We start from the raw sequence: 576,716 nt of genomic DNA, 5'->3' as shown, positions 1-576,716 counted from the left end.
AAATTTACATGCCATTGCGGCAGAATATGCGTACATTAGATTGTACCACCATGAAATTTTATGTAGCATATTCTAGCATATAAATTATTATTACTATATAAAACTATAACAAAAACGCAATAAATTTAAAATACATCTTAATATATATATAACATAGTCAGGTGTGTTAGAACACTTATAACTCGAGGGAGGCTCGACCGATTTTGATGGTTTTTGTATTTTTTCTCCATCTGATATCGGGAATAGGGAAAATTGACGAAATTAAAAAAATAAAGAAATCCAATACAAAATGTTCATAGGTTTCGCAACTGTCATGTTAGCCAATGCGAAGTTCGCCAGGTAGTGATGTGTGAATAGGTACCTACACCAACATCAAAGCACGAATTACACGAACAACACAAGAAACATCGTGATAATAATATGTGTACAGCTTGCTAGCCTAGTGGACTGTAAAATGCGTGTAATTTATATGTATTGAATGTCAGGAGTATATGTAATGTATCTATGAGCAAGCTGCACTAGATAACTAAATACATATATGAGAGGGTAAGATGTAAGAACCTAACAACCCTAACATTTAAATAGTGAATATATAAATAAGTACGGGACGCCTGCACCAAGAGACCTAAGGTAACAGGTGGAGCCCTACTGGTAGGATCAAAGGTTCGAGGTGGTGGGATTATCTCAAAGCTATCGGGCAGGCTCACCACGATAATTAAGGGCTTTGAAGTAGTCTTCGCCACTGTGAGAGGAAACGAGAAATGAATAAGATAGAGCAAAGCCACGTGATATCTGACGCGAATTAAAGTTGGCAGTAAAGTCGAATTTTAACGTTAAATTCAATTTTGCTCTTTCCTCGGTGATTTGCAAATAAGTTGGCCCTAACGGACGCGTTTTTACAAGAAAGAACGAAAACTACCAAGCCTTGCTTATTAAGTATAGCGAAACCTTAAAGCTTTTAACATAGTATGATATATTTAAAGAAAACACTTTTTTAACGGATTGAAGCTATGTATGTATTTATTTCCCCGGAGTTGATGGGTTTTTTGGTTGTGGGTTTTGGCAAAAATGGCTCACGATGTCCTCTATTTTCGCGGATTGTTTTTCTTGAGATTTTAATTTGGATATTATTGGATCCCAGGTGTTTGAGAATTTTAGGCCGTCTTCTCTATTAATTTATAATAATACATAACTTTAATCCGGTTAAAAAGAACAAAAACAGTTTTTACTACGCTGTGTGCAAGAGCATAGAAATCTATATCCAGACTGTAAAAATAGAAAACCTTAAAAGAAAAATATCCTTGCTAATGTGTAATTTTATGTACTTTTTATTAATAAATACCTATTTTCTTACCTTAGTATTTATTATTATTTTTGAATAATATAAATATTTCATTTTATTTAGTTCAATGGCGAAAAGGGTTAAAGGCAGCGATTTTCAAAATCTTCACGGCCTTGTCGGCACGTGTTAATGTGGACATAGGAAGATACAATTTTGTTTTTAAGTAGGTCTTGTAGTTAAAAAGAATTAATGGGTATGCATTTCGAAATACGAAAAAAAATTTTTTCGTCCATATAAGGGACACCCTAGTTACCTACTTATATAAATACTAATATTTTACAACAAATATGAAACTTAAGCTACGACATTCACGATAATTTTTCTTTTCTCAATTTCTGTCTGCAGGAGACAAGGCATAATCAAGAATGCATCAAATCGCTTCTGAGATAAAAATTAAAATTATGTTGCTACATATAAAAAGGTTTACCTATTTTAACTATTTATCAAATACTACGTTTAAAGAAAAAAACTTTTTACCGGATTAAAGTTATGTATTATTATAAATTTACAATTATTTAACATAATTTTAAATTTATCGGACGTTTCGTGTGCTTTACAGCGTGCGTGGTCACGGTGACTGAAGACAAAAGATGTTGGATGTCAAAAAGTATCACAGCTGTAGAGAAAGTTGCATTATCTGTATTTATTTCCCCGGAGTTGGTATCGACTAAAAGATGGAGGGTTTTGGCAAAAATGGCTCTATTTTCGCGGATTGTTTTTCTTTTTGAGATTTTAATTTGGATATTATTGGGTCCCAGGTGTTTGATAATTTTAGGCCGTCTTCTCTAGTGAAATTAGGGTGTTTTTTGATTTCAATGGCTTCGCGTACCAATGTTGGAAAATACTACGTTTATTTTTATAGCAGTAAAAATTTAAGATTTCGTCAATACCAATTCATTTCTTGGGTATTCGAAAAAAAGCTAATGTACAATCAATTGGCTATTTCGTGCCTATATTTTCTTCGCCATCTTCTGTAACTACAATAGTTATTATTTTTTAATAAAAAAATGCGTGGCATATCCACGTGTTATGAAATATGCAAATTCCTCATTAGAAAACACCGAAGTGATAGTTTCAATGTCAAAAAACAAAAAAGTGGTTAGAATATCTTTTATATTTTTTATGCTAATTCTTAGTAATAATTAGTTTTGATAAGGTTATTTAGCAGATACAATTTAATTTAACATTGTATTAGAGTTTTTGTACTATTACTAAAAAAAAGGTTACATGGTCTATATAAAAATAAATGTTTATATGAACAGGTGTATTCACTACAGAAGTATCATTGATGATGGGCGTCTCACAGATATCTTTAATTCTACTGTTAGTAGCATGGAGCGTACAGGGTAAGTTCTCTTTATATTCTTATTTAAAAATCTATTTTTATTTATTTACTAAGTAAGTACAGTGCCGTTTATTTTATTTTTATTTTTAAGGTTTCACGCCTGAGATAGGAGCTCAAGAGCCCGATACCCGAGTGGTGGCTGGCCAAGACGCACCCGAAGGCCTTGTGCCACACCAAGTCGCTCTGAAAAGAAAAAAAAACGGCTGGACTTTCTGCGGTGCCGCTGTCATCTCCGACAGATGGTTACTGACAGCTGCCCATTGTGTCTTAAGGTACAATAATAAAAGTGAGGGGCTGCCGTTTTTTGTCTGACCGTTTGAAATTATATTTGATAAAGTTTAAATTTTTTTCAGTCTTAAACCATCCGAATTTACCGCTGTAGTTGGTACATTATCGAGAACGAAAGGTGGTACAACGTATGAAATAAGCAAAGTCATTGCTCACAAAGAATATAACAAGCCAAATCAATTCGGCAACGATATTGCTGTTATAAGTACGAAAGAGACCATCGAATTCAATAAAAAGGTTCAGGCCCTGCCATTACCGAAACAGGATATCAAGTCTGGATTGTGGTGTATAGTGAGCGGCTGGGGTAAACTTGTGAGTAAACATTTTTGCGGAGATACTTATTTGGAAAAATTGATATCACGAAACAATAGTGACAGGCGAACTTGTTTTTTTAAATCAAAATTAAATTAATAATTTGTATATTTTTAGGGCCTTGGTTGGTCATCGCCTGACAAATTGCAGTATCTGTATGTAAAATCTTTAACGAGCGATCAGTGTAGTAAGAAGTTGAAAGGACGCAAAGCCATTATTACGTCCAGCCAGATGTGTACCCTTAAACAAGATGGACAAGGAACATGCCAAGTGAGTATACGTATATGTAAAGAACGCATCACGATTTTTGAGTACTGTTTAAGATGACTTTTATTGGCACGAAGCATCTAGAAATTGAAACATTTTGCCATTAATCTGTTTTGAATAATTGTATACGAGTATATTATGCATATAGCTTAGTGCCTTACATCAAAGTAACTTCTTAGTAACAACGAATTTTTATGAATTATCGAACAATAACAAAATTTGAATTATCAATCAAATTTTCAGGGAGATTCAGGCGGCAGCTTAGTGTGCAACGGCGCCTCAGCCGGTATCGTGTCCTACAACTGGCCCTGCGCTCTTGGTATCCCTGATGTGTACACAAACACGTTCATGTACATTCCCTGGATAGAAGAAAATACTAAATCACCCTAAGCATTGTCATTTATAAAATGTTTTAAATTTCGTCGCACAAATTAATATGTGTTTTTATTTAGTTGTACTCCCTAAATTGCATAATATTTTCAAACACCATAAAGCAATAACTACCTATAATATAGGGGCACTATGACGAAACTTGCGTATGTGTATGTTTGGAATATTGTTTTTCAAAACAGTGTAATCAAGTAAAAAAATATAAAAGATTTATAATATTCATAAGATCAGTAGAAGATGTTGTCAGGTTAACTAATTACGTAATAATTTAAGCCGAAGGTTCCTTAAGTAGGGACTGAATAAATTGATTGACTTTAGACGGTATTACATGGATTTGGACTTTATACACAAGTAGAACTGGATTGAACTTGGATTTTTACATGCTATGGTTTTGATGGTATCTTCTGATACATTCAATTTCTTGAATACCAACCACAGATTTTTTAGTATATAGTTGGTTATCCAATTAGTAAGCCTTCCAATTATCAAAGTAATAATAGCAAATGAAATTAATTTTTACGTCGGTAATATCTCCCTTTTTAAACATAGGTACAACACGAGACTTTTTCCATACTACTATAAGTAATAGTTAGGGGCACAGATAAATCTTCATCGCTACACAAAGATAGGAGGAATCGGTTCTGGCTCAGCTCCTTTATTAGCATCAAGTCCATTTATTTTCTTAGATATTTCATCTTCACTAAAGCTAAGGGACATTACGCCATCAACATTGCCAATATGATCTGGAGTGGAACTGCCAACAAGTGATTCATCACAAGTATATACAGATGAAAATTGATATGAAACATTGTCCATTTTCATGCAAGAGGGAGCGGGAAGTGACCAGCTTTCTTATTTTTTATAAAACTCCAAAAACATTTAGGATTATTAGAAATACTTGCCTCAATGTTTGGCTTATGCAATCATCGTGTAGGACCATCATAAGTGTAGCAATCGTCATAAAGTTTGTGACAACGTTTTCTTATAATGTGATACTCTATTTCGTCTCGAGGATTCTTGTATATTCGATACCTCTTACGTGTTTTTTCTTTTTCAGCAAGTAATTTTATTAAGGAGGAACTGAACCATACCGGATATTTAGATATCATGATGGACGTTTTAGGAACAAATTTATTTTTATTTTATTTGTTTTTTATTTATTTACACTTCGTTGCAAATAAAAGAAACACAATACATAAAAATTATAAGGGATGCAACGGGCGGCCTTATCGCTAATAAGCGATCTCTTCCAGGCAACCCTAGTTAAAGAGAAAAACTAAAAAAAAAAGAAACATGATACGTGCGAGAAGTGCAGAACCAAATGTTATATAAAAAAAAATATATATATATAGAACCTTAATCTAAAGTAATACAAAAAAAATAATAATAACAGACTAAAAACTTAAAAGCTAATCTTACAAATTCATGAACAGCGAATAGTGATGTAAAAGGAAACATAAGAATAATACAAGTCACGATTGATGAGGATAGGATAAGGTTAAGAAATGATTATACAGAAGAGTTTTTTTAGTAGTGTTAAGAATTTTGTAGAACTCAGATACCATATTATTAACATTATCATGAGCGAATAGGCTATCGTTCCCATCAATGGTTTTCAAATCCCCTTTTTTCAATTCCCCTCAGGTTTTGTCATGCGCGACTACGTCTGGTGCCACACAGCCTTGATTGTCAAGGACTACCTACGTCGAGTTGGCATCAAGGTTATGGACTGGCCACCAAGAAGCCCCGACCTCAATCCTATCGAGCACCTCTGGGACGAGCTGAAACGGCGAGTTCGGGCCCGTGATCCAGCTCCTGCCAATCTTGATGAGCTTCGAGATGCCGTCATCGAGGAGTGGGACAACACTCCCCTGGAACACGTCGTGACGCTTATCAGGTCCATGACTGACCGCTTGGAAGCTGGTCGGAGGGCTAAGGGGGCAACATTAGGTTTTAAGACAAATTTTTAAGGATTGTTATTGTGTATTTTTAATATTTGTATTGTTCCTTTCCTTTGTAATTTTGATCAGAATACACATTGTTTCACATTTTCCCAGAATTTTGATTTTTTGTGGGAGTGGTGGCCAATTTCCTACCGTTTTTAAATAAGGGATTTCATTAGCTTTCAAGTGATACCACGCGGCTGATCTCAGCCGCCCCGCAAGAGTTGCGCCGCACATAGACTTGGGATAGTATTAGTAGGCTTTACTTTTGATTTTTTGCATAATAATCGAAGAGACGAGATTGTTGCTGCTAATTGTTCTCACATAAATACTTGCGCCATACGCAATTTGAAATGCTTCACTAAAAGAGTGTAATTCTATGAACTGAGGTGAATTCCCTAATAATAACCCCGGAATATTTTAATTTTTTAGATACTTTAAATTATCTACAAATTGTATGTATGAATCTTATATCAATCCTTAGCTCATAGCTGCCATAGATGTTGCAACATCATCTGAGGAATAAAAATAACTGGACTTAATGCTTCTAACGGGTCAAATATTTTAAAAGCATTCGACATAATAAATCGTTTTGTGATTGGTTGTGCTTGGTATATACTTTCTTTTACTGGTATATGAAGAGTGTCAGTAGAAGGAGTCCAACGTAAACCTGAATGCTGTTTATTGAATTTATTTGATTTTTACAAGTTTAAGTAACACTACTTGAACAGTTGCCAACACCGATGACCTTTAGAGTGTCAAGCTGTTAATGCTTTAATGACAATCTATTCTGCAAAGATTTCGTTATAAAAGAAGCTTGACTTCCACAATCTAAAAGTGCGTGATCTTTTGCTGACCAAGTGGCTTCGACAGTCGACACCTCAATAAAAGCAATAGACAACAGTACATGTCATGTCCTTATTAGCATAATTCACAAGTATATTAGTTTGGTCGCTGTCTGATGAGGAATTGAATCTGGATGATACATCTATATTTCTTGGAATCACCATGGATTCAAAACTTCAGTGGATCCCTTATATTAACGGATTGGCAAAGAGACTTTGTTCTGCAGCTTACGCGGTTAAAAAGATTCGCTCACTAACTGATGTCGATACAGCTACACTTGTTTAATTTAGTTACTTTCACAGCTTAATGACTTATGGCTTAAAGAATGCCAAAAAGTGTAATTTTTGAGAGTGAGTGTTTTGAGTAACGAATTTTAGTTCGAAATGTAAAATATCTCACTTGAGCGGCGCTTTTGTCGCGGTTATTGTTTATCAGAATGCCAAATTGTAACATGACAACGCCACGAGTGATTTGAGAACGGAATCCGCTGTGAGAATTTGAAGAGTGAGTTACAGAATAGCAAGGCAGCCCTTTCAATTCATTTCATTCCTCCTTCTCTAATGTTAACTGAGCACATCACTCCCTGGAAGCTTTCAATTCCTTAATGTGATATGAGAACATTCAAATCACGAATTTTTATGTATTCGATAATTTTTATACTTCGATTCCGAAGTATTCACACTACTTCGGTGGAACACAATATGATTCGGTATTCCGTTTTGTTTCGCAATCGGTGTCGTGGTGGTTTGGTGAATTTCAATTTGATCAATGGGTTTAAATGCAAATACATGTATGGGTTATATTTACAAGGAACATACATGTTAAATATGTAACAAAATAATGCTTCTGTTCTACTAGCGACATCTAGTTGTATATAAAGAAACGACTGCTTCGTGGGTCTATGTATCGATGATCGAATAAAACTAGTCTGTGACGAGCACTTGTAGTTTCAATACTACAAAACATTTCATTATAATAATTACCAGTCAGTCAGCAAATTGTTCTATTTTTTTCTGTATATTATTTGCAAGTTGAGTTCTACTCAAAAAGTTTAGCTTTGGAAATTCCAATATTGGTGTAAGTATAATATACCAATAAATAGTCTAACTTTATTCTAACTTCACTCACTAGACTTCACATAATATATATACTCGTGACCGCATGTGACGTCCCGCTTCATGTTCGGTTTGTGGTTCCCTCGCAAAAGTTCCCTGTACGCCTATTAATGTGTTCATTTTCACATTTTCGCTTTAATTGTACTTCGAACGAAGCTGGGCATGCATGTATGTAAAATACATGAAATGCTAAGTCACGAGCAATATCGCAAAAATGAAACAGTGAAGGTACTGTTGCTATTAGCCGTATGCGAATGCCCTTTTAAATTAATTAATAAATTTGTTTCCCGGAATAGATTGATGTAAAAGAAACCTTGAAGTACTAAAGTACTAAAAAAAATATTTATTTATTTATTTATTACAGAAATACATACATTATCCTTACAGACTATGCCAATACGATAAGGTCGTGAAACATTAAATAAAATATAATAAAGTAGGTTCATATATAATATTAAACACATAATATACACAACATCGCTACTGTGCTCGCTACTAATTCACTCTGCCAACATATAAATATGTCGATATTGTCGGAGACAGCATTCAGTAGGCGCAACGTCTTTGATAACGGGGATCTGTGCAACAGACTGGTTCTTGCCCTTGGTATCGCAAATAACCTAGGCCTTCGCCGTCGCACATATCCCATAGGTACTAAGAGACCCAGTTCTTGGAGTACACTTGGGTTGCACACTACACCCCTCAAGACTTTCAGTACGTAGTAGGCCAACTGTAACTCCCGTCTGGTTTCCAATTTATTGTACCCCACCATCCCTAAGACAAATAATGTCGGGTACATTAAAGGATAGTAGGGATAGTCCCCATACAGTCTGCTATATAGGTATCGTGTAAATTTGTTCTGTATGCGCTCCAACATAAGGCAGTATTTAGCTTCTTGCGGAGGCCAAACAGACGAGTTACACTCTAACATGCTTCTTACTAGCGCGTTGTAGAAGCTCGAGATGGCTTTAATATTAGTGAACTTTGTTGCCCTTCGAAGCACAAATCCCATTCTTGCGTATGCTTTCTTACAATTCAGTTGGGCATCCACTCGCACTCCTAAGTCTCTTACTGACGTTTCCCGCTTGAGTATCACCCCCGACTCATGACGACGAGGCATTTTGGCACGACTAAATGTCACCATGGCACATATTTTGTCAATATTTAATTGGAGCTTATTTTTATTGCTCCACTCACATACTCTATCGATATCTCCTTGCAAGCGTTCACAGTCGTCCACCTCTTGGATTGACAGGAGTAATTTTAGATCGTCTGAAAAAAGAAGGCATCTAGCACTTCTGGTAAATCGTTCACCATTATTGCAAATTGCAATGGCCCTAGATTGCTGCCCTGACTCACGTCTGATTTAGTGTAGTATGGTTCCGACTGACATCCTTTGTAATCTACATACTGCTGGCGATCTCTCAGATAATTTGTAAAATTTGGAGTGAATCCAATACTGGCCAATTTCGCCAACAGTATGTCATTATCCACGACATCAAACGCCTTCCTGTAATCAAAGTATGCAGCATCTACCTGCAATCCGGCGTCCATAATAAGAATAAAATAATTCATTGCGTTTAGTAAATTGCTGCTTGTACTACGCAAGGGCCTAAAGACATGCTGGCAGTCTGACAAGTACGGTTTTACTTGTTTTAAAATGCTTCGGTGCAGAGCTCCTTCGAATATTTTAGCGGGAGTCGATAATATAGCCACCGGTCTATGTGCTTTCACCGAGTCTTTTCTATCGCTTTTGGGTATAGGAATCACTCTTGGGATTTTCCAGCAATCTGGAAAGTAACCGTTGTCCAGGTATAGATTGAACAAATACGCAAGGGGCTCAGCAAGTATAGAACGGCAGTCCCTCATAATATATGCTGGTATGCCATCTGGGCCTGCCGAGCGCTTCGGCTTTAGACGGACAAGGGCATCTCTTACCTGCGCTGATGTCAATTCAGGTACGTGCACGTATGAGCCGCTCCCGGTACCCACTGCCATCGCCTCCTCCACATTCAACCGCGCGGTCTCCCTACTGTAGACTGAGTAAAAATACGCCGCAAATTCAGCCGCACAATCTGCATCTGATAATACCACACCATTTTTTAAAATAGAATTTTGATGTGCAGAATTACTATTCCGCTCCCTTATATAATGCCAAAAAGACTTAGGATCGTTAACTAAATTATTATGCATCCTTTCTTCATAACATTCAAACGCAAGCTTAATATTCAATTTAATGCGTGCCCTACAAGCAGAAAAATCACGGTAGTCGTTCGGAGAATTAGTACATTTATATTTCTTGTGTTATTTTGCTTTTAGCTGCAGGTCACTTATAATTTCCTTAGTATACCATTCTTAGAATTTGATACCTCGCGGGCACTATTTCCGCATCTTTAATAGAATCATTACATCCCGTTTCTGTTATGGCCACTATATCGACGTTTAGTGCTTCAATATCCCGTATAACTTTATTTAACTTGGTTCGCAAGCCCCTAGCATTTTGATAATAAAAAGAAAACCTACACAGTTTCCTCTGTTTTATTTTTGGCTTCCGAAACCAAAACCATTGACTGCACTCGGTGTTCACGGACCATACTTCCGGTGAATATAACTTTTCATAATAGGGTGCCTCATAGCCTAGCGGTCTTATTAAGTGGCAGCTAGGTGAGGGGTACCAGGTTCGATTCCCAAGTTTTAATTTAATTTAAATTTGTTCTCGGCCTTTGGGAGGGTTGTGCGGTACCAGGCGAGTGCCTAAACCGTACATGGAGGACATGATCGAATTTCTAAAGCAAAAAGCACGAATGATAAAAATCTCATACTTGACGCTGGCTAATGCACAAACCGTGCCAGAGCCATAAAAAAAAAAAACTTTTCATACACCGACTCCGATACCGTTACAATAAAGGAGGCATATTCCTTTACTTTTTTGGACTTAATTTTAATAACCTTAACGTCCACTTCAATGCCACATATTTTTTTATATACGATGTCAATTTTTCCTCCGTAGTATGTAAACTTAATCGCCAGATATGAAGGTGCTTCTTTCTTTGAGTAGCCCGTATTTCTAATGATTCCACATTTCTTCCACGAAGTATCTCAGGATTTCTATCATTGACTACCGTTTGCGAGGCACTGGGAATCAGACTCGTCGTTGTTGTCGTATTTGGTTACTTACTCTCAAATCGCCAGCCACTTCGCTTACCAACGCAGGTTTCCTGGCCTCTTTTTTATTGAGATTTTTGTGCTACCCTTTTTTTTGATATTATTACAAATTACTTCGGCATATGCTAACTTATCTTCGTTATGTTTTGTATTTATACCAACACTTTGCGAAGCACAACACGCACAGATATATTCACGCTCATGATGTGACACTGCAATGTTCTGCACCCTATTTTCTTGAAGCTCGAGATATTGCATTTTGAGTTCCTTCAACTCCGATTGTGTGGACAAAGATACTTCCTGCATATGCTTAAGTGCCTTTGCTTGGTTATCCAATTGCTTTAGAACTTCAAATGTAAAATCCCGGAACTCTGACAATAAAATAAAATCGTATTCTGGTCTCTCAAACGACTCATCTGCTGCTTTTGATCTGGCCCCTCTTTTTTTGTTTACGTTTTTGGAGTCCGAATATATTTGAATCGGAGATGTATCCTCCCTTTCTTCACCACAACCGAAGCAACTACTACTCTAGACATTTTGAAATTATGAAATTTAAACTGAGAGAACACAAAAAACGCGTGCGTACTGAACGGATGACGGTAGATAATGTAATATAAATGTAAAAATAAAATACACAACATATTGGTTTGTGGTCACAATGAATTCATTTTACAAAATACGAGGCGCCGCGCCGCCCGCAACATCTGTTCATTGTTCGCATCTGAAAATATAGGCTCCCTAATGTATGCTCCTGAACAAAAATGCTCTGAAATTATACTTGTTCTAATACCTTGAATCGATAGTAAATTTGGAGTAACGAATAGAAGCTAATTTAGTTACTTTTTATTTTATGTCTTATTCTATTATTATTTTTTCTTATTCCAAAACTATAGTACCTACATAAGACATAATGTTAAAACACTATCCCACGAGAATGTTAGTGCGTGCTCCTATTTCACCATGCCTCCTGCTGATAGAGGACAAATCTTTGTTTTTAATTTATTTTATTATTATTTATTACTTAAGACGTCATGTCGTCGTTCAGACGTCAGAATAACTCTGCCTTATATTGAAACACGAACTGAGACTTTGGAGAAGTATTGGGAATCATTCGACACAACGCATCAGAATTCAGAAAATAATATGCGAATTGGAAAAGGATGATTTAGAAATGTCGGGATATTTTATTAAGGATATATTTTATGGTTTAGTTGAGGAATTGTATGCCAATTATAAGTCTGAATTGAAGGAGTGTTTAAAACACACTAAGTTGTATTCAAGCACAGAAGAAGACTTCTTCAGCTTCAGAAGCGCATTATGCAGAGTGGGGTCAAGTTACCTAGAATTGCTATCCCAACGTTTTCGGGAAAATATGCAGAGTGAACAACATTTCGGGATCTTTATGTATCTCTCATGCATAATAGTCAAGCTCAACAGGATGTCCAGAAACTCCATTATTTAAAAAGTTACTTATCGGGAGAAGCTGAGCCGCTTTTGCAGCATCTACCAATATCCAGTGTGTTGGGAACTGTTAGAGCACAGGTTTAATAATAAGAGATATGCAAATAATTGTATTTTAATCAAGTTTTTTAGTCAGAAAAATATTGTTCATGAAATGTCGTGCTTTAAAAGATCTTTTTGATACAACAAACGAGTGTCTTTATGCTTTAAAAATGAGGGAATAAATACCGAGAATTGGGATTCTATAGTCATTTGTATCTTAGTATTAAAGTTATATACCGAGTCTCGTAAAAAGTGGGAGGTTAGGTGTGATTCGACCAGTGAATTGCCAACATTAAGTCAATTTTTAAAGTTTTTGGAGCATAGTTTTAGGGCGTTGGAATGCTTAGATTCTAAGAATATAAAGATTACTCAATCACATGTTATAAGTAATAATAGAGATAAAAATGTTGGTTCTAAATGATCTTTTTGTTTCGAACAGTCATAAAATGGGAAATTGTAAGAAATTTGCTAAAGAAAATATATAATTTATGTTTATTTAATTGATTATATAATTTATGTTATAATTGTTTAGGTTCAAGTCATACGGTTTTATCTTGTCGTTTGCCTACTAGGTGCCGAATCTGTAAAAAGAAACACCATTCATTACTACATTCTAGGGTACATCGGGATTACCCTTGCAATCAGGAAATAGGTGCTAGTATTGTGGCAGCAACAGCTACAACAACAGGCATGACCGTAGAAGCTAAAATTACCACTAGTCCGGTCAATTTAGACCAAAAAATGAGAGTGAAGTTACATAAAGTCCCAACAAGCTGAATTTCAGTGAAATTGTTCAAAACATAATTATAAACAATGTCTAGAAGTTCCCCATCATTCCCGTGTAAGAAAAAAAAAATTATTCAAGGGCAAATGAGTTTTTCGCGATTTTCAGCAAAACGGCAAGTTTTATCATAAAAGTACCTCAGACAAAAATTGTAGATCATACAATTATCTATAAAAAAAAGATCAATACTTTTTTTCTTACGAGCCACCGTTTCTGAGATATAACGATTCAAAAAGTTATAAAAGTTGTGGCTTATCGCCTAAGATTACGCTATGGCTCTACACTGCCGTAATCAGGCCAAGGCTGGCTTATGGAGCCCTAGTTTGGTGGCCGAGGACAGAACTCCAAACGGTCATAACAAAACTTGGGCGCTTCCAAAGGCTTGCTTTGTCCGCTGCCAGTGGTTGCATGAAAACAACGCCAACTTCAGCAATGGAGCTAGCCCTCCAAGTTGTACCCCTAGACATACACATACAGCAGGAGGCAGCATTGGCGGCCATCAGGCTAATGGTATTGGATCTATGGGGTAAAAATCATTACAGCACACACACAGCGATCCTAAACAAGGCAAAAGAATACCAACCGCTAATAGCCGCGCCATGCGATAGGATCGTTAATCAACACATGCTAAACAGGAAATACCATATACAAATGAGAGAAGAGGAATGTGATCAATCCACCGCGAACGAGCTACGCATATACACAGATGGCTCAAAAACAGGGCGTGGCTCCGGTGCTGGTATATTCTCTCAAGATCTCAACATCAAAACACACCTACCTCTAGGCACACACAGCTCGATTTTTCAATGCGAGTGTGTTGCCCTAACCAAAGCAGCCAGAGCCGTAAAGCGGTTAGGAGTTAATAACTTTTGTATTAAGCTTGTATCCGATAGCGCGTCTGTGCTGATGGCGTTGGGAGGTAACACGACAAACAATAAACTGGTACTGGAGTGTCACAATGCACTGGAGGCAATAGCCCTGACAAACAGAGTTACCCTAGTGGATTAAGGGACACAGTGGATCTCTCGGCAATGATGCATCCGATGAGCTTGCGAAGAGAGGCTCGGAAATGTTGCCCGCTGGCCCGTATCCGCTCCTACCCTTGCCCTTCTCGCAAGTGTGAACATGGATTCGCCAGGGATCTGAGGAACTCCAGCACCAACGATGGTCATCAAGTGTGGACTGCAGGCAATCCAAAATGGTTCTGCCAGTGGCTAACACAAGAATGACTAAGCAACTTTTAAACCTAACCAGAAATAACCTCAAAACAATGATAGGGACAATTACGGGCCATTGTCTCCTTAATAAACACCTTTATGTCCTAGGCGAAAGACAGCCCCATGTGCAGAGGCTGTTTCAACGCAGAGGAAACAGTCACCCACGTAGTCCTGCGAGGCTGTGGCTAAACAACGTACAGAAATCCTCGGAACAGTGAGGTCGCTCCGTGAAGCCTGTGAAGTACCCAGGAAGCTTTTGTGCTTTTGGAAGGAGTTAGGGTGGCTTAGTTAGCCAGGGCTCACGTACAACGGACCTAGTGAGCGTCTAAGTGCGGAAAACGAGTCCACAAACATACATATTATATAGTGTTACGAGCTAGGGGATCGGATAGAAAACGCAGTAGATCTCTTCAAGGGTTTACACAATATTTTATCACTTGTCTTCACTATATTCGCACTTTATCTCTTCGGTGTTTATCTCTTGAAATCGCATTCGAAACTGAACCAGTTAGGTCGCGTTTCGGCTCGCTTATATCCCTGGAAATAATCTTGAACGATGTTCGAAAACCCTCTAGGCAGGGGCGCTACTGAGTAGCGATCGCACAATTCTAGAACGTGGGTACTCGCTATCTCTTTCGCACATTGCTCCGTCCCTATCGTACGGCGTTCTAGAGTGCTCGGTCTAGCTTCGAGAAGGTTCCGATCTTCTTCTCTCTCTCTCGTTTCATACCGTCCTTGTCCCACACCTAGAAAATTCGGTCTAGAATATTTATTCATCAAAGGGGTATAACTAGGCCTGAAAGCAATGGGGTTTCCTGAAAACTTTACCACTCGACTACACATGTTCTGAAACTTCCTGAAAAAATGTTACAGCCTCCTGAAAACTAGGGTAACATTACGCAAATTACACTTTTCTAATATGTGATTGACCATGTTTTTGACGGTCAGAAATCACATTTCAGCCTGCTGAAAAGTTCTATAACTAGTGGAAAAATCTAGAAACATTGCAGTCAACCCGTCTTCGTAACAATAGTTAAAGAATAAAGACACTTAAGATACATTATTTTCCATTATATACGTACATTTAAATAATCTACTCGGTACTGATATTAATCAAAAAACTAATTAAGATTTCATTAATGGCATCAAATCGCCCATATTATGTATTTTCAAAACCTGAGGATTATTTTATACATTGAAAGTAACGACAGCAATAAATATTTAAAAGATAATAATATAATCTATTATTTATTATTCATTTCGTAGGTTCTTTACTGAACTTCTTCGTTTAAAGTAAATAAGAGTATCCTATTGTTTGTGATTGAATAGTGGCTATATATGTACACAAATATTTTATCTAAAATAACCCATTATGTTCACATCTTTACTATTGGCAGGGATGATGGGCGTATTATCGGGTACAGGCGGTCGGAGCGGTAACACTGCCTTACACGGCGCTATACGTTTGTTTGCTCATGTGGATACAGCTAGGAGCTGTTTCGGTTCAATTATCTAATTAATTTTGATCCTACTATTTATGGACTAATTGGCTATTGGACCCAGAACCTACAACCACACCCAGCTGACCTTGTCGGGTTCAGGCAGCAACACACATAACTGTTCTGTTCCAAGAAGGATTGTCCCGTTACAAAATTATAAACTTCAAAGTCAAATCAGTTCAGGATGGGCAGTCCGAAAAAATAGCCTTGCCGCAGATTGCACGTTCTAGTCCATTCTGTTTAGTAAAACCCTGAGTTAGTGGAGATTAAAAATGTGTCCGCTTTTTGCAACGCATATTGTTGCAGATTATAAAGAAACATAGGATCCAGCCGATTCTACGACCGCGAAGTTGTAGTGTAGTAGACGATCGATATACGATGGACATATTTCTAGCAAAGTTAATTAATACAAGTGCCAAATAAAACGCACTTGCACGCCATCCGTCCTCTGCCCTATTTTTGTGGACCTCATAGTCATTTTTATTATTGAAACTGGAAGTCAATCCATATTGAAACAATCCTTTGACACTTGTTCCTACGAATGCTGTTCGATTTCGTAGTCGGTTCAGGTTCGTTTTCGTACGTTCATTATTATTATTTAATTTTGAACAAAATTTAACTTAACTCAATAGCGTAACTATAATAATGAGCTAATAATCTAGTCCCAAATTGTCTCCAGGAAAACAATCGCAACCCACAGCCACAATCCTGGCTGCCCTGGAACTTTAAATGGAGTAAATGGAAGCATTCACGGCGAAGCGAGGCAGGCACAGTCGAGGAAGAACATAATTCAAATGCTTGGTAATTAATTGTATAACGACAAAAAAATATAATTATTTTCTTATCGTCTAATAACAAAATGTAATTTGCATATTATTAATTAAACATTTAAATGGAAATGTACCGAAACAAATAACCGATTAATCGATTTCATGTTTCTATAATCTAAATACTGCTTATTTTTTTGTTATAAAATAGATAATATTCTTCGCAAACTGAAGGTTGCGAATTGTTTAATCAGTAAAATAAATTAAATTACTAACATAATGTTCCACTCTGATTTAAATATAACTACGAAAGCTCATCTTATGTAGGATCTCCATTTTTATCTAAATAATATAAAATAAAGCTATCCTGTTGGTGCGTTTAATATTTATGACATTTGCTTGAAGATGATCTTAGATAAAGGCCGTATTATATATCTTAAAACAAATAAAACCGTAGAGTCTACTACGTGGTATTTTTTACAACTTTTGTCCATCTTCAAGAGTTAAAAGTCAAAAATCATTTATTCATAAAATAGCACAATGTACACGTCTTATGAACGTCAAAAAAGAAGTATACATTAAATGCTTCTAATTTTACATTTATTGCCTATATTTGGGTTTGACCAGACATTCGTAACTGCGTTCCTTTGTTGATTACACAACGATTTCGTCTGTCCGATAAATCCTAATTGTAATTAGATATTTAAATGATTATAGATTATGTAATGGACAAGTCTGAGTATGGCTGTATGACAAAAGTATTTAGGAGTTACGAAGCTTATTTCCTTATTCTGAATTATATGGTTTATCGAATTTAGCGGCCGTAGTGATAGCATTTTGCGTGTGTTTGGCCCCATTCCACTTCCAGCGTTTTTTCTTTATCTCTGGCAGCAGCGCGGCGCACTACCACACTGTTAACGAGTATCTATTCTTGGCTGCTGGAGTATTCTACTACATATCTGCTACTGTCAACCCTGTTCTCTACAATATTATGAGTCATAGGTATGTACCTACTCTATTTTAAATCTTGCCTAATACAAGCAAGGTGTGGGTTGGTGTCGGAACACTTAATTATGATAATTATTAAAGTCGTGAACTCTCAAAGGCTGTTGGATAGGAAGTTACTATTTATGTGTTTTGACAGGTTTTCGAACCCGATTCCTTTTTGTACAAATAAATTAAAAAAAAACAGAAATATATTTGTCACTTCAACGGGCTGGCCACATCAGTAATTGATTGAACAATTATTTTTAATTCTTAATGTACCTTTATCAGTATCTTAATCATATTTTTTTTATTTATTATAAAGTTAACCAACAATTAATTAATATCAAGTTTGTTCGATTGACTCCAGAGAATTATTAATGTTTTAGCATGACAGCTTCAAATTAATTCCCCACAATTTCATAATAATATTTTAATTACTCGTTTCTGATGACTTAATACCATTATAAGTGTTTGAATGGGAAGAAATAGGTTCTCAATTCCTCTTTAATAACTAACTTTTCAGATATCGGATTGCGTTTAAAGAGACTCTGTTGTCGCCGTTATAGAGACACCTCCAGTGACCGTGAGACATCAAACTTCGGAAAGTGCAATAATTTTCGTTATTTGTATTGACCTCTTTCACTAACAAATCTTTTTTATTCCTTCAAACATCACATAATATGTCAAAATGAGGAAAATCAAGAACTGATAATATGTTAAAAAAGGATATACCCGTGTGACAATAACATGAGAACTTAATAAGGCGCAACGCTAACCAGATCCATTAAACTTTCTCACAATCGTTGCCCGCGACATCGCTGCACACAACTCATGAAGGGACTCTTTGTATTGAAGAAGTAGGAGGGTCCGCGAAAAACGTCGTCTTTTCAACTTTTTATACTATACGTGTTCAAATTGTAGACCACTCGAAATGCTAGATTGCTGAAATTGAAGATCGGTCTATTCAATGTAAATAAAAATCATTCTTAATTTCATATCGTACATAATGAGACCACTGCATGAAATTGATATACAAACCTTGAGGGCACTGAGATAGATGACAATAATCCCGGTTATAACAATTTTGCCGTTATGGATAAATAAATATCTTGTTAGTCAGGTACCTAATATTTTTAATGATAAACTGACCTCTAGGTACCCAACTAGTTCGCGAGCGCTCCCATAGTCACGAGAGGCGATCTCGTACGGAGCGCCCGCGTCGCAATAGTTACTACGGGGCGGAGCAACCAATTAAAAAAACCTATTAAAGTATTTATTAGCTAGGAGCATTTATCTTGTATAGTCTTTACGAACAAAACAAATATGTAGAAAAATTTAAAGGCATTCTTTAAAATTCAAAATTGAGATTGTATTGATTATTTATATGTATTAATAATTTCTATATAATAAATGTCTTTTGACTGCAGTTTTATATTCTTTCACACCTAATTTGCAATTATTATTAATTATTAACATTTCATGTCCTATTATAATAATAATTGCACAAATATATAATAAACTTATAAATTAATCGACACTCATTATTCTAGACTGAGTTTTTTTATATATAATAGGAGGCAAACGGGCAGGCTGCTCACCTGATGTTAAGTGATACCGCCGCCCATTTTAAGTTAGTTCCAAGCAAGGCCAAAACCTATATTAATCTTTAAGATTACAAATCAACTTACATTATAAAATTATACCTACTATTATCACAATCAGTCTTGTAATAACTGAAAAATAGAAAGTATTTAAAGTTCACAATAATTTAAAACATACTTTCGTATGGGAATATTTTATATGTTGATTTTTATTATTATTATTATAATAACAAACAACTTTGAATCTCTAATAATACATCTTCTCTACAATATTCTAGAGTACAATTGCGTTGGTGCAGTGCGATACAACTTCTTTCTTATTATTCACTAAATTCCGTAGTTTTCTTTAAAAAAAGGTGATTTACAAGTATTACCTTATAACCTTGCACAAACTGGATTGCGACTGTGGCCTGTCTTACATAGGGCAAACTAAACGCAATATGTCCAGCAGACTCAAAGAACACATTGCAGACATAAGACATAGACGACACACAAAATCAGCAGTCTGTGAACACATACTAGATAGGCCTAATCACTACATACGCTTTGACCAACCGAAAATACTTGCGAAAGAGAAAAGATTCTTCCCAAGATTGGTACGCGAAGCCATTGAAATCAAAAAACACCCCAATTTCAATAGAGAAGACGGCCTAAAATTGTCAAACACCTGGGATCCAATAATATCCAAATTAAAATCTCAAAAAGAAAAACAATCCGCGAAAATAGAGGACACCGTGAGCCATTTTTGCCAAAACCCTCCATCTTTTAGTCGATACCAACTCCGGGGAAATAAATACAGATAATGCAACTTTCTCTGCAGCTGTGATACTTTTTGACATTCAACATCTTTTGTCTTCAGTCACCGTGACCACGCACGCTGTAAAGCACGCGAAACGTCGGATAAATTTAAAATTATGTCAAATAGTTGTAAATTTATAATAATACATAACTTTAATCCGGTAAAAAGCGTTTTTCTTTTAATGTTATGAGTTATGTTAATCAAAGACAATACTAAGAATTTGCATATTTCATAAAACGTGGATATGCCACGTGTGAGTTTAATTAAAATAAATAACAATATAATAAAGCCTTTTATTCAGATAATACAGTAATTTAATATATGTATTTAAAAAATTATATGTCAACGCTTTAGTTTTCAAATAAAAGTTGAAAAACTATTTTTGTGTCTGTTTTTTCCACTTTTTCACTATCACTTTTTAATTTTTCACAACTATTTTTTACACCATTGCATAAATCTTTTTCTCGCACATTGAACGACACGACGTAACACTTGAATTAAATCTATTTTTAGGAATATTTGAATTCAGGGCACAATCGATTCGTGTATGTCCCGTGTATGTCCCAACCCTCAACCGCTGTATTAAAATTATATGTTAAAATCTTTAGTAATGATTTTAAGTCATTACCAAACTTTTCCTGTTCGATTAAATTTTTGGAGACATTACCTAGCTTGTACATGGCTTTTGTTCCACACACGATACCCGCGGAAATAACAATGTTACCAATTATTCTTGATGTTCTCAATATACCTACTATATAGTAACAAATTTTACTGAATGTAAAAAAAATAAGCAAATGTTGAAGGATGAAATAATAGAGGAGTCCTCGAGCAAATAAAACAGTCCTGTGTTGCTCATTCCCAAAAAGTCTGAAGGTAAAAAGTAGCGTTTAGTAGTAGACTATAGAAATCTCATTGAGTTATTGTTATCGTATGTAATAGTTGATGATAAGTTCCCACTATCTAACATCACCGACATCCATACATATTAATATAATATGAGCAGAACAAATCGAGACGTTGAAGAGTGGTAGCCATGAAACACATACCTTCAGATTCTATATTCATCGTATAACCACTCGAAACCGTAGTAGTAATCAAGGCATCTTATTTAGAACTTCTTTTATTGTTTTTCTTATTACTGTCGTTTATGCAAGTTGTGACAAACCAGGCAGTATCTTGGACGTGCCTATAATTACACAACGCAACAGGCTGAGCTATTGTGATTCACATATTATATTACTAGGCCTTAAATAAATATTATATATACACTATATTAAATAATACATTTGTTTAATTTGAGAACAGTGAAGCTAGAATTTGGAATTCCGTTTTAGTTCCGCAATCGGTTTGTACTACTACTGCTGAGGTGGTGTTCGTGGTGGTTTGGTGATTTTCAGTTTGATCAATGAGCTTAAATCTGAAACATTTGTTAGCTTTTAATATTAATTCAATTAAGTAAGAATCTTGCTATAAGTGCGCATGTGCAATAGTTGCTCATTTTACTCGTTCGGTTGTTTACGAATTCTTACGAATTGACTCGCACATCTCCCCGAAGTGGGATGGTCGAGTCGGAGTAGGGAATAGATTATAAAAGAGGTTGTGACACCCTACTACCCTAATAACTAGATCAACTAGCTCTTACACATTATACAGGTAACCTTTAATACATTGTCAATATCTATATCTAATCCATATAACAAGTAACCTACAAAAGATTTCATTATAATAATTAACAGTCAATCAGCAAATGACTTTACATACCTTAATATTACAATATTGGTTCTATTTTTTTCTTTAAATAATAATTTGCAAGTTGAGTTCTACTCAAAAAAATTAGCTTTGGAAATTCCATAGCAATATCAAGAATATTGGTCTGAGTATAATATACCAATACTTAATCTAACTTTATTCTATCAACAAAAATGTCGGTACAGTGACACTTCACATACATACAAACTCGTGACCGCATGTGACGTCCCAGTTCATGTCCGGTTGTGGTTCTCTTGTAAAAATTCCCTGTACGCCTATTAAGCCTGTACATTTTCCCATTTTGAGAGCCCTACCAACAATCGATCGACAGTATTTACTCAAAAGACTTTATTGGTCTCTGTTCTGTTTCAAGTTTCTGTCACTGGGCAAATAAGGAGTTACACAGAAAAAGGTTCAAATTATATGAAATGTATGATGAAAAGCAATATAACACTAGTGTGGAAATCAGGGAATATGTCAAATTTTTTGAACTCAAAATTTGGCGATTAAAAAGACTGGCGGAATGTTTCTTGCCAGTTCTTTTTGCCCGCTCTACGCCCTTGACTTGCGAACTGGTAGTAAATGTAAATTTACAATTAATTTAACTTCTTTCTGACAATTCATAAGTGTACTTGTTTACCTACTAGTCTAGTCGACAAGTTGAAAATGGAACAAAATAGAGATACTGCTCTTAAAATTATGTGCGATACCTCATTGGATCCGGAATGATGTCTAGAAAAATGTGCTAAAAGCGTGTATTAGCACATAAAAAATTGCAAAAGTTATACGCAATTAAAGATGAAAAAAAAATGTAATTTAGTTTTTTGCCAATATTTAATAAACTATTAATATTTAAGAAATTTCAAAAAAAGATTCTAAAAGAGGAGGAAATTTCCAATAAAAAACTTTCCAAAGAAAAACAATTTTTTAAATTTTTTGATTATCATGAATATTACTTTTATTTAAAAAATTTTTTTTTTTTTTCTAGACTTTGTTATATATGGTTGTTTTTGTTAATTTTAGAAGTTTTAGAAAAAAAATATAAAAAAGTTAAACATTTGTTTATAACAAATTGGTAAGTTAACAAACAATAGAATTGTTGATTAAAAAAATTTTTTTTCTGTTACTTTATAGAGGACTGTGAATTATGATTTTTAGAAAAAAAAAATTCTTAACTAATTATTTAAACAATAGAAAATTAAAAAAAACTATTATAAACAATTAAAAATTGTTATTAAGGAAAAATTTTTAATGTAATAAAGTTGTGTTAATTTTTTTTTTAAAAATATTGATTTAATCAATTTGTTTAAAAAAAAGTTTATCAACAAATGGCGGGAATATTTTTTTTTTGCAAATCAATAAATATCTTGTATTAATAAAAAAACGATTATATGATGATTTAGAAAAAAAAATTTTTTTAACAATATTACATGGATTTTTAAGTTTTTGTTTAAGTAAAAAAATTGTTATAAACAATGTATAAATATTTTTTTAACTTTTATGGCACGATCTTGTTAAGTATGTATGTAAGAAAGGCTCTACGAAGCGAAATATTTTTACGACCATTATTTAAACATTTTTTTTCATTTACAATTAAGACGGTCGTTCGAGAAAATTTCGTTAGTTAACAATTATTTAACTTGTTGAAAAATTAACTTTAAGTAAAATTTTCAACGGGAATAAATTAATTATAGTGTTCAGAACACACCATAATTTTTTCAAATTTAAAAAAAAATATTCAATACCTTAAATAAATTAATTAATGTGCCGTAGTCGCTTTTGACGCCACGCGCGAATCCTAAAAATTTCACCCGCAGACGCGTTTTTCAGCGTTAAATTAAGATTATAAATAATGGAGATAGAGTTCCGGGAGTTAGAGTTAGAGTTTTTTATTGGAAATTTCCTCCTCTTTCAGAATCTTTATTTGAAATTTCTTAAATATTAATAGTTTATTAAATATTGGCAAAAAACTAAATGCCATTTTTTTTTCATCTTTAATTGTCTATAACTTTTGCAATTTTTTATGTGCTAATACACACTTTTAGCATATTTTTCTAGACGTCATTCCGGATCCAATGAGGTATCGCACTGTATAATTTTAAGAGCAGTATCTCTATTTTGTTCCATTTTCAACTTGTCGACTAGACTATACATGAATAAAGATATTTTGAGTTTGAGTTTGAAAACACTATCATATTGCTAGGATGCATCGACCCAAACATCATTCATTCCGAGCAATTTTTCTAACCTTTATTTCAACAAAATCATATTTTACTAATTTTTATATGTATATAAAAATTATATACGATAGTAATTAAGTCACCCGTTTGTCAGTCAGATGATGGACGTCTCAAAGATATCCTTTATTTTACTGTTAGTAGCATGGAGCGTACAGGGTAAGTGTTTTTAATTTCTTATTAATTATATCCTTTTTTTGTTTAATTACTTATTAAGTACAGTGCCGTTTATAGTAGGCGATGCTGAAGCTCTCGCCTCTAAGACTGGAGGGCAAGAGCCCGAGACCCGAGTGGTGGGTGGCAAAGACGCACCCGAAGACCTTGTGCTACACCAAGTCGCTCTGAAAACAAAAGGCGGCTTCTGCGGTGCTGCTGTCATCTCCGACAGATGGATACTGACAGCTGCCCATTGTGTCTTAAGGTACAATAATAAAAGTGAGGGGCTGCCGTTTTTTGTCTGACCGTTTGAAATTATATTTGATAAAGTTTTCATTTTTTTCAGTCTTAAACCATCCGAATTTACCGCTGTAGTTGGTTCATTATCGAGAACGAAAGGTGGTACAATGTATGAAATAAACAAAGTCATTTCTCACAAAGAATATAACAAGCCAAATAGATTAGGCAACGATATTGCTGTTATAAGTACGAAAAAGACCATCGAATTCAATAAAAAAGTTCAGCCCCTGCCATTACCGAAATAGGATATCAAGTCTGGATTGTCGTGTATACTGAGCGGCTGGGGTAAACTTGTGAGTAAACAATTTTGCGGAGATATATAATATTTGTAGCATTGTATATTATAAAGAAATGTTTCCGGCAAACTTATGTTTTTAAATCAATTGAATTTAAAGGTTCAGCTATTGTTTTCATTTCGGTTAGAAATGTTGCGTATTATTTATTGTGATCGAAAAAGTGCAACACACTGACGCAGTATGAGACGGACGAAGATGAACATGCTAAAGAAACGGAATGCAGGTGCGACAAAAAAGCAGGAAGAAAAGGAAACTAAACACATCCTCTTACCACATGAAAGAAGTTTATATATTATAAATATTATTTATATATAAGAAGTTAATATATTGTTAGCGGACTAACGCCATCTTGTAGCAGAAACCTATATAAAGCGTGGCAACACCGGCGTTGACTCACTTTTATTTCGAGACTTCGTGCGGAACGGACTTGTTACTAACCTAACCTCAGTAGATTTTAAAAGTCTAAAGTACCTACACGTTCTAATCTTTTGTCTTAACTAATAATATTATATATGTATATTATAAATATTATTATTATATAAATTATAAAGTAACCAAAGCCCAAAAAGGTACCCCTGCCACCCCCGACTGTTGTAGAAAACGTGTTGGAATACCAATCTTTTCACGAATTAAAAAAAGTCTCTTTCGCAGTGAAAATGCTTAGAAATAGATCGGTGAAGATTTACACCAATAGTGAAGCTACCTAAAGAGGTATCACAAAACATCTTAAAGAAGACGATGCCTTATACGAAAACAAGCAGACTGCGTCAATAAGAATAATGGCAAAAAATCTGCATGCTTCTTGCAAACCTGACAAAATAGTTGAAGACCTCATTCTCCAAAGATTTAAAACTTTAGACGCACCCGTCAAATATAGCTAGGAAAACTAGAAACCGCTTAACATGTTTCATCTCTGTTTCCGCCATCAGGAAAACATAAAAAATATTTATGAAATAAAATCCCAATGGATTTTCCCGCTGCCAATGCAGCGAAATTGATGTACGGCCACTGAAATCGCCGAAATTGAGCCGAGCACACACAGAAATACTGCTCCAAGAAGCCGAGGTGTGTAAAATATAATGCAAAGCTGTAACAAGCCACGAGACGCGATACCTACAACATATATTCCTCCCTTACGAGAGTCTAATGGGAATTGGGCTGCAAGTAACATACAAAAAGTTAGGAGGTTTGCTGAACACCTAGAAGATGTATTTCAAATCTATGAAGAAGATTCACTTGACTTCGAAGAAATATCTTCAGAAGAACTAAACATCCGTCTAGTCACATCAAAAGAAGTTTTAAGTGAAATTAAATGTTTAACTAAAAAAAAGGTGCCAGGTCTTGATTTAATTACAGCATCACCCCCGTAAAGCCGTAGTTAAAATGACAACCTTTATTAATGCCTCTTTTCGACTTCAATATGTTCCCAATATGTGGACAGTTGCGAAAGTTATAATGATTCTTAAGCCAGGAAAATCACCACACGAAGTAACGTTTTACATACCAATCTCACTGTTACCTGTTATAGCAAAACTATTTGAGAAACTTTCTCAAACGTTTCAACTCTATTATTGCCAAAAAGCAGCTCATAGCGGATTATCAATTTGGTTTCAGAGAAAAACATTCTATCATAGAGCAGGTTCATAGAATTACAGAAGCAAAAAGCACTAGAAGAACAAAAAGTCAGCACCACGGTCTTTCTGGACCTCAGGCATTTGATAAAGTGTGGCACTGAGGGCTTGTTTATAGATTAATGAAACTACTGCCTCGTCAATTTTCAAATATTCTTGAGTCAGATTTAACACAAAGAATTAGGGTACGACAAGAAGATGATTATTCGGAACTGAAAGAAATATAAGCTGGGGTGCCGTTAGGGAGTGTATGTACCTCTTATACACATACGATATTCCTGAACGAGCTGAAGATAACGTTATCGCGACCTTTGCCGATGATACTGCTATCATGTTTACGGCGGCTAATGAAAAGGAAGCAATAGTAAAACTACAAAAAGAAAAAAAAATGGGGAATAAGACTAAATCAGTCTAAATCAGTTCACATAAACTTTCCAACAAAACATAAAATTACCTGCCAGTATATATTGATAACGTCAAAGTGCCGTTCCAAAATTCAGCTAAGTAGGTGTATGGCGCTGGATACCAAACTCCGATGGAAGTTCCATATTAATAAGAAGCGCGAAGAGTTGGATCTCCGTTACACTAAATTGTACTGGTCACTCGGAAGGCATTCTACGTTATCAGTGCACAACAAATTATTGATCTACAAACGAGTCTTGATACCTGTATGAACTTATGGTTGCAAGCTATGGGGCTGTTCCAGTAATAGCCCAACCAAGTAATCCAACGATTCCAATACAAAGTGCTCAGGGGAATAGTCAATCCCTTTGAAGTTAAAAATCCTTTTTAGTAAATTAGGTAAGACTTAAATTACTTATTAGTCTTAAGTTAGGCTAGATCGTAATGTTCCATGATGTCTTAGTAAAGACACATGAAAAAAATGTGAGCCGTCACGGGACGCCTGGCAGATGTGAAACATCGACATTATTTTGTAAAAGTAATATGCAGAAAAGAACAGATTGTGATAGGAACTAAATATGTCATAATGATGAAATAAAATATTACGATTTTTTTCCAGATAACGATGACTATTTATTGAATAAACATTTATTTTCATTAAATACAAAAATTTACGAATTTATTTCAAATCGTGACTACTTAATTCGTTTAATCAGTGACTTCGAAATACACACACCGTACACACTAATATTATGTAGATATACCTTAGTATAGCGTGGCAACCCGTCGCCACGGCAAGCGTCGCCACGCCAACAATTCGGTTTACAAGTGAGCCAATAGATGTTTCACATCAAAATTAAATAAAACGCAGGTTATGTGTACCGTAGTAAACAACAACGTCGAACTGAGTGAGAAGCCACACCGTACACTCTACTACACATAAAATATATATAATAGATTGGGGAAAAAGTTTCTTCGCATTTTTCAAGAAAATTTACAACATTTTTTAATATAGTTTATTTACATTAAACTGAAGTATGTAGGTACCATTTTGTTCGATAACTTTTTGCCATCTTGTAGGTAGGGATATGATCCCATTGCTATAGAAATTTTGGGGCTTCTGATCAAAATACCGCGACAATTGGTTTTGGCAGTCCTCTCGTGATGTTAACCTGACACTGCCTAAAGAATTCTAAAAATACCGATACAGGTGGAAATCTGAAGGTGCAAGGTCAGGTCTATACGTCGGATGCATTAACACCTCCCAGCCAAGCTCTCTTAATTTTTGCTGAGTGGCTAAAGATGTGTGAGGTCTAGCGTTATCTGGATGAAAAACCACACCCCTTCTGTTGATTAATTCCGGCCGCTTTCTCTCAACTCCTTGCTTTAATCTCATCAGTGTTTCGAAATGCATACCCCTTAATTCTTTTTAAACTACCTTGACCTACTTAAAAACAAAATTTTATCTTCCTATGTCCATATTAACCCGTGCCGACAAGGCTGTGAAGATTTTGAAAATCGCTGCCTTTAACACTTTTCGCCATTGAACTACATAAAATGAAATATTTATATCTTTTTTAAATAATAATAAAAACTTACGTAAGAAAATAGGTATTTATTAATTAAGTGTACATAAAATTACACATTAGCAAGGATATTTTCTTTTAACACGTTAAACGCCAATAGAAAAAAACTTTTTTGCTGTAATTTGTTTATTATGATAATATATGTATAGAAAATTAGTTTTATTAAATTCTGCCCATGGGTTACATAGTTACAGCCAAATATATAACTGAGGTCACCGGTGCACCCCATGGCGCACAAATACAGAAAATACATTTTCCGTTACCCTGCGCCGTGCCGAGCTCCATCAAGCCGGAACCCGCTTAAGAAAAAACTTGATTTTTCTAAATTTACTTTTATCTACAAACGATGCTCATAAATGTAGTATACTTTATTTTTTTGTAGTATCATTAATTGCGCCGAAAAAATAATTAATACCGCGCAAAGCAGGAAATATTACAAATAATTCGATAAAAAACTTCGAAACAGGTGCTAAATTGATTGTAGTTTATTGTAGTGACCAAAAAAAATTTTTTTTACTCCACTTTATTTAAGGACTACGGGATAAATTCTAAAATAACAGAGTTATGAAAAAAAAAAAAAAAATTAACTCAGAAACTATAAAGGATGTGGATGCTTGTAGCAGTATTTGTATGCTTGTGAAGTCTGTTAAACGCTTCTTATAAGAGTTTTATAGTTATATATTATATATAGTTATAGTTGTAAGAGTTTTATTTTCTTCAAAATGGTGTTCTTGGTTCAAGATTCGTGATCTTAAGTCAAGTTAAATTTTTTATCAGTGTATATATATATATAATCTGAAGCATCAACTTCTACAGTTGATGAGCTTGAAAATGTATCACTTTATCTAACAATTCATCTCTGTGCAGTTACAGCATACGAATACTGCTACAAGCATCCACATCCTTTATAGTTTCTGAGTTAATTTTTTTTTTTTTTTTCATAACTCTGTTATTTTAGAATTTATCCCGTAGTCCTTAAATAAAGTGGAGTAAAAAAAATTTTTTTTGGTCACTACAATAAACTACAATCAATTTAGCACCTGTTTCGAAGTTTTTTATCGAATTATTTGTAATATTTCCTGCTTTGCGCGGTATTCATTAGTTTTTCGGCGCAATTAATGATACTACAAAAAAATAAAGTATACTACATTTATGAGCATCGTTTATAGTTTTTGAGTCGGTGTCTTTTTTTTGCATAGTTCCGTTATTTTAGCATTTATTCCGTAGTTTTTAATAAAGTGGGGTAAAAAAATATTTTTTTTGTCACTACAATAAACTACAAACAATTATTTAGCACCCGTTTCAAAGTTTTTTATTGAATTATTTGTAATATTTCCTGCTTTGCGCGGTATTAATTATTTTTTCGGCGCAATTAATGATACTACAAAAAAATTAAGTTTACTACATTTACTAGCATCGTTTGTAGATAAAAGTAAATTTAGAAAAATCCAGTTTTTTCTAAAGCGGGTTCCGGCTTGATGGAGCTGCCGTGCCGCCCACCCCGCCGGCCACCCGCTATTCACTTCGACAGTGTTAGTGCGCTCGCGCTTGCGACGATTGCCTCTGCTTTGCTCTTTCTATTAGTTTCCTACTAAATTTGTTTCCGCTACATAACGAACTTAACTTAGGTTGCGTTAATAATGTACGAGATCCTTAGGTATTGACTTAGCTATGGAGGAATTAGACACAGAATGAATTGCAACAAATCAACGCGTTAGCATATTATTTTACAACAAACCCTTTGAGAAACAATGATTGCCACTCAGAATCAGATAGCGAACAGATGCTAATACCGAAAATAAAAAGACGTTAGGTTATACTTACTTGCAACTGACAACTGGTATACAAGCTTAGAACTACGAGTAGGTTATTGGAGAAACAAACCCATTTAATTGGCACTTTGCGAAAAAACAAGAGGGTTAGGCTGTTCTAGAATTCAGAACTGTAGAAAGGTAAAATAATGGCTGTGGAGAATGAAGATGGAGTAACGGTGTTAAAATGGAAGGATAAGAGGGACGTGCTTTTGCTTTCGACAAATTTGCTGTGGTAGAGTAATAAGGCAAACAGATTCGGAAGCCGAAGATCATATTGGATCATAATAAATCCGAAGGGTCTGTAGATATGAGTGACCAAATAGGTGCCTATTCTTCGGCATTGCAGAGAACCGTAAAATGGGCGGTTTAAAAAAATCGTAATCATCGTAAAATGACCACAAAACGGTTTGGGCTTAGGTTGACATAATTGTGAACCCTGTATGCATGTTTTGTTATTGTTTTTCTTTCTGACATCTTTTCTCATCAACTTTTACTGTATTATTTGACAAAATTAAGGCTAAATATTAATATTTCTAAGGGTTGGGTTGTTGTAAGGCGTGCACTTGTGCATTTTCCGAACTTTTTTACACTTTGCAATTTCCTAGTTTTACTAAAGATAAATTTTATTTTTCAGTAATATTGGTACACAACACAACACACCATACTTTCTGCTAATTTTTGTTTAAAAAATAAAGACTGAATTGAGTTAAATATCCAACATTTTTGAACGAAGTTTTATTTTTGCTTCTTTTTTAAAATCTTTCGATTTTTTCAATGTACTATCTAGGTACATTTGTCCCAATGCGAAGTATTGTTCTACGGCACCGTGCCGGTCACATAGTACTTTAAAATCAACAGTGGGTATGGCAGACGACGAGAAAAAACGGTTTGAATATGTATTTAACTTGAGGTCACCGGTGACCCCCATGGCGTTCAACGTGTTAAGGTTGTCTTTTTTACAGTCTGGATAAACGATAAAATAAATTTCATCTCTTGACAGGCACAAAATCACTTAATGGTTAAAATAGAAAAGTTTAACACGTATGATAAATGATAAATTAATATTTATTTTTGTAAAGTAGGCTTACCGTAAGCTCCTTTTCTATATATTTTTTTATAAATTAATGATTAATAGCAAACTCTAACATATCCCTGTTACCATATAAATAATCAAACATAGGTATCTTCTTTGGATGGAATGTATCTCTTCCCACAATCATACAAACTCTCTCTTTGTAAGTTCTCTACGATACTTCTCTTGGTTTCTTTATTAAAGAGTAATAAAATAGTAATTTCTTCTGACAAGTACCAAAGATATCGACTAAACTTTCTCAGGCCGGCTTTGAAGATCTCGTTGTTAATAGTTTTATATTCCCTAAGCCTTTTAGCTTTATATTCCTTAGTTTTAGTTTTATATTCCTTAAGCCTTTTAGCTTTATATTCCTTAGTTTTAGTTTTATATTCCTAAGCCTTTTAGCTTTATATTCTTTAGTTTTAGTTTTATATTCCTAAGCCTTTTAGCTTTATATTCCTTAGTTTTAGTTTTATATTCCTAAGCCTTTTAGCTTTATATTCCTTAGTTTTAGTTTCATATTCCTAAGCCTTTTAGCTTTATATTCCTTAGATTTAGTTTTATATTCCTTAAGCCTTTTTCCCTAGATTTTGTTCCAAAAGCTCCTTTTCATCACAGCACATTATTTGTACTTGTCTTCGAGGTTCCAGTCATAAAGAACGTTTAACACAGAAAACTGTGTTAAACCAGCTAAAAAGCTGGTTCTTGACCAGATTGAGCACAGCCAAGAGTTGTTCCTTTTCTCCAAATGACCAAAGGATTGGCAGGCGTTCATCTTTAGAACTTCTTACGTCTAGGTTAGACGGTAGCTTTGCTCCAGTTATTTAATAGATCACGTCATCAACTTAATAAATAAAATAAAATACTTTCTTTATTGCTCCTTTAAGATTATTAATTAATTAATAATACGTATTAATCATGAGATGAGATTAGCTGAGGGTAGTCGCAACGTTTATATCGAGTCCTCAAAAAATAATCAATTTAAAATAGTGAATCGTAAAAATATACTATAACAAGTAATAATTAGACAATATCAGTGGACTATCTATCTCTGGAAAAGATAGTTGCTTTGTGGATAGCGGAATAAATACAAAAAATCGCCTTTTCAAAAGTGTGTTGGTGACTAGAAAATGTGAACTATAAAATATATTGAATTTGGAATGCAGATTGGCAGATTTCCGACGTGGTTGTTTTGTATATCTACGACCGAGTTGCTTAAAGAAATTATCGCATAAAGTCGAGGTAAATACGTGCAAATTACTATAAAGAGCATTAATTGCAGTGACATTTGTACTGTCACACTATTGAAGGAGCATTTATTGCTGTGCAATTTCGGAATTCTTTATATTTCCTATATTAAATAAAATCATATAAAATAATAATCTTTACATTAAACTGGAAGAAAGCGTACCATAAGAAAATAAGTCAAACATTAATGGTTAGTACATTCACTCGTCACAAGAGGGCAGTTTCACCAGGAATATAAAATATCATATCAAGCATTCAAGTAAATTAAGTCCTTTGAAACGAATACTCAAAATTGAATCCCAATTAAAAATTCTCTTAGAAAAAATGGAGGAAATGAAAAAATCTTTCAAAGAACAAAATGAAGAACTGGCTGAAAAATTCACGAAAAGCCTTTTAAACACTATAGACGAGAAACTTAGTCCTCTTATAGCCGAGAACCAGAAACTAAAAGAAGAAGTAAAAATCTTTCAAACGCGCGTGCAAAACTTAGAAAGAGAATCAAGAAAGAACAATGTAATACTCTACATGGCATTGCAGAAACGGAAAATAACACAGCTGAACTCTGGAAAAACGCAAAAGATGTATTAAACGAAATAGCGAAAATAAAAAAATAACGAAAGAAGAGAAGAAAGGGGTGCGCCAGTGGGATCATTGGGAGATTAGTAATCTAAGAAGACTTGGCAAGAAAATTGGAAACAAAATAAGACCAATCCTGGTTACTCTTTCTTTAACATGGCGTAAATACGAACTCTTAAAAAATAATAAAAACTTCCCTCCAAACATATATGCAACGGAAGACTATCCTAAAGATGTCATCTTAAAAAGAAAGTGTCTAAAGCAAAAGAAAGAACAGGAAGAGAAAAATGGAAAAATCGACTTTATAAGGTATGATAAGCTGATAGTAAAGGAGAAAGGATCGACATACTCTAAAAGGAAACGCTCACAATCCAAATCACCATCTGAAAATAAATAGCAACACAAGAATGACATAACGGCTCCCAAGAAAGTAAACAAAACATATAATATATTTCGCTTCAGAGCAAATTCAACGTCAGGACTTGGAGAACATACCAACTAAAAAAGATAATAAAACACAGCATACCGAAAAACCAAGAAAATACACAAATAAAAATTACCACCCTAACAAAATACTCCCCAATCCGGCTGGTCCCCGTGGGGAAAGCGACCACCACCCTCCATTACATCAGAAAAATGAAGAAGAGGACAACAATAAAAGTAAACACTAAGCTACTTCACTAAGAAAAATCGATTGGGACGTTATAGGGTTAGCCGAAATAAAAAGGATGGGTTGTAGTATTGAAGAATATGAAGATTATATCTTCTGCTACATTGGGGAAACGTTAGGACTTCATGGAGTAGGATTTTTGATAAAAAAGTATTTCAAAAATAATATTGTAAACTTTACGGGGATTTCAGAAAGAGTGGCTTTCATAAAATTAAAATTTAAAAACTTGTCAATAACACTTATTCAAGTGTATGCTCCCACAGAAAGTGCAGCCGAAGAAGAAATCCATAAGTTTTACGAAGATCTTAGGAGAGCCCATGAGTCAGCTGACAAAAACGTAGTCGTAATCTGAGACTTCAATGCCAAAATAGGGATGCCGGGTCCTTACGAAAGAGAAATAATGGGCAAATATGGTTATGGTACAAGAAATCAAAGGGGTGAACGTCTTATACAATATGCCAATGAGTATAAGCTATCAGTGATAAACACATTCTTCAAGAAAAAACAATCACACAAATGGACATGGATATCTCCTGACCAAAGAACAAAAAACGAAATTGATTTCATACTGAGCAATAATCCAAAATCTATAACCAATATGGAAATATTTAGAAATATTAACTTCCCATCAGACCACAGAATGCTGAGATGTTGCCTGACCCTAACATCTCCAAAGATGAGTCGAAGATCATTTAAAAAAACAGTAAGCTCAGTTACATACAAAAACTTAACGATAACATAGAAGAAATAATTTCAACTAGTCTAAAATTAGGAAATAAAACAAACAACAAAAGCAAACAAAAAATACTTAAAAAAGAAACATTAGAACTAATTTCAAAGCGCCGAGAACTAACTTCTATAAAAAATAAAACTGTAGTTACAAAAGCTCAAATAAAAAACATCTGGAAACAAACCAACAAAGCTATCAGAGAAGACTACGCCACGTACAGAAAAACAATAATCGAGGAAAACCTAGCAACGTCCAGAAGCGCAAAGCGAGCATACAAAGAATTAAATACACACAAAACATGGATTCAGAGCCTAAGAAACAGTCAGAAGAAAGCCATAAATAGGGAAGACATCCTAGAGCTTGCAACCAATTTTTACCAAGAACTTTATAAAAAACAACCAGAGATCACAAAAATAGAAGAAGACAACGTATATCTGAGAACGACTCATCAGGAACATATAGATATGGATACAACGATCATGCCTATAAGTAAAGTCGAAATATTGCATCACATAAAAACCCTAAAGTCAGGAAAAAGCCCGGGGCCAGATAACATAACCAACGAGGCCCTGAAGTTTGGAGCACCTATCCTAGTTACATATCTGACAATACTTTTTAATATGGTAATTGAACAAGAAGAAGTTCCAAAACAATGGCGCCAATCAAATATAGTATTTCTGTACAAAAAAGGCAACCCATTAGACATTGCGAACTACAGGCCAATCAGCTTGGTATCCGTAAATTGTTTTCATCAATAATACTAAGCAGAATATCAACAAAAATTTACAATAACCAACCAGTAGAGCAAGCAGGCTTCCGCCCAGGATATTCTACTATCGACCACATCCACACTATCGAACAAATCATCGAAAAATATACTGAATTTAACAAACCTCTCTACATAGCATTTGTAGACTATTCGAAAGCGTTCGACAGTATAACACATACATCCATATGTAAAGCGCTTAAAAATAATAAAGTAAATGAAAAATATATAAATATATTACAGAACATATACAGCAATAGTGTTGGTAGAATAAAGCTAGAAAGCAAAGGCCGAGAAATTCGAATTGAAAGAGGTGTAAGACAGGGCGACCCACTTTCCCCAAAATTATTTATAGCAGTCCTCGAAGATGTATTCAAAGGTATAGAATGGAATAATAACGGCCTCTGCATACGAAACAAACATCTTACTCACCTTAGATTCGCAGATGACATAGCCGTCTTCAGTGACACCGCTACAAAATTTGAAAAAATGCTTCAAACATTTAGACAGGGAAAGTCAAAAAGTCGGGCTTTACATGAATACCACAAAAACAAGAATCTTATCCAATAGCGTGTGCCAGCCAATCAGAGTCGACATTAAAGCTATAGAATATGTTAACAACTATGTATATTTAGGAAAACAAGTATCTTTTGATAAGAACAGCCCTGCGATTCTGTAACTCACTTCACGAACTCACACAGCGGTTTTCGCATCGGCCGCGGCGGTCGCTCTCAAATCAGTCGTGAAGCAGTCATTTTATGATTTGGCATTCTGAAAAGGTGGGAGCTTGTACTTTATTGTTTATCAGAATGCCAAATCATAAAATGACTGCTTCACGACTGATTTGAGAGAGACCGCCGATGCGAAAACCGCTGTGTGAGTTCGTGAAGTGAGTTACAGAATCGCAGGGCTGCAGTGAAAACGAAGTAGATAGAAGAATAAACGTGACTTGGAAGAAATACTGGACCCACAAGGAAATTCTGAAAGGAAACTACAGTCTACAACACAAGAAGATAATGATGGATTCAAATATTTTACCTTGTCTTACATACGCAAGTCAAACGTGGGTTTTCAGCAAGAAAACAACTAGAAAAATCCTGTCTTGCCAGCATGCAATGGAAAGAAGCATCCTAAAGTTAAGGAGAATAAACAAAATAAAAAATGTTGACATCCGTAAAAAAACCAAACTTACAGATGCACTTGAACAAGCTCTAAGGCTAAAATGGAAATGGGCAGGTCATATTGCTAGAGCGCGGGATAAAAGATGGACACTAGAAATAACGAAATGGACTGGACCTACTGGAAAGAGATGTATAGGACGACAAAGGAAATGATGGACAGATGACATTGTAGAACTAGCCGGGGAAAACTGGATGAATGTCGCTCAAGACAAAGAGAATGGAAAAATATGGAGGAGGCTTTTACCCTAAAAGGGGCCATACAAAAACTAGACCACTAAAAAATTAATCTAACTTAAATTTTGTTTAAAACTCATACTAACTTAACTAATACTAATTTCTAAGGAATGTAAACTAACCAATTGTTGTATGGATTAATAAAGCTTAAATAAATAAATAAATTAATCATGAGACTAACTTAGAACTGAATTAAAAATACGGCGAGTACGCGCCGCTTTTTCGCGTTACGCGTAACTTCTATGAACATGATTCGATGTAACTCGGCACGGGTTACTGTTCTCCAAATAAGGTAAAAATTTATTCCCGAGTGTTTTCGATACAAACGAACAAAACTAAGACCCATGCGTTAATAAATATAAACTTTGACACCCTACTGTACACGCACGGTACTGTTCCGAAAAGCTGGAAGATCGCTTCGATACATCCGATCCCTAAAAAAGGCGATCGCTCTGATCCGTCCAACTATCGCCCAATAGCTATAACCTCCTTGTTCTTCAAAATAATAGAAACCATTGTTAATTGCCAGCTCTTGAGGTATCTAGAGGGCCACCAGCTGATTAGCGATTATCAGTACGGCTTTCGTCGTGGTCGTTCGGCTGGTGACCTTCTTGTATACCTTACACATAGATGGGCAGAGGCAATTGAGTCCAAGGGAGAGGCGCTAGCGGTTAGTTTGGACATAGCGAAAGCCTTCGATCGGGTGTGGCACAGAGCACAGCTCTCGAAGCTTCCAGCTTATGGGCTCCCCGAGAAATTATGCAACTGGATTTCCAGCTTTCTCACTGATCGGAGCATCAAGATTGTCATCGACGGAGCATGCTCCGACCTTTAACCCGTGAATGCTGGTATCCCATAAGGCTGTGTTCTATCCCGGACCCTGTTTATTCTGCGTATCAATGATATGTTGCAGCTTAGCAACATTCATCGCTACGCGGTTGACAGCACTGGGGATACTTTTTACACTGGCCGAGCAGGTATTTCTCGGGCTGTTGTCGATGAGTACCGGATCAAACTTGTATCTGAAGTCGTAACTCTTCTAAGTGGAATCTTGGCCTGGGGTAGACTAAATCTAGTCCAATTTAACCCCAAGTATGCGCAGTTTTCGTTAAAATACTCCCTTTGTCGCTACTCCCCTCTATGAAGACACTCTCCTTAAAGCCTCAGCTAGCATCGGAATACTGGGCGTTGACATATCGAATAACGTTCAGTTTCGCTGTCATCTGGAAGGAAAGGCTATATTAGCCTCCAAAAAGCTTGGTGTGCTCAGCAAGGCCGCTTCCAAGTCTATAAAGCGCAAATTCGGCCCCACATGGAATCGTCGACGACCAGTCACTTTCCGTGCGGCTTGATCCTTGGCGTTGCGTAGAGATGTGGGGTCTCTCGGCATCTTCTACCGCATTTACCATGGAGAGTGTTCAGAGGATTTGTTCGGTCTAATACCTGCAGCTGAGTTTCATAATCGGACGTCTAGGCAAAGTACAAAATACCATCAGTATCACCTCAACGTCCGTCGTTCCACAACTGAGCGTTTTCTAAGGCAGTTTTTGCCGCGTCCTTCAAGAAAAGAGCGTACCAATTCTTGAAAGGCTGGCAACGCATTTGCGAGCCTTCTGGCAGTGTGAGTGTCCATGGGCGGTGGTATCACTTACCATCAGATGAGCCTCCTGCCCGTTTGCCTCCTATTACATGAAAAAAAACTTTTTAGGTCTGCGTCAAGGACGGAATGATACGCGAAAGAGAGGGATGATCGGAACCGTCTCGAAATTCAATTTTGAGTAATTCTAAAAGATTATCATCGAAGAGATAGAATACGAATAGTGAAGACAAGTGATAAAGTAGTGTGTGAGGTGCGCGTAAGTGAGGTAAAATTATAATTAAATGATTATTTTAATTAGATAACCGTTATAGTTTTAAACTCATTGCGGTTAAATAATTTAAAATTTTGGTATTTGACTAAATAAAAAACGTAGAATATTTTCAGCAACGTAATTTATAGAATGTTATAAATCATATGCTTAAGGTGATTTTGTATTTTGGTCTATCCACGACTTGTACTTGTAAGTGTTAGTGTACACGTCAGGGAAATTTCTAGCGCAGGGCCAATTGAAGGACACAATGCCGGCCGACATGCCGTTACACACTAAGCTGCCGCCAGAATCACCCTGAAAATTTTCAAAATTACAAATTTTATACAATATACGCGGCTCTTTAAATGAACTACTCAAATCGTGATACACTTGAAATATTTACTTACTTGGCATCCTCCTTCTCCACGTTTGGTAAGAGTACATACCTGACTGGAACTTATAGTGATATTTGAGCGTATTTTTTTAAAATAGACATTACACTGCTTGCGGGCTAAAGTTTTTACATACAGATACTGTAATTTGTCAGGTTGTGGCTTTTTATAATCCTACAAATATTTTTTTTAAATTCAATTCTGGTTTAAAATAATAAGTCGATCGGAATAAATTCATTATGTAATATCAGCGGTCAATATTCAAAATGTGACTCTGTTCATTTTTTGAAGTTATACTTCTTTAGGCGCGTTATGAAAAATTTATGAGAGTGAAATTTTACGATGCGCGCGCACCGTGACACAAAATTAACAGAATCAAGTTAGTGGCGCATGTTGGCACGCACGCCGCCTCTGTTCACTGTGTATGTTTATAATATTTATCCACATCCTTTGAGTTTCTACATTTAAAACACGTGTTTTCATTTTGTTTTCATTATACAAGTGCGAATTTTATATGTGCGTCTGAATATATAATCAGAAGTGATTTAAATTGGATATTTAAATCAATACTAATTAATATTAGAAAATATTTGTGAAAAAACTGTGCTCATCAACCTTCCTAAGTGCTTCAATACAATTGAGGTTAACTATCCGTATGTATGCCAAAGAAGTATAACTTCTTATGCGCGTACATAAGTACACGCACCCTTTTTTTTACGTACCAGTTTGCCCCAGCCGCTTAGGATACACGACAATCCAGCCGTGACATCCTTTTGAGGTAATGGTAATGGCTTAACGTTTTTATTGAATTTGATGGCCTTTTTGGTACTTATGACAGCAATATCGTTACTGAATTGAACCGTCTTGTTATAGTCTTTGTGATAAATGATTTTGCTTATTTCATACGATGTACCACCTACGATATTCGATAATGCACCTACTACTGCTATAAAGTACTTTGGTTTAAGACTGAAAAAAATAATGTTAAAAAAATGTTAGGTTGTTACATAAAGGCATAACGTAAGACATTAGAAATAACTATAAGATATGTTATTACTTGTTGACACAATGGGCAGCTGTCAGTATCCATCTGTCGGAAATGATAGCACCGCCGCAAAATGTCCCTTTTATAGTTTTCAGAGCGACTTGGTGTGGCACAAGCCCTTCGGGTGCGTCTTTGCCTCCCACCACTCGGGTCTCGGGCTCTTGCCCTCCTGTCTTAGAGGCGAGACCTTCACCATCGCCTACAATAAACGGTTCCGTATTTAATTTGTATATAAACAAAAAGAGTTGTAAATAAGAACAATTTAAAAAGAAAACTTACCTTGTACGCTCCATGCTACTAGCAGTAGAATAAAGGACACCTCCGAGACGCCCATCGTCACGGATAATTTCGTAGTCAATACAAAATATAAAACTTTTCCTCTTTATATAGTAAATATTACCTATTTTTCGAAATAGATTACAAATATCTCCGAAAAGCACCAAAAAAAAATGAGTTACTAATTACTTTTATAATTTCCTGTGAAGATTATAATTAACTGTCACGAAGTTATTAGCATAAATAATTTGTAGAATTGGCTTTTAATTAAACGTATATGTGGTAATTATTATCTCACTATCGGGATTGTTTTTGCCTTTTTGTGCAAGTTATCCCTGTTGCGCATGCACTTCAAAAGACCGGGGGTAATCCAGGGCTTAATAATCATTTTTCTTTTCGAGGGACTAATCTGCCTCGAGTTCGACTTAATGGCTTCAGTAAAGGTTGCCGTTTACGAGCGGCCCATGTGGCTTTCGCGCCACGGGCTCGATACTCGACGTCGCGCCGAGCCAAATTCATGCCATTCACGAACACGCCAGCGAGCCGTTCTATTTGATCATTTTGAGTGTAGGCGTAGGCGCGATTTATCTAGTTTAAAAAAAAATAAGTGGTGTAAGGATTGGTTGCTGAAAAGATCTCACTCACATAAATTTAATGAAGGAGTTGACTTTTTTTTTCTAAACTTATAAATAAATTGAATTACAAAGTCTCGGTTTGAACTCATTGCGAAAACGATTAATATTATCAATGCGACATGTACTTCTCGTCCAAGGGCTAAACGCAAACTAAAATCAAAATGGCGTCTTTGGCTCGCGAGTAACACCATTCACGAATGAGCAAGCCGTATGGCACGACGCGGACGGCTCAGACCGACCAGACTGTTGGTTTTCCGCATTCACAAGCGCGCCGCCTGCCTATGCGCACCGCACCAATTAACTCGGTAATGACAATGTTTTCACATTCATGGACGAATTTTGGATCGACAGCGTGCTAAATGAATCGATGGATCGCTCGTGAATGGCTACCTTAATAGATGCCGTCAAAAAGCTCGCAGCAAAATTTACATCACACGAATTCAAGAGAGGACTTAGATCCATATTATAAAGGCTAAATGCGAGGCCCTCGTGGTCTATTTAAGTTAACGGCCTATTCAGTATTCGCGATACAACCATAGTTTAATTTAGACTTAAGAAATAGTAAAACGGTTTTATGATCAGTCAGTGATGTTTGGGCAACAAATGTGTGTGCTTGGACCTTATCTACTCGCGTTGCAAAAGTGTGGCTGAGCAAACCGTGATAGGCTGCTAGGTTTAAATAGTCTCTGACATCATATTTTACTATTTCTCTATTAATTATAACATATATATATATATAATTATTTTATATCTCGTGTATCTTGTCAGTAAGATATTTAGTGATGATATGAAATTCGATTTATTGCTATATGACGGTATATGCCAATGATTATTATATTTGAGTCAATTTTAGCTACCACGCAATTAGCATCCATGAACACTGGTTCCTATATATGGGTAGGGATATAGTCCTTAACGTACATTACCACGCAATCGTTTTGTAGTAAGTTTGATGTAGTATGGAAACAGTTATAGCCGTGTAGTGTCGGTAAGTTAATGTTGTCCCTTATCCGACATTCTGTCAGTATAATGACATCCCAAGTTGTGCGTGACCTAACTATCAAGTATCAAAGTTTGCAAACCTGCAAAGTTTGCTGATATACCAGGAATATTCTGATTTAAGACGATTTTGTAAAATGATTTGGGTTATGAATTAAACTATGAACGTGCTCAATAGCACATTCGGCACAGTCAGAATTAGAAAAATACTGGTTTGTAATTGTAAACTATCAAATTTTAAATAAAGTTTTTAGGGCGCGGTGCCATGTCGTTTCAACTTAATTAGTGGGGTCAGTTTAATAAGTCGACTGGTTATCATGGAAATTATATATAAGTATAGGGCGTGTATGGATTTGGGTAAATGTAAACGATATGTGGGTTGAAAAGGGGTGTGACAGGTGATATATTGTATGTAAGATGGGTATGTATGATGATGTATGTATGTATGATGGTAGAAAATATCTTCTGACAAATCTATGTATTTGTGTCACAGGTTAGATTAGATGGGGTATCGAACCCATAAAGCATGGAAAGCATGTCGAAATGATAATATCAAATGTATGTGGGTATCTGACTTGGAGATGCAGAGATAATTGCTTCAACGATTGAGGTATCCCTATGGGTTTCCTTTTCTAGAATTGAGTTCTTGACATGCAGCACGATATGTTGAGAATATTCTACTTTTAACATTCCGTAGTGAGTCAAATGACGTTGGCCCACGCACATTTATTTTTTAGTGTTTGTTAGGAAATGTCGTGTTATGTAACCTAACATATTTCCTAAATTTATCTTAAACTAGTGTTATATAGCTTTTCTTCATACGTTTCATATAATTTTTACCTTTTACTGTGTAACTCCTCATTTGCCGAGTAACAAAAACTTGTCATCTCAGAGACCAATAAAGAGTCTTTTAAGTAAATACTTTTTCTTGAATTCATCAATAAATGATGTACTGTCCCCTAATTATTGGATAAGTTGTCACGCAGAAATGGCATCCTATACACGAATGCTTCCCTAAATCTGATCTGGTCAGATTTATTTAAACAATTGTTCATCGGATTATCATAATTTTCTACTTTTACATGTTTTTTGTTGCCTTTATTGTAATTCAAATAATTGACCAGTGTGATCAGATTTAAATCTAATAAAAAAACTAACATTGAAAGGGGCGCCCACATATATATTATCTATACAAGTACTGCAGTACAACCAGTACTGCATACTGTTATTCTTGTGGGTGAATGAAATTGATTTATTAAGTTGTATGAACGAAAAAGACTGAGTATGCGTATACTTGAATCAGAATGACAAAGTAAAACGACATTGAAGTCTCCACATACAATTAGCCCTTTATTACACTTAACTAATTTACACTTATCTCCTCTAATACTTTTTCAACATAACACTAGTGTGATAAACTTTAAAAAATAAAATTTAAATAAAATAATGATTTTAAAAAAAGTCCAATACTACATTTAGATAGTGAAAAGAGTCTAATTTTCAAATTATTAATGCAGTTTTATCATAACTAAAAATTGGTGTTAAACTTAAAAAATAAAATTATTATTATTATAATTATGTTAAGTCTCATAAAATTACTTCACTTTCACTTCTACCACGTATGAATTGCACACATGTTTTTTTTTAAATAACATTAACGAGCCACCATGAATTGCATTTTCTCTGCAAACACACTACTAACCCTGTGGTTACAGAATTTTAACCAAACTCCACAATTTTTGATTATTCAAGGATAGTTTAATTAATAAAGTAATAAAGTTAGTTAAATACTTACTTTATTATTGCAAGGGTGTTGCTCTGTTGTCTTATCATCTAATATAAACAAATATTATTTGGAATTTCTCCCAAAGTCTTATAATCTAATGCTTGCTCAATAGAAGCAAGGGGTCTAGCCAAATTCTTGGCTGGCATCTCTATACAAATATATTATGATAGCGAAACAGCTATCTGTCTTTTTTAAGAAAGCAGGTAGGTAAGGGCTACATAACTCAGGTTACACATCGGATTCTGTTTGTGTATTACTAAAAAAATATGTTAAGTACACAGTATACGATAAATCAGTGAAAGAACATGGAGAGCATCCTATCTATATATATCTATATCTATACCGCAGATCAATTGAATTTGAACATAAAAAAATGCTTCGTCCGTCTGATTTTATAAGCAAGTTATACCATCAAAAGAGGGTCGGGACATAACAAAACTACTAGAAATTCAAACAAAGAGAGAGAGAGAGAGAGTGAAATTTCAGCGACAGAATATTTTAGTGGTGATCAAGTAGCTCCGTAAAATCGACTATTTAAAAAAGTTAAAATCAGTATCGAGCCAAAACAAATTGTATACTATTGCTGTGTAGGTGTTTTCGAAATAAAATTTGATACTTTGAAACAAACAATAATATTATACAAATACCCAAATGGAACAAATGATTTATTATTAATCGAAGGGTAGTAGAAATTCAATAATTTTAAAATGTCTGCTCTTTTGTGTTTTTCTCAATCCAGTAGCTTAGTTTTTATTCACAACGTTTACATAAGCAACACAAGCAAGAAATTTTGAACTTTTGGTGCTCTGAAATTATTACATAAGTATACAATTTTAGTATATTTATAAAAATACTAATATATTACAAAAAATATGAAACAAGCAACGACATTCATGATAATTTTCCTTTTCCCATTTTATGTCTGCAAGACAAGGCATGATCAAAAATGCATCAAATTGCTTCTGAGATAAAAATTATAATTTTATTGCTACATATAAAAAGGTTTACCTATTTCAATTATTTATCAGATACTAGGTTTATTTTTATAGCACCAAAAATTCAACATTTCGTCAATACCAAGTAATTTCTTGGGTATTCGAAAAAAAGCGAATGTACAATCAATTGGCTATTTCGTGCCTACATTTTCTTCGCCATCTTCTGTAACTACAATAGATATTATTTTTGATTATAAAATGCGTGGCATATCTACGTGTTATGAAATATGCAAATTCTTAATTAGAAAACGCCGAATTGATAGTTTCAATGTCAAATAACAATAAAGTGGATAGAATATCTTTAAGTATTTTTTATGTTAATTGCTTAGTAACTATTAGTTTAGATAAGGTTTTCGTTTTCTATTATCAGATAAAATTTAATTAAACATTGTATTGGAGTTATTGTTCTATGTCTAAAAAAAAAATACGTGGTCTATATAAAGAGAAAGTGCTTTATATGAACATGACGTATATTCACTAACAAACTGTCAATGATGATGGGCGTCTCAAAGATATCCTTTATTGTACTGTTAGTCGCATGGAGCGTACAAGTTTTTTTATAAATTCTTATTTATCGATCTTATTTATTTATTTAAAAATTAAGTAAATAAGTGGGTACTGCAGTGGGTAGTGCAGGTAGCGCGTGTCAACACAAGTTCCGTATTTCTATTTCATTTAAAAATATTATTTGTGGAAAATAAAGTTCAAATATGTGTTTAAAAGTCATATATTAACACAAAGTACCGAGGTGTTGGTGCATAGCGCCTGAATACTATTGAGTAGCAACTACTACAAATGTCTTAACTGCTACAAACAGAACAAGGGCGTGCTTTAGTTTGTAGTATTACTAATTCATTCCGATTACACCTTGTTTCGTTGCAAGGAAACACCTTGTTTAATTTATAATCCTTTTTTCAAAGAAAATATATTAGTTTTAACTTTCATACTATCCTGCAGTAACATTGGTCCTTTGAGCACGGATAATAATTGAAATAAATAATTAATTAATTACTTCAATCAAGGTCAGTGGAGGTTATCGAGAAGGAAAAAAGGATTTGTACAGGAGTGTGTCGTGAGTCGGTATAGTTTTTTCTTATGTTATTTAAATGATTTAAAAACCTGATTTAATTATTGTTATGTATAAAAGTGATTTGTGTTAATTATTATATACGTAGTTGGATATTATTATTTTTAATAAAATTGTAGGTGTTACGTACTATTTTACATACCACGTTTTGAATACTGCTACCTACTACTTATGTTCAAAATATATATTTCTTTTAGTGTTTTTGAAGTAGATAATTTAATTCTGTTTTATATTGGTTGATTGTGTGTGTAAGTTTTTTTTTTAATTATATACCTTAGAATATTGACGATAGTTCCAGGATTTAACTGCTGGCTCTGCAAACATGTCTGAAAAAACCGAAGTAGCTGAACTTATTAAAAAGCGCAGCAGCTATAAGGGTCAAGTTACCATTTTCAACGGGTTTTTATCTTCATTTGAATCGCCATCACCTCCCGATGAAAGGGATTATGAGGAGTTGGAGTTGCGCATTAAGAGGTTTGATGCATTGTATAATAAGTTCGATGAGGTGCAAACACGATTGGAATGTTTACAGGATGATGAGAGTCAGGTGTTTGGGGAGCGTGAGGAATTTGAAAATAGATATTATAAGGCATTAAGTAATGCTCAGAAAATTCTTTCAAATTATAAAAAATCTCACATTCCTCTTCCATCTGATGGCGAAGGTAGTGTCATACATAGTGTTAAACTGAATCCTGTCAAATTGCCCACGATCCAAATACCGAAATTTAACGGTTTATTTAACGAGTGGATCGGTTTTAGGGATACGTTTATGAGCCTAATTCACACCAACAACGACCTAGACGATATTAACAAATTCCATTATTTGAAGTCGTCTCTAGAGGGCAGCGCTGATTTGGTAGTATCTTCCGTTGAGCTCTCAGGAAAGAATTATAGCGTAGCTTGGACATTACTGTGTGACAGATTCGATAATAAAAACTTATTAATTCAACATCATGTTGCTGCACTATTTAAAATTGAAACTGTCACACGGGAGACAGCATGTAATTTAAAGGGTATCGTTGACCAATTAAATAAAAATCTAAGGGCCTTAGATACATTGGGCGAATCCACTAAACATTGGGATACTTTATTAGTTTACCTAATAAGTCAAAAGTTAGACACAAAATCATTCCGAGAATGGGAGGAATATAAAGGCCGACACACGTATTGAACTTTTACACTTATTAGATTTCTTACGTGTTCGCATTACTTTATTAGATTCAGTTGAACACAACACAAATTCAAAAATTAAACCCAGTCACAAAATTATGACGTTACAGACTAATAATATTAACATTAAAGAGATTTGTCCTAAATGTGATGGCGAGCATAAACTGAATATGTGTTCTCAGTTTTTAGCCTTAAATAACGAAGAGCGTCTTCAATTATTGCCAACATTTAAGGTTTGTTTTAATTGTTTCTCTAAATCTCATTTCTCAAATAATTGCATAAAATCAGGTTGCAAAATATGTAAGAAAAAACATTGAGTTTTAGTTCACGTTGCAGATAAGCAGAAGCTGTTAGTGCGTGGTGAGGGTATTGGTTCTAATGCTACTCCCGCCATCAGTAATCCGAATAACTTGACATTATCAACCAGCGTTTCTTCTGCCGGTCAAGACAATAATTGTCGCCGCGGAAATTTGGTTTTATTATCCACTGCGCTAGTCAAGTTATACGATTCAAACAATCGCGAACACGTTGTTCGTGTTGTATTAGATTCTGGTAGCACATCTAGCCTTTTATCGTACAGGATCTTTCAACAGTTAAATCTGTCGTATAATAAAATAAGTCAATCCGTTCAGGGTATTAATAATGCAATTACCCAAATCGATAAAATGTGTAATCTGCGTTTTAAGTCATTGGATGACTCATTTACGTGTAACATTAATTGTTTTATTTTACCATCGTTAACTGATAGTGTACCAAACAGTACAGTTAATATCTTAAATTTAAATATTCCTACGAATATTTGTTTAGCGGATCCTCATTTTTATAAACCCGCGTCCATCGACCTTATATTAGGCGCTGATGTCTTTTGGAATATAGTAGGAAACCAAAGAATTGAGTTAGGTGATAACAAACCTACTCTTTGTGAAACAAGGTTAGGTTGGATAGTTTCTGGTCCAATTTGTGATACGGTTTTATTTTCAACTTGTCCACCTAATCGTATTCAGTGCAATTTTGTTAGTAAAAATCTAATTGATGATGATATTAATTCTACGTCAAATAATTTAAGCCTTAACAGTATTCAGATGGTAGGTCCAACGGTTCAGGACGATCTTGTGTCCATTCTTTTGAGGTTTAGACAACATAAGTATGTTATCGTCGCTGACGTAGAGAAAATGTACCGAAAAATACTTGTTCATCCTGATGATAGATACCTGCAGCATATATTATGGCGTGACATCCTATTTCAATCCCTTAGAGCTTTCCAATTAAATACTGTAACATATGGTACCGCGAGTGCACCATTTCTCGCTACAAGATGTCTGAAACAATTGGGACTCGAATGTCAAGACCACCAGATAGCAGAAGTCATTCTCCATGATTTTCTCGTCGATGATTTGTTGAGTGGGGGGGATGATCTGAATGTAGTGAGGAATATTCGCGAAAAAGTAATAACCACACTAGGCTCAGCTGGTTTATTCCTACGAAAGTGGAAGTCTAATGAGCCTCAATTAATTTGAGAGTCTGCAACAGAAGCCTCGCATAATCTTAATGTTGGGGGGAATGAGCCAAGTAAGACCTTAGGTTTAGGTTGGCTACCTGTTTGTGATGATCTTTATTTCCCAATTGGGTTGTCTACTGCGGCTAACACAAAACGTACCTTGCTTTCAGTGATCTCACAAATATTTGATCCTTTAGGTCTTCTCTCTCCTGTTGTCATTAAATTTAAGATTATATTACAAAGTTTATGGTTGCAGAATCTATCATGGGATGAACCTCTTCCTTCGCACATCCAAGCACTCTGGATGGATGCTACTAAAAATTTAAATGTGTTAAATAATTTACGGGTATCACGTCATGTAATGATTAACTCGTATGAACAATTAGAAATTCATGTGTTTTCGGACGCTTCTGAAAGGGCATACGGTGCCTGTTTATACATACGTAGTAGTGATCGTAGCGGTAATGTATTAGTACGTTTATTAACAGCTAAGAGTAGAGTAGCACCGATTAAACCAACTACAATACCACGGCTCGAGCTTTGCGGAGCTCAAGTGGCTGCAAAACTATATAAAAAGGTTTGTAGTTCGTTAAGAATTAAAGTTACGAATACATTTTTCTGGACTGACTCTTCCATTGTATTAGGTTGGCTTAAGATGTTGCCAAGTAAATTAAATACGTTTGTAAGGAATCGCGTCGGAGACATTTTAGAAATAACCGGTGATTGTGAATGGCGTCATGTTCCTACCGCTCAAAACCCAGCGTCGAGTAACTCCCGGTAATTATCCTTTTGAGTCTGTTGGCGTGGACTATGCAGGTCCTATTGCTTCTGTTAGTCGTCAAGGTCGAGGCTCCCGTGTTGTCAAAGTTTATATAGTTATATTTGTATGTTTTACGACTAAAGCATTACATCTGGAATTAGTGGGTGATTTGACAAGTAACAGTTTTATTTCTACTTTTCGTCGATTCATTGCTCGTTGGGGTAAACCATTGCACTTATATTCAGATAATGGTACTACATTTGTTGGGGCTTGTAAAGATTTAGCTAATTTCTTAATGCGTAACTCTGACTCTCTTGCCACTGATCTCATCAATGATGGCATAAACTTTCATTTCATACCTGCGTATTCACCACATTTTGGTGGGATTTGGGAGGCAGCAGTTAAATCTACGAAATACCATTTATTAAGAGTATTAGGGAACTCTAAATTAACTTTTGAAGAATTGTATACAGTTTTAACGCAAATAGAAGCTATTTTAAACTCACGACCACTCACTCCCTTATCAACGCACCCTAAAGATCTGACCCCACTGACCCCTGGACATTTTTTGATCGGACGTCCACTCACAGCTATTCCAACTGAAAGTTATGTAGACCACAATTATACTCATCTTTCAAGATTTCGAAGAATTGAACAGCTTCGTCAACATTTCTGGACACGATGGAGCAAGGAGTATATCTTAGAACTCCAAAAACGGACAAAATGGCAAACCCAAGTAAACCCTTTGCAAATTGACTCAATTGTTTTGTTAAAGGAGGAAAATCTGCCACCTATGAAATGGAAGCTGGGTCGCATCGTGGCGCTCTTTCCTAGTGCAGATGATGTTGTTCGTGTCGCAGAGATTAGAACGTCTACTGGAAATGTGAGACGATCATTTTCGAAAATTTGTCCATTGCCGAGTGGATTGGTTGAAGCCAAGCCTTCAACGCCTGGGGGCATGTTGGTGCATAGCGCCTGAATACTATTGAGTAGCAACTACTACAAATGTCTTAACTGCTACAAACAGAAAAGGGCGTGCTTTAGTTTGTAGTATTACTAATTCATTCCGATTACACCTCTGTGCAAGGAAACACCTTGTTTAATTTATAATCCTTTTTTCAAAGAAAATATATTAGTTTTAACTTTCATACTATCCTGCAGTAACACGAGGACATACATAGTTTAGTGCAAAATCCGTCAAAAATAGAGTTAAAATAAACTGTGAACAGAACAATAATTTATAAATTTATACGCGACTAACTTTGTTCAATTTCATTTCATTTCGGAAGTGTATTATTGTGACTATAGTGACTTGTGACACTATTGTGTTGTGGATTTTTTGTCGGTAGTGAAAACCTATACCTACATGACTAACAGAAGATGTATTAGTCATTCGCGTCAAACGTCACTAGAAAATAGCATCTACACCAAAATTTCAAAGTGATATAGTACATATGGGGAAAAAATTATTCTCAACAGGGCGATAGAGTATCAACCTCTTATAGCTGCGCCCTGTGATAGAATCACTAACCAATTAATATTTAACAGGAAATATCACATACAACTGACAGAAGAAGAACATGGTCGGTCGACCATGAATGAGCTACGTATATATACAGATGGATCTAAAACAAGGTCTGGCTCAGGCGCTGGCATATTCTCTCTTGATCTCAACATCAACATACACCTACCCTTAGGCACAGAGAGCACGATCTTTCAATGTGAATGTGTCGCTTTAACCGAAGCAGCCAGAGCCGTGCAGCGGTTAGGGATTAATGACTTTTGCATTAAATTCGTATCCGACAGTGCATCCGTGCTGATGGCGCTCGGAAACAAAAAAACCCGAAACAATAGGGTTACCTTGCAGTGGATAAAGGGACACGGTGGATCTCTCAGCAATGATGCTGCTGACGAGCTTGCGAGAAGAGGCTCCGGAATGATGCCTGATGGCCCGTATCCGCTCCTCCCCTTGCCCTTCTCGCTGGTGCGAACATGGATTCGCAAGAGATCCGCTGAACTCCAGCATCAACGATGGTCGCGTAGGGCGGTCTGCAAACAATCCAAAATGGCTCTGCCAGCAGTGAACCCGCAACTGACAAAGCGACTACTAAGCTTAAATAGAACCAACCTTAAATCAATGATAGGGACAATAACGGGTCATTGTCTCCTAAATAAACATCTTTTTGTCCTAGGCGCAACAGACAGCCCCTTGTGCAGAGGCTGTTTCAGCGCAGATGAAACAGTCACCCACGTAGTCCTGGAATGCGAGGCTGTGGCTAATCAACGTGCAAAAATCCTCGGAACAGTGAGGTCGCTCCGGGAAGCCTGTGAAGTACCCAGGAGACTTTTGTGCTTCTGGAAGGAGCTAGGCTGGCTAAATTAGCCAGGACTTTTAACGCACAACGGACCAATCAGGAGTCTAATTGCGGAAATAGGAGTCCTTCAACCCTAACCCTAACCCTCTATCAGCAGGAGGCATGGTGAAATAGGAGCACGCACTTACATTCTCGTGGGAACAACGCGCAAATACATAGTCGAAAGTCCCCTCGAATGATAAATTTTGAAAGACGTAAAATTTATGTCAAAATGTGTCATTACTTTCTGTAACAAGTTCTAAGGTTACATCCCAAAGAGTCGATCTGCTCTCCTATGCCGTTTATAGTAGTGCTGTTATAACATATGCCTAACGAATCGGGTAATATATTTTTTAATTATAGATATTGACGCACCCGTATCAACTATGAAGGAATATTTTCTGTTATGACAATAAAATGATACATATTGACCCTTACATGCCAAAAATATAATGATAAAATCGAAAACACCGCTTTTCGGTCAAATTTTGAGAATTTACCTTAAAAGACTTGTGATTTGCCCTAAAAAACATTGTTACGCTTGTAACATTAGCGTGGTAGATGACGATGACATATTCACATAGATGATGGTAAATATATGGCAACGCATCGCGCGCAAAGAAAGAGCATGGAGAAGAGTGGGGGAGGCGTTTGCTTCTTAGCAAGAAGCTGTGGAGCTTGTGTTATACATTAAAATTACTGTATGTATCGAAATAAAAGGCTTTATTATTTTGTTATTATTATTAATTAAAGTCACACGTGACATATCCACGTTTTATGAAATATGCAAATTCTTAATTAGAAAACGCTGACGTAATAGTTTCAATGTCAAATAACAATAAAATAGTTAAAGTATGTATTTTGTATGCTAATTGCTTAGTAGGTAATAATTAATTTTGATGAGTTTTTCTTTTTCCATTATCAGGTGAAAGTAATTATTGTACTATTACTAAAAAAAAGGTTAGCTGATCTATATAAAAGGAAATGTTTAAATAAGAATATGTGTATTCACCTCAGAAGTATCATTGACGATGGCCGTCTCAAAGATTTCCTTTATTCTACTGTTAGTCGCATGGAGCGTACAGGGTAAGATTCATTATTAACATTAATTATATCCTTTTCTTGTTTATTTACTCACTAAGAATTGTTTATTTACCGTTTTTTGTAGGCGATGCTGAAAGTCTCGCCTCGCTCTCTGGAGGGCAAGAGCCCGAGACCCGAGTGGTGGGTGGCAAAGTCGCACCCGAAGGCCTTGTGCCACATCAAGTCGCTCTTAAAAAAAAAGACGGCTGGACTTTCTGCGGTGGTGCTGTCATCTCCGACAGATGGATACTGACAGCTGCCCATTGTGTCGAAGAGTAATAACATATACATATTGTGTTAACTGAGCTAATTCAAGAGTACATGATGAGCCGTTTTTTGTCTGAGTTTTTAAAACTATACGTAATAAGTTTGAATTTTTTTGAGTCTAAAACTATCAAAGTTTACCGCTGTAGTTGGTACATTATCGAGAACGAAAGGTGGCACAACGTATGAAATAAGCAAAGTCATTTCTCACAAAGAACATAACAAGCCATATAGATACAACAACGATATTGCTGTTATAAGTACGAAAAAGGCCATCGAATTCAATAAAAAGGTTCAGCCTCTGCCATTACCCACAAAGGATATCAAGGATGGATTGTCGTGTATACTAAGCGGCTGGGGTCGACTAGTGAGTAAACAATTTTACGGAGATATATTTCTAACATTGGATATAATAGAAATAATTATTACTGGTAAACATATGTTTTTAAATCAATTGAATTCATAGGTCATTTGTATACTTTTAGGGGTATAAGCGGCCATCGCCTGATAAATTACAGTATCTGTATGTAAGAACTTTAACCAGCGTCCAGTGTTATAAGCACTTTAATCACCGCTCCCCAATCACTATAAATTCCAACCAGATGTGTACCCTTAACAAACGTGGAGAAGGAACATGCGAAGTGAGTATATATTTAAAGAGCGCGTCACGATTTTTGTAAATAGGCAGGCATTGAGAGCTGAATCATTTTGCCACTAATCTGTTTCAACGGTATACAAGTAGACAGCCTAGGGTTTCAGAAATAGCTAACTGTTTTTGAGCTTCGCAGCAGACAATGTATATTTTTTATGAATTATGGAACAATAACGACAACTTAATTATTAAAATTTTCCGCGTGCAATGTACAATGTTTGTAATTGAAAATTTTCAGGGTGATTCAGGCGGCAGCTTAGTGTGCAACGGCACCTCAGCCGGTGTCGTGTCCTTCAACTGGCCCTGCGCTAATAATTTCCCTGACACGTACGCCAACACGTACAAGTACAACTCCTGGATAAAAAAAAATACTAAATCACCCTGATTTGTCATTCATAATTTTTTTATTAATTTCGTCGTAAAAACCCAGGCTCTGGACTGGACTTGTTTTGAATATATATTTAAACTACTCACCTTAAACAAACTCATTTAATTCAATACTAGGAGGACGAAGAACGGGACGAGAAGAATAAAGATGAGGACTTTCTGTAAATAAATATATAACGATGAAGAAAAGCAATAAAAAAATTCGCGAATTGAATTAAATATAAAAATTTATTTATTTATTTCGTAATCCTACAGCTAACATACATTATATATAATAACAAACAGTTACACTGAAAATATAGCCAGAGATGGAATACATAATACATTTTACTACAAAAAGGTTCAAAAATTTACAAAATCAGACAAACAAAAATTCAAATTATTCAATACATTCAACTAAATAATACCTAATTTGGCTGTGTTGTGTGATGGTGTAAAAGTGAGGGTAAGTACGTGAAGGTGTGTATGTGGGGTATGCTCATGATGCAGGTGATTTTGCGCTATGGATATTCTTAATACTCCTTTTAACCATATTCATTAGAAGGGAGCTGCAATTAATTTTATTTGAGATGATGTCATGTAGTAGCAATAAATCATATTGTTTTCGTCGAGAGTCTAAAGTATTAATTTTAAAATGTTGACACGCGTCTTTATATATATTAAACTTATTGTAGGTCTTATAGGAGATAAATTTTAAGAAGTCTTTTTGGATCTTTTCAATTTTTTCTTTGTGTACAGTGTGTGTACAGGTGACCAAACCGAGCAACCATATTCGAGAATACTTCTTACGTATGTATAGTATAGCACTTTCATACAGTCGACATCATGAAAATGTTCACTAACACGTCTTACAAAACCAAGCTGCTTATAGGCCTTGTCAACTATTGTGTCAATATGGTTATTATACGTCATTTTATAGTCTAACCATATACCTAAGTCACGAGCACAATCTACTTCTTTTACGGATTTGTTATTAATATGATAGCTAAAGTTAATTTGGTATTTTTTTCTGGTGAATGTTATTTTGACACATTTAGAAGTATTAACCGATATTCGATTTTGTCTATAATAATTGGAAAGGTTATTTAAGTCGGCCTGAATTTTGTGACAGTCTCCTTCTTTGTTTATTTTTAAGTATATCTTTTTATCATCAGCGAACATAAGGTAATTTGAATCTTTAATGCTACTATTTATGTCATAAAGATATGCATTGTATAACAGGGGACCCAATATAGATCCTTGAGGAACTCCAGAACTTATACGAACAAAGTCACTTCTAGCACTGCCAACCGCAACCGCCTGTCTACGATTTGTTATAAATGAACAAAACCAGCGATGAAGGTCACCACGTATCCCTAGAAGTTGGAGCTTATGTAATAGGATGGTGTGATCCACTCTGTCGAAAGCCTTCTCAAAGTCTGTGTAAATTACATCAACCTGTGCACCACCATCCATACTTTGCAGTACATAGTTCGTAAACACGGTTAAGTTGGTTATCGTAGAACGTTTATTGATAAAACCATGCTGTTCATCGGGAAGTGAATTACTTATTATATTGTGGATGGCTTTATAAATTATATTTTCAAAGACTTTACTGAAAGTATTAAGTATCGATATTGGGCGATAATTTTCAATACTCAACCGCGAGCCACTTATGAATCGGTATTATTTTAGCAATCTTCCATACATCAGGATAAATGCCAAATGTGTTCACGGATAAGTTCTGTATTATGTACAGTGGTTCTGTAATAGTTTGAGCACACTTTTTGATAAAAATAGGTGGTATACCGTCATACCCAGCTCCTTTTTCCGCATTTAATGAATTTAGTATCTTTAATATATCCAATTTGGTTATATTTAGTTTACATATAATGTTGTCGGTTACTTCCATATTAGTCTGCAGAATTTCATGGTATGAAGGTGCTGCTTGTTGAAATACGCTCTCAAAGAAAGTACTGAATCCCGTGCATGCTTCCGATTCGTTGTTATATATATTGCTTCCTAATTGTAATCTATTTGGATAGCCAGTGTTATTAATTCGTAAGGATTTTAAATATGACCAGATTTTCTTTGGATCTTTCTTTAACGATGTTTGTATTTTTTGCATATATAAATTAAAACATTTTTTTGGATTGCCTTTTGTCTGGCACGAAGTAAAGAAAACTCATCATAATCTCGTGGGTTTCTTCTTGCTTTCCAACGAGAGTGAGCGGTTCGTTTGTCACGTATTACATGTATGAGCGACTTAGAATACCAGACCGGATATTTGTTAGAAGCATTAAAGGTAGTCTTAGGCACATACTGTTCAATTCCACGGTGGAGGATCGAGTAAAATTTCTGCACAATTATTTCAATGGTGTCGCCTCTTAGTGAGTCATTCCAATCTATACCGTTAAGATATTCATTTAATTTATAGTAGTTAGCCTTCGTGAAGTTATATCTTATCTCCTTTTTTAATTTAATACTAGGCGTCATCAATTCCGACACTTTCAGTTCCAGGCATGGATGGCTTGGGTCTTCTTTAACGAGATAACTGCAAGATTTAGACACCTCATTCCTCAATGTAATAATAATAATAATAATCATCCATGACTGTTTTAATGTAAAGTGGGAACAAACCGTAATCCATGTGGTATCCAATTATTTCAGTATTATTATTATTTTCTTATGTAGCCTAGTCCACATTTCAAGGATCGTCATGCTCGCTTAAATGTCATTGCTTGTGGCGGCGTCCATGCGTCGGGTTGTCTCTCTCCCTAAAATATGGGGCCGATGGCTGGCCATGCGTCATACTCGTGAACGGGTGCTGCTTGTGGTGACTGGTCGTACTTGAATTCGTGTATGCGGTGATGTTAATTATTTCGACTATGTGTTTGCGTGTTGTTCCCACGAGAATGTAAGTGCGTGCTCCTATTTCACCATGCCTCCTGCTGATAGGGGACAAGTCTTTGTTTTTATTTATGTTCTTATTATTAATTACTTAAAATGTCATGTGGAACATGGTGTAATGGTGTGACAACCCATCTGTTTGCCCAACTTTGGCAAAGGCCTCCTCCATTTCTCTCCACTCTGCTCTGTTCTGAGCTTTCCTGGTCCAAATTTTCCCAGTTACGGATTTTATTTCGTTTAGTTTCATTCCTCAATGTATGTGTCACTAAATATTAGGTCTAGTATATTTCCAGAGGAGTTTTAAAAAGCCTAAGCCTAGTAGATATAGTAATTATCGTAAATATTGCTATCCTGAATGGTATACTAAGGAAATTATATGTGACCTGCAGCTAAAAGCAAAATAACACAGAAATATCTCTACTAATTCTCCGAACGACTACCGTGATTTTTCTGCTTGTAGGGCACGCATTAAATTGAATATTAAGCTTTCGTTTGAATGTTATGAAGAAAGGATACAGAATAATCTAGTTAACAATCCTAAGTCTTTTTGGCATTATATAAGGGCGCGGAATAGTAATTCTGCTCATCAAAATTCAATTTTATAAAATGGGGAGGTATTATCAGATACAGATTGTGCGGCTGAATTTGCCGAGTATTTTTACTCAGTCTACAGTAGGGAGCGGCAGATGGCAGCGGGTACCGGGAGCGGCTCATACGTGCACGTATCTGAACTGACATCAGCGCAGGTAAGAGATGCCCGTGTCCGTCTAAAGCCGAAGCGCTCGGTAGGCCCAGATGGCATACCAGCATATATTATGAGGGACTGCCGTTCTAAACTTGCTGAGCCCCTTACGTATTTGTTCAATCTATGCCTGGACAACGGTAACTTTCCACAATGCTGGAAAATCACAAGAGTGATTCCTATACCCAAAAGCGATAGAAAAGACTCGGCGGAAGCATATAGACCGGTGGCTATATTATCGACTCCCGCTAAATGTCTAGAGATTCAATTAACTCTCTGATTTAACTACTTTACTGCGACATAGTATATACAAATACATGGAGTGATCATATACTTGTACATGATCATCTTTTGGGGCTTTTACCTCAGTAATAATTAATTTACAAAGAAAGTTTGTAATGCACTTTTTTTAAATATAAGATCTATCCATCCTGTTTTTTTTAATCTGACTATTCGCTGAAAGGTTCGCTTTAGCTGAAACTGATAAACTTTTTGTTAAGCTACGATATTCCTAAAATTATAACAATATCCATAATATGTTAGGTATCCTTTGTGTCGTGCTGAAACACAATGTATATTTTAGAGTTGTCTATCTCCCATAAGCAATTCACTAACACTACGGCTTGTCAGTTGTCGGTTTATGGTGAATATTGTTACGAAGACGGGTCGACTGCAATGTTTCTTGATTTTTCCTTTGATGAAGGAATAGTCTAGAACGAATTTTCTGGGTGTGGGACAAGGACGGAATGATACGAGAGAGAGACGGATGATCGGAACCTTCTCGAAGCTAGACCGAGCACTCTAGAACACCGTACGATAAGGACGGAGCAATTTGCGAGAGAGATAGCGAGTACGCACGTTCTAGAATTGTGCGATCGCTACTCAGTAGCGCTCCCGCCTAGAGAGTTCTCGAACATCGTTCAAGACTATTCCCAGGGATAAATAAGCGAGCCGAAACGCGACCGATTAGTTCAGTTTTGAATGAATGTCACCGAAGTGACAAAGTGCGAATATAGTGAAGACAAGTGATAAAGTACTGTGTGAAGTGCGTGTAATTAAAGTAATTAGTGACAGTAATTTGTGTGTATATTTAGTGAATTTTTGTGCGTAATTTCCAGTTTTCAGTTAACAAATTCCTCGTTAATTTATTAAGAAATAAACACTTGAAAAAATCTGCGGCGTGTTCTATCCGATCCCCTAGCTCGAAACAATATAATGTTCTTACATATGAAATTGGCGTTTTGTATGGGATAAACAAAAAGTAGATATTTTTAAATAGAATAATGAAGAAAAACCGCAGACTGTGCTTTCTTTGAAAATACTATCATCCGAAGGTATGCTTATAACTTATAAATATGTTAAAGAGACGGCTGATAGCTGAAAAATCGCATGTTTTTGTAACTGAAACTTACAAAATTGAATAAAAACCTGTTAAATATAAATCTGTTTACAAATACAAATAAAGTCATTTGTTGGCGTCGTGTCGGAACGCGTTGAGCTGAAGAATGAGCCCAACATTAGGGGCTCATCCATATTCTATTCATATGTGAGTATGCTGAGTTCTAGCGTGGACTTCCATTAACGTCGAATCCCGCACGGGACACCCTTCATCGGTAGTCACTGAACAAATGATTAAAAAACTTGACTACATTGTCTTGATGAATCATCGTGTTGTTACAGTTTGTTTTATAGCAGAAGATATGAAGATTTCTTTATGAAGTGTCCATAATATTTATTACACATAACTACTATTTAAACATGAAAAATGCGTCCGGGCGCTGATTGCTTTCTGATTTTTCACATTGGATATATCATATTAAAAATTATAAAAATACTAGGTGTATTGCGCGAATCAAATAGGTAAGACAACCAGTAGAACAAATTGATGGCCCGTCCGGCTGCGTCCGAAGTGTGGTCAGAGTGTCTCTTTCAATATTCTATTGACATAAAACTTACAGAACTTTGCTTCATCGCATTGACAGACGACCACGATACGTCGGAACAGATTCGTGTCAAAAATAATTAACTAAGTAAATTTGTGGAGAGGGAACTCGCATGAATAGTCTTGACAATCACGAATTACTGTTGTCAGACTTTCGGCGAAAATGGAACCAGGATTACGCTATGTTCGTTAAATACTGTCTTATTGAATATTGTCGTACATGTGTTTCTACAACTTAATAATTTCCTAATACGCATTTTGATTGCGCTCTCTCTGCAGCATACAATTTAAATAATTTTGCAAAAGTTTAAAAAGAAACGCTCTGCGAAATGCAAGTTTTTAAACAGTCACAAAGAAAACTGCATGTCGTGTGTTTCAGCTGTCGATATATAACTAAATCGTGTGCGAGTGAGTGCCTATTTATCCATGCCATAAATGTTTTTGGTGTTGGATATGGCAAAATACATTGCAACTAAATAAAAAACGTATAATAATTTGTGCGACGAAATTTATGACAATTTATAAATGACAATACTTAGGGTTTTTTTTTTTTTTTTTTTTTTTTTTTTTTATACATGTGTCTTTACTAAGACATCATGGCACATTACAATCTAGCCTAACTTAAGACTAATAAGTAATTTAAGTCTAACCTAATTTACTAATAAGGATTTTTTCATAAGAAAGTGTCCAATAACACTACTTACAGTCTCTATTAAAGGGAAGACACTCTGTTCTTGTGTTCTATTTTTTTTTTCTTTCACTCACTGTGTATTTAGTACTGACGTGCACTAACACTAATTCACTAGTTCAAATGGTTTTGTCCTTTTAAGTCTTCTCACTAGGCCAGTGGTGTCAAGGAGTTGAATAGCCTCGACATTCACGTGATGGTGGAGCCTATGTTCGTGGGCTCCAGCAGTCTTTTTTATTATTGTGGCGACGTCCTCTATATTAAGGTCCCGATGGAGGTCGTTATTGCGAATATACCAGGGAGCATTGACTATTCCCCTGAGCACTTTGTTTTGGAATCGTTGGATTACTTGGATGTTACTATTACTGGTGCAGCCCCACAGCTGGCAACCATAAGTCCATACAGGTGTCAGGACTTGTTTGTAAATCAATAATTTATTTTGAACTGATAACGCGGAATGCCTTCCGAGCAACCAGTACAATTTAGTGTAACGGAGATCCAGCTCTTCACGCTTCTTTTTAACATGGACCTTCCATCGGAGTTTGGTGTCCAGCGTCATACCTAGGTACTTAGCTGAATTTTGGAACGGCACTTTGACGTTATCAATATATACTGGCTGGTAATTTGATGTTTTGTTGGTAAAGTTTATGTGAACTGATTTAGACTGATTTAATCGTATCCGCCATTTTTTGGTCCACAAGCCAACAGTATTTATGGCTTTTTGTAGTTTTACTACCGCTTCCTTTTCAGTATCTGCCGTAGACATGATAGCAGTATCATCGGCAAAGGTAGCGATTACGTTATCTTCTAGTTCAGGAATATCGCATGTGTATAAGAGGTACAGGACCGGACCTAATACACTCCCTTGCGGCACCCCAGCTTTTATTTCTTTCAGTTCTGAATAATCATCTTCTTGTCGTACTCTAAACATTCTTTGTGTTAAGTATGACTCTAGTATATTTGAAAATTGACGAGGCAGTAGTTTCTTTAATTTATAAACAAGTCCTCGGTGCCACACTTTGTCAAATGCTTGAGCTACATCCAGAAAGACCGTGGAGCAGACTTTTTGTTCTTCTAGTGCTTTTTCTATATTATTTGTAATTCTATGAACCTGCTCAATGGTAGAATGTTTTTCTCTGAAACCAAATTGGTAATCCGGTATGAGCTGCTTTTTGGCAATAATAGGGTTAAGACGTTTGAGAAAGAGTTTCTCAAATAGTTTTGCTATAACAGGTAACAATGAGATTGGCCTGTAGGACGTTACTTCGTGTGGTGGTTTTCCTGGCTTAGGAATCATTATCACTTCCGCAACTTTCCACATATTGGGAACATATTGAAGTCGAAATGAAGCATTAATTAAGGTTGTCATTTTAACTACAGCTTTACGGGGGAGATGCTGTAGTACCTCACCAGTAATTAAATCAAAGCCTGGCGCCTTTTTTTTAGTTAAACATTTAATTTCACTTAAAACTTCTTTAGGTGTGACTAGACGGATGTTTAGTTGTTCTGACGATATTTCTTCGAAGTCAAGTGAATCTTCTTCATCGATTTGAAATATATTTTCTAGATGATCAGCAAACCTTCTAACTTTTTGTATATTACTTACAGCCCAATTCCCATCAGACTCTCTCAAGGGAGGAATATGTGTTGTAGGTTTTTTGATATTTCTTATCGCTTTCCAGATGGAGTAGTTGGTGGAACCATCAGAAGTTAATTGGTTTAGGAATCTCTTTATTGAAGTATCTTTATGTATTTTAATCTCTCTCCTCAGTTGTTTAGTGAGGTTATTCAGATGTTTTTTGTCTTCAGGACATCTTGTGTAATGCCACCTTTTTCTTTGAGCTCGTTTTGTCTTTATCAGATTTATAATCTCTTCTGGAAAGTAGTTGTTTTGTACCTTTTTCTTAAATTTTGGAGTATTGCTCCAAGCAGCTTGTTGGATGTTCTTTGTAAATTTATTTACTTCTAAATCTAATTGTTCCTCAGTCTTTAAAGGTACTCTTAGGTCTATAATATTCTCAAGATAAATTTTGAAGCTGTCCCAGTCCGTATGCGGGTTCACGAGACATGGATTCAGTTTCCGCTTTACAGGGTCTTCGCCAATTGTGAGTAAAATTGGTGAGTGATCTGAGTTCATATCATAAGCTTCCTCTATTTGGAGAACATTTGGTGATACTTCTCTAAATATGAAGAAATCTATAAGATCTGGTATTTTATTCTTGTCTGTTGGCCAGTATGTAGGCTTCCCTGTCGAAATTGCATCACATCTCAAATCTTTCATAGCATTAAATAGTTCTTTTCCTTTTGTCGTTATTAATCTTGATCCCCAGTAGGTATGTTTTGCATTGAAGTCGCCTCCCAGAACAAATCTATTTCCAAGACTTTTTAGCAGGGTTGTGTACTGGTCGTACTTAAGTGCATGTCTTGGTGGGCAGTAGATAGAAGATATTGTTAATGGACACCGCTTCATTGATAGGCATACAGCCACAGCCTGAATATGTTCTTTTTCATATTTAAAGACCTCATGGTGTTTCAAACTGTCCTTTATTATAACTGTACTTCCCCCGCTGGATTTATTACTTGGGTGAAGGGCATGGTAGGCGTTATATCCTTTAAGTTGAATGTACGACTCCCTGGTAAAATGTGTTTCCGATACCAAGCAGATGTCAATGTTTTCATGTTTAAGAATTATATGAAGTTCTCTTTGGTGTTTTAAAAGCCCATTAGCATTCCATGCCATTATTTTTAAAGACATCATTGCTTTGGACGTTTAGAAGCTGCTATTTTGGTGCTGCTTTCTAGTTTTTTAAGTCTTTCATCAAAAGTTGTCAATAATGAAAGTATGGTGTTAATCTTTTCATCTAAGCCTGTGTTAGATTTAGTCTCATTTTGTGTTGAGGATAGAATCTTGGGACCTTTAGTAACCTCAGCGAAGGAAACAGTCTTGGAAACTAATTTTGCTGGTTTTACAGGTTTGTCCGTTTCAGTTTTTGATTTGGATTTTAAAACGTTTCTCATTTTTTGCAATTCTTTAGCTACAACACAGCCTCTGTAATTAGCTGGGTGTGACTCACCACAGTGAACGCACTTCGGTTTCGCGTCTCGTGGCTTGTTACAGTCTACTGTGAGATGCTTTGCAGTACATTTTACACACCTCGGCTCCTTGGAGCAGTATTTCTGTGTGTGCCCATAAGCCTGACACCTCTTGCATTGGGGGATCAATTTTGGTGATTTCAATGGCTGTACATCAATTTTGCAGCCAAGTATCGATTTTATTTCATAAATATTTTTTATGTTTTCCTGATGGTGGAAAGAGAGAATGAACATGTTTAGCGGTTCCTTGTTTTTCCAGCTATATTTGACGGCTGCGTCTAAGATTTTAAATCCTTGGAGAATGAGGTCTTCAACTATCCTTTCAGGCTTGCAAGAGGCATGCAGATTTTTTGCCATTACTCTTATTGGCCTACTCTGCTTGTTCTCGTATGAGAACCACGAAGCATCTACTTCTTTAAGGTGTTTTGTGATACCTCTGTAGGTAGCTTCACTATTGCTGTTAATCTTCACCGATCCATTCCTAAGCATTTTCACGGTGAAAGAGTCTTTATTTAATTCTTTTTTAAGTAAGGAATCGTAAAATGATTGGTATTCAATCACATTTTCGACAATAATCGGAGGTGGAAGGGGTTCCTTTTTGGGTTTTTCTTTGGTTACTTTATTACAAGTAACTTCTTTCATGGGGGAAGGGGAGGTGTTTAGTTTCCTTTTCTTTCTGCTTTTTTGTCGCACCCATTCCGTTTCTTTAGCCAGTTCTTCTTCGTCCGTCTCATACTGAATTGATTCAGCGGCTGCCTCATCCCTTTGTGTTAAGGGCTGATCTATTTTTTGTTCTAGCTGAGCTATTCGTTCCTTGAGTTGATGGACAATACTTTCCAGGTCTGAGCATCGGGCTCTTTCCTTTTTCAGTTCACCCACTAGTAATTGCTCGGTTTGGGTTTTAATTTCAATAACACTTGGAGATGACATCATAAATTTTATATAATAATTAAAATTATAAAGACAAAACCTCGCCTTAATTCATTACACAATAACATGTATTAGGTCAACGATTCATCGTAACGCGATCGCGGCGCTGCGTCAGCGCGTTGCACTTTTTCGATCACAATATTTAATACGCGACGTTTCTAACCGAAATGAAAACAACAACTGAATACTTAGGGTGATTTAGTATTTTCTTCTATCCAAGAATGGTAATTGTACGTGTTAGCGTACACATCAGGAAAATTAGTTGCACAGGGACTGTTGAAGGACACGATGCCGGCTGAGGTGCCGTTGCACACTAAGCTGCCGCCTGAATCACCCTGAAAATGTCCAATTAAGAACATTGTTCATTGCGCGCGCGCCTTATATGTTAAATAATACAAATGTCGTTCTTGTTGGATGAATTATATAAATCATAAAAATTATAATTTGTCTGTTACGAAGCTCAAAAACAGTAAGCTATATCTGCAACCCTAGGTGATGTAGTCGTATGTCGTTGGAGCAGATTAGTGGCAAAATGATTCAGCTCTCAGTGCTTCGTGCCTATTTACAAAAATCGTGACGTGCTCTTTAAATATGTACTCACTTGGCAAAATCCTTCTCCACGTTTGTTAAGGGTGCACATCTGGCTGGCATCAACAGTGACTGTGATTCCTTTAAAGTACTTATTACACTCGACGCCTGTTAAAGTTTTTACATACAGATACTGCAATTGGTCAGGCACTGACTGTCTAGAGCCCTAAAAGTATTCAAATGACCTATTAATTCAATTGTGTTACAAATATGTATCACCGTGAATTTGTTTACTCACAAGTTTACCCCAGCCGCTTAGTATACACGACAATCCAGACGTGATATCCTTTGTGGGTAATGGCAGGGGCTGAACCTTTTTGTTGAATTCGATGGCCTTTTTCGTACTTACAACAGCAATATCGTTTTTAAATCTATTTGGCTTGTGATGTTCTTTGTGAGCAATGACTTTGCTTATTTCATACGTTGTGCCACCTTTCGTTCTCGATAATGTACCAACTACAACGGTAAATTCTGATGGTTTAAGACTGAAAACAACAAAGAAACATATAATTTTAAAAGCTCAGACAAAAAAACGGAAGCATCTTATACTCTTAGACGGGCACAGCTTACACAATGTGTATTGTTACATAAATTTTTATACCTTTCGACACAGTGGGCAGCTGTCAGTACCCATCTGTCGGAGATGACAGCACCACCGCAGAAAGTCCAGCCGTCTTTTGTTTTAAGAGCGACTTGATGTGGCACAAGGCCTTCGGGTGCGTCTTTGCCACCCACCACTCGGGTCTCGGGCTCTTGCCCTCCAGACTTAGAGGCGAGACCTTCAGCATCGCCTACAAGAAACGGTACTGTACTTAATTTTTAAATAAATAAATGAGATCGATAATTAATGAGAATAAAAAAAACTTACCCTGTACGCTCCATGCTACTAACAGTACAATAAAGGATATCTTTGAGACGCCCATCATCTTTTACAGTTCTGAAGTAAATGTACATATTCATATAATGCCTTTCTTTTTATACACGCAATGTTATCTATTTCAGGAATAAATTATTGAAAATTCATGTCTTTTAATGACAAATACCAAAAAACTACAATTAATTTTTAATTACTTTATACAGGGCGAATCGTGGGCATGTGTACCTTTTCAGAATCCCTATTAAATGCGCCATAACTTGTTATACAGGGTCACTTTTCGGTAGAGTAATTTTTTTTCACAGTGGGGTCCGAAGTAAACAAAAAGTTATGATTTGACAATTAGTATGTCTAACGCAAGAACCAATCTTACCATAACCAAATCATAAAATGACTGCTTCACGACTGATTTGAGAGCGACCGCCGATGCGAAAACCGCTCTGTGAGTTCGAAAAGTGAGTTACAGAATCGCAGGGCAGATGACCTCATCTATCCCCTATTTGCGTTTGATCTACAACTTTTTGGCCACCCTGTATAAATAGGCATGCAAATGTCATATTAATTATATAATGTGATATGACAATATGAACACCAACACAATATCACAATAATAATCTAAGTTATTTATAATTCATGTCAAACTTATGTAGTTCTTATCGTAATCCTATATTTAGGTTAAACTATAGGTCCTGCCAAAAAATATCTTTCTCTATCTCTTTCGGAAAAACCATATAATTATCTACCCTATACAGGCGGTAATAAAGGACAATTATTATTTGTAACAACTAACACATTAGAAGCTTAATCGATATTACAGCCTTAAGTGGATAAGAAGTCTAAACCTTTCTGGGTTATTATCAGTCCCCTCGAAGGATAAATTTTGAAAGACGTAAAATTTATGGCAAAATGTGTCATTACTTTCTGTAACAAGTTCCAAGGGTTATCCCAAAGAGTCGATCTGCTCTCCTATGCCGTTTATAGTAGTGCTGTTATAACATATGCCTAACGAATCGGGTAATATATTTTTTAATTATAGATATTGACGCACCCGTATCAACTATGAAGGAATATTTTCTGTTATTACAATAAAATGATACAAATTGACCCTTACATCCCAAAATATAATGATAAAATCGAAAACATTGCTTTTCGGTCAAATTTTGAGAATTTACCTAAAGGGCTTGTGATTTGCCTTAAAAATACATTTTTACGCTTGTAACATAAGCGTGGTAGATGACGATGACATATTCACATAGATGATGGAAAATATATGGCAACGCATCGCGCGCAAAGAAAGAGCATGGAGAAGAGTGGGGGAGGCGTTTGCTTCTTAGCAAGAAGCTGTGGAGCTTGTGTTATACATTAAAATTACTGTATGTATCTAAATAAAAGGCTTTATTATTTTGTTATTATTATTAATTAAAGTCACACGTGACATATCCACGTTTTATGAAATATGCAAATTCTTAATTAGAAAACGCTGACGTAATAGTTTCAATGTCAAATAACAATAAAATAGTTAAAGTATGTATTTTGTATGCTAATTGCTTAGTAGGTAATAATTAATTTTGATGAGTTTTTCTTTTTCCATTATCAGGTGACGCGGCGACACACGCGGGGGGAAGTCAGTGTAGGCACAACGGCAAGTTAAAACGTCAAGTCAAGACTTGACGCGCAAACACTGGCTTCGCGGGGGGAAGAATAATAGCGCACTTCGGATAATCGGCGATTCGGATAGTCGGAGTTCGAATAATTGGAGTTCTACTGTATTACTAAAAAAAAGGTTAGCTGATCTATATAAAAGGAAATGTTTAAATAAGAATATGTGTATTCAGCTCAGAAGTATCATTGACGATGGCCGTCTCAAAGATTTCCTTTATTCTACTGTTAGTCGCATGGAGCGTACAGGGTAAGATTCATTATTAACATTAATTATATCCTTTTCTTGTTTATTTACTCACTAAGAATTGTTTATTTACCGTTTTTTGTAGGCGATGCTGAAAGTCTCGCCTCGCTCTCTGGAGGGCAAGAGCCCGAGACCCGAGTGGTGGGTGGCAAAGTCGCACCCGAAGGCCTTGTGCCACATCAAGTCGCTCTTAAAAAAAAAGACGGCTGGACTTTCTGCGGTGGTGCTGTCATCTCCGACAGATGGATACTGACAGCTGCCCATTGTGTCGAAGAGTAATAACATATACATATTGTGTTAACTGAGCTAATTCAAGAGTACATGATGAGCCGTTTTTTGTCTGAGTTTTTAAAACTATACGTAATAAGTTTGAATTTTTTTGAGTCTAAAACTATCAAAGTTTACCGCTGTAGTTGGTACATTATCGAGAACGAAAGGTGGCACAACGTATGAAATAAGCAAAGTCATTTCTCACAAAGAACATAACAAGCCATATAGATACAACAACGATATTGCTGTTATAAGTACGAAAAAGGCCATCGAATTCAATAAAAAGGTTCAGCCTCTGCCATTACCCACAAAGGATATCAAGGATGGATTGTCGTGTATACTAAGCGGCTGGGGTCGACTAGTGAGTAAACAATTTTACGGAGATATATTTCTAACATTGGATATAATAGAAATAATTATTACTGGTAAACATATGTTTTTAAATCAATTGAATTCATAGGTCATTTGTATACTTTTAGGGGTATAAGCGGCCATCGCCTGATAAATTACAGTATCTGTATGTAAGAACTTTAACCAGCGTCCAGTGTTATAAGCACTTTAATCACCGCTTCCCAATCACTATAAATTCCAACCAGATGTGTACCCTTAACAAACGTGGAGAAGGAACATGCGAAGTGAGTATATATTTAAAGAGCGCGTCACGATTTTTGTAAATAGGCAGGCATTGAGAGCTGAATCATTTTGCCACTAATCTGTTTCAACGGTATACAAGTAGACAGCCTAGGGTTTCAGAAATAGCTAACTGTTTTTGAGCTTCGCAGCAGACAATGTATATTTTTTATGAATTATGGAACAATAACGACAACTTAATTATTAAAATTTTCCGCGTGCAATGTACAATGTTTGTAATTGAAAATTTTCAGGGTGATTCAGGCGGCAGCTTAGTGTGCAACGGCACCTCAGCCGGTGTCGTGTCCTTCAACTGGCCCTGCGCTAATAATTTCCCTGACACGTACGCCAACACGTACAAGTACAACTCCTGGATAAAAAAAAATACTAAATCACCCTGATTTGTCATTCATAATTTTTTTATTAATTTCGTCGTAAAAACCCAGGCTCTGGACTGGACTTGTTTTGAATATATATTTAAACTACTCACCTTAAACAAACTCATTTAATTCAATACTAGGAGGACGAAGAACGGGACGAGAAGAATAAAGATGAGGACTTTCTGTAAATAAATATATAACGATGAAGAAAAGCAATAAAAAAATTCGCGAATTGAATTAAATATAAAAATTTATTTATTTATTTCGTAATCCTACAGCTAACATACATTATATATAATAACAAACAGTTACACTGAAAATATAGCCAGAGATGGAATACATAATACATTTTACTACAAAAAGGTTCAAAAATTTACAAAATCAGACAAACAAAAATTCAAATTATTCAATACATTCAACTAAATAATACCTAATTTGGCTGTGTTGTGTGATGGTGTAAAAGTGAGGGTAAGTACGTGAAGGTGTGTATGTGGGGTATGCTCATGATGCAGGTGATTTTGCGCTATGGATATTCTTAATACAAGGAGTATTAAGAATATCCATAGCTTAACCATCCGCGACAGCTTAAACAGGTCAAGGCTTAAATATTGGTCGTTGTATGTCCGGGCTGCGCGATACAACACTGAGTTTTTTGCATAGTTAGTGTTAATGTGAGGAACATGAAACAAAGCACGATTACGAGTCTGGTAGGCAGGAACAAGGAAGGGCAATTTTTCTAGAAGGGAGCTGCAATTAATTTTATTTAAGATGATGTCATGTAGTAGCAATAAATCATATTGTTTTCGTCGAGAGTCTAAATTATTAATTTTAAAAAGTTGACACGCGTCTTTATATATATCGGCGCAAGTCAAAATGCAACACTAACAAAACAAGTATGAGTCATCGTGCACGTGCGTTATCGGCGCAAAACAAGTATGAGTCATCGTCCACCTGCTCCGAACGATGTAAACAAGTGACGCACGGCTCCCGCCCTACCACATCGCCTATAAAACGGGCGGGCACTGGAGTGAAAAGGCATTCGTCTGCCAGTGTTCGTACGGTGGACATCTCTGTTTGAATTACTTAAATAAAGTTTTGAGTTATTTGAGTTTATTGTTTTATCTTCGTTATGGAATACACAAGTACCAGTGAAGTAAATGACGTCAGCACGGCTGACGTCACGGTTTCTAAAAACAATACGGAACCAGTTCTTCCGTCATATATATTAAACTTATTGTAGGTCTTATAGGAGATAAATTTTATGAAGTCTTTTTGGATCTTTTCAATTTTTTCTTTGTGTACAGTGTAACTAGGTGACCAAACCGAGCAACCATATTCGAGAATACTTCTTACGTATGTATAGTATAGCACTTTCATACAGTCGACATCATGAAAATGTTCACGTCTTACAAAACCAAGCTGCTTATAGGCCTTGTCAACTATTGTGTCAATATGGTTATTATACGTCATTTTATAGTCTAACCATATACCTAAGTCACGAGCACAATCTACTTCTTTTACGGATTTGTTATTAATATGATAGCTAAAGTTAATTTGGTATTTTTTTCTGGTGAATGTTATTTTGACACATTTAGAAGTATTAACCGATATTCGATTTTGTCTATAATAATTGGAAAGGTTATTTAAGTCGGCCTGAATTTTGTGACAGTCTCCTTCTTTGTTTATTTTTAAGTATATCTTTTTATCATCAGCGAACATAAGGTAATTTGAATCTTTAATGCTACTATTTATGTCATAAAGATATGCATTGTATAACAGGGGACCCAATATAGATCCTTGAGGAACTCCAGAACTTATACGAACAAAGTCACTTCTAGCACTGCCAACCGCAACCGCCTGTCTACGATTTGTTATAAATGAACAAAACCAGCGATGAAGGTCACCACGTATCCCTAGAAGTTGGAGCTTATGTAATAGGATGGTGTGATCCACTCTGTCGAAAGCCTTCTCAAAGTCTGTGTAAATTACATCAACCTGTGCACCACCATCCATACTTTGCAGTACATAGTTCGTAAACACGGTTAAGTTGGTTATCGTAGAACGTTTATTGATAAAACCATGCTGTTCATCGGGAAGTGAATTACTTATTATATTGTGGATGGCTTTATAAATTATATTTTCAAAGACTTTACTGAAAGTATTAAGTATCGATATTGGGCGATAATTTTCAATACTCAACCGCGAGCCACTTATGAATCGGTATTATTTTAGCAATCTTCCATACATCAGGATAAATGCCAAATGTGTTCACGGATAAGTTCTGTATTATGTACAGTGGTTCTGTAATAGTTTGAGCACACTTTTTGATAAAAATAGGTGGTATACCGTCATACCCAGCTCCTTTTTCCGCATTTAATGAATTTAGTATCTTTAATATATCCAATTTGGTTATATTTAGTTTACATATAATGTTGTCGGTTACTTCCATATTAGTCTGCAGAATTTCATGGTATGAAGGTGCTGCTTGTTGAAATACGCTCTCAAAGAAAGTACTGAATCCCGTGCATGCTTCCGATTCGTTGTTATATATATTGCTTCCTAATTGTAATCTATTTGGATGTTGCTGGAAACTATGGGAGAAGTCAACCCACCCTGCCTCAACCCACATTCCATCTTATACGGATCCGACAGGACACCCTCCCAACGCACACTATTGACCTGATTTTGGTATCAATATTTAAGAATATTTATAGTGTCCTGTGGTAAATGTTTTTTTCAAATGTTTTCCAAATCAGATCATAGGAAGCAAGGTCAAATGCCCTGGACAAATCCAAAAAACATGCGAAGACAGGCGTCTTACGTTTAACATAAAAGTTAATAGTATGCTTAAGACTCAAAATAGCACCATCTGTGGACAGCCAAGGTTTAAAACCAAATTGGTTAACGTGTGACTTAATTGAGTGGTAAGCACACCATCAGACACTGTTGGTATAATGCTTAAACGAACTAAACAAATGTACCAAACATTTGCCATTTTTTTTTAATTCAAGAAACAAAACAAAAAAAAATATTTTTATTAGCTATTCATTTTCATAAATTAAAAACTGTTCAACGACGCCCATATCCGTAATACCATTATACAGATACTTATCTCCGAACCGGTTCTGATGGTCTTTAACCCGGACCTACCCGTTCAATTGCATTGCGACGCTGGCTCAGAGGGATATGGGGCGATCTTAACACAGAAAAAGAAGGACCTGCTCCATGTTGTGGAATACTTTAGCCGACGGGCCTCTGAAGTAATAGTAGCCGATCAATGCACGTTTTGCGTTGGCCAGGATTTCAGGAGCTTTTGTTCGGAGCGTAACATTGGGCTGCAGTTTATAGCAACTGGCTCTAGCGGGGCAAACGGGCAAGTCTAGCGTGTGATGCGCGCTTTGAAAAGTTTGCTAGCGATTACCGAAAGCGATCCCAATAGGCCGTGGCGTGACGAGTTGGGTAATGTACAATTAGCGCTTAATAGTACTGGGTCTACAGTCACCAAATTTACGCCAACTGAACTCATGTTCGGTATCCGTTCTCAATCTCTAGGTATGTCGACAATTAGGTGTTCAAGTCCAGATTCAGAACAAGAACAGCGAATTGACGTAGAGTCAGCTAGGCAAGATGCATCTCTTAACATACAAAGGGCAGCAGCATCCGATACTTTACGATTTGACCAAGGTCGAGCTACTATCAAGCCATTTTCTAAGGGCGATTCGTATTTATCAAAAGTTGCGAGCACAACCAAGCTGAGTTAGATATGAAGTTTAGGGGTCATTATGTAATTATCGCAGTATTAGATAATGACCGTTATGAGTTGAAAAGCATAACCGGTTCACATAGTACTTTCAAATAACGAGAGCTTGCGTCCAGTACCTCGGGGTCGTGACGGGTTAGTTGAAATAGTCGATATTTTAGTTTGATGACTGAAGAGGAGGCCATGACGGTGCCGAAAGACGTTGAACTCGATAATAGTCACCTAGTCAACTGACCGAATGTTTGTGATATATTGACTGCAGGCTCCGATACGCTCCGCAGGATCAGACACGCTTACAGCGTAGTCTGATTCCCTAAGTAACATTTCAGATCGCGAAATCTTTGAGCATGAGGTCCGAATTCACGCAGAGCAAGACAGTCCGTAACTTATAGGTATGTGTAATCTGTAAGCACTGAAGTCTACTTAACTATGTTGGCAGGATTACTGAGAAGAGTCATCGAGTAACGTGGTGTGTGTGTGAAGGTGGTCGAAAGGATAATGTCGTTCGGGCCATGCAGCTGATAGCGGCTGGTCGTATGGACACATTCATCCGTTCCAACCTTAAGTGTTCATTGGTCGAAGGGACACATTCATCCGGTCCAATCTTAAGTGTTCATTGGTCGAAGGGACAGTGTCGTCCGGGCCATGCACGTGTGGCTGGTCGAAAGGACACACTCGTCCGGTCCAATCTTAAGTGTTCATTGGTCAAAGGGACAGTGTCGTTCGGTCCATGCACGTGTGGCTGGCCGAAAGGACACACCCGTCCGGTCCAAATTGATACTGTGTGAAAAATTTATCCTAAGGATAGGACATGCTGATAAAGAGTGTAATATTTGTTATGTGATTGAAAAAAGGTCCATGAGTGGTCGAAAGGACACACGCTTTTTTTATTCTGAGACAATCATAGTTGTATGACAGTAACATAACGTCTACTAGTCATAGCTTGTCAGGTTGGGCGAGCGGGTGGAGCGGGTAGATTTACTGACACCCGTCCGATTGATTGTGTCACTGTTACAGGACTGCAATCTGTTGCGCCCGAGCACGGTCGAAAGTCAGTCCGGCCGTGACGGCGCATTCCTAGCGCCATCTGTTAATATATACTGGAAATACGTTGGAACGAATTGTCAGTGGCGGAGCGTCGTGTCGATGGTCAGAGCGGCTATGTTGAATTTCGTTTAGTTTTTCGAACGTCAACGGCGAGCGCACCACGTTTGCGACGAATCGCTTTTGTTCCGAGTAACCTTGTGCCTTGTAGTTTCAAAACTAATTAAAAGTGATTCCCTAAATACTAGTGAATAGATTTTAGTGAATTGCTGTAAGGGTGATACTTTTTGTGATTCTTTAGTTCCTAACCACATTACAACTTATTGAAGACATGACTGATTCTTATGATAAAAGGGCATCCGCCCATAGATTTCTTTATGAAGTGTCCATAATATTTATTATACATAACTATTTAAACATGAAACATGTGTCCGGGCGCGTGTGTGTGTGTAAGACCAGAATACTTTCTGATTCTTTACATTGGATATATTATAACAATAATATTATAATAATAATAGCCTTTTATTCCTAAACGTAGGGTTACAAGAGATCCCTAAGTTCGGTGTGCCTTTTGGCATAGGCCTCCAATTCCTTCCAGTGGATCCTGTCCCTTGCTACTCTCAACCAGAATGGTCCCGCTGCCAGTTATAATCAAATATTTACGTTCATTCCTTTAGTCTAAGTAATTATTATTTCACCAATTTTAAGCATTTCTTTATCATTATATACTAAATGTAACAGGGAGTGATTTAATATTTTTCTATTATGATATGTTATATTTAAGGACCACACTATTGTATTAGGTTAGCCTGTAAAGATAGTGATGTGGAGAAATAAAATAATATAAAAAAAAAGTTTCAAGTCATCTTCCCATCTCCTGACTTGACGACCCCTACCTCTTTTGCCGTCTCTTGGTTGCCAGAGAGTGACTTGCTTGCTCCATTTGTTAATGGGGTGGCGTAGCAAATGTCCAGCCCATCTCCATTTTTGGACGTCTATCCGCGTAAAAATGTCTATGAGTTTTGTTCTTTTTCCAGTTTTGGATATATCATATTAAAAATTATAAAAATACTGGGTGTATTGCCCGAATCAAATAGGTAGGTAAGACAACCAGTAGAACAAATTGATGGCCCGTCCGGCTGCGTCCGAAACGTGGTCAGAGTGTCTCTTTCAATATTCTATTGCCAAATAACGTACAGAACTTTGCTTTATTGCATTGACAGACGACCACGATACGTCGGAACAGATTCGTGTCAAAAATAATTAACTAAGTAAATTTGTGGAGAGGGAACTCGCATGAAAAGTCATTACAATCACGAATTACTGCCCTGCGATTCTGTAACTCACTTTTCGAACTCACACAGCGGTTTTCGCATCGGCGGTCGCTTTCAAATCAGTCGTGAAGCAGTCATTTTATGATTTGGCATTCTAATAAACAATAAACTACAAGCTCCCACCTTATCAGAATGTCAGATTTTCGGCGAAAATGGAACCAGGGTTACGCTATATTCGTTAAATATTGTCGTACATGTGTTTTACAACTTAATAATGTCCTAATACGCATTATGGCAGCGCTCTCTCTGCAGCATACAATTTAAATAATTTTGTAAAAGTTTAAAAAGAAACGCTCTGCGAAATGCAAGTTTTTAAACAGTCACAAAGAAAACTGCATGTCGTGTGTTTCAGCTGTCGATATATAACTAAATCGTGTGCGAGTGAGTGCCTATTTATCCATGCCATAAATGTTTTTGGTGTTGGATATGGCAAAATACATTGCAACTAAATAAAAAACGTATAATAATTTGTGCAACGAAATTTATGAAAATTTATAAATGCCACCTAGGGTGATTTAGTATTTTCTTCTATCCAAGGTTTATACATGTACGTGTTAGTGTACACATCAGGATAATTATTGGCGCAGGGCCAGTTGAAGGACACGATACCGGCTGAGGTACCGTTGCACACTAAGCTGCCGCCTGAATCACCCTGAAAATTTCCAATTAAGAACATTGTTCATTGCGCGCGGATATGTTGAATAATACAAATGTCGTTCTTGTTGGATGATTCATACAAATTATAATTTGTCTGCTACAAGCTCAAAAACAGTAAGTTATATCTGCAACCCTAGGTGATATAGTCGTATGTCGTTGGAGCAGATTAGTGGCAAAATGATTCAGCTCTCAGTGCTTCGTGCCTATTTACAAAAATCGTGACGTGCTCTTTAAATATGTACTCACTTGGCAAAATCCTTCTCCACGTTTGTTAAGGGTACACATCTGGCTGGAACCAACAGTGACTGAGCCTCCTTTAAAGTACTTATTACACTCGACGCCTGTTAAAGTTTTTACATACAGATACTGCAATTTGTCAGGCGATGACTCTCTAGCACCCTAAAAGTATACAAATGACCTATTAATTCAATTGTGTTACAAATATGTATCACCGTGAAATTGTTTACTCACAAGTTTACCCCAGCCGCTTAGTATACACGACAATCCAGACGTGATATCCTTTGTGGGTAATGGCAGGGGCTGAACCTTTTTGTTGAATTCGATGGCCTTTTTCGTACTTATAACAGCAATATCGTTTTTAAATTGATTTGGCTTGTTATATTCTTTGTGACGAATGACTTTGCTTATTTCATACGTTGTACCGCCTTTCGTTCTCGATAATGTACCAACTACAACGGTAAATCCTGATGGTTTAAGACTGAAAACAACAAAGAAACATATAATTTTAAAAGCTCAGACAAAAAAACGGAAGCATCTTATACTCTTAGACGGGCACAGCTTACACAATGTGTATTGTTACATAAATTTTTATACCTTTCGACACAGTGGGCAGCTGTCAGTACCCATCTGTCGGAGATGACAGCACCACCGCAGAAAGTCCAGCCGTCTTTTGTTTTAAGAGCGACTTGATGTGGCACAAGGCCTTCGGGTGCGTCTTTGCCACCCACCACTCGGGTCTCGGGCTCTTGCCCTCCAGACTTAGAGGCGAGACCTTCAGCATCGCCTACAAGAAACGGTACTGTACTTAATTTTTAAATAAATAAATGAGATCGATAATTAATGAGAATAAAAAAAACTTACCCTGTACGCTCCATGCTACTAACAGTACAATAAAGGATATCTTTGAGACGCCCATCATCTTTTACAGTTCTGAAGTAAATGTACATATTCATAATGCTTTTCTATTTATATACGCTATGTTATCAATTTTTAGGAATACATTATTGAAAGTTAATGTTATTTAATGACTAACATATTTTATTAATTATCATTAACTATTGAATAACATATTTTACACAATTAATGTTGATTTAAATACCTTTTTACATACTCTATGTACAATGAAATGAATATTTACTTTGTAAAGTATTACTTATACTATTTTTAATTATTGTGAATGTGAAGACTACGTGGATCATTGTTTTTTATTTATTGTATCCTTTTCTCAGTTTTAGTCATAGTCTGACAGTTTGAGTAATTTATGCGGCCTACCCAAATGTCTTTCTTGTCTTTGGACTTGACAGGTCCACTCAATCTGTGTGGTTCTTTCCTCAAAAGATCATTTCAGACTACAATCTACATGGTCTTCACATAATCTAGTTATGTCTGGGCTTTAAAAGAGACTGTGACCTCTGAGTTTGTTTCGGCGATTCTTCTCAGAGTAGTCAAATAGGAAACGTCGATCTCATCTATTTAAAAAAAAATGTTTGACGTGTAAAAGTGTTTGTAAAAACCTACTTACAGAAATAAATCATTTATCATTTATCATTTAAATGTCTAATTACAATTAGGATTTATTTGACAGACGAAATGAATGTGTTATGAGCAAATGAACGCAGCTACGATGGTCTGGTCGTGTTTTGGTGCCTTATCAGCGACTGGGATAACACACCAATACCCCTACTTGTTGGCCAAAATCTTGGCCCTTAATTCGTGAAGAAAGACAAAAAATAGTAAAAATATTCACGTAGCACTCTACGGTTTCATTTGCTAAGGCGTTTATCTAAGATCATCTTCAAGCGAATCTCATAAATATTAAGCGTACCTATAGGATAAATTGATTTTATATTCTTCCGATAAAAATAGAATTATTTCATAAGATAAGCTTTCCTAGTTACATTTAAATTAAAGTGGTATGTTAGTTTGCGTAGAATATGATCAATTTTACAACAAAAAAAATTAGATAGTTACATTTTACATTAGAATGTTTAATTAATTATATGTAAATTTCATTTTGTTATTAAACTTTACAACGATAAGAAAATAATTATATCTTTTGGGTCGCTGTATATTTACCAAGCATTCGTATAATGTTCTTCCTCGACTGCGCCTGCCTCGCTTGGCCGTGAACGCTTCCATTTACTCCATTTAAAGTTCCCGGGCTGCCAGGATTTTGGCTGTGTGTAGACCTGCAAAATCACTGATAGTTGTTATACACCATGAATAGAGTACAGGGATATGGCACCTCTTATGTGCCCTGTGCGTAAATAACTAATTTGCGAAAGCAGTTTGCACTATCCAATTCCAGTAAACATTTTGTGGTTTCTCCGTGAGAGTCTTCTACTGAGTTACATAAATAAACGATAATTAGGTTCTTCTCTTCACTTGAGTCAGAAGCCGTATTCATCAATTTAAACAAATTATATTGACTTAATGTTAAAATAAATTCGATAAAAGCCTATTCAGGCTTAGTCGGCGATTCCATGGCTAATTTACTCGACCAACAATAAATTTATATGCATATCAAGGTAACTATGATAACATTATACAAGGCTGTTAACATTTATTTGCGATTGTATATAATTGTAAGTAGTTTAAATTAAAAGGAAATTACACTTGCTTACTTAGAACAATCTAATACAATGATTAGTTGTAGTTGGTATACATATTATATTAGTAAATATATTAGCAATATCAGGTAAGGAATGTAATATCTAGTTACAGTCGTCTAATTGCAATTATTACAATTTGGTATTATTGCTTGACTTATCTTAGAAATACTGATACGGTACGGTATGCCCTCGCAATTCTTATGGAAACTTTACGCTGTGACCGTCTCAGTAAAGCCTTGTTGTATAATGACAAATTATGCGCCCATATCGGACACCCATAAAGAGCCTTATCACGCACCACTCCAGCATAAAGGAGCCTACAGCCCCCGCCTGGCCCACCGATATTTGGCATTATATGACTCAATGCCATTGCAGTTGAATCAAGCTTGGGTTCCAGGGCAGCAAAATGAGATTTGAAAGTCCATTGGGCGACAAGAACCAACCCGAAGTATTTCAATGTCGACTTTAATGCCATATGAACACCATCCACTATTATCTCAGCGCCTCTAGGTGGTGACCTCCTAGCGAAACATATGACATCTGATTTTTGTAAAGCGACTCGAAGTCCAAGTTGTCTTATACGAGTCACTACTTCTTCCACTCCAGCAGTAGCTAACAAACTCCTGATAATTACATCCCTTGGCCGTCAGAAGTGATCGTCAGCAGAACATATTAAGCCTACTCCTGGCTACCTCGAAGGACTGCATCAAATCCAATGTTCCACAAAAGGGGCCCAAGAACAGACCCTTGTGGAACTCCACATCGAACCTGATAGCATCTCCAAACTTCCCGACTTGGATAAATGATCGATCGATGACTACATGACGTAAGTACACACCATGATAAAAGAGACCATCCATAATCGCTCTCCAGGGAATAGTATTGAACGCATTCGCAATATCTAGCGAAACCGCCAACACAACCCCACCCCCGGAGACATTTTCTTCGCATAAGTCTCTTAACTTAGCTAAAGCGTCAATTGTAGAGCGAGCACGCCGAAAACCGAATTGAGTATCAGACAGATTTGGACCAATAATCTGAGGATGCTTCTCGAGGCGCGAGACAATTATTCGCTCAAACAGTTTGCCCACCTCAGGAAGTAAAACAATAGGTCGATAGGCCGAAGGTGAATCAACCGGTTTCCCGAACTTCCTAAGAAGAAGCAATTGTCCGACTTTCCAGCTATTAGCGAATATGCCTTTCCTCAAACGATCAGAAAGGAGATCTCGAAATCTGTTAAATAAGCCATTATTAAGAGATTGCGCCCAAACCGTTCCATGCAATCCATCTGGACCAGGAGCGGTTTTTACGATTTGAATTTTAAAAACACCAGCTCCTAACTCACCCTCTGACACCTCAGGAATATCGTCTGAATGATCGAAGTCAACATTAATAAAAGGAGTAGAATCACAAGGAAACAGCAATGTAACAACCATCCCTAGAAACGTCGGCTCCATGTTAGCGGCGGCCTCCAGGGACGGAGTTTACTCATGACAATATTGTACGGTCGCCCCCAAGGATCACGATCCAAAGAGTTCAGGAGCTCCTTCCGTGCCCAATCCTTTGCTTCAGCTATTTCCAACTGAAGAGCTCTTTTTGCTTCTTGATAAGGAGTATATAAACTTGCCTCTTCCTCCGGATCACGGTAACTGAGATGCCTTCTTCTAAAACGCGTGTAACGGTGACGCGCCTTAACACACTGCACTCGTAGTCGGTCTAGTTCAGATGACCACCAATAGACGCTTTGCTTGGGTGAGATGGGACCGATCCGGGGCATAGCACCGTTATTGATACGAGTCAGTGAGTCCCTAAACCATTCTACCTAAGAATCAATTGTAAAATTTGAAGGTTTTAGGATTCCAAGCTTCTACTAAGGATACCTCGGTAAGCGCATCTTTGTCTAGATTTTTTCGGGACCACCTAGGACCTATCTCAGATGGAGCAGGACCCGGAAAGCTTACAGTGGAATCGAGGATATCAAAACGAATGTACTTGTGGTCCGATAAAGTTTCAACTTCTGACAACACCCCCATCCATAAACACGACTTGCAAGAGCAGGACTTGAAAAAGTAACGTCCACAATAGAGCCACTTTTCATACGTACACAAGTCTGAACATTATCCCGATTCAGTGACACTAAATTTTGAGTTGCTAGCCAATCCAACAAAGCGTCACCACGTTCATCAGATACTGGAGACCCCCACACTGTAGATTTAGCATTGAAATCTCCAGCGACTATAAGATCGAGGGGTCGACACCATGAAACAAGACAGCCCAGTTCAGACAAAAACGTTTCAAATTCAGCAAGCGTTTTATTTGGGGAAAAATAAGCACTAATAACTGCAATTCTTCCAATTTTTAAAGCAACGCAACCTCTACCCTTCATTGTTGAAGAAACTGACAGCAAGTTGACATCGTTTATAAAAACCGCAACAAGACCATCACGGTCACCGACCCAGTTGTTTTTATCTGGAACCATTTATGGTTCTGAAACAATCCCTATATTAACGATCCACTGTGTCAAACTCTGAATTAAAAGGTCTTTAGCACTTGCACAGTGGTTCAGGTTAGATTGAATAAAGCGTAGATCCATACTAACTTATTACAATTTCTTGGGTCTCCATTATGTCACCGCTCAAGGTTAGTTCTACTGAAACCTTCGTGTTGAATCTTCTCAGCATCGTTTGACTGGGAGCCGTACAAGCTTTCCCCCCCAGTCGATGATCAGCTGTTTTACCTGCCGCAATACATAGAGGACATTGCGGTTTGGATGAACAAACAGAAGCACGATGGCCTGGCTGGCTACACCGGTAACAAGACTTACTACGGTCTATTTCCGCCGTACAACGAGCTGCAACATGACCAGCTTGCAAATAGCGGAAGCACCTAAGTTCTCGTTGTTGCAGCACCGTCACCCTAGCTGAAGTCCAGCCTACAAGCAGACGACCTTCAGACAATTTCTTTGGAGCTTCCACCGGGCATTTCACCTACACCGCAAAGAGACATGTCTTATCCTGACGAACTTCACCAACTACATAGTTTTTAATATAGCCTTGAGAGTTTTTTTTTTTGAGCGTTGGTGTGTAATGATGTGATAATGTGTAAGTGTGGAAACTGATAATTGGCCGTCTTCATGTTAATTGTATATTATTGAACCTTTTTTAGCTGTAAGTTTCCCTAAAATTGTAAAATAAAATAAAAAAATAAAACTCTAAAATTATCGGATGAGCACTCCCCTTTTTTACACACAGCGTATTTTACTTCGTCAGCAGTAACAGAATCGTCTAAGCCTGATACTCTTACCTCAACAGATTTAACAGGCCTCGATACAAGGATGCCCTTCGTACCATACAACTCCCTTAATTTTTTAGCCAGAACATCTGCTTTATCTCCTCCATCTTCGTCAGTGACTTGTAATAATGGCAGCACTAATTGCGGCACGTCTAAACCTAACTGCTTCAATTCCCAACTCTTCTAGCCTAATCTGGCCTTTCGCTTCTTTAGAAGCCTCCGCATATGTTACGCCTTTCTTTTGAACTTCCGCCGGAACAGTTACAACAACAGCAGCTGTTCGGGGAGTACGCAGTCTTGGCTTTTTAACTGGTGCCTGAAAACCTGTTACTGTTTGGTTGAGCTAACACAGCACCTGACCTTTCCCTTTTCTTCTTTTTCCTTTTCTTTCCTTTCCCAACAATCAACCAATGCTCCTTAGAAAGGTTGGAAGCCGATTGCAGAGGCGAGGGCTGAGTAATAGCAGATACCTTTTCAATGACCAATATTTCCTCTCCTGCAATTCTTTTATTTTTCTTCTTTTTTGAAATAGAGGATGGTCCTTGGGGCAAAGCAGTAGATGCTGCTTGCACCAAGCTTCTACTATTCACCTGTCTATTATGCTGGGATTGACCTGACTCAAATCTAGGGGGCCCAACGACCTTGCGTCAATCCGCGGCTAGAGAAGGCCTTAATACAGGTGCAGGATTAAGCCTCTAGACTCTCAAACCGCGCATTTGATATATCCCCCCGATACGGCGCATCAGATTTGCCTCAAACTCCTGGAGGAGAGAAGGAGTGAGCGATGGCTCCTTTGAATTAACTTCAACATGTTTCCGAAGATCCGTGATATCCTGCTAGAGTATCTCAATTTGCTTTTTGAGGCGCTCGTTGTCTTCATCCAGAGATCGAGTTTCCTCAGAAAGCACCCCAATATCCTTCCGTATATCCGCAATGGCATTTTTAGCCATATTAAGCCATTGTCCTTTGATATTTGACGATTTTGTGGCGACCTTTTCAACAACTCCCAGGCTAGCCTCAATCCTCTTTACTAAATCCAATGACATATCCTCGCCCTGTTCCGACACCAAGACAGAAGATAGAGTGCATTGTGTTTCTCGAGCTTGAATTTCCAAGGCCAAAAGCTCTTCTTCCTCACGAGCCTTTTTCTCAGCTCTTGTTTCTTTCAACTTGGCAGATTTATTAGCAGGAACCGGATCCACATTCTCGCCCTCAGTGGATGGCCAACCTCTGGAGTTACGCCGCGTTATCTTTGAAGTCGCCTCTCTTGCGATATCTGAATCAGTGTCAGCGACTTCTCTGAAACGCTTCCGGGAGCTCCAAAACCGCGATGAAACTGTCAAAGACTCCCTTGCTTCAACACCTGAGTATGTGGAAGAATCCGACATCTCAGGGCACTCCAACATAATATCACTGGGGGGCGCTGGCAAAACAAACTGATCGCCCGTCGTTGCCAATCCAGCCTCCTGCTCAGCCGCATCACACGGCATATCCACACTAACATCTTCTTTTGATTTGATTTTTTTGTTTTTTAGATTATTTATTGTTGTCATTTCAAAAATTATTTTCCATGGGGGAAATACACAGTCAACCGAGGTGGTGCCCCCTGCACCTAGGTAACCCTTATACTACTCGAAGGAGGTACACAGGTGGTATCCGAGGGATGGCCGCTAGCGACTGACTTTACTCACCAGCCACCTATAAATACAGAAACAAAACCTACATGGCGCCCCAATGTCGGGAATTTAAGGGTTTTTTATTGAGATTTTCCTTTCTCTCAGGGCCGGCCAGTAAAGGCAAGCCCCCCTGGCCACAAGCATGCCGCTAGACATGACAACGACACATGCAGGAATTAACAGGTTGCCCGACGGAGAGTCGAAACCCACCCAGAAACTGCTTATCGCAGTCACCAGATCTGTCGCGCCATTGACCTAGAAGGTCATCCACAATATGCAGAAGCTACTGAGCATTACAAATGCGAAAAGACACGCAAGCTCTTCACCAACTCAACGCAAAAATGTGCACTCAACACCGGTCGTTACCGATTCAAAAATTGAACTGGGGGCACGCCCTGAGCCCACCAGTTTTGTTCCACGCCAGTTGGATGTCGGAAGTCCAACCGGTACCCCCGCGGGCGAGTGCGAGGACCCCTATTCGCCACCTGGGGTCGTGATCTATGGAAGTCTGGCAACTCCACAAATTTCAAATACAGTGTGCCAAGAGCAATGCTCTTGATATTCACAAACACCAGTTATACGAGCTGGCAATCCCACGTACGCAATAAAACGCACCTCTTGTCTTTAAAGTCTACTACAAAAGTTCGGTCCATACATTTCTCCAAGGTGCTGGCTTACACCCCAGATAACATGATACACGCATCATGATTTTGATTTTGATCGCTTTCGGCGACCAGCCTTAGCCGCTACGGCATGCATAATGCCTGTGCTTTGTTACAGCGGGTGGGGGCTGCTCTTCCTCCGCGCCTCCGATTTTTTATATACACTCTAGGGGTAGGGCAGACAAGACCACGTGGATAGTGGGGTGCTCTGATTCGGTTTTGGGTACTTTTTGGATATTAAAGTAAACACTTTATTCTAGTAAGAATTCAATAATACAGAAAGTTGCAAACAATAAAATACAAGTACTAATTAGGAAATACAGACGAGTAGGTATCGATAATTTCAAAATTTTCGGAACCCTATAATCTATCGACACGAAATTAGGTTATTTTCAATGTTGATTATTCTATAACTTTAAATTTAAAAAATTAGGAAATAATCGATAAATTAAATACACGATTTTTTTTATGTGAACGTCACATCTCTTATAACTAATAGAAAAGTAGAAAATGGCAGATTGTTTAGAAATTTCAATACATTACACAAAACTTTACCTTTTTTTTAAATATGTACTTAGACGCGTTTCCGGCAGCAAAAATTACTTGGAGGTGTTCCAAGAAGAAGGTCCCCCGAGACTCCTGCATAATTAGTATCATCAAATAAGTGCGACGACATTTAAAACCCAACCCCTTTCTGGTTCGAGATTTTAACTTGGGTGATGTTACCTTAGAATCGTTAGTAGTGGGTAAAGTGCTTGCAGGAGCCGTATCAACATCTTTCATTGAATTGACACGGCGTCGCAAGCCGTTAGCCCCAATAACATATATGTGGCCATTCCTGGTCCAACACTTGCTGATTCCAAAATGCCTTCTTGCAGCCATAAACAAAATATTATGTCTGCAAATTATGCCTCGGATATGGTGATGCCAGTCCCCTTTAATACAGAGTTAGCCAACCAAATCTTGTCCTTGTCACAATGCTCCCTTATCTTAATTAATACTGGGCGAGGCTTATCATCGCGTCTTATGCCCACTCTGTGACACCGACTAAAACTAGTTTCACTTATATAAGGGCATTTGAGCAGAACGGATAACATGTTAGCAATTGTCTCTGGGTTCTCATCCTTAGACACATTAATGCCATGTAACAACAAACACTTACGCCTGCTGCGCAATTCCTGCTCCTCTTGCACCTTAAAAAGAATTTCCATTTGAGCCTGGAGATTCTTGAGACAGAACAGTACTGAGCTTTTGAATGCCTCAAACTCCCTAGTTAGTGGTGTTTGCTCGAAGGATAGAGACCTTTCCTGTGCTGCCAGGAGCCGCTGCTGGAACTCATCCATTTTGGAGAACACCATTACAGACACAACCATCAATGACTTTTTTGAAGTTATACTTCTTTAGGCGCGTTAGGCGAAAAATTGATGAGAGTGAAATTTTACGATGCGCGCGTACCGTGACACAAAATTATCAGTGTGATTATAGCCGGCGCCGAGCGTGCGCGAGCGAGATGGGTATAAGACAATCTACAAGTAAAAAGAAATAGAATATGCGTGAAGTTAGCAGCTATGCCAAGAATTTTGAATGACCATAATGACATTTACCTTTTAAACAAATAAAGGAGTTTTAATTATTTTTTCAAAGAAATTTAGCAATGCTTTTTCACAAAGACCTATTGTTACTTAGTTAAAAGTTATGAAAGATACCTAGTTATTTTAATTATACAAGTGCGAATTTTATATGTGCGTCTGAATTATAATCAGAAGTGATTTAAATTGAATATTTAAATCAATACTAATTAATATTAGAAAAATTTGTGAAAAAACTGCTCATCAACCTTCCTAAGTGCTTCAATACAATGGAGTTTAACTATCCGTATGTATTATTACTATCGAGTACTATTGTTGAGTAAAACTGAAACATGAACAATTCATTGCTTTTGTTTATTGCCTTTGTACAGCAACTTTTTAAAAATATTCTACGACCCTATATATCAATAATTGAGAACAAAGATTTAAGCACGGATACTAATTAGGAGAAAATGAAGACTTGGAGCGATATAACAGAGAAGTAAACATTTTAATAAGTACATGCATCTCAAAAAAAATGACCACATTGTTTAATCAAAACTTGTAAGTTTTCAGATTGAATCTAGCAAATAGGTATAAGGGCAAAATACAAAAAAAACAATAATTGATGAATCAGTGGAATTGCACTAAATTGAATACAAAAAAAGAGTTGTCATCTTATCGCCGTGAAACATCAAAAACTGGAGGTCGAACAAAGCCACCATCACCTTCTCCAGACACAATGGACGTGGCAGAGATGATACCGCAACAGTTTGAAGTCGATTTCAATGAATTTGATTGTGATGGTGTCGAGTTAGGAATGTTAATTATAAATATGATGTATGGTGATGTTCAACGTTCAACCTCTCAAGCATAAGCATATGCTCACAACAGTACTTTATTTCGCTACAGGGTAGTCAGAGATATTCTAATACCTTAGAACATGCATGTTGCAATTGTAGTACCGAAACTCTGTCCAGCCAGAAGTGAGCGAATTCCCACTTATAATGGACAGTGGGTATAATACACCTTAACACCTGAGTACGAACCAGTCAACATGATACTTAAATTAATAGATGTTTTTTATATAATATTTCAGGATATTACAAATAAAATCATTTTGGAAACAATTGATATCCCAAAAGAAAATAAAGCCAACAATGATAAGGTGATAAATCAGTTTTGACATAACTTGCATACTAGAAAAGCCAGACAAAGGTTTGCACAACAGTGACAACATAACAATTTCATTATTTTGTAGGATTATAATCCAAAGGTTAAAGAAAATCACGTCTAACTGAACAACAAGAATCCTCAAACAATTCCAAAAAAACCTACAAGGAAGACACCGGTATTATATTTAAATTATCTCTATCTCTAAATAGAATAAAACAAAGTCGTTATCCAGGTCTGTAGCATGTGAAATTAGTTTTTCTAAACTACACAACGGATTTTGATCTGACTAATATATTATAGACTCTTCTTCCAGGAAGGATTTGTATAATAATATCAATTATAATTTTCTAAAGTTTTGCATGGACAGAGCTTAAATTAATATTCTATTATTTGTTGCAGAAAGAAAATGAGCGGATTCAAATAGAACACAAACATAGAGTTAAGAATATGGCAGAGATGCACAACCAAGTAATGATGAATTTAAATAAATTCAAAGCCCTCGTTAAACGGCAATTAATCAATAATTGCCAGTTCTTCTTACCCGCTCTACGCCCTTGACTTGTGAACTGGTAGTAAATGTAAATTTACAATTAATTTAACTTGACAATTCAAGAGTTTGAGTTTGAGTTTGAATAAAGATATTTTGAGTTTGAGTTTAAAATTACAAACTGAAATTCTGATGAAGACATTAGAGTCACTTAAAAATAATTAGTATAATGAAATAAAAATGTTTTAAAGATAAATAGTGTTTTATTTGTTAAAATAACGTAATTTTAAACAACCTAAATTAAGAACTATCAAAGTTAAAAGTTTTCATCAATAATAATGGCTCTCACTGCTGCTCCACGCAGTGTATTTTGAGATGAGGGCACTGTTGGTAGTGAGGGAAGGGTCTCTTCATCATCATCAGAGATAGGTTCCTCTTTTAAATCAATGGCTATATTGTGCAATACTGCCAAAGCTACAACATACATCTTAGGGTTTGGTAGAGATGTTCTAAATATATAATAATATACACTTTTAACTTAATAGAATTTATGTTACACTTAATGTAAGAGAATAATAATAAATATTTATTTATTTAATTTTTCAAACATAAACTGACCTTTTTTTGACTATAATGACTCCATTATTAAACGTTTTAATAGTTAGGGCCATTTATCTTGTATAGTCTTTATGAACAAAAAAAATATGTAGACATTTTAAAAGCCATTCTTTAAGAATGAACAAAATCTAGATTATATATACCTAAAATGTAGATGACTTGAGTTTTTTATTTTTACCAAACCAGAAAAAAAAAGAAATTGGACTGATATTTCTGAGGTGCATACATACTTGTATATAAACATTTATTTTTATATAGATCAGCTTACACTTTTCTTAGAAATAGTAAAATAATTACTTTCACCTGATAATGAAAAAACAAAACCTCATCAAAATTAATTATTACTAAGCAATTAGCATACAAAATACAAATATTAATCATTTTATTGTTATTTGACATTGAAACTATGACGTCAGCGTTTTCTAATTAAGAATTTGCATATTTCATAAAACGTGGATATGTCACGTGTGACTTTAATGAATAATAATATATATAATAAAATAATAAATCCTTTTATTCAGATAATACAGTAATTTTAATGTATAACACAAGCTCCACAGCTTCTTGTTAAGAAGCACACGCCTCCCCCACTCTCTTTCTTTGCGCGCGATGCGTTGCCATATATTTTCCATCATCTATGTGAATATGTCATCGTCATCTACCACGCTTATGTTACAAGCGTAAAAATGTATTTTTAAGGCAAATTACAAGCCCTTTAGGTAAATTCTCAAAATTTGACCGAAAAGCAATGTTTTCGATTTTATCATTATATTTTGGGATGTAAGGGTCAATTTGTATCATTTTATTGTAATAACAGAAAATATTCCTTCATAGTTGATACGGGTGCGTCAATATCTATAATTAAAAAATATATTACCCGATTCGTTAGGCATATGTTATAACAGCACTACTATAAACGGCATAGGAAAGCAGATCGACTCTTTGGGATAACCCTTGGAACTTGTTACAGAAAGTAATGACACATTTTGCCATAAATTATACTAGTCTTTCAAAATTTATCCTTCGAGGGGACTGGTAATAACCTAGAAAGGATTAGACTTCTTATCCACTTAAGGCTGTAATATCGATTAAGCTTCTAATGTGTTGTTACAAATAATAATTGTCCTTTATTACCGCCTGTATAGGGAAGATTAAATTATTTTTCCGAAAGAGATAGAGAAAGATATTTTTTGGCAGGACCTATAGTTAAACCTAAAAATAGTAGGATTACGATAAGAACTACATAAGTTTGACATGAATTATAAATAACTTAGATTATTATTGTGATATTGTGTTGGTGTTCATATTGTCATATCACATTATATAATTAATATGACATTTGCATGCCTATTTATACAGGGTGGTCAAAAAGTTGTAGATCAAACGCAAATAGGGGATAGATGAGGTCATCTGCCCTGCGATTCTGTAACTCACTTTTCGAACTCACAGAGCGGTTTTCGCATCGGCGGTCGCTCTCAAATCAGTCGTGAAGCAGTCATTTTATGATTTGGTTATGGTAAGATTGGTTCTTGCGTTAGACATACTAATTGTCAAATCATAACTTTTTGTTTACTTCGGACCCCACTGTGAAAAAAAATTACTCTACCGAAAAGTGACCCTGTATAACAAGTTATGGCGCATTTAATAGGGAAAAGGTACACATGCCCACGATTCGCCTTGTATAAAGTAATTAAAAATTAATTGTAGTTTTTTGGTATTTGTCATTAAAATACATGAATTTTCAATAATTTATTACTGAAATAGATAATATTTCGTGTATAAAAAGAAAGGCATTATATGAATATGTAAATTTACTTCAGAACTGTAAAAGATGATGGGCGTCTCAAAGATATCCTTTATTGTACTCAAACTCAAACTCAAACTCAAAATATCTTTATTCAAGTAGGTAACCAAGTACACTTTTGAATAGTCAAGTTAAATTAATCGTAAATTTACATTTACTACCAGTTCGCAAGTCAAGGGCGTAGAGCGGGTAAGAAGAACTGGCAAGAAACTTTCCGCCACTCTTTTTAATCGCCAAGTATTGTCATACAAATTGTTTGAACTGGAGCAATCAATCAATCCCAAGGATTAGGATCATTTAAGTAGTCCTCAAATTTATAAAAAGCTTTGTTGATTAATTTTCGTTTAACGAGGACTTTGAATTTATTTAGTGATAATTCTCTAATTGCGCTTGGGAGTTTGTTGTAAAAACGAATACAATTTCCATATAAGGAGTGGTTTATCTTTTGGAGCCTGGTTGGTCGTACACTCAAATTAGTTCTATTTCGCGTATTATACCTACTGGTGAAAGTCACCATTTGTTTTAAAATCGTTTATATTTTTTTGGACATACAACAAGGCTTCAAGAATATATTGACCAGATAGTGTCATAATATTTAATTCCTTAAACTTATTCCGTACCGACTCCCTCGGAGAAACACAACAAATACCCAGCAGCACCCCACAATAAAATGCCGTACGACATAACGCTATGAAAGTAGCTATGATACACAATTTTAGCCGTGTCCTCATCAGTAAACTGTCGGATTTTCTTTACTGCATATGCTGCAGAGCTCAGCCTACTCGAAAGAGTCTCTATGTGTGGGCCCCATTGGAGTTTACTATCTATTGTTATGCCTAGAAAAACAGTTTTGTCAACAAAGTTTAGTTCACTGTCCTTAATTTTCAGGTTACCAATATCTCGCTTTACGCTAGTAGTTGTAAATCTAATACATTTTGTTTTATTCTCATTAAGCAATAAGTTATTTACATTAAACCAGTTAACTATACGAGAGATAGAATTGTTTACATCGTCCAATAATACGTTATTCCTATTCACTTTAAATAGAAGTGAAGTGTCATCAGCAAACAATACCATCTCATGAACTTCGTTGACAAAGAATGGGAGGTCATTTATGTAAATCAGAAATAAGAAAGGCCCGAGAATCGATCCTTGGGGGACGCCCATTGATACCTGCGAACCCGGAGAGGTGACTCCATTGACATGAACTCTTTGGATCCTTCCCTTTAAATATGAATTCATCAGGCTGGAAGCTTTGCCATCAACGCCATAGTGTTGAAGCTTTCCAACGAGTATAGGATGAACACAGTCAAAGGCCTTTGACAGGTCACAAAAGACGCCGACTCCATCATATGATTCTTCCCAGGCGTTAAATATGTCCGAAATCAACTTCACACCGGCATCGATTGTGGAGCGACCCTTAGTCTTACTGTTAGTAGCATGGAGCGTACAGGGTAAGTTTTTTATATTCTCATTTATCGATCTCATTTATTTATTTAAAAATTAAGTACAGTGCCGTTTATTGTAGGTGATGCTGAAGGTCTCGCCTCTAAGTCTGGAGGGCAAGAGCCCGAGACACGAGTGGTGGGTGGCAAAGACGCACCCGAAGGCCTTGTGCCACATCAAGTCGCTCTGAAATCAAAAAAAGACGGCTGGACTTTCTGCGGCGCTGCCGTCATCTCCGACAGATGGATACTGACAGCTGCCCATTGTGTCAAAACGTATAATAATTAATATTTTGTTAACTGAGCCCATCTTTAAGTATATGATACTGCCGTTTTATGTCTGAAGTTTTAAAATTATATTGAATTTTTCTTTCAGTCGCCAACCATCAGAGTTTACCGCTGTAGTTGGTACATTATCGAGAACGAGAGGTGGTACAACGTATGAAATAAGCAAATTCATTTCTCACAAAGAACATAACAAGCCAAATCAATTCAACAACGATATCGCTGTTATAAGTACGAAAAAGGCCATCGAATTCAATAAAAACGTTCAGCCTCTGCCATTTCCCAAGAAGGATATTACCTCAGGATTGTCGTGTATACTGAGCGGCTGGGGTAAACTTGTGAGTAAACCATTTTGCGGAAATACATAATATTTGTAGCATTGTATATTACAAAGAAATGTTAACTGCTAACTTATGTTTTTAAATCAATTGAATTTATAGGTTCAGTTGTTGTTTTCATTTCAGTCAGAAACGTCGCATATTAATTGTTGTGATCGAAAAAGTGCAACGCGCTGACGCGGACGCAGCGCCGCGGTCACTGTACGATGAATCGTTCTAATATTTCTTATTGTGTAATGAATTAAGGAGACGTTTTGTCTTTATAAATTTACTTATTATATTAAATTTATGACGACATCTCCAAATTTTATTGAAATTAAAACCCAAAACGAGCAATTACTAATGGGTGAACTGAAAAACGAAAGAGCCCGATTCTCAGACCTGGAAACTATTGCCTATCAACTCAAGGAACAAATTGCTCAGATCGAATGAAAAGTAGATTAGGCCTTAACATAAATGGACGAGACGGACGAAGAAAAACATGCTTAAGAAACGGAATGAGTGCGACAAAAAAGCAGAATGAAAAGGAACTATGATTAGTTCCTTTTCATTCTGCTTTTTTCCCCTCTGCATTCTGCTTTTTTTCCCTCGCCTTCCCTCATTAAAGAAGTTACTAATAATAAAGTAACCAAAGAAAAGCCCAAAAAGGAACCCCGATTGTTGAAGAAAATGTGTTTGAATAACAATCTTTTTACGATTCTTTACTTAAAACAAAATTAATAAAGTCTCTTTCGCAGTAAAATTGCTTTGAAATAGATCGATGAAGATTATTAACACTAATAGTGAAACTACCTACAGAGGTATCACAAAACATCTTAAAGAAGAAGATGCCTCTTTGTTCTCTCTCGAAAACAAGCAGACTGCGCCAATAAGAATAATGGAAAAAAATCTGCATGCTTCTTGCAAGCCTGAAAGGATAATTGAAGACCTCATTCTTCAAGGATTTAAAATTTTAGACGCAGCCGTCAAATATAGCTGGGAAAACAAGAAACCGCAACATGTTCATCTCTGTTTCCACCAAAATATATTTATGAAATAAAATCCATACTTGGCAGCAAAATTGACTAGCTTGACTGATATTGCCGAAATTGATTCCCCAATGCCAGAGGTTCCAGGCTCATGGGCACACACAGAAATACTGCTCCAAGGAGCCGAGGTGTGTACTGCAAAGCATCTCACAGTAGACTGTTACAAGCCCCGAGATGCAAAACCGAAGAGCGTTCACAGCGGTGAGTCACATCCAGTTTATTACAGAGGCTGTGTAGTAGCACAAGAATTACAGAAAAGAGAAACGTCTTAAAATCAAAAGACTGAAACGGCAAATCTGTAAAACCAGAAAAATTTATTTCAAAGACTGTTTCCTTTACACAGATAACTAAAGACCCCAGGTCTCAAGTCTCAACACAACAAAATGAGACTACTAACACAGGCATAGATGAAAAGATTAACATCATACTTTCATTATTGACATCCTTTATTGAAAGACTTTAAACTAGAAAGCGACACCAAAATAGCAGGTTCTAAACATCTTAAACAATGATGTCTTTAAAAATAATGTCATGGAATGCTTTGGCTTCTAAAACACCAAAAAGAACTACAAAAAATTCTAAAACATGAAAACATTGACATCTGCTTGGTGCCGGAAACTCATTTTACCAGGGAGTCATACATGCAACTTTAAGGATATAGAGCCTACCATGCCATTCACTCAGAAATAAATCCAGTGGGGAAGTACAGTTATAATAAAGGACAGTTCACAACGACATGATTTCTTTAAATATGAAAAAGAGCATATTTAGGCTGTGGCTGTGAGCCTATCAATAAAGCCATGTCCATTAACAACATCTTCTGCCCAAGATATGCACTTAAGTATGACCATTACAAAACCGAACCAGTACAGAAGTACAGCTTCAAAAATTATCTTGAGAATATGGTAGACCTAAAAGTACTTTTAAAACCTGAGGAACAATTAGAATTAGAAGTAAATAAATTTACAATGAACAAGCTATCTACAAGCTGCTTGGAGCAATACTCCAAAATTTAAGAAAAAGGTACAAAACAACTACTTTCCAGAAGAGATTAAATAAAGACAAAACGAGCTCAAAGAAAAAGGTGGCATTCCACAAGATGTCCTGAAGACAAAAAACATCTGAATAACCTCACTAAACAACTGAGGAGAGAGATTAAAATACATAAAGATACTTCAATAAAGAGATACCTAAACCAATTAACTTCTGATGGTTCCACGCGGAAATAAAATGGAAAGTGATAAAAAATATCAAAAAACCTACAACATATTATATTCCTCCCTTACGAGAGTCTAATGGGAATTGGGCTGCAAGTAACATACAAAGAGGTTTGCTGACCACCTAGAAGATATATTTCAAATCTATGAAGAAGATTCACTTGACTTCGAGGAAATATCTTCAGAAGAGCTAAACATCCGTCTAGACACACCAAAAGAAGTTTTAAGTGAAATTAAATGTTTAACTAAAAAAAAGGCGCCAGGTCTTGATTTAAAAACTGGTGAGGTATTACAGCATCACCCCCGTAAAGCCGTAGTTAAAATAACAACCTTAAATAATGCCTAATTTTGACTTCAACCTTTTAAACAATATGTGGACTGTTGCGAAAGTTATAATGATTCCCAATCCATTAAAATCATCACACGAAGTAACGTCTGACAGGCCAATCTCACTGTTTTCTGTTAAAGCAAAATTATTTAAGAAACTTTCTCAAATGTCTCAATTCTATTATTGTCAAAAAGCAGCTGATAACGGATTACCAATTTGGTTTCAATGAAAAACATTCTACCATAGAGGAGGTTCATAGAATTACAGAAGCAAAAAGCACTAGAAGAACAAATAGTCTGCCCCATGGTCATTCTGGACGTAGCTCAGGCATTTGATAAAGTGGGGCACCGAGGACTTGTTTATAGATTAATGAAACTACTGCCTCGTCAATTTTCTAATATTCTTGAGTCATATTTAACACAAAGAATTAGGGTACGACAAGAGGATGATTATTCAGAACTGAAAGAAATCAACGCTGGGGTGCCGTTAGGGAGTGTATGTACCTCTTATACACATACGATATTCGTGAACGAGCTGAAGATAAAATAATCGCGACCTTTGCCGATGATACTGCTATCATGTCTACGGCGGCTACTGAAAAGGAAGCGATAGTAAAACTACAATACGCCATAGATACTGTTGGATTGTGGACCATAAAATGGCGGATAAGACTAAATCAGTCTAAATCAGCTCACATAAACTTTCCAACAAGACATATAATTACCTATCAGTATATATTGATAATGTCAAAGTGCCGTTCCAAAATTTAGCTAAGTATCCATGTATTGCGCTGGATACCAAACTCCCATGGAAGGTCTATATAAGAAGCGCGAAGAGTTGGATCTCCGTTACACTAAATTGTACTGGTCACTCGTAAGGCATTCTACGTTATCAGTGCAAAATAAATTATTGATTTACAAACGAGTCCTGATACCTGTATGAACTTATGGTTGCCAGCTGTGGGGCTGTACCAGTAATAGCCACATCCAAGTAATCCAACGATTCCAATACAAAGTGCTCAGGGGAATAGTCAATCCCTTTGAAGTTAAAAATCCTTTTTAGTAAATTAGGTTAGACTCAAATTCCTTATTAGTCTTAATTTAGACTAGATCGTAATGCTCCATGATGTCTTAGTAAAGACACATGTAAAAAAAAGTTGAATTCATTGGGCATTTGCATACTTTTAGGGCAGAAGGCGGGAGTCACCTGACAAATTGCAATATCTGTATGTAAAAACATTAACCAGTGACGACTGTACGCCCTTAAGAGAAAACAACCCAGTCAAAATAAATTCCAGCCAGATGTGTACCCTTAACAAACGTGGAGAAGGAACATGCCAAGTGAGTATATATTTATCATTTTAGAATCATTTTGCCACTAATCTTCTTCAACGGTATACGACTATGGGTACATAGACACATATATACACAGCCTATGGGTGCAGAGATAGCTTACTGTTTTTATGCTTCGTATCAGACAATTTATAATTTTTATGAACTAGCGAACAATAACGACATTTGAATTATTTAAATTATCCACGTGCAATGTTCAATGTTGGTAATTGGAAATTTTCAGGGTGATTCAGGCGGCAGTTTAGTGTGCAACGGCACCGCAGCCGGTATCGTGTCCTACAACTTTCCCTGCGCAAATAATTATCCTGACACGTACACCAACACGTACAAATACATCTCCTGGGTAGATGAAAATACTAAATCACCCTGAGTATTGTCATTTATAAATTGTTATAAATTTCGTTGCACAAATTATTATATCTGTTTTATTTAGTTGCAATCCCTAAATTACGTATTATCAAAAAAGATCAAAAACATTTAAGAATGATAAAGGGGCACACAGTCGAACCCCAAATAAAATAATATCTGTTTAAACTAAATGCCTTCTCATTTTTATCATGTTTCAGAAACTTAGAAACATCAAATATTGGAGTAACTATAATTAATTGTGTTATATACATATAATCGGCTGAAATACACGATATGCAGTTTACATTAACACTGTTTAAAAACTGTGTCGACTGCGTGAGACTGAGTTTTGAAGTTATACTTCTTTAGGCGCGTTATGAAAAATTTATAAGAGTGAAATTTTACGATGCGCGCGCATCGTGTAACAAAGTTTACAGAATGAAGTTGGCCACGAAAAATTCTACGGCAATGGACATAATTTAAAAACAACATTCGAATAATAATAGAATTTATGTTACACTTAATGTAAGAGAATGATAATAAATATTTATTTATTTAATTTTTCAAATGTAAACTGAACTTTATTGACTAAATGACTCCTTTTCCAGTCTTTGATTATTTAATTGTAATTAATTATTTGCATGCATGCAATTACTATTTTTAATAATGCGTATGCAATAAAGTATAACTTCTTACGCGCGTACATAAGTACACGCAACCTTTTTTTTATGTAATAGGAGGCAAACGGGCACGAGGCTCATCTGATGCTAAGTGATACTTCCGCCCATGGACTGACATTGCCAGGAGTCTCGCAAGTGCGTTGCCGGCCTTTTCAGTTAGTTCCAAGTAAGGCCTATATCTTCAAAGAATAACTAAAATCTGTATCTCATATATCCTCAGCTTTAGTCTGAAACGAATTTCTAAAATTGACTGGAATTTACGATTATTTCATAATAATCGTAAATACACCATCGCAGTCGTTATATTATCAGCGTACATAAGGCACACTTCACATCGCGATGCAGATGCACCTTTATCTTCTCTTTATGCGTCTTGAGGTATTTATATTATGTTATTTGTTGAGTACAATACATTAGGGAAGGGGATGACGGGTCTGGGCGTTACTGCATACGATTTTTTGCATTTTCTGAGAAGATTTACTATGGTAATATATATATATATATATATTTTTACCATAGGAAATTTAGAGATTTCAACGAACTGAAAACACACCAACTTTTTAAAAAAAGCTGATATTTTTACGGGTGAATTTTCGATTGAAAGTTAGGGTGCTTTTTCGATATTAATTCAAAATAAGGTGAAAAAATAAATATTTTTAATCAAATAAATTACAGCGTATTTGGGACATAGAAAGGTAAGTTTTCACCAAATTTCGTTTAAAAAAAAAAATTTTTGTAAAAGATAAAAAACCAAAAACTTGGTTTTTTGAATTTTTCACATAAATTTTGAGGTTATGTAAAAATGTGTGAATACAAAAGTTTTAGATCTTTTTATTACCTACAACTTTGCCATTTAACTTTCTTCGATAGGACTTTTAGTTTTGCCGGAAATCGAGATAAACCGTTTTTTACCCTTAAAACTACCCCCCTACCCCTTCCCGACCTCAGATCGCCCGTAAATTATTTTTCCAGTAATTTTTATAATATTCTCCTCCCTTTCCAATAGGTTTCATCCTACTATTATTTTTTTAGGTTTCAAAAATTATCGACACTGGTCTAGTAGGCAAACATCATGATGACTTTAATTATTACCACTTCGATAATGCGTAGGCGGCAAAAGTTATGAGCAAACAAGAATGTATAAATGTTTACTTACTTTGATAATGTGTAATTATTTAATTTCATGTATTTCATAGGTATTTATCAAGATCATTTTAAATCATTTCTTTGAATTAAAATCCTATTTTGGTAAATATTCCGTATCACGGCACCAGCGATTTTGAGGCTGATTTTTTTTTACAGTCGCGTAATGTAAACATCATAACTAGTATTGTTATGATGTCGCATGGCGCATGAAAAAAAATTTCAATTTATTTAAAAAAATATTAATATACTAACCTAACCGAACAATATTAATAATAGGTTTTTTGGACAGCTCCGGCGCTACGGGAAATGTTAGTCCCTTAGCCCTTGCGTACCATACTACTAAACTGCGTGCTTTGTTACAGCGGGTGGGGGCTGCTCTTCCTCCGCGCCTCCGATTTTTTATATACACTCTAGGGCCCTACCCCAGACAAGACCACGTGGATAGTGGGGTGCTCTAATTCGGTTTTGGGTACTTTTTGATTATTTTGTTTTTTGCAAAAAAGGTCATGCGCCATCATTACAACACTAGTTTTGGTGCTGAGAACTCATGACGAAGTCATAAAAAAAATCAGCCTCACAATCGCTGGTACCGCGATACGGAATATTTACCCCCATTTTTCCCAAAGTCTATGGAACTCCAGTATAAGATTGCATCACCGTTAGTTAAAAACGCAAGATCACGCACTTTTAGATTGTGGAAGTCAAGCTGCTTTAATAACGAAATCTTTGCAGAATAGATTGTCATTAGAGACTAAACAAGTTGACAGTCTAAGGTCATCGGTGTTGGCAACTGTTCAAGTAGTGTCAGTAAAAATCAAATAAATTCAATAAACAGCATTTAGGTTGACATTGGACTCCTTCTACTGACAGTTGACACTCTTCATATACCAGTAAAAGAAAGTATATACAATAACTCCACAACCAATCACAAAACGATTCATTATTTGGAATGCTTTTAAAATATTTGACCCGTTAGGAGCATTAAGTCCAGTTATTTTTATTCCTAAGATGATGTTGCAACATCTATGGCAGCTAAGGATTGGTAGGGATGAGCCTGTAAGTCAGAAGATAAAAGATGAATACATAAAATTTGTAGATAATTTAAAGTATCTACAAAATTTAAATATTCCGGGATTAGTATTAGGGAATTCACATCAGTTCATAGAATTACACTCTTTTAGATTTTAGCATTGCAAATTTCGTATGGCGCAAGTATTTATGTGAGAACAATTAGCAGCAACAATCTCGTCACTCTTCGATTATTATGCAGTAAATCAAAAGTACTAATACTATCTCAAGTCTAAAATTATGTGCGGCGCAACTTGCAGGAAAACTCACAAACTCGGTGTCAGAGACAATTAGGTTTACACCCACGCGGATAGTTGACATTGGTGCGGTTCCAGAATTGTAGGTATTATGCTGGATAAAAGAGGATATAGTAGATTCAAAACATTTGTAGCCAATCGTATTAATGAAATAAAATAAATAATTTCTTCGTCAGCATACCGATAGGTGTCATCGGAATTTAATCCTGCTGATCTCATATCTAGGGTAATTCAAGCTAGGGATATTTTAAATATGAACTCATGGTGGTAAGGCCCTAGCTTTTTTGCAAGACGACGAGGCTAAATTGCTTGTTTTAAAATCTTTTTAGTTAAAAATAGTTTACCTGAATTTAAGCTTAATTCGGCTGTAATTAATGAATCATTAATTGATTTTAATATGTACTCCTCACTAACTCGATTCATATTTAATATAAAAACTAAACCTTATTAACGTCTAGGTGCACTTCAACTAGCAAATTCAGTGACGCCATGAACAAGTTATATGAGTGTGTCCAAAATAAATCATTTCCAATAGAAAATGATTTATTAATCAAGGGTAAACAGTTGAATAATAAAAGCAAAATCTCATCTTTATCTCCATTTGCTAACATATTTGTAGTGCAAAAGCGATAAGATAAGAGCGATCTGCCCATGGGAGTCAGTCCGTAGGAAGTTTAAAGAATTACATATACGTATATTTAAACGATCCTAGTGCTTGGATATAAATTGGGGGGCGATCTTCAATTTTTAATGTAAAGTGGGAACATTTTCTGATAACTGTATGAATTTTGTAGCTGCAGCGTGAAAATTAGGTTCATTTATCAAACAAAATAAAGATTATCTGTTTGACTTTGTAAGTCAAAAAATCTATTAAATTTCGGCGGCGGTGATAAAAAACGGCGAAAAGTTTCTTCGAAAACGTGTTTAATTTGGGTGAAAGTCTGGACTCGGGGTTTCCGGGGTCGCTGAAAGTTCAAATATCATCGCATAAAAATTATAACCGAAACCGAAGTCGCAGCTAGTTGCAGCAATTTTTTGGATATGTTCTGAAGAAATGTCTTAGCAAACATTTCCATCCAGTTTAAGAGCCAGATTCGACAAGAGATTTGACTTGATATTGCTTTTTTAACAGGTCTTCGCAGAATGTGGACCAAGGAAAATACCATGGATTTCATTAATAAATTAATATTTCATACATTGTTAATAATAATTCCGAGCGAGACATTCGAATTGTGCTTACTTTCTGGAAAAGAATCCATTTTGCAGAATCTAAATTCGATAACTTTTCGCGAATCTACACGTGTCTGAACTTTCTGTTATTTTCGACGCGCGACGAGTTGAAAATGCGGCAGGCCCCACGCTCATGAACGGAATGGGTTCCCAAGCCAGGTACCATTAGAAGTTCCTAGAAAAAATATATTTTTTCCTACTTTTGGCCAGCTTTTTGGGATTTCAGATCGATTGTGCGATGGCAAAAAAAGGCGTACGTGGCGGAATTACAACGGTGCACTAAATGGAGAAATACTATACTGCTCCTCTCTGCTGGAAGTTAGGTCGAGTGCAGTGGCTGATAAATGGTGTAGATGGAGTGGCCAGAGTGGCAGAGATTAAAACCAGCAGCGGTTGCATAGCACGTTTGGTAGTCCGGCTGTTGCAAGAGTTGCAACGGCCCGGAGTATGTTGCAAGTTTTATACCAGGCGCAACTTTAAATTATTATTGTAAGGTGGGATGACGTGCGCCATCACTTCTAATTGTACCTGACCAGCAAAAGGTCATGTAAAGAAATAATACAAATTTTACAAGAAGTCTAACGAGTTTCATTTACCGGCCCAGTCATTCCCTTAAGAGTCAACATTAGGTAAAGTTAAGGTTTATTTAAATATACACACTACACTTCTGAACTTCTAAAAAATAAACAGTCGTATTTTATTAATAATCCAAATTTGTTATGATTTGAACACAAGTGAACTTAGCAAGTATATTTACGTGCCGATCGTAGGAAAGGAAAGTAATACCTTAAATCGTTCCGAATTAACACGCCAATTGAGTGGCGTTGATGTTTTGACCGTCTTATGGTATGAAAGAATTTACAATGGTTTAAAATTAATATTTGTATGGAAAAATGGGTTTTATTATTATTTACATTTTCCTAGTACTTTTACGTTAATATGCAAATGTGCCGACAGTTACTATTAACAACACGTCCTACTCCCCAACCTCAAAGATAATGGCGATATAGTGAGAGCAAAATATATGCTGGCTCGTAGGTTTGTACGTTGTTCTCATGACGGAAAAGTCACATCTACACGTGCAGCCTATGAGCCAGTTTCACTCGACAAACATACAACTCGCTTCGGGTGCAGTTAGGGTGTTGCTGGGGTTGCCTCGCTTCTGCATCACATCAGGAATGTTTGCAGAGGCGCGGGTGTATTGCTTCTTCGCCACTATGCGAAAGCGGTGCGCGTCTTTGGTGCGCCGGGTGCGCCGGGTGCGGGGCAGCTCCAGCAAAATCTTACAGCTGATAGTCGAGAGAATAGAGTGTCCCTATTTACGATACTGCTCCGACATCTCCGCAGGGTTTTGTACCTAATAGTTTTTGTTTAATTACTATTTTTCTTATTTTTACTAATTCTTCTAACATAGATCTTAAGAAACTATTGTTACTAACTCACTAATCAATCAATGGACTGTATTTGTCTGATGAATGAAATTATTATTATTATTGGCACCGATATTTTTTAATTACTAGAAAGAACATGCAATAACGTATAAAACACGTTGTATAACTCAATCAATTGTAGTGATTCCATTATATCGTCTATCAAAGTGAGTGATCTAGGCTTACCTTAAATCATCTCTTACATATTAGGTCGAAAAGATATGTTTTTTTGGGATATCTCAGAGTACTTTTGCTTAATGCTTTTTGGTGTTTTAAACTATGCAATTTAGGGATTACAACTAAATAAAAAAACGTATAATTTTTTTTGCGATTAATTTAATAACCACTGACAATGCTTAGGGTGATTTAGTATTTTGTTTTATCCAGGTATTGTATATGTACGTGTTACTGTACAAATCAGGCTTGCCAAGAGCGCAGGGAAAATTGTAGGACACGATACCGGCAGAGGTGCCGTTGCACACTAAGCTGCTGCCTGCATCACTCTGAAAATTTCCGATTACAAACATTGTGTGCCATGTATTTCACACAGATAATTTAAATAATTGTATTGTCGTTGTTGTTCGATACTTTATAAAAAATTTACTGTCCGTTTCGAATCTCAAAAATTAGTTAATATAGCTGCACCTGCATGTTGTCTATTCGTATATCTTTGAAACAGATTAATGACAAAAAATTTCAGCTTTAGATGTGCCAAATTTGTTTCAATAAAATGGTCTTAAAAGTACACAAAAATCGTGAGTTAAGTCATATACTTACTAGGCATGTTCCTTGTCCACGTTTGCTAAGGGTACACATGTGGAGGGGCAAAATAACGGTTGAGGAGCGTCCATTACTTAAGATTCTACTGCACTGTTCGCTAGTTAAAGTTTCTACATACAGATACTTCAATTTGTCAGAGTACAACTGGTTGTTCTAAAAGTATACAAATGGCCTATGAATTCAATTGGCTAAAAAACATAAGTTCGCCGGACATATTTCTTTCTAATATCCAATTCTACAAATATTATGTATCTCCATAAAATTGTTTACTCACAAGGTAACCCCAGCCGCTCACTATACACGACAATCCAGACTGGATATTCTTTTTGGGTAATGGCAGGGGCTGCACGTTTTCATTGAATTCGATGGTCTTTTTCGTACTTATAACAGCAATATCGTTGTCGAATTTATATGGCTTATTATATGCTTTGTGAGAAATGACTTTGTTGATTTCATATATTGTACCACCTCTTATTCTTGATATTGTACCAACTAGAGCGATAAAATCTGATGGTTTGAGCCTGAAAAAAAAATCTAGTTATATGTAATACATATAACTTTAAAAATTCATAATAAAAGAAACGTCAGATCGTCCATAGATTGGTGGAGGAAACACATGTATTATTACTTAAATTATATACCTTTCGACACAATACGCAGCTGTCAGCATCCATCTATCGGAGATGATAGCAGCACCGCAGAAAATCCAGCCGTATTTTTTTTTGAGCGAGACCCAAGAGCGACTTGGTGTGGCATAAGTCCTTTGGTTGCGTCTTTGCCACCCACCACTCGGGTCTGGGGCTCTTGCCCTCCAGTCGTAGAGGCGATACCTTCAGCATCGCCTATAGTAAAGGGTACTGTACTTAATTACTAAATAAACAACAAAAGGATATAATAATTAATAAGAATATAAAAAAAACTTACCCTGTACGCTCCATGCTACTAACAGTAGAATAAAGGATATCTTTAAGACGCCCATCATCGATGACACTTCTGTGGTGAATACACTTATTCATATAATCCTTTCTTTTTATATAAGCAATGTAATTATTTTTTTAGAAATAATGAAATATACAAAAAATTTAGAACAAATGAAAAATAGCTAAAAAAGAACTAGAATGACTAATTACTTTTTGTTATCGACTGACAAACAGGTGACTTAATTATTACCAAGCCACCAGCACAAATAATTAGTAATAGCGAAGCCTCCTATCAATATGTTAGTGTTTTAACATTATGTCTAATATACTATACCTAGTCTAGAATTAAGTAATCCAGCATATTAATGGCATTCTCAATAAGGTTACTGGTCCCGCCGCGCGGACTCAAAGCTCAAATGGAACTCCCGAAAATTGTATTGTCTTTCCTTAATAAATAATTTTGCAGACCACCGTCTCTATAATGATTTCTCAGTCAGGATTTAGGGACACCTCAAGAATTTTATGAGCGTTGCCTAAATCTTTTTAGTATAATGACTTACGTTATCCGTGGCCTTCGTGATCCACTCGGGTATCGAATTAGATGTAAGTGACCGGAGTCGATAGAAAAAGCCCTAGAATTTGTCATGAAGAACAAAATACTTTATATATTAAACAGCGTAACCAAGGCAGTCCTCATAGAATAATCAACACATGACCAATGCTTAGCGTAATTTTAATTGTATATCTAATTTTTATTCAGGCCCCTCCAGATTTTTAAATCCGAAACCTAATAGGCCTATGCCTATGCCTCTTTGGTAATCCCAGTTGCCTCAAAATCGTGGTCCGACTAGAACCCAAAAGATTTTTGGTGCTTCTCCACCTAATTACTGTCCTCAGAGTAATATATTTAGATTGCCTCAACAGAAACCAATTAGGAGTTAGTCTCTTTGTCAGTAAAAAGTGACTAACGTTGACCTCTCCGCCTAAGCCCGTTTTTACCGGGCATGATTAGTCCATGGGAATCCAACACCCTCAAATTATGTAAATTTAAAGACGTTAATTTAAATATGGTATATGTAATATGGCCAACATGACTATGACTCTTATGCCTATAATGACTAATACTGTGACCCATATTACCCGGAATATTACTATTCAGAGCCTGTTTATGACATGACATTTGAGCATTATCCAGACGTTAATGATTATTCACTTCCTAATGTTGAAGAGACACAAGATAGTTCAACTTCAGATCAGGATTTTCAAAAATAGTTCAAATAAGAAAAGGCAATATAGAAATTAATTTGCATATTAAACGACAATTACCGTATTTTCAAATTTACAATCCACCACTTAAGTTATTAATTGATACCGGTGCTAATCAGTCTTTTATTAGCCCCGAAGCAGTAATTATTTTTCAGACATTCCTTTAATATGATCCATTCGACGTGACTACTGTATAGCAAGCGCTAGGAATAATTATTCTATTACCTTACCTTGTTTTTCGGAATTAAATATAAATGAAAATATACAATTATTTCTATATAAATTTCATGATTAATTCGATGGTTTGATTGGACTTGATTTGCTTACTAATTTGACTGGGAGTCTAAAATAGACCTTAAGAATAAGATATTAGTGACTAAGTTTGGTTCGAATCCGATTCTTATGTATTACTCTAAAAAAAATAACTTATACCTGCTAATAGTCCTAAATTAATAAGAGTTTCTATCGATACGTTAGATGGTGATGTTTTAGTTCAAGAACAAGTTATCTGTAATTGTATCACGAATGAATCACATCTGTCAAAAATGATCATGGTTATTTAGAAGTAGAAAATCCAACAGATAATGATATAATACTTCAGCATGTGATCAAACGATCACGCCACACATGCTGAAATATGTTGTAAGCTATGATTGGCTTAAGTCCAATCGTGTTGATGATATTATCTCACGTCATCGTACAGACCATCTTAATCCTGAAGAAAAAGTAAAATAAATATCACGTTGCTCTCGTTATGCAGACATATTTTACATTGAAGGTGAACCAGTTACCTTTACGAATAAAATTAAACATCGAATTAAAACTACTGACGAAGTACCTGTTTATACAAAGACTTATAGCTATCCCTACATACATAAACAGAAAGTTAGAGATCAAATTGGCAAGATGTTAAATCAAGGTATAATTCGACCTTTAGACTCAGCCTTCAGCTCACTTATTTGGTTTGTACCCGAAAAGGCTGATGCTTCTGAGAAACAAAAGTAGAGACTAGTAATAGATTTTTGGAAAGTTAATGAAACATTATAGGAGGCATACGGGGGGGGGGACGGCTCATATTCTGATGTTAATTGATACCGCCGCCCATGGACACTCGCACTGCCAGAAGGCTCCCAAGCGCACTGCCGGCCTCTTAAGAATTGGTACGCGCTTTTGTTGAAGGATCCTAAGTCCAATTGGTTCGGAAATATTTCAGTGGGCGCACCAACATAGTGGTGGTGTGCGGCGCCATAAGAATCGCTCAGATGTAGATTGACGGACGACAAGGTAATACCAATGGTATTTTTTATATTGCCTTGACGTCCGATGATGAAACTCAGCTGCAGGTATCAATCCAAACAATTACTCTGAACACTCTCCATGGTAAATTCGGTAGAAGGTGAAGAGAGATCCCACATCTCTACGCAACGCCATGGGATCAAGCCACTTGGAAAGTGACTGGTCGTCTTGCTCGTATCGCTCTTCGTTAAATACGGTCAAGCAGAAGGAGCTGGTACTGGGGAGGTCCCGCCCAGCGGTAAGTACAGTACTCCATGCGATAAAAGGTTTTTTTTAGCGGAAAATGTGCAAACTTGTGTCTTCTTGGACTAGATTTGGTCTACACCAGTCCGAAACTCCACGTAGCAGAGTTTCGACTGACACAAGGTTGTTTCGGTACTCATCGACCACTACCCGAGAAATACCTACCTGGCCAGTGTTATAAGTATCACTTTTCGAACTGACACAGCTATTTGAGCGCGACCGCCGCTGTGAAAACCGCTGTGTCAGTTTGAAAAGTGAGTTAAAGAATCGCAAGACTGGTACCGGAATAGGCGCGTTAAGACCGGAGCCAACTCGAGCTCAACTAGAAGATTGGCCTTCTCCTTCGCGGCATGAGCCAGTGAGTCATCCTCTCTGTGCAGTGGTGGGAATGGAGCGCTGACAGAAATTCCCTTGCCACAAGGCTCGAGTACCCGAATGGAGGTGGGCCAATTTTTCGCCAAATATGGCAATGAGTTCTGACTTTGCTTTATCGATTTCTCGTTTAAAGGACCTGGAGGCTAAATTGAATGCTTTTGCATGCTCAAGAATGCATCAAATTGCTTGTGAGATAAAAATTATAATTTTATTGCTACACATCCCTTACCATTTATCACATACTAGGTTCATTTTTATAGAAGCCAAACTTTTTCGATTTTCAAAGATCTCGTTAATACCAATTCATTTCCTGCCTTGTGCCTTTTTGTGCCTATATTTTCTTCGCCATCTTCTGTAACCACAATATTATTATTATTGAATAAAAATGCGTGGCATGGCATATCCACGTGTTATGAAATATGCAAATTCCTAATTAGAAAACGACGAAGTTTCAATGTCAAATAACAATAAAGTTGTTAAAATATATTTAAGTACACTGATTGACTCATAGACTTTGAAATAAATATTTTAACCAAGTATGCAAACTTTCTACACACATTTAAATTGAAACGTCTAGATTGGTTCGTTAACTATAAAACAGCGTAGGGTCATATCCTTAAGTTAAAGTTTGTGTACTGGAAAGGACCTTAAAACTTTTTTGAAGAAAAACAGAAATTTAAAGAAAATTGGTTGTAACAAAAGACACAAGCTTTATGCAAGGGTTTTTTTATATATTTTAATAAGGTGTTTTACCTCCACGTGCCCTTATTATGGATTCTAATCGGTTCCGCATAGATTTATTATATTATCATTCGAACAGCCACCAAACCCGTTCACAAACATAGGTTCGGAAAACGTATTGTAATTTAATAGTAACTTTATACAACACTCAGTTGTTATAAAATGATTTTGAGAGCCGTTGTCTATAAGACAACGCAAAATATGCGGGTTACCACGCGTTTCAAAGGTACATACGCGGGTAGTACCAAGTAAAACCGCTGACGGTTGTGATATTAAAGTATTAGAACACAGAGAAATCGGCGCGTGATTGTTATTGGGTTCGTTTAAGGGGCCAGATGCGACACGCGGGGTACTATCGACAATGCATATGAGCAATGACTCACGCTGCGACTCAATGGCTCGAGCGTTTGATCGCAGTCCATCAATAGCAGGTTCGAACGGTTTCGCGTGTTTTTCAAATAAACTGGGATTTGACGAAAAATGCAGCAATGTATTGTGCATATTAGAATTGCACGTTTTACAACTCTTAACAGAATTACAAGTATAATTTAGGTTTTTTAAGATATTGAATCGTTCTCTTGCATTTAATTTCGAAAAAACAGGACAACCGTATTACTGATCGTGATTTTTACCATTACATAAAGGACATTTTGAATGAGTTTGATCAGAATTAAAAGTTACAAAAGATTTTACGATTTTGGAATATTTATTATTAGCCGGTTTTACAATAGTAGAATTTGTTCGTTCCAAAACGTTACACTGTTGTCTTATAAAAATAATTAATTGCGAATAACACGGTATTTTGTCTTTTATAAAAGAATTCTCAAATAAAATAATTGTTTCGTTGTTTAATTTTTAAGTGCTAAAAATAAAATAATTAATTTATTAGGTATTTCTAGTTTTTCAAAAGCGATTGACGTAACAAAATTATCAAGAAAACTATTTAAACCGTCTGTAGAAGTACTTGTTAATGTTTTAAAATTAAACATTTTATCTAAATAATGAAAGCCAAGAGACCGTATGTCTTGATATTAAGTCAATTAAGGTAGAATAAATTAAATCATAATTAATTCCCGTAGGGTTTATGCCGGCGATCACAGTTAGGATCTTCCTTGTTAGTTGCACACAAAGATAGAACACCTTTTCCGAATTTTAAATTGAGCTATTGTTATGCACTAAATGGTTTTAGGCTTCGTAGAATTAAGTCCAATTATTTGGGTCGCCATTAAATTGTGGCAATTTAATTGGAGGCAATTTTAATTTTGGATGATCTAATTTCTCCTCAACTGTAGTACGTTTAATTTCCTGTAGCTTATCCTGTATGGTTGCGTACAGGTCCTCAAAAGGCTCCCATGTATGAAAAGAAGGAGTGAATTGAGGATTATGCTTTATTTGCTCAATATTTAATTGAGATATTAAGTGCTTGTATATCAGACTTTTACTTATAACAGCAATATCGTTGTTGAATAGTTTTGTCTTGTTATGTTCTTTGTGAGCAATGACTTTGCTTATTTCATACGTTGTACCATCTTTCGTTCTCGATAATGTACCGACAGCCAATTACAGCGGTAAATTCTGATGCTTTGAGCCTGAAAAAAAATTAATCTCATCATTACATAATATAATTTTAAAAGCTAGTTATGTAGCAAGTTAACACAATAATATACTTTTCGACACATTGGGCAGAAGTAAGTATCCATCTGTCGGAGATGACAGCATCACCGCAGAAAGTCCAGTTGCCTTTTGTTATTAGAGCGACTTGGTTAATTCATTTGTATATAAATAAAAAAAGGTTTATTAATCACTACATAGTATAAAACAAAGTCGCTTTCTCTGTCCCTATGTCCCTTTGTATGCTTAAATCTTTGAAACTACGCAACGGATTTTGATGCAGTTTTTTTAATAGATAGAATGATTCAAGAGGAAGGTTTATATGTATAATAACATCCATTAAATAGTGGAGAAGTATTGTTATTTTTGAGGTTTCTAATGCGATGTCGTAAATAATTACATTTTATCCGCTTACATTGCAAACGCAGGCTGAACCTTACGAGTTTTATCAAAATAATGTACTAAGTATTGTACACATTGAAAAGGTCTACAGAAAAGTCCGTGATGGTATATGTCTATCTCTTATGGATAACCCACAATAACTTTTTTTGTCATTTACTTTTTACGACAAATAATGGCTAATTTTCGAAGCGATTTTAACCAATACAGCATAAATCCTTATCCAATTAAATACCTTAAATAAATTGTTGATTTAATATAGATTTATATGGCCCTTTACAGCATATGATTTAAATGAATATTTTCGATGATATTACAAATTTAATAATTGCGGGACGCAGCGCGTCGGAGGCCGCGGTTCTCCCTATACTCTATAGCACTTTGAATTTAGTATCAGCATTGCATCCGTGCGAAGCCGGGGCGGGTCGCTAGTAAGAATATAAAAAATAGTACCCGGTGCGATCCACGCTACTAACAGTAGAATAAAGGATATCTTTGAGACGCCCATCATCAATGATACTTAATACAATTTTTATATAATGCCTTTCTTTAAATATACGCAATATGATCTATTTTTTAGGAATAGTACAATAAATATATTTCACCCCATAATAGAACACGAAAACCTTATCGAAATTAATTATTACTAAGCAATTAGCATACAAAATACTTAAAGATATTCTAATCACTCTATTGTTACCTGACATTGAAAGTATGACGTCCACGTTTTCTAATTAAGAATTTGCTCATTACATAAAACGTGGATTGCCACGTGTTATTTTAATTAATATTAATAACAAAATAATAAAGCCTTTTATTTAGATAATACAGTAATTTTAATAAATAACACAAGCTACTTATCCCCTTGCCAAGGGCCAAACATCTTCCCTACTCTTCTCCATTTGCTTTCATTGCGCGCGACTCTTTGCCATATATTTTAATCATGTTTGTGAATATGTCCACCCATCGTGTATGTCGTCGTCCTCTACCACGCTTTTCGAAACGTAGACATCATTTCACTTTCACTTCAGCTTCTCAATAGACGTTCTAATAACCCTTACTAATATATAGTGCATGTTTTGAGTTGGTACCCACATTTGACATACGTTATACGTACTGTATGTGCGTACTTCATCTAAATTTTACTCGATTCCTTGATCGAGTTAAAAACTTTTGACATAACTACATAAATCTATTTACTATTTTCTAACACTTGCCGTACTGTGTGAATGTGGTTATACCGAAAAGCCCTTACAGAAGCCTGTCTGATCCAAAGGCTGATTTTCGTGAAGCTTTGTTTCCAACCGTTTCAGTAGCATTTTGTAAAATATTTTATAAAAGTTAAACATAAGACTTATGGCTATTATTGTGCCTGACACTTTTCTTGTATATAAGGAATATGATAGAAGTAATGTATTTATAATTGTTTTCAATGTGTCGACATTGCAATCGAATCTTTGACATCTGTAATGGGATAGATCTATTACTCTAATTATATCCGATTATTAAAGCAAATTGTATTGTATGTAATCATGCAAAATTTGGGATAATACAAATTTTATTCTCAAACGCTTCAGTTCAAAAGATACTTTATTTCTCAAAGAATTACATTCACTTAGCGAGAAAATTTAGAGTAAGTTAGTTATGTACATCGTGTTATGAAATTATTTGAAAATACACTATATAAAATAAAAATATTAGTTCTAACAATATGTACTATATATGTTACAAAAGTGCAGGTAGGTCGCATCGATGTTACAACATGTTACAAGACGCTCGTTCGCAGACATAAGTAAATGCTAGAATAGCTTTTTGATGTTTTGTAAATACATTAATAATTATTCCATTAATTCATATTAAACTTTTACGATTGTTACAGACACAGATATAGAATATGGTTGTTTATATTTTTGTTATTTTATAGGTATGTTGTTAATTATGTTCTTTTAAAAGTTTTTTAAATTTGTAAAAAGGTTTTATTTCTTTTAATCTGGGTGGCATTGTATTAAATATTTGTGCGCCTTGATACATAATATTAAGTTTTCCGTAATTAGTCCTTGGTTGTATTAAACATAATGTATCAATATTTCTTAATGGATATTTTGTATATTTAAGTTCATCAAACTTTCCTTGACCCACAATACTTCGAGCATTTAAGTAGAGGAATTTTAGTGAACTTTCTGTTGAATATATTTCTTTGTATGTGTTTGCAAGTTGGTAGTAAATTGTATTACTTTTTATTCTATCTGTATGTACTTGGCCATTCAGTCTTCCGACGCCGTTGCCATAATTTTGGCCAATATCCCCTGCGGTGACCGGCCATATTGGGGGATATGGAGGGACTGAAGGGTCCCTTAGTGGTTGCTATTCGCAACTGAGGGAATCTTGGCATTGAGAGGAAGCCTGGCGTTTAATTAAATTTGGTTGTTGGATAACGTAATTTTTTATGTTGTAAACCTTGCTTTTCTTCGATGGCTGGTTAACAGTCTCATTTCTTTTACCGTTGGTTCTCGACGATTCAGGAGATTCTGATGGAGTTCTCTTATTTTTATCCGTTCTTGGTTTTAAGATTTGTTGGTTTCGGTTGTTCAACCAGACTATTTTGTCATATTTAAGGATTGCCAATCTCCCTTGTTCTCCTTCCCTGTTAACTTCAATTTGTAATTGTTTTCGTGTATTAAGAACATCTGGAGGGAAGTCTTCTTTTATGTAGTATGGGGTAGAATCCAATTTTTTCTTATTTTTTTGGATATCAACTTTGAGTCCAACTGTAGAAAGCGTCAGGACTATTGGTCTGATTTTTTCTGTTCTTTTACCAAGCCTCCTAACACATTCAATGCCATTGTGATCACAATTGATTTTTAAAGTATTGTTTATTAAATCAAGAACTCTATTTTGTAAATCGCAATAGGTTTTTTCATTTTCTTCCACTCCAAAAAAGAGCAGATTTTTCCTCCTAATTGTTCTTTCTAACTGGTTAATTTTTATAAGTTGTTGTTCCAATTTTCCTTCCAAAACTTCATTTTTGGTTTCTAGCTGTTTAAATTTTTCATTTATATTACGGTTGATAGTTTCTTTTATATCCTCTTTCATTTCCTGCATATCAGTTTTTTGCTGATTGATTGCTTCTTGCATTGCCTCTAAAATACTTTTTATTTCCTCCATATTTTATTTATTGTTATTATTTATTTTTCTAAATACTTATCTTTGTATTTTATCAGTAATTAATTACAAAAAAAAGAAAAAGAGGATCAAGACACTGATTTGAACTCGAGATTACTTGCATGAGGCAACGATTTCCGCAATCGGCTAACTGGTTAAGTATGTATCGCTTCGAAATATTGGTATAGATGCTGTTTTCTAGTGTCGTTTGTCGCGAATGACTAATACATCTTCTGTTAGTCATGTAGGTATAGGTTTTCACTACTGACAAAAAATCCACAACACAATAGTGTCACAAGTCACTATAGTCACAATAATACACTTCCGAAATCACACATTTATAGAAAATATAGTCATTTTGAACGAAGTAAGTCGCGTATAAATTTATAAATTATTATTGTTCTGTTCACAGTTTATTTTAAGTCTTTTTTGACGGATTTTGCACTAAACTATGTATGTCCTCGTTACTTTGTGTTAGTATGTAACTTTTAAACACATATTTGAACTTTATTTTCCACAAATAATATTTTTAAAAGTAATAGAAATACGGAACTTGTGTTGACACGCGCAACCCGCACTACCCACCTTCAACTGAGGAAGCAGTAGTGATAGCCACGAGACACATACCTTCAGATTCTACATTCATCGTGTAACCACTCGAAACCGTAGTAATAAAAAATGTGTGCGTGTACTAGGTGTACACACGTATGAAGTGAAACTTCTTTATGACCTTATTTTTCAAAAAATGATCTACTATATGCAACTTTACAGAAATTGGTTAAATAAAGTTAAATTAGATAAAGTTTAACAAAAGGCTTTTATCATCATAGACATGAATACAAATACAATTATTTCATTTTACCTTATTACTAGTAAGATTATAATAGAATTTCATTAATTGTAATTATTACTATCATTGTTATCGTTATAATATATTTTTGTTATTAATGCCTTTTAATCTCGTCGGATCAACCGTGGTAGGGATAAGAAAAAGATGGCGCGTAACCGAAAAATGTGACGGTAATTTTTCCAACGCCGATAAAGAAGTTTGACTTCAAAAAGCAACATGGCGCGTAACCGAAAAACGTGACGATTTGCTACAAAATTTCACCCAACCCCGATAAAGAAGTTTCACTTCAATAAAAGCATCTTACTTAGAACTTCTTCTATTGTTTTTTATTACTGACGTTTATGCAAGTTGTGACGAACCAGGCAGAGTCTTGGACGTGCCTATAATTACACAATAGGCTGAGCTATTGTTCTTCACATATTATATTACCAGGCCTTACCTACTAAGAGTATGCGAGTTCCGGATTACGAGGCAAGAAATCTTAATTATGCTCTCCGTGATTTTAAAAACCAATTTGAATGGACATAAATTAATGTTATTTTGTGTTGTACATAATATATTTGAAAAAATGCTATGTTTAAATTCAGAACAATAAGTGAACCATGTTTCAAGAATTTAATTAGATTCTTTTCACAAAATATTTAATATTTCTAACATTTGCTATTATTGAATAAAATCTCAAATCTAACCCTTAATACAGCAAACGATCACGAATCGGATACAGATATCTGAGGCCCAGACTGAAAGTAGAGCACCTAGCATTTTTAAAGATACCTTGTTTTACCTTTGTTTTAGACCTACTACTACCTAACAGGTCCACAGAAATGAAAAAAAAAGCTAGAACCTTATTAAATTGACTAAATTCGATATGAGAACATTTTGAATGCATGAATGAGTTGTCAGTTACAATACTTCGGTGAAATCACTGACCACATGATTCGGTATTCAGTTTTAGTTTCGCAATCGGTTTGTCAACTACTGAGTTTGTGGTCCAGGTGGTTTGGTGAATTTCAGTTTGATCAATGAGTTTAAATCTGAAATATTTTACCGTTAACTTTAATGCAAAGTCAATGTGTGTGTTCTCATTCTAAATATGGACAAGCATTATTATTATTAAGCCTTTATTGCTGACACCCAGTATAATATATTAACACTTATTTAAGTTACATAAATATAACTTAATATCATAAGACCCGTTTTTGGTAATCAGCGTGTCCTGTGACACATAGGCCTCTTCCAGCTGCTTCCATTATTTTATGATGGTAGCTCTTCTTGTCCAGTTTGTGTCTCCTATTCTCTTTATATCGTCTGCCCATCTCTTGCTCTGTCTTCCTCTTTTCCTTTTTCCATCGCGCGATTGCCATTTTGTAATTATTTTGGTCCATTTCAACATACTTTCTCTCGGCATGTGCCCGGTCCAGCGCCATTTCAATTGTCTTTTCTTAATAATGTCCTCTACTTTGGTCGTTGATTTTACCTCTTCTGCTCTTTTTCGATGTCTCAGTGCTTGCCCATGCACCACCGACCATGCTTCTTTCCATTCCTCTTTGACATGTTCTCAACTTTAGAAGATTTCTGGGATAATGCCCAAGTCTAGCAGCCGTGACACATGGTAAGATACATAAGTTGAACATCTATTTCTCAGCTGCCATTCGGAAGTATTTACTTTTAAGTTTAAGGGACAAGTAACCTACAAAAAATGTCAGTCAGCAACTTATTAATCATACCTCAATATTACAAAAATGGTTCTATTTTTTTCTGTATATTATTTACAAGTTGAGTTCTCAAAAAGTTTAGCTTTGGAAATTCCAGCAGTCTTCAGGCTCATTTGTTTTAGTTCACAGCTTATCTTATATAGCTTATATAGCAATTTCTTGGATATTGCTATGAGTATTATATACAATAATACTTAGTCTAACTTTATTCAAAAAACAAAAATGTCGGTACAGTGAGACTTCACATAATAAAAAATACAAGAAATACATAGTACAGGCTCGTGACCGCATGTCACGTCCCACTTCATGTCCGGCTTGTGGTTCCCTCGGAAAAGTTCCCTGTACGCATATTAAGTGTGTACATTTTCGCTTTAATTGTACTTCGAACGAAGCCGGGCATTGCATGTATGAGAAAATACACGAAATGCCGAAGGGACGTGCAATAACGTAAATAATAAATTAATGAAGTTACTATTTCTATTTCTATTATTATTATTATTTTCATTGATGCCAATGTAAAAGAAGCCATCTATACAACATTGTTTGTGGTCACAATGGGATCATTTTACAAAAGTCGAGCCGCCGCGCCGCCCGAGACATCTGTTCGCATCTCAAAATATAGACTCCGCAATTTCTGCTTCCGAACTTAACGAAATCGCATTAGCGGTTTTAGAGCCCTACAAACAATGTCGTTTATACGTAATACAAAAATTCAATACGTTTTCAAAAGAAAACCTGTAATCCTCTAAATTATACTTGTTGAAGACCTTGAGTCGAAAGTGAATTTGGAGTAACGAATAGAAGTTAGAATTTTCTTTTTTTTTTAGTCTTATACTCGTACAATTTTTTATTTCTTGTTTCAAAACTATCGTTTATTAGACATTATGTATGCTTCATTAAAATCATATTTTACTAATTATTTGCGCTGATGTCTTGACGTTAATTAAGACACCTGTTTGTCAGTCGATAAGAAAATGTAATTAAAAAATAATTGTAGTTTTTTTGGTTAACTGCATTAAAAGATATATCTATTTTTAATAGGTACTTAAAAAAATATTACATTGCGTATATAGAAAGAAAGGCATTATATGAAAAATTGTAATCATTACAGAAGTATCATTGATGATGGCGTCTCAAAGATATCTTTCATTCCACTGTTAGTCGCATGGAGCGTTCAGGGTAAGTTTTTGTATATTCTCATTTATCAACCTTTTTTATTTATATATAAATTAAGTACACTGCCATTTATTGTAGGCGAAGCTGAAGGTCTCGCTTCTAAAACTGGGGAGCAAGAGTCCGAGACCCGAGTGGGGAGTGGCAAAGACGCACCCGAAGGCCTTGTTCCACACCAAGTCTCTCTAAGAACAAAAGACGCCGAGATTTTCTGCGGTACAGCTGTCATCTCCGACACATGGATACTGTACGATGCACTGCACTGATGTTATACATCTGACCCATTGTGTCAAAGGTATAATATTATAAGTAATATTACATATTGTGTTTACTGCGCTGATCTAAGAGTATATGCCGTTTGTTGTCTGACCATTTTAAATTATATTTAACAAAGTTTAATTTTTTTCAGTCTTAAACCATCAGAATTTACCGCTGTAGTTGGTACATTATCGAGTACGAAAGGTGGTACAACGTAGGAAATAAGCAAAGTCATTGCTCACAAAAACAAAACAAGCCAATTAGATTCTACAACGATATTGCTGTTATAAGTACGAAAGAGGCCATCGAATTCAACAAAAAAGTCCAGCCCCTGCCTTTACCCACAGAGGATATCAAGTCTGGATTATCGTGTATACTGAGCGGCTGGGTTCTCCCTGGGAGTTAACAGTTTCGCGGAGATAAATATTTGTAAAAAATTATATTAAAAAAATCAATGTTACTGGCGAACTTGTGTTTTTAAATCAATTGAATTCATAAGTAATTTGTATACTTTTAGGGCGGTAAGAAGTCATCGCCTAAGAATTTGCAGTATCTGTATGTAAATTTTATAACTAATTTTATAAATTCAATATATATATATATTGAAACACACGATATGCAGTTTGTTTTAACATTTTTATGTAATAGGAGGCAAACGGGCAGGAGGGTCATTTGATGTTAAGTGATACCTCCGCCCATAGACTGACATTGCCAGGAGTCTCGCAAGTGCGTTTCCGGCCTTTTAAGTTAGATCCAAATAAGGCCAAAGCCTATATCTTCAAAGAATAACTAAAATCTGTATCTCATATATCCTCAGCTTTAGTCTGAAACGAATTTCTAAAATTGAATTGAATTTACGATTATTTCATCATAATCGTAAATACACCATCGCAGTCGTTACATTATCAGCGTACATTAGGCACACTTCACATCGTGATGCAGATGCACCTTTATCTTCTCTTTGTGCATCTTGAGGTATTTCTATTATGTTATTTGTTGAGTACAATACTAGCCAACATTCCTTACCAAACTAATTTTGGATATTTCAATTATTTGTTTGAAATTTAGAGTCAACAATTTGGAAACGTGAAATGGACAGAATTAATTGTTTCTCACATATAAGCTTTTTATTTTTCTTGTGTCTAAATAAAGATCCTATGCGGAGAGTAGTATTAAGGTATTTCGTCCTTAGGAAAAGGTAAGTAATGTTTCAAGTGTGAAGGATTCATTAAATTTTGTATTCTCTATTTAGCTGTACGTATTAAAATTACAAATCGTTCAATTTAAATATCTTTACAGTTTGTGATGCGAAAATATGTTTTATCAGGTGGACACCAGTTATAGCTTATCTGTAAAGTTGTCCAAAACGTTTCTTGGATTTAGCTTTGCATTAAATAATTTGAGTTTGAATTTTCTGCAGGAGAAAAGATTTTAGATCTAAAATCAAAAATATTTTTGTCTAGTTTTTTTTAATAAATCATTTGAACAAATGTAATAATAAATAAAGCTGTCACCAAGATGCCAACGACAGTTTTATCATACAAATGGTGTCTCGTTCATGACCCACTGAGTCTAATTATTGTTGTGAAAGCATTTTTCGGTCGGTAACTCAATTTGTAGGATTTGTGAAACTGTATAAAAAATAATCAAATACCGAATAAATTGATGAAGCTGAAACAAAACGGAAAACACAGAAACATTCAACACATAATTTTAAAAAAATTTAAAAAATTAAATGTAGAAATTAAAATGTATCTCTCATCCTAAATTAATAAGAGCGTGAGATTGTTTTAGCATAAGTTAATAAAAAACCCATATTATTTAAAAACCAATCACAATAGTATGTAGAAGTGAAATATATAATGATACGGGTATTATATATTTCACTTCTACATACGTATGCGACATACGTACCTATGCACAGCCGCTCTTACAAGCAACTTCGAAACTCTTAATAAAACGGCTACTAACTATTCTGGGTACAATTATTCTTATCTAAGTCCATCTCTGAGCAGTATTTCATTACAATCATAATAATACCGTGTACACAATTCCTGAATACTGTGTGTACTAGTTCGAGGGAAAACATTATCGCTCTTGTGTACATGAATGTTGAAAAAAACAAAGAAAAAATAGAATAGTAGTTTTTTTAACTAATTGTTCCAGTGTCTTTTTTATAAATAACTAGCTGGCCTGGCGAACATCATACCGCCTAACAGTCGATTCTTTATTTTTTTTAAATACTTATTCTGCTATTCGGGACACCGGTCTAGCTAGTAAGATAAAAAAAAGAAAGTTGATAAGACAACAAATACATTATGTCAAAAAATAAAAATTTACCTTCCCGGAACCCCTCCACTAACATTTGAACTTTATGATATGGTAATTAAGTTCAAATTAACTTTTAAGTATTATTACGAATATTTTGTATGGGAATATAGAAAAGTGTTGTTTTTAGACTTTTTCATTCAATTTTTTTTAATTTTTCTCTCCGTAAGAACCATCCTCGTACTTCAAGGAATATAAAAAAAAAGGAACAGACAAATCGGTCAAGCCGTTTTCATGTTATGTCGTGACAACGAAAAACGGGTTTCATTTTTATATATATAGATATGTACTAACCGACGGTTTTACTAAGCAGATCCAGTCGAGTGTGTAAATCGAGAGTATTTACACACTCGACTGGATCTGCTTAGTAAAACCGTCCGTATAAAGCTTATAAAAAAGACTGTCCACAATGATAACGATGCTGTATCTTAGAAGGGCGTCAGCAAACGAATAGAACATCTGTAAAAGTCAGAAACGGTTGTAACGTTACGTTACGTTTATATATAATGGGCGGGTGGACCTTATTCGCCTGTTTGTCAAAACATCTATAAAATAATGTTTAAATATAAAATAATGTTTAAATATAAAATAATGTTTAAATATAAAATAATCTTTAAATATTAAATATAAAATAATCCATCAATTTTAATATCGAGGCTTGCAGTTGTTTTGCTGTATGTCGATAATTGTATCTACAATCAATCATACCATCATACTGAGTACTTTCGATAATATCAATTTCAATTATTTGATGTAAATTACGTGCAAATATTCTAACTATTTTACAACAAAGTCAATTGTCAATTACGTTAAAAAGTGCATTCCAGAATTTGTAAAGCAAAAGAGATCCATAATAAATAGCCTTTATTATTTCTATCTACCCAAGATTCTGGTGAGCGTCCTCTGTTTTTTCCCACTGGTCTATTCCAAGTATTCACCCATCTGAAATTACAAATGCGGGCTTACTAGTATGTGTTACGACGTTTTTTGTGTTTGTAGTTTGTACGGCTTCATATCACAACGTTATTAATTTTGTCTTGAAAAGTCAATTGAAGAATCTAACGCTCCATAGCCCTTTGGCAAACTCCAATCTTGACTGTTCTTTTTATACTTAAGGTGACATTTCAGAATGTCTTTGAATGCCCAAAATTTGTTCCATGCTAGGTTTACTCTTCTGTTTGTTTCATCCACATGTCGGTTACGACTAAATGATATTTGTTTTCCTATGTATTTTAATTTTAGTTTTGGAGGTATTAACTTCTAGGCCAATGCTTTTATTTGCACAAACTAATTAAGTTTAAGTTTGTCTAGTTGCTATTTGAGAATATAACTATATAGTCGGCGAATCTCAAGTCCCTTCGGTATATTTCTACTCCTTTTTTCTCCCAATGAAGTTTTTCATAATGTTCTTTAGAACCGTTGTACCGTTTACCGACTTTATTGCCAGGGGCAAGCGAAATAGATATATTCTAGATGACAAAGGATCGCCTTGTCTTACGCTTCTGGATTTATTGTTATCCTATTGTCTTACTTATTACGTATGTAATAATAATAATTTATTTTCTCCCATATAACATTTACAACAATCAATAAGATATTTTGAATGAGTAGATTATATAATAGAAAAAGAAATAATAGATTTCATGAGGAACATTACATTCACCCAGAGCTTGCCACATGCTTTTGTGAGATATGGTGCCGAACGAGCTTCGGTGTTATCAAACCTAGGTGTAGAGGGCAATTTTGGTGGTTATTATTTTTTATAATCATGTCTGTCTCTCATCAAAAGAAATCCATGCAAACATATAAAATCCGTTTATCTTTTGGGCTTTTTCGTAGGCAAACATCATCATGACTTTAATTACTACCACTTCGAAAATGCGTTATGGGAGACGTGTAAATTTATGAGCAAACAACAATTTATCAATGTTTACCAAGTTTGGTGAAAAACAATCGATAGAATTTTGTGTTTTAGATACTTATTTACGTGTTTTTCCTTAAACTTTTTTATGATATTTTATAGTTTAAAGTGTAATTATTGTCAATTAGAAAATAATTTAATTACCCTACTCCCATGAGAAGTAAAAGCTGAGCAACGCAAATTCATTCAGAGAATTTAACCCTTCTAAAGCCTCCAAAATTCTCGTAAACTATATTTCCATTTTGCACTCCCCGATTCTAGTTTTATTTTCAACAGAACCACGAGTTATCTATTGTTATTGATGAAAATAGAAGTTCTATCGTTAGGAGTCTAGCAGCTAAATATTCAAGAACAAGCAAGTTTCAAAGTATGATTAACCCTATTTAAGTATTCTGTTAGTTGTGTCATTAAATTTATCAATACTCGACTTCGAGCTTTGAGAGGCCATCGATGTAGGCCAATTACACGTGCACCGATTTAATCGGTAAGCCCCTAATCATATTCCGGCTCATTCCGTCAATGGCAACGAAGTAATTGCGAAATAACTGAGATGATAACTACTTCATTAATATTCTTTGCTTGGTAATAAAGTGCATAATCATCTTTCGTCCAACAATTTACGAATTGTAAGCAATACTATTCATTTTAAAAGGTGTCGTCCAAATTTGTCAAAGATCGTGCAAATCAAATTGAATTTAAAAAGAGGAATAGCTTTAAATTTTCTTTAATAGGGGTGTCTATACATAGTCTGATATATCTTACATGTTTAAACAAGTCAACATAAAAATGCTGTTAAATTGACTTATCCTAAAAAATAAATATGTTGTTTACTATCATTGGGACAAAGTCCCATCAACCACAAAGATTGGGTTCACGTAATCGTTAGAATAACGATCTTTCGCAAATTTTAAATTATAAATAATGACTTTTGAATGTTTCATATGAGTACTTCAAAGTAATTACTTTTTCAGATTACCTTAGCTTTTTGTGATACAAAAGTAAGTACTTAGAGTCCAAATTTTCATTAAAGTTTTTTATATTGCGCCGCTATTTACTGTCAGACTTTTATAACTCTAGCATAGACTGGCTTATATTCTATATTCTTCTATCTTCTGGACAAAAAAAACCAATTACACAACTTATACCTATAAAGTTTTATATCGCTTATAGAATTTAAAATTTTAGTCATAAAATCCACATGCAAGTATAATGCATTAAAACGGTCTTAAAGTAAATCCTCTTTATTTATTCTAATATGTAGAAGCCTACCCGTATCATTCTGTCAATTTGCGGGACGTGTTTGTGAGGGATTTAGAATAATTCTATATTAATAGATAAGATAAATTCTACTGGGATGACACAAACATGTCTATGGTTGTTCTTATTTAGCTAAATAGTAAAAAAAGTCAAGGCCAAGTAAAAATCATTTATTCATATAGGTAACACAAAATACACTTATGAACGTCAAAAAGGATATTTATATACATATATGAAATCCTTCTAATTTTACATTTACTGCCAGTTCTCAAATCTAGGGCGTAGAACGGAAGAGAAGATTTGGCAATAAATTCTCCGCCACTCTTTTTAATCGCCAAGTTTTTTGTTCTACACAACGTTTGTAAGAAGCTGCAACCATTACACCATGTTCCACATGACATCTTAAGTAATAAATAATAATAAAATACATTAAAAACAAAGATGTGTCCTCGATCAGCAGGAGGTATGGTGAAATAGGAGCACGCACTTACATTCTCGTGGTAACTTAAACTAAACTTTTACTTGATAAAATCGTTATTTAACTATATGATTGCCTAGCATGATTGAATAATACCTGTTTTTGGAAAGTGAGGTAAGTAAAGCCTTTTAAAATACGTGATAATTACGTGCATAGGTAAATGTTTTGGCAAGAAAGCGCTTGATAACATCATCTACCGTGGTTGATGACCAAGAAAATGGCAAATACCATGCACAGTGTAATAACAAAAAGATTTAAATGAATGTTTTGAAATTTATCTTCTACGTCTTGATAAGATTGAGCTAGCCAATTTGTACCAAAACAGATTGTTTTATGTTTTCATATTACAGTCTTACGTTTACTCTTCGCAAATACATCGTTGCGTAAATAAATATATTTATATAACGTACGTCTTAAACCTCTGAAGTATTTTAAAATAAGACAAACTATATTTGATTTGTGCTAGATGAGCGAAATTAATCTAGTGGCACTACGCGTACTTGAAAAAGGAAAAGAATGCTTATGCAAAGAAAATCGATTAAATTAAGTGATTTTTCTTCTTACAGTGTATTGGTACCAACTGCACATCCGGGGTAAGCGTCGTACCGTGATATTTAATTAGTAGTAGTAACCTTCTTAGATCTGCATTTTTTACAAAATAAGGTGTTTTTACAAAGTACGTATTTTTTATATTTATTTTTATACGCAATTTTTAGTCAGACCTGACTTAAGTCCCTAAGTCCTCCTGAGTTGTGATGCCACAATGGTGTTTCGAAAATTTTTCTGTTATATAAATAGCTTTACCATTATCATTTAAACGTAAAAAAAAGTATTATCTGTTACCTGTTATTTATAAAAAATAGTATCAAACGTATTTATTATCTAATTTTTCTCTCTTTCTCTTAACTCCATTGCTCGAGGAAAGAATTGAAATGGCAAGATTAAATACAAGTACGCTGTATTGGATGGAAAATTGAATTCTGAATTTAGAGAATATTTGCGACGTTTTAAGCAATAAAACGGTTATATTTTCATTTCAAATATGAAATATCCCTCTTGGTCAATACGGGTTTAATAGTGGTGAAACCAAATGCCATGCTTGTTTCATTTAGAGAGTATTTGTATTTTCACATCTGTCTTTTAGGCTAATAAACAAACACGCCTTCAACCTTCCGTGATGAAAAATTATTGTTGTCCAACCACAGGCCGACTTAAAGCATGACGGTCAATTCAGTTTTATTACGCACTTGTTTCACAAATTCAAAAATCAGCGTAATTTGGTTAATACCAAAATATATAATTTTAATTTTGTACTGGCCGTTAAAATTGGAATAGCAAAACTTTGTCGCTCGCGATTGCTGGCGTTCCACTAAGTACGAGTGTATTAAACGGCAATAATTATTTCAATGACATTGGAACTCAGTGAAACAAAAGCTGGATGTACTCTTATCTTGCGCTACAGTTGGGGAATTTAAATTGAATATTTTTCTCAAATGTTTGTGCATTTATTATAGGTATAATTTTATAAAATGCAGGATTTGTTATGTTAAACAGAGCCCGTTCAAATGTTTTGATTAAATCCTAGCTTCTATGTAGAGCAGTCTTGGCCTAGTGGCTTCAGCGTGCGACTTTCAACCCGAAGACCGTAGGTTCGATCCCCGGCTGTGCACCAATGGACTTTCTTTCTAAGTGCGCATATAACATTCGCTCAAACGGTGAAAACATTGTGAGGAAACCAGGTTGCCTTATACCCAAAAAGTCGACTGCCTGTGCCACAGGAGGCTGATCACCTACTTGCCTATTAGATTTACAAATGATGATGATACATAAATCTGAGGCCCAGACCTAAATAGGTTGTAGCGCCCCTGATTTATTTTAATTAAGATAACGAGAGCTATATAGCACATAATTAGTAATTCTTTCAGATGACGGATACTCACGATTGCTTCGCTCATGTAAGCATAATTTTTCTTTAATTATCCTTTCAAAATATTTTCGTACTATATCCTACTAATATATTTTTATACAAATAAATATACAGTGCAGTGAAGATACTTGTTCGGTAGATGTGAGTATTCCTTTATTATTGTACGACTTATAGAAATAAATCTAAAATTGAGGGTTGTCTAAAATCACTGAATCAAATTTAATTTTGCTATTTAGATGTTAATTTGCGAGAGCTTAGTAGTTAAGTGTTACTAACCCTGAAGTCATGGCTTCAAATGTTAAAAAGACAACGTGAGTGGCGAGGAACTCTGATAATCTCATCCCTTCTGGCTTATCAAGCAGGATTATCAATGAAACTGTAGCGCAAAGAATGGTTCGGTGGCCGTCGATACACAATTTATACTAAAATAATAAGTCCTGAGTACACATAAGTCCTTGTTACGATGTATCCTTACCAAGAAGAAAGGCACACGATTGTCAATCGTAAGGATTTGGAGAAATTGTATTAATTTGGGCACAAAGAGAGGTGTAGTACTGATAACTTGCCTCACAATAACTCATAAATCGCATAATATACGTACACTCAATATAAACTTATAAATTGAGGACGTAACTATTAACAAATAGTATAATAAAAAGGTATAAGTCAAAATAAAAATACTAACCAAAAAATGTGACGATAAATAAATAAAAATATTTTGGATCATCCTCATTGAATTTTACAAAATTAAAATTATGTATTTCGAACAGAAACAGTTACAGGTTACGGGAAATGCTACACGTAGGCTAAATTTTTTCTAGGGCATTTTATAAAGCTAGGTATAGATATACATTTAGAGCCCCTAATGCGTTTACGCCCTGAAGAAAGCGTATAGAAGAAAGGTAAACAGAGCCACCTCAACATGTCAAACGAAACGTGAAACGGACAGGAAGAAGGGTTCATGTTACCAAGTTCCATTATATTCATTTTACGTGTCAATGTCCGGTACTAAGGATAACTATCATTAATTTGGTAAAGCGTTTCGTTAAGCGAAACTCCTATTGTACTTTCACGTTATACAAATATCAGATTTTGAAAGGACATTCTGTCAGCCAAAGGCATCATAAAATTTCTTGTTTTGTTAGGTAGTCAAAATAAAGCAGAATTATATTGTGGTCACCTATTTCTGGATAAGCTTAGTATATCATATAAGTTCTAAAACTGTATAATAAAAATTATTAAGTATAAATTTTCCGCGTAATCGGACCCGCTGTTGGATAATTGTTTTGCACCTTCTAAGTTTATGCCTTAATGATCTGGAGTGAAACAAGCTTATTACTGAACGAAAAGGAAAGATAATAGGATTATCTTTAAATTCAAATTTAAATTGAAATTAGGGCCCCATATGAGGCTAAATACAGTCTCATGCTAGAGCGAATACAGAATAAATTCACCCGGTACCTCTACAAGAGACTGTACGGAGTGTATCCTTTGTATCCACTTATGTACCCGACCCTGTTTGTTCTGGGTATGGTGGGATATGACCAGCTACGCCTCAGAAGAGAGCTAGCCTTGTCGGTGTATATATTTAAGATACTTACGGGTCGGGTTCATAATCCGGATATAATGGAGAGACTGAGTCTACGGGTACCAAGTAGAAACCTGAGGCGGAAGTCTCAACTTTTGGATGTACCGCGCGCACATTCCAACTTGGTTAGCGAAGCACCACTCACGCGAGCAATACACATAATAAATAAGATTTCTATTAAGGTAGACTTATTTGTTTGTACACTGGCTGAGTTCACAAGAGTTGCTTCCTATACTATTAGTTATAAGATTTAGGTACATAAATATATTTCTGTTAATGTTTTGTATTTGGGTTAATTGGTGTGGGTAAAATAGTAAAATATTGTGTCGTTCTATCGAATTAGTTATTACTGTAAAGATAGAATAATTATATGGAATAAATAAATAAATAAATAAAATAAATAAATAAAAATTATCGCTACGAGGCACATTTCACCATCACTGTGAAGCCGAGAATAAAACACAGTCCAAGCTGAAAATATTTATTGTACAGAACGCACTCTGTTGTTATGAATATTTATCTGACTTATGTAACTAAGATAATGTAATACTTCATTACAAACTATGAAATCGTTTGCAAGGCAATCAACTTCTCTTTTAATGCAGCTTTCATTTTCTAGCAATTTCCTAAGTTTCATGACAGGTTTCATTTTATATATACATAGTATTCACATTTCACATACATTGTAAAACATTAAACAAAATATTATCATACAATCTTAGGTGAATTTAATTAACCAATTAAAATAAATAATGAAATGGGATTGTCCATGAAACCATAATAGAACCTACAATTATAAATCCTACAATTACTCTAATGAAGCAACCTTCATCTCTAGAGAACGTTGAATTAATCAATTCTAATTAGCAGAGTAAGTCTTGCAACTCAGAGCATTAGTCTCACTGATTGTCCTACAAAGTACACAGTATCGTAATAATGTATAATTTTGATTTATGTTGTGAAGGGCTAAATTATATCACTTATTTCGAAAAAAAATCTAGTGAACAATTTGTTTTCTAGTACTATATTCAAAAACGCTAAATATTCTGGTTAGTTTTATTTTATCCGCTGTTGAAAATACCACAAAGAGTTTGATACAAATGTTTCAAACATCGTTTTCAGTGCATCGGCGAGGATTGTGCAGCTACGGTATGAAATTTATTATTGTACCTCGAATAAAATCCAATGAGTCAAATGTTTATACCTGAAATACGTCCAATAGATAAACTAAATAATATATCTTAATCTTTACAGTGCATTGGTTTAATGTGTCATTCTAAGGTAAGATTTGAATATGGTTTACGCTGAAACTTAAATTACTTTAACCTCATAATAATTACTGTTTTTAGTGTAACGGCGACCAATGTGTAGCAAACGTAAGAACCATTTCTAGATTCTTTTATATTATAAAGAACTAAATTATTTAAAAGCCGTGAGTTAGGTTTGATGGTGGTTGTTGCAGAGATGTTCAGAGAAAATAAACGCCATGGTCGAAATCGTTTAAAACGAGAGCTACTTAAATCTTTGGGTTCTTAAATCCAAGATATTCTCGGAAACGAGAATGTTATATTACAATTTATTAGATAGTGTGTGAGAAACTAGGCCCATTTATTACAACCAAAGCTGACGTTTTACAATTTATGGGCTACAAGTGTGATTGTTAACATTTGGTTTGCGCTTCTAATTATTAACTAAAATATATATGTATATGAATTATGTAACTTAACTATTGATTGGTTACATAACTCGTGTGAAGCTGACACCGGTTAATAGGTAGATAATTGATAAACAAGCAAATATGCAAATATATTGAAACCCTTTTTAGTGCACGGGATTGGGGTGTGAAGCAAAAGTAAGTTAAATTAATATAATAATATGCGTTTTATTAATTCGCTTTAATAATTCGAGCACCTTTCTGTCAAATTCTTCGCGATTGTTACGGATTAAACAGTACGTATCCGGACCTGTATTTTCGGTACTGTTCTTATTATTTTTAAAGAAAGCATTGTGTCTATCTCGTACCTAATCTGCTGTTTTGCTGGGATTTTTTCTTGTTTAACAAAAATTGCTAGTATTTTTATTTTATTTTTTGTAACAGTTTTCTTTACCAAAATTTTCATATATTTAGATAAAACGCTTGTATACCGTAGATATAGTATTATATATGATGTGTAAACTTCAGTAAATGAATAATATTAATCATTATTCCAGTGCACGGGCACAGATTGTAAGCAATTTATGTTACTTTGGTAAAATTCGCGTATGCTTAGAAGATTAATAAAAATAATTATTTCTATCGATTTATTTCTTTGAACTTCATCCAACTTTATTGTTCTAATGCTACTGCACATTAGTAGCATATTTCTTATATTTTTTTCTCGTCAATTATTTTATTACATATGGAAGTTTGAAACTTAAGTAGGCCCTGTTAATTTTTACTTGTAAAGATTAAATTTAACTAGCTTAAAAAAAGCAAATAAATAAATTAACTGTAGATTATTATAGATTACTGGAGATACTCAACATACCGTTTAGTTCCCCAAATTCAATGGGCAGTATAATCCAATTTGAGTCCTGTTAACGAAATAATGACAATTCTTCATAAAGGCGAACTAAAAAGAGCAATTCCAAAATAATGATCCCCGAGTCAATTTAATTTACAGTGACAATTAACATTTCGGTTTATTGGGACAAAATTACACTTACTACAATTAGAACATAACACATTTACATTGTAAACAGAATACTCCTTCATAAAATAATATTGGAATTTAATTTATGACTTTTACATTAAATATGTAGTTATCAAGTTTTAAGAGCAGTAAATGAGTTTATTAAAAACATTATGCGCAATAACTAATTTCAATACTTGCTATGAGTTGTCTATTGTTAAAATTAATTAACATTCAATCAAGTCGATCTGTAAGTACTTATACAAATATTCCAAGTGGGATCATCAATTATTAGTTAGAACTCCAAAGCAAATAATGGAATATTAACTAGTATATTTGAATTTAGCTGCTGGAACAATTCAATGGCTATATAACTAAGATCACCTGATAGATATTTAAACTGTTTTAGTTACATTTCGCTTTTAGGTCAGATGCTTATTTGTTCAGTGCAAGTCTAGATATAAGCCGCCGTAGTCTAAAATTATGAATTGTTCTTTACATTATACTACTGTAGAGCAGTGTTGGCTAAGTGGCTTCAGCGACTCTCATCCCTGAGGTCGTAGGTTCGAGACCTGGCTGTGCACCAATGGACTTTCATTCTATGTGCGCATTTAACATTCGCTCGAACGGTGAAGGAAAACATAGCGAGGAAACCGACATGTCTTAGACCCAAAAAAGTCGACGGCGTGTTAGATTTAAAAATGATCATGAAACAGATTCAGAAATCTGAGGCCCAGATCTTAAGAGGTTGTAGCGCCACTGATTGATTTATTTTTTATACTACTGCATAGTTGCTTTACTTAATATGTATTTTCTGTGACCGTTACGTGACGGTAGGTACATGCAAGATATTATGTTTTATTGTTAATCATATTTGATAGTCCGTGATAGCAAATACCGCCGGTATACGCCTTTAATTATCCTTCGATGTGTAATGTTTTTCTCGTTACCGAAACTAATTTTGTCTGTGAAATAGAATTGTGTTCAACACGTAAGTTATATAAGTAAATTAGACAAAGTTTCTTTCGTCAGACGATACCAATAATTACAGAAGTTTTAGATGAGACTTTTCCAGTTTGTATGGCTTTGAAGAAGAACAATTGTTTCATTAGTTCAATTTGTACGATCAAAGAAGTTTCACTTTTTACTTTGTTTGAATCAGTTTTAACAGAATTAAATCAGGTTTGGAGTGAAATTTCCAACAACCAGCAACACAAACACGAAATTTTTTTAAGGTATATACAGATAGGTATAAACACGTGTTGAATAAGAATCGTTAAAAAAATAAACCGGCCTCAAACACTTGTCAACATTTATAATAAACAAGAAGAAAACATTTCCAGGAATTCGTAGAAATTCGTATAAAAACATAACTTGGACATCCTAAAAACTTCTGAACAGATTTTGATGTAACTTGCATAGTTTCCTAAGTTAGAATATAACTTAAACTTAAACTAAGTATTTAAATCAAATGATCATGGCGTGCAACTAATGCTTATACTCCTGTAGCTGTGCTACAAATTTAATCATTTATTTTCTTAAAACAGACGTAGAAATATGTTTTCCACAACACAAGACATGGGCGAATTGTTTATGTCAATTCTAGTTTTATAATTAACTTTTTTTAAAGGAATTTTGACGTAACACACACACTGTTTGACTGTATGTTAATTATTTCTTTTTTTATAAAAGATAATGTAAAATCTATAGTTGAAACATTTGTGAATATGTGAGCACCGTGTATCTACCTAATAATTTTGTTATCTGCTGCATTGTTATTTTATAGCATTATGCGCCTATTGTACTTTAGTATAGTAGATTTTTTTATCCTAGGTACATGGTCTTCACATATAAATATCAAATATTTTAAAAGAGTAAGTATGGAGTTACTTGCCCATTTCATCTCCATATGAAACTACCTTTTGGAAGGGGCAATTATATATTATAACTAGCTGAGCCGGCAAACGTCGTTTTGCCATGTATATTATTTCTAGCAAACATTTTTTTAGTTCAATAAAAATAGGGGTTGATCGTAGAGGGGTGAAAATTTAGGGTTGTATATATATTTTTTTTTATTTAAAAAAAAATTAAAATTTCGAGACTTTTATATATAGGACTAGCTGCCCCGCGAACTTCGTTTCTCCTTAATGTGATTTTATTTAGCCTACCTTTTTAATACATACCAACATGGAACATTTGGCTTTGCAACCCTAGACTGTTCGGTTTTCCGGAATGAAAACGATAAGGTTTTCTGTGAATTTTTCATTAAATTTTTCATAGTCATACGTTTTTAATTAACAAATAAAAAATAGGGATTGATCGTAGAGGAGTGAAAATTTAGGGTTATACGTATTTTTGTATGCTGTATCTTAAAAACAAAAAATGTATCTAAAAATATAAAATTTAGGGGTGGACTACGATTAACATTTAGGGGGATGAAAAATAGATGTTGTCCGATTCTCAGACATACCCAATATGCACACAAAATTCCAGGAGAATCGGTCAAGCCGTATCGGAGGTACGAATTACAATTAATTATGAGATTTATATTTTTTTTAATATTTTTAACTTGTAAGTTTGACTTTCAAAAGTGCCTTTTTAATAGGCCTAATTAAAATAAATGATTCGACTTTAATCAAAGGAGTACGTTTTAAAATAGGTTACAAATTTTACATTTCAAAAAGAAAGTTGTTATTTTCAAGATAAAGACGTAACGTATGTTCTCGGTTATTTCTTATGTGTGTTAAGGGTTGCCCTATTTAAAATATATGTCCGAACATCTGACCTGCATCAATGTCAATTCCACGCTTATTTACTACCTACATCTTTATTGATCTTACGAATAAACATGTTTCAAGTCTGGTTTACGTTTTCGGGAATAAAGTAATTTTTATTGTCCTAACTACATAGCTTCTTTCTGTCGTTTTAAAATAATAGCGCGCATAGAAAAAGCATTAAACTACTAATATAAAGTTTAAACTTCAGTTTTGACGAATACATCCCATTCCAATAATACCTTCGGTCTATAACGCCGTGATGTATGTATGTGTATACGATGTCAAAAACGTATTGGTAATTTGAGGGTAAGGCGAGTAGCGAGCTAAATATGTGTAATCACAATCATAAAAGCATAATACGATTACACCAGGCCTTACTCAATTCAAACTTTAAATATCCTACGCAAGGAGAACAATTCTTTCAACATTAAGCTGGAAGGTGGAAGTTTTAGCAGAAATTGGCAAAAAGCACACTATGCCGATATTGGTCGAGAAGCGCAATAATCCATTATAGAAAAAAAAACAGTAAAACTATTAAGACAGCGTATCATAGCGTCATCTCCAGGGATGGCGAGAGCTGTTCGCAGAATATGTGTCTTCGTACAGTGGAAGTGGATTGCTATAGAAACACTTGTATTTGGTCTAAAGAACGTTAATTATCTTTTTGAAACTATTACGACTTTTAAAGCAGTGTATTTGACTCTACACACAAAAGAGGAAGAGACTAAGTATAGTCCTTTTCATGAAAGAAGTCCCCCAGACGCGGCGCTGCTATCGCATGACGTAATGTTGCCATTTATGAGTAAAAAAATTACATATTTTATTTACATTTAGCAGATGTAATTTATCAAATAATATTATTTTCTGCATACTTCGATGAAACAATATTTCTGTTATGTAAAAAGTATATTTTTATTTACTTAAATAAGCGGTGTTCTACCTACTTACAGGGAAAAGATGAGAAAATAGGGTAAAGAAAAGCAATACAATTTTTTATTCAGAGTTTTATTGCATAATTGTTGGGTTACAATTTTTTTCGAAGTACACGCCGCTGTTATACCTTCGTTTGTAATTCTTGTTACAGTTTTCTCTGACACACCTGCAATTAAATTATGAACAATTAAAAATAATAGTAACTTTAAGTTTATAATGCTTATGTAATATGTAATATATATTTTAATTTCAGTAACCTAGTTTCATCACGTTATGTATTTATTCAATTTTGTCGCAAAAACGAATTTATATCATAAAAGTCCCATCAATACAGCAAAAATTTTTTAAATGGCAACTCTAAAAAGTACCTGGGGGTCTAGCCATATTGGTGTCGAAAAGTATTCTACATACACTACCGCTTTTGCGTAATTGTACTGTCGAAAACGCTTCGTTCGTAGCCAAGAGGCATGTCGATACATTACCGCAAAGTCGACAGCGTAGATGCGAGCTGCTGTTCGTAGCACCTTATTCCGTCATATTGTCTCTGGATTAAATGTATTCCTAATGTCACTTTTATAAACAAATAAAAGTTAAAACTTTACAATATTATTGTAAATTTGCAATTGGAAGCTGCAAAAGGGACATTAGAATGTCAGCAAGGTCGGAACAATTTTCGATTTAAGTGGAATTTACGGAAGGTGCAAAGTGAATATATGAATTTAATTGCATGTTTAAATTAATTATGGTTTGTTTCATGTTTTGTCGGAAATTTAAGGCTACAAATAAATACAATATTTTGAAATTGCATAATCGCGATATATAATAATTAGTAGTACTCATACTTTGATATTTTTAGGATTTGACCTCACAACTAATCTGCAAAATGAAGAAGCAACATATTTTGTTACCGGTTAGAAGAAACAATAGAAATAGTACTGTGGATTGATAAATAAAGAGTGAAAATAAGGTTGACTAGAAGTTGATAAAGTCCAAAGAATTAAAAAACAATAGAAAAAAAACGTAGACTAGTGTGAACACTGAAATTAGAGTTTAAATCAAACTTTTATATAAGTGTAGATTTTATTAGTGATTTGCTACTAGTTGGAATTATCTCTGTTTATGTCCAACAAACAATTTCAGTTTAAGTTGGAGTCATAAAGGTTGATTGTTTATAATAAATTTATACTTTTAGAAAGTGAGAATTGAAAAGCAGCAAGTACTCAATGAAATGAAAAGAGGGATTAATAAAAATTATAAAATAGAAACTTAGTCTGGTATGACATTAAAACCCTTAATGAACCTTCGATTCCATATTGATGTTCCAACATCTTAGATATAAATTTAAGTTTGATGCTGATTTTAAGTTAATATTTATGTCAATTAACTTTTGGATATATCAGTGATTTGCTACTAGTTAATATGTAAATGCAAAATCTGTTTAAGTAAGAAATGAATAAACATTGTATGTTATGTATTTGTCAGTTGTATTTTTGGCAATTTACCTATGTCTTCTTTAGTAGGAAAAGCCATTAAAGTGGTTCACAATATTAGTTTATTTTACAAGAATATACAGATAATGCATATATGAATGACCCGTACCTACTAATAGTTAGGAATATTAAACAAACAGGTAGCAAAATAAAAATGATTCAGTTATGGTTGGTTTTTATTAAAATAAGGCACCAAATATCTTCCTTAACATAATGCAGTCTGCAATGTTTCATACTCCACTTGTCTTATTTTTTACATTATTCATAAAATGCTTCATTCCCCATTATCAAATTCATTTTCAGGTACATAATATAACACTTAAATTAATTAAAAGATAAGACTTGTCCATTTGTGGTTTTTTTTATATTTTTAGTTGTCTTATTAGCTTCTCTTTTTCTGAAAATAAAATATTTTAGTCAGTACTTTGATCAAATTGAAAACTGACAAACTAAACTGTAAGATTAGTCCAAGGTTTGTTCAATAGGTAACTTTAATATTAAAACTCTTTACTTAATTCTAAACTTAAAAATATACTTAATTTGTCAATTTGCTGCTTAATGTCAATTAAAGTTTTTAATAACCAAACAATGTCAGTAACTCCCAAGGGACTTGAATTCAAACTTCTCATTCATTAACAATATTATAATAACTTCTCTAGTATATTAACATTTGTAATAAATAATTAAAGAAAATATCTGCTTACCATTACTTAGTATTGCTCACTAGATTTTATATTTCCAAAGTTCAAGAAGTATAAATCCACTTTATTTGATTAATTTAAATCAATATTATATCATTAGCTTCTATTATAATTACAATAAAATATATTTAGAACTTCTAATTATGTTCATTAGTGACTGCTTTCTCATCTGAAATATAAATAAAATGTACAATCATTTTACTTTGTGATTACATAATATAAGCAATATTAAATGGTATATGTATTTTTCAAACTAAAGAACAATTTTATAAACTTACATGCAATATAAATATCAATAAAAGATATCCAATATAAACAGGATTTACCTCTACTAATTTGCTGATTTTCTTGATATTTTCATATTTATCTGTGTCTATTATGTTATCCTCGCATTGATTCATAGAAAAACTAAAACTCTTAACTTAAAAATATTCACTCTAGTTTAAATTATTATAATTACACGAGATCGTTAAAAAAAGACAGATAACAAATTAAAACCATTTCGTTAAAACGTCCAAAATATGAGATGTTTTTAAAACGGTAGTCATTAAAGATGGCAATAGTTGTACTGAATTATTGCAAACAGCAGCTTTTGAGATCACGCTAAAACATGGCGGAGAAACGCCGTTTTTTCTACACTGCCGAAACATTAATTGGCCGTTGGCTACCGAATAGCGTAAGCGTTAATGTGTGTCTTTTCGTAGCACTGTCATGGCGTCGCTTATTGTATCCCGACTCACGCCTTTAGGGCCTAGGCTACCGACTGTCGACACGAGCTGTCATTTTCATACAAATTTAGTTTTCGACTTTCTACATACACTACTGTTAAGCCATCTTGGCTAGACCCCCTGTTATGGCGGCAACTCTCTTCCGAACATTGTTTAGTGGTATTAAAACACCTTGATTCTTATGTTCCGCTTCACAGAACTCTTTCACCTTTAATATCATTTCTCGAGCCGAACTTTTTACAACTTTTGGCATTGTAACAATTCTTAAAATGCACTAAGCTAGTTAAAAAATAACAAAAATACCACAACAAACGAACTTAATAACTTCGACGAATGACAACATTGCCGACCTGTCAAATTTAGTTCCAAAAATCACCGCGCGACTTCTTTCATGAAAAGCACACCCATTGACACAGTGCAGAGTAGACACCATAGATTAAAAAAGACTTTATAAATAATTGAATGTTGCCTTATTTTTACGGTCTTGCCGTACACCATAGCACAGGTCAAGTAACACTGTCTTGTTATTTAATTCAAAGAAAATTGGTAGTAATTTACATAACGAATCTTTAAGCAGATCATCATGGCCAGACACTATGCGGCTAGGTTGGATATTGGGTAGGAAGGTTGAATCACATCGCTGTAATATGAGTAATGAGTATCGCAATCATGAAACGCATGCAGCAAAAGAAGAAACAGAAGATGGGGTAAATTTATCTTCTAGTATTAGCTAAGCTTTTGGTGGCAGCATCGGTTCGAGCAAATAGCATTTTAACTAGAAATATTTAAAAAATATTGCATGGAACAGAAATGGCTGATTAGAAATTATGTTTTGCGTATCAATAAATTTGTAAAATTTTCCGATCTTGGAGTATTATAGCTTAAAATCTCCAGGAAAACTTGGTTTCCCCTAAATTTGGGGTCCAAACCCCCAAGTTGGCATCACGGAGTTCTTGTCGTGTCAATTTACAATTGTCAGATTTTCAACAAATGACATCTGACCGTTGACGTAAGCGAATGATAATACAATAATTTTGAATATTACCATGAATTTCATTTTCCAATAAGAGTTTCAGCTTTGTTTGTTATTGTATGTTAAATATTTCTTCTTCATGCTTAGAGTTTTAATGATAGGTTTCTATGAAATGCGTCTAAATTATAAAATTTTATTTATCATAAAACGATTTCAATCTACGTACTTGAGTATTACGGTCTCGCAGTTATTTGTGTAAATAAATTAGAAACTGAATTACATCCTGATATAAAAGCACAATCACCATGCAAAGTGGCTTGGAGCACGAAGACTTGTTAATAAAACTACGTGCAAAATTAAACGAAGGTAAAATTAAGTTATGGGAACCTCCTTATGTATCTACAGAAGGAGATACATCTCATAACTTTCAGGTAATTCTTTCAAAAATTACTATCTCGAATATGACATATTTTGTTAAATTTTTCAATAATTCATATATTTTATTACTAGACATATGTAACCTTTTTATCTTGCAGGAGCTTGCGAACAGAATAGCATCCGAGCTATCTTTAGATATGACTATAGTTCTAGATGGTTTGCTTGAACTACAACAACATTCTGTTGATCGATCAAAAGCTAACGAAGAATTTAAAGAAACAGGATGTGCTACTTTGCGAGTTAAGGCTCCAGGAAGAGGGGAAAAAGGAGTATTTAAAGTCATGAAGAAACTGAATGTAATGGGTTCCGAACTGATTGATACAATTTCTGAGGTGTTAGGAGTTGAAAACACTAGGTAAAAATCCTTCTAAATTCACATTTGCTCCAATAATAGCTAGCTAATCAAGGGCTTAGAATGGACAAGCAAATCTGCCAATAAAGTCTCATACTTAGGTCATTATGTTTTCTTTACAAAATATTTGTATAGCAACAAACTGCAACAAGTTATATTTTTAAATTTCCAGACTGAAATTGATATTCAATGGTAAGGTCATTAACCCCACCTGCAGCCTAGAGAATCAAGGTGTTAAAAACGGAATTCAACTTATGGCATTAATTATGGCAGGTATGTTACAACCGTTATATGATATTAATAATGCACATTTTAATTATTGTGTTAAAAGAAAATAAAAAAGTTAGCCCTTAGCACTCTGCAATTCAAGTAGTGAGCAAGTGAGACAGATCAGGTGTGTTACTAGTTGTCTGTGGTGGTTTGAAACTGCTATATGGAAAAGAGAGAAGAGCTGTGTTAAAGAATGGATGATGTTAAAAGGAAATCATTAGTAACTATAGATAAAACATATAAAACTAGATAAAATATATATTTAAAACCTCTTCAATTAATCATCATTATAAGATGACAGTTAATAAATTATTATATGTAAAATTACTCTTAATATATTAAGCTACTTATTAAGCTACCTGTAAATTTAAGTAAATTAAAGCTCAGAATTGAGTTTAAAATAAAATAATTTAAGCCTGCCTTTTATGGATTTCAGAAAATACAGAGGCGCTGAAGAGAGAGGATGATATGTATCTTCAGATGAAACGGACTCTGGAGGATGCTACCCTGCTTTCAGAATGCTACGATGACCTTGGTGACGAGTCATATTTGAATGTTAGCTTTGCACAAAATACCTCAAACACCTTGGCGCTTTGAAAAGTCAAAATATTTGTGGAACATGAACTGGTTTTCACATTCAATTACACCATTTTAAAACATATTTTTCTTTTTTCCTTATCATCTCCAAATCATGGTGATGTGAAATCCATATTAAGTATTGCCCGTTCAATAATTGTTGTCTGCTAAATTAGTTAATTATCAAATTAATCGCGCACTCTAGCACCAGTAATAGCCCAACTTAGCGTCTTAATTATTTGTATAGTGTTATAGTATGTATAATAAAACATATTGCAGTTGGAAGACCAGACCGGAAAAACAGTGGATCTACCCAAGTCAGAACGGAGGTCGTTATTCATAGGACTCGCATTACACGAGAGGGGACGCACTTGTATAAAGAAGCGGGAATATGCATTTGCACTCGTGTTACTTTTGGAAGCTGATAGACAACTCAGGTATTTTTAAATTTATTAATTATTTAATGTAAATAACATATTATTATGTCGACTTCAAATAAATTTAAATATAAGTATTTGGTACCAATTCAAAGTTTGTGACATGAGCTGCGATTACCAACCAAGTAATTTTAATTGTTGTTGTTGCCTCCCAAAGTACTCTTTTGTCTACCCTTTCGACATAACTTTTTTCATATAGGTAAATAAGTACACTTATGAACGTCAACAGAAAGATGTTAAATTGATTACATTTACTACCAGTTCCATAGTAATGTAGTACATAACATTAAGCGTCAGATGATTAATAATTTGTTGCAATTTAATTCCAGTGAATGTCGGGCCCAAATCTTAAACACGGTTGACAACTATGGAGTGCTGCAACTGGACATAGCGTGGTGCTACCTCGGTCTGCAAAGCCTTCAAGCCGCGAACGACGCGGCCGCGAGACTCGCGAAGGCCGAAGTGGCCTTCACCAACAGCTACGGACCGGAACAGCAGAGGCTCATCGCTCTCAAGGGCACGGACGGTGAGCTCAGTTTCTCATATATTAATGTAGTTTCGACATTCGGATATTGTTTGATTTATTGTTATTAGAGTTTATATAAAAGGCTATTTGACTGTATGAAAAATAAAGTGTAGTCACACGAATTCACCGACCGATTACTCGAATTGACTTTGGGAGCGTTCAAATACGTAACGATTTTTGGGAGGGGGGTGGGGGTTCTATTTGTAATACGTTACGATGCGGGGCGGGGATTGAATCACACGTTATTGTTAATATTATTTTCGACATTCTAGTACTTTACAGCACATAATGGTAACTTAACAATTAACTATTGGGTACAGAAAAACGTTACGGCGTGTTACTTGGGGGGGGGGGGGGGGGGGGGGCAATAATCTCCAAAAATTGCGTGACGTAATACTTGAACGTTCCCTGACATAGCATGTTAATCCTAATACTATCTTGGAGTTTAATTTCGTTGAATTCGGTTTTTGATCTAAAGATACATATTATGTGTAATTTATGAATGATACACGTAAAAAACTTGATGTTTAGTGAGGCTGTGTACGTCAGAGGGACTGGTACGACGCCTTCTTGCCTAATAAAATGCCTTTGCTTTGTTTAATATAAAATTTTACATTTAAATTGAAATTCAATGTTAATAGAAATAAAAATAACAACTATTAATAATCGGAAATGGTTTCTAAATACAAAACATATTTACATTATTTCAGCCAACGAACGAGTACTCTTCATGAGGTTGTACCTCCTTCAGGGTATCGTGGCCTATCATCAGAACAATAGGACTCTGGCCAAGGAGTTACTCGATAAGGCTGAAAGAGAACTGAATAACCTGAGGGTGAGTTAGTCATCAAATGAGTATGATAATAGTTCAATCTGTGCAAATATGACAATACTTCATGCAGTTCTTTCACCAATATACATAGCTAAATATTTGCTCTGAGGCCGATTTACTGCAATGTAAAATCCCCCCACCCCCCATCTTTTCCAAAAGTAATACACCAAGTCGCTTTTTAAAGACTCTTGTCGGATGATCTTTTAATTCTTTTGGTAATTTATTGTAAACCTTAATGGCCATACAAAAGCTGTTTTTCCGAAACAGTTCCAGATCGATTTTTGGCACAGCCAATTTCTCCCCATGTCTACTTCTTACTTCGACTTAAAAATACAGTGTAAACTCTTTATAACGAATTTCAAGGGACCCAGCATTTTAGTCGTTATATAGAGGTTTCGTTATAGGGTGGGATTAATTCATGATGGGTATTGGGTTAAACCTAATAAATTAAACTTTAACTTTTGCGTTAAAGACAGTTTGTCGTGATAACGAATAATGCTATAAGGAGTTTACACTGTATGTATGTTTCTTCCTTAATTCTTGATGAAATTTAAGATACTGCCTCGTCGTCTCATGATGAATCTTCTTTGTAAATTGAATATATATTTCAGGTAGATGAGTCGTCAGTGCAAGCCCTGATGGAGTTGGGCTGGAGCGAGTGCCAAGCGTACGCGGGCCTCAGAGCGGCTCAAGGGGATGTGAACGGGGCGCATCACTACCTCGACTCGGCCACGAAGCGAAGGGAAGTGGAGAGGCGGGCCAATAGGGATGATAGGTGGGGTGATTTAAGTCCATAGCAATTTTAAATTAAAATCTTTATTAGCAAATACAGTGTAAACTCTTTATAGCGAATTCTTTCGTTATATGGAGTGACAAGAAAAAACCCAAATTTAACCAATTACAATAATTTCTAATTTTATTAATATCAATTGGGAAATTATTCTAAACACATAACGCTTTTCTTTTCCTGGCCATCTTGACAGTTTCAAAGTTTGTTTACGACTAATTATACACGATAGGTGACGGTGGTGCGTTTAGTAACTGAGAGTTGAGACCAAAATTTCCTACAGGCAATATAATCTAAGAATAATGGCGAACGTGTTAATGCAATTAACAATAACAAAGGCGAGACAGCTGTTTATGAACTCAGGTGTCTTTCTTCGTAATGGTGGCTGTTGCGTTATAAAGAGTGAATTAATGTATGGGTATTGTGTTAAACCAAACAAATGTATATATATATTTTTACGTTATAAAGAGTGTACAATGTACTAGAAGTAAGAGACAGGTGGAGATGTGGACCAATCACAATCTAATGAATGTTGCCGTGTTATATTCCTATTTCTTCGTTATGCACTTTGGTCTTTTAGAGAACAGCGCGCGCTAGGATTATGCGAAGACGGCAGTCCCGTGGATAAACAACTCACAGAGAGCCTAGTGGGAATGGGTTACTCCAGGAAACTGGCCGTTCTAGCTCTCAGGAACGCCAATAACAACGTCACGGATGCTGTCAGGATCATACAGGAGCAACCCGAATTGGTGAGATCTCTCGCGGAATCTCTTAACCACATGCATAAACTAGGTTCTATTAACCATTTTTGATCATGAATCAGTTGGAGGACAGCGACCTCTCGGAAGAAGAGGAGTCAACGGAGCCGGTGGAACCGGATAACCAACTCCTCTCTGAGGTAAGACACTTACCTTAAAAAAGTGCATGCATACAAGTACATATTATGTCAAAAATGAAACTTCTTTGGCAAACTAATTTTTAAGTCTTTTTCATCTTAGAGGGAGGGAAAAAGGAAGATATGTTAGGAATTAAATGAATTTAATTGTCACTAAAATATTAAAAGTGTCGAAAATTAATACAAATAATAAATTTAATTTTTTAAATTTATATCTTCGATAATTAAAAACACGTGGCATTTTAATTTACAATTCGTCATTTGAGATTTCAATAAATTATTTTGCATAAAATGTAAAATACAAATATTTCATAAATTCTCTTTACGAAATTTTAATACACCCTTCTCACTCTCTCTCAATCGCTCTCTCCCTTTTCTTCGACAAAAACGCTGCACATCTTCGTGACCCTTATGCGCCTAAAGAAGTTTCACTTCAAAATATAGCATAAAATGCAAATGCAAGTTATTACTTAGTGCGAATTTGTTTGTCAGTCATTCAATTATTATTTAATTGTTTTTCTCAGATAGCATCAATTATTTTTTAAATATTTTAATTAAAAAACATATATTTTAGCTATGTTCAATGGGGTTCGAGAGTGAGACAGCGAAATACGCTTTGAAGCTAAGTCGAAACGATTTGGTTCGGGCCTTGGACATCCTTCACAGCGAAGGGCCTTGTGCTGAACAGAGTGAGTGTTTTAACCGGGAGATTACGTTAAGTTAATTTTATATGATAATGACGTCACTTGTATGTTTAGCTGACACTAACAACCCGTCCACTAGCACTGAAGCTAACACCAGTCGAAAGAGACAGAAAAAAGAAGAGAAGAGACGGAAGTGAGTACATATGTTATTATTTTGAATTGTATAACTTTCATAGTTACCTGTTTGACATTCGGGTGTCTTACTTAGCTTAGGTAAAAGGTAAAAAAATTAAACAACCACAAAATAAAAAAAATCTAAAATATAACAAAGTCGTGTTAGTTAAACTAATTATAACTCAGATCGGCTGGACCAATATTAGTTATATCTTTTTTGGTGGATTCTTCTCCACTCCGAATAGCAGAATAAGTAATAAAATAATATGTAATAAGTATATATACATAAGTAATAACAATTAATTAATTAATTAATTAGTTTTACGAATGCAAACAGCATGTGGTGCCATCCGTTGACGAAACAAGAAATTCAAATTCCATCAAATATGGCGGTTTTTGGCAGCCAAACTTCTAATACCAATGAAATAAAACATTCTGTATTTTGAAATAAAGTTGTATTAATGTCTAATAAGATGTATTATACCTTAATGAAATCCTAAATTATGTTTAAATAAGTTAACACGATATTATTAGACTGTTGGACGGAACATTCGCCGGGTCAGTTAGTAATAACTAAAACTAAAAAGATAAAAAATAACAATAATAACCAAAACTAAATATTAACTGAATTAACTTAATTCCAAAATAATAAAATTTAAATAATAAATTTATTGGAGCATAGCCCATAGTTTATTGAATGTCAACTTCATGTTATTATTTTTGTATGCATAACCAATGAAAAAATGTATAATATCTCTTTAGGAGAAAGGCCCGGCAACTTGCAGTCCATCGATTAAGGCAGACCATACGCTATGAAGACGACGACTATCTCAGCTCGCCGCTCTCTGAGGAAGAACATTTCCTGATACAATATAAGTCCTTGTTGTAAACATTTCAACTTAACATCGATATTGTAATGTATAAAGTGTTTGTTTTTTCTTCCTTTATCGTCGTAAAGGTCGTGACGAATTGACTTTTTTTTCAGGAAAAGTTGATTTTACCTAACTTTTTTTATTATTGTAAATCTTATACTGAAGCATCGTACAAAATGCTGAAGCATCACACTAGATGGCGCTGCATTACATTTAATTTTGCTAGATGCGGCCGGGGCTGGGTTCTAGTATTACGTAAGCACTATAGGGGGGAGGGGGGTCTTTGATTTTCTTATTTGGCGATTACGTCAACAGTAATTATTGACTTTTTATACATATTACCCTCACATTGTCTATTCTTGAAAAGGAAATGCATTTTCGTGGATTCCTACAAAAAATTAATACGTTTAAGTACTACTACTTTTGAGAGCTTTGCTTACTTTTGCTGACAAGAGGGGGGGGATGGGGGGATAAATTGCAGTAAATCTGCTTACGTAATACTAGAACGGCCCCGATGTCGCTGACATTTCACTTTTTATTTATGGCACAATATAGCGTTGTGTTCCTAATCTAAACGGGTTTTATAAGTTGAAATAAAATAACTTATAAAGAAAGTACTTTATTTTAAAAATATATAACAAAATGCTGTAACTGTCCCATTTCCTATTGCGAGACGTATGACGTAACTCGAATAACCTTATTTATAAAAAGTAACATATCAATATAGTACACTGTCGTCTCTTTCTATCAAATTGTATTTTCGGTTTAATGAAAAGAGCCAGGTGAGAGCGACTTCGTCTCAACTTGAAGCCATTTGGAAATATTGACTAAACATAGCGTTTAGTATGTTTACTTGTATGTACGTTGTGTAATTGTTTTCTATTTTATAAGCGTTTTCAAATAAAATTATTTTGTGTACGAATTTGTTTATGTTTTATTTATAAACTATATAAGGATTTAATATTATAAGTAATAAACATCAAAATTAAGGATTTATGGTGTAATGCAAAAGTTAGATAAATAAAATCAAACGCTTAGTTTTTTCTAAGTCATCTGTATGATTAAAGCTATTGTGTACCGTTCCTGGGTGAGTGAGGAGGTTTCAAATACAGTGTAAACTCTTTATAACGAATTTAAAGGGACCGTGCTCTTTTATTCGTTATAGGGACGGAAGAATTAATGGGTTTTGTGTTAAACCAAACAAATTTAACTAATTTTTACGTTATATAGAGTTTTTTATTATAACGAATGATGTTATAAAGACTTTACACTGTAATTAAAAAAATACTGTTTATTATCAGCCCATGTTTAACAAAGTTTATAACATAATTTAATGCTAAATGAATGCTTTGTATTGTAATGCTGAAGAGCCTGGGTTCTGGCTATACTCTCGGGGCGTAACTCCCAGAATTTAGGTAATCGCCACGCTTATAAAATAAAGAAAGAGAGCAAAATGTACAACCTCGGTTCATACATACTCCCTCATGTGTAAAATGAGAATGACTTGAAAGTGATTCCCCTACAAATTAACAGATGGATTTCGAGTTACTACTGGCGCATTATCATAATCATTTGTCATATATTCATAAATAAGTACTTACGGTGGATTAATTTCACGTTAACACAACTAGTGGGACACTAATTTTTTATCTGTCTCTTAATTGCTTAAGGTAGCACTCTGTCTCTAGAGATTTAAAATACAAAGTGAAGCCCTCTAAATGGTTTAAATAATTTCTTCCCTTCTAAAACAACTCAACACATTTTAAGGTGGTTTATTCTGAGAGAGGTTCATCAAGGCAAAGGTTTTATTTTTTGTTTTGTCAGTACCTTTAAAAAAAAGGTAGACTACGCGTAATGAATCTTTAAAACGGCGAATGTATATTATTAAAATAATAGTCTATCACCGACAACATTTTTTATAGAACGGGTTTAAGCGGGTAGGACGGCTCATCTGAAATGACACCGCCGACCATGGACACTCCATGCCAGTGGAGCTCGCGATTGCGTTGCCGGCTTTAAAGAGTTTTATTTAAATTTATAAGTTTATACAGAGTAATCAATATTTCCATCTATATGTCTAATAATAAAATATATTCCACATACTGTAAATCGATAGTCAATATTGAATATGTATTATTGATTAACTATAAACTCAAAGAACATGACGTCGTTCTTAATATACTCGAACTTGTCCAGGCTGGCGTGTGGTATGAAGATGTACTGTCTCTTCATTTGTAAGACGCCTTGATCCAAACTCTCGGTTGATTTACTTCTTTCGTTGGCATCTTCCTTTAGCTTCGATTTTCGACGGAGTTCCAGAGATTTTACAATGTCCATTGCCTAAAAATCATTTTATTATAAGAAATTGTATCTCGATCTTTTGATCGATGCGGTGATGTTAATTATTTCGACTATGTGTTTGCGTGTTGTTCCCACGAGAATGTAAGTGCGTGCTCCTATTTCACCATGCCTCCTGCTGATAGGCGACAAGTCTTTGTTTTTAATTTATGTTATTATTAATAATTACTTAAAATGTCATGTGGAACATGGTGTAATGGTTGCAGCTTTACAAACGAACGCTAACCTTACAAACGTTGTGTAAAAAAAAAAAAACATGGCGATTAAAAAGAGTGACGGAGAGTTTATTGCCAGTTCTTCTCTTCAGTTCTACGCCCTTGATTTGAGAACTGGCAGGAAATGTAAAATAAGAAGCATTAATATGTATTTCATTAATGGCGAATCACAAGTGTACATTGTGTTACCTACGTGAATAATTGATTTTTGTTTTTTTTTTTTTTTGATATGATATTAACAATTGTTAAAAGAGATATTAAAATTATTTTAGTATATTTATCTATCTATAAAAATCACTTCAAAGCAGTTAACAAGGGAAGCACATACAATCTAAATTTTGAATTGGCTTTACTACTGGCCTGGTCATCAGAACGGATCTCCAACTTAACATTTGTAAGACTCAAGACAAAATCCATAATACGGGGTGAAGTAGTGATTAGTCTTCGTTGCCTTTACCTGACTACGATTAGCTGGTTGATCTTTTAGCACGATGTTGATGTTGAGGTCACAGGGCCACTCCAGAAGTGGGTCGTATGGACCGGGCACCAACCGCACAGTACATGTGATGTGACGACCCTTCCACTTGCCTATACCGTTTAGATTTAGTTCCGCCTGTAATGTGTATTATAATATCTAGGAAATACGCCATAAATGTTTCTCTTATAACTGATATCCTCCGTAGAAGTAGACTCTTTATGTCAAATGAAATGAAAGCTTGTACTGCATATTTAATAAGATTTTCTATAAATTATGTCTTATGGAATGAATGTATGACCTTCAAAATGTAATATGTTTTTCTTGTGTATGAACAGTGTTGATAGAGATAAATTGTATTGATTTAATACAGCGTACCTTCAATGTATACCCATAGTTGCTGGTCCGGAAGAGTGGGCTGCTCAACACGGTGTCCTTTTCCTTTGCGTCCTTCATGCGAGACGAGAACTTATCTATCCTCCAGATGAACTGACCTTTAAATAAATAATAAAATGTTGTCCGTCCGTTCGCGCAAAACAAAACGCGTTTCAACATATTTTCTCTAACGTGATTCATTCCATTATTTACATGCATCAGTAATGGAAACTTTAACTAAAGTTATGTAAAAAAAATTAATAAATTTATCAGTTAATTTAACTTCTGTTTTATTTCAACAAAAAAAAATTGTGGCGCTACAACCTCTTTAGGTCTGGGCCTCAGATTTCTGAATAATTTTTCAATCTAATAGGCAAGTAGGTGATCAGCCTCCAGTGCCTGACACACGCTGTCGACTTTTTGGGCCAAAGACATGTTGGTTTCCTCACGACGTTTTGTTGATGTTAAATTTGCACATAGAAATAAAATCCATTGGTGCACAGCCGGGGATCGAACCTATGACCTCAGGGATGAGAGTCGCACGCTGAAGCCATTAGGCCAATACTGCTCTTATTATTATTTTAACATAACGTTTTAAATTATCAAAAGATAACAATGGTTTTCCTGGGCACTAAATTTACAGATATTTGTTACAGACGTTGCATAAAAATATCTTTTTCGATAAATAATTAATAAAAAAATATGTTTTACCAGTGTTACTGCCGCTCTCTGGGTATTCCAATGTCATTCTTGTCTGAAAATCTGCTAGTTCTGACCTCAGCTTGTTGTAACTTTTGGTTAGAGCACGTAGATCTCGTGAAATAATATCCATTTTGTTAGAGTGTTCTGCTGCTTCAGCTCTCACATCTGCCGTAGCCACTTCCAGCACCGCCAATCGATCAAATGCCTGGATATAAGGTAGTTATTTTAAAGCTATTGTATATGTTAACGTAAAATTGTAAACTGGGTTAGATTGTAATCTATCTCGCGAGATTATAAACTGTCGAAAGATTGTGAACCTCAGCTTACTGCTTACAATTTAACGTATTATTATTCGGTAGATTGTACTACACTAACTTAGTTATCATTCAAACTTCTTTGGTCAATTACAGATTAATTTTACTTTCCAACAATTTCATATAACTACCGAATAATAATACGTTAAATTGTAAGCAGTTCGTTGAGGTTCACAATCTTTCGACAGTTTATAATCTCGCGAGATAGATTACAATCTAACGGTGTTTACAATTTTACGGTGACATATACATCGCTCTTGTACGAAAATGAAATTCTGATTATTTTATACGTGTTTTGCGTATCAAACTCACGGGATTCTCTGAAGTAGCATTTTGCAGTTGAACTCTTAGGGTAGAGAGATGTGCCAATTGCTGAGAAGATCGTCGAGCTTCCATCAGCTCGGCTTCCAATGCTGCTTGGTTTTCAGAATTGCGCTGTCTCTCCTCTTCCACAGTTTGCTTAATGTATTCGATTACCTCTTCTGAAAATGTTATGTTGTGAAAGTACATGATAGCAATATGATCAAGTGCACTACTAAGACATCAAAACTACGTCTGTCACTGATCATTTATGACTTAGGTATAGCTTCCGAATTGAAACATTTATTCTTTAAGTTACATATATATATATATATATATGTATATATATATTTAAGTTACTAATTAGAAGCGTAAACAAAATGTAAAGAAACATCACACATAAAGCAAATATGAGCTCTTTAGAATGCTCTTTTTTATGATGTTAAAATACACATTACGAGTTGTCTACACTTCACATTCTCGTTTCCGATAATGTCCAATAACATTCAGATTTATAAACCCATAGATAAGCCAAGTTAGTTATTTTTAGCATCACAACCCCATTCCCCTAATTTTATGTAAGTTCATATTTTAAACCATTAAAGTCAGTTGTTATCCAGCTTCAAACAAAGTGTTTTATTTGATCCATACAAAAACCGCCACCAAACTTAATTCTCGGCTATATTTATTATCAATAACAAACAACAAGATTCCATATTTCTATATAATACCTAGCTTATTGATAGTCCTTATTCTATTGTCATGTTGTGTGAGTGCCTGCTCTAACAGTTCTCTCTCGTTCTGCTCATGCACAATGCTGCTGATAGCACTTTCCAGTCGCATCGTGGTTGTCAGCTGCTGGCTTTGAAGCTCCTGAGCAAATGCAAATAGATAATGTGATATTTCGACAAAATCAATGTTTAAATGTAATAAAAGCTATTAGATATATAATATATGATATACATTAATAACAGTGCATACTTGCAAAGCCAGCTGCACATTAGAAAGGTCGTGCTTAAACTGCGCCGCCCAATTAGCTGATCTCTCTGCCTCATCGTCCAGTGCTGCTCGGAGAGACACAAGGGTAGAGAGGAAATGCTGGGCCCGATCTTCCACCAGCACTAACTTGGACCGAAGGTGTTCCAGTTCAGTTGATTGGATGTCGTGGTTGCTTGATTCTTCTGTTAGGACTAATCTATAGGGAATGAAAGTTGGTTTATAATGATTATAATAAATAACAGCGGGGACATATTAACGTCACAGAAAGTTTAACTTAATCTCATGTTTTGAACTTTGTATATTTTAACTAGAAAACGTTTTCATCTGCTTATTACGTGTTGCATTACGTGTGTTGATGGCGGATAAAAGCGTCCATTCTTACATTTTAGTTGATCACGTCGCTTAATGTGTTAGTTTCTTGCTATAACAGTCTCTATCAGTCGTACTGAGCCTCACATCAGACACAGTGAGATAAAATTTATTTCTGTTATAAATGAAAAAGTTGCTTTGGTTGAATATACATTTGAGTTGTTGTGGATCTTAACACTACTTGATGATGCTTTAAAGTGCCTAAAGAACAGCCCATAATACCCACGGTTGTAATCATATTGTTCATAATTACTTGATGTTAGCTAGTTCTTTCTCCAAATACGAGACACATTCGTCCAATGGCACAGCTCTAGGTGACCAAGTGTGTTTGTTGTGAGAAGGAGGTTCAGGGTCTGACACTCGGACATGGGTAGGGGATGCACTGTTGCGACTCTGAAAACACAAATAGATAAATGAGTTTATTGCTTTATGGTTTAAAAAGCATTAAGCATTTAAATTTTAGGCTTGGGCCTCATATTTCTGTATATTATTTCATGATCATTTGTCAATCTCATAGACATAATTATAGGCGTCAGCCTCCTGTGCCTGACAGACGCCGTCGACTTTTTGAGTCTGAGGTAAACCGGTTTCCTCGCGATGTTTTTCTATAGCGTTTGAGCGAATGATAAATGCGCACAAGCCCATTGGTGCACAGCCGGGGTTCGAACCTTCGACTTCTGGGAAGAGAGGCTGAAGCCTATAGCCAACACTGATCTTAATTAAATAAAACTTCTGTAACTTATATAAACACAAAACGATTACATTATTTACGTATCTAAAAAATACAAATAAAATAGACTAAATAATTTAAAGATTTAAGAGTTTCCGTCGTGCAGGTTAAAACCCTTAGAGATATCTCAATCGAGAAATAAGTGTAGTTAAAGATGCATTAGCTGATCGTTTTATCGTTTAAGGAATGACGTCGTGTCTCGTAGGGTTGTCTTCGACTTTAAATTAATATTTCATAAGTAATTATATTATATAGAGAATTAAGATTTGATATTTTAAATTATAGTTATTGAAAATAGCAATAACAACCTGCCAACACCAACCCGCGACATCCAAGGCATTAAAAAAAATAAAAAGTAAAAGTTATCTTTTGGAATGTCGGCTGTCGGTTTTTTTTTATTCTGTTGATCAATAATTGTTTTTAGTTATTAAATTTTTGTTAGAGTTGGGTCCGTTTTTGATTAATGTTATTGTGTTTGTATTTTTTTATGTGTGTGCTTTAATATGTTTTTTCTTTCAAATTCTTATTAGACTTACAGGCATTTGCCCTAATCACCAAGCCACTAAACTAACCTACCCTAGATAGTAGATATCTTGCGTAATATTTAAAACTCTAAGATCGAACCGGACAAAGATTTTATAAACTACAGACCTGGCAAACGTCGTTTTGCCATGTAGGTAGGTATATCATTTATAATAAAAAAATAGGGGTTGATCGAAGAGGGGTGAAAATTAGGGGTTGTGTGTATTTTTTAATGCTATATCATAAAATTTATGATATAGCATTAAAAAATACATATACATAACACATTTATTTAATAAAAAAGGGTGCGTGTACTTATGTACGCGCGTAAGAAGTTATACTTCTTTGGCATTATTAAAAATAGTTTTTGATTTTATGCAAATCATTAATTACAATTAAATAATCAAAGACTGGAAAAGGAGTCATTATAGTTCTATTATTATTCGAATGTTGTATTTAAATTATGTCCAATGCCGTAGCATCTTCCGTGGGCAACTTCATTCTGTTAATTTTGTGTCACGGTGCACGCGCATCGTAAAATTTCACTCTCATCAATTTTTCATAACGCGCCTAAAGAAGTATAACTTCAAAAATAAATATTTAACTAAAAATTATAAAATAATAATTTAGGGGTGGACTACCCTTAACATTTAGGGGAATGAAAAATAGATGTCCGATTCTCAGACATACCCAATATGCACACAAAATTTCATGAGAATCGGTCAAGCCGTTTCGGAGGAGTTTAACTACAAACACCGCGACACGAGAATTTTATATATATTTTAATTTTGACAATTACCAAGCTCCATTTACCTTGTCCATCATGGGACAGTCCTTGACGTGTGTGTCCCTGTGCTTCCTCTGAATCCAGGCTCCACAACGCAGCGGACACTGTTCCAATATACTGCCACATTGCTTTAAGTGATTCTGTAATGTGTCAAAAATACTATAATACACATATCTGTTAATAACCTAATACAAATAAAAATCTGGTCATTTCGTTATAATATTCCTTATCATCTAGTATGAATTTTTGTCAATATCTTTAAGAAATAACAAAGATGTATTGACTGATAAGCATAAAGTATAATTTGTAGTACAATCGGTAAGACGTGCTCTAACTCAACATAATCCCCTGAAATCATCTTCGTGAGGTCACGTATACGATCTGTGCAGCCTTGAAATATTGAGATTCTTGTTCATGAAACAGTACTTTAAATGTGGTTTATTAAAATCCTGACTTTTAGATTATACTTGACTTATTATTACATTAAAACGATTTCATACTTTTGTAGACTCTTAGAAACGAGAAATATACTACTGATATTAGGACCATGGTGGCTGTTATGGTCTGTATATTTAGAAACGTATCTCATATCATATCTCTGGAGTACTGGCAGAATCATATCAAGTAGGAAGATTAGTTTGACCTGTATTGATATTAGATTTGAGTTTGACTAAGTTTACTGATAGAGTACTCCCATTAGCTGCATTCCTTACGTGTTCCACTAATCAGTCGCTTTCTGATTCCCCTTTTAAACTAATTACTGACTTGGTACTTACTTGTAATTTTCCCATTTCGAATGAATCATTGCAAAAATAGCAGACGCTATCCCGCCCCTCATTTTCAGCGACGTCACTCCTTTCTGTCTTAATCAAACTCATTTTGGACCCTATTTTTGCTACATTAATTTATAATCATGCAAACCCATACTACACTATTATGAAATCTCCATTATTAACTGAATATATTTTGATTCTCACTTATACCAAATAAATATTTAAAGTCAATTACAAAACAATTTGTTATTTTAATAACTTTTTCCATCCGATTTGAACAATAGTTTGGAAGTGACTAGAGTTGTGAATCAGTCCTTATCGGTGATATGAGATATCTAGCAATGTGCTTGATAAGGTGCGTCAATAATATTAAACATTTTTTATATAGTGGGTCAAGGTGTTGATTGCTAAAATTTAATAAAATTCCAATCTTAATGCTTGATAAGAATTAAGCAATAAGTAAGAAACTAAATATTTCTAAACAACTGTTCCAAAGCTTTTTTTTTAGAACAGCGGGCAAACGGGCAAGAGGCTCACCTGATGGTAAGTGATACCGCCGCCCATGGACACTCAATGCCAGCGGGCTCGCGAGCGCGTTGCCGGCCTTTTAAGAATTGGTACGATCTTTTCTTGAAAGACCCTAAGTCGAATTGCTTCGGAAATCTGAAGTATTTCCGAAATGAGCAGCTGGTTCCACATAGTGATGGTACGCTTAATTTTAAATAGTTTGATTTTGATAAGTTTATCGAGTTGGGTTTTCAGTTCAAATATGAAAAATAATATTTCGTATAGTAGTCAAAACGTATAGATAGATAGAGAAATAAACTGTGATATGCCTGCCCAAGGCATCAAAACTGAATGTCGTACAAATCAAAATCTCATTTTATATCAAAAAATATGTTTAAAACATATTATGCTATTTATGACAATTTTTGAAGTCATACTTCTTTAGGCGCGTTATGAAAAATTGATGAGAGTGAAATTTTACGAGGCGCGCGCACTGTGACACAAAATTAACAGAATGAAGTTGCCCACGGAAGATGCTACAATATGAATAATAATAAATATTTATTTATTTAATTTTTCAAATGTAAACTTAACTTTATTGACTATAATGACTCCTTTTCCAGTCTTTGATTATTTAATTGTAATTATTTATTTGCATGCAATCAAAAACTATTTTTAATAATGCCAAAGAGGTATAACTTCTTACGCGCGTACATAAGTACACGCACCCTTTTTTTTATTATTAAAGTATATATTAATACAAATTGACCTGATTCCGGAAATTCATATCGTTCTTTCTTAATATTAAGTCCTATCTCAACAACGTGTGTGTAGTCCACCCAAAGTAAAGGTCGTCAACTTATTTCATTATGCAAATGTACGGAATAGCGCTCGCGCAAGATGTTTGCTTAATTTGAAACTTCTGCAGTCATTAATGTCATTCGATAGTGAATGGACGGCGTCACAGCAATCGCTATAAGTTACTATTTCGTGTTAAGTGTTATATGTGCAGTGAAATACAATAAGGATTTTTGTGTAAGTTCTTTGAAGTATTATGTCCTAAAGGGATTTTTGTTGACAGAAATTTAATTTACCTTCGGTTAATTGGGAAATTTTACAAGATAATTGGCTTTATTAAAAAAAAAAATATTTCGAGTAGCTGTGAAGGTGAAGGAAACTCTTCTTGGTCGTAATGTTAGTTGAAAATAATTTATTAAATCAAATAGGAGGAAAATTTTAATTATTCTTTCGAGAATTAGATGTTATTATTCTTGGAACTCGTACATTATAATATAACATTGTTGTATTTTAATTAGAACGGGTTTATAAATATGATCAGAAAAAATTAAATCGAATTTGTTTATTATGTTTTCTTTATGTAAAAGGCAAACGGGCAGAAGAAGAATAGCTAGGAAGCAATTACTTTGATTTTGATAATTTTAATGAATAATAAATAATTATTACATAGATAATATAAAATACTGTATATAATTTAATTATTATGTATTGTAATAATAAAACACTATCTATCTAAACAATAATTAAACAAATTTTCAGAAGGCCTCCAGTAGACTGAATTATACGTTTTTATAATTAGTAAAATAATATTTATTTACACAAAGGAAATGTTATTCAAATCCTACTAGATTTTAATGCATTAAAAATTAAATTTAATTCATAATGATGATAACGTGACGCAAGTAGACAATAAGATGACTTATCTTTGTAAAAACTTGTTTACTTTGAAGGGTATGGTTTGTACATTTTGTTTATCGAATTGACGGAAGGCTTTATGCGATTTTAGTCATTTGATTCTTATTAATTCAACGTAAGTTAGAAGTAAGTAATAATTTTACAAGGTAAACATTAATTTATACATCTATCACATTATTTACACAAAATGTTTTTATCCGATGTTGAAATCATTCAAGAATGAGAACTAAACCTTTTGAGTAAATAAACCTAGCGCACTTAGTGTATAGAAGTGTAAGTGCGGTATCTCGGACACACGAACATAGTGTCCAAACATAATAGAACACCAAGACTGTTAATGAACATTACCTTAGATTAAGCTATTCACTCACTCTTACAAACGTTGTGTAAAAAAAAAACATGGCGATTAAAAAGAGTGGCGGAGAGTTTATTGCCAGTTCTTCTCTTCCGTTCTACGCCCTTGATTTGAGAACTGGCAGTAAATGTAAAATTTGAAGCATTTAATGAATATTTCTTTTTTGATGTTCATAAGTGTACATTGTGTTACCTACATTCAGAATAAATGATTTTGACTTTTGACACTCATCATAATATTTCTTATTAGTCATAATTATTGTATAGGCTAGATTTTAATTCATAATAAAGTCGCACTCTTTTTTGTGAACTTTATTGTAGGAAAATCAAAAATAGTTCAAAGGTTGACTACGAAGGATACACTACGACGAAGACAATTATTGTCCAAATAATTTTTAATAAAACAATAAATTCTCACTGTTTACATAAACTTAAATCCATATTTAAGGTCATATGATGAAGGTTACATTAAATGTAGAAATTTCGGAAACTTGTTCAACGAGACATTTATCTGTATACGGGTTCTGCTAGAGATTTTTACTAATTATTTGCAAGTGCCATCTTATTGTACGTATACTATACAGGTCATTCAATAGAAGAATTAAGAAAATATATGTTTATATTAAATTATTTATTGAATGTCGAGGCTATCAAGTTCTTGACACCACGGGCCTGTGGTACGGAGGTATGGTCCTTTCCAAGGACAAAACCATTCGAATTACTGTGAATACACGTTAGTCCTTCCGTCGTTCAAGTCAGGGTTTCCCAACCATTTTTGTGCCAACCTTATGCCCAATATGTAACATACATACACAGACTCACACCCACACACATACACATAATTTACACCTACACACATACCCTATGTGGTTTCCTCTATATATTGTAATGTATTGTATTGTATTGTATTGTATTGTATCTTCTGTCGATCCGAAGTGGTGGAGGCCTGATGACCTGTAACACAGGTACTATTACCTTTAGCAGGCATCAGTCTCACACAGACTTGCTTTTTTCATAAACAGAAGTATAATATAACTGTCACTTCCTTATGTCCTAAGTTTAAGTTTTTGTGAGAAAATAAATAAATAAATAAATAAAAAAAATAAATACATAATTGATATGTTAAAAAAATTAATTGTTCATTTAAGAAATTTAAAGGTTTTTGGAAGTAATCACTAGGGAAATTGTTAACGAAACAATAAGTAAATTTTCAAAACATAAAGGAAATTCAAATTCCAAATTGAATAAAGATTTTTCTATATTAATTTAGTGAGATCCTTGCGCTTGCTGAAGCTTGAGAATTTATATTAGACTCCAATTTAGTTAGCTTGAATCTCAAGTCTCCAATTTGTCTTATTGCCCCCCTGTAGGGCGTAGGGAAACACCGTCTTTGGCCTCACGTTGGGAAGTGCCTAAACATGGGTAAGTTGAAAAAAATTGTACACAAGAACAGAGTGTCTTTCTGTTAATAGAGATTGTAAGTAGTGTTATCCTTTTTAGTCTTCAGTTAAGCTAGATCGTAATGTTAAATGAAGTTTTTTTTTAAATTGCTGACAATTAAAAAAAAAAATCAATCAAAAGCGATTTTCAATATCTCTCGATATCCTAACTTAGAACTTTCTTGGGCTTCGGATATGAATGTATTTAAGTATAGGAAATCAAAATGCTTTCAAAACATTAGAGAGACTAAAAGTAGTAAGTGATTGTCAACCAGGGTAGGTATTGCGTTAAAAACTCGCATTTAATATATCAGTTCAATGTTTAATTTATGTGCGTATTGTGTTGATTGATACACCGTTCCTTCGAAATATTTTTTGCATTCTCGTTCTTAAAATAATTTTGAGAATTGGTTAAAACAAAAAAAAACAAAGTCCAGAGTTCAGCGTATTCTAAAAGAATTTGGTGACCTTGAACGGACTTCGGTGCGGTGAGCGGTCAAAGTAAAAATTGCAAAAACAAAACATAACGCACCAAGCAACAATAAATTACATCCTCAATATGACCTTAAGATTCTTTCTGCAAAGATACTAAGGAACTAAGGAAGCAGTTGTTTACATTATTCTCTGACTAGAATATGCCCTCACACACCCACACATACACGCACACATTCACAGAAATCCAAAAAAATATTAATAGTAACTTTACTTACTTGCTTTTGATATCCAAATACTTTTTTTAAAACTTGTTTGCCTACTCATGTATGTACTTTTTTGTTATAACTCAGAATGATTTTGCTGTGGAATGAAAGCCTGGTTATCCACATCACAGTTTCTTACCTAGCTTGGAAACCAGTTTCCCAATACCTTCTCAACTGTAATCGTATTGTTTGTTTCAAAGGAGAGATTTTTTTTTTATTACTATTACTTAAAAAACACTGGCGCTTGTACTCTGTAACATCCAAAAGCCTGAGCGAATCTGATATAGTTGTCGATACCCAATTACGATATTTAAGCCCTATATCCCCCAAATAGGTACGCATCAAGCGTAGAAAACTAGCCTGTTCGGTTCTGGGCTTAATTTTACACCACGTCATTCCAGTTTCCTCTGCAATGATGCTTCGTTGCCAGGTCTGTTTTGGGCGGCCACATTTCCTTTTACCTTGAGTATTCCAGTCGATGGCTTGCTTGGCATCTTGGATCTATCCGGAATGTATGGCCCACCCATGTCCATATCGGCGTTTTATCGACCTGTCAATTGGCACCTCATTGCACAGCTCCCATAGATGATTAGAGATTCTCTCGGGACAGAGTATTCCAAGGATTTGAAGAAGACCTGCAGAGAACTAGAGTTGTTGTGTGATGCTCTTGAAAACCTCAAGTGCTGAACCTTCGGATCGCGTCGTTATTAAGAGAGCCGCGCTTTTAAACCATCCACTGTAGAAAAATAACTTTCATGCATTTATGGTATTTATGTTGAACTAGTAGACTCGGCCAAGCGTTGCTGTGGCTAAGATTTTTGTTATATTACATAGTCGTAAACTATTCAAGAGAAACGGCAGGAGAACACCAATCGACCTTGCTTTTTTTGTGGTTATGCCATTAAATTGTAGCTTATGTGAAACGTTGGTATTTATTTTGATAAGGATCAATACCTAGGTACGAATAAAGAGCCTTTTCTAGCGGTGGTATTTTAATAAAAAAATAATAATAAAAGGACGCTTATTGTGACGTAACTATAAAAGATAGAGACATGCTGTTGCGACATTTTTTATAATAGTGATGTGTCCTGAAAAATTGTAATACATCATTTTGTTCTATCATTAATAGTTTTCGCAGCGCACGCGATTGAAGGAAGTTTTTTGTTTATTTTTTTACACCTTGGGTTAGATTATTCAAGTTTTAGTAAGCATCCCAATTTTTATTTTAAAAATTTTAAAACATAGCCTATGTCACTCGGGAGTAGTGTAGCTTGACAACGGTGAAAGAATTTTTTAAATCGGTCCAGTAGTTTCGGAGCCTATTCATTTCAAACAAACAAAAAATCAAATCTTTCCTCTTTATAATATTAGTATAGATAGAAATTCAGCGTTAGTAATTTATTCTTCTTTACTTATTGTTTATGTGGTTAAAGTAAACATTGATAGACATCTAAACAAACAAAGGATTCATACAATGACTACCACGATTCGGATTGCAGGTGAATGTTTTCACTTAACAAAAGTGTTTTGTGGTTTGTAACCACAATATTCGTAAACGACTATTGAGTTTATAATGTGAATTTCGATAAATATCAAGTTCAAACATGTTTTTCGTATAATTATTTCTCTCCAATTTAAGTTACAATCAAACCACCAAACTTCATATGGTGATGCCTTATGAACGTAATCAAAGTTTTAGACCACTTCAACGTTCCCACATCGTTCATCAAAACTGCTTTTAACTTACACATTGATAATGAAATTGTAACGAAAGCTCTCATATTTAATGAAAAATCTAATCATTAAATATAAGTATCGCAATACAGCGAGAAAATGCTGCCAGCGTTGAAGGTACAATACCACAGGAACCGAACTTTTTAAATTTTTTTAAATTTTCTATTTATTATTTCCATATACCATATTAAGTCTTAAGTGCTAACCAGTGGTAAGTGAAAGAAAAGAACACAAGAACAGAGTGTTATTGGACACTTTCTTATGTAAAAATCCTCATTAGTAAACTAGGTTAGACTTAAATTACTCTTAGTCTTAAGTTAGGCTAGATCGTAATTTTCCATGATGCCTTAATAAAGACACATGTACGTATACAATAAAAAAATTAAGTTAACGGACTTTTAGACACTTTTATTACCTCCTGATTTTATTAGGCAAATATTTAGTGAACATCATTTTTCTAACTAAGCCAGTTTATGTTATCTTAATTAAATGTATTTGAAAGCCTGTTCAAACGTGTTCATAAAACATCTTACTTTTTCTATAACAGCTGAATACCAACATTTTGTCAAATTAATATAAAGTAGCTTTTTACACTATCAATGTTATTTTCTCTACATATAAATGTTAGAAGAATAAGAGATAAGTCCATTAGATGACCTCCTTATTTAACTTTACATTATTGCATTATTATGCAAGTGTGAAAGGGAAACGATGCGGGCACAATCAGACACTGGATAGGCAATATGAACGTAAAGAAATACTTTAATAATAATAAGAACAGACCTCTGTATTGTATGAACAGTTAAAACAAACAATCGAATTTCGTTCACAGCGGTTGTTATTTATTTACATATGGAACTAGCAATATTTAAAGTTATTTTAAACAATTCAAAAGAAATCTCATATTTTCAACGTGATGCAATTATTCTTAACTCTAAGTGTAGTGTTAGTTTTATTTAATTAAATTTGAGATTATGAGATGTATGTAGCGGCGTAACAATATCTATTATATTATTACTTGCTGACCCGGAAAACGTTCGTTTTGCCATGTCTATTATTTATAGGAATAATTTTTTTTATTCAATAAAAATAACTATTTACAATTATAATAAAAAATAGGGGTTGATCATAGAGGGTTGAAAATTAGGGGTTGTATGTATTTTTGTACGCTGTATCATCAAAAACAAAAAAATCAAAAATTAAAAAATTAAAATTGGGGGTGGACACTCCTTATCATTTAGGGGTTTGAAAGATAGATAGTAGCCGATTCTCAGAATTACTGAATATGCATAAAAAAATTCATAAGAATGAGTCGCGCCGTGTCGGAGGAGTATGGGAACGAACATTGTGACACGAGAATTTTATACATTAGATTACAAAACGTACCGTACGTATTTAAAGATGTTAATGTGACAGAAAACAGGGTAACCATGGCAACGAACACGGTATTATGTTTACTCCATGTTTTAAATCACATCAAAAGACTTTTACTTGATAGCAAAGACCAAGAACTTAAATTTGTTTTTGCAATTTATATTTATCTTAAAACCTTCATTATATACATCCTAAGTATGTTTTTAGTAATTTATTCCACAAAATTTGAACACTGCCAACCGCGAAGGTTAGTCAGTTTTTTCTAACAATTGTTTTTATAGCGTTTCATAATATATCATCTTCTGCAAATCTTTTGCATATAAATAGTGTATAATGTGAAACATTACCGCGTTTAAATTAAATGTAGACGTAACATATCGAACTTCCTACCATAATAAATGTGTCTTTACCGACTTCAAGGCCACACCTTGGTTGTTAGGAATATTTTATTACGCACATCGATTTTTGTATGAAAATCCCAAAGTTCACGTGTACGTGTACAGAATGCACCAAATTAAACGTAATCTAACTATTTCTTTACTAGCTACTTCAAACTTTCTTTCACTTAGCCTTTTTACAAATCTCTCTGAGGAAGGCTTTTATAGAGAGAAACCTTCCACAGAGTTAGTCAGAATAAATAAAAATTACTCGAATTGGTTCAGCCGTTTTCAAGTTTTGTGCAAAACATATTTTTATTTTTATAGATAGTTAAATGGCCCACTTTTTATCTTACTTTTAAGTATCTTAATATAAAATCTGTCAGAACGAGGAACAATTACAAAATGCTTTGCATTAAGAACAAGGATGTTATAATAGATATTTTTGAGGACAAAACCGATGCCTTCAATGAGAAATCTTATTAATCCATAAATATCATGAGGTTCCAGAGAGGTTGTCGCCCGGGCTCTGCGGGAAACAATTGCGGGAGACACCTTTTAAGTAAATAAAGTCCCTTTTTAGGAAAGAGGAGGTTTTGACACTCCCCTGCTGCCTAGCTTCTCTGCCACGGATCTACTTGATCGCGAACCTGTTAGGAGTCCAATAAATAATAATAAAAATAAAAAATTATATTCTTATCTGCTTTGAAATAATAATATTGTATGGCAAAGTAATTAATAGAACACAGTCAATATCTCATAAAGAGATCAATGTATCCGTTCTCAGGACGTCGATAGGTGTCGCAACTAACTGCAACGTGTTGCATTACTACGTTACTTTGATTACTTACGTCGAAATTATTCTCAATTATTTCAGATGCATACCTAGAACTATTTAAACATAATACCAAAATAAATATGCACTGGAAACCTACACGACCTACGTTAAGATTCGGTGTTCTTCAGATGAAGCTGTAAATGTACATGGATTAATAGCGCAAGATATTATTTGAACGTCTTAGGTTAGGTTAGGTTATTAAAAAGTCTTAGGTTTATGCGAGTGGGTAGTAGGGATGCTCGATAATCAAAGATGTTGCTATACCAAAAATATCGTAACATCGATGTTAACTGAATCGAACATCGATGTTAACTCAAGGCCTCCCGCACGACCATTGCAACTTACGAAACAAATTATGTCTTCTATGTACGCATCCACAAATCAGGTTTATTTAAATTTTGAAGGCGTATTCATTCTTCTTCAAGGCATAGTCTCGCTCTTTCTCTGTCACACTGCCTCACTACTCTTTATCAACAAAGAAATAGATTAAAAGGTTTTTCGTTATCAAAATTACTTTTCATACAGTCATGTAATAATTTTTTCTGCTTCTTAATAAGTTTCGAACCATTTCACTGTATTTTATTTCTTTGTCAATTATTAATGCAAAAATCATCGATGTTATCCAACATCGATATTCGGTTTTTGATAAATATCGAACATCGATGTTGGGCTTTCGATTATGAAATCGATGTCAATATCGATGTTTTTCTAACATCGGGCTTCCCTAGTGGACAGCTACTATATTTTCATGTTAAATTTCTTTAACGGGTATTAACGCGAATTTATTAATATACACCTTCCAACATGTCATAACGTTTGGAATACATAACCGCAGTTGTGGTCAGCGAGAAGTTTTTGAAGTGAAACTTCTTTAAGCGCATGAGGGTAAAATGTTTATGATGAAATGTAGATGATGAAAAGCAATAATAATAATATTAGTGTCACGAAGATTGAGACCGATTGAGAGAGAGAGTGAGAAGGGCGAATTACCTTATAGAAATTATATTTAAAATTTCGTAAACAGAATTTATGAAATATTAGTATGTATAAATTTTATGCAAAATAAGTTATTGAAATTTCAAATGACGAATTGTAAATTAAAACGCCACGTGTTTTAAAATAAGTTTCACTTCTGACATGTGTACTTTGTACGCACGCACTTTTTTTAAATAGCACATCCTTAGAAACATAAGTACATTTTACATAATTCGATGAAATCGCATACCAAGAAACATCTAACATTCTAGTTTGTGGCGTGATGGATTTATAAAATTAATGGTAATTATTGAAGGTTGTGTAATATTGGTCAAGGCCTTAACCTGTGCCATTTGCACACAATTTTTCCTCTATTTATATTCTTTCGTTATTCAGAGACAGTGCAGTGTTGGCCTAAAGTCTTCAGCATGCGATTCTCACCCCTGAGGTCGTACGTTCGATCGCTCGAACGGTGAAGGAAAACATCGTGAGGAGACCCAAAAATTCGACGGCACTTGTCAGGCGCAGAAGGCTGATCACCTACTTGCCTATTACATTGCTATTGGTTGTAGCGCCATTGTTGTTGTTGCATTCAGAAACAAACGTTTGCGAAAAATTTCTGTTTTGTAATATGTGAATTGAATATGAAAATAATTGTTTATTAATTCACAAAACATACCTACATCCTTACAGCACTAAACAATACGACAATATCGAAAACAAAACAATTAAATATAATAAAATATATTATATATATAAGATACACGATATCGCTACTCGGCAAACAAATAAAGATGTCGATAGTGACCAGACTGCATTCACTAGCAACGTCTTTGTTAACGGAAGTCTGTGTAGATTCTGGCACTTGGTATCTCAAACAACCTTGGACTTCGCCGTCGCACATATACCTACCCCAGGTACAAAGACGCCGAGTTCTTGGAGAACACTTGGATTCATTACCACCCCCGCAAGCCTTTAAATAGATAGTAGACCAACTGTAAGAAGTATAATTTGTAAAGACTACGTGTTAAAAGGAAAATTTTATATCGTTGGGAAAACCCAGAAAACGTTAATAATAATCTAGTGATACTGCATTATCATGACTAGATAATAGGTTCAACTTATATCCCAATTATGTATGCTTATGATGCCGTGACGTGGTTACGTTTGCCTAATTTAATACGACCGAACTTAGTCATTTCGATATGTTAATATGTTGTAAACGGAATATGAATTAGTTCAATTTGCAAGCAGATATTATAAAAAAAAACTTTGTCTAAAAAATAAACCCAATCATTTATAAATTATTTGATTTATTCCCTTTGGAGTCGACTCTTGGGCCGTGGGTTTCAAGTGCACAGGTGACTAACTAACTAATTCAAGATTTAAGTATTCATGTAACTAAACATAACAAACTAATACATATTCAGTATTTACAATTTCTTAACCTACATAGTATAGTAATAATAATTAATAAAAATAAAATTAAAAAAAAAAGTTATTAATACAGTAAAAGTATTGTTAATACAGTATATTTCTGTATTGGACATAAATCTCTTTTATAATATTATAGTTCCTGAATATCTGAATACAAATTAAAGCTGTTTTGATGAATTCGCAGCACTTCCAAAAAGCTACTGTCATTGTTCGGCAATGGTATAACAATAAACTTCTGTGAGTGATGCGGGAATGTTTTGTTAAATAATTTGTTTCTATCTATGTTAACAGGTAGCTACTATGTGTTCTATAATGTCTTCTAATATTATTTACTTCTAATTATATTATATCAGCTACTATTGAATCAAAGAGAATTACCACCATTACGTAACCTTGTGTTTATTACACACTTTGAAAGTATTCAGGTCATCCAGAGTTGATTAATAAGACTTAAAGGTAAAAACCATAATTAACACCTGGCTAGAGCATTACTGCACTCGGTTTTATGTATCTCGGATTTACTTACGAACCTCACATAAAATCTAAGTGTCCGGCCCATCTCAAAGCAAGGTACAGTGATTTTATTATAACTTTGTTGTGTTAACCAAATGTACGTAAAAATGTACGCGTAAAACGTAAGATTACAGATATCGGTTATAATTTAATAAATAGTCTTAGTACTTATCCGGAGCTGAATATATTTGGTAGGGGGCTAATAAATTTAAAGAAAGCATTGTAAGTTCCTATCTCATACATTATGCGCTGTTTTGCTAGTATTTTTTTTGTTTGCTTAACAATAAGCAAAAATTACTAGTATTTTTATTTTATTTCATGTGTTTTTAATTTTTTGTGTAAAATTTATGTGTACCAAAATTGTCATATATTTTAGAAAAGATAGCTTGTGACATATACTGTAGATTATTATGTATGTAACTTTAATAAATTAGTAAATAGTCAAATTTATAGTGAAGCTGCAGAATCTTCTATCCTGCCACAATCGCGATTTACTTGAAGTAAAGATTTCCTCAGTAATTTTCATTGAAACAGCTAAACAGATTTCACAAGCGATAAGTAAACAATACTTGGCTTTTGCAATTTAAGTTCCTACTGCTTAATTTTTTTACCGAGTTTGTCTTTAAACAAAGAATATTATGTAATCCTTGTATACGGAAATGTGTATAAAGTTTGATTATTTTTACACATTATTTGTGTCGTTAACAATTGTTTTTTCTAATTCAAAATTGAACTCATTCAAATGAAAAGCTGTTCCAGCAGTCTATTTGATTAGGTGCAAAGACGGCAGGTCACGCAGACTAAGCATTATACCTATTGTATTAATTTGTATAAATTGAAATGCTTTTTAATTTCTGATTAATTATATATTAATTTATTAAATTACTTTTTAATTAAAGGTATTTTTACGCATATATGAATGCTTACGTAACTTTGATAACTTACGTATACATCCATCCACATTCAAAAGGCCCATGTAAAGGAAAATTTTAATCAATTATTGAGATGATTTAATAGATAACTCGTTAGCTAACTCGCATCTTCGTCTCGAATATTCTATTATAATATTATATATAATTAACAGCTGAACATGATAATTGCCTGTTGTGATTCTCGGTACAACTTAATTGAACAAGCGTAACGCACCTGCCACTAGGTTATTCTGTACTTAGAGTGAGTTGAAAAGTTATTACTACAAACACACACACAGAAACACACAAAAATAATCGAAAAAGAAAAATAATAAAAATTATGGAAAGAAAAAAAGGTATAAGTTACACTTTGAGTGTGTAATGTGTGTTGCGGTTGTAACTGGCCCTGGCTCAGCATTATGCTGTGGAGCAGACGTGTTCCACAGCACTGGTCATTCTGCCAGAGACCACAACAGTCAGTCACTTATTTATTAATTTCGTTTAAATGTAGGCGATCTATCCAAATTGTAATTGTATTGTAGCTAAAATAAAATAATAAATTAGTGGCGCTAAAACCTCTTTAGGTCCGTGCCTCTGAATCTAATCTGATCATGATCATTTTTAAATCTAATAAGCAAGTAGGTGATCAGCCTCCAGTGTCTAACACACGCCGTCGACTTTTTGGGTCTAAGTCATGTCGGTTTCCTCACGATGTTTTACTTCACCGTTCGAGCGAATGTTAAATGTTGCTTTGCTACTATTATTTATTATACTAGTAATAAGATTAGTTATTACTCGTATAATAAATAATAATTATATATGTAGAAATATAATAATAATTATACATTATATAGAGCTGGAGAGGTTGTTTGAAATATTTGTGTCCTTAGGTTGTTAGTAAGTGAATATCCTTAAATAGTTGTTCCAATAACAGAAAAGCGCCATTCATTGAAGCGTAACCTTTGCTTGTCATCTTGTCTCACGGACAATGAGTGACGCCGGGCCATGTCATTGTATGTGACAACAATACGATTACACGGAAACTATGTTACGCAAATAGCTCACATGATAATTATATCGCATGAATATATCTTATGCACAAGTCGTCAGAGATACTTTTAAATATCTTAATAGGTAAATATACTAAAACTTGTAACAATTTTAATATTTTTTTTTATTTTTATAATAATAATGATTGAAAATCAATATGTAGAAAATTAAAACAATTTTAAAAGGTTTGGGCCCTGTGGCATTGTTCCATTACGGCACCAGCTCTGGGGTCACCTGTACTAACTACCAGGTGCCACCTTATATCTTTAATTAGACCCAAGAGACTCTATTAGTGTCTCCCTCGTCTAACTAAATTAGTTTATATTTTTTTAGTAATAATAAAATAATGCATTATTTTATATTACTAAACAAATATGATTTGATATTTTATAACACTAAAATATTTTTACGACGCGTTTATGTTGCAAACAAAACTTCGTAAACGTCAAAAAATGTATACAACTATAATTACGACTAGTAATTTGAGGTAAGCTTTAAAGTACGAGTAATAATGTTTTGTAATTGAGTATTTATAGTTAAGTTGTCGAAAATTTACGAAACGTAATACAATCGTCAAGTGATTAGGCACTTCCTAAAGTATTTACTTTATCGAACGAGCAATTACTTGGTAACTTGCATTTGTGTACACACATGTAAGCCGTCAAAATTGAAATAAGTAAAAATATCAAAAGTTTATTCAGTTTTGGTGGAAAATTGTGTCCAATTGCCGTCGTAACTATATTTACTATATATATTTGTTGACAACTTTTTTAATATGAAACTAATTAAAAAAGTTGTCAATAAAGTAGTATGTCATAGGAATAAAAATAATAATATTCTGGTCACACTTCAACGCCATACAGCACTTTTTTTTTAAACTGCAATGCTTTTTGATGATTTTCTATAAAATATAGATCAGCCTTCTGTGCCTGACAAATCAATATATTTTGTCCTTATATTGCAGAACTAGGATAATGACAGGAATGAGCTAATTATTTTTAAATATAATTTTTATTAGTTTGTAGCTTAAGTATGTAAGTTAGTGAGTATATAAACATTATTATTGTGTTTTTTATGTAAAATACTCGTGTGAAAGAAAAATACATCAGTGCACAATCGGGACTCGAACTCACGCCCTCAGAATACTTAATATATGTCTTAAATACACGATCATTCATTGATAATAATTTATTTATTAATCCACAAAAATACATACATTATCCTAACAATACTAAGCCAATACGAAATAGATACACGCGTTAGAAGTTATACTTCTTTGGCGTATCAAGATAAAAATATTTTCAAAATTTTTATTCTACGTTTGTAGAAAAAACTACACTAACAATATAAAAAAGGTATTTAATAAATTGAAAGTTTTATTATAACACATTATCGAGTTAAATAAAGTTTATTTAAATATCGCAAAAAAAATATTTCTACATACTTAAACAAATTGACATTTTTTATTTTAGTATGCAACTTATATATAATAGTAAATATATTGATATTTACTATTTAATTCAAGTCCATTGGTTGAAGATCAGTAGACATGTGAGTTACAAGTGGCTTTTGATAGCTAAAGTATGATACAAATATTCTTGTAGAAACATTGTCTAAATATCGTACAAATACAGCATCAGTCGTTGTATAAAAAAATTAAATAAACTAAACTGTTGACTATTATAGCTAACTTCAGGGTATCGGTTTTTTGTGACGGTGTAGGATGGAAGGATAACTTCAAAAAAACATAATATACAAAATATCGCTTCTGTGAAATCACTCTTCGAATGTAATATAAAGAATAAAGATGTCGATTGTCGATAGTGTCGGAGACAGCAAGCGCAATGTCTCTGTTACAATAATAAGCAATATGAGAGACCTAGTCGGAAACTAAACCCCCTATTAGTCTCGGAATCCAAGCTATTCAATAATAATGACAAGTGACACTCGGTAATGACAGTCGCAACTTGCGTTATCACGTCCGGAATCCGAACGGATCGCGTGACCGACACCCTTATTAACCAATTAATTTTAAATTATAGCTTATTTGAGTATCAAATTTAATATCATGTTAAGCATAATGCTACCAAATTATTGCTTCTTCTGTTAGCAGAGAATAAAATAGTGGCTCAAACAACGGTCTTGGAAATGTATGTGTCTATTCCGTGATATATTTTGTCTTAAGGTGGGAACTGACCAAAGTTACGAGGTGTAATGTAGCATTCGCATCGAGCGTGTTACGCATCGAGCATGTTACGCTGTGTTCTAAAATCGGCGTAACATGCTCGTCAAAACTGTGTGTAACGAGATGTGATAGTGATAACGTTGATATCTTTAATTCTATTTAATTATTGTTTTATCCAAATTAAGAAGAAGAAAAAATGTTACTGGACATAAAACTTATTTAAAACACAGGCGTATGAAGTGGTTTGTTATTGATTGCAATATTAAAAACCAAATGATTACTGGACAGTATAAAAACTTTGTACGTAGGTCTCAATTTTGAAGAACTGTTGAATTTAATTGGACCAAAAGTACTTTAAAAAAGACACAATTTATAGAAAATCATAATCATGATCACTCGCGACGTGCGACGCGTAATTACTGAACCGCGTAACAGTCAAAGGATTCGCCAAAAAACCGACAGCCGGGTGGAGCACTCAAAGCGAGCAACAAGCGGCTCGTTGCTCGCTGATTTCCCCGTAACACGACGTACTGACTGCACGAATGCTCGCTGTGTAACATTACATTACATGTTACATTACACCTCGTAAAGGTGGGAACTGACCAACGTTACGATGTGTAATGTAACATGTAATGTAATGTTACACAGCGAGCATTCGTGCAGTCAGTACGTCGTGTTGCGGGGAAACACGACGTAACACGACGTACTGACTGCACGAATGCTCGCTGTGTAACAGTACATTACATGTTACATTACACCTCGTAACGTTGGTCAGTTCCCACCTTAACGTTGGTCAGTTCCCACCTTTATAGACTCACGCCGTCGACTTTTACGGTCTAAGTCATCGTCATTGGAGAATTGTAGAAAATTAATTGATATAATATATCGTTTCCATTTAAGATATTCAATCAGGTCGATTGCCCCAATCTTTCAATTAAATTTTAATTTAGTGTACCTCTAGAATCCTATCTCTCCCTCTCTTTAAAATTTACCTTTAGTTTTTATAATTTTATTTTTTTGTCTCTTGTCGTGTATGTTATGTTAACCTTACTTACTTGTTAACGTACTTGTCACATTTAATATTGTATTTTATTTTTCTGTATCTGTGTGCCGAACGTTGGCAAGCTTTTATTAATAAATAATTAAGGAATCCCGGTTTCCTCGCGATGTTTTCATTCAATTCATCAGTCTCATACAAACAAGCATTTTCCCTCAATAGAAGAAATACAATTATTTATATATATATGCAGAATTATTTATGCAGACTCGGTCAAGCGTTGCTGTGGCTAAGGTTTTTATTATATTACAAAGTAGTAAACTATTCAAAGGAAACGGCAGGAAAACAACAGTCATGGGCATCACCATGCTTTTTTGGTGGTTATGCCATTAAATTGTAGCTTATGTGAAACGTTGGTACTTTCAACACAGCGCCATCTGTTAGAATTGTGTCAAATTACATTGCGGGTATAAATTGACATGTAAAGGTGGGAACTGACCAACGTTACGAGGTGTAATGTAACATGTAATGTAACATGTAATGTAATGTTACACAGCGAACATTCGTGCAGTCAGTACGTCGTGTTACGGGGAAACACGACGTAACACGACGTACTGACTGCACGAATGCTCGCTGTGTAACATTACATTACATGTTACATTACACCTCGTAACGTTGGTCAGTTCCCACCTTAAGCTATCCTATCTTTTAAGTTGGATCAAACTACACACGGTGTGCAAATTTGATTGATATCGGTTCGGTAGATTAGGAGTCCATAGCGGACAAACAACGTGACACGTAATTTATATATATTAAGATAATAAATAACTGTAACTTGTTTATGTACGAAGTTTTTGTGAGAAAAATAAATAAAGATTATTATTAATATTATTCACAGCTAATGCGCATATAGCAAGTCCATTGGTACACAGCCGGAGATCGAACCTACGACCTCAGTGATGAGAGTCGCACGTTAAAGCCATTACCACGACTGCTTTGCTCTTAGCAGTGTTGACTTAATGTAGTGTTAGGCATTTACCTAAAAAAATATCTATAAATTAATATATGACTTGAAACAAACTTGCTAACATACTCTATATTTGATCTTTATTATTACATTATTAATTAAATGATCATGACTGTTACAGAACTGTCCATGTATTCAGTGTACAGAACTAATTTTAGTACTATATATATATATTAAGTAATTATATCAAGCCTTAGAGACCCTATTGTGACACATTGACGTGTTGCAGTATCTTATTTAGTTTTACACTTACTGGGCTTTATTTGTCTCTGTAAATAAATAAGATAAAAAAAATAATATGTTCATTATAGAACATAAGATACATGTATCACTTATTCCACGTCATTAAATTTGAATTTGTAGGCATCCCTACTCAACGGCAAAGAAGACAGAGGGTGTAGGCCGAGAGAAAAAGCCGGCGTAGAAGACTCTCGGTACTCTTTTAAAATAGCAAATCATCAAACAACACTGTAATAATTACCTTAAGTATTAACACTGTGTTTGGTTTATAAATTTGTATAAGGAATACGTTACTATATCTACCATAATTAATATTTAGTTACTTTATATCGATATAACTAATATATACTAATTGTATTTAATAATTAGAATATAAATAAAACTTCTATTGTCCTCAATATTTCCCGCGAAGACGCCAGCCAGTCAAAGAAACCGCTTGGTACGTGATACTTTATATTTTATACAGCAATATCCGGTGATTTTTAATACAATTTTGTTATAAATCAGGTATTTTAATAAATAGATTTGTGTTCGAAATACATATTCATTGTTGTTGAGATTCACTCGGTTAACGTTTGATGCATTTTTTAATTTCTTGTCAATAGTCACGTCCTCCATTTAGACTATTATAGTGAGTGTTTTGTGCGTGTGAACTATTATTGTAAGGCAAGGTACAGCATCAGTCAAACCTCTCTTTGTTCCCAAACTAACAATTTCTCCAAATCCTTACGGCTGACGTAATTGTGTGCCTAGTAAGGAGCAGTACCAGGAGGTATGTACTCAGGACTTATTCAAGTATAAGATTATGTATCGATGGCCACCGAACCGTTCTTTGTGGTAAAATTTGTATTATTAATATCTGAGTACTTAAAATAGATAAAATTCATTTTTATTTTCTGTAGTTTCGTAAATAACAGTTCTATTGAAAAGCCCCACGAACGGTTGATTTTTCTCGAGTAATGACGCGGGATGTCGGCCTTCCCTCGGGCGTTAATTGGATAAGGGCGGAACAACCAAACGCGGGGCTAGGTTCTGTCGGTAGGTCCGAGGCTTGGGTGGGCATTATATTTTGGTTTAGATTGTAATCTAAACTGTAGATTGTTAGAAAAATTGTTAAGTGTAACTTAGTGTGCAAATGTAGAATATTTACCAAATCTATTGTTCCCTTCTCTAATCAATATCCTGCATCACTGGCTGGAAGAGGTCTATCAAATGTATCTTTTACGTAATCGGTAACACTTTGCGTCATAACCAATTTTTTGAATATGCTTTTACTAGATGTTAGAAGATTTCTTCATCTTTTATTATTCTAGATTTATGTGCTTCAACAAAATATTAGTAATAATTATTAATTTAATTCTTATTACAGTAATGTAGCCGGGACAGATTAGTTACGGAAAAGATGGCGGGAGTGCAGCTACGACTGCTGCTGTGGAAGGACTATCTCATGAGGAAGAGGAATCCAGTAAGTAAATAGAATAAGAATCCTCATATACTATATTATATTCATAATATAGTATATTCCTCGTTATAAAGAGGAAATATTTCGCTTTACAAACAAACATGACCAGCCGTGCGAAGCCGGGTAAGGCCGCCGGTCTATTATTGTCTTTTAAGAATTATTTAAAATTAATAATTAATGTCTTTATTGTTTGTTTTTTATAAAAACATAATTTCGGTGTATTATTAAATATATTGTATGTCATAATACAAACGTGAGAATAGTCTTATCATAATAATAATAACAAAAAAGTTATTTATTTCTACGTTGATTTCTTTACTTTAATGATTGATATATTGGATCTACATAAAACTTTTGAATCTGTGGTTCGAATTTCAAAAAATATTCATTCGAAATTCGAGCAATGTATAGTTCGTATATACTCTGTGGTTTTATCTATGATTGGCGGGAAAATAATATAACAGAGCAATCATAGTGATAAAATGGATTCATAAAATATTAATTTGTTATTATTTAAATGAATATTTGGTTAAATGGTGACTCTTTCTGGTTTTAGATTACAGTGGCTGGTATACTGTGGGCTGTAGGAGTCATCTCAAGTATTTGTATCGTACGATTTAACATTGATAATCAGGATTTTCCTACATGTAAGTAATACAAATTGCTTCTTAACTTAAAACTCAAATCTGAAGAACAAATAAATAAACACAATTTTTTTCACAATTGCAAATTCACAAAAGAATGCATTTATTTCTTCTGTGAATTTAAAAGGCTATTTGACATTATGAAAAATAAAGTGTTAATTGTGTGTTAAGTTAGTGAGTCTATATATTTGTGGCTTTGGCATAGTGGAGTAAAGTATATTAAAAATCAATTTTTACACGTAAGTTATTTGTTACTGTCTGATTAGTCGGATCAACGATGACGTATCATACTTGTAAATAATATAATGCGTGTAATTTAAGATTAATAAACACGTGAATAACTTGACGTTTTACGTGTTTACTGGAATGGTACGTCATTGGAACTGATGTGATGCATCTTGCCTAGAGAGCGTTTAGGCAGGTTCTTTAAATTATGAAGTTTAAATTGAGTCGATATTTTCAGGCCAGTTTGCGGCGCGGGCGCTGCCAAGCGCTGGTCTATTAACGTTTTTACAGTCATTTATATGCAACGTGAACAATGAGTGCACCTCCATGGATGAATTTCAGGAAATACCTACATTTGAACAATCCAAGTAAGTACAATTTGTGTTTTCAAAAGTCTTAACGACCGAATGTCAATCAAACTTCAACCTAGTTTCAAGGGCTGTCAAAGCATACTTTTGTATGAAGTTTTGATATATTTGACAGCGCTGAACACGATTCACGATTGTGAATACTAGGTCTACTATACCTAAAAGAGCTATTAGCACGAAATTTATTTATTTAAAATCCTTAAAAAGACATGCATGCCTAAAAAATACTGTCCAAGGGAATTAATAAAAGCTGTCCAAGGGAATTTCTGTCAGCTCTTCGTTTCACCAGGGAAAATGACTAGCTCGCCCATACCGCGAAGGGTAAAACTGACCTTTTAGGCTGTCTTTTCGCGTCCAACTCGAGTTTATGACCGACCACATTGCGGTGGGATAATTCGGTACTGAAAATCATATTCCGGCAACGTGCTATCCGCAAACTCTATATTTCTTATAAGTCGAGCGGGCCTGCTGGCATCTTCCCGATTGTGCTGTATACTTGCTCCCGTCTTTTTTGGTACCAGTACTTGCTCAGCATTATCCCTAAGTGCTGGAAGACTGCTTCGGTACATCCGGTCTCTAACAAAGGCAATCGCTTTGATTCGTCCAACTATCGCTATAACCTTCTTGTTCTCATCCTTGGTCGTTAAGAGGGAAAGGCTCAGAAAGGCAAGACGTTGCTTCACTACGGGCTGCATTGTTGTCACTTCTGGGCGGGAGCTTCCCAGTACCAGCTCCTTCCACTTGACCGAATTCAATGAAGAGCGATTCGAGTCGACGATTAATCCTTTTCTGAGTGGCTTTATCCCTTGATGGTGCGTGGAGATGTGCGGTCAATCTGTATCTTCTACCGCATTTACCACGGAGAGAGTTATTCAGATTTATACCTGCAGCTGAGTTTCATCACCTCACTCGTATTACCTCGACATCCGTTGTTCCATTAACCCTTTTTTATGCAGTTTTTACCGCGCAACACGGCGATGTGTAGTGTGTACCCACTGAAGTATTTCCGAACCAATTCGATTTAGGGAATTATGAAAAGCCCGGTAACACACTTGCGAGCCTTCTTGCAAAGTGAGCTAAAACTAGTGAAACCATAGGAATACATACATTCCTTAATTACAAATTTCAAAACGTTTTGCGACATATTGTTAACCAACAGATTTTCCAGGTTAACGCAATTAAAACGCCAGCTTATGCCGCTGATAAGCAACGAGAGCATTGTGGAGGTGGCGGGTTCTATTCCCGACGCGATCAAACTGATCGCCACGCTGGCTGACGTGGCAGACGAACCGACGTTCTTGGATATCACGAGTATGTTATCGGCTGACTTAAAATATTTATAAACAAATTTTAAAACGTTAGAAAAAACATTGAAATACATTCTTATATACAAGTATATGTTTTTTTTTGCGTGAAATGTCGCGTGAAAATATAAAAAAAAATACCTGTTTTATGCAAACATTAGGGATCAAACTTTTTAAATTCGTTTTAGTTTTGTATTTATAAATTTTTTGCTATTAATAAGGTTAAGCATGTTGTAAATACTGCATATTTGTGTGTTGGAAATAAATATTAAAATCTCATTTATTATGATGTGTAATATTTAAATAACACGGATATTTATTTAAAGGTCAGTGAATAGAAATACACTTTTAAATTTAATATTTAAACGAACTTATGAATTAAATATTTAATAAGGTGATACTTAGTACAGATAATATACAATAGCAAACAATTTAGTGTACTTTATTTTCTTATAAAAATACTAGCTGACCCGGCAAACGTCGTTTTCCATGTATATTATTTCTAGGAAAAAATTTTTTAGTTCAATAAAAATAACGAACTACAATAATAAAAAATAGGGGTTGATCGTAGGGGGGTAAACATCATGGGTTGTATGTATTTTTGTATGTTCTATCATAAAAAATATTAAGTAAACAAAAAAAATTTGGTTAAAAAATAAAAAAAACCCCTTATCACTTAGGGGTAGGAAGTAGGTAGCTGATTCTCAGACTTATTGAATATGCATTAAAAATTTCATAAGAATCGGTTGAGCCGTTTCGGAGGAGAATGGGAACGAACACGAACTAGAGAATTTTATGTATTAAATAATAGGATCACACAAGTTTACTTTGATACATGAAATAAAAGGCTTTTATATTTATTATTTATTTATTATATAACTTTCAGAGAATGGTATCCGCGTATCAGCTTTATTCAGGAACCCTACACGCGTTAAACGTTACCTGGAGGATAAATTAAATATTGGCGAAGATGTGGCTACAAGTGTTATTTCTGCACACATCGGAATCGGTTCTGTAAGTATATGTTAACAGATATACTTAATACTTGTGACATCGTGACATTGTAATTCATTATTAAATTTTGTATTACTTTAATACTGTTGCTGAAAGAGCAGTATTGACCTAGTGGCCCCAGCGTGCGACTCTCATCCCTGAGGTCGTACGTTCGATCCCCGGCTGTGCACCAATGGACTTTCTTTCTATGTACGCATTTAAGATTCTCTCGAATGGTGAATGAAACCGGCTTGCCTTAGACCCAAGTCGACGGCGTGTGTCAGGCACAGAAGGCTGATCACCTACTTGCCTATTAGATTAACAAATTATCATGAAACAGATACACAAATATGAGGCCTAGACCCAAAAAGGTTGTAGCACCATTGATTTACTTTTATTTCTGACACTTGAATGCAGGTGGTAAAAAGAATTTGCAAAAGTTAGCATATTATTCATTATGTCAATTGTATTAAGTATAGAAACGTAATACAATTGACATAATTTATTAAAAAGGAGGGCAACTGGCGGCCTTATCGCTTTCGAGCCATCTCTTCTAGGAATCCACTCTATAATAATAAAAAAAATATGTTTATTATGGAACATAAGATACAGGTATCACTTATTCCACGTCATCAAATCCTTACTCATCGGCAAAGAAGACAGAGGGTGTAGGCCGAGAGAAAAAACCGGCGTAAAAAACTCTTGGTACTTTTAAAATAGCAAATCATCAAACACTTATTTTTACAAAAATATCGCAAATTAATTAGAAGTAGCCTGTCTAGCACTAGTATATTAAAGAATGAAGTAATCTTTTATTTTCAGATAATGAATGGAAGCTTTGATAGATGTAACGTGGATTCTATGAAGAAAGTAATAAATATTGAGAATGCAGAGCATCTCAGTACGTTTGTGAACGAGCTCTGTTCGATATCGAAAGATGATTTACAAAAGATTCTTATGGATCTGGTGTGGGAGATGGATTTAGGAAAATATATAACTATGGTATAATTTTGTGTTATTTTATTTAAAATAATTCAATAATAATGGTAAATACATGTCAGGAAATGTTCTGATCGAGTCAATTGACCGGTGATTTTTATTGTAACTTTGATTAATCATTGAGATGTGGAGAGTTTCTTGCCAGTTCTTCTTGCCTGCACTACGCCCTTCTTACGAACTAATAATAAATGTAAATTTAGAATCAATTTAACATCTTTTCTGTTGACGTATATAATTGTACGGTTAATGAATGAAGTTTATTTTTTATTTTGAGTTTGGGATTAAGATTTCTTTTATTGCTTTTGTGAATAATAATTTAATTTGATCCGATTTGTTTTGCTATTATTGTTTACTTAATTACTGTACTATTTAATTGTTTCATAGTTTGGAATCAATATTTGACGATGTCCATATCGATGGAGTGATGATATTTTAGTATTTCTTTATTAATAAATCATCATCATCATCTGCAGGTCCCGACGCCTGCCGATAAAATATTTACAAACAAGCCTCTAATGCAGTGTTTCCCAACCTTTTTTGTGCCATGCCCCAAGTTAGCCTCACTAAATACCTTATCCCCCCCCTTTTCATCATACTTTTAATTAATAAAAATCGTTAATTTAATGAAACATATCATATTGTTCCTTTTTGGAAGAAATTATTAGGAAATTGTTATCGATACATAGTATATGAAAAATTCGAAAAATATGAAATTTCGATTAGCCCCCTTAACGATTAGCCCCCTGCGGGGCGTGTGCCCAACGTTGGGAAACACTGCTCTAATGTTATTTATTTCTCCAGGCTGGCAACATGTACGCGAAGTTATCCGGCGACGAGAGATTAGCCAAAGTCGGAAATATGACAAGTGCAGTTCTGCGAATGCTCTCCATCCACAGCTTCCTGCCACCGGAAGTCGACGGCATCATTTACGGCACGGACAGTGACTTTTCTTACGTACCCGTGTCTTTGTACGTTCATACGTAAACTACTGAATTAATTTTTTTTTTATTATAGGCTATACATAATTTTTTATTGTAATAATATTTTTATTTTAGATTATATAATGTTTAACTTTTTAATGTTACTTCTAATTTTATTTTCGTTGATTTGGTTATGCACTTCTTGCACTTTAGCTTTAGAATTTTGTTTTTTTTAAGCTATTGCATAGATTTTATCTCGGCGACAGAATCACGAAATTCCCTAACGAAAATAAACCTGACGACGTATTATAGGTATTAATAATGCGCGTTAGAGTGGGACAGAACGCATACTGCGTATTCACATCTCTGACGAGATCGGTGACGTAGCGTAAGCGCGGCCGAGGCAGCCGGTACGCGTTAGAGTGAGACAGACAATATAGGCGTGTTAGTCTGAGTCTGGTAGAGTAGTGATTAAATTAATATCAAAGAAAAAAAATACTGCATAAATCTATATATATAAAAGAAAGTCGGGTTTGTTACAACACTTATAACTCGAGAACGGCTGGACCGATTGCCATGGTTTTTGATTTGTTGAATTTGTTTCCGTCCCGAATAGCAGAATAAGCAATAAAATATCGAATAAGTTATCGAATAACAATAAATTAATTAATTAATTTTACGAATGCAAAAACCATATGGTGCCATCTGTTGACAAAACTACGCATCATTTTACGTCGAATTCGTGTTAGTTCAAGAAATTCCGATCTTGAGGTGAATGAGGAGATGCATAACCATGCTTTGATCCTGATCAAAAGATGTTGAATATCAGAAAGTGCTTAACACGCAGTATCGCCATATTGACGCTAGAGAGAAGATGCCTAATGTGTAAAACTGCCATTCTTCTTTCCCAATGGCAAGCAATAAAACATTTCTGTATTTGCAAAAAAGTTGTATTAATGTAATACTTAACATTAATGAAATCCTAAAATAGGTTAAATTAAAGTAACAACGATATTATAAGGTTGTACGGCGGAACGAAGTTAGCCAGGTCAGCTAGTAAAAAATAAATAAATAATTATTACTGCGTAAGTTGATAAAAAATGCTATGCAATAGCTTTACCGCGGCAGTCCCCGAGTACTACACGTTTTTTTATTGTCATTTTCATTACTTTTTGGTTGACTGGAAGACATCGCTTGTTAGCGATAAGGCCGCCCGTTGCATTCCTAATAAATTATGATTTTGCTTTTTTTGTAATGTAACAAATAAATATTTTGTATTCCCATTTCAGAATTAAGAAATTTATCAATCTCTTTGAACCTGTTTTCGGAGATACAGATGCATATAAATCGCTCAAAGACTTCGCAGACGCGTCTATAACGGGCGTTCAATTCTTAAATAAAGCTTTAAAAAAGGGGGGCAACACATCGGACGTTCTTAATAATGAAATCACTGATGAAAATCCAATTGACGTTTTTAATATGTAAGTATTATATATATATGTAACATAATTCTGTATATATTATTACTAACGAAATAAATAATATTCGCTTGCCAGATTGTCCCGAATTACCAATTTTATACTGAAATTCGTCTCAAAAGAACAAAAGCACGACGCGTTATTTTATTCTACGCTGTTGTCGAAATTAATTGAAGTGGCGAACAAAATGGTGGACATCAACACTAATATAGAAAAGTTGATCTACGAGGTCTCTTTGCGAAACCCCAAAGGGGTAAGGGTCCTCTTGAGCATGCCTCTGGACATTGTCGAGAAGGGGCTCGAAGGCTTAGCCGACCCGGAACGAGCACAGGTATGATATTTGTATACGTGTGTAGGCTCGACTGGTTTTGATAAATTCATATACTGAGCACTACACAGTACAGTTCTTTACAGTAGTGTGTAGTGTACACTTTTTTAGAAAAAAATTTCAAAAGTCAAATTTAAATCAAATAAATACAATAAAAAAGAGATATCTTATTTCAATAACTGTTTCTGACATTGGAATGGATGGAATTTAAATAAAAATGGAGCTATAGCCGGCTTTCTTGTCCAACTTGAAACACATTAATAATAAAATAAATTAATTAGTGGCTCTACAATGTTTTTAGGTCTGGGCTTCAGATTTCTGAGTCTGTTTCAAGATCATTTGTCAATCTAATAGGCGCAAGTAGGCGATCAGTTGTCAACTTTTTGGGTATAAGACATGTCGGTTTCCTCACGATGTTTTCCTTCACCGTTCGAGCGAATGTTAAATGTGCAAATAGAAAGAAAGACCATTGGTGCACAGCCGGGGATCGAACCTACGACTTTAAGTATGAGAGTCGCATGCTGAAGCCACCTTAGCTCCCTTAATAATAATGCAATAAAACCTTTTAATAATATTTTTTTAAGATTATCACATCGAACCTTGAAAATCCAGCGCAACCGTTCTGCGACGTGCAAAGGATAACGAAATTCTTCCTCTTGTCTAAAGAGGAGACGACGGACTTACGAATACGCCTCTGTACCGAAGAGTGGAAACTGTATGTTCAGGATATGGTTGCTTCCTTCGGGACTTACGAAGCAAAGAATAACGTAAGTTCTTTCTTAGACTTAGATTAGATAGAATTTAGAAAATCATTGTTCAGCCCCTATGTGATTGTTAACATTATATATATATATATCAAATAAATATCGTCATTAGCGTATTTAGTGGGCGTCATGTGGGTAAACGGCGAGCACAAAAGACACAAATAATCATCGTACAGTATTTCATTTAGATTGATTCCTTTTAATCCTATTCCTATTTCACCATGCCTCCTGCTGATAGAGGACAAGTCTTTGTTTTTAATTTATGTTATTATTATTAATTACTTAAGATGTAATGTGGAACATGGTGAAATGGTTGCAGCTCCTTACAAACGTTGTGTAAAAAAAAATCATGGCGATTAAAGAGAGTGGCGGAGAGTTACTATGATATACATATACTATATGATATTTTTTTTTAACTACTCTGCGTTCCCCGAACGTACTGTCCAAAGTCCAGATGGCATATGCTCTGCTCTGATTGGTCGTTACAATATTCGTACTTTTCGTTAATGATTCCAAATAATAACAAATTAAGTTATGATTCTTCAAAGTAATTGAATGAATCTGAATCATTAACCAAAGTAACAATAAAAATCGCCGGTCAATTAACTCGATCAGAACATTTCCTAATAATCCGAGCATTCCCCGACATATATATTTTAACTAACGTTAGGTTACATAACTCGATTGAAGTTAATATCACCATATTTCAGATTAACGCAATCGCCTCACTGTTCGTGATGGAAGCTCTGGGAAGTGACGTATCAGACAAACTGTACTCCATAGACAGAGACTTCGCCGTCCTCAACAACTTCACGCAGCGTATCGCAAACTTGGACAAAGTGAAAAAACCCGATTTGAACTGGGATAAAATATTTAATCAAAAAGATGCGGACTTTTTGAAAGTCGTTAAAGAAAAGGAAGGTCTCGGAAAACATATTCTGTAAGTTGATGTTTTATAATTATTAACAATAGTGAAGAAAAACATCGTGAGCAAACGGATTTAACATTACTTCTTTATTTATTATTTTTGCTCTCTTCTCTGAAGACGATTAGATATAAAAATATGTTATAGATAGAATATAGACGTGTGAAAATAACATGAGAATTTAAGAAGGTGCGGCAACTTCCTCACTATTAAGTAGCCCGCGATATCGCAGCTCACAACTCCGCAAGAAGTCGCATGGGTCCACCGAGCATCCGCGAATGTGCACTAAATCAGTAGTTCCTCACTTTTTTGTGTCCTTTATAAAAGTTATGAACCCTATGTAACAAACATGTCGTGAATGTAAAATTAGAAGCGTTTAATATGTATTTTTTGACGTTCATAAGTGTGCTACCTATATGAATAAATCATTTTGACTTTTGACTTTTATCTTTTAATATTAAAAATATGAATTAATCACTTAATTGATAGGTTTTAGAAAGACATCACTAGGAAATTGTTAACGAAAGTAGACAACAACATTATTAAATTTCAAAATATATAATGAAAAACTGAAATTCAAATTCCAAATAAATAAAAAAATCGAATTGTCAAATTTCCCCCCTGTGGGGCATGGGCCCGACGTTGGGAAACACTGCAATAATTTTGTAGGAATAAAGAATATAATAAAACTAGTGGACCCCACAGACGTTGTCCTGCATGATATTTCAAGCTATTAGGATATTAAAGTATGAAAGTACCGACTGCAGCGCCACCTGCCAGGCTGATTTGTGAATCTAAACCATTACCAGATCCCCTTGAACACGTCGTTTGAGAGAAGTTCAGTGACATACACACTCACAGAAGAATTATATATATAAAGATAACAAATATTAACCGTCTTTCCAGTTTGACAGTCCACGGATGTCTGGCGAAAGAAGTGGTCAGACAGAATTCGTTATTGGAATTCAAGTTGAGCCCTCTGCTGAAGGACGCGACGTCCGTGATAGTAGTGGTTAACGAGCAACTTAAATCCTCTTCGAAGGAAACGGCCCAAAGGCTAAAAGAGGCGTACCCGGAACTGCTCAAAGTTCTCGCGATCACGGCACTCGATGAAAACAAGGTACAAGCTTAACACATTACACTCACACACTCGCTTAAAACAGAACATTTTGGAGAAGTCTTTTGCGAACGAGCGAACTGTGAATCTCTGAGAGATACGGCCTCCAACTATTCAAAATTGGAGTGTACTCCTCCCTCAAACGCTGCGATGACTCTTTTTGGGCATTCAGCAGGCTCGTTGGCCCCCCTATTATATAAAAAAAAACAGTTTTTAAAAATATTTCAAAATTGAAATTGAATAAAATAATAACTTTTTATATAGAACCGCTGGGACTCCTGACACAGGTATTTTTCACTTAAAATCTTACATTGTAATGCATTCTTATCATGAATCAATCTTAGTTAAAAAATTTCATCATAGGACGTCAAGGCCGAATACGAAATACCATCCGTATCACCTCGACGTCCGTCGTTCCACAACTGAGCGTTTTTTAAAACAGTTTTTGTCCATTGAAATATTTCCGAACCACTACGACTTAGGGTCCTTCAAGAAAAGAGCGTTCCAATTCTTAAAAGCCCGGCAACGCACTCGCGAGCCCTCTGGCAGAGTGCCCATAGGCGGCGGTAGCACTTAACATCAGATGAGCCTCCTCGTTTGTCCCTTGTTCTGTAAAAGTCTTTATTTTTTCTGTAATTAGCCATACAATTTAATAAATTAGTTCTTATATATTTTAAACCACACCAACCTTTTCTCGGTTCAGACCTTCAGGTCCTTATCGACGGCGAGCGAAGACATATTTTGCCGAGGCCTCGAGAATGCCAACAGCTTCCTCAGCTTCCCACCCAGCTTAGATGCTCGTCGTTTTATTAACACAATTTGTGATGTCTCCAAGGAGATAGAGAATGGATTGCGTCACGACTCAGTTCTATCCCTCGGAGTAAGTTAATTCATTTATTATTAGATTAATAGGAATATGACGCCTAAAGAGAACTAAACGTTTTTTTGAAGTTATACTTCTTTAGGCGCTTTACGAAAAATTAATGAGAGTGAAATTTTACGATGCGCGCGCACCGTGACACAAAATTAACAGAATGAAGTTGCCCACGGAAGTAAGACATAATTTAATAACAACATGCGAATAATAATAGAATTTTTGTTACACTCAATGTAAGAGAATAATAATAAATATTTATTTATTTAATTTTTCAAAAGTAAACTGAACTTTATTGACTATAATGACTCCTTTTCCAGTCTTTGATTATTTAATTGTAATTAATTATTTGCATGCAATCAAAAACTATTTTTTTATAATGCCAAAGAAGTATAACTTCTTACGCGCTTACGTAAGTACACGCACCCTTTTTTTAATTAATAAACCTAGTATATTGAATATTAGTGCAAGTGCGATATACACGAACATAGTGTCAAAACATTATACAACATTACCTTAATTTTAGCTATTCACTAGTATTGTAGAAAATTAAGTCAACTTAATATTACTTATTAGCCATAATATTGTATAGGCTGTAGTTCATGTAAAGTCGCATTTTGTGAACTTTATTGTTGGAAAAAAGATTAATTCAAAATTAAGATACTTAACAATCAAGTTGATTCAATCGAAATTTTTTTGAAGAAAATTTTCCCTTTCCGGAGAACGCGTTGGTTCTGGATATCCATAGTTTCTCCCCTTACTTTAAAATCGATTTTCGTTTCGATTTCATATAAATTATATTATTGTTTCGTTTAATTTCTTTTTATTATCTCTTGTAAGTTGTATGCTATTTTTGCCTTTAAGTGCTTGTCACATTAAACACTGTATTATATTTATCTTGTACCAATGTATCAGTGTGCCGAACGTTGGCAAGCTATTATAAATAAATAAATAAAATTATAAAGGTGTGTGTAGCGAGTACAATTATTCTTCTTCTCAACTTTAATATTGTAATAGATAGCCGAGGTGAAAAACGCCAACCACAGCGTGTTAGAAGAAATTAATTGGACGAAACTGATTAAAGGCATTAAGCAATTGTATATGACCATCGAGGAGGACTACCCCTACGTTCTCGAGTTCCGAAGCTACGGCATGGACAAACTCACACAGGAACAAATCGGACAACTGTTTTCACAGGCTAAAGATTACTGGTTGAGTCTACAGAACTTGAAACGAAGCGTTCTTCTTGTGTAAGTTCTTAATTAAACTAACAACTAATAATATAATACTTCTTGTTAGATTTACCAAAATCTAGAGGTTTGATTTACGGCAAAATATTAATAGTTTCGGATTGAAGAAAATATATATAATTGATAAATTGTCTAAAGATTTCGCTTAAAGTAACCTAAACATATAAAAACTTATTTTCCAGAAATCATTAAAACATGTATTACCCCTTATTCCCGTTATCTCATTAGGGGATTATGACTTTACACGGGACGAAACATACCACTTGCGCCATCTAAGCGTATAAAGTCAAAAGTGTTTTAACCAAAGATATCTTTTCAACATTGTGTAATTTCTAAATGTTAGGTTAAATATGGGTCTCCGCGCCCTTGACCTCTTGGACCACGAAGCGTTTGGTCTGAATCAGGATACTTGGCTCCACATTAAGTACTACATGGCCGTGGTGACGGGACCTTTGGACGTCATTCACGATTTCATACAATATATTTCCAGTAAGTATTTAGAAATAATCATTTAACGGGATTTCAGTGGCGGTTCTATGTTCATAAATATGTTATGGTAGGGGAGCCCAAGAGGGGATTTCGGGATTTACTAAAGCGCGGCAGATTAATATATAGGGGGATACCTTGTACCCGGTTAAGTACCTCCACAAAATATGAGGCCCATATATAAGGCCGCACGTGAAGGAGACAGGATCAGTTTAGTAAAAAAAAATTGACCATCAGAAATTTCCGAGCGCGTCAGATTAAGGTAGGGTGAGTTAATTACATCCTAAAAAGTGTATATTCCACTAATCTGACAATTTGAGAGTGACGGAAAAAAAGGGGAGGGCAACAAAGTTGTAAAAAAAAAACGTCATCTCGACATTCTCGAGCGTAGCTAATTTTTTTTTTATTTTGAAGGAAATAATTCAAGAATAATGAAAAATATATAATCTGACGATTTCCGCAAGCCGAAATAACAAAAATTCGTCGATAAAGTTAAATGCGTGCAGCTGCGTGATGCCTACATTTCCTTAAACCGATCGGAATCTACTAAACGGCGTTCTTAATATTTCCCTCAAAATTACATTTCCTGTGAATTTGAACCGATTCGGACCGATAGATTTTGAGAAATTTTGAAAAATCTTAAAAAAATAAGAGATATTTGTTTTTAAAGTGGTTTCTTTATCGATCAACTTCAAAAACTAATCCGCCTTTGAGCTTGAAAAACCACGTCGATCGCAACAGTTTTTTTTTACATATTTAACTATCTATAGCCGCTTCCCCCACCGATGAAAAGGAATTTATCATATAACATTTTTTTCTTCTTTTTATCTAAGCTTTGCATCCCAATAGGTCTCTACGACGCTCGAGTAAATCCCCATTTAGCATCGTGGGCCCCCCTACCATTAAATGAAACACTTTGTTTGAAGCTGTGTAGCACCTGACTTTAGTCGTTTAAACCATGTGCTTATAACTAAGATAACATTAATGGTAGTGAGTGGGGTTGCGACGCTGATCTTCTAATCAAAATTGCATAAGCAGTTATTCTTTGCGAGCACTGATTAACAGTGGTTCAGAAAGTTCACTAATTAAAGAAGAAATCGCAAATTGTTTACCAAATAGGAATTAAACATTATTTCCCACAAGTATCACAAGTATTGGTTTCACCATGTCTTTTTTTTTGTTTCGTGAGATGACTACTATTGCCGAGTTTCATGGTTTCCATACCAAAATTACGTTTGTCATTGTAGAGAAATATTTAAAACCCCTTGTTTGACGGCGACGGTGCTACGATTATACGCTATGCTTGTCATGCTTTAAGCATAAATCAGAGTTGGATAATATTAACACCGACTAAACCGAGTCTAATGATATTGAATTACTAAGGGCTATTGTGACAAAATATAATGAAAATTTTAATAATGGAAATTCAAATATTACTGTGAATAGAGGCACGATGCAAATTAAGCTAAAAACTCCTAACGAAATTGTACAACGATATGTAGGTACTCTTAAAGACGGTGCTGACGTTTACCGGGAACAAAGTGTTAGAGCTAATATGGTCATTCGGCAGTTTGCACGGTGTTCGCAAGAGTATCATTTTATGCGTGTAGCCTTGCTATACAAATAATACAATGCTCTTCCTGTTCAGGTAATGTTGCGTTCAGGATGTTGATGAGGCTCCCCGCTCTTGCAGTGCGTCTACAATGTTTGGTTGTGCAGGTGTGGATTGTTAATACGTTGCCACGACACGCAAACTAGCTTTAACTCTGGTAAGGCGTGAGCGGGGGAGCCTTAACAGCATGCTGGCGGTTATAGCGGGAAGGGATTTGCCTTTAGATGGGTCATTGCAATGGACAGCATGTGCCCTTAATTTTATGATTAAGTATAGTTTAAAACTAACCTACTTATATATTTAGGATAATATTGTAACTAACACAATAATCACCATAAGGACTTATAATTGTTTGCTTGAATGAGTAAATTATTATTATATTCCCAGATATCTCCCAAAAAGTACGAGCGCCAACCGATATTCCGCCAGAGTCTGCGTCCGTCATTCACAAAGTGCTGTCCAGTCTACCGCAACTGATAGTGGAATCTGTAGATGTCATCGTGAGAGACGACGTGCAGGTGAGCCTTGACTTTTTCTGCATATTTTGTTTTCTTTTACTTTGATTATTATTCGCTTAATCCAAAACCGTCGATAAATTTATTTATCATTATTGTAATAGGTCGATCAAATAGTAAACATCCTGAATGCTGACACGCCGTGGCCGTGTGGTCGCAGCCTAACAGAGGTCCTTAGTTTTCCATCCACTAAACATGCAGTAACATCTTTGGAAAACCTCATCTGCTTCAATAGAACCTTTCAAGAGGAATGGAAAAAATATTTGGATGAGAAAAATGTTACGTTGTATGTAAGTATTTACCTGAACAACTGTTTAAAAATCTTTAAATACAATGTCCTTTGTTTACAATTTTTACATCTTCGTTCTATTTAATACAAATAAAGTATACCCTTTAAAATGTTTTGATAATTATATAATTAAATAAATCTAATCTGGCGCGCCTGCAGAGGAAGCAGAAAATAATAAACTTCTCAAATATGAGAGTCTTTCCTCCAACTTTGATTTTCTTCCTTTTGGAGTAGAGACTCTTGAGCCGTGGGATTCAACTGCACAGGTGATAATAAAAGATTTAAGTTACCGCCTGGTAGATAGTAGCGGTGACCCCAGAGCTGGCTGCTTCCCTCGCTCAACGAATAATTATAGCAATACAGCGAGGAAATGTTGCCATCGGCCGAGATAAAATATTTTAGATTACCCTCATCAAAATTTATGAAGCTATAATTATTGTATAACGAACATCAAATTTTAATTATTACTATGTAGATTAAGAATATTGTACAATTGTGTGTTGGAAATAAATTATATGCATAATCCTAACATAAATTAAAAATTGTCTCACAGAAAACGAGTCACTGGAATGAAACAGTCCTAGCTCCACACGTATTTCTCAAATTCTCTAGAGTCTTCGATAGAACTATTGAAGACTTCAACTCTATTCATGAATTGGTTCACAATATTCTGGAGGAACCAGAGAGACGAGAGACAAAAGACGACAGCGGATTGAATTTGAAGTCGAGTTGGAAGTATACAATTGACACTTTTAATACTTCAGAAGGTGATACCATCCTACGGTGAGCACGGGAGATACGTTCTACGCTAATTTATTTATGGCTTCACAGTTCACTTCACTTGCCCGCTCGCTCGATACACCCTTGACTTGTGAAATGGTAGTAAAAAAGTAAAAGTAAAAAAAAACATTTAATCATATAGTACACTTACGACTCGTCAGTAAAGAAATACATATTAATGCTTCTAATTTTACATTTACTGCCAATTCTCAAATCAAGGGCGTAGAATGGAAGAGAAGAACTGGCAAAAACTCTCCGCCACTCTTTTTAATCGCCAATGTTTTTTTACACAACGTTTGTAAGGAGCTGCACCCATAGTATAGTCTTTTGCCTCAACCGTTACACCATGTTCCATATGACATATCAAGTAATTGTAAATGTAGATTTTGTATCAATTTAACATCTTTTCTTTTGACGTTCATAATTATTGTACATTTGTGTAAACAAATGTAGGTATATGAATACAGTATTTTGACTTTGAGTATGAACACGAACTTTAAAAGGACCAAAATTACTTTAACTTTCGATTTCTTATAAAATACAGGCTGCTATTTTAAAATTATACGTAAGATTTCGTTTGTCTTAGCACTATATCATTATACAATATTCCGATTAATCGAGAAACTTTCTCTTTAAGTTCAGGTAACTTGCATTAAAAAGAATAATTTTCCAGAAATTTCTTAACAAAAGTGGATTTGGTAATGAATTCCATCACAACATCGTCACCAAACGACGTCTCTCTAAACACATTATGGACCAATTATATGAACTGTTCATCGGAAGTGTATATGGACGATGCGTGTGCGCAAGCGGGCAGAGGCGCGTGGATTAACTTGTTCAAATTCATTTCTATGGCTGTTGGAAACGCTACTGATGATTTGGGGACTTATTTGAGAGAAGCTAACGGTAGGCAGTTCTTGGTTTCATTGAATAGGTTTAATATGTTTAACTAACCTCTGTCTTTTGTCTGTGTCAAAGTTATTTCTAATATTAAGTTTTGATTACTTATTATTACTTTTTGTATGGTAGTTTCACATTCCTGCACTTCTTCGCAATTCTTTTTATTACCGTTTTATTGTATTAAGGTTGCCAAGATGTGATCCCTCAATAGTGCGATAAGGTGTTCGCACTATTTTACTCTCAACTTTTGTAAATGCTTGTATGTGCAATAATCTAAACAAACTTAAGAAAAATGCGATTTAAATTAGATTGTAATAACCGCGGTTCGAGTTCCTGAATTCATGAATATAAATTTGTTAACAATATCCTCGAGATACGTATTTAATTTTACCTTTTAAACCTATTTTGATGACCAAGACGTCATTAATACAATAATTGGAGTTATATTTCTTTTGTCGTGAGAAATGATGAGAGTCAATTTTTACGATGCACACAGTCTCAAAAAACCGACACCCTGAAGTTGGTTGAATAGTTTGTTGAATAGTCAACATTTTAGTTTTTTCTATTGTTAATATCGTTTTTTCTACAAACGTAGAATAAATTTTTTTAAAAGATTTTGTTACGCCAAAGAAGTATAACTTCTAACGCGTGTCTATAAGTACACACACGTTTTTTTAATACAATAATTTAAATCGATACAGGGGCAAATTCAACTATACTGCAAGTGTTCGGTTTCACCAGTAAGACACCGTTGTACTCGATGTATGCCAAGGCGTCGGAACTGATTGGCGTGCTCATCAACTCATATTGGGATTTCGGATTCATGCAGCAGGTATTTGCTTACTTCACAATAATTCAAAAGTAGATAACAATCAAATATGAAACATCATATTTAGTAGAAACCAAAAAATATTATCCAATTTTTTTGTCACATTTTTACTTGATTTGTAGGCACTCACTTAAAATATCCTGCTTCATCTCTTACCTATCGAACCATCCGTACGAAAGTATTTTGTATTGGATGCAACTAAATAATCTGACAATATATTTCAGGTTCGTCGTGCGTCCCTAACCCAATTTTGGGATTGTGAAGCCGTGCTCTCGTCGTTGACACCAGGTCCAGGGAGCTCCATCACCGAAGAGATGCTGCTTAGCTTCCATCCTCTCGTCTGCCCGTCCATGCTCTATTGGCTCTCAATGCCTGTAGGAGCTAACACGCTTTTCGATGTTATAACTAAACCGGTAACTACCTATTATCATTTGGTCTTGGTAGATAATTTCATCGCTAATTATTCAATATCAATTTAGTAAAAAAAGTAGCAGTTCAATAAAAAGTGCTAATGAGTATCTTTCAGTCTTGTTTCTGATCCCTTAAAAAATCCTATACTGCGGTAGCTGCTTCATCATCATCAAATTTATGTCTCTTGAGATGTTACTTTAACCTCTCAGATAGGTAGTTTCCTAAAAGACCGGCTACGCACATGCGAGCTCTCTGGCATTATGTGTCCATGGGCAGTGGTCTCACTTAACATCAGATGAGCTTCCAGTCCATGCTGCAGTTTTCTATAAAAGAACAATTCTAGCTTGGTCTGGTGAATATTGAAGAAGTATTAATTAGGAGCCAGCTTTTTGCATGGCATCACAACTCTGAACGTAGAATTTGGAGGACATGAATGCCGGTAAAACAAGCGTTGAGAGCAACAATGCTTGTTTGAAAAAAAAATGAAATAGGGATATTTTATTATCCTATAATTTAAGAATACCCTCTGACATTTTCCAAAACAAATAACTTATATTTAAAAAAAAAGATTACTTCTTTAATTTTATTCGTGAAACTCCATTCGAAGCAGAAATAAATAAGAAAAACCATTTATAATAAATTAATCTTCTAAATTTTTCAGCAATATCTGTTTTTCACCCTCCATGTGGAGAGCTTCGGTAGTGTATTTAATAAGGCATATGTGACAACGACAGAACTTTCCAATACTCTTAAAGAACTTTCAAAGAACAAAACCGACATTGATTTATCACTTGTCAATCTTAAATCAAAACTAGAAATAACTGTAGACAAGTTAATTTCATACAAAATTAACGAAGACGATCCGTCGTACTTAGCGTTCAGAGAAATTGTGAAGAAACAAGTGGCGTCATCTATATATTTAACGAGAACGGTGGAAATTGTAAACAAAATGTATGATTTATTGAGTCATATTAACGTAGATGACGTAGTAACAAATGTATCAGAGGCTGACAAAAAGTCTATAGAAACCGATATTTCTTCGCTAACTAGGCTATTTAGAAGAAGAGCTTCAGAAATCATCGGTATACATTTTGACGTAATAACTGACGTGATATGGACAAATAGAAACGATTATAAAATCACAAATTCGCTCGAAGTGATGTGTGATAATTTAAAAAATAATGTCACCAAAGAAATACTCGGCGTCAACGCCAGGATTAAGGGTATAATATGTTCGAAGCATTATAAAATTATTTACAACGCAGTACAACACGTCATCGATGATGATTTTGAGGAAACCAGACACAGTCTACTGACCGTGGTTAAAGTTCTGCAAAATGTTAGCAACGACGATGTAAATAATATATTTTCTTTTCTCAATGAAAAGTAAGTATCCGACATGATAATAGCATAACTTACTTCCTTGAAACTACGGAACGAGTGACGACTATCCGTAAAGTTTTTGTATTTTCTTCTCTGAAAATATTTATTCTTTTCAGACAACAAATAATATTTGCTCTAAAAAAGTCGATAAAATACGCATCCGACCTGGATATTCCGATATATTTGAAATACCTCGAAAGTAATATAGAGCACTATACCGTGGTGCTGAAGTTTTTGTCGGGAGATGACTGGTGGAAGGCGTTGAAGAACTTGTATACTGGAAATCAGTCGAAAGCATTTCTAGACTCGGTCGAACGAAGCTTCGATATTGCCAGTGATGTTCTTAATAATTTGGATAAAATACACGTGAGACCGTTAACTATTAATTATAATAATATAATTTTGAAAATAGTAAAATTTAAATTTATCAAGGTAGTATTAATTCTCTGAAATGTGAAATGTTTAAAATGTGATCTCATTCCAGCTAGTAAAACTCTTCCGCGATACCAACGTCAACGATACGGAATCATTCTGCCGACCCAACATGACGCTATCCGACTACCTTCCGGACGGTACCGGACTCTTGTCCGCCGTTCACGGGCAGTTGTGTGGAGACAAATCCGAATTGTTTAAGGATATACCGCCTTTATTGTTTGCTTCGCAGGTAAATTGACTTCTATTGGTTTTGACTGCTTTTACTAATATTCTCGAAAAATTCTTAAAACTGTAGAGCATCAAGGTAGCATACTCTATGTATCTCGAGGTTGCTTTCCCAGTAATAGAATAACAGAATCCGAGCCGAGCCTCGAAGAAAATAAACCGTTATATTGGGCGGTCGGACCAAACAAGATGAAAAAAAGTATTTTTATTTTGACATATTTCCAGGGATATGACGATGCACTTAAACTGCAACCCACCGTCGACTACCGACAACTGAACGACCATATTTCTTCAGCCGAAGCAAATCTTTTGAGCGTGGTTGAAGAAGTTCGAACGCCAATGGTTCCAGAGTGGGTCACGGATGGAAACCTAGCGAAGTTCAGAAGCTCAGTGCTCAATCTATTGTCCAAAGAAACCATCACGAAAGTAGCGTTTGGCACTATGAGCAACTTTGTCGACGCAAGCACGTTGTATCTGAATGAGACGTGAGTGCAAATACTTCTCAGTAATTCTGACTCAAATTCTATTTACTCTATTGTAGAAGCGACGAAGGTATATTTATCTATATGTATATTATATTAATAGATGTACCTACTGCGTTGTGTGTGCCTTATAAATAAGTAAATACAGTTTTGCCTGACCACTTAGGGAACGTCAGTAGAAATTGGGTTTGCCGTTACGAATCAATTTTGAATAAAATATATTTTTTAACATCCAATTTATCTAAACAACATATTTACAACATTAGGTACTGTGGGGCGTGTTCCCACGTGACCGGTTGGGCGAAACAGATCACGCTGCAGCTCTTCAAGAAACAGGAATACGAGGAGTTCCTTTGTAACGTCCGCGGGATGTCACCGAAAGAACTCCATCATGTTATCAAGAACACTTTCCATTGGGACATGGCTATCGGAGAAGTGAGTGAACGTGATTAGAACGAACAATAGTTTATGTTCCTCCATTTTGTGCGTTCGGTGAGGTTTCGTTAAGTACGGAGCCGTAAAGAATAGAGTGAAATGGAACGTATACCTAGTTAATAAATGCCGGCTGGTGCGAACATTTCTATACTTTGCCCTCAAAAGAATTGGGATCACAACGACATCGGCATTATTTAACTTTTTCTCAATATGTTAAGCTATAGTGTATTTCACAGCACGATAAAGCGACATCACTCGGCTTTGGTTGGTTTAGCTTGTCTTCCATACAATGACACACTCAATAAATAGCACAATTAAATAATTTACCGATCTTTCTAAGAAATCTGTTCTTTTGTTTACAAATTGGGATTGCTTGAGCGTGTTTTATCACGAGATGCCTCAATATCGCAAGATATGAATAATTAAAAATATACAACATAATTTCTGGTGCAGCAAAAGACGTCAGGCGAAAATAACAGACTCAAATAAGAATTGTGTTGTATGTAATTACTAAGACTAGTCTGAAATTATTCTTTTCTTTTTCTAATACAGATTTTTCTTCTGTCCATTTAACGACAACTCTTTGTAACGTCTTAATAGACCCTAGAGTGTAGTTATTTAGAGTTTACACTTTTAATCCTAAACCATTAGTTTGGTGGGGATAACAAAATGATATACAAAAAACCCAAGATGCACACTCAACGTCAAAAAAACGTCCTCAAAAAATGAGCGCAACATTCTAAATTGTGCGCTCATTTCAAATAGTCTCGCGTCTAATAAGTGGAGTCGATGTTATTTATTTGTGTTTCTTTTTTATAAATAAATTTATGTACTTTTGAACTTTTTTGTGTGTAGTTTTTGACAAATATATTTACGCTATATAAAGTGTAAAGAAAAAACTTTTTAACCGGATTAAAGTTATGTATTATTAAAAATTTACAACTATTTAACATCCAACATCTTTTGTCTTCAGTCACCGTGACCACGCACGCTGTAAAGCACCCGAAAAGTCGGATAAATTTAAAATTATGTTAAATAGTTGTAAATAAAAAAGTCATGTTCGACTCCACTCAATACCTTGTCCTACCGACCACGGTCGGTCGTAAAATTTTATTGCTTTAAGTACGTATACACTGCGTTGTAATAACAACTTAAAGCAATTCGCGTAAGGTTGATTTTGCAATAATATATGCTTGTAACATATACTGTTATAGACATACTGTTATAGAAAGGGACAGAAATAGTGTTTCGGGACACTTTCGAGCGTTACTTTTATTCGAGACTGTGCATCTTGGGTTTTTCTATATCAATGATTACGATGTTTCCTCTCGGCTTTAATTATAGTTCTATCGTAGACCACATCTATTTTTAATTCGTTTCAGCTAATATCGATTAGGAACTACACCAAGTATGAGCTGAACAAGTCGTTGAACGAATTTTTGGAGCAAATTAAAGTGATCCTCTTGGAGGATATGAATTCCAACTCGAGTTTATCGGAGTGTCTGGCCGCCGACGTCGGCAGGAACATATTTGGCAACGTCACCTTGTGAGTAAATCCCACTATTTCATTTCTAGGAAATATGTATGTTCCTAAAAGCCATTGAATTTAAACAGGGTTGAATGGGATCTATGAATTCGACATGCCTAGTCCCACCAGTATCATTGATTAAGAAAATCGGTATAATCGTAATAATATTACGTAATAATGAAATATATATGTTAGCTTTTACAAATGACTCGGTTTATATAAAGACTGACTTAATTCTTTATCCAGGGTGTCAAGGATTATATCGAATTTCATAGAAATGATAAAAACAGAGTTACCCCACTTGCAAGAAGTGGAAGGTTTTTCTTCGCTACCATATATAGTCCAGCTTAAGGCTCAAATTGCGTCTCACATAAGTGTCCCTGTCACTTTACAAGAAATAGAAAAGGATGGAGTTCATTTGTGGGACGTCTTAAAGGAGGATTTAGGTGGCGCTTTTGATACAAACTATCTACAGTTCATATACTATCTCGACTTGCATAAGGTGAGGTTATACTTCCATATATATTGTCATAAAGATAAAATTGTTTAGTATTGGAAGAGTAATTCAAGAATACATTAAATATTATAGGTGAATGGATTTCCTCTTACGACGTCATCGTTTAAAATGCAAAACAGTATTTGTAAAATATTTAATTGTACAGAAGTTATAGCAGCCATTAACAATCATTTGAATTATACTAAGATTGAAAAAATGGTAAGTTCCTTTGTTCTTATACGTTTGATAAAACGTTATTTTAATTGAAAGTCGTGTAATGCAATATTTAGCAAATATAAACATAACGTATAAATGAATTTTTAGTTACCCCAATTACCTGAATTACAACAAAAGGAGTTTTGGAAATTCCGATTTGTCACGGACATTCTGGATTCGGTCCAAGTGGTTCTAGAACGTTCGTTTCTTATTCTGAGGTTTCTCAGCAAAATGGATTTTGAAGGCGTGGCAGCCGGAAAACTGACTCCGATGATAAACTTGGCGATGCAAATGCAGATTCCTGATACTTTGCATAATTTGATTCGTAGGTTCGTAATTTAATATTTTCCATCCATCTTCTATTAAATTTCTTACTCGATGCTGAAATTGACATTCAAATGTAAATTGCATCAGATCTCTCAAATAGGTTAATTCAAAATTAAATCATTCTTTAATTAACAGATAACCAAATTTTTCGATCAATTCGAATTTTTCAAATTTTGCGTTCTCAAAAAATATATTTTGGAAATTAATTAGTAAAAAATTATTTATAAAAATTTAAATTAAAAAAAATGCATTTAATTTCTATACTTAAACCGCGAAACCTATTCAATTTAAAGCCATTAGGTGGAAACGATAATAACGCAGACAAAAGCAGAATTATTGAATTTAAAAACAGTTTAACTTTTTTATTTTCCCTTTCCAGTGTCGAATGGATAGCAGAAGAATTATCACCGCTTCTGCACAATACGACCCTCCGACGAGATATGGCCGCTTTGATGGACGGCTTGAAAGTGTTATTCAGTTATAAGGAATACATCGTCGACCGAGACGTCAACGGTGAGATAATACGGACTAACGGCTGAGCTGACTCTGCTCCTCAGTTAAGAGCGCCCATTAGAGTAGTAAAATTCCTGATTCCTCCAGAGCGTCTCTCTCCGCCCGCTCTAGTAACTAGTGAAACAAACGTATGTCTGAAGTTCGCGAGAGATGAGACGGACGATATTGTTTCGCGGAACGAAAATGAAGTAAACGCCAAATGGTTTTTATTTAAATAACTCCCAAAATATACAATATCTAATAAAATCGCTAGTAACAGCTTTCGGCCAAACTAATGTGCTGAAATTCAAATATTTTTTGTCTACCATTAAAGTCAACCATTGAAATTATAGTGAAGCATCAATAGATATTTATTGTTTTTAATTCAAACATTACGTACTTAGATCAAATTAAATTTAATGATGAGTGATTTTAATTAGTGCCCGCTCTAAAAAAATATTCATAAAAAGAATACGCCTACATTGATTTATATGCGGTACAAAGTAAGTAATAAATATTAAGGTTAAATTAAAAACATTTCAGTTACGATATCGGAAGTTTTTCAAAATCCCGATCGTATAGAGTCATCGTTGAAGGACATCGGAGTGAATAATACAGAGTTCTTGAATGTTCTTGGGGTTTTACACGACAGCAAAATACGTTTAAGACAGGTGAGGATTTTTTCAGTCGTAATAGAGAGATCGAGTGTCGCAGATGCAAAAACAAATGTTTTATTATTGCAGCTGCTGTTGCAAGAAGACGGCTTCTACGACACTAAGAAGTTTGTGTGCAATCGAACCGAGCTCTCTCAGATATTTGTACCGGACACGAACGTCACGGACGCCTTTTTCTCGGCCGTGAGCGATCAGTTCTGCGACTTGCCGGACGAACAGGCCAAAAAAATTGTCCCCATTTTGATTGAAAATATAAACACTACCTTCTTTTTGGATCGGGTAAGTTTCGGCTTAAAAAGTTAGTCTCGTTTTATCGAATGTGAGTATTTATTTGATTTTTGTAGATAAAATCATTCCTCCTTAACAAATTATATGCGGCCCTGAACGTAACGGCCGACGAGGGCGACACATTGTTCGATAAGCTATCAGAAATGGCAATCCTGATGCCCTCGGTACGGCAGAACGTCGCCGAAGTGACCGATTCAATGGCCGACGAGCCGTTAATACGACGCCTTAAGGACGGATTTTCCATTGGAGGCTTCATGTCGTGTGAGTTTAAAATATGACATTCAGAAAAATATTAAAAGTGTCGGCTCTACCGATCTAAGTAACAGATTAAATAAAGACCAAGATTAAGATAATAAGACATTTATTTGACGAATAGCCCCAGAAACCCTGGCAGAGGTGGGCAACATGATGTGCGGGAAGCCGTTCCTGTCTGGAGTTAGCCGATTCTACAAAAGCATCGTGAACAGCGTCGACCTCTCTTCGCAGCCGGACGAGGAACAGCTGCGAGTGTTGCCAAGTTAGTAAATTGAGAGGCGAAATACATCTATACTATACAGAGGAAATATTTGATTTCTTGTTTGTTTGAAATGAATAGGCTCCGAAACTACTGGACCGATTTCAAAAATTCTTTCACCGTTGGCAAGCTACACCAATTCCGAGTGATTCATTCCCCTAATTTTTTTGAAAATGAATATTCATTTTCAAAAAAATTAGGGATGCTTACTAAAACTTGAATAATCTAACCTAAGGTTTAAAAAAATAAACAAAAAACTTCCTTCAATCGCGTGCGCTGCGAATTTTTTTTTTAATCAAATACCACCGCTAGAAAAGGCTCTTTATTCGTACCTAGGTTATCCTTATCAAAATAAATACAAACGTTTCACATAAGCTACAATTTAATGGTATAAAAAAGCATGGTGGTCCCCATGACTGGTGTCCTCCTGCCGTTTCTCTTGAATAGTAGTTTACTACAATGTAATATAACAAAAATCTTAGCCACAGCAACGCTTGGCCGAGTCTACTAGTTTAAAATAATCCTGTACTCTTAAAATACTGAAAGTAACAAATATTTACAAATTATAATTCGACTATTAAAATTCGCCCAGCGGACTTCTGTCGATCCGTGTACACGGATATCGTAAACATGGAGGGAGGCAAAATCGTCTGGAGTTTCGTCAAACCTCTGATCATGGGGAAGATCCTCTACACGCCTCACGGCCCCAACGTCCTAAAGATCATTGAAAAGGTATCACATAATTCCATTTCAATAATTTCAGCCTAACAAGAAATCTAGAATACATAATAATACAATTTCAGGCCAACTCGACATTTGCGCCGATGGTGAAAATGTTCAACTTGATCCACGCATTTTCGGATGCCTTTCCCTCTATAGACAAAATGTCAAAACACAGGGCGGGGCTGAAGGCCTTGGGAGACTTGTTATCGGCGGAGGATTATCGTCAAATAAGAGTAACTCTATTCGGAAACGTGTCCGCGCCGCAAATGGATGTCGACGAATTGCTTTCTGGAATTGGCGATTCCGAGGTAACGCTTCCGTGCTTTTATAACGAGCGATTTTATATTTTAAAACAATTATTTTTTTATTGAAAACTTAAAAAATAAACTAATAAAGCTTTTTATAAATTTCACGAATATTTAAATGATTTTAATCCTTGGGATTGATTAGCTCCAGTTCAAACAATTTGTTTGACTTAAAACTTAACGATTAAAAACAGTAGCGGAGAGTTTCTTGCCAGTTCCCGCTATACGCCCTTGACTTGCGAACTGGTACTAAATGTACATTTAGAATCAATTTAACATCTTTTCTGTTGATATTCATAAGTGTACTCGGTTACCTATATGAATAACGGGTACTTACGTATTAACTTACTGTTTGGTTAAACGTCTCTTTTTATTTATTGTTTGGTTAGGTTTAATGAATAATAATTTTTAAAAAATTCAAAAATTAGGAAATAATCGACAAATATATATAAAATCGTTACCAGAATTTTTGCCGCGGTGGCGTTAATACGTAAGTACTGAATAACGTTGTTTTGAGTTTGACCGAATGCCGGATGTGATAGATTTCGCTTTAATACATTGGAAAGAAGTGATAATCTGATCACCTACATCCTTATAATGAAAAAATATTAAAGAGGTTTTGTATATTTTGCAGGGTCTAGGCCGTCTACTGAAGAAGGCATCGGACCTGATGCGTTGCATCAATCTGGACCGCTTCAAGGCTGTCTCGGATGAACACAGATTGACGGAAGAGGCGGCCAGGTTAACTAGGATCAATGAATTTACCGCCGGTAAAATATATAAGATCATGTTAAATAGGAACATTGTTCATAAAAATATATTTTCGAATAGATCTAAAGATATTTGATGCAATACTCTTAAGAAATATTTTATTTCAGGTTTGGTATTCCTCAACATGAGTCACGATGAAGAGACTTTTCCCAGGAACATCGAATATAAGATACGTATGGACATCGAGAACGCGCCGACCACTAAACGCACCAAGAACTAGTGAGTTGTATATTATATTAGTTTAAATGAAAAATTTAGTATAACAATTGATTTAAATGAAACTGCAATAAATTGGCTCATCGGTTTAAAAGGGAGAGCGTTTTCTATAAAAAAGTATAAATTCTAATACATTTTAACAATTTCTCATCAGTCTTTGGACTCCGGGTCCGGAAGCCAGTTTTCTGGAGAACATGCGTTACTTCCGTGGCTTCGTCCAAGTCCAGGACATCGTTGAGAAGGCCATCGTCCAGCTCTCCGACAGAAGACCCAAGAGAGATGTCTCCATTGATGAAGACTGGGCGGTATACACGCAGCAGAACCCTTACCCGTGCTATAGAAAAGATATGTGAGTTGAACTTATAAGAAAAGTGTGTGTTTCTTGTAAGAATAGGGATGCCCGACAAAAGTGATAACTTAAGTCTTAAACTAATCTAAGCTGAACTATATAATATAGCTTAGCTAAAATGTTGATAAAAAAATGTTTTTTTGGTTTATACTTTCACAAACGGTTATAGTTTGAGGTTATATACAGTGAGCACTGTTAACAGTATAAGTCTAACGCACACACAGCCCTGAGTAGATGGAGGCGAAAGCGTTTATCCGAAGTATGGTTAGCGCAGCGTTAGAGTGAGAGAGGAGGAGCCTGCCTACCGCTAACATATGCGTGAGAGAAAGAGAAGCAAGACAGACTAGCGCCGTAACGCGTTAAGTAACGAAGCAATTTACCCTCCCATTGAAAGTTATCACTACAAAACCATTGAAAGTCAAATAGACGCGATTTTCTCATTTGACCAAATATTTTGTTTCAGCTTCCAAACGTCTCTTTACGAGTCCCAAGCTCTGATAGTGGCGTTCTTCTTCTCTTTCCTGTTCACCGTCTCGTCAGCCGTCAGATTTACTTTGGCTGATAAGGAATCTGGAAATACTATGGTACGTTATCATTCTTCGAAGACGACTTCAATAAAGCACACATACAGACCAACATACAGTATAAAGAATTGATATTTATTATCCAGCTGATGTCTGTGATGGGCGTGAACCTGAGCTACCACACCCTGTCGTGGTTCCTGAGCTCTTTGATCGAGATGTCGGTGACGATGCTGTTGGTATCCTGCGTCTTGTACTACGGGAAGATTCTACCCAACACTACGCCGACTCTCACGTTCACTCTTCTCTTCATATTTGGACTTTCCGTGCTGAGCTTTTGGTGAGTTTGTGTTGACTTATTACTTGTATCGTCAGTGGCCATAGTTAATAGTGTTTTTTTATACATGTGTCTTTACTAAGACATCATGGAACATTACGATCTGGCCTAACTTAAGACTAATGAGTAATTTAAGTCTAACTTAATTTACTAAAAAGGATTTTTATCAGAAGAAAGTGTCCAATAACACTACTACAGACTCTATTAAAGGAAACTGTTTAGCACTTAATACTAACGTGCACTAACACTAATTCACTAGTTCAAATGGTTTTGTCCTTTTCAGTCTTTTCACTAGACCCGTGGTGTCAAGGAGTGATAATTAAGATAATTTATAAATTGAAAATAATAATTATCCCAATTTAAATGAATTCTTCGCGATTATAACGGATCAAACAGCACTTATCCGGATAGATCAGCTGGATAGATTCGATAGTGGGCTGAACAGTTTTAGCTGCTGTTTTGCTGGTGATTTTTGCTTCTGCTTGTCAAAAAATTCTAGTATTTTTATTTTATTTTATTTTATCTTGTATTTATTTTATTATTATATTTTTTGTATATATTTTTGTATTTTTTTGTAACATTTATGTTTACCTAAATTGTCAAAAATTTTAGATAAAAGAGTTTGTAACATACCATAGATATAGTATTATGTATGTTGTGGTAAACTTTACTAAATAATAACTATATAAATTTAGTTACCTGATGGGGAAACTATTCACGTCGGCAAGCGTCGGAGCCATTTGTGCCGCGTTGGGATATCTCACGACCTTCATGCCCTTCGTGCTCATCCTCTCACTCGAAGCCGTCCTCACCAGTGGCCTCAAGATCTTTGTGGTGAGGGGTCGTTCGTTACTGATTCAATTTTGAAAAATTTAATCATTAGGCCTTTCAAATAATTTTGAATGCTTCAGAGCCTCTCGATGTCGTCGTCGCTGTGTTACGCGTTTCTCTTCATCTGCCGCTTCGAGGCCATGGGCGTGGGCGCAGACTGGTCCAAGTTGTGGGAATCTCCGGACGACGCCGGAGACATGAATATAGGCCTCGCCGCCGCCATGATGGTAGTTGACGCCTGTCTCTACTTCCTTTTGGGGCATTTTGTCGAAAGAATCTGGGGTTCGTATCTTCCTATAGTTATGCGTGTTCTTAATAACCAAATAAAAGTTGTATACTTAATAATTTCCATTTTTTTTTAAGATTTAGTATGCACCTCTATTATTACATTTGCTTATATTTTAGGTCTGAAAAAAGTGCAAAGCAACGTAACATACATATCTTCGACTGACGAGAAAGCGGGTGTCAGTATAATAAACATCACTAAAGTTTACTCCCGGGGAGCTAAACCCGCGCTCTCCGGGGTCAGTGTAGAGTTACGGCCGGGACAAGTCACCACTCTACTGGGACACAACGGTGCTGGAAAAAGTACTCTCATGTATGTATAAAATAAGATTTTAATAATAATAAAAAAAAATCAGTGGCGCTACAACCTCTTTAGGTCTGGGCCTCAGATTTCTGAATCTGTTTCATGATTGTCAATCTAATAAACAAGTAGGTGACAGCCTCTAGTGTCTGACACGCCGTCGACTTTTTGGGTCTAAGGAAAGCCGGATTCCTGACCATGTATTCTTTCAACGCTCAAGCGAATGTTAAATGCTCAGACAGACAGAAAGTCCATTGGTGCACAGCCGGGGATCGAACCTACGACCTCAGGGCTGAGAGTCGCACGCTGAAGCCTCTAGGCCAACACTGCTCTTTTAATAATAATACAATGTTTTTTTTTTTCAAAACAAATTATTAATTCGTGTATAGCAACATCTTAACCGGAATGCTGAAGCCTACATCCGGCCAAGTGGTAATCCGGTCCGGGTCGGGCGGGTCTACCCGGGTGGGCGTGTGTCCGCAACGGGACGTACTCTACGAACACATGACCGCACGAGAGCACGTACACTTGTACGCAACTCTTAATAATGCCCCTAGCTCTGAGGTGGACGGGTGAGTTTTTACTAAAATTTTATTTATTGTTTTGAAAAAATATTTTTAAAATTTGCGTTTTATTTTATCCAGTATTCTGAAGGTAGTATCTCTGGGACACGTGTGTGACGAGCCGGTCAGCAGACTGTCTGGTGGTACCAGGCGTCGTCTGTGCGTAGCGCTCGCCTTCGTGGGACAACCCAACCTGGTCACTCTCGACGAACCCACCTCGGGAGTAGACCCTCAGGCTCGAAGGTTAGTAGGAATAGAGATGCCGATAAAAAAATTAAATAAAAAAAATGGTATAATATAAATTAAGTGAGGGCCAGCGCTGAATCTCAAAAAAAAACAAAATGTAAATTTTAAATTACTTTAATTAATTAATTTTACAATAATGATACTTAACTAAATATAACTATTTAATCGGCCCGATATTAGGTGCACGACAAATAATTTATATTATAAACTTATCTAGTTGAGAATTGACCGGTCCGATATGAGGTATCCGATAAAAACTTCTGATCTCTATTGTCCATTTCCTTTTATAACGGTGTTGCGGGGCAAAGGGAGTGCAATGGATATGTAACATATAAAATAATATTTTCAGAGAGATATGGTCCATGATAATGAAGTTACGTGTGAACAGAACCATACTTCTCACCACACACCACCTCGACGAGGCGGAACTCCTCAGCGACCAGGTCGTCATTATGCATAAGGTATATACGCAATAACAAATATTGCTTAAAATTAAGTCGGCAACACATGCGCGAACCTCGTAGTGGAGATATACGATAATACATTTTCTTACCTTGATTATCGAAATGAAACTTATTACTATTTCCAGGGTCAAATCCACACCACCGGTTCTCCAATAGAAATCAAGCGAACCCTCGGCTCCGGATACAAGTTGACCGTCCTGTATCCCGGTGGAACCCAGGATATCGAGGAAAAGACTCGACAAGTTCTGGAGCTGACCAGAAATGTGGTGAACAATGCCAGTTTGGTCGACGTGACTGGCGATGAAGTGGAGATCAACGTTCCTTTCTACGACGAAGATGGCGTCAGCACCGAGTGAGTTACAATTATTATTATTAAACCTTATTGCTGATTGAGATGTGCCAGTTTTGGTGATCAGCGTGTCCTGTGACAAATAGGCCTCTTCCACCTGCTTTCATTCTATTCTAGTATTAGCTCTTCATGTTCAAGTTGTGCCTCCTATTCTCTTTATGTCGTCTGTCCATCTCTTGCTCTGTCTTCCTTGTGTGCTTTTTCTCTCTCGTGGTTGCCATTAGATATATTTCGGAAGCAAAACGCTACCCATACTAATGCGTTAAAATATGATTTAATAAATATATATATAGACTACCTACAAATTCAAACTTGAATCAATATTTTTCAAGACACAAACTTTTATTTACAGAAGATTACAAAATACTATAATATTATACTTATAATATTAGATTTAATTTATATTTGGTGACTTTTCTCTATATATATTTATTTATTCAGACCTACATTTGAGCGTATCTTTGAATAACTTTATTGTGAATAATGATAGCTATTCTATAATAGAGGTTACGTTTCCCAGTTTCGAGGTCTTGTGTTCGACCCTAGAAGGCAGCTCCGGCAGTCTCGGGTACCGCAGTTACGGCATGGAGTGCACCAGCCTCGAACAGGTCTTCTTCAACATCTGCGATCGGGATGAGGTTCCTAGTAATCCTTCGGGTAATAAAATCTCTTCGCATTAAGTAAGAGACGCCGTAGTGAACGTCCTTAAACATCATATGTATGATTGCAGCCGTAGACGCGACATCTAAAAGTGCGTCCTCTTCGAGCATAAAGACGGACCGTGCCCCTCTGGTGCCCCCCGAGGGGCCCCTCAAGGCTTCTGCCGCCCAACAGTTCCTGGCTCTGCTGCACAAGAGATACATTCATTATATTAGGAACAGGTCAGTTGTTCTGTCTCAACTATGAATATTGTTTTCGAATTGCTATAATTAACTAAAAAAATTTTCAAGAACAAAGTGTTTATTTTTCTAATGCTTTATGATATACAATATTATTTGTTTGTTTTTCTGGATATCTTATATTCAATAAAACTATTATATTCTTCTTTATAAATAAGTTTACCAAGTGGTATGTTAGTAACGTGTACAAACTTATCAAAACTCCATATTAAATTGAACTTTTAATATTAGACGTGATAGCTCTGATATCCTCTAAGAAATTCAATTTTGTTACAAATCTTAATATAAAAACTCCGATCGAAGCATTTGTTTTAAACGATATTCATTTTCTCACATCTTCTTTGACGATATTTGAACTTCATAAGAACCTTCTCCTGACAATAATAAACACAACAAAAAAAACAATTAGCGAAATCGGTCCAGCCGTTCACGCGAGATGCACTGACCAAGGGAAATAGGGATTCATTTTTATCTATATAGATTTAATACTATTTCCAGTGTTATTATTTTGGTATTTGCAGGTGGTTGCTATTCCTCCTGCTCGTGCTGCCATCTCTGTTCGTGACGGTGGCGATGGGTTTCGCCAGCATCCGGCCTCCGGCGGACAACGAGATCTCGCTCAGGCTGCATCCGGATCTGTACCGACCCACCACTGACTATTTGGTGTAAGAATATTTTCAATGTTTAATTCCTTATTTTTGTCTTAGCATAGTTAAAGTACGTCTTAGCATTTTCAAGGAAGTTAATATTTTAAATGCTTTTTGCACTTCATAGCCGGCCATCGAATCCCGTTCCCGAGAATATACTTGGAAAGAGAGTCATGGATATGTTACGATATGAACAAAACTCACGAAATTGGACTAAAGAGGTGAGTTTTTGTTTCAGTGATTCTTCTTATTTAGCAGGCCTAGTGGCTCTTAGATGGTAGGTTCGATCCCTGGCTGTGCCTCAATGGGCTTTCTTTCTGTATGCCCATTTAAAAAGTCGACGGCGTATGTCCGGCACAGGAGGCTGACCGTCCTACTTGCCTGTTTCCTTGACAAATGGTCATGAAACAGATAGAGGAATCTGAGGCCTAGACCTAAAAAGGTTGTAACGCCCTGATTTATTTTTTGATTCTTCTTAAAACCAATAATAGATACTACTCTTACTATTGTATTACTGTAGTTATTCTTATTGTTAATTACTTTAGTTAAAAAACTAACTGTTTGAAAGTAAACTGTCTATGAAAATAATAAGACAAGATATGTGATGATTATGAAATTTTGCAGGACTCCCTAACGTGTCAATGTGTGGACACGATTCAACAATGTGAAATTCCGGGAAAATTAGATCGACCGAATTTGATGGTGCTTCCCGACGTCAATACTCTCAACGATTGGCTCGTCACGTCGCAACAGGCTTATATTGAGAAACGGCAAGTTTATGTTTTTATCACTTTCATTGTGTTGTGTATTATTGCATAAGATTTTGGTTAAATCTTAAACGGTCGTATTTACTTTGTAAGTATATCTTAACTGAACTTTGAAATTTCCTACGTTCAATTTGAAAAAAGGTAAAATTTCAAAGGGTTTTTTAAATAAGCAAATATATTTTATCAGCAATTTAAATGTGAACACGCAATGCACAACTGCCCTGCGATTCTGTAACTCACTTTTCGAACTGACACAGCGGTTATCGAATCGGTGGTCGCTCTGTGAGTTCGAAAAGTGAGTTACAGAATCGCAAGGCAGGCTGCTACCAAATTAGAGGAGGTTCAATTGGAATGTCTAAGATATCCATCGTACTCCCCGAAGATTGCTCCATTAGATTAGCATTCATTTCGAAATTTGGATAACTTCTTGAAAGGCAAAAAATTCAACTCTGATGGGGCAGTCAAAACCGCCTTAAAATAAAACCGCCTAAAAATTTTATTTATTCCCGTCCGAAATGTTTTTTGGTAAAGGGATCAATGAACTACTTAATAAGGTGGCAAAAGTGCAAAGATACCAATGTTAGATACTTTGATTAATTAAATATATTATATTTAAAAAAAACATGTACTTATGCACACGCGTTATAAGTTATACTTCTTTGGCATAATAATTTTCTTCGAGCACTTTAGAGAGGCGTTTCCCTCTTCGAATTTCATTTTTCTTGTCCATTTTAATGGTCACTTCCAATCGAAACGATATAATATGTACTAAGCATATTTTACAATAAACACTGTTTTTTATCACTTTATTCTTATAGAATCATTATTTTAGTTTAAATTAACACGACTCTGAAAAACTACGCCATGACAGACAATGCAACTTGTCGATAAAACAGAGCAAGCGCCAACTAGCAGCCCAGACTGTTTTACCAACGTTTCAACAGATATTCAGGGTATCAGTTTTTTGAGATGGTGTACGCGCGCATCGTAAAAATTGACTTTCATAATTTTTTCCTAACACGCCAAAAGAAGTATAACAAAAATCTACTTTTACTATGTAAGGACCTAATATAATGAATGTGCCAGAAACGAGCGAGGTTTTAATCTTTATCATCATCGATACATAGATACGGGGGCTACTCATCGTCAGTGAGCGACGACGTGACCCATCTGACGTCGTGGTACAACAACAAAGGGCACCACGCCCTCCCCGCGTACCTCAACCACCTCAACGAGGCCCTCTTGAAGGCTTCCACGGGAGAAGACGCCACTCTGACGCTCCATACGCACCCTCTGAAGATATCCAACGAACAGCTGAACAAGGATAACGTGTACGTACACTTCGTCGAATTGGCCCGTTGCGTCGATATATTCGTTTAAAAGTTACCAATGTGGAACACACTCCCAGGTACCAGCACGTGGCCGACGCGGGCATATCGGCGATGCTGCTCATAGGATACAGCCTGGTCAGCGCGGGCGCAGCCATCTACCTCGTCACGGAGCGAACTCAGAAGCAGAAGCGTCTGCAACTGCTGTGTGGGGTCTCGCCGACGGTCTACTGGTCTTCGGCTTTGATCTGTGATATGATTGTTAGTATATTTGGACTTGTTAATATATTTTTTATCATTGACGGGGTTGGTATGAATAACACCTTCACCAATCACTTGGAAGATAATTTGGAGCAACGCTCCGTGGGTGTATTTGGAGCTAAATTAAATTCCAATTGTATTAATGCGTTCGTAATATTATTTATTTAAGTAATATTGTTTATAACCTTAAGAAAATAGATAATTTACAATTTTTAAGTTAAAGAAATAGCTACACCGATTACAGACATAAAATATAATATATATAACGAACATTATGTACTACTGCTTGTTGAAGTGTGTTTGGGGGTGTGCTACATGTGTGTTTTTAGGTGATAAATATGTGTAAGTATATTTCGGTATATTTGTAATATATTATAGCTCGGTATGACAAGCGTTATAATCGGGTACATAGTCTAGTCGACAAGTTGAAAATGGAACAAAATAGAGATACTGCTCTTAAAATTATTTATTTAATTATTAGGGAAAATTAAAAAAAAACGATTATAAACAATTAAAAATTGTTATTAAGGAAAAAATTTTTTTTTTTTAAACATAACATTTTTAATGTAATAAAGTTGTGGAAATTTTTTTTTTTTAAATATTGATTTAATCAATTTGTTTAAAAAAAATTTATCAACAAATGGCGGGAATTTTTTTTTTGCAAATCAATAAATATCTTGTATTAATAAAAAAACGATTTTATGATGATTTAGATAAAAAAAAATTTTTTTAACAACATTACATGGATTTTTAAGTTTTTGTTTAAGTAAAAAAAAATTTATAAACAAAGTATAAATATTTTTTTAACTTTTATGGCACGATCTTGTTAAGTATGTATGTAAGAAAGGCTCTACGAAGCGAAATAGTTTTACGACTATTATTTAAACATTTTTTTTTCACTTACAATTAAGACGGTAGTTCGAGAAAATTTCGTTACTTAACAATTATTTAACTTGTTGAAAAATTAACTTTAAGTAAAATTTTTAACGGGAATAAATTAATTATAGTGTTCAGAACACACCATATTTTTTTTCAAATTTAAAAAAAAATATTCAATACCTTAAATAAATTAATTAATGTGCCGTAGTCGCTTTTGACGCCACGCGCGAATCCTAAAAATGTCACCTGCAGACCTATTTTCAGCGTTAAATTAAAATTATAAATAATGGAGATAGAGTTCCGGGAGTTAGGAGTTTATTATTGGAAATTTCCTCTTCTTTCAGAATATTTATTTGAAATTTCTTAAATATTATAAGTTTATTAAATATTGGCAAAAAACTAAATGCCATTTTTTTTTCATCTTTAATGGTCTATAACTTTTGCAATTTTTTATGTGCTAATACACGCTTTTAGCACATTTTTCTAGACGTCATTCCGGATCCAATGAGCTATCGCACATAATTTTAAGAGCAGTATCTCTATTTTGTTCCATTTTCAACTTGTCGACTAGACTAACAGTTAAAGTTGACACTTTAAAAGCAAATTGGGGCAATACGTAGGTATTAATTGTAAAAAATATTAAATTTTTAAAGAAAGTTATGTACTTTATGAATATCGTATGAATGTACCCTACATTCATACGATATTATATAATAATAATAGTAAAGCCACTATAATTCTATACATTAAAAGTTACAAATCAGATGCGTGTTAGTTTTGTTATTTCTATTTCTTCTTTTTCTATGGATATCCCTTATGGGTAAAAGCTGAACTTTCCATTTGATTTTGTTCTTCGCTTTCTCCATCCACTTCTACCCGGAAACTAAATATACGAATACGATTACTCCTGTATATTGATAAGTTCGTTTCCAACAGGTGATTCTCGTAAACTTGGCAATCACTGTGGTGATCCTGAAGATATTCAACTTCCCCGTGTTTGTGGCGAGAAATAACCTGTCTGCCATTTGTGTACTCATTGTTTTGTACGGGTTAGTAGTCCAAATATTTTGGTTTATATTTAAATCAAAATCCATTTCTATTATTGAAGAATATTGAAATTGCAGCTACGCGTGCGCAGGCGTAGTGTACGTGTCGGAGAAGTGGTTCAAAGAGCCGAGTCTGGCGAACATGGTGCTGTTCTGTGGCAACACCTTCGTAGCTCTCGGCGGTATCGCCATATTACTGGTGCTGGACATCATTTCCGATTCCGACGTAAGTTTTTCTTATTTTTATTAAATAATAATAATAATTAAACTTCGTTTATTCCTTGAAACATTCACCCATCTCCATCTACCTTCAACTGGCTACATCTCTTTCTATCTTGAGCATCTACATCTCTTTCTTTATTTATGTTTGTTAACATATTATTTTTTCAGGCCACGGACCACGCCCGCTGGGTTTTACATAAAGTCTTTTTGTTGAGTCCACAATTCGTGTTGGCCGACGGCCTCTTGGAGATCGCTAAGAACACAATACAGGCTCAGGTACGTTCTATATTCTTTACTTCTAATTTATTTTCCTACAGTAATGCAGTATTTTAGCAAATCGGTCGCTAATAAAGTTATTCTTTTGACATTTGTGAACGTTAGGTGTTGGGCTCCTTCGGAATGGACACGTACCGCGATCCTCTGTCTTCTTCCCTGGTGCTGTACCACTACATCTCGCTGCTGGCGGTCGGAACCGCTCTCTTCGTGCTCAACCTGGCCTTCGAGTACGGTTGCTTCGACGATCTGCTTTCGAGGTATTATTATTTTAAGTGACATTTTATTCACTCGAAAACAACTGTAATAAAGCGGTATTTTTATGGATAAATATTGAAAATATATTTTTCTCTAATTAAATTATTGCTCATGATATCTGCACGTTGAGCGACTTGAAAACTTTAAGTACGTTAATTTTGTCGTGATTTTTTCATTGTGTACTTGATTCAGACACAGAAATCTGATGCCCAGACCTGAAAAGGTTGTAATGTCACAGCTTTATTTTAAACTTTTTACTTGACTCTGCATCTAAATTTGAAAGCTTATATTGAAATAAGCGATTGAGAAGCTAAGATTGGCACGTCGGTTTCCAGATTTGCTCCCCGATACACCAGACGAAGGGACGAATCCTCTGAAGAAGACGTGGTGCGCGAAGAGCGTCGAGTGACGGCCGCGGTTTCGCCGTTGCGTCTGCGCACCATTGGGAACATTAATGCCGGTGAAGATTACTATTATTATTAAGGCTTTGTAATGAATAAAAAATTGGTTAGTTAACGTTTCTCAATGTGAGTATACGAATAAGTTGTAAAAAATTAAGGTAGTTTTTTAGTGATATTGTAAGGGGCCTCTCCATATTTTTGTATTTTCCTTTTTTTTCTTTAATTTTTCTCAATGCATTGTTCAGTTCTAATTTTATTCTTTTAATTTTAATTATTGTGACGTAGAGCGCATGTCCATTGTTGTATTGTCCTGTTCTTAATTTTTCTTATGTAGCTTAAGAAGATAATGGGTGTCGTTTTCCCCACGGGGACCAGCCAGATTGGGGAGTATTTTGGTAACATGGTTATTGACATTGTTGTATTTCCTTTGTTTTCCGGTATGCTGTGTTTTGTTTTTTCTTTCTAGATTCTCCAATTACTCTACATTAGCTAAACAAATGAAAATTAATAATAAAAGCCAAATTTTAGGATTTGTGGACTCAAACGAAGACCTAAAGAGCAATTCGCTGAAACGCTCCACGCTAAGCGATGCCAAGGCGACTGACGTCATATCCTGCGTGCACGTCAGCAAAATGTATCCGGCCGTGAGCGGCTTCCGGTTGGCCGTGGACGATCTGACTTTGGGGATACCGGCCTTCGAGGTTATTTATTAAATTATTAGAACTATACTACTAATATAATCTTTATATATATAATTCTTCTGTGAGTGTGTATGTCACTGAACTTCTCTCAAACGACTGGACCGATTTTGATGAAATTTTTTGTGTGTGTTCAAGGGGATCTGGGAATGGTTTAGATTCACAAATCAGCCCGCCAGATGGCACTGAAGTCGGTACTTTCATACTTTGCTTTACTAAATGCTTGAAATATCATGCAGGACAACGTCTGTCGGGTCCGTTAGTATCCTATATATTTGTTTAAATTATATGTTATAATGTACGTACACTTGCAGTGCACCGCCTTGGTGGGTCAGAACGGCGCTGGCAAGTCGAGTACGTTCGCGATGTTGACGGCCGAAGTGCGTCCGACCTCCGGACACGTGTACGTCCACCAGCACGAGGCGAGCCAAAGAGATCTCTGCCGGGGACTTATCAGTATGAAACTAACACTTCCATTTTAGTTTAATCTCTTTTGTTCATTAATTAATGTTTAATTTGGGTTGAAGGCTACTGTCCCCAACGAGACGCCTTGGACTCTCTGCTCACGGTGAGAGAGACGCTGCAGTTCTTCTGCAAGTTGAGAGGCCTCACCGATGAAGAGGTAATAATTATTTTGTATTTTAATAAAAACATATTTGTCAGATATCGTCTTTAGAGGGTTTAGTGGGCGTCATGTGGGTAAAGTGAGAGCATAAAAGACACAAATAATCACCGTACAGTATTTCATTTAGATTGATTCCTTTTAACATTATAAATAACATTGAAGCTTTAATTATAACAAGCAGCTGCTTCAAGGCCCCGATCTCACTTTTCATCACAATCTCTCATCACCACAATGCTCCATTGAATACTCAATCAGAACTACCCTACGTTCCCTGAACGTGCTGTCCAAAGTCCAGATGGCATATGCTCTGCTGTTATTGGTCGTTACAATATTCGTACTTTAATTCGTAAATGATTTCAATTATAACAAATTAAGTTATGATTCCTTAAAGTAATTGAAGGAATTTGAATCATTAACCAAAGTAACAATAAAAATCACCAGTCAATTGACTCGATCAGAATATTTCCTGATAATCTGAGCATTCATAAATTTTTGATTATCCAGAATAAAGCATGCGAATTCTCCAATTGCATTTTGTGCATTAAAACAATGTGTATTTATTTTGATTTTGGTGACAGATTGTTTTCTAATAAATTACCTTCTTAAGTAAAAGTCAAAGAGATAGTGTAATTATACTGATTTGGTCTTTAATTATTGTAACTTTTTCATTGATTACTTTTTCTCTCAAATGATGGCGATAATTTTCCCTTAAACAATTATTTTTATTTAAAATATTCAATCATTAATTAATTAATATTATTATTAAAACGCATTTTAGATCTTTCTAAAAAACGAATCAAAATGTTTTTTAAAAATCATGGTTAAAGGACAACAGTATAAGAGATCTTTGAATTTGAAACAATGGACGTTTCAGGTGATAAAGCGCACGTTGGAGCAGTTCGAATTGACCAAATACAGTTCGAGCCGCAGCGGCGTGTTGAGCGGCGGCAACAAGCGGAAGTTGTGCACTGCCGTCGCCTTCATGGGGCGGAATCCCCTCGTCTTGCTGGATGAGCCCACCAGGTAAGTGCCCGACGTCCTCATAATCCATCGGTGGATACAGATTACTCTTTTGACGTGATAACGTCTTTAAAATCGTTTTAGTCGGGTGACATGTTCAGAAACTTGTGTCACACCAAAACCTCACGAGCGCGATCGCAGGTATAACGAGAGAGAGACGGACCGATCTCCCGTCTCATCTCGAGCGCTGCCAGTCATTCCGTGAATGTATGAAGAAAAATGTATATCATAGTCGAATAAGTAAACTTGTCATTTTACACCCGAAATTTATCATCAAAAGTGTGAATAAAACGATAGATGTAATTTAAAATTTGAAAAAATTGTTATCTTCATTAATTCCTTACTTCCCAAAAACATATCACCAATAAGACGTTTTCACGTAAACATCTCGATCGTAAACCTACTTTACAAACAACCAATATTTAGATTTTTTAGTTTTCTAAACAAATATTATTAATCGCTTTAGTCATCGATTGATTATTTTAGCGGAATGGATCCCGGGTCTCGGGCCTGCGTGTCCCGCGCGTGGCTGAGCGCGTGCAAAGCGGGACGCGGCGTGCTCCTCTCCACGCACGCGCTGCACGACGCGCGACGAGCGCACCGAGTGGCCCTACTCAGAGACGGACGCTTGACTGCGATCTCGCCGCTGGACCAGGGCTTGGCCAGGTGACTTTCATTGCCATTCACTTTGATTGGGCGTGTCCATGTTCAACTTAAACTAATAATGTATTTCCAGGTTTGGCGGTGGATACGTAGTGTGCGCACGAGTGTGTGAAGCGAATCCTGGCGGCGTCCGCGCGGTCTGGGAACGCGTCTCGGAGCACGCTCCTCACGCCACGCTCACCGCCGCTCACGCCGCCGCCGTTCACTTCATCGTGCCCACTCTCGTCACGGGTGAGATGAAATAGTCTCAGATATTGAAATGTCGAAAGTTCAGATTTTTTATTCAGTTATAATTCCAGAGTCGGGAAAGGAAACGGTGACGCCGGTGAGTTCAATATTCCGAGTGATGAGTGAGCTGCAGAGGGACGGCCTCGTGGAAGACTTCACGCTCAACCAGACGTCGCTCGAACAGGTCCCAATTTTATTCTTTAAAGAGAACTTATATAAGAGTTGAAGATATATTTTTTTCAAAGATTTGTGTTCTATGGTTTATGGTGGGACATGAGCAGTGTTGGCCTAGTGGCTCAGCGTGCGACTCTCATCCCTGAGGTCGAAGGTTCGATCCCCGTCTGTGCACCGATGGATTTTTTCTTATGTGTGCATTTAACATTCGCTCGAACGGTGAAGGAAAATACGTGAGGAAACCGACATGTCTTAGACCCAAAAAGTCGACGTCGTGTGTCAGGAAGTAGGCTGATCACCTACTTGTCTATTAGATTGAAAAATGATCATGAAACAGATTCAGAAATCCATTCCAAACCCAAGAAGGTTGTAGCGCCACTGATTTTTTTTTAAGGTGGGGCATCGCACAAAAAAGATTAGGAAACTATGATCAAAATTCTCAATCACAAAAGATTCGATTATAAGTATATACAGTAAACCTTGAATATAATCTTTTCAGATGTTCCTAAAAGGATCGGCCGATATCGACGCATTTACTCTAGAATCGGAAAACGCTGCTCCCCCCCACCTCCGCTACAGAAGGATCAGCGACGAGCTCAGCACGGTCACTGCTCTTTGAGCAACATTAGGAATGAACTCTTTTTCATATCATATCGTTAATATTTTAACTGGATCTTTAACGCGTAAAGCGCCCTCTTTGGCTGAACCACGGGTTTGATAAAGTAAAGACTGCATCAGATGTATGAACTACCTTATAATAAGGGCACCGATTTCAACTCCTCAAATAAAAAGATAATATTCATTTTAATTAGGATTTAATATATGCTTCCAATAAAGTATTATTGTGAGACTCGGTTCCACGAAACGGTATTAAATCGAATTAACTATTCCGTCCCTATTTTAACCTTTAATAAGTCTATTATAATAGTATGACAAACTTAATAATGACAATCATATACATGACAATGTTCCTAGGATTAATTTTATTTAGAATTAGAATTAATTATCTAAAGGGTTATTTGTAACATTGCGTAGTTCCTAAGTGACTTACATGCTGTGATAAAATATAAAATAAATAAAATGGTTTTGGTATTTTTTTTTCTTAATAATAGTGAGATCAAGTTACAGAGAGCATTATATAAGAGCATACATAAGACATCGCGGAGAAGAAATAATTCGTACATTATTTTACAAATCACTTATTAATAATTAAAAATGTAAGAAAAAAAAAAACAACATCATTAAACATCTAACATAACTGTAATCAAAATCACTTTGATTGATGACTGGAAGTGTTACACAGTTCGTTTCACAATACATTTTCTTTTGCGAACTAAAGTACTGTGGAGTCGACTCCCGATGGGAGTCTTCCCTGAGAGATACCAACCTCCAAGAGACCTCAAACTATTAAAAAATAATACTAATAAAAAAAAATATAAGTCCCCCATTATTCGTTTCATGTCTAAAAAGCAGTGGAATAGCACGACGACGATATGAAACGACGGGCTTAGAAGGGATCCGGGTGAAATTTCGTATTCAGCCCCAAAAAACTTCTCTGAATTCTCTCTCCATGGTAAAACTGGTAGAAGATAGAGAGAGATCCCACATCTCTGCGCAACGCCAAGTTGAAAAGTGTTAATTGTCTAAATTTTCATCATTGTAAACATAATATTTACTATTTTATTTGATAAAAATTAGATTGATTATTCAAGGAAAAGAACTACTTCAAACATATTTTGGGTTCCTTCCTGGTATAAATTCAAATAAAAACAATTTAATGTAGTGTATTACATAATAATATCATGTAAAGAAATAAATGAAAAAAAAATGCCTAGCCGATAATAACCTACCTACTATAAATATGGTGAAAATGTTGTTTTCCTTATTCATTCGTGACAAATTATGTACCGTACAATCCATCTATCAATGGAGCAACTTAAGTAAGTAAGTACTAAGTTATAAGTAAGTAATAAGTTTATTTATATTACAGTACATATTAATGGTTACGTGTTTTGTTTATAACTTCCAATTAATAGTTAATTTACAATGTGCACTTATATGAAACAGAAGGATGTTTAATCCAACACCTTAATGTTATATCAATATGTATACCTAAAAGTATAGAAGCTTTAATTGGGTTTTGATAAGAAATCATTTATTATCAATTGAAGGATAGTTGAAATTCAATAATTTGAACACAACTTCTACACAGGCAACACAAGCAACATTTTGAACTTTTGGTATTGAAAAATTACAGAACAAAATAGACAGTTTTGTTTTTGTGTTAAAACGACTAAGGGAAACTGTTAACCATGCTACGGTATTAGCTGCTTATCATGCATATGTTTCATCTATACTTAGATATGGAATTATAATTTGGGGAAATTCAGTCGAAGTAAATAGGGTATTTAAGGCTCAAAAGAAATGTATTAGAGCAATTTGTGGAGCAAACTGTCTTGATAGTTGCGTACCTTTATTTAAGAAGCTCAAAATTTTATCTCTTCCATGTATTTATATTTTAGAGATATCCTTATTCGTGCACAGAAACATACATATTTTTAAGTCGAATGTAGAAGTTGAAGTAAAAAGTAGACATGGGATGAAATTGGCTGTGCCAAAAATCTATCTGGAACTGTTTCGGAAAAACAGCTTTTGTATGGCAATTAAAGTCTACAATAAATTACCAAAAGAATTAAAAGATCTTCCGTCTAGATTCTTTAAAAAGCGACTTAGTGAATTACTTTTAGAAAAAATGTACTATTCAATAAATGATTATTTGCATGAAACACCGTAATTGATATAAAGCTAATGATATAATGTATATAATATAATAGACTAGATAGTATAAGAATAATTGACATTGAATAATAATGTGAAATACTTTAAGACAAATTTGCGCGCCATCGTGTGTGGCAGAATATGCGAACGATTTATGATTGTATCACCTTAACATTTTGTACCATATTCTTGCAAAAAATAAATTATTATTATTATTATTATTATTATTATTATTATTACGCTGAAATTATTAAATTAATTAAAGCGGTAACGCAACTGAATCTCTCGGCTGCATTTCCAGACTTTGGGGCGATCGTCAACATCCACGACTGTTTTAATGTAAAGTGAGAACAAACCGTGATCCATGTGGTATCAAATTATTTCAGTATAATTAGTAGATATTATTATTATTTTCTTATGTAGCCAAGATCACATTTCAAGGATCGTCAGGCTCGCTTAAATGTCATTGCTTGTGGCGGCTTCCATGCGTCGGGTTGTCTCTCTCCCTAAAGTATGGCGAGGGGGCCGATGGCTGGCCATGCGTCATTCTCATGAACAAGTTCTACTTGTGGTGACTGGTCGTACTTGAATTCGTGTATGCGGTGGTGTTAGTTATTTCGACTATGTATTTGCGTGTTGTTCCCACGTGAATGTAAGTGCGTGTTCCTATTTCACCATGCCTCCTGCTGATGGAGGATAAATCTTTGTTTTTAATTTATTTTATTATTATTTATTACTTGTCATGTGGAACATGGTGTAATGGTTGCAGCTCCTTACAAAAATTGTGTAAAACAAAAAAACTTAGCGATTAAAAAAATGGCGGAGAGTTTGTTGTCAGTTCTTCTCTTCCGTTCTACGCCCTTGATTTGAGAACTGGCAGTAAATGTAAAATTTGAAGCATTTAATATAAAAAAATTTTTTGTCGTTTATAAGTGTACATTGTGTTACCTATTTATGAATAAATGATTGTTGACTTTTGACTTTTCGATTACATATAATATTTTAGTATAGGTACCTACTTATAAAAATACTGATATTTTACAAAAAATATGAAACTTAAGCAACAACCTTCATGATAATTTTCCTTTTCTCATTTTATGTCTGCAGGAGACAAGGCATGATCAAGAATGCATCAAATCGCTTCTGAGATAAAAATTATAATTATGTTGCTTCATATAAAAAAGTTTATCTATATCAACTATTTATCAGATACTAGGTTAATTTTTATAGCAGCACCAATTAATTTCTTGGTTATTCGAAAAAAGCGATTTTACAAGCTGTTTCGACGTACCTACATTTTATTCGCCATCTTCTGTAACTACAATAGGATTTAGGAATCATAATTATTATTAAAAAATGCGTGGCATATCCACGTGTTATGAAATATGCAAATTCTTAATTAGAAAACGTTGACGTCATAGTTTCAATGTCAAATAACAATAATTTGGTTCGAATATCTGTAAGTAATTTTTATGCTAATTGCTTAGTACCTAATCATTAATTTTGACAAGGTTTTCGTTTTCTATTATCAGATAAAATGTAATTTAACATTGTATTAGAGTTTTTGTACTATTTCTAAAAAAATAGAGTACATGGTCTATATAAAAAGAAATGTTTATAAATGAATATGTGTATTCACTACAGAAGTATCATTGATGATGGGCGTCTCAAAGATATCCTGTTAGTCGCATGGAGCGCACAGGGTAAGTTTTCTTAATATTCTTATTTATCAATTTTTTTTATTTATATACAAATTAAGTACAGTGCCTTTTATTGTAGGCGAGAAAGGAGCTCAAGAGCCCGAGACCCGAGTGGTGGGTGGCCGAGACGCACCCGAAGGGCTTGTGCCACACCAAGTCGCTCTAAAAACAAAAAGTAACTGGACTTTCTGTGGCGCTGCTGTCATCTCCGACAGATGGATACTGACAGCTGCCCATTGTGTCAAAAGGTCTAATAATACATACATATGTGCAGTAAATCGCTGATCTAAGTGTATAACAGGCTGCCGTTTTTTGTCTGAGAGTCTGAAAATTATATGTAATAAGTTTGAATTTTTTTTTCAGTCGCCAACCATCAGAGTTTACCGCTGTAGTTGGTACATTATCGAGAACGAGAGGTGGTACATCGTATGAAATAAGCAAAGTCATTGCTCACAAAGAACATAACAAGCCAAACAAATTTGACAATGATATTGCTGTTATAAGTACGAAAGAGGCCATTGAATTCAATAAAAAAGTTCAGCCCCTGCCATTACCCACAAAGGATATCACGGCTGGATTGTCGTGTATAGTGAGCGGCTGGGGTCAACTTGTGAGTTAATAATTTTGTGGAGATATATATTTCTAATTGAAGATAGTTGTATCACCTAAATCGAGGAGAGATGTGGGTACCGCGGCACAGTTAACATTACCTCTGTATATTTTTAAAAATTAAAAATAGAATAGTCCAGGATCCATCGCCTATTTTTGCACTTGATTACTATCAAGCTAATTTTCCGTGAGTAGCTTTATTTTGATGAGACGCCCAATAATTTCCTGTACGAAACTCTCGATTGTGGTAGCTAAAACAAAAGTCAAAAAACTAAAAGTCCTATCGAAGAAAGTTAAATGGCAAAAATGTAGGTAATAAAAAGATCTAAAACTTTTGTATTCACACATTTTTCACATAACCTCAAAATTTATGTGAAGAATTCAAAAAACCAAGTTTTTGGTTTTTAATTTTTATCTTTTACAAATTTCTTTTTTTTTAACGAAATTTGGTGAAAACTTACCTTTCTATGTCCCAAATACGCTGTAATTTATTTGATTAAAAATATTTATTTTTTCACCTTATTTTGAATGAATATCGAAAAAACACCCTAATTTTCAATCGAAAATTCACCCGTCAAAATATCAGCTTTTTACAAAAAGTTGGTGTGCTTTCAGTTCGTTGAAATCTCTACTTTCCTATGGTAAAATAAAATATATATATGTTACCATAGTAAATCTTCTCAGAAAATGCAAAACATCGTATGCAGTAACGCCCAGACCCGTCATACCCTTCCCTTACGTCATACCATTACGACCAAAACCCGCCAAAGATACAAATCTCAAACTCAACCTTAAAAAGTTCGAAAAATCAGGCGGAACCCTTTCGAAGACCCTTAGACCGCTGGGAAGATGATCTGAAAAGATCAGCTGGCATAAACTGGCACTCCATAGCACCGACATCTTTGGAGGAGGCCTTTACCCAAACCGGGCTTCCAGTTAATTCATAAATAAATAATATATTTACATACCTATATTACTAACATAATCTAAGCTAACCTATTAACAAAAATCAATATTTTTGGTTACTGTAATATAGCAACTACCAACTATTGTAAAACAGGAAATAAATAGGCTTATTATTATTATATATTTCCAACTTATATTTTTAAATAAAAATTGAATTAATAGGTAATTTGTATACTTTTAGGGCGCTGGTTGGTCCTCGCCTGACAAATTGCAGTATCTGTATGTAAAAACTTTAACTAGCGACCAGTGCAATAAGAAGTTAAATGGAAAGAACGGAGTCATTATTAGGTCCAGCCAAATGTGTACCCTTAACGAACGTGAAGAAGGAACGTGCCAAGTGAGTATATCTTTAAAGAGCGCGTCGCGATTTTTGTAAATATGCACGAATCATTGAGAGCTGAATCATTTTGCAACTAATCTTTTTCAACGGTATATGACACAGCCTAGGGGTGCAGATATAGCTTAGATACATCAAAGTAACTTCTTAGTAATAACGATTACTTCTTTCGTAACAGACAATATAATTTTTATGAATTATCGAAAAATAATGACATTCCAGAGATAGATAGTCCACTGATATTGTCTAATTATTACTTGTTATAGTATATTTTTACGATTCACTATTTTAAATTGATTATTTTTTGAGGACTCGATGTAAACGTTGCGACTACCCTCAGTGCTTAAAAAAAAAACTCTGTGACTAACGAAAACTGTGACTGGATGAATGTAGCTGAGATGAATTGTGCTCAAGACAAAAAGAAATGGAAAAATATGGAAGAGGCTTTTACCCTAAAAGGGGCCATACAAAAACTAGACCTCTAAAAAATTCTATTCTAACTTAAATTTTGTTTAAAACTCATACTAACTTAACTAATACTAATATTAAGGAATGAAACTAACCAATTGTTGTATAATTAATAATAATAATGACATTCCAATTAACTATCCGCGTGCAATGTAGGTACAATGTTTGTAATTGGAAATTTTCAGGGTGATTCAGGCGGCAGCTTAGTGTGCAACGGCACCTCAGCCGGTATCGTGTCCTTCAACTGGCCCTGCGCTAATAATATCCCTGATGTGTACGCAAACACGTACATGTATAAACCTTGGATAGAAGAAAATACTAAATCACCCTAAGCACTATCAATTATAAATTGTTATAAATGCCGTCCCAAAAATTATTATATGTTTTTTATTTTGTTGTAATCCTTAAATTGCCTATTTTCAAACACCATAAAGTAAAAAGTACTTGTAATATAGGGGCACGGCAGTAGAATATTTTATTTCCGGTACTTTCTTTTTCTTGAATATTCACGGATTTTTCAATAATCATATAGGTTATCCAATGAGTGAGCCTTCCAATCGCCAAAGTACCTAATAATAGCAAACGAAGTAATGAACGAAAATCAACTCATAGGTAAGATTTCAAGGCACATCCGAACAGCAATAGCAAGACGAATATGCGCGTACGAGGCTATCAAGGAAACACTCAGCAAACGATATGAGAGCGGCCGCGTTGTGTCAGTTAAAGTTAATAATAATGTATTTTTTTTATATTTCATTCACTTTAAATACAATTAATGTATATAGAAAATCATCGGTCATCGGCATCTTATCGGTCAGTGAATGAGTGAGTGTCAACGCTATTATAGGTATGTATATACATATGTATTAATTGTAAAAATTATAATAATTTTTAAACAAAGGTATGTATCTACTTTATGAATATCGTATGAATGTAGGGTATAACAATAAAAATAAAGCCACTATAATTCCATACTTTAAAAGTTACAAATCAGATGCATGTTAGTTTTGTTATTTCTATTTCATCGTGTTCTATGGATCTCTTATGGGTAAAGGCTGAACTTTCCATTTGAGTTTGTTCTTCACTTTCTCCATCCACTTATCCCCGGAAAATCTCACTTCTTCCAGATGTCGTCTGCCCATTGTTTTTGTGATCTTCACACGTTTATTTTTCCTGGAGGTGTAATGTATATGTCGCAGTAAAGTAGTTAAATCAGAGAGTTAATTGAATCTCTAGACATTTAATTAAATAAGGCAATCGAGTGGCCTTACTCAATACTCATGGACGGACGCTTGACTGCGATCGGACCAGGGCTTGGCCAGGTGACTTTCATTGCGATTCGTTTTGATAGTTGAAAGTGTTTATGTTCCACATAAACTAATAATGTACTTCCAGGTTTGGCGGTGGATACGTAGTGTGCGCACGAGTGTGTGAAGCACACGCGCGGTCTGGGAACGCGTCTCGGAGCACGTTCCTCACGCCACGCTCACCGCCGCACACGCCGTCACCGTTCACTTCATCGTGCCCACGCTCGTCACGGGTGAGATGAAATAGACTCAGTCACGTTTGAAATGTCGAAAGTTCAGATTTTTATTCAGTTTTATTTCCAGAGTCGGGAAAGGAAACGGTGACGCCGGTGAGTTCAATATTCCGAGTGATGAGTGAGCTGCAGAGGGACGGATTCGTGGAAGACTTTACGCTCAACCAGACGTCGCTCGAACAGGTCTCACTTTTAAGTAAATTTTATTAAAGATTGGGTTCTATGCGTTTATTAACTTGTGCAGAAAAGCGTATGGAGCATACAACTCTATTTGATATCTGCTAGAGGAAATAATGAAACGGTAAATGCCCTTTATTATTAGGAAAAAAAAAATATTCTGTTAACATTATATCATGAAACGGCACGACGCCATTGAGTGATCAGGCATCGATATTCGCAGATGTTAAAAAGCTGTATTTTACTATCTAAATCAATGTTTCCCAACGTGGGGCCCACGCCCCACATTTGCCACAAATTGCCCAATTTGATTAAGCGGGGCTATTCGAAAATTTATAATTTTTTAAATAATTATTTGTAACTTCAGATTTTCATTATGTTTTGAATTCTACTAATCTAAAAATTCGATTATATATAATATAGTAAAACTTGAATATAATCTTTTCAGATGTTCCTAAAAGGATCGGCCGATATCGACGCATTTACTCCAGAATCGGAAACAGCTGCTGCCCCCCACCTCCGCTACAGAAGAAGCAGCGACGAGCTCAGCACAGTCACTGCTCTTTGAGAATTATTAGAAATTAACTCTTTTGCATATCATGTCGTTAATACTTTAACCCTCTTTGGCTGAACCACGGCTTTGAAAAAGTAATGAAGACTGCATCAGATGTATGAATTATCATAGGTATACTAAGGGCACCGGTTCCGACTCCTCAAATAAAAAGATAATATACATTTTAATTAGAATTTATTATATGTAATATGTATCCAATATTGCATTGTGAGACTCGGTTCCACCAAACGGTATTAAATCAAATTTACTATTCCGTCCCTAATTTATCCTTTAATAATAGTCTATTATAATAGTATGACAAACGTAATAATAACAATCATATACATGACAATGTTCCTAGGATTAATTTTATTTAGATTTAGATTTAATTAATATCTAAAGGGTTATTTGTAACATTGCGTAGTTCCTAAGTGACTTCAATGCTGTGATAAAATATAAAATAAATAAAATGGTTTTGGTATTTTTTTCTTAATAATAGTGAGATCAAGTTACAGAGAGCATTATATAAGAGCATACATAAGACGTCGCGGAGAAGAAACAATTCGTACATTAGTTTACAAATCACATATTAATAATTAAAAATGTAAGAAAAAAAACAACATCATTAAACATCTAACATAAAACTGTAATCAAAATCACTTTGATTGATGGCTGGAAGTGTTCCATAGTTCGTTTCACAAGGCATTTTCTTTTGCGAACTAAAGAACTGTGGAATCGACTCTCGGAGTCTTCCCTGAGAGATACCAACCTCCAAGAGACCTCAAACTATTCAAAGTTGGAAAGTACTTCTCTCTCGAAGGCCGGCCCTTTTTGTCCCCTATTATATAAAGAAAATAAAATAAAATAAAAAAAGAATACTAATAAATTTAATTTACTTAGTACGACAAGTCGGCGATCACTAACGCATCCCAAAGTGGAATAATAACATTACTATTTAATACACATTATAAGGGAACAATGTAAAAAACAAAAAAAAAGGGTGCGTGTACTTATGTACGTGCGTAAGAAGTTATACTTCTTTGGCATTATTAAAAATAGGTTGGCTTTGTTCCACCTCCAGTTTTTGATGTTTCACAGCGATAAGATGACAACTCTTTTTTTGTATTCAATATAGTGCACTTACACTGATTCATCAATTGTTTTTTGTCTCTTGTCCTTATATTTGCTAGATTAAATCAGAAAAATTACATGTTTTGATTAAACAATGTGGTCATTTTTTTAATCAAAACATTACTCGATAATAATAATACATACGGATAGTTAACCTCAATTGTATTAAAGCACTTAGGAAGGTTGATGAGCACAATTTTTTCACAAATATTAATTAGTATTGGTTTAAATATTCAATTTAAATCACTTCTGATTATAATTCAAAAAGCATTGCTAAATTTCTTTGAAAAAATAATTAAAACTCCTTTATTTGTTTAAAAGGTAAATGACAAATGTCATTATGGTCATTCAAAATTCTTGGCATACGAACTTCACGCATATTCTATTTCTTTTTACTTGTAGATAGTCTTATTCCTATCTCGCTCGCGCACGCTATAATCACACTCCTAATTTTGTCACAGGTGCGCGCGCATTGTAAAATTTCACTCTCATAAATTTATCATATCGCGCCTAAAGAAGTATAACTTCAAAAAAAAAAATTTAGAACACGAAAGGACGAAACAATAAAGACACATAGGTCGCCATCAGCTTTATAAGTCCCCCATTATTCGTTTCATGACTAAAAAGCAGTGGAATAGCACGACGACGATATGGAACGACGGGCTTCGAAGTGATACGGGTGAAATTTCGTATTCAGCCCCAAACAACTTCTCTGAATTCTCTCTCCATGGTAAAACTGGTAGAAGATAGAGAGAGATCCCACATCTCTGCGCAACGCCAAGTTAAAAAGTGTTAATTGTCTAAATTTTCATCATTGTAGACAGAATATAATATTTATTTGATAAAAATTAGATTGATTATTGAAGGAAAATAACTACTTCAAACATATTTTGGGTTCCTTCCTAGTATAAATTCAAATAAAAACAATTCAATGAAGTGTATTACATAATAAATATCATGTAAAGAAATAAATGAAAAAAAATGCCTAGCCAATAATAACCTACTATAAATATGGTGAAAATGTTGTTCCCTTATTCTTTCGTGACAAATTATGTACCTACTGTACAATCCATCTATCAATGGAGCAACTTAAGTAAGTAAGTACTAGGTTATAAGTAAGTAATAAGTTTATTTATATTACAGTACATATTAATGGTTACGTGTTTTGTTTATAACTTCCAATTAATAGTTAATTTACAATGTGCACTTATCTGAAACAGAAGGATGTTTAATCCAACACCTTAATGTTATATCAACATGTATGTTGTACCTAAAAGTATAGAAGCCTTAATTGGGTTTTGATAAGAAATCATTTATTATCAATTGAAGGATAGTTGAAATTCAATAATTTGAACACAACTTCTACACAGGCAACACAAGCAACATTTTGAACTTTTGGTACGCTGAAATTATTAAATTAATTAAAGCGGTAACGCAACTGAATCTCTCGGCTGCATTTCCAGACTTTGGGGCGATCGTCAACATCCACGACTGTTTTAATGTAAAGTGAGAACAAACCGTGATCCATGTGGTATCAAATTATTTCAGTATAATTAGTAGATATTATTATTATTTTCTTATGTAGCCAAGATCACATTTCAAGGATCGTCAGGCTCGCTTAAATGTCATTGCTTGTGGCGGCTTCCATGCGTCGGGTTGTCTCTCTCCCTAAAGTATGGCGAGGGGGCCGATGGCTGGCCATGCGTCATTCTCATGAACAAGTTCTACTTGTGGTGACTGGTCGTACTTGAATTCGTGTATGCGGTGGTGTTAGTTATTTCGACTATGTATTTGCGTGTTGTTCCCACGTGAATGTAAGTGCGTGTTCCTATTTCACCATGCCTCCTGCTGATGGAGGATAAATCTTTGTTTTTAATTTATTTTATTATTATTTATTACTTGTCATGTGGAACATGGTGTAATGGTTGCAGCTCCTTACAAAAATTGTGTAAAACAAAAAAACTTAGCGATTAAAAAAATGGCGGAGAGTTTGTTGTCAGTTCTTCTCTTCCGTTCTACGCCCTTGATTTGAGAACTGGCAGTAAATGTAAAATTTGAAGCATTTAATATAAAAAAAAATTTTGTCGTTTATAAGTGTACATTGTGTTACCTATTTATGAATAAATGATTGTTGACTTTTGACTTTTCGATTACATATAATATTTTAGTATAGGTACCTACTTATAAAAATACTGATATTTTACAAAAAATATGAAACTTAAGCAACAACCTTCATGATAATTTTCCTTTTCTCATTTTATGTCTGCAGGAGACAAGGCAAGATCAAGAATGCATCAAATCGCTTCTGAGATAAAAATTATAATTATGTTGCTACATATAAAAAGGTTTATCTATATCAACTATTTATCAGCTGATACTAGGTTAATTTTTATAGAGCACCAATTAATTTCTTAGTTATTCGAAAAAAGCGATTTTACAATCTTTTACAAGCTCTTTCGTCGTACCTACATTTTATTCGCCATCTTCTGTAACTACAATAGGACTTAGGAATCATTTTTGATTAAAAAATGCGTGGCATATCCACGTTTTATGAAATATGCAAATTCTTGATTAGAAAACGTTGACGTCATAGTTTCAATGTCAAATAACAATAAAGTGGTTCGAATATATTCAATTACTTTTTATGCTAATTGCTTAAAAATCATTAATTTTGACAATGTTTTCGTTTTTAATTATCAGATAAAATGTAATTTAACATTGTATTAGAGTTTTTGTACTATTTCTAAAAAAATAGAATACATGGTCTATATAAAAAGAAATGTTTATAAATGAATATTTTATATTTATATTTATTTATTTCGTAATCCTACAGCTAACATAAATTATAATAACAAACAGTTACACTGAATATATAGCCAGAGATGGAATACATAATACATTTTACTACCAAAAGGTTCAAAAATTTACAAAATCAAACAAACAAAAAAAAAATTATTCAATTCATTCAACTAAATAATACCTAATTTGGCTGTGTTGTGTGATGGTGTAAGAGTGAGTGTAAGTACGTGAAGGTGTGTATGTGGGGTATGCTTATGATGCAGGTGATTTTGCACTATGGATATTCTTAATACTCCTTTTAACCATATTCCGCGACAGCTTAAACAGGTCAAGGCTTAAATATTGGTCGTTGTATGTCCGGGCTGCGCGATATAAAATGAGTTTTTTGCATAGTTAGTGTTAATGTGAGGAACATGAAACAAAGCACGATTACGAGTCTGGTAGGCAGAAAAAAGGAAGGGCAATTTTTCTAGCAATTGCAATAGCTGCAATTAATTTTATTTGAGATGATGTCATGTAGTAGCAATAAATCATATTGTTTTCGTCGAGAGTCTAAAGTATTAATTTTAAAATGTTCACACGCGTCTTTATATGTATTAAACTTACTGTAGGTCTTATAGGAGATAAACTTTAAGAAGTCTTTTTGGATCTTTTCAATTTTTTCTTTGTGTACAGTGTAACTAGGTGACCAAACCGAGCAACCACATTCGAGAATACTTCTTACGTATGTATAGTATAGAACTTTCATACAGTCGACATCATGACAATGTTCACTAACACGCCTTACAAAACCAAGCTGCCTATAGGCCTTGTCAACTATTGTGTCAATATGGTTATTATACGTCATTTTATAGTCTAACCATATACCTAAGTCACGAACACAATCTACTTCTTTTACGGATTTGTTATTAATATGATAGCTAAAGTTAATTTTGTTTTTTTTCTGGTGAATGTTATTTTGACACATTTAGAAGTATTAACCGATATTCGATTTTGTCTATAATAATTGGAAAGGTTATTTAAGTCAGCCTGAATTTTGTGACAGTCTCCTTCTTTGTTTATTTTTAAGTATATCTTTTTATCATCAGCGAACATAAGGTAATTTGAATCTTTAATGCTACTATTTATGTCATAAAGATATGCAGGGGACCCAATATAGATCCTTGAGGAACTCCAGAACTTATACGAACAAAGTCACTTCTAGCACTGAAATATGTGTATTCACTACAGAAATATTAGTAAGCATTGATGATGGGCGTCTCAAAGATATCCTTTATTCTACTGTTAGTCGCATGGAGGGCACTTATTGTAGGCGAGAAAGGAGCTCAAGAGCCCGAGACCCGAGTGGTGGGTGGCCAAGACGCACCCGAAGGGCTTGTGCCACACCAAGTCGCGCTAAAAACAAAAAAGAACTGGGCTTTCTGTGGCGATACATACATATGTGCAGTAAATCGCTGATCTAAGTGTGTAACAGGCTGCCGTTTTTTGTCTGAGCTTTTAAAATTATATGTAATAAGTTTGAATTTTTTTTCAGTCGCCAACCATCAGAGTTTACCGCTGTAGTTGGTACATTATCTAGAACGAGAGGTGGTACATCGTATGAAATAAGCAAAGTCATTGCTCACAAAGAACATAACCAGCCAAATAGGTACAACAACGATATTGCTGTTATAAGTACGAAAAAGACCATCGAATTCAATAAAAAAGTTCAGCCCCTGCCATTACCCACAAAGAATATCCAGTCTGGATTGTCGTGTATACTGAGCGGCAGGGGTCAACTTGTGAGTTAATAATTTTGTGGATATATATATTTCTAATTGAAGATAGTTGTATCACCTAAATCGAGGAGAGATGTGGGTACCGCGGCACAGTTAACATTACCTCTGTATATTTATTAAAATTAAAAATAGAATTTGTGAGTTAAAAGGTTAAAACACGGGAACTATGATACTTTAAGCAACAGCCCTGCGATTCTGTAACTCACTTTTCGAACTCACACAGCGGTTTTCGCATCGGCGGTCGCTCTGAAATCAGTCGTGAAGCAGTCATTTTATGATTTGGCATTCTGAGAAGGTAGTTTATTGTTTATCATTTATATTTTGTTTATTATTATATATATATATATGTATTAATTGTAAAAATTATAATAATTTTTAAATGTATGTACCTACCTTATGAATATCGTATGAATGTAGGGTATAATAATAATAATAAAGCCACTATAAAATAAATAAAAAATAAATAAAAATCACTTTATTTGACGAAAGACATTTGGTACTTACATTCTAAAGGTTATAAACATACAATCAGCGTTGCCATACGTCCCGATTTTGGCGGGACGTCCCGATTTTTTAATGAAAATGAAATGCCCCGCGCAGGATAGACTTTTTCCCACTTTTTGGGGTTAACTCAAGACACCACTGCCATGCTCAGAAATGGCACCAGCTCTTTTAACAGGTACCAAAAGAAGATACCAGGTATATCATGTACTCATTCCTCAGAGTTCTGACAATTATTTGAAACGCCATAATTGTCTAATGAATACTTTTTTTGGTTTAGTTTTGTTTATTTTATTTTTTTTATTAAGAAGACAAGTATTTAACGACAGGGTAAATCTGTTTTTAAATATCACCTTTAGTAACTATGTCCCGCTATCGACGAGAGATTCCCGCTTTTTTAACTCAAAAAGTTTCAAAATCCCGCCTTGACAATAAAAAAATCTGGCAACGCTGCATACAATATGCAACGAATCGTTGTGTTTTCACTATTAATTTTGTTCAACCTCGTACATAAAATAATTCTATATGCACTAGCGATTAAACTAGGCCTAGCCTGTATCTTAAACGCTAGTTCCTTCCAGTGTCTTTAACAAATTGGTTAGGTTGTTTGTCATAAGATATTTATACGGGTTATATTTTTATTGTTTATAAAACTAAATGAGGGTAGAATCTAAAAAAAGTTGTTGCAATTGGTTAGACTATAGTAAATGTGACCCCCCCAAGGTCCAAGCCTTGACGTGGCGGGGGGGCTCTAGTACTTGGAGTGCAAGCCAGCACTTTAGGGAAGCCGATTGGACCGATGGGAAGGTTCTCAGTAGGCTTCTTTAAATAGAAGAAACTTGATGAACAACAGGCGCGTGAAGCACGTAGAAGTAGTGTTCTTTGAGGGAAGGTGTGCGTCATCTATTTTCGCACGTGGGATGGCCGGCTTGCAAAGCCAGCGTTTTTGGTGTATCATGTTATCTGGGGTGTAAGCCAGCACCTTGGGGAAATGTATCGACCGAACTTTTGTAGTAGCCTTTAAAGGCAAGAGGTGCGTTTTATTGCGTACGTGGGATGGCCAGCTCGTATAACTGGCGTTTGTGAATATCAAGAGCATTGCTCTTGGCACACTGTATTTGAAACTTGTGGAGTTGCCAGACTTCCATAGATCACGACCCCAGGTGGCGAATAGGGGTCCTCGCACTCGCCCGCGGGGGTACCGGTTGGACTTCCGACATCCAACTGGCGTGGACCAAAACTGGTGGGCTCAGGGCGTGCCCCCGGTTCATTTTGAATCGGTAACGACCGGTGTTGAGCGCATATTTTTGCGTTGAGTTGGTGAAGAGCTTGCGTGTCTTTTTACATTTGTAATGCTCAGTAGCTTCTGCATATTGTAGATGACCTTCTAGGTCAATGGCGCGACGGATCTGGTGACTGCGATAAGCAGTTTCTGGGTGGGTTTCGACTCTCCGTCGGGCAACCTGTTACCTCCGGCGTGTGTCGTTGTCATGTCTAGCGGCATGCTTGTGGCCAGGGGGGCTTGCCTTTATTGGCCGGCCCTGAGAGAAAGGAAAATCTCAATAAAAAAACCCTTAAATTCCCGACATTGGGGCGCCTTGTAGGTTTTGCGCGGTGTCGGTTACCTGTATTTACAGGTGGCTGGTGAGTAAAGTCAGTCGCTAGCGGCCAGCCCTCGGATACCACCCGTCCTCCGAGTGGTATAAGGGTTACCTAGGTGCAGGGGGCACCACCTGGGTGGACTGTGTATTTCCCCCATGGAAAATAATTTATGAAATGACAACAATAAATAATCTAATAAACAAAAAAACCAAATCAAAAGAAGATGTTAGTGTGGAGATGCCGTGTGATGCGGCTGAGCAGGAGGCTGGAGTGGCAACGGCGGGCGATCAGTTTGTTTTGCCAGCGCCCCCCAGTGATATTATGTTGGAGTGCCCTGAGATGTCGGATTCTTCCACATACTCAGGTGTTGAAGCAAGGGAGTCTTTGACAGTTTCATCGCGGTTTTGGAGCTCCCGGAAGCGTTTCAGAGAAGTCGCTGACACTGATTCAGATATCGCTAGAGAGGCGACTTCAAAGATAACGCGGCGTAAAGGCAGAGGTCGGCCATCCACTAAGGGCGAGAATGTGGATCCGGTTCCTGCTAATAAATCTGCCAAGTTAAAAGAAACTAGAGCTGAGAAAAAGGCTCGCGAGGAAGAAGAGCTTTTGGCCTTGGAAATTAAAGCTCGAGAAACACAATGTACTCTATCTTCTGTCTTGGTGTCGGAACAGGGCGAGGATATGTCATTGGATTTAGTAAAGAGGATTGAGGCTAGCCTGGGAGTTGTTGAAAAGGTCGCCACAAAATCGTCCAATATCAAAGGACAATGGGTCCATATGGCTAAAAATGCCATTGCGGACATGCGGAAGGATATTGGGGTGCTTGCTAAACGTTCAGTTTCTGAGGAAACTCGATCTCTGCGTGAAGACAACGAGCGCCTCAAAAAGCAAATTGAGATACTCCAGCAGGATATGACGGATCTTCGGAAACATGTTGGAGTTAATTCAAAGGAGCCACCGCTCACTCCTTCTCTCCTCGAGGAGTTTGAGGCAAATCTGATGCGCCGTATCGGGGATAGATTAAATGCACGGTTTGAGAGTCTAGAGCCTAGGCTTAATCCTGCACCTGTATTAAGACCTTCTCTAGCCGCGGACCGACGCAAGGTCGTTGGGCCCCCTAGATTTGAGTCAGGTCAATCCCAGGATAATAGACAGGTGAATAGTAGAAGCTTGGTGCAAGCAGCATCTACTGCTTTGCCCCAAGGACCATCCTCTATTTCAAAAAAGAAGAAAAATAAAAGAATTGCAGGAGAGGAAATATTGGCCATTGAAAAGGTATCTGCTATTACTCAGCCCTCGCCTCTGCAATCGGCTTCCAACCTTTCTAAGGAACATTGGTTGATTGTTGGGAAAAGAAAGAAAAGGAAAAGGAAGAAAAGGGAAAGTTCAGGTGCTGTGTTGGCTCAACCAACTGTAACAGGTTTTCAGGCACCAGTTAAAAAGCCAAGACTGCGTACTCCCCGAACAGCTGCTGTTGTTGTAACTGTCCCGGCGGAAATTCAGAAAAAAGGCGTAACATATGCGGAGGCTATTAAAGAAGCGAAAGGCCAGATTAGGCTAGAAGAGTTGGGAATTGAAGCAGTTAGGTTTAGACGTGCCGCAACTGGTGCTGCCATTATACAAGTCACTGGTGAAGGTGGAGGAGATAAAGCAGATGTTTTGGCTAAAAAATTAAGGGAGTTGTATGGTACGAAGGGCATCCTTGTATCGAGGCCTGTTAAATCTGTTGAGGTAAGAGTATCAGGCTTAGACGATTCTGTTACTGCTGACGAAGTAAAATTCGCTGTGTGTAAAAAAGGGGAGTGCTCATCCGATCATGTTAGAGTTGGCGAAGTTCGTCAGGATAAGTCAGGTCTCTTTGCGGTGTGGGTGAAATGCCCGGTGGAAGCTGCAAAGAAATTGTCTGAAGGTCGTCTGCTTGTAGGCTGGACTTCAGCTAGGGTGACGGTGCTGCAACAACGAGAACTTAGGTGCTTCCGCTGTTTGCAAGCTGGTCATGTTGCAGCTCGTTGTACGGCGGAAATAGACCGTAGTAAGTCTTGTTACCGGTGTGGCCAGCCAGGCCATCGTGCTTCTGTTTGTTCATCCAAACCACAATGTCCTCTGTGTATTGCGGCAGGTAAAACAGCTGATCATCGACTGGGGGGGAAAGCTTGTACGGCTCCCAGTCAAAAGATGCCGAGAAGATTCAACACGAAGGTTTCAGTAGAACCAACCTTAAGCGGTGACATAATGGAGACCCAAGAAATTGTAATAAGTTAGTATGGATCTACGCTTTATTCAATCTAACCTGAACCACTGTGCAAGTGCTCAAGATCTTTTAATTCAGAGTTTGACACAGTGGATCGTTAATATAGGGATTGTTTCAGAACCATACATGGTTCCAGATAAAAACAACTGGGTCGGTGACCGTGATGGTCTTGTTGCGGTTTTTATAAATGATGTCAACTTGCTGTCAGTTGCTTCTACAATGCAGGGTAGAGGTTGCGTTGCTTTAAAAATTGGCAGAATTGCAGTTATTGGTGTTTATTTTTCCCCAAATAAAACGCTTGCTGAATTTGAAACGTTTTTGTCCGAACTGGGCTGTCTGGTTTCATGGTGTCGACCCCTCGATTTTATAGTCGCTGGAGATTTCAATGCTAAATCTACAGTGTGGGGGTCTCCAGTATCTGACGAACGTGGTGACGCTTTGTTGGATTGGCTAGCAACTCAAAATTTAGTGTCACTGAATCGGGGTAATGTTCAGACTTGTGTACGTATGAATGGTGGCTCTATTGTGGACGTTACTTTTTCAAGTCCTGCTCTTGCAAGTCGTGTTTATGGATGGAGGGTGTTGTCAGAAGTTGAAACTTTATCAGACCACAAGTACATTCGTTTTGATATCCTCGATTCCACTGTAAGCTTACCGGGTCCTGCTCCATCTGAGATAGGTCCTAGATGGTCCCGAAAATATCTAGACAAAGATGCGCTTACCGAGGTATCCTTAGTAGAGGCTTGGAATCCCAAACCTTCAAATTTTACAATTGATTCTGAGGTAGAATGGTTTAGGGACTCACTGACTCGTATCAGTAACGTTGCTATGCCCCGGATCGGTCCCATCTCACCCAAGCAAAGCGTCTATTGGTGGTCATCTGAACTAGCCCGACTACGAATGGAGTGTGTTAAGGCGCGTCGCCGTTACACGCGTTTTAGAAGAAGGCATCTCAGTTATCGTGATCCGGACGAAGAGGCAAGTTTATATACTTCTTATCAAGAAGCAAAAAGGGCTCTTCGGTTGGAAATAGCTGAAGCAAAGGATAGGGCATGGAAGGAGCTCCTGAACTCTTTGGATCGTGATCCTTGGGGGCGACCGTACAATATTGTCATGAGTAAACTCCGTCCCTGGAGGCCGCCGCTAACATCCACAATGGAGCCGACGTTTCTGGGGATGGTTGTTACATCGTTGTTTCCTTGTGATTCTACTCCTTTTATTAATGTTGACTTCGATCATTCAGAAGATATTCCTGAGGTGTCAGAGGGTGAGTTAGGGGCTGGTGTTTTTAAAATTCAAAACAAAAAAACCGCTCCTGGTCCAGATGGATTGCATGGAACGGTTTGGGCGCAATCTCTTAATAATGGCTTATTTAACAGATTTCGAGATCTCCTTTCTGATCTTTTGAGGAAAGGCATATTCCCTAATAGCTGGAAAGTTGGACAATTGCTTCTTCTTAGGAAGTTCGGGAAACCGGTAGATTCACCTTCGGCCTATCGACCTATTGTTTTACTTCCTGAGGTGGGCAAACTGTTTGAGCGAATAATTGTCTCGCGCCTCGAGAAGCATCTTCAGACTATTGGTCCAAATCTGTCTGATACTCAATTCGGTTTTCGGCGTGGTCGCTCTACAATTGACGCTTTAGCTAAGTTAAGGGACTTGTGCGAAGAAACTGTCTCTGGGGGTGGGGTTGTGTTGGCGGTTTCGCTAGATATTGCGAATGCGTTCAATACTATTCCCTGGAGAGCGATTATGGATGGTCTCCTTTATCATGGTGTGCCTGTGTACTTACGTCACGTAGTAGGAACTTATCTCTCTGATCGATCGATCATTTATCCAAGTCGGGAAGGTTGGAGATGCTATCAGGTTCGATGTGGAGTTCCACAGGGGTCTGTTCTTGGGCCCCTTTTGTGGAACATTGGATTTGATGCAGTCCTTCGAGGTAGACTGATGCCAGGAGTAGGTTTAATATGTTATGCGGATGATACACTTGTGACGGCCAAGGGATGTAATTATCAGGAGGCGAGTTTGTTAGTTACTGCTGGAGTGGAAGAAGTAGTGACTCGTATAAGACAACTTGGTCTTCGAGTCGCTCTACAAAAATCAGATGTCATATGTTTCGCTAGGAGGTCACCACCTAGAGGCGCTGAGATAATAGTGGATGGTGTTCATATGGCATTAAAATCGACGTTGAAATACCTCGGGTTGGTTCTTGACGCCCGATGGACTTTCAAGGCTCATTTTGCTGCCCTGGAACCCAAGCTTGATTCAACTGCAATGGCATTGGGTCGTATAATGCCAAATATCGGTGGGCCAGGCGGGGGCTGTAGGCTCCTTTATGCTGGTGTGGTGCGTGCAAAGGCGCTTTATGGGTGTCCGATATGGGCAGATAAGTTGTCTTTTTACAACAAGGCTTTACTGAGACGGTCACAGCGTAAAGTTGCCATAAGAATTGCTAGGGCATACCGTACCGTATCCTGTGACGCGGCATGTGTCATAGCCGCCACTCCGCCTTGGCATTTGGAAGCTTTGGCTTTGGGTGAAATTTTTTGGAGACGAGCTGAAGCCAGGAGTGGTGGTTTTGACCCACCTCTGGAGGTAGTCAAGGTCTGGAAGGAGGAGTATCGCCGCCTAATTTTGCTAGAATGGAGGGATGAGTTAAGTGAATGTCGGTTTGGTTTACAAACCGTTGATCTTATTCGTCCCTTCTTGAAACACTGGGTGGACCGACGGTGGGGATCGCTTTCCTATCGGCTCGTTCAGGTTCTCTCTGGGCATGGATGCTTTGGGAGTTACCTGCATCGAATCGTTGGGAGAGAGGCGACACCTGCTTGTCATCATTGTGACTGTAGAGAGGATACGGTGAGGCACACTGTTGAGGAGTGTCCGGCTTGGCACGGCTTTCGCTCGGTCCTTGCTGATAGCATTGTTGGCAATCTGTCGCTTCCACTTATTATCCAAAGAATGGTGGAAGCTGACAATGACGGCCCATGGAATGCCTTCAAGGCTTTTTGTGAGGCCGTCATGACTGAGAAAGAGAATGCGGAGCGTCAGCGCGAAAACAATTCTGATGCTCCGCCGGTAAGAAAACGACGACCGGGGCAGCGACGCCGTGCTTTCGCACGTCTGCCCTAAGTTAAGATGCTGATGATTTGTTCGTGGGAGGAGTCACGTTGATATTGTGGCATTCGCGTTTGGCGGGGGTAAGGATAGGGCACAGCTGTTACCTGCCTCCGCCCTTTGGCGAGCCGAAGGCATCCGTCAGGTTTTAGTGGGTAGGTATTATGTCTGAGTCCCACATAATCCCTGCTGGAGTAAAATTCAGCAGGGATATGCGTAAAAGCATTTCCTGACGTTAAAAAAAAAAAAAAAAAAAAAAAAATAGTAAATGTGAACTTCAACAATTTTTTTTTTTTTAATCTTGTGGATGAGAAACTTGAATTTGAGATATGAATTTATTGTCGTTATAATTTATATAATTACGGAATCTAAAATTTAGTATTAAGATTTTATATTTAATTTACATTTCAGCACACTCTTAGGACTAAAGTTAGATATTTTAAAAAGGAAAATTTTATTATTTTACATTAGTAAATGTAGTGTATTGACTAAATAAAGTGTTGCTTGGTTGTCTAATGCGCCTACGTCACTTGTCAGACTGTCAGTCGTAATCCGACACCCGAACGGAGTGTGTGTTGTGGTGTTGGTGAGCTGTAAAACACTTCAAGAAGCAGGACATTACATGTGGCGACGAGGAAAAAAGTGAGTACACATACCTAAGTAAAAAAAAAGAGGGAAAGATACGGTGCACTAAACAAGTGACGTCATTCCCAGAGTACTTTGCCTATAATTTACTATGACCCGGTTGTTTTAATCATTAGCTATTGACAGCAGAAACAGTTGCATCTTGACTTCTGAACGAATGAGGATAATTTTATTGTCGACGGGAAATATGAACAGCACTTAGGTACTTATTGTTTTCATATTTCATAAATGTTTTGCTTGTATTACAATATTTAATATTGTCGTACCTACATTTAAACAGTAAGCAACAAACCTCTGCAATTACTGAGCTAAGGATATAAACAAATAATTACCTATAGGTTCAGCTAAGCTAAACTACGGGTACCTACATTGAATGTACGATTGTTTTGTAGCACCTACCTACATAGTGATAGAAATATATTGTACTAGTAGACCGGCCCAGCGCTGCTGTGGCTAAGGTTTTTGTTATATTACAAAGTAGTAAACTATTCAAGGGAAACGGTAGGAGAATACCAGTCATGGGGACCACCATGCTTTATGGTGGTTATGCCATTAAATTGTAGAAACGTTAAAAGAATTATATGAAACGTTGGTACTTTTAACACAGCGCCATCTGTTAGAATGGTGACTATTAAATAAGAAACAAATATTTTGCAATAAAATAATATTGCGGGTATAAATTGAGGTGTGTCCTATCTTTTAAGTTAGATCAAGCTGCGCACGGTGTGCAAATTTGATTGATATCGGTTCGGTAGTTTAGGAGTCCATAGCGGACAAACAATGTGACCTGGTTCTGGTTCGGTCCTGTTGGATCTGGTTCACTAAATTAATTAAAACTATGTGGTTGTGATTAATACTGTAAAACAAAAGGGAGTATCTACTCAAAGCAGTTGGAACCCAACTGATCATTAAATTGATACCAGTAAATAAAAATAAAAGCAGACTAAAAGTCTGATCATTAAATTGATACCAGTAAATAAAAATAAAAGCAGATTAAAAGTGTGATCATTAAATTGATATCAGTAAATAAAAATAAAAGCAGATTAAAATTCTGATCATTAAATTGATACCAGTAAATAAAATAAAAGCAGATTAAAATTCTGATCATTAAATTGATACCAGTAAATAAAAATAAAAGCAGATTAAAAGTCTGATCATTAAATTGATACCAGTAAATAAAAATAAAAGCAGATTAAAAGTCTGATCATTAAATTGATATCAGTAAATAAAAATAAAAGCAGATTAAAATTCTGATCATTAAATTGATACCAATAAATAAAATAAAAGCTTTACAATAAAATTATTATTGTACGTTAGTACCCAACTTAGCAGATTAAAAATCTGATAATTCAATTAATACGTTTGTTGGTATGAACAGCTTAAGTAGATTTATGCGGATAAAAATATAATCCGATCATTACATTCATACAAGATCATTTAAGATAAAATCTACAAACTTAGCAGATTCAAAATCTGATAATTAAATTTATACATTTGTTGGTATGGACGGCTTATGTAGCTTTATGCGGATAAAAATATAATCCGATCATTAAATTGATACGAGATGGAAGCATCTGAGATCAAATCTAACTGCAGATACATAGATATCTGAATCATTAAATTGATAATTCCTGGTCGCCCCAAAGATGTCACTCCTTTACTGGAAAAGTTCGACTGTAACGGTAAATCTACCTCAATGGGTGCACGATGGGAGCGATGGAAACGAGCACTATTCATTTACCTCGAAGCGTCTAACATTGACGAAGACGTAAAGAAAAGGGCCTCTATTCTACATTTCGGCGGGCTAGACTTACAGGAAGTGTTTTACAACATTCCTGGAGCTGATGTCGAACCAACTGAAGGCAAAGACGTGTTTGAAGAAGCAATATCTAAACTTGATGCCTACTTTGCACCAGAAGAAACAGAACAAAGTATACGAGAGAGATATATTCAGGCTCCTTAAACAAGAACCTGACGAAAAAAATTGAAATTTGTGGTGAGACTGGGAAAACAAGCTGATAAATGTCAGTTTGCCGACAGAGATGAAAACATTATCGACCAAATAACGAAAAAATGTTTTCTACCCGAACTGAGACAAACGATATCACAGATTGGGGATGAAATTACATTAGAGCAAGTAATCACCGAAGCAAATACTCTTGAAGTTGTTAATAAACGAGGAAAACAAGAAGTAAACAGGATGGATAGTAAATTTAAAGGGAACTTTGATAAATTAAAGAATTTTGTACATGGATTCGGTAGATGTGGTAAACCTAGACATGCTGGAAATGATGCAAAATGCCCAGCAAGGAATAAAGTGTGGTCTTATGGGGTATTTCAGACAATACTGCCGAACGAAACAGACGTTGAAGCGGAAAGTGGAAATATTATAATAATATAGACATGAACAAAAGAAAGGTCGTTTCGACAGGAAGAAGAACTTAAACATAGGGATATTATAGAGCCGATAGTGGGTTCTTCTAAATGGGTGTCCCCTGTAGTGCCGGTGCTGAAAGGAAATGGAGCCATTGTACGAGAAAATTACCGCACCTAAACAAGTTGCTACCTAAAATGAAAAATGTAAAAGTATTTACAAAATTGGATATTAAAGACGCATTTCACCAACTTGAAATAGATCCTGCTTCAAGAAACAAACACCTTTATAACCAGTAAAGGCTTATTCAGATACAAGAGACTCATGTTTGGCATATCATGTAACCGAAAACTGGGGACCAGAACAAAAGGGGTATTCTAAGTCGTTGAAGGAAATCATGACAAATATTCCTAGCTTAGGGTATTATAATGTTAGCGATCGTACGATTGTCATAGCAGATGCTAATCCTGTGGATTTAGGTGGAGTTTTAGTTCAAACTAATTCCAAAGGTGAGCCCAGGATTATTGCATATGGCCACAAAACTCTGACTGACTGTGAACGCCGCTATTGCCAGACAGAAAAAGAAGCGTTAATTCTCGTGTGGGCGGTGGAACATTTCCACATATTCCTTTATTGTAAAAGATTTGAACTTATAAGAGATCATAAGCCGTTGGAGGTAATATTTGGTCCTAAATCTAAACCATGTGCAGGGATAGAGAGATGGGTTATGCGCTTACAATCTTACGACTATAAAATAGTTTACCAACCAGCGAAAACCAATATCGCCGTATCATTGTCGAGACAACAAATAAGCAAAAATGCGGAGAAATCCCTGATAAAATTGGAAGACAATCACATTTGTCATATTGTAGAGTTTGCCCGATCTCGTGCTGTTTATATTAAAGAAATAATAGATAGCACAATGGACGATAGGGAAATACTAAACGTGAAAGAGGGTTTATATCGGAACATATGGAACGACGACGTGAAGTTGTATAAAATCTTACAAAATGAACTTTGTTTTCATGAGGGTATATTATTGAGAGGAATGAGAATTGTGGTTCCCTCGGCACTCCGTAAAAGAGTTTTGGATGCAGCTCACGAGGGACATCCCGATATCGTGTCAATGAAGGCGAGACTTCGTACGAAAGTCTGGTGGCCTAGATGCGACAGAGGCTGATAAAATTGTTAAAACCTGTAAAGGATGTACTCTTGTATCTGCACCATGTCCACCAAACCCTATAAAACGGCGTGAGTTTCCAGAAGTGCTTTGGATTGATATCGCAATTCATTACAAGTGGTCACCACATATTATAAAGAAGTGAAGATTTGTCGCAAAATTACCTCTACTGAAATTGTAGCCAAACTTAAAGGAATATTCAGTCGATTAGGAAATCAATAACTGCAGATAATAGAAGACAGTTACTCAGCCAAGAGTTTAAATCATTTCTAACAGAAATAAACATTATTCTTTTCAATACAGTACCATATTGACTGCGACAAAGCGGAGAGGTCGAAAGACAAAACTGTGTCATACTTAAACGTCTTAAAATAAGTATAGCTGAAAATAAAGACTGGAAGGAAAGTTTACTGGAATATTTAACCATGTACAACACATTCTGTTACTGGAAGAACCTCATCAGAACTTTTCATCAAAAGGAAGTTTAGAGATAAATTACCTATGGTAAACGATACAATAGAGAGGACAGCACAAGACACTGAGGTTAAGGATAGAGAAAAAAAAAAAGAAAACAAATGGGAAAAGAAATCGGATACGATAAACGGAAGGCTGGATAGTGTGATTTAATACCAGGAGACATAGTGTATATAAAAATATGAATAAAGGAAATAAATAAAAATAAAATAAATAAATCCAGAAACACACACGGTGGAAATCACGAAAGGAGGAGATATCACGGTTAGATACGATGAAACCGGTCAAACTCGAAGAAGGGACGTTGTACATTTGAAAAGAGTTCAAGGGGAATGGAATATCTGAAAAGAAATGAAGTTAACGACGAGGAAATCAATGTCGGAACTTAACCCTAGTGTAGCTGCATAAAACTTTAATTTCATTAATTTTGTTGATTCATGTAAAATCCATCACATTACATCCAAGTTACATTAATGAGTTATCAGAGAGATATAATCAATAAAAACAAATAAAACAAAAAAGGATGTAGTGTATTGACTAAATAAAGTGTTGCTTGGTTGTCTCATGCGCCTACGTCACTTGTCAGACTGTCAGTCGTAATCCGACACCCGAACGGAGTGGTTGTGTGTAGGACGTTTGTACAAGTGTTGTGGTGTTGGTGAGCCGTAAAACACTCCAAGAAGCAGGACATTATAGTAAACAAGTTTTCTATTTCATTATATTTCTGAGTTTTTAGCCATTCAACCAGTTTTACATTCATAGATATTAAGGGGATAAATATTAAGAATTTTATTCAGTCTATTGTACAACATGGGGCCTGTATAGCATTGAAATTTTTGTAAGTAGCTTGTTTTTGCTTGAGTGGTGGGACAGACTCTATGTGTTCGTCTATTTGCGATGGCATCATCATAAATTAATTTTTTATGTTGGTAGATTATTATATTTTTAATGTATAGTTGTCTGACTGTTAGGACGTCGCATTCTGAATAAAGGTCGACCGTATATATTTTCTATACTTTAAAAGTTACAAATCAGATGCATGTTAGTTTTGTTATATGTATCTATTTCTTCGTGTTCTATGGATCCCTTATAAGTAAAGGCTGAACTTTCCATTTAAGTTTGTTCTTCGCTTTCTCCATCCACTTATCCCCGGAAAATCTCACTTCTTCCAGATGTCGTCTGCCCATTGTTTTTGTGATCTTCACACGTTTATTTTTCCTGGAGGTGTAATGTATATGTCGCAGTAAAGTAGTTAAATCAGAGAGTTAATTGAATCTCTAGACATTTAATTAAATAAGGCAATCGAGTGGCCTTACTCAATACTCATGGCCGGACGCTTGACTGCGATCGGACCAGGGCTTGGCCAGGTGACTTTCATTGCGATTCGTTTTGATAGTTGGAAGTGTTTATGTTCCACATAAACTAATAATGTACTTCCAGGTTTGGCGGTGGATACGTAGTGTGCGCACGAGTGTGTGAAGCACACGCGCGGTCTGGGAACGCGTCTCGTAGCATGTTCCTCACGCCACGCTCACCGCCGCACACGCCGTCGCCGTTCACTTAATCGTGCCCATTCTCGTCACGGGTGAGATGAAATAGACTCAGTCACGTTTGAAATGTCGAAAGTTCAGATTTTTATTCAGTTTTATTTCCAGAGTCGGGAAAGGAAACGGTGACGCCGGTGAGTTCAATATTGATCAATTATCGAGTGATGAGTGAGCTGCAGAGGGACGGCCTCGTGGAAGACTTTACGCTCAACCAGACGTCGCTCGAACAGGTCCCACTTTTAAGTAAAATTTATTAAAGATTTGGTTCTATGCGTTTATTAACTTGTGCAGAAAAGCGTATGGAGCATACAACTCTATTTGATATCTGCTAGAGGAAATAATGAAACGGTAAATGTCCTTTATTATTAGGAATAAAAATAATAAAATTATTCTGTTAACATTATATCATGAAACGGCACGACGCCATTGAGTGATCAGGCATCGATATGCGCAGATGTTAAAAAGCTGTATTTTACTATCTAAATCAATGTTTCCCAACGTGGGGCCCACGCCCCACATTTGCCACAAATTGCCCAATTTGATTAAGCGGGGCTATTCGAAAATTTATAATTTTTTAAATAATTATTAGTAACTTCAGATTTTCATTATGTTTTGAATTCTACTAATCTAAAAATTCGATTATATATATAGTAAAACGTGAATATAATCTTTTCAGATGTTCCTAAAAGGATTGGCCGATATCGACGCATTTACTCCAGAATCGGAAACCGCTGCTGTGCCCCACCTCCGCTACAGAAGAAGCAGCGACGAGCTCAGCACAGTCACTGCTCTTTGAGAATTATTAGAAATTAACTCTTTTGCATATCATGTCGTTAATACTTTAACCCTCTTTGGCTGAACCACGGCTTTGAAAAAGTAATGAAGACTGCATCAGATGTATGAATTATCATAGGTATACTAAGGGCACCGGTTCCAACTCCTCAAATAAAAAGATAATATACATTTTAATTAGAATTTATTATATGTAATATGTATCCAATAAGGTAGTATTGTGAGACTCGGTTCCACCAAACGGTATTAAATCAAATTTACTATTCCGTCCCTAATTTATCCTTTAATAATAGTCTATTATAATAGTATGACAAACTTAATAATAACAATCATATACATGACAATGTTCCTAGGATTAATTTTATTTAGATTTAGATTGAATTATTATCTAAAGGGTTATTTGTAACATTGCGTAGTTCGTAAGTGACTTCAATGCTGTGATAAAATATAAAATAAATAAAATGGTTTTGGTATTTATTTTCTTAATAATAGTGAGATCAAGTTATAGAGAGCATTATATAAGAGAAAAATACATAAGAAGTCGCGGAGAAGAAATAATCCGTACATTCTTTTACAAATCACATATTAAAAATAACATATTAAGAAAAAAAACAACATCATTAAACAACTAACATAACTGTAATCAAAATCACTGATTGATGGCTGGAAGTGTTCCACAGTTCGTTTCACAAGGCATTATCTTTTGCGAACTAAAGAACTGTGGAGTCGACTCCCGATGGGAGTCTTCCCTGAGAGATACCAACCTCCAAGAGGCCTCAAACTATTCAAAGTTAGAAAGTACTTCTCCCTCAAAGGCCGGCCCTTTTTGCCCCCTATTATATAAAGAAAATAAAATAAAAAATAATACTAATAAATTTAATTTACTTAGTACGACAAGTCAGCAATCACTGACGCATCCCAAAGTGGAACAATGTCCAAAACAAAGAAAAATCATAATTTTAGAACAAGAAAGGACGAAATAATAAAGACATACACATAGGTCGCTATCAGCTTTATAAGTCCCCCATTATTCGTTTCATGTCTAAAAAGCAGTGGCAGCAAACTCTTCCGTTCTACGCCCTTGATTTGAGAACTGGCAGTAAATGTAAAATTAGAAGCATTTGATATGTAATTTCTTTTTTGTCGTTCATAAGTGTACATTGTGTTACCTATATGAATAACATTCACAACTGCTTTCTGTCGGTAAATGTTTGTTTCAGAGAGCCCAACGTCTTTGTGATGATGCCCACCTCGAGGAGGAACTACAGCATGTCAAACAGGTGCTACACCGAAACAAGCTGCGCATCCCCCGGCTGCATCACAAAAACAAAAACAAGACACAAACAGTTCCCCGCCAGCCAGCCTACTTGCCATATGTAAAGGGAGTTACAGATAGAATTAGCCGGATCCTAAAACGAGCTTCTATTCATACAATTTTCAAGCCGCACAAGAAGATTCAGCAATTCCTAAGACCAATCAAAAGTAACACCCCATTGCAAGATGCAGGTATATACAAACTGGATTGCGACTGTGGCCTGTCTTACATAGGGCAAACTAAACGCAATATGTCCAGCAGACTCAAAGAACACATTGCAGACATAAGACATAGACGACACACAAAATCAGCAGTCTGTGAACACATACTAGATAGGCCTAATCACTACATACGCTTTGACCAACCGAAAGTACTTGCGAAAGAGAAAAGATTCTTCCCAAGATTGGTACGCGAAGCCATTGAAATCAAAAAACACCCCAATTTCAATAGAGAAGACGGCCTAAAATTGTCAAACACCTGGGATCCAATAATATCCAAATTAAAATCTCAAAAAGAAAAACAATCCGCGAAAATAGAGGACACCGTGAGCCATTTTTGCCAAAACCCTCCATCTTTTAGTCGATACCAACTCCGGGGAAATAAATACAGATAATGCAATTTCTCTGCAGCTGTGATACTTTTTGACATTCAACATCTTTTGTCTTCAGTCACCATGACCACGCACGCTGTAAAGCACGCGAAAAGTCGGATAAATTTAAAATTATGTTTAAATAGTTGTAAATTTATAATAATACATAACTTCAATCCGTTCAAAAAAAAGTTTTTTGACCTTCATGATAATTTTCCTTTTCTCATTTTATGTCTGCAGGAGACAAGGCATGATCAAGAATGCATCAAATCGCTTCTGAGATAAAAATTATAATTATGTTGCTTCATAATATAAAAAAGTTTATCTATATCAACTATTTATCAGATACTAGGTTAATTTTTATAGCAGCACCAATTAATTTCTTGGTTATTCGAAAAAAGCGATTTTACAAGCTGTTTCGACGTACCTACATTTTATTCGCCATCTTCTGTAACTACAATAGGATTTAGGAATCATAATTATTATTAAAAAATGCGTGGCATATCCACGTGTTATGAAATATGCAAATTCTTAATTAGAAAACGTTGACGTCATAGTTTCAATGTCAAATAACAATAATTTGGTTCGAATATCTGTAAGTAATTATTGTGCTAATTGCTTAGTACCTAATCATTAATTTTGACAAGGTTTTCGTTTTTAATTATCAGATAAAATGTAATTTAACATTGTATTAGAGTTTTTGTATTATTACTATAAAAAAATAGAGTACATGGTCTATATAAAAAGAAATGTTTATAAATGAATATGTGTATTCACTACAGAAGTATCATTGATGATGGGCGTCTCAAAGATATCCTTTATTCTACTGTTAGTCGCATGGAGCGCACAGGGTAAGTTTTCTTTATATTCTGTTTTATCAATTTTTTTTATTTATATACAAATTAAGTACAGTGCCTTTTATTGTAGGCGAGAAAGGAGCTCAAGAGCCCGAGACCCGAGTGGTGGGTGGCCAAGACGCACCCGAAGGCCTTGTGCCACACCAAGTCGCTCTGAAAATAAAAAAAGATGGCTGGACTTTCTGCGGTGCCGCTGTCATCTCCGACAGATGGATACTGACAGCTGCCCATTGTGTCTTAAGGTATAATAATAAAATGAGGGGCTGCCGTTTTTTGTCTGACCGTTTGAAATTATATTTGATAAAGTTTAAATTTTTTTCAGTTTTAAACCATCCGAATTTACCGCTGTAGTTGGTACATTATCGAAAACGAAAGGTGGTACAACGTATGAAATAAGCAAAGTCATTGCTCACAAAGAATATGACAAGCCAGATTGGTTCTATAACGATATTGCTGTTATAAGTACGAAAGACTATCGAATTCAATAAAAACGTTCAGCCCCTGCCATTACCCACAGAGGATATCAAGTCTGGATTGTCGTGTATACTGAGCGGATGGGGTAAACTTGTGAGTTAATAATTTTGTGGAGATATATATTTCTAATTGAAGATAGTTGTATCATCACCTAAAATCTAAATCGAGGAGAGATGTGGGTACCGCGGCACAGTTAGCATTACCTCTGTATATTTATTAAAATTAAAAATAGAATTTGTGAGTTAAAAGGTTAAAACACGGGAACTATGATATTTTAAGCAACAGTTTTACATAATAAATTGTTAACAATCAATACAGTGTATTATACAGTGATTAGTTAGTCGTGATCGAACAATTTCTTACTCGCCATACCGCGTTGGACAATTCTCGTATGGTTGTTGTTAGACATCAGAATAATTATTGCAAAAAACAGACATATAAGAGTGAAGCGATCAAGTACTTTAAAATAAAACCTAAAAACTGTTTTGGATAAATCGTAATTGTGTTTTTTACGATTTATTCGCCAGACAAATAATTAGTTGTTTAGCACTTGTAACAAGTTGTTAGGAACATCGTGCACCTTGTTGCTTCATCGAATCTGGCGCTCACATACCTACGAAACGAAGTTAACTTTTTATTTATTTCTGAAGACTTTTCCAAAGAAGTGTTAGAAAAAAGGAAATTATTAAAACCAAAATTAATAGAAGAACTAAAGAAAGGTAAGATTGCATATTTAAAATATGATCAACTTATAGTCAAGGAAAACGGTTCTAACACAGGCAAAAAGAAGAAAGAATTATCGGCTTCTCCACAAACTGAGATTGAGAGAGAAAAAGGAAATACTGCCATAATAAAGTACGATAAACTTATATCCCGTGAGAATATTCATATTCAATAAAATAAAACAAAGAATAAGCAACAACAGCCTGGCTATAAAAATAAAAGCCACAAGGTCAAATAGTGTCACCGAAGGTGCCATAAAACCATGCATGAATTTCTTGACAAGTGAAAATACAACGAACAAAAATGTATAGCAACAAAACTCCTCTCTTCACATCGATATTTCAAATAAACGAACTTCAATTAAAAACATAATTTTCCAACCCGACTGGTCACCGTGGAAGATTACGACCAAAACCCGCCAAAGATACTCTCTATATAAATATAAATCTCAAACTCAACCTTAAAAATTTCAAAAATCAGGCGGAAGAGAGACCCTTAGACCGCTGGGAAGATGATCTGAAAAGATCAGCTGGCATAAACTGGCACTCCATAGCACCGACATCTTTGGAGGAGGCCTTTACCCAAACCGGGGTTCCTGTTAATTCATAAATAAATAATATATTTACATACCTATATTACTAACATAATCTAAGTTAACCTATTAACAAAAATCAATATTTTATTATATAAAAATATTTAATATAGCAACTACCTACCAACTGTTGTAAAACAGGAAATAAAAAGGTTTAAAACTTATTATTTGTATATTTCTATCAATGGATATTATAGAAACAATTATTTCTTGCGAATTGTATTTTTAAATAAAAATTGAATTAATAGGTAATTTGTATACTTTTAGAGCGCTGGTTGGTCCTCGCCTGACAAATTGCAGTATCTGTATGTAAACACTTTAACTAGCGACCAGTGCAATAAGAAGTTAAATAAAAAGGATGGAGTCATTATTGGTTCCAGCCAAATGTGTACCCTTAACGTACGTGAAGAAGGAATATGCCAAGTGAGTATATATTTAAAAAGCGCGTCACGATTTCTTGTTAATAGGCACGAAACATTGAGAGCTGAATCATTTTGCAACTAATCTTTTTAATCGGTAAACGACTACACAGCCTAGGGGTGCAGATACATCAAAGTAACTTCTTAGTAATAACGATTATTGACTTTCGTAACAGACAATATAATTTTTATGAATTATCGAACAATAATGACATTCCAGAGATAGATAGTCCACTGATATTGTCTAATTATTACTTGTTATAGTATATTTTTACGATTCACTATTTTAAATTGATTATTTTTTGAGGACTCGATGTAAACGTTGCGACTACCCTCAGTGCCTAAAAAAATAAAAAAACTCTGTGACTAACGAAAACTGTGACTGGATGAATGTTGCTCAAGACAAAGAGAAATGGAAAAATATGAAGGAGGCTTTTTACCCTAAAAAAGGGGCCATACAAAAACTAGACCACTTAAAAATTAAAAATAAATCTAACTTAAATTTTGTTTAAAACTCATACTAACTTAACTAATACTAATATTAAGGAATGAAACTAACCAATTGTTGTATAATTAATAATAATAATGACATTCCAATTAACTATCCGCATGCAATGTACAATGTTTGTAATTGGAAATTTTCAGGGTGATTCAGGCGGCAGCTTAGTGTGCAACGGCACCTCAGCCGGTATCGTGTCCTTCAACTGGCCCTGCGCTGAAAATATACCTGATGTGTACACTAACACGTACAGGTATATATCTTGGATAGAAGAAAATACTAAATCACCCTAAGCATTATCAATTATAAATTGTTATAAATGCCGTTCTAAAAAATATTATACGTTTTTTATTTTGTTGTAATCCTTAAATTGCCTCTTTGGCTGAACCACGGGTTTGAAAAAGTAAAGACTGCATCAGATGTAAGAATTATCTTATACTAAGGGCACCGGTTCCAACTCCTCAAATAAAAAGATAATATACATTTTAATTAGAATTTAATATATGTTTCCAATAAAGTATTATTGTGAGACTCGGTTCCACGAAACGGTATTAAATCGAATTAACTATTCCGTCCCTATTTTAACCTTTAATAAGTCTATTATAATAGTATGACAAACTTAATAATGACAATCATATACATGACAATGTTCCTAGGATTAATTTTATTTAGATTGAATTATCTAAAGGGTTATTTGTGACATTGCGTAGTTCGCAAGTGACTTCAATGCTGTGATAGAATAAATAAAATTGTTTTTGGTATTTTTTTTCTTAATAATAGTGAGATCAAGTTATAGAGAGCATTACGTAAGAGAACAACTTTAACAATAATAAAGAAGTCGCGGAGAAGAAATAATTCATACATTCTTTTAAAAATTACATATTAATAATTAAAAACAAAAAAAGGCGTTAAATAGCTAACATAAATAGTCATCAAAATCACTTTGATAGCTAGAAGTCTTCCACAGTCCGATTTCACAAGGCACTTTCTTTTGCGAACTAGCGAAATGTGGAATCGACTCCCGGTGGGGTCTTGCCCGCGAGATACGACCTCCAGCTATTCAAAGCTAGACTGTACTCCTCCCTCAAAGACCGGCAACGCACCCACTTATAATAGGGCTCATTTACACGAGCGGCACGATACCGACGGCAGAGCAACTGCACTCGTCGACATGTCAAAATCGAAGCTCCACGATAGCTATCGGACTTTCTTTGTACAGAAGAATAAACCCTATTATTGCTTTTATTCCGTCGATGACGACAAAAACGAAAAAGAAACACGTTCGTTCATTGTTTACAGCCGCCCACGCTCTGTTTTTTATTGTTTTGTTACTGTACACTGGTTTATAACTCCAAATACAAGCATTTTTCTTTACTGTTGCATTTCAACAACAATACTCTCATTTGAGATCATTTTATAAAATCGAAACGGGTACTCCTAAACTATTTGCAGTCAAGTGACAAAATGGCGGGTACGGCAGTGCAGTTGCTCTACCGTCGGAATCGTGCCGCTCGTGTGAATGATCCCTAAAAATAAGTGTCTATGGGCTGCGATGACTACTGCCCTTTTTGAGCGTCCCGTAGGCTCGTTTGCCCCCCTATTATAAACAAAATAAAATAAAAAATGTAGAATGTCGTGCGATATCAAATTAAATAATAACATCCACCAAGTGGGAGTACAAAAACAGCTTATTTTATCAACTAAAAACTAATTTCGTTTGTACAACTAGACAGCGCGTGGTAAATTATATGCAAAATAACAATTATTAAAACCGTTCAAAAATAGCAAACGAAGGAATATGAACGTGTTAGGGCAAGTACACATAAGGCGCTCGGCGTTGCGTTAGGCGCGCGTTGGTAGCGTACATACAGCGCGCTTAGCACGGCGTTTTACGAGCGTTAGTAGGGCGTCCATACTCGGCTCAGTTCGGAAATGGACGTCGAAGTGATTTCTTGTGTGTGGCTTCTATACCGTCGCTACAGAAGACGACGGCAGAGACAAAGAGAATTTTGGGTGCACCCAATACTACGAGATAGACTGACGCATGGAATGTTTACAACATTGTATCTCAAATAAAGACAGTATGAACCTAAGTGTTTTAATTATTTTAGAATGTCCATAAAATTCTTGAATTGCACGTTACACGAAAGCGTGCGTTCAAATGTACAACAAAATGGCGGCTCATTTATCTCGAAGCGCGCGGCTGACGCCCTCCCAACGCGCGTTTGAACAAAAATGTCAAAGCGCGCGTCCGACGCGCGCCTGATCAGAAACGCGCGCTTGCGTGTGTACACCTAGATAAGAACTACTGGTTCTCAAAACGCGCGTTACAAAAGCGCGCGCTTCAAAACGCCTAATATGTACTCGCTCTTAATGTATTAGAATTTACGTAATTTATTCATCAAATACAACAATTATATTAACTAGAATCGAAGGAAATGTTCTTGAATGCGGCTGAACTGATAAAATGCTGTGCGAATATGTCGATGGTGCGATACACGACGTCTCTGTTGATGCTCTCGTGGCTGAAGCTCATCACCAGGAGACGAACGGCCCGACTCAACTTCTCTTCGCCGAATATGTACGTTTCTAAGGGACAAGCATATTTTATTGTTCAACAAGACATTTAGAATATGTAGCTATATGAAACTGAGATATTTATTGCCCAGGAGTTCAATAATCAACGCAGGTACACTGTAAATAATAAATTTTACTTTTGTACCACGTGATTCCAAATATGCTATCAGCGTTACGATAATTTAAATAATTGCATCTAAATTGAGTAGAAAATCGACGCTACCTCTATCGGGACAAAGAACGATACTTTTGTCAAAATTTACAAAATGTACCTGGCATTTTTTCTAAAATAATTCGACAAGTTTCATCGACATCGAACATCCTCAACGTTTCGGAGGTTTGGGGTTCAGTTTCCGACTCGGACATTCTTTCAAAAACGTCGAACAATTGTTGCCTCATCCACGCCGTCAGTTCTTCTAATCGGGAACAAATCAATGTCTCCGCTACGTCTGTGAAAATGAAAAGGTTTTTGAAGTGAAACTTTTTTTAGGCGCATGAAGGTAAAATTTTTACGGAACGTCACGAAGATGTGCAGCGTTCTTGTCGAAAGGGAGAGGGCGATCGATACCGAATGAGAGATAGTGAAAAAGGCAAATTACCTTACAGAAATTCTATTTTTTTTTTAAGAGAATTTTCCAAATATTAGTATTTTATATTATATGCAAATAATTTATTGAAATCTCAAATGACGAATTGTAAATTAAAATGCCACGTATTATCGAAGAAATAATTTTAAAAATTTAAATTTATTATTTGTATTAATTTTCGACACTTTTAATATTTTAATGTCAATTAAATTCATTAAATACCCAACATATCTTCTTTTTCCCCTCCTTCTAAGTCTCGGAAATCTAAAGTTCATGTGTACTTTGTACGCATACACTTTTTTTTTATTCCCTATTATTTATTTGTTCTCTCTTCATTATATACATAGGGAATTTCGCAAAAAAATTTCATATTTTATACAATTATACTGTGATGAACGATTTGTATAACTCACCGGCCAGCAGCAGCGTGGCGAGGCGGAAGGAGACGTGGTCTTCGAGGAGCCCCAACTCGCAGAGCACTTCGCACGTCGCGCACCAAACTCCGCTTGACCACGTCCACTCCTCTGCAAATTATCACAATTTTCAACTCAGTCTCCCGCTGAAAGAGATTTAGCGCGATCTAAACTCACGTAGGGCAAACTATAATAATTACGATTGGAAAACTTGAGACACTATCCGCGTAGAACGCACACGAATAGAATTTGATAATCCCAGAGGCTCTTTTATCTCTGCCTTTTAATAAATGTATTAAAGAAAAGCTGAGTAAAAAGGATTACTATAAAGTTAACGATTATCTAGTCGATAAAAGGGCGTGGGACTAGTGCTAGACAGGCTACTTCTAATTAATTTGCGATATTTGTTTTAAAATAAGTGTTGTTTGATGATTTGCTATTTTAAAAAAGGACCGAGAGTTTTTTACGCCGGCTTTTTCTCTCGGCCTACACTCTCTGTCTTCTTTGCTGATGAGTAGGGATGGCTACAAATTCAAATTTAATGATGTGGAATAAGTGATACATGTATCTTATGTTACATAATAAACATATTTTATTTATTTTTATTTTTTAGTGTTCTAACCGTCAAACGCCGACATTACGAAGTTTTAACTTAACTTGCTAAAATACCTCTGAAACGTACCGCTGTGTCCATACCTATCGCCCGTACCAAAGATATATTGCATTCGCTTAAATTGTCTATGGACTGTTTCTTGGATGTCGAACGTCAATTATCAATGAAGACATTTACTGTATGGGTCAGATTCAGAATCGATTCTCTTCAATCGTCACGAGTGAAAATAGGTGTCAGAGAGAAAACAGAGGCAATGGCAACTGTATAAAAGTAACATAAAATAATATAACATCCTAAAGTCGACGCATATAAAACTGAGTATCAGGCAATAAATGTCACTGACTTACTGATAGTTAGCTACCTGCGCACGCGCCCTGACTCCTAATTGGTTACGTTACGTTACGTTACGAGTATAGATAGTGCAATTCACGAAGACGCGCCCCACCAATTTTTGGTTGAGGGGATGGCGGGGTGCGGGGACTTTCAGAAAATCCAGAGTCGTCACGAAAGTTGCTCTACTTTATATATTTTTTTTAATGTCGAGAAAAAACGTGTTGTACTTAAAAGCCAGGTATGTTAATTATTGTTTAGAAGTTTATATTTACTAAAACACATGGAATCAGATATTGAGAATGTATTTTATAACTGGTTTTGAAATTATGAAATGGTGACATTTATCTTACAAATTAAAAACTTTAATTTTCAGATAGCAAAAAGTTATTCCTATTAATACTTAATGTAGTTTAGCATATCGATCGTACCTATCGCGATATCGATATGCACCTTTACAATTCTTACGCACTTCACTATCCCTCGTCATAATACCTGTAAGTGCGAGCGAGACATAGATAAATATGATTTTTAACCCGAAGCCACAGTACATAATGCGACTTCTATAGTAACTTTCTGACATCAAAGAATATTAAAAATTGGCATTACTACTACAACTAAAATGTTTCATACTTTTGCAACACACGATAAAACCACAGAAGGTAATATCACTTTTTCATTATATTTAAATGTTTAGATGTTTAGCTGATACAATTGTGCTTTCATTAGAATCAAGTCAAGCGACGCTTTAAATAATAGAGGATATTAGCAGATACTATTTTATGAATAAATACTTATTAATTTTATAAAGTCACGCTAATAAATCTAAGAAAAAAACGTGTGTGTTAAACGCGTTAGAAGTTATATTTCTTTGGCGTAGCGAGATAAAAATCTTTCAAAAAATTGTACTTTATGTTTGTAGAAAAAACAACAATAGCTAAAACTAATTGACTATAGCCAACTTTAGGGTGTCGGTTTTTTGTGACGGTGTGCACGCGCATCGTAAAAATTTACTTTCTTCATTTTTCCCTAAAAAGAAGTATAACTTCAAAAAACTTGCGCTGAGATAGTCTCACCGAGGTCATCTTCTGGATGCGCCTGCGACGGCAGTTGTTGCAGCGAGTCCAGCGCCGCGTCTACGTGAGCCAAAGCCCGACGAGATCCCACCAGACGGGACACGGCGTTGGCCACCTGCCACAGTTCTACATTACCATATTGGAACGCACAGAGGAAGTACTGAAGAATACGAGGTCTTACGCTGGTGTCGACGTTGGTGGTGACGTAGTTCCATTGGTGATGCACTTCTCCTTCTCCATCAGCTCCCACTGCTGTCTTTATCGAGTTGAACACGCCCGTCACTGTTCGTTGGAATAATCTGAAAAATAATAATAATAATGCCTTATTCCTAGAAACGTTAATCCATCTATACAAAAAGACACGCTGAAAATTTTATACAGAAAATAGCTGACTCGGCAAAATTGTTTTGCCATGTAGGAAACATTTTTTTAGTTCAATAAAAATAAATAGATGTTGATCGTAGAGAGGTGAAAATTAAGGGTTGTATGTATTTCTTAATGCCACATAATAAAAAATAAAATCCTTATCACTAAGGGGTATGAATGCCGATTCTCAGATCTACTGAATATGCATATAAAATTTGATAAAAATCGGTGAGGCCGTTTCGGAGGAGTATGGTAACTAACATTGTGACACGAGAATTGTATATATATAAGAAGATATACAAATATTTTTGGGAAAAGGGATACTCTTCTTTAATAAAATCCCAGAGGCTCTTTTATCTCTGCCTTTTAATAAATTTAAGAAATGTATTAAAGAAAAATTAAAAAAAAGGCTTACTATAAAGTCAACGATTATCTAGTTGATAAAAGGGCCTGGGACTAGTGCTAGACAACTTACTTCTAATTAATTTGCGATATTTGTTTTAAAATAAGTGTTGTTTGATGGTTTGCTATTTCAAAGAGTACCGAGAGTTTTTTACGCCGGCTGTTTCTCTCGGCCTACACCCTCTGTCTTCTTTGCCGATGAGTAGGGATGCCTACAAATTCAAATTTAATGACGTGGAATAAGTGATACATGTATCTTATGTTCCATAATAAACATTTTTTTATATAATATATAGGTATTATTACATATTTCTATTTTATATTCATGGGCTAGTGGGGGCCCATCTCACCTCTGCTACGCTCTTGTTGCACACAATGACATCCGACATAACCTTATTGGAGAAATCTTCCAGTTGCGATCTGAAGTTTCTTATTATTTTGGGTAAATGCTCGGCTGTTACCTTTATATCCATTTGAGATCGCACCTGAATCCAAATATAATGAGATGTATCACTGTCTGACTTGTTTGTGAGTCGCATGTACATGACGGATCTGACTTTAAGCCAAATCTGTGCAGGTGTGGCAATGAAAAACAATTTTCAATTAACCTGCTCACAAGACTATAAAAACTGGCGCTTAATGTGATCTCCGTGAGCTACGTTTTTGTCATCCGGAAAAATACTCAACGCTATTAAAAGACAAAAATTCTCTAAAAAAGCTATCAATATAAAATTCCAAAAAACCTGTCCAGCCTCTGCATGTTGTTGGGGGTTTGACTCGGGGACGCGTTTCTTTCCAGATTCATGTCGTATTCGTCTGGAATAGAAAATATATTTTGATTACTGTATATTAAAATGGCCTTTCGTTAATAACTTATTGGTATGTTATCTAAAGCTCGCGGGTTCAACACATTTACACTTTGTGCTTGTGTAATGTCTGTGAATAAGCCCGAGGCGTTATGTCAAACTGATTATGCATCATGAAAATACTGTCCGTCTCTCTCGCGCTCGGTGAAGCTTATGAGTATAAAAGAGGCATTTATTGTTTTGCTTTTACTACTGTTTATGTTAATCTTTACTATACATGTTGATCTTTTTTCAAACATTACCAGGGCAATCTCGTGAAATGGTGCACAATGTTTTTAATTATTTTAAGCATCTTAATAAAAACAGGTTTATGAAAAAAATTAATTTTTAAATTGACATCAGATGCGACTGGTGTTTCTAAGAGGAGTATTGAAATAATTGTTAGTGAAGTAAGAGTGAAGTGTGTTGAGCTAGGTGGAGCTTATGTCGAAAAATGTAAAAATTATTTACACAAACTACTCTTTTACGTTATTGGTCGGGCTTAGAACTTTTGGATCCACCCTCGTAACCACATAATATTTATATGTATTTGACACATTTTTATTTATTTACAACCCACCCAACCTTACTATAACCAGAGTAGACTAAATATAGCTTGGCAAAAAAGTTATATTTTTAAACATACTGTATAGTGAAATTGCAATAGTGTCAGTACTGTGAACGCGCCAGCTTTCAATAACCGACCTATAATTGCTTTTAATACTAAATATATACCGGCGAGAGTGGCAGTGTCCACGTGTCTCTCGGAGTGATGCGTCTGAGTCCGTCCGCGAGTCTCTTCTGCTGTCTCCCACCAAATCTCCTCGTTTCTATTAAAATAAATAGAATATTAACCTAATTTTACATTTAGACGATAGACCTATTGACGATAAGCTAAGATCAAATGTACCTGGGTGCAGCTTCGTTGAGCAGAGATCGCAGTTTGGCGATGGAGTGCGAGAGATCAGCCACTTCTTCGTACTGCGGCTCCGGAGACTCCGAAATAGCCACGCCGGCCTCAGCAGGGGGACGGACTTGAGTCTGAGACACCGTTGATTCAATATTATACAAACCATTTATCTTCTTGATTTGCTAATTAATTCACAAAATGAGAGATCGAATTCAAAAGACAAATTTGAAATTACAATAAACAAGTTACGTTTCCGTAATCAATCGACAACGCACCCCGAACACAGAATGTACCTGGAGAATCTATACTATCGGATAGTTGCAGCTTCAAATAAGAAACAAAAATAAAACCAGTTTCATCATCGGAGGTCAAGGAAGAATACAAAATTCCATCCGTATCATCTCGACATCCGGCGTTCCACTAATGTGGAGCCAGCTGCCCACTGAAGTATTTCCAAACCAATACGACTTAGGGTTCTTCTAGAAAAGAGCGTACCAATTCTTAAAAGGCCGGCAACGCAGTTACGTACCCTCTGTCATTGAGTGTCTATAGGCGATATCACTTAACATCAGGTGAGAATCCTGCCCGTTTCCCTCCTGTTTTATTAAAAATAAAGGAAATTGTGGTTCGGCATCCCGTGGTCCCAGCAAATCAAAGTACACATAAGTCTATAATAACGTCTCTTCCGTGTTAGGGAAGATAAGTAAGTAAATTCAAAGTAATCAATTGTTAAAGAAATTATATTACCGAGCTGTCTTGAGATGTAACCCTATGCTGCTTCACAAGTTGAGGAACAGCAGAATTTTCATCTGAAATATACCATAAAAAGAAATATTTACCTATTTGTTTGAATGGTACAAAGTAAATTTAATTCAGTTTAAAAGAATAAACAATCTGGGCCATTAATTAAATTTATATATTTTGACGTTGCTTCCATGAGTTGAAAGAATTATTGCCTAAAGAATATGCAACTATGTATTTCTTTCCTGGCTCAATTCCGTTTCCTATTCTCTATAACGCTAAAAATTCATTAATAATGCACCGTTCCTCCCGATAATAAATAAAATACGAAAATTTTATTTAAATATTAAACATCTTGATACAAATGACCCTTTTGAGCATGGAAATGCTTGCGATCATAGATCATACATCTGTCTATACTCTGATTTTTAATTCCGTAGAATTCTGACAGCTATAATTTTTTGACATGTCAGAGATGGTAAACCTTTTTGGCCGGGCACATTTTTCAATTTCAAAACGAGACTGAACATCAGAGTCTATACATACATTTTATTTGTTAGTGAATGAATCCATTTTATAAGGTGCGGTCCTCCACATTAAAAGTGGTTTTACAGCAAGTGATAATTACGTCCCTTTTCATCACTAAACAGTAAAAACGCAATTAAAGTTAATTCGATATATTGTGATATTAAAATATTTGTTATTTCTGTATTAGGTCGCTTGAGTAAGTAAATATTTAGATTTACTTTTATGTAGTAGAATAGATTGTATACAATAGAACATAAAAAATACGTCGCATTTTATTTTTGATTGCCTTCAAATGGGTCAAATTTGTGCCCTTTTCGGGAGATTTTTTTTAGTAGCAACACTTATGAAATATCTGAATTCTACGGAATGAAAAATTAGAGTATAAAGGATATGTGTTATCATCTAATAATTACACAAAGAAAACTTTATCTCTGAGGCACTGAGGCCATATTGTACCTACCTTTAGGGGCATACTCCTTAATATCCCTGTGTTCTGTCACCATTTCCAGCTTGCCCCGTCTTTCTGTCGGTGACAACTTTTCTCGCTGGTGAGATGGTGACTTCTCCTAATTAAAATTTACCGAAAAGGGTGTGAATAGAAAAAAAAAAATTCCTAACAAAAATCGACCTAGTATTTTTTTCCAATTCTTACCATTAAAAGTAATCTACGTATAGAATAGTCTGATTCATAAACATTTTAATCAGTAATACTCTGATTGAAGAAATAAAAAACGTGAAAGATCGATCTTTCAAAATCGATACATAAACTACTCAAGTCCACCATATATTTTTTCCATTCACCCTACTTCAAGAAACGACGACCAAAAATGGAAAGAAACAATCCTTAGTAAAATGGTCTGAATACTGTAAGTCGTAGAACGGTAAAACTTCCGATATAGTGTTTACAGTGTGTAAATAGTGTTTACAAGAATACCTGCGAGTCATCACTGAGTCCTGTAAATCTCAGTCCTTTTTTAATCCCCGCGATGCCTTTATCCAACAGTCCTTCCATCATTCCAGCAGCTTCGTCCTGGATATACGAATTAAATACTTTTATCCCCCCATACAAAATCTCCAAGAGATAAAAGTTTGCTCATATAATTCTCGCAACATTCGTAACTATTTGACCCTAGTACGTTTATAAATACACGATATTAATGCTGTGAGAACCTTTAAAAGAACATAAGACACCATTTATACTGGTTCTTTTCAGTATTATTTCATATACAATATAGCAAAACCCTCCAACCAGTGCTAGAACAAGGCCATGCAACTTTAGCCCCGCTTTTAAAATCCCAAACCAATATACAATTTGAGTATCATTACTATTTAGTGATAACGACGCCTTCACACTTATAGATTTGTTTGTATTACATAGAAGAAACATTTGAATAGCATTAGTTTAAGGAGAAAATACTTTTATTTGGAAAGAGGTTAACACTTGTGGAAGCAAACATGCAGACACGCCATGCAGAAGATAAACCACACAAATGGCCGAACACAAACACTCTCCGACTTACCATGAGCATAGTAGAACATATACCTAAAAATATAGAATTTCCTTGAAGTATTAATCCTATCGCGAAAATTTTGGGGACCAGTATAAGGCTGTATACAAGTGAGACTTTTCATTTGCAATTTTCTTTGGATTGAGTAGTAGTATGTCGCAGTAAAGTAGTTAATTCAGAGAGTTAATTGAATCTCTAGACATTTAATTAAAGATCGATATTCAATCAAGTCGCTAAAGTTCCGTTAGACAAGTGACTGAACGAAACGTTTAACGAGTTTCCTAAACGTTCCTTGACAACAAGACGCATTTCAAATTTGGAAAAAATATATATTTATATATTTTCCTATATATATATTGTCGCATATATTTTCCTAGTATTGTCTTTTATTGACACTTTTACACATTTAAAAAAAACACTTTTTTACCGGATTGAAGTTATGTATTGTTATAAATTTACAATAATTATTTTACATAATTTTAAATTTTTCGACATTTCGCGTGCTTTACAGCGTGCGTGGTCACGGTGACTGAAGACAAAAGGTGTTGAATGTCAAAAAGTATCACAGCTGTAGAAAAAGTTGTATTATATGTATTTATTTCCCGTTGTTTTGGCAGAAAATAGAGGACACCGTGAGCCATTTCTGTTTAACTATAAACGTTTTCGACGCTGCTTCATTTAAATCAAAACGCTGGCGACTTGATTGAATATCGATATCTAATTAAATGTCTAGAGATTCAATAACCTCTCTGATTTAAACTATTTGCTTTACTGCATATACAATGAGTATACCAAATAAGAAAGAAATTTAAAAAACCTACACCGGTATAACTTATTGCTGTCCAAATTCAAACCCACAAATCAAAAACAAATGTTACGAAAATTAAAATTGTCTCACTTGTATACATCCTAAGCTAGCAGAAGCAAGATAGTACGTGCAACATACACCAGGAGGCTTGTCTACGTGCAACGGGACCTGCAGGTCTCCGATCTTGGTCTTAGCCACCAGGCTAAGACCAAGATCACAGTGAACCATCACTGTGCTCTGAATGTCCTTTAACAAGGCATCAGCCGCTTTTGGACTACTCTTCGTCTCTTTAGCTGGCTCTGGGTCTAGGTCGATGGCGTCTTCTTCACCTAAAGTATTTTTCAATTTTATTTATTTATTACAGATAATCATACATTATGCTTAGACTATGCCAATAAAAAAAACTTTAGAGGTGTCAAGGGACACCCGAATGGAACGAAATTCCTTTCGTTTAATTTATATGTTAATTGGTATCATAACAGTATGATAGATTTTCTCGACACCAATCTTACGACGAAAAAAAAACAAGAGGAGGTGTTCTCAGGCGGTCACCCATCCAAGTACTGACCTCGCCCGACGTTGCTTAACCTTGGTGATCGGACGAGAACCGGTGTATTACAATAGCAAATAGCAAAAAAGTGTCGTGACAACTTTTCGTAAGAATTTATTCCGTCTAGCCCCCTTTCACAACGCGCGATAAGGAACTTCGTTCCAATAAAATTAATAATAATAAAGTATATAATATACACAATATCACTACTGTGAATTCACTCTGCGAACATATAAATATGTCGATAGTGATTGAGACAGCATTCAGTAGGCAATCTGTGCAACAGACTAGATCTGTTTGGTATCACAAATAACCTTGGCCTTCACCGTCGCACATATCCCATACGTATAAAGGAACCAAGTTCTTGGAGCACACTTGATTTGGACACTATTTTTTATTTTTTTTATTTGATTATGAAGTTGAGACATTTTTTTACAAGTAAACTTAAACAATGTAGTTACCAAACCACAACGGTTGAGGAGAGGTGCCTCTCATAATTGGACTAGTCTCTAACTCTTCGTGGCCCCACAGTCTGCTGAGGGTCAGCTCATCCAGGCTTGCTAGAAGGTCCTGACCCATGCTGATGCACTGGAGATCCATATCTGTCTCCCATGTCTTTACACTACCTAAGAATAAACAATAGAATTTATATATGCAGAATTCATGTAGCTGGGACAACACATTTATTTTTATATATATTTTAGAAATAGATATAGTCCATGTTAGGAATACTGCAGAATCTTTGTTCTTTGGGTAATAAATATATCAATGTTAAGATAGCACATAGATATTTTTTTTTTCTTTCTACAAAAGCTTCTCCTATCCTCTCATAACAAAAAAGCTTTTCACTTATTTTATTTTATTTGAGATTGCAGATGGACTACCTGTCAAAATAAGTGCATTAATTGACTTAGGATTTTTTTTCAAATTCCAGTTACCTGAGTTTCTTTAAAGGTGTTACTTTACATATAATAAAATAATACTACAGTAAAAAAAATTATATGTACCTAATTATTTTACCTTTCGGATACTAAGAGATACTAATGTTGATGACTGATGATAATTAATTACTTTCTAGCTTACCCTCGATGACTCTATCATATATTTTTACTTCATTCTTTCCTTGCCTCCCTCTACGCTGACGCAACACCGATTTTATTTCAACTGGCTCTGTAGTTGTTAAAATTTCTTTAGCTTCAATACATTTATCATTTTCTTCAGTATCTTTTATGTCTTCCTTACTATTAGATGGACTATTTGAAATGTCTTTAATTTCAGGTTGATGAGTTGTTTGAAAAACTATTTCATCTTCTTGCACACTAGACGAATCTTTTTTTTCTATCTTTGGATTTGGAATTGTTTTCTTTTCAGGTTCATCTTTTTGCGAAGTTAATATTGACAATATTTTATCATTTAACCAGACAGGATTGGAAATTGTGCTGTCTACATAAGTATCCAGTTTCTTAGCAAGGATTCTTATAATGAGTTCTGAATGAGGTGTATCCCACAACTCCCATGAAACAAGCTCTTTCAAAACAAGTCTCATAATATTTACACAGTGATCAGCTACGGCTGTCTTTTTATTTTTAAGATCAGATATTTGATGAACTTTCTTATATAGTGATTCTACTGATTTTTCAGAGGACTTTTCATGTCTTTTTAATGCATTTTTATATTCCTTTAAATGACTTATTAGGATTGCACATACATCAACATAGACATCTTTAGTTTCTATTTTATTGCTAATCTAAAAACAATATTTTCATATTTCAATTGTTTAGAAGACTAAACTGAAGTTAACAATGAATAATTACCTGAAATGCTTTGCTGATCATCTGATCCAACATCTGTTTACAAGCAAATGGGAAACTTATTTCTTGTGATATGTAATGAATATACCATGATGATACTAGTTTCCTTTCTAAAACTGATGTTATTACACTTAACTCATTGGTATCATACTCCTTGCAATCGGGAAGAGTTTTAGAGTTCTTCGAAATTAAGGGCAATACTTTGACTAAGAAGGCTGAGTAAGGATACTTTTCAATGATAGACTCCAAATCGTATTTCAATGGTTTATTTAGATGCAATAACCATTGAATTATTTTAACACTAAATATAATAGATGTAATAAATAAAAAGATAGTATACGCAACAAACCAATAACCGGTTAGTGGTGATATATTAGTCGCATAATTGAATAACACACATAGTAATGTTGAACAACAAGATATAATTGTGACACTTTCTAATAAATTTCTTTTCATTATCATTTTAGCAAGTTATTGTAAATGTTAGTAATTTTTTGTGCAATGTTTTTAATTCAGGTAGCTACGTACCTACAATAACAACAATTTGTGGACTGTCAACTGACAATTGACATATGTCAAAATCGGAGCTTGATTCAACATTTTTTTTTTTGAGTTTATGGCCAGCCCTGCGATTCTGTAACTCACTTTTCGAACTCACACAGCGGATTTCACATCAGCGGTCGCTCTGAAATCAGTCGGGAAGCAGTCATTTTATGATTTGGGATTATAATAAACAATAAACTACAAGTTCCCACCTGGTATCTAGACCTTTAGGCCAAATTAAACATAAATGATTGTCAGCAATGTTGCCAACTTGGAGGGTTTTCCCCAAATTTAGAAGTAATCAAGATGTCCAGGAGTTTTTTTTATAGTGGGGTACATTGATTTAGGGGGATTTTTTAGGGGTACTTTATTCAAGAATTTTTCACAAACAAGATTCTATAAAATTTATATTAAGCTTCGAACGCAGTCAACAAACTAAACCAAATATAAACTATAAGCCTGTCTACAGCTTAAATATCGAAAAACAATATTTTCATACTCCATAAACTCCATGAACTCCATAAATGAGATGTCATGTTCATTCTGTTACTGTGACACGTCAACGTCAATATTTAAAAAAATATATCCATTGCCAAATCACAAATGGTACACAAACTTGAAAGTGAAACGTCCCAACTTTTTGTGATTCTCTTTCCTAACCTACTACTATTTGTTAAATCTGTTGTATTAAAAATAACAGTAACAAAACATTAAAGTACCAGTTCTTCATTTTGTGTAAATTTCAAAATGTAATAGATTTTGTCAGTGTCAATTTCTCCTTAAAATTGTTTTACAAACTTAACAAATCCTTTTCATTTGCAGGTCTAAAGTTACATTCAAGATTACGCTTACTTCAGATCCGAAGCTGCCTTTTAAAGTGTAAGTCTATTGTACTGCAAACATAAATGGTTGTATATACCTAACATACAATGTTAACATTATTTTTTTAACAAAATAGCCAGTCTTACAGATTTTAGTAAAGCAGATGTAGTAGTAGTCTTGGGTCATACTGAAGTCACATAAGTATTCCAATGGAAACGGCTGTGTGTCAACAGTTTTTGAATGTTTTCCAAGATTACTTAAATCTGTGCCAGTTAGGGAACTGGCCCAATAATGAGACATGCTGTACAGAAATAAAAAATGCTTTTTTAATAACCATTCATATAGAAAAATGTCTAGATAGATTACAACAATTGTCACTCATTCATGATTTCTTTGCTGTCTTGGGCAACTCTAATGATAAACAAGATTTTGTTCTTAAAAATTGTTTAGGCGATCCACCAAAATTTATATTAAGAAAAATCATTGCCTCTTCAGTAAAAATAGATATATTAGATTCTGCTATCAAAATATTCTTAGAGCTATTTTCAGCAGAAAAACTTGAATCATATTTATCAGATTTAATGTTAGAAGCATCCTCAATACAGATGCTTTTGTGTAATATGTCTGTACAAATTCCTAAAGATAAATTATTGGCTTTAAAAAGTAAGTTTATTTTATCAGAATTATATGAGATGGAAGATAGTCAAGCTGTTGTAATTGACATGATTAACAATTGTACTAAAGATGTATTAGAAATGCTAATTATTAGTATGCTGAATAGCAGTATTGAGTTGTCTAATACAGTAAATAGTATTGTAAATGCATTTTTAAGTGTTATGACTATTAAGAACTCCTCTAAAAAGTTATTTTGGAAAATGCTTCTTGAGACTGAAGATGTCCATCTTTTAAAACTGTGTTTGAATCATGTAGATTTATTTAGAAAAATATCTAAAGCTTTATTTGACTGTGGCAAGTTACTCAGAGAAAATATGTCTGCTGAGTTTTTTTATATAGATTTAACATATTCAGAATTGATCAGAATTACAAGAAAAATTTGTAATCATGATAATTTAAAGAGTGAGTTCATGGGTTTTGTCTTTGAACTTAACGAGGATGTAAGCTTTTGGGAAAACATTTTACTCTTACCTTAAAATATTGTTTGTTATAAATATATACTTAAAGGCAAATCATTGTTTCATTTATGCAAAAAATTTCCATATTTTATACTAAAAAGAAATACTGTAAATTAGAACATCATACAAGTAATATGGAATGGGAATATAAAATTTAAAATGAATGTATATTATAATATTAACAAAATTTTCAGACTTAGTGTACCAGAGGCAACACCATTCACGGCTGTGCTAAAATTTGCAGCAGAAGAATTCAGGGTTGAGCCTGCAACCAGTGCAATAATAACAGATGATGGAATTGGAATAAATCCTCAACAGAGTGCTGGTAAGAATAAAAAGATATTTTTAAGGATCTTCTCTTAATAATAATACTTTATTGATTATGGTGACCGATAAATAAAGCCTGAGTTCAGGAATTTCGTTTAGTGTCAATAAACAGCCAAAATCTAAGAATCTAATTTCTTTTTCAGGTAATATTTTCCTAAAACATGGTTCTGAGCTCAGATTAATACCCAGAGATAGAGTGGGTCTCTCTCTTTAATATATTCTCACATTCCACATTAATTAGACTAAGTTATATTCTTGAAATTTGAGAAATCTATTCTTCAAAATTTTTTTATGGTGTATATACCTATTGCTATCAAGTTATTTGTTCACAAATATTTTCTTTGTTATGTATTTATAATGAAAATATGTTTAAGCCTAAAATAAAATGCTTATTTTATTTTTATGTTTTAATAAATAAAATGCTTGAAAACTAACTACTATAATTTTCATTACCTTTACTTATAAGCAAGCTAGTAACTATTTAATAAAATTAGATGCTTAATCTAGCCTCATCAAAGGTTCTGTTACTCTAAGGAATGTCTTTTCAAACTCCATTTCAGAAAAGCGGTCTACAGATGCCCTGAAATATAAAATGTAAAAAAAAGTTTTATACCCTTTTGTAGCATTGTTCTAATTATATTAAACTAAGGTATAATCAATCATATTGAACAATTTCTTCTAATATATAAAATTCTCGTGTCGCGATGTTTGTAGTTAAACTCCTCCGAAACGGCTTTACCGATTCTCATGAAATTTTGTGTGCATATTGGGTATGTCTGAGAATCGGACAACATCTATTTTTCATCCCCCTAAATGTTAAGGGTAGTCCACCCCTAATTTTTATTTTTAGATAATTTTTTATGATACAGCATTAAAAATTACATACAATCTCTAATTTTCACCCCTCTACGATCAACCCCTAATTTTTATTATAAATGATATACATGGCCAATCGACGTTTGCCGGATCAGCTAGTAAGTTTATAATTTCCAGTTATAGTGCCAAATTCCAAATTAAGAATTTATTTGTATGTACAGCCAAGAGTGTCATACCTTGCCGCTTCAATTATGTTGGTTCTTTCGTGTGTTGGCAGAGCTATTATTTCCAATATTGCCCGTGCATATTCATCAGGTTCAGCAGCTAAGAATCCAGTTCGAGAGGAATGTGAAGGCTCAATGATGTCGGCTAGAGGTCCTCCAGATCGATGTGCTACTGTGATTAGACCGGCAGCCATACATTCAACGACACCTTAGAACAGAAAGTAAAATTAAAACAAGAAATTAAATGGCATGAAATTATCAAAACAAAATGTAATCAAAAACCATAAAAAAACGTGTGGCACTCGGGGATTGCGGCGGTAAAGCTATTGGCATAGCATTTTTTTATCAACTTATGCAATTATAATTATTTTTTTATTTTTATTAATGCAGTATTTTTTTCTTTGACATTAATTCAATCTACCACTCTACCAGACTCAGACTAACACGCCTATATAGTAAGTAGGTCTAACTCCAGACCGATGTGAGACGCAGTATGCGTTCTGTCCCGCTCTAACACGGCCGCACCTACATAACGTCATCGTGTGTTAGGTTTTTATTTTCGTTACAGAATTTCTTGATTCGGTCGCCGCGCTTAAAGCCCGTGATAAAATCTATGCAATAGCTTAAAAACGAATATATAAGGTGAATATTTACTAAATGATGAAGAACCGTGTTAATGCTACTATTAAATAGCTATTTATAATTAGTAATGGTGATGCAAACTTACTAATTCCAAAATGTTCATTCCACATAGCGTGTATAGCCATAGATGAGGTCTGGTACAGCTGAAGAAGCTGCGCGTACGATGCATTCACAACGAACTGAACGTTATCCTCTATAGACAGGTGTTTTGCTAAATCCCGAAGGTTCTGCACTCTCTCCTTGTCCTCGCCATTGCGACATGATCCGACTAATACTAGTTTTATCTAAAATTAATTAAACAGTTATAGGTATGCGAAAAACTTATACCTGTATTTAAAATATTTTTTTTAAATCCAGTTCTCCACACAGTAATACTGTTATGAAGGCGGGTTGACTGAAATATTTCCACAAGTTAGACACGTTTTCAGCAAGGAGAAATATGTTTCGAGAGAGGCTGTATAACATACTAGAAAATTTGAATTGATGAAACATATTTTCAGGCTGTTTCACGGCAAGTGTAGTCGACGGATGATACACAAGAGAGGGAAGATCGGAACCTTCTCGAAGCCGAAAATTCTACATCGTACATCGCCGTACGACAACGACGGAGCGATGCGCGAAAGAGATAGCGTACGTTCTAGAATTGTGGGATAAGGATAGAAAACTGGCTACTCAGTAACAATCCTGCCTAGAAAAGTCTCGAATATATAGGTCGGTTATCGAAAGCTGGCGGGTTCACAGTACTCACACTAATGCAATTTCACATACAGTATGTTTAAAAATATTACTTTTTTGCCAAGCTGTATATTTTAGTCTACTCTGGTTTTAGTAAGGTTGGGTGGGTTGTAAATAAATAAAAATGTGTCAAATACATATAAATATTATGTGCATACGAGGGTGGGTCCAAAAGTTCTAAGCCAGACCAAGAACGTATAAGAGTAGTTTGTGTAAATAATTTTTCATTTTTCGACATAAGCTCCATCTAGATCAACACACTTCACTTTTACTTCACTAACTATTCTTTCAATACTCCTCTTAGAAACCCCAATCGCATCTGATGTCAAATTAAATATAACATTTTTTTCATTAAACTGTTTTTATTAAGATGCTTAAAATAATTAAAAACATTGTGCACCATTTCACGAGATTGCCCTGGTAATGTTTGAAAAAAGATCAACATGTATAATATAATAATAATATAAAACAGTAAAGATCAACATAAACAGTAGCAAAAGAAAAACAATAACTGTCTCTTTTATACTCATCAAGCTTGACCTAGCGCGAGAGAGACGGACAGTCTTTTCGTGATGTATTTGTGATTGTATTTCAGTTTGACATGACGTCTCGCGCTTATTCACAGACACTACACAAGCACAAAGTGTATGTGTTGAAGCCGCCAGCTTGAAATAACATACCTATATCTTCTTCGCGACCAGTTAATTCAGATACGAGTGCGATTCCGAGAGATTAACATAACAATACTATAATGAGAAAATAGTAATCTTTTTCTGTTCTGAAGTGATGGATCAGTAACCATTAGCATGAGGTAAAAGCCAATTGAAATCAGATTATGTATTTCAGCAAGTTAGGAATACCTTATTCCACAGCATCTCATTATTGACCAGAAGGTTCCGCAGCTCATACATTGCTTGGAGCATCAACGGATGATCTTTCTCTGGACGAAACTGCGCCACAGAAAGAATTCTAATTGGATCCGAATCCTTTACTAGAGATCGAAGTTTTTTCAATTCTGCCACCTAAAATTATTTAAATCAATTAATAGAACAGGTATTTTCTGTATGTTATACTGTTAGAAAAGACCATTTCAGACTGCAATCTACATGGTCTTCACATAATCTTGTTAGTTATGTCTGGACTTTAAAAGAGACTGTGACCTCTGAGTTTGTTTCGGCGTTTCTTCTCAGAGTAGTCAGATCGGAAACGTCGATCTTATCTAGTTTAAAAAAAAAAATGTTTGACGTGTAAAAGTGTTTGTAAAAACCTACTTACAGAAATAAATCATTTATCATTTATCATTAGAATAAGATAATATTTGAGCATGATGATCTATTTAGGCTGTGAAGCACGTGCTAGATTTCGTTAGTGTATGCATGTTTGTCGAAAATTTTCTCGGAAACCAGAATATAATCGTATCGAGATGTTATCCATTTCCATCTCTTTTGCCCGCTCATCGTTTAAAAAATTGATAAATAATTAACAATATTGTAATTTTATTGCTTAATTGACACATGTTAAAAAAATTTCTATATTAAAATATATTATTAATAACAAAGTGCTTCCCGCGCTAGGGACTCAAACCTCCTTCAACATAGAGGCGTAGAACATTATTTTGTATTATGTAATTGGAACGAAGTTCCTTATCGCGCGTTGTGAAAGGGGGCTAGACGGAATAAATTCTTACGAAAAGTTGTCACGACACTTTTTTGCTATTTGCTATTGTAATACACCGGTTCTCGTCCGATCACCGAAGTTAAGCAACGTCGGGCGAGGTCAGTACTTGGATGGGTGACCGCCTGAGAACACCTCCTCCTGTTTTTTTTTTTCGTCGTAAGATTGGTGTCGAGAAAATCTATCATACTGTTATGATACCAATTAACATATAAATTAATCGAAAGGAATTTCGTTCCATTCGGGTGTCCCTTGACACCTCTAAAGTTTTTTATGTCTTCTACTGTTTTACGTAATTCAAATGTTTGTGCTCCCTGCTTTTGTGTGTTAAAGCGGTCAAACAAAATATTTTCGGTGAAAAAAATTGATGTGTACACTGTGACAGAATATAAGATTTCCAAGAATATTTTATCTTATTAATATTAGTGTATATTGACGAACTGGTTCTTTAAATTTTTAGACAAAACTTACTTCACAAGGTGGGTAGACTCTGTGAGTGCTCAATGGTATGTCCCAGAGTTCGTTGATGTGCTCCTCAGTCCATGTGCCGTTTACCATGACAATATCAGCACATCTTCCAACAACACTATATAACTAGACAATCAACATTATTTTATTACATAAAACTAATAATATACATATATAATACTAGCGGCCCATTCTAGCTACACATAGCTGGTACATATTTTTTTATATTTCTATAATGTTACACAAGGACAGTGTAGCATTCTAATTGTGAAAGAATTGTTCAAATTGGTATCAACTATATGGAGTTTATTGACAGAAAAATACAACTTTTTCCTATTCATAATATCAGTATATAAATCTAATTATTACCCTTACTGCCAAAGTAATATTGACAATATATTTCATAGTTTGTCAAAGCACTTAAACAATAAAAAAAATTAAAGAAAAAAAATGTAAATATTCAAAGCAATCATATTAAATACAAGAATACATTTTATAATATAATACTAAACAGCTTACCCATCCAAATATCCTGTAGTACATTAATTTACACCATGTAAGAATAGGATTCCGAGCAATAACACTAGAGTTATTATAGGATGTAATTCTATGTTTGACCCTGCGCATCATGGCTGATGTTATTGTTGGGTAGTGTGTGTAACATCCTACTGGACATTGCGCAAGATATCGGAAAATAGGGTAGGTGAATGCAAAGCCTGTTGTGTCTATATAGATATCTGGAAAATAAATAATATGTAGTAGAATTAGTAAAAGAATTTATGAAGGTATAATAGGTTATGGACAAAGTCTTGTTGTAAATAGTGAGTATGTGGAATTGATGTCATTAAATAATGGTACATTTATCACTGTTAAGATGTTCTTGTTGACAATTTTTCTATGTGTTTGCTAAAACATTTACATCATAGATGAGAAATGAAAATTGACCACAAAAGAGCAAGTAGTTCAGAAGTTGCTGGAATTTGTCAATAGACAAGGTCTTTTGTTGCAATAACACTAGACCACACATCAGTTCAGGTTTTACACCTGCTTTGGTCTCTTTAGCATTCTTAAGGCAGTGACAGGTCAAGACAGAGAGAGGACTGCCAAAGTAGTTATAGATTTTTTTTGTGATATATGTCACCTATAAGATGAATTGAGTTGATAAATATTAAAGGTACATGAATAGAATACGAAAATTTATCACAAGACTATTTTAATTTGATATTGATGAAGTAACACAAAACTAGCTACAACTTTCATAAAGTAAATTACATAAACTTTCATAAACTACAGTACCTGGATTAAATTTAAGAAATGCCTCCATTCCCAACACCATGGATCCCAAACTTTGCATGAGCAGAGTGAAGTAGGGGTATGACTTTGCTTCAATCGCCTTTTTTAAGGTCAGTCTTATGAAGTTTATACTATTTAAATCAACCTTTACATTGAACTGGTTTTGCACTTTATCTAGTATTGTTTTAGGTTCTGCTGTTTCTAGTGTATATATGTAAATATGGGTGTCTGGATACCTAAATTTAATAAGTTATCATAAAACAAAAGTATGTATACCATCAAATATGGTAAAACTAAAAACTTCATAGTAATCATAAAAGATAAAAAAAACATACCTAGTCAATATAGCTTTAATAGCCACCCATAAAACTCTTTCACCACCTCCACCCGCATTGCAATACGGATGAAAGAATGCCACATTAGCACCATCTCTCTGTCTCCTCTGAAGTTTCCTTTCCTTGATCTTCATGTACCATGATGCAAATATAAATGCGCATGGTACAATAACAAATACTCCAAACAAGAGAACTCCTAAGAATAATGCTGGTAACACGATAACCAAGCTGAAATATTTACATTAGAATAAGAGCAATATCAGTATTTTCTGTGATTAACACTTAATTTTAAAGTCGCAATCAAGCGTTTTAATGCCTGAATTCTATGTGTTTTAATATATTAATGAAGATCAATTAATAGTAAAAAATACAGATAAGTCCTTACTACACTTACGTAAATATTTCCCAAAACATGGTATCTTAAGACCAGCCGGTGTTTTCAGATTAAATATATTGATAAAATTGAAGGTTCAAGGATCTGATTGAGTCCCTTAAATCATAATACTTATAAAAGTTATATTAACAATACAATGTAGTCTTTAAACATTATTTTAAGTATTAAGACGAATTAAATTATTAAAAAAAATTAAATATTGCAGCAAGATATTGCGGTAAACTGATGACTTATAAACAGATGACAGCACAGAACACTATTACTTCTAGCGAAGTATGATGACAGATGACAGAACCAAATTACTCAAGAGGTGATCATTTTCTGCATTGCAGGCTTGCGGCAATAACTTTTCGACAGGCATGCTCCTAATGGGCTGGACCCCTCCCGTCGGCGTCTCGGAGCGCGCAGAGGATTCGTCCGCTGGTCTGCCTCGCTGGGCTTCCCTCGGGTAACCGAGGGTCTCACCCGGTGTGGTACGACCGCGCCCGCGCGCGCCCGTTACCGCCACGGGGGGGCGCCACCAGCCCCACGGACATGACACGAGAGGCGCTGCGTGAGCGAAGACGCTCCGCAGCGCAAACGAAGTTCAGGGCCGTGCCAGGCCCACCCTAACGACCGTCCCGCCGTTGAGCGGGACGCGTACCCCGCAACCCCATGGGCGTAACGGGGTTCCCAGCGCCACTCAAGGGTGATTGCGCGGAGGAAAGCAGTTTGTTGACAGGCATGCCCACTGACGCCAAACGAGTTAGTTTAAAATGACATAACATGATCAACATAACAAAGACCCAGTAAGTAAAATAGCTATACATACATAATAATCTTACGTTATCTAAGTATAGCTTAAACTTTGAATTAAATGATCTAATAATGCATAATTACTATCTTCAGAAACGACGCTTAAATTTATATCAGCTAGTTAATGTTGGGACATAGAAATGAATATTCATGAGTTTGGATATTTTCTTTATTCAATGTCACAATAAAGGGTTTTTGAGAGTTATCATCATTGCGTAACAGTCAACGTCACTCACGTGACACAAAACAGTAGTTTGTTGAATCGACGGTGTCATAGCATGCTTGTAAATATCCTCAGATTTTTCCGTAGAATTCTGACATTTCATAAGTGTTACTACAAAAAAAAGTTATCCACCGAAAAAGGGACAAATGATTTATTTGAGGGCAATAAAAAAAAATGCTACGTATTTTTTTATGTTCTACCTAAAAAAAGGTAAATCTAAATATTTACTTACTCAAGTGACCTAATACAAAAATAACAAACATTTCAATATCACGAACATTATATCGGATTAAATTAAATTTCTTTATTTTATACCTTAGCTGGCAACATTGCCTACCAATTCCAGGTTTAGTAAACCTTTTTTAAAAAATAAAACTTTATCTTTACTTGTGCATTTTTTACTGTGTGTGATGAAAAGGGACGTAATTATCACTCGCCGTTAAACCACTTGTCATGTGGAGCACTGCACTTAATAAAATGGATACACTCATATTGAAATTGAAAAATCTGCCCAGCCAAAAAGGTTTAACATCTCTGACATGTCAAAATATATTTAGTATAGTATGTCTTCTGAGTTTTTAAGGCAATAGTAGTAGTTTTACAGTCAATATTAAAAATCTGAAATGGTTTTGAAATTTTTTTCAAATAGCCTACTAAAATGACTTACAAATTTTATATGAAAACTATTCACATCACAGACTTTATAGAAAACTTTATTTAATATTTTTTTAGCTATAGTACCAAGTCTAAATAGGATTTCACGACACCGGAGTAAATGCACAATTAGCATCAAGGGCTCCCCTACTAGTAGGTAATCAAAATAAATCTGTATAATGTCAACAATAAGTTCAATAGTTGGAATAAATAACATTAATAGAAATGTAGAATATTATATCGATATTTTTTATACAATGCATACACTAAACCTAAGTAACTAAAATACCTACAAGGTTATCTTATTAATGCGAATTTTGTAAACGTTTTTGACATTCATAAGCATGCCCTAAGACGCATCTAAATTGAATAAACGTATTTTGATTTGATTGATTTGAATGATCCATCGAAGTGTGCTAAAATCACTAACATTTAAACTAATATACAATTCAGGTAAAACACAAAGTTTTTTACCTTTTCAACATAATTCTTGTCCATCTTGACCATGCAAATTTTATTTGTCTATAAAAATTAAAATGTACAGTAATCCCTCCGTAGGTATGGTTCCGCGTTGTAGGAGCATTCTCCCATAACGCGTATGTATAACGAGTTATGTACAAATGAACAACAAATTATGTATGTAAAAATCATTATAAATGTCACAGTAGATAAATATAACGTATACAATCCCCGCGTTATATTGTGGAATAAGTGTTATACGAGAGACTGAAATCGCGTAATATAACCGTGTTATAAGGGGGTTTACTGCACTTTGTAAAATATTTTTCTGTCAGTGATAATTTTTGTAATACCCGAATACTTAATTCAAAAAATCTGTTTTCCATAATTTTAACAAATAAACCATAAGTTACAAAGGCGGTATCTACACAGATACATCTATAAAATACTAAGGTAGTTCTTCTCTATGGTCTCTTTGCTCTGTGACTTCGGCAGCAAGATCTGCAAATTTGGCCACATAGTCCACGCTCGACTCCGCCATTAGAGAATGTAGCTGCGATTCCACCTTTATCATAACATCAATATTTTAAGATTTCTTACAAATGATTTAGCTGCTAAATAATTTAAGTATTCTATTCAGAAATTTATATCTAAGGCCCCTAAAAACTGAAATTTCTTCCAAGTAGAAAATTGAGAAAAGTCCATTGTTTATTTGTCTATAGTCTATCTAGTCACTTGGTAACATTTTTTACCACTAGAAAGTATAAGGAATTCCTTAAGTATTTACTAATTCGATTATTTAATCGATAATATATTTAAATAAATACCGCAGTATCCGGATGACGTCCTTCCAGCTGGTTGAGGAACGAGCTGAGAGAGAAATCTTGGACGGAGCCTTCGAGCCATCCCTCAGCATCACGCAACAGTCGGGACGGAGACAGTGACATTGACTCGGATGTTAGAAAACCTTAGAAAGTATTTATATTCCTTCATTAGTCGCTATTTTAAGTTACACTTCTTTAGGCGCGTTATGAAAAATTTATGAGGGTGAAATTTTACGATGCGCGCGCACCGTGACACAAAATTAACAGAATGAAGTTGCCCACTAACGAATTCTTTTTAAACCAGCCGGGCGCCGAGCGTGCGCGAGCGAGATGGGAATAAGACAATCTACAAGTAAAAAGAAATACAATATGCTTGAAGTTAGCAGCAATGCCAAGAATTTTGAATGACCATAATGACCTTTTTAAACAAGTAAAGGAGTTTTAATATTTTTTTTAAAGAAATTTAGCAATGCTTTTTCACAAAGACCTATTGTTACTTAGTTAAAAGGTTATGAAACATATCTAGTTATTACATTGAATAATATACTAAATATTATTAAATTATTAAAGTTAAATATTTACTATTAATTATTTAATATTTAAAAAAATAAAGAAAGCCAAAGAAGAATAACTTCTTACGCGCGTGCATAAGTACACGCACCCTTTTCTTTAATACATTGTCTCTTAACTGATATCTACTAGATAGATAGATAACCTAACTTAAAACTAATATATATACATTATAACTATATGTGTGTTATCAAGGAATCTGCAGCCTAGCGATTATTTAGCAATTTACTGGAATTACGCGTGCATCACCCCGTGTAACCTCATTTGAAGTAATACTTCTTTTGGTGAGTTAGGGAAATATGATGAGGGTAAACTTTTACGATGCGCGCGCACTCCATCAAAAAAGAAAACTGACACCCTGAATATCTATTCAAACGTCGGTAAAACAGTCTGGGCCGCTAGTTGGCGCTTGCTCTGTTTTATCGACAAGTTGCATTCTGTCTGTTATGACGTAGTGTTTTTTTAAACCAAAATTTTGATTTCTATTAGAGAAAACCCGTTCCAATGTGATAAAAAAACATAGTTTTTATTGTAAAATATCATGATTAGTATATATTATATTGTTTCGGTTGGAAGTGACCATTAAAATCGACAAGAAAAATGCAATTCGATGAGGGAAACGTCATAGTATGAGATCCGGCTACAGGATTAGGGCGTTCATCGGTAATTTGCTAAAACCATTTTTAAGTATATTTTATAATTAGGACAATATATAGGAACCAAGTTGCCTATCAAAATTTGGCCGCTAGTATTTTAATGTAATTATTTTGAATTGATTTTTGGGAAACAATTTCGTGCACTTGTTTTTTTTTAAATAAAATATCATCTACATCACGGCAATTTACAAAAATATTTTAAAAAATCGATTGTCTGTAAAGTCGGTTTACTGACGATAGTTGAACGTGACAACGTCACGAATCGCTCACTCAAGTAGGAGAGAGACAGATGTCGAACGCTGAAGAGCGCGGAGTCCGATTGTGCCTCTCTGTCGCTTCGCGCTCTCGCTTGTACTTCAAGCCTTAAATGGAACGCCTCAGAGCGAGGTAACGCCGCATAAGTCATGTTTTTTCGTGCGTGCAGCCGGCTCCATCAATTTATAAGACGTTGTCACGCCAAAATGCATTCACTGTTACTAGATTGATAAAATTAATTTAGTTCCAATTCAGTTACAGTTCAGTTATCAAACTATTATGCAAAACTCACTCGTCATGTCGGTCTGTTCTGACTTCATCGAGGATGGCACAGAGTTTGATTCTTTCGACTTGTCTGTCGCCCCATTCTGGCTGCTCGCTTTTTCTTTAACATCATTGGTATCTTCTCCATTCATTTTATCTGAACATAAATATATAGATTTCTACAGAGTTTAGACTATTTAAAAGAGAACTCAAAAATGGATATAGAATTTTTTCGTTTATATCTCCCGCACCTTAGGGTGCTCCCCATCACTTCTATCATTTAACTATGATTTATTAAAAATAATAAGTTAAATCAAATATATAATCATTTAAAATTCAATCAAAGGAAATATTAAATATGGCAAAGGTATTTATAAATCCAATACCATGGTCTTCATCTTCTTCTGGTGGGTTTATGGGAATCCGACGATCTCCGTCGTGGAAGAAGAATCGACCGTTCGACTCACTCAGAACGTAGTAGGCTGACAAACTGAAATAAGTATTTTATAAGTGAAAAGGGAATAAGGCAATAAGTTAGGTTTTTCGTTTGAAGTTAAATTTCTTATTTTTGAAGTTATACTTATTTTGGTGCGTTAGGGAAAAATAATAAGAGCAAATTTATACGATGCGCGCGCACACCGTCACAAAAAACCGAAACCCTTAATATCTGTTGAAACGTCGGTAAAACAGTCTCAGCCGCTAGTTGGCGCTTGCTCTGTTTTATCGACAAGTTGCATTGTCTGTCATGGCGTAGAGTTTTTCAGAGTCGTGTTTATTTAAGCCAAAATAATGAGTTTGTCTTTATTTAAATCAACAATTAGTGCATATTATATCGTTTCGATTAGAGGTGACCATTAAAATGGATAAGAAAAATGCCATTCAAAGAGGGAAATGTCCCTCTAAAGTGCTCGAAGAAAATTATTACGCTAAAGAAGTATAACTTCTAACGCGTGTACATAAGTACACACACATTTTTTATAGTAATTACTCACTCAGCGGTTGAAGTAGGCGGCGGAGGAGGCGGTCTGGGCAGAATCCTAGGTGGTGTGGGCGCAGACGAATGCGGGACTAGTTTTACTGGGATCAAATCTGGAACATAATTGCACATTTCATCATGTTATATATGTTTAGATATATAAAACCCTTAGTTATAAGTGGCACGATAGAATAAATCATTTTATGAAATGGTCTGGTGCTCAGGAGTGTAATTTAAAAAACCAAACGAACTTCAAATATCGTTTAACATTTTTATCTATATACTAGTGGACCCGACAGACGTTGTCCTGCATGATATTTCAAGCAATTAGTAAAGCTAAGTATGAAAGTACCGACTGCAGCGCCATCTGGCGGGCTGATTTGAATCTAAACCATTCCCAGATCCCCTTGAACACACACAAAAAATTTCATCAAAATCGGTCCAGTCGTTTGAGAGAAGTTCAGTGACATACACACTCACAGAAGAATTATATATATAAAGATCTCCACTGGCTGAATATGGGTATTATGTCTCAAAAACTACTGTAATACTGTTAAGTTAAAATCATCTCGATAACACTAAGTGTTCGACAATTTATGGATTATCATACATACACGTTTGATTGATAGCCAAAATAGATAGTGAAATACAATCCAATTCTTACAATATATTTTATTTATTTATTTGGACCATAAAATTAGGACTAACACAATATCGGACATACATACAAAAATATAAAAAGCGGTGCCGAGCAGTGCTAACATGTGGACACGGCCAGTAGATACAATAAACAGTGTAATACAAACTACCATAAAATTTAAAAAAACTATAAAAAGAATTAAACTGTTTGATCCAAGAAATGAAATAATCGGTACTGTGTCTTAATTCTACTCTTCGCTGAGGCTAAATAACCATGAAAAATGTCAAAACTCTGTGCAATGTTATCATAAACAGGTCAAACTCATATGAAAATAATTGATGATGGACAAAAATGCCGTAAGAGCAAATTAAAAATGTACTCACTGCTGGTAGGAGGCAACTTGGGCAGAAGAGGTAACAGTCTCTGAACGACGACCCTAGGGCTGTCACGTTCTGACACTCTGGGCCTTCCGCGACGACGGCGCGGTAGCCCATCTAGGCTCATGGCACTGCTCTTCTGAATATTATAAAGATAATTTATAAAAAAAAGTGCGTGCGTACAAAGTACACATGTCAGAAGGGAAACTTCTTTGGCAAACTAATTTTAACTCGTGTTTATTTAGATTTCCGAGACTTAGAGGGAGGGAAAAAGGAAGATATGTTAGGAATTTAACTGTCATTAAAATATTAAAGGTGTCGAGAATTAATACAAATTATGAATTTCATTTTTTTAATTTCAATAAAGGTGCCTAAAGAAGTTTGACTTCAAAATAGGGCGCTTAACAAAAATCTATGCTATTTTAAACCCCAAGAACGTCAGGAATGGTACGAGCAATCCTTCTAAAGCTACACGAAGGTTATACTTGCCTCAGTAGCACAAGGGCGTGGCGCTATGGGTGTCGGATGACGGAACACTGAGTTGTAATCGTTTTTCGGTATTAAATTCGGCGGTTCTTGAGTTGGGTGCGGCTGCGATTTCTAGAAACGGCAAATTGAGAAAGCATTAGTTCAATTCTAACTTTCTTTTATAGGATAGGGGGGCAAATCAGCCCCGGCGCCCCGAAAGGGCACCCATTTTAGGGGTTTCGTTGTCCGTTTGTTCCCACACACTATAATGGGTCACATGATGAAATGATTGCATACTTAGGTCTTCGAGCGGAAGAGAGATAGATGCGAAGCAAGCGTAACAGGACAATGAGCGTAACGGGACAGTGTACGTAACGGGACAGTGTACGTAACGGGACGATGAGTAATGATTTTTTTGTGCTTGTAGCCGGCGTTCATAAATTTATTAGACATTGTCACGTCAAAAACCCAAAATTACGAAGAGAAATGGGTAGGCACGCAGGCAGTGTTTAAAAAAATGAGAGGAAATGCAAAATTCTCTCCTTTTTGTCTAAGTACTAACGAGTAAATAGTGATAAGAACAAGGCATATATGGCTTTGAAATCCTCAAACATCTGAACCTACCTGCGGCTGTTTTTTTGGACACACGTGTCCACAATTGCATTTCGACATTGGAGCGTTTGCAGCGGTTGTGATATGAGTGTTGCCAGCTAACGCCAGGAGACGCTTTAATCTAAAACATATATTAAATACTATAGTACTTTATTCTAAACGTCGATATATAATATACAATAACATCTTCCCACCACGGTTGGTCGCCGCGGGAAGATCAGACCACCACCCTCTAACAAAAAAAACATAATATATATATATAGCATCGCTCAATACTAGGACTTTAAAAGTTAGAGGAGGTCTTTGCCAAGAGGCACACCAAACTCCGATATATACTGGAGTGAAAATATATTAAAGTTCAGATATATAAAACGACAGAGTTTCGGAATTTAAAGGCTATATTATTATTATTACTATATAACATATTGCTCACCTATCACTGAGTAAAGAAAACCCGTGCGAAGCCTGGCTGGCTGGTTGATCAGCTCTGTTGATGAGTTTGCTGACCAGCTTCAGAGTACCCGAAGACTTGTGGTCTGGAGATGATAGAGCTTCACCTTCAACGTTAAGAAAGAGAAACGACATTAATGAACGTCAATTTGTTACAGAAGAATTTGTTTGATAAATCTTCAGGAATTTTACGTATATACAAGTCAATCGTAACTAATTTGAAATTTATTTATTTTGTAATCCTACATAATTATATTATTTATAACAAAAAAACAATTGTACTAAAGTTTTGGATATAACTTTGAGATGGAATACATAATATTCGTATATACTAAAAGGTTCAAATATTTGCTGATCCATATAGTCCAGTCAGTCAAGACAATTAATTCATTATAATTCCAAAAGTTTTCAAATTTTGATGTAAGGTCGGGAGTGGTATTAAAACAAACTATAAAATTTTGCAACCTGCTCTGCGGTCCGGAACATTGTTAAAAATGCAATAAATGATAATTTGCTCAGTTCTTGAGACCAAAATTCCAAAAGTTCTGCAAAGTTGGAGTGGTGTTAAATATATTATTTTACATCACGTGTCAAATTTGCAACCAATTTAAGTGTACGGAATATTTTTTGTTATTAAAAATTAATGTTTTTCTTTATTAAACTGAAGGAAAACGTTCCAAAAGTTCTGCAAATTTGACAGATATATCGAAAATAAAATAAATAACAAAAAATGTTCCGTACACTTAGGTTGGTTGCAAATTTTATACGTGATATGAAATATTATATCGAAAACTTCCCCAAGTTTGCAGAACTTTTGGAATTTTTTTCACGACCATACAGCAAAAATTAATTTAATTGCAATTTTAACAATGTTCCGGACTGCGGACAAGGTTGCAAAATGAGATTTATTGTCGTCCCAATGTACCATTCACTTGACCGAAGTTTGAAAACTTTTGGAATTATTATCAAATTTTCGATTTCGAATGTCTATAATGACTGGTCTAATAGGTCAATCAAACTGAAAAGATCAAATGGTTGTTTTTCTTATAGGTTTGTTTATATTTGCTTTTTTTTAATGACCTCACACACTTTGTGACTGTATGTCAATTATTTCTTTTTTTATAAAGATTATTCTTTATAAAAAAAATTAAAATATATAGTAGCAATATTTGTAAATATGTGAGCACCATGTATCTACATAATAATTTTGTTACCGGCTGCATTGTTTTTATAGCACCATGCCCCTATTTTATTTCAGTATATACTACGTATATATATTTTAATTCACATATAATTATCAAATCAATGTAAACTAAATATTGTAAAAACTGTTTTAAAAGAGTAAGTATGGAGTTTCTTGCCAATTCTTTTCAATATAAAACTACTCTTTGCAAGGAGCAACTGTAATTTTTTTTAAATATTTTAATTTGTAATTTTGACTTTACAAAAGGAAAAAATTAATAAAAAATATTAAATACATTTAACTCAGTAATTTATAATTATGTATTGTGTGATGATGAATAAACACACAAAAATACGCAATAGCGTAGGTAAATATAATTTTGAATACTATACAAATCTAATGCTAGAAAAATAACTTACATTTCCTCTCATCACCAGACATTCCATCGTTACTATCCTGGCTGAATGTGTTCTTGGGCGAAAACAATATATCTGTATCACTTTTGTCTCTCTCGTCTTCCACAGAACTGTCGCCTTTTTCGGGTGTTTTGTTACCCTTCTCCCTCTTGTCTATAGCTCTGTCCTTGTCTGTCTTGTCGCTTTCGGATGTTTTCTGAGCTTTGATTGGCTGCGGCAAAGGGGGCGTGGCTTCGGCCCACCAATAGTCGAGCTCCAATTTCGAACGAGATCCAAGCTGTAGTATCAAATATGATGAATTAGTAAATGTTAATAGAAAAAAAAGGGTGCGTGTACTTACGTACGCGCGTAAGAAGTTATACTTCTTTGGCATTATTAAAAATAGTTTTTGTTGTTATTAATTGTTTTTTAAAAAATTAATTACAAATAATCAAAGACTGGAAAAGGAGTCATTAAAGTCAATAAAGTTCAGTTTACATTTGAAAAATTAAATAAATATTTATTATTATTCTCTTACATTAAGTGTAACATAAATTCTATTATTATTAGAATGTTGTTTTTAAATTATGTCCAATGCCGTAGCATCTTCCGTGGGCAACTTCATTCTGTTAATTATGTGTCACGGTGCGCGCGCATCGTAAAATTTCACTCTCATCAATTTTTCATAACGCGCCTAAAGAAGTATAACTTCAAAAATATTCTTTATAAGATTTGTTACAACAAGATTACTTTAAGATTTTGTTAATAATATATATTTTTTTTAAATTCTGTTCGATAGTTCAATTTGAATGTCTCACCATAAGATATAGGTCTCCGATAGTTAGATCTCCAGCGTCGTATTGACTCCAACCAGCGCGAATTTGTCGTATCGCTGTTTCTACGTCTATAACAGGCTTTATTTCCTCCTCACACTAAAAAAAACAGCATAATTTGAGGCTTTTATACGAAAATAATAAGTACAAACCTCGTTCCGATATATCCTTACCAAGAAGAAAGGCACACAATTGTCAGTCGTTAGGATATGGAGAAATTATTTTAGTTTGGGAACAGTAAGTTATCAGTGTAAGGTGGAAGTCACCTATTGATACTTTGCCTTACAAAAGTCACCAAACAAACAAAAGACTACAAAATTAAAAATAGAGGACGTAACTATTAACAAATGTATAAATAAAAACAAAAATCCGTCTAAGGGTGCGTACAGACTATGTAACATATTATATAACTTGTGTTTTATAACACGTCCACATTATGTAACCTTGTTATTCAACATTATAACATAAAACAATACTGTACACATTAGAATAACAATGCAATATAACAATTTTAAATAACAAAAGAAAAACAAAAAAACGTAAATGCTGGGTTCGTCCTAGCATACATATCAATGACATGTTATTATAACATTCAGTGTCCACATTATCTGAAACATGTTGTATAGCAATGTTGTATAACATGTTATGTTATATAGTCTGTACGCACCTTTACATAATCCGAGTGAAACTATCCACTAACTATCAAAAATTCTGACGATCGGCCGAGTTCAAATATTTTGATCGAACAGTAATATAAACTTAATAAACATCTGAAGAAAATTAAATAAACTATGCAATAGATATATGTACTACTAAAATATTCGCCAGAAAATTTGTTACTAAAGGAATAAGAAAAACTCAAATAATTTTAGATCACCACAATACCTTCGGCTCTTCCGCCTTTAACTCTTCGCTTTTGATTTCATCTGAACCTTGAACCAATGTGTAGATACTGCCGCCACGCTTTTTTGGCCGAATTCGAAATTTTACCTGAAATTTCAATTGCGGCAATAATTAGTATTTCGTTCGCTGTCACAACATTCTACCATAATGTCTTAAATATCTTTATTAATAATCAAAATCACCGGTACTATCTGCCAGGCACCAACTTAAATCTTTAATTAGCGACTGTGCGTTTAAACTCCACGGCCCAAGAGTCTCTACTCCAAAGGGAACAAAATCAAAATGTATAATTAAATTAGTATCACCTACCTTAAGATGGTTAAACTTCTCCTTATCAACCCTTCCATCACTCTCGTTATCAGTATCACTCTTATTATATTTTTCCTCATCCTCCATCTCAGAGAAACTGTCCTTTTCCCTTTCCGACATGATGTTGTCTCTCTCTAACGGCTCTCCGTCTTCCTCGGCCGTTTCTTCGGCTTTCAAATCCTTTTCATCTTCACTGGGTTTTTCTTCATCGTCATGTATATTTTTAAAGTGCGCCATCAGCTCTATACCGTCTATGGCCGTTTCGTCAATATTTATCAACTTACTATCTTCATCCAATTTGATCTTTTTCGTCTCATCTTTGTCTTTTTCTGATGTGCTATCTTTCCTTTGGCGTTTTGGTGTTCTTATTTTTACTGGAATGTAACAAATGTTTTATTGAATATCCCTCCAAGAAAATTGGGAAGATGAAATAAAAGAGATAGCGGGGAAATATTGAAAAATAGTAGAAAAAATGAGAGACAAATAGAAGAATTTGAAGGAAAATTGAAAATTAAGGACAAATATTTACTTTAAGGAAAATATAATAAAACTGGAGACTCCACGCAACGCTTGTTTATTACAAAAAAAAATCGTACCACTATCCTTGTCTCGAGGCAAAGATCCCATCCTCTCCAGGTAAGAAGAGAAGCAGATTTTCTGGCTGGACAACTGTTCGCTTGGACTGAGAACGGGTAAGTGTATCTCTGCTCCGGGACGAGGTCCGAGGTGTAACGCAAGCTTTTTAGGTAGTGTACCTTCTAGAAAATAGGTAAAAATAAATATATTTAAATGTAATTCTGCGCTCTTTGACCATAAGTCTTAAATAAATAAAGTCAACCAATTCTTAAAAGACGACTAGCGCGCTTGCGAGCCTTCTGGCAGTGCGAGTGTCCACGGGCGGCGGTATCACTTAAGGGCCTTATCAAGCTAGCGGTTTGCGAGCGGCTTTGGGGCGGAGCGGGCACGCAGCGAATACGTCGCGAAGACGCCGTGGCTGCGCAGCGAGAACGTCGCGCACGCCTGGCGGATATGAAACGTTTTCGTCGCGTGTTCGCAGCGAGTTAACGACGTACAATACTCAGTTAAAAAATGGATTTTCAACAATACAAAAATTTTTTCGTGAGACATGTCAAGCTATTATTAAAAACTTGTTCCATATTTGTATACTACCCAAGAAAACAGAAGACTGGGAAAACATTAGGAAAGGTTTTTAAGAAAACGCTGATTTTTGCATAGGACAGTGCAGTGGACGGCAAACATTAGGATAAAAGTATTTCACTATGATCCGCCTGTGACTCCAACTACAAGTAAATATTTGTTGATGTCGGTTCATATGGAAAAAGTTCAGATTCAACTATATTTGACAGAAGCCAATTGAGAATTAATATAGAATTAAATCGTTTAAATATCCCACAATCGAAACAAATAACAAACAAAAAAACAATCTCGTATTCGTGTCTCGTTACGAACTAAAGTGTACGGGTACGCAGCGAATACGTCACAAAAACGCCGCGCTTGGGCAGCGAATGCGTTGCAAACGCGCAGCGAGACAGCCGCGAAAAGCAGCGTGGACGCCATTTTGTAGTCTCGTACAAATGTCCTGTACGCCCCGCCTCGAAGCCGCTCGCAAACCGCTTGTATGATAAGGCCCTAACATCAGATGAGCCTCCTGCAACATAAAAAAGCTGTTAATAACCAAATGATGTACCTCTAGCTATAATCCTGTCTATCTCCAAGTTGAGATGTGATTCAAGCTCGTCATTGCTCTCTCGTTCATAATCTTCATGGCTCAAATGATCTTTTTCTAATCCATTTGTAATAATGGATTCTTTGTAGTGCGACTGATTTTTGTTAAGGTTATTTGCGATTTTTAATTTTATTACACAATTGTCTTACGGAGCGTTCAAGTATTACGTAACGAATTTTGGGAGGGGGGGTCCTTTTGTAAAACGTTACGATGCAGGGCGGGGATTTAATTACGCGTATTGTTAATATTATTTTTGATTTTCTAGTACTTTACACCACATAATGGTAACTTTTAGGTATAAAAAGTCACTAGGTGGTCACGAAACGTTTTACTAGTGGGTACAGAAAAACATTACGGCGCGTTGCATGGGGGGGGGGGGATTGAACACTCCCTTATTGCGAACAGTAAGTTCACAAGTAATCATGGTATCGATTAGAAATTTATATCAAAACTATAGAGAAGATTCCAGAATAGTAAAAATGTATTGATGTATCTAAAGAAGGTAATGTATCGTGAAAAGGATACGGTTTTCCACCGTTTCTGCAGCGCTTTGATAAAAGCAGCGAGCCGAGTCCGCAAAGGTAAGGCGGCCACCATGCGAGGATTGTGCGCTGCGGCTTGTACGCGTGCCCACGCACACGTATTACGTGCACGTAATACAACTTGAGCACGCGAACAAACACGCGTACCACACGCGCGATCTGAAACAATTTTATAAGTATACTAGCGGACCCGTCAGACAGACACAAACAATTTAATCAAAACATGTCCAGCGGGTAAGGGGTTTAATTACGAACACATGCACAGACGATTTATATATATAGCAGCTGTTTATTAGCTAGCTAGCTATATATAAATAACCTAGATACCGACTGCAGCGCCATCTGCCTGGCTGATTTGTGAATCTAAACCATCCAGGGCCACCCAAACACATACAAAAAAATTCAAATCGGTCCAGCCGTTTAAGAGTTCAGTGACATACTTACGTACAATAGAATTATATATGTAAGGAAAACATAATATATTTTCCTATTGTCTATATTGTATTTTATATAAACTCTTTTGTAATGTTGTCTTTGCCGTCTGATCGACAATGTTTAATTTGTCACTTGACATAATATATGTAAGATATTTTTATTTTTTCATTATATTATTTTACTTTATAAAGCCTAGAATATAGGCTTTAAATGTTGTTTCTTTTGTACAGAGAAACGCAGTTGCGCCTTACTTATTCCCAGTATAAGCGATTGATACTATTATATATATAAAGATGAATCACGAAAGATTATAGCAATATTCTTTCACTTAATTTTTTATTGATATTTATATTTTTAGGTACACGAAATGAATACGTAATTATTCTTAAAAATATATCTCTCTCATAATATATGTTATTTAGTAAAACTCCTAAATTAGTAGACGATGTAAAACACAGCTATTAAAGGTAATTATAGAGATGATACTGATTACAATCAAAATATATTTATTTGATACAGGAAATCATTATAAACGCTATATTAGTTTTGTATATTAATGTTTTTTATCGTGGTTAAAGAGATGAACTGGCCGACGCCGCGGCAACTACAACTACTAATACTATACATACTAATACTATACTAATACTATATAATAATACTAAATATAAACTACTAATACTAACAACATATGCATTATTTACACATCTTTTCTTTTCATCGTTCCCATACTCCTCAGAAAAGGCTCGACCGATTCTTATGATTTCTTTTATGCATATTCAGTAAGTCTGAGAATCGGCTACTATTTTTTAAACGTCCACTCCAATTTTTTTTGTTTTTATTTTTTTATGATACAGCATACAAAAATACATACAACCCCTAATTTTCACCCCTATACGATCAACCTCTATTTTTTATTATTATAGATAGTTATTTTTATTGAACTAAACAAATGTTTCCTAGAAATAATATACATGGCAAAACAAACGTTCGCCGGGTCAGCTAGTAATCTTATAAAAACATACTTCAAATACAATGTATATGTATTACTTGAATTTACTTGTTAAAGTTTAATGAATAAGCTGAGGTATTAATTATGTGCCACCAATTGTATTGCAATGACATGTGCAATTATGATTACATATAATACTAGCAGACCGGCCCAGCGTTGCTGTGGCTAAGGTTTTTGTTATATTACATAGTAGCAAACTATTCAAGGCAAACGGTAGGAGAACACCAGTCATGGGGACCACCATGCTTCTTTGGTGGTTATGCCATTAAATTGTAGCTTATGTGAAACGTTGGTACTTTCAACACAGCGCCATCTGTTAGAATTGTGACTATCAAATAATGAACAAATATTTTGCAATAAAATAATATTGCGGGTATAAATTAAGATGTAAGCTATCCTATCTTTTAAGTTGGATCAAACTACACACGGTGTGCAAATTTGATTGATATCGGTTCGGTAGTTTAGGAGTCCATAGCGGACAAACAACGTGACACGTAATTTATATATATTAAGATATATATGAATAATGTCATGTGTTAAAAATATTATATTGAGTGTTTTAAAGATCAAACAACTCTGACTAACGAATATCTAGATTTGTCTAAATTTACCGACAAAACAAAAATATTTAAACTGGCTTTGGTCAGTTTTGTGAGCGTTTTTAAATGACTCATCACATAGGTTATTAAATTTTACGATCTTAAATAATTAGTATCATTAAACAATTAATCGGAATTATTGGATTAAAACTAGGAAAAAATATGTAAGTAAAGAAAAGTCGAAATCGGCTTATTTCATAAAAAAATATAATCCCTCAATATGAGCTTATAAAACCTATTCACCTTAAAAACTATAAAGTATTATATTTATTTTTTTAAGTGAGTAATTCATTTAATTTAAAAATGCCAAAAAAATAAATTCGCCGTGTATTATTAGTTGTTTAGCGAACTTACCAGTAATTTGATTGAGTCGTCGTAACGCAGCACACATAGGCGTACGTACACGTAACGTACGACCACGTGCACGCACCGCCATGCTCCCGCCCCGGACCATTTCTCCGAGTCGCGCGCATGTCTTCTCACTCACCGATGCCAACTTACGCCGGAGTTCCCCGTAGTTTATTAGGGCGTATAGCTCTTGGGCAACTTTCTTTACGTCTGGAATATTATCAATGAATATTTTAGATCACATAATAATATATTGGACGAGAAAAAAATAAGTATAAAGGTAAAGAAAATAGCAGAGTAGTTATGACCTAGTGGCTTTAGCGTGCGACTTTCATCCCTGAGGTCGTAGGTTCGATGCCCGGTTGTGCACCAATGTACTTTCATTATATGTGCGCATTTAACATTCGCTCGAACAGTGAAGGAAAAGATCGTGAGGAAATCGACACGTCTTACACCCACTTGCCTATTATTGGACGTCAAATATCTGCTAAATTTATGTATCTTTTGTAAGCGCGTACAAGTTTGTATTGTATTGTAAATTAGATGAAACTTATATCGTATCAATAAAAACTTTCGTCTATGTGACGTAGTACAAAGATGCAAGAAACGAAGAAGATATGAAATAGCCACTTCTTCCTTGCATCTTTACCCTTTTGTGTGTCATTTTTGACGTGACAACGTCTTATAATTCGATGGAGCCGGCTGCACGCACGAAAAAACATGACGCATGCGGCGTTACCTCGCTTTGAGGCGTTCCATTTAAGACGAAGTGCAAGCGTAAAAAAGCGAAAAAAGCGAAAAAAACGCACTTTCTTCGCCCAACGCTTTTTTTTCTTCTTCACCACTTTCTTAAGAATATGTTCACTTACGTTTCAAAACTCACATTACATACATTGAATAAAAATTTTAAACAACATCTCGCCAACCTGTCTTATTCTGATACAGAAAATTTTAATTATAAATAGTTATGTAGAACACTTCGTTTAGCAGTAACAATTTAGTTTTTTCTTTGAAACATTAAGTATTTAAATTGTCGTTTGTTTAATGTTAAATTTTTTTTTCTTTGTCTTTTATTAATTTTGTCTATTTCATATATATTGTCTAAGTATTATGTTTTATAATATGTATGATAGCTGTAAGATTTCTAATAAATAAATATAGTTCATATGTTTTAGTTATTTAAAACACCTTTATTTAAAATAATCTGTGTTGCATCATCGAGTTTATATTCTTCTATATTAAATATTTTTACACGGGTACGAGCTATGATTATTCATTACTTCTATTCATATTTTTATGTGGCTATAAAAATAATCACAGTAATTATAAAACAGGTCAAACAATCAAGCAACACATTGTATAACATTGTACGACAAGAATTACAATATTGAATCAGGTAATTACAATATTGTCAACAACCAGTAGTTTTTTTTACTTATTACGATGATTGCTTTATAATACAAAATTGTCAGAGACCCTATTTCCTACCTGCAGCATTACCAGGTGTTCGTTGTCAGCGAGAACCACATTGAGCTGTCTCAACAACTTTTATATAATTATAATTAATTACTAAATTACAATTATACTAAATTACAATTATACTATATATAATATATTATTAATTGACAATTTTCTTCGGAACCTTGCCTAAAGGGACTCCTTTTAATGATATATTTTAGTTTATGTTAAGTTTAGTTATTTATTTCAATGTATATTATTTTATTATTAGTTTTATGTGACTAAATTATTATGTAGATACTTTGTAACATATACTGTAGATTCTATATCAAATATATTATCCAAAGTCCATTGGAACTTCAAAAACATGAGTGATAAGCATTTAGTAATTAACTATATTTGAAGTTGTCAAGGACTCAAAATGGCGCGGCTAATGGGATATATTTGCATTTATATCCGTCAAAAAGATGTTTTTGTGTACTTAAGTAAAGAAAAAATACCGTTGTGTAAATTGAATATAAAATAGTGAATACCAATTTGAAGTGCATTTCTGATTTGTTTTTATTATCATAATGCGCACAAATCGATATTTTGTTAAGTTTTTCACATTTCAGAAACCTGAGTTAGCAATCTTCTAAAATTAGTAAACAATTTGTTATTTAAATTTAAGTTTCAACTACGGATGTCATTTTACAGAAGGCAATTGGCCAGGAGGCTCATTTGATAAATGATACCGCCGCCCATGTACACGCGCACTGGCAGAAGGCTCGCAAGCGTGCTGCCGGCCTTTTAAGAATACTACTACTAATCGTTCTAAAACAGAAATAAACCTTACTTTCATCAAACTGCACGTGCTTTGAAAGCTTGTGCCACGTCCTGTAGTAGAAGTGGCTGACTTGTGTCTTCGTCTTCAAGCCGTCGGCCATGCCCTTTTTCTTCATCTTCCCACAGATGTACGCTGTGATGGCATCAAAGTCTTTTCCATACTCGTTCAAGGCTTCGAAGAATAAACTCTTTTCGTCTGCTGACCAAAGAGCTTTGGGCATCCGTTGCTTCACTGGGAACTGGGTTGGGGACTTAAGGGGCTCCTTATCGTCGATTTTGTTTGGCGTATCGCCTTCTGTTACGTCTAGAAGAAAAATAGAGATGGTAGTTATGTAGTTTATTAAGTTAGGTATCTAAAATAATATGTCACTTTGTCTTTTAATTATATGTATAATTTTTTATTGTGTAATAAAGTTGTTACACGCTTTATATTAGCTTCACCTGTATGTATGTATGTATGTATGTAACCGACTCCTTCGGACTCGATTTTGACCCACTTTTAACGGACAGATTTAATTCAAACTTTGCGCACCTGTCAAAGATCGATGACAATGCAATAATCCGAAAAAAAAAGAAAAAAAAAATATATAGTTAAAAAAAACTGAAAAACACGCTTTTAAAGCACATCAAACTAAAAAGTGAAAAATAATTCCTAATTTAGGCTGAAAATGGTAATGAACAAAAAATACTGGTATTATTGTGAAAAAGCGTGGGGCGCTCTGTGCCATAGAGCAACCCATTATTTTTCACTTTTTAGTTTGATGTGCTTTAAAAGCGTGTATTTTAGTTTTTTTAAACTATATTTATTTTTGAAGTTATACTTCTTTTGGCACGTTAGGAGAAATGATGAGAGTAAATTTTTACGATGCGCGCTTTTGTAACTTATTTAACAACAAATATTTCACCGGACTTTATTATATTTAATAAGTTGTGTATTTCGTTTAAGCATTACTAGAAAAGCAATATATACCAGATCTTCCAGTAGAGCATAAAACAAGGCGACGATTTTTTAGGGGCAAGGGTCTCACTTTACGATAGCTTTGTCAATTCCCATACATCTCTATAGTGCTAGTTTTATAATGATAAAATAGAAGTTGAAATATTTATTGATTTATACCAAAGCAAAACTTACTGACTGTACTACGATTGGTTGATAATTCGTAGTCGTTTTTACTTACAGAGATAATTTTTAAGAGACAAAAATATATGAAAATGAATTACCTCGTTTATCCGCTGGTGACTCTAAACGCAACTTCTTGATGACTCTGGCGCTAGTCCGTTGCTGCTGCTGTGTGGTCAAAGATCCCAATAGTTCTGTGCGCTGTTCTTCTCCCTGACATGCGCCGGGCGACATTGTTGGCTCTTTGGGCAATGGCGGCTGTAATTTTACTTTTAATTTACTATGAAGGACCTTAGCATATGATTTAGTAGGTTTACTGCATAACTTATCATAATAAAAAACGAATCAATACTACAAGATTTTGCTAATACTTAAAAATTCAGACAACACACACATAAACCCACAAAATAAAATGAGAGATATCAAAAACAAAAAAATCCCTTTTCCCATTCGATTCGTTTCAAGTGTGTAATGCGTGTGTGCTGTGGTTGTAATTGGCCCTGGCTCAGCATTATGCTGAGGAGCAGACTGTTCCACAGCGCTGGTCATTCTGCCAGAGACCACAGCAGCTAGTTTGCGCCTCAGTCGCAAAAAAAGAAAGAAAAGGAATGTAATAAATACTTAGTAGAATAACTTTATTCATTATAGGTAACCAAGTACACTTATGAACGTCAACAGAAAAGATGTTATAATAATTCTAAATTTACATTTACTATTATTATTCTAGTTCGCTTGTCAAGAGAGGACAAGAAGAACTGGCAAGAAATTCCGCTACTCTTTTTAATCGCCTAGTTTTGAGTCATACAAATTGTTCGTCAACAGGCAGTGGTATAAATAACCAGTAGGTTGAGTAAAAAGGAAATATTGGTGTGCTTATGTTGTTTTTAAAATTATCGCAAAAAAATAAATTTAATTATTACATATAATTGGAACAAAAAAATTCGAAGAGGTTTGAATTGAAATAAGCAATTATTTTAATCATACTAATTCAATATAATAAGCCATATACATTTCCTGAAATAATTGCTGTTTGAAACGAACATCTATTGTTAAGCTATCAAAGTAATAACACAAATAGCAATAAAAAAGTGCATTGTTCAAGAGATGTCATAAGATATGTCAAATAAGCATTTTATACAAGTTAGGTACGTACTAAACTAGCGGGCCCGACAGACGTTGTCCTACACAATATTAATCAAAGTATGAAACTACCGACTGTTGCGCCATCTGCCGGGCTGATTTGTGTATCTAAACCATCCAAGGCGCCACTACAACGCATACAAAAATATTCATTCAAATCGGTCCAGCCGTTTAAGAGGACTTCAGTGACATACACACGTACAGTAGAATATATAAAGATCAATTTTCGTGTCCTCTAGAAAATGTAAAGTCCTTTGAAACGGATAATTTTAAGAGCTTTTATTATTAAATTTGTAATTCTTACAACAAAATGTTCATTTTTAATGAGCTTAATGAAAAAACGGCTATTTAAATCAGTCATGGACAGTTGATTGCCAATTATCCCCGTCCTTGAGCTGAACTGGCAGATCTAAATTTAGAACCTGCCACCTATATGTTAGGTAGGTCAAACACACTTGTTTTGGAATGGAAACTACCAAAAACACACTGCAAAATCGAGTCGCAATGAAACCTGTTTTGCCTACCCATAATATTTTCAAGTCATAAATTATATCACGATTCACACATGATACATCCTATTAACAGTTAATTAGGAACTTCAATACAAACAAACTTCGTAATGTGTTCTTCCTTATCGAGCCTTTAACATTTTTTCAATGTCAAACAAAAAGATTACATAAGTAAGCTGTTCCTTTATTAAACAAACGACGCATTGTTATTCTGTTAATCAAAGCCGCATCAGTGTTTACTCCATGAGTCCGCAACTTAAAAAATATATGATGAATATATGATAACTAATGATTTTTAACAAAGAGAATCCGACTTTCGAAGGAAAGTCAGCCATGAAGGAACCAATTCGACTTAGGGTGGCAACGCACTTGCGAACCTTCCAGCTATGAGTGTCCATGGGCGGTGGTATCACTGACCGACAGGTGAGCCTCCTGCTTGTTTGCCTCCTGTTACATAAAAATAAATATGATCAGATTTTCGAAGGTTCCTCTCGATTTCTCTAGGATTTGGTTACTACACTCCAACAAATATGAAATGAAAATCTAAATCTTAAACTTTGGTTATAAAGAGTATTATTTATTATTTATTTTCTTATGTCCTATTTTTACAGTTACTTAATAATAATACAATAGAAAACCAATTATTATATTTATTAAAATAACATAAACAAAACAAGAAAACATAAAACAACTACCTATCAAGAAAACAAAAAATAAGTCCGTCTACCTCTGCACGCTAAATTTAGATTCGTATTATTGTAATAATACTTTGATAAAAACTAATAAGCATTAATTATATTTTAAGGCATCAAGGGTCAGATTTAGAACAGACTTTGAGCCGAGTAGGATTTCCATAGGTCAAAAACATTTTGGACTTTTAAGCATGGTCATGGTTCGCGCTAACTTCAACTCTGAAAACTCCTATGAGGCCTGACATGATACCATAATAATAAAGATTAAACCAAAGACGAAGTTGTTTGAATATACAAAAAATACGCGATTTCTGCAAGTTTATTTTTATTTTTATATTATTTTATTCCATATCATTATTCTATCTTTACAATTATTACTAATTCGATAAAACGACACAATATTTATACCCACACCGATTAACCTAGATAAAAATATATATTTATAACTAAATCTTATAACTAATAATATAGGAAGCAACTCTTGTGAACTCAGCCAGTGTACACACAAATAGGTTTACCTCGATAGAAATTCTATTTATTATGTGTATTGCTCGCGTGAGTGGTGCTTCGCTAACCAAGTTGGAATGTGCGCGCGGTACATCCAAAAGTTGAGACTTCCGCCTCAGGTTTTTACTTGGGTACCAAGACTCAGTCTCTCCATTATATCCAGATTATACTCAAACTCAAAATATCTTTATTCATGTAGGTAAACAAGTACACTTATGAATTGTCAAGTTAAAATAATTGTAAATTTACATTTACTTCCAGTTCGCAAGTCAAGGGCGTAGAGCGGGTAAGAAGAACTGGCAAGAAACTTTCCGCCACTCTTTTTAATCGCCAACTATTGTCATACAAATTGTGTGAACTGGAGCAAATCAATCCCAAGGATTAGGATCATTTAAGTATTCCTCAAATTTATAAAAAGCTTTATTGATTAATTTCCGTTTAACGAGGGCTTTGAATTTATTTATTTATGAAGCCGACCCGTAAGTATCTTAAATAAATACACTGACAAATCTAGCTCTCTTCTGAGGCGTAGCTGGTCATAACCCACCATACCCAAAACAAACAGGGTCGGGTACATAAGGGAATACAAGGGATACACTCCATACAGTCTCTTGTAGAGGTAACGGGTGAATTTATTTTGTACTCGCTCTAACATGAGACTGTATTTAGCCTCATATGGGGCCCACACCATTGCGTTGCACTCCAAGTGACTTGTAACTAACGCATGGTATAAAATTTTAATTGCACATATATTCGTGAAGCCACAAGCTGTTTGTAATATGAACCCCAAGTTTCTGTAAGCCTTTTTGCATGTCTTATCTACGTGTTGCGCAAACCCAAGATTCGCATTAAAATATACTCCCAGATCTTTGACCTCTGATACTCTAGCCAACGTTAGACCACTAATGGTATAATTGTATCAAGTGGGCAACCGTGCTCTCGAGAAAGATATGACTTTGCATTTAGCCAAATTAAACTGTAATCTATTTCTCCTGTTCGATCACTCGATCAATGTCTTCCTGCAGTCGTATACAGTCGTCTGTACTCTCTATGTGTTATGTCAGTTATGTTGACTATGTATTTGCGTGTTGTTCCCACGAGAATGTAAGTACGTGCTCCTATTTCACCATGCTTCCAGCTGATAGAGGACAAATCTTTGTTTTTAATTTATTTTATTATTATTTATTACTTAAGATGTCATGTGGAACACGGTGTAATGGTTGCAGCTATTTACAAGCGTTGTGTAAAACAACTTGGCGATTAAAGAGTGGCGGAGAGTTTATTGCTAGTTGTTCTCTTCCGTTCTACGCCCTTGATTTGAGAACTGGCAGTAAATGTAAAATTAGCTGCATTTAATGTATATTTCTTTTTTTACGTTCATAAGTGTACATTGTGTTACCTATGAATAAATGATTTTGACTTTGACTTTATGTGTATAATAAATTCGTGTTTATATCTGTTATTTCATTTATAAAATGCCTTACTATGGACAAGTTAACATAACTTTATTGATTGATAGTAATCAACTTTTAGATAGTTAAGTTTATAATTATTGTATTAACACTGTGTTTTTATATCTATTTTTTTTTCTTTTCATATTTTTGCTTGTATCATGTTTCTAATTTTGTGCTCCAAATAAATATTTAAAAAATTACGAAACGGTCAAATTAATAAAAAAAACAAATCTTTAATGTTATTGGGATAAAGAAACCTTTTAGTTTTAAATAATCAGCATTTTTATACAATCGTAAACCCACATAAAAATACCAATATAATCAGACATTCCTGCATGTCCTAATTTTGAGTGTACACTTTAGTTTTACTTAATGTAAATACTGATATATATTAAATAAAGTGAGAATTTTTATTTAATATATATTATTTACTAGCTAATTCTGGGTAATTAATCGGGTTGGTTTTATTTGTTTAACTATCGAATTTTTTTGATATACCAGCTTTGTATTTTCAATTATCTATAAAAAATACTGTTTTCGATAGACGCTGTGTGATTTAAGAAGTAGAAGGAATTATTATTTAATTTTTATACTAACTATTTATTTAAAATAATATTTAATTTAAATAAAAAGGTAAATTCCAAAACGGATAAAACCATATATAACCAAGAACATGACAACCAAGTCAATTTACTAATAATTTAAAAATGAAATAATATACCGTCGCAAAGCCTAGATGGACGTTGAACTAATTTAAAAGGAACACTTGCGCATGCGCAAGATTGTCAAAGGATATTTATCCTATTCAGTCAACAGCTTTATAATCATGGTATAATATAATTTCAATTCGTAAACGCGGATGTGCCATTGCGGAATATAAAATGACATAAACACTTTGAACGAGTTGTAAACAATAGTCAGAACGATACGTAATCTGGTCTGAGGCTAACGTACACCAAATTCAAAATATTTTGAGTGCAATTTAATAAATAGTGCATTAGAAAATAATTTTGTAGTGGTGTTTAGTTTCTATAAGTTATGGAAATGTATACGCTTTCGTTTGCGCTTTTCACGTTGCACGCATTCACCAACGCGCAATTGTTGCCTAAAGAGGCCTATGCTACGGTGGTACGTATATTTGTCAAAGTTACTTGAAATTATAATATAACGATTATTTTAGTCAGCCAAATTATTTAATTTATTAATTATATTTTATATTTTAAAATTAATATATAATTAAGTACAATAATTTCTAATTCTCGTGTCGCGGTGTTTGTAGTTAAACTCCTCCGAAACGGCTTGACCGATTCTTATGAAATTTTGTGTGCATATTTGGTATGTCTGAGAATCGGACAACATCTATTTTTCATCCCCCTAAATGTACCCTAAATTTTTTTTTTTAATTTTAAGATACTTTTTTTTATGATACAGCATTAATATTTTTATAATAAATAATATACATGGCAAAACGACGTTTGCCGGATCAGCTAGTAATTTATAAAAATACATAATTGTACATTTAATGTTACCAAAGATGTATTTACGTTATTCTTGTATAGTATTCTTTGTGATAGTTTAATAAATAAATAAATCATTTATTTGCAAAGAAATATTTAGATCGATTAATAATAAAAATCCGCACAATCAGCCATATAAAAGTTAGACATGCAAATGTCATATTAATTTTCATGTCATAAAATAATAATAAGTTATTTATAAGTAATTGTTGTCAAACTTATGGTCTAAATACTCGCCCAAGCTAAGAAAACCTTGTCTTTAAAAATTAAATCACCCTTATTTATCACTCAATATTAGATAATTTATCGTAACTCATAAATATAGTATCGTTGCACTAGAATTCTCGATGCGGCAATTTTCACATAGTTATTATATTATTATTTACATAATTATCTATTTAAACCTATATATAATCATGAGCCTACGGCGATGTAACGATATATACTGTCAAAATACAAAGTCCTGTATTTTTTAACTATTTAAAAAAATATCTACAGCACTTGATGGGATACATTTCCTGCTCCTTTAAATTTCAATTCGATCAATAAATAAATAATAATTAAAACACATTACAATCTGACCCTCATAATGATGCGAAAATAGGTATGTAAATAAATATCTGCTGATTATGCACAAAATGCTTCCAATTCTTATTTTGCTATGACCTTGTGAACTTAATTAAGACGTAAATATAGTAAACAATATTCTTAACATATAAACAAGCAATAACCAAATGTTTAATGTCAATAAAAATAAGTGTTATGATCGCACGCACGATACGCTAATAGAATACATATAGTGATAAATCCTTTAAAAGTTTAGTTTAACCTAAATAAAGAAAACCTTGTCGTGAATAAATAATTTTTGAATTGAATTTGAATTAAATTGCGATATTTCTACCGATTATAATGAAAAATTCATCGGGTACTAGCGACATTTTTGTTGAATGTCGTTTGTATAGTATAAGTCAGAAATTAATTTAGATTGATATCGAGAAGAAAATTATGACACAATATATAATGCCCTAGTTTTTCGATGTACCTATAATTTCATTCAAAATTATAATAAGCATTTTATCTCCTGATTGAAATCGTAATAAATTTTACGGTATGTAAATATGTGTTTTACGGAACATTAAATAATTTTTTGGTAAATCGTTGCAGCACTGCCGTATATAAACTATACAGAGTTAAAAGAATTGTTACACTGCACATAAAAAATCACGGCTATCGCTTGTCTCTTCATCGTCAAATTTTATGCAGATTTCCTCGCGATGTTTTCCTTCACCGTTCGACCAAGTGTAAATACATATCAAGAATTTTTTCTTGAGTAGCCAAAGATTGTATCTTAGGGTCGTAATTAGCACGCAATAACCAATAGTTGAACTCGCTGAACTATCAACAGGCCATAATAATGCAAAGACATGAAGGCATTAACAAAAAATATATGTATTATGACGAAGTGACATGAGAACTTTCTGACAAAGGATCTGACCTTGCCATTGAATTACTTAATAAGATGCTGCAGCTCATTATTTCACTATCTACATCCATTATTTCTTTTATATGCGACGTAATCACTTCACGTTTGTTTGCACGCCGTGGAAACGCAAATATAAATCAGGCTTTTATCTGCACCATTCAAATGTTTTTTTGGAAAATAACGACTTAATAAGTTCAAAATCTATTGATACGTTTGTCAGTAATTCTAATTGCTTGTCAACAACAACAACAACATATAATTACTATGTAATCATTTTTAAACCTTTTCTAGAAAGCGTTAAAAAACTTGTCTATCGTCATCTTAATATGGGAAAATTATATCATATCTAATTGTATTTTGCACTTCCTAGATATTCGTATCACGGCGCAACAAAGGCGATTTACTGGTGCGTACGCGCATCACGTAAGCGCAAAATTCTGTTTGAATTCAAATGAGATCAATTCAACACAAAGAAAAAATTTATGCACCAAGATATATAGATATCTACTGTACGCATGAAAATTAATAGAGAGATAGTTTGTGTCTAATAACTGTAAAAATGCTTCTGAAATTGTAAATTTTCACATTATTAAGAGAATGTCCCATTTATACGTTTCCATTTTTCCCAACTACTGGTTGACTTAAGTATACATTTTAAGTTATTTCTTAGTCTGCACTCACCGTGATACTCGCGAGACAAAACGCAACGATATACTTTATTTAAAAAATAAAATAAAATTGTTGTACTAGAACATCATTTTGGTAGCAATGTTTGTTTTATTTGTTAATTCTATTAATGTCAAATTCATCAGAAAGCAATTCGTCCCAAAACTTCTTGAAAAAGTCACCTTTTCTGACAGGTCAACAGATCGATGAACTTTATCAAAATATAAATCTTGATCACGAAGCTAATTGCAGTTTTTGTCTTTTGAGAAGCTAGATATGATTTTGTTGTTGGAATAAATAAACTTCCTTCTTGGTATTTTTACCAAATTTGATCATATGCTTACTACATAATTTTTAAGAATATTAAAGTATATAGTAAATATATAGTAAAGGAAGTATTAATAGCGCACATAGATGTAAAAATTAATTTGTCATACCTAACATCGACTGGGTTACCACTTCTTGCTAACACTGTTTTTTTTTATAGCCTCAACTTATTTCATCAGCCGGTTACCCTGTAAACAAGTACAGGGTGACTACAGAGGATGGTTACATAATTCAGATGTACAGGATCCCAGCAGGAAGACGAACTGCTAGGAGATCAGATAATGCGAAAGGGAAAAGACCTGTGCTACTGATGCATGGGCTGATGGGCAGCTCGGATAACTTTATTATTATGGGCCCGAATAAAAGTCTAGGTATGTAGGGTATCTACAACCAGCCAAGTATATTTACATTTAATAAAATAGGAGCTAAAATTATTAGCTATGAACTAGGCACTAAAAGCTTATCTTAATATATATATTTCTTGTGTGCGTGTGTATGTCACTGAACTTCTCTCAAACGACTGGACCGATTTTGATGAAATTTTTTGTGTGTGTTCAAGGGGATCTGGGAATGGTTTAGATTCACAATTACTCAATAATTAATTCCCACCCCCAAATCCCATAATTTAATTTTGCTAGTCTTTCTATATTAATAAATGATACTAAGGCTAATTATAAACCAGAATTAAAATTAGTTGTTGTTATGTATATAGAAATACCACCATAAATATGGTAACAATTACCAAATAATATCAAATTCATTTTTATCACAATTGCTAACTAATGTCCACATTTTCTAAAATAGCCAACTGGGTGTTAGCAAAAAAGATCTTGGTTCTGTGCCCTTATAAAAATACAAAACCAACTATGTGTGTAAAAAAATATGGTAATTTAGTTACTTAATAAAATAATAATGATATTGATATGTATTAAAAATACCATCGGTGTTCAAGTATGAATAATTGCACCACAATATTATACTAGCACATCTTTATTAAAGAAAAAATAGATAAAAACGCTGCACTTCTTCGTGAAGTTACGTAAAAATTTTACCCTCATTCGCCTAAAGAAGTTTCACTTCAATAATTTGATTAAAAACTAGGATTTTGAAAAAGTACAGAAACAAGGTGTTCATATATAAACAATCCATTCCAGGCTATATGCTCGCCGATGCAGGATATGATGTATGGCTGGGGAACATGCGTGGCACTGTGCACTCCGCCCATCAAAATCTCACGAGGCGAGACGCGAAATTTTGGGATTTTAGGTAAAGTTAACTGAAATAACCAATATTTTGAAAATTCATTACAATAATTATGTTGGAGTCTAGTTTCATAATCTAATTATCCTGTCTATTCTAGTTTTGACGAACACGGAAAATACGATTTGCCAGCGATCATAGACAAGGTTCTAAGCGTTACTAAGCTTGACAAACTCTTCTACATCGGCCACTCAATGGGCTCAACCAGTTTCTTCGTCATGATGTCCGAAAAACCAGAATACAATGAAAAGATTGTTGCATTCATCGCCCTATCACCAGCCGTATATGTTGGAACTATTAAACCGATCGTCCAATTATTATTAAGGGACTTAAATTTAACGGTGAGTTTTACGAAAGATTTCATTCCAATAGAATCGGGAAAAAAGGGTTTTAATTAGCACTGATAACAGATTCCGGGTGTTATAACTTGGATATTTATGATTTCTTTTTATACAATTTTATGTGGTTTTTACTTTTATTTCAGTTTTAAAATTAAAATAGTAAAATCGACTATAGATTGACTACATCGATGTCAAATACATTATATTATGTAATCCTCGGTTCATCATAATTTTTTTGCTTACGGATTCTAACAAATGGTACTAATTTCCATTGCATGCATTTGTTTTGTCATATACATTACAAGCAAATGGCAAAACACTTGTTCTAACAACCGTTACAAATCTAATATATAAAATTCTCATGTTACAATGTTCGTTCCCATACTCCTCTTCGACTTCTTATGAATTTTTTTATGCATATTCAGTAAGTCTGTGAATCGGCGGTATGAATCTTTCAAACCCCTAAATGTTAAGGGTCCACCTCTAAATTTAATATTTTAGACAAAATTTTTTGTTTCTATTTTTTATGATACAGCATACAAAAATACATAGGAACAACCCTTAATTTTCACCTCTACGATCAACCCCTGTTTTTTATTTGTAATTAAAATCTTATGACTTTAACTCTGAGCTTTATATAGAGAAAAATTTAAAGAAAAACCTAAAAAGTTTTCATTACGGAAAACCGAACATGGAACATTTTGCTATGGGGTAGCAGAGTGATATATGTACTAGTGCGTTGCCGGCCTTTCAAGAATTGGTACGCTCTTTTCTTGAAGGACCCTAAGTCTAATTGGTTCGGAAATACTTCAGTGGTCAGCATACTGACTCTATGTTGATAATGGAATCGACCCACTCAACTACATATTTAAAATCTAGGTATGCTATAATAGAATGCTTCACTTCCCTTTATTTGGTTGCAGAACAGAATGCGAGCACAAGGCATATATTCTTCGGAAATTGTAAAAAATCAGTGGCAATCAATAGCTACCACATGTATGGGACGGAAAATTGATGAAAATATGTGTGCGAGATTCGTCGCTTTACTCGTGGGGGAGAACGACGCGGAGGTCGATTTAGTACGTATATTTTAGCTTAAACAATGTACTGTAATAAATTCTTATTATCATTTAAGCCGGTTGCAGACCGAAAACTAAGCTATGCCAAGGCTAAACTAAGCTATGCCAAGCAAGCTAGGCTAAGCTAAGCTAGAAATAAATAGCGTGCACACCAACAGCTAAGCCAAAGCTCAGTCAGTGTGACGAAGGATGTGCAAATGGTGTGCGGGTAGCGGGAGGGGCTTAGCTTAGCTCGTGTAGCTGCGCATCGGCATACACAACTAAATTAGCTTCGCATATTTTAGTTAGCTCACATAGCTTAGTTCGCATAGTTTGCGGTCTGCACACAAGTATGGAAAACTACGTCAGCTATGCGAGCTAAGCTAAAATAAATTAGCTTAGCTCTTGGTCTGCAACCCGTATTAGGTTAACATTATAGACAGACATGTGAAGTTTCGTTTGGAATAAAAAAGTAAGATTAAAGCGGGCCATATACGGACCACATGGTGCAGTCAATACCGAGTGCAACATGCGGTCGCCGCCGCCGCCGATCTGCAGTTGCCATACTAAAATATTCGCAATACACGGACCGCTCGAGCAGTTCCTGAGCAAACCTCATATTGCAGTCGGTCTTGACTGCAACATGCGGTCCGTCTATGGCCCGCTTAACTGCTCTTCAACGGCTGGACCGATTTGAATAATTTAATGTATGCGTTTGGGTGGCGCCCTGGATCGTTTAGATTCACAAATCAGCCCGGTAGATGGCGCTGCAGTCGGTACTTTCATACTTTGTTTAATATCCTAATCACTTGAAATATCATGCACGTCTGTCGGACTCGCTAGTATAAAAATATCTCATATTTTTTAACTGTAACTTTCAGAGTATGTTGCCAGTTATTATTGCTAGAGTACAACCAGCTAGTTTGCAACAATATGAGCACTATGGAAAAATAGTTGAATCTGGTGTGTTTACCGCTTGGGAGAATGGTTTTAACGGAACCATCAGACCTTATAACTTATCAAATGTTAAAGTACCAGTGGAAATCATTTATGGAGAAAATGATCAACTAGTCCATAAAACGGTTAGTAGGTCCTTAATGATACTTTTATGGTAGTTTAAAGAAGAATGGCAGAAAAACACTATTTTCTTCATCTATAACTAGTCTTGCCATTAATACTGAAACAATGAAAAAAAAATGTTTTGTATTGCAAACAACATTTATTACTTTTACAGTGCGTTAGTTTAACACATAAATATAAAACAATTTAATATATAAAAAGCTTATTCGAAGTGATCTCCATTATCTGCAATACAGTCCTTTGAACTCCAAGGTTCTCTTATCGTCCCACTCCATTTTAATATTGCAAAGTATTGTACAATGTATTGGCACCAAAATGAGAAAACTCAATGAACAATCATATAAAAATGACAGGTTCCAATTTCAAATATAATATTTTGTTAATTTTCAATTGTAATAGTATTAATGGCCAGACTAAGCATATATGTACCTCATCTAACTAAAAGTAGATGATTGATCTGCTGTGTTTTAAGATGTCCTAGCTCTCTATTATTGTTTTTCTTACCATTCTTTGAAGACACAACTTCAGGAGTAAGAGATGAGTAACCCAATAAGCTATCACTATTAATTGTATACATTTTATTAAAACATTTTAAAAATATAACATTATTTTCAGCAAGTACTGAGGTTAGCTGAAGAGCTCAAAGCAATTGGTGTATTAGAAGATGTAAGAGCTGCATGTTCATGTCCCAAATGGAACCATTTAGACTTTGTTGTTGCCAAGAATGTAGGAAAATTACTTAACAAACCTTTGGTGAAAGATGTAAACCGATTATACAATAAATATGGTTCCTAATATTTTATATATTCGTTTTATATTTGACGGCTCATTGGTCTAGTGGTTAGTACCCCTGACTGCGAATCCATAGGCCCTGGGATCGATCCCCGGCTGAGACAAACATCGATGTGATGAGCATTTGGTGTTGTGCTTAGGTCTTGGGTGTTTAAATATGTATTTATATGTCTATCTATCAACCTACCATTGCCTAGTACCCATAACACAAGCTTCACCTGCTTAACATGGGACTAGGTCAATTGGTGTGAATTGTCCAATATAAAAAAAAAATACTATGTCATTATTTACATAACCAACAATAATTATGATAATTGAAAAAGTCACAAAAGTTCACTTCATGAATACTTCAACATGCAAGTGATCAATAAATTAGATTTGTGGACTTCCATTTACTAGAGAATTTCTATTTAGTTCCAAAAACCACATTACCCACTGCTTCAATTTTTAAAACCAAATTTCATTGTATTATGATCTAGGGAAAATGACCAATTAGCAAGCAGCTGCTCTAGACCATCAAAGATGCCATTCTGTTATCTCAGAAATACCAATTCAAATGGGATTGTTAAGCCAGCATACTAAGAAATTTCACTATTATGGTAGGTATAAGGAATAGTAAACTATTTCATATACGTTGGACTATAATTATTGATTGATTTGCTAGTACAGTGAATAATAAAAGTCAATAGAATGTTAATATGCATGCCCAAAAACAGAAACAAAAAAACGATGCAAATCATTGTTTTTCCGTGTTTACTGAAAACTGAATACCAAAAAAAAGATTTATAAATAAAGGCAACAATCCACCTCTTTAAGTTAATATCAATACTACTTTAAGTTAAAAAAATCTTTGGAAGCATCTCTATCTCCCGCAACTACACAATACACTTATTGTTTACAAAATGACTAGTAGCTTTTTATTTTGTACTCAATTAATAATTATTATGTATGCAACATGGCATTAGAAAATATCAAAATTACAATACATAAGCTTTTAACATAAATCTTTTTAATCCGGCCTACATAGATTTAGTAAGTAAACAATTCTTACCTTATTCATACAGGATTTCATTGATGTTACAGTAACCTTAGAGCTTGTTTTATTTTGTAATAGATTGACTGGTATTTTAGGGTCCATTGCCAGTTTATATATTAAACAATGCTACAAAAAGTTGAGATTTGTTCTAAAAAAGTAAATATTTACTCTTATTAAGGACATCTTAAATATCAATGTGAAAAAGGGTGGCTTTCTGTTTACTTGCATGAATAGGCTAACTTACTAATAGCATGAATCAAGAAAAATAGAGACTTAAATATAGTGTCAATACTTGCAATTTTATTAATTACTATATTTTAAGACAATTGATGAGTTATATAGGAATGCTTACCTATATATAAACTTTCAAAAGGCCATCTTATTTGGATACAAACGAATGTTTGCATAAAATTATGGTCCCAAGTAGGTGTCGCTTTCATTATTCAACATGCATTTTATTTCCACAGTCACATATAATTCAATTGATAATATTCACAATTTTTATTCTCACCAAATTGTGTAAATAACATTCAAGTTTCAACTACAAAAGTCAAAACAATTTTTTTTTTTTTTTTGGAATTTATGGCCTGGTATCTAGACCTTTAGGCCAAGTCTTGAGTATTGTCAAAACAAACATAAAAAGCTATCACAGATTACTACGTTTTATAAATGAACAGTGCTTAGTATGACTCCCGTACGTCAAATTGTGTGGAATCACTATCATAGTTCAAGCTCTCTCTTTTCAGAATCTCATCCTAGGGAAGATCATGTAGAGCTTAAAATCTTAAAACTGTAAGCATCATATTATAATATTTAAACTTTAAAGCATTACAAGTACTAAATCTGATATTTGACAATTGACCACCGACATGGCAATATACACGACTTCAGAACTATGTTTATAATATGTACAATATTTATAATCACAAATTCACAAGTCACAACAAGCCGGGCGAATGGCGATTTAGAATTGAATTTGAAAGTGCACTAAGCACTTCATAACATCGTACTTTACTGTATAATAATAATACATAATTCAATACGTTATCGTTACTAGTCATTCGTTAATCTTTAACTGCAATAATTGAATATAGTGAGTACATAAATGTAAGTGTTTATCGTGACTTATGTAAGTAAATAATAATAGAATTAAACCGGTCCTCTTTACGATTTTTCAAAAGTTATCTGATAATCTGATTGATGGCTCTATAGCAGTATTAAGTATGCGTTATTTTATTAAGATGACTAATACTGGAAAATTGCACAATATTTAAGAAAACCTACTATTTCACAACATTAGAAATTGCAATAATAGTCATTTTTAAATTTAGTAGATTGAAAATTTCTTTCCTTTGCCATTACAGGTGAGCAACAACCAAAAATGTCTATCTCAGGAGTAACACTTGGAGAGAAACATAAATATTTTAATAAACTATGTATTCAGAAGCATAACCAAGAAATCAAAAATATAGATTATAGTCAATCAGATGTTGAAAATTTATTAAAAATTGAAATAGCATGTCACAGTAGGAATGTTGATTTTATACTTAATGTTTTAAAGTGTGAGGACATGCTCTATGTATCGAGAGCTATTAAACACTCAGTATGGTTAATTCAAGATCCTCAATATGAACAAATTATAAGTCCACACTACTTGCATAACGAACTTTTGCCTTATATGTTAACAGAAGCAAGGAATAAGTTGCTACTTCACATTAGACTCCATCTGAAAGATCCAAGCCGTAATGAGAAATTCTTTATCTATCTTGTTGGTATTGACATGATAACTGCAATGAAATGGTTACCCAATTGCTCTGTTGCTTTTATAACATCAAGATTAGAACAAGATATATACAGAATTCCTGAAAACATATTTTTAAGGCTTTTATGGTTTACTATGGAGCCATTACGTGTTTATGTAAAATGTTTCTATTGGAAAAAACCAATGCTTAAAAAGGCCATGTTTACTTTATGCAAATATGGTGAGGAGTATTTTAAAATTTTAGATAGTGTTGAAACTGGGCAGTTACCTGTTTTTAATGCTAAGTACACTAAATTGGTGATGAAAAGATATCCGCGATGTATCTTAAATAATTTCGATAGATATGGGGATTTCATAGATAGTAAAACTTTTGCTAAGTATATAAAAAAAGAAGATTTAGAAAGTTTTCTATTTAAATATGAAAGTAACAAAAAGGTCAATCAACTCTTTTCACAAGAAAAACGTGAAACCTTACTAAAATTAAATAAACAAGGTAATTTTCTCAGAAAATTATCAGAATGTGAGCCAAATAATAAACAACAACTGAAAATATTATTGGAGGAATTCCGTGAAGGTCTAGGTGACCAAAAGCCCCAAAAAAAATACATTTTACAATTTATCCATGGCGTTATTAACAAATTTAAAACATTTACAGAAGAAACATGGACACTCCTTAATAACATTTATATACAAATTGGTGTCTATAATGAAAACAAAAAACATTTAGAAGCCTGCAAAAAATCTATTATAATATACCATGTTCTGAATGACAAAGAAGTACCTGACAAAATACTTTCAAAATTCTCAACTTCTGAAACATTTAGATCAGAGCAAAAAAAGTTTAATAAACTGGAAAAGAAGAAAGTGTTCACATTTTTGTACAGTTTAGCAGAAAAGCATATAGAAAAATGTGAAGATGAAGATGTATTATTGGGTCTTGAAAGTCTTTTATTTTTGTTACAAGATTGGGGTGAAAATTGGCAGAATTATCCAAAGATAGTCAACAAAATTAAAAGTTTGGTTGAGTCTACGAAAGATACATCAAAAAAAGAAGATTTAACAACTTTATATAGTAGAAATCGAATTTGGCGCAAAATTTTGTTTAATGAATCATTTTTAATCAAATGTGACGAAGGTACTTGTCTCAATGTCCTAAAACACAATCCCACATTATTAGAGTTAAACAAGGAAGCTGTTATCTCTTTATGTTTAGAAGATAAGCCAATGAAAAGATTTTGTACAAAATTACGAATCTTCTGGTCTGATACAATAGCGAAAGATTTAAAAATTGAGCTAATGACGAAATTGGATTCACAGCCTTCAAAAGAAATTTTTACTTTGCTATCTCAAGATGAAATGTTAGACTGTATTGTGTGTAGTATGTCAAAGCATGATGTCATTCAATTGAATAAAACCAAGATCATCACACTGCCACATTTCATTGCCAAAAATATGTATAGGGCACGTCCAAAGCCGTCAATACAATTGGTACTTTCATATGGTAAAGATAAGTATCTTCAGGAATCATTATCATCCATAAAATCTGTTTTGCACAGTTTGCCAGCTAAACAAACTATAGAATGTATTGAGATACAAGAATGGCCTGAATTTGTTCAGAAACTGTGCGTTGAACAAGCTTTTGCAAAATTTGACAGAGAAGATGGCAAGAAAATAATTTCAAGTATGTGGAGGAATACAAAACACAGTTCTGTCCGTGCAGACATTTTCAAAAAGTCATACAATTCCTTAAAAATATTTAATAAAAATGATATGAACAGTAATAAATCTTACAATAGTTGTGTAGAAAAAGAGTGGAGATACTTAAAATGTCTTATAGAAAGTTTAACAGACCAAGAGAGTATAATCGTTTATAATTTGTTGAGCAAGTTTGAAAAGATACCATTAGTTGTCCGTACAGAATATTGTATAACCAGTTATAAATTCTTAAAAACATTACCTTTAAGATGTAACTGCCAGCGATTCATGAATAAAATAGTTTCCAAAATTAATTATAACCATATCTTACCCACTCTAGAATTAGATTTTGTAGCTGAAATGGTCCAGGACACTATAATATTGCGACTATGGTCTGAAAAATTAGATTGGACATTTATGAACATGCTCTTGGAATGTATCTCCATACAGAGCACACATGAGAAAAAAATGGAAGCTTGTAAAAAAGTATTACTTCCTGTTTTGGATAACATCTTTACAATGTGGAATAGTAAGTCGCCGGGACTGTTTATGGTCCGATACAATATGAATACTTTTATTACTCATATGTCTTACAAAGACATGTTACAGAGGAATAATTCCATTGTACTTAATCTTCTTATTGATAGTTTAGATAAAAAGTTACCTATAAAAGACAACTATGTGATGATAACTAATTTCAAGTTGGCAGCAGAATATTTTAAGGTCCTATCCGAATGTGAAAAAAGTTCTCAAAATAGTCTTTATGAAATAACTACAAAAGACTTAAGCAAAATATGTATTAAAATACTCTGTGAAGATGTGAAATCATACTCTGCTAGTATATGGAGACTTTTTTTTCACGCCTGGCAAATGATGATTAATAGTTTTGGTATAAAGAAAAAGATACAGTACAAAGTAAATAACATTATCTTGGATTTAGCCGAAGACTTGTCACCGGATCTAAATATATTATTACATATATTCGTTTTAGAAGACATATACTATACAAATTATGGAAATGAAGATAAGTTAGGTAGGCAAGCTTTGCGACATCGAATTGCAGCCCATCCTTCAAAAGAAGTAAAAAGCCAATGTTCAAAATTGGTAATAACAGATCGCTGCAGTACTCCATACAATTCCTTTTATAGGATGACATATTAATATCAGTAATAATAATTTATGTTCTTAAATTTTATTGCCATTTTTAACAAAATATCCGGGGGTTGTATAACGGTTTTTAGTCAGTTTTAGAATCCCAGATCATTTCCCTGTATTTAAATTTTGACATTTACATGAAATACTAGCAAACTCGGCGAACTCCGTTTCGCCACCAGATGGCTTCGTTTTATGTAACATTTCGTTTGATGAACCCGCTTTTCTGTTGAAAATTTTCCTGAATTTTCTTTGCTATAAACCTCACGAAGCCCGAGACCTTTCCAACGAATGCAAAACCGTGGAAATCGGTTCGTGCTTTCTGGAGTTATAGCGTCAGGAAGGAAAACCCGACTTATTTTTATATAGTAGATTTGAATTGGATGAATTTTTAAATTAATCATTTTAATGAGAAACAAAGATTATGTAGACTTAGTTTACTTAAGTTCTTATTACTTAATGCAAAAGTATTATTAATTGTGAGATTATATATTGTTATTTATTATTTAAAAAAAGATTTCATAAATATAAAGTTTAATAAGTTATGTTGATTTCTTATTTTGTAAGAACAATAACAATTCAATTTATGTTTCGTTTTCGATGGATTCAGAATTCACGCCGGCTGCAAAAAAAGAGAAAATTACTTATTTTTATAGTATGCAACACACCTGTATAGGCTAAAAATCCCTATTTTTAAACTTAATAATTGTATGTATAATACTGAAATTGAACACATTTTTATTAATTTTTAAAGTCGCCTTTGACAAATTCTGTTAGTATTAGCGTTTAAGTATTAAGTACGTAACGAATTTGGGGGGTTGCTTTTATGAAACGTTCGATGCGGGGCGTGGATTGAATTACTCGTTATTGTTAATATTATTTTAGTCTTTTTAGTACTTTACACCACATAATGGTAATTATTTGGCATAAAGAGTCACTAGGTGGTCACGAAACGTTTTACTATACTTGGGTACAGAGTACTGTACTTGGGTACAATAAACCGTTACCTGGGGGGGGGGGGGGCAATAATATCCAAATAAGGAAGCATTTGCCACCTATTCGGTTCAATGTATTTAAGAATATTTCCAAGGTTCAGGTGTCAATCGCTGGTGGGATTGTTAAAATAGTCGAATAATATTACATAAATGCCAGAAGATTTTGTAACTTTCAAATGATACTAACTTCTTTATGCACGGTGCGCTAACGCGCAGTTGTTCTTCTGGTTTGTAGTCGCACTCTGTCTCGGGGAAGCCTAACAATTCGGAGATCTTGTTAATTTCTTTGTATGTTGGACGAGCTCTGAGTATCTGTAAGTTTTTTTATAATAAATTCACAATTTGTGTGTCTACTGAAGACATTCATTACAATATTACATATATAAAAATACTTAAAACAAACTTTACTAACTCCAACAGGGCAGATAATTAGTAAATGTGCGAATATACGTCTGTAGGAACCTTTAATTGTAAGTATTTTAAATAATTGAATCGCATTTAAAGTTCAGTGGTACATTAATGATAACTTGAGACCAACACCTTGTAAAGGTATCAGGTATTTTATTTATTAAACAGATAAATTTACAATTTTTAAATTAAAAATATAGTCAAAACTATATATACGAAAAACATTATGTACTAAGACAATATATAAAATAATAAATATATAAATACTAATAATTTATTGATTGAGGTGTCTGTAGGAATGTGTTAGGGGGTGTAAGTGCGTGTGTTCGTTTTAATGTGATCTTAAAAAAACTATTTGCTTATATTTTCAAAGACGCTTTTGGAGAAAATATCGAGTCGAGGCTCGCGGGCTCCTTATTTTACAAGTAGATTTCTATAAAATTCTCGTGTCACAATGTTCGTTCCCATACTCCTCCGTAACGGCTCGACCGATTCATATGACATTTTTTTGCATTATCAATAAGTCTGAGAATCGGCTACTATCTATCTTTCAAACCCCTAAATGACAAAGGGTGTCCACCCCAAACTAAAAAATATTATGTGGCATAAAGAAATACATACAACCCTTAATATTCACCCCTCTACGATCAACCTCTTTTTTATGATAGTAGATAGTTATGTTTATTGAACAAAAAAATGTTTCCTAGAAATAATACACATAGCTAAACAACGTTTGCCGGGTCAGCTAGTAGATTTATATAATAAGAGTACGGGTATAAGTGTATTATTTCAAGCATAGTTTGAATCAAGATAAGGAATATGAAACAGCTCAGTAGGACGAGTTCCATAATCTCGGTATAAAAACTTTTAGAGAGTACAAAAATTTTCATATCTCTAGTGAATCTGATAAGTTACTAAATATTATAAATAATCATTTTTGCCTTGTTGTTATCGCTGTAAAGATACTGATACTATTTTGCCTTTATCTGTATTAACTTGTGTAACATTCCGAATAAACAAAGCAAGATATATAATCTAGGTTCTACCTCCGTGGCAATGTCTTTCCGTTCCTCCAATGGCGGCATATTCCAGAACACAATGCCAACTATATATTCATCTCGAAGATAGTACAGCAGACCACGCTTATATCTGTTCTGGTATTGGTCAGATCTAAAAGTAAATGAATGTTGTAAACATTTATCTACATTGAAGAATATCAACATTCATAAATAGCTAGAAAGTACTGAAATGTTCAATATTTAAATCAAATGGACCATGCTTTAAAATCATCCCTTTATACCTTATTAGTAAATTAGGTTATAATTAAATTACTTAATAAGTCTTGACCGTAAACCCTTTTATCTGTTGATTATTTTTTATGGGCCTGATACGATGACTCACTGCCGAATTTTAGCCCTTCGATCCGTTTATTTCTATACAATGATGAGCTTAAGGAAGTTGGTGGAAAAATGCTCAATACAGAGAGAGATGGAGCCAATTGGAGGAGACCTCTTTAAGAGGTCCTTGAAAATAATATATCTACATACATACTATATAATAATATGTATAATTTATTTTTTCTTATGGTCTAAGATCCCGCTGCAGGATTGGTGTGCTCATCGACTTTTTGTTTAAAACCAAATTTTTATGTTTATTAATAATTAAGAGAATACATATTTACTAGGGTGCCTATCAAAATTTGGCCGCCATTATTTTTAATAATTACCGTGATGTAGACGTTATTTTATTTAAAAAATAAATAAACGAAATTTTTTACCAAAAATCAGTTAAAAATAATTTAATTAAAAATAATGGCAGCCAAATTTTGATAGGCACCCTAGTAAATATATATTCTCTTAATTATAAATAAACATAAAAATTTGGTTTTAAACAAAAAGTCGATGAGCACACCAATCCTGCAGCGGGATCTCTTAAGCCGAATTTACATTACGAAACTAGTGTTATGCATGTTGGAATGAGTTTCATGAAAATAGTTGCAGCACGTGTGAAACTACTTTAACAAAAAATAATAGTGTCGTGAAATCAACAGTATCACCAACGACATGGCTCTGTCAACATCAAAGCTTCATTTTTGTTTTGGATCCCAAAGACACTCGTTACGCTGGTATTCGTTAATGAATTTTATATTTTTATCAACTGACCAACGTTGGTTTGCCATTTTGGCGGTCATTTAGCTGCACGATGCATTCAAACACACACGTCTGCCCTGTGCAAATGCTTTCGCGACACTAGTTTCGTGTCGCGTTTTCATCGTGAAAGTAGTTGCGTGACATTAGTTTTACAAAAAATATGCGCATGACACGAAATTTATCCAGTGTCGCGAAACCGATGCATGCATTAAGAAACTGTAAATTTACACGTGAAATTGTTGATGAAATTTATGTCATAAAACTAATTCCGAGCCACTAGTTTCGTAATGTAAATTCGGCTGTACTATTAGGAATAATTTCATACTTCTTATAGCAGGGTCGGTCTCCGCCGCCAGAATTGTCGGCCACGGCTTGCACTTGGGGCTTGGCTTCATCGCTGCAAGGCTTGAACAAGCCCACTGTCGGCATACACGCTCCCACTTCGCCTACCACCTGGGATAACAATTGTTCCTTGACTCTCTTTACTGTTTTTTTTATTTATTAACTTATACAAAAACATACAAATTAAAAAGCAGGTTACATAAGTTATAAGGCAACGGGCGGCCTTATCGCTAACAAACGATTTCTTCCAGGCAACCCTAATATGAAACAATAAAAAAGAAACACATACAGAGGGTAAAGTACAAGAAGTGCATAAAGAATTAACAAAAAAAATTCAACATAACACGTAACTAAAATAAAATAAATAAAAATATGTATAAACAAAAATTTCAATGCCAATCAAAAGGTTAACTGTTTATAAGTAATAATAATTAATATATACATATATAAGTAGTAGCTAATTACGAGGCAGAATTTTTTTTTGTGTAATGAGGGAATTATTTCTTGTTGGTTCGATTTGACGAAACGTATCGATGGAGCCTAAATTATGAATAAGCTACAAAAAAAAGTATCTATAAGAAGAATAATAAAAACTCCTTCGTAAAAGCGACCTTTGACATGTTAAGAAATTTAAAAACATTGTTTACTATGAGCTTGATTAATACATATTGTTTTTCGATATCAAAACTCACCTCCATTACCAAAGCGCCCTCTAACGACACCTTGAAGTAGGGCTCCATGTTGCAAGGAGTCCAATAGCCCGTCATGTTACTGCCTGCAATGTAGCCCTGCTCGGCTGCCGGCCCGTAGTGCTCCATGCGGATTCTCGTGTCCTTCCACTGGGAGTAGATGCTGGCTGCGTCTCCCGCCTGTATTGAACTCATATGGGGTAAATGGAACACGTTTTCCATTATTTACCAAGATGAACTGACCCCTTAGTTGGAATATACCTCTTTTAAATAATTTCGATACGACTTCGTTTCTGAGAAATTTTTGGACAAAGTAAAATTATTTTGTACATAAGGGGGCGTCCATAAATTACGTGAGGTGTTTTTTTTTTAATTTTCTGTCACCAAACCACGTTGATTGCCACCAATCCCATCTAAAACGATTGATTCCTTCGAGAGTTATCTATATCGAGAGCCACCAACCGCCTAAGCTCGAAGAGCTCAAAAGCATAAAGATGCTATCTCTGAGCTCGAAGAGCTCAAAAACAAAATAAGCGAAATGTTGAGCGTTTAGGTATGGAGTTAGTGGGAAGTTGTAGAGATGGCCTTTAGGGTCTACCGTTTGCCTAATTTTTTTTTTCAATCAGAAAAAAAAATTGCGTGATATTTGTGAGACCCCTCTTCAACGTAAGATTAAATGAGACTTGACTCGACCCCCTCCCCCTTAAACACCTCACGTAATTTATGGACGCCCCCTTACTTCAAAATGCTTTAAAACTAATAATGCTTTGTTCCCAAAACCGAACACCTAAATGCAAAGAAGCATTGACCACTTGGTTATATAATACTATCATAATAATATTTAACTAGTCAAATAGTCACTGTAGAATGATAACCTCGAAAATCGAAAAAAAAAATCATTTCGCCAATGTTCGTTACAATATTATTATATACTTTTGTCCATAGTTTTGGAAGGTAAAAAGGACTTTTTATGTTAATAATACTTCGAGATTATACCAGTTAAATGACAAGAGAATGAAAAATAGATGGGTATTTTAACATGCAAGGTTATCATTCTACACTACAGTGACGAAATATCCTACATATTTGGGTATAATTATTTTATTTCTTGTAAAAAATGTAATTTTACGATGTTTTTGTAAACGAAAGTCTAACCACATAAAGGTGGGTCCTAGCCTCCAGTTCAGTGTTGACAAGAAATCCGCCATTTACGGAATCCGTCTCCAGGTATGAATGCTTCGCTATCTCCACACGTGGATCCGCACCCACCGCTACAAACACCTTAAGGGAAAAAATAACAATCAAGGAAGAATCATTTTTCATTACTAACTTATAATTTTTCATTTACGGATCGTTAGAGCAGTGTTGGCCTAGTAGCTTCAGCGTGCGACTCTCATCCGTGAATTCGTAGGTTCGATCCCCGGCTGTACACCAATGGACTTTCTTTCTATGTGCGCATTTAACATTCGCTCGAACTGTGAAGGCAAACATAGTGAGGAAACCGGCTTACCTTAGACCCAAAAAGTAGACGGCGTCTGTTATGGCCGATTTACATTATCATTAGTGTTTAGGAGAGTGCTTTAGGATAGTACTTTAGTTGAAACATGTAAACGCTACTTGCTTTAGTAAACGCTACGCTAAAGAACTTGCCTTTCAAGTTGTACTAAAGCACTCTCCTAAACACTAAGATAATGTAAATCGGCCTTTAGGCACAGAATACTGATCACCTACCTGCCTATTCGATTGACAAATGACCACGAAACATACTAAAACTTACATAGTCAGTAATTATGGACGATCCATTGGACAGCGTCAGCTCCAAGCGGCCGTCAGGAGTCTCGAAGGCGTCATACACTTGAGCTGAAATGTTATTATTATCTTATATATTTATTTATTTGCTTATCAGTACTCCTACTGCTACTTATTATAAAATATATACAACGTCCAAAAACGGTCAATGTGTATTACATTTAAACATAAAACACAGTTAACAATTATTACCTACTTATACAAAAAAATATATACTCGTAAAATAAATTGTATGATGGACATTGCCAGAATACTGTGCGTTGCCGGCCTTTTAAGAATTGGTACGCTCTTTGAGCTGTTTTCTTAAAGGACCCTAAGTCGAATTGGTTCGGAAATACTTCAGTGGGCAGCTGGTTCCACATAGTGGTGGTGCCCAAAAACTGCTTTAGCTCAGTTGTGGAACGACGAACGTCGAGGTGACGTCCGATGAAGAAACAACTGCCAATAATTGATTGTTTCAGACCAGTTCCAACTACGATTGCCACGTCAGGAGCTACTCCATTAACCTTAAACACAAAAGGACAATCCATAGATACTCACTCTGCCTCATACAAGTGACCCCCTCAGCGCGAATCTTCTCAGCCGCCCACTCACCCAAATACTCCGGTATGATGCCGCCCAAAATACCCCGGTCCTTGTAGATATGCACGAACTGAATCGGGTCTTCGTGTTCTGGGCGTTCAACTACCTTATCTGGAAAAAAGTTATAATTTTACACATGTATTTTGTTTATTTTAATTAATTGACGACTCATTGGTCTAGTGGTTAGTACCCCTGACTGCGTATCCATGGGTCCCGGGTTCGATCCCCGGCTGAGACGAACATCGATGTGATGAGCATTTGGTGTTGTGCTTAGGTCTTGGGTGTTCAAATATGTATTTATATGTCTATCTATCTATAATATGTATGTATATCCGTTGCCTAGTACCCATAACACAAGCTTCACCAGCTTAGCATGGGACTAGGTCAATTGGTGTGAATTGTCTTTAAAAAAAAAATTATAATAGTTGGTTTTTTTACAACTATTGATGCTATATTTGTACGATATTTAGACAATGTTTCTACAAGAATATTTTTATCATAAGCCTCTTGTAACTCAAATGTCTACTGAACTCCAACCAATGAATTAAATAGTAAATATTAATATGTATAATGCAACTCGCGAGAATAAAAAATTTCAATTTCTTTAATTATGTAATAATGCGTTATAATAAAACATTCAATGTATTAAATACCTTTTTTCTATTGTTAGTGTCGTTTTTCTACGAACGCAGAATAAAATTTTTAAAAATATTTTTATCTTGTTATGCCTAAGAAATATAACTTTTAACGCGTGTACATATACGCGTTTTTTACTCATGTATAATATTTTTATATTTTGGGTTTCTGCATAAGAAATAATTTGACTAAAATGTGGTAAATAAAAGACAATAGAGGATTACTCATTCTTCCCAAATGCCAGGCCAATTCACATCCGAGGGGCCCAGCGCCGATGATGGTAACATGTTTGGATTTCTTCACTTTGCGGTAGGCGATCTCCAAATCCCGTATAGTGCGAAGAGTACACACGCGATCGCGAATTGACTTCGGTGCGTTTTTGAATATTGATAAATTCCGGGGTTTCGAACCTGAAAACAATCCAAAAATAACAATGCATTTCGATAAGGGAATCACTAGTAAGATTAAAAATAAGTTAAATAAATCACTGGCGCTACAACCTCTTTAGGTCTGGGCCTCAGATTTCTGTTTCATGATCATTTGTCAATCTAATAGGCAAGTAGGTGATCAGCCTCCTGTGCCTGACACACGACGTCGACTTTTTGGGCTAAGACATGCCGGTTTCCTCACGATGTTTTCCTTTTCCGTACGAGCTAGTTTAAATGCGCACATAGAAAAAAACTCCATTGGTGCACAACCGGGGATTGAACCTATGACCTCAGGGATGATTTAGGATTATGACTTTTTAGTAGAATTTTTTAGCAAGTTATTACTACCGGCTGTTGATGATGATGGTATACCTACGATAGACTGTAAACCCATGATGGCAGTAGTAGAGGTTTCTATTGGAAACTGGTATCCAAAATATAAAGCAGATATAGTCTAAACTTCCATTTCGTAATAAGGTGATATAGACATTGATATACAAAAAACCCAAGATGCACACTCAACGCCTAAAAAACGTCCTCAAAAAATGAACGCAACATTCTAAATTGTGCGCTCATTTCAAATAGTTTCGTGTCTAATAAGTGGAGTCGATGTTATGTATTTGTGTTTTTTTTTTTATAAATAAATTTATGTAGGTACTTTTGAACTTTTTTGTGTGTAGTTTTTGACAAATATATTTACGCTATATAAAGTGTAGGTCAGGAGGTAGCCAATTTATCATTTTTTTTTAATTTATAGAAAAAACTTTTTAACCGGATTAAAGTTATGTATTATTATAAATTTACAACTATTTAACATACAACAGCTTTTGTCTTCAGTCACCGTGACCACGCACGCTGTAAAGCACGAAAATGTCGGATAAATTTAAAATTATGTTAAATAGTTGTAAATAAAAAAGTCATGTTCGACTCCACTCAATACCTTGTCCTACCGACCCCGGTCGGTCGTAAAATTTTATTGCTTTAAGTACGTATACACTGCGTTGTAATAACAACTTTAAACAATTCGCGTAAGGTTGATTTTGCAATAATATATGCTTGTAACATATACTGTTATAGACATACTGTTATAGAAAGGGACAGAAATAGTGTTTCGGGACACTTTCGAGCGTTACTTTTATTCGAGACTGTGCATCTTGGGTTTTTTGTATATCAATGGATATAGAATAAAAATTCATTCAAAAGCAGTTTAGCCGTAACTTAGGCGTTAATATGGAATAAAACAAGTATAGTATAATATTGAGGCGGGGTCCATGCGTCGGGTTGTCTCTCTCCCTAAAATATGGCGAGGGGACGATGGCTGGCCATGCGTCATACTCGTGAACGGGTGCTACTTGTGCTGAACGGGTCATATTTGAATTCGTGTGATGTTAGTTATTTCGACTATGTGTTTGCGTGTTGTTCCCACGAGAATGTAAGTGCGTGCACCTATTTCACCATGCCTCCTGCTGATAGAGGACAAGTCTTTGTTTTTTTTTTAATTTATTATTATTACTTAAGATGTCATGTGGAACATGGTGTAAAAGTTGCAGCTCCTTACAAACGTTATGTAAAACAAAAAACTAGGCGATTAAAAGAGTAGCGGAGAGTTTATTGCCGGTTCTTCTCTTCCTTTCTACGCCTTTGATTTGAGAACAGACAGTAAATGTAAAATTAGAAGCATTTCATATATTATTATTTTTTTTTTGACGTTCATAAATGTACATTGAATTACCTATATAATTAAATATTTTTTTTTACTTTACTTTACTATAGAAACACTACTATTACTACCAACCTGGAGCAATCAAACAACGCTCGTAGTATATAGGCTGTTCCCCGCACAGCGTCTTGACATAGGCCACGTGGTCATCCGCGTCCACTCGCAATACACACCAGCCTGTAGCTATGGAAATAGCTGGACCCTTCTTCTTGCGGTAAAATTTTATAGGGTCCAAGAAATCGAGGCACTGGGCAAGGTACATCCTGCCGGTTTAAAAAAATATTACTAATCCTGAAGAGACAAATAAGGTTCATTTTTTTTGTTTTTTTTTTTTTCAAAGTCAAGTATAGGATTTTTTATAATTCGTGCTTGTCTTTAGAAATTCGACCGTGTCCTCCATGTACGGTTTAAGCACTCGCCCGGTACCGCACAACCCTCCCAAAGGCCGAGAACAAATTTAAATTAAATTAAAACTTGCCCTCGAACCGGGAATCGAACCCGGTACCCCTCACCTAGCCACTTAATAAGACCGCTAGGCTATGAGGCCCCTAAGGTTCATTTGATGCAATTGAAACTAATTCAGGATTTACGATTTCGTAATAAATACAAAATAATGCGAAGAAAAACTTCTCAAAATTGTAAGCAGTTTTTATATATTCCGTTGGTTTCACTCTCTTCAAATTTTGTAATTTTGTATGTGTACAAAGAGTTACTGCACAGTATTGTTCAATATACATATTTATCTAATATATAAAATTCTCGTGTCACAATATTCGAGCCTCCAAAACGGCTCGACCGATTCTTATGAATGTTTTTATGCATATTCAGTAAGTCTGAGAATCGGCTACTATCTTTCAAACCCCCAAGTGATAAGGGGTGTCCAACCCCAATTTTTTTTTTAAGGATACATCATACAACCCTTAATTTTCACCTCTCTACGTTCAGCTCTTATTTTTAATTTGTATTTAAAAAGCTACATACAACATACATAATAATTATACTTATGACATAATCCCCGCGAAAACTTGTATAGATTTTTAAATTATTTCCAGTCTAAAACGAGGCTTGGTTAATTTCGCTATTACGTTTTAGGCAAGAAAAATAATACTTACGTGTGTCTTTTGCCCAGCTCCACATAGTTGAGGGTCAAGATATCGGGTGGTTCCGCGTTCCACCACATGTGCTTCGACATGGGAGGTCGATCGTATGGCACGCAGTCCTCTTTGGATATCATGAATATCTGTTAAACGATTGAAAAGTGATATACCGCCGCTAGCCGCCCATGGACACTCACGCTGCCAGAAAGCTAGTGCGTTGCCGGCCTTCCAAAAATTGGTGCGATCTTTTCTTGAAGGACCCTAAGTCGAATTGGTTCGGAAATACTTCAGTGGGCAGCTGGTTCCACATAGTGGTGGTGCGCGGCAAAAAGTGCGTTAGAAAACGCCCAATATTTGAAATGTACCATTCGAAGATTATTTTTTTTAACAAAATGATATATGGTCATGTAGTTATACCAATGTCTACAAAAGGGCGGTAACCGATTATATATATGACCGCAGAGCTAGTTTATTAAGAAAATTGTTAAATATTTTGTATATTTCCATTTTAGTATTTAAATCGATAATAACTACGATTTCTGGAGTAACACTTTTTTAATTTACAAGATTCGTGTTCTCATGAAACAAATGACGCCACAAATAGTAGCAACAGGCGTTCTGTACGTAAGTTTACCTTAGCAGTTTCGTCGTGTTCGATTATAGACTTGGAAGCTGCCCAGCCAGCAGCCCCAGCGCCTATAATCAAATACTGCACGCAAGCCGGAAGATCTTTGCAGTGGAAGGGCCGCTTAATTTTCCGACGAGGCCGCCCTGAAACGTAACAGGAATCATAACACAACCTAGTAATAAAATAAATATCATGAAAGTACATATAAAGAACGTTGACAATTTCTTAAGTATCTTTTTGTGCTATTAGCAGATTATACTTGAATACTATAATTGAATCTAGTATTACATTTACATGATTTAATTACAGTTACAAATAATATAGTTTCATCTTATGATATATTAATTGTGTACATTAATACTTACATATGGGTACACTTTCACCAAGTTTCTCTTTCTCCAGTCGCCATAAATAAATTTTGTAAAGCTGTAAACATATCGTTTAGACGTCAATCAAACAATTCAATATATATTTGTACTAGTAGACTCGGCCAAGCGTTGCTGTGGCTAAGATTTTTGTTATATTACATAGTAGTAAACTATTCAAGAGAAAAGGCAGGAGAACACCAATCCACCATGCTTTTTTGGTGGTTATGCCATTAAATTGTAGCTTATGTGAAACGTTGGTACTTTCAACACAGCGCCATCTGTTAGAATTCTGTCTAATAATAAACAAATAATTTGCAATAAAATTACATTGCGGGTATAAATTGAGATGTAAGCTATCCTATCTTTTAAGTTGGATCAAACTACACACGGTGTGCAAATTTCATTGATATCGGTTGGGTAGTTTAGGAGTCCATAGCGGACAAACAACGTGACACGTAATTTATATATATTAAGATAAGATATTAATAATAAAAACTAGATCTATATTTATAAATCTAATATTTAAAATTCTCATGTCACAACTTTCGTTCCCATACTCCTCCAAAACGGCTCGACCGATTCTTTTGAATTTTTTTATGCATATTCAGTAAGTCGGAGAATCGGCTACTATCTAGCTTTCAAACCCCTAAGTGATAAGGAGTGTCCACTCCAAAAAAATATTTTACTTTTTAGAATTTTTTTATTTGCATTTATTTATTTATACAACCCTTCATTTTCATCTACCCTCTACGATTAACCCCTATATTTATTTGTTAGTTAAGAACTTGATCTCTGAGGGTTATATAGAGAAAAATCACAGAAAAACCTAAAAAGTTTTCATTCCAGAAAATCGAACAGTCTCTGGGTGTAGCATAGCAAAATGTTCCATGTTGGTATGTACTAAAAAGGTAGGCATTAAGGAGAAACGAAGTTCGCGGGGGCAGCTAACAAATGTTCGTAAATTTTAAGAAACTTGATACTCACGATACCCATGATGCTAAGGAAAGAGCCTACAATCCAAACATAGATCCAGGGGAAGGGTGGCGGCGGTGGTGGTGGGCAAGGAGGAGGATCAGGCACCGGTCGCACAGAGCATGGGCCTTTTGTTCGCGCGCACTCCAGCATCGGCTTTATAAACCAACATACTCACTATGCTATGCAGGACAAACTACGTAGGCACACATTTGCAAACCAAAGATGGTCACTCATATTTGAAATTTTCGTCACTAGCACATATATAACTATATATAACTCGCCAGATTATACTGTGCAATAACAGTTATAATATAGCTATCAAGAAAATGTAAGTGGTTCCTTGATAAATAATATACAGTTAGGTCCTAGTGTATTTTGTTTAGAAGTAGTGCTAATAATAAAAGTAGTTATCAATAAGTTTTTATTTTTGAAATCCAAGAGACATTTCAATCAATTTGTTTGTTAGATCAGAGCCCGTTCAGGAAGCAATTTGTTTGGGAATATCAGCTACGTCGGATTGGCCGGTCTCTCCTCTCTCCGCTTTCTCCAGCAGACCGATTCTATCAAGTGGTTTCCAGGGTTCATGAAATGCATATTTGTATTTGTCCTTGCCATGGTAACCGAGTTTCGGCATCTCCTGCTTCTCGATGGTATTGACTAACTTCTTATTAGGCTTTTCCTTCCAATAGTTGGGATGGACTATGGGAGAATCGAAGAATAAATCTTTGAGTCCACTCCCAAATGCATTATCAGGTTTCAACATCTCGCCTGATTGGAACTCCTGTTGAAAAATGTCACGTTATGATAACAGTTATGGCTACGGGTAATAGTGCGTTGGACGAAATCTTCATAAACTACACTTTCTCTATTAATATATCTTCTTACCGATTGATCGGTTAGTGGGCATAACACCAATGGATATTTTGTTCGCCAGTCATGGACATTTCTCCCTCGCCTTTTCCCTTTCTGCCTCTCCCAAAGAGGTTTTTGAGGTAGCCGAAAAAACCTCCACTCTCTTCCTCTTCTTTAGCTTCCATTGGCTGTTGCTCGTTTTGCTCGTGTTGCTGGTGATGAGTGTGTTGCTGGAAGCCCGTTTGGTACTGTTGCTCAGTTACATTCTCGCCATGCTGCGGATCTCGCTGGGTCGTCCACATCACTCCAGTCCACTGATGAACAAAGTACAAACTGGTTTTCATTAGATTAACATCACGTCGCGATACAGGCTCTGATTTCGTCTAACGCACTCGGTTGGAATGTCACTTGGAATTGGCCAAGGAACGTTGATCGTATTCAGAGGATACCTTTGACTGAGCATAATATAGTATCAAAGAAATTGCCTCTGGATACGACCAAGCAAATTCTCCTTGGAATAATAATAACTTGTCTCGGTAAAAGAAAAGTTACCTTGGCGTTGCTTGCGGGTAGAGGCGGCACGACCACGTCAGGAACTTTTATCCTATAGGGGTCATAGTTTGGAGGCTGCGGTTCTCTAGGACAGCATCCTTGCCAGTTAGGAGGCGGTGGGTCTGACTTCGGCCAAGGTTCCACGCGTCTACCCTCAGTCTGAGCAACATCCTTGCAACATTGTCCCTTGTCTTTAGAATAACTCCGTAAAGTACCTGGACATTTTTAATAGTATAACATTCAAAACTATTTTTACCCATTAACTTCTAAATTTATGATCCTTTGTTGACTCGTATGTAATGAAAAGCAGGCGTGTGTATGTATGGTTTCACTTCCCACCAAGATCAATTCTGATATTTCAGGGAAACAACTCCTAACTTTCGGACATTAATAATAATTACGATAGCTTGCAGTGCAGTGAGCAGTGTTGGCCTAATGGCTTTAATAGACTTTCTGAACGGATTTACAGTCGCTCGAACGGTGAAGGAAAACATCGTGAGGAAACCGGCTTGCCTAAGACCAAAAAACTCGACGGCGTGTGTCAGGCACAGGAGGCTAAATACCTACTAGTCTATTAGATTGATCATGAAACATATACGGAAATCTTAGGCCCAGACCTAAAAAGGTTGAAGCGCCACTGATTTATTTCATTGAAAATCTTACCAAAATTATTAAATCCAATTGAACAGATTCCTTGGTTTAAATTTCTAAACGGATTGGAACAAATTCTGGATGTAAAACTCATCATTTCGTGTAAATTAAAATGTATTGCGCAAAAACACACAAAATTTTATATTAAATATTCTTGTTTTGATTTAAATTTAGTTACATTGTTGATTTTGAAACGGAAATTTGTACATTTTGCAAAAATTTGAATACTTCACGGTTGGCATCGATTCGAAAAATCGAACGAGATGCACTTTTTATAAACCCAATAAAACGAGGTTTTAATTCATAGCCGTATACAGTCGCTTTTCTGGAAAATATATTAGAAATACGCATACATAGAATACGACATGAAAAATAATCCAATTGTTGGGACTATACACCAAAATGCTTTAGCTATATAATATATTAAGGTATAGGTAGGTTTTCCCAATATCGCTTACGCAAAAGTATGTTTTTCTTAATATGCTTATCGTATCTCACTAAACATTTGTACAGTGATTTTATTTATTATTGGAATAAACGCGACAGTAATTATTAAAATAAAAATTTCATTTATTAAGAGCGCGTAAGCTAGCAAAATTCATCATTTCCCCCGCGCGTCTCCTTCCGCCCGCATTAAGGTCAAAGGTCATAAAGGTCATAAAGGTGACAAACGCAGTCAACGTCATCTAAAGGCCGATTTACATTATCTTAGTGTTTAGGAGAGTGCTTTAGGATAGTCCTTTAGTTGAAACATGTAAACGCTACTTGCTTTAGTACGGTTCTACTTGACTTTCAAGTTGAATCAAAATAGAATCGCTTTTTATTTTTGTTTCAAGTAAAAAAATACAACATAATTTCTGGTGCAGCAAAAGACGTCTGGCGAAAATAACAGCTTACTTGCGCAATAGCGTTCAAATAATTTTTGTTTTTTATGTAATTACTAACACTATAAATCATCTGAAATAAACTTTTTCTTTTTCTAACACAGATTTTTAAGTTCTATTTAACGACAACTCTTTGTAACGTCAAAATATGCAGTCTCTTGAGTGTCGTTATATAGAGTATACACTGTATTTAAAAACTCCTCGAGCTTTAGGCAACTTTGTACAGGTATGGTCTACTAAAGCCCATACAATTAGAGAAATTTTAAACTAAAGAAAATATTATATTATACTTAGTATATTAACTTGTTCATAAAAATATTAAGGCTATACGTAACATTAAAAGAAAACAATATTTCAAAACAAATTATAGTTTTTATTAAAACAGCTTAATAAATTTTATACATATTATGTAAAAAAAAATTACTTATATATTTAGGTACATAATTTAAATTCACACAACACTAGCTTCACTTTTCATATACTTAATATTAATGTACTTTTACAATTACCTCATTAAATAAATTTATTAAATAACACTTGAGTTAAGGTGACAATTATTTTTCATGGCAACATTAGCCAATCTAAAATAATATGACAAGAAAAAAAAACTTACCTCATAATCATAGATAAAAAACGTTTTAATACTTAAGAGGCATGTACACTGCATAAAGTCTAAGATCCCACGGTATATTATGTTATTCAAGGCCAAATAACCAATTAATTCCCTGGACTACAAATAATACGAGTGGTTGCCAGGCAACCAGCCACCTAATCCAGTCTAACATCTGAGCGTAGAGGATGTGGGGACGATCCCAGCTGAACTGTTATTAAGGAAATTTATTCATTGATAGAGAAACCTACAGGCGAACTGATAAAACTTATCATGTAGCGACTCCCAGTATACACTTTTATTATTGGGTCATAGCAAATATTTTGCATACGGCGCAACTTTTATATGCAATTGTAAGATGGGGCAAAGTTCAATAATACTCATGAGAACTTACTGTGATACATGCTGCCAATGCTGAAATCTAGTCAGCTCCGACACATTTTTCATTTTAACGTCAAAATTGATTAATAAAGTTTTTGAAAGTAAAAAAAAAATCTTAATTAGAGTTAGTAATTATTTAAATAAGTTAAACATAGCTCTCTCTACACTGTTTTCTTAAATGAGTTGGTCACTAGTTTGTACGGTCTTTTACATAAATTATAATTATTGTTCGGCCATTACAGAAAATGTAATGGACATCATGGACTTTATCTAAGTAAGAGACTCAAAAGGATACGGATTAGCGAACATAGTTTTGAGATCCACCTTCTCCTTACAATAGGGACAGGTCTCCTTCTTGCCCACAATACACCAACCCCGGATGCAAAACTCGTGAAACACGTGCCCACACGGTAACTTGTATGTATTTTCTAAAAAAAAAAAAAATTACGCCTTGACACTAATTAGCTTAATAGGTTCAACTCAGTTCAGCATTTTTTGCCTAATGCCAAAACCGTCCTGCAAAGGCATGCATAGCTATTGTCTATAGTATAGAAGCAAAGAAGGTTCAACTCACATTGTTACATGAATAAGTAAAAAAAAAATATCGTCATGATCGTAGAACAATGTCGAATTTGAAAAAAATCCAAAATCCACTTTTAATCATATTTGGATACTACATTAAGTAAATATTACGGCTACAATAAAAAAAAACATGTGTTTTAAATTTCAAATTAATCTATCGGTAAAGTGACGGATTTCATAGAAACATGTATTTCTAGAAAACTGTGTAATTTAATGTTTTTAAATTTTTATTTTGTTTCAAAACAAACCCTTTAGTTTGCTTGTATGCCAATTTTCATAATAACAGAATATGAATTAAAATAGTTATCACAAAAACTAACAAGATTTTATTATTTTGAAATGGCTTACTAAGTTTACTATTTGTCACTATTGTAGGACTATGACGATATGTCTGTCTATTAACCCACCAAGTACTCCCTCTTCATTAATATTGACTAGAAGCCTATTTCCACACACTGCACACACATTCTGGTCCAACTGCCTTGTTGGTATACCTTCTGCCGTGTAGTACTGAAAAATATGATTTTTAGACAATATCAAACATAACTTGACAAAGTTATGTTTAAATATAAAAATTTATGAATCTTTTTCAACATATAATGACGTAATGCTGTGATGAGCATAACTTCATGTTGTAATGAGTTCCTATAGATTCATTTATAACTGTTTGTGGATCCACAATTTTCATGTTTTAAACTGTTGTGTTGATAGATTGAATGTAGGGTAATATTTTCTTAGATGTATTCGGTACAAATTTTTATTGCTATATTTTCTGTAGAATGTAGAACTATAATTCATCAAAATCATCATGAAAGCCCTATAAATTTGTTTTTTAATACTACTTCTGGACTAAACTCAAGATTTGTATGATAGCATTGCTAAGGAATCAATAGTTAAATGATTATTAATTACATATCACATTATGGCAGATCTTACGTAAAATATAATTCATAAGTTATAAAGTTGTACAATATGCTGTATTAGGTTTTCCTCATACTGTACAATCAAACTCATAAAGTTGCTTAATTTATTTATTTACTGTATCAATACCAATGGATGTGGAGGTCAACATATGGAGGAGCTGAGCGCAGTTGACTCTTGAAACTACTGTTGACTTTGGTTGGGTAACATTTAAACCACAGATGTAATATAATTCTATAAAAGCACTTTTAACTAAAAATTTAAATAGATATTCTATTAAATTAGATATGCGGACCCAATATTGTTTCAATAACAATGTTTAAGGTTTCTTATGGAGTCTTGATACTACACTACACTTTTAGTTTAAAGTAATGATTTTCATTAAACATTATGTTATAGTACTCACCCCAATGGAAGCAGCCATTCTTTCTGAACAATATTCTGCAACATCTCTTCCCAGTACACCAAAGTACAGCCCATAGAACAATGTAAGTAGTGAAACATCCATCCATTGGTTAGGTTTTTGACCAAATAGTGCATTCACACCAATAAGTGTTAGTATAAGTGAGATATATCCAAATAAACCAACTGCTACACTTGCTTTATATATTAGGTAAAACCATTTGTATACTAACCTGAAAAAATTTATTGTACTTACATACAAATATATTATATACAAAAACACAGATGTGACCCACTAATGTTAAACAATGTGTTATGATAATGGCATTCGCTCACATGAGTTATGAAGATTTTATATATTAAAGAGTACCAAGAGTTTTTCACTCGGCCTACACCCTCTGTCTTCTTTGCTTATGAGTTATGAGTAGTCTTGAGACAATTTAATGACGTGGAATAAGTTATACCTGTATCTTATTCCATCCATAATAATAAACTTACACACTGTATCACATGACCATTTTCCTACAAATTCAATTGGTCTAAAAGCCTAAAAATATAGATAAATTTCACATAATAATTTTGACTAGCAGTTTCAATGTGAAATTAATTGGTGGTTACATGGATGGATATGTTAGTAGAACAGAATGACTAGAACTGGATTTTAACTGTAATAAAGTACTAATGTCAATTTTTTTTTAAAGATGTGAAAGACAATATTAACTGATTAAGATATTAAAAAGTACCAAATAAATTGTTTGCATTTGTAGACCAAAAGCTTACCTAGGAGTGGTAGGTGACATTGGTTTTTGGGATGACTTTCTTATAACCACAGCAGTCAGAAATGTAAAGAGTAGCCACACTATTACAAAACGGAACCAAGAGTTCTTAAGACTCATTATTAATGGCATTGACCACATTGTCACCATAGTAAAGAGCTGTAACACAATTATAGTTTTATAAATTAAATATCTATTAGGGGCATAAAAGAGAAATGTAATTAATCCATGCACAATTAAAATAACAACACAGCTACTGATGTTTAGATATAATTTTTATTTAAATGAAATTAGGCTTACCGCATATGACTTATAATGACATTTCTTCCACTGTACAAAAACAATTTGAGCTATGATCAAGGTGAAGAGGAATATAAGAATCATAGTTGAATGCATTGATTCATGGCCTTTATGGAGTTCATGCATCTTTTGATGGTCATATCTAAAATTATCAAATATTAATATCAAATAATTAAATTAGTAGCCGCTACAAATTTAACCAGTGTCTGAACATACCTCAGTTTTTCTTCAACTGTCATATCACTATAACTCTGTAGGAAAAACAAATTATATTAAAAAAAAAATCCAATATTATCATAAATAACCCTTTCTTTTTTTCTTTTCAGAGGTGCAACACGGAAGACTAAATAAAAACTTTTTAGAGGGATGGTTGCAAAGGTAATAGCTTACGTATACGTATATGTTTATAAAGTTGTTACCTTATTAACATCCACCGGTATATGAATATCTTCCATAGTTAAGTTTTAAAGCTGATTATGGTGTGAATCGATGATTATCTCAAACACTATATTCTTGTCATTATTAATAACCAAAACCTAAGCACTCGAAGTCTGGATGATAATATAATTTTTCGGTACCGCGTTCTAATATCAGATGTCCGAAAACACTCCATATATTAATTCCAGGAAATAATAAAATTTATCAAAATCAACTGATATCAACTGAACACATAATATGACAAATGACAATTGACATGAGACATCACATTTTTTAACATAAACGTGACATAAAGTCAAGGAATTACGAGCCCCGATGCAAAATAGTTCGTCTATAGTCATATTTTTAATTAGACGAAGCCAACTGACAGTAGCTAATGTCACTTTGTAAAATAATGTTGCCATATTTAAAGTAATAGTGATGCGTTCAGTTCTTGTTCAATCAGATGAATGAACAATGAGTGTGAATAGTCATTAGTCAATCATTTCAAACAATAAAAGAATATTATTTCTATTTCAAAATTGTATAAAAGTGCTCTGATATAAGATAGGTACTAGTACTATGTAACTACAATCAGTTTTTTGACGTCTTATTACAAAGCGCGGCGCGGCGACTAGTGCCATCACCGATCATTAATTCAGGGGTTTTTACTTTGTGTCACAACACTATTTTTATTTCATTAAAAACTGACAACACCGTAAACGTCAGTTGATATCGTCTAATTAAAAATTCGACTATAGTGTGAAATTTTCTCTGTGAGATTTTTTCTAACTTCATTATTTTTGTATATCTATATAAAATATTAAGCTGTTCTGCTATAATATAATATATCACATGTCGCGTTACTTATGCCATTTTTTAATTATGAACCAATAAACTATTTTAGAGGCCAACAGCGAGATTCCATTTAAAAAAAAACACTATTACTTCTTGAGAGATATAGCTAGGGTTGTGACATTCTTCATAAAAAATCCATTTTTTATGAATCGATTATTTTTTTAGCATGACAAATCGATTAATAAATGATCGTTTTTTTTATTAATCGATTTTTTCCTAATTTTTGAATTAATTTCAAAATAAACACCCTAAATATATTATTTTTCATGGTTTTTTAATTACAAATAAACAATAGAAATTATAAACATAAATTAACATTTAAGAATAATCAAAATCGAAATTAACTTAATCTCGTTATGATAGATTCTAGATGAAATTTGATAAAGGCTTGGCTTGGCTGAGTGTATTTCAGTAGCACATTGCAGTATTTTTATTGTCTTTTTAATTGTATGTGATGCTGAATAAATTTATTTTACTTTTAAATTATAGTGTTCCATTCAAACTTGAGTTTTTGTAAAATTAACTGGTTTTATAATCCTTGCGATGTTTTACAAAAAAACATCAATGCATCGAGTATAATATCAATACATCTTCAAAGAAACGGATTCAATGTATCGCATTGTAAACAGCGATGTATATCGAATATCCCTAATAGTTCGAGGTCCGGGTTTTAAAAGACCAGACATAATGTCGGAAGGTGGCAGATGAAAAATCGACTATGATTAATTTTCAATTATAAGAATAATCGATTATTAATCGATTATTTTGAATATAAAATCGCGTAATAAAATCGATTTTTACTTTAAGAAAAATCGATTATAATTGAAATAATTGACTATTTTTTAAAACCCCTAGATATAGCTGCACTCTAGGGATGATAGATGTTAGAAAAACATCGATGTCATAATTGAAAGCCCAACATCGATGTTCGATTATCGATATTTATCGAAAACCGATATGATGTTTTGCATCAGGGTTCACAACCGTACGATAATTATCGTACATTTGCGATAATTTCATAACTACGTACGATGTACGATGGTACATGACTATCGTACGCAGATTTTACGATAATTTCCAGTCTGATAAAAAATTTGATGATTACAGAGATAGCCCAATAACAATTACAGTTTTTAGTGTCAGTGCCATCTATTGGCTTATTTTTCCATTAGGAACTTATGCTGTCACAAGGCAACTACAGCAGATGAACAAAGCGTTAATGTACAAACACAAAAACGCATCAGAATGCACAGCCAAAAAATTCACGATTTGTATGGTGACGCAGATTTGGAAGTCTTCGATAACATTTTAATACCTAACGAATTTTAAGTGATAAAAATAATATGCGATGTTTACGGACAATAGGTATAGGGATATATCCCTTAGAGCGAACACCATATTGTTCATCGAGAAAATATTGCGTATTTTTGTTCCTCTTTGACGGAAGAGATTGAATTAAGTTTATTTTTTTTTAAGTATTATTTTTTTCAATTTGAAAAACACAAGTTTACAAGATTTAAACTATAAATCGTTTGCAACATTTTATTTTCACGTTTCATATGATTTTTAAAGTATTTTTAGTCATTTTCCTGACTGTACGATAATTTATCGTATATGGATCACATATACGATCATTTTACGGCCCTGGTACGATAACTGCCTGGCTTCAGGTTGTGAACCCTGTTTTGCATTAATAATAATTGACAAATTAATAATTAAAAATACATTGAAATGGTTCGAAATTTATTAAGAAACATAACAATTTATAAAATTAGTAGAATACGAAGTGATTGTATCATCGTCGACTACCTATATCTTTTTTTTAAACATTACTGATTAGTTAGATTAGTTTTTCTAAAGAGATCTTTAAATTATATTTTGTTACGTGTATTTTTTATGCGCAATGCATATTATCTTTTATAAGTGATACATAGGAACTCAGCTTAACTATAATCAAGTTTTAAAATATTGTGTAACATTTTGTAACTACAAACATGTAAGTATTGTACACAACGAACCTTGTTCCCCAAATATATCATATTCAGCATATTTGTAGTTATATTAATGATATTTTCAGAATCAACTATGTGTACTACAATTCAAGGAGAAACACAGGGTCAGAAACATAAAAATTTCAATAAATTAGTATTGAAAACTGTAGGAAACAAAAAAGTCTTTAACTATACCATTGATTATGAAGATACAGACATAAATAATCTGTTAAAAATAGATGTTGCATGTCATACCAGAAATGTAGACTTTGTATTTGAAGTATTTAAATGTAAAGATATATTATTTGTATCTAGGGCTCTCAGACATGGCACTTGGCTAGTTGAACCGGAGTATGCACATTTAATAAACCCCCAATATTTATATATACAACTCTTTCCATGTATGATGTCTGAAGCACGGAACAAACTCCTTCTCCTAATTAGATTGAATTTAAGAGATCCAAAACGTTTTGAAGATTTTTTTAATTATTTAGAAAAAACTGATACTAATGCAGCAATGAAATGGTTTCCAAAATGCTCTATTCAGTTTATACTATCTAGATTACAAAATAATATTCATATACTACCAGAACACATACTATTTCGACTATTTTTTCATAGTTTTGAGGCGTTTAAAATTTATTGTGATGTATTTTGTAAAAAATCACTTAAGGTACACAAAGCTTTATTTCTTATAAAATCAAATGGGGAGAAATTTTTTGATATTTTAGATCAACTTGGTACTGAACACATACCAATATTCAATAAAAAGTTTACTAAGTTAGCTATGAAAGTATGCCCTCATAGACTTATGTTTAATTTTGATCATTATCAAAATCACATTGATATTCAATGCTTTATTAAATACATAAAACTGGAAAGATTTGAAGAATTTCAGTCAAAATATAGGAACAATGAGAAACTAATAAGTTTTTTTCAAAAAGGTAGGCAGAATGTACATAACTTGTGTGAAGGTAATTATATTTTAGATGCATTGGGTTCTTGTGATCCCAATAACAATGTAGATGTTACAAATCTTCTTATAATATTAAAAAAAAACTTTTCTCAGTTTAGTAAAGATCTGATATTCAAATTTATCAACAAGTTTTTAAGCAAATGTAATGTTTACCAATTTAATAGTGTTACATGGAATATGTACATTGATGTTTTCAAGGAAATTATGAACATAAAGCAATATTCAGAAAACAATAAAACTAACCAATCCATTATTCAATCTACAGTTTTCTATGAAATCATTCACAATGAAATAATATCGGAAGATATCATGATGAAATTTCAATTTGATAATTCATTAAGGGTTGCTCGAAAGAAATTAAGTAACAAAGAAATTCAGATTGTCTTTGAGTTTTTGTTAAATTTCGCTTTATTGCAAATCAAAAAAACAACTCAACAAGACAAAGTTATTTGGATCGAAAATATGTTTGTATTATTTAAAGTTTGGAATAGGAGTATGCAAGAATATCCATTATTTAACATTGAAGTAATAAACGTATTACAAGAATTACAAAATAGATCTGATTTTGAAAAGCTTAAATACTTATACTATAAAAACAGCTTTTGGAGAAGATATTTGCTAAATGAAAACATTATTATAGAACCTAATTCGAGTAATGCGTTTATAAATATGTTAAAACATAATCCTAGATTACTAGTACCATTTCAAAAGAAAAATGTAATTAACTCAGAAAAAAAACTAGCTGCAGTGTTTTACAGAAAGTTGCGTACATATTGGTCAGATTCATTAGGGCAACAATTCAAAGACTTTTTTTACACTATGCTACACCAATCACCATCAGTGGGTCTGTACATTCTTCTGTCAAGGATAGAATTTCATCATTTAATACAACACAATGCACCTACAAATAAACATAATGAAAATGTTAATGGAATCACAGTTCAAATACATATTGCTCGATATATGCACAAAGTATATCCTAAGTTATCTATAAAAATGGCCCTAATGTATTACAAAGGCATCCCTATGATACATGCCTTCTCGTCAATAAACTCAATACTACACGGAATGTCGACGTGCAAAATGGAAGAGTCAATAGAATGTTTTGACACTTGGCCGGAGCAAGTTCAAAAATTATGTATTTGGGTAATATATTCACAACCACGTTATGATAAACGGAAGATTCTTCTCACAATTTGGCAGAAAACAAATTACAGCTCAATACGAGCTGAAATATTTAAGAAATCTATGAGGTCTCTATGTATTTACAAGGATATTGAGCTTAATGTAAAATATAATTATATTGTAATGATAAGTGAAGAATGGCAATTTTTGCAGTTTCTGATGGATAATTTACGACGAGATGAATCATTGATAGTTGATAAATTTCCATCCTATTTCCAAAGGTTGCCACGAATGAAAGCCTCAGATTTTTGCTTGAAATCTTATCAAATAACGAAGAACTTTACTTCTCAATGCAAAATATTTCCAAGAAAACCTTTAATGCATTATTTTGGAGGAGGATTACACTTAGTTGACATTGATCTTGTAGCTGCTATGGTGGATGATATTATAACTGAAAGATTGTGGACAACAAAAATGAACAATCATCATCTAAATGTAGTCACATCATGCCTTTACACATGGAAAGATGATGCAGAACAGATGGTATCCTTTCGAAAGATAATTGCCCCTTTATTTGAGAAAGCTTATGAAAAATGGGATACGAAAGTTGTGAATTGTAAATTAGTACAATTAAATATTATTAACATTGTCACTCTTCTGAATAAACAATATCAAAGTTATTTAGACTCCAAGAGCAATTTCTCACCAAGTGTACTTACAGTACTACTAGAGAACCTTGAAAATAATTTATCAGTAAAAGAAAATTATATGATGATAAGAAGTTTGACGTTGGCTGTTGAATATTTTAAGATTTTATCCAAGGCAAATGAAATTGTAAAATTTGACGAAAATACAAATATATTTGATCAAACGTCTTTATCATTTGCTGAAATGTGTATAAACATATTCTGTGATGATGTTGCGATTTATGGTAACAGCATTTGGAGATTATTTTATCATGCTTTACAAGATATGCTTGACAGATTTGATGTAAAAAAACATACACAATATAAGATATATAACTTAATGTTAGATTTGAGTACGGAGTTAACTCCAGAACTAAATTACCAAGTGCATGTTTTAATTATTGAACTGACTTTATACAAAGCGGACAACTTTATGCATGATCTTTTTGGTTATGACTCCGATGATTCTGAAAATGATGAAGAAGGTCAAGAAAACCTACTCACTAGAATTAAAACTCATCATTCCAACAAAGTAAAAGCTTATCATTCCAAGTGTGTTTTAAGCAATCTGTATGATCTGCATTATGACAAATTTAAATATGTATAATATTAATCCAAATCTTGGCCAACTTTTTATAGTTTTATTATGTGTTTTTATAATAAAATGTTAATTGTATTTATATAATTTTATTACACTATTTAAAATCATTTTAGTTTTTTTTTACTATGTGTGTGAAAGAAAGTTAAAATGCAGCGCATGTTATATCCTTTAATATTATATCCTAATAATCAAGAGCACAAAACAAAGCTACGCCTCGTTTGATCCAATGTGATTGTGGCTTGTGTGTGGGTAGTTCAATTGTCATGACGTAGTTTGTTGAATGTCCTGTCGTAGATAAAGTACCCGCGCGGAGCAGCGTCTTGTAAATCGGACACTCGTAGAGACCTTGCTGCAATCTGTGGTTCTGTTCTGGCTTCATGTAGATTATTGCCATGTCTGAAACAATTAAGTTTGAATAAAAACATCTTTTAAATAATGTGTACTAACATGAGCTAAAGTCAATTCCCTTTATAATAATAATAATAATAATTACAGAATGAAAACTGTCGTCAGACGAAAACATGAATATCCGTTTTCAGATGCAAACGAGAAATGGTTTAAAAGTTAAAATCTTGACAATGCTAACCAGTATGCAACTCCTTAGGCCTGCTCTCTTCAAGTGACATGTCTCCCATATTCCACCTGGCTCCTTCTAGGAATAGACCACGAACGCAGCAGCCGTCATCTGGCTTTTTCGCTGGCGGACCCGGTAATGGCTACCATAAACGATAACAGTTACACAGGAAGTATAAAAGCATACATAATAAAACACGTCTGGTTTTAGCAGCCTTGTTTAACTTGCGTGAGCAAAATGAGAGAAATGCCTTGTATTGCCTTGTATTGTACGTATAAATATATTTGATTTATCAAAACATACCTCAAAAGCATAAGCAACGGTATCAATAGCGATAACGTGTTTCCTGGCGTAATTCTGAAGAGCCCCAGTTAGAAACGCCTGCGGAAAGTAAAAGCCCGATATCCAGAACACCTTGGGAATGCCCCCGTCGGCCCATTGCTGCATGAACTGAACACGCAGCACCAAGTCTTTCACCCATGCGGCTGGAAATTTTAAATGTGTAATAAAAATTAAAACCTATTTCGTCTTTCTTAATGTATAAAATAACAGGTCGCAGCCATAACAAAATTACTATTTTTATTTTCTGGTACCAATACTTCTTGGAAAAAATTTGAATAGATATGAGCAAATAAAAGCAACCAATAATACTACAGGGTTTCCCACTGCTCTTAAAGCAAGTTTGCTTCCTGCAACTGTTCTATTCGAGGCACTAAGCACAAGTATCTTAATACCTAATGGCTTCAGCGAAGGGTAGGCTTTTGAACTCCACATACTGGGCACCGAGTTTAGCGCAAGACTTCCCGACATGCTTTCCAATGCTTCGGACATAACAACAAGGCCCTTCAGTGCCTTCAGAAGGTCTCTAAAGAAAAAAAATGTGTGCTAATACAAGATGTATAAAATAGATACATGTAATATGTAATAACTAATAAGTAATCGTGTACAATAAAATAATTATCATAGCTCTCAGAATACACTACATTCATTATATCAAACATTTAGCATTTTGTTAATATTAAATGATATTATAGTATATATCATCAAAATCAACCTTTTTGGATGAGATTAATAACTACGTCAACAATTTTATTCGAGGTTAGATTTTTGACTACAGCTAGCTAGAACACAACACTGAAAAATACTAACTTCAATGAATTTTGTATGACGACAAGGAGCCTGTTATATCTGATAGCTTCCTGCATCAGCACCGTGTTCAGAGATTCCTTGTATGACACCGGATATCTGTGGGTTTCAATTTATTTATCTTTACACAAAATATCCTAAAAATAGTGTCCAGTAGAGTCTGGCTAACGAAAGTAGATACTGGATTTTTTTGCAAACTTTTTATATGACAACACTAAAGTTAGTACGGTCAAAATGTCTTGATATTTTTTTGTATTTTAAATAAGTACATTAGTTTCAGTTACTTTAGATAATGTTATTGTTCTTTTATAGATAGTCTTGAGATTATTAGCCAAAGGTTATGAATTTAAGAAAAACAAAAATGAACGTTCATTATTAATTGAACGATATGATATAGCTGCATGGAGACATCGCTTTTTGCGTACCATGGCATCGAAACGTGCAGAAGGCAAGCCAATAATCTACTTAGATGAAACTTATGTCCACAAAACCTATAAGCCTAAAAAATGTTGGCAAGATCCATCAACAAGTGGAATAATTGAAAATATATCGTCAGGAAAACGATATATTATTGTGCATGCAGTAAAATAAAACTGAATATCAAAGTATCAATGTGAGTTGTTCCAGCTTTCCTTTTTACTTTAGGGCTGCCATGCTGATATTTTTGAAATTTGCCGCGCTTTTTCAGTATCAACTTTCATTAGCCAGACTCTAGTCACAAATGACAAAATGAAATATTTTTATTTCACGATTAAATATATAACGAATCTGAAAAGAAACTAACGTAGTAGCAATGAACTTTTGGTCCAGCATGGGTGGCAACACTCCCAGAATCTCTTTAGCCGCCTTTTCCGTCATCTCTTCCGCGGACAGCCCTCCCTCACCACTCACTTCTTTCGGTTGTAAGTTACGTAGTGTATCTGTATGATGTATTGAGAGATATATGCGTCAGTAATAAATATAAATTCTATAATTTTATTTTTAAAAATGCAGATATGAACAAATAATAAGTCTTAGTCTCTTTATTAGGCTAAATGATGAGGACCTGATTTCCTTGAAATCAACAAATAGCGAGGGCTAAAAAAGGTATTTTTAACAGGTACAGGTGTATAATTAATTAATTAGCCAAGAAAAACATTTAGAGTTTAAGTATACTTAGGCAAGTGCTGGTCTCCGACATGGCGTAACTGATGTTAGCATTGCTGTGCAGACCGAACAGGGAAGGATCGTCGTTCAAGGGCAGAGTACGGATGTACTTGGTGTAGTCCTCTACTGACGTCGAAGGCGGTTGCTAAAAGTAATAACGATTAGAACATTAGCAAACTTTAACTATTTATAATTCTATTTTTGTTTTATCCTTGGGGCTATGTTAGCCTCACCGCAACTGAATAGAAGACACGGTATCAAGATTGTTCACACACAACATTTTTAGTCACTTCAAAAAGATCGCATTCGACGCAAAAAAATAGCAATTGTATATTTTTACTCGATTCCTGAGTTGGGATTTCACCTGCCCATGTCCAATTCTCGCATCACCACGACTTTCGTTAGCAAATCACCTGTTTATAAGCCCCGCTCTCGTCAAAGATCCACCGGTCGTTAAGAACTGTAGTGCTGTAGTAGTCCGCGAGTAGCGTCAGCAGACAACGCCGGTCCCAGTCGTCTGTTACTCGACCACCGTAGTTTATGTGGCCGGCTACGTACGTTAACATCTGAGACATTAAACAACCTGTATGTTAATAATCGAAATAGGTTCGTAAAGTTATACTTCGTTTTGTTTAATTCTCTGGAAATTTCGTTGCATACGAAGGTGATTTTTAATATTTATGAGAAGCTTATAGTAACGAAAATCCTGTTAACAAATATTGGGATTGGTATACGATACATCGAACATGTTAAAAATTGATATTATCGTAAAAAAAATGAATCTGATGGTATATAGGTATAAGTCTTGGTCCAGACCAAATACTTAGGTATATATACCTGGTTAAGTTGGACGACTCATTGGTCTAGTGGTTAGTACCCCTGACTGCGAACATGTGTCCCGGGTTTGATCCCCGGCTGAGACGAACATCGATGTGATGAGCATTTGGTGTTATGCTTGGATCTTGGGTGTTTTTAAATATGTATTTATATGTCTATCTATCTATAATATGTATGTATATCCGTTGCCTAGTACCCATAACACAAGCTTCACCAGCTCAGCATGGGACTAATCCGAAAACAAGGTTACAAAAATAAGATGAAAAATACTAACCCGTAGCGGTGCCTCAGCATACTCGGTTAGAAACATATGCAGCTGTGAAATGCATATACGAAGATCACCGTCAGTGAACTCATAAGGAATATTGAATCCAAGAGGACCGAATTTGCGTCGTTCCAGAACAACTCCGTGGAATAAACATAGGGAAAACAGCAGCCACTAAACGATTTATACCATTATTTGATGATGATAAAATAAATAAATAATTTAAAACTATTAATTACTTAAGATGTCATGTGGAACATGGTGTAATGGTTGTAGCTCCTTACGTCCGTTCTACGCCCTTGATTTGAGAACTGGCGGTAAATGTAAAATTAGAAACATTTAGCTTTTAATATGTATTTTTTATTGACGTTCAAAAGTGTACATTGTGTTACCTAAATTAATAAATTATTTTGAATTTTATAGGTTCTTAGTTAAGTGTATATACATTATGATTTTAATGAGATCGCTTTACGCTTGCGAACTATAGAATTGGCACGCAGTAGAGGTATTTCCAAGGAGTTTTTTTTTTTATAAAAAGATAATTTATTAATATTTTATAAAAAAATAGTTCTTTGGTATGTGAAGTATTCCAAATGGAAGATAATAAGACTCAACGGTGACAGTGCTCATACTTTCATTAACTAGTAATTCAAAACTGTTAAAATCTAATTTGTACTGATACTGGGATAGTTGAGAAAATTCTAACAGGAAATCCGATTTAAGTATAGAATCTACTGAAATAGTACCTTGAAATTGGGAACTTTAGAATCGTTAGAGTTGAAATAATCAAGAAAGTCAGGCACTTGGTTCATGTAGGCTTTTAACAGATTAGCTTTGATTCCTCGCGGTGGCTCCACGGTCATTTTGTAACCTTAAAAAAACTATGTTTTAAAGTGCATTCCTAGGATATAACATTGTAAGAAAACGGAAAATTGTCAATTTTGATTGCATCTATATCGCTTTGAACTATGAAATTATAAGTTTGATTAGTGTTTTTAGCGTCATTGAAACACTACCACGGGATAGTCAGAGTTTAATTAAAATGGTGTATAATTTTTCATATTCAATGTCAAAGTTTGAATAGAAACTCACCATTCTGCAAGAGCGCGACAGGGAAGAAAGGTGAAGGCGTAGAAGTGAGCCAGAGACGGAAGTCCTTGTGTACGGTTTCCGGTTGAATATGTTCCACGTTCAGCTCCAGAACTGGCATCCATGAAGGAGACAGGTGACAATTCTGCAAGCTTTCAAACTAAGCCTAACATCGTATGATAAAAGGGCATATCTATATCTACCATACCTGGTGTGACCTAGCCTATTTTTCCATAGAAAATTCTACAATTTGTAAATATAATTAGTGTGGGGTATTTCTCTCTAAGTAGAGTAAGTTAAGAAAAATGTAAACATTACCTGAAAGAATACCCAATTCCCAAAATCACATCCTATCTTCATCATGGCCTCAGCGAGTGGTCCTTGTCCCTGGCCGAGGGATATACTTTCAAAACGCTTTCCCATTTTCATCTTATCCGCAAATTTAAGTAAATCTGAAATAAGTAATATAAACAAGACTCGCTAATATACTGACTTTCTTATTATTTAACTCATCAATAAAGCACCTAAAACAAGTTTAAAAAATACTTTTAACACGAGCAAAAACAACTTAAATTTTACCAGTACATAACATATTAAAGTATGTAATTCATATACTCACTTTCAAAATGACACAATATTGAAGAGCACAATACAAAATATTTAAGGTTTAGAGTAGAAAAGCCCATAACATACCAGCAGCGGGATCAGTCCCAGTGGAGAGCACGAATATGATTGGTGCAAGGGGGTCCGACTCTGCGTATAAAGCAGCTAAGTCTGCTGGCTGAGGCTCCACAAACCGAGCTCCTAGACCTACCACCACGTAGTCCTACAACGAGATATATTTTAATTCTAATTCTAGTTGATATATTCACAGAAATATTTATAACAAAATAATAATGCCAAAACATCATATATTTTCATCGTCGGCTATGGCTCTCACTGCTCATACGACTGTGTTGTCTATGTTAATATAGCTAAAACAATATAATTCTTAATGTGTAAAATAGCTCTTAACTTTAAGAGAAAGTCAGAGAAGATTGAAATTTTCTTAAGGATGAGGTATAGGATTTGAGGTTAGTTATTCGTTTATGAAACGAGTCGAGAAAGACGCTTTAATCATAGAATATTAAGAAAGAACAATGTTTAAGTTAAATACAAACCATAGGTTAATTACAAGAATTAAATATTTAAAAAATTTTAGCTATCTGAAGTGTTATAACAGACAGATTGCTTCGTCTAGAATAAAAAAGGAAAGAATAAATAAAAATGATCACAATAATTTACAGAACAGACCTGTAATGCGGGAACCACCTTGTCTGGACGAAGGCACTTCAGCACTAATAGTTTTTGGAAAGGGTCCAATTGTGTGTCTAAAGGTTTAGGATATGGCAATCTAGAAAACAAAAATATAAACTATGTTAATAACAGGTATATCTGTTTAGGTAACTTTTCTAACAGACTTGATTTAATTATAAGGCGTCGTCCTAATTGGGAGCGATCGTACGATGGCGCGATGCGTTCTCGTCGTGCGATGAGTTCAAACATACAGATTTCATCAGAGTGTCCTATTTGCCTCGCAAGTAATCGTGCGAGCACATGAAATGCTTGAATAACGATCGTACAATGCGTTTGATCGTGCGATCATGTAATCAAAGCAACAGATCTCTTTTGAGTGTCCTAAGCGGTTACTACGCGATGCGTCGACGCGCGAGGGGCGCCAGCCATCGAACGACGGCATCACACGATGGACATCGCGCGATCTATTAGGACACCTGTTAGGTCATCGCACGACCACTTTGATCGCTCCCAATTAGGACGACGCCTAAGGGTAAGTTTTATCCAACAATTCCACTTTTTTATTTTAAAGAAAATTTAAGTATAATATGATAAAACGTAATTCTTGTCTCACTTGTGCGGATTCCAGGCATCATAATAGGTCTTGAAGAATTTAGTGTGCTCAGGGAAGTCCATCACAAACTGATTCATGGTTGGGATGGAAGCTAACTGCTGCATATCCAGCCACATTCGAGGTGATATCCATTTTGGTTCTGGGTTATCCAACTCCTGGAATTAAATATGTGCAGGAAGGATTTTGTGACTATCTCACTGTTTAAGCAATTTTGATGAATCTTTAACTTCAAAAATAGAGGATCGTCTAATTAGGACTCACATTTTGAATTGAATATTTCTGATAACAGGTGAAGTTTACTGTACAGGCGCTTATTGATCTCACAACCTCAAGTTGGACGCAAGAAGCATGCTTCTGTCTTCTGATGTCATGACATAGATTGCGATAGCGAAATAAACTTGCGGAGGCTAAGCCCACAAGGGGCTGTACAGCCATTGATGATGATGAAGTGATCAGGTTGTTAAATAATTGGCTATTATTCAAAGTACTATCGAAGCCAATACAACTAATGGGCATAGTCGATATTTAGAAATGAGAAATTGATTACCATAATTGTACATCCAACTTTTATCATGACGTTTTATTAAATCAAAAATTGCAAACCTGTTCTATTTTGCCGCCATTAAGAAGAAAGTTGAACTCTGTGAAGCGTATAGTCCCCCGATCAAGAAGAATTCTGGCACAGAGCAAGAAAGCAAATAACAACTTGTGTCGCTCAAACAGACTCCTGCACACGTTTTGATAAAGAATAAACGTAAAGTGTTCTATGATAATATCCACTCGCTCTATTATATCATCTGTAATGAAAAATAATATTTATATTATATTATAGTCTTAAGAACAATATATACCATATTACGGGTAACATAGATTTTTGAATAAATTTTATTAAGCTGTAAATATATTTAAGAATAATATACCATTCGGTTCCGTCTCAGCCATGCTCCGTACGAAGAGCTTGACAAACCACTCGAGAGAATACTGGTACATGGGGTCAACGTTTGCCATTCCCGATAAACAGAAGAACAAAATTTGTCCTCGGTTCGCAACCGGTATATAACCCTCACGAGCTGCGTCTATCTCTATTGACGTGCGCTCTATGTCTTCTACTTTTATCTGGGAAATATCATACATTATGTTATAAGAAGAAAAACAGCGTATACGTAAAATCACCCCATTTCATAATTATAATATGTATGACTTCCTTGACTTAACCGTTAGATATTTTTTACCATGGAGAGTGTTCAGAAGAGTTGTTCGGATTAATAGCTATACCTACTTATGCAGCTGATTTCATCATCGGACGTCGAGGCAGAATACGTCCCACCAGTAACACCTCAACGTCCGCGGTTCCACAACTGAGCGTTTTTAAAGGCAGTTTTTGCCGCGCACTACCACTATGTGGAACCAGAACCAATTCAACTTAGGGTCCTTCAAGAAAAGAGCGTACCAATTCTTAAAAGGACGGCAACGCACTCGCGATCCCTCTGTCATTGGGAGTGTCCATAGACGGTATCACTTTACATCAGATGAGCCTACTGTCCGTTTGCCCCCTGTTCTTTAAAATAAAGAAAAAGATATTGACTCAAATTCTGTCTAAAATCTAAATTCTAAACATCACTACCAAGTTCACGTTTCTGCAAATTGCTTACACATGTGTTGAATATCTAACACATGAATCAAACTTATAACTGCAATGAATTAGGTTACAAAAACCCTTACCAAAATTTCAGCGCTCTTGATCTTAATTGCTTCTAAAGTCAAAATGAGTGGTACATCATCGACCGGTGATCCTTCACTATTCGATAGTCCATACAAAATGGCGGACTGCATTTCAGCCAGTTGCGATGACATTTGAGCTCGCGTAACTATGAGTTGTCCTCGGAGTTCTTCTAAATCTGGTCGCTCTTGGGCCACAACTATTGAGAGGAGTTGTTCCGCCAGACCACTGTATTTATTTACTGTGTTTGATATTTGGCGTTTCCATTTCGAAAACATTAGTTTTGTGTTAAAACTACTTTTAAATTACAAAATAAATATGGAATCATACGCAATTTAGCTGTGATGTTGCGTTTACCTACTGTCAAATTAATCGTCAAGAATTAACAACAATAAAATTGTTTTTTTAGAGAAAAAAAATAATATTAAAGAAATGAGAAAAATCTGTTTAGATAAACTTACACATACATAAATTACATAAATACCTTGGGACAAGTGCAAAATTAACAATCTGCACTTTGACTGATGTTTCCGGAGTATATTTGGGGTTGGGCAGTTTAGTTGTAATGTAGAGGCGGAATCCCGGCATGTACGGGATTAAAGAATCACCTAACTTGAGTACTAACTGACCTGCTTGGCGGAAATATTGACGCTACAAAAATATTAAGGAATTTATTAAGTATAAAATTTTTGAGGTAAAGTCAAGTCAAAACTAAGTACAACATTTTTTTTATTTGAATTTTCTAGCTGGCTTATTTGTTATAGAAAAATAATAATACGTGTCAAGCACAGAAGAATGATCAAACCAAAAACATTGATTTGATCAAAATTCACTTATTCATATACGTGACTGTACACTTATAGACATAGAAATAGTAAAAAAAAACAATAAAATTTTCATACTCGCCTACAAAAAAAAATTTAAAAAGAAATAGCAAAAAAATTAATTTATATTAAGAAATCGTTTATATTTTGAAACACTTACTTTTAAAACAGGATCTAGTGCTGGGTCCAGTTCTTGCCCAACATTTTCTAAAAGTATAGGTTTCCCAAACCGCAGAGCGGACTCAAAGTTACGTAACAAATCTCTATCGTTTGGTTTGCATACCACGAGACCTTCTATCTTGCCCTAAAATTGATATTTGCATTAGCTATTATTCAATAACTAAATATAAATAATGCAATGCAAAGTGCAATTATATAATATATCCGTCTCACATGCAAGAACATTCAGAATGCGCAAGACACGCGTAAATGGCGCTTCTCTGGTTAAATATTAAAAGGATCACCTAGCCAAAAGACAATATTACCTACCATAGCTCTTATCCACTTATTAGCTTGCGTTTGAGGGTCTATAATGAGAGGCCATCGACGAGAGTTAGACATCAGGACAGCCGACTCCACTGACAATGGATCTCTTGGCAAGCCGTACATCTGCCAGTTTCTATAAATAACAAACAGTACCAGTTCACTAACTACTATTTTTTTTTGAGTTGGATCGTATAGAATTTGGAATATTACAGGCATATATCGCTAACTATTTATAACCAGTATTAAAAGTATTTTTGTCGTGTACATTTTCAAAAATACTGAATATTACGATAGGTAATTAGGTATCCCCGTATATCTAATTATACAAATATTACGTTTTATGATTAGTGCGAACTACGAAGAAGCTAGAGGAAGTACTAAATAACTGGTAAAGTTACCATAAGGATTCTATAATAAAATAATTACTGTTATATTACAAAAACTTAGTGCTTTTGAACTCGACTAGACACGTGTGCAAATCCATTTCACTGTCGTTCTTTGTGACGAGACTTAAGAATAGACATAAAATGATGATATTACTAGAATCTGTGATATATTAATAATGTAACCAAACCTTATTAGAACAGGATCGCCCAAAGTCGACAGTGGAGTTGCTCCATGGGTATGTGGAACTTCTACTTCCTGTAGAGTATATTTCAATTATAAACTCATTAACTAAAAAGTATGTAATGTATCATTCAAGGTGCTTTAGGACGGAAATTATTGTTATACCTCCATATGGCTAATCCACTGCCCCAACAATTCCCGACGGAACTCATCTGTGAATGGCGTAACGTATCCAACCGCACCTAAAATTGTATTTCCTTTTTAGTTGATACAAAGACCAATCATTTGTTGAAACATTTTAACTATGTACAGATTTATCATCCAATATCCTTATGACATGAAACCCACCCATTGAATCATCGGTATAAGAGTTATTATCACTGCAAAGATATGCCTAAGTCCCCAAAGATCATTTATAAATAACCACACTCGGCGTGGTAAGCGGTCGCAATTGCTGACAGTGCCTCGGGAGCGTACGAATTTACTCAGAGAAGCACCATTTACGCGTGTCTTGCGCACCCTAAACACTATTGCTTGTGAGGCGGATATAGTTGCACACTGGCTGAATTCACAAGAATAGCATTATTTATAATTAGTTATAAAAAGGTTTAGGTTTTAAGTTTTTACTTGTTATGTTTATCTTATATTTTTAGTTTAATTTTCTATTGTATTAGTATTAAGTTACTGTAAAAATAGGAAATAAGGAAAATAAATATATTTAGTTGCACCCAGATCATGTTTCAGATCCACAATTAAAAAGTATATCGCTCTGGCCTCAGCAAGCAGCTTCGTACATACAAATGTAATTGGCGTTCCTAAGTCTTTATAGCTTTGGTATATCTAATGCCTTAATAAACACACTCACAGGCACTCAACAGAATATCTCCAATGAGGTTAATGATGCCTATATCTAACTCCTTGATTGTCCTGATCCACCGAACTCGTTCACTCGAGAGACCGTTGAGTAGTCTGAAACAATATTGATATTATATTTATAGGTCTAGTAAAATTGTTATACAGAGATTCAAAACCTTACATCCAATGTCGAAGTAATAATTTGTGCATGCCTGAAGACTAGTCAAGAAATTTGCACTTGTATCGTTTTGTCTTGTTGTTTCTTTTGTTTGAAACTAAAATAAAGATTTTAGTTTCTTTTTCTCAACAACTAAATGTAATACATGTATTTTTGCACTTCTTGCCGACCTTATGTAATTTAATACTTGTTTTTCTTTTCTCACAATGTTTGCCTGGAAAAGATCGCTCGAAAGCGATAAGGCCGCCAGTTGCTCTCCTTTTTTTATTCAATTATGTCAATTGTACTATATTTATGTATATGCAACGAAGTGTTAATAAATAAATAATAAATAAATAAATAAAGTTTTTTTTAACTTCTGCTTAAGTACTTGTCACGAATACACGTAGACATAACAAACCGTATTTATCCGGAGCTGGATATTTACGGTCGTAGGCAGATCAATTTAAAAAAAGCATTGTATTTTAATTTAATTTTTTTTGTAACATTTACGTTTACCTTATACATTTTAGATAAAAGAGTTTGTAACATATACCGCAGATATAGTATTATGTATGATGTGGTAAACTTCAATAAATAAATAACATACCTGTTCGCTCTATCCATTCTCGCCAAACACTGGTTGATATCTTCTTCCATCTTTCTTTTCTCTTCTTCCTTCTCTTGCAAATAAGCGTTTAGCTTAGCGATACCTTCTAACAGAGCCTGCATCTTGGCTTTAGCGTTGGCAAGCATGGCTGAAGAGAAAAAGTGATTATTAGTACTCATATAACACAATATGTTATGGTAAGTGGTTGTTATATTTTAATATTTAATTTAAATATTACCTAGGGTAAAAACACTATATGTTTATCGAAAAATTTGTTTAGGTAAAATTTGTATTTTTGCATTAATATTTAATATAGTATATCCTATTTAATATGCCATACCTTCGACCACCTGCAAATCCTTCGAAGCCTTTTCAAGAGCCGCCTTCTTGGGCGCTACAGCCTTATTCACGTGGTAGAACTTGTACATAGCGTGAACCCACATACATAGGGACATGCACGCCTTCGATACCTACAATATAAGTTGAATTATAAGTGAAGTACCGAAAATTAATAATATATATGTTTTTTATCACAACTAAACTTATTTCACTATGGCGAATATATATATTTTTTAAATAAGATAAAAGGAAACCAGTGACGATACAACATTTTTAGTTCTGGGTATGTTTTATGATAATTCTAAATCTTATAGGCAAGCAGATGATCAACCTTACGCACGCCGTGGACTTTTTGGTTCCAAGACAAGCCGTTTTCCTCACGATGTTTTCTTTTACCGTTCAATATAAATGCGCACATAGACAGAAAGTCCATTAGTACACAGCCAGCGATCGAACCTACGCCCTAAAGAATGATAGTCGCACGCTGAAGCCACTAGGCCAACACTCATATAGAAATAAGATAAGCTTACATAATATATGTTGATCAGGATCGTAGGGAAGTTAAATATATGATATATATACATAATACATATACTCGTATGTATTTGTATATTTTTAAAGCGCATGCTTTGACGGCCGTTGATTCTTCAACATCTTGTTGCAAATGCAACAAGGGATTTTCGAGACCCATAAATTAAAACCAACTGATTGTAATGAATTACTTTCAGAATCTTGGGTGGGTCGTAGTTTGGGTCATTGATGAACCGCTTCAGTTTTTTGATCATATCTTCAGTGATAGACTCCTTGTCAAACTTCATCAGAGAGTCCAAAAACGCAGTTGGGTCTGCCAACATTTGTGACCCGGGCTTCCAGTAATTCAGGATTTTCTGGCCAAGATTAGGCCCTGGTTCCTATAAATGTTAATAACAAATGGAAATTAAGTTTCGTATAAGTAATAAAAGAAGAAGAGAAATATAAATAACTAGCTGACCCGGCAAACGTCGTTTTGCCATGTATATCATAATAAAAAATAGGGGTTGATCGTAGAGGGGTGAAAATTAGGGTTGTATGTATTTTTTAATGCTGTATCATAAAAACATTAAAAATTTATTTTATCTAAAAATTAAAAAATAATAATTTAGGGGTGGACTACCCTTAACATTTACGGGGATGAAAATTTAGGAGGAGTTTAACCACAAACACCGCGAAACGAGAATTTTATATATTAGATTAGGTTAGAGTTCGGAACACTAAATGAATTGTTATCTATAAAATATATAAATATAAATAAATATATATCTATATATTATTTATAATAAAAGAAAGGAAGGTAATGTGATACTAAAATTAAAATCTAATCAATCAAAATCTATATATCTATATTTTCCTTAAGGTCGCCTGTTGCCCTCATATCTCAGAGATTTTCATCTCTTGGCTGGTGCTCCCAAATACCAGCTTCTTCCTATTGACCAATTCAGCGATGGGATGGACGAATTGTCAATCTCCAACGTATTACAGATCGGGTAGATTATATCTGTCTACGCAGAGACATTGCGTCTCTTTGCGTTTTCAACAAAGTGTACTATAGTGAGTGGTCTGAAAAGTTTGTTGGGTTGATCTCGCCTGCCTAGTTTCAACACCGTACGAGCCGTATTAATGCAAAATTTCATAAACATCATCTTGATGGCTGGAAGTTTTCCAAAGTCCGTTTCACAAGGCACTTGCGAACTAGCGAACTATCGATTCCCGGCCTTCCCTAAGAGATACGACCTTCAATTATTCAAAGTGTGTAACTCCTCCCTCAAAGGCCGGCAACGCACCTACTTAAAATTGATGTCCATGGGCTGCGATGACTGCCTATATATATATGTATATATTATAGCAAATAATTCTTAAACACACGTCACCTTAATAGGCTTAATGTCGAAGACTACACAGAGAGACTCAATGACCAATACGACCCCGGCTGGAGGCGTCTTCATAGCTTTTACTTCTACAACATCATTACGATTCAACTCTTGCAATGCTTTTTCTGCAGCTCGCAGCGCTGGCATCGCTTCGTCTATGGAAATTATTCAAAATATTGTTTATAAAAAAAGTGATAAAGAAACATATGCAAAAATAAAAAGCCAACTTTCATGTTTGGCCCCACTTGCTTATTAAATTGTACCTAAATCCCTCTGGGCATCTTCTGCCATTGCAGTAGTTTCTTTTGCCATAGCCTCTGCCATTGCTTGTTCCTTCTCTACCTTAATTCGTGCCTCTTCTGCGATAGCCTGAAAGTAATAGTAATACATAAGATTCTTTTTAATATGACAAACTGAAAAATTACGGAACTGTATACACATTATACAAAATGAATATATAATATACAAAACTAATAGACTAAGAGGCGAGAAATCATGTACATTATGTATATTTATTTACTTACAGTATCACTAGCGATCTGGTCGATAACCTTCCTAGTCTCCTCCGCAGCTTTCTCCATCAGAGGTTTCAGTTCTGCAAGTTCTATTTGCAGCTGCTTTACTTCCACTTCAGTTTGATTTAGCTTGTTCAGTCCTAAAATTATACCGGGAAGGTTATGTTATTACCTGCTCTCAGTTAAGTTTAATTTACACTGAAATGAATAGATATCGATAAGTGCTTCTTACTTGTTGATGTTGCTTCTCTGTTTCCAGCATTGTTGGGTGATCGTCAGAAATTACAATTAAACTCACCAGTTTTCAAAGCGTTAGACTCGTTGAGTATAGCCAACTGTTTCTTTTTGAACATCTCGGCATACGCTGCAAGCATCTCCATATATGACATGGGAGTGACGTAATTCAGTCTGTTCAGTTGCGCCAAGAATCGAGCACTTGCTTCTACCACGCTTTGGTGGGCAAAACAGCAGACCGACTGTTTCAAAAAAGATATATTAAGAAAATGTTACGTGTAGGTTTTTGATTGATAGGTTATGATTTATGTTCGAAGATCGAAGAAGATTAAGAGAAAATGTTTTTTTTTGTATTATTAATTTAACTATTGTACTTAAGATGTCATGTGGAACATGGTGTAATTGTTGCAGCTCCTTACAAACATTGTGTAAAACAAAAACTTGGCGATGAAATAGAGTGACAGAGAGTTTATTGCCAGTTCTTCTCTTCCGTTCTACGCCCTTGATTTGGGCAGTAAATGTAAAATTAGAAGCATTTAATATGTATTTCTTTTTGACGTTCATAAGTGTACATTGTGATACCTAAATGAATAAAAGATTTTGATGTGATTACAAAGATAAAACAATTTAGGATAAAATACATTAAAGGTTTGTGGTTTTGGATTTCAAACCTTTCGACTATATTCGAAAAATTTAAAAGATACCCTTTATATGTATATTGTATAGTGTAGTAAATCTTGTTTAAAAATTGGAAAATTGTGTAGAATGGCGTTTAAAAAATTTAATTGAACTTCAATACACGCCGAAAGTTGAAAACCAACCACCCCTAATGATGATAATTTAAGAATATCTGAGAAGAAAAATTTTGTTCTGTAAATCTACGTACCACCATAGAAGCGATGACTTCATCGGTGGTCTGTAGCTCGTACATGTTGTTAAAGAAGTGCGTGGCTACGGAGTCTAGTGCCGTGCGTGGCCATTCACTGAACCAATCGATAGTACAGCAGTTCACTAAAGAAGGGAACTGACGGAGACGAGCACGGAATATCTAATAAAACACAAAAAATCAAAACATTTTACTGTCTCCATTGTCATCGTTGACCTAAAACGTGATAAGACAAATAATAAAGAACTCGTTCGAAGAGGAAATTTATTCTAAAACCTTAAGTCGTTTGGTTTATTGATATAGGTGGCGAGGTACAAATGTTTTCCTTTAAAAAGCACAGAAGAGACAAATACTGCCCAGAGCCCGCCTACTGCACCTCTTTTGGTATATTATTTAATTTGTTTCTTTGTTTTAAGTCAAGCGATGTAGAACTAAACGAATGAATGTTTGTCCTTTTTTAAGATCTATTAAAAAATCATGAGATAATAAATAAATAAAGCCCTTGCCTCCCCCACAGGACTCATAACAATAACGATATGCAGGTTACTGCGTACGCGTCGTTGATAGCAGGCAAAGAGGTTGGTCTTAGTAGCAGGAAGACTCATTTCCATGACGGCGTGTCTCACGGACATGTAGATACGGTCGAGGTCCTCTGCTTCGTAGATGTTGGGCACGTCACCAGAACTCAGGATGTTGTTCAGGTCTTCAAGGAACGATTCCATTTTTATCTGGAACATTGGATAGAAAGCTATTTCTAGAACAATAACAGGCATTCGGTTCGTCGAGTAAAGCAAATTAATAATTTATTTGTTAGAAGTGTTTTTAAATTTATGTTCGTTGTTAAATCAGTTCCTTACTCAATTTATGAGTTACAAACAAAACTTTTAAATTTTGAATAAAAACCTGTGCATCAGAGAAGAGAAAGACAGTTCCTCTATTCTCAGCTCCAGCTTTCAGCATTGTCTGCTTAAGGTCATCTCTCCACTCAGCCTGTCCATATGCCTTCGTAATCTCGATCTGAATACAGCTCAGCTCTGACATATTGGCTGCTAATCGGGATAGGGATTGACGTCCTGAAAAAAAATTAATACCGTAATAGTAGTGACATCAGAAGAAAAGATTTTTTCGGATATTAGCTCTCGCTTGCCCTAAGAAAGTGAGTTAACCTACGGATTTTAGGGGTAAAGTTGGTTCGTAAGAAAAATTCGCATACATTTCTCGCTCCAGTAAAAACCTTTTTATTTCTATTTGATTTGGGTGAAACTTTTTCTTTTTGTTAACTTACCGGAACCGCCCATTCCAAGCAACAGCGCATTGGCCATAGGTTGTCTCATGATTCTTGCTAGTCGACAGAGATGAGCGATAGCGTCATCAAAAAGAACCAGGTCAAGAGGTGCCGTCGAAGATGTGTTATATTCATTCAGATAATGGTCCAGAACTTCGTCAAGCTAAAAAAATAATAAAGATGTTGAGTTATTTTTATTCATTTACCATTTCTATGATTACACTTATAAAGTGAGCAAGCGCTTTACACAGATTTAAGAATACATATACTATATCCGCATTTTAAATTATATATATCTATAGCTATTATGTATCTCATGGTAACATATTTGATAAATCATGCCCAAGTTTTCAAAATCCTTTAAAGACTGTAATCAGTTTGTCACAACATATAGACGAATCAATGCATCATTCATCAAAAAGGTATCCATTCCATACCTCCTCTTGATCAGTTATTTCCAGGTACTTTTTATCATCAGCTCCAATGTCCATAAAGTCTCCAAACAGCATCAATCTTCCTCCAACAACTTCGCTAGCTTTTTTGCCAAATTCCGTTTTAATTTTCTTGTCCAACAAGCTTGAAATATTAACATATCACAAATTATAATAATCAATAGTAACGTATTAATCTAACAATACCTATCATCAATCAAATACCATAATACATTTGCCACGGTCATGCTAATCTTTTATTTTCTGTAATCGAATCTAATCTAGGCCTCTCTATCTGGGGATGGTTTTACTTCTTCTGGCGATAGTAAGAAGAGGTGTATAAAGTACGTACTTGACAAACCACATGCGATCTTCTTTATTAACCAATCTGTCTTGGTACACGCGTTGGTGTTCGTGATACCATAACCGTATCACATCGTCTTCATCCTAAATATAAGAGCACCAAAGTATTAATTTGTAGCCTGAGACTTAAATGAAAAGGTTTTAAACATTTATATTTAAACGAATATTTTTGACTAAATGTAACAAAATAAAGTCTACAAATCTAACCTTGACCAAGTGTGGATCCATCATAAGAATGCCTTGAAAGACTTTGCTAAGATCCCGTAGGTTGAAAGTATAGTGGGATTTGGTCGGTGTCGGCAGTAACTCTTCTACCAGAGAATTAAATATCTCAATAGAGCCCTTGAGAAAGGGATTCTCACGGACTGTTACTTTTTCCAAGTTTCGGGTCCACGATTTTAAAATCGTACTGAAGATACAGTACTGAAAATAACATTTACAATTATTGGTAAGCACTTCGATGTACATGTATTATACATCGAACTTTCACGTTTGTTCCAAGCTCAAAGGAATAATATATTTATCAAAAATTTTAAAAGTTAAGATATTTTGAAACAAGTTATACCATCACACTTTAAATTTGTTTAAAATGTTTGAATTGAACTTGATTCCTTAAACTCAACTTTATTTTTATAAAGTCATTAAAAAAAAGAAACGAGTACGTATTACAAAAGGAACAAACTTTCAAAAAACTTAATTAAAACCTTGCTGTTGTATTCCATCTCAGTAAACGAGACGTAGTGGAAATGTCTCATCAGTCGCATAGTAACGGGGTTCCGTCCCCCTCCGGGTGGTCCCATGGCCGCTACGATGCCCACATCGATCAGAGTCTTGAAGTCACCGATACTCGTACGGTCATACCAGCCTGAGTATTCAATTTGAAGTTATAGCTAGAATTTTATCCTAACACGGCACATTTCAAGTCAGATGTCATTTTTACACGCTTTATATTAGCTTCACCTGTATGTATGTATGTATGTATGTATGTAACCGACTCCTTGGGACTCGATTTTGACCCACTTTAAACGGACAGATTTAATTCAAACTTTGTACACTTATAAAGAATCAGCGACAATATAATAATTTCATAGGTTTATCTCGAAAAAACAATGATTTTTTTTAAGTCCACAAAGCAATACGATTAAATTGAGACAACACGTATTGCTGCTAGGACTAAAAAGTGGAAAATAAATATAGTTTAAAAAAACTATAAAACACGCTTTTAGGGCGCTTTTAGTGTCACGCGGATTTGCTCACGCACGCGGGATTGGACCGCATGCGTAGCATCCGCAAAGAACAATTTCATATAGGTATCTATTGTAAAGCGTGATAAACGCACGCGGGACGCGGGGCGCTGTGCGGGGCGTCACCCCGGTGCGGGGTATCCGCATGCGTAAGCGCTGCCTACAACTTCAGTGCCCATTTTAGAGTCGAGCGGGGCGCACGCGCCGTATTGTACTACCGAAATGAAAATCGATACAGAACGAGTAATCATTGAAGTTCATCTGCGGCCCGTTTTGTGGGATAAACGCAATGAATTATACAAAAAATTTTACACAACAGTTCATCAAAAGAACGAATGGACATTCGAAAGTAATTTTTAAATTTACGTTCATTATTTTGTAGTTTTCCAAAGCGTGTAACAAACGCCCCAGCAAGAAGCCTATTTTCAAGAAAGGGATCAACATGTACTCTTGTCTTCTTGTTTCGTCGTTTGTAAAGTATGTAAGCGACACATATTCTTCTGACATTGATCATTTTTGAACACGTCTATACCGTTACGCAGCCCGTAGAAAACTGAAACTCATGCTGCGTATGATCCGCAGCGTGAAATTTTACGCATGCGGTCCAATCCCGCGTGACACTAAAAGCGCCCTTAAAGTACATCATTCATCATATTTATTAATTATTTAAAATCATTTATTAGATAAGTATACCGGAAAAGTCCATAAACTGCCTTAGAAGTTCTATAGGCGGCTGCGCCCCATATACTTCAAGGGCCGGCATGTTCAGATCGTCGATGAAGAAAACCTGTCTCTTGGTGGGCGGTGGACCGAACACTCCACGCCTACGACGTTCCAGCTTCCCATCTATAACATCCTGGAATATACCAATATTGTACACAAGCAGTCAAAATCTAATTGAAAATTGGTGACTACACGTATTTACAACACTGACATAACAAAAATTCATGTTGCTCTGATAACACCAATTATAATCATAATAGAACCAGTCTGTTGCACAGATCCCCGTTATCAAAGACGTTGCGCCTACCAAATGCTGTCTCTGACACTATCGACATCTTTATATGTTAGCAGAGTGAATTCACAGTAGCGATATTATGTATATTAGGTGTTTAATATAATATACTTAATTTAATTTTTTCTCTACATTATCGTACAAAGTCAAAATCATTTATTCATATAGGTAACACAATGTACACTTATGAACGTCAAAAAGAAATACATATTAAATGCTTCTAATGTTACATTTACTGCCAGTTCTCAAATCATGGGCGTAGAACGGAAGAGAAGAACTGGCAATAAACTCTCCGTCACTCTTATTAATCGAAACGTTTTTATTTTAAACAACGTTTGTAAGCTGCAACCATTAGGTACACCATGTTCCACATGACATTTTGAGTAATAAATAATAATAAAATAAATTAAAAACAAAGATTTGTCCTCTATCAGCAGGAGGCATGGTGAAATAGGAGCACGCACTTATATAGTCGAAATAACTAACATCACCGCATACACGAATTCAAGTACGACCAGTCACCAACGTAAAGGTTACCTGAGTCTGATTAGCAGAAGTTCTAGCCGAAAAGACAAGGAATTCGCAGATAAATTTCTTATGCAGCCCTCTAGAGAGCTTTGAGGAAATCGTGACCGTCTTGCCAGTGCCCGTCGGCCCCACGCAGATCACGTGGTTGTAGTTAGCGATCTTGTAGCCCAGAATCGCCGCACTACGAACATTATCTAACGTTGGGACTTCGATATCTGAAATATATCAAAGTAGAATACAATTAAAAACACTAAACAAATAAAACGGGTGGCATTCGTGGACTGCCGCGGTAAAGCTAGCTAGAATAGCATTTTTTTATCAACTTCTGCAATTATAATTATTTATTTATTTTTTATTTATGCAGTATTTTTTTCTTTGATATTAATTCAATCTACCAGACTCAGACTAAAGTCGGCCACTGACGATACGTCCATTTAGTAAACTTCCTTTTGGATGCACTCCAAATGGAAATTTATCGAGATACGGTACCATTCACGATACTTCCATTTGGATGCATGGCGTCACTTCGAACTTTGCAATCGTACGGAAAGGAAATAAATAATACTGTGGATAACAATACTTTACTGGTGGCAGCAGTTGTGTGTATTTTATTAAAAAGATTAAATAAACCTAAGATGGATGAAGGATTGGTTGAAACAAAGAAATACTTTTATTTATTTAATAATATAAATATATTTATTTAAAAATAGAAATACTTTTATATTTTTCTATTAATACTTCAAACACAAAGTCACGCGCGGACAAAGACATAATAAAAAGAAAATTATAACGCTTGACAAATACACAGCACATGCACCACCATCGACATCAAAACATAAACTGAAACAAAAACCTCAAAAAATTGGACGCCGTTTCGCCCATTCACGGACAATTCGGACTGCTTCCATATGGCGTGGCGCACGTTTCTGCCATTGACGGACGGCCACGTATGACGTCCATTTGGCCTGGACGCATGGATTTCAATCCTTTTGGAAATCCAGAGCTGGCTGACGTCCATCCCAATGGAATACTTTTTTACCATTCATGGGACGATTTTGGACGACGACTACTCCATTCGGATTAATGGACGTATCGTCAGTGGCCGCTTTAACACGCCTATGCAGTCTGTCTCACTCTAACGCGTACCGGCTGCACCGGCCGCGCTTACGCTACGTCACCGATCTTGTCAGAGAGATGTGAATACGCAGTATGCGTTCTGTCCCACTCTAACGCGTATTGGCCGCACCTATATTACGTCATCGTGTGTTAGGGTTATTTTCGTTACGGAATTTCTTGATTCGGCCGGCGCACTCAAAGCCATGATAAAATCTATGCAATAGCTTAAAATATTGTAGCAAAGAGTATGTGAGGGTAATTAGTATTGATTAAAAATATTCACGTACCAGCAAACTGCCATTCAGGATCTACTTCATACTCGTCAAGATTAGCCATCCAGTTGTACCAGTAAGGATTTGCTGGCTCACCGTCGTCGGTTGGATCAGTGAAGCCACCGTCATGTAATCTGCATATTGCAAGTGCGTATTTAGACAAAGAGCTTATTAATTTTTATAGAAGTCGTGGCGTTATAAACCTAAGCGGCAATGTAGTGGAGAAAAGATGCAGACTTTAGTTTTTGAAAACAATGAAACCTTTACCCCACTTCAAACTTTTACCTTAAAATATGAATTGGTAAAACAAGTACTAAAGTAAAATAAAAAAACATGTGTACTGTAATGTCCTGCTTCTTGGAGTGTTTTACGGCTCACCAACACCACAACACTTGTACAAACGTCCTACACACAACCGCTCCGTTCGGGTGTCGGATTACGACTGACAGTCTGACAAGTGACGTAGGCGCATGAGACAACCAAGCAACACTTTATTTAGTCGATACACTACATGTACTTATGCACACGCGTTAGAAGTTATACTTCTTTGGCGTAAAAAGATAAAAATCTTTAAAAAATTTATCTTTCGTCTTATTTTACGTTTGTAGAAAAACAACACTAACAATAGAAAAAAGGTATTAAACACATTTAAAGTTTTATTATAACGCGTTAAATAAAGTTTATTTAAATATCGCAAAAAAATTACTACATAATAAAATGGACATTTTTTATTTTAAAATGTTGACTATGCTAACTTCAGGGTGTCGGTTTTTTTGTGACGGTGTGCGGGTGTTGGTTGTGCGGGTGTTGGTTTTTTGTGCCGGTGTGCGCGCGCTTCGTAAAAATTTACTCTCATCATTTTTCCCTTACGTGCCAAAAAAAGTAATACTTCAAAATTCTCACGTATAGTCATAAACCCTCCCCTCTTTTGGAAACGCTGGCTTTGTACCATTCTCTTCCATAATATTTCGCATGAAGTCTGAGAAGATCGCTCGTCCGTTGTGATCGCAAGTAGCTCCCACTGACCATATAATCGCCCACACAACCCAACAAGGTGCTAGTTTGGCTACATGGTAAAGTAATCAGGCATTATGTACATTGCGTAAAAAGGAACGACGGAAGAGCTGTATCTTACTAATTAAAAATAAATCAATTAAATTTCAAGCATTAAATAAATTTGTCGAGAGCAGTGTTGGCCTAGCGGCTTCAGCGTGCGACTCTCATCCCTGAGGTCGTAGGTTCGATTCCCAGCTGTGCACCAATGGACTTTCTTTCTATGTGCGCATTTAACAACGAAGGGTGAAGGAAAACATCGTGAGGAAACCAGCTTGCCTTAGACCCAAAAAGTCGACGGAGTGTGTCAGGCACAGGAGGCTCATCACCTACTTGCCTATGATATTTTATTTTCTTTTTAAAATAAATTTGTCGCTATAAATACTTTTATATAGCATACTTACGCATCATAGCAATAAATACAGGCCCTGGGGGAGGTCTATCATCCTTTCCAGTAAGAGGTCTGAGCCTGTAGTCCAGCAGCTCCAAGAACTTTAGCACGAGGCCCGAATCAATAGATGCCACTATTTCTGTCAACTTTGACCGGAGGACGGTAATGGCGGGGTATAGGTAGACCGTTATTAGGTTATAGAGGATTTTTCGGATGTTGTCTGCAATCTGAAATTGCAGCATTGCAGCATGTATATTTTAATTCATAACACACAAGTTAAGTTCATTTGTAAAATTGTTAACTACTTCAAAATGAGTGATATATGGTATATATCATTGAGCACATAGAAAAATCATGATACCTGGGTTCGAAAGTACAAACTCATGGTTTAGAATGGCACGTTTTCCAGGCTCACGTTATTCTACATGCTGGAGTATGGAACCAAAAAATATCGAAGTTTTGAAATGTCGTTTTAGGACAAGTTGGTGCAGTAGTTCATAAAAAGAATTACCGGTGGTAAATTACTCTTCATCCAAGCATTGACAAGAGGCTGAAGACCGACCACCTTGGTATCGAGGTAGACCATTCCACAACGAGATACTGTAGCAGGAGAGGCCACAGCCAAGTCTGCTACTTCGAAGATCATACGTTGTCTGTCTGTCAGTTTCATTATCTCGCCACTTGATAGGCATAGCTTCTTGTTGTCGTCTAAAACCTAGAGTTTCAATAAGTTGTTGAGAAAAATTATTACAGTACAATGTGATCATATTCCCTCAACAATAGCAAAAGTTAATATGGATTCCTTCTCACAGTGTTCATGTTTTCAATCCAGACAGCATCCACTGGTCCATCGAACAGGTACCACCGTCTGTCCGTGTCTTCCACTGCTATTCCCGCCCGGACCAAACTCGATAGAATACCATCGGTCCTATAAGATTATTTAAACCATTGGTTACTACTTCAAATTGAAGTAATATATAGTAATATTTGTACGAGAGTGATAAGAATAAAGTATTCAATAACTCTTAGGGTAGGCCCCCACTGAAGAACTGTTGGCCCGTTTTGATATTGAAAATATACTGAATTTGCCTCGAGTTTAACTACATAACCATTAACCAGTAACCATTCTACAAACTATATTGAAAGAAAAATCAATAGAAATCATTTATATGAAAGCATAAACTAGGACACAAACTTGGATATCGCTAGATACATTATAAATATTTTATGATTTAATTTATTAAATACTTAGCAGATTGACAAACATTTAGGTATAAACAAAGGAACAGTTACCATTCATGAGTGTTCAAGTCGAACTCTCCATATAGCTGACCCATAGTTATGGATTTGGGATTTACGATAAACGTATGCACTGTTGTGAAGGGGAACCCGTCTGGTGCTAACTTGCCCCTTATGGCAGTCAGAGCGTCGCGAAGGATTTCATAGCACTAAAATTAAAGTATTGCTTATCGAAGATAAGTTTTAAACATTTCGTTTTCCATCGGTCACTTAACAAAGTTACCTGTTAACTGAAATAATAATAATAAGTGTTCAAACTTGTTTTTTTATGTAATAGGAGGGCCGGAGGCTCACCTGATGTTAAATACCGCCGCCCATGGACACTCACATTACCAGAAGGCTCGCGAGTGCGTTGCCGGCGTTGTAAGACTTGTTACGCTCTTTTCTTGAAGGACCCTAAATCGTATTGGTTCGGAAATACTTCAGTGGGCAGCTGGTTCCACATAGTGGTGGTGCGCGGCAAAAACTGCCTTAAAAATGCTCAGTTGTGGAACGACGGATGTCGAGGTGATATATTTTGTATCGTGCGATGATGAAACTCCAGGTATTAGCATGAAATATGATAAATGAAGCAGGTATTAGACCGAACAACTCCTCTGAACACGCTTCATGGTAAATGCGGTAGAAGATACAGAGAGACTCCAGGTCTCTACGTAACGCGAAGTGATCAAACTGGCTGAACTGTTTGATATACTGTCTTAGATAATTGGAAAACCAGTTCATAGACACTTACAATACTAATAAAGTTGCGAGTTGTTTTATAATATTTAACCCTTTCTTATACAGACATATAACAGACGTTTTTGCTTAATGCTTCAACAAACTTATGGGACTGCAACAGCACTAAAAGACATTTCAATAAGCTCTTCACACAATCTTTTAATTTAAAATGAAATAAATAAATGTATGATTTAACAATTTTATAATATCAATAACAAAAATCACCTTAGTTTTCCCAGCGCCGGCCGGTCCGACCAACATCAACCCGTGTCTTACAACTGTCGTCTCATAAAGTTGTATTATCTTAAATATGAAAGCTGTAAAAATAACAACAAAAAAATAATAAACAGCAAAACAGCGGATTAGGTTCGAGATAGGCACTTAACAATGCTTTCTTTAAAACCGATCAGCCCACTACCGAATATATCTTTTCTTATTATAAACTCATTTTGTGTTTCGGAAACAAAAGAGTAAGTAGTAGTAGATTGGGTTATTGTCTAAAAAACAATTGTATCAATTGAAATTCTTACTGTAAAGGTCATCGTAGCCTCTTTTGACCAGCATATTTCTGATAGACTGCTCCATGATGCCGTAATCAACAACTGGAATCTCCACGCGAGGAAATAAATCCGATATGATTCCTGAAAGAGTCCTTGAAATCACTCTTTATCATTTTAATAAATTCCATACAGAGGTGTCATCTAGTAAATTTTTATCGCGCATTAACACAGGCATAACGCAATCAATATAGCTACAGACGCGTGATGGCGAAACGGAGATCGCAGATAACATTTTATTCATCATCAAATTAATCAAAATGGATACCGTTAAACAAGACGAGATCATCAGCCAAAAACTTGGGTACGTTGACATCACGCAACGCCCTCAGGACTATCTGCCTCTCGTCGGCATCCGGCATTTGTCGGATAAGGTTTCCAGCAACCAAGATCACCGTTTTTACAGCTCGCATCCCAAAATCGTAGTGGTCCTAGAATCATTATTTTGGAAAGATTTAAGGAGCAAATTTTTTTTAATGCAAAAGGAGGCAAACCGGCAGGCAGCTTCAAGTGCGTTGCCAGCCTTTTAAGAATTGTTACGCTCTTTTAAATAAAAAGAAAATTATTATTTTTAGAATTAATCTAACCTTAACCAAAATACCTTGCAACCATTGAAATATTATATTCTTACCTGTGACGACAACTGTTCCGAACTCAATCTGAACGTAGTAGTAATCTTTCCAGCCAAGAGTTTTGCTTCGAAGAATCCATATGAGAAGAGAGATATTTCAGCAATGAGAGCATAGTCAGGGACCATCATTGAGATTGGACGGAATAATGCTTTCAAATTATCTGGCAACTCCGTACGACCTTAAAAATTAATATTAATATTCATTTTCATTTAATTATGTATGCAAACGGGCTGGAGGCTCATCTGATGTTAAGTGATACCACCGCCTATGGACACTCACATTGCCAGAAGGCTCGCAAGTGCGTTGCCGGCCTTTCAAGAATTGGTCCCTTACGCTGGCCATAGACGGACCGCATGTTGCGGCCGAGACCGACTGCTCTAGAGCAGTTTCTGCAGTTTCCACACTAAATTCATATCCGCAATACACGGACCGCTCGAGCGGTCGGAGCAGTAACTGTGCAGTCGAGTTTCGCCGTCCTGTCACCTGCTTAGAACTGCCGGACCCACCCGCCGGATACACGGACCGTTACAAGGGGTTGCTGCCGACCGCGCGCCACTCCCACTTTCACTTCTTTTTTGGAATCTGTCCGTTGTATTTTATGGCTTAAAATACTAACTAATTCATCAAATGAAATCACGGATATTCTAAAGTAGCTGAAAAACTTTTTTGTGTCTTCTCTTAGCCGGGGATACAGTATTAAATATTCCATGCTGTTCTCTTGATTGTAGTATTGGATGCACCCACATACTACGGTGTCTTCTACGCCTACGCTTGCGTAATAGTAGTACAAGAAGCAGTATTTCTTCATCGAAATCCATCTTGTAAATGAACTCGCATCAGTAGTAGTTATTTTGCGGTCGAACACAACTGCTCCAAGCAGTCGTAGTCGACTGCATTATGCGGTCGTGTTGCAGTCGTGTACGAGTTCAACGCGACCTCTCTACAGCAGTCGGTCTTGACTGCAACATGCGGTCCGTCTATGGCCAGCTTAAGTCAAATTGGTTCGTTTACTTCAGTGGGCTGCTGGTTCCACATAGCGGTAGTGCGCGTCAAAAACTGCCTTAGAAAACTATCAGTCGTGGAACGACGATGATGAAACTCAGCTGCCGGTATTAGTCCGAACAGCTCCTCTGAACACTTTCCATGGTATGCATTTACCATAGACTAGAAGATACAGAGAGATCCCACATCTCTATGCAACGCCAAGAGATGAAGCCGCTCGGATAGTGACTGGTCGTTGATTACGGAGGAGGAAGGAGCTGGTACTGGGGAGCTCCTGCCTAAAGATGAGAACAGTATTCGACGTTGGCTGAATTTGCGCTTTATAGAGTTGCAAGCGGTGGCCCGGAGTGAAGTAACGTCTCGCCTTGCTCAGCACACCAAGCTTCTTAGAGGCTTACTTAACCTTTTCTTCCAAATGACCGCGAAATAAATTATTTTCAAAAACGGGTCACATTTTAGACACTTTTAGCGTCTTCTATCTAATATATAAAATTCTCGTGTCGTTGCCATACTTCTCCGAAACGGCTTGACCGATTTGGATGAAATTTTTTGTGCTTATCCGGCCAACATCTATTTTTCATCCCCCTAAATGTTAGGGGTAGTCCACCCCTAAATTTATTTTTTTATTTTTTAGACAAAATTCTTAATTTTTATTTTTTTATGATACAGCATTAAAAAATACACACAACCCCTAATTTTCACCCCTCTACGATCAACCCCTATTTTTATTATAAATGATATACATGGCAAAACGACGTTTGCCCGGTCAGCTAGTATATATATATATATATCTTAATATTAATCTTGCACGGGTAAATAACTTGCGCCTAGCGAACAATTTAACTTCCTTAAATACCTGCGTATCCCGGGTTCATAGTAATAAAGACTGAACAGGACGCCTTCAGGGGAAGTTCCACACCCTCAAACATAAACTTATCCAAGTGAGCTTTTTGGGCCTTTTGTATCGTAACCACCTGACAATATAGTTATCAATGAACTAATGATAAAAATTTGACGACTCATTGGTCTAGTTGTTAGTACCCCTGACTGCGAATCCATGGGTCCCGGGTTCGATCCCCGGCTGAGACGAACATCGATGTGATGAGCATTTGGTGTTGTGCTTAGGTCTTGGGTGTTTAAATATGTATTTATATGTCTTTCTATCTATAATATGTATGTATATCCGTTGTCTAGTACCCATATCACAAGCTTCACCAGCATAGCATGGGACTAGGTCAATTGGTGTGAATTGTCTTTAAAAAAAAAAATCCAAAATTCATAATCTTACCTGTTGAGCAACAACCGATAGCACTTCGATATCAATCCGATTGAACTCATCAAAGCATGCCCAAGCTCCCGATCTGAGAGGACAATATACCAATTAGATAATGCTTTGTTCCTATTTAATGAACTTATTCAGCTTTGGATATGCATAAAGCCTTTTTACAAATCAGAATAATTTATTTTGTTGCATCACATCTATATCTATACTAATATTTTAAAGAGGAAAGATTTGATTTTTTGTTTGTTTGAAATGAATAGGCTCCGAAACTACTGGACCGATTTCAAAAATTCTTTCACCGTTGGCAAGCTACACTATTCCCGAGTGACATAGGCTTCATTTTCAAAAAAATTAGGGATGCTTACTAAAACTTGAATAATCTAATCCAAGGTGTAAAAAAAAACAAAAAACTTCCTTCAATCGCGTGCGCTGCGAAAACTGTTAATGATAGAACAAAATGATGTATTTCAATTTTTCAGGACACATCACTATCTATAAAAAATGTCTAGACAGCATGTCTCTATCTTTTATAGTTACGTCACCATAAGCGTCTTGTTATTATTTTTTTTTTTATTAAAATACCACCGCTAGAAAAGGCTCTTTATTCGTACCTAGGTATTGATCCTTATCAAAATAATTACCAACGTTTCACATAAGCTACAATTTAATGGCATAACCACCAAAAAAAGCATGGTAGATTGGTGTTCTCCTGCCGTTTCCCTTGATTAGTTTACTACTATGTAATATAACAAAAATCTTAGCCACAGCAACGTTTGGCCGAGTCTACTAGTTGTAAAATATTATATTTATGTCAGGTCCATATCAAATGACTTACGCCGCCAATCCCTTGAAGAACTTCCCCATAGCCATGTAGTCTAGTTGATCTGAACAGTTGAAGACCACGCACTGTACAGCCAATGCTTTAGCTAAATCCTGCAATTTCTTAATACTTCAACGGACAGATTTACAATTAGTTAAAACGTAACTTAATATATCTACACTATTATACATACTATATTAAAGGTTTTAGAATAAATATTATATCATTGGCGCTAAAACTTTTTTTAGATCTGGGCCTCAGATTTCTGTATCTGTTTCATGATCATTTGCTTATCTAATCGGCAAGTAGGTGATCCTCCTGTGCCTGACGCACGCCGTCGCACTTTTTGGGTCAAAGGCAAGTTGGTTTCCTCACGTTTTCCTTCCCCGTTCGAGCGAATGTTAAATACACACATAGATATCCTATAGGTGCACAGCCGGGGTTTGAACCTACGACCTCAGGGACGAGAATAGCACACTGAGGCCACTAGGCCAACAGTGCTCTAGTTTTTAGAATCTTCCCAAAAACTATCAATGACATTTTCCATTCGTATTAAGTAATAATAACCTTAGTGGTCTCCGTCTTGCCAGTACCAGCCGGGCCTGCGGGTGCGCCGCCAAAATAAAGATGCATCGCGCACATCAGAGTCAAATAGCAACGGTCAGTCAAGGGGGTTATCACAAGTCGACCACTAGAATACACAAAAAACGAGATAAATTTATTTATCTTATTATATATTAATTACGCGTCACGTTGTTTGTCCGCTATGGACTCCTAAACTACTTAACCGATTTCAATCAAATTAGCTCACCGTGTGCAGTTTGATCTAACTTAAAAGATAGGATAGCTTATATCTTAATTTATATCCGCAATATTATTTTATTGCAAATTATTTGTTTATAATTTGACAGTCACAATTCTGACAGATGGCGCTGTGTTGAAAGTACCAACGTTTCACATAAGCTACAATCTAATGGCATAACTACCAACAAAAGCATGGTAGTCCACATGACTGGTGTTCTCCTATCGTTAGTAGTAATAGTTTACTACTATGTAATATACCAAAAAACTTATCCACTGCAACGCTTGGCCGAGTCTGCTAGTTATTTTATAAATTAAGTAATTTATTGAAATACAATGTTTTTATTGTGAATCTGACTTAAGAATCCATCATAATATTTGCAATGACATATGGTTAACTTCATCTTGGGAGTGTTGAGTTCGATACCCGGAGAGATAATAATACCGAGATGACAAGTCGATCGCCTTAATGAGGTATTTGACCCTAAGGATGTGTAAATGTTATAAATATTTCATATGTTATTGAAATTAAGGACCTATTTCCCAAATATTCGTTCGAGTATTTGAAGACAGAGTTAAGTGCTCGCACGTCACAGTAGTTCTGACTGAACTGTCGGTAGAAGGCAGACGTGTCAAGTCTGTTCTCATCCTGGTATATTTCTGGGAGTTCGTCTTCTTCTAGAGGAATCATCTCTTTTACTATCTGGTAATATCTGAAACAATATCCATTCAATATACCGACTAGGTTGGACAATCTCCACTTCATCACAGTCAAATTCAAGTAGATTTTTTTTCACAACTCTGGAAACTAAGTTTTAAGTTTAAGTTACCTCATGGAATATGGGGCTAAAATCCCTAAATCGTGTTTTTATATTTATGTTTGTACTAACCAAATAAAAAGTCCTATCGGTCAAAATTATGTTTTTTAGTAAATGGGACCTTCAAACTTACAAAAGAGTCAAGGGTGTATAAAATTTTAAAAAAAATTAAGCCTTTGGGACTTGCTGGATCATCGCAATTGCATTTTCACTTGACAGGTATTTTTTTATCATTGGAAAATTCACTCCAATTATTGACCTAGTCCCATGCTAAGCTGGTGAAGTTTGTGTTATGGGTACTAGGCAACGGATATAAATACATATTATAGATAAATAGACATATAACTACATATTTAAACACCCAAGACCTAAGCACATCACATCGATGTTTGTCTCAGCCGGGGATTGAACCCGGGACCCATCGATTCGCAGTCAGGGGTACTAACCAATAGACCAATGAGCCGTCAAATTCGAAGTTAGTTAGTTAATTATTTAATATTAAGACTAAATACTTTAATAGTAAATATTTTAAGGTAATGATAATCATCACCTCAGCTGACATATCCACTGAAAGTCGCTGACGTTCTTGACGTTCTCGCACACGAGGGTGTTCGTGACGTCACGCGCGTGCACCTCTATCACGATGAGGGCGCACAGCACTTCTCGCTGGAAGAACGTCAGTTCGCCTTTGACCAGAGCTCGAAGTGTGTCCAACTGAAATGAATTTCCTAATGTTTTATTGTATTTATTTATAACTAATCTTACAGCTACACATATCCACATAAAAGAAAACACTTAGACAATACACAAACCCAAAACATATTACATAGATAAACAGAAACATAAAAACATTAATAGATAAAAAAAGAAAACTGAAATTAAACATAAAACAAACGACAACTTAATCTTTAAAAAAAAACTAAATTGTTACTGCTGCTAAATAAAGTCAAAGACTTCCCGCTTGGAGGTGGAAAGTGACAATATCTTCATAACTTGTGTTGTAGTTAACTAAAACCCGAAACAGAGGTGAATTACGCAGATAATTCGTGTTCGTACGAGGCCCATAGATAAATTGTAAATATCTTTTCGCATACAGGGGATTCTTAGGGAAATTAACGAGTGCAAATATTGTTATATTTAATAATTAAGGACAACAAATATTATTGTTTTTTACGTTTAACTTTTTCTCATTAGTAGGTATAGTTTCAACCAATGTTGTTAGCGCATTGAATCTGAATGAAAACTAATACAATTACAATATGAAAAATAACGCGTAATACCTGTTTCAGCATTTCTTCAAAATATCCATCCATTCGGTAATCAATAATAGCTTCCTCGACCCCTGCCGTCCACGCAGTCTGAGATCCCGCTATCACTACTTGACCTGGCCAACGGAGCACCCATTCGGCACGAGGTAGCACCCACAGCTCCTCCATTCCAGCCACAAGGGTTAGACGAACTGGAATGTATATATATGTCACCGTAAAATTGTAAACACCGTTAGATTGTAATCTATCTCGCGAGATTGTAAACTGTCGAAAGATTGTGAACCTCAACGAACTGCTTAGAATTTAACGTATTATTATTCGGTAGATTGTAATCTATCGAAGTGAAACCGTCAAATTGTGAAACGGATCGCACCTCGCGCGCTGATTGGTTGAACAGAATATGCCATATGAAAATTTTAAAATTATCTTGAAAAATTAATGCAATTTTCTTTCATTTCATTTCCAACACTAACTTAGTTATCATTCAAACTTCTTTGGTCAATCACAGATTAACTTTACTTCCCAACAATTTCTAGGATGATTTCTAATTTGACGGTTTCACTTCGATAGATTACAATCTACCGAATAATAATACGTTAAATTGTAAGCAGTACGCTGAGGTTCACAATCTTTTGACAGTTCACAATCTCGCGAGATAGATTACAATCTAACGGTGTTTACAATTTTACGTTAACATATACATAACGTAAAAAACCGTCTTCAAAGTGAAAATTGCTTCATATAATTTCGTGAAAAATATGTAGGTACTTTGCAATCATTCGTTCCAAGTCAGTCTTATAAACGAATGCATAGGTAAGAAAGGATTAGACAAAATAAAGATTACATCTTTAAGCAAAAAAAAACTAAGGTAACAGATGTTAAAACAAAAATAAATAAACTAAAGTGGAAATGAGCGGGGCACATGGGAAGAGAAGCAAGAAAGTACTAAACTCTTGCCCAAGGTACAGGAAAAAAAGAGGAAGACAACTTAAAAAGTGGATTGACCAAATTTCAGAAACAGCAAGTGGTACATGGCGAGGGGAATGGGGGAATTTGGAGGAGGTTTGCCAAAAAAGGGCACACAGATACCGAAAATAATATAGAACTAGAAACGTGATTAAATTTAAAAGTATCTGAATAAAAGGCTATATTATATAGGTCGGTTATCGAAAGCTGGCGCGTTCACAGTACTCACACTAATGCAATTTCACTATACAGTATATTTAAAAATATGACTTTTTTGCCAAGCTATATATTTTAGTATACTCTGGTTTTAGTAAGGTTGGGTTAGGTTAGGTTAGGTTAGGTTAGTTGTAAATAAATAAAAATAATATATTAAATAATATATAATATTATGTGTATACGTGATACGATGGTGGATCCCAAAGTTGTAAGCCCGACCAAGAACGTAAAAGAGTAGTTTGTGTAAATAATTTTTCATTTTTCGACACAAGCTCCATCTAGCTCAACACACTTCACTTTTACTTCACTAACTATTCTTTCAATACTCCTCTTAGAAACCCCAGTCGCATCTGATGTCAAATTAAATATAACATTTTTTCATTAAACTGTTTTTATTAAGATGCTTAAAATAATTAAAAACATTGTGCACCATTTTACGAGATTGCTCTGGTAATGTTTAAAAAAAAGATCAACATGTACAGTAAAGATCAACATTTTAGTTTGACATCACGTCTCGCGCTTATTCACAGACACTACACAAGCACAAAGTGTAAATGTGTTGAAGCCGCCAGCTTTAGATAACATACCTATACTCACGGATGACATAGATAACAATTAAGTTATTTAATTGCTCCAGGGACTATAATCCTTTACAATGTTCTAAGCATTCTATGCAGAATATTCAGTAAATTAAAATATTGCAATCAATAAACGCATGTGATTTAAGAGTTTGTTTTTAAATATTTGTTATTAGTATTTTAGGGATGTTGCTTGAGGTTGACTCGTTCAGAATTACTTGGTCGATGTTAAAATAAAACTCCCTAATTACTTGTAGAGAAGAGGTGAAGATGGAATAGTGAATGATCTTTATTTACAAAACTGTGTACAATTATACTTAAAAATTATCATACACTTACAACTAATATTGACATGTGGTGCCAAGATGCGGAGCGTTGATTGGTTGCGCAGGTACCAGAGTAGGCGATAAAAATGCGGCGCGGCAAAAAGTTGGCCTTTTTCTGCACGCAGCCGCCGAAACGTACGAACGTGTTCATCTCAGAACACTTCGGTATCGTAGCCTTACGATAACGCTAAAACTGTCCTTTTCAGGACAAATTATCGTATCACGACTAAACGTCTAACAACTGTCCTTTTCAGGACATATTATTCTTGTTTCACGACGAAAACGTTTGACAACTGTCTTTGTCAGGACATATTACCGTGTCTTACGACACGATGAAACTGTTCTTTTCAGAACACACGACCGTATCTATTCTGATATGTTCTTCTCAGAACACATCACTGTTTCAATACGACACGTTAATCAATCACCTACAGTATGTTTCACTTATATAAATAATAAATAAAATAACTTTTATACTAACTACTATGCCGCATTGTATCCTCCAGCAATAAGAGCCATTGTTCAACATTCGACGAAGGATAGAACTTATATTTGAGATCGACAATTTCTCCTTCACTCGAATGCATTTGTGTTATTTTGAGGTCCGGTTCAAAGGTCACCTAATTAGACACAACTTTATAAATTAGTCAAAATAATATTTCCTGAATAGTGGTGAATATCTAATATTTAAAATTCTCGTGTCACAATGTTCGTTCCCATAAACCTCCGAAACGGCTTAACCGATTCTTATGAATTTTTTTATACATATTCAGTAGGTCTGATCTTTCTATCTAATCTTTCAAACCCCTAAATGTTAAGGGTGGCCCCCTAATTTTTTTATGACAGAGCATACAAAAATACATACAACCCTTAATTTTCACCCCTCTACGATTAACCCCTATTTTTTTATTTATTATCTTATGACTTGAACTCTGAGATTTATATAGAGAAAAATTCACAGAAAAACCTAAAAAGTTTTCATTCCAGAAAACCGAACAGTCTCTGGAGTAGCATAGCAAAATGTTCCATGTTGGTATGTACTAAAAAGGTAGGCTAAGTAAAATCACATTAAAGAGAAACGAAGGTCGCGGGGACAGCTAGTAGTCTATATAATATTCGCCACCATAAGTTAGGGTAGTCAATTGGTAATATTATTTGTTTAGCCCGAAATTCTTAATTTTTTTTTCTTCTGATTAACATATTCCCTGTGTTCTATGTGTCCAAACTAGCGACCGCTACACAGCCTTGTTTTTATAATACACAATTTTTACATAAATAGAGCTACTATGAACCATTCAAGTGAATAATATAAACCACTTTTAAAACATATACCTACCTTAGCAATATTCTCGAAACATTTCCTTAAGTGAGGCTGTACGGCTCTGGGATTTCTGCTCTGCGAGAGTATCTCCAGTAACTCATCATCGCTGAGGAAGAAGAACCTTGGGAAGCGAAGCCGTTTCAGCTCCATGTACTCGTTGAGGCCACGTGACACCACGGCCAAGAGGTGCCGGGCTTCTACTAAGCTGTCCAGTAAACGACTGTCAGGGCATATTATCATTATCTGAAAGTATGATAACAATTTTAGTCAAGTAAAAGGTTAGCTATGGTTTTCAGAAGGAGGGCCTACTCCATACACCATAAGAAAACGTGATTGCCTGTAGCCACGTATATGGTTTATTTATACATTCCAAAACAATGTGCATGCCTTAAAAGTACAAGAAAACATTAATTATTACATTAGAACATAAGAACTATCAAAGGAAAGAATTAAACAAAAAACCACAAAATAAAAATAAAATAAAACAAAAAAGTAATAATAATAATAACTAAAACTAAAAAGATAAAAAATAAAAATAATAGAAATAAAACTAAATGAAAACTTAAACCACATTAAGAGCCTGCAAAACAAAGTTACGGTAAGTTGGTAGACTGTTGTAAAACACATCAATATTTTCATCAATGTTTGTCAATCAAGTTGTAAGATAGAGATAGCCTATTCACTGGACCATTAAAAGTAGCAGATAAGCGAGCCGTAGGTACGTACGAAGACTTTTAGTTCGAGTAACTCGATTACAAAGAAAAGAAAAGTTTCTTATTATTACATAGCGGAGGTTATTATTTACATAGCGTAATTTACTGAGAGAAAAATATAGTGGCAGCCTAAGTTTGGACACAAGTCCGTGGATGCTGTGCTTTCTCGTGTGATACTGTAGTGGTGTCGGATTCATTGAAAACATTGCGCGATGCGTGCGCAATAATATATCCTGCATTCATGAACGTCAGCCGCCGAATTTGAGGTCTTAAGTCTGTTAATCTTAAAGTTATGAGGTTATATTGTTAACCTTTGGAACAGCAGCAGCAGAAGACATAATTCTTCTCCAAATCCTCTCCATTGTACCGTACTTCTTGGCCTCCAAGGGAAGTTGGCGAGATATATCTTCCGATGTGAAAATTGGTTCCAAATACATCCACTCCCTACAGAAATTAAAGATAAATCACGTGGCACATTTATAGAGATACAAAATAATTAAATAGTTAAAAAAGCATTGAAATAAGTCAAAAGAGAGTCATTAGATTATTAAATTAAAAATTAAAATAATACTTTAGATAATCTATTTAGGCTCAACTACAGTCTCTCAATTGACTCGACTCGACTGCTGTAAAGTACTCAAAACGTTGGTTTATGTAAATAATATAATAATATGTACTGAAAGTCTTGCGGGGAATAGTGTGCAACCCAAGTGTGCTTCGGTTTCTTTGTACCTATGAGATATGTGCGACAGCGAAGGCAAAGGTTATTTGCGATACCAAGGGCCAGAACCAGTCTGTTGCACAGATCCCCGTTATCAAAGACGTTGCGTCTACCAAATGCTGTCTCCGACACTATCGACATCTTTATATGTTCGCAAAGTGAATTCACGGTAACGATATTGTGTATATTATTCTCGACATTATCGTATTGGCATAGTCTGTAAGGATAATGTATGTATTTCTGTAATAAACAAATAACTTAAATATTAGCAGTCGCGTTAACCAAAGACATACTTCTGGCATTCGATCCACTCATCCACAACCTTTTGAGTGAGCCGAATTTTATCGTCCCACTCTTGTATCCGCAACTCGAACGCTGCTTTGAAAGGGCTGAAGCCAAGCTGCTGCGTCGCCAAGAGATGCTCATCCAGAAGTTGGAGGGTCTCGTCTGCTATCTTCATTATGTATGTACCTGGATATTAAATTTATTTTAGAATAAAGAGGGGAAAATGCAGAATTTAATTTCACTTACGGACTGATACCTTCTAACCGTTTTATAGTATGAGAATATAAAAATAATTAGTCTTTTTAATAGAAATAAACAAAATACTATCTACAAAATTAAATATTTGTAATCCTTAAGGTTCGTACAGACATAACATGTTATACAACATTGCTATACAACATGTTTCAGGACACTGAATGTTATAATACATGTTATAATAACATGTTATTGATATGTATGCTAGGACGAACCCAGCATCTACGTTTTTTAGTTTTTCTTTTGTTATTTAAAATGGTTATATATAACATTGTTATATTGCATTGTTATTCTAATGTGTACAGTATTGTTTTATGTTATAATGTTGAATAACAAGGTTACATAATGTGGACGTGTTATAAAACACAAGTTATATAATATGTTACATAGTCTGTACGCACCCTAACATATATGGAAGGTACCTTTTATCCCAATGTTTTGTCATGGTCAGATATATATTTAAAAGGTGGGGATGTTACCGATTTTTTAATATGTACGACTCCGATAGCGGCATTAAGAAAAGGAATAATCGATGTTACCTGTGTTTTTATAAGGCGACATCTCCATGGCTTTGGCAGCCCAATCGTTCTGCATCTTGTCTAACGACTGTTCAATGACATACTCTTTGCTGGCGAGTTCCCCGATTTCTGCGATCAGCCCAGCATGGTCGGCCATGCCTTGCTTTAGGCACATTTGGAAGGTTTGTTTCTCGTTCATTGTTACAGTAATACCTGAAAAATAAAACCATGAGTATATATGTATAACAATTATATATTTTATCGAATTGGATACAATTTTAAGTCTTTTCCCGAGTTATACGTGCGTAAGACAAGGCGATGCTTTGTCACCTAGAATATTTGTAACGGTTCTACAGAGCGTAATGAAAACCCTTCAATGGGAGAAAAAAGGGTTAGAAATAAATGGTCAGTATCTAAGCAACTTGAGATTCGCCGACGATATAGTTATCTTCTCAAACAGTGCGACGCAGCTACAAGACATGCTTAACGAATTAGTCTGCGCAAGTAAAAACATTGGCCTAGAAATGAATACCTCCAAAACTAAAGTTATGACTAACAGCAAAGAACGACCAATTTTTGTCAACGCCACGTCTCTTGAATATGTACAAAACTACATTTACCTAGGAAAACAAATATCGTTTAGTCAAAACCGACATGTGGATGAAACAAACAGACGTGTAAACCTAGCATGGAACAAATATTGGGCTTTAAAAGAAGTACTGAAATCCAACCATAACTTAACTATAAAAAGAACAGTCATGGATACATGCATACTTCCATGTTTGTCATACGGATGCCAAACCTGGATTTTTAACAAGGCGTTAATAAAAAAGATTGGAGTATGCCAAAGGGCTATGGAGCGCTCCATTCTAAACTTGAAGCTTAAAGACAAAATAAAAAACAAGATGATACGAAGTCGTACAAAAATAAAAGATGTTGTAACTTATACAAAAAGGCTAAAATGGAAATGGGCCGGTCACATTCGCCGACGTTGTGATGGCAGATGGGTCAAAAAGACCCTTACTTGGAAAGGCCCAGTGGGAAGAAGAAAGAGAGGATGCCCACCGAAAACTTGGGAAGATGATATAAAAGGGATAGCGGGAAAAAACTGGAAAATTGTCGCATCAGATAGGGATAAGTGGAAGAATCTGGAGGAGGCCTTCACTCCATCGGAGGTCGAGTACAAGTGTAAAACTTAAAAGGCATGGACTTACTGTAGTTATAGTGTACTCGAATAAAGGCTATTTTTATTTTATTTTATTTACGTGGGTAACACTGAAAATGTTTAGAACTGGCCAGTTAGAAACATTGCTAACGAAAACTTTTTTTTCAATTTCAATTTTAGAACTCTTTGGTAACCTAATGTAGTATATTGCATTCATTTGTCATTTGTTTTTGAGAATTGGCGGCAAATCTAAAACTCTTGTTACACGTGAAAATGAACCACCCTTAGAATTTAGGGGTTTGAAAGATAGTAGCCGATTCTCAGACTTACTGAATATGCATAAAATATTTCATATGAATCGGTCAAGCCGTTTCGGAGGAGTATGGGAACGAACACGAGAATATTATATAGACTAATAAGAAATAGTTATGTTAGGTAGAGTACAATTATGTAATAACATTAGGAAAAATGCATTACGGTATTATTAAAAAAAATATGTTCTTATTCAAAAGCAATGTTGTTGTTACTCATTACTCACCAGCTTTTTCCATGAATTCATTCCAGTGTCTCTCTTTCATGCCAGGGTTTCTCACAGCTTGAATAACAGGTATCAATGGCTTAAACTCATCAATGTCATCCTGAAATTAACAGTAAATTACAGTCGTCGACGACACATCCCTCTCCGAGCGGCTTGATCCTTTGGCCGTTGCGTAGAGATGTGGGGTCACTCTGCATCTTCTACCGCATTTACCATGGAGAGTGTTCAGAGAAGTTGTTCGGATTAATACCTACAGCTGAGTTTCATCATCGGACGTCGAGGCAGAATACGAAATTCCACCCGTATCACCTCGACGTCCGCCGTTCCACAACTGAGCGTTTTCTAAGGCAGTTTTTGCCGCGCACCACCACTTTGTGGAACCAGCTGCCCACTGAAGTATTTCCGAACCAATTCGACTTAGGGTCCTTCAAGAAAAGAGCGTACCAATTCTTACAAGGCCGGCATCGCACTTGCGAGCCCCCTGGCATTGAGTGTCCATGGGCGGCGGTATCACTTAACATCAGGTGAGCCTTCTGCCCGTTTGACCCCTGTTCTATAAAAAAAATTAAATAACTACAAAATCATGTACTCTACTTATCAGTCTGAAAAAAGATTATTGACATACAACCTTTTCAAAACTTTAAAACATTCAGCTTCGTGTGAATTTCTATAATTGTTTCTAAAGCATGAAAAAAAATATGGTCTATATTTCCCATTACGATAAGTGCTGTAAAAACTAAATAAGCTTAAATACTCTGATTTTTAATTCCGTAGAATTCTGACAGCTATAATTTTTTGACATGTCAGAGATGACTAACCTTTTAGCCAGGCACATTTTTCAATTTCAATACGAGTCTGAACATTAGAGTCTATTCTTACATTTTCCTTCAAATTGGTGAAATTTGTCCCTTTTTCGGTGGAGCACTTTTTTTATTAGCAAAACTTATGAAATCTCAGAATTCTACATAATTAAAAATCAGACTATAATTGAATCTTTACCCGGATGGTTAGCGCTACTTGTTGCACTTTGGGCAAATCAGCAAACGTCCTCACACACTTGATTATAGTCTTGTAATATTCATTAATAAGAGGCTCAATTGAATCCGCGTCCACGTACATTAGGGGATTGTCGAACCAGACTTCGCGCGCTTTGAGGAAATCTAGGACACAGAAGATTTAAGCTATCGCAGAATATGCCTTAAAGAAGTAATAAGAATATTCATAGCGCTAAATCACTGGCTACACGAACACACCCTCACTTTCACACCACTCACAGCACAGACGAATTAGGTATTATGTATGTAATTTTTGAAGTGAAACTTCTTTAAGCGCATGGGGGTTAAATTTTTTCGGAACGTCACGAAGATGTGCAGCGTTTTTGTCGAAGAAAAAGGGAGAGAGCGATGGAGACCGATTGAGAGAGTAATAAGGGTGAATTACCTTATAGAAATTCTATTTTTGTTAAAGAGAATTTATGAAATATTAGTATTTTATATTTTATGCAAAATAATTTATTGAAATCTCAAATGACGAACTGTAAATTAATATACCACGTGTTTTTATTATCGAAAAAACAAATTAAAAAATTAAATTTATTATTTGTATTAATGTTTGACACTTAATATTTTAATGAAAATTAAATTCCTAACATTATCTTCCTTTTTCCCTCCCTCTAAGTCTCCGAAATCTAAAGCTAGATTTGTATAAATATGAACGAGTTAAAAAGAAGTTTCACTTCTGACACGTGTACTTTGTACGCACGCACTTTTTATTTTGGTTTTCCTTTCGACAATATTTGAACCTTTTTGTATATATAATGTATTCCATCTTTGGCTATTAAGAATAAATAAATTAGTTATAGCTCAAATCACCTCTGATATTGGTGGTATGTCGTAAATAAAAAGGTCCTTTATAAACTAGAAATAAACTCAAAAATGTGCATGTTCCTTAGGGAAAACTCAATCAGTATAGGTTTAGTATTTTTGTATGTTAGTTTCAGCCATCATTTATCTTATCACGCCAAGCTAACATCAGCCTCGTTGAAAACTTTTTTACTGTGTTTTCGGTTTATCGGGTTATATATCTTTTTAGGCAATTAGGTGATCACGCTACTATATTTTCTCAACATTCATACGAACTGTACCTTCTTTTGCAATAACTGGAATTAGTTGCACTGTATCTTAACGTATCAACTTGTAAAAATCGTATATTATAATAATAATACAACAATACATACTAATACAACAATAATACAATAATAATTTAACATTTCTTACCAGAAGCAGTGACCCACAAGTTTCGATAAGGCTCAAATTCCTTCACCAAACGATTGAGGTCTGCAAATGGTACGACCGGCTGTCCAAACAATTTTTGCCTCTGGTTCAATACCCTGCCCCATTCCTGGGAATCTTTCATTCCCTTCCATGCCTTCTTGATGTCATTTGCTATTTCATGAACCTATCCCAACAACATTAGGTATGCATTATTATTATGATTTTTGTGAGCGACGTTACTGATGCTTTGTAATATACATTATTGAGAATCACCGCCGTAACTAACTCTAGGTTTACATTAGCGCTACGGGTATTGAGATATCTTTTATCTCTATATTTATAAAATTCTCGTGTCGCAATGTTCGTTCCCATACTCCTCCGAAACGGCTTGACCGATTCTTACAAATTTTTTTTATGCATATTCAGTAAGTCCGCTACTATCTATCTTTCCTCTAGTGATAAGGGCTGACCACCCCAATTTTTTTTTTATTTTTTAGATTTTTTTTGTTTTAATTTTCACCCTTGTACGATGAACCTCTATTATTTATTAAAGTGATTAGTGGCTAGTTATTTTTATTGGACTAAAAAAAGTTTCCTAAAAATAATATACATGGCAAAACAACGTTTGCCGGGCTATAGTTTGACTATAAAAACGACGAGATTAGTTACACACGCAAGGGTAGACATTGTTTACTAAACGTTACACAATGACAGTTTAAGCAACCAGCCGCCATTTTTATTTTAGGTTATCTCTGAAGCAAAGTGACTGTCTGTAGAATCTGTTTATACAAACCCTGGTGAAGTCATTCTGTAAGGTGAGGGCCATACATTGCGAAGTGAACATGTCAATTTTGTCTGACAAAGTCTGTTCATCCTGCTGGTGAAGTTTCCAGAATTTTTCCTGTTCTTCTTCTAAGAAATCTGTAGTTGCTACTACCTAGGGATTAGGTCACATGTTAACAAGAAGTAGGGGAATTCCTCTCTCACAAAAAATATAAAACATTGGGTAAATTAATTAATATTGAATTCCATGCTAATTCAGTTAAAAAAAATCAAAATGTCCGTTTAATGCCAATTCTCAAATCAACTGTTTGTTATTCTTTTCAATCGCTGTCACGCGAATTAAGTGACGAAGAAATAAGCTATTTTAGGAATTATTAATTATGAAAGACTATAAGTACTTTTCATCCTTTAAAATTCTACATAAATTGCAGAAATTCACTTGTAAACCTTTATTCAGTTTAGATGCGTCTTAGGGCATGCTTATGAATGTCAAAAACGTTTACAAAATTCGTGAAAGAGCAAGACTACGCCATCCGTTCGCAAAACTACCAGGAGGCCTTGTTCTGAGAAGAACGGGCAAGGAAGTTTTACCCTCCCTCTATATTACAATTATTCAAAGGAAAATGTCATAAGCCACAACGTCATTAAAGTTACATAACTAAAAAAAATAACAATGTGTTCTGTGATTTACCATATTCACCATGATTAATAAAATAACATTTACTTGTTTATTAATATTCAGAGGCCACCCAATAGCTTCCCATAAAGCTTTGAAATCATCATTTTCCAACGGCGTAAAAAAGGTGTCCAATACCTCGTAATCCTAGAAAATATAGTGGACATATGTCATTACTATGAAAAATTACAAATTTCAAACACCTAAAATAGACTGGCCTCTACACTACTGTCATCGTCATTGGCGACTCGTTTGGTGATACAATTTTCGATTAAGACTGATGGTATAATAATGAACAAGTGTCTATTTCATAACACATACTACGAGACGGTGTTCCTTTGAAGCACGGATACTCAAACACAGCTACCATGAATATTTTTCTTAGGAGAAACCCATTTTCTTGATTCATTATTATTCGAACCCAATCTAGTTTAATGATAAAATTAAGTGGCTATTATCATCAATATTGCCTTTGGTTTCGGCGAGTATAGTAATCGATATAGTATTCGCGAATATAACACGATAAACACTATATATCTAAGGCTTGATATATCCGGTAGTGGGCTGATCAATTTAAAAAAAAGCATTGTTAAGTGCCTATCTGACACCTAATCCGCTGTTTTGCTAGTTTTGCCTAACAATAAGCAATAATTATTAGTTAAATCTAAAAGTGTAATGCTAAATGTTAAAATACAATAAAAACATTTAGATTTACCACAATTATTATATATTTTAGAAAAGGTAGCTTGTAATATATACTGTAGATACAACATTATGTATGATGTGGTGAACTTTAATACATAAATAATATAGTATAGTCGTTCGTGCGAGACTCGCTGACCAAGATTGTGGTGTGAAGCTCTTTAAACGACAAGTTATGAAATAATGTAATAAATTCGCGTTTATATGAACTGAAACTAACAGCAGGCTACAACTGGAGAAGAGTCGCAAAAGATAGAGAACAGTGGAAAGGAGGCCTTTGCTAAGAGACACACCGAACTCCGAGATTTACTGGAGTGAAAATATATTAAAGTTCACATATATAAAATCACAGAGTTTCGGAATTTTAAGGCTATATTATTATAAACTAAAATTAAAGATACAATTACCGTACCGTATGAACTTTTTTCATTATATCCTCCTGGGTCTTCAAAGCGAAGGGTATAGATTCCATCCATTCCCTGATCTCAAACACGTGTTCTATTGTATTTGGCTTTTCACCAAGCTTCCTCATGATGCTCTTATAAGCTTGGATCACGTCTTCCACAACAGTACGCACCTCTTCAGCCCACATTGTTAGTAAGGCTTTTATTATGTCTGCGCGTTTTGTAACTAGTATTTGCTGAAAAGATATGTACGCAACTTTTATTTTATTTTTATTTATTTATTTACACTTCGTTGCAAATAAAAGAAACACAATACATAAAAATTATAAGGTATGCAACGGGCGGTCTTATCGCTAATGCGATAAGCGATCTCTTCCAAGCAACCCTAGTTAAGAGAAAAACTAAAAAAAAAGAAACATGATGCGTGCGAGAAGTGCAGAATCCTTAATCTAAAGTAATACAAAAAATATTAATAACAAACTAAAAACTTAAAAGCTAATCTTACAAATACATGAGTATACTTTATCCTTTGAATTAAATCAATTTTATTTTATTTTATCTGATCACCTACTTGCCATGACAAATGATCATGAAACAGCTATATAACTCTGAAGCCCAGACATAAAAAGGTTGTAGTGCCATTGATTGATTTATTTTACATTATTATTAGTGAAACTACCTTAAGTGTATCAACATTGATAGCAAACGGTCCAATATTGATATACTGTGGCAGTCTCCATATCAAATCCTGTTTAGCATCAACATGCATTTGTACTTCCTCTCGAGTCTCGGAGGCCGAGTGCTTTTCTTCACGGAAGGTTCTAGAACGTGATAAAAGGATCAATTATAGAACTGTTACATTAGTCTATACTGGTATGCACATATTTAGCACAACTCTTTCCATGTCTACGCGCGCGGCACGTCCACACCGCCTGCACATTTGGATCGCGCTCAATCCGCGCGCGATCGGATCGCGATGGATCGTCCGGTGTGGATGCGGCTAATTAAATCCCCAAGAAGGCGCTTGATTGGAACCCACAAGAAAATGAGTCCCAAGCAAACAAGTTTGAGTTTGAGTTTGAGTTTGCCCTCTGCCCCACCTAGGAGTTATTGGACATTAACCCAACTAAGTCCAGTTTATTGACCCTTTTTTGTAATATGTTCTTGATAATCATGTGTAATAAGCACTTAATTTTGTTCTAAAATTTTGACAACAGAGATTCAAACTTTTCAATTGCAATTTGTGTGTATATTACTACAATTTAATATTTGCAAAAGTGATCGTCGCCGCCCATACACTCTCACATTACCAGAAGGTTCGCAAGTTCGTTGCCAGCCTTTTTAAGAATTAGTATGCTCTTTTCTTGAAGGACCCTAAGTCGAATCGGAAATACTTCAGTGGGCAGCTGCAAAAACTGTAAACAAGTAGTAACTTGTATACTGTAATACTTACTCAATATATCCCTCAATGTCAAGTACAAAAATATCCCGGTAACACTCATACTGTTTCATGTAGGCTATCAAGGGAATGATTGCTTTGCGATAAGCCTTTAGCAATCTCTCTCTATATTCAACCACATTCGGTTCCATAAGACCTGTGAACATAAAAAATTCCAAGCCCGGGAATATAATAACAATGTCTTTTACATTAGTTTCTGACTATTAAATGGTATATTGAAGATAGTAAATGATTAAAGAAATGACATGTTTTTTGTATTGTCGATACCTTTTTATATGTTTTTTTTTATTAATGTATGTTACTGGGCTTGTTGTATAATTCTTAAAATGTATAAATATAACATTACTCCCAAACTATGACTTTCAACATTGTATTGTGGTCAATCAAATTTGATCTATAATTGTTTAGTCAAGCCACATTTCATATACCTAATTTAAATATGGGGTACAGCAAGCAAAAACAAAATTTCTAAAATACAAACACTACAAAATTAATTAATAAAAGCACTATTCACATACAATTTTTTAACACCTACTAATAAAATCTACCAAGAAACTAAAATTATGACGATTAAACAACTATATGTTTATAGCACCTGTATCCTTATTAAAAAAAAATTTAAATAACTCTCTGCATAGTAACTTATCATTTAATAAAATCAAATACACCACTACACGCAATACTCGTCGAGCGAGTTTGCTTATCTTGCCAAAGCCGCGCACAAATTATTTAAAGAGATCTATTAGGTATGAGGGTGTGAAGGTGTGTGTGGTGTGAGGGCTAAAATTGGGCTAGCTGATGGCGACGTGTATCTCGTTCGTATATACTTAATATTAAATTTCTCATGTAAATAAAAAATAATTTTTGTAATGAGAAATAAAGTTCTTTAAACATTAATTCTTTAGGTATAAGCAGAGTTGGCCTAGTGGCTTCAACGTGCGACTCTTTTCCCTGAGGTCGTAGGTTCGATCCCCAGCTGTGCATCAATAGACTTTCTTTCTATGTGCGCATTTAACATTTGCTTGCCTTAGACCCAAAAAGTCGACGGCGTGCGTCAGTCACAGGAGGCTGAACACCTACTTTCCTATTTTATTGAAACAGATACAGAAATCTGTGGCCCAGACCTTAAAAGTTGTAGCGCCACTGCGTTTGGATAAATTATGGTTCAGATCCAGGTTATTTCAAGGTAACATTAATGCATACATAAAAATATACTTATGTTTTCCATATTATTGTTTCTTCGTCGATTGTCGGAAACTAACCCTGTCATAAGCATATTATCCACTCATCTACATGTTCTATTTAATGCCTAATGCAATTTTAAAGGAAATTAATGTTTTTACCAATAGATGTTAGGAATAGTTCTTTATCAAAAACCAGTCCCGTCATGATCATGGGATGGACTTGAGGTATAAAGTGGCACCGGTACAGCATCTCTCTAAACAGTCTCTGTATCACGACCTGAATAAAACCATTGTTTCTGAAGTTCCATGATATATATTACTATTAGGTGTGTAAAGGCTTTTACTGTATATAATCAATTTTATTTTTTACACCTTGTAAAAATGTATAAAAACTTCAAAAGAACGTCATTAAATAAGTTGTGTAAACAGTTGTGAAAAAGTTTTAATATTATATCCTCATACATTTTCTCTAGCTAGGTCATAAAAGGCCAGCAACGCACGCGCGCGCCCTCTGGCATTGAGTGTCCATGGGCGGTGTTATCACTTAACAGCAGGTGAGCCTCCTACCCGTTTGCCCTGTGTTCTATTAAAAAAAGTAAGAACATTTAAATGACTTGCCCTAACGAGGTATGCTACTGTAGAACATAACATTATTGTTATGTATTATATTATATATTCCAATTTTTCCAATTTGATGGCTCATTGGTCTAGTGGTTAGTACCCCTGACTGCGAATCCATGGGTCAAGGGTTCGATCCCGGGCTGGGACAAACAATATCGATGTGATGAGCATTTGGTGTTGTGCTTAGGTCTTGGGTGTTTAAATATGTATTTATATGGCTATCTATCTATAATATGTATGTATATCCGTTGCCTAGTACCCATAACACAAGCTTCACCAGCTTAGCATGGGACTAGGTCAATTGGTGTGAATTGTCCAATCAAAAAAAAAAAAAATAGTTTAACGTTTTGAAAATTCTATAATGTAGAAAATACCTCGAACTGTTCCGGCGGTGTGGTATAATAGGGGCCTTCTTCAGACATCATCAAGTGAAAATAGAAGAGTGTAGCCGTTGGCGATCGGAAGGGGGTGTTAATGAGGTCTGTAGAATCCCACTCGTAGTCATCTTCGCACCAGTAGGTACAAACACACGGGGTCTCACACATATTTACATACATCGCCATTGATTGCTCGATGCTGTATCGGAGTGCGTACTGCAATTATAGTTTAACCTATTTATATGAAGGGGTCAGGGGAAAAATACCTTTTGTCACATAATTAACAAACTGAGATATTACTAATTAAAAGACAAGACCTAAGTAAAATAGTGTCATTTATACCCAAACAAATAAGAAAAGCTTTTTTTATTGAAAGGATGTTTATTGTTAATATAATTATATTTTTTTTCATTTTGACTTCACATCAGCTAAGAGTGATAATAAAAAATTGTGACTGAGTCAGAATATTCTCGTTAAAATCATCCTGTATATCCACCAACATCAGGGGATAAACGATTGATGTCACCAAGGCACTTCAACTGCAATAGTTATAATGGTATAAGGGGGAGGGCAGGTTAGGGGTAGGGGTAGGTATAGGGACTAATCAAATCTAATTATTGTACTTAAGGTTTGAAAAAAACTGTTTTGCCTAAAAGTCTATGGATAACGGTCGTTTTTTTCCTGCACGGTTCTGACATTGGGTGTTTTTTCCCTGTACCGATATTTTAAAAGTTTGAAAGCGCAGAGACTATGGATGTTATTGCCCTGTTGTTTTTGACAGAATTTAGCGACAGATATTACCATTCAGACTGCATTGTCAGTTGAAAAAAATAATAAATGTGACATAAGTTGTTTTTCCCCTGATATTATACTATATATATTCCCCTTCATATTAAGAACAGCCCTGCGATTCTGTAACTCACACAGCGGTTTTTGCATCGGCGGTCGCTCTCAAATCAGTCGTGAAGGAGTAATTGTATGATTTGGCATTGTGATAAACAATAAACTACAAGCTCCCAGCTTTTCAGAATGCCAAATCATAAAATGACTGCTCACGACTGATTTGAGAGCGACCGCCGATGCGAAAACCGCTGTGTGAGTTCGAAAAGTGAGTTACAGAATCGCAGGGCAGATCTGTTTGAAGTCCTGTAACGTCTAATAAACGCCACTAGGTACTAATTCTAAACAATCATTGTTTCCAGACTACAGGATCAGGGCTGACCGGGAATGAAGAGGTCATATTATCTCGTAACTATTTTTATTTTTAAAGATTTTACCTATACACGATGTCTCATTGTATATACGATAGAAATACATTCGTACTTTAAATATGCTTAATTAATGCTATAAAAATATGGTACAAATTCGTAATACAATTATAGAACATGTTAATATTTTTTTTATTTTAGTCTCTCCACATAATAAATGTACATAAATGTTTTTATCAAATATTAAAAGATCTGTCAAACAGATATATGGGCATAAGAGGTTTATTAATAATAACTGAAGAGTCATGAATAGAGAAAATTGTTTGGATGTGGAGGTTACCCTCAGCCGGTGTGAGCTCATGAATAATAAAATACTCACTTGCATACGGACTCTTACTAGTTGCATAAAGCGACTCAGTTTGCTTATTCCATAGAATTCCCACTTTTTCTCATAAATATTAAACCACCTAGAAAGTATAGATATGATGACAAATAATCCAGTTGCGAACCTTTTGTGGGCCTTAGACTTCTGCATCTGTTTCATTAATTTAGAAATAAAATAGTGGCGCTACAACCTCTTTAGGTCTGGGCCTCAGATTTTTGAATCTGTTTCATGATCATTTTTCAATCTAATAGGCAAGTAGGTGTTCAGCCTCCTGTGCCTGACACACACAGTCCACTTTTTGGGTCTAAGGAAATTCGGTTTCCTAACGATGTTTTCCTTCACCGTTCGAGCGAATATTAAATGCGCACATAAAAAAGTCCATTAGTGCGCAGCCGTGGATCGAACCTACGACCTCAGGGATGAGAGTCACACACTGATGCCACTTGGCCAACGCTGCACAAGTTTACATGAGTAATATATTAAAATGGATATAAAAATATTAATTGTATTTTAGATCTATGCATCGTTTATTGCTGCTAAATAAATGTTTTATAGCCAATCATATTATTGATCATTATAAGTAAGTAGGTGAGCAGTGCTGGTGTAGTGGCGTTCAGCGTTTGACTCTCATCCCCGAGTACGTAAGTTCGAGCCCCGGCTATGCTCCAATGGATTTTTGGTCTATGTATTTTACACTTGAACTTTGAAGGGAAACATCATAAGGAAATCATCATGTATTAACTAAAAGTCGACGGCGTATGTCAGGCACAGAAGGCCGATCATCTACTATTATAAGATCATGAAACAGATACAGAACTCTGAGGCCCTATGAGGTTGTAGCGCCACTGATTTATTTAATTTTTATAAACAAGTAGGTGATTAGCCAACGCGTCATCGATTTCCTCACTACACGTGCACTTATGGAGATATCATAAGATACATAGACGCGGTCCGATCAGCGTTGAGAATTGCATGAATCCTATAATATTAAAATTAATAATGCAAAAAATTACCCTTTTCCAACATCTCTAAATGACATTCTAATCGCGTGTGCCGTAGCGTTCAACCACGTGATGTGTAAATATTTTAGCATCTGTAATTAGAAGCAATTATTTCGTTGTATTGTTTAGACTCCCTCGTAATTATCTTTATATATATCTGTGGTCATAGATCAGACAATGATAAGTACATTCATTCACATATCGAGAGTTTCATATTTTAATAGTGCCTTCAAGATTTCTTAATAATTTAATTCCTTGTCTTGTAAAGTAATGAAATTGCATTTATCATATTCTGACCTATGGCCACAGATATATATATAATTCTACTTTACGTGTGTCACTGAATTCCCCTTAAATGACTGGACCGATTTGAATGAGTTTTTTGTACGCGTTTGGGTGGCGCCCTGGATTTTTAGATTCACAAATCAGCCCGGGAGATGGCGCTGCAGTCGGTATCTAGGTTATTTATCTATACTGCAACTAAACAGCTGGTTTGGTACGAGTCTCGGATAGCTTAACTGGTTCTAATGGCGCGTAACCAAACGATCTGGGTTCGATTCCCAGTCTGAGCCGTCTGAATTAATTTGTTTGCATAACAGGACAACGTCTGTCGGGTCCAATGGTAGTAATATATATCTTTAGGCCGCTAGTTTAACGGCGCTGTTTAGTAAAGATACTAGGCTGTTAATTGATAACTAAGTAAGATAGTTGGCTGCGACATATACATAAGATGAAGCAATTTCGCTCTATAGAAAGTAATGTTTTTATAACAGCCTGATAAGTTACTGGATAACGATTGTTTTAAACCTGAATTTCTCACCATAGAAGTGCAATGTTGCTGCGCGGCATCGAACTCCCCAAGACTAGCATTGCGGCCGTAGTTTGAAGTGTAAAACAGCATTGCTTCAACCTAATACGAACACTTTATTATTCAATGCCTATCATTCTATTAAATTACGCCATTATTACGTACGCCATTTCATCTCGATACATGTAATTAGTATATAAAGATAAATAGGGATAAAAGTACCACAGGGATAGATCCGCCGCAAGCGTGTCACAATTATGAAGCGTAACTTCATATATACTAACACAGACACAGTAACTCTTAGCTACACTCTCAAATAAATACATACAAACACCCATTCACACACTCACGCACTCTCACATACATAATGTTTTATAAGACTTATTTTTACAACGAATCAAACACAAGTCTTGTACTTGTACTTTTTCTGTACCACGTACCACTGACTAATTGTTATCTAGTTATCCACAACAAGGACTCCCTAGTGTGGGTACTAGCGTTATATGAATTTGGTCACAACCTATGTGTCATGAATAAAGTTTTTATTATTTATTATCATTGTACCACAAAGAGCGGTTCGGTTGCCGTCGATACACAATTTTATACTAAAATAATAAGTCCTAAGCACATATCGTTAAGAAAAAGAAAGGCACACAATTGTCAGTCGTAAGTATATTAAGAAATCATATTAGTTTGGGAACAATAAATGGTCACAAAACGCACAAAACACACTACAAAATTATAAAATTGAGGACGTAACTATTATCAAATATAATTGGTTAAATGGTTTCAAATTAAAAATGCGTCTAACATAATCCGCGTAAAACAAAGCAGTGAAGCCGTCAAAAAATGATGTATTTCGAATAATTTTTTTCAAGAAAAGAGCGTACCAATTCTTGAAAGGCCGGCAACGCACTTGCGAGCCTTCTGGCATTGTGAGTGTCCATGGGCGGCGGTATCACTTAACATCAGGTGAGCCTCCTGCCCGTTTGCCTCCTATTACATAAAAAAAAATATTATTTGACGTTCAAAAGTGCCATTTTAGGTGGTCTAATTGAAATAAATGATTTGAATTTGACTTTGATAAAATATATAAAGTAAAACTACGATAAAACGTCAAAGACCCTTTCGAACATTATCTATTCCCTGGTCTATCTAATAAAGTCTTACAACGTGGAGAAAGATTCTCATGAATATATAATAAATAAAAACATACCTTAAGGCATTCATCGACAACAAGATGTATGCAGGATACCGATTCAGTCAGTACGTAGAGTGAGCTCCACTGGTTGAACTTCATTCGGCCCCGAAAATCGTCCATCACGCACGGATATCGACCTTTTATTAATAGTATACATATGTCACCGTAAAATTGTAAACACCGTTAGATTGTAATCTATCTCGCGAGATTATAAACTGTCGAAAGATTGTGAACCTCAACGAACTGCTTACAATTTAACGTATTATTATTCGGTATTTATATGTAATTGTTGGGAAATAAAATTAATCTGTAATTGACCAAAGAAGTTTGAATGATAACTAGGTTAGTGTAGTACAATCTACCGAATAATAATACGTTAAATTGTAAGCAGTAAGCTGAGGTTCACAATCTTTCGACAGTTTATAATCTCGCGAGATAGATTACAATCTAACAGGTGTTTACAATTTTACGTTAACACATATAAAGTTACATACATACAGTTAGTACATGAGTTTCATTCACGGACGTCAAGGCAGAATACAAAATACCATCCGTATCACCTTGACGTCCGTCGTTCCACAACTGAGCGTTTTTATGGCAGTTTTTGCGAACCACCACTATGTGGAACGACCCACTGAATTATTAAGAAAAGAGCGTACCAATTCTTCAAAGGCCGGAAACGCACTTGCGAGCCTTCTGGCAGTGCAAGTGACCATCTGATGTTATGGGGGTATCACATAACATCAGATAAGCCTGCCCGTTTATCTTTTGTAACGTAAAAAAAATTATGACAGTTTGTTAATTTCATTAGATACATTATGAAACGTATTTCAAAGAATCTTCGGCCTAGATCACTGTTTCCCAACGTGGGGTCCACGCCCCAAAAGGGGGCAATTTTATAGTTAAGGGGGTTATTCCAAAACTTATTAAAATCATTTGGAATTTCAATTTCAGCTTTACATTATATTTTTTGAAAATTATGTCACTGTGTTGTGTTAAACCTATCATTAAAGTTGAGTAAGTGAACAATTCAATTATTGGAACGAAGTTCCTTATCGCGCGTGAAAGGGGGCTAGACGGAAAAAATTCTTACGAAAAGTTGTCACGACACTTTTTTGCTATTTGCTATTGTAATACGTTCTCGTTCGATCACAGAAGTTAAGCAACGTCGGTCGAGGTCAGTACTTGGATGGGTGACCGCCTGGGAACACCTCGTGATGTTGGCTTTTTTTTTCGTCGTAAGATTGGTGTCGAGAAAATCTATCATACTGTTATGATACCCATTAACATATAAATTAATCGAAAGGAATTTCGTTTCATCCGGGTGTCCCTTGACACCTCTAAAGTTTTTATTTTTTGTATAAAAATGTAACATATATAAGAATTTTGTAAAGACTAAGGGGTTTGGGCTTGGCGCAAAAATCGTTGGAAAACCCTGGCGTACATCGTAAAGGCCTATTTTAGTAAAGGCTAATGTTTTAATTCTTGAGTATTTAAATTTATTATTTAATAGTACCTAACATTGTCATATTCAATCACAGCAGTTGAAAGCGTAGGAAATGTGAGTGTATACCTTCTTTTTCTCGTTATATATGTCACCGTAAAATTGTAAAAACCGTTAGATTGTAATCTATCTCGCGAGATTGTAAACTGTCGAAAGATTGTCAACTCAACATACTGCTTGCAATTTAACGTATTATTATTCGGTAGTTATATGAAATTGTTGGGAAGTAAAATTAATCTGTAATTGACCAAAGAAGTTTGAATGATAACTAAGTTAGTGTAGTACAATCTACCGAATACCGATAACCGATAACCGATAGATTACAATCTAACGGTTTTTACAATTTTACGTTAACATATACACCATAACAAAATTACTTTTTGAACTAGTTGAGTGTCAAAAACTTACCATATTCAGGTACGGGCGCCTCATATTCCTTGCTCGGCGGTTTCACAAAGTTGTATAAGTCGGGATACTTCTTTATCATGTAAATCATTTTCATTTTCCCTTCAGCTTTCCTGTGTAGAAGATAACCCTGCAACATGTAATAGTTTTTAGTATACTCATTTTGGTTATAAAAGCCTTTTCGTCTAATAGTTAATATATATATCTTAATTTTAGTTTCCTTATAAATAAAAAAATATCATGAAACTCCTTCATCCTACTAATATTATAAACGCGAAAGTTTGTAAGTATGGATGGATGTTTGTTACTGTTTCACGTTAAAACTACTGAATGGATTTTAACGAAACTTTACAATAATATAGCTTATACATCAGAATAACACATAGGCTACAATTTATAAACATACTGTGTGAATTGTCCAAAATATCAAGTAAGTAGAAAAAATCTACCATCTGCTATTCTGGCGTGCGCTGCCAAAACCGCTAGAGTTACACATATGTAATATATGATGGAAATGTTTATCTTAAATAGTCCTACAAAAAAGCCCACCACAGCGTTTATCTATATCTTATGTGTAATACATAATAGGCAAATTATTACATTAAACATTTATTAATGATTACTACACTAAACATTTATAATTTGTTTCAAATGCACATTTAGTAGTAAAAAATTGATTCCTAAATGAAAATAAATAAAAAACAATAAACTACTAGCTCCCTCCTAATCAGAATGCCAAATCGTAAAATGACTGCTTCACGACTGATTTGAGCGCGACCGCCGCTGTGTGAGTTCGAAAAGTGAGTTACAGAATCGCAGGGAGGGATTTAAAGTAGATATTATAATGTCTATAAGTCCATTCTCATAGTTATATACACAGTCATTGTACTCATTGTATTGTACCAAGCGATAATGTGACACTCAGGAGAATTTATATTTATTTTACCTCATATCTCAAAGCCTTCAAGTGATCTTCATCGACCTCGACAGCCTGCCGGTGAATCTTAACCATCTTGATGATCTCCGGCATGTAGTGCAGTGGCATTCTCGGCAGACCATTTAATAATAAATTGTCGAGATATAGGTAGAACCTTACACAAAAAAAGCTTAAATTAACTTCTTTTAGAAGAGTTTTAAATAGATTACTATTTATTCTTCAAATCGATTAAAATAAAATAGTGTACGCTACAACCGCCTCAGATTTCTATATCAATTTCATGATCATTTGTCAATCTAATAAGCAAGTCATCAGCCTCCTGTGCCTGACACACGCCGTCGAGTTTTTGGGTTTAAGTCATTCCGGTTTCCTCACGGTGTTACCGTTCGAGCGAATGTTAAATGCGCACATAGAAAGAAAGTAAATTGGTGCACAGTCGGGGATCGAACCTACGACCAAAGAGAAGGTCCACTCGCTGAAGCTACTACACACTGCTCATATCGATTCTATTGAGTTTTTTTTTATAGAACAGGGGGCAAACGGGCAGGAGGCTCATCTGATGTTAAGTGATACCGCCGCCCATGGACACTCTCAATGCCAGAGGGCTCGCTAGTGCGTTACCGGCCATTTAGGAATTGGTAAAAATGTGATTTTGTTTGATTTGTAATGTAATCTTTTCATATATGTTATAGCAGTTATAAACCTCTACTACTTAGTATGATGTTTGGTAATAACCACAGCTTTATTTCTCTTCTAGGTTCTCAAAGACGAAAGCCATACAGGATATATATCTTACAATGTATAATATGTTACCTTAAGTTGTTTTCAACTTCGTTACGCAAGTCCACAGCAAACTTGACGCGTCTAGCAAAAGTCTCAGGATCGTCCGCTTTGAACATCAAACGAATGCGAGGTATACTGTGAGAATTAAGAGGCTTCTTTAAAAAGCTTGTTACATATAGAGAGAGAAAAGTACCTGAAGGAGAAATCTGAGAAAAGTACCTGAAGGAGGTTACCGGGTAACAAGAAAAATAAATGTTTATTACAAATCTAAACTATATACTCAGCATTTGTTAAGATTGAAAGTAAACGGGATTTATTCTTATTATTAATCTGAACGGAAAAAACGATGTTCTCGATTTATTTTAATTGTTTCTCATTTCATAAAATCAGTGGCACTACAACCTCTTTAGGTCTGTGCCTCAGATTTTTGAATCTATTTCATGATCAATTTTAAATCTAATAGGCAAGTAGGTGATCAGCCTCCAGTGCCTGACACATTGACTGGGTCTAAGATATGTCGGTTTCCTCACGATGTTTTCCTTCACCGTTCGAGCGAATGTTAAATGCGCACATAGAAAGAAAATCCATTGATGCACGGGGACTGAACCTACGACCTCAGGGATCCACTTGGCCAACACTGCTCTTCTCATTTAATAACATTAATTAAAATTACTTGAACCGTCGCTGCGTGCCATCTAAAGCCATAACCTCCCACGTATCTGTGTCCTTGTTATAACTGAAAGTAGCTACATTTATCCACTGCAACAAAAAGTATATTTACACTTTTTTTATTCGATAAAACTTTTGGAGGAAGACCTTATAACGTCGTTATATAAATCTATTAATATTGTAACAACATTTTGCAAGAATGTTTTAATTTGCTGTGTAACTCGGCAATATTGTAGTTTTCTAGTAAAAAGGGATTTATAAAAACTGAGTAAACGCTTTCATAGAAATCTTCGTACAAACAATTCTGTGAACGTTTGTACGTACACACACACGTGTGTGTGTAGTTTAGTTAGATCCATTAAGAAATCTAAAACGTAAAAGTTCTTACGTCATACAAATTATTTAGCATTTGGAAAATATCCCCGCTTTTGCTCGACTTTCCATCTTCCTTTGGGAGAAACGCCAAACCTGGACAGGGGTACTGCTCTCCTTCAATCAGACCTAGACTTAACCATTCTTCAGGTATCCTACAAATGACTATTATTTACTCATAAAAGTAATAAAATTCAAATAAAATGTGTAAGTTAATAAATTAGATTGATTTATACAAACAACAGCCGTTTTCTAATGTAACATATTATGATTTTATTATATTATTCTGTAAAATAAATTAAAAAAAAGTCATATAAAGACCTAACCGATTATTTATGTATGGTATCTTATATTACCTGCTAAAGTAATTGGTAGATAGTGTAAGTACTTCCTACACTTACTGTTAACGTTGGTTTAAAGGTAAATTAACATTCGTATGAAAAGGATACCCAGAAAATTAAGAGTCCTATCGAGTATTACTGTTAGATTCTAAAGGCCGATTTACATTATCTTAGAGTTTAGGAGAGTGCTTTAGGATAGTACTTTAGTTGAAACATGTAAACGCTACTTGCTTTAGTAAACGCTACGCTAAAGAACTTGCCTTTCAAGTTGTACTAAAGTACTCTCCTAAACACTAAGATAATGTAAATCGGCCTTAAGAAATGAAATCGCAGACAAAACCATTATCCTCTTTAGCAAATTAGTCAAAGAAAAACAACTGTTATTGCAATACGCTTGAATGAATTTGGCGATATTAATGATTGTGGGGTAAGTGACATGACAGCAGCCGTGGGTGCCGTGTCTGCTGTGGGTGCCGAGGATGAAGGGTGTAGATTCACCCCGCCCACAATTATCTACAGTTTTTAAAATCCTTCTGTGTTAGTTTTACCTAAGATTATCAAGCATCCCTATAGCCATATTTTTTTTTTAAATATAATATACAGGTATCACTTATTACACGTCATTAAATCCCTACTCATCGGCAAAGAAGACATAGTTCTACACCCTATGTCTTCTTTACCGATTTAATTTAATTGTTTCTCATTTAATAAAATCAGTGGCGCTACAACCTCTTTAGGTCTGTGCCTCAGATTTTTGAATCTATTTCATGATCAATTTTAAATCTAATAGGCAAGTAGGTGATCAGCCTCCTGTGTCTGACACACGCCGTCGACTTTTTGCGTCTAAGACATGTCGGTTTCCTCACGATGAAAATAATGATGATTCCTTATATAATATATAAGATACAGGAATATAAGATACAGGTATCACTTATTCCCCGTCATTAAATCTCTACTCATCGGCAAAGAAGACATAGGGTGTAGGCCGAGAGAAAAATCCGGCGTAAAAAACTCTCTAGCACTAGTCCCAGGCCTTTTTATCAACAAGATAATCGTTAACTTTATAGTAAGCCTTTTTACACAGCTTTTCTTAAATACATTTCTTAAATTTATTAAAAGGCAGAGATACAAGAGCCTCTGGTTTTATTAAAGAAGAGAATCCCTTTTCGGATTTTAAGATAGTCTAGTACGGGGTCATACCAACTGACACGTCCATAGAATCGTTTTAGAAAACACACCAGCTGAAAAAGTTTGCTCAAACTGCTCACCTGCAGTCATAATCCGTGTTGTCGAATATTTCCAGGTCGAGTTTAGGGTATGGGCTATAAAGGCCGTAGTACTCTTGTTCTGTGATGGGATATTCCGATGGTGGTAACAACCAGTATGGCTGGACACCTAGCTCTCTAAGCATTTTCTAAAAGTAATTTAATACTAATACAATAATAAATAATAAATCAGTGGCGCTACAACATTTTTAGGTCTGGCCCTCAGATTTCTGTATCTGTTTCATGATCATTTGTCGATCTAATAGGCAAGTAGGTGATCAGCCTACTGTGTCTGACACATGTCGTCGACTTTTTGTGTCTAAGACATAAATGCGCACGTAGAAAGAAAGTCCATTGGTGCATAGCCGGGGATCGAACCTACGACCTCAGGGGATGAGAGTCGCACAATGAAGCCAGTTGGGCAACACTGCTCAATATATACAATTTTAAAATATAAACTAAACAAGAAAACCTAAATATATCCGTCTCACACGCAATAATATTCAGGGTCCGCAAGACACGCGTAAATGGTGCTTCTTTGAGTGATTTGTACGCGCTCGAGGTTACTGCAAGCAATTGCGACCGCTTACCACACCGAGTGTGATTTGGCACACGCAGCACCAGTCTCCCCAACATTTCCGTATTATATATTCTACCTCTAATATATATATTTCATATATATAACAATGATATGTCATTAGTGTAAACACCCGACGAATACAATATTTGTTTGTGGTTTTAGTATAAGATCCCGATATACAACGACCTTCACCGAGATGCTTATTTAATGAAACGTATTTTATATTTAATTTAATATGTCTATAAATATAATCCATATGGGTTGCCTAGCAAATTTCAGTCCAGAGTATTTTAATAAATATTAAAAAAAAATATTTTTTTTAATTAATTTAATTTCATTAAATAAGCATCTCGGTGAAGGTCGTTGTATATCGGGATCTTAGACCATTTTAAACATACTATTTTAGAATAATATAGAGCTTGACTTAATTTTCACACTGACACTTTACTTACTAAACAAGTTTGTATACATTACCTTGATATTAGCTGCGAGAAACTTTCTTCGGAGTCTCTCAATCTTAACCAACCTAGGGATCTCTTTTGGCAGCACTACACTGAGGAACTGAAGTTTTGGTACGAAAGTTTCAAACGGAAATTGCTGTAAGGTGAATAAAGAAGCGTTTTTATACATACAAAATAAAGTACTATAGAATTTTTGAAGTGAACTTCTTTAGGAGCATGAAAGTAAAAAAATTACGGATGAAACGCAATAATAATAATATTAGTGTCACGAAGATGTGCAGCGTTTTTGTCGAAAAGGAAGAGAGCGATTGAGACAGATTGAGAGAGAGTGAGTAGGGCGAATTACCATATAGAAATTATATTTTGAAAAGTAAAATTTCGTATAAAGAATTTATTTAATATAAGTATTTTCTATTTTATGCAAAATAATTTATTGAATCTCAAATGAATAATGAAAAAATATTTTTTTATTAATTTTCGACACTTTAAATTAAAATCCTAACATTATCTTCCTAACATAATCTTAATAAATGTTCCCTCCAAGTCTCGGAATATATATAGATTTGTATAAATATGAAGACTTAAAAATTAGTTTTCCAAAGAAGTTTCACTTCTGACATGTGTACTTTGTACGCACGCACTTTTTTTTAAACTATCCAGCATAATAGCTAGAATAGCGGTAGCTATATAATACTTACAATGCTCTCATCTTCTCTATACGTAGTCCACCGACCCGGAGGTAGGAGAAGCTTGGGCTTCTGCGGTTTCGGCAATGATACTAACATCGGCGCTAGTTTATCTGTTTTAGCCTGAATAAAAAATAGAGTAAACAATAAAGAATCCAATTACAGCGGTATTGCGTTGTTTGCTAGGCTTTTAGGGAACAAAATATACCACTTATATGACAAGCATCAGATTTTTGTATCTGTTTCCTTCATTTTTTTTATAGGCATTGATTGATTAAGGAAAGCAATCCGGCAGTGCTCCAATGTCTAGGCCTCAGAGTGCCTGATGGACAGGAGGTGACTTGGACCGCCGTTACTATTCTTATCCTTAGCGAAAACTAACCTCTTGAAAAGTTCATACATGACACAATGTATGGAAATATTTAATGAGTTCAATAGATTAACAGACGTTTTTAATTGTGTGTCTGACAAAAGTGGACTGAAAAAAGGTCTGCTTTATGTCAGTTCCTATACTGTAGAAATAGTCTTTTTGTAAATATTTAATCTATTAATATTTGGTGCTGTGTTGTTTTTTCTATGTGTATATATTGTTTTATGTGATGCAAGTGTTACAAACAATGTTAAATGCATTGGAGTAATCTGTAAATGTACCACTTTCTTACAAATAAATGATTTTTATTATTAAATAAATAAATTACTTTTTAATATAGTCGTGGTGGTAACTTCGCGATGTTTTCTTTTACTGTACTAGTAAGTATAGATAAAAAATACCCATTGGTGAATAGTTGAGGATTGAACGGATGACTTCAGGAAGTTATATATAGCAAATATAACCAATAGGCATAATGTATGATATGCTGAAATGATTAACCAGTTGTACCTGCAGCATTAACTTCATTCGTTTCTTGGCGTAGACCTCTCTAGACGGGTCCTCTTTCGTCATGTTTGAGACAAGCTCAGAGTAATATCCCCTCTTCGGTATGGAATCTCTTTCGATATTATCGTAAACCACATCGTGGTGTTTTATTTTCTTTTTCTTACTAAACATATTAAATGTAATCCTATATTTATTAGTAATTCCTATATGAAAAGAATTTATAACTGACGTATTGGCAGTTATACTTTTTCGTGCAGAAAGGAGGTTTTTAATTGTAAGGATTTAAATGAAACGCAAAACTATAAAGCCCAAATTGGGCCCCACGTGGAGTACTGTCATCTCTGAGTTTCATCATCGGACGTCAAGGCAGAATACAAAATACTATCCGTATCACCTCGGCGTCCAGCGTTCCTTAGGCAGTTTCTGCCGCGCTCCACCACTATGTAGAACAATTGCCCACTAAAGTATTCCCGAACCAATTCTACTTAGGGTACTACAAGAAAATAGCGTACCAATTCTTAATAAGTCGGCAGCGCGCTTGCGAGCCTTCTGGCAGAGCGATCGATCATGGGCGGCGGATCATCACTTAAAATCAGATGAGCCTGAGCCTCTGCAATCTAAGGTATTTATGGAGAGAAAACTTGAAAAATTTTGCACGGGGAAACCTAAAAACCAGTTTTCTTTTTCTGAAATTGTGAACTCGAACTGTCTCTATGGTGTAATACAGAAAAATTTGGTAGAATGGTAGTAAAAAATAATATTAAGGCGAAACGAAGTTCGCGGGGGCAGCAAGTATAAAATAAATATTTGTTGGGTGTGGCCCCAATTGAATTGAAATATGTACAAATCATGTTATCCAGATGAATTAAAACAATTATCAAATGCATTTTATATTCAAAGCGTACAAGTTCTCGTTTCATTTAACAATTAATATTAAATTTCGCCGAAGGCTCTTTGGATGTGAATTAAATAAACAATGAATCATAAATAATTTTCAATAATCAGTGGATTCACAAAACAAATTTACCCAATTATTATATACCTACGATGTTTTGTGCTTTTATGTTATTTAAATTTGCTGAATATTAAGGATTGATGTTATACAAACAATGTTTATTTGTTTAGTAGAATATAAATTCATAAACTAGAATATTTTTGTACGTTTCCTGGGTCATCGGGGTGCTTTATTAGATAGGGCTTTTATTTTTACTCTATATTAACCATTCACGATACGTACCCGCAAAACTTAGGGTAGGTAACGCAATTTAAATGTCAACAAACAATAGAATAAAGGAAATAATTAAATGTCAATTGCTGTGTAACGAATGAATGCAATGTAATAGTTGAAGAGAGTGCCTACGTCCTACTCTCGGGCGTAACTTCAACCATTTAGGAAATCGCCACGCTTATAAAACTATGCAAGCCTGAGTAAGCAAAATATATAGCCTTTGCTCGTACAATTTGTGTGTCAGCTATTACCAAAAATAATGCGAACGAAAGTTACAATACTATATGGTATCAAACATAAGGGGCACCAATGAAAAATGGCCCTGCAAGGCAAGTCTATGGACGAGGACTTTGTGCTTGCTAGCATTTTTTAAACAACATGTCCTTGTGAGTCACCGTGACCACGCACGCTGTAAAGCACGCGAAACGTCGGATAAATTTAAAATTATGTTACATAATTGTAAATTTATAATAATACATAACTTTAATCCGGTAAAAAGTTTTTTCTTTAAACATGTCCTAACAGGTCGTCTAATGGCTGTCCTAATAGAAACCACTTATACTATCTGAAAGAAAACGTAGATTAAATAAACGAAAGCAATGCTAATAATAAATTCCCCTCAAAAAATTATTTGCCTAATAAGACTCCAGACAAATATAATAAAAACATCTACGATGTTGAAACGTGAATTAAGATTAAACAATTATCAGATATGTAATTAAAATTATGCTAAGATATTTCAAAGGTTGCTATGAGAATAAGTTGCTAAGAGATATTAGTTATTATGGTTTCCACTAGACATCGGATCACCTGTTATCGATATTAGTAATTAGAATACAGTATTTAAGATGTAAATACTGCCTTAGCTAACGGGTTAACAAGATTTCTATTCTATGAGATTATGTTTCAGTTGATTTAATAGTCAGAATCTCTAGTCTTTACAAATATGTGACGATTAAACGAAATACTGTCGTCTTTGGTATTTGATTGGCTGACAGAAAAAGTAGAGAATAGCAAATATAGAAACTTTTTGCTCGACCACACCAAGACGAAGATCATGAATGATGAATAATATGAGAAAAATAAAAAGCTATGATGTTTTAAATTACATTATAAGTTACCGACGCCGAAATTACAACCTTCACTATAAAATGTACTAATTTTAGCGTTGAATATATTAAGTGTCTTAGAAAATTGAGAGATAACTGCTGTGGACCTTTTTCTAATTAATTACAGCAATTTCTGTCGTGTTGAAGTTAATTATGATTCACAATACCAAACGATGACACTTAAAACCTTATTATCATAACAATAACGTTAACAAGCTTTGTTCTAAGAAAATATGTATGGCGATGGTCTACCGGAAACTATTTAAACCCGTCGAGTTTTTACAAAAACTTTTTTGTTTTTTACTTATATTTGAAAAAAAATTAAAACAAATTTAAAAAGTGTGGTCTGTTAGTGTACCTTTAACGCTAGCATTGCTCGCTGTATTACGATACTCATTCGTTGAAACTTTTTAATTTTCTATTTATTAATTTTTAATCATTATTATTACTATGTAGGTTAAGAAAATTGTAAATAATGTATATTTGTGTGTTGGAAATAAATAAATAATCATATTTCAAAATTTATTTCATTCAAATATTCACGCCTTTTCCAAAGGCGTAAGCAGAGACCACGGATCTACACTTGCTACGGTCCAGACAGCCCTCTCTCACTGCATCCACTTTCTTCATCTTAAACAACTTACTTCTCCCTTTTCTAGTACATACAATAGTAGTATTTGAAAATTATTTATCTATTCTTATCACACACAATCTGTGAAGAACAAAACGTCAAAATACTCAGTCAGGTTTTAATTTTTCCGACCATGTATAGAATCATTCAAATACGCCAGTCATCTAATTTCCATGCACTAGAATAAATTAATACCTTTAATAATTATAGTTTTGCGAACACTTTAGTTAATATGAATTTATTTTAGCGTGGGTAATGATAATACAGAAAAACATATTTGCCATGGTCTCTGCTCCTACAGTCCAGCGTCAGCATACTCCCATTTTCCAATTGCTCTCGCAGCTTAATAGTTACTTAGTTTACACGTAGTCTAGTGACTGGCTTGCCTAAATATCTGATATAGTATAAAATTAGTTTTACACTTCATAAATGAATATTTAAATAGCTTATCGTATTATTTAATACTAAGAAAAATAATAAGAATAAACGATAATTGGGGCTTTAGGTTTCTGGTATAAGTTCGATGAGGCTTTTTGTAAAACATGCAACAAAACTATTCCGAAAGGACAATGTATAACACTGAACGTCAAAGGGGACTGAGTTTAAACTTCACCGCATTGTTGTGGTGCGACAAAGGATCGTTTGGTTTACACTCTACACGCTAGATGGCGCTGTTGTTTCTGTTTACTACGCCGCGCCGAGCTTATTTGTGTTAAGACGGTCATATTTTGTATAGAAAACTTCTTAACATAAATACGGTAGGAGACGGGGAAGAGAAAATTGTTTTTAATACCTTGTTTCATGAATTTTGTCTACTGACTAGGTTTTTTATTTGTGAACCCGTAAACTTCGTATCACCTACGTATATTTGTGTCAAAACGTAATACAACTTTTTGAAAGAGACTCAAACTACAGCCACGAAACACACATTACTGAAGGCATCTATACATATATGACAGCCAAGAGACACTTCTTTATTTCTAAAAAGACATAGGAACACACAATACGAACAGATTTTATTGGTAAATTTAATTGTCATTTTTAGTGTTTCTTTGCTTATTATTTATGTATCCCACTGTTTCAACCTTTTCTGGACTTACACAAATAATTCAAGACCAAAATTTGCCAAATCGGTCCAGCCGTTTTCGAGTTTTAGCGAGACTAACGAACAGCTATTCATTGTTATATATATAGAAGATAGAAGATAGATAGATAGGTTGGATCCCAATCTGCCTAACTTAACATGTTTAGTATGTTCAGGTAGTTATTTGTATAGGTTTAGTAATTTAATCAGCGGTTGTTATGTATGTATTAACTAAATACATATTTTCTTTTCATTAAATTGTTATCTTTTTGCTGTGTCTTGTCGACAGAAATACATTTACTAATATATGTATCCGTTTTTTTATTATTTATATTTTAGATAAGAGTCTATATGTTTATCTGTTTTAATAAAGTGATTTACGATTTACAAAATACGCTCTTTTCATCTGAACACATTGTTTTACTTGACGGCCTCGCTTAAAATACTTTCAAGACTATCATTCTTAAACATAAAAGTAATTTTCCTTATCCCAAATAAAAGGTTAGTTTGTTATTTTCGTGCAGGTACTCGTAATATAAAGGGCTTGTATGCACAATACGGGGTAAAATAAGCTAAGAAATTGCGCATAATATTAAAGGAAGAGTATAACATTTAGGTTGAAGTATTTCAAGATTTTAAGGTATTTCTTAAATCATGGCTAGAGTTTATACATGCTTATATTGGAGTCTAAGTTTGGTTCCGTAAAAGATATATAGATATCGATCCGAGATATCATATTAGTATTATATACTTAACTGTTATTTGTGTTATACCGCACATAATTGTAAATTAATATTAAGTGAATCAAATTTAAGTAAATGACGTGTGTTTGTGTTGTAAATAGTGGAGCATGGACCAACATCGCCATAGTCGTAGAATAGTGACGGATCTGACAAATAGTAAACTTTACAGGGCATTTCAAAATAATATAATCATGTTAGTTTTTGTCATAACTATTTTAAGTCATATTCATATTGCTTGTATGCCATAGAAAATTGGCATACAAGCAAGCAAAAGGGTTTGTTTTGAAACAAAATAAAAATAATAACATTAAATTACACAGTTGTCTAGAAAAATCACATGTTTCTATCAAATCCGTCACTTTACCTACTGATTTATTTGAAATTTAAAACACATGGAATTTTTTTAATGTAGCCGTATTATTTAGTCAATATAGTATCCAATTATGATAAAAAGTGGATTTTGAATTTTTTTTAAATCCGACATTGTTCTACGATCATGACGCTATATTTAGATAGATAACCAGTACCTTACTTACCACTTACCACCAGTAAGTTTTTAACCAAATCAGGCTTTACACATAAAGCAATATTTATATTGTAATGATTACTTTTCCGAGAGCCAACAGCTCGAGATCGAAAGAAAACAATAATGTTTTTATTTTACAAAGTTCAACCATCGAAAACTTTGACCCCAAAGTGCTTATTGCCCACTCACAATCACGCGAACAAAGTGCTCCATTCATCATCCCCACACATCTCGAATAAACTTAACATAATAGATATTTCCACAAACTTCGCTCACTCACTCTTACCTACATTAGTAAAAGCATCTATGAGAATAATGGAATGTTCTTTAATAATAATAATAATAATAATAATAATAATTTATTTTTTGCAAGAATATGGTACAAAATGTTAAGGTGATACAATCATAAATCGTTCGCATATTCTGCCACACACGATGGCGCGCAAATTTGTCTTAAAGTATTTCACATTATTATTCAATGTCAATTATTCTTATACTATCTAGTCTATTATATTATATACATTATATCATTAGCTTTATATCAATTACGGTGTTTCATGCAAATAATCATTTATTGAATAGTACATTTTTTCTAAAAGTAATTCACTAAGTCGCTTTTTAAAGAATCTAGACGGAAGATCTTTTAATTCTTTTGGTAATTTATTGTAGACTTTAATTGCCATACAAAAGCTGTTTTTCCGAAACAGTTCCAGATTGATTTTTGGCACAGCCAATTTCATCCCATGTCTACTTCTTACTTCAACTTCTACATTCGACTTAAAAATATGTATGTTTCTGTGCACGAATAAGGATATCTCTAAAATATAAATACACGGAAGAGATAAAATTTTGAGCTTCTTAAATAAAGGTACGCAACTATCAAGACAGTTTGCTCCACAAATTGCTCTAATACATTTCTTTTGAGCCTTAAATACCCTATTTACTTCGACTGAATTTCCCCAAATTATAATTCCATATCTAAGTATAGATGAAACATATGCATGATAAGCAGCTAATACCGTAGCATGGTTAACAGTTTCCCTTAGTCGTTTTAACACAAAAACAAAACTGTCTATTTTGTTCTGTAATTTTTCAATATGTGCCTTCCAACTACAAAATTTATCTATCGTTATACCTAAAAATACACACTCGTTCATTATGTCTAGTTTATTGCTTTTATATTGTAAGTCTAATTGTGTTTTAGAGTTATATGTCTGAAAATGGATTATGTTAGTTTTGGTCATGTTTATTTGTAGATTATTGGAATTCATCCAGTTAATGGCGTCGTCTAGAGATTTAATTAAGTTGTTTTTTAAGTCTTGTTCGTTTTTACTTTTTATTATAAGTGTAGTGTCATCAGCAAATAGTATACAGTTCTGGTGTATAGCATCTGGAAGGTCATTTATGTATGTTAGAAAAAGTAGCGGGGCCAAAATACTGCCTTGAGGTGTTCCGTACTCATTTTTCTTAAAATTGGATCTATAGGTTTTTTGCTCTAATTTACAAATCTTTGTTATCTCCACATATTGCATTCTATTTTCAAGGTAACTTTTCACCCAGTTATAAGCATTACCTCTTATTCCGTAGCAATCTAATTTTTTTAAAAGTCTTTCATGACATACAAAGTCAAAAGCCTTTGTCATATCTAGAAAGATACAACCTATAAGCATTTTATCATTTAAGCATTCAGTAATTTGTTTGACTAGGGAAAAGCACGCAAGGGTGGTAGAACAATTTTTTCTGAAACCAAATTGTTCTTTTTTTAAAATATCGTATGATAAAAGGAAATTCTCTATTTTATTATACATTACTTTTTCGAAAATTTTAGATAATATGGGAATTAAAGTTATTGGTCTATAATTAGTCATTTGTGTTTTTGCTCCTTTTTTATGTAATGGTTTGATAATTGATATTTTTAGTTTTTCAGGAAAGATTCCTTCTACCATCGATAGATTAATTATGTATGTCAGTGGATCAAGTAGGTATAAAGCGCATGATTTAATTGTTTTGGTATCTAAATTATCGTATCCTGTAGATTTTGTATTTTTTAGCGATGTAATAATTTTTAATATATCCGTGTTATTTATGGGGGAAAGAAAAATACTTTTATGATTTAGAGGGATTTTGGCTTCTGGCAAATTGTTTGTTTTATTTTTTGTAGGCAGTGAGGTAAAATAGTCATTAAATAAGTTGCATATTTCATGTGGTGATTCATATGTTTTGCTATCAATATCAATTGCTTCTATTCCTGAATAAAATCTCATGTCTCGTGTATTTGTTTTAATTACATTCCAGGCTGCTTTAGTTTTGTTTTTTGCGCAATTTATGTATTCTGCATTAGTAAGCTGATGGGACTTATGTATACATTTTTTTAAAATAGATGAGTATTTATTATATGCAGATTTATTTTGTTTTTTATTGTGCTTATTTAAATGATATTTTAGGTATAACGTTCTTTTTTTTATACAACATTTTTTTAGGGCTTTAGTAAAGAATCTATTTTTGATAGGTTTGAATGTACTTTTAATTTTTAGGATCGGAAAACATAAATTGTAAAACAAAGTTATAGTGTCATGGAAATTGTCGAATGCTTCATTTGTTGTGGTGGAGCTGTATACGTCCGAGAAGGTGAGGCTTGATAGACACCTAATAAATGTATTAGTGTTTTCCCTATTGAGTTCTCGTCTGTATATAAACCAGTATTTTGGAATATCTTTAAAATTTTCGTTTTCTTCGAGTGTAAAAGTCAGTGATTGTGCGGTCTCATGGTCTGAAAGTGCCAAGTAGTGGAGGTCCGAGTGTGTGTCATTTATGTTACTTGCTATTAAGTCTAAGCAGGAGTTTTTCCGTGTTGGGTGTTTTACATGATTTTGTAAATTATTATTTAGAAGAATAGAGATAAGTTCGTTGGAACTTTTATTATTTTTTAAAATGTCTATGTTCCAGTCTCCACATAATATTAGTTTTTTGTTGCGTTTCCTGCATAGGTTACTTAAAAGTTGTTCTAAATTATATAAAAAAGTTGTTACATCTAAAGTAGGAGTCCGGTAAATACATATTATTATTAAGTTGTATTTACTTATTTCAACGCCACAATATTCGAATTGGAGAGGAATTGGGGGTCTAGGGTAACAAATTTCCTTGTATTTCAAATTGTTTTTTATTAAGATGCACGAACCTCCTCGGCGTTGATTAGGCCGAGAATATGAAGAGACTAATCTATAATTATTTATTTTAACGTTGGATTCACTTCCTTGTTTAATAAAAGTTTCTGTGAAACATATGATGTCCACACTTCCCAAACTTCCTTGCAGGTCCGTGATGGCTACACTAACTAAATCCTGTTTGCTAAGCAACCCTGCTATATTTTGATGGACTAGTCTTAATTTATTTTGCTTATTAGTTGTTACGAAAAAAATTACAACTGGAAGGCTGGTTTTTATTTGTAATATTGGTACCCGACATTTTAAGAAAATTTGTTATTTTTAATTGTACAGTGTGAGTCGACTTGTTTGTGTGACTAGGTTGCACGCTGGATTTATAGTTAAGATTTGTCTTATGCTGTGTATAATATCGAATGTACTCAATTTCCGTGTTTATTTTATCACATAAGTTGAAGAGGTGTTTTGTATGAGAATAGGGTGTGTTTTTATCGTACTGCGAGTGGCGTATTTTTAAGTAGTGGCAATATTTATAATTAGATAGTATAGATTCTAGATGAAAGTTAATTAATTTTACATTTAAGTGAGCATTATATTGTACATTGGTTATAAACACCTTTTGCTGTCGCAATTGGTGTAACACATTACACAATTGTGAGATGAAGGTATAAGGGCGTTTATCGTTTGCACCTATTATTAATACTATAATGTCTTTAGGTTTAATGATGGACTTATTGATTTCACTGATACAACTACTTAAAATCTGTGCACTCGTAGCATGGGGCTTTATAAACGAAGTAACTTTGTAATTGTCCTTTTGTATATTTAATCTTGATTTTATTAATTTATGTGTTAAGCCACAAGCTTGCTGATCTCCAAATATTATTATTTTGGGTCGATTTTCTATTACTTGACCATTTAAAGTCATGACATTATCGTTTTGAATAACTGGTTTTGTTGTTCTTATAGTGACATCTATTGGCAGCTCCTTACTATTCTGCTTGTGGTTTTCAATATTTGGTGGAAATTCTTGTACAATGCGCTTATTCTGTTCCTTATATTTGGAAGGGCAGGAACTACAGGCGAGTTCCGCATTTTCTTGGTTTTGCTTTTGTAGTAAGGTGTTGGTAGTAATATTAATAGAAGGTGAAGAATAATTTTGTTTTAGATTATTTATAGTTTCCTTTTGTTTTATAATTTCAAGATTTTTCGTGGAATTTTCAATTAATAGGGTTTCAATTGTTTGATGTGCTGAATCCAATTCTAATTTTAATTGTTTTATTTGCTCCAATAATTCGGAATGTTCATATAAACTTCTTGTAGAAATGTCTGGTAAACTTGTTGAGTCATAACAGTCACAGTTCGATTGACCAGAACTAGATGAAAGGTTAAGGGAATCAATAAATCTTCTTTGCTTTCTTCTCATTGTAACATTGTCGTTTTCCATTATAAAAAAATAAAAAAATATAAATACAATGATAACAATTGCTAACAGATGTATGGCTTGAACCGATGTGATTCGAACCGGGACATGTAATAGTTATGTGAGAATCCGAGGAAGAGAGATAATACCACTAGCCAACAGGCCTATTACATGTGTCTCAAAATTAAGCAATCTATTTCTATTTGTGTAAGTTGCTTTGAAAATACGTTAAAATTCAACTGATGTGAGTCACATCGGAGAACAAAGGATTCACTTAATTTATATGTTTCTTCACTATTATCGTAGTTCACTAGTTTATAGCACTTTACCGGTAAGTTTGTCACTTTATTAGTTTGTAGATTGATTGGAAATTGTATTTTTAAGCAAAAATATGGTTTTATGTAAAATGTTAGGGGTCAAATGGGTCAAATGTTTTATTGCTATTATTGTCACTTTTCCATAAAAAAATACTTATTTAACATTACTACCACAAAGATAACTTTTACAAACTTCACTGATTTACTTTTTAATTGAAATAATGCACCGAAACTATTTATAAACAATAAAATACACGGAGCTATTGTTTACAGGCCAGCGCCATCTACTACTACAAATTTATGTTCAAATGCCAAGCTGTACTTATTAGAATAAGTAATAATGGTTTTTTTTTAATATTCTAATATGATTATTTGCGTGAAGTGAAACAATATAATTAATATTAATTAGATGATGTAGTGATAAAATAATAAAAGAATTGACTATAATAATATGACTCATAATGTAATGTAATACTAATTTGTAACTTCTATGTAAAATTCTATATTTTAAGACTTTTTTTACAATATTTCGAAAAAAAATTCTACAATATTTTTGCAAATAAATTATTATTATTATAAACTAGTTATTGCTTAGGATGTTTTAGGTTGCGGTTCCAGGACTATTCTTGCTTGTATATTTCAAAATACAGAGAGACATTTAAAATGTGTAGATTACTCTGCTTCCACTTTAAGCTCGTTAAAGATAATTTCTAAAAGAAGAATTATTGCTTAAATATTTCATTTCAAATAAGTTATCGTTTGTTTCCACTCGATCAGTAATAAAACCCGAAAGTACCTAATGGATTTAAATCCGTGACAGGAAGGGCCTTCCTGTACTTAAGCCTATTTGTTTGAAGATACCGTTATTCAATTTCATTATCATAGAAAAGGCATTCCCTGAGTTGTACAAATTTCTTCTCCATTATACTCTGCAACATTTGACAAATCTATAATATTATAATTATACATTTTATTTATTCTAACTGATATACAATTGAAATATAATTATAAAACTAGATCAAGAAAACAAAAATTGTATTTGTCTAATAAGGATATTTATTACATACTTTTATTGTATAAGCATTTTAGTTTCAAATTATGGGAATGGTTAGTATATTTATTTTCTATACTTTAAAAAATTTCATCCAGTAAGAAAAAAGCAAAGGAATTTTTATGTTATTATCGAACCATTTTCTAAACAGCCTGAAAGGCTCAAATGGCCCTTATAAGTGAATAAGTGCTTGTATCTCATTCCTAAATGTTCGTGTATGGTCTCCGTGGTGAGCCTATCCTAGTGTCGTATCGTCATGTCGTCCAGCATCAATAGAGAACAGACATAGTGACTGGTAAAGTGTATTCATTTTGAATATGTATAATGCAATTTAAATATATAAGGAACTGATCTCGTACATAGAAAGACTGCAATATAGTAACAAAAACTTAACTAAGTTAATCTGTTTAACCTGTCCATCGCTGTATTTTTACTTAAGTTAATAGTGTTGGCCTAGTGGCTTCAGCGTGCTACTATCATTCTGAAGTCGTATGCTCCATTCCTGGTTGTACACCAATGGACTTTCTTTCTATGTGTGCATTTAACATTCGCTCCAACGGTTAATGAAAACATCGTGAGGAAACCGGCTTGCCTGGGACCCAAAAAGTCGACGGCTTGTGTCAGGCACAGGAGGCATATCACCTACTCAAATTGACATGATCATGAAACACATTCAGAAATCTGAGGCCCACACCTAAAAAGGTTGTAGCCCCACTGATTTATTATTTATTTTAATAGTATGAAGTATTAGGGAAATAGAACAAAAACGAAATAATGATGCATCTAAGATTTTCATACTTTAATGTACATTTATAATCAAAACAGCTTAGTCTCACAATACTTAGTTTTGATGAATCCACGAATTTTTATGATAATTAACTAGATTAGACGCTACAATACTGTTTCGAAATTTATGCGTATAAGATATCAGTAATAAAACAGTTAATTTACTGTTTTAAAAGTCATTTAGAAAATAATTTTGGCACAACGAGCTAATTTCGTGGTAATTAATTTTGTTAAACGAAATTTCTTTAAATTGGATATCTTAAAATTCGTAGACACATAGTAAATTACAAGCATATCGATTAACATTATTTTACAGAATCTATCACTACAACAACATATATTACAAAAATTAAAGTTTATTATTAATAAGTCAACTAGGAAATTGAAGATGTCAAACACGTGGTTAATGAAGGAATTCAATTACGAAAATAGGCTGGGGTTTTCGCAACTGAATTCAATTAACACAAACAACATATTAAAGTCAGTAACAAATGTACATATAGCGTTATTAATTCATATGTTTATGATTCAATCTTGACTGTGAAGGATGCTTCTTTTGTCGAAAGAAAATGAACAATGGCACCGCCAGTAATAAACATTTAAACGTCAAAGTATTCGCTGTCCTCAGAGTTCTCTGATCGCTTGCCGAGTCCAAATCCAAATCTGTGCATGTCCCTCTGACGTTTGCCAAGCCCAAAGTTAAATTTGCTGCTCAAACGCTTACCAAGGCCGAAGTTGTAGCTCCTAGCCCGTTTGCCGAGGCCAAAGCTGTATAAATGCGGCCGCTTGCCTAGACCGAAGTCGTACATTCTGGCTCTCTTTTCCTCTTCTTCATCTTCTACGAAACGTTTGCCGAGACCGAAACTGTAGGGCCGAGCTCTTTTTACTTCATACTCTGAAAATATATAGAAATAATAGATATCATAATGTTGCCTAGAAGTAAAGAATGCTTTTTGGCGCATTTTGTTATAATTTAAACACCTAAAATAAGGTTTGAAATCATTAAATACATGTTTCTCACGTGATGTATTGTTTCATTGCTAAATTGATCTGCCCTTACAATAATTAGAAACAATCATTTTGTCAGATATCGAACCTAGGACCAGTGTATACAAAAATACTTATAACTTACAACAACAATTTTGCCTATTATCTACGAAAAAGTTATTAAAGAAGTTACAACAAAGTATTCTTTACCTGGTGCTTCATCATATTCAAAGACTTCTGGTTGTGTTGCCTGGTCAATATCGTTAGTGAAATCCTCATCAGTGTCTTCGTCTACGGATCTCTTTCCAAGTCCGAAGGAGTATGGTCGCGACCTAAGACAAAAAAATCTAAAATGATACGAACCAAGAAATACCTAAAATAATAATTAAGGGGATTTTCTAATAAAGAGTGCGAGTAGCATTCACAAATGAATATCAGATCTTTCATTAAAACGCGAATTAATTTGAGAGGAAGAGGGAGAGAGATTAAGATAATTATTACTCTTTTCTTAAATCAGCTTCGCAGCAGCTTTTCTAGCTTTTATTTAGCTCATTTAGAACTTCCACAGATTGTTTATTACTGGTAGGACGTATTATGATTTAATAAAACTTTGGGTATATTTTTCAGTTTTAATATAATAGTTTAGTTTCATTTTCTTTACAAGTACTATAAGCGTACGGTGTCGATCTGACCACCGCCGCTATTCTTGAAATGAAACTCAGAGTGGAGTTATGAATGTTATGTTTATTGGCCGAACGTTGGAGATGGTGATACAATTATATTACAGCGAAGCAAGCTTATAACTAACGTCCGTCCGGCACGGCTGCTTAAATCTATCTGGTCGTTATACAAATAATAGCCTTAAACTAAACCTAAAAGTACCACGCTGGTCAAAGGGACCGACCGGCCTTTCCGCTACCTGCGTCCCGCCGACCGTTTCCTAGAAGAACATCTGGCTGGCAGCTTCGTTCGTCGGCTTTCTTAACTGTATTGTTCGTTGTCCGTAACAGTCTCCCCTCAGCGAAACCTTCCTATGACGTGAAGCTTTCCGTAGGTAGGACAACGAAAATTCATCTGCTAATGCTTGCGCCGTCTTTGACGTTCTTTTGGTAACGTGCTTCAACGCAACTATCTCAATATTATGTACATCTCTAGTACTTAGGCACGTAAAAATCGCGCCCCATGGCTTTTCATTACGGCCTCCTTTTCTAAGCGTATGACACCCATCTAAAAGAATGTGACTCCTTGTCACCTCTGTTATCGATATTCTTAATCGCACACGTACACGCAGTAACCGATTGCTTACGCTTAATCGGCCACTATGATCTTTAAGCTTGCGTAAAAATAGTTGTACGTAAGCTGTGGCTCTAGTCAGCCGTTCATACTGCGAGAATCTCTCTATATCTGGTAAATCGTTTCTGTTGGCTCTCCTTTCGATGACAGTCAAAGTCAGCACTTGTGACTCACAGCTTTCTTTTGGCCATGTTTCTTCAGGCCCGTAAAGGAACGCTAGGCCCACAAACCACCGGTCATTGTTGGTTTTATGCTCCAACGTTATTCTTGTAGCATCATCCGCATGCATCTTGTAGCAACATTTTCCTTGGTTGAAACCCAACGCCATTGACTAGCATCCGTCGTTTCAGTGATTTCAGTCAATCTATGTGCTACAAAAGGTGGGTGCCTTGCTTTATCATTTCTGATCCACTGTAATACCGTCGTTGAATCCGTCCATAGCACGATCTTGTTTGGTTCAATTCTGTGACCTTCTCTAATGGCCACAGCTAATCTCGCTCCGATAAGGGCTGCCTGTAGCTCTAGCCGCGGTATACTCTGTGACTTAATAGGTGCCACCCGTGCTTTTGCTGTGATGAGACTGACGTCATTTACATCGGTTTTAATTTGCCAATATGCCACGCTCGCATGTGCTTGTTCAGATGCGTCACAGAACACATGCAATTGTATCTCTCCTCCCCTCGTGTAAATATGCCATCTAGGTACCACTGAAGACAGTGTTTGTACATTTTCTAACTGAGACATTGACTTTTTAAACTCATTCGACTGATCCATTTTCCGTTCAATGCTTTTAAGCCGATTAAATGCCATATTATAGCTTTCTGGGAATTTCGTGTTATCAGTCTTCCACGGCAACCCCAGGTAGTAACGCTTTTCCCGTTTCTCTATTGTTGTATTCAACAATTGAACTGCACGTGCGTCGGCACTTGTTAACCTTTTTTTATTATTTATACCCAAGACATCTATTACAAAACTTTGTTTTAATATCGCCTCTAGACGCTCATCTATTGTTTCATTGTAAACGTCGATTTCTGCCGCCTTTTTTATGCAGTGCAAAACACGTTCGTTGTCTTCCATTAAACTTCGTATAGGTGCTGTACCATGTAAAATCCAGCCTAATCGGGTTAAAGATGCAGTCGGTTCATTTTTCTTCCCACTGTATACTTTTCTGGAAACGATGAGATGCAAATTGTCTGCTCCAATTAACAATTGTGGTTTAGCTTCGCCAATCATTTGTTGGAGTGGTAACTTAACCAAATGTTTGTAGCGCAAATCATCCGCGCTAATTCTTTGGCTACCAATATCGAAATCACGCATTGTTCGCGCTTTCAAAGTGTAATTAGCCCCTCCGTCGTAGCGACTGACGTAAATTTTGACGTGTTGGCTCTCAAAATCTTTCGTTTGAGAACTAACTCCTTGAATTTTCAGCGCCTTCTTTGACCCGCTCACACCTAATTCGAGGGCTAATTTTTCCTCGATGATTGTAATAGTCGACCCTTCGTCTAATAGGGCATGAGTTTTTACAACCTTTCCAAGTAAGGCGGCTTGACATTCATCCTTTGCCGACAGAGAGATCGACATAACAAGTTCAGCCTCTGAGTTGGATGTTGATGGTTTTACGAACAATGGTTGTTGTTGTGGCTTGTGTACTACCCAATGCAACAACTTATGGTGCGCTTTTTCACACCCATCAATACCACATCGCTTTATTTCTTCCAGCGCTTTATCAATTATAATCTGCGGTTGCCCATAGCACTGATCTAGTGCGTTGATAATAAGCTCGGGATCGCAAGCTGTACTCAATAATACGGCGACTGTTTCTTTAGCGGCTCCCGTTAGACATGTGCGTAATCTTGCCATGTTTTCCGCTTTAGAGTATTTGTAGAGCTTCGTGGAGTCTTCATAAGCAACTTTAAAGTAAAGCCAGTCGCAGACATTTCCGTAAAACTGCGGCAGATCTTGAGCATGTCGTACAGGGGGTCTGTTTGTAGATATTTTTTCAAAGGCTCCGATGAGCCGTTCCATCCCTTCGTCTTGGGATCGCGTTCTCGGCACGGAGGCCTCTTCTATAGGTGATATGGGCCGTTCTATTTCCCAAGACACATTCTGTATGCATGGCTTCACGCGTTCTGCGAGCACTGTGTCTTCTTCCCTATCACCCTGAGATAGATTATTCTCGCCGCTATGCTTTCTTAGCCGTTTATCTACCATAACAGTGGAATTGCTCCTGATCCGCTGTTCTGGCAAGCATTTGACGATACTCTTTTCACCGTCTGCTCTGGCTAAGTCAACGGCGATTCGCTTCTTTAACAATTTCATTTCAAGCTCCATCTCTTGTTCCATTTCCTGCTTCTTTAATTCGAACTTTTTTCTTAAATGTTCTTTTTCTAATGCGACCAAGCGTTTTTGGACTTCGTATTCAGCTTGCCTTACACGGGATGCTTTCGACCTCATTGTATTTCTAGAGGTCTGTGATGCTGAACCCACAGGTAACAACTTTGAATCAACGGCTTCGTTCCTCCGTATTGATTCAACTGACTCCCTGTCGTGTGTAATATCGGCTAGTCTTCGTTGTAGTACTTTCGATGGTGATTCTAACGGCATGTATTCTGTCCGTACATCTTCATCGATTTCTTCTGCCCTCTTAGCTTGGCCTCTTGTGTTCATTTTGAAGTCGATTGTATTCTTCGCTTCGATGAACTGGTGGATAATGCTTTCCTTCAGTGACCCACAGCAGCAATACGTCGATGCGGCGAGTCACTTTGTACAGGCGATGAAGTCAACCCTCTGCACGTACTCCTGGGATCGCAGGTAGTACTACCGATGAAAATCTTCCTGGGATCGCAGGTAAAATCTTCCTTCTTCTCGGCGTCAATGCGTAGAGTAATATTCTTCTGGTTATCCGGCTTCTCGAAGGACCAAACTATAAGCGTACGGTGTCGATCTGACCACCGCCGCTATTCTTGAAATGAAACTCAGAGTGGAGTTATGAATGTTATGTTTATTGGCCGAACGTTGGAGATGGTGATACAATTATATTACAGCGAAGCAAGCTTATAACTAACGTCCGTCCGGCACGGCTGCTTAAATCTATCTGGTCGTTATACAAATAATAGCCTTAAACTAAACCTAAAAGTACCACGCTGGTCAAAGGGACCGACCGGCCTTTCCGCTACCTGCGTCCCGCCGACCGTTTCCTAGAAGAACATCTGGCTGGCAGCTTCGTTCGTCGGCTTTCTTAACTGTATTGTTCGTTGTCCGTAACAAGTACATATATGTAATTCATGTATTTTTGCACTTTTTGCCTACCTTATGTAATTTAATACTTTTTTTTTTTCTTTTCTCACAGTGATTGCCTGGAAGAGAACGCTCGAAAGCGATAAGGCCGCCAGTTGCCTTTCCTTTACTTGTAATTTTGTTAAATTTTTATATCATAAAGCAACAAAGTGTAAATAAATAAATATAATAATGTCAGGTCATCAATTTGAGTTGAGTATGCGTAACCTTTTAACCTATATAGTAAGTTTAAATTAATAAGTAACCCGTATCCTCCAGGAACTCGGTTTCTTCATGCCAAGAAGATATAAGCGATAAGGGTGAGTCTTTGTTTTGTTAACAAAAACGTTGCGGGTACTAAACTATGTCTCCTATAGTCAACATTACTTAGAGTGACTTTATATATCCTACGCAAACTAGTGTAATTAATTATACCACATTAATATATAGTTTAATTTTATGTTCGACACTAACGTATTGCAGTATCTAAGGATAGTGTTTTTGATGAATAAATAATCACTTAAATCGTTATGTGATCGGGCTCCTAACTCCAAATATAACTCGCATCCATTCTAAAGAAATATGTTTAGTTACGTCTGGTGACGTCAGTCTTAAAAGTACACTTAGGACATATAGCTTTCTGACGGAAAGTAATTCAAATATATAGTTATACCGGGAAGCAGTGGCGTAACTATACCATCTGGGGCCCGTGACAAATTCTTTTGATGGCGTCATATCAGTAAAAATATCTATACTTCGAGATTTTCATCATACTCAATTACACGTTGTATATATCCCACTAATGGCCATAGGCCTCCTCTCTTAGGCGAGAGGGAATGGTCAGCCCTGCGATTCTGTAACTCACTTCACGAACTCACACAGCGGTTTTCGCATCGGCAGTCTCTCTCAAATCAGTCGTGAAGCAGTCATTTTATGATTTGGCATTCTGAAAAGGTGGGAGCTTGTACTTTATTGTTTATCAGACTGATTTGAGAGCGACCGCCGATGCGAAAACCGCTGTGTGAGTTCGTGAAGTGAGTTACAGAATCACAGGGCTGTAGTCCCCACGCTAGCCCAATGCGTATTGGAGACTTCATATTCATCCATAGAACATAACATCTCTTGGATTGGGGTCTGTGGCATTTTGCCACCTCTACGCTACTGCCAGGAAGGTAAATTCTTATAATATTGATTACAAAATTTACCTTTTGCCCAAGCCAAAGTTGTACACAGGTAGCCTTTTATATTCCGACACATAACTGTACGCCCGTTTGCCCAATCCAAAGTCATAGTGAGGCGATCTCTTCTCCAATTGGGCAACATGGCCTTCCTCATGTGCGTCGTGCTCATGGTTCTGGTCGTTTTCATTCTGGACGCGCTCAGGCGAGCATGTCACCGCACCGATCACGAGGATGAGGATAAGGGATGAGTACAGCATTCTGAAAATATATTTTTTATTTTAAATTTATATGACTTATGATATGACCCTCATAACCTATAATAATAACTACTACTAATAATAACGACTAGCTAATCATGGATATTTAAGCTAACGCAATAAATAAACTTTAGAAACGCTTGACCAAGTCAACCATGGAGGCAATCTCCAAAAAAATAAAAATTACAAACTCAATTAAATTCAATAATTGGCTCGACACGGCATTAAGTTGCTGTCCAGCAACACTGAACAAAACGAAATGTTAACTATTAAAATTTAATTATTCAAACACATCAATTTAAATTATTTTAGTGTTAGAATGTTATAATAAGATTTTTTAACTAAAACTTTGTTTCACGTATAAGACAAAAACAGTAGAAAGTTTAAAGAAAATGACAAGTTATATAAAATTCTCGTGTCACAATGTTCGTTCCCATACTCCTCCGAAACGGCTCGACCGATTCCTATGAATTTTCTTATGCATATTCAGTAAGTCTGAGAATTGGCTACTATATATCTTTCAAACCCCTAAGTGATAAGGGGTGTCTACCCTAAAATTATTATTTTTTTGTTTTTATTTTTTTATGATACATCATACAAAAATTCATATAACCCTTAATTTTCACCCCTCTACGACAAACCCCTTTATTGTATTATTGATAGTTATTTTTATTGAACTAGAAAAATGTTTCCTAGAAATAATATACATGGCAAAATAAACGTTTATACAGCTAGTATCTCTATGTATTTTCAAGGACAATGCCTAGAAAACAAAGTTTCTGTTGTGCTTTCGGATAAGCTGTAATTGACTTCGTTACCTACATTTAATTAGGGTTTATTTTATTTGATTGAGACGTGATCTCTTATTGCGGCCGTCTTGTACTAAGTTCTATTAACTTTAGTAGTTTACCGTCGTGGGCTTAATGATGATCGCAGAGCTTTTTGATATAAAATTTCTATAAATAATCATTTGGCTCTACTAAAATATTTATTAATTTAGAAAAAAATTCAATCAAACTAAAGATGCAAGTGATTAGTCTTTTGTCTTTCTTTCTGTTTTTTCTTCTTAAATCGCGCCCTTAATATATTTATTTTAGACTATGCAAATGTAGATTTATTAATTTAGAATCAAATTTATAATTGCCAGCGTCACTTAAGCTTACCGACCGTTCAAAGTCCTATTTTCAAGTCTGATAGAGATATTGTAATCTGTCTGAAGTAAAGCCGCTACATATACACATATAGCTCAATGTTTTAAATAATGCGTTAAGCTTAAACTCTAAATAAAATTCTAGGAAATCAAATGTTTTGATGTCCAAGTCAAAATCATTTATTAATGTAGGTGACCCAATGTACACTTATGAACGTCAATAAAGAAATACATACTAAATGCTAAATCCTTCTTATTTAACATTTACTGCCAGTTCTCATATATATTAAATCAAGGGCGTAGAACTGACGAGAATAAACGCTGGCAATAAACTCTCCGCCACTCTTTTTAATCGCCATGTTCTTGCAATGTTTGTAAGGAGCTGCAACCATTCCACCATGTTCCATCCATGATGCACTTTATATTGTATTTGAACAAAAACAAAAAATAATTGAAAGCCCTCGTTAAACGAAAATTAATCAATAAAGCTTTTTATAAATTTATCGAATACTTAAATTATCCTAATCCTCAAAACTTAGCGATTAAAAAGAGTGGCGGAAAGTTTCTTGACATTATTCTTGCTCGCTCTACGCCCTTGACTTGCGAACTGGTAGTAAATGAAATTTACAATTAATTTAAGTTCTTTTTTGACGTTCATAAGTGTACTTGTTTACCTATATGAATAAAGTTATATTGAGTTTAGTGTAAAACTAATTGTATATTCTAATAAGTTGGGTATTATTATACTAACATTTGTGGGACCATTGTAACGGCATGAATTAGCTGTCTGGGTCTGATACGTCGTCAATTTTCGAATCTAAGGTACGGTTCCCTTCACTATATTGAACAAGTGTTATTTGCGGTCATAGAAACGAAAATTTATTTGTGAACAGTCAATATTTACCGCCTGAATTATAAGCTGAGTATTCTTAGACTAGACTACCATTGATCGAGCTCAAATAAATATACAGATTTTTTACAATATATATTTTATGTGAGTTATTAACTCAGTGTCAATTGTGTGATAAGTTAATGTAAATTAACGCCAGGGGGCGTAATAAGCCCCTTACGTTATATAATAATAATGACAAACTCAGCGTGAAAACAAGGGTTATGAAAATGATATCATTATAATGTTAGATTATATTAGGATCGTACGAGGTTCATTATCTTGTTTGCCATACGTGAATATTAAATGACTATTAAACGATAATTCAAGGGTTCAATTAAAAATATACCCTTAGTTATTTTTTCAAAACAAATGTTGTAAACATTAGGAAAATATTGGTAAAGTACGTCGCTCTTGAACTAGCAATCATTTTGAGTTAAATTATGTTTTAGTAATCTTTTGTGATCGCATCTTAAAACACATCTTAAAAATTATATTCACGCATAAAAAGACACATATCTGTGCTTTAGGTTTTTACCTAATAGTATTTTTACTATTATAATAATTTATATATTATGAACAAGGATGATCAAACTAGGAATCTCTGAGGCAAATCTGTGAGGCAACTTTTTTCCTTTATATATATATGTATATTACTAGTTTTTTTTTGTTTACGCGAAATTTTTTTTTTAAATTAGAGATTAGATCCGCAAGTAAGCTTGAGACCTCGTTTGCTTTAAATAATTTAAAAGGTCATACTAATTATTTGTCGATATTTGCATTTCATACACGTAGAATCAACCGTACTAGAAATAAGTAAAACAACATAAGATTTTGGAACTTGTAAATTTTCAGTTTGACTTGTACTCACTAAATTGCGGCTTCAGTATTCCAGACCTTTATCAGGGAATATAATTATACTATTGAGAAATTGAATTATGGATTACGAAGGTAGAACGTATTGAGATTTAAATTTAGTTAATAACCGAAGTTTGTCAATTAGCACCTTGACAAGTTTAGCGAGGCGCTATTCGTCTGAATTGCGGGTGAAACTTAGCTGTATGAATAAATAGGTTAATTAAATAGGATCACAAGTAACATGAATTCATTGGTGTTAAATGATAATTGACGGCGTGATTATAAGATATTAAAAATAAATTACAGGCATTCGTCGTACTTACGGCATGTTAGGTTCTCATACGCGGCTTAAATCGAAACGACGTAAGTCGAGACATATTTTTTCGTATACATGTAAAACTCAAGGTATCCACACGGACTCTAAATTAAAAAAAAAACAAAGGACATACATACTTTATTATCAAAAGTAAGTTCTTAAAATAATTATATATGCACTTATGAAATTGTTAGTTATTTTTGGTATTTGTGTGTTATTCATTTTAATAATAATTATAAAACTTTAATAATATTAATCAAAAGATGTAATGAGTAAATTAAACTTTTGGCTTAAAGAAACTATCAATTCTAGATTGCTTCGGTTATTTCTTCTTGCTATCATACAGATCTTGGTAACACTGATAGACTGCAAAAATTTTGTTACTAACGTTGAAACTTCTCTCAACATTAGGATCATTTTCTTCAAAAAATTTCATGGCATTCTCTAAATTTGCACAAGATAGGTGAATTCTCCTATGCCGGAAATCGAAACAAATGACGTATGCTTGAGGAATAGTGTCAACACATTGTTCGACGTAACTTGAAACGACGTAAGTCGAGTCTTGTATTTAGTAATTCGTTTATACAAAAAGTTATAAATACATCCTCTCACTTGAGAAAGTCGAGTTTATCATATCTGTTGATACCAAATAGGATAAATATAACGGAAATTGACATCTTCGGAACAAGACTTTGCATAAGTACCTATTACAAAAGGAAGAATAAAATCCCTCAATACATTTAAACACAAGTTCAGTGCAGTATTCCTGTTACAATGTTCAATAAACATTCTTTTTACGGTTTCTGTCCTTTAAGAGAGCATATGGCATACGATTGAATTTAAAATGAAACGCCTGCGCCTTATAAACGTCTTTTTGAACGAATTGAGAGAAAAGTGCAACGGAAAACGCTCTTTATAGGCAGCTTGGTGCTTTCAATAGGTTTCAGAATGTCGAGTCTGTGGTATGAATTGAAAGCTATTTTTAAACACAGAACTTGGTAAATCGTGAATTCACTGGGGATGTTACTGTGTGCTAACTTGAGACCCTGTCACCGCTTTAACTTTTGTTTTCTCTCCTTTTGTATATATTATAACTACTATGAACGCTTACGAACTGTGCTTGTTACTAAAACCCTTTTACAAATGATGATTAGTACCCATAAAAATGTTTATATTGATGTTATAATGAAATACACGATCACTATACATTTATACAGTAATATTTGGTCATATGGAGGACACAAAAACTTATCGTACGACGTAAAAGCCTTATTTCTAAGTCTGATAATTAACATTCCATAAATATTTCGAAAATAGCTACTAAAATACCACGGCATCCGCAGCGACTAATAACTTTCCTATAAAATAGTTGTTTTTATAAAACAGGGGGCAAACAGGCAGGAGACTCACTTAAAGTTAAGTGATACCGCCGCCCATGGACACTCAATGCCAGAGGGTTCGCGAGTGCGTTACCGGCCTTTAATTTTTTTTATCACAGAATCGGTTTCTGTGTCCGTAGCTAACTGAAGTATTTCCGAACCAATTCCACTAAGGGTCCTTAAATAAAAGGGCGTACCAATTATTAAAAGTACCTGCAAGCCTTCTAGCAAAAGAAGTGTCTATGGGCTATCACTTAACGGTGAGCCTCCTGTTACATAAAAAAAACATTACATTAAGCGCACGAAATGTCATCTTTGGAACGACCTCAAGCTTCCGTCGTAGACGTTACGTATGCAAGTCTTTTTATTATTTTGTTAAATAATAATTATTGCGGCTCTATGTATTGCTTCAGCGTGTTAGAAAGTGAATTTTTTTATCGTTTATTACCGACACGCCTAAAAATAAATGCAGTTCTTTTGTAAGGTAACACTGAGAATTTAATGTTAACCATAAACATTTATCGTTAATAAAAGGCCAGCTTGCAATCTATAGTCCATAGGTTTATTGCTAATAAGGTTCTAACGGAATTATACTCGGATAAAGGCATCGTATACGAGTACACTACCGTATACTTTATCAAGTTAATTTAAAGGCATTAAAAGCCATTTTAAATAAAACTTCGACGCCTAAATGCAAATGTATTACATTATAAAGAGTAGATTAGAAAAGACTTGTGTTTGGAAAAAAAACAAAACCTAATTAGTGTGTTTCGTAGGATTTAGGAATGCTATTCTTTTTCGACCTCTGTCTGTCACTGTAATTTTGAATTTTAACTATGAGTTGTATATCGAAACTTAGTTTCGTCCTTATCTATATATAAAAGTGGACGTCTAAGTGCCTATATAGAATAAAAAACATTTTTATATTAATATTTATGTGTTGGGACGCAAGTAAAAAAGTTCCAAGTTTTGGTATATTTTTTAATATAAAAGAAATAGAACGTACAAAAATGCAGTATTGGCCTAGTAGTTGACTTAGGTATGCGACCCTCATCCCTAACGTCGTTTGAATCCCAATTGTGCACCATTTTTTTTTCTGTGCTCATTCTAGCTTGTACGGTGACGGAAAACAAAGTGAGGAAAGCGGCATGCCTTAGATCGAAAAAGTCAACAGCGTGTGTCAGGCACCGAAGGCCGATCACCTACTTTCCTATTAGAAAAAAACAAAAGATTACAAGTTAGTAGCGCTGGTAGAAAAAAGAGCTTAGTCATTAACTTATTGTCAAAAAATATATAATATAATAGATAATTAAATGGATAAGTTTTTCCAAAATGAGGTTACAAATTGAACAGGCTAAACACAAAAGAGTTTAATCTTTCAAGAAAAACTTTCAAATACAATTATGAGCCCCGCTGGGGAAATCATTTGTCCAACGAAAGTTTTTAATTGACACAACTTTGTAATATTGGTTTAATATTTAACAGTTAAGTTCGCAAACCTGCGAAAAAGGTTAGTTAAAAGGCAAAGTCGTATGTGCTGTGTACAATTTAAATTTTATACACGTACAGAAAAGAATGGTAGTAATCTGTTTTCCCAACAAACCACCAAATGGAACCAGCTGTGTATCAAACTATTTCCTAACCGTAACCTAATCTACTAAAAAAATATTATTAGTAGATTATGTCGGTCAATAAAACTTTTCGTCGAGTCGTGTAAGCAACCTTGCAGTGTTTATTATTTACTATTGTTATTTTTTATAGAACCCAGGGCAAACGGCAGGAGGAGCACATGATGTTAAGCGATACTACCGCCCATGGACACTCTCAATGCCAATTCCTACCTAATTATGTATTTTGTATATTAGCGGATGCTTGCCGTATGGGTTAGCCATGCGACTTCTTCAATACAAAGAGTCCCCTCGTGAGTTGTGTGCTGCGATATCGCGGGCTACTCGATTGGGAGGAAGTTCATGGATCTGGTTAGTGCTGCACCTGCTTAAATTCTCTAATCATTTTCACACGTATCATACGTATATAAAATTCTCGTGTCACAATGTTCGTTCCCATACTCCTCCGAAACGGCTCGACCGATTCTTATGATTTTTTTTGTGCATATTCAGTAAATCTGCGAATCGGCTACTATCTATCAAACCCTTAAGTGATAAGGGGTGTCTTATTTTTTTAGGGGGGTTTTATTTTTTTTGTTTTTTTTTTAATGATACAACATACAAAAATACATACAACCCTTAATTTTCATCCCTCTACGATCTACCCCTATTTTTTATAATTGTAGATAGTTATTTTTATTGAACTAAAAAATGTTTCCTAGAAATAATATACATGGCAAAACAAACGTTTGCCGGGTCCTCTTAACATGTGTGATGTTTGAGAGCCAAATTTAAATAAAATATGAAAAACCAGTATCAGTACACGGTCGGTTTGAACACACCACCGAAGTTATCAGACATCGCAAGCTAAACAAACAATGCCATGCAAAAGCCCTTAATTGAATTAAACAGAAATCCAAAAAATCAACTTCGTTAAAAGTGGCGATTAAGCTTTTCTGCAGTCCTCCGATAAGGCACGATCTCATGAACAAGCAGTTGGGGATATCTTAACTAATTTCATTTAATTGAGATAACGAAGACAAAGACCATTTAAAATTAATAAAGTTCTTGTGAATGGGGCTAATACTATGTTGAAGCTAATTTCTTAAGCGAAATTTAAGGGATCGTGTTTTCTTCGTCACAGACGGAGTTGTTATAACGTGTTATATGATAAGACGTATTAAAAATAAGCTATTTTAATAACTCTAATATCATTTCTCTTGTAGTCACCGTATTCGATTAACGGCCCTTTTTGTATTAGTAAGACAAAATTAGGTGGATAGAAGAAATAGAAGCCAGGAAACGAATGGAGAAAGAGAGACATAGACATAGTCACTTGGAATAAGTTGGTGGAGGCCTTTATCTGTGAAGGGGTTCCGATCGACGGTACTGAAGGAAGCTAGGATAACAAGCAAAAGAAAAAAACTGTATGAAAATGTAAATAATCTAAGTTGTATATTATAACTAGCGGACCTCACAGACGTTGTCCTGCATGATTTTTCAAGCGTTTAGGATATTAAACAAAATATGACAGTATCGTAAAAACCATTCAAATCGGTCCAGCTGTTTAAGAGGAGTTCGGTGACATACACACGTACAATAGAATTATAGATATAATTATGTAAGCTATCCTATCTTTTAAGTTAGATCAAACTGCACACGGTGTGCAAATTTCATTGAAATCGGTTAAGTAGGTTAGGAGTCCATAGCGGACAAACAACGTGACGCGTAATTTATAAATATTAAGATTTGTTTTTGTCATGAAAATACGGGCTTTATCATAAAAATTAAGAATCTTACTAGGAGTATCAGTTTAATTACAGATTCTTTCTATATAGTATAAACAAGGATATTGAACAGACACATTTCAGAGTCACATTCGTAGGTGAGCCTTCGGTGCCTGATACACCGAAATTTCATCAGCACAAGTATGATAGTGTTCGATTTTTTCTTCCATTAATAATTGCACACATAGTAATATATAACCGAGGGTAGAACGCACGACTTCCAAGTTGTTAATAGCACGCTTAACGGCTTATATTAATTAATTTCTAAAACAAAATTAATTTCTACATGATTATAGAACGAATCCACCAATTAAAACTTTGATTAAAACCTTTTCACATGACTAAAAACCTCAATCAGGCGCGTGGTCTTTAATTAATATGCAGATGCGGTCAAGATTGGTATTAAAACGTAAACAGGGGTTTTGCTATTTTTACATTAATTTATTCATTGTTGAAACCCTCGTTTAAATACGACAATAAAATTGCAAAGGGCTTATCAACATCCGCGACCCCACTTTTTCTACGCTCTTCTTTTACCTCTTGTGTCTCATATTATGACTTCTCTTAAGCCAATGGGACATGATGCAGGAGTGAAACGAGGTGATCATTCTTCTGTGTCATAAGCTGTCGATTTTTATAATGTGCGAGTCTTTTTACATAGTTTTCCTTCACTGTTGTTGTTAATTACTTGATATTCGATGATATTACTAGATTACTCATAATCATACAGGATTTTAATGGACTTTTCCATTTAAAAATGTATACCTAAACACATGGAGTAAATCAGTTGAACCCTGAGTACAGAGCCTTTAATTATCCCTTACTTTCTACACAATAAAATGTAGGATTATTTAAATTTTTTGATATCTCTCATTACTTACATTTTTTTTATTTGATTATTGTTTGTGTTTTAGTTAGTAATAAATGTTATGTCTATGTCTAAATAAAGTCATTTCTGATAGTATAAGATCCCGCTATACAACGACCTTCACCGAGATGCTTATTTAATGAAACGTATTTTATATTTAATTTAATATGTCAATAAATATAATCCATATGGGTTGTCTAGCAAATTTCAGTCCAGAGTATGTTTAATTAATAATTTAAAAAAAATATTTTTTTAAACATTTCACCGGTATGATTATTAGATAAATTCTATACCAATCGAAAGTATGACGCCCATAGAATATGCAAACTTTATGCTGCCCATTCTTTTCCGGTCACAACTATCGGGTTGGCAGGTATAAACAGGTAAATCTGTACTAGCATTTGCAACGGTCTGTTTATTGAATGAAATTTAAATGAAATTAAAGATTATTTTATTCTGAACACGGTGGTATAGGGTTGGCTGCGAAAAATCAGTCCAGAATTGCGGTTGTCGAATTTTAAAAAGTTAAATATTGCTCCAAGTGAATGTGTGCGACTGAGAGGTCCCAACCGACCATCCCATGCGATAGAAGAGGACACAGCATAGCAGCTGTTTAAAGTCCGCCCACTTAAAGAAAGAGAGTGCGCATGCTATTTGGGCTTGGAAAAGAAAAGGATAGCGATGGACTCGTATATACTATGCATCATTTTGGAGTAGTTTATTATTTAAATAGAGAAATACATATTTAATTTTTTATTAATAAATTAATTATTTATGTGTATATTTTTTGTGACACTAAAGTATATTATATATGTCACCGTAAAATTGTAAACACCGCTAGATTGTAATCTATCTCGCGAGATTGTAAACTGTATGTAACTCACAGCTTTAGAATTAGTTATATGAAATTATTGGGAAGTAAAATTAATCTGTGATTGACCAAAGAAGTTTGAATGATAACTAAGTTAGTGTTGGAAATGAAATGAAAGAAAATTGAACTAATTTTTCAATTTTAATTTGTGTTTGAAGAGAAAATATTGTTACGTTACTGATTTTTTTATTTTGATATATTTTTTTTTATCATGTGATGTCAGAATTATTGATTACCTACTAAGTAATAAATACTAATTTTTGAAGTGCATTCATTTTATTTGACCGATACCCTTGTTTCATTCCTAACTCTATGGACATATAACGGTCTACTATAAAGCCGACCAATCAGCGCTCGAGGTGCGTACCGTTTCACAATTTGACGGCTTCACTTCGATAGATTACAATCTACTGAATAATAATACGTTAAATTGTAAGCAGTACGCTGAGGTTCACAATCTTTCGACAGTTTATAATCTCGCGAGATAGATTACAATCTAACGGTATTTACAATTTTACGTTAACATATACATCTTTAGTAAAAAAGAAGGTTATAGTGATTCATATATAATACTACCCTGATTAAAAATATTGATTGAAAAAAATTAAAAAATTTACTACATGCAAATTATAAATCTATAAATGTAAACAGAGAAATTGAAATCAATTGAAACTATTGGAAAAAATTCAAAACCCATAAAAGTGAATTTTTTTAATCAGGGTAATCTTGCAAATTTTATTTTTATTATAAGAAGACAAAATAAAAAAACAACAATTAAAAAATTACTTCTATTTATTGTAAAAAATTAAAAATACAATTTTTTTTTTAATTATTCAGAATCCGAGTCATCGGACATATAGGCTCAAGTTTCACATATATTTATAGATTTATACCTAATTTGCATGTAGTAATTTTTTTAATTTTTTTCAATCAATATTTTTAATCAGGCTAGTATAATATATGAATCACTATAACCTTCTTTTTTACTAAAGATGTAAATATACTTTAGTGTCACATAAAAAATATACAAATAAATAATTAATTGATTAAAAAAAATTAAATAACTATTTCTCTATTTAAATAATAAACTACTCCAAAATGATGCATAGTATATACGAGTCCATCGCTATCCTTTTCTTTTCCAAGCCCAAATAGCATGCGCACTCTCTTTCTTTAAGTGGGCGGACTTTAAACAGCTGCTATGCTGTGTCCTCTTCTATCGCATGGGATGGTCGGTTGGGACCTCTCAGTCGCACACATTCACTTGGAGCAATATTTTACTTTTTAAAATTCGACAACCGCAATTCTGGACTGATTTTTCGCAGCCAACCCTATACCACCGTGTTCAGAATAAAATAATCTTTAATTTCATTTAAATTTCATTCAATAAACAGACCGTTGCAAATGCTAGTACAGATTTACCTGTTTATACCTGCCAACCCGATAGTTGTGACCGGAAAAGAATGGGCAGCATAAAGTTTGCATATTCTATGGGCGTCATACTTTCGATTGGTATAGAATTTATCTAATAATCATACCGGTGAAATGTTTAAAAAAATATTTTTTTTAAATTATTAATTAAACATACTCTGGACTGAAATTTGCTAGACAACCCATATGGATTACATTTATTGACATATTAAATTAAATATAAAATACGTTTCATTAAATAAGCATCTCGGTGAAGGTCGTTGTATAGCGGGATCTTAGACCATGATGTAATTAAAGGATCGTGTAATTTTTAATGTGCAAAACGCGTTTTATCTATAATGATAAGAATCGGTAATCGCTGATGAGCTAACAATAGGAACACCAAAGTGCACTTATGTTGCACTTCACGTGACTGATTTGAAATTTGCGATATTTTTGAGCGAATAATATATTTATATAATTTTTTCGCCATTCTTTTTTGCTTTGTTGTATCCATCTCTAAGTTAGACGAATTTGTAATTGTTCTGATATTTTAATAATTACGCTTTGAATAATATATTGTATCGTGACTGTTTTGTGCGTGCTAAAAACTATTTGTTGCTTTAAAGTGAGTGAATATAATATTCTCAGTCTAACGTATAAATTTATAAGTTTGTTCCTGTATAAATTTTCTCCTTATCTCTACGACTTTTTTGTGCCTTTGTTCGTCTAATTGAGTCAAATTTATTACTATATGATAAATAAATGAAAAAGTGCGTGCGTACAAAGTACACATGTCAGAAGTGAAACTTTTTTTGCAAATTAAGTTTTAAGTCTTGTTTATATTTATACAAATCTAAACCTTTAGATTTCCGAGACTTAGAGGGAGGGAAAAAGGAAGATATGTTAGGAATTTAATGAATTTAATTGTCATTAAAATATTAAAGTGTCATTATGAAAATTAATACAAATTATACATTTAATTTTTTATTTCAATAAATTATTTTGCATAAAATATGAAATACTAATGTTTCATAAATTCTCTTTAAGAAATTTTAATTTTAAAAATAGGATTTCTATAAGGTAATTCACCCTTATCACTCTCTATCTCAATCGGTCTCAATCGCTCTCTCCCTTTCGACAAAAACGCTGCACATCTTCGTGACGTTCCATAAAAATTTTACCCTCATGCGCCTAAAGAACAACAAAGTGACAGCTTAATATATAAAACAGCATTAATCTTTACAGTAAATAATAATATGTGTTAAAATATATATAACATTGAACTAGAGCATCATACAGAAATAACTCTGAAACTGATATCCGTTACGAAAAATCTGTTTGAACAAAACTCATTTTATTTGCCGGATCATTTTTAACGGTTTATCGAGGCTTGCTTTTAAATATCTGGGGTTTCGAAATATTGTTTTGATTGCTATTACGTAGTTTTGTTCATCGTAAAATTCGTATATTTTAAGACAAGTTAATCGTTCAATTAATATATTAATTCTCTGGTGCGTAAAAAAAATCAATGGCGCTTCAAGCATTTTAGGTCTGGGCCTCAGATTTCTGTATCTGTTTCATGATCATTTGTTAATCTAATAGGCAAGTAGGTGATCACACCCCGTCGACTTTATGGGTCTATGGCAAGGTTTCCTCACGATGTTTTCCTACACCGTTCGAGCGAATGTTGATGCACACATAGAAATAAAGTCCATTGGTGCACATCCGGGGATCGAACCTACGACCTCATGATGAGAGTCTCACGCTGAAGCCACTAGGCCAACACTGCTGCGTAATCTGTGAAAAAATCTATTTCTCTTTCAGCGTCTATATTCTTAAAAGATGTTAGACCGTCGCAAGTGTCTGTTGATTACAACAATATATATTATGTCAAAAATAATAAAAATTATATATGTATTGTGTTGCCAAAGCCTTTATTGCGAGGCTTGTGATTCTGACGATGGAGTTCGTGTACCTATTTGAATCTTTCAGGAATTTTTAATGTTAGATTCAGAGATGAGACATACGTCGTATGACTCCCGTATATAAAAACGTATTTAATTTGACTAAACATTATATTTATAAATCAAATGCCTACGTAATAAAACATAAATGCACTGAAATATATTTAAATACAGGACTTAATATTAACAAAATCATCCCCAATTTAGTTTAATCACGAATTTTAAATCACTGTTAATTAATTTGCTACTATTTCACTTTATAATAAAAGTGTACAGGTTTTAATAGATTCTACACAAGTCGACTTCAAAGTAGAACAATCCAAACAATAGATAGTCCACTCTATGTAGTCTAGAGTTTTAAATGAACAAGCAACATCACCGGAATGAATTATTAACTCGTGGCTACAACAAGTGACTTAATTTCGGCGGATTCGTGTCTCATATGAATAGCTTATTAATGCCTATTGTCATATGAAACACATCAGGAATATAATTTTACAATAAAAGTACAACACAAGGTACGAAACACATTTTACCGTGGAGAGTGTTCAGAGGAGTTGTTCGGCCTAATACCTGCAGCTGAGTTTCATTATCGGACGTTAAGGCAAAATACAAAATACCATCCGTATCACCTCGACGTCCGTCATTCCACAACTGAGCGTTTTCTAAGGTTTTGCAGCCCACCACCACTATGGGGAACCAGCTGCCCACTGAAGTATTTCCTAACCGATTCGACTTAGGGTCCTAGAAAAGAACGTACCAATAATTCTTGAAAGGCCGGCAACGCACTTGCGAGCCTTTTGGAAGTGTGAGTGTCCATGGGCGCCGGTATCACTTAACATCAGGTGATCCTCCTGCCCGTTTGCCTCCTGTTTCATAAAAACACTAATGTGTTTTGCATAGTGTATTTTATGTTTATTGGACTGGTTTCTTATTTGGACAGAATCCCCTTGCAAACAAATATTTATAAAAAGTTATTTATTATTAAGGAATTAAAGCGGGTCAAAATGAGAGTCATAAATATATTTATAATGGAATTAACTTCTATGGAAATGGAACTTACTTCTTCTTCAAGTGCCACGTGGTGAATAAGATACACACTGTTTTTTGGGTTTAATTGTCGTATTTGAAAAAAAGTTAAGTTTATAGCATAATACAGGATCTTGAAAAAACCCAATTCTTATGTGGCCGGGAGCGTCTTAAAGTCGCTAAAAGCATAACAAAATTCAATACACAACGTCAATTAAATTTATAAGTGAACTATTTCTTTGTTTACAATTGCATAAATCCGTTTTTGCTATGAGAAATAAATTGAAAAAGTCTTAATAAAATAAAGTAAAATTGAATGACCAGAATATGTAAAGTGGCTGTCGGGCTGAAAAAGGGTAATGCAAGAAAAACAACCGCGAAGAAAGGTTACTTATAAATTCAATAAGTCAACAGCACTAAGTGCAGTGAATATCGATTATGCATGTTTTTACTTGAGGCCGATGCCAGCAATGAAAAGCCTTAAAAAGTAATACATTTCGGTTTTAAGAATTAATATTTAAGGTTATATGTAACTATATGTCCAACTATAAATGATAGCAATAGTTATTCCCTTTATAAGAAGAAAGGATTATTATTTAATATAACGTGATTTTTTTATGTAACGCGAGGCAAACGGCAGGAGGCTCATCTGATGTTAAGTGACGGCCCATGGACACTAACATTGTCAGGATGTGCGTAACCGGCCTTTTATTAAATGGTACGCACCTTTCTTGAAGTGTCTAAAATAAAAATAAATAGATTAGTGGCGCTACAACCACTTTAGGTCTTGGCCTGAGAATTCTGTATCTGTTTCATGATCATTTTAAATCTAATAGGCAAGTAGGTGATCAGCCTTCTGTGCCTGACACACGCCGTGGACTTTTTGGGTCTAAGACATGTCGGTTTCCTCACGATGTTTTCCATCACCGTTCGAGCAAATGTTAAATAAAACATAGAAATAAAGTCCATTGGTGCACAGCCGGGGATCGAACCTACGATCTCAGGTATGAGAGTCGCACGCTGAAGCCACTAGGCCAACACTGCTCTTTCTTGAAGTGTCTGGTTCTGAAATACTTCAGTGGGCAGCTGGTTCCACATAGTGGTGGTGCGCGGCAAAAATTGCCTTAACAAAAGCTCAGTTGTGGAAGGTGTTGTACTAAGTAATAATACTTACTTATATATTTATGAATAATATTTCCTCGTACATTTTAAAATGATATGAATTGGCCGGTTTAAGTGATTAAAACATCTGATAGTTGATCCAATAGACACTCGATAAGTCTCATCACGTGTGGTAAAGTAAAAAATAATAGCCCGCGGTGCGAAGTTTTTTACAAACTTAGAAATTCATGCCACAAAGCCTTTTGATCTGCAAATGATATTTTGACGTGAATTGAATATAGATTATACGGTTCTTGCAATGACGACTTCACGATAACTTGGATTGAAGACAGAAGTTAACATAAGTTGGACCGATCAAAAACTTTATGATTTATGATTATTCTTTTTCAATAGACAAATTTTGGTAAAGAGCCAATAAAGTCTTGATATTAAATGATTCCAATGTTATACAGATACAAAAATGGTCAAATTTATGAGGATGTATGTTTGATATATTATATAATTACGTTATTCAAATTGCCATTATATGAACCTTTGGAGTATAATATTATTTGATAAATTCTGTTGTTTGCAAAGAACTAATATTAGGTCCTTAGATATACGATATTGACGTTTTGTACCACTTTGTACCTCTTTGGTTAAGATTTCCAAATTCAATATTTACAGCTTTTTCCTCGTTGCTTTTGTTTTTCGAAAACCATGATTCATTTCATTTTCCGGTTTTAATTTTTTTCTTAGCGCCGCTCTATTTATAAAATTCTCAAACTCTATGTACAAAATTCAACTCTGATAGGGCAGTCGAAACCGCCTTCAAAAATTTAATTGATTCTCGTCCGAATGTTATTTTTAGTTAATGGATCAATTAACTACCCATAAGATGGCAATAGTGCATAGATAGCAATGGTACATACTTTGAATAATTAAATATATTCTATTTAAAAACACATCTACTTTATGTTCCTCCCATACAAAACGCCAATTTCATATGTAAGGACCTAATATAAAAATAAAATATGTTTATTATGGAACATAAGATACATGTATCACTTATTCCACGTCATTAAATTTGAATCTGTAGGCATCCCTACTCATCGGCAAAGAAGACAGAGGGTGTAGGCCGAGAGAAAAAGCCGGCGTATAAATAAATAATATACAGAGCTAATAATAATATACTTATAATACTAATATCTTTCATACACATGACAACGACAAGCAATATTAAAGAAACATCAAATTGTACCGCTGGGAATATAATAATTCCCAAAAATAATAGCAGCAGTGACATATTTCATATGTCGTTTCGTCAGAATTTTTCTACTAATGACGATAATACCTATAAATATCAATTTCGGTGGATATTTTTGTGATATTTGCCTCAAATATTGTGAGCAATCAAACATCAGAAAAATACGGGTATAAAAATTATTAAAAGATTTTTTATCCGCTTAGTTTGATGTTTATCTTCAATGATACAATACAAATAAAATGTACCTTGATTAAATTACTGTGCCTTCAAATTAGGTTAGAATAATGAGTAATTTAAAATTTGATATAATTAGCTAAAATAATATAAAATATAAGTCTAATAGAACTTGAAGGACTTCATTTTGTCATTGTGTTCTAGACAATGACAATATAGTTAAGTACTTATCGTTTTAAACTACAGAATAATGCAAATTATATTAACTCAAACAATACCGTGATGTTTCTATTATGATTTAGTACTCGCATATATAATTTTATTGGTACAACATAGGGAAATGCGATCCTTTCATCCACAAATTTATAAAATCTTATTTAATAATTGTTAATTAATTTAATACCAACACAAATATACAGTTTTTACAATATTTTTTAACCTACATAGTATTGCGATACTTCTTCGTTCAGCGAGGAAAACACCAGCTCTGGGGTTAATCTTTAATAAATGCTATACGTTGCTTATGCTGCTTTACTTAGATATAATAACTTCACATATATTTTTCAATAAATTTATGCCAATAAATTTAATTTTCAACTGAATTATATTTAAAAACTCGTAGATTTACTGTTTAGAAATTTAATAACTGTTCATTGTGATCCATTAAATGTTTACTAAAATTTGATATTTGAAACTTTAAAATGTACATAATGTTCAAAGATATCAATTAAGAATTCAGCATCCGATTACTAAACTCGGCTCTAAAGTGCTCCCCGGCAAGGGCCCGGAGTTGTCAAACAAAAATTGATTTGTTAATTTTGATGAGGCCAGTATTCCCCAGGTTTTTAGTTGGACTCGTTTTAATTATTATTTTCCGTAGAATATATTATTTACCAAATAGAGTGGGAATTAATTTACTTTTATGACGGTTGAATAAAATGTGAAATTCTTTTTTGAATTCCATAATGCGTTTTTATTGCATGGTGAGTTTAGTTTACCTAATCTTTTTCTAATTTGTTGCATTATATTTTAATATGATTGAACCTACAGGATTTCCTTATATACAAAAATATGACTTCCCTTCTACCTACCTACCTACCTCATAACATAAAAAAACAAAATTTGTTTATTCAATAACAGGTTACATTGTTTTAGCGGGTACGGAGCCCCTAAACTAGACCTGCAGACCAGGGTACTCCGAATGAAAAATGAAATTATAACTTGATAGGTATTATTTATATTTCGAAAAGTGTTAGTGCTTGCATTCAATTTAATATATAAAACATACAAAATCAATGGCGCTACAACCATTTTAGGTCAATTTTAGGCAATGTAATAGGCATTTTGGGTCTAAGGCAAGCCGGTATCCTCACGATGTTTTCCTTCACCGTTGGAGCGAATGTTAAATGCGCACATAGACAGAAAGTCCATTGGTGCACAGCCGGGAATCGAACCTACGACCTCAGGGGTGAGAATCGCACACTGAAGCCACTAGGTCACCACTGCTGATATAATACATATATTTTTATATAAAGTAGGTATTGATCAAAAACAAGTACTCTTTGTTATTATTTTTGAAGATAACTTATTCCGACCTAAACTAACTGAGCTGTTTAGCCGTCCTCTACAAACACGACTTAACTAAACTATACGTGAATAAACAAACATTATTCTTAATAATAAATTACTGGATTTCGAGATAACGCATAGAGCATACAATACTCAAAGTAAGTTAATTTTTTAGCCATTTCTGTGATGCTTTCGTTGTGAAAGTTTTTTTTCAATTCGTTGCCCTTCTGCCAAAACTATTTATAGAAGAAAATTTTATTAACACTGTTTTATTTTAGCTATACGTAAAAAAACGTTTGCTTATCATATTGTGCATGTTTTAACACTGTTTTTGCCAAGCATCGACAACAGTATGTTTAAAAAGGCGTTTTCATTTATGCGTAGAGATGTGGGGTCTCGCTTTATCTTCTACTTATTCTTCATTTACATTTACTAAGGAGAGTGATCAGTAGAATTGTTTGGATTAATACCTGCACCTGAGTTTCATCGTCGGAAGTCGAGGGAGAATACGAAGTTACACTCATCATCACGACGTCCTTTGTTCCACTACTGAGCGTTGGCAATTTTTACCGCGCACTACCACTATTTGAAACCAGCTGCCCACTGAAGTATTTCCGAATCAATTCGACGTAGGGTACTTCTAGAAAAGAGCGTACTAATTCTTATAAGGCCGGCAACGCAGTTGTGAGCCTTCTGGAAATGTGAGTGTCCATGGGCGGCTGGTGAGCCTCCACCCTATTATATAAAAAAAAAACACGTAAGCAACGTCATAAGTAGTATGTATATTATAGCTTTGTGAAAATACATTTTACCTAAACCAAAAACTTCTCGAGAAGGATTCTGTAGAATACAAATGTGCACTAAATTACGTATGAATTTCAGGTATGTCATAAATTGCCGTGGCGAACGAGGCGATTTTGAAAAGAAATTATGTAGATACAGTAATTATATAACATTATTATTTGAATTTTCACTCTATCTTTGACGATAAGAAGATAAATAATAATATTTTTCATAACTACTGTTAAATGTGTATTGCGTTTTATTAATGTATAGCTATTACTATAACTAGCCGTAGGAAAGAACAATCAAATAGATAAAGAAATAAATGTTTGAAATGTAACTTTAGGAAGAAACTAAACTTTAAAATCATGATTTATTTTATTTCGACGGCTCATTGGTCTAGTGGTTAGTACCCCTGACTGCGAATCCATGGGTCCTGGGTTCGATCCCCTGTGATGTGATGAGCATTTGGTGTTGTGCTTAGGTCTTGGGTGTTTAAATATGTATTTATATGTCTATCTATCTATAATATGTATGTATATCCGTTGCCTAGTACCCATAACACAAGCTTCACCAGCTTAGCATGGGACTAGGTCAATTGGTGTGAATTGTCCAATCATATTATTATTATCATATTATTATTATTTTATACAGAAGCTGCTTAAATTCTTTCGGTATGTTCGAAAGCCGGGGCTTAATTTTTTTGTCATTCTTATTGAATCTCTGAATATTGGGCAAAGAATAGAATTGAACTAAATTTAGTTAATTAACTTACGAGATATTCTCAGGCAAGCCGAAGGCTTCAAGTAAATTAATTATGTCAGAATAAGATATTAGTTTACAGTGATTTGTGCGGAGTTTTATGGCAAACTTTACGGCGTCCGACAGGCGTCACTTGAGACGTTAAATTAAATCATTTCTTATACAATATTAGCATAATAAGTCAGTCATCAAGAAATCTTCATTAGTGCTTGAAAATGTTGCAGATTTAAATGAATGGAAGGTTCAATTGGTGCTTTCAAGGGGAAGGTGATTCAGTTTTAACCATAAGTTTCGACAATAATTGATTTAACTGTTCTTATTACTGTTAACGTAAAATTGTAAACACCGTTAGATTGTAATCTATCTCGCGAGATTATAAACTGTCGAAAGATGAACCTCAGCGTACTGCTTACATTTTAACGTATTATCATTCGGTAGAATGTACTACACTAACTTAGTTATCATTCAAACTTCTTTGGTCAATTACAGATTAATTTTACTTCCCAACAATTTCATATAACTACCGAATAATAATACGTTAATTTCTAAGCAGTTCGTTGAGGTTCACAATCTTTCGACAGTTTACAATCTCGCGAGATAGATTACAATGTAACGGTTTTTACAATTTTACGGTGACATTACTATGACATGATGTTATTTACCATGACATTTGCATGCCTATTTTTATATGGTTGTTTCTGCGGTGGTATTTTATAATTAATCAATCTGAATGTTTCCACTATCTTTATTATTATTATTAAAAACTGACTATATGAGATTGACCCTTAGATTGAGAGTCCCGTCTTACGGCCAAAACCAATATGCAATCTCAATCCAATTTTAGCTGTCATAGACTGACAATTCAATCCATTTCTAAAGAAAAGCATGCCAATATTCAATACATGGACTGAGATACCAATCTAATTATTCAACCAATCGTTCAGAGGGCGGATAAGAGATTGAAGATTGCCCTCTGTATGAAAATGAATGTTTCCTCATGCCAACAACCTATCTGTCCATTTTGACAGTTGCTTCCATTGGCCAAATCAATCTCGGATTGCTATCGGTGAAACTCGTATGATTTGGGTTTGGGATTGCGACCTAACTTAATATTCATTGGGAAAATTTATTCATCTTCGTCATATTCCAGTTCTAGTGATAGTGATTTGGAAGTTTAAATGCAATTATCCGATTGGGATAGTAATTCTGAACCTGGAAGAAGACAACGTACTTCTGTGCGAAGACATAAGAAGACAGGAATTTATTATATCCAGAGCCTGACTGACGCCGAATTCACATTAAGATTTAGGTTAACAAAAGAAGCTTTGGAGACACTTTTACACAAAGTGATGTCTATCATATTTGACTTCTTGCAGGTTTCATCTTTTCATCAACTTTTGTAAAAAAAAATTAAATATTAGCTACAACCAAAAATATTTGTTACTATAGATACTACCTACTAACTCCACTTCAAAACCTCAAGACTCCAGCAGAACATCTTTATAACGAATCTCAAATACGAAGCAGAAATGTGGTGGAAAGGACATAATATGGTGTTTGGAAAAAATCGGTTCCCCAAAATCGGTTTGTCAAAAAAGGTTTTGCTTCAAGTATCTCGTGTACAAGCCGTGATAGTGGCATGTGCAGTGTTGCACAATATTGCTATTGATATGCGAGATGAACATTTTGAACTACTGCAACAAGTAGATGAACAAGCTGATGATATTGATCAAAGCGTAATTGACAACGTTGGAAATGCAAGTGTGCGAAGTAATCTTATAAGTGATTATTTTGCTTTATTACTATAATATTTTATAAATTACAACATTTTTGAGATAAATTAAATAAAAATTCAATGCTTTTATTTAAATAAAAATACAAATTTTTAATACAATACATCCTCACTCCAGGCACAAAATCTATAATTTTTCTAATTTATTTAACAATATATTTTTTTCTATGGCCCATAATTCTCTTTTATGCTCACTTTCTTTCTCTTCAAATGCCCATTGCTTTCTCTTATTTAGAAGCTCTTCCTTTCAATTGACTTTAATTTCCTTCGACAGACAACAATATCATGTCTTTGACTTTTTCCTCGATAGGGGGTAAGAGAAGTAGCAGCACTAGGGCCACCTCCTGTACGATATGTTTCAGCATATATCAAGGCAGACTTTTTTCTTGTAGCCCTCTTTAAGCTTTAGCACTGCGAAAGTTTACCCCACTTGTGCTATTAAACAGCGCCTCCAGCGTCTTCCAGCACTGCTCTTTCTCCTGCCAGGTGACTGAGTCACTCTTTTTATTTTCTAATATATTGTTATGGTCAGCAACAAGCGAAGTTAGAAGGTCAACTTCTTCCCAGCTGAAATTGACGCTTCTTTCACGTTTTTGCGTAGACATTTTTTTAAGTTAAAGAACCAACCTCGAATCACAAAAACAACATACACAAACTACTCAGAAAAAAATTATATTTGTAATAATATGTACTAAAATACTCAATAACCTAACAAACAAAAATACCATATGAAACTGACAGCCCGTTTCGTTACAAGTAATATTAAATGACCAACAAAAAGGTTAAGGTTCTATGTTTTTCTATTGAATTTTGTAACTTTATTTGTTCGTAACAAAAAACAAACAAAACGTTGCATAGCTATTTGCTACTTTATCCATACATTGTGAAACAGACCCTAAGTCTTACTTATTTTATTTCGTTCCAAAAACACCAAACTTTTGGTATGCTTGAACACAACATACCTATTGCATTGAACGAAACGCGGTCGAGAGGCAAGGATCACGCTAAAGATTGCTGTCAATCTTTTGTCAAATAAACAATCGGATAGCAGAAATGTTTATTGGCATGCAGATTGGAGATCGGTCTTTAGATATGAATCAGTCCAAGATTGGTTATAATCATAGATTGAGGATACATTATTAATTTTGGCCGTTAGTGATAACTGTCATATCCGTTTGTCAAAAACTAATTGGTTTGACATATTGGGGTAGAACGTAGCAATCAGTCTAGACTTTGAATGTTTTTATGTTAAAGACTGGTGGAAATAAAACTATTTTCTTTCGTTTCTGTTATACTCTGGAAATGTGGAACATGTTTACAAAATTCCGACTCGAATTACAGTTATTATTTGTGATTTGCACAAAGATAAAATATATTTTTATGATAGATTTGTTCAAACATATAAATAAAATACCAACAGGTACCTCTTCCATGTGTAGTTTACAAAAATCCAGCCTCCAAAAAACCCAGAAACCGAGAGCCGTAAACAACAATAACCTGGTAACCGGATCAAGCCGGGTATAAATCTCAATATCCGGTTCAGTTGGCCAAATTAAATAAAGTCCCGCCGTAACCTCTGCGACTTGTTAGGGTTCTTTATTTAATTAAGGATAATTATTTGATTTAAATGTTTTGTTTTACTTCCGACCAAACTTAAAGGTAATTAATTACTCTGATGTCAAACAAACGGTGATTTGAACATAAGAAAAAGTTTTTTTTTTTATAGAACAGGAGCAAACGGGCAGGAGGCTCACCTGATGTTAAGTGATACCGCCGCCCATGGACACTCTCAATGTCAGAGGGCAAGTGCGTTGCCGGCCTTTTAAGAATCGGTACGCTCTTTTCTTGAAGGAACCTAAGTCGAATTGATTCGGAAATACTTCAGTGGGCAGCTGGTTGCACATAGTGGTGGTGCGCAGCAAAAATGCCTTAGAAAATGCTCAGTTGTGGAACGACGATATATAAATAAATAAATATAACAAAAGTTTTAAATACTGATAACTCAAATATATATGTATGACTAGTACGTACGTAGTAGTATAAGTTTGTATATTTCAAGAGTGATCTGTGGCATAGATATTTCATTTTACGATTTCCATGCCCGAGAACGTAGGAAAATTGTAAGCTGTGTAGCAAATTGGAATATAAATAAAAATATGTACTTTTATGCATATCTTCGGTTGAGTACTAAAATGAAATATCTATACTAATCTACAGTTACGAGACGATACTGTACGACAAAAAGTTATACCCAGAACTTATTTTTATAAAATTGTGTTGTTAATTATTAACTTCAGTGACAAGAAAATTTCCAAGTATTACTCCTGTAGGATTACTAGACCACCACTTCCTACACATAAAAATACACCACTGAACCAAAAAAATAAGAATAATATATACAAGATACTAAAAGAACTGAAAGCTATAAGATTTATAAAGTGAGACATTATCATAAGAAGAGAAAGGAGGAGGAAGAAAGGAAAGGCTAAAAGGGAGAAGAAATCAGAGTATATGATAATTACATTTTTTACTTCAGCAAAGAAAAGAATTCATACGGAATTGGGTTCCTCGTAAAAAATGATCTGAAAAGCAAAATAATTGGGCATCAAGAGATAACTGAAAGAATTGTAATCCTTAATCAATCATGTATCGACAATTTTCAGATCCATGCACCACAAAAACAAGTTTCGAAGGTGGAGCTAAATAAATACAAATAATAATTAAGAAACTAGAAATTTTAAAAGAACAAATTGATAAAATTTGAGGTACTACAAAAGGAACACTCATAATGGATACCAAATGTGAAAGTATAATATAGGAAATAATTCGTATTAAATCAAACAATCGACACATAATGAAATCGCGGCCAAACCGAAAACCATATGAAAACAAATGTATCATTTCTGTGTATTTAACTGAAATTAACAAAATGTTTATTTAATACATTTCGATTGTTCAAATACAGTATGTTTGTCTAATGCATTGTGAAATTGCGTCAATAGGACTGATTGAAAGAAAATATTACCGATTCTACATTTTGATATTTCATGGGGATTACGAATCTTGTTATAATTGAAAATTTTGTGAAATCATTTTGTCATGTGGGTAGTTTGACGGGTTGCTTCTAAAAGTGTGTTTTGAATAAACAGCACTATATTCGACTTTTAATTTCGTAGAATTCTATACAATTATATATTAGTCTGATATTTCATAAATGTTGCTACTAAAAAAGTTCTCCACCAAAAAAGGGACAAATTTGACTCATTTTAGGGTAATAAAATAAAATGCTACGTATTTTTATGTTTTACCTACAAAAAGGTAAATTATCTTAATATTTACTAACTCAAGTGACCTAATACAAAAAATACAAATATTTCAATATCACGAACAATATATCGAATTTACTTTAATTACTTTATTTTATTCTTTAGCTGGCAGCCTACCAATTCCAGGTTTAGTTAACCTTTTAAAAAAAATGAAATGTTATCTCAATTGTGCGTTTTTTACTGTTTACGATGAAAAGGGACGTAATTATCAGTCGCCGTAAAACCACTTTTAATGTTGTACACCGCACTTAATAAAATGTATACATTCACTAAAGTGTTTGTATAGAGTCAGATGTTGACTCGTATTGAAATGGAAAAATGTGCCCGGGCAAAAAGGTTTGTAATCTCTGACATGTCAAAAAATGATAGCTGTCAGAATTCTACGGAATTAAAAATCAGAGTATAGTACTTTATATAATTGGTGCAAGGTTTTTTTTTATAAAACCACTTAACAGTTTCATACCCTACATTCTTCGTCATCTTCTTTTACGGACTCAGACCAGCCTTGCGATTCTGTAACTCACTTTATGAACTCACGCAGCGGTTTTCGCAGCGGCGCTCGCGCTCATATCAATCATCATCAATCATCAATCAGTCATTTTAAGATTTGGCATTCTGATAAGGAGGGAGCTTGTAGTTTATTGTTTATCAGAATGCCAAATCGTAAAATGACTGCTTCACGATTGATATGATTTGAGCGCGACCGCCGCTGCGAAAACCGCTGTGTGAGTTCGAAAAGTGAGTTACAGAATCGCAAGGCTTCCCCTGACACCTGATCGGTCTCGATTTATATTTCGCTCGCTAATGCTAGAAAATTCCTAATCAACCCTTAACTAGTATAGAGAAACCTACCTCATTTATTGCAGCATTATAGTTAATCAACAGTTTTAAAGTTTTTATTAGTAATTCAAAGATTTTCTTTTGAATGTTCCGTTTAAAGCACGTCATTATAGAATTTCATTGACGTCATAATTAACACCTGGGACCGATTAAATATATTGCTCAAAATACAGTTATGATTTTTAAAATATTTTCGACTAAATTTCTTTTCTTGTACCACCGACGTGTTCGTATTCATGTGCAATATTAATGATCGTAATCCGTTATTCCACAATATCCTAATCGGCTCATTGGTCTAGTGGTTAGTACCCCTGACTGCGAATCCATGGGTCCCGGGTTCGATCCCCGGCTGAGACAAACATCGATGTGTTGAGTGTTGTGCTTAGGTCTTGGGTGTTTAAATAATTATGTATTTATATGTCTATCTATCTATAATATGTATATCCGTTGCCTAGTACCCAAAATACAAGCTTCACCAGCTTAGCATGGGACTAGGTCAATTGGTGTGAATTTTCCAATAAAAAATAAATAAATCCTAAGATAAACGTTGTTAAGCGGAAAATAAGCTTTATTCCAAGAATTACATTTCTTTCAATTCTTCTCTGTATATTATTTTTAATTTATTCTTTCTAAGGTATGTTCCAGGAAAATCAGTATCTTTCTATTCAACAAATATTTGCTGTAAGTGTAATTGCAAATATTTTCGTATTCATATTTAATGATGTCGGCTTACCATTTTATTTTAATAATGCGCCAATACATTTTCATCTAAATGTTTCATTTCACCAATAGATAGTACATTAAAATTTAAACATCGCTTACAACCAATACGAGCTTCTTTAACCGGAAATAAAAAGTAATGTTCCAATACTTTCAGCGATTAAATTTTGTTTGTTTAGTCGTAGCCTGGTTGCGCTTTCTAGCGAACATTTCCATACTTTCGTTTAAAAGACATTCCTGCGTTTCTCAAAATATGGTTGGGTTTAATAAGTCTATTCTCATTACATACAAGTCACATACATGAGACTATATTAAAAAATAAAATATATCACGCCCACGTCGTACGCTGAACGCATCAAAGTCCATTTACCAAAAAACTTCGCTAGATTATTCGGAACGGGACCGCTACTAACTCGTTCCGAAATAAGTTACATTTTTGCGACCGTATACAGTTATATATTTGCTCATTAAATTTGTTTTCTGAGCAGAAGTGGCCTATTGGCTTTAGCGTGCGACTCTCATCCCTGAGATCGTAGGTTCGATCCCCAGCTGTGCATCAATGGACTATCTAAGTGCGCATTCAACATTCGCTCGAGCGGTGAAGAAAAACATCGTGAGGAAACCTACATGTCTTAGACCCAAAAAGTCAAAGGCGTGTGTGTGTCAGGCACAGGAGGCAGATCACCTACTTGTGTATTAGATTGAAAAAATATATCATAATACGGTTTCAGAAATCTGAGGCCCAGACCTAAGGTGGTTGTAGCGCCATTGATTTATTTTTTATTTTATTCCTTAAGTTTCAAATAGCATTTGAAAAATTAATTAATTTAAAAATAAAAACTTAACGATCATTTTATATATATTACTAGTAGACTCGGCCAAGCGTTGCTGTGGCTTAGGTTTTTGTTATATTACATAGTAGTAAACTATTCAAGGGAAACGGTAGGAGAACACCAGTCATGGGGACCACCATACTTTTTTGGTGGTTATGCCATTAAATTGTAGCTTATGTGAAACGTTGGTACACAACGGTACGGTTCAACACAGCGCCATCTGTTGAGTTGTGACTATCAAATAATAAACAAATATTTTGCAATAAAATAATATTGCGGGTATAAATTGAGATGTAAGCTATCCTATCTTCTAAGTTAGATCAAACCGCACACGGTGTGCAAATTTGATTGAAATTGGTTCAGTAGTTTAGGTGTCCATAGCGGACAAACAACGTGACACGTAATTTATATATATTAAGACTAGCCGTTTCGCGCCCGCTTTGCTGGACGAATTAAAATAAATTTTATGTTTCATTATTTTTTTTTTTTCATATTTTTATTATTCTTCTTTTTAACTTCCCGCTAAGAAAATTGAAATATTTCGAAAATCGAGTTTTTAACAGATGTTGACGTTTTGCGGTTCTAGGAAGCCTCTTTTGTTTTTATTATCGGGATAAATTTTCATAAAAGTAAAACAGCAATAAAAAAATGAAGGAAAGTTGGAATTTAATAAATAAATAGCCATAAACCATCTAGGAAAAATTCGCATCGAATGGTGGTAGTTTCATGTCGATACGATCAGTGGTTTAGGCGTGATTGAGCCTCAAACGAAGACCATTTTCATTATATATATATAGATTACATTAAGCGGTATCTAGTAGATTTATCTATTTCATCACATACTTAAGATAACCTCCCTTTTCGCCGAAGTTTAAAGGTTACATTATAAATTGCAGGCGGTGTTCAGTGAAACAATAAATAGGTTCGCTAACTCGACGTCGCCCGCACTCAGCTTCCGATTTCCGATTTTATCGCATAACTGTACCCTATCTTGTATTGCATTTGTATGTACTGGGCCATGAACATGCGGTTGATATTAGTTTTCATAAAAATATGCACTATATGAATATTTACTGGCATTTTATTTACAATAGAGCAGTGTTGGCCTAGTGGCTTCAGCGTGCGACTCTCATACCTGAGGTCGTAGGTTTGATCCCCTGCTGAGCACCAATGGACTTTCTTTCTATGTGCGCATTTAACATTTGCTCGACCGGTGAAGGAAAACGTCGTGAGGAAACCGACATGTCTTAGACCCAAAAAGTCGACGGCGTGTGTCAGGCACTGAAGGTTGATCACCTGCTTGCCTATTAGATTTAAAAAATGATCATGGAATAGATTCAGAAATCTGAGGACAAGACCTAAAGAGGTTGTAGCGCCACTGATTATTTTTATTTACAATGGAGATGAGATAATTTTTTTTTTTATGAAAAGTCATAATTATCTTGAAGCAGTTTAAGATGACTGAAATTCAACCCTACCAGGCTCAGGTGGCCTAAAGAATTTGTTCATAAATTATAATTGTATTTGTCCTGTGCCCGTTGAAGAAGTTCAATAAAAAAATATACAGCAGCCTTCTAATAATTGAAAAGAATGATGAAATAAGAACTTTACACCTTAAATGAAGGTGGGCACTTAGACAGACTCAAAAAGCAACGGTGGACGGGTAGCTTCACCAGACCAAATACAGACAACACAAGAAATGGAGGAATGAAAAATAAAAATTATATCTGTTAACAGTAACAAGTCATATGTTACTCATAAATAGTGAAGGATAAATCATCCGATGTAAATTATAAACAACATTGCTTGGGAAAAAAGCCAGTGGCCCTACACCCTTTTAAGGTCTGGGCCTCAGATTTCTGTAGCTGTTTCATGATCATTTGTCAATATAATAGGCAAGTCAATCAGCCTCCTGTGCCTGTTACACGCCGACTATTTGGATCTAAGGCAAGCCGGTTTCCTCACGATGTTTTCCTTCACCGTTTGAGCGAATGTTAAATACGCACATAGACACTCAACAATATATAATTAAATACGCACGTCTATTGTAGCACAGCCTTGGATCGAACCTACGAACTCAGGGATGAGAGTCGCACGCTGAAGACGCTAGGTCAACACCGCAAAAATAAATTGAATTTTCTCTCGCAAAATAATCAAATGCCACGGATTTCAGACATCCGATTCAACGTTTACGAATTTCATTGAAACACTGACAGGAACATCGACGTTTGATATGAATTCCTTTCAGAAAGAAAATTAAAACCACTTATTTCAACACATTCAGGTTAATTGTTTTGGAATACGATCTGTGGTACATGAAGTGAAATATATATATGAAATGTGTTTTCATAAAACTAACACTACTAAGAAACTATATGAATAATTGTATTACGAATGTGTGTTTTGAAGACACAAGGCTTTTAGTTTAATCGATTGGTGACGGGCCTTACAATACATACAAAGTTAGACAGCAGTAAGTGTAAAAAAAAAAGACAGTATATACGGAATTAACTAAATTATAGCCCCCTTATAGAATAGGGGGCAAACGGGCAGGAGGCTCACCTGATGTTAAGTGATACCGCCGCCCATGGACACTCTCAATGCCAGAGGGCTCGCGAGTGCGTTGCCGGCCTTGAAATCTTAATTCTTAGTCAGTATCAGAGCTGCGTGAGGTTCTTATGATGTGATCAAAAATGCGTAACAGTCTTTAAGAGATCACTTATCGCCATCTAAATTATTAAAGTTGATATTTTTGTATCGGCATGCACTTCTAATTAATCAATTCAATTCAATGATTAGATTCAATTTAAAAAAGCGTAACATATTTCTGATTTTGCGAAAAATGTAATAGCTAAATAAATTATAACTATACTTATACATTTTTAATAGGAACACGGTAAAACCTTCTTGTGTGAGACTAAATTAGTTTATCTAGTTAATGTAGCTTATAAAAGGATGTCAGAACCAGGTTATTTTCCATTAATATCTCTTATTAATCACGTACGTAGTTCAATAAAGGAAGGATATCATTGATTATAAATTTCCATAAATATTAAATTATATATCCTATTTTCAAGAACCGTCTTACTACAGGAAGTGTCAAGTAGACACATTTTAAAGTAATCAGTGATTTAAGCGTCAATTTCAAGTCGCGCTAATAATAGGAATCACCGGCTATTGAAAAATGACATTTTCATTTTATTTCTCAATTATTTTAATTGGAACTAATTATAACTTGAACCTCGTGAATGAGGCCCTAACTTTAAGTGGAATGTTTTTTAGACAGTTATTTTTTAGCCATTTAATTAAAATTTAATAATTTTCAATAATAACATCGTTACAATGTAATTGGTATTCGAATGTTAGCTTATGTTTGCTTATAGATTAAATATTCGTAGTTTGCCTGAGCAATTAGGCTTTCACAGAGTGCATTTGTATCACTCAATGTAATAGGATTATTAAAATACATCATACAATATTTATATGAATTTTTAACCTACATAGTCATGACAAAAATAAAAAGAAAATTAAAACAAATTTAAAATGTTTTGTCCCTGTGTGTGCCTTTAACGCTGGCAGCATTTCCTCGCTATGTTGCGATACTTATGCGTTGAGCGAAGAAAGCTTAAGGGGTCACCGGTACTGTCAACCAGTCGCCGACTTAAATCTTTAATAAGCGCCTGTGCACTTGAACCTCACGGCCCAAGAGTCTCTACTCCAAAGGGAACAAAATCGAAGTTGCAGGAAAAAATTGTACACGAATATTTAATAAAATTCTCTTTCATTAAGAATAATTCAAATTACAGATATAAATCTCTTAATAAGACTTTCGGTGAAGCTCAATTCTTGAGTACTAAAGACAAACTAAGTCGAAAATATTACACAGTTTATCTGAGACCAGATATTAAATTTAATTATGATAGAAATATTAAGCGCCTCGCAACAATAGAAACAATTAATTTTACTTTACGACATTCCAGGGACCATTCTCTTTACAGCTTTTAGGAGTTAAATTCCTACTTCGAAGGCTGAAAATATTCAAACCTGAACTTGTTACTATACATAACATTAGCTACATAAGACGCCATGCATGACGCCAAACACGCGCGGCCAAATCATGTCAGAATATAGAAAACCGCCTTTCATAAATAATAACGGAAACTCTTTGTGAATACTGAACATTACGATATTGTTCTGTTAGCAATGCTGCTTGCATGTGTTGTATGCGTTTTGCCTATAATCTTTCTGTACATCGAAAACAGTTCCGTAGCTGCTGAGTTCAGCAGGATTATGAAGGCAGAATACGAAAATTCACCCGTATCACGTCGACAACTGAGCGTTTTTTAAAGCAGTTTTTGCCGCGCACCACCACTATGTGGAACCAGTTATCCACTATAGTATTTCCTAACAAGTCGAGTTACTCCCGAACCCAATAACTTATCTCAATCCATAATCCACCATCTGAGATAGTAATCTTAATCTACGTGTGCCAATAACCAATCGAGGGATGGTAATAGCCATCTGTCGATACAAGCTATCCCTGGGAGGTCGTATCGGTGTCTGTGGATACACCAGATTTTTAAATAAATAAAATGTATATTTTAATGTTATTTGTAAAGTTTTATTTACTTTGTTTTACTAAAAATGGATTGTCTTCGTAGGGTTTGGTTATTGGGATGCAGATCGGAGATCGATCGACTGTCACGGTCTGATCTCAGTTATTTTCAATCTGAGATTGTGGATCGATGATTGGGTTCGGGCGTTAAGGTCCTTCAAGAAAAGAGCGTACCAATTCTTAAAAGGCCAGCAACGCACTCGCGAACCTCCTGGTATTGACAGTGTAGATGGGCGGCGGCGGATATCTCATCTTTTAACATCAGATGAACCTGACTAAAATAATATACTAACAATAAGAATTTTAAATGTATTGCTGTTACAATTTTTATACGTAGATGTTAAAATAATTAAAATCGAAATATTCGAACAACATGAAACAATGGAAATGTATTTTGCATTCCAGGAAGTCATTTCAGTCACGGTGTCAAGTGAATTTCTTACTTCGAAATCTGAGAATAATTTTTTGGAGTAAATAATATTAATTTAATGGAAAGGCAAAAAGAGAATCATAATATTTATGGATATTTATATTTTTGAAGCAGGTTCTATATTTAATGCCATTGTGGTTGGTTTAAAATTAAAATTTAAAGTTAATTAATTAAAAACTTATTTATTTTTTTCAACTTGATACTCGATAATTCTCGTTAATCTTAAATAGTTTTTTTTTGAGTTTCAGTTATATTAATCATTAATCTCCGAACTTAATTCATATTTTTTTATAAAACAGCTAACGGGTAGGAGGCTCACCCGATACCGCCGCCCATGGACACATTGCCGAAAGGTCGTAGCCGGCCTTTTAATAATTAGTACGCTCTTTTCGTGAAGGACCCAACTATCTTTATCTACTTTCATACCATTCTTAGTATCGTAACATTAGCAGTATATCAACAATATTATGATTATTGTTCTACGAAAACACAATTGAAGTGATAAAATAAGTGTCTATTTCATCCCCTTGGGCCGTAATTATAGATATTTTGTGGATACATTGGCTCCGGGCGATATCAAGAAATGATACGGAATTGTGATTCAATCAGAAATAATTGTTGGGTGTATCAATTTAATATAATAAAGGGGAATGGTACAATAAGAATACACCGTTTATCATAAATGATTAACTACACTCAAAAGGCTAGCCAATAAATCAGAGGCCTTAAATTATCGAGGATTTCAATAAAATAAAAGCTTTAATTTAAATAAATATTATATCGAGTCACTTAGAATTAACTGCTTGATTGCCAATTCATAATTACAACTGCAGAAGACTGCAAGTGCGTTGCCGGCCCTTGAGGAATGTTTACGCTCTTTTAATGCTTTTACCCTAAGTAAGACTGGTAATCCAACAAAAATTAAAATATAACACTACGTTTGATACAAAAATTTAACTAATGTAATTTCAAAATTTAAGGGAACGTCTAAAGCAATTTAAGTGTCACTAATTGATTTTGTTGTTCCCAGCGTTTAAGCGAGCTATCAATTAGCTGATTGACAGTTCTGAAATGTAATTAAGAAAGGTGCTACAACAGTCGTTACTGTATATCATAAGTTCAATTTGTTAAAATCGTATTTATTGCAATGAGTGAGTATTGTACTACTAACTACCGCAGGGGGGTACCTCACGCGCTCGCGGTGGATAATCCCCATCTGGCTATCCTCCACCGAGACGCTTAGCACCCGGTGGTGGATGCACAGAATGCCCTTCGTATTCCGATATCGGGGCAAGTATTTCCTAACCAATACCATTTAGGGTTCTTCAAGAAAAGAGCGTACCAATTCTTAAAAGGCTGGCAACGCACTTGCGAGCCTTCTGTCTCCTGTTACATAAAAAAAGGGTACGTGTACTTGTGTACGCGCGTAAGAAGTTATACTTCTTTGGCATTATTAAAAATAGTTTTTGATTGCATGTAAATAATTAATTACAATTAAATTATCAAAGACTGGAAAAGGAGTCATTATAGTCAATAAAGTTCATTTAACATTTGGAAGATTAAATAAATAAATATTTATTATTATTCTCTTACATTAAGTGTGACATAAATTCTATTATTATTCGAATGTTGTTTTTAAATTATGTCCAATGCCGTAGCATCTTCCGTGGGCAACTTCATACTGTTAATTTTGTGTCACGGTGCGTATCGTAAAATTTCACACTCATCAATTTTTCATAACGCGCCTAAAGTAGTATAACTTCAAAAAGAATTGGTTTAGCGTGGAAGGTTTAACGTTGCGGTCGTGCGTACGAATGCCGGGAAGTGAAGTTAAAATTGTGAAAGTTCATGTACTAAAATGCATTTATCTGCGCACCAAATTATAAGAATTAAGTCAGTACATTGTTTCAACTAAATAATTGAAAAAATTGATCGATTCAATATTCATTAATTACGAGTCTATTCGAGTATTTCTGACAGTTACGGCGTTATCATACAATTTAGTTAATGGCAATATGTCGGTATGACTCGTAAAATAATATTTTTTATAAAATTAATCACCATTTTAATAAAGCGAAAAATAAAATAAGTCTACTTAATTGAATGAGCGGAGCACGCTCTGCAAAATTCCCTTTTTCGAAACATGATTGACGGTTAAATTAATTTAATTCACTGCAAACGAAAAATATTTACTTCGTTTTAATTTAAATAAAATGTTCATCCTACGCAATGTAGGTAAGTAAGGGCGAATATTATTCACCGAGCTGGCCAACTGCGATTGAGGTTTGATATATGAACGCGCTTTCGTAATTTTATATGTAAGATTTTTTTAAATAAGAATGACGACTCATTGGTCTATTGGTTAGTACCCCTGACTGCGAATCCATGGGTCCCGGGTTCGATCCCCGGCTGTGGCGAACATCGATGTGATGAGCATTTGGTGTTGTTCTTAGGTCTTGGGTGTTTAAATATGTATTTATATGTATGTATATCCGTTGCCTAGTACCCATAACACAAGCTTTACCAGCTTAGCATGGGACTAGGTCAATTGGTGTGAATTGTCTAAAAAAAAAAAATGAATGTATTCCTTCATATTGACGACGCCAACATCGTTCAATTCATAAAGTGGTCGAGAATTGTGCACCGAATGCTGGACGACAGAACCCCAAGGTCTGTACTCAACTCACAACCCGGTGCCAAGAGAAAACCCGGTAGACCGAGGCGGCGTTGGTGTGATGGAGTTGTCAAGGACCTCGAAACAGGGGCTCGAAGTTGGATGCGGGAAGCACTGGATAGATTGCGATGGCGAAGTGTACTTCAGGAGACAAAGGCCCACAAGGGGCTGTATAGCCAATGATGATGTTACTCAACATCATCGTAATATAAATACGCCATGTGTAAATATATAAACATATAGGTACGTACTATGTTGTATTGTGTGTGTGTGTTTGTGTGTTTATACATATAAAATGCGGAGGCCTAAGTTTAATACCCGGCAAAAAAAAATAGATTCGATTAACGGATTAGCTTAAAACGGACTGTAAAATAAACTTTTAGACAGAACTTTTGTAAAGGTACATAAGTCACCTGTTATCTTCATAATGCCTCTTATAATAATTACTAATAAATTTAATTTTGGATAGTAGGTAGACACTTATGTTAAAAGTTTCATACTGAGCGATATTAATATTGAATAACTAGTGAGTACTGTCGCAACTAGGCGTGGGCTTAATTTGATAAAAAGCAATTAACTTTATTAGTTCTGTGTCGTAAACACTTGTATTGTAATTACGGTATGTAGTGTTCATATTGTACTGTTATTGTATCTAATGTAACACAAGAAGTATATTATTCTTAAAATTTACTAAGATATGCTTGCTTCAGTTTAGTTTATTAATTGAGCGACACTCATAGACAGAAAATCCATTGCTCAACCGGGATTCGAATGACTTTAGCATTCTTCTTTCTTCTTCTCTTTATCTCGTTTATGTTCCTTGAATCACTACCCTTCATCCACTCTAACATCTGAACATAGATAAATTTACCCAGATATCAAAGTGTGTTTACGTATAATAATACGAATATGGTTTAGGTCAAGCATGTGATTAGAAGTATTTAATAATTAATAAGGATATTAGTGCTTTAAAGTAACGTTGTTCCCTGAAACAAATGATATTTCCTTATTTCCTATCTCACCTCAACAAATAAATGTATGGTAAAAGGTATACGACCCAGTTCATATGTGTATGTACTAAGCGCAGTCCCAATCTCAATAGATGTAGATTGAGTATTTTATAGTGTTTTTTAAAGTAACTTGTTTTGTGTATGGTACCTAAGTAACTGCGCCTCATATAAACAATTATTTTCTAGTAGATTTTGATACAAAAATGAAACTCGGAAAGACATTTTTAATATAACACGTTGTTATACTATTATGTTACAAATTTGTATTTGAAATCATACGTATAACCTTTACAATAAAATATTCAGTAATATTAAATGGAGCGAAATAATTTATTGATATGATAATGATGCGTTAGGCGTAAACTGTCCGAATCTTGTCGTTGTGAAGGAGTGGCTAAATAACGATTAGCGCGGTTACGTGAACTTTATGAACACATCGTTTAAAAAAGGTTTATGTCTGAGTGACTAGACATAATTTATCCCCACTAGGCCATCGAATTACCGTAGACCTGATATTGACTTGTCTGGAAGAAATCGCTTGTTAGCGATAAGGCCGTCCGTTGCCTAATAACTTATGTTTTTTTTTTGTTTTTATATGTATGAATTTTATATTATTTTTATATGGAGAGCCTCCTGCCCGTTTGCCCCCTGTTCTATAAAAAAAGATATGGTAACGAAGTGTAATTAAATAAATAAATTGTAACTAAGCACATCAAAACACTGAAACAAAGATAGCAGATACATACACATGTTAACGATAATCATTAATTTTAATTTAACAACATTTTGTATATAGTTAAATATTATTGTAGATATAATGACAGAAACTTTGATGATGGAATCATGCAGTGATACTCACTTGTATACTTACAATGAGATAGAAGCAAACCTTAGAATTCAGGTTTAAGAATAACTTTATTTCTCATAAGAATTGCATACATAATTCACTTACTGAGAAACAATATGTAAAATTAAGATTAAAAATTAGAGCGCACAGATGTAGGTACGTATATAAAATAACAAAATAAAAAAAAAAACAAAAATGTGGGTAGACATAATAAACTTGATCAAGCAAGCAAAACATAGATGTTTAAGTTTGTTTTTTTTACTAGATGTCTTTTCTTCTTTAATTCATCATATAATATAAAGTATGTATGTGCTTACACATTAGAAGAGGATTTCCGGTAATTAAGCAAATGTCGGCTAGTAAAAGTATTATAATAATTTAAAGGTATTAAAAAAATATACATGACAGGTTAAAAAAATATACGTATAATAATACCTGCCTGAGGCGTTGGGATAAATCGAGAGATCACGCAAAAGCCTTTGAACAAAAAAGGATTGGGTTAAAATGACAAAGCACTGGCTCAGTTTTTTTGACTCACGTGGCGTGGATATTTATTTCACCGCCTAAGGCTTTGATATGACTGATTTACTTTGAAGTGGCCAAAGAACTTTGATGTTCATTTGTAACGAAAATGTAAGCCTATCTCATACCTGTGATGTCTAATGTGTTATATTTAATTCTCCATAGGTTTCCAGGTTTCTATTTGTATTTCAGTTTATCAAAATAGTTAAAGTGAGAAGTTGTTTTAAATAATACGTTGTATTTAATAATATAGTATCAATATTTGTAAATTTAATCCTTGTAGATAGGATTTTATCAAAGGAATTCTTTAGGTCGTTTAAATATTTAATTTTAATCAAAATATTTATTTGGAACAAGCTAGTCAAATCGCGACGGTATTCAAAGGTTTTTTTAAAAAGGAAAACTTTATTAAGTAAATTACACTTAGTATTCTTAACTTATAGTCGATACGAGACTCTTATTCTAAGTTGGTCGATGTTAGACCCTATCACTATGGTGGCCGATATTAGACTACCTTTAATTTAATTATAATCTTACAGCTAAAACCCCTTACATGATAACTTTGATTCGTGGTACACAATGGAATAATAAGACTAAGCATTGATTGCATTAACGCTTATGGTGCGTTTTGGGTATCTGTGTGACATTGTAACTAGCTACCACTGAATCAAGTGATAATTTTCATGAATATAAAAACACAACAGGATAAAAATAAATCATTGGAGCTACCTTTTTACATCTGCGCCTCAGATTTCTGTTTCATGATCATTTTTCAATCTTATAAGCAAGTAGGTGATCAGCCTCCTGTGCCTGACACACGCCGTCGAATTTCTTGAGTCTAGGTCTTCACCGTTCGAGCGAATGTTAAATGCGCACATACAAAGAAAGTGCATAGCCGAGAATCGAACCTACGACCTTAGGGATGAGAGTCGCACGCTGAAGCCACTAGTGACTATATTTGAAGTATTAATATCAAATATTATTGAAATTACATTCTAGATTTATTTCGACCTCTAGGGGTAAACATTTCCAATACCCAAAACACTTGCTAACCACGCGAGCGACGATGTGGTTAAAATTAGTTCGAGATCCAAATTTGGCACAAATAGAACTTATTTCATTACATGTTTTTACATGAATGAATACATTGTGATATATTGGAATAGACTATAATGATAAATTTGTATTATATTTATACGGAGTCCGACAAACAACCTTTCTCATACAGCCTTCGTTACAATACGGTTATTATGAATCTACATTTTTTTTATAGGGGCTAATAATCGCGGCCGCATCGAAACGCGGTGAATAATAAAATCCTTTGTTGTAGTGATGAGTGTTGGCCTAGTGGCTTCAGCAAGCGATTCTCATCCCTGAGGTCGTAGGTTCGATCCCCGGCTGTGCACCAATTGACTTTCTTTGTATGTGCGCATTTAATATTCTCTCGAACGGTGAAAGAAAACATAATGAGAAACCAACATGTGTTAGACCCAAAAAGTCAACGGCGTATATCAGGCCCAGGAGGCTGATCGCCTACTTGAAAATTAGATTGAAAAATGATCAAGATGATTCAGAAATCTGAGGCCCAGACCTAAAGTAGCGCCACTGATTTATTTTTATTTTTTTTAAGTTGTAGATAATTTATACAAAAAATGTGTGTACCATATCTATTTCTAAATTTTGTAAATATGTAATTCATTTTAAAAGTGAGAGAATATTCAAAGGAATCTGAAAAATATAAAAAACGTGGCGTAAACAAATTAAAATATTCATTCATGGATTAGTTTTTGGCCCTATTTATTTTCACACATTTACCAAGTCCAAGTACTAATAAATACTATTATTTATATAGGCGCAACGCTTGCGATGTATTACGCTTCCTACATTAAAAAAGAGGATTAACTCTAACAGACAGTGATACAACAGCGTAAAAGTGATAGTACATTTAAAACCGATGCTAAAGTGATTTTTATCGCGTCGTCGGAAAAAGCACTAACGGCCAAAATTAATAATGTATCCTCAATCTATGATTATAACCAATCTTGGACTGATTCATATCTAAAGACCGATCTCCAATCTGCATGCCAATAAACATTTCTGCTATCCGATTGTTTATTTGACAAAAGATTGACAGCAATCTTTAGCGTGATCCTTGCCTCTCGACCGCGTTTCGTTCAATGCAATAGGTATGTTGTGTTCAAGCATACCAAAAGTTTGGTGTTTTTGGAACGAAATAAAATAAGTAAGACTTAGGGTCTGTTTCACAATGTATGGATAAAGTAGCAAATAGCTATGCAACGTTTTGTTTGTTTTTTTGTTACGAACAAATAAAGTTACAAAATTCAATAGAAAAACATAGAACCTTAACCTTTTTGTTGGTCATTTAATATTACTTGTAACGAAACGGGCTGTCAGTTTCATATGGTATTTTTGTTTGTTAGGTTATTGAGTATTTTAGTACATATTATTACAAATATAAATTTTTTCTGAGTAGTTTGTGTATGTTGTTTTTGTGATTCGAGGTTGGTTCTTTAACTTAAAAAAATGTCTACGCAAAAACGTGAAAGAAGCGTCAATTTCAGCTGGGAAGAAGTTGACCTTCTAACTTCGCTTGTTGCTGACCATAACAATATATTAGAAAATAAAAAGAGTGACTCAGTCACCTGGCAGGAGAAAGAGCAGTGCTGGAAGACGCTGGAGGCGCTGTTTAATAGCACAAGTGGGGTAAACTTTCGCAGTGCTAAAGCTTAAAGAGGGCTACAAGAAAAAAGTCTGCCTTGATATATGCTGAAACATATCGTACAGGAGGTGGCCCTAGTGCTGCTACTTCTCTTACCCCCTATAGAGGAAAAAGTCAAAGACATGATATTGTTGTCTGTCGAAGGAAATGAAAGTCAATTGAAAGGAAGAGCTTCTAAATAAGAGAAAGCAATGGGCATTTGAAGAGAAAGAAAGTGAGCATAAAAGAGAATTATGGGCCATAGAAAAAAATATATTGTTAAATAAATTAGAAAAATTATAGATTTTGTGCCTGGAGTGAGGATGTATTATATTAAAAATTTGTATTTTTATTTAAATAAAAGCATTGAATTTTTATTTAATTTATCTCAAAAATGTTGTAATTTATAAAATATTATAGTAATAAAGCAAAATAATCACTTATAAGATTACTTCGCACACTTGCATTTCCAACGTTGTCAATTACGCTTTGATCAATATCATCAGCTTGTTCATCTACTTGTTGCAGTAGTTCAAAATGTTCATCTCGCATATCAATAGCAATATTGTGCAACACTGCACATGCCACTATCACGGCTTGTACACGAGATACTTGAAGCAAAACCTTTTTTGACAAACCGATTTTGGGGAACCGATTTTTTCCAAACACCATATTATGTCCTTTCCACCACATTTCTGCTTCGTATTTGAGATTCGTTATAAAGATGTTCTGCTGGAGTCTTGAGGTTTTGAAGTGGAGTTAGTAGGTAGTATCTATAGTAACAAATATTTTTGGTTGTAGCTAATATTTAAATTTTTTTTACAAAAGTTGATGAAAAGATGAAACCTGCAAGAAGTCATATATGATAGACATCACTTTGTGTAAAAGTGTCTCCAAAGCTTCTTTTGTTAACCTAAATCTAAATATGAATTTGGCGTCATTCAGGCTCTGGATATAATTAATTCTTGTCTTCTTATGTCTTCGCACAGAAGTACGTTGTCTTTTTCCAGCTTCAGAATTACTATCCCAATCGGATAATTGCATTTAAACTTCCAAATCACTATCACTAGAACTGGAAGATGACGAAGATGAATAAATTTTCCCAATGAATATTAAGTTAGGTCGCAATCCCAAACCCAAATCATACGAGTTTCACCGATAGCAATCCGAGATTGATTTGGCCGTTCGAAGCAACTGTCAAAATGGACAGATAGGTTGTTGGCATGAGTAAACATTCATTTTCATACAGAGGGCAATCTTCAATCTCTTATCCGCCCTCTGAACGATTGGTTGAATAATTAGATTGGTATCTCAGTCCATGTATTGAATATTGGCATGCTTTTCTTTAGAAATGGATTGAATTGTCAGTCTATGACAGCTAAAATTGGATTGAGATTGCGTATTGGTTTTGGCCGTAAGCCTACTAGAGTTAGAATAGCGGAGCTTATCATAACATGATCTATGATCTTGACCGGACAAGAAGCACTCATACAAAGGACCGCTATTAACGGGCCCTATCACACTATATGTATGTTGCATATATGTGAAGGATTGTCTTAGTAGGTATAAAATCAATGATGACTAAGAAAATTAACTAAAATATATTTTATCTACATTATTTTTGGGAGCTGAGTATCAGTGACAAGTCATTGTTATTAGTTAGATATTAATAACTCATTAGATATTTCGGCTTTTATACATTATTACCATCCAAATAAAAACTCGACGCAATGTGATTCTTGTGAGAAAATAAAGCTAAGAAGACAATTGTCCCGTATACGCGGTATCTGATTTCGATAAGAGGCATGCAAAATAAATATAGAACCTGTCCTTGTAATCTGGTCTCCGAGACTATGGAAGCGAGAGTGTAAAAGTCTTTCTACCTTGGTAGATTTATAAAAAAACTAAAATTATCTTAAAAATATGCCTTATTGGCCAAATTCACGGTATAATAAACACTAAGTTGTTGAACGATTAGCTACGGCGTGTTATATTAACTCCCAAACATTATTGCTCAAATTAACAGATATTTTAATAATACAATTTTAATGTTATAGACTAAAATGATCATGCATAACTATAGCTCACTCTTTCTACGTGTGCAGTGGCATTTCTTAGCATAACCGTTATTAAAATCTTATGTTGATAATGCAGATTAAAATTCTTTACATTCTGAAGCATGAGCTCAGTCTCAGAGCTTACAAGCATACCACAAATAATGCATGCGTGCCTTCAGCCAATTTTCCACAGCGACCTTTTCCGCCTAATAAATATTGAAATCACATCGAAGCACTCAATATTATTAATTTAATACGTCCATTTCCTGTCAAGTTGTTTCGGAAAAAGGAAATATTATTAGTTTATTACTTTTCTCAAATTTATTCTGTTTAAGTATTTTGTTCATGTAACAAAAGCATTAGTTGCTTAAAGGTTGGCTTTGGAAAAGGTCAAATGAAATTTGTGTTCAAATTCGTCCCTTTCTCTCTGAGCACACATAAACTACTTAAGACGATCTCAGATAAATTTTAAATCAGTTAAGAGTAATCAGTTACCTACGGTTTTATGTAAAGATTTAAACAAATGGACCACAATTAAGCAGTTTTTAACCTGAGGTGAGCTATTAGATACAAATTAACCTTTATTGGAGTTTATTTAACTGAATTCTAACGTGAGTGTAAGTTACACGTTTTAATTTTATCTACAGGTTTCAATAACTAAGCAGTATCCGACATGATATTGATCTATATTTTAAAATGTAAAATAAATAATTTGTCTGTTACTAATCACTTACAATTATTCTACACCGACCTGACCGACATGTTAATAGCATAGTACAAAATATGGTAAAAAATCATTTATTATATTTGTTGAGCCATTACTAAATTGTTAAAACGTTTAACATATTTTTATTAAACTGACGCTCGATAATATTTTTTTCAAATTAACTTTTATTTTTCAATAACACAATCCTACATTATTAATCCATGTAAATATTTTTGATACTTTGAGCCGGAGTTTTTATTATAAAAATGATTTCAATTTAAAAATATTACACTTGAAATAGCGAGTCCATTAGTAGCCATCAAAGCTCAAAAACGTTTGAAGTTTAAAAAGATTATATTTCACAAAGTATTAATTATTTCATTATTAAAAGAAAATAAAGTTATACATTATTTCACAATTTTTTATATAATAGGGAGTTTTTATATTAAGATTCATTTTAACGTTTGAGCATATTTTTTGTGATTATCTTGTAATATAATTTCTTCCTTTTTCTAGTATAAAACAACTCAATAATAGTAATAATAAAATAAGGACATTATCTTATTTTGCACTTTATAACTCACCTGTAGCAACGTAAGAAGTGAATTAAAAAACAGGAAAACTTACTTGGCGAAGTTTCGTAGCAAAGTTCCCGGACTCTACACGCGTAGCATGCTACGACTCTCGCGGATCAACTACGCCGCTCGCGGTCGTAGCTACCTTATATAGGCACCTCCCATAGGCGTTGGGCGGAGATAGATGATAATCTTATAGTTTATGAAAAGCTCAAAGCTCTTTCCCAAATATGCAAGGATTTAATTTGCGTTAACTGCACTCCATTTCGTTTAAGTATGAGAAATTGGTTGAAGTTTACAGTTTTTAATGTTACATTTTTAGACTATTCCTATTTCTTCTTACAATGTAAGGAATCAAGAATTGTTTTATTTATAAATTTAATATATATTTCAAATCATGCCATACTTCATATTGTAAAATAATTTAAGTTTAATGAATACAGATACAATTTTGATGAGAATTTATTAATCTGAATAATATATTATAAAAATAAAAACTTATTAATGTGAATAATAGATATTTATAATAAAAATATTTTATTCAAATAGGACGTGTTTATAGATTTGTTTAATCGTAAAATTTAAATGTATCGTTATTCGTATCAAGACTGTAACAAAATATTGCAAAACCAAAATTAATTCTTTATTTTGCGTTGGTATAATCTTATCTTTGCGTTGATATTATGCGGGTATACTAAAATTTCACTTTTCAACATAAGTCTTCCATACATAGAGCCACTCTGTGTAATCACTTATTGCTAGCGGCATCCTGATTGCATATTTAAATATAAAAAAATAGCAGGATATAAAATGATCTATCATTGTTAGCCTAGTGGTTAAGCGTGCTGATTGTTAAGCCTCAGGTCGTGCGTTTGAATTTTATATACAATTTATATTTTCTCGTACCATCTGTCAGGTACAGAAGGATCTCTTGTTGATTGCCTATTGAAAAAAAACTGATCAGTGACAAGGATAATACGTACGAGATTTTCCAATTATTTTATTGGATTTTAAATGATCATGAACACAATTTGATTGCTGATGTACCCTATTAATATTTTTAATTTGACTTGAAATTACTATGTCTAAATTATTTTAACTTCAAATATTAAATAAGTAATAGTGTTAATGAGTTCATAGTGTTATAATTGTTGACGAGACGATTCAAATAGACGTAATGATATATATTTTTTATTAAATTAATGTTAGGAAATGTTTGCGTATCAATGGTATCGATTGGGGTGATTTTAGTAGTCCCAATTTACACCTTACTATAAATTACTACAAATTTAAAGTATAAAAATGCATACAAGATATTAATATTTGTGGAACATACGTATAAAGCAGCTATGTGTATTCAGAATATTAGACGTAGGTGTATTCTATTTATATATAATACTTACAGCGTTGGAGTTATGTTAGTTTCACCACAACAGCAGCTGTACAATAATTTTTCAACCCACAGAGATACGCTTCATTACACGTTTGCATTTAGAAACTCTTTCTTATTAAGTTTGACGACTCATTGGTCTAGTGGTTAGTATCCCTGACTGCGAATCCATGAGTCCCGGGTTCGATCCCCGGCTGAGACGAACATCGATGTGATGAACATTTGGTGTTGTGCTTAGGTCTTGGGTGTTTAAATATGTATTTATATGTCTATCTATCTATAATATGTATGTATATCCGTTGCCTAGTACCCATAACACAAGCTTCACCAGCTTAGCACGGGACTAGGTTAATTGGTGTGAATTGTCTTTTTAAAAAAAAAAAGTGTTAGAACTTGTGGTTTATATGTAATAATTTTAGATTTTAGGCTTTTCAAAAAGTCGTCAAGTTCGACATTAGCATTTAGGCTAATTTAATTACCGTTTTAACACTCATTTAGATAGAAATAAAATAATAAAAATAAATACTTTATTCATGACGAAATTCATCTATCACTAGTCCCCACACTAGCCCCTGTGTGATTATCTAACAGTTGTGTCATTTAAGGTACCTAGTGCAAGTGAAGATACAAACGAAAGCTTGTTTAATTATTTGAAGTGAAACTTCTTTAGACGCATGAGGGTAAGATTTTTACGGAACGTCACGAAGATGTGCAGCGTTTTTGTCGATTATTATCGTGCAATTACTCATACTTGAATACCGTTGGTGTTTGTAATACATATCAATATCATTATTATTTTATTAAGTAAATAACTTGGCACAGAACCAAGACCTTTTTGCTAACACCCAGTTGGCTATTTTAGAAAATGTGGACATAAGTTAGCAATTATGATAATAATTATTTTGTTAAATTATTTGGTAATTGTTACCATATTTATGGTGGTATTTCTATATACATAACAACAACTAATTTTAGTTCTGGTTTTTAATGAGCCTTAGTATTTATATTCATTTATATATAAAGACTGGCAAAATGAAATTATGGGATTTGGGCAGCTTAATTACTCAAATTAATTTACAAAGAAGTTTCACTTCTGACATGTGTACATTGTACGCACGCAGTTTTTTTATGTGTCACACACTACTTCTGAATAGAGGTATATTAATGACGTCACATTTAACAGCCTACTTTGACGTCACGAATCAAGCGTGGGTGGTAAGCCTACGCCGTTCAGGTCGGCATAAAGTGACTAGATATGGCGTTTAAATTTTATACGGCGTAATTATTTTTAAATATTTCTTATTTTACGCTGATTATATTGAAAAAAAACACAAATGACCACGAAACAGATACAGTGTCCCTAAAAAGTTGCAGCGCCATTGTTTTTTTCTTTTTATATCTGTAAAAACGTACATAAAATATTGGTATTTTAATCTAACATCAATTAATATGATGCATATTTATATATTACCCTTTATATTGAAATTACGATCATCATTATAAATTATCAAACCGTTTAATCATTATAATCTTATCTAGTTAAGTGTATCTGTAGCAATGAATAATAATACGGAGAAACAGTGATGAATTCCCAAACATTTTGTATCGGTTTTTGCGAACAGTCGATTAAGTAATTGACACCTAAATACTTGATGGACTTTTGAAACCATGATAATAAAAATATTACTCAGCAAGTATGCAATAAACTGATTCAACATAATAGGTTGGGGAAAAAGTTTCTCAAGAAAATTTTGTATTTTTCAAGAAAATTCACAACATTTTTTAATATAGTTTATTTATATTTAACTAAAGTATGTAGGTACCATTTTGTTCGATAACTTTTTGCCATCTTGTAGGTAGGGATATGATCCCATTGCTATAGAAATTTTGGGGCTTCTGATCAAAATACCGCGACAATTGGTTTTGGCAGTCCTCTCGTGATGTTAACCTGACACTGCCTAAAGAATTCTGAAAAGACCGAAACAGGTGGAAATCTGAAGGTGCAAGGTCAGGTGTATAGACTCTTAATTTTTGCTGAGTGGCTAAAGATGTGTGAGGTTATCTTGATGAAAAACCACACCCCTGCTGTTGATTAATTCCGGCCGCTTTCTCTCAACTCCTTGCTTTAATCTCATCAGTGTTTCGCAGTAGAGTTCAGAATCGATGGTCAAAACAAAAAATAAATAAAAAAAATTTGAAAAAACTTAAACCAAATTTGTGCTACTCTCACAGACACTGCACTAGGTCCATAAACATCGCAATTTTTTTTCGCGGCTTGCGTTGCATTTTTACCTTTTTTGTAGTAAATTTTTAAAATGTATCGAATTTCTTCATTAGATTCACTTATCTTGACGGTACGAAAAATAAATAAAAATCACACATTATCCTAATATGAATTTGGAATTATCTTCTTTAAAATCTCAACTTTCAATGCTAACAAAAACAGGCAAATACATATAGTATAGCCAAAGAGATTTTATTACAAGTTCATACATAGTATAATGCGAAAAGACTTTTTCCCCAACCTAATATACTATAACGGTGAACGACTATAGAATATAAGTTAACCCTAACGGACATTATAAATCCTAATTCAACGCCCTTAGTTGAATTATAATTGCATAAGGGCGTAGAACTAAAACTAAATGTGGTTAAAAAGTTGTGAAGAAACAAAAGTACATATTTACAAAATAAACAAAAAACTAATTTGTGGCAGCTTATAAAGAAAGAAAGAAAGAAATCAACTTTTTTATTCATAATAAGAACTAAATTTAGCTATAAAGAAAGTGCACTAGCCCCCACACTAAGATTCCCTGTGTCGTGGGTAGACAGTCTCGCTACTTGATAATAATTTCTACATAACACTTAGGTACATTTTATAACTAAACTATTGGAGCACAATAAGAATATGTTCTGTTTCATAGAAGAGGTTGAGAAGATATTGTTTCAGATTGTTAGTGAATGTATAAAGTTTTGGAATCGTTAGTGAAAATTGAAATAAATGATAATTTCCAACTAAATCTTTCAATATTGTTTACTGTGAAAGCTAGATACCTGAAATCATCAGTTAAAGACTTTTATTTACTTCATTCATGAGTATGAATATAAAAAATTTAATAAGTTGTAATATAAAATTCATGAGACGACATTCCAGACTGATCAAATGTTTGTTTGACCGTTTTATATAATTCGACTTTTTATCGGTTAAAGAAGTTTAATTAATTTTTTTATTTTTTTTTATTTATTTATCTTATACATACATTGCTTTATGATAAACTTACTTTAACTTAAACTTACTTTAATTAACTTAAACTTAATTTAATTAATAATAATAATAATAAACTTGACAATAAGCTTAAGGCTATGTATTATACTGAGAGACTGGTGCTTGAAAAAGGTTGGGAAAACCTGTTATTACAAGTCACCATTCAAATCTATATTTCTCGCTTGAACCAAAGATAATGTTATTAGCATATTAAGTTCGTGAGCACATTGCTAATGGCACTATAACAATAAAAATAACTTCACTTAAATGACACCATGCAGCTTTATTGTTTATACTGTTAACATTGTAGTTACATATAGGCCGCAAATGATTTTAGTATTATACATTTTAATGAAGTATTTATAGCGGAGCAACTTTTCCAACATCCAACATAGAGACGTTATAATTATCTAAGAACGGTGCAATTAGACAACGAAGTTTAATCAATCATTAATTAACAAATGTTTCAGTTCAGCACATTGATTATATTCCTACTAACAACCGCGATGGCTGTACAAACTTAAATGCTACAAGATTTGCGACATAAATTTTAACAACTATTATTTATTATATTGAGGTTGGGTATTGGTAGGTGTGTATTTGTAGCTATGTTTCTATTTAGATTATTTCAATGAAGATATTTCATGTGAAGATAATACTTATGACAAAAGATTTTTAAACCTTATCTTACACATGATTTTTTTGTAATCGAGCACATGTTAGTAGTAATAATTTATAATTAGTAGTTAATATATGACCAAGTGAGTGAATTGTGGTAAACTGCAATCATTTGTGATGGCAAATGAGTCAGCAGTTCTTTCTTAACTAGTCGAATGGGTTTAAAAAGGAGAGGATAGCCACTAGAAACCTAGAAAAAATAATTAATAAAAGAGATAGTTGGGAAACAATGAAAATGCTTAGTGACGATGACGGTAAAGTGGGCCTTCACTCCTTCGGAGGTCGTGTACCATTGATTAATATAATCATGACTTAAATATAATATTACTAAACATTAATAATGGAATACATGCATTTTTAAATAGTTAATAAACGTGGAATAAGTTATATATTGCAAGTGACAGGCCACAAATAATCACTGGCTTTCAATAAAACGCGCAATAATAGACGATATGTTGCTGTCGATATCTTGTTGTTACCGAGTTTAAGGAGTTGGAAAATATTGTTTGTTTTATTGGTTTTCACGGTAACTCGTTAGAACTTTAAACATGTGTACACGTTATTATATTTCAAGAAAACTATCAATTGAGTCTTTTTAATTTGCGGGGAAAACTATGACATATAATACTAAACAACCAACGTAGAAACGGGTTAAGCTGGACTTTTTTGGTTTAATCATATTTGATTACTTTCTTCATTATCAGCCTTCTGGTCCTGACAGCTGCCTGTCGCAGATTTTAGCGTGTAACGTCAATCGTTAGGTCTCCCTATTTTTCCCCACCGTAGGAGAAAGTGTCAATGCATACAAAGAAATATAATTTGTGCACAGAAATATGCATGACCTTAGATATTGCAGATTTTCCTATTTATTAAGAAGATTTATTTTAAAGAAAAAACTTTTTGACCGGATTGAAGTTATGTTATAAATTTACAACTATTTAACATAATTATTTTAAATTTATCCGACGTTTCGCGTGCTTTACAGCGTGCATGGTCACGGTGACTGAAGACAAAAGATGTTGGATGTCAAAAAGTATCACAGCTGTAGAGAAAGTTGCCTTATCTGTATTTATTTCCCCGGAGTTGGTATCGACTAAAAGATGGAGGGTTTTGGCAAAATTGGCTCACGGTGTCCTCTATTTTTGCGGATTGTTTTTCTTGAGATTTTAATTTGGATATTATTGGATCCCAGGTGTTTGACCATTTTAGGCCGTCTTCTCTATTGAAATTGGGGTGTTTTTTGATTTCAATGGCTTCGCGTACCAATCTTGGGAAGAATCTTTTTTCTTTCGCAAGTACTTTCGGTTGGTCAAAGCGTATGTAGTGATTAGGCCTAAGATTTATTTTTTTGTTTCTTTATTTTGTTTTACAATAAAAAACTTATTAATATAAATATTAAAAAACAAGATAACATATAGCCTAAACCTTTTTATAGCTAATTATAAATAATGCAATTCTTGTGAATTTAGCCAGTGTGAAACTAAAGATTTTAAGTTTGAGTAAAAGCAAATTATTAAGTATATACTTGTGTGTATATACTTACTAATTAAATTATAATCGTTACAGGTGTGTAACGATTATATCACATAAAAATATTAACGAGTTTCAAAAGCAATTTGCAGACTTACACTTGGGAATACTGCTGTAACTATAATTATCTACATTTTTTAATTTTTTAGCATTTTTTTGGTTATGCAGTATAATTCATACTCGAAGCTTGGTTAAGGTTTTGAATGTGTACCAGTCACCTTGGTTTACTTTTTAGTTATTTTACTCGCATAACTTAACATAACTTCACGTTAACAGGAACTTGCTCAGGTTTTAACCATTTTAAAATATTATTGTTTGGCGCTAATCCACAGCTTTATCATCGTCATCAAGTACTGTTTACGTAGTAAAAAGTCGAATGATATATCAATTATTGTTTTATTTTGAATTTGAAAAACTTGCAATTTGTAGGGGAAACAGAGAAATGTCGATGTATTGTAGGGAAAGCTCATTGTATTCAAAGCTCTTGTGATTGCCACACACTCGAGCTTTGTACTCGAAAGCAACGTTATTTTGTTGTGACATACGGATATTTAGAAATGCGTACTAGTAATACTAGGTCATGATGATTTTTTCGAAATAATTATTTATATCACATGAACATAAGCTAATTAAAATAGACACATGAAATCCTTTTCGTAGCAAACTAATACACGCATTAGTTTTCCGTTTGCTTTAAGCTATGCAAGATCGATTAATTATAAAATTCATATAAAAATTGGCATGACATCTCATATTAATTATCATAATTAGAACTTATTTATAGTTGGTATCAAACTTATGGTCTAAATACTCTCCAACGCTATAAAGGCACCTTTCCTTTAAAATGTAATCACCTTCCCCTTCATCATTACACGGCGCGGTATTTAAGGTGATTCAATAATTTGATTTCGTAATTTTTTTTAGTGTACATCGTGGTGCAATATGCACGGGTGCCTGCACACGAGGTATCCAACACAGCCGTGTTGGATCCCTCGGTTGATACAGGCAAGTTTCTTTAATTTTTTTGAATAATGTTGAATATAAATGTATTATTATTTACCATGATATACCAAAAACAAGAAATTATTTGGGTACTTCAGCATCGTTACCTCTGGACTTATAAAAGCCTCGATTTCTTTTTAACCAATGTTTTCAAACACTAACAAAACGGACAATCTGAAAAAAAATTCAAGCTTTCATGTCTTCTATGGAATCGCTTGGTTTAATTACTGCACAACTCTAAAGTACCGAATATCGAAATCTTCTTCGGTTAGGGTTAGGGCTGTTGGACTCATTTCCACAATTAGACACTTAATTGGTCCGTTGTGCGTACGAGTCCTGGCTAATTTAGCCAGCCTAGCTCCTTCCAGAAGCACATAAGTCTCCTGGGCACTTCACAGGCTTCCCGGAGCGACCTCACTGTTCCGAGGATTTTACAGAAATTTGTCTATTCAACGTATTTGTCAGCGGCGTGTATTAAGTGATACCTGTATCTTATGTTCCATAATAAACATATTTATTAATTTTTAAAAAAAAAGCCGGCGTAAAAAACTCTTGGTACTCTTTTAAAATATTAAATCATCATTCAAAATGACTATGGCAAACATAGAAGAAACCAGACGAAGGCAGATGCGGTCCGCTCTTTATTTGTTTTTAAATAACAAAACTGAACGAAAGCCTCGCAGTTCAGTTTCCGGAAGCACCTGCCTGCCCTGGTATTCTGTAACTCACTTTTCGAACTCACTCAATAATAAACAATAAACTACAAGCACCCACCTTTTCAGAATGCCAAATCATAAAATGACTGCTTCACGACTGATTTGAGAGAGACCGCCGATGCGAAAACCGCTGTGTGAGTTCGAAAAGTGAGTTACAGAATCGCAGGGCTGTTCACAAGCATGACGTGTGAGCCATCGATCCAGTATACATTGCTCACAACCTGGGATCAAACGCACGACTTCAGGCCAACACTTCTATATAGCATATAATCCTAAATCACTGATAATTTTTAGTGACTACTTTCAATTATTTTCTAAACAATATATTATTGTTCCGTATGTCTCTGCGTCGACATACGCGAAGTCACATTGAGTGGTTCATTATTGTTTAATGCTGACCGAGTAATCCATGAAAAGTTGATACTTTGTTTTATTCAACGCAGCCCACACCTGTGTGCTTATACAGAGTATTCAGTGTTATAAAGCTCCGATAACTGAGTACCACACGTACGTATGTGTAAATTAGTTGAATACATGTTTTTTTATTGAAAAGGGGGCAAATGGGTTCACTTGATGTTAAGTGATAACCCCGCCCATGGACACTCTCTATTCCAGAGGGCTCGTGAATGCGTCGCCAGCCTTTTAAGAATTGAGACACTCTTTTCTTGAAGGACCCTAGCTCGAATTGGTTCGGAAATACTTCAATGGGGAGTTAGTTCCACAGCGGTGGTGCGCGGTAAAAACTGCCTTAAAAAAGCTTAGTTATGGAACGGACGGCCTTCGAGGTGATACGATATATGTATATTGTCGTAAATTGAAGAACTGCCCTGCTTATTTTCAAGGACAGATATCGGACAATCGTTCAAGTTAAACTTTTTAGGCCAAGAAGATTAAGATCAGATCCTAATAGCAAGACAAAATTTTTCTTAAAACTTATATTAAACTTTGATTAGATTACGATACTCATAAGATTAAATAAGTGATTGTTAATAATTATTCCACAACTGATCAGTTAATCTAATTAACTATTCAAAATCAATCTAAATCCAATATAGTTACTAAAGATAAATCAAATAGTATTGACATTGCTATTCCGTTGATATATTTGCAAATATTACTTACGATAAACACGCATATTGTATTGCTATGTCAAGAAATGTAGGATCCATGGAATAAAAGTATCGTATTCGTAATGCAAAATATATAAGTTCTGTTTAGAATTATTTTTGTTCCTAACAGATAAACTAAATTTAGCGTTAAGACAAAGTCCAATCAAAATGTAATAATAATAATTATTATTATTTACTTTTAATAAGCTGATACGTGTGTATTATGGGATTTGGAGAATCTTATCCAGTCTATTTTTAAAGGTGTTCACAGATGGTGCACTGATCACACTTTCCGGAAGCCTATTCCAGTCGGCCACTACCCGGTTTGGGAGAAAGTTCTTTAGGGAATTTGTGTTGTGTTGAGTAGTCTTAAGTTTTAAAGAACTACCCCTCAAATGTGTATTTTCACTTAAAATAAAGAGCTTCTCAATTCCTGGAACATTATAGTGGCCAGTGAGGATTTTATAGGTTTCAATGTAATGGAGGTATTTCTGAGACAATTGTTTTATTATATTAGAGTATATGTTAGTGAATTGTGGGCTCGTATTGTGGGAACTCGTGATTTATATTTTTACAGCGAAATAGATATGTCAGATTTTCGCCAATTGCTAGCTTTCAGCTGCAGCAGGTATACAAAAGTATTTGTATGGGTTTAGATTATGGTAAAATCGCTCCAATATTGTAAAGTAAAAACCCAACCATCCCATAGGAATCAAACCTCGCATTGCTAAAAGCATTGATTACGTTACACTGGCTCCGTATGTACAAAGAAATGTGAAAGAAATAAGGTATAAATTGGGCGAAGAAGTGATAAGATCGTGTTTCAATTATCCCCCTAAGCCTTATTAGGCGCTAAAACCTTGATTAAGGGATATAATTCCCTAATATCCTCAATAGATGTTCGAGTGTGTGGTAAATTATACATTTCTAAGAAAAGAAAGTAGAGATTTATTTTTATTGTATGTTTCTATAAGGATTCAAAGATAAGTTAAGATGTAGCATGCGATAAAGATCGCACGAACCGTATTTTAATAGATAAACAAAACGATTTTTCTTATTTATAAAATAATTTGGTACATTTAAAGCGATAGATTACTATTATTTTATAATTGAAATCACTAAAAAACGTTACTAAAGTATCGATAGATTTATATAAAACTACTTTAACGAAACTCGAATTCATTAAAACAAACATGGGCTGTGTGATGTTTAGAATCTTTAAGTCGGTTAAAATAGCAGTAGTTAAAAAATAGTCTTGAAACATGGTTTATAAATCAAGCATTAGCTAGATTGAAGCAAGGAAACAAAGTTAAATAATATTTATTCAATTTGACGCGAACCACAAATAATTTAAAAATGTGATTACTTCGCGATTGTGGCTTCTATAATGTGCGGTTTTGATTAACGAGAATTTCATTTCTTCGATATTTATAATATTTATTTCAGAATCTCAAACCACAAAGCCCAAAATAATCCATATTCAATTAATCTTGAATTCATTTATACAACTGCTATTTAATATTAAATTATAGCGAAAGCCATACATAAAAGGACCAATATTTAAGCCTTGAATTGTTTAAGCTATCGCAGAATATGATTAAAAGGAGTATTAAGAATATCCATAGCGCAAAATCACCTGCATCATGAGCATACCCCACATACACACCTTCACGTACTTACCCTCACTTTTACACCATCACACAACACAGCCAAATTAGGTATTACTTAGTCCAATGTATTGAATAATTTTTATTTGTTTGTTTTCTTTTGTAAATTTTTGAACCTATTTGTAGTTAAATGATATGTATTCCATATCTGGCTATATTTTCAGAGTAACTGTTTGTTATTGTATATAATTTATATTAGCTGTAAGATTACGAAATAAATAAATAAATGTCCCAAATTCCAGATTAGTAAGTTGATTTTGTGAATATTAAACTTATGAGAAATAAGATAACGCCTACCATAACAGCCTTGTGTCTTAATTTCTTCTTGTAAATATCAATAAACTTTGAAAAACACAATACAGTTCAACCATTTTCAATACAAATTATGATCTTTTCCCGCCAGAAAGATGACTCATTCCCTGGGTTTTATCATTGTATGGACTAAATGGATACCAGGAGACAAGCCAACCTTCTTTCTTGCTTCATGTAGATTTGCCTGCAAAATACTACTAATTTCTCATCCTTACAAAATCAAACGTGAAATACCAAAACTACAATAATTGTAGGTTTAAAGTATATAAGAATTATCTTATGAATACCAACTGTTTATCATTTTAATGTTGAAAATTTCTCAGTATAATTCTTTGAACAACAATTTTAACGAGTTACTATACAAATGTTTACGCTTCCAAAAGTTTGCATTTTGTACAATATACAAGGTGAAAATTTCAGACGATTTTAAAACATATTGTCATGTTAGATGGAATATTACTTGGATTTTAGTTGTTTCCTGATTTTACTGTTTTGTGGACATGTTATAATTTCAAGGAATAATTTTTAAACTTCATTTAAATGGGAATATGTTTCTACTGAAGATAGCAAAAAATACAAGTTACAAGTTTTTTTTTATATAGAACGGGGGGCAAACGGACAGGAGGCTCACTGATATGCCCATGGACACTCTCAATGCCAGAGGGCTCGCGAGTGCGTTGCTGGCCTTTTAAGAATTGGTACGCTCTTTTCTTGAAGGACCCTAAGTCGAATTGGTTCGGAAATACTTCAGGGGGCAGCTGGTTCCACAAAGAAAACGCTCAGTTGTGGAACGGCGAACGTCGAGGAGATAAGGGTGGAATTTCGTATTCTGCCTCGACGTCCGACGATGAAACTAAGCTGCAGGTATTAATCCGAACAACTCCTCTGAACACTCTCCATGGTAAATGCGGTAGAAGATGCAGAGTGACCCCACATCTCTACGCAACACCAAAGAATCAAGCCGCTCGGAGGGATTGGTCGTCGACGATACGAACCGCTCTTCGTTGAATACGAAGCCCCCGCCCAGAGGTGAGAACAGTACCTACTCCATGTGGGGCCGAATTTGCGCTTTATATAGTTTATTTCCTAGAGAAGAAATATGCCGAAACCTTGGTAAACGAATTTATTTCTACACCGTCCTTATTATCAGCAAAGAAGACCCAAAAACTACAATTAAACCGAGAACTTTTTACAACTCGCCCACCTCACTAATTAATCTCGAAACTCATAAAAAGTTCAACAGAAAAAGTAGGTTTTATGGTGCTTAATTTATTATTAGACGTTACCTTGGCGACGTCACGCTTGATCGATCTTCATAAAATTGTATCGTATATATATAAAAAATGTATGTCAACTCAATTTTTATGTGTATTACGCATACATTTATACATTGTTTTATTAATGGCTAAAATAAATCTATTTACTTTATATTGCTATGTGACGCCTGCTGAATTAATGTATGTCGAAGCCTCTCTTTCATTTATAAGAGCTTTTAAGTTTGTATGAAACAATATTTTGACAGCTAAGATCTGAACACATTTTTAAGGAGACAAAATACTCAGTTTACTTATTTTTGTCTTTCAGAACACAGTATCTATAATATAACAAACGTAAAGTCACACAGGCACATCTATTTATATAAATAATGAATAAGACTTTGAGTATCGGGGCTTCTAAAATAGCAACATAAGCTTATTTCAGTGTATTTTCTATTAATATTTTCACAATTTCCAGTGCATGCATGAGCAGTGTTGGCCTAGAGGCTTCAGCGTGCGACTCTCATACCTGAGGTTGTAGGATCGATCCCCGGCTGTGCACCAATGGACGTTATTTCTGTGTGCGCATTTAACATTCGCTCGAACGGTGAAGGAAAACATCGCGAAGAAACCGACATATCTTAGACCCAAAAGTCGATGGCGTGTGTCAGGCACTGCCTATTAGATTTAAAAATGATCATGAAACAGATTCAGAAATCTGAGGCCAAGACCTAAAGAGGTTGTAGCGCCACTGATTTATTATTTTTATTTATTTTCACAATTTGAATCTAACAACGATGCTCAAAGCAACGTTGTCAGTCACTCGCTGTAATAAATCTCTGACGGAAAAGAATGATAATTTTTCACTTGTTTTCCTCAAACATTGTTTGTGTATGGAATGCGTTACATACGCCTTTGAGAGTGTTGTTAGTTTTTATATTAATAAAAGGAACTGCGATACGAGGGTATAAAAGCAAGTAGGTACAAACTCAGTGTTCCGTTTTGACGTGATAACGTCTTTAAAATCGTTTTAGTCGGGTGACATGTTCAGAAACTTGTGTCACACCAAAACCTCACGAGCGCGATCGCAGGTATAACGAGAGAGAGACGGACCGATCTCCCGTCTCATCTCGAGCGCTGCCAGTCTTTCCGTGAATGTATGAAGAAAAATGTATATCATAGTCGAATAAGTAAACTTGTCATTTTACACCCGAAATTTATCATCAAAAGTGTGAATAAAACGATAGATGTAATTTAAAATTTGAAAAAATTGTTATCTTCATTAATTCCTTACTTCCCAAAAACTTATATCACCAATAAGACGTTATCACGTAAACATCTCGATCGTAAACCTACTTTACAAACAACCAATATTTTTTTTTAGTTAGAAAATATTGGTTTAAAAACAGTTATGCATTTTTTACTTAAGTCTTGATTTAATGTCGTATTCCCATTGTTTAATACAGACAAATAAATTTATACATAAAATAAAAAGCCTTTATTGCTGTTTAGCTGCGTGCTAAATTTAAAGTAAATATACTTTAAGTAACATAATATATTTTATTATACATATTATTCTGATTTTTTCCAATCGTGGCGTTCTCTTGCGGTTCGAATCCACAGTGGAAATATATTATTAAAATTTTGAGCTTAACCTATAAAAGTATACATGGTACACAAGTTACAGCATGGTCTCTGACTCAAATACGCAATAAAAAAAAAAAAATAATAATTAAATGCGATAAAATTCCAAGATGACTAAACAAAGTGAAATACTTGTGACCCTTTGTGTGGCTTCGTCTGTGAAATCCAAGAGGCGTAAGGTAAGTAAGTACATCCCTTGTTAAGCTTGTTTCGTCGATATTTTCATAGACAAGATCCGCTTTATGTGTCATAAAATGCAGGTCCGAAATATTACCAAGCTTTGGAATAAAATCCCCTAACTGCAAATTAATACTTAATTATTTGTATTCTCCGAATTCCGAACGTTTTGAGTCAACTTTGTGTTAACGTTGTGTCACTTCCGAAATTGTGACCAAATAAATTCTGTAAAGATCATTGCTCCAATTTTTTATATTACATTTGTACCACAATGCAAATGCAATCTTGACCAAAGGGTCAAGATTGCATTTAGGTTCCGATATCTGTATAGCTTGGAGACATTGTAAACGAGCGACTTTATGACTTTATGTGAATATACATATTAATGTATACGAGTATTCACAATTTAATTCTTGTAATCTGAATTGTTTTTATTAACATGTATTCCCAGAGCAATCTAATTTTTTTTTATGTAATAGGAGGCAAACGGGCAGGAGGCTCATCTGATGTTAAGTGATACCACCGCCCATGGACACTCAAATTGCCAGAAGGCTCGCAAGTGCGTTTATCAATAAATTATTAGGCGGCTGGAATTCAAACGCACTAGAGAATCACATTCTTAATAATATAGATTGATTGAATTGGAGAAAACTTCTAAGGAATAATAGGTTTCCTACAAATATCTTTTAGAATATAATATACAATCAATATGAACTGAAGATATGATTTAGAAATTAATAAACTTAACATTTGTATGCTATTTTATTGTCGAATCTGTTTACCAATCCGTTACGAGATGTACAAAAAATAATGAATGAAAATCATTCAAATACCACAAAAAGCTTATGAATGTTTTGTCCTTATAAACGTGACAAAATATCTATCTTGATGATCTAGGATTGTCGTGATTCATGTGCACTTTTTATTTTGTATGTAATTAACTATATGTATTATGTATGTTGCACTTCTTGCTAACCTTATCTAATTTAATTTTTTTGAAGTTATACTTCTTTAGGCGCGTTATTAAAAATGGATGAGAGTGAAATTTTACGATGCGCGCGCACCGTGACACAAAATTAACAGAATGAAGTTAGTGGCGCATGTTGGCACGCACGCCGCCTCTGTTCACTGTGTATTTATATTTATAATATTTCTCCACATGCTTTGAGTTTCCACATTTAAAACACGTGTTTTCATTATACAAGTGCGAATTTTATATGTGCGTCTGAATTATAATCAGAAGTGATTTAAATCAATACTAATTAATATTAGAAAATAATAATAAATATAAGTATAATATTAATAAATATTTATTTATTTAATTTTTCAAATGTAAATTGAACTTTATTGACTATAATGACTCCTTTTCGAGTCTTTGATTATTTAATTGTAATTATTTATTTGCATGCAATCAAAAACTATTTTTAATAATGCCAAAGAAGTGTAACTTCTTACGCGCGTACATAAGTACAGGCACCCTTTTTTTTCAACAGTGGTTGCCTGGAAGAGATCGCTCGAAAGCGATAAGGCCGCCAGTTGCCCTCCTTTTCATTTAATTTTGTCAATTTTTTGTTATTGCAACGAATTATTTAAAAATAAATAAATATGTTTAATTTTTTAGTAAAAAATTAAAGACGACCGTTTATAATTGTGATTGAAGTAAGAGAATCGGTGACTTCACGATGACTATTAAATCAGATGGAAAGCAATAGTATGGATACCCATTTATAAATTAAGTACTGAACGTCCATGCAATATTAACTGTATATGGGTCAATGCTCTTTTGTAGTATGTTATATGCTCCTTTTAAAATTTTTAATTAAATTCAAAAACAATTGCCTTGGATTTTTCTCCTTGTAGTATGTTTCAGTGTTTTTTTTTTTAAAATTTCTTCATGATCGTTGCTGGTTTGAGTCTCGAATTATATTTTCTAATAACGATGTATAATACGTAAAGAACTTCATAAACTCACACACATGTTATGTTTTATACGAAACTTTTATTTCTGCTGTAGTATATAATGGCACAAATGATTTACAATACTCACCATTTTAACCAATCAATTCAATAATTGAAAGTAAAAGTCTTATCAATAGATTTCTTTCATCGTCCATACCGAAGAGAATCATTTTATAAACAGTATAAATAATACTAGTTAAAGCAACGATGACAGTTTCACTCGTGCGCCTGAGCCGATCTCGCGTATTTATAAATAATACTACAGTTATGATACTATGAACATTTTCTCATATCAACATGTCGCTGATCAAATTTATCCTACTCGTTTTGATACCTAGTTGCTACACGCTTAGCATTGGAGTGAGTGATAAAAATGTGACGAAACGTACGGCCAATCACGATTTATTTCCAGACTGGGTCCCATTTAAAAACAAGCATGGAGTAGACCTAGGAGACTTTGAGCCTGTAGTCAAAAAACCAAAGAAACGACTTGCGACGCCACTCAACTTCGTACTAAAAGCTGTTGCTGAACCAGATGGCGATTATTACTTTGATAAAAGCCAAGGTGAAAGCGATAATGAAGACTATTTTGAAAGAAAAGAGTGGTCGGATTTACATAGACCCGCAGAACACGTTGACCCAAATTATGTTGTGACTCATAATGCATCTGATATAGATGGTATCGTTAATATTATTACAAAGCCTATTGATGACCCTGTACTCAAACATATACTAAAAAAAAACAAAGAACGAAAAGCTGAAAAAGAAAAAGAAAAAGAAAAGGACGATGCATATCAAGATGAAAACAAAGATGAAGAAAATTTAGAAACAAAGACTGAAAATGAAAAAATTATGCCATCAGATGAAGAGGCGAAAACAGAAAAAAGACCTAGACGGTATGAAGACGATGTGGAGTATGACGAAGGGAGTGATGAGAAGCAAAAGCCTGAGAGAGTGGAAAGAACTCAAAATACAGAACTTAGCGAAGAAGAGAAGCGTGAAAATGAAGAAAAGAAAGCCAGAATTTTAAGCAGCGTTGATGAATTGAAACATAGGCATGCAAAAGAACAACGAGAAATATCTGAAAAGCTGAAGGAGGAGGAATTATTTAAGGAAGATTTTGAAAGAGACAAATTAGACTCAAGTGAAGAACATGATAAATATAATCGAGGTTCAAGGTGGAAAAAACCTGAATATGATGAATACGATGACGGTGAAGTGTCATTGCACGACAAATACAAAATAAATACAATGAAATCTATCACTAGAACAACGCAAGCGCCTAAAAAATCTCGACAACGCAAATCAAAAAAAGAAAAAAGTATAATTAACGGAAAACTGTCCGTATTTAGAAACCCACAACTGTATATGATCAACGATGAAGAAGACACCACTACATCAAATCCAAAGCCCACACAACCTGAAAAATATTCATCAAAATACTCGGCGGATGATGACAGTATTAGAATATCCTTGGTTCCTTCAGATGATGACTCTAAAGATGGAGAACCAACTCGTTTTTATCCAAAGAAACGGAAAAATAAACGTAAGAAGACCACAACTCCAACGGAGGGTACAACAGAGGTTGGGACTGTTAAAACTACTGAACTTGATACGACAGCTTCTGACACAGACTTGTCTGCTTCAAATACAGCACCATCAGCCGCTGATACCGTACCGACAGCTTTTGATACTGCACCATCAGCCATTGGCACTTCCGCTTCAGACAATACAGCATCGGACGCAACGGCAGCTGATACTAACGAGGAAACACACGCCGCTATTAAGAAAGAAAAGAAGCATGGAAATTTTAAGCACGAGAAAGGTAAGATTATTATAGACAATTGTTATTAAACGCTAATAAAAATTTAGGACTACAGGCCAATTTTAAGTACGATTATAATTAATCTGAGGTGAATATTTTTGAAGATCATTTTTGCAGAAATACAGTCAGTAATTTTGTTTTTCGATACAGTGTGACCTTTATCTACGTTTATATAGACCCAACATAATTTTGAGTCCTAAGAGGAGAGATAAGACATTTATAGATCATATATACCCACATGTAATCAACTGTAAATTGAAGCGGTCTACCGTATAATACTAAAGTCCATCTAGTTTGCATACTATCACATATTTTGGTGTAATGGCCACTGCCAAATATAATGAAGGTAGGACATACAGAGCAATAGAACATTATAATGTGTATTTTACGTCTAAATGTGGGTACACGATACAATATCGTCAACATGTTATTAAAAACGACAAGCTTAGCTAGGACCGACATAAAGGTTTTTTCTATACATGTCAAAAATGTGTCTCTTCGCCATGTAAACATTCTTTATAAGATGGAACTATTCAATTTAACCTTTATTCAACCTTTATTAGTATACGAAAATTCCAATAAACGTTAAATTTTCATAAATGTATATTAAAGTACAAATATAATACTTCTAGTCTGATCACGAAGCATGTATTAATAAAATTAATCTATTTTCCATCAAAATACCTAGTTTCTAATAAGAGATGGGTCAGACTGATACAAGGAATTATTCTACTTGTTTGGGATCACACTCGAACGATTCCTTTTATCTCTGAAACTTATGAAATATTGGGGACGCATTGTATGGAGTTTTTAATTTTTTATGAAAATATCTACGTTATTTCGTTGCTAGTTTTTTACTATTTCAGTTTCCTTTTTTACACCATAATAATAATTAAATAGGCTTGATCACGCCTATTTGATTTGATACAGGTTTGATTAATTTATGTGAATCATTTCTTGAAATATATGTTTTTATTGTTCACTGTAATTTTGTGAAGGCGTAACAAAGTATTATTGACAGGAGTCAACTTCTGTAAATTAGTCTTAAAATGATTAATTCAATCAAAGTATGATATAATTGTGCATGCATGCGGTTTATATATATTTTAGGAAGGTGTAGGTTCACTATAGTTTTTACGTAAAATATCTGAAATATATCGACTATTGTTAAAGAGGTCGCAAAACAGCTTTTATAACACCTATATGAAATACACGCAGCAAGAATATACTTGCTTATACAACTCAACCGAGCCACCAGCAGCACATTGACATCACCTTTTATTATTGAATCTTGAGCAAAAACAAATATTGCAAATTACACGTTGCCCAAGGATCACTGAAGCGATACATAGACAAAAAGCCTGCAAAAAGTCTGTGTAAAATTCGGCTTTTATGTTAGTAATTTAATGTTCGATAAATCAATGACCGAACGATTACACCACACTTACTTACTTGAACTTCATAATTCGTTTTGTACATTTTGCCTCAATAGTGCAGTTTCGTCAATAAAAAATGAATTATATGATACTTTTGCTTAATATAGACGTGTCCGTGAATTGAAATAAAAAGGAATATTTTCTTTGTACATAAGTTTTTATTTTTTGACTAATTTGTTGACAGCGTATTAAAGGGGCATAAAATAATGTTCAAAGTCCATATTTATCGTATTTTAGCCATATTCTTTTGATTTGATATAGCTCTAAAAATGCTCTTTTAAGTAAATATACACAAAATAACTATAGGTATATTACGTACTTAATAATTACAGACCAATATCATGGAATAAAAATCTGTAGACAGTATATCATTCTATCCATACATATGTATATATTCTATTATATTCATATTAGAAAGTGTTGTTCAAGATCATAAGGAAAAAACAAATGAATGCATATATTTTTACCGCAATGGTTCTTTTTTCGTGCCCATTCTAAATAGGTGTCATTGTCTGCTACCGAATGTATTAATTACACCACGAGACCAGACTATTAGCTAGACTCTCGTTTCCTTATTAGATTCAGTGCCACGCTTCAAAAGTCTAGATACTTTTCACCAAGGTAGGTTTTATTACCCAATATTATGCGTTTATATAACCGTCTATGTAATGCAACGTTAAATAATTTGATGTAATTTGTAAATAAAAAGTGGTATTAGAGTAGTCAAAAGTAAATTCGTTTTTCTTTGTTCAACCTGTTCGGTGTTACAAGTGTTAGACAATACCCAAACTACCCAGTAACAGTTATAGAAACATTTTGGGCCTTGGTAAACCGCGCTCAGCCCACAGGGCGTGTGATTGGATCACGGCTGTGCGCGCTAACGGATTGTTTTTTAAATGCGCTATATTACAAAAGATTCTGTATCTGTATCTTTTTAAAGATAATTTAAAAAAATATTTCTTAAAAAGATAAAGGAAAAACACATTTAAAAAGCGACTTGGTACACTTTTGGAAAAAAATACTATTCAATAAATGATTATTTGCGTGAGACACTGGTGTTGATATAAATTTAATAAAGTATAATACAAATAATATAAGAATTGACCAATTCATATGACTAATAATGTAAAATTCCAGACAAATTTGCGCGCCATTGTGTGAGGCAGAATATGCGAACTCACGATTGTACCACCTTACACATTTTTGTAGCATATTCTTGCAATAAATAAATAAATAATGGAAGATTTACTATACTAATAATACTCGAAGGTGGCATGACTACAATGGGTGTCAAATTAAATGTTACGCCTTTAGTAGGCAGAGGTTAAATTTGAAAGTGTAACAATAATGGAAAGTATAAATTTTTCATCCGACCTCGTAAACATCGAAGCAAAATACCGCATAGAAAACTAAATTTACCGTAGCCTATTGGGGGTCACCATTTTAATAGGAAATTAAAAGTATTATCATTGAAGCGACCGCACTCAAACTCAATCTCAAAATAACTTTATTCATATAGGTAAACAAGTACACTTATAAACGTTATCAGAAAAGATGTTAAATTGATTTTAAATTTACATTTACTACCATTTCGCAAGTCAAGGGCGTACAGCGGGCAAGAAGAACTGGCAATAAACTCTCCGCCACTCTTTTCAATCGCCAAGTTTTGAGTCATACAAATTGCTTGAACTGGAGAAAATCAATCCCAAGAATTAGGATGATTTAAATATTCGTCAAATTTATAAAAAGCTTTATAAAGTAATCACCGGCGAGTTATTCACTTTTAATTGCTGGTTTTCATATAAGAATTGGTCATTTCGTTTTCCACAAATATTAGTAAAGACACTTACATTTATCATGTAGAAGCAATAAAAATATATGCTCATTGTATTTTTACAATTTTAAACGTTTATATTACAAAATGTATTTAGTCACTAAACCTACTAATATTATAAACGTAAAAGTTTGTTAGTATGGATGTTTGTTACTCTTTTACCCAAAAACAATTGAATGGATTTTAATGAAACTTTACAATAATATAGCTTATACATCAGAATAACACATAGACTACAACTTATTGTGTGAATTGTCCAAAATATCAAGTAAGAAGGAAAAAATCTACCAACTGCGAGCTATTCTGGCATGCGCTGCCAAAACCGCTAGAGTTACACTTGATGTATAATGGAAATGTTTATCTTAAATAGTCCTATAAAAATTGCCCTCACATAATATACCTATATCTTATGTGTAAGGGAGCATTCAAGTATTACGTAACGAATTTTGGGAGAGGGGGGGGGGGGGGTGTATTTTTGTAAAACGTTATGATGCGGGGCGGGCATTGACTACTATAGGGTACAGAATCAATAGTCTTCAAAAATTGCGTGACGTAATACTTGAACGCTCCCTAAGCCATTATAGCCAAAATAGTAATCCATAACTACGATAAAAATTGATAATTTATTCAAATGCGCTTTTGGTAGAAATAAATTGATTCCTAAATAAAATAGATACTTTTATCGCTTCTCGTAATTAAAGTAGATAAAATATACCTTTTACGTTACGTTATTTGAACAAATATTATTTCAATCCTGCGCAGACAAGGTGCGGAGGATATTTGATAAGTATAAAATGGCTATTAATCATTTATTGTTTTAGGTGGAGGTCGAGAACATGAATCGGAAAGCTTTGAAGAGCACGAGGAAGAAGGGAAGAAGGCCTATGAGGTAAGAATTTATTGTATCCATCTGGTATTTAAAAAAAATCTATCTATCTACGATCTATCATCTATCGTTTGGCTCATCTTATAGTGTCCCCAACAAGATGAGCCAAACGTGCAAAGAACCTACAATAATAATATTTATTTAATTTTTTTCACGATAAAACGCACTATATCGTTTATTAAAACCTAAACAAAATTAAAACAAATTTAAAAAGTTTGGTCCCTCTGGCAGGCCTTTAACGCTGGCAGCATTTCCTCGCTGTATTTAGGCTTATTCGTAGAGCGAGGAAAGCACCAGCTCTGAGGTCACCGGTACTATCTACCGGGCGCCAACTTAAATCTTTAATTAGCTTGTGCACTACCCACGGCAATACCCCTTATTATTATATTATAACTAACATAAAAATAATTAAAAACTCTTACATGAACTATAAAAAACTCATTAAATAGGTGTAGCTCGCTTAGTAAATACTCGTTGCAAATAAATGTTCTAGTCAGCCCACTAATTTAATTATAGTGAGAGATAGGCAAATATACAGTTTTTTTTTAATGGCTCTGGCACGATTTGTGCATTAGCCAGCGTGAAGTATAGGATTTTTTATAATTCGTGCTTGTCTTTAGAAATACTCGCCCGGTACCGCACAACCCTCCCAAAGGCCGAGAACAAATTTAAATTAAATTAAAACTTGCCCTCGAACCGGGAATCGAACCCGGTACCCCTCACCTACCTGCCACTTAATAAGACCGCTATAGGCTATGAGGCCCCTACATGTTGCTCTCTTTTGACTCACACATGAACAAGAATACATGTACACACCTCCGCTGGTTCTGTGACCCAAAGCGTATTTTAGTTAAATCATTGCAATTAGGCTGTTTTAGTTCGTGTAAATAGTTTTTAAAAGTCCAGTGTTAATGTAAATAAAATAAATTTTATAAGGAAAATTTTTCAAGTTGAAAGGCAAACTTTAAGTGTGACTAAAATAACTCACAAACAATGTACTGAAAAAATTGATATTTCATACGAAAATGTTTGCTTTTACGCCGCCGCTCGTCGTAAAGCCGGGAGTGATCGGTGTCGAGTTTTATTGGTGATAGAATATTAAATTTTGAGTGTGTAAATACGTAATCGATACAATATTCATTTATACGAACAAACTTTTTGGAATAACGTGATGATACAAGATGTCTGCTATTTTAAGAAACGTGTCTTATCGTGCTGACCATGGCTGTTCTAATATATTAATTGTAATTGATTAAATGAAGAACCGGCTAATTAACTCTCCGACACTCTTTTTAATCGCCAAGTTTTTTGTTTTACACAACGTTTGTAAGGAACAGCAACCATTACACCATGTTACACATGACATCTTAAGTAATAAACAATAATAAAATAAATTAAAAACCAAGATTTGTCCTCTACCAGCTTTCAGCAGGCATGGTAAAATAGAAGCACGCACTTACATTCTCGTGGTATTTATGAAAGAACCAATTAAGAAAATTGCGCGGAAAATTAGAAAATTTAAGAATACTTAACCACCATATTAAGTAATCCTGACTTTTGTTACGATAGCAAATTTTTTTTCAGTGCATAGCGCTTTTACAATTCAAACATTTTTGATGTAACCTTATGGCGTTTGACATAACATTGACAGAATGCGTGCTGCAAATATCGTCAAAGAGGGTCTAAGAAAAATGAATATCGTTTAAAACAAATGCTTCGATAAGAGTTATTATATTGATAAAATACATCTGTTCCCGTGTCGGAATACCAACAAACCTATTCATAAAGCAATATTATAATTTAAGAAATACTTTGTTTCTGAAATATTTTTTTAGTTAATTATACGAAATCAATGTTCATAGTTAAGACATGTCAACGTCTGTCGGGTCCGCTAGTAATTAATATTTTCCTTATTTGAGGGTTTATTTTTCGACAAAACACGATGATCAAAAACAAGTTAGGTCTAGATGATACTTTACTACGTACGTTTACGTTTTATACTCAAGTATAAAAACCATATTATAAGACAGAGTAATACGATATTTCCAATAGTTAAAATTTACTGTTAGAAGCACGGCACGCATCCTCAAAGATCACGCAATGTAGTAAAAATAATTCAAAATTGGCCTATTTTTAGAGGAAAATACTGTAATGATGTACGTTCCCTTCCTCATACAAGACGTAATAAGTCCCCCCTGCAGCGTCTCCCAGTTTTATGATTTAGTATCATTATTTATGAGGAAAATCAATAGCTCATAACCGCATGGGTACAAACTAATTTGTAAGAGATTTGTTTTGTTATTATGGCGAATATTTTTATTATTTCACAAAAGCAAAAGCGGTAATTTGCGATTGGACATACGCTTAATTAAGAAGATTTAAAGACCGTCTTAGAGTTCAATTCGTGAGCAACCAAATAAAGTTTAAAATGCACAGCTGTAATAGGTTCTAACTGAAAAGTTGTGTTCACCTTTTGTACTGTGTACGTCCTTTAGAAAAATGTACCCATTATTTGTTAACTAGCCTAGATAATACTAATGAGCTCTTTCTTTAATCAATCAGTAAATAATTATTTAGTGCAACTATGTCTGCCTGGAATTCGACCAATATTATACAAATTAAACAAATACGTTAGAACTTATTTAATGTAAGTAGTAAGTACATTCAAAAACTAGTGTTGGCCTAGTGGTTCCAGTGTGACTCTCATCCCTGAGGTCGTAAGTTCAAATCTCGGCTGTGTACCAATGGACTTTCTTTCTATGTGCGCATTTAACATTCGCTCGAACGGTGAAGGAAACATCGTGAGGAAACCGGCTTGCCTTAGACCCAAAAATTCGACGGCGTGTGTCAGGCACAGGAGGCTGTTCACCTACTTGCCTAATAAATTGACAAATGATCATGAAACAGATACAGAATTCTGAAGCCCAGACCTAAAAAGTGTTGTAGCACCCACTGATTTACTTATTTTTTTACATTTCAAGTCATAAGCGTAACTCATAACATACTCCTAAAACAAAATACAATACGGAAATATCTAAATATCGTAGAGCGGTGTCGTATATCAACACGTTAATCAGACAGATTATGATACATCCAGCGAACGCGGCAATATCATTACGCGCCGTAACATATTAAAGCAATTTGAGTGATACCAACCGACTATTTACGGCTTTGGTCAATTTTACTTCTAATAGTGCTGATACAAGATATTTTATGACACAACTGTAATAAAGATTTTTTGGGTGGGGATTATTAGCGCTCCCTAACAAAAACCCGTTGGACAGCCAATTTCGATATAGTTTTTTCAATATGATGCCGAAAACTTAGAATTCTTCGTCGCCTTTTGGATGTCTTTTCACAATATTGAAATGGATATCTATCGTTATTACTTATTGGACAAACAACTTGTGCTTTGCGAATATTTTGTGGAATAAATATTTTCCTTTAAAAAAATATTAGCAGTATTAGAATACAAAACTAAACTATGGTGGGTGTCGCTTAATTGTGATTCGTCAAATGGTGCAGTAGCGTGTGGCGTTTTTGTTAACCAATCACAAACAAACAGTAATATAATAAAACTCCAAAAATATACAGTAATTACAATATTCTCAGCCTACATACTAATAATAATAATAACATAAATTAAACTAATTTAGAATGTTTGGTCCCTATGGCAGTGTACCTTTAACGCTGGCAGCATTTTCTTGCTGGTACTTATGCGTTGAGCGAGGAAAGCACCAGCTCTGGGGACACCAGTACTATCTAACAGAGATTAATTTAATTTGAAACGCATTTTCTTTTTTTCTTAGTATCCAACTGCCCGTTGTAATAGTAGTAGTCAATCACAATATTATAATAAACTTTGTTGGAAAATACTTGCAAATTAACACTCTATGTAGTAGAGCAGTTCGTGAAATAATTATATATTTTTTTCAAGAGAAAAAAGAATATTGAAGTATGGCAACCTGCGAACAATACGCCGTTGGAATATTTTTATAAACTTTTGAGAATAAAACCGTGGTTTGATTCCGTAAGTTAAATGTGCATGGTTAAAAGCGACATCGAATAATGTGCTTAACTTTTGAAAATTAATTTTAAGGAAATTTTTACTAAATCATATTGATAGCTTACTTCTGTTTCCACGTGTTGTGACTCACCTTTGTGGCTGAATGCACTTTAAATATGTGAATGCACAGAAGGCAAAAGAAGACAGAATTTTTTATAGACGTTTAATCGGTGTCTGCTTTTATATAGCCATATGTGATAACAATCAAGAATTAAACAATCTATTAATCAGTTGTTTAAAAAAATTGTATAATAATCCTACAAATATTTTTTCATTAACCCATTGAATAGATAATAATGTATGTGATTAAATAAGCAGTCTTTAGAAGCTTAGTTTACAATATTATTTATAACAACGACAATTCTTTTTCTTACAAGCAACGCACAGACCATGATCTAGAGGAAGAGGTACTTAATTTAATTTAAAATGCGTTTCCGAGTCAAGCCCTCTCAATGCACGCAGAAATGTATGATCCATTTCCCATTGTGGGGTTCCTGGGTTTCTGCTATATTTATAAGTTTACTTACAAGTGTAAGCAAGAAATACAGTTTTACAATTACTTCGATAGTGGAATAAACAATGCAATAAACTTACTTCTAATAATGGAACAAAGCAAAGCAATAAAACATAATAATATAGATAGTGAAAAGGACAATAAAAAAATGACGATAAATTTCAGTTAGAACAGTTTATTTATTTAGTTATTACGCTTACGACATCACACACAGTACTAAATCTACTAATTATTTTACAAAATCATACATCTAAAATGTGTGACAATTAAAGTAAACATAAGTTTCACCAAAAAAAATAGAAATTAAACTTTAAAATTAAAAATTTTAACATATACAAGATAATACAAGCACACAATAAAACAAAATAAAATTATGGAAATTTGTTGGCATTTAAAGCAGAAAAAAAAGAAAAATCATCAGCACAACAGCGAATTATGTTCGAGAAAGGCACCCAACACAATGCTTTCTCTAAAACCGATCAGCCCACTACCGAATATAGGTATCCATCTCCGGATAAGCTGTGCTCAATCCGTTAAAATCGCGAAGAGTTCGAACGAGAGGTGCCTGAACTCCTAAGTTGGTTTTGGCAGAAGGAATTTGGAAAATGTTGTTGATTTTAAACCTAGGGAATTAGTAAGGGCAATGTCAATTTTAATATCGTGTAAGAGGTCACTGCTCTGTATATGATTTATATTGAGCAATTTATACAGGATGGTAACACAGTTAATAGGAAAGTAAGGCATACGATGTCAAAAGGTCTTGTATAGTGGAGATTTAAAGGAAAATAGAGGAGCTAAGCGGATAGGGACAGGAAGTAAATACTATAACCTCACTATGATACCTTAAAGGATTCGCCAGGGACAAGTTATCTGATGGTATTTCAAGGTTATATTTTTCTGAAGAGCTTAGGCTAGAGCCATACCACAAGAGAAAGACTTAAACAAAAGATGTATTTTGTTTTAATCTTTGAGTTTAAGCAAATCTATTGTCTTTGTCTGAGACAATTGATTAAATCTTCTGATCTAATTAGCTATTGTTTCGTGTTGTTGTGACTTCGCTATAGTAGTTTAGATCATCTAAATGTATACAAACTTTTAACAATAAGTACCTATTAAATATTAACGAGCCGTCTGGACAACATCAATAATAAACATATACAGTTTTATACTTTGGTTAAAAGTCGGCTTTAAAACACATTTAATGAATTATATGAGGTTTTGGTCGTATTAATAATACAATATGCAGTATTAATTTATCAGTATAATGTTAAAACAAGTGTCCTTTTTCACAGCGTAAATAATGACACAAATATTCCATAACACCGGTTTTGGAATTACGATTTTATATTACACGTTATATATGAATAATATATATACATAGGTATTTGAAATTATAATATGAATTTTTGTTGATATGATGAAAACATATATATTTCAGATGACACTCTAAAAATCCTAATCACATAGGTAAATAAAAATGATATTTATGTCATAAGAATCATCTTTGCCCTATTGATGAGCTAATAGATTTCACGATATTTCAATTCATTCCCCAAAGATGTGTGGTCTGTACTGTTTTTTTCTTCAGAAACACGATACGAAGATGCTTTGAATAATTATTATCATTTGTTTTGTAGATAAACAACGCAGAGTAACGAATATAACTAATTAAGACATTTTCAGACAAATTCATTATGCATAAAATATTATGAAAAAATATTTATATATTACAAGGTAGTTAGTAGGATACAAGAAAATTACTTCTTGTTTGTATACATTTTCATTTGTTTTTCTCTTCCGAGTTCTCACAGCTATAACCGTTTCTTATAATTATTTCAAAAAAAGGTGTTGGGGTCGAACTATAGTCCAAAAATATTTCAAATAGACTTAACAAAAAAATAATTTTGATAGTTGATTTATTAGTCAATTAAATCTAAAAGTGATTTGCAATGCGTATTAAACGAAAAATACAAATATCGCTCGTCGATTCCTATCGTATAACTGTATAAAACGTAGTAATAGAACTTTAACTTAGTAAGTTAATTATTATTAACTTTTACATCTAGGTTCAGTAATGATTGAATTGTTATAAACTCTTTAATCTTGTTACAAGATTTATTTATTTATTTACACTTTGTTGCTTTATAATATAAAAAATTAACAAAATTAAGTAAAGGAAAGGTAACTGACTTAACCTTTATTCATAAAACAAAATAAGGTTTGAGACATAAATAAGTCTCTTTCTGCAAAATTGTGTTTACTCTGGAATTAATGAAAGATTATTTTAGATAATGTAAATAAAACCGTTTATGTTTTTGTTTATAATTAAACTGTGTAAATAAACTTTAACTGTTAGTAATCAGATAATAATCTATTTGTTGTATTTCACCCGATGATTGGTGTTCTCTTTGATGGAGTAATTTAAAGAATCCTACAGTAGCTAATAATTTAACAAGTAGTTTCAGCTTAGTTAATAATAATGAATCGTTTATTTGCTAAGAGGTACATTCAGATTGATTAATTATAAAAAATTGTATTGTTGTATCTTCAAATTTTGTTATCTATGTACAGAGCATCTATGTAAATCATATTTTTTATATATTTATCATGTAATCTGTCAGGGCCACCACGATGACACGAAGACCAGCAAGGGTCATCACGACAAGGAAGATCATCTCAAGAAATACAAGGATGAAGGAGGCGTGGACAAGAGCCACCATGATGAGAAGGAGCATTATGGAGACCACCATCACGAGGAACATGGAAAGAAACATGCTAAAGTATGATTTCCTTTTTTTTATCTCTAATTAAATTCACTTGGGCAGACCTTTACTATCGCCAAGGGATCTAACGTGTCTGTGATACATGGGCAGTTAAACAGACATACAAATATCTGCTTCCTGCATGTTACCTTAGATTAATTGACAGTAATATTCGATATTTTTAATGTTTAGTAATTACTCAATTAGCTGCAGTATTGGCCTAGTGGCTTCAGCGTGCGACTCTCATACCTGATGTCGTAGGTTCGATCCCCGGCTGTGCACTAATGGACTTTCTTGCAATGTGCGCATTTAACATTTGCTCGAACGGTAAAGGAAAACATCGTGAGGAAACCCACATGTGTTAGACCCAAAATGTCGACGGCGTGTGTCAAGCACTGGAGGCTGATCACCTACTTGCCAATTAGATTTAAAAATGATCATGAAACAGATTCAGAAATCTGAGGCCAAGACCTAAAGAGGTTGTAGCGTCACTGATTTATTTTTTATTTTTTTATTAATCGATTAAGTACTTTACCAAATATTGTGAACTCAATTATGTTTCTATCACAGTATGAAGAATCAGGCAAGCATTCCAAAGGACATAGCACAAAAGGTAGTCACGACATTCATAAAAAAGATGAGTATGAGAAACGAGTAGAGTTCTTTGAAGAGGATGGTGATTCTGCTGAAGAAGAGAATTACGGAGGACATCATAATGAAAATGAACACTCAGCGGTATGTTTCTACATATTTAAATTTATATTTAGTGCATATATATTTTTTTTATGAAATAGGAGGCAACCGGGCAGGAGGCTCACCTGTTGTTAAGTGATACGCCGCCCATGGACACTCACATTGCCAGAAGGCTCGCAAGTGCGTTGCCCGCCTTTTAAGAATTGGTACGCTCTTTTCTTGATGGACCCGTTGAAATGGTTCGGAAATACTTCAATGGGCAGCTGGTCCCCATAGTGGCGGTGGCTAGGGAAAAACTTCCTTAAGAAACGCTCAGTTGTGGAAGGACGGACGCCGAGGTGATACGGATGGGATTCTGCCTTGACGTCCGATAATGAAATACAGTTGCAGCCCTGCGATTCTGTAACTCAGTTCACGAACTCACACAGCGGTTTTCGCGTCGGCGGTCGCTCTCAAATCAGTCGTGAAGCAGTCATTTTATGATTTGGCATTCTGAAAAGGTGGGAGCTTATACTTTATTGTTTATCAGAATGCCAAATCATAAAATGACTGCTTCACGACTGATTTGTGAGAGACCGCCGATGCGAAAACCGCTGTGTGAGTTCGTGAAGTGAGTTACAGAATCGCAGGGCTGGTATTAGTCCGAAAAACTCCTCTGAACACTCTCCATGATAAATGCGGTAGAAGATGCAGAGAGACCCCACGTTTCAACGCAACGCCAAGGGATCAAGCCGCACGGAAAGTGACGTCGACGATTCGACTCGCTCTTCGTTGAATCGCTCAAGCGGAATGAGCTCAAATTCGTTACATTATAACTGGCGGTTTCGTGTGGTTTATTACAATCGTTGGTAACTCTGTCAGAACGATTCATGTAAACATGGTTGTGAATTCCGGTTTAAATCTATTGAAAAATATTAGTGGTTAACTGACACTGAAAATTTGTTTCTATTTCAGTAACAAGTTTGAAACAGTGTCTAATAACCTAAAAATTAATCTTGTGCGTTTGAACCCCTGCGAACGACTATCATTTATGTATGACGCAAGTGAATAATAAACACAAAACAGTAATTTTATTACAGACCTTCAACTTATTGCAAAGAAAAATCAATTAAAGTCAAATGTTTACAGTTACGGATCACTCGTTGATCTTGTCAGTGAAGCGAAAAGATTTCCATATTTCGGTCATGGTTCGTGACTAAAACAGGCTGATGTTTCGAAGACTCTTACAAAACGTTTACTTAAATATCTCATTGTGCGCTAATGAAAAAATATGTCTTATATCGTCAAAAGAAAAATACATTAAATGCTTCTAATTTTACATTTACTGCCAGTTCTCAAATCAAGGGCGTAGAATGAAAGAGAAGAATTAGCAATAAACTCTCCGCCACTCTTTTTAATCGCCAACTTTTTTTTTACACAACGTCTGTAAGGAGCTGCAACCATTACACCTTGTTCCACATGACATCTTAAGTAATAAATAATAATAAAATAAATTAAAAACATGGAGGCATGGTGAAATAGGAGCATCACCGCAAACACGAATTCAAATATGACCCGTTCAGCACAAGTAGCACCCGTTCACGAGTATGACGCATGGCCAGCCATCGGCCCCCTCGCCATATTTTAGGGAGAGAGACAACCCGACGCATGGACGCCGCCACAAGCAATGACATTGAAGCGAGCCTGATGATCCTTGATTCGTTTCATTACTTCACGAGAAAACGTTATTTATAATTTCATTGTGCATTTGATAGAACTATTTCCCACCGATTTGTTTGGATTTACTCGTTTTCTTTAACAATTCAGAATGTATTTGAAATAAATTATTAAATCACGCAAGTCAAATATAATGTAAGTCCAAATGTTAATATTGTATTTTAAATGGCGACAAAAGTGTTTACAGACTTGTAGATATTATTAAAATGAAAAGCGGATGCAATTTGCATTTCCTAAGCGATTCAAGAGTTAATCGATAACTATGCTTTTTATAAGTTTTAGAGATTTCTATTAAGAAGTTCAAGGCTAATTGTAATTTAAACAAAACTTTGTAACACAGTTCAAGTACCAAAGATGTTTAAACCAAAATTTACAAATATATTTCGCCATTTAGAAGCGTTACGGTTGAGCAGTATGATAAATTCGTTCTGTGTCTATATTGAATTTAAGGAATAAACACACACTTAGTGCCTATTAAAACTTGTTACAGGGTTAAGATATTTCCTTATTAGGAGACTTATAACTATACATGAATAAATAACATTTTAATAAACTTAGAAGGTAAGAATTAAATAAAGATACCTAAAATGAATATTGAAGAATCGGTCTCGGACAGTTTGTCAGTGGATTAATTTTTACATCAAACTAAAGAAAGTATGATGCTAAGTTATGCAAGAAGCGCGTAATTGAAGCAAAGTTATATTAAAATATGGCTGACAGAGGGCACTCGCGTCGGGGAAACTATCAACTTAATTAAAACAAGTTTTTCTATTTATTACGTTATTAATTTACACCACAGCCCGAATGAATATTCAAGCGTAATTTTTTAATTAGTTATTAAGAAATCTCAGGAATGTTTTGGGGGAAAAGCATCTTAGGAATGTTTTGTCAGTTTCATCACAATTCAGTTATAAAATAAAATAAATAAAAATAAAATATGTTTATTATGGAACGTAAGATACATGTATCACTTATTCCACGTCATTAAATTTGAAGGCATCCCTACTCATCGGCAAAGAAGACAGAGGGTGTAGGCCGAGAGAAAAAGCCGGCGTAAAAAACTCTCGGTACTCTTTTAAAACAGCAAATCATCAAAAAACACTTATTTATAACAAATATCGCAAATTAATTAGAAGTAGCCTGTCTAGCACTAGTCCCAGGCCCTTTTATCAATTAGATAATCGTTGACTTTATAGTAAGCCTTTTTACACAGCTTTTCTTTAATACATTTCTTAAATTTATTGAAAGGCAGTGATAAAAGAGCTTCTGGGATTTTATTAAAGAAGAGTATCCCTTTCCCCAAAAAAGAATTACTAACTTTAGATAGTCTAGTACGGGGAAATTGCAGCCTGCGTTTGTTCCGTGTATTAACATTGTGCGTATGTTCTATTCTAGTAAACTTATCACTATTTTTGTATACATACATAATATTTTCATAAATATATTGCGAGGGAAAGGTAAGTATATTAATTTCCTTGAATTTATCTCTAAGAGATTCCCTACATTTTAAATTATAGATTGCACGAATAGCCCTCTTCTGCAGGATGAAAATAGTTTCGACATCAGCAGCATGACCCCATAATAATAAGCCATAAGTCATTAAGCTATGAAAGTAACTAAAATAAACAAGTCTAGCTGTATCGACATCAGTTAGAGAGCGAATTTTTTTAACCGCGTAGGCTGCAGAACTAAGTCTCTTCGCCAATCCGTTAATATGAGGGGACCACTGAAGTTTTGAATCCAAGGTGATTCCGAGAAATACAGTTGTATCATCCAGATTCAATTCCTCACCGTTTATAATTGGTCTAGTATCCATAATCCTTGAATTTTTTGCACAAAATTTAATGCATTTTGTCTTTTTTGCATTAAGTAGAAGGTTATTCATACTAAACCAATGGACAATCGAAGACAGAGCATTGTTCACATCGTCAAAATTTGTTATTTGTCGTTTGATTTTAAAAATCAAGGACGTGTCATCAGCAAACAAAACTATCTGATGTTTTCTCTCTACCATGAAAGGTAGATCATTTATATAAACAAGAAAGAGGAAAGGGCCAAGAATTGAGCCCTGTGGTACCCCCATATCTACTGCCGACCCAGAGGACCTCTTACCATTCACTTCAACCTTCTGAGTTCTTCCGTGTAAATAGGAAGTCAGAAGATTCAGTGCGGTATTCTTGATGCCATAATGGCGGAGTTTCCCGATTAAGGTCTCGTGTTGGACACAATCTGTTTAAACAATTATAGTTATATGTTCAACAAATAGATGTCGCCTGTGGTTCCTTGAATCGCGGTAGCGTTATGATTCAAAAATAGTATAAGTATCTCAATTGTTTTTTGTATTAAATAGTCTCAGCCCTGGGATTGGTGTTTTATTGTACATGGTCATTCGTAGCCGGATACAGCAGTGATTGGAAACCCTAGTGTATAAAAAGTGTAAAATAAGTGATTGTGGTGTGTGTAAGTGAAAGGTGACTAAAACTGTAAGTACTTTAAAACTTTGCCTAACAAATTGGAAGTCTAATAACGCAAGTAAAATAACTTAGAAAAATTAAGGCAAAAGTGGTTAACCACGGGGAATCCATGCCCGATTTTGCCTAAGTCGAAATTATTAGGTACACCAAACACTTAGAAAAATTTGCGATTTGGAACTTGGAAATTTTACAAGTGTAACTTAGAAAAATCACAATGGAATCACTTGTAAGAGTACAGAAAGATATTAACAAAACATTAAAAAGGGCTTATACAAATTTTAAGAAAACACCAAAAGATAGAATTACAGGAAGTTATTTGGAAACCAGATTGGAACAATTAGAAAAACAATGGTCAACATTTGAAGAGACACACAATAAATTAATATGTAACTATGGTGAGGAAGATTATGATGAATCGGAGTACAGCTTGAAAGATGTATATGGAGAGACGGAAGATTTATATAGTGAATACAAAATTGATATAAAGGAAAAACTTACTAAATTTAAAAATAGCCCTATAGTTACGAGTGATGTAGTAAGCAACATTAACAGTGAAGTAAAATTACCTAGAATAACAATACCTACTTTTTCTGGCCACTATTCACAATGGACCACGTTTCGTGACCTGTTTAAGTCATTGATACACAGCAACAAATCGTTGCAAGCAGTGCATAAGTTGTATTACCTAAAAAGTTACCTGACCGGTGAAGCCGAGCAGTTACTACGACATTTGCCGGTTACAAGTGAAAATTATGAACTATGTTGGAGTATGTTAGAACAACGTTTTAATAATAAGAAATTTATTACAAAAGTATTTTAAAAAGATTTTTTTCTCAAAAGAATATTGTTTCCGAATCTTCAAATGCTGTTAAAGAATTACTAGACACCACAAATGAATGTTTAAATGCATTGAAAAATATAGGAATAGTAACTGACAATTGGGATGTTATTGTTTTATATATTTTAAGTTCAAAATTAGATACTAAGTCTAGAGAGTTATGGGAAACTAAAATTTGTAATTTAACAGATGAATTGCCAACATTAAATCAGTTTTTTGAATTTTTAGAGCAAAGGTTTAGGTCACTTGAATTTTTAATAAACAAACCAGTCAAAAGCACTCAATCTCATCATGTAACTTTTAAGGAAAAATCAAATTGTGTCTTTTGTTCAGATAGTACGCATAAAATAGGAAATTGTAAGAAATTTGCTAAGGGTAACCTTAAAACACGTCGTGAGTTTGTTCAAAGTTCCGCCTTATGCTTCAACTGTTTAGGTGCTAATCATTCGGTTGAGGCGTGTCGTTTGCCCACCAGGTGTAAGATTTGCAAACGAAAACACCATTCACTTTTGCATTACAACGCTAGTGTATCAACAGATAATGTATCAGCTAACAACCAATCACCAGAAGATATCAATGTTGTTGCAACGGCAACAACATCGAGACCAGACGAGACCAACATTGAAAATATTACCACTTGTTTTACTAATACCAGAAAACAAGTTCTATTGGCAACAGCCCTCGTAAGGGCCAACAATAATTCTGGATCAAGTATGACACTGCGAGCCTTATTAGATCAGGGCTCACAGGCTTCATTTATTACGGAGTCTGCAGTCCAGTTGCTGGGGCTAAAGAAAATCAAAAGCAACAGTGTCATATCTGGAGTTGGAGGTGACGGCAATGCCCCACTTGATTCCAAATATGTAGTGCAGATTAATCTGCAATCAATTCAAGATGAATCATTTACTATTTGTGTAACAGCTCATGTTCTTAAAAAACTAACTTCATTCCTCCCTGTAAAGGAATTCGTTGTCCATCTGTGGCCAAATCTACCAAGGATGAAGTTAGCAGATCCAAATTTTAACAAACCAAGTCATATTGATATGTTGCTTGGTGCTGATGTCTATTGTCAAATCATAGCTGAGGGTCTAATGAGAGGACCACCAGGAACACCAATAGCTCAGAACACTAGGCTAGGTTGGATCTTATCTGGAAAAATTGAGAACGATCATCACGACCAACATGGTTTGGGTTGCGAAAACATATTAACAATGCACACTCAAATTAACAATGATGATTTTAACCTTAAACAATTTTGGGAACTTGAGTCTGATAACTTTAACCTTAAAAGAACTCACCTCACTCATGAAGAACAAAGATGTGAATACATCTATAAAGAAACCACGAAGCGAGATCCATCAGGAAGTTATATCGTTAAACTCCCATTCAGAGATGTCGATCCGAGCTGCAAATATGGTAATTCACGTGAGATAGCAATTAAACGATTCTTAATGTTAGAAAAGCGTTTATTGAAATCACCAGATTTAAAGAAATCATATACAGATGTAATATCAGAGTATTTGAAGTTGGGACATATGGAGTTAGTACCTATAGAAGAAATTGACAAAAAAGAAACGGTTTACTTACCTCATCACGCAGTCGTTAGAGCTGATAAATCGACGACTAAACTCAGAGTTGTTTTCGATGCATCCTGTCGAGACCAGAACGGTGTATCACTGAATAGTGATTTGATGGTCGGACCGGCGCTACAGCCTGACTTGCGTCACATTGTTTTAAGATGGAGGCTACATCCTATTTGTCTGGTTGCCGACATAATCAAAATGTACCGTCAAGTGAGGGTAACAAGAGAAGATGTAGACTATCAACGTTTAGTGTGGCGCACAGACACTACAGAAGATTTACAGCATCTTCGCCTTTTACGTGTCACTTTTGGTACTGCGTCTGCTCCTTACCTTGCAGTTCGAACTCTGCAGCAGGTAGCACACGATGAAGGAGGAGAGTATCCCGTCGCATCTGAAAAAATCTTAAAGGATTTTTACATGGATGATTTGCTTACTGGGTGTGAATCAGTTTCAGAAGGAAAGCAATTATTTAACGATATTACCAACCTACTAAAGACAGGCGGCTTCGAACTCCAAAAGTGGTCAAGCAATGATGAAAATCTGCTAAAGGAAATAAATAAAGAAGGTTTAGACTTAGATATTAATGTAGAACTGAAATCAAATGAAATAGTTAAAATTTTAGGACTTACCTGGAACCGACGAAACGACGACTTCGAATACTCCGTGCAACTACCTCCAATCAGCATACCTGTAACAAAAAGAAAGGTTATATCGGATATTGCAAGGCTATACGACCCAATGGGATGGATAGCTCCAGCAATTGTGAAAGCAAAAATATTAATACAAAAATTGTGGCTTTCAGGCATCGGATGGGATCAAGAATTACCAAATAATTTACTTGATTATTGGATTACTTACCGTGAGGAACTCCTGGAACTTACCAAATTTCGACTCCCACGCTGGATAAGTACTAAAGCAGATGTCACACTGGAGCTCCATGGGTTTAGCGATGCTTCAAATGAAGCTTATGCTGCTGTAATTTATGTTCGGGTAGTTGATGGCTCTGGAAATGTTCATGTCCATCTGATAACGTCTAAAACAAGGGTAGCACCAATCAAACAAGTTTGTATTCCAAGGCTCGAACTGTGTGGAGCTGTTTTACTGGCCAAGTTGTTACAAGAAGTTGCAGAAGTTCTGCACGTACCAAAGGATAAACTTCACGCTTGGACTGATTCCACGGTTGTGCTAGCTTGGTTAAGTAGCCATCCCAGTCGATGGAAAACTTTCATTGCTAATCGTGTTTCGGAGATTTTAGACATTTTAGACGCAACTCAGTGGTCACATGTTTCATCTACCGACAATCCAGCAGATTGTGCCTCTCGGGGAGTGACACCATCAGCTTTAGTAAACATGGAAATGTGGAGAACTGGTTCCCCCTGGCTACAAAATAAAGTTATCAATTACGAAAGGAAACCCATACCAGACACTAATTTAGAAGAAAAAGGTGTGAAGGCATGCCATGTGGTGGATAGTAGTCAAAACATTTTTTGGACAAATTTTTCGACTTTAAGGAAATCATTGAGAGTATTTGCTTACTGTAGAAGGTTTATAAACAAATTAAAGCGACCTGAAGAGAGTTTTCCTATATGGTTAACTAATAAATAACTAAATCAAGCATTACATATTATTATAAAAGCATGTCAGAATGAGTACTTTTTTCTGGAAATCAATGATTTAAGAAATAATAAACCAATTTATAAGAAAAGTAAACTTACCGTATTGACTCCTTTTCTGGATCGTGAAAGTATCATGCGAGTTGGTGGTCGTCTTGAAAGAGCTGACTTCAACATAGACAAAAAACATCCAGTGATTTTGCCGTCAAAATCACATCTTACCGACTTGATCATAGCGGACGCCCATGAAAAAACTTTGCATGGCGGGCCGCAATTAATGATAAACTATATTCGGTCCAAATACTGGATTTTAGATATTAAAACTCGTACAAAGTTATTCGTTCGAAATTGTGTTCGATGTGTACGATACGCTGCACAAGCAAGAGACCAACTTATGGGACAGTTACCTCCTTCACGTGTAACTCCAATTCGTCCTTTTCATCGAAGCGGCCTGGATTATGCGGGTCCTATTTTAATAAGAACATCCAAAGGTAGAGGCCATCGAGCATACAAAGGATATGTATGTTTGTTTGTGTGTATGGCAACTAGAGCAGTACATTTGGAGGTTGCAAGCGACCTTACAGCGCAAGGATTTTTGGCCGCATTCAAGCGTTTCGTGGCCAGACGTGGGCATTGTGCTGACCTATACAGTGATAATGGTACAAATTTTGTAGGTGCCGCACGCGAACTCAAAACATTGTGGTCCCAAGAAAAGTCATCATTGGCAATAGAAATTGCTGAGAGTTTGGCAACAAATGGAACAACATGGCATTTTATTCCACCTCATGCTCCACATTTCGGTGGATTATGGGAGGCTGGAATAAAATCCACCAAACACCACCTAAAACGAGTGATAGGTACTCAGACGTTGACCTTTGAAGAGATGAGCACTCTTCTGTACCAAATAGAAGCCTGTCTCAATTCCAGACCATTGTCACAATTAAGTGTGAACTCACAAGATCCTACACCTCTTACCCCAGGACATTTTCTTGTCGGCGAGCCATTGGTTTTGGTGCCGGACAGCAATTATGAAACCTCATCGGTTTCTTCACTAAAGCGCTGGCAGCTAACGCAACAGTTGCTGCAGCATTTTTGGCGTAGGTGGTCAAATGAATATCTCACGCAGTTCATGCAACGTTACAAATGGGCACATCAAAAACCAGAACCGAATGTTGGTGATATTGTTTTAGTTCGAGAGGATAATCTTCCTCCAGCAAAATGGTTATTAGGGATTATAACGGATAAACATGCAGGTTCGGACAATATTACGAGGGTTGTTAGTCTTAAATGTAAGGATGTTATCGTTAAGCGTCCTATAACCAAATTATGTGTATTGCCTGTGACGAAGTAAGATATTTGGGTAAATCTGATGTTATCGTTTTTTATTTTATTTTTGTTGTTGTATAATATAATAGGTATGTTGTCACTTCTAGCTACTGTGAAAGGCTTGCACGAACTTTTTAAACTCTATTACAGTCCACTACGATTACTTGTTTACAGTTTATTCACGGTGGGCGGAGGTGATGTACATTCTGTCCATGGTGGGCGGTATGTTTAAACAATTATAGTTATATGTTCAACAAATAGATGTCGCCTGTGGTTCCTTGAATCGCGGTAGCGTTATGATTCAAAAATAGTATAAGTATCTCAATTGTTTTTTGTATTAAATAGTCTCAGCCCTGGGATTGGTGTTTTATTGTACACAATCAAATGCTTTGGATAAGTCGCAGAAAACACCTAAAGCGTCATGCGACTCCTCCCAAGCCTTAATTATATATCTATATAACTCAACACCGGCATCGGCTGTCGAGCGACCCTTGGTAAAACCGAACTGATTATTATGTAATAATTTGTTTACGTTAAAATGACTTACCAGTTGATTTAATATAATTTTTTCAAATATTTTACTACAAGTAGGTAGTACGGAAATTGGTCTAAAGTTACTGGGGTCGGACATACTACCTGCTTTAAATAATGGAATGACTTTACTATGTTTCATTAGATCGGGAAACTCGCCACTTTTAATACAATTGTTGAAAATAATAGCTAGATGGGGAGCAATTACATCAATTATGCTACTAATTATTTTTACAGAAATACCCCAAAGATCGGTAGTGTTCTTAATATCTATGGTTCTAAATATCCTCACTATATCGTCGGCACCAATGGGTCGGAATGTAAAACTGACCTTGCACTCGTTTACATTATCTTTGAGCAGCGATTCAGCGAGGGCGGGAGATGATTGAAGAGACTTTGTAGTCGAAATTGGAATGTCAGAAAAGTACTTATCAAAAACAATCGCTATCTCTTCGTTAGATTTGATTATAGTGTTATCGACACATAGTTCGATGTCTTGATTGCGATCCCTGACTCTTCCAGTTTCACTATCAATTATCTTCCAAGTCATTTTAGTTTTATTGCTACTATTTTTAATCTTGTTTTTAATATTTAAGGACTTGGCCGCGTAACAAACTTTCTTAAATAATTTCGAATAATTTCGAACATAAAGAATAAATTCTTCATTATGATTGTATGACTTTTCAGCGTAAAGGTCATACAACCGTTGTCTACTTTTATAAATTCCCGCTGTCGCCCAATCACTAAACGATTTACACTGCGAATGAGAGACTTTCTTTGGGGTAAAGATGGTGTTGAACTCTTTATTAATACAATCACTTAGATTGTTGTATTGTATATCAACGGTAGTACCTACCGGTAATAAAGGTAGGTGTTTACCTATATTATGTCTAAATCTCACCATTCGCTTTTTATTTACTGGAACAAACACACTGCTCTTATTTACTTGTTTCACCACTTTACATTTTAGCGCCACTAACTGTCCACAATGATCTGAGCTAAGATCAGTTGTAATTGAGGTTTGCATTGCCTCTGCATCTGTAAATACATTATCTATACATGTAGCAGTGGAGCTTGTAATTCTAGTGGGCTCAAGAAACAAGTTAACAAGATTGTAAGATTTTAATAACAGATTGAATTTTTTACTAATGGAGGTATTTTCTAATAAATTTATATTGAAGTCACCACATACAATAATATACTTATTGTTCTTAAAACTAACTTTACACAAAATTTCCTCCAACTTTGCTTCAAAAAAATCGTAAGATGCACTTGGTGGTCTATAAACACTTAAAATAATGCAATTCTCAATCTCTATACAGGCTACCTCCAAAGAGTGTTCTACAGACAGACACACGATGTCATTACGCTCTTTATACTTTAAATTTTTATTAACAATAATCAAAGAGCCCCCATGAATCGCCGACAATCTGCAAAACGAACTTGCAACTTGGTGCTGATCAAAGTTAAAGATGATTTGGCATTCTCTAAGCCAATGTTCGGTAATGCATAGGACATCAATTTTTCTTGATTTTAAAAACAACTCCAATTCTAATTCTTTGCCCAACATACCTTGCATGTTTTGATGCATCAAGTTTAAACAGTTGTTGTTAGTAATATTACATGTTTGTGTTGAGCTGAGTTGTACTAAATTATTGCTAGAGTTTGCCTCTATTGTCACACTATCTAATTTAAATTATTAATACTTAATGAAGTGCTACTGCAAGTATCACTACATTCTCTTAAGCTAAGCTGCTCAATAGAAGCAGTTGTCTCAAAAGCTAGCTGCTCAATAGAAGCAGTTGTCTGAAAAGCTAAATGTTTAGCTTTAGTTGTAAATAAAAAGTAAGATAGCATAGTAGCTATCTGTTGTAAATAATAATTAGGTAGGCGGAACCTATCCTTTGTCAATACATACTTATTTTTAAATATACAATTTATGTCCATTAAATTAGGTAGTGTACCTAAGTCACAATTTAATTGTATATTGTTAGTAGTTAATGAATTGTGCAATAGCATATTTAACTTATATCTAATTTTATTTTCCTTTGGTGCACCTTTGATGTAAGGAAATGTATGCAAGACAATATTCTCTACATTAAGTGATTTTAATTTATCAATAAATGACAACAATTCATTTTGTCCTACATTTCCCCTTCTCCCAAAAAGCAATATTAAAGTTGTGTTATTTGTGTAATTTCCACACAAGACTTTGTTGAAAATGGTTACAGGGGTGGCTCCGGGCATACAATGATTTGTTACAATTTTGCCGGAGGACTGATATAATTTAGTACCAATATTTTTCCCTATATCATCACTAAATAACAGAATTTCACTTTTATTTACACTGACTTTTTCTATGAAACTGTCACTCTGCACACTGGGCTCACATGATAACAATGGAGGCTCCGCATTTGTCCCATTAAAACCACACTGGCAATTGTTGGTCAATGACAAGAAGCGTTGTTCATTGTATTGAGACAGTAGCAGAACCTCATCCATGGCCAATATGTGCTCCCCTATTTGTTGCTGGGCACAACTATATTTATCTGTCATATCTTGAAGAGAATTATGAAGACTTGTAATCCTAGAATTTAATGTGAGAATGTCAGTTTCATATTTATTCTTTACTGATTCAACCTCACATGAAAACATTTTACATTGATTTAAAACATTTTTATATTTTTTTGATAGGTTTATATGATTTTTGTAAATATTATTTCCATTTATTAATTTTTTAGTTTTTTTAATGAATTTTTGCAATTTAATATATTTCTTTAATTTGTTTTTGCTGTTACAATTGAATTGAGTTGATGTATGTGACACAGAGTCATCACCTGTCAAGTCAATTGTTGCAGTGGACCTAATACAGTCTTTACCTAGATTTGAGATGACCAGTTCTTCATACAGACTTTGTGTATGAGAAGACTCTAATTTGTTAATATTTAATTTAAGCTTTTCAATTGTTTCATAGGCACAAGAGAGTTGAGACCGTAGCTCTGACATGGCTTTTAAATTATCCTCATATTCAATGGCACAGCGGTCAAAGTTGCCTGTTTGTCTTTTAAGACGGTCTCTTTCCTCCTGTGCCTCCAAGCAAAGATTGTGAAGCTGAGTCATCTCAGTTTTCAGTAAAGTATTTCTATTAATTACCTTCAACGTCTCGATTTCGTTGTCATTCCTTTCAACAATTAATTGTTCACACTGCTCCTTGTACTTTTTTAGTTCTTGGAGCGCGAGTTGGAGTTGGCTTTCCAACTGGCGACTCTTAGCACTACGAGTAGTCATTGTTTATGATTTAAATTACTTGACTTAACAAAGATTGTTAAAGGTAGAATAGGTACCTACACAGGGGCAGTGTGAATGTAAGCTCGCGAGATTATTAGTATTGTAATAAATACTTATCTGTTTCAATTTACTTATTTACACTATTAATTCGTATTGAAAAAGAAATACAAATTACCGAATTTGGATGACAACGATTCGAATTAAGTACGTTACCTAGTACACAGCTGTTACTGACACCGTTTATTACACTTTATAATCACTATATCACTGTAATATTTTGCAACAATATACTTAATACACTAAGTTATGTATAAATAAGAGATAAATAACAAGTAATATCAATAAAAAACATTTAAAAATAATTAAAATTAGTATTTTGGGAGAAGTCGTGTATTGACAGTTCGCACACCAAAAAAAAAAAAAAAAAAAAAAAAAAAGTTATTTATTTATTGAAGTTTACCACATCATACATAATGCTAATCTATAGTATATGTTACAAGCGATCTTGTCTGAAATATATGACAATTATGGTTAACATTTATACAAAAAAATACAGTCAATAGTAGCAACACAGCCAATTACGCTGATAGCTGATGATCAGCCCAGCTGTAATAAAGATAGGTGATTACGGCAGGTAAATATCGCTGGTAATTAGTAATAAAATTATTGAGTAATAACATTATTTTTTAGGGTGGCAACTTTAAGAAAACAAATTTGGACGCGGCTCACAAAGGCCGGTCGAAGGGAGAGACAGGGCACTTCCTGAAGAACGGACGTCATGAGCTTCACAGGGTATAATAAAACTTTTTTCTTATAGGTATATGGAACTCATGGGTACGAGGATACAAATTCAGTTTAGTTTATTTCAACATGTCTTATTAATGAAATACAGACAAAAAATAACAGAAAATTAAGTATTGCATTCTCTTCTTATTACATTAGCAAACATTGAGCTGAATTACAGTAGCAATGATCTGCGGAATTATTCGTCTAAGATCACACAATATATAGCTGGGTGGGAATTTAGTAGTGCACCGACCGCTGAATGTGTTTTAAACATGACGAAGTGTAGAATATTGATAAAAACGTCAAATATTACACTAAGATGGTGGAATGTGATGTATGCCACCGGGTTCGGTTAATTTCTTGTTTTCGGATATACAACTTGGATTAGCTATATAATTTATTAATATTATTATTATTGATTACAGAAATACATACATTATCCTAACAGACTATGGCAATACGATAATTTCGAGAAAAATAAAATAATATGTAATAAAGTATAGGTTTAATATTAAACATACGAACATATAAAAATTATAGATTTATAAATAATTTATAGTAGTTTATTAATGGGATTTTTATGCCATATTCTAGGGTCATCGAGGTTCAGGTGGTCACAATCACCACGCCCATGCTGAAAAACAGCGTCACTCCGACGGCGAAGTGAATGGCGGTAAAAAATGGGTCTACCATCATGGCCATCCCGCGAAAACGGCTCAGCTAGTTGTCATAGATCGACGAGGAGACTACCAACATGGTCCACAATACTATGGCTAAATATTTTCTGAAAATTTATTTTCTTGTCCTTAACTGATAATGAACGTAGAGTGTAAATCTTTTGTGAAATTAACGTAGAATTATTTATTGTAAATAGATAACTGTACTGAGAACTAATTTTTTGATATTTTTTTAATAAAAATTCTTGTGCGATATTAATTTTATGTTTTACTTTTCTACCCTGCAACAAATATGCGGTGATTTCTGAAGACAACCAGAGTAGTGTTGGCCTAGTGGCTTCAGCGTGCGACTCTCATACCTGAGGTCGTAGGTTCGATCCCCGGCTGTGCACCAATGGACTTTCTTTAATGTACGAGCAAATGTGAAATGCGTACCTATGTGGAAAATATCGTGAAGAAACCGACATGACGTATTAGACCCAAAAGTCGACGGCGTGTGTCAGGTATAAGGCTAATCACCTACTTGCCTATTAGATTTTAAAATGATCATGAAACAGATTTAGAAATCTGAGGCCAAGACCTAAAGAGGTTGTAGCGCCACTGATTTATTTATTTTATTTGTGAAGACAACCACAAGGTAAAGGGTTTCAGGGGTTTTGGCGCTGGTGTCACTGGTTGCTCACTCTTGCTTGGTCTAGCTGAAATATATTTTCATCACGGATATAAAACTCAATAGGCAAAACTCTGAAATTAAGAAGTTATGGGTTATAAGTAGCCATAGTTAGTTCTTGAAATCTGTGATCTATATATATAAAAATGAAACCCGTTTTCCGTTGTCACGACATAACATGAAAACGGCTTGACCGATTTGTCTGATTCTTTTTTTATAATATTCTTTGAAGTACGAGGATGGTTCTTACGGAGAGAAAAATTTAAAAAAATTAGTGAAAAAGTCTAAAAACAACACTTTTCTATATTCCCATACAAAATATTCGTAATAATATTTAATGGCAATTCGAACTTTAATACCATATCATAAAGTTCAAGTGTTAGTGGAGGGGTTCCGGGAAGGTAATTTTTTATTTTTTGACATAATGTATTTGTTGTATTATCAACTTTCTTTTTTTTTCTAGCTAGACCGGTGTCCCGAATAGCAGAATAAGTATTTAAAAAAATAAAGAATCGACTGTTAGGCGGTACGATGTTCGCCAGGCCAGCTAGTTGTTAATAAACATAAATCTTAAGATTTTCGTCTAAACTAAATTAATTTAAATTGTCTTATTTATAAAACCAACGTGAAACTACCTAAAAGCAATTTGAGTAGGATTGAAATACGTGCATATCATCAATCGACCGAATATTATAAACGAAGATTTGATAAACAGTTATTAAGATTAATTACAATATTTACTTATTTATTTAATTAATAATTACAATATTTTTTTATAACAATAGAATTAAGAAAAAAATTCCGTGTGGTTCAAGTGCACAGGCACTAATTATAGATTTAAGTTGGCGCCTGTTAGATAGTACCGGTGACCCGAGAGCTGGTGATTTCCTCGCTTAATTAGTATCGCAATACTACGAGAAAATGTTGCCAGCATTAAAGGTACACTGCCACAGGAACTAAACTTTAAGTTTGTTTTCATATTTTATTTATAAATTTTTAATAATTATTATTATTACTATGTAGGTTACGAATATTGTAAATACTAAATATTTTGTGGAAATAAACATCATTTGATAAATCAAACTAATTAAAAATTTAAAACATATCAAAAACTATTTAGGGGCCGTTCAAGTATTACGCAAGCAGATTTACTTCAATTTACTTCCTCTTTCCAGCAATAGTAAGCAAAGCTCACAAAAATAATTTACAGAAACGTATTAATTTTTTGTAGGAATCCTCGAAAATGCATTTGGTTTTAAAGCATAGACAATGTGTGGGTAATATGTGTAAAAAAGTAAATAATTACTATTGACGTAATCACCAAATGACCCCCCCCCCCCCCACCCTATAGTGCTTACGTCATACTTGAACGGCCGCTTAGAGATTTGTTCCTTTAAAACTTTGATACGAAGCCTTGCAAACATAACGAACGTCGTAACACATTGAAAAACGTTACAGTGGAAATGATTGCCCGCGAGTGTGATGACAGATGGGTCAAAATGACCCTTACTTGGAATGGCCCAGTGGAAAGAAAAAAGAGAGAACCCCCACTAGAAACCTGGGAAGATGAAGTAAAAGAGATACCGGAGAAAGATTGGATTGTAGCGAAGATGAGAGACATAAATGGAAACACTGGGTTTAAAAAATCCTCCAAGGGTAAGATTTAGGCTTAGCTAGCATAACTGAGACACAGTGCGATAGTAGAGGATACAGTCAAAAGACGTATAGGTCCCATCTACTTCCGGGTTGAATGAATCTATTATTTATAATTATATTCGCCATTAAAAATCCAATGATTCTTAATTTAAATTTACTACCACTTCTGAAATCAAGTGCGTAGAACGGGCGAGTAGAAGTGATATGAAACTTGCCATTGTATATTTTAATCTTATTAATATTCTATTTAAATCTCAATCGAGTTTTAGATCAATAACAATTTTCAGAGCTTTCTTACGGAATAACTTTATTTAAATACGTAAAATGATACAGTGAAACAAACAACCTCGTTTTTGCATTTACGAGAACATGTTTTCCCAATCGTGAAATTCAGTATGCTTCTAAATAAAAAGAATGTCGCATCATATTGTGACATTCTTTGCCTACAACATTTCGTTGAAAATAAAACTTGATGAAATGCCGTGAATTATTTCGGGTTCGATGTCCATGGGGAATGCCCGTACGTGACCAAAAATATGTTAAAAAACTCCGTCCAAAATAATTTATATCTCCATAAATGAAATGTGATGCTAAAATGATCGGGAGCGTTCAAAGGCAACAGGTTGTCTCAAAGATTTTCCGTCTCCGTGACCTAGTTGGTTTATAATAAAACTGTCCTGGATTCCTTGGATCTCGTAAAATAGTTAGGAGGACTGTTAACTCTTATGGTACACATTAATATTAGTAACAGAGAGAACTCCGAGAAAAATAAATAATAGGTAGTAAATATAGTTATTATCTTTATGTCGTGGTGATATAAATTTTTAATGATATGTACTTAATAAACACGTGCTAGTTGAATAAAAACATCGTTAGGAAACCCAATAATCAACAACGTGTGTCAGCTAAAGAGGACTGCACTTGTTTCTAAAGAATACGTGAAACAAATGCAGGACGCCAAAAACGGTTGTGGAGAATTTTGATTATTATACGTAAAAGCCTATAATATATTCATAATTTAAATGTTGCATTGCTATTATTATGTTCCCGTCTGGACAAAGAACTTTAACATTTCAATTTCAATTGTGAATTGTCACTTAGATCAACAATTTCCCACTTCAAATGAAACTGTCGGCTTATAATGAGCAAGAAAGCCTTGTTTATTGATGTATAAATAACTAGATATGTCGAATTTTATTAAATTATAAGTTTAATCATTAACAATATATAACAATCATAAACATGGTACATAAAATTAAAAAGCCGCTAGCATGCATCATCCAATTTCACTAAAATCACAAATCCTGATTCGATGCGAAACTTGAAATATGGTATGTGATGTACATTGAAGATAGAAGGTAGGTAGAAGAAAGCTTTTATCGAAGTAGGTGACTCGTACTTTCATGTATCACACCTAACGTACTATAAAATATGTACTATAAGCGAGTCTTCATCGCGTTCGGTCTTAAGCCTTGTATTTCACCTCGCTCCAAGTCTTTTCGTCTCTCTTTATCTTCTTGGGACGGCCACGCTTCCGCTTTCCTTGCATGTTCCAATCAATCGCCTGCTTGGGGATATAATTGGAATCTCTTTGAGTGTGTGGCCTATCCATTTCCACTTGCGTCGCTTGATCTGCTGGCTAATCGGGATTTATCGGCAGCGCTTCAAAGTTGTTCGTTAGAGATCAGCCCAGGACAATAGATACCCCAGCCAGGCTCTCGCGTGCCCACTACCTAGAGCTACAGTTGAACTGAGGATACAAGGCAAAAGGCGATTATTCTGCGCCTTAAACCAGAATCCACTCACTATGTAGGAAACCCGCATAAAACCGAGCATGTCTGGAGGCTCAAAAGTGGCAGCCCCACTACCGGAATAAGGCACAGTGGGTTAATCTCCTGCTGGCCTGAAAATCAACAATGATTCAAAAAACCGAAACAGTTCTTTCCTTAAGAATAACAATACTATAAGTTACCGAATTTTCTGGTGTTATTTACTAGCTTGTATAAATCGCAGTCGATTCTAGGGAAAACTATAATTATTGCTTTCAATACGAGAGTATTAAAATATTTTAGATGCCTATTGGAGTTCATAGAAGTAGCGTAAAATTTTCTCATGTTCAATTTTTTTATTTTAAAAAGATAAAATAAAACTAAAAATAGTGTGTCGCTTCCAGTTCACCGTAGCATTAAACCAAAGATCTCTAAACCGGAAATGACTGGTTGATAGCTCCGGCGACATCCGCTTTGAGACGACGACACGTGGAAATTAGCTTTACTTACAAAATCTTAAGAATTTTGTATAAGACATTAGCCAAAAGTTTTTATACAGAACTGGACAGATGTTTTGCCACAACCACCGGTTTGGTACTGTATCTTATATTCTATAAACATATCTTATTTTATTTTAAGAATAGAGGTCACCGAAATCGGTCTATAGTAGGGTCTGTACTGTCCTTTCTTGGGCACAGGCTGCACTTTAGCAAGCTTTCAGGTCCTAGACACTATTCCAGAACTTGAGGATAGGCAATACTAGCATGTCAGTATGGGAGACAGTTCAAATGCACACGACATCAGAACTAAAGCCGGTATTTCATCAGGCCCACTAGTTTTGTTCACGTGTTGAGTTAACAATTTTGAATATTTCCACTGAATGTGTGAAATATTTTTTCTTTACCGAGTTTGATACGATAAAAAAACAAAACAAATTTCAAATTTAAATAATTTTATTCCCTTATACAATATAACATGCGTTCATGTATCATCTAACACGAAAAATAAGCGTCATATCACTACAAAACAACTTACATCGAAAATTTTAAATCAAAACGTGATATCAAAACATTTGAGTAGAAAAATGTGCTCTGCTCTATGGTTCACTCACACACAAACCGGCGTGACATTGACATTCCAAATTTGAAATTGACATAACCAGCAGAGCAAAGTGATACACTATGGCACGACAGATAATTATTATTATACCTTATCATTTATTAGTGAGAAAAATAACATTCGAGAAAATTCTATTAACACTTGTTTACAAAAGTACCTAGTATTACAAATACGATCACACTCTACGTGCTAATGTTCCATCTGTCTGAGGTGGACCAGCCACGAAACGTCATACGTATAGGGTTCTTTCTTTAGTAAACTAAAAACAATTATTAATAATGGGACCAATTCAAACTTAGTCACGTTCAAGTATTACGTAAGCACTTTAGGAGGGGGTCTGATTTTCTTATTTGGTGATGACGTCAACAGTAATTATTTACTTTTTTACACATATTACCCACACCGTGTCTATGCTTTAAAACGAAATTTTTCGTTATTATGCCTACAAAAATTAATACATTTATGTACTATTATTTTTTGAGAGCTTTCCTTACTTTTGCTAAGAGGGGGGGATAAATTGCAGTACTGCTTACGTAATACTTGAAAGCGCCTTAGGGCGTCATTTAAAACAATCTTAACATTTCTTAAATATCCTTCCTCAGACAGAACAATGATTTTATACAGTGAGTGTGCCACTGATCTACTCGAACTAGTGATTAGAACCTAATCACATAGAAAATAAGATACAAAATGCTTCAATCTATCACTATTACAAAATATGTGCGATTATTGTGCTAATTGTACACGAGGGCCTCTAGATGGCGCTAAAATAAAAACGCCCCGACATGCACACATAATATACAAGCGTAAACATTGCACTCTTTATAGGCCTAAATAAAAATTCGATAAATAATGGCAAGAATCATTATTAATAAAGAGTATTTTAAAGGAATCATGGTAATACTTTTGTACAAAATTAAAAATTAATGAAAATATAATCTGTATAAATAAAATATATAATATCATAGCCATTATGACGTTTTTGTTAGAACGTAATATCCAAGAGTGGTAAAATATTTACCTTAGTAAAACGATGTCATAATATAAAAACATTAAGTTAAAAATACAGAAAATTAATTATTAAAATAGTATTTATTTGTTACCATGGTAACAATTATTTCCATGTTAAAAAAATGCTATGCTAATAAAGCCAAAGAGATTGAAATCGTATGACATAACAAATTATAACACGCTACGATTATTAAAAAAAAACATTTTAACAATTCATAATTAGTAATGATAAAAAGATTGCACTTATTCCATAACACAAACTTTTAATGCACACAGATTTCTGTATAATTTGAATATTACAAACATCGTTAAAAAACCGACAAAAAAATTGTATTTAAACCGAGAAATATGACTGACCGTAACGTAACTACAATAACTATGTTTATCGCAATGAACTACTTTATACAAGTCTTAACTAATCTACAGCTATGAAGATCACTGCGAATTTATACAACGGTGTAACTAAAGGCAAGATTCGGCTCAAAAAAAACAGGAGCAAAAAAAATTCTAATTGTAATTTTTTTCATATATTTATTTATTTGTATATAATGAACGGCAAACAGACAGGAGGCTCATCTGATGTTAAATGACACGCCCACAGACTCGCATGTGCGTTGCCGGCTTTTTAAGGGTATGTACCCCAAGCCCAGCGAGGTGGCTGTTTAGGGAGTACCAAATATTTTATATTTAAAGTTAGATCGCGCAAATATTTTGGGGTGATATTGTTAAAACCTGAATTTCTAGTTGTTCCCGTCTGAAATGAGTAATAAAAAAATGTATAATTAAATCGCGAGTTTTTGGCAAGCACGTTAAAAATGGTTCATAACTGGCAGAATTCAATAGAATAATTGATAACTGATAAGTTTTCTAATTCTTAGCATAGATGGCGCTTTGAAAAAACTATATCTATAAAATAACGGATCAAAAATATCGTGATATTGCCTTAGTAGGTGTCTTCCGGGTCCCACCATAAAAAGGGGTGATTTGACACTCTCCCGCTGCCTACCTTCTCGGATCAGCCTGATATGCTACTGTTACGGACAACGACAACCAGATATTGGTCCAGGAAACTATCAGGGGTTGAGCAGTTAGCGGAAGGATCAGCGAGTCCCAGCGTTTTGAGCTTGGTTTTTTCATGTAATTGTAGGCAAACGGGCTCACCTGATGTCAATTGATACCACCGCACATGGACACTTACATAGCCAGAAGGTAACTTTGCCGGCTTTTAAAAATTGTCTAAAAATCTTGTATTAATTGTATACTTTATCAGATAGACTTACGCACCGTACCGAACGGGCGTTACTCATAAGCTTGTTTTGTCTTATAATTTTGTTTGAGTACCACTAACGGAAAAAAAGGAGCGCTACCGAGAAACCCGGATTAGCCAGCAAATCAAGCGACGCAAATTGAAATGGATAGGCACTTCGAAGGGATCCCAATCATACTCCCAAGCTGACGCTTGATTGGAACCCGCAAGGAAAGCGGAAGCGTGATCGTCGTACAGTTGCAGATGAGGCAAAGAAGCCGGAAAGACTTTGAGCGAAATACGATGTTCAGGACTGAACGCAAAGCGATACGGTCGCTCCCTGCCCCATCTCTTAGTCCCTTAGGTTCTAAAACTCTACTTCGAGTTTCATTACGAGAGTAAAATCGTGGTTCACAACATCGAATGTAAAAAAATACCAGTTAAGATAAATAAGGGGGTTAAAAACAAAAATGGGCCCCTTTTTTATTGCAAATTGGGTTTTTGAAAAAAAAAATTGTGATAAAGGGATAGATCATATATAAGTTTTATAACAAAACTATTTTTTTTATTTTTTTTCCCAATAATTCAAAAGTTATTTCAAAATAATAAATAATTTTTGAATCCAGTACCGAAAACACGCCGAAGCGCGTGTGACGTCATAATGTTAGTTTTCACTCATTGCAGTTGATAGAAAAATAATAAATACAGTGTTTTGATCTATTTAATTTTGTTAATTAATATTAATATTTAATATATTAAATATACTATATATATAAATAGCCGAAAACGCTGTACTGTCAAATTGCTTTAACATTATGATGTCACAACATGGTGATCAATCATTCATGGCGCGTTTATAGTCACGTGATTTTCATTTAAATTTCATCAATTTTTGATTGTTTATAATTAATTGAAAACAAAAAAAATAAGTTTTTTGCATTAAACATCAATATTATTACCAATAAAGTTTTAAAATACATAAAAAAAACAATTGCGCCATCTATGCCTAGCATTTTCCAATTTGACACAGACTAATTATTGTAAAAACCCAAAAGCCAATTAGGTTTTATTGGAGTTGCTATTCAAGTAACACAAAATGTTTAGGTCTCTACACGCCCCTAGATGCCTAGAGTTATCTATTCTCTATTTTCTAGCAGTTAAAACCTATTTAAAAAATGTAATCTCAATTAAGCCGAGAATTGTCATAAAATTAAATCATTATCTTACGTATTAACTCCTTCCAATAATTATAGGTATGATGACATAAAACCTTTTTATAAAATGAAATGTTATCTTTCTTTTGCGTCTGACTAACAAACAAGACTAACTAACAAAAAAAATGAAATTGAAAAATGTTCCCACCCAAAAAGTTATGCCATCTGACAGTGACAAATAATGATAGCTGTCAGAATTCTACGGATTCAAAAATCAAAGTATAATTGTCATCATTCCCATTCAACGTCAACAATCTCCGGATCAATTTGATCCAATTGAGTATAATTCAGAGGAATCAATATATGTTATAAAATCTTATTATAAATTCTATTTTAGTAGAAAATTCTAAAAGAAATACTATTCCAGACAAAACTACTAGCACATTTGCTGTCGATAATATATTTATTAAACTATCGATTCCTCTGAAACTAACACTAGGTGATGATGTGTCAGATGATAAAATACGGGACTAACTCATCACAAACCTATTCCGGATCGAAGGTCCAAATTCTATTCGGTAATTACAAAAGATTGGACTAAAATTCATCAGACTTGGAACGTCTAGGTGATGAGTCTAGGCGCATGTAGGCCCAGCAGTCTTCTGGCGATGGGTGGTCGGTGGTGGGGATGATGAGCCGGTTCGTCGTCAGCTCTGGGAGCCCAGTCTTGGAGACGGCCGCCGGCCGCCAGGCGATGTGTCAAACGGTGGGCGATGGAGAAACCTCCGCTGCCTTCCAGTTGGGTCAGGACGATTATCACTTGTCTGGAATTATTTTTCAAATGACAATTTCAGGTCATTTACTCGATAGATGTAAAAAAATCAGTGACGCAACCTTATTAGATCTGCGCCTCAGATTGCTGTATCTGTTTCATGGTCATTTGTCAATCTCATAGGCAAGTAGGTAGCCCAAGAAATTTCTTAATGTATATATATATGTTTGTAAAAATATATGTATAAAATAAGGTCCCGCATCACAAGAGGTGATCAGCCTTCTGTGCCTGACACGCATTTACTGTTTGGGACTACGGCAAGCCGGTTCCCTCACGATGTTTTCCTTCACCGTTCGAGCGAATGTTAAATTCGCACCAATTCTATTGTTGCATAGGCGATGATTGAACCTACGACCTCAGGTATGAGAGTCCCTAGCTTAAGGCCCTAGGCCAAGGCTTTTAAGGCCGAGATCGAAAAAGGTTGCTGGTTTTTTTATTGGCGATAAGGTGTCGGTTAAATATTACTTTATACATGTTATACATTTAGGTTGTGGTAGAAAAAGCATAGAACTTGAATGACTCGGCAAGATTGTCATATCATGGTCATGATAGAAAGATAACATTTTTATATTTTTTTTTAAAGAATTAACAAACCTTACCTATGCAAGGGCGGTACCGAATCAATAGTCTTGAGTTCTCCTCTCGTGGAGACGACGTTGTAGCTCTCTTGACAATCGCACTTCACGTGGATCCATTTGTCGGTATGTCTGTTTTCCACCATCACCACGAGACCCGCCCAACCCTAAAATATCATATATTTTCATATATTCTTTTACGTTAACATATAACTACTACGTGATAAAAAATACGGACTAAATCATACAATATTAATAAATAATAGTTTAAAAAAACTAGAACACACGCTTTTAAAGCACATCAAACTAAAAAGTGAAAAATAATACAAGTATTTTTTGTTCATTACCATTCTCAGCCTAAATAAGGAATTATTTTTCACTTTTTAGTTTATGTGCTTTAAAAGCATGTGATCTATTTTTTTTAAACTATTATTTATTTTTTAGCAAAAAATTTTTTTTGTTTTTTTTTCGGCTTATTGCATTGTCATCGATCTTTGACAGGTGCGCAAAGTTTGAATTAAATATGTCCGTTAAAAGTGGGTCAAAATCGAGTCGGTTACATACATGTGTGTGTAAGTGTGTAAAAATAAATATCGTCAGTCCATCCGTATGAACATGGTTATAGCGGGCTCAGTGGGCAAAGTGCGAGCACAAAAGACACGAATAATTATCGTACAGTATTTAATTTAGATTAATTCCTTTTAACATTATCAATAACATTGAAGCTTTAATTATAACAAGAAGCGAGTTCAAGGCCCCGATCTCACTTTTCATCACAATCTCTCATCACCACAATGCTCCACTGAATACTCAATCAGAACTACCCTACGTTTTCTGAACGTGTTGTCCAAAGTCCAGATGGCATATGCTCTGCTCTGATTGGTCGTTACAATATTCCTACTTTTATTCGTTAATGATTCCAAACTATGAAAGAATTATATAATAACAAATTAATGGAATCAAATTATGAGTATTAAAAGTTATAGATGGAATCTTTTTTTTATGTAATAGGAGGCAAACGGGCAGGAGGCTCACCTGATGTTAAGTGATACCGCCGCCCATGGACACTCGCACTGCCAGAAGGCTCGCAAGTGCGTTGCCGGCCTTTCAAGAATTGGTATACGTTTTTCTTATAGGACCTTAAGTCAAAATTGGTTCGGAAATACTTCAGTGGGCAGCTGGTTCCACATAGTGGTGGTGCGTGGCAAAAACTGCCTTGAAAAACGCTCCTTTGTGGAACGACGGACGTCGAGGTGATACGGATACGTCCGATAATCATTCATTAACCAAAGTAACAATAAAAATCACCGGTCAATTGACTCGATCAGAACATTTTCTAATAATCCGAACATTCCGAGACATATATTATTTGAGAAATATCAATAAAGTTTCGTTACCTATGGAACCTTCTATGAAAATCTTAAAAGACCTTATACCTTAGTCAAATAATAGGCGGTCATCCCCTGCCTTCCCTCGTGGCGTTGGCCTCGCGCGAGGGTAAGCCCGATGATAGCATCGGCCAATATGTGCGGATGTAAGGACGGCCTCTCCACTGCGAGAGGTTTCGACGAGTGAGCCGCGAGGACGTGCCTCGGCCAGAGGGAACTGTCGGCCAGCTCGAGGCCCGTGTGCCAGTGGTTAAAAGCGAGGCAAACGACGAGGTAAAAGCCTTTTTCTAGCATTTTGTGGCAGCCTACGAAGCCTCGCACCTGGAATTATTCGTGAATTATTTGAAATGCGCTACAAAGAAAAATAATAATATATTTTTGTAGGCCCTGTGTAACTAATTCGCTTCAAATCTGGATTATACAGATCGGTTGAATGTTGAAAATACTCAGAATAACTTCCTTTTTTGGTTATTTTAAAGTCGGTTAAAAAACTAACAAATTACTACTGAAATAAAACTTGGTCGCGAGGTATGTTCGATGGCGGTTGTTGAAGGGATGTTCAAATGTATGTTAAATGAAACTTTTTGTTTAAAACTGGGTGTCAATTACTGGCTTTTATCATTTAAAATTGAGTTTACGACTAACCTAAAATTAGGGGTGGTGGGGTTGCGACGCTGGATTAACAAAAAACTAACTTGACTTATTGAAGGGTTTAAATGTAAGTGACACTTATGTTATTGGACATTATCGGAAACGAAAATGTTAAATTACAATTTCTGAGTGTGGGAAAAACTAAAGGACTCATTTTGGCTTCAAGTGTGCGATGATTGCTAACATTTGGTTTGCGCTTCTAATTATTAAATAAAATATACATATGTAACTTTACATTAGTTACATTAGTAAAAGTTATGAATGCTACATAGGGGGCAAAAGGATTTTCGAAAGGCTAAGGTGGGGCATGGCACATCAAAGGTAGGGAAACACTGCTGTAGTTGATCAAAAACTAGTTTTAATCAAAGCATAGTTTAAACTTTCAAATTACTGAAATCTTTTTTTTTTACAAAAATAAATATAAAATATTTAAGTACGTACAAATTCGTAATGTTTAACTAACCTGTCGTTTGCTGTGTGCCACAAGTTTGCCAACTTGTGCACTTGGCCCCGATTTGGTTCTGAACACAACGACGCACAAGTCCAGTTGCGATCGCTGGCTTTTTGCTGAATTCCTGAAATAATACATTTCATTATTTATATGTATTATATGTAGATAGATAATCGTGTCTAGGGTTGGGGAGTCAGTTACGCACTTTTTGAAGGTTTTTAACTGAATTTTGAGAAAAATTCTTTAAAAAATGGTTAAAAAATCAATGTTACGAATCGTAACGTTTATACAAGAAGTTATTTATATGGGTGTATCTGTTATACGTTGTGCATGTTTTCCTGAACTTTAGCAATTATTGTTTGCGATTAGAAAACTCAAGCCAGCCATCAACTCAGCCGAGATACGAACGCACTTTCTTACAGTCTAAGCTAAGTTCTAATTTACTCACACCGCTGTAATGAATAGAACATAATTTTATTTTATTGTGTGCTTGTTAATACAAGATAATTCTTGTATATGTTTTAATCGTATTTTTTAATTTATAATTTCTATTTTTTTTTGTGAAACCATTGATATACAAAAAACCCAAGATGCACACTCAATGTCAAAAAAACGTCCTCAAAAAATGAGCGCAACATTCTAAATTGTGCGCTCATTTCAAATAGTCTCGCGTCTAATAAGTGGAGTCGATATTATTTATTTGTGTTTTTTTTGATAAATAAATTTATGTACTTTTGAACTTTTTTGTGTGTAGTTTTTGACAAATATATTTACGCTATATAAAGTGTAGGTCAGGAGGTAGCCAATTTAACATTTTTTTTAATTTAAAGAAAAAACTTTTTAACCGGATTAAAGTTATGTATTATTATAAATTTACAACTATTTAACATCCAACACCTTTTGTCTTCAGTCACCGTGACCACGCACGCTGTAAAGCACCCGAAAAGTCGGATAAATTTAAAATTATGTTAAATAGTTGTAAATAAAAAAGTCATGTTCGACTCCACTCAATACCTTGTCCTACCGACCACGGTTGGTCGTAAAATTTTATTGCTTTAAGTACGTATAAACTGCGTTGTAATAACAACTTTAAGCAATTCGCGTAAGGTTGATTTTGCAATAATATATGCTTGTAACATATACTGTTATAGACATACTGTTATAGAAAGGGACAGAAATAGTATTTCGGGACACTTTCGAGCGTTACTTTTATTCGAGACTGTGCATCTTGGGTTTTTTGTATATCAATGTGTGAAACTTATGTTTACTTTAATTGTCACACATTTTAGATGTAAGATTTTGTAAAATAATTAGTAGATTTAGTACTGTGAGTCGTAAGCTAAATAACTAAATAAATAATAAATAAATAAACATAATACCTTTGACCTTCCTGAAACAATGTAAAGTCAACCTCAGTGGGCTGAGTGGCAGTGAGTAGCAGACACGTGAGGTGACGCGTGGACGACATCGGGGGCAGAATACCCGCCAGACGGACCTCGTGCCATCCCGCTCGCACCTTGCATATGTCTATGCAGTCGAAGTATCTAAGACAGAGATAGTCGTAAAGTGCCTATAGACTAGCATTTATTTTTGTTTTATATATTTATTAAAGTTTACCACTACATACATAATGTTATATCTACACCCTCTGTCTTCTTTGCCGATGAGTAGGGATGCCTACAAATTCAAATTTAATGACGTGGAATAAGTGATACATGTATCTTATGTTCCATAATAAACATATTTTTTTTTTTTACATAATATTTGTCAATCTTTTAAAATATATGTAAGGAAAACATATTTTCCTATACAAACTCTTTTTATATTTTATTTTTCTTCTTTGCCGTCTGATCGACGATGTTTAATTTGTGACTTGACATAATAGATGTAAGATGTTTTAATTTTATTATTTTATTTTATAAAACCTAGAATACAGGCTTTAAATATTGTTTCTTTTGTATTCACAGGTGAGTGAATAATTTGTAAATATTGTTTTTTTTATTAAATGTAAATTAATAGATATTTCTTTTGTAAATAAATATTTTGTATTGACAGAGAAACGCAGTTGCGCCTTATTAATTATTCCCAGTATAAGCGATTGATTCCATTATATACATATATATGACAATTAGTTTTTCAGTGCTATTTTTAAATTGATCAACCCATTACCGAATATCCCAAGCTCTGGATAAGTATCCGTTATATTCGGGAAGAATTGTTAGTCTTTTTAAATAATCAAAAAAAAAACCGTGGCGCTACAACCTCTTAGGTCTTGGCCTCAGATTTCTGAATCTGTTTCATGATCACTTGTCAAACTAATAGGCAACTAGGTGATCAGCCTCCAGTGCCTGACACACGACTTTTTGCGTCTAAGGCAAGCCGGTTTCCTCATAATGTTTTTTCTTCACCGTTCGATAGAAAGAAAGTACATTGGTACACAGCTAGGAATCGAACCTACGACCTCAGGGATGAGTCGCACGCTGAAGCCACTAGGCCAACACTGCTCAATTAAAAAAAAAATTAGTTTAAAGTAGAAGAAAATTTCATTAAATGTCATACTTTAAGCGAGTTTAGCTAATAAAAAAAAATATTGGTTGTTTGTAAAGTAGGTTTACGATCGAGATGTTTACGTGATAACGTCTTATTGGTGATATAAGTTTTTGGGAAGTAAGGAATTAATGAAGATAACAATTTTTTCAAATTTTAAATTACATCTATCGTTTTATTCACACTTTTGATGATAAATTTCGGGTGTAAAATGACAAGTTTACTTATTCGACTATGATATACATTTTTCTTCATACATTCACGGAATGACTGGCAGCGCTCGAGATGAGACGGGAGATCGGTCCGTCTCTCTCTCGTTATACCTGCGATCGCGCTCGTGAGGTTTTGGTGTGACACAAGTTTCTGAACATATCACCCGACTAAAACGATTTTAAAGACGTTATCACGTCAAAAAATCAAACATTAAAATAATTCTTTATGAATAACTCACTTAAGAACATCCTCAAAGCTGATCCAAAACACGCCTTGATCCCTATCAGCCGTGCAAACCGGGAGCTGTCGCCTCACGTGCTCCGTCCAGCGCGGACAGCCATGCGCCCATGGGCCGCGCCACGTGTAGTGGCCCCAGGGGTTCCTCAGGCGGAGAAGTCGCACTGGCGGATTGCTGTCCGCCAGCTCCACTACGTCAAGGACGGAGTACGCGTGCCGAGGACGAAGACCCAGACGCTGGTACTCTTCCTCGTCCACCTGGTTTAGGAGAATTTGAGAATTTATTTATCTTATACATACATTGCTTTATGATAAACTTACTTTAACTTAAACTAACTTTAATTAACTTTAACTTAATTTAATTAAATTAATAATAATAATAAACTTGACAATAAGCTTAGAGCTATGTATTATACTGAGAGACTGGTGCTTGAAAAAGGTTGGGAAAACCTGTTATTACAAGTCACCAGTCCCTCTTGAACATAGTGTTGCAAAAAGTATTGCTAATACAAGTCTTTAAAAACGAACGAAAATAAATAATTTATAAAAATATATATATAAAAAAAAATTAAAAAAAATAGTAAAAAGTAAAAGCATTTGTGAGTGTGTGTGTGTGAGTGTACGGGTCAGCGTGAGTGCGTTTGCGTGTGTGAGTGTTCTAAATTCTAAATTAGGAGATAGAGAAACTAGAGATCCAGCGAACAGCGCAGGTTAAGTGAGTATTTTATTCACTATTACGATTTATTTAGCTTATTCTATTTATGAAGTGAAACTTCTTTAGGCGCATAAGGGTAAAAATTTTATATTAGCGTCACGAAGATGTACAGCGTTTTTGTCGAAGAAAAGGAAGAAAGCGATTGAGAGAGAGAGAGAAGGGCGAATTACCTGATAGAAATCCTATTTTTAAAATTTCGTAGAGTATTTTTGCAATATTAGTTGCTGTTACAAGTGTTTTCGAGAGATGATTTTTAATTCCGTAGAATTCTGACAGCTAAAATTTTTTGACATGTCAGAAATGGTAAAACTATTTGGCCGGGCACATTAATGAATTTCAATACTAGTCTGAACATCTGAGTCTATACTTACATTTTATTTGTTAGTGAATGTATTTATTTTATTAAGTACGGTTCTCCATATTAAGTGGTTTAACGGCGAGTGATAATTACGTCCCTTTTCATCACAAACAGTAAAAAAAACGCATAACTAACGATAACATTTTTTTTAAAAGGTTCACTAAACCTGGAATTAGTAGGCAGTGATGCCAGCTAAAGAATAAAATTAAGTAATTAATTCAATATATTGTTCGTGGTATTGAAATATTTGTTATTTTTATATTAGGTCACTTGAGAAAGTACACTTTTGGTAGGTAAAACATAAAAAATACGTAGCATTTTATTTTTTATTGCCTTCAAGTAGGTCAAATTTAAATGAAAATCAGAGTATATATAATATGTTGACGATTGATCATACTACAACCAACGCTGTACGTATCTTTTGTTTTACGTGTTCTTCCTCTTCATCAGCTATTTTTTTTTTGGGTCCATCTTAGGATGTAGGCCTCCATTCTCGTCTTACCCAATTTTTACATTATTATATAAGTACAAGAAATATGAACCGACCTTCATATTCCCCCCACCACAACTGGCTCCCATGAGAAAGCATGCCTGCCTCGAAGACAGCAGCTGTGCCCAGACCAGGTCCCGGTCCAGCTGTTCCAGAGGTGCTCCACCGCCCGCCCCTCCACCTGCACCCCCCGCCTGCAGAGACACTGACTCGCAAGGCGCCCCCGTTAGGGTACACAGACCTACAAATTAAAACCCGTTGAGACACATAAGAACTTGGCCAAAACTATTATTATGCAGAATTAATTAACCATTAGATAATAAGACAAAAAAAAGAAAAAAAGTCCGTGCGTACAAAGTACACATGTCAGAAGTGAAACTTCTTTCGCAAACTAATTTTAAAGTCTTGTTCATATTTATACAAATCCAAAACTTTAGATTTCCGAGACTTAGAGGGAGGGAAAAAGGAAGATATGTTAGGAATTAAATGAGTTTAATTGTCATCAAAATATTAAGTGTCGAAAATGTCAATTTATAATTCGTCATTTGAGATTTCAATAAATTATTTTACATAAAAAAAATAAATAAATTCTCTTTACAAAATTTTAATTTTAAAAATAGAATTTCTATAAGTTAATTCACCCTTCTCACTCTCTCTCCCAATCAGTCTCAATCGCTCTCTCCCTTTTCTTCGACAAAAACGCTGCACATCTTCGTGACGTTTTTTTAAAATTTTTACCCGCATGCTAAAGAAGTTTCACTTCAAAAATCGTACCTAGTCGTTCAATAAGTATTAACTTGGGATTTAAATGTTAAATCCATAGTTGGGTGTCCCATACCCAACTATGGATTATATTCACCTTCAATCGCCCTTCCGGATACCAGAGCTTCATAACACCCGTGAAGCTTCGCCACCGCTTTCTCGATTAATGGCACCCACAACTGCTTTCTTTTTGCCTGAAGTGGTATACAGATCTTTTAGACGTGGGGCAATTACGTATAAACCCTCAATGGGAAATAAATAATTTAAAAAAATTGTAAAATGATTCAAATTGGACATTAAATTATTTAGACCCCCGTGCGTGTACGTCACAAATACAACCACGGGGCGGTGACTTTTTAAATTACGAACGTCCTAACTTTATCATTGTCCATGGGCAGCGGAGAACAACACTTCTATAAGGCAACAGTAAAATTTAAAAAAATATATTAAAGCTCTTAAAGCACCTGTGTATTTATTGTATGTTGTGTGTTCTCTGCAAGTGTATGTGTGTATCTAAGTCTTTGTAATATAAATAAATAGATAACTAACCTGTGAATACACAAGATGCCCCTTCTTATTACACGGTAGCTGGTCATCCAGGGTGATGGTCAACCAGCGGCCATCTTTACAAAGTCGCAATTGATAAGCGCCCCTTTCGGGTTCCGCGCGAACTACAACGCTACGCACTAAAGCCGATCGCTCGGCTAGTACTGCTAGTGCAGAGAGCAGCCAGCAGTTGCCTAGAACACCTGAAATTAGGGGAAATGGTTTTATGAATCAGCAAGACTTGAGAAAATAGCGGGAAGTACGTAGCAATTTAGCACAAAACTGACTGGGAATAAAAATGTTTTGGGAGCGTTCAAGTATTACGCAATTTTTGGAGATTATTGACCCCCCCCCCCATGTAACGCGTCGTAACCTTTTTCTGTACCCAATAGTAGAACGTTTCGTGACCACCTAGTGGTTCTTTAATACTCTCTTTATAGCTAAAAGTTACCATTATGTGGTGTAAAGCACTGGAATTTCGAAAATAATATTAACAATAACGCGTAATTCGCATCATAAAAAACGACCCCCCCCCCCCCAAATTCCTAAAGAAACCTATTAATTCACCAAATACTACATAAAGTCCATTGGTGCACAGCCGGGGATCGAACCTACGACCTCAGGGATGAGAGTCGCACGCTGAAGCCAGTAGACCAACACTGCTCTTAAATATCTAAAAACTACATACCCTGAGAAATATCCGACGGCCTTGGATCCCGGAAGACTGCCCAAGGAAGCCGATGGTCAGCGTCCACGTGGATCTGATGAGGCCTGAGCCAACGAGCGGCTGCCCCACTCTCCCCTGAACCGCCGTAGTACAACGAACGCCCGGACGCAGGGAACGACTCGTCTACGTACATTTCACCCGTCTGGAAGAATTAACCAGACTAATTTTAAAGAATATACAGATATATATTTACTAGCTGTGGCACATTGAATGGTTGAGAAAAAAAAAACAAGAAAAAAAATGAAAAACAAAACAAAGAATACATTTCATATAAGTTTAATTTAGCAATACTGAAAAAAAAAGATAAAAATCAATCCTTGATGCGGATTATATATCCTGCAAAAAGATCAATGCAGAACTATATTATATATATATATATATATATTATTTATTAACACCTTATCACAAAAACAATATAAAAAAGGGATTTAACCTATAAATATTGAGGGCTAAAGCAAATTATAAATTAAGGATATTCACAATTGTTCCATGTACCTTGTACAAACACAAATTATCTGCGTAATTCACCCATGTTTTGGGTTTTAGCTAACACTTTTTATGAAGATGAAGAAATTTTCCACCTTACCAAAGAGAGTGCGAGGAAATATTTTTAGGAAGCGGGAAAACTTTGATTTTATTTAGCAGAAGGAGCAATTATGATTTCTTTTAAATATTAAATTATCTATTGATTATTGTTACATTTAATTTTTTTTTATCACTTATAACTATGTACTTTTGTTTTAAAATGCCAATATCATATGTAAGGACCTAATATTTTATTTATCAATGTAATCTGTTTTGGCTTTGTCTATTGCATAAGTACTTTATTTTTATAATATGTATATGTGTAGCTGTAAGATTACTTATAAATAAATAAAATAAAAGTAATTTCACAAAAACATGACTCACGGCAGCGCTTTGGGCCAAAACCTCCTGCCACTGGGTCCAAGCGTGACTCTCCTCTCGCAGCCTCAGAATCTCCATCGGCGTACTTTCCTGTCGTTCACCATCCGACCCTTCTGCTGTAGATTTACAATTTATTAGTAACTTTCATATGCTACGGATCTCCCATGAAAAATATTGACGCTATGGTACCCTAGAGACGGAAAACGAAGAGGCCGACCACGCAAGAGATGGGAGGACGAACTGAAACTAACAGCAGGCTCCAACTGGAGAAGAGTCGCAAAAGATAAAGAACAGTGGAAAGGCTTTTGCCAAGAGGCACACCGAACTCCGAGATATAGTGGAGTGAAAATATATTAAAGTTCATATATACAAAATCACAGGGTTTCGGAATTTAAAGGCTATATTAATATTATTATTAGTAACTTTATATGTTATCATAGTTATGTAGAGCTAGCTACAAAATTAAATATACTATTACTTATATTTAATGTAATTTATTTTTTCGTAATTATCGAACGAATCTAACTGCGGACGTAAACGCACTGGTAACCTTTTTAGCCATCGCTTGGGGCGATGTTAACAAACAGTCCGCGTTTAATAAAAATCTAATCTAGTAATTTGTCTTTTTTTCTTTTCAAAACATATCATTCTTAAAGGTTTTCATGAATATGCTGACAGATAAAAATTAATACATATATCAAAAAGTCACAAGGAGTCAATCGTCAACAGTTAACTTAAGGTATCAGAAGTAAAAAACTTTTATGACCAACTTAAAAAAAAATGTAATATTGGAATGTATTTAAGAGTATGAATATCTGTACAAAAATAATGTCCAACTAAGATAACTGTGCAAATTTCATAGAAATCGCTTTAGTATTTTTTGAGATATCCTTATCACGTATTTCTAAATGTGTGTAATATGAGTAGATAATGGGTAATTATAAGAATAATAACAGGTATTTCCATTCGGTTTCTTTTGAAATCACTTCATATAAAGGCCGGCAACGCACCCAACTAAAATGGGTGTCAATAGGCTGCGATGACTGCCCTAAAAAACGCTTAATATAAAAAAATACATACGTGAATCATCATCGTCCAAACTGGGCTGGTCAGGCGCAGCTGGCAGAAGTCTGGTCTTGGGCGATTGACACATTTCGCAAGACATGGCCGTCACACTGTTCACGAACGTGCATTCGGAGCATGGCCATTCTGAATCAGTCCTGAAACGTGGGTTAGGGAGCGTTCAAGTATTATGTAACGAATTTGAGAGAGCTGGGGGGGGATTGTAAAACGTTACAGATACCGGCAAACTTCTTGAGCATTAAACAAGGGAGTGGTCCCCCAGTTTGCGCATCGCTCGACACGTCACTAGAAAATCACTAGAAGAAATTGTGAATTTACTATCAAAATATCGTAATTTTATTTTTCATAAAAAAATTGTGGTTTTTGAAGTGAAAACTTATTTAGCGAAACGTCTAAAGCTTTATTATTAACGATATCGTCAGACTGAACGCGAATAAAAAATGGCAGCTTAAAATATAGTGAATTTTCCTAATTGAATTATTTAATACTAATTTTAATTATTTTGTGTAGGTTTCGTAAGACGGATGGAGAGAATTGTCATGTTTGTATACGATAGCGTAATAAATAAATATTGTATTCTACCACATAAATGATAGTACTTTTATACTGATAATTAAAGCAGTTCGTGCAAAATTATTCCCTAACCATTCCAAAATATCAAAAATGCACAACGTTAATATTCAAGTTTTCACTTTTGCCGGTACTCCTGGGGTGCAACCCGTCGTTTTTTTTTTAATTTTTGTTTTTTAATATTTGAATGATCTCTACATGTTTGCCTTTAAGTGCTTGTCACGTTAAAAATTGTATTTTGTGGTTGTTTTAGGAATGTTTTAAAAATTCACAAATAATTGTTTCAGAATGCAAACATTATGTAAAAAATGACTTACTTAGTTTCGGGTGGCGGAGTTTTGTGTCTAGACCCTCGACGGGGCAAAGCCGGCGTGTGACGAGGGCCTCTGCGAGGTGAGGGGCTCCGACCTGCTGAAATTGCTATTCGTTATGATTTTTAGATGCAGAATAAAACATATTTTTACATTAATAAATTATTTTATTTTTGTTGTCGTAGTCTTGAGAGACTATAGACCAGTATTACCCATGCCTCATCTAAGCTTTTCTTACATTATTATGGCCCCCATATATACATACATAATTTTTAAAAATTGTATTGTTTACTTAAGAAAATGATAGATTTGAGGAAGAAATTACTAGAGAATTGGTAACGAAACGAAGTAATTAAATTTTCAAAACATAATGTAAAAGTGAAATTCAAATTACGAATAATTTTAATAAATTTTCAAATAGCCCCACTTAACAATCAAATTTCCCACCTGTAGGGCGTACGCCCCACTATGGGAAATACTGCTCTAGAGAAAATATTTTTATGTATTGTTTATATTACACTTATATATGTCGTAAACATAAATAATAGCCCTTAAAAAGAGTTTAAGACGAATGATTGGTAGAAATTCTTAAAAGGCAAAAACGCTTAATGACTGGTTTTAAAAAGCGGAACAGCAACGTTCTCTCACTCTCTCTGAAATTTTTGTAATAACTCACCAAATATATGACCAAATATATGCATTATTTTTACGACCGGTTGATTAGAAACATTTTTTTAATTACACCACAAACACAAAAAAAATTAAAATTCAAAATACTTTGACTTAGTGGTGTTAAAGGAATAAATAAGTTTAATCTCACCAGCAGCGACGTGGTTATCGGTAGGCACGGCGTGCTTGGGTACGGGCGGGGTCTTACAGGCCAAACAATGGTTCGCTGACATCGGATTACGCAGCGTACACGAGCTGCAAGACCTGAAATTCATATTTATTTAAGTTATAAATTAAAGAAAGAAAAAACCTTTAATTGATTAACAATGTAAACTTTATGTAACGTCCTTCTATTTAACGACAAACCCCTTAAAGCGTCGAAATCACTAGGCTTAGAGTTGGTTTATGATACATTCTACATAGCATTACATCCACCCTCAATAACGATAGTTAAATAATAAACTCGACTGCCGGCATCACGTACCGCACTTTCTAAGGAATTCATTCCTTTGTTTAAAAATTGGGATTACTTGCCCGTGTAGACAAATTGTTGTTAGTAGGAGTCATGAATATATATATGTTATCATTGTATAATAACATATAGATATCATTGTATAATAACATAGAGATATCATTGTATAATAACATAGAGATATCATTGTATAATAACATAGAGATATCATTGTATAATAACATATAGATATCATTGTATAATAACATAGAGATATCATTGTATAATAACATATAGATATCATTGTATAATAACATATAGATATCATTGTATAATAACATATAGATATCATTGTATAATAACATAGAGATATCATTGTATAATAACATAGAGATATCATTGTATAATAACATAGAGATATCATTGTATAATAACATATAGATATCATTGTATAATAACATAGAGATATCATTGTATAATAACATAGAGATATCATTGTATAATAACATATAGATATCATTGTATAATAACATATAGATATCATATTATCAATACCTTATCATATTATCAAATATATCAAACTGTAAACATGGCAAGTAAGAGAAAATGTGTGTATTAAAGAAAAAGCGGGAGATAATTACTAACACTAGTCTGAAATAAAAATTTCCCTTGAGTGTCGTTATATAGAGTTAACAATATATATATATACAGTCAAAACCGTTTATAACGACATCGTTTACAACGACCTATCGGTTATTACAACCAGATTTTATGGTCCCGTCCGAATCCCTCGTAAACTATTCAGTAAACAAACCGCTTATAACAACATCGGATTACAACGACGAAATTTTATCGATATTCATCGGCTATAACGACCAACCGCTTCTTGTCTCAGCAAAACAAAACAATACAAACGATTTTAAATCTTATTTAAAGGCATTGAATGAATATTTAGGCATATTATTACCTACGCACTTTCTCCCAACGAACAGTTTCAGCCAACAACGATTTCGGAGGCTCTTAATGCTGTAACAATTTTGCAAAAATTTGTTGCCTTTAACGAACAGTTTGATACTGGTGATACTCATACCTTGAGGAGTATGAAACGTAAAATGCAAAAAATATTTGAGATTGGGCTAAAAAAAACAGACTAAAATGATTGATTACTTTTGTACCCAATTATTTCGTAATAAATATTTTTGTTTCTTTTTTGACTCGTTTACATATTATAATATTAACATACCATATTATAACCCATACCTAACTATTCTAGATAGATAACTATGATAATATAACTTGTAGATAGTGTACATACATATTAACTATACTTGTGTATATATAATATATGACATTGCTTATAACGACTATCGGATATAACGTCGGCAACTATACGGTCCCTTCAATGTCGTTATAACCGGTTTTGACTGTATATATATATCACTTTAATAAAAAATGTGCCCAACTAAGCTTTAAGTTGGTGTCACTAACAACTGATTCTAACTCAAACTCAAATAAACTTTATTCATATAGGTAACCAAGTACACTTATGAACAGAAAATATGTTAAATTATTTCTAAATTTACATTTACTACCAGTTCGTAAGGGAGCATTCAAGTATTACGTCACGCAATTCTTGAATCGTAAATTATTTTATTTATTATTTTTCCCAAATAAATCGTAAACGAAAAATAATTCGAAGAACTTTTTATATCATAAGTAATAAGACAAAAATAGCAAATAAAACATGTTTAACAGTTATCAAGTACCAGAAGTTATGTGTGCTGGGTCGAGATCCCGCGCAGGCAGCGCACGCGGTCGCGTTCGCGTCATTCACGAGCGTACAACGGGTGCACGACCACGTACTGTCAACCGCTGGACTTGAAGTATCTGTAATGAAATACGTTTATTCACCACAAAATAAAAATTAAAACATTAACAAATTAAACCAACTTCAAAATTATTTCATTGTCAACATTATTTGCCTATGCCTACACATTTTTCAAAAATATTTCATGACCGATTTTGACGAAAGTTGGAAAATAACTAATTTAAATCATAATATCACACGTGCATAGAAGTAATTGTACCTTAATATTATTTTATTTCCACTAAGTCATATACATACAGGTCAAACTGCTTACCTTATTTGAAATCGGTTAAATATTAAACAGAAAACTAAGCAAGTACACAATAAGGAAAAAACTAAGATCTGACGCTGATTTTAGGTAGTCACCCAGTCACACCCACACGCTCGCAAGTGCGTTGCCGACCTTTAATAAATAGATACCTTTTTTTCTTGAAGGACCTTAAGAAAGACCAGCTGGTTCTACTTAGTGGTGGTGCGCAACAAAAACTACCTTAGAAAACGCTCAGTTGTGGAACGACGGACGTCGAGGTGATACGGATAGTATTTTGTATTTTGCCTTGACGTCCGATGATGAACCTCAGCTGGAGGTATTAATCCGAACAACTCCTCTGAACACTCTTCATGGTAAATGCGGTTTACAGTAAAAAAATACGTACCGACAGCGAACAATAACTCGTCACTATTCAAATCATGCTCCATAGACGCAATTGGTACCGTCAGCTTTTTCGGTTGGTTTTGGTTCGGTTCCAACTTAGTACCACTTGCTTCTGAAGAATTTCTGAAAGAGAAATTACTTTTGTTAGTCACAAATTTTCTTCAATTATAAACAGAAAGCAAAAACACCAATGATGTGCCAGAATGGTGTCAAAGATGGTTTTAGAGAAATGGCTGGACCGAATTAGATCAGAAAAGCAAGAGGCAGGTATTAGTGGAGAAAGCTTTGGGAGGCCTATACTGGCGAGATTAACAGCTGAACTGAGGAGAACGGCCCGTTTAAGCCAAAAAAAATATTTCAAATTATACAAATTTATTATAAAAGGTCAAATGAGTATGGGTAGCCGGCCTATGTCGGTATACTCATTCTTTAAACAACTCGAGGTCGGAATCTTTGTGAAGCGGACCGTCGAAGACCTCCAGCCATCATGTCGATGCTGAACAGTTATGAAGCATGCTGTTTGCCTATCATAGGTTGTACAATTATTTTTACTGTTGTTCTTTCTAGACGTAAGATTTTATTCCCGTTGGATTTTTTTTAAATAAATAATTTTTGGCCGGGGTTTGCAGGATTTTATATAGCAGAGAATATCTCCAACGAGTGTTTGTCTACTTATTACGACTATGTGTTGCGTGTTGTTCCCACGATAATATAAGTGCGTGCTCCTGTTTCACCATGCCTCCAGCTGATAGAGGACAAATCTTCATTTTTAATCTATTTTATTATTATTAATTAACTATTAATTACTTAAGATGTCATGTGGAACATGGTGTAATGGTTGCAGCTCCTTACAAACGTTGTGCAAAACTTGGCGATTAAAAAGAGTGGCGGAGAGTTTATTGCCAGTTCATCTCTTCCGTTCTACGCCCTTGATTTAAGTACTGGCAGTAAATTTAAATTAGAAGTATTTAATGTATTATATTTCTTTTTTGACGTTCATAAGTGTACATTGTGTTATCTACATGAATAAATGATTTTGACTTTGATTAAAAGATAATAAAAAATACATGAGAAACGTCACCTATGGGGTTGCGGCGTTTGTGCGAGCGTTGTGGCGTGCGGAGGCCGCGCACTGCGACAGACCTCGCAGCGCGATCCCCACGCGTTGTACGCGAACCAACATTCGCCGCATTGCCACATACGGCCGCTGGGCTCACGACTGAATTATAGAAATTATATAAACTTAATTCTTTCATAATAATAACGTTTATAAGTAATCATAACAATCAAATAAACAGTTTTACAATTTTCTTAAGCTACATAGCAATAATAAAAATAAAATTAAAACAAATTTAAAAAGTTTCGTCCCTATGGCAGTGTACATTAAACGCTGGCAATATTTCCTCGCTGTATTGCGATACTTATTCGTTCGTAGCGCCTGTGCACTTGAACCCCACGGCTCAAAAGCCTCCTCCAAAGAGAACAAAATGGAAGTTGGAGGAAAGACTCTTATATTTGAGCTGTTTATTATAAACTTTATTACGAACGAGAAGTTACAAGTAAATAATTTTAAATAACAATGGCAAGATATCCCCTTAAATAGAAATCCCCCCTCCTTACCATCCATATAACGACTTAAAAAAACAGCTTAGTACTGTTTCATTGTATGGGCATAGATAATACTTGTTTGTCGAAATTTTTGATTAGTCATTTGTTCAAATAAATATGCATAAAAAAAGTATTCCGGACAGAAATAGGTTGTGACAAAATTCATCGATCGCTAGTTCCCACACCAGGGAGGTTGTGAGTACAACAATTACTCCATTTATTATTCAGTAAATTAATATAAAAGCGTAAAACACTTACGAATTCTGTGTAGAAGGCACTTTGGAAGGCTCCCGTGGGTTGTGGGACACTTTGCCCACCGACGGCAGCATATTGAACACTTTCTCCTTCACCCCAATGTGAGAAGTCCTTAAATTACTCTCCCCAACTGGGGACAAACAGTTCTCGGCACCTAACAACTCGTCTATCCTCGCGTAATCCCCATCGCCTATATCGTTCGAATACAACGCCTCATTCTGAGAATTTGACATCACAGTTTTTGTATCTTGCACCGAAACGTACGAGTATCTCGTTCCGTTGTTATTCACTTGCAATTGTAAATTTAAATCCTTGTATTTTCCCTTGTTGGGAAGTGCGTAAATTACACCTTCTGCATTTGTATCCCAACTGCACTCTCTATCTATGAGCTCAGTGTTCGATTCGTCTATTTTCTTCTCAACCTTCTCCCGACGCTCGTCTTTCAACGAACAGTAGCTTTCTAGAGACTTTTGATAATCGTTCAAGCTTCGCCTGCTAGAAATCACTTTGCCCATGGGCCGATTTTCACTGTTCTGTTCCGAGAACGATCGGCGGTACGTGGGTCGGATTTCTGGCGAGTTTTGAGCGCTGACTGATCTTTGGAGAGATTCTCTTAACGTTTCAGTTTGTGGCCAATCTGGTACTGTTATCATCACCCCTCCAGAGGAAGGTAAGGATGTTGCACCGTCCCTATTGAAGGTTTCGTGTCTACCTAAGGTGGTGACGCTGAGACCACGTGTGTTAGGTATTCTGGAGAGTGGCGAAATTCTGGGACACAGACAAGCTTCGCAATGGGTTCTTATTCCCGAGTTCTCGAGGGTGCACTTACTGCAAGCCCATTTCTTCAAATGCAGCGCTCTGCTTTGCTCTCTCTGGTATTCCTTGACGTAATTCAATTCCCAATTGGATTTGCTCTCGTTGCACTTCTTTGGCCTCCTCGTGACCGTGTGAAGACTTCGTAGGAAAGACTCTCTAGGGTTATACGTAGCAGCTTGATAGCCGTAACGCTCCGATACCATTAAACTGGTAGGTCTGCTAATCGTGGCTCTATTTTCTTCAATATTCCACCATTTATGCTGGGAATTGATCACGGAGCCATGGGAGAGGGAGCGCGTGACACCGTGAGCTTGATCAGTGAGCTGAGTCGGAGACAAACGCAACGACTGCAAGTCGAGGTTCAAGCGTCGACCATCAGAGTAACTTGACGAGGGCTTGTATGAAGGAACAGCCAGGGTGTTGGACCTTATCATACTGTCTGAAAATTGAATTGGATTTAAGTTTTAAAACACAGTTTGATTAATAAATATATATATATATTATAAAACAGTAGATACCTTTATCAGACTTGTCTTTGTCCGTCATCCCTGAAGATTGTTCCTCATCATCGGACAATCTGGAAATAGGCACAAAAAGTTAGCATCACCAGTTTACGGCAAGTACTATGTAGACCTACCATGAAATCAGTATATGAGTATTTCAGCGCCATCTGATCCTAGATAAATGGAGTAATTATACCTATAGACTGGCGCATGCAGCGCGAGTACATCGCAGGCAGCGCAGCGCCACGAGGCGGAAACGTTGCGCAGCCCGCAAGCGCACCGCCACGCGCGACTTGCGCCCGGCGCCGAACCCACTGACGACCATCCGCTGGTAACAAATTATACGTTAGCTATAGAGATGAAGGTCAAACATATAAAATTTGACACTGTAACGTTTCCCTAATTAAAGACAAACCCTTTAGCTTGTCTGCCATACAATGATACACTCTACATAGCGTTACACCCACCCTCAATATTTAAGCTTTTTTGTGTTTCCAAAAAATCCAAATAAAATAAACGCAGAAGTACATTCACGTAAACTTGAAATTGTAACCGATTGAGAATCTGTCAGTGTAATTTCTGTCAAAATCTACACGGTTTGCATGTCGTTTCACATGTTATGAAATACACGCTATATGAAATATTATAATAATTAAGTATTAAGTGTATGTTTCGTTTAAGGAATTTCAATACAATATACAAAATTATATTTTTTTTTTTTATACTTAGACGCAACTCTGGCAGCCAAAATTACTTGGAGGGGTTCCAATCAAGGTCCCCTGAGATACCTACATAATCAGTAAAATTCAGGCGACTTATTTCTAAATCCAACCCTTATGCAATTACTAACACTAGTCTTAAGTAAACTTTTTCTTTTTCTAACACAAATTTTTCTTCTTTCCATTTAATCACAACTCTTTGTAACATCAAAAATTGCACAGTCCCTTGAGTGTCGTTATATATAGAGTTTACACTGTACATCAAGCAAAACAACACTCAAGTAAAAATAATCAGTGAAACAATGTCTAAATATAATTAGTTTTAGGAATTCTTAATAATATCCCATTAGTGCTGAACAATTAAAGAGAAAAATGTAGACACCTGATCTAGAAACAAAACTATTTTATACTAGTGGACCCCACAGACGTTGTCCTGCATGATATTTCGAGCTATTAGGATATTAAAGTATGAAAGTACCGACTGCAGCACCACCTGCCGGGCTGATTTGTGAATCTAAACCATTCCCAGATCCCCTTGAACACACACAAAAAATTTCATCAAAATCGGTCCAGTCGTTTGAGAGAAGTTCAGTGACATACACACTCACAGAAGAATTATATATTTTATATGTATTTTTTTTTAAATATTTAATTGTTTAAATATATTTTTCATGTATCAAAGTTGACTAAATGTGGCATAGAATGCGGAAGTAAGGGGAATATTCTTACTGCTTACTTATCTTTTAATTTATAAAAATTTAAAAACAGACAAAGGCTCAACCCGTGACCTAGGGAAATAAGGGAACTAACAACATATTTTATGAAACCTACCTGCAAATCGCAAATAGACAATTTTTATTTAAAACAATATCTATACACTATGAACAAGCAAAACTGATAAAAGGCTTACACTATAAACAACTTTACAAAACACAGTCTCTTTTCATCAGAAATATAAAACAACTGACTTGTTAGCTTGTTATTTTGTCAATATAGCTTTTGATTGATTGATTGATATAATTAAATATGTAAATTTGAACAACCTTTAAAGTATAGAGTGAAACATTCACTGAATCTAGTCATCCATGAAAACAAAGGACTCAACATCAGCAATAAAAACAAAGAACTTGCAATCTATATGTAAATTAACACTCTTTGCTCAATATTGAAATCTTACATGAAAATGTTATACAAAAATAGTTCTTTTGCATAGGATACCTTAAGCACAATATGGGCTAGACAAATGGATTTGTTTTGTTGCTGACTAGTTTTTCAAGAATCAACACAATTGAGTCAAATTCTTATTGTCGTACATCGTAATTAAATCGTATTGAAAATAAAGACTTAGACATACCTATAAACATTGTTCAGTTAATGCCCCTAATACTACATTTTCAATGAAATGATGACACACAGTCACAATACAAAGAATCTAAATCGATATTTTATATAAAGGGCTAGGTATTCACGCACGCAACCTCGAAATACAAAGGGAATCTAACCTAAATAAAGTCTTTAGAAAAATCGATAGCGATTTGACACAAGCGATATGAAATCGCATGTCAATAGTTTGTAGAAAAAACATACCGATTAAAGTTATTTGTTGTTGGTATAACAATAGCTTCAGATCCTGGGGTGGTTCCACCACTTTTCTCTGTCCGCGAAGCGTAATCTGATGAAGAGTCTCCCGTATAATATTGTTTTTGTAAATTTCTGTCATGACTTGATACCCGTTTGGTACCACATTTTAAACATTTTACACTCTCTGTTGGATTGATTTGACCACACGCTTGACAATGCCATTGCAGCACAGATGCGATTGAGCCCATTTTAATTCACACATGGCTATGAAACCATAACAATACTCCGTTTTATATAAATAACTAGCGGCAATGATGAAGGAACGAAAACAGCTGATCCACCATGTTGTTTGTGTATAACTTTTTTATGTAGTGTTGCTAGCTATGAAATAAAATAGAAAATAAAACAGTCCGTGTTATTTTAATCACTACTAATAACATAAATAAAACAATAATAGTACTAAAAATATATTCAAAAATCTATATATTGAAAGTAAACAACAATTAATTTGGAAACAAAAATTATATTCATAGAAAGTGGCATCTAGCGATGGCAAGAAACATGAAACTGGAAAGAGAATCTCCTATTTTGAGTTTGAGTTCCATTATATTCCTAACCATTTAAAATCAAAACTATTATGCTTTTCGAATATTAGAATTTTAAATATTTTTAGTTAACTTAATGTTCAAAACCAATTCAAAGTTAACTACGGTACAAGAAAGTGCCATCTAGTGGCATGTAAACTACATCCACCGAACATTAAGTTCTATTAGAATTTACTAGAGGGCTATTAAAATATAAAAGATTTAAAATTGATAATATTAATTGGCAACACTGAAAATATGAATAGCGGAATGCGGATTTTGACGATATAAAATATAAATTAAATAATGCAATAATTTTCATAAGGAATTACTTGCTTTGAAATGTTCAAAAATCTTTCTTATGCGTTGCATTGCACCATAGGGTTACCCCATAACATAAGGAACATATTATACCGCCTGTTCTCCTGTCTCGCGATTCTGACACCATCAGGCATCAGCTAAAGAACTAGTAAATATAGCCAAATGTAATTTATTTTGAAATTTTAATCTAATTTATTCGACAAAATTATCATTTTCAGGTACTGGGCAGTTAGTATAAGAAATGGGCAATGACTGTACTTTTTAGATGATATTTTAGTTAGGGACATTGCTAAGTTATAAGAAAAAAGTATTAAATGTTTGTTAGATACGAAACTTATTTATATTTTTTGACATAAATGTGTTTGAATTCCTTCTGTGGCCAATAGCTCTCGGTTTACCCTAATCATTTTACATTAAAGAAAAAAACCTAAAAACAATAAAACACTGTTTTGACCGGATTGAAGTTATGTATTATTATAAATGAGTTATGTTAATCAAAGACAATACTATGTGCAACAGTACGGACTGGAAAATGCAAACAAAATTAGACGACTGGAATTCAAGAAAACAAAGGCATCTCGTCTCCTAGCATCCATAAATTTTCTCAAAAGATGCAGAGACCACAACATCATCCCCAACTGTGTACGATTGGCTCCAAGAAAGGACATAGTTGGGAGCGCCAGTATTCTTGAAACAGCAAGTAGAAAATTGTTAGTTAAACTTGTCGCCGGACATAGAACAGAGTATCAACGACTAAACACTCAAATCCAAAATGAAACGGAGGAACTACGTGAGATATTGTCGGAAACAGATTGGAGGCAGTGCATAAACATCTTAAACACTCGGGCTCACAACAAATTCAATAACTGCAAAGTCATACAAATAAAAAAGTTTGAAAAACTAGCACAGAACATCAATAGACAATTGTCAAACGTCGCGACTTTAAATGACACATCCGATAGTAGTCAAAACGTCACTGTCATCAATCTGTCGAAACAAAATTTGGATAAACAAACCATTGAGGTATTAAGCAAAGGTTTAAATTTTGCAACGGCACCGCGAAAAATCCCTCACGAAGAAATTGTTAGTTACGTAGAGGAATGTATATTCAAAAATACGATACCAAAGGATGAGGCTGAAACCATACGGCAAGATATCTCGTGCATACTGCGTGCAAGCAAACCGCCAAAACGAAACCTCACCTTCGCTGAAACAAAGGCTCTCGCGGAGCTAAAGGCGAACGAAGATTTGGTAGTACTCCGAGCTGACAAAGGGAACGCAACCGTTGTTATGGATACGTCGGAATACGAAAGCAAGATGGCTCTCCTCTTAAACGATGTCAATACCTATAAAAAAGTCGATAAAGATCCCACAAACAAGGTAATAAAACAAACATCTAGCCTCCTTACTAAATATTCTGAAACACTGTCATTAGACGTCAAATCTTGGGTTGGGTGTTAAATACCACCTCACGTTTTTGACGATACTAATTATCTAGGAGTGTCCGGAGGACCTTCATTGGAACACCTCCAAGTGAGTTTTGCTCCGGAAACGCGTCTTAATATTTTTATGAAAAATTTAAAGTTTTGTGTAATGTATTAAAATTTGTAAACAATCCGCCATTTTCTACTTTTCTATTGGTTATAAGTGATGTGACGTTCACTTAAAAAAATCGTGTTTTTAATTTATCGATTGTTAATAATCGTTTTATTTATTTATCGATTATTTCCTCATTTTTGAAATTTAAAGTTATAGAATAATCAACATTGAAATTAACCTAATTTCGTGTTGATAGATTATAGGGTTCCGAAATTTTTTGAAATGATCGATACCTACTCGTCTGTATTTTCTAATTAGTACTTGTATTTCATTGTTTGCAACTTTCTATATTATTTAATTTTTACAAGAATAAAGTGTTTACTTTAATATCCAAAAAGTACCCAAAACCGAATCAGAGCACCCCACTATCCACGTGGTCTTGTCTGTCTTACCCCTAGAGTGTATATAAATAATCGGAGGCGCGGAGGAAGAGCAGCCCCCACCCGCTGTAACAAAGCACAGGCATTATGAAAGCTGTAGCGGCTGAGGCTGGTCGCCGAAGGCGACCAAAAAGCCGAGGTTGCGGAGGCTTGAATAAAATGCCTGTGCTTTGGTACGCAAGGGTGGAGGGGCTGCATTTCCCGTAGCGCCGGAGCTGTCCACAAAAACAAATATTATTTAGATTGGTTAGGTTAGAGTTAGTATATGAAAATTTGGTCGCCGAAGGCGACCAGGACGCCGAGAAGCCGAGGCTTGAATAAACAATTACTATTTAGATCGGAGCTGTCCACAAAAACAAATATTATGTAGATTGGTTAGGTTAGAGTTAGTATATGAATATTTGGTCGCCGAAGGCGACCAGGACGCCGAGAAGCCGAGGCTTGAATAAACAATTACTATTTAGATCGGAGCTGTCCACAAAAACAAATATTATTTAGATTGGTTAGGTTAGAGTTAGTATATGAATATTTGGTCGCCGAAGGCGACCAGGACGCCGAGAAGCCGAGGCTTGAATAAACAATTACTATTTAGATCGGAGCTGTCCACAAAAACAAATATTATTTAGATTGGTTAGGTTAGAGTTAGTATATGAATATTTGGTCGCCGAAGGCGACCAGGACGCCGAGAAGCCGAGGCTTGAATAAACAATTACTATTTAGATCGGAGCTGTCCACAAAAACAAATATTATTTAGATTGGTTAGGTTAGAGTTAGTATATGAATATTTGGTCGCCGAAGGCGACCAGGACGCCGAGAAGCCGAGGCTTGAATAAACAATTACTATTTAGATCGGAGCTGTCCACAAAAACAAATATTATTTAGATTGGTTAGGTTAGAGTTAGTATATGAATATTTGGTCGCCGAAGGCGACCAGGACGCCGAGAAGCCGAGGCTTGAATAAACAATTACTATTTAGATCGGAGCTGTCCACAAAAACAAATATTATTTAGATTGGTTAGGTTAGAGTTAGTATATGAATATTTGGTCGCCGAATTTTCAATTATTTTTAATATTAAAATCGAATACAAAAATCGATTTTCACTTTAAAAAAAATCGATTATTTTTCACATCCCTATTAATTTTATAAACTTAATCGGCCATTTTGAATGTGGTTTATGCTAGACTAGCGGTAATTAGTTTTACAGTGCAAAGTTTACTTTATAAATCCGTTTCTTTTTTATTTTCACGTGAAAGTGCGTTATTTTATTTGCATTTTTTGAAACTTGGCTTTACATACATAATCAACACTGATTTCTCGCGATCATTTTCAGATTTATAGTGATGGCGTCTACAAGTTTTACTCGTGAAAATGATTTTGAGGACGATGGGTCCGTTGTGAATCGTGACTTGAATAGTGAGGAAGTGATCACATTTTCCGGAGCAAAACTCACTTGGAGGTGTTCCAATGAAGGTCCTCCGAGACTCCTAAATAATTAGTATCGTCAAAAAAGTGCGATGGTATTCAAAACTGTTACCCAAATCTTTAACAACAGCCTGTGTAAAACCTCCAAAAATGTATGGATTGCCAAAAATACACAAACACAACAATCCTTTAAGACCCATAGTCAGTCATATCGACTCACCCACATACAAATTAGCCAAACACTTAGCGTCAATATTATCCCCTCTCAGGGGGCACACTAGTGCTCATGTTAAGGACTCTTACCATTTTGTGGAAACATTGAGAGATCTCAAATTACTCCACAATGAAACCATGGTGAGCTTTGACATTGAGTCACTATTTACAAACTTACCACTAAATGACTGCCTAGATATCATTGCAAAAAGACTTAGAGAACAGAACATGTCACCAGATTATGTAGATATTGTAAAACACTGTCTCACATCAGGATACTTAATGTGGAAAGATGAGTTCTATGTGCAGGTTGATGGAGTAGCCATGGGTTCTCCAGTGTCACCTATAGTCGCTGACATCTTCATGGAGGACTTTGAGGAGAGAGCTCTGGCCAATGCCCCGGTTAAACCTCGACTGTACAAGAGATAATATGTCGATGACACATTTGTAGTACTCCCCAATGACAAAATATCTGCATTTCTAGCACATTTAAATTCAATACACAAGAACATTAAATTTACTGTTGAACAAGAAAACAACAACCGTCTGCCCTTTTTAGACATTTTAATTATACGCAAAGCAGATGGCACACTAGGTCACACAATACACAGGAAGGCAACCCACACAGATAGGTACCTCAATGGTGAATCCCACCACCACCCTTCACAACTGCTTTCTGTCGGTAAATGTTTGTTTCAGAGAGCCCAACGTCTTTGTGATGATACCCACCTCGAGGAGGAACTACAGCATGTCAAACAGGTGCTACACCGAAACAAGCTGCGCATCCCCCGGCTACATCACAAAAACAAAAACAAGACACAAACAGTTCCCCGCCAGCCAGCCTACTTGCCATATGTAAAGGGAGTTACAGATAGAATTAGCCGGATCCTAAAACGAGCTTCTATTCATACAATTTTCAAGCCGCACAAGAAGATTCAGCAATTCCTAAGACCAATCAAAAGTAACACCCCATTGCAAGATGCAGGTATATACAAACTGGATTGCGACTGTGGCCTGTCTTACATAGGGCAAACTAAACGCAATATGTCCAGCAGACTCAAAGAACACATTGCAGACATAAGACATAGACGACACAAAAAATCAGCAGTCTGTGAACACATACTAGATAGGCCTAATCACTACATACGCTTTGACCAACCGAAAGTACTTGCGAAAGAGAAAAGATTCTTCCCAAGATTGGTACGCGAAGCCATTGAAATCAAAAAACACCCCAATTTCAATAGAGAAGACGGCCTAAAATTGTCAAACACCTGGGATCCAATAATATCCAAATTAAAATCTCAAAAAGAAACACAATCCGCGAAAATAGAGGACACCGTGAGCCATTTTTGCCAAAACCCTCCATCTTTTAGTCGATACCAACTCCGGGGAAATAAATACAGATAATTCAACTTTCTCTGCAGCTGTGATACTTTTTGACATTCAACATCTTTTGTCTTCAGTCACCGTGACCACGCACGCTGTAAAGCACGCGAAACGTCGGATAAATTTAAAATTATGTTAAATAGTTGTAAATTTATAATAATACATAACTTCAATCCGGTCAAAACAGTGTTTTATTTAAATGAGTTATGTTAATCAAAGACAATACTAAAAACAATAATTAAATTAGGAAAATATTTTTGATATTTCTCGCTCAAGAAGACGTCATCCAACATATTTTACTTTGAAACATTTAAGTATAATTCAATCAACATACGCTAGGTATTATTCAAATTTATATGAAACTAATCAGAGTCTGTCCCAGCTGAAATTAGGTGGTAAATAATTATTTGAATCTTCATAATTCACAGCTAAAATACGCAGCTGTGTCACAAACATACGACGTCAATTGCAATTATGGATGTACGCTGCAATTACTGCCCCTGACGGATTTACCATTAGCCAGAATTGGATTAGACATTCCAGTTTAGGTGTTAGTCAATTATTCTCACTATCCTGAACACTCCATATAACTAACAACAGCTGCAACAAATTTAATGAACCTCTTTCACAGGGAACTATTGTTTAACGTTTTCTGTCACGTGTTGCTTTGAGATTATTATAAAAAGTAATATGTAGATAATTTATATATGTAATTGTTATTCCTTTGACTATGGGAGCGTTCAAGTATTACGTAACGAATTTCGAGGGGAGGGGTCCTTTTGTAAAACGTTACGATACGGGGCGGGGATTGAATTACGCGTTATCGTTAATACATATTATTTTCGACTTTCCAAAACACTTTACACCACATAATGGTGACTTTTAGGTATAAAGAATCACTAGGTGGTCACGAAACGTTTTACTATACTTGGGTACAGAAAAACGTTACGGCGCTAAACATGGGGGTGGGTCAATAATCTCCGAAAATTGCGTCATGTAATACTTGAACGCTTTTTAAGTCAATACACATTTATTTAGACAATACACTGTTTACTTAAGCGTGTTTAAAATAGCACACTATTACAACAACAGTGATTTTTCAGCGACAATTTTTCCATACAATCCAAAGTGCAAACAGCAAAAATAACATAAAAAAGCAACAGATGCCAGTATTGCTGTTCGTCACTATACAGCAATCAATCTTGTCCACATTTTTATATTTTTTGCATTTCGCTTGCGTTTGCATTGTGAAACTAATCCATCTATATCATTGCGATACTTTGAATAGCACCTGTGGATCTATTTGTATGAAAAATTATTTAGAGATACAATTTTGTCGGGGTTCAAATGAAATCCAGCCTGATTCAGACTTGTAACTCACACTATATTGTCTAGTTGCGTGAGTAGACAATAGACATAACTCCTATTTCAGAATTACGATAACACCATTCAGTGAACCATCACCGCAGAGGCGAAGGAAGAGCTTAAAAAAAACTACTTTGCATGCCTTCACAAATTTGTGGAACAAAATCACAATTACAGAATTCTGAAATGCTGAAATGCTGAAATCTGTAAACTTTAGCTTCTACTGATTATCATTTTTGTGAGACTAAAATCCCCTACAATCAAAGGATTTGTTGGATTCCAAAATAGAATTACAATATAAACTGTGAATGGTTTTTCAAAGAACATCCATAGCACGTTTTAGCTATTAAATTTTTCAACTAAAATTGATTCAGTTTTCGCGAACAGTTTTTGTTTGATCTAGATTTATTTAAAGCTACATTTATTCAAAAATATAAATTTATTTAGAAACTTATTCCTTTGGCTCTGCAAGTAAAGGTCTTAAAATCTGTATTATTATTTAAATTAAATAAATTATTTAAATTAGTTTTAGGCTTAAATCCTGAGAGGCTAACAACGACAACAAATACCAGCTCCTTCCTTTTGGCCAAATTCAGCAGAGGGCTTGTGGTATTGTCACTCTCCCACCTTTGCGGCGGATTGATTCTCTCTCTCTACGCAGGGACATCTGGTCACCAGGCATGGTGGTGCATCTTACAAAGTGTACTATGGAAAGTGTTCTGAAGGAGTCTACCGTCCCCTTCTCTATGCATTTCCGAACTGGCAAGGTCTGGACTCGTGTTCCAGTGGAAGTCTTTTCTGGTAGATACGACTCAAAGGGCAGACTCCTTTCTTATAGGCCGGCAACGCTGGGGTAACATGGGTGTCCATCTGCAGCTGCCTTTTATGACTGTCCCCTTTGTTTGCCCATCATATCATAGCTAGAAAAAAAAACTTCTTACCTTCGTCGATAAAGGTGGAAGGCTGATCACCTGCTTATCTACATTTTTGATGTGTAACTGCTTTAGGCGCATTAGGGTAATTTTTTTAAGAAACGTCACGAAGAGGTGCAGCGTTTTTTTTCGAAGAAAAGAGAGAGAGAACGATTGAGAGAGAATAAGAAGGGTGAATTACCTTATAGAAATTATATTTTTAAATTAAAATTTCGTAAAGAGAATTTATGAAATATTAGTATTTTATATAAATTAATTTATTGAAATCTCAAATGACGAATTGTAAATTAAAATGCCACGTGTCTTTATTTATCGAAGAAATAAATAAATTAACATTTTTTTCTTATTTGTATAAATTTTCGACACTTTTAATATTTTAATGACAATTAAATTCCTAACATTTCTTCATTTTTCCCTCCCTCTAAATATGAACAAGACTTAAAAATTAGTTTGCCAAAAAAGTTTCACTTCTGACATTACTTTGTACGAACGCACTTTTTTTATTAAAGTTGCAATCTGAGGTTCTTGCGCCACTTCACTATTATTATTCATATTCAGATAGAATTTCCCTTGTATCGTACGTGTAAATGTCACAGTGTACTCTCTGAAACGGTGACAATCGATATTCTAAAGGTATTTGAGTGTCTGTTCACTTGGGAAATGCAGGTAATGCACTCTAAGCAGTGGCTCAATTTATTTGGTCATAAACGTCTGCCTTAATGCCTTAAATTGTGCCTCGGTGTTGCCTGTATACAACAATTATTATGATTTACTCTTAGTTCCATTAGACCTGCCACACATCTTGTATTGCCAGCTATTGGAAATAGAATATGTTCTATTATTATTTATACGACTAGAAATTTTACATTCGGTTTCCAGGAATCAAATGAAGATAACAAAACTTACAAATTGTTATTACAAGGATTTTTTTTAAAATTACATTTCTTAAAGTTCTAGTGTCGTTCAGAAACCTAAAGGAAAGATTTCTACAAGGAATATTTTAATAATAATTTTACTATAAGTGCAGCAATAACTTTCCTAATATACTTGTAAGTACTATACATATACTACTATATATTCAAAGTATCATGTGGCCAATTTTATAGTTGCTATTTATTAGAAAGAAAATATTACTTTTTTTATATAATACTAGTAGACTCGGCCAAGCGTTGCTGTGGCTAAGATTTCTGTTATATTACATAGTAGTAAACTATTCAAGAGAAACGGCAGGAGAACACCAATCCACCATGCTTTTTTGGTGGTTATGCCATTAAATTGTAGCTTATGTGAAACGTTGGTACTTTCAACACAGCGCCATCTGTTAGAATTGTGACTCAACGTCAGATAATTTGCAATAAAATAATATTGCGGGTATAAATTGAGATGTAAGCTATCCTATCTTTTAAGTTGGATCAAACTACACACGGTGTGCAAATTTGATTGATATCGGTTCGGTAGTTTAGGAGTCCATAGCGGACAAACAACGTGACACGTAATTTATATATATTAAGATAACAGGGGCAAACGGGCAGGAAGCTCACCTGATGTTAAGTGATACCGCCCATGGTCAATGACAGAGGGCTCGCGAGTGCGTTGCCCGCCTTAAGAATTAGTTCGCTCTTTTCTAAATACTTCAGTGGGTAGCTGGTTTCACATTAGTGGTGTGCGGCAAAAACTGCCTTAAAAAACGCTCAGTTGTGGAACGACGGACATCGAGGTGATACGGGTGGAATTGCACATTTTGCCTTAACATCCGATGATGAAACTCAGCTGCAGGTATTAATCCAAAAAACTCCTCTGAATAGTCTTTATGGTAAATGCGGTAGAAGATGCAGAGAGACCCCACATCTCTACTCAACATAAATTTAGAAATGACTGCGCCAGCACCGTCTTTCTTACAAAAATTATTGACATGTGTGTAGCAACCCCGTGACACGGTTAGGTGTAATACAGTTGTATAAGGTTCCAATATACGACGATTAGACGCATCTGCGACAGATTTATCTTACTCTCGACTCGTGATGGATCGCCGTATATCTTGTGTGTTCAACGTAAGCTACCGTTTTAAATTAATGCAGTAGAGACGAGCTGATACTGCGTCTTTGCATGGAGATTTAAGATACCCGTTTCGTGTCTAATTAATCTTTTGACTAATTACGTAAATCATAAAAATACTCACTATTCAAACCGATGTGTTAGACTATTTTTGAATGTTCTTCTGAGTTTCCATGTTACACGACTTATAGGTCGGGTATTTACTCGATTTCTTGCGCTCACGAAATGGTTAAATGCCCGGTTCGAGGGTAGAGGAAACCTACCCTTACCTGGTACCTGGTATACCAAAAGCATGTATTTTACTTGTATTTTTTCTTGACAACGCTAGAGACGATTGCCAGCCGCCGGATGGGATGTTTTTGATCCCTTGGAAGATAGGACGGGCTTTGGTAATTGGTATGGGTTCCTACTTGTATGGACACGTTTGCCCATACAAGTAGGAAGAGTTCAAGTGCACAGGCGCTAATTAAAGATTTAAGTTGGCGCCTGGTAGATAGTACCGGTGATCCCAGAGCTGGTGCTTTCCTCGCTCAACGACTAAGTATCGCAATACAGCGAGGAAATGCTGCCAGCGTTAAAGGTACACTGCCACTGCAAACTTTTAAAGTTTGTTTTAATTTTCTTTTTATTAATGTTTAAGGTAGTTTAAGAAAATTGTAAATACTGTATAGATTGTTATATATTAAAATAAAAAAAAATACTTTATAACATCACACTTGTTTAATGTTTTACAATGTTAAACTTTGCTTCTTTACTTCTAATTCACTTTTAATAAATATTTTTAAAGGATACAAGAGAATAGTGGTGAGAATACTTGTAACTTTTCCGTCACAGTAACTTTTTGATTAACAAAACTCGCCGGATAAACAGGAAAAGTACAAAGAAACATTGGATTTTTGGGCATATTTTTCTAAATTACGAGCAACTGCGGGTCACGATTTGCATTTGACAAATTTTCGCGGACCTCTGGCGGTAGAATTAATGGCCTTTGTAAAGTCTGAGTATAATTGAGCAGAAATAAATACAATTTTGCCGGATCGTGCCACGAATTTATTGGACAAAGGACAAATGGATAAGAATTGTACGGCCTCTACAAAAATAAGGCTCATTTTGTTTTCAACTTTATTGACTCTGTATACTCGCTAATGAGTTCGTTAAAGAAACAATTGACAACATTTTGAGGATAATTTTACTGTTTGTTTATTGCTATGGGATTCGTACGGATGTGTTAAGTCCAACAGCCCCTTTCTCTCCGAATCATGGAAGCGTTAGTAAATAGAACATTTTTACCCCAGGAGGGTACCAGGCTGTCCCGCGTATTCTGGGGGTCGGCAAAAGTGTACTCCGCTCTCAAAGGCCGGCAGCGCACCCACCAAAAATGGGTTTCCATGGCCTGCGATGACTGCCCTTTATGGGTGTAGGCTCGTTTGCGCATTATTATATTTAAAAAGATGACTACAGAAAAAGAGACGCTCTTCAGGCCAGGCTGATCGAATGTATTTTAAGAAATTACTATTCCGCCACTAATAAACTATTTAAGTTCATGGAAAGGGGTAGATATTTTTTTTTCATCATTTAGATAACAACAACCAGTATTTACGCGAAACGTATATTTAAACGGTTTTATTTAGCTTACCCCGTTTGTTTTATTTATTCTTGGGTCAAATTTAGTAATTCAAATTTCACCCTCTTCCTGTCAACCGATTAATCTGAAATTTTGTATACACTTTGGATTTTGGTGACAATACAATAAACTAAATAAATAAATATTATATAATATATAAATATATATTATATATATATATATAACATTATATTAAAAACTGTATCTATTTTATTAATTAAATATATATTATAGAATTGATTTATTTATATAAACTAACGGGCAAGGAACCTTGCAATAATGAAGCACTAAATGAATTAAACAGAATGCGAAATAAAAACTAAAAACTAGAAAATAAAAATAGGTAAAAAAACTTTTTAAGTTAAACGGTTTTATGTTAAACATACATTGCAATGTTTAAGATAAATGTACTAAAAACCAAAAAATAATAAAATAGATACAGTCGTGGGAATTATAAACATATGCATAGACTAGACTAAAATAAAACCGTAGGGCACGTCAATTGTCTACAATCGTTGATTAAAATGTTTGTTTTGTAATGTTACACTTTAATTAGGCAGTTGTTCAACCGACAACGATGGACGTGTGATAAGTAGGGCTAGAATGTGGAAACAAGCTAGCAAGCTCGATTATAAGCGAGTTTTAGGGTTTCATAGTGGTGAGCGAGTAGTACTTTTATCATATGTTTTGTCGATTAAAGACAAACTACGAGCAGTGAAACGATTCCTCGCCAGCCAGCAGTGTGAATGTCCAACGATAAACTAGTTGAAACATCTCTTTTATTTACATGGAGTGTATAACTATTGGAATTTCCATGAGCAAGAAAATAGTAAGTAATTTCCTGACCGTCTGCGGGCCAACTGCCTATTTTAACGACGAATTAAACGATTCTTCTATCGCACATTAAGTCGATAATTTGTAGACAATTGACGTGCCCCACGGTTTTATTTTAGTCTAGTCTATGCATATGTTTATAATTCCCACGACTGTATCTATTTTATTATTTTTTGGTTTTTAGTACATTTATCTTAAACATTGCAATGTATGTTTAACATAAAACCGTTTAACTTAAAAAGTTTTTTTACCTATTTTTATTTATCACTAGGAACTGAGCCCAAGACTTAGTCCATATACCTATACCCGTACGTTGCTGGCTTCGCTCTTCTCTTCAAGGCCACTGTATCGTAACGGTTCTGAAATACCTGGAATGCTACCTGGTTCCATAAAGAGATGGCGGCAAGGAGTGTTTTTGAGTTAGCAGGTGTCAATCGTAATCGAATTTGACACCGAAAAATTAAGTATGTGTTATTAGTAAGTGTATGTGTAAAAAGGCCGGCAACGCGATTTGTACTTGTCCATCAGAGGCTTATGTCCTATGCCTATCCGAATGCAAAGTGTCTATTCACCGTAGGGTTGTCACAAATTGTCTGCTGTCTGTCTGCAATAAGGTTGAAACCGAATTTTAAACTTAGCATATCTACGAAATTTCCTCTAAGCATGGTAATGGCATGAAATGGATACATTTTGTTATTGATTTTTTTAATGGCTTCAGTCTTTATGTCTTAAATACGACGATGTCATGGAAGAATTTGTTTTATGGGACAGGAGGCAAACGAGGTGGCGAGTTACTTAAAGCTTAGCGCCGCTCATGGACACCGGCAATGCCAAGAATTTTACTAGTGCGTTGCCGGCTTTTAAGGTATGCTCTTCTCTTGAAGGACTCTAAATCGTAACGGTCCAGTGGTTGCCTTGAAGCGATACGGCCGCCAGTTGCCGTCCTTTTGATTTAATTATGTCAATATTATTATATACCTATCTGCTTCATTTAAGTGTTAATAACAAAATAAATTGATTAATAAACCTGGAATGGCAGATAGTTCCAAAAGCCAAGGTGGAACAAGTGGAATTTTGCATTCTTAACCGATGGTGACATTTAGAAATATGATATTAAATTTAAGATCGTATCATTAAAGAACCAGACCTATTAAATATCACACTGAAACCATGCAATTACAATTTTTTGTACCACTACTAACCACTGCGATTGGAAAAACACATTTTGTGTGGCAATCAAGGTTTATAATAATTGAAAAACATTCAAAGATCTTCCTACCTCTACCTCTAGCCTTTAAAAATCCACTTAACGTACTACATTTGGAAAAAAATGTATTATTCGATTAATGATTATTTGCGTGAAAGATTATTCTTAATATTAATTTGATCACGTAACAATATATTTTAATAATGTGATGATAAAATAATATAAGAATTGACTATAATGATATGATTCATAATGTAAATGTAAATTAAAGTAAAAAAATGTAGTTTAAGACAAATTTGCACGCCATTATGTGTGGCAGAATATGCGAACTTTCGATTGTACCACCATAACATTTTTGTACCATATTTTTGCAAATAAATTATAATTATTAATACTAGGCAACCCTATTGATCCTATTCGTAACTGATGCTTTGAACGTATATGCCTGAACTGAGAACTTAAGAGAGATGCACAGGAGGAATATTAAGTACACCATATACCGGTAGTAATATCGTTTCAAGTTAATTATTTTTATGAAAGAAGCGTGGACCCAGTTTTCGCACTTAGTAGCTTATTTGGTCCGTTATGCGTAAAGTCCTGGACAATTAAGCCAGCCTAGCTATTTCGAGAAGCACAGAAGTTTGCTGGTGACTTCGCAGGATTCACGGCAGTGGCATAACATCTGGGGCCCGTGGCAAATCTTCTTTCGTGGCAATTCTTTTTAATAAACTTCGAGATTTTCAGCGTACTCATTTACACCTTGAATATGTCCCACTAATAGGCCTGCTCTCTTATGCGAGAGGGAATGCTCTGCTCTGCTCGTTGGGAAGCCTCGCATTCTAGGACTTCGTGGGTGACAGAATCCTCTGCAAAAGGACTGTCTATCGCGCTATGGAGATGTTTATTTAAGAGACAGTGATCCGTACTTGACCCTATCATTATTTGTAGATTGATTCTGTTGACGCTTAGAAGTCACTTTTCCACTAGCGGTTTTGCTGCTGGCAGTGTCAAAGTAATGTTCAGCTACAGTAATAAAGCGTTCATAACCTGACATCATCTGTTCTCACTTCGAACTATGTCTGTTATGAATGATCTTTAATTCTATGCTTTTCTCTTCTGCTTCTGTTTACACTTGGTTATAAGGCGAAGGAAAAAATAAATAATCTACTTGAAGGAACGTGAATACAAAATAAAATTACTCTAAATGTATAATTACTGGCAGTTTTTCATTAGAAGAGAGGCAGGAGCTTACCTGATGTTAAGTGATACCGCCCGTGGACACTCTCATTGCCAGAGGGCTCGCGTGTGCGTTGCCAGCCTTTTAAGAATTGGTACGCTCTTTTCTTGAAAGACCCTAAGTCGAGTAGACTTATAATTATAAAATTGTTGCGGAAGGGAGTAACTTATAATATATCAATTTATACAATTCTTACAGCTCAAGCGTTGTATTGCGCCATTATTTTTCCCTTAACTTCAAAAGAAAACTGTAAAAGCTCGTAATTGAGTAATAATAATTCGTTAAAGTATAGTTAACTGACAGCTTTCAATAATTCACAATGAAGTTAATCAACTTATTAAATGCGACATTACTATGTGTTGTACGAGTACCTACTATATCGTAGTCTATTCGAATTCAAATTTTTCATAAAAGATATAAATATATTTTTAAGAAGCTTGGTTTTTGTTCAATAATTTTAAAGTACCTACATATTACGAATGACGCTACCGTCATTCATAATACTTGAAAATATTTGAACAAATTTGTATAAAACAACCCTACTGGTCGCGTTCCCTCGCAAATGTACTTTTTGCATCCCTTACCTGTCAAAAACATATCCTAGAAAATTACTTCGACTTAGGGAAAATGTAAGTATGTGCAATCATTAATTCTAGGATATTGTCTGATTCGTTCTTGAAATATAACTTTTTTATAAACGATAAACAGAAAATAAACCCAAAATCTCGCCTGATTGATCTTGAAACGCCATCTTGAACAAGTCGCGCGGGTAATAGCTTCTTAAAAAATGCCAATAAATAATTTGACTTTGCTTGAGGTTAGTTTTTTCGGATCTTTGATCTATGAGTTCAATTACCGGGGATTCCCCGTCCCTCACTCCATTTTTGATGCGAAATTGATGGCTTCGTTTACTAAGATATCTCAACTTTAGATTTATGTCTGATATAAAGTGACATTTTTTAGAATAATATCTAGATATGTTTGCGTAATTTTATTCAACCTTAACAATATAAATAAGGTGCTGATTTTTTAAGAAAAGTGCGTGTAAATCTCGAATTTTATTCAAAATGTAAATAAATAACCAACGCATTTCAGCTATGGAGGTCGTCCAAACATAGACTATAAATCCCCGAAACAAGTACGGTTAGTAGTGTTAAGATATACTCGTAAACGTATCCCCTTTTATGTGGTGCCTTTGAGAAGGAAATAGTCTTGCGGTCCCTTTGATCGATTTTCATAGTTTAGTTTAGAAATGTAATAAGCTGAATGTCAGTTCAATCATCGTTTAAGCCTGTAATAAATACCTGTGGCTCTCAACTCTAAGATCATTTGACATAATCTCCTATAAACCCTAGATGCTGTGACTCGCCATTGGGTTCTTGAGCCTCGTGTTTCACTCCGCTCCAAGTCCTTTCAGCTTTGCCACATCTGCAACTGGACGACGCCAGGTTTGCTTGGGACAGCCACGCTTTCCTTGCGGGTTCCAATCAAGCACCTGCTTGGGGATATAATTGGTATCTCTTCGCAGTGTAACCATTTCCACTTCCGTCACATGATCTGCTGGCTAATTAGGGTTTCTTGGCAGGCCTTACAAAGTTAGAGATCTTCTCAGACCAGTAGAAACCCAGAATACGGCGAAGACGAAGACTTGCAGCAGTCAAGAAGTGTTTCACACCTTCGGACAGCGTTCGGCTGTCCAATAATCGATATTTTATTCTAATTCTACTTCCGGAATCCAGCATACTTTCCAGCTCTGCCACTGCTTTTTTGAATATGTTTAATATAGATTAATGATATATTAAATTAAGTGACACACTTTATTTTTGGACGTAGTCTCTTCAAAGGGAGATTACCCTAGGAAATTCTGATTCAGTTTTTGTACCATGCTATTCCAAGTTCACAATATGAGCTATAATGAAATAAATATCTCAAAAGAGAGTGAAAGAAAAGTATATATAAAGTTATATATTGACAATAACTTAACATTGACAACGCACATAAATCATTTAATAACTAAATTATCTTCTTTAAGAGGTTCCCTTAGACACATAGTTCGAAGCCTTCCTCGTGAAGTTCGTCTTCATATTTATAATTCTTTGGCAAAATCACACCTTCTTTACCTTATTGAAATTTGGGGAGCCGCGACTAAAACTAATATTTCTCATCTTCAAATTGCTCAAAATAAAGTAATTAAATTGCTTTTTCATTACCCATACTTAACTTCTACACAAAAAATTTACAGTGAAACAAAACTCATGAACATAAAACAATTATTTCAATACAATACCAGCTTATTAATCTACAAAATTCTAAATGACCATATACACACTAACATTACTTTCACCAAAATAAGCCAAATTCAGAAGCGCACTTCACGACGCCCTCACAATCTTATTGTACCGAAGTTTAGAACTAATAACGGTAGAAAAACATTGAGCGTTGGGGGAGTGCTGCGGTGTAATAGACTTCCACAAAATATAAAAAGTGCAGATAGCCTGGCAATATTTAAATTTAGATTAAAAGACCATCTCCTGAGTGATCCCAGTTACCTGCGTAAATGAAAGTCCACCCAAGTTTTACTTCGATAATTGATCCCTGATATGAAGCTTAAGCACGACGTGATAAATTGTATCTTTAGTATAAAAGTTCTCATGTAAGTGACTATTGTCTGTTATGAGAATAAATAAATGTCTTTAAACCTAAGAAAAGTGGTTTAAAACCTTTTTTTATAGAACAGGGGGAATCGTTCAGAAGGCTCATCTGATGTTAAATGATACCGCCCGCCCATGGACTCTCTCAATGCCATAGGGCTCGCGAGTGCATTAACAACTCCTCTGAACACTCTCCATAGTAAAAAAATGGTGCTTTTAAGGGGTCAAATTTTTATATAAAACTACTTATATTAACAAATATGTGTCATGCTTTCAGAAATTATAATAAGTTGACAATGTGTAGATTACAATATGCGAGATATTTTAATTCCACATTACCGGGACACAGGGATGAAATTATTAAGGTACGTAAAATGTTCAGGAATTTCACGATTTCATTTTAACATTGCGTTTTCATAATGAAAATCTTATGTATTTACGATGTGTTTTTTATATTAGAATATGTTTTGCCCTTAAATACTGTTAATGGATTCATTAAACTTTAAAGTTAACTCATGCACGAAGTCTTGGTTAAATATTGGGACTGTTTTAGCATTTGTTTTTTTTTATCATTTGTTAATATTCTACTAGCTGACCCGGCGAACTTCGTTCCACCTTAAAGTCTAATAATATTGTGTTAAATTTAGTTAAACTTATTTTAAGGTTTCATTAAGGTTAACATTAATACAACTTTTTTTTGCAAATACAGAAATGTTTTATTGCTTGCCATTGCGAAAGAAGAATGGCAGTTTTACACATTAGGCCTCTTCTCTGTAGCGCTATATTGCGATACTGCATGTTAAAGCATTTTCTGGTAAACAAATTTTTTTGATGAGGTAACACATGTCTTCGATCAAGATCAAAGCCTGGTTATGCATCTCCTCATTCACCTCATTCGAATTTCTTGAACTGACACGAATTTGATATTCGTGCTCAGCAAGGCGAGACGGTACTTCACTCCGGGCCACCGCTTGCAACTCTATAAAGTGCAAATTCGGCCCCACATGGAATACTGTTCTCACCTCTGGGCGGGAGCTCCCCAGTACCAGCTCCTTCCACTTGACCGTATTCAACGAAGAGCGGTTCGAATCGTCGACGACCAGTCACTTTCCATGCGGCTTGATCCCTTGGCGTTGCGTAGAGATGTGGGATCTCTCTGCATCTTCTACCGCATTTACCATGGAGAGTGTTCAGAGGAGTTGTTCGGTCTAATACCCGCAGCTGAGATTCATCATCGGACGTCAAGGCAAAATACAAAATACCATCCGTATCACCTCGACGTCCGTCGTTCCACAACAGAGCGTTTTCTAAGGCAGTTTTTGCCGCGCACCACCACTATGTGGAACCAGCTGCCCACAGAAGTATTTCCGAACCAATTCGACTTAGGGTCCTTCAAGAAAAGAGCGTACCAATTCTTGAAAGGCCGGCAACGCATTTGCGAGCCTTCTGGCATTGTGAGTGTCCATGGGCGGCGGTATCACTTAACATCAGGTGAGCCTCCTGCCCGTTTGCCTCCTATTATTTAAAAAAAATTATATAAAAAGTATACAGTAACTCTGAAGCCGAGTGAAGTCGGGCGAAAAGGATTGCATTAATGTATTCACCCTCCTGAAGTATGGGTAGCCTGTTATATATCACTGTTGTCTCCTTCCGACAAAATAACGTATGCACATAATATTATCTTCATTAAAACTATATTTACATTTTTTTCCTTTTTTTTCACAAGAATCTATCCAGTGGCGTGCAAGAACTTTTTTTTATCTAGTGTTATACAAGCAAGCTTGGTTTTTGAAGTGAAACTTCTATCGCACGTAAAACCGATTTCTGGCGTGGAGACGCATGTCGTGGCGACGTGTCTATATAACGGTATATAAATACAGTCTATATGCAGTAGTGTGTACGGTGTGTGTATTTCGAAGTCACTGATTAAACGAATTAAGTAGTCACGATTCGAAATAAATTCGTAAATTTTTGTATTTAACGATAATAAATGGGCGTGTTTGGCCGAAGTAAGTACGTACTAAACTTAGTAAGCCAGTAAGCATAAAAAAATTAAAGTCTTACAAGCTGACTGTAGCGCTTTTCGGCCAGGACAGACTTACTGTGTATCTGAACAATGACAGGTCTGTTCCTGTCCGTTTTGTTTACATCAACAATAAGCAAAATGGCGTCGTATATTAAGCCATACTTACTGCGTTAGCACTTATTTTGTGTCCCGGCCGAAAATTTTGTAAGCATAGTAAGTGACTTACTAAATTTAGTAAGTACTTACTTCGGCCAAACACGCCCATTGTTTATTCAATAAATAGTCATCGTCATCGATGACATATTTAGTTCCTATCACAAACTGTTCTTTTCTGCATATTACTTTTACAAAATAATGTCGATGTTTCACATCTGCCAGGCGTCCTGTGACGGCTCACATTTTTTTTTATACAATAGGGGGCAATCGAGCCTAAGCGACGAATAAAAACGGCACTCATCGCCGCCGGACACCCATTTTAGTGGGTGCCCGTAAGATTTAGCGTTGGAGAAGAAGACGTAGGAAGCATTATACACTTACAGTGTATAAACTTTAAATTAGGGTAGTAAGAAGTTTTCACTTCAAAAAGTTTTTATAATTATTGATATATCAATAAAATTGATAATTTTCATCAAATTTTATAATTAAAACAATGTATTATTTAATTTTTTTGTACTTCTACAATATTTCAGAAAATGATCAAATACAATTTAAAGTTTATACACTAACGGTCTTACTAATAAAAAATCACTATACATGCGTTATGACAAGGTGATAGTAATTCAGTGAATAGAGCTTGTACAGGGCATAAACACCTCTTTGACCAATAATCGATGTGTATTGGTTGAATAACAAAACGACCCTTATTTATTGTTACCCTGGCAACCCGCCGTGTTTGATTGACGTTTGATTTAATAATTCTGATACAACTCATAATTCTAATGTAAGTTGTATTTATTTTATCAACCAAAGCTATTATATACACATTTACTTAATATACTAATAACATTTTATTATTTGCAGCTAATATAAACTCAAAAACCTCAGACAAAGAGGACTAGAATTTTACATAAAAAGCCGCGTTGTGCAGTACAAAAGTTAGAAGAGGTTAGTATCAATGTGATAGAGAAAGGACTATTTCATTCAAAACCCCTCAACGATCATACTTAAATTTTTTAGGCATCTCAAATAGTGGAAAGTGCCAAACTCCGCAACACGGTAGTGTTCCAGTGTTTCCAGGAAGAGCACGAAACAAAACAAAGGCAGGTGGCTGAAACACATGAGCTCAAACAGAAGCAACTTGCCGAAGCTCACGAAAGGGCTAGACAGAAGCATCTTCTAAGGCTCAAATTGTTACAGCAGCAATTAAATAAATAATTATATACTTATAAAAAGACTTTCAAGTCCTTAACTATCCACACCTATGTAAATAAAACAGCCTTAAAAATATGTTTCAATAAAAGCAGCTCTAGCAGCTTTTATTGAAACATATTTCAATGTCCAGCCAGATTGCTTGGGGGCGTCTAGGTTGGCCTTGGTTCTTCTGGAGCATTCTCAGTGTCATCATACGTAGCATCCAGGTCTTCTTTGATATCAATAGCAATATTGTGGAGGATTGCCAGTGCTACTATATATAATTTGGCATTTTCTAATGACACTGAGAAGCCATGAAGAAGACACCTAAATCGAAAACCCTCCACCTCTAGTACTCTTTTCGACATCAGCTCGCACTATGTCACAGATCTTCATAACATACTTCTTTGAAAAGCGGTATTTTGTTTTGAAATCGCCATGCGAAAGTAATAACGGATTGCACCGAGTTTGGTATGTTTAGACTTTCCTTGGAGGCGGCAAATCTTCAATCGTATGTATTAGCTGCATATCAAATTTATCTAAATCTTCCATTTGATCTATAAAATCTATTTTCAACAAAAACAAATACCTACTAACTTAAATCTTTCCTTGAACTAAACAGTCAAAAAATGCTGTCAAACGCGAAATCAGATAAAATTACGCAATTTTTGTCTTATACACCCGTTAAACTAGGCCTCTGCGTTGTATAAGCATTGTACAAGTCTTCATACAAACCAGACACTTGTTATAACAGCAGTATAAATCAACTTTGTCAATTCAGGAATTATTAGTAACATTTTTCTTATAACAGGCTTATACGATGTGCATAAATCTTTATTAGTAAGACCGTTATTATATAATTATTATTCTCTCTCATTTTTTCCCACGTTAAAACTTATGAATTTATGTGTCTATTTCTTTTTACTGTCGCTTTTCCGTTTCATCGACTTTTAAATCACAAAGAACTTTGCACTTCAATAAAAATTATCATGTAAATGTTGATCTCATAAAACTAATCGGGGTCTAAACATAAGATACGCTTGCCAATGTCTCTGAGAACTAACACCAGGTGGATATCTCATAGTGAAATTATTTAGTAATCCAAATCTGCCCTACACCTAACTCATCAAAAACAATTACGTTCGGTGAGATTAGAGGTCCGCAAATATTCAGTAATTTGTCAGCTCACGGCTCAGGTTAAGTCGTTTCTCGTAATTAACGTTGGCCCTTTTGTATGGCCACTAAAGCCCTGATATTGTATCTTCTGTGAGATTTTAAGAATTCCAGAATGATATTATCATGTATTTTCATTCACCAAAACACTGTTTGTTTACATTCGACAACAAACTAATATGGTGGCGCGGGGCATATTCCGTTCAACCAATCGGCGCGCGATGTGCGTTCCATTTCACAATTTCACGGTTTCACTTCGATAGATTACAATCTACCGTTAAATCGTAAGCAGTACGTTGAGGTTCACAATCTAACGACAGTTCACAATCTCGCGAGATAGATTACAACCTAACGGTTTTTACAATTTTACGGTGACATATGTATTTCCAATTTTATCATTGGACGTCAAGACATAATACGTAATAACACCCGTATCACCTCGACGACCGTCGTTCCACAACTGAGCGTTTTATAAGGCAGTTTTTCTCGTGCACCACCACTATGTGGAACCAGCTGCCCACTGAAGTATTTCCAAACAAATTCGACTTAGGAAACGAGCGTACCAATCCCTAAAATGCCGGCAACGCACTTGCGTGCCTTCTGGCAACGTTTGTGTTCATGGACGACGGTATCACCAGTGGCGTAGCTACCAAGGGGCAAGGCGGGGCAGTGCCCCGGGGCCCTCAAGCTTAGGGGGCCCTCGGATCCGCACCAGAAATCTCGATCATTCTGAACTTTTGGAAATTTGTCCCATTTTCAAAATAAATGTGACAGGTTGCAACCCCACTTTAATCAAGACATTATTTGAGAGAAATTCAAAAGTTATGCCTAGGGAATTACCCTAAATTCTTTCTGTAGGTTGGCAGTGTTGTCAATTTGACGGATAGTGATATGTGCATTTTATTATTCATCGATGTGCGTTTTATTCTGAATTCAAGTTAAGATTTTTTTTTGAGAACGGTTAAACAATTCATGCTGTATCAGGAGTAAGTACTTAAGCTAATTTCAATAAACTTTTTTGTACTGGTCAATATAGTGGTTCAATTTTATTTGATTTTACCACTCATATTGATGTCCGTAAAAGTCAATAAATCGTGTCAAATCTAAAGATTTCGGCTACAGCTCATTGTATAAGTTATAACGCGAATTAGATAGCAATTGAATCTAAACCGCATCAAGCCAGGATTTAAGCGAAGTCATTGATACTTTTGCGAAAACTTAAGCTAGGAAAAAATTGTAAATATAATTGTTATTTAGTCATTTGGTAGGCCCGACCTTTATATAATAAACCCTTGAATCTTCCGCTTAAGTAGCTTAGCATTTTTAAAGTAGGTATTTGTATATTTCATATTTTTATTTGCTAAAACCTAATCAGTTTACATAGCAGTGGGCCCCCATTTTTTAATTTGCCCCAGGGCCCTTGGTCACCTAGCTACGCCACTGGGTATCACGTAACATCAGATGAGCCTCCTGCCTGTTGGCCCTCTCCTAGATAAAAAATAACCTTCAAATTGCTTAAACACAGTAGAATAGAAATTCTATGACTATTATAGCTGGTGTTCTGATGCAGAACAGCATACAGCGGTATCCTATAATGAAACTCAGCTGCAGGTATTAGTCCGAAAAACTCCTCAGAACATTCTCAAGATGCAGATAGACCCCACATCTCTACGCAACGCCAAGTGATCAAACAGCACGGAAAGTGGCTGATGGTTGACGAATCGAATCGCTCTTCTGCCCAAAACTTTTGGTTTTTGAAAGCAATTTTAATATTTTTAAGTTATCTATCTATAGTCTATAGTCTTATATATCAATAAAGTAATAGATATAGTAAATAAATTTTACGCATTATGTTAATGAATGTAGCGACGACATTCAAGCCACTTTAAAAAAAGTGTCGTCAAGAATTGTTCTCAATTATCTATCTTAATATATATAAATTACGTGTCACGTTGTTTGTCCGCTATGGACTCCTAAACTATCGAACCGATATCAATAAAATTTGCACACCGTGCGTAGTTTGATCTAACGTAAAAGATAGGATAGCTTACATCTCAATTTATACCCGCAAAATTATTTTATTGCAAAATATTAGTTTATTATTTGATAGTCACAATTCTAACAGATGGCGCTGTGTTGAAAGTACCAACGTTTCACATAAGCTACAATTTAATGGCATAACCACCATAAAAGCATGGTGGATTGTTGTTCTCCTGCCGTTTCTCTTGAATAGTTTACTACACTGTAATATAACAAAAATCTTAGCCACGGCAACGCTTGGCCGAGTCTACTAGTTTCTATATATATCTATATCCAGAAGGATAGGATATATCTAAGCGTAGCGTGTAAAGCAAGAAACTTGGTACTTCATGAGTCTTGATAAGTTTTTGACAGTGATACAGACAGACTAACGGTCTTACTAATAAAAAATCACTATACATGCGTTATGACAAGGTGATAGTAATTCAGTGAATAGAGCTTGTACAGGGCATAAACACCTCTTTGACCAATAATCGATGTGTATTGGTTGAATAACAAAACGACCCTTATTTATTGTTACCCTGGCAACCCGCCGTGTTTGATTGACGTTTGATTTAATAATTTTGATACAACTCATAATTCTAATATAAGTTGTATTTATTTTATCAACCAAAGCAATTATATACACATTTACTCAATATACTAATAACATTTTATTATTTGCAGCTAATAGAAACTCCAAAACCTCAGACAAATCGGACTAGAATTTTACATAAAAAGCCGCGTTCTGCAGTACAAAAGTTAGAAGAGGTTAGTATCAATGTGATAGAGAAAGGACTATTTCATTCAAAATCCCTCAACGATCATACATAAATTTTTTAGGCATCTCAAATAGTGGAAAGTGCCAAACTCCGCAACACGGTAGTATTCCAGTGTTTCCAGGAAGAGCACGAAACAAAACAACAAAAGGCAGATGGCTGAAACACATGAGCTCAAACAGAAGCGACTCGCCGAAGCTCACGAAAGGGCTAGACAGAAGCATCTTCTTAGGCTCAAATTGTTACAGCAGCAATTAAATAAATAATTATATACTTATAAAAAAAATAAAACCCCCGTTTTAAATGAAATATAACTTTTTATTTATTTCAAGTCCTTAAGTATCCACACCTATGTAAATAAAACAGCCTTAAAAATATGTTTCAATAAAAGCAGCTCTAGCAGCTTGTCTAGCCAGATTGCTTGGGGGGGTCTAGGTTGGCCTTGGTTCTTCTGGAGCATTCTCAGTGTCATCAAACGTAACATCCAGGTCTTCTTTGATATCAATAGCAATATTGTGGAGGATTGCCAGTGCTACTATATATAATTTGGCATTTTCTAATGACACTGAGAAGCCATGAAGAAGACACCTAAATCAAAAACCCTCCACCTCTAGTACTCTTTTCGACATCAGCTCGCACTCTGTCACAGATCTTCATAACATACTTCTTTGAAAGGTATTTTGTTTTGAAATCGCCATGCGAAAGTAATAACGGATTGCACCGAGTTTGGTATGTTTAGACTTTCCTTGGAGGCGGCAAATCTTCAATCGTATGTATTAGCTGCATATCAATATTATCTAAATCTTCTATTTGATCTATAAAATCTATTTTCAACAAACACAAATATCTACTAACTTAAATCTTTCCTTGAACTAAACAGTCAAAAAATGCTGTCAAACGCGAAATCAGATGAAATTACGCAATTTTTGTCTTATACACCCGTTAAACTAGGCCTCTGCGTTGTATAAGCATTGTACAAGTCTTCATACAAACCAGACACTTGTTATAACAGCAGTATACATCAACCTTGTCAATTCAGACATTATTAGTAACATTTTTCTTATAACAGGCTTATACGATGTGCATAAATCTTTATTAGTAAGACCGTATATGTATAGTCTAATAGCAGTTCAATATGTATCGGTTTTTGGGGTACTAATAATAATAATAAAATCGTATTTTTATTGGCCCAGTACGTAGCCGCAAATTTAATTCGGTCATTCAGTAAATAATCTGACTGAGAATTCACATACGGGATTCCGGGTTTGAGAGTCGAGATACGAGCCTCAAAGCATATTTCATAAAGTTTTTAAAAATATACAGCGATTTAAGTTTCGAAATGTAATACAAAACCTGGAACTTGTGGAGCAAACATCTTTGTGGCTTTGTTTACCTTATCGTTTTAAAAAAAAGGATGCGTGTACTTATGTACGCGCGTAAAAAGTTATATTTCTTTGGATTTCTTTATTTTTTAAAATATTAAATAATTAATAACAAATATTTAACGTTAATAATTTAATAATATTTAATATTTAGTATATTATTCAATTATTCATTAATATTAATAATTAATTATATTTATTATTTTATTATAATATTATTCATTCAATTTAATAACTATGTATGTTTAACCTTTTAACTAAGTAACAATAGGTCTTTATGAAAAATCATTGCAAAATTTCTTTGAAAAAATAATTAAAACTCCTTTATTTGTTTAAAAGGTAAATGTCATTATGTTCATTCAAAATTCTTGGCATAGCTGCTAACTTCACGCTTGTAGATTGTCTTATTCCCATCTCGCTCGCGCACGCTATAATCACACTGACAACTTTGTGTCTCATCAATTTTTCATAACGCACCTAAAGAAGTATAACTTCAAAAACAATTCTACCGACAAGCAGGGATTCGTATCTTTAAAAGATCTTGTTTCGGCGTTTACATACAAATGGTTTAATACGAATAATTACAATAATATCAGTTTTTTGTGTAGACATCACTTTCTTCTGCATCGTTAAAATTTAGAACGGGCTTATAAATGTTAGGCGCTTAGTGGTCCCTACATTATATGCAAATCGTTGCAATAAAAATGCAATAAATAGAATGCAACGGTGCATTGTGATCGATATGGTACCGTACGTGATCCTAGGTTCGATTCCCTCGGGGGCATTTTACGAGCGAGGGTATCTCGTACACATCTTGAATAGATATTAATAACAGGGTCTGGATATTATTCATATCTAAGTGCTTTGCTAGACTAAGTAACGAAGTATGTTTGCGCGTATGTGTGTAAAATAACTTGTGCGAAGTAGATAAGTGTACTTTAGCCTTTCTAAAGTTCTTAGGAAATATATTTACATAATTTTTAATATTAAGAAATGTAACTGTTCACTTAAGCAACTTAATTAAAAGGTTTTAGGAATAAATCAATAGTTTTTGTTAACGAAACACAGTAAGTTAATTGTCATAACATATTATGAATCTGAAATTTAAATTCCAAATAATTTAATAACGATTTTTCTATATTAATTTATTATTTTAATTCAGTGAGATCCTTGCGCTTGATGTTTGTTGCACAGAGATTATATATTTCTCAAGTCTCCACGTTGTGTTATATCCAGCCGATTTCTATCAGGGTCATATGCCCCACGTTGTAACACTGAAGTAGGCGAAAACGGTGGTTCTGTTAAATGTTAATTCATAATTGAGGTTCATAATTCATTTACTTCATGCATAATATATTATGCTAGTTATAAGACATAATATAACTAAAATTAAAAATATGAAAAAGAGCAGATTGTTTGATGTTTCACAGTTGACAGTTCACCGGAAGCGGAACCGTACCCTACTAGTACAGCTCTAACCGCTGTACTTTGCAAAAATTACTAACATAGGCTCCATGATTTCAAATATGTCTTGGCTTTTGTTTCTGCTTCGAGTTCATTAATTCCAACAGCCGATTTGATTTATTGCTTCGAGCGCATACTTCGATAGCGCGATTTAATATACTACTAACGACATCTATGCGTAGCAAATGTAGTTTTTATGTACAATGTTATATAGAGATTTAACACGTATAACGCGTTTGTTTTTTAAATAAATCACATGAATCAGTAACTGACTTCCTGTTGTTGTATAAATATGTTCAGATATAAGTTAAATGAAACACTTTGAAGCTGAGTAACAACTGGCTTTAATTGTTAACATGATAACATAGAGGTCGGGTTGCGACGCTGGATTAACAAAAAACTAACTTGACTTATTGGAGAGTTCGTAAATCTAAGTTACACTTATGTTATTGGACATTATCGGAAACCAGAATAATATTACAATTTATGAGTGTGGTAAAAACTAAAGGGCTCAATATTAGCTTGAAGTGTGCGATGATTGTTAACATTTTGTTAACGCTTCTAATTATTAACTAAAATATACATATGTAACTTAACTAATGTTGGGTTACATAGCTCAGGCATACAATTATTTTTTGATTGCTAAACAATCTGACGACTCATTGGTCTTGTGGTTAGTACCCCTGACTGCGAATTCATGGGTCCCGGGTTCGATCCCCCGCGGAGACGAATATCGATGCGATGAGCATTTGGTGTTGTGCTTAGGTCTTGGGCGTTTAAATATGTATTTATATGTATATCTATCTAAATGTTTGTATATCTGTTGCCTAGTACCCATAACACAAGCTTCATCAGCTTAGCATGGGACTAAGTGAATTGGTGTGAATTGTCTTTAAAAAAAAATCTACTTACACAGTCTACTTTGCATGTGATTACAAAACAAACTTAACAATTTCTCCCCAACAATATGTACATAATATTGTTATCAGCGTCACGTACCTTTCACAAGACCCTACACGCCTCACTACGTCTAATAAATTCTAGTTCACACTCCCTTGTTTAATTTCTATAGCGGGAAGAAGTTTGCTAGCATACTCGCTTTTAAGAGGGTCAGGCGTTCAGGACCGGAGTACATTGTAAAGGGATGATATTTAAATGAAACTTCCGGAGGGCTCTGTAATGGATAGGGTAGCACTTTGTTTTCCAATTACGACTTGTTAGTTGCCGTGACGCTGCTCGCAACTAAACGATATTTGGCATTGATAAATGGATAAATGGAAACACCTTTTTTTAAATTGTTCCTTCCTACTTTGGGACATGGATTCAATTAATGTTTTGTCCTTATCACACTGGTATCAAAAGTTTATTAAAATAAATCAGTGGCGCTACAACCTTTTTAGGTAAGCTCAGATTTCTGTATCAGTTTCATTATCATTTGTTAACTTAATAGGCAAGCGCACATAGAAAGAAAGTCCATTGGCGCACAGCCATCGAACCTACGACCTCAGGGATAAGAATCGCACGCTGAAGTCACTAGGCCAAGACTGCTTTTTCTGCTTACCTTTTTATAAATACTACTAAAAGTGCATATATTTTCTAACATTTTTAGGAAAGTAGGCTTAGATACACCGCTCCTCAATTTCCTAATTAATTTAAATAACCATTTAAATACATATATGTTTACGTAAGTATTGGTTGTTATATATTGTTGTGTATGTTGTATGTTTAAAGTCGAGTAATGTCATCGGTCAGATTTATCCGATTTGGGCAACATTTTGATAATATAAATTAAAACTTGTTCAACTTTAAACGAATATCGATTAAAGTAAATTAAAACTCAACATCAAACGAAATTATCCACTATTGAGTCTGTAGATTTGCTATATAATGTTATGTCAACTAAATAGATTTCAATGTATTACATAGAACATTTATATTATTAATTTTTAGAAGGTAATACGCCACAGATAGTTTAGCGTAACTTATATTCGACTACGTATTAACACCTACAATCTTCGACTACAAAACAGAATGACGTTCTACAATGAATCGAACGAAAAGGTTTTCGGCATAGTACAAATAAATACCTATCGGCATCAGCCGTTGGGGAGTTTGGGCTGGTAAGTCTAATAGGTCGAGGTTCCTTAGAGGATCACCTTTAACTTCCTCCACATATAGTACAATATATAGACATAGACATAAAAAAATAATAATAAAAAAAATAAAAATCACTTTATTTGACGAAAAACATTTGGTACTTACATTCTAAAGGTTATAAACATACAATATGCAACGAATCGTTGTGTTTTCACTATTAATTTTGTTCAACCTCGTACCTAAAATAATTCTATGTGCACTAGCGATTAAACTAGGCCTAGCCTGTATCTTAAACGCTAGTTCCTTCCAGTGTCTTTAACAAATTTGTTAGGTTGTTGACATAGACATAGACATAGACATAGACATAGACATAGACATAGACATAGACATAGACATAGACATAGACATAGACATAGACATAGACATAGACATAGACATAGACATAGACATAGACATAGACATAGACATAGACATAGACATAGACATAGACATAGACATAGACATAGACATAGACATAGACATAGACATAGACATAGACATAGACATAGACATAGACATAGACATACACATAGACATACACATAGACATACACATAGACATACACATAGACATACACATAGACATACACATAGACATACACATAGACATAGACATAGACATAGACATAAACATAGACATAGACATAGACATAGACATAGACATAGACATAGACATAGACATAGACATAGACATAGACATAGACATAGACATAGACATAGACATAGACATAGACATAGACATAGACATAGACATAGACATAGACATAGACATAGACATAGACATAGACATAGACATACACATAGACATACACATAGACATACACAGAGACATACACATAGACATAGACATAGACATAGACATAGACATAGACATAGACATAGACATAGACATAGACATAGACATAGACATAGACATACACATACACATAGACATAGACATAGACATAGACATAGACATAGACATAGACATAGACATAGACATAGACATAGACATAGACATAGACATAGACATAGACATAGACATAGACATAGACATAGACATAGACATAGACATAGACATAGACATAGACATAGACATAGACATAGACATAGACATAGACATAGACATAGACATAGACATAGACATAGACATAGACATAGACATAGACATAGACATAGACATAGACATAGACATAGACATACACATAGACATACACATAGACATACACATAGACATACACATAGACATAGACATAGACATACACATAGACATAGACATAACATTTATTAACAACGAAAACACACAAAATAACAATACTTAAAGAAAAAAAAATCAGACATCAAAAACAATAAAAATTAAAAATTCCCTTTTGCCATTCGGTTCGCTTGCAGTGTGCAGTGTGTGTACTGTGGTTGTAATTGGCCCTGGCTCAGCATTATGCTGAGGAGCAAAAAGTTCCACAGCGCTGGTCATTCTGCCAGAGACCACAGCAGCTAGTTTGCGCATCTAATGAAATAAAATAAATAATAATAATAGAGATAAAAAATAATAAAATAAAGATAATATTAAAGTTAGAAGTGTGAGTAATAAAGCAATGAAAATCGTGTGTCAGGGTGTATAATAAATAAAATAAAATTAAAAGTTAAAAATCAGAATAATTGTAAATAAGTAGATATTTTTTGTTTTTTTGGGTGGATAAAAACTAAATTTCGTGGGACTTTTGTTGAGTAAGTAGATGAATCTTATAACTGCGACTAGAATTTGACTTTAATTGAAGACTCTAATTTCTCTTATTAAAACATTCCTTTATAATGTATGTAAAACTGATTATAATACTTTCATAGCCAATTACCGGTGAACATTTAAAATTCATACATTTATTTGAACGGGAAATTGAACATTTAAAATTTTTTGTTCCTTTGTTTCTTAACTGGGTCATTTTAACTGAAGTGCTTGTGTAACTTTTATTTAGCGTAACCAATTACTTTAGTTAATTTTCTAAAAGCCATTTCGGCATCTTTAATTGTGTTTACAAGGAGATTCATTTAACTAAGAGTTATTATAAACAAAAGGTAAGATTAGTTTTGTCAAATCACGACGAAGTTTTGGCTTTGGTTTTGAAATGTTTTTTTTTTATACGTTACTGCCCTGCGATTCTGTAACTCACTTTTCGAACTCACCCAGCGATTTTCGCATCGGCGGTCGCTCTCAAATCAGTCGTGAAGCAGTCATTTTATGATTTGGCTGGACAAGACGTTTGGCCACAATTCCGCCTCATGTTGAGTGAGATGTAGCCTATTACGACTATCCAGGAGATGCCTATTTAATCGCCGCTTAAATGAACCCATATTATTCTGTCTAGCGAATATGGAAAGAGGCAAGGAGTGCCACTCCTTTCCTGTTATTATAAGAAACGACGAACCAAATGGTTTACCATAAACCAGGAAGCTTCTAGACGAGCGTTGTTTGAAAGGGGATGATGGAATCAGATCGTGTAGTTCCATGCAGGCGCAGCGTTCTCCGGTGTGCAATCTAGGTGAATTTTCAAAATTCAAAATCATTTATTAATTTAGGTGTTGTAGGGTTTGTGGTGATATATAATATCCACTTTCCTATTTATGTTAAAAAAATTAAATAAGTGCAAATTGATTACACCATAACGGTCATTTATAGACAGTTTTCCAGGAAAGCTCCAGAAAACTGGACAAACGAAATGCATGAAACGTAATCCCGGATTAATAAATTAACTAATGGCATAACTAATAACAAGAATTTAAAATATACATTTGTAAAAACTCTATAGATTAGATTCGGACCAAGCTATTAACGAAAATATTTTCCGAATAGAGAAATATAATAATCTGTTTATATGCAAAGTATATTTATGCCGTGTAATAAGTTATTAGTGTTGCTTTAATGCCTTATTTTACAAGGAGCCAGGCGCAGTGCGGCGACTTTGGAACTAGTGATGTGACTATACGATAAGTATTTAAAATTTATTAGTAAACTTCTGTTATAGAAGTAATTAAGCATTCAACGTTTTTGAAGTTGTACTTCTTTAGGCGCGTTATGAAAAATTGATGAGAGTGAAATTTTACGATGCGCGCGCACCGTGACACAAAATTATCAGTATGAAGTTGCCCACGGAAGATGCTACGGCATTGGACATAATTTTAAAAAAATATTCGAATAATAATAGAATTTATGTTACACTTAATGTAAGAGAATAATAACAAATATTTATAATGACTCCTTTTCCTGTCTTTGATTATTTAATTGTAATTAATTATTTGCTTGCAATCAAAAACTATTTTTAATAAGTAATGCCAAAGAAGTATAACTTCTTACCCGCGTACATAAGAACACGCACCCTTTTTATTTTAATGTAATAGGAGGCAAACGGGCAGGATGCTCATCTGATGTCAAGTGACACCGCCGCCCATGGACACACATTGCCAGAAGGCTCGCAAGTGCGTTGGCGGCCTTTTAAGAATTGGTACGCTCTTTTCTTGAAGGTCCCTAAGTTCGGAAATACTAGTGGTTCCACATAGTGGTGATGATAAAACTGTTTCAATATTCTCGAGGAGTGGCTAAAATCGCTGCAACTAGTTTGCTAGGCGTTTTGTCCAACAAAGAGAGTCGTGAAAGGATCTTCCCGCGTGATGGTGGTTTCAGAGCCGAGCCAATCGGCATGGTGGGCGTTAAAATCGACTCATTGGTCTAGTGGTTAGTACCCCTGACTGCGTATCCATGGGTCCCGGGTTCGATCCCCGGCTGAGACGAACATCGATGTGATGAGCATTTGGTGTTGTGCTTAGGTCTTGGGTGTTCAAATATGTATTTATACGTATATAATATGTCTATCCAATTTTTAATGAATCTATTTCTGATTATATTCATACTTCAATTACTAAATTTCAAAATTCTGCTGACCGTCTTCTTGAAATTAGTCCACATTATGCACTTTGCATCTTAAAATTCTGTCTTTTCCTCCCAAAATTTACGTATGTGCTCCGTTGCTGCTCCTTTTGGAATCACCCAGATATTTTAACACCATTAGACGACTTAATCAAAATTAGCTTAGAATCACTTATTAATATGCAGCTGAACGAGCAATCTTGGACCCAAGCTTCCCTACCCATCCGTTATGGTGGTTTAGGGATTCGCAAAATTTCCAGTGTCGCTTTACCAGCCTTTCTATCTTCTGTCCATAGTTCAGCAAATCTCATAAGTAACATTTTAAGGGCATCCCCTTCAAACTTTGAGATTGCTGGCTTGGAAGAAGCTAGAAACGCTTTCTTGATTGCATGCCCAGGTCAAAATTTTCTATTATCTCTAAATTCACAGAGGAGCTGGGATGACATACACTGCAAGGTGACTTTTGACGATCTTTTGAGTCGTAGTACAGGTTCGGCGCGTGCTAGGCTTTTGGCCGTGGGTACGCATGAGGCCGGCTACTGGCTTCACGCTTACCCATCGTCAAATACAGGAACTTTTCTTGAGCCTGACACGTTTCGAATCGCAACCTGTCTACGGCTTGGGGTTCCGGTCTGCGCTCCTCATATATGTCCCTGTGGCAGTGATGTCGACAAGTTAGGACATCACGGCCTGTCATGCCAAAAAAGTGCAGGCCGCTTCTCGAGACATGCCGCACTTAACGATATTATACGCCGTTCCCTTGCCACCGTCAACGTGCCAAGTCTTCTTGAGCCAAGTGGTATTGCAAGAGACGATGGCAAGAGACCGGATGGTATGAGTTTGATTCCATGGAAGATGGGTCGGGTTGGGATGCAACCTGTTCACGACACGCTGGCCCCTTCCCATCTACATGGAACCAACTACAGAGCTGGTGCGGCTTGTGAAGCGGCTGAAAAAAATAAAGCATGCAAATACAGGGGTCTGGGCTCTGAATATGATTTTGTCCCATTCGGTGTCGAGACCCTTGGTCCGTGGGGTCCTAGCGCTTTAAGGCTTTTTGAAGAAATTTCAAAAAGGTTAGTCGACATCACAGGAGACCGAAGATCTGGCAGCTACCACGGACAAAGAATTAGTCTAGCAATTCAAAGGGGGAACGCTGCCAGTATCTTCGGAACCTTGCCTAAAGGGACTCCTTTTAATGATATATTTTAGTTTATGTTAAGTTTCGTTATTTATTTCAATGTATATTATTTTATTATTATTAGTTTATGTTTATAAGTTTAATTTTATTAATATATGTCTATCTATCTATAATATGTATGTATATCCGTTGCCTAGTACCCATAACACAAGCTTCACCAGCTTAGCATGAGACTAGGTCAATTGGTGTGAATTGTCTTAAAAAAAAATCGCAAAGTATTACGATTTCGGTCGGAACCCTTTTCAGCAGGGAATCTGTAGCTATTTGGATGTGCTCGATGAGTTGGGCATAATTTATATGTTTCTATCGATATCGATATGATATATAAGTCCCTAGATATCATTTTCAACCATATCCAATTGCAATGCACTTCAAGCTCCAGGGACAGTCAGGCGGGAAATTTCTACGATTCGAAGTACACTCGTGTACGGAGTTTATTTCTTGAACTTTTCTTTATCTAAATCCTCGGAACTTTTCCGAACAAGAGAAAAAATAGTCACATTTAATTATTGTAATCAGAATTTGTAGTGCTAAATTTTATTCTATTTTTGCTCTCGAACAAGATACATGTTACAAGGAGAACAATCAGACACCTATGAAAATATATTATAGAAAGGATATACAAATGACACGAGAACTTAAACATATAATTTTTACCATTCTAAATTTCCTCTTGCACTATTTACACTGTTTTACACTACCACCCACCACCTCCCATCCCATCCATCCCTTCCTTAAGATTATCATTCTGGTGCGTATACAAAACTGCTTTTTGCATAGTTACGCGCACAAGGTTTTGTCCTTCTTGTATACATAAAACACTTCTGCTTTACTTGCAAAAAAAAACAGACAAAATCCATAAATCCCTTATATATACAAAATGCTTTACAAATCCCAAATTACATTTGGAAAACATAATGAGATCTTGTGTATTATTAAATTTAACAAAGAAAACCCTCAATTCTCCCACTAAATAATTCAATTATTTTCGAAACGGAAAATTCTAAATAAAATTTCGTTAAACTGTGACGTCACATCCAGGTTTTCCGTAGACAATAGACGGAGGTGATCTAGGTAATCTAGACTTGCCTTAGGCGACTCATTTCACGGCACATCACTCGTTACACACAGGAAATGACGCTCCGATTATGCACTGCAAAGCTCTAAGATTGATAAAAACGGTACATTAATTCTTCCATATGTGGATAAAGAATAAATTCCTGTACCTAACTTATACTGAAGAATCATGCCTCAGTTTTTATTAGTGGCGCTACAACCTCTTTAGGTCTGGGCCTCAGATGTCAGAATCTGTTTCATGATCATTTTTAAATCTAATAGTGGCTTCAGCATGCGACTCTCATCCCTGAGGTCGTAACTTCGTACCCCGGCTGTGCACCAATGGACTTTCTGTCTATATGCGCATTTAACATTCGCTCGAACGGTAAAGGAGAACATGTGAGAAAGCCCTAGACACAAAAAGTCGACGGCGTGCGGCAGGCACAGGAGGCTGATCACCTACTTGCCTATTAGATTAACAAATGATCATGAAACAGATACAGATATGTGAGGCCCAGACCTAAAAAGGTTGTAGCGCCACTTGTTTTTTTTTTAAGTACCTTAATTATCTTTATTCCAGTGAGTATTTCATGTTAGTAACCAGGATAGGGTAGAGGCACATTGCCTGAAGAACGGATGGCTGATGGGGTAAAGCGTTGGAAAGATGACCCGGTAGAGGGAAGGCGTTGGAAGCAAACCAGGCGTACTAGAAATTTAAGGGACAATCTCCAGCAGTGAAACAGGCTGAAACGAACGATCCTAATCCTTGGGATTGATTTGTTCCAGTTCAAATGTTTATGACTTTGTTTTGCTGCAAACAATTTGTATGACTCAAAACTTGGCGATTAAAAAGAATGGCGGAGAATTACTTGCCAGTTCTTCTTGACCGCTCTACGGCCTTGACTTGCGAACTGGTAGTAAATGTAAATTTACAATCAATTTAACATCTTTTCTGTTGACGTTCATAAGTAGGTATATATGAACAAAGTTATTTTGAGTTTGAGTTTGAACGATCCACCAGGAAGTAGTAATGCCAATAAATAATGTCAAAACTTCGCTCATAAAAATCAGAGTATTTAAAACAGCAATAAATAAAGATTAATTTAGATAAATCGTTGGGGAGGGTAATGAGTTTTCAATATCTATATTGATCAATTTAATGGCTCATTAAATGTATTACTGATAACTGTGGCTGATACATTGACAAACATGATGGACGCTAATTAGATCGTTTAACGACTTGTGCACAATATGATGCTCTACATGTAATATATATATTATATATTAAATACGGTTGTATATAGAATATTTATAATTATTCGGGCGGCCGCAGA

At 34.8% G+C, this 576,716-nt stretch overlaps 23 protein-coding genes, 3 long non-coding RNA genes and 1 pseudogene across 40 annotated transcripts; 15 read left to right on the top strand and 12 right to left on the bottom strand.

Moving 5' to 3' along the window:
• The first annotated feature begins 2,586 nt into the window (after positions 1-2,586).
• LOC125056645 (chymotrypsin-2-like) lies at positions 2,587-3,989 on the top strand. Its single transcript, XM_047659860.1, has 5 exons — positions 2,587-2,688; positions 2,779-2,959; positions 3,041-3,287; positions 3,405-3,557; positions 3,798-3,989. The coding sequence occupies exons 1-5, from the start codon at positions 2,631-2,633 to the stop codon at positions 3,942-3,944; spliced, it is 786 nt and encodes a 261-aa protein (XP_047515816.1). The 5' UTR covers positions 2,587-2,630; the 3' UTR covers positions 3,945-3,989.
• Positions 3,990-24,256: 20,267 nt separating this feature from the next.
• On the top strand, positions 24,257-54,234 carry LOC125056453. Its single transcript, XR_007118062.1, has 4 exons — positions 24,257-24,318; positions 52,837-53,382; positions 53,501-53,656; positions 53,906-54,234. It is a non-coding gene; the product is annotated as an uncharacterized LOC125056453 (long non-coding RNA).
• Positions 54,235-60,118: 5,884 nt separating this feature from the next.
• Positions 60,119-65,889, bottom strand: LOC125056450 (chymotrypsin-2-like). Of its 2 annotated transcripts, none has more exons than XM_047659546.1 (6): positions 65,795-65,889; positions 65,528-65,732; positions 65,165-65,411; positions 64,940-65,092; positions 64,527-64,673; positions 60,119-60,162 (listed from the first exon to the last, which is right to left on the bottom strand). In XM_047659546.1, the coding sequence occupies exons 1-5, from the start codon at positions 65,850-65,852 to the stop codon at positions 64,527-64,529; spliced, it is 810 nt and encodes a 269-aa protein (XP_047515502.1). In that variant the 5' UTR covers positions 65,853-65,889; the 3' UTR covers positions 60,119-60,162. The 2 variants fall into 2 exon arrangements, with proteins under 2 accessions (XP_047515502.1, XP_047515503.1); XM_047659547.1 differs by having other exon boundaries at positions 65,528-65,717.
• A 9,699-nt stretch (positions 65,890-75,588) lies between these two features.
• Positions 75,589-76,980, bottom strand: LOC125056449 (chymotrypsin-1-like). 2 transcript variants are annotated; one of them, XM_047659545.1, is made up of 5 exons: positions 76,883-76,980; positions 76,616-76,805; positions 76,253-76,499; positions 76,028-76,180; positions 75,589-75,776 (listed from the first exon to the last, which is right to left on the bottom strand). In XM_047659545.1, the coding sequence occupies exons 1-5, from the start codon at positions 76,938-76,940 to the stop codon at positions 75,630-75,632; spliced, it is 795 nt and encodes a 264-aa protein (XP_047515501.1). In that variant the 5' UTR covers positions 76,941-76,980; the 3' UTR covers positions 75,589-75,629. The 2 variants fall into 2 exon arrangements, with proteins under 2 accessions (XP_047515501.1, XP_047515500.1); XM_047659544.1 differs by having other exon boundaries at positions 76,616-76,820; positions 76,883-76,959.
• Positions 76,981-89,942: 12,962 nt separating this feature from the next.
• On the top strand, positions 89,943-96,322 carry LOC125056452 (chymotrypsin-2-like). Its single transcript, XM_047659551.1, has 5 exons — positions 89,943-89,973; positions 91,343-91,369; positions 91,737-91,983; positions 95,744-95,896; positions 96,132-96,322. The coding sequence occupies exons 2-5, from the start codon at positions 91,356-91,358 to the stop codon at positions 96,276-96,278; spliced, it is 561 nt and encodes a 186-aa protein (XP_047515507.1). The 5' UTR covers positions 89,943-89,973; positions 91,343-91,355; the 3' UTR covers positions 96,279-96,322.
• Positions 96,323-102,400: 6,078 nt separating this feature from the next.
• Positions 102,401-103,861, bottom strand: LOC125056451 (chymotrypsin-1-like). 2 transcript variants are annotated; one of them, XM_047659550.1, is made up of 5 exons: positions 103,772-103,861; positions 103,489-103,689; positions 103,122-103,368; positions 102,845-103,000; positions 102,401-102,570 (listed from the first exon to the last, which is right to left on the bottom strand). In XM_047659550.1, exons 2-5 carry the CDS (start codon positions 103,515-103,517, stop codon positions 102,424-102,426), a joined length of 579 nt encoding a protein of 192 aa, XP_047515506.1. In that variant the 5' UTR covers positions 103,518-103,689; positions 103,772-103,861; the 3' UTR covers positions 102,401-102,423. The 2 variants fall into 2 exon arrangements, with proteins under 2 accessions (XP_047515506.1, XP_047515504.1); XM_047659548.1 differs by having other exon boundaries at positions 103,489-103,704; positions 103,772-103,839.
• Positions 103,862-136,661: 32,800 nt separating this feature from the next.
• Positions 136,662-144,354, top strand: LOC125056447 (NEDD8 ultimate buster 1-like). The gene is made up of 13 exons (XM_047659542.1): positions 136,662-137,060; positions 137,166-137,422; positions 137,592-137,692; positions 138,126-138,244; positions 138,545-138,702; positions 139,032-139,228; positions 139,939-140,063; positions 140,672-140,835; positions 141,428-141,596; positions 141,671-141,745; positions 142,317-142,431; positions 142,501-142,579; positions 143,323-144,354. Exons 1-13 carry the CDS (start codon positions 136,935-136,937, stop codon positions 143,447-143,449), a joined length of 1,812 nt encoding a protein of 603 aa, XP_047515498.1. The 5' UTR covers positions 136,662-136,934; the 3' UTR covers positions 143,450-144,354.
• LOC125056448 (TNF receptor-associated factor 5) lies at positions 144,039-152,484 on the bottom strand. The gene is made up of 10 exons (XM_047659543.1): positions 152,355-152,484; positions 151,605-151,718; positions 149,793-149,932; positions 149,153-149,366; positions 148,903-149,044; positions 148,184-148,353; positions 147,567-147,762; positions 146,859-146,974; positions 146,463-146,618; positions 144,039-145,772 (listed from the first exon to the last, which is right to left on the bottom strand). Exons 1-10 carry the CDS (start codon positions 152,454-152,456, stop codon positions 145,566-145,568), a joined length of 1,557 nt encoding a protein of 518 aa, XP_047515499.1. The 5' UTR covers positions 152,457-152,484; the 3' UTR covers positions 144,039-145,565.
• A 1,293-nt stretch (positions 152,485-153,777) lies between these two features.
• LOC125056880 lies at positions 153,778-215,430 on the top strand. Its single transcript, XM_047660199.1, has 70 exons — positions 153,778-153,893; positions 172,090-172,185; positions 172,739-172,829; positions 173,290-173,419; positions 174,588-174,730; positions 175,610-175,737; positions 176,539-176,718; positions 177,517-177,683; positions 178,925-179,116; positions 179,192-179,444; positions 180,026-180,208; positions 180,916-181,145; positions 182,037-182,250; positions 182,951-183,127; positions 184,139-184,371; positions 184,715-184,860; positions 186,857-186,987; positions 187,089-187,274; positions 187,827-188,056; positions 188,727-188,959; positions 189,655-189,785; positions 190,007-190,195; positions 190,855-191,579; positions 191,693-191,942; positions 192,061-192,240; positions 192,462-192,721; positions 192,985-193,153; positions 194,536-194,699; positions 194,928-195,183; positions 195,271-195,396; positions 195,502-195,722; positions 196,100-196,233; positions 196,756-196,883; positions 196,956-197,165; positions 197,231-197,435; positions 197,551-197,691; positions 198,281-198,420; positions 198,492-198,719; positions 199,351-199,486; positions 199,595-199,706; positions 199,858-200,052; positions 200,516-200,636; positions 200,723-200,913; positions 201,606-201,744; positions 201,822-202,023; positions 202,147-202,339; positions 202,717-202,899; positions 202,972-203,133; positions 203,486-203,597; positions 203,726-203,952; positions 204,470-204,606; positions 204,680-204,830; positions 205,370-205,513; positions 205,623-205,716; positions 206,120-206,265; positions 207,390-207,593; positions 207,671-207,851; positions 209,667-209,779; positions 209,855-210,002; positions 210,167-210,274; positions 210,380-210,531; positions 210,865-210,989; positions 211,459-211,631; positions 211,943-212,084; positions 212,156-212,250; positions 213,128-213,276; positions 213,760-213,939; positions 214,010-214,167; positions 214,236-214,348; positions 214,838-215,430. Exons 2-70 carry the CDS (start codon positions 172,123-172,125, stop codon positions 214,955-214,957), a joined length of 11,973 nt encoding a protein of 3,990 aa, XP_047516155.1. The 5' UTR covers positions 153,778-153,893; positions 172,090-172,122; the 3' UTR covers positions 214,958-215,430.
• A 3,313-nt stretch (positions 215,431-218,743) lies between these two features.
• On the top strand, positions 218,744-249,465 carry LOC125056879 (chymotrypsin-2-like). Its single transcript, XM_047660197.1, has 5 exons — positions 218,744-218,819; positions 218,896-219,064; positions 219,180-219,426; positions 248,478-248,633; positions 249,275-249,465. The coding sequence occupies exons 1-5, from the start codon at positions 218,744-218,746 to the stop codon at positions 249,419-249,421; spliced, it is 795 nt and encodes a 264-aa protein (XP_047516153.1). The 3' UTR covers positions 249,422-249,465.
• On the top strand, positions 222,663-223,940 carry LOC125056454. Its single transcript, XR_007118063.1, has 3 exons — positions 222,663-222,736; positions 222,807-222,919; positions 223,362-223,940. It is a non-coding gene; the product is annotated as an uncharacterized LOC125056454 (long non-coding RNA).
• Positions 249,466-250,464: 999 nt separating the features above from the next.
• LOC125056446 lies at positions 250,465-263,762 on the bottom strand. Of its 2 annotated transcripts, none has more exons than XM_047659539.1 (15): positions 263,197-263,762; positions 262,466-263,129; positions 261,844-262,008; positions 260,971-261,161; positions 259,451-259,546; positions 258,977-259,082; positions 257,995-258,056; positions 257,248-257,378; positions 257,073-257,167; positions 256,236-256,308; positions 254,906-255,023; positions 254,725-254,839; positions 252,706-252,816; positions 251,978-252,154; positions 250,465-251,717 (listed from the first exon to the last, which is right to left on the bottom strand). In XM_047659539.1, the coding sequence occupies exons 1-15, from the start codon at positions 263,653-263,655 to the stop codon at positions 251,548-251,550; spliced, it is 2,733 nt and encodes a 910-aa protein (XP_047515495.1). In that variant the 5' UTR covers positions 263,656-263,762; the 3' UTR covers positions 250,465-251,547. The 2 variants fall into 2 exon arrangements, with proteins under 2 accessions (XP_047515495.1, XP_047515496.1); XM_047659540.1 differs by having other exon boundaries at positions 261,001-261,161.
• Positions 263,763-264,316: 554 nt separating this feature from the next.
• Positions 264,317-266,415, top strand: LOC125056601 (ubiquitin-fold modifier 1). The gene is made up of 4 exons (XM_047659784.1): positions 264,317-264,485; positions 264,559-264,615; positions 265,886-266,016; positions 266,162-266,415. Coding segments are annotated over exons 1-4 (261 nt in total). The 5' UTR covers positions 264,317-264,483; the 3' UTR covers positions 266,233-266,415.
• LOC125056600 lies at positions 264,709-265,854 on the top strand. Its single transcript, XM_047659782.1, has one exon. It carries the CDS (start codon positions 264,768-264,770, stop codon positions 265,707-265,709), a length of 942 nt encoding a protein of 313 aa, XP_047515738.1. The 5' UTR covers positions 264,709-264,767; the 3' UTR covers positions 265,710-265,854.
• LOC125056599 (GDP-Man:Man(3)GlcNAc(2)-PP-Dol alpha-1,2-mannosyltransferase) lies at positions 266,411-272,841 on the bottom strand. Its single transcript, XM_047659781.1, has 9 exons — positions 272,600-272,841; positions 272,206-272,433; positions 271,874-272,106; positions 271,097-271,314; positions 270,581-270,703; positions 269,296-269,457; positions 267,786-267,984; positions 267,071-267,266; positions 266,411-266,598 (listed from the first exon to the last, which is right to left on the bottom strand). Exons 1-9 carry the CDS (start codon positions 272,617-272,619, stop codon positions 266,517-266,519), a joined length of 1,461 nt encoding a protein of 486 aa, XP_047515737.1. The 5' UTR covers positions 272,620-272,841; the 3' UTR covers positions 266,411-266,516.
• A 967-nt stretch (positions 272,842-273,808) lies between these two features.
• Positions 273,809-307,220, bottom strand: LOC125056394 (protein cramped). Of its 4 annotated transcripts, XM_047659453.1 has the most exons (23): positions 307,089-307,220; positions 306,743-306,931; positions 306,406-306,538; positions 292,630-292,786; positions 291,419-291,712; positions 289,132-289,335; positions 286,718-286,893; positions 286,154-286,286; positions 285,042-285,203; positions 284,446-284,819; positions 284,119-284,223; positions 283,219-283,332; positions 282,425-282,698; positions 280,806-280,929; positions 280,385-280,493; positions 279,782-279,892; positions 279,299-279,431; positions 278,292-278,388; positions 277,686-277,789; positions 277,328-277,456; positions 275,558-275,697; positions 275,166-275,295; positions 273,809-275,048 (listed from the first exon to the last, which is right to left on the bottom strand). In XM_047659453.1, exons 3-22 carry the CDS (start codon positions 306,490-306,492, stop codon positions 275,179-275,181), a joined length of 3,144 nt encoding a protein of 1,047 aa, XP_047515409.1. In that variant the 5' UTR covers positions 306,493-306,538; positions 306,743-306,931; positions 307,089-307,220; the 3' UTR covers positions 273,809-275,048; positions 275,166-275,178. The 4 variants fall into 4 exon arrangements, with proteins under 4 accessions (XP_047515409.1, XP_047515408.1, XP_047515407.1 ...); XM_047659452.1 differs by having other exon boundaries at positions 273,810-275,295; positions 306,406-306,516; XM_047659451.1 differs by having other exon boundaries at positions 273,810-275,295; positions 307,089-307,219.
• LOC125056396 (lipase 1-like) lies at positions 297,726-305,364 on the top strand. Its single transcript, XM_047659457.1, has 7 exons — positions 297,726-297,958; positions 300,984-301,194; positions 301,978-302,089; positions 302,184-302,424; positions 303,348-303,503; positions 304,364-304,564; positions 305,178-305,364. Exons 1-7 carry the CDS (start codon positions 297,869-297,871, stop codon positions 305,355-305,357), a joined length of 1,191 nt encoding a protein of 396 aa, XP_047515413.1. The 5' UTR covers positions 297,726-297,868; the 3' UTR covers positions 305,358-305,364.
• A 76-nt stretch (positions 307,221-307,296) lies between the features above and the next one.
• LOC125056393 lies at positions 307,297-311,146 on the top strand. Of its 2 annotated transcripts, none has more exons than XM_047659450.1 (2): positions 307,297-307,483; positions 307,755-311,146. In XM_047659450.1, the coding sequence occupies exon 2, from the start codon at positions 307,772-307,774 to the stop codon at positions 311,006-311,008; it is 3,237 nt and encodes a 1,078-aa protein (XP_047515406.1). In that variant the 5' UTR covers positions 307,297-307,483; positions 307,755-307,771; the 3' UTR covers positions 311,009-311,146. The 2 variants fall into 2 exon arrangements, with proteins under 2 accessions (XP_047515406.1, XP_047515405.1); XM_047659449.1 differs by having other exon boundaries at positions 307,297-307,519.
• A 370-nt stretch (positions 311,147-311,516) lies between these two features.
• Positions 311,517-326,253, bottom strand: LOC125056395 (apoptosis-inducing factor 1, mitochondrial-like). 2 transcript variants are annotated; one of them, XM_047659456.1, is made up of 16 exons: positions 325,894-326,250; positions 325,231-325,445; positions 323,836-323,979; positions 322,849-322,909; positions 322,490-322,626; positions 321,871-321,998; positions 320,834-321,021; positions 318,835-319,020; positions 317,933-318,085; positions 317,361-317,443; positions 316,739-316,864; positions 315,587-315,763; positions 314,878-315,005; positions 313,449-313,572; positions 312,182-312,306; positions 311,517-311,621 (listed from the first exon to the last, which is right to left on the bottom strand). In XM_047659456.1, exons 1-16 carry the CDS (start codon positions 325,976-325,978, stop codon positions 311,606-311,608), a joined length of 2,076 nt encoding a protein of 691 aa, XP_047515412.1. In that variant the 5' UTR covers positions 325,979-326,250; the 3' UTR covers positions 311,517-311,605. The 2 variants fall into 2 exon arrangements, with proteins under 2 accessions (XP_047515412.1, XP_047515411.1); XM_047659455.1 differs by lacking the exon at positions 311,517-311,621 and having other exon boundaries at positions 312,072-312,306; positions 325,894-326,253.
• An 864-nt stretch (positions 326,254-327,117) lies between these two features.
• On the bottom strand, positions 327,118-331,424 carry LOC125056737 (RING finger protein 121). The gene is made up of 8 exons (XM_047660012.1): positions 331,157-331,424; positions 330,954-330,988; positions 330,738-330,879; positions 330,442-330,596; positions 329,666-329,894; positions 328,746-328,848; positions 328,052-328,184; positions 327,118-327,581 (listed from the first exon to the last, which is right to left on the bottom strand). The coding sequence occupies exons 1-8, from the start codon at positions 331,190-331,192 to the stop codon at positions 327,461-327,463; spliced, it is 954 nt and encodes a 317-aa protein (XP_047515968.1). The 5' UTR covers positions 331,193-331,424; the 3' UTR covers positions 327,118-327,460.
• A 2,348-nt stretch (positions 331,425-333,772) lies between these two features.
• LOC125056497 lies at positions 333,773-337,453 on the top strand. Of its 2 annotated transcripts, none has more exons than XM_047659624.1 (2): positions 333,773-333,991; positions 334,090-337,453. In XM_047659624.1, the coding sequence occupies exon 2, from the start codon at positions 334,098-334,100 to the stop codon at positions 337,395-337,397; it is 3,300 nt and encodes a 1,099-aa protein (XP_047515580.1). In that variant the 5' UTR covers positions 333,773-333,991; positions 334,090-334,097; the 3' UTR covers positions 337,398-337,453. The 2 variants fall into 2 exon arrangements, with proteins under 2 accessions (XP_047515580.1, XP_047515579.1); XM_047659623.1 differs by having other exon boundaries at positions 333,773-334,008.
• A 93-nt stretch (positions 337,454-337,546) lies between these two features.
• On the bottom strand, positions 337,547-400,089 carry LOC125056498 (dynein axonemal heavy chain 1-like). The gene is made up of 86 exons (XM_047659625.1): positions 399,922-400,089; positions 399,054-399,164; positions 398,369-398,491; positions 397,318-397,463; positions 395,725-395,863; positions 395,341-395,426; positions 394,698-394,802; positions 393,894-394,038; positions 392,951-393,077; positions 391,054-391,175; positions 389,850-389,939; positions 389,042-389,121; positions 388,023-388,110; positions 386,433-386,651; positions 385,597-385,714; positions 384,248-384,389; positions 383,474-383,615; positions 382,803-383,030; positions 381,737-381,835; positions 381,023-381,166; positions 380,233-380,413; positions 378,956-379,116; positions 377,957-378,056; positions 376,275-376,466; positions 375,489-375,666; positions 374,786-374,918; positions 373,777-374,004; positions 372,922-373,060; positions 370,367-370,545; positions 369,637-369,800; positions 368,805-368,981; positions 368,035-368,158; positions 367,483-367,580; positions 366,654-366,726; positions 366,222-366,339; positions 364,363-364,541; positions 364,000-364,162; positions 363,705-363,815; positions 363,400-363,491; positions 362,449-362,603; positions 361,966-362,083; positions 361,667-361,870; positions 361,169-361,382; positions 360,615-360,777; positions 359,727-359,845; positions 358,333-358,538; positions 357,474-357,636; positions 356,241-356,401; positions 355,744-355,959; positions 355,526-355,620; positions 355,180-355,318; positions 354,743-354,905; positions 354,361-354,530; positions 353,964-354,185; positions 353,458-353,619; positions 352,636-352,813; positions 352,347-352,477; positions 352,086-352,191; positions 351,823-351,977; positions 350,638-350,826; positions 349,917-350,046; positions 349,577-349,724; positions 348,820-348,923; positions 348,120-348,196; positions 347,962-348,029; positions 347,391-347,520; positions 347,062-347,205; positions 346,562-346,728; positions 346,080-346,305; positions 345,278-345,473; positions 344,961-345,154; positions 344,358-344,512; positions 343,742-343,841; positions 343,142-343,274; positions 342,767-342,900; positions 342,452-342,593; positions 342,106-342,230; positions 341,369-341,533; positions 340,671-340,823; positions 340,267-340,402; positions 339,896-340,031; positions 339,115-339,210; positions 338,700-338,830; positions 338,269-338,450; positions 337,978-338,107; positions 337,547-337,787 (listed from the first exon to the last, which is right to left on the bottom strand). Exons 1-86 carry the CDS (start codon positions 400,087-400,089, stop codon positions 337,573-337,575), a joined length of 12,558 nt encoding a protein of 4,185 aa, XP_047515581.1. The 3' UTR covers positions 337,547-337,572.
• Positions 400,090-411,966: 11,877 nt separating this feature from the next.
• On the bottom strand, positions 411,967-462,563 carry LOC125056768 (allatostatin-A). Of its 2 annotated transcripts, none has more exons than XM_047660051.1 (4): positions 462,477-462,563; positions 418,739-418,972; positions 413,175-413,296; positions 411,967-412,872 (listed from the first exon to the last, which is right to left on the bottom strand). In XM_047660051.1, the coding sequence occupies exons 2-4, from the start codon at positions 418,969-418,971 to the stop codon at positions 412,577-412,579; spliced, it is 651 nt and encodes a 216-aa protein (XP_047516007.1). In that variant the 5' UTR covers position 418,972; positions 462,477-462,563; the 3' UTR covers positions 411,967-412,576. The 2 variants fall into 2 exon arrangements, with proteins under 2 accessions (XP_047516007.1, XP_047516008.1); XM_047660052.1 differs by having other exon boundaries at positions 462,434-462,533.
• A 16,795-nt stretch (positions 462,564-479,358) lies between these two features.
• On the top strand, positions 479,359-508,230 carry LOC125056978 (glutamic acid-rich protein-like). The gene is made up of 6 exons (XM_047660376.1): positions 479,359-480,954; positions 485,046-485,113; positions 492,312-492,470; positions 493,023-493,187; positions 507,205-507,306; positions 507,895-508,230. The coding sequence occupies exons 1-6, from the start codon at positions 479,427-479,429 to the stop codon at positions 508,075-508,077; spliced, it is 2,205 nt and encodes a 734-aa protein (XP_047516332.1). The 5' UTR covers positions 479,359-479,426; the 3' UTR covers positions 508,078-508,230.
• Positions 508,231-516,513: 8,283 nt separating this feature from the next.
• LOC125056767 (calpain-D) lies at positions 516,514-539,441 on the bottom strand. Of its 4 annotated transcripts, none has more exons than XM_047660047.1 (21): positions 539,095-539,441; positions 536,985-537,116; positions 536,804-536,862; positions 535,473-536,724; positions 534,688-534,825; positions 533,608-533,729; positions 532,851-532,971; positions 530,785-530,897; positions 529,971-530,064; positions 529,081-529,220; positions 528,004-528,116; positions 527,056-527,236; positions 526,371-526,570; positions 525,919-526,015; positions 525,116-525,300; positions 523,498-523,754; positions 521,879-522,043; positions 520,512-520,623; positions 519,446-519,718; positions 518,034-518,176; positions 516,514-517,426 (listed from the first exon to the last, which is right to left on the bottom strand). In XM_047660047.1, exons 1-21 carry the CDS (start codon positions 539,334-539,336, stop codon positions 517,225-517,227), a joined length of 4,341 nt encoding a protein of 1,446 aa, XP_047516003.1. In that variant the 5' UTR covers positions 539,337-539,441; the 3' UTR covers positions 516,514-517,224. The 4 variants fall into 4 exon arrangements, with proteins under 4 accessions (XP_047516003.1, XP_047516005.1, XP_047516004.1 ...); XM_047660049.1 differs by having other exon boundaries at positions 528,004-528,113; XM_047660048.1 differs by having other exon boundaries at positions 529,971-530,061.
• Positions 539,442-540,465: 1,024 nt separating this feature from the next.
• LOC125056688 lies at positions 540,466-545,015 on the top strand (annotated as a pseudogene).
• A 14,937-nt stretch (positions 545,016-559,952) lies between these two features.
• On the top strand, positions 559,953-560,316 carry LOC125056806. The gene is made up of 2 exons (XR_007118116.1): positions 559,953-560,029; positions 560,102-560,316. It is a non-coding gene; the product is annotated as an uncharacterized LOC125056806 (long non-coding RNA).
• Positions 560,317-576,716: the final 16,400 nt, after the last annotated feature.

Source organism: Pieris napi, chromosome 15 (genome assembly GCF_905475465.1).
Source record: "Pieris napi chromosome 15, ilPieNapi1.2, whole genome shotgun sequence".
Taxonomy (NCBI): Eukaryota; Metazoa; Arthropoda; class Insecta; order Lepidoptera; family Pieridae; genus Pieris; species Pieris napi.
Note: the sequence above shows the minus strand (reverse complement) of the source record. Positions and strands in the feature narration are given on the sequence as shown.

Bases quoted from the DNA above. Each gene is read 5' to 3' on its own strand.
- LOC125056645 (XM_047659860.1), top strand. From the start codon at position 2,631: ATGATGGGCGTCTCACAGATATCTTTAATTCTACTGTTAGTAGCATGG. The intron at 2,960-3,040 runs GTACAATAATAA...AATTTTTTTCAG, and splicing joins GCTGCCCATTGTGTCTTAAG to TCTTAAACCATCCGAATTTA. The intron at 3,558-3,797 runs GTGAGTATACGT...TCAAATTTTCAG, and splicing joins ATGGACAAGGAACATGCCAA to GGAGATTCAGGCGGCAGCTT.
- LOC125056450 (XM_047659546.1), bottom strand. From the start codon at position 65,852: ATGATGGGCGTCTCAAAGATATCCTTTATTGTACTGTTAGTAGCATGG. The intron at 65,412-65,527 runs GTATAAAAATTT...TGTTGTTTTCAG, and splicing joins GCTGCCCACTGTGTCGAAAG to TCTTAAACCATCAGAATTTA. The intron at 65,093-65,164 runs GTGAGTAAACAA...GAATACTTTTAG, and splicing joins TAAGCGGCTGGGGTAAACTT to GGCTCTAGACAGTCAGTGCC.
- LOC125056449 (XM_047659544.1), bottom strand. From the start codon at position 76,940: ATGATGGGCGTCTCAAAGATATCCTTTATTGTACTGTTAGTAGCATGG. The intron at 76,500-76,615 runs GTATAAAAATTT...TGTTGTTTTCAG, and splicing joins GCTGCCCACTGTGTCGAAAG to TCTTAAACCATCAGGATTTA. The intron at 75,777-76,027 runs GTGAGTACATAT...GGAAATTTTCAG, and splicing joins GTGGAGAAGGATTTTGCCAA to GGTGATTCAGGCGGCAGCTT.
- LOC125056452 (XM_047659551.1), top strand. The intron at 91,984-95,743 runs GTGAGTAAACCA...GCATACTTTTAG, and splicing joins TGAGCGGCTGGGGTAAACTT to GGCAGAAGGCGGGAGTCACC. The intron at 95,897-96,131 runs GTGAGTATATAT...GGAAATTTTCAG, and splicing joins GTGGAGAAGGAACATGCCAA to GGTGATTCAGGCGGCAGTTT.
- LOC125056451 (XM_047659550.1), bottom strand. From the start codon at position 103,517: ATGCTGACAGCTGCGTATTGTGTCGAAAG. The intron at 103,369-103,488 runs GTATATAATTTA...TTTTTTTTTCAG, and splicing joins GCTGCGTATTGTGTCGAAAG to GCTCAAACCATCAGATTTTA. The intron at 103,001-103,121 runs GTGAGTAAACAA...GTATACTTTTAG, and splicing joins TGAGCGGCTGGGGTTACCTT to AACAACCAGTTGTACTCTGA.
- LOC125056447 (XM_047659542.1), top strand. From the start codon at position 136,935: ATGCAAAGTGGCTTGGAGCACGAAGACTTGTTAATAAAACTACGTGCA. The intron at 139,229-139,938 runs GTGAGCTCAGTT...ACATTATTTCAG, and splicing joins CGCTCTCAAGGGCACGGACG to CCAACGAACGAGTACTCTTC. The intron at 142,432-142,500 runs GTGAGTGTTTTA...TTGTATGTTTAG, and splicing joins AGGGCCTTGTGCTGAACAGA to CTGACACTAACAACCCGTCC.
- LOC125056448 (XM_047659543.1), bottom strand. From the start codon at position 152,456: ATGAGTTTGATTAAGACAGAAAGGAGTGACGTCGCTGAAAATGAGGGG. The intron at 149,933-151,604 runs GTAAATGGAGCT...TTGTGTTTTCAG, and splicing joins ACTGTCCCATGATGGACAAG to AGTCGCAACAGTGCATCCCC. The intron at 149,367-149,792 runs GTAATTATGAAC...CATTCCCTATAG, and splicing joins AAAGAACTAGCTAACATCAA to ATTAGTCCTAACAGAAGAAT.
- LOC125056880 (XM_047660199.1), top strand. From the start codon at position 172,123: ATGGCGGGAGTGCAGCTACGACTGCTGCTGTGGAAGGACTATCTCATG. The intron at 179,117-179,191 runs GTAAGTATTATA...TTCGCTTGCCAG, and splicing joins CCAATTGACGTTTTTAATAT to ATTGTCCCGAATTACCAATT. The intron at 197,436-197,550 runs GTGAGTTTAAAA...TTTGACGAATAG, and splicing joins CATTGGAGGCTTCATGTCGT to CCCCAGAAACCCTGGCAGAG.
- LOC125056879 (XM_047660197.1), top strand. From the start codon at position 218,744: ATGTGTATTCACTACAGAAGTATCATTGATGATGGGCGTCTCAAAGAT. The intron at 218,820-218,895 runs GTAAGTTTTCTT...CTTTTATTGTAG, and splicing joins AGTCGCATGGAGCGCACAGG to GCGAGAAAGGAGCTCAAGAG. The intron at 219,427-248,477 runs GTGAGTTAATAA...GTATACTTTTAG, and splicing joins TGAGCGGCTGGGGTCAACTT to AGCGCTGGTTGGTCCTCGCC.
- LOC125056446 (XM_047659539.1), bottom strand. From the start codon at position 263,655: ATGATAATGAAAAGAAATTTATTAGAAAGTGTCACAATTATATCTTGT. The intron at 262,009-262,465 runs GTAAGCTAGAAA...GTTTATTCTTAG, and splicing joins ATATGATAGAGTCATCGAGG to GTAGTGTAAAGACATGGGAG. The intron at 252,817-254,724 runs GTGAGACTATCT...GATAATTTGCAG, and splicing joins GCATCCAGAAGATGACCTCG to AGGAGTGGACGTGGTCAAGC.
- LOC125056601 (XM_047659784.1), top strand. The intron at 264,616-265,885 runs GTAAGTCTATTG...CAAAATTTTCAG, and splicing joins CCGAAGCTGCCTTTTAAAGT to ACTTAGTGTACCAGAGGCAA. The intron at 266,017-266,161 runs GTAAGAATAAAA...TTTCTTTTTCAG, and splicing joins AAATCCTCAACAGAGTGCTG to GTAATATTTTCCTAAAACAT.
- LOC125056600 (XM_047659782.1), top strand. From the start codon at position 264,768: ATGGAAACGGCTGTGTGTCAACAGTTTTTGAATGTTTTCCAAGATTAC.
- LOC125056599 (XM_047659781.1), bottom strand. From the start codon at position 272,619: ATGTTTTGGGAAATATTTAC. The intron at 272,107-272,205 runs GTATGTTTTTTT...TATTAAATTTAG, and splicing joins ATTAAAGCTATATTGACTAG to GTATCCAGACACCCATATTT. The intron at 270,704-271,096 runs GTAAGCTGTTTA...TTGATTGTCTAG, and splicing joins ACTACAGGATATTTGGATGG to TTATATAGTGTTGTTGGAAG.
- LOC125056396 (XM_047659457.1), top strand. From the start codon at position 297,869: ATGGAAATGTATACGCTTTCGTTTGCGCTTTTCACGTTGCACGCATTC. The intron at 302,090-302,183 runs GTAAAGTTAACT...TGTCTATTCTAG, and splicing joins GCGAAATTTTGGGATTTTAG to TTTTGACGAACACGGAAAAT. The intron at 304,565-305,177 runs GTTAGTAGGTCC...CATTATTTTCAG, and splicing joins ATCAACTAGTCCATAAAACG to CAAGTACTGAGGTTAGCTGA.
- LOC125056394 (XM_047659453.1), bottom strand. From the start codon at position 306,492: ATGGACCCTAAAATACCAGTCAATCTATTACAAAATAAAACAAGCTCT. The intron at 291,713-292,629 runs GTAATTCATTTT...TTTTTCTTCTAG, and splicing joins GTCACCAGCGGATAAACGAG to ACGTAACAGAAGGCGATACG. The intron at 277,790-278,291 runs GTGAGTAATTAC...TACTTATTTCAG, and splicing joins CCGCCTACTTCAACCGCTGA to TTTGTCAGCCTACTACGTTC.
- LOC125056393 (XM_047659450.1), top strand. From the start codon at position 307,772: ATGTCTATCTCAGGAGTAACACTTGGAGAGAAACATAAATATTTTAAT.
- LOC125056395 (XM_047659455.1), bottom strand. From the start codon at position 325,978: ATGATGAGTTTTACATCCAGAATTTGTTCCAATCCGTTTAGAAATTTA. The intron at 319,021-320,833 runs GTTGGTAGTAAT...GATTGTTTTCAG, and splicing joins GCGTTGTTTGATTGCTCCAG to GTTCGAAACCCCGGAATTTA. The intron at 317,444-317,932 runs GTGAGTATCTAT...ATAACATTTCAG, and splicing joins GGTCACTTGTATGAGGCAGA to CTCAAGTGTATGACGCCTTC.
- LOC125056737 (XM_047660012.1), bottom strand. From the start codon at position 331,192: ATGGAAGATATTCATATACCGGTGGATGTTAATAAG. The intron at 330,597-330,737 runs GTAAGCCTAATT...ATTGTGTTACAG, and splicing joins GTCATTATAAGTCATATGCG to CTCTTTACTATGGTGACAAT. The intron at 327,582-328,051 runs GTATCCTTTTGA...ATAACAGTTCAG, and splicing joins AAAACTATGTTCGCTAATCC to CTGGGATCGTCCCCACATCC.
- LOC125056497 (XM_047659624.1), top strand. From the start codon at position 334,098: ATGTGTACTACAATTCAAGGAGAAACACAGGGTCAGAAACATAAAAAT.
- LOC125056498 (XM_047659625.1), bottom strand. From the start codon at position 400,089: ATGTTTAGTAAGAAAAAGAAAATAAAACACCACGATGTGGTTTACGAT. The intron at 351,978-352,085 runs GTACAATTTAAT...TAATTTCCATAG, and splicing joins AGATGCCCAGAGGGATTTAG to ACGAAGCGATGCCAGCGCTG. The intron at 347,521-347,961 runs GTTTGGTTACAT...TGTTATTTATAG, and splicing joins GGCGATCCTGTTCTAATAAG to AAACTGGCAGATGTACGGCT.
- LOC125056768 (XM_047660051.1), bottom strand. From the start codon at position 418,971: ATGCTGTACTCATCCCTTATCCTCATCCTCGTGATCGGTGCGGTGACA. The intron at 413,297-418,738 runs GTAAATTTTGTA...TTTTTGTCTTAG, and splicing joins AACTTTGGCTTGGGCAAAAG to GTCGCGACCATACTCCTTCG. The intron at 412,873-413,174 runs GTAAAGAATACT...ATATATTTTCAG, and splicing joins TGAATATGATGAAGCACCAG to AGTATGAAGTAAAAAGAGCT.
- LOC125056978 (XM_047660376.1), top strand. From the start codon at position 479,427: ATGTCGCTGATCAAATTTATCCTACTCGTTTTGATACCTAGTTGCTAC. The intron at 492,471-493,022 runs GTATGATTTCCT...TTTCTATCACAG, and splicing joins ATGGAAAGAAACATGCTAAA to TATGAAGAATCAGGCAAGCA. The intron at 493,188-507,204 runs GTATGTTTCTAC...ATTATTTTTTAG, and splicing joins ATGAAAATGAACACTCAGCG to GGTGGCAACTTTAAGAAAAC.
- LOC125056767 (XM_047660047.1), bottom strand. From the start codon at position 539,336: ATGGGCTCAATCGCATCTGTGCTGCAATGGCATTGTCAAGCGTGTGGT. The intron at 536,725-536,803 runs GTATCTACTGTT...TTCAATTTTCAG, and splicing joins CAAAGACAAGTCTGATAAAG to ACAGTATGATAAGGTCCAAC. The intron at 517,427-518,033 runs GTAAGGTTTGTT...AAATAATTCCAG, and splicing joins TCGGTACCGCCCTTGCATAG to ACAAGTGATAATCGTCCTGA.